Below are 436,801 nucleotides of genomic sequence, written 5' to 3'. Positions count from 1 at the left end.
GTCTCTGGCTTTAACTGTATGGTATTCACGGTGAGCTTATGGGTCAGTGCCTCATCTGATGTAAATTGGTATGGCTCCACTTATGGAAGTGAATGTGTTGAATTATACCAGTTGAGAATTAGGCTGTGTAAATTCAATTGCAGAAGATGATCGCAAAAACACTCCTTCATAATTAAAATGGGAATTGATGGGCAATTACGGTGTATATTGAATACAAATGACAGTTCCATATGTGGCATTGTCTACACTGGCAAGTTCCTTCGCAGTAAAGCAGTTTTCTGCATTGTAACTCCTGAGGTGTACACACTGCCAAGCCACTTAGTGTGCAAAAATTGCACAGCTGCAGTGCTGTAAAAAAATCCACCCTGACAAGAGGCGTACAGCTTTCTGCGCTGGAGGTACAGCACTGTGGTGCCAGTGTAGACACTGTGGTCAATTACAGTGCTGCATTTTGGCCTCTAGGAGGTGTCCCACAATGGCTGTCCTTGCCTCTCTGGTCATTGGTTTGAACTCTACTGCGCTGCCCTTAGGTGACCAACTGTCATTCCCACTCTGTAAATTCTTCTGGAATTTTGAAAGTCCCCTTCCTGTTTGCTCTGTGATGTGTACAGTGGTCTCAGCATATCTTTCCAGGTAGCCATGCCTGCTCCACGCACCAAGCGATTCCTCCCTCTTGGAGCACTGCCAAGCTGCTGAACCTCATCAGCATCTGGGGAGAGGAGGCTGTCCAGTCCCAGCTGCACTCCAGCCATAGGAATTATGATACCTACGGACAGATTTCACAGTGCATGATAGAAAGGGGCCATGACCAGGACACTGCAGTGCAGGGTCAAAGTGAAAGAGCTGCTGAACGCCTACCACAAAGCGCGGGAGTCAAACTGCCTCTCCGGTGCTGTGTCCATGAGCTGCCGATTCTACAAAGAGCTGGGCGCAATACTCAGTGGTGACCCCATCTCCACTAAAAAAGGCCACTGTGAATACTTCGATGGCTCGCGTGCCAGTAAAGTGTGGACCAAGCCAGGAGAAAGAAATCTTGGGCAAGGATGTGGAGGGAGAGGAAGAGGGGGACCCAGAGTCAGAGTATGACTCAAGTCAGAGATGCATGCAACCAGGAGCTCTCTTCTACCCTAGAGGAGGCTAGCCAGTCACAGCTGTTGGATCTTGGCGAAGCATAAACAGGAGAGGAGGCCCCTGGTGAGTGGATTTGATTTTGGGAATCGCTGAAGTGAGTTGTTGGGGGCAGGAAGGTTGCAGAAAGAAGGCTTGTGTCTGTATGATGTGCGTACCACCACATGCTTAGTTTGAGCGGCGGAACAGGCTGATTGACTTCCTCACTTGACAGGAATCTGCCTCGGAGATCTCCAGGAAACTCTGATGGAGATACTGGGCAATCCACTGCTGCAGGTCCTTTGGCAGAGCTGCTTTGTTTCTTGCCCCATTAACAGTAACTTTCCTGTGCCACTCTGCCATCATGGGGGAGCAGGGGAACCCTTGCTGCACACAGGAGAGCCACATAAGGGCCAGGGTGGAAGCCACAGTCTTGGAGAAGACCCTCCCTTGATTCCCTGCTCACCCTCAGCAGTGAGATATCTTCCATAATGAACACATCCTGTGGAGACAGGATGATTATCAGGCCCCTCCTACAGTACTGGCTCTCCCCAAGAGCCACGTGCCCAGTGGACAGTAGGGTGTGGGAACACTGATTTACCCTGCCTATGTGGCTACTCACCATTCTGGAGGTCTTGTGGCTCATATGTGCTTGCCTGGGGTCAGCCAGTTAGTGACCAGAATGTGAATACTGGCTGTGGTTTAAATCACTGAATCAGTGTGCTGTGTGCTGCAAACACACATTCTGTAAAATGTGTTTTGGCTTCAGATATGACCTTGGGAGCCCAGCCTCTCTCTTTGTTATCGCCGGCTGAATGGCTGTGCAGAATAAGAAAGCAACCACGAAGAACTAGGGAGGACTTTCTGCGTGAGGTTCCGCGGCCAAAAAACAGGATTTGAAGGAGTGGCAGGACAGCGAGAAGAGGAACCTAAAGGAGAATGCTGTTTGCCAGAACGAAGCCATGGAGCAGCTCTTAAACGTTATGGAGCACCAAGCAGACATGCTCCAGGTGATACTAGCTCTTCAAACTGGGCAGATCTGTGCATGTCCTCCCCTGCAGCCACTGTTGCAAAACTCTTTCCCATGCACCCCCCAGACACCACCAACACACTCTTATCAACCTCCTGGCTCCAGTCTGTACCTGAAGCATTCCACTCCTCCCAGTCCAGCACTGCGGACTCCAGTACCCGCTGCACACGACACCCGTCCCTTCCTATATAGGCAGCACCAGAGGGCCTTTATATGGCCAAAAGCACACAAGTCATTCTGCACTTGCTCAGCCTCCTTGCTGCTCTACAGGAGCCCCATGTATGGCTTCATAAGCCACAGCATTAAGGAGTAGGTGAGCATTTTGACGACTTCTGGCCTGTGAAGAAAGTCCCTGCTTGCAGCTTCCTGAACAGGCCAATGTTCTGAAAGGTGTAACTGGGACAAATTACAACATGGTTTTACTAAAGGTAGATCGTGCCAAACCAACCTGATCTCCTTCTTTGAGAAGGTGACAGATTATTTAGACAAAGGCAATGCAGTAGATCTAATTTACCTCGAATTCAGTAAGGCATTTGACATGGTTCCACATGGGGAATTATTAGTTAAATTGGAAAAGATGGGGATCAATATGAAAATTGAAAGGTGGATAAGGAACTGGTTAAAGGGGAGACTACAACGGGTCGTACTGAAGGGTGAACTGTCAGGCTGGAAGGAGGTTACTAGTGGAATTCCTCAAGGATAGGTTTTGGGACCAATCTTATTTAACCTTTTTATTACTGACCTTGGCACAAAAAGCGGGAATGTGCTAATAAAGTTTGTGGATGACAAAGCTGGGGGCTATTGCTAACACAGAGAAGGACCGGGATATCATACAGGAAGATCTGGATGACCTTGTAAACTAGAGTAATAGTAATAGGATGAAATTTAATAGTGAAAAGTGCAAGGTCATGCATTTAGGGATTAATAATAAGAATTTTAGATATACATTGGGGACACATCAGTTGGAAGCAACAGAGGAGGAGAAGGACCTTGGAGTATTGGTTGATCACAGGATGACTATGAGCCGCCAATGTGATATGGCCGTTAAAAAAGCTAATGCGGTTTTAGGATGCATCAGGCAAGGTATTTCCAGCAAAGGTAAGGAGGTGTTAGTACCGTTATATAAGGCACTGGTGAGACCTCATCTGGAATACTGTGTGCAGTTCTGGTCTCTCATGTTTAAGAAGGATGAATTCAAACTGAACAGGTTCAGATACTGGCTACTAGGATGATCCGAGGAATGGAAAACCTGCCTTATGAAAGGAGACTCAAAGAGCTTGGCTTGTTTAGCCTAGCCAAAAGAAGGCTGAGGGGGGATATGCTTGCTCTTTATAAATATATCAGAGGGATTAATATTAGGGAGGGAGAGGAATTATTTAAGCTTAGTATCAATGTAGACACAAGAACAAATGGGTATAAACTGGACACTAGGAAGTTTAGACTTGAAATTAGATGAAGGTTTCTAACCATTAGAGGAGTGAAGTTCTGGAACAGCCTTCCAAGGGGAGTAGTGGGGGCAAAAGACGTATCTGGCTTTAAGACTAAGCTTGATAAGTTTATGGAAGGATGGTATGATGGGATAGCTTAATTTTGGCAATTGATCTTTGATTATCAGCAGATAAGTATGCCCAGTGGTCTGTGACGGGATGTTGGATGGGACGGATCTGAGTTACTGCAGAGAATTCTTTCCTGAGTGCTGGCTGGTGAGTCTTGCCCACATGCTCAGGGTTTAGCTGATCGCCATATTTGGGGTCAGGAAGGAATTTTCCTCCGGGGCAGATTGGCAGAGGCCCTGGAGGTTTTTCGCCTTCCTCTGCAGCATGGGGTATGGGTCACTTGTTGGTGGATTCTTTGCAGCTTGAGGTCTTCAAACCACAATTTGAAGACTTCAATAACTCGGACATAGGTTAGGGGTTTGTTATAGAAGTGGATGGGTAGGGTTCTGTGGCCTGCTTTGTGCAGGGGGTCGGACTAGATGATCATATTGGTCCCTTCTGACCCTAAAGTCTATGAGTCTGAGTGTGTGCGCCATGCACCTTTCCAGACCAGCCTGCGTTAATGTCCATGAAATGCCCACAGTGATCCGCAAGTGCCTGGAGAACCACAGAGAAATAGCCCTTCTGATTAATGTACTTGGTGGACAGGTGGTCTGGTGTCAGAATTGGAATGTGTGTGCCAACTATCACCCCTCCACAGCTAGGGAAGCCCATTTTTGCAAAGCCATCCACAATGTCGCACACGTTGCCCAGAATCATGGCCTTTCAGAGCAGCATGCGATTACTGGGACTGCATGCTTCTGTCAACATGATTCCAACGGTCGACTTTCCCACTCCAAACTGGTTAGTGAACGATTAGTAGCAGTCTGGAGTAGCCAGATTCCATGGTGAAATCACCATGCACTTCTCCAATGGCAGGGAAGCTCTCATTCTCATGTCCTTGTGCTGTAGGACTGGGGCGAGCTAATCACACAGTCCAATGAATGTGGCTTTCCTCATCCAAAAGTTCTGCAGCCACTGCTTGTCATCCCAGACATGCATGACAATGTGATCCCACCACTCAGTGCTTGTTTCCTGAGCCCAAAAGCGGCGTTCCACTGTGGTCAGCACCTCCATGAATGCCACACTCAATCTCATATCATAGCTACTATGCATGGTGAGATCAATGTTGCACTCTTCTTGCCTTTGTAGTTTAAGAAGTAACTCCACTGCCATTCATGATGTGTTAGTCAAAGCGAGCAGCATACCGAGCAACAATTCAGGATCCATTCCCGCAGACCAAAGAGGCAGAGTGCACAGTACACAAACTGTTGAAAGATGGCCCCAAATGTGGATGGAAGCACAGGATTGTTGGGATATGGAGCAATGAATCATGGGGCATTGGGACAGGACCCAGGATGCCCCGTGACCTCCTCCGCCTTCCCACAATTCTTAGTGGCAGAAGAGGAAGAGATGCTCTGTGGGATAGCTGCCCAGAGTGCACCACTCCGAATATCCTTGCAAGTGCCACAAGTGTGAACATGCTATTGTGCAGGCAGCTGACAGTGTGAACACACGACAGTGGTTTCCCTTCAGCGCTGTAACTCTGCCAATGTAGACATAACCTTAGAAAGTCACTAAAAGTTATTTACATATTTTACAGAGTGTGCGCTTGGGTTATAATTTAGACTTTTTGTCTGGTGTTCTGTTACTTGTATCTTTTCTGTGTTTTAATCACCCTGAATTTACCATTATATTATAGTATCAGAGGGGTAGCCGTGTTAGTCTGGATCTGTAAAAGCAGCAAAGAATCCTGTGGCACCTTATAGACTAAAAGACGTTTTGGAGCATGAGCTTTTGTGGGTGAATACCCACTTCCTCAGATGCATGCATCTGAGGAAGTGGGTATTCACTCACGAAAGCTCATGCTCCAAAACGTCTTTTAATCTATAAGGTGCCACAGGATTCTTTGCTGCATTATATTATAGCAGAGACTGATAGGATATAAATCACTAGATCCAATATACTTGCTTTCAGTGAACTATACCATTAGTGAGTGATTACACTAATGACAAACCTACTCCTTGAAAAGCCTTCATGCATCAAGGGGTGGGTGTGTGAGACTAAATTGTTAGTTTCACAGGTATTTTTTATAATTATTGAAGTTTTAACAGGTTATTAATCATTTCCATGTAAGAAACAATATGAGGGGGAAGGGATAACTCAGTGGTTTGAGCATTGGCCCGTTAAGCCCAGGGTTGTGAGTTTAATCCTTGATGGGGGCACTGAGAGATCTGGGTAAAAAGTCAGTACTTGGGCCTGCTAGTGAAGGCAAGGGGCTGGACTCAATGACCCTTTGGGGTCCCTTCCAGTTCTATGAGATAGGTACATTATTTATACAGTAGTGAGCTTACTTTTTTGTTCAGAGAAACATTATGCAGTAATATAATCAGATAGTTTATATCCAACTGTTCTGAAAAGACTTTCAAGGGAAGTTATCAATAAGCAAAGAGCCTAAGTGGAGAAGAGGCCTCCTTTCCCTATTACCTATTTATTGTTTTAGTACAATCCTATCTAAATAGTCAGTTTCCAACACACATTTCAAGAAATCTTTGAAAAGTGACCCAAATTTCTCTTGTCACTTTCCCCATTTCCCCATTCAAGGTATGAATCAGAAAAAGACAAACATTGGCATACTCAAAGCAATAAAAACACACACACACACACTCACACTCTCTCTCTCCTTTGGATGCTTTTTCTGATTCATCCCTTTTTTTATTATGACTCTCTTTTCTTAGCACTGAAGCAAGTGATATATAATGAAATACAGTCCTAAAGATATGTACAATTAAACATCAATAAACTACAGGATATTTAACCTGCACATAAATAGTTTATTAATAATAAATGGAGAAAGGTGCAAAAACAAATTAGTAATCTTTCATGCAGGTTTTTACTTAATGTGCCATGGGAAAAAAACCTTTGTCATTCTAAAGTTTAAACAAATGTAAGAGTAAAGAATAAATCACAGAATTACAAAAGAGTAATTGATCAATACCTTTGCTCTATTAGGAGTTAATATATCATTGAGAAAAAATCAGATCTGAAACAGAGATTAAAACAATTTAGCATGAAGGATTTTTTTCTCTTCTCCTGCTGTCCTAAATAAACAGTATTGTTTAACTGTAATATGTGGGATCCTGCAAACCTTTATGCATGTGAATAAAGTGAATAAAGTGTGTAAGTGTTTAGCTGTGTATGTATTGCTCTGAAACATTAGGGATTAAATAATTTTGCTTGTAGAATGCTGTTTTTGATGGACCAAAATACTAATCTAATATTGCAAACTCTTTATTCTTATAGAATGGAGTGTCCTATAGCTCCTATGTAAAGGGCAGTGGGGATCTAAATATACTTTTATCTCTGAATCTATGATTAGTCAGATATAGAGGATAAGCAGTTGTTCCAGACAAATTGAGGGAGGGGAGTCTACCATTTCATAATCAGAAAATATATTGAAGTATGTGTTCCCTACTATAAATACACAAATTACAAAAAGCCGCAGGACATTTGTCATCCATGAACCCAATAAAACATGGTAAATAAGGACTTCTGATTAACATTGATGGATATTACTCAATTATTTAAACATCGAAGCAAATGACCAGTTCTTTCTTTAAATTATTGGTGTTCATGAAGTTTAAATGAAAATGGCTTTAACTGTGTGTGTCTTTAAAAGGCTTGATGAAAAAGTCAAGGACTGAACCTTGAAGTCCAGTAAAGAAAACAATAGTGAAGGAACAGAAGTGGAATTTCTGTTCTAAGTAGGGAGAATTTGTAATAGTTAAAAGAAGGGTATTAGGATATTGCAGTAGTGAGACTATAGTTAGATTGCATCGGAATTTTTTGTTTTACATTGCATCTCAGTGTCTCATCTTTTTTTTTTCTGAACCCTTTTTTAGAAACATGCCATGGGGAATTTGAACCAAATTTCAGCCACTAATTAATGTGTGGAATGATCTCCAATGTGTGTTTTCTATTTGCATGTTGTTGGAATTTGAGGAAACTGGAACACCAGAAAAGCCTGATTTTCCCCTCCCCACCACTGCACATTTGCTGCTGCCTGAGCACTAGCAGTGACTTCAGAGACAATCAGCTACTCACTGTTTCTCCCTCTACTTTATTCAAATACTTGATGAGAATCACTCTTGCTTTGGTTGTCATGGCAATGGCTGCTGTGGATAACTGATTTACCTCAGACTCCCATAATGTTAATACAAAAAGAGTCCCAGGAGGAGCAGGAAGGAAAGCAAACTGTTTGCATGAGCTCCTTTGGGTTTGTATAGAGGTAAGTCACACTGTTTCTTTTCAAAGGGTAACTGTTACTTTCCTTAACCAAAAAAAAAATGGAAAAAAAAGAAAGAGGTTACATGAAAATAAGATACAAAATTCCATCTCCATTTCATGGATGGTTTATATTTTTTCACAAATTGGAGGCTATGCCTTTCTGAACATTTACCTTTTTTAAAAAGAGAGAGATTATAATTGAGTCCCTAGCTAGAAGCTGCAGTAAATCTTATTTTTTGACTGCTGTGAAACCGCAACACATTAAACAAACGTTTTATTTAAATAGCACATATAAAAAATTTTCTTTCTATAAAAAAAATTAAGAAACTTATAGCCAAAATCTTTAATGTTAGTTAAGTTTGCTCTCATCAATAAACTAAACCATAAAAAAATTAGAAAGTACAAAATGAAGACTGAAAAAGGATTAAAAAGTTGCCGAGTCAAGCTATCTTTAGTCAAACTGCAGCAGCAAAGTCAAGGTTAGATTATTATGCATATACACAAGGGGGCTGAAATAAGGTTGTACAGATATCCTTCATTCTGGCATGTTTTAGTGTTTGACTTTAGCAACCTTTTAATCCTTACTTTTGTATTTCTTAACTTTTTTTATGGTTTAGTTTATTGGTGAAGACAACCTTAACTAACATTAAACAATGTTTTTTATTTGGGAATAGATATAATAGGATGCCAGGGTTCCTTTACAGCTTCTACAACTGGTTTGCTCTGTGATGTTGGGCAAGTCACTTAACTACCCTATCCTGGCTTAGTTTATGTATCCTAATAGTAAAAAATGAAGTATTTTATAATCACCCAGAGGTAATAAACAAGTGTAAAATAGCATTAGATGTATTTTTGCACATCAGAATATATTATAAAATCTTACCATTCCCTATTACTAAGTCATAAATACTTAAGATATAAAGTCAGTGATACCTGAATTTGTCTGGTTCATCTTAGATGATGACAGTTTTTTGCTTTTGATGTCATTTAAAAAAATTATTTTAAGCAGTAACTGTAACAACGACAGCCTGATAATACCGTTTTTTTAAAGCATTGCAAATGGTGTATTGAGTTGCAGTCACCCTTTCAGTTGGTGTCAGTCAGAGCTGCATATGTGGATCAAAAGCAGAACTCTACAAATCACCCTCCACAGAAATACTACCACTTCTGTGACTGGGTGCTGCAGCTGCCTATGAGCACACACTAACTACACAATAGTTTTGGATAGGTGAAATAGACTGAGCCTAATTAAAACTACAGGGTTAATTTTAAGAAGGCAGATTGAAATTATCCAAATTACACAGTGATAGCTGATTACTGCCCTATATTTCCTATGAGGGGGTTTCCATCATGCTCCTAGTCAAGAGCTGTGAAAAATGAGATGTGCTTCTGTACTCAGGCCTCTTCAACCACCTGACAGTTTGCGTGTCTTCTAGATGTCCTTTATGGTCACTTATGCCACCACAGGACATGACAGTGGAATTTGCTTGGCATAATGACAATAGCTACTACAGTTTTTAATCACTTTCTCGTCACTGACCCAACCATCTATCCACCAGGTTTTGACCTGCCAGGGCACCTGTGGACATCCCTGAAACAGTTTCAAACAGGACAGAGCAATTGGGTGTCCAATCTATTCAAATGGGGTTTCTCTAACAACCTGCAGTGTAGATGAGGTCAATTTCAGACTGTTACATATCCTTGATGGGTGCTTGCTGATTTACTTTGACAGTGGGCTACCGGCTCTTTACCTGGCTGATGACAATGCTATCAAGTGGCAGGAAACACTGAGCGCACACTGAGGAATTACACAGTGAGAAGAAAATTCTGCTTTCAGTTCTGCATGGTGCATCTTGACTAATATTCTGGTCTTTCTGTATGTATGCAACTCCTGACATCTGAATATCAGAGTTGGGATCTTACTTTGGTGGGGAGAAATAAAAGGATAGCATAGTAATGTGGGGTGGCATGTAGTCTAATAAGCAAGCCCCAAGGGAAATTATTGCAATTAGCTGAATAAGTAGGAGTCAGTGAGTCTTCAGGATTTGGGAGCCTGGGGCTATCAGTATATATGCACCGACCAGTGGTACTGTACAGTATTCCCTGGTTAATCCATTGCTAACCAAATGGTCCGTATTCACTGACATGAGAACTATTTGACCTGACCAAAGCAGTGATCTGACATGTTGCACCAGGTTTCACTGATTTTCTGTGAGACACACTACTTGCCAGGTCAAGGTTTCCCCATCACCGGGGTGGGGAACAACTTCATTCACATTCTCCCTTCTTGTGAGAGATCTCACCTGTCTAGAGCCTCCCCGCACCTCAATATGGGTGGGGAGGGGAGACCCTATCACTACCTGTGTGAGAACGAGACCCTATGTGTGAATCTGTGCCTATCACGGCAAGGTGCCAGTTCCTCAGGATGGGGAGTGTGAGATCCCTGCAGTGCATAAGGGATGTTGTGAGGCCACTTCATTGCGGAGAGGCTGGAGGAGGCTCATTCTGTATAGACCCTTAGTTGCATGGAAAGCTGTCTCAATGTGCATCTGTGGGCTCCAAACGGACCCCTTTAGGATGTCTAGGAAAAGGTGCCCGCAGTGTGCCGGGGGAGACATCTTCCTCCCCGAAGTGAGGCCAGTGCTCAGTCCTGACACCTCTAGGCATGGAATTTCATAGCCCTGGCACCCCTGCTTGCAATGTCAGTTATGAAAGTAAAAAAATTGCTTGAGCCTCTAGCACCTCTTTCACTACAAATTAAACAGTGGGTTAGGCTCCCCCTGCAGTGTGTGCGGTGGGGTGGGAGGAGGAGCCTTTCCCCTGGAGTTAGTCCTCCCCCCCCCCGTGTGTGGGGCAAGGGAGAGGAGCCTTTCCCCTGGAGTTAGCGCTCCCCTCCCCCCGTGTGTGGGGCAAGGGAGAGGAGCCTTTCCCCTGGGGTTAGCCCCCCCCCCGTGTGGGGCAGGGGGGAGGAACCTTTCCCCTGGGGTTAGCACCCTCCCGTGTGGGGCAGGGGGGAGGAGCCTTTCCTCTGGGGTTAGCCCCCCCCGTGTGGGGCAGGGGGGAGGAGCCTTTCCCCTGGGGTTAGCCCCCCCGTGTGGGGTAGGGGGGAGGAGCCTTTCCCCTGGGGTTAGCCCCCCCGTGTGTGGAGCAAGGGAGAGGAGCCTTTCCTCTGGGGTTAGCCCTCCCGTGTGGGGCGGGGGGGAGGAGCCTTCCCCATGTGGGGCAGGGGGAGGAGCCTTTCCCCTGGGGTTAGCCCCCCCCGTGTGGGGCAGGGGGGAGGAGCCTTTCCTCTGGGGTTAGCCCCCCCCGTGTGGGGCAGGGGGAGGAGCCTTTCCCCTGGGGTTAGCCGTTGGCTAGCCTGCCCCAAGGCTCAGCGAGAGCCATCCGCCCCCTTCGCGCGGGGCCAGCACCTACCCTTTCCGGTTGCCCCGCACAATCATGGCAGCCTTGGCGGCGGGGCGGGGCGGGGCGGGGCCAGCGGAGAGCTGGCGGTGAAAGATCCGGCCCTGGGGGAAGGGTGGGTCATGTGACAAGGAGGCAAGATGGCTGCCTTCCCGTGGTAAGGCCGGGAGAAGCATCGGGCAGCGGTGCTGGGAAGGGGCTGGGTTGAGTGGGGAGGGAGCGGCGCTGGGCGGGCGGAGGGAGGCGGCGGTGGCGGGTCCGGACTCGCGTAGTCTGAGGTGGAGCAGTTCTGGCTGGGCAGGGCAGGGCAGGAGCTGGTTCATGGGGAAGGGTCCCTGATCTTCCCCTATTTAGAGCCAATGGGGCCAAAGCAGAAACCGGCTACAGACTCCTGAGCAGGGCTGGGGACTTCCCTGTCCCCTAGTTTAAAGGAAATAGAATGAAAGGCGCCTCCGCTCTGTCAGCCTGTCTAGGCTGCTCCCTGTTCCTCCGCTAACTCAGTCCGAAAGCACCTGCAAAACTGCCGTGTCCCCTCTTTCCCCCCGCCCAGGGTGCGACGCTCGCCTGTTTTGGAGGTGCAGGCAGTGGAGCTGTGGTCAAGTTTGATTCCCTCCTTCCCTATAGTCTGTACCAGTAGCCCTGACCAAAGCTTTCTGTGCTGTAAGGGACTTCCACAAATATCAGGAACAACACCAATAACTTCCTCCTTGCTTCAGGACTGCTGCTTTGGAATGGGTCTAAAAGGAAGCCTGAAGCCTAAATGAAATAGCAGTAAGCTATTCAACTGTGATAATATTTAGAAAGTTCATTTCTAATTTGGATACTAACATACATGTTCCTTCAGAGACAGTGCTTCTTTCAAATGCCCCCATGAAAAGAACCTTGAAATTTTGTTATCACAAGCCTGCAGCTGAGACTATCTGAAAGAAGTTAAAAAAATATACTTGAATATCACAGTAAAATCCTTCCTCTGAAGAAGGGGAGATACATACATTCAGATCTGTTTTTAATAATGTGGGACTGGTACTTATTTGCATTTTTGTGACAAGGTGGGATAACCCCAAAGGGGTTGCTGTAGTTTACCCTGTGTTTCATATATGCTTTCCTCCCCGCCCCCATGTAACCCTGTATTTGTTTTTTCTTTGAGGTCTTACAAAGTACTAAATCACAACAGTAGCATGGAGGTGCCTGGAAGGCACTGCATTGAAACATTTTTTTAAAAATTACTGAAAAAAAACAACACATCCACGTGTCTAGCTTTGCACCAGTGTAGATGAAGGCATGCCAATGGAAGAATGTATCTCTTGATGTAGCTACAATCAGCTGGTGTTTCTACAGTGACAGAAAGCCCCTTCTCTCAGTGTAGGTGGCATCTGTAAATGAGGTTATATGTTGGCCGTATAGCCTAAACAGTCTGGACATACCCTAACTAAATAAGAGACAACAGATGGATGCAGACAGACAGGAGAGTACCTTTTCATGTTCTCTGTATGTATAAATATCTTCTGTCTGTGTGTTCCATTCTATGCATCCGAAGAAGTGAGCTGTAGCCCACAAACGCTTATGCTGAAATAAATTTGGTAGTCTCTAAGGTTCCACAAGTACTCCTGTTCTTTTTGCGGATACAGTCTAACAAGGCCGCTACTCTGAAACCTACTAGGAAACAGTGAACCTCTGTTGGTCAGCATGGTAGGCAGTAGTATCAGCACATTGGCAGCCTAACCATTATCAATTTTTTTTTTTTTTGGTAGGTATCAGGGCAGAATAGAGTTTTTTAAGGAGGAGGGATTTGAAGATGGATAGTAGGCAGCTTTGTGGATGTATAAGTCTTCACAGGAGTGTGATAGGGATGTCCTGTGAACAGATTTTCTTATGTACTTTGTCTTTAAAAATAAGTGTGAACTGTACTTCAGAACAATCTAGAGCAGTCTGAATTTGGATCTAATTTGATTGTGTTGGATTTTATGATGTCTTTTTTTGGAAAGATAGGGATGGGAGGAGGAGAAAAGAAGCCAGATTAAAATTATGTTCCTCTTATAGTCTAGTGGATGTCCCTGGTAGTTCATGTAAGGATACAAATTCTGCTTCTGTAGTAATATGAAATGTTTCTTTACTTCTGGAAAACTGAATGCAGAACTGAAGAAAACACTTAGGAAATAAGCTACATAGTACAATTTCTGTTAGAGCAAGCAAGACAGGGAAATGATGAAATATTTTTTTTTGACAAGATAAAGAAAAATATGTGCAATAAGTGTTTCCCTTCTTCGTATAGTGCATGGCTGCTTGTAAATAAACTAATTCCTGGTTTTGAAAGATTTGCTTTCCTGAAGCTTTTGTTCCTTTAAATAATAAATTGAATTTATTCAGCTTTCAGATGGAAGCATAGTTTTTTCTGAAATGAAGGAGTACAATAAGTTACTCAGTGTGCTATTTGCATCACTATTAAAATAGCTTTTCAAGAAGTTTTAAAAATATTAATAGCCCTCTTTTAAAATAAAAGGAGCTTGTTTCTTGAATGAATTTCATTCCAGGCTGAAACTTGCCATATAGTACTCACTCACATACTTTTTAGTAGTTTAATATCAGAATGAGATTTTGTAAATATTATGAGTGAGGAAAGCATATCGAGTATTTGACTTAACGTCAGAAATGTCTATAGGTGCCTCTTAAGATCTATTCTTGAAGTTTTTCTGTTAAACCTTCTGGAATGCCCGTTTCATTAGGGTTTTGTTAGCAATTTAATTACAGACCATTGTTTGGGGATAATAGCTAAATCAAAAAGAAAGTCTTGGATATTAGCCGAACAAAACTTTATTTTGTGAAAATTGCAAACAAGCTATTTTTAAGGAGATAATTGTGTTAAAATGTTACATACTTAGAGGTGAAAATTAAACAGCTACTTACTTATTCCACAAACAACACTTTTTAGTTTGTTGAAGCTGAAACTTTAGAAATTTGATTTTTTTTATATTCTCATTTTAGATGATGAATATGTCTTAGATTAGCCAATTTCACTTTTTATTATACTTCTTGTGTGCTAGCATAATACTGCAGGGGAATGTTCTTTTTTTTTAATTTAAAACAAAAAACCAAAATCCTAATTTCAATAGTTCTTAATTTTTAACTTTTTAAAAAGATGTCTGTTAACTAAACTGGGCCATATGTGACCTGACAGTTACCTTCTAAAAGGAGGTCATAGAGAAAGCTTTTGTTTCAGTGCCCTATTCTCCTTTCTGACCGCTACTCGTCAAGGTCCTGTGGCTTCATCTGCTATATGGGCTAAAATCTATTAAGTACTGGTTCAAGATGCACCATGACAGAACAGACTACTACCTTAATCAGTCTTACTGAAGGCATGCTGTATCCTATAGGAAGGACATCCCCATGCTGGAGTATTATAGTCATATCATCTTTTGATAAATGATACTGAGAAGGGTGCCTTGAACTGTAATTTTTGCTTAGTGAATAGTGCCAGAATAGAAGCACTTCTCTCCTCTTCCTTTGCAGATCCTTGCTGGAACCTTTAAAATCTTTTAAACAAGACTAAATACACGAACAAAGTCAGAGAATGCCTTGTATTGCTCTCCAGAATCTCTACGTAGTCTGTTTCACGCGAATGAACAACCTATTGGATGTGTTTCCCATGATGTGAAACCTACTGGAGGTGATGGAAAACCTTGTTTTCCCAACCTCAGAATCCTTACAGAAAGTTACAAAAGTGAATTATGTAGCTCACCAGCTCATACAGGTGGGCTGCCAAAAAGTGCCTTTCATATCTATCTTGCTGCAAATCAGCTTGTTTACCCCTACATGATGCTAATTCATGAGCAAACCTTAATTTTTACCAAAGTACACATTTTTTTAGGAATTTTAAAAGGTCAGTGTTAACTATCAAGGAAACCCACATTATCACAGTTTTTTTAGATAATTTCATAATAAGAGTACTCAGTGTTCTAAAACTTTTTTATAAATAAATATTTCCCAGAAATACATAAATACTGCTGAGTTTTGGGAGTGAAGGAAAGCTATAATAGATATGTCTGTGGTTATACTGTCTTTTTGTTTTGCAAATACATGGAGATCTAAACATTGCCAATTCAGTCTTGTTATATTACTCTTATATGGACTCTCAATATCTGATTAGTGACACTGTTGAGACTAAAAGGGGTAATTATAAGTACTGCCTTAGGACTTCTAACAAAACCTCGAATGCACAGAAGGATTGGGGGTATTCAGTGCTGTTCTGAAGATAAATGATGTCAAATGTATTTGTTGGCAGTCTTAGAAGTTCTTACTGCAATAATGGTTAAGACAGACACACTGAACATAATATAGGGGTAGCCACAAATACATACTTGCCCTCTTCCCTCGCCAATCTGATGATAATATGTTGTGAACCTACAGGGATCAGAGTAGATTCTTTGGGTTTTTTTTAAATTAAAGCCCACATAATGGAATTTAATATGAAGATATACAACTGATCCATGAAAATGCAAAGCTCAGTAGGTAATTTGGAAATTATAGAACTTAGATAAAATTGTAGATAAATGTAGTTTCTCCTGGTGAAAGGACTCTGTGTAACATGAAATGATATGAGAGACTGGGAGATCTGGAGAAGAAAAATCTGTGAACATCACAGCTTGCTATGCAAGTAACCAAGAAAGCTATTATATATTCTATTTTTTTCTCTTGTAATACAAGGTAGTATACTGTAGTTGGTGTGTAGGTGCTGGCTGCATTTCTTTAAGCATTGTTACTGTACTTAGTTCATGTTAAAATGCTAAGTTGGGGGTGAAGTTGAAACCGGCAGTACACTTAACAAATTTCAGTCTATACAGAAAAATTAAATGTAGCCTGTCTTCATGGGAAGAAAAGGAGCTTGCATTAAAAAACCACATTTAGAACCTAAATGTTTCAGATATAAATAAAAAAAACCATTATATTTGAATAAAACTGCAGAAACCAAGGGAATTGAAAGTTAAGGCTGTCATTCCTTAACTCACCTCCGTGTGGCTTTTCTCTGCTTTTTATTTTTGGTTTTTCTGTGTTGCATGTTGAGTAAATAGTTATAATAGTTATTTGGATTTCATATTTGTCATTTTAACATAAAAATAATCTTCATTATACTTGTTTCTGAATCATCCATAAATATATTATGAATACTGTGACAAAGTGACACTGGACAGCTGCAAGGGAGTGGTCCTATTGAAAATTCCAGGGGAAGTGAGTGGGCATAAGCCTGCCTGTGGCTAAAGGACCCTCCCCCAGCCTTCGGGATGTATCTACTGAGCCCAGGAACTCAATTGATTACTGGAGACAACTAAAAAGAAAACAAGGGCTGGTGTGAAGGTCAAAGTGGAAGGCAGGTATATGAGCCCTAGAGTGATAAAGGCCCTCGGGTCAAGTAGAGACACCCGAGTCCAATTAAGGGCTGCCTGAGACCTTTATAAATCCCTTCTCTGGTGAAAGGAGGGAAAGGAGAGACAAGGCGGTGCAGGGCTAGTGGTATCAGGGAGAAAGTCTGCTCCAGGGTCGAGGGCTGTATAACAGACAGTCTGTTTAGGGGAAGGACTGGCACCCCAGAGCTAGTAACAAGGCCTCTCACCTTCGGCGTGTGTGTGTGTGTGTAGGAAAAGGTATTCCCATTTGTTTTGGGTTGGAACTGTGTTTTTTGTTGGGTGGAGGGGTGCTCCTTGGGCTGGCTCTGAGGCCTACCAGAAAAGTATTGGGAAATAAACCCCAAGTGGGAGAATAAACACTGTCCAGAGTGGGGCTGACTTACTCCATGCCCCCACCACCGAAGGGGGAAATGCTGTACCCGCCGAGGTGGAGGAGGTGCTTTGCCGCAATACATATACAAATACATTCCAATAAAAGGGATGCCTTCCCAATGGACGTGGCTGCTGCTTTCTTCCCTCATTGCCCTTCTAAGTGCCAGATGCAGGTAGAGCAAGGCAACCTGCCTGCTATAGGGCAAAGCCTGCATGTGGACATGCACCTTGCAGTTGCCCAGAAGACTGGATCAGTCAATCTGATTTCTGATGGAAGCTGGCTCCATAGCCATGAGCTTTCACCAAGAATGAAAGGTTTACCCTTCTCATTCCCCTATCTCAGTGAATAAATAGAATATAATATCAAACCAATCGTGCACTCCTCTGCATAGTAATTACCTTACAAGCAGTCTTGATCACTTAAACATGTTGATTCTGTAAGCATTTTTTAAAACTGACATTTACAAACAGTTCACTCCATGTACATGCATACACAAAGCAAAGATGCCTTAAAATTTAGTTATAATACAGTTGCCTTTTGGCTGAGGCTGTCATGCCAAGCTTCATCTGTCAAGGCCTTTTTTTTTTTTCCCCCCTACTGATTTAGAAACCCCTATAAATGAGATGTAATGGAAATGCTGACAAAACTGTAAGTATAACAGGGTAATAGAAATGTTGTAATTAGGAGCCAGTAAGGAGAGTGGGGTACATATTTTCATACACATTCTAATAAACCCATGAAGCAAATGAAAAGGAGAGTCACTGAAGCATGGAACAATAGTAAATTCAAGAAAATGCTCATGTATAGTGAAGGCAGGAAACTGGAGATAAAGAAAACAAAAGGAACAGGCAAGTGGATTTCACTGCACATTTGTTCTTGCTCTGCTTGTATCTAATTAGGCTTCAAAGCTTCTCCATTGATCAGCACAGCTGTGACTTTGTTCTGATTTCTTGTTACAGAATTGCAATAGCAAGACTGCCACAAAGGTCTACCAGTTAAATAATAATTATGTAGTCTGATTCCTTTTTCACTTTGAAAAAGATTGCCAGCAAAGTGGGGGGGAAGAAGGTGGGAGGCAAGGAGAAATTGAGGGTTTTTCCCTTTTTAAATATTTTGTTTCTTTCAGCTACTTTTTTACACTAAGAAATTCAGATCCCTTTTAGGCTAGAACACATGATAATGACTGGAAAACTAGTGAAATGGTGACATCACAAGATCCCAGAAAGTGAAAGTTGAGGGGGGAAATGAATTTTTAGACACTGGAAGGATTTTCAAATGAGCTCAGTTCCTATTTAGGCACATTGTCCCCAATGGAAGCTGATGACACTGAGTACTTGGTGCCTGAATGGAAACTTAGCTCTTTTGAAAATCTGGCCTTTTTGTTTGTTTTGTTTTTGTTGTTTTTAGCTTCAAGGACTAGCGTTTTTGATAAAGTAAGCCTTTGTTTATTCAGTACGCTTGCTTGTTGAATTAAGGCACCAGAGCTCCAGTAAACATCCTTGAGCTCTCCCAAAAGTCCTTCAGTAATAAAACAGGGAAGGCAAATTGGGCGTTCCTAATATTTCTAAAATTAAAAAACAGTCAGGAATATGTTCCAGGTGGAGTGGGCAGAGGGAAGGAAAACCTTTTCAAACCAGATTTTGCTGGTTGTTGCCACAATATGTAGCTACACTAACTCTGTCGCTGTTGCTCTACGGTTGGAGCTGAATGTGTGGGACCAGTGGTGGAAAATGTTTGCTGAAATGCCGAGTATAGATGCTTCCAAGTCTCCTGACACTTCCGTGAGGAGCTGAGTAGAATTATGCTCACTTTGCATGTCTGGAAACTGTCTTGCCCCCAAAGAAACTAACAGAGCTGAGATCTCAGACCAGGACTCCTTATTCCAAGTTCCATGCATGACCACTAGATGGTGCTAGTTAAAGGGTTTTCATTTGTTGTATTACTGAATTTAAGGATATATTTTTAAATATAACTCTTAGCTCTCCTTCATAGGTCTGTCCAGTCCTGGGTCTGGAAACTCCAGTTTTATTCCTCTCCCCCCATTTTAACGGCACACCTCAAAGATTAATTGTATTTCTAATTGAAGTGAGCGATTAATAGAAACTGGGATTAATAGTAGAATAGAATGGAGGAAAAACTATTAAGCTGTGACTGGAGTAAATGTCTGCCACCAAGCCTTGGAGTGCCTATGTTGTTCTTCAAGTGCAAATCTTTTTCTGTTATGGAAGAAAGCATGGTTTTGTCAACAGGCTAAGAAGAAAAACTGTAAAATATGAGTTTGCTGTAAGTTATTTCTCTTAATAAAATATTTTCAGTAAGAACAGAAGCCTTTAGTACCATGACTTGTTTCTCGTTCTTGCATTGTTGGTTATGTTCTTTCTTCCTCTTGTCAGCTGGTCACTGCAACTTTGAATTGTGAATACTGCGAAACAACTGGATATTGATTCCCTTAGTAAATTACCTCATGGGTAAATTATTTGCTGATTCTGATCCTTTTGATTATTAAATTCAATGATATGGAGGCAAATCCAACTGCTGTACTTTACATACAGAACAGTAAGTGGCAGCTACCTCCCTTCGCAAGAGCACTGCTACTGTTTAGAGTAGAAGGGTATGGCTACACTCGAAACTTCAAAGTGCTGCCACGGGAGCACTTTGAGTTTTGAGTGTAGTTGCAGCGCCAGCGCTGGGAGAGAGCTCTCCCAGTGCTGCACGTACTCCACATCCTATGGGGTTTAGCTTGCAGCGCTGGAAGCCGTGCTCCCAGCGCTGCGGCACTGTTTACACTGACGCTTTACAGCGCTGTATCTTGCAGCACTCAGGGGTGTGTCTTTTTCACACCCCTGAGCGAGAAAGTTGCAGCGCTGTAAAGCGCCAGTGTAGCCATGGCCTAAGAGAGCAAAGTAGTCAAGTCAGTTTACAAATTAGCTACCCATGCAAAGGGAAACCTTACATCATACAATTTGATTTACTTTCCAAAATACTGCTTGGTGTATAAACATGTTTGCACCTATACAAGTGTGACATATGTTTACAGTCTCTCAGATACATATACAGTGATGCCCCTATTAAACTTTTTCTTTATTCTTTTAAGGCATCCAAGGTCTAGAAATTACACATCAGAGTTTGAATCATGCAGACTGGAGGCTGTACTTGTGGAATTTGGGGACTACCATCCACTGAAACCCATTACAGTAAGTTTCTTTCTGTGCCTTTGCAAATAACATCACTGTAAAGTGAAAACTACTGTTTCCTGCTGGCAACTAGAGGCCCTTCTGATTTCCTGTTGAATTTATTAGAAGAAAAGTTTTGGTTGTAAAGTCACTGGCAGTACCAGTGAAGTACATTTGGGATGCTCCAGTAGCTTGCAGCTCCCACTGTTTCTATAGTCCTAGAGGTTTATGCTGCTGTTTACGCAGTACTGAATGTCTTGATGTTAAGTGCCAGAAAACATCTCTTACTATTCAGAACAGTTCAAATCCTGCACAGCTTCTTGGTTACTTATGAAATGTTTCATCATATATAAAAAGACCAGATTAGGACCAACTCATCACATTACCAGTAACCTGCCTAACTACTTGATGTGGTATGAACCCCACTCTGAACCTTAGCGTCCAAAAGATGGGGTACAAGCATGAACCCCCCTAAGCTTAATTACTCGCTTAGAAATGATAGAGCTGCCACCACCAAAAAATATAGTGTTTTGGGGCACTTTCTGGCCCCCAAACTCTTCCCTGGGGACACCAAGACCCAAAACCCCTTGGGTCTCACAACAAAGGGAAATAAACCATTCCCCCCTTCTTTCTTCCTCCCAGATTCTCCCCTCCCTGGGTAACACTGGGAGATCCCTGTGATTCAACTCCTTGAATCTTAAAACAGAGAGGCAATTTACCTCCCCCCCCCCAACTCTCCCTGAGAGAGAGACAGTACTCTTAACACAGAGAGAAATCAGGCTTTTCCTCTCCCCTTCTCTCCTTCCTCCCACCAATTCCCTGGTGAGTGCAGACTCCCTCCCCTTGGGTCTTACACAAGATAACCAAAAAATCAATCAGGTTCTTAAAAAGAAAAGCTTTTAATAAAAGAAAGAAAAAAAAAGTAAAAGTTATCTCTGTAAAATCAAGATGGCAAATGTTACAGGGTCTTTCAGCTTATAGACACTAGAGAGAATCCTCCCCCCAGCACAAATACAAGTTTCAGCAACAGAGATACAATCCTTCCAGCAAATACACATTTGCAAATAAAGAAAACAATCCAAAAGACTAAACCACCTTTCTAACTGGTACTTACTAAATTGAACAGAATAGGCTGTTTCAGAAGATGGGAGTAATCGGTTACATATCTGGCTTCTCGTAATCCCAAGAGAGAACTAAAACCCTGCGAAACAGCCCAAAACAAAGGCTTCCCTCTATCGAGATTTGCAAGTATCTTGTCTCCTGATTGGTCCTCTTGTCAGGTGTTCCAGGTTCACTGTTTGTTAACCCTTTACAGGTAAAAGAGACATTAACCCTCAACTATCTGTTTATGACACTACTTGATGTAGAACTTGATGGTTTTGGGTTACCTCTAAACGAGCTATGGTTTTAAAAAACACTCTGTGAAATATTGCAAGCGTGCATGGGCTCTACAGAACACATAAGAGGCAAGGTCCCTGCTTCAAAGAGGTTAGTTTAACTCTGGTGACTGATACATGGGCAGCAGTTCAGATTCTGGAAGGTCAGTAGGGAGATCTGCACAGGAAAGCTTCTTGAAAGGAGCAGTCTTTAAGGGTGGATTTGAATGACAAAAGGAAGCATAGTTGGCGCACAGGAAGTGGTAGGCTGTTTGAAGCTAAAGGAGCATCATGAAAGACAGGATAAAAATGAGTGGGAGGAGGAAGCAACTGGGAGGGGGGTAGAGGGGAGAGGCTAAAGAGTGCCTTTTGCTGCAGAGAATAGAAACAAAAATGGTAAAAGAACCTCTAAGTACCAATACTACAGCTGAGGCACTCCTAGTGAGAGAAAAATTGTGTTATTTGGAGAATCTGTGCTCTAGTAAATTATTAAAGTGGAAGTAGATCTTTTCATTTTACAGCTGAACTTCTCCTTCAGGTTACTGAATCCAAGACCAAGAAAATGGTTCGGAAAGGAAGTACTTCCTCTACCTCCTCCTCTTCTTCCAGTTCAATGATAGACCCACTAAGCAGTGTGTTGGATGGCACTGATCCCTTGTCATTGTTCGCAGCAACAGCAGATTCAGTGACTACTGCAGCTAACACGGTAAAGCTCAAGGTTAATTATCTCAAATAGATTGAACAAAATTAGCCTGCATAGAACTGATGCTTTGTGCTCTTGCAAGAGTTGTTCCAGTACAGAAAGTACCATATTAACTAATCAGAGAATTTCATTTACTGGTTTTCTTTTGCTTTAGCAGTTTTGGTAACGTTTGTTTTTTAATGTTCTACATCTGTGGAAGGATCAGTAAAACATGAAACATAGTAGGTCTTAAAATGTCTGGTCATCTTTCTTAGTCTTCCTGGTTTACATGAAGTTAAACGCCTTGTTTGTGTTCCTCCTAGGATAGTACAAGAAAGAAACGTGATAAAGACGACAGCTTGGTTGTAGGAAGTGACTTTGAACCATGGTCAAGCAAACGTGGTGAAATCCTTGCTAGATACACAACGACTGAAAAACTCTCCATTGTAAGTGCACTTCTTAATGATTTTGTGCAAGAACCTTAATGGACTATGGGTACTGTGAGACTACAGTAATTGTGACTATTCCTTTTCTGTGTAAACAAATTCAGTAAATTTAATTTGCAATGAAGTTGAAAACCATCCCAGCAGCTCTAGCTTTTAAATATTCATAAAGAAGACTGGCTGATCTTTGTCCTGTTGTACTTGGTTATTTTTAGAGAGTCCAGAAGAGTGCTTGCCACTTCCCAGAACACAAATAGAGACATGGTCTATGCCATGAAAATCTTACAATCACACTTCATATCTCCGTTAATTTATAGAATAAACATCAGCACTGAAAATAATCAATCCACACTTTCTTAAATCATTTGTAAATAAGTTAATAGTTTGTAAATACATGCTTCCTAAAATACTGTTGTTTCTCTGCAGAATCTGTATATGAGTTCGGAAAAAGGTGAGTAGTTTCTGTATATCAAATGGCATGGGACTATTTTAAGGAGAGAACAAACGACAGACCTTTGGTGCAAACATGCATTCAAACTGAAGCTTTCTTTCTCCAACTGTGAGCTGATTCACTGCTATTGCTCATGAGAGTCCCATTGGATTTTTGGAAATGCAAGAAAAATAAATTTTATTTAGCTCCATCTAGTGGCTGCTGGGTGCCTTATGTGTAATTGAAAGAAATTATAGCTCCTGTAACTTATATTGTGGCTTTAAAAAACATCTGGGCTGTTACTATCCCTCCAAATCTTCCAAAATGGCAAGATTATTTTGGTATTTGGCTTGTCTTTATTAATTTTCCCACTTGCTTGCTTGAAGGGAACAGGGGGGGGAAATAGAAGTAAGTGCTTTACATAGCTGTTCAACAGTTCTCTGCCTGGCTGAGAGAGAAGCATTGAAGGAGCCAATTCCAGTATTATACTGGCTGTTTAGTATGACACCAAAATCTTAATTTTTAATGCAATGTTTTAATTGTTTTGTTAATGGGAAAAGCTGTTAAGAATGGGAGGCTAAATAGTAAAGAACCTTCCATAGCAAGTGGAATATTGGAATGAGTAAATATACAGGGCTCTAGCTTCTTAGCAGAAGATCCTGAATAGAAAATCTAGAGCCTGTTTTTAATTTTTATGTATTTATTTTTTCAAATCAGGCTTCACTTTTTGCAGTTGATATTCTGTACCCACTATGAATTGTTGGGAGAAAAAAGTGAATGAATCGTTGGCAACATTCATTGTGTGCCTGCAGGAATGGAGGTCTTGTTTAAAAACCAGGCTCGCAGTCTCTCATGCTAGCAGCTGAATAGCTACGTTAGATTGTTGAACCACCATTTTGATCTTGGATATTGTTAGCTTGTTAAATCTGACTCTTCCCCTCAAGTCTTTTTTTTTTTTTTTTTTAATAGTTTAAGAATTTGAAAATTTTAAACAATTCAAAGATATAATTACCTACAGGAAAAGCTACGACGCCTGGCTCAGCAGTTTCTGAGAAGGTGCGAACAAGGCTAGAAGAGCTGGATGACCTTGAAGAGGTGAGCAAACAACATTTCCATTTTAAGAGAAAAAAGATTAATTGTATGAGAGAACTATTTAAGAAACTTTCTGACTTATCCCTAAAGCTCTGATTCTGCAAACACTGACGTAGTTGATTAACTTCATGCACTCGAATAGTCCTGTTGAAAGTGTGTGTTTCTGTGTAGAATTGGGGCCTAAATTTTTAGCTCATTGAGAAACAGTATCTCAAAAGGAGAGTCACTGAGCTGACATCGTATCATTTATCTCCTATAGCTGCTGTATTTAAGCTTCCTGGTTTCTGGTAGGCTCTATCAACTTCTAATCTTTTTATTCTGTCTCTTGTTGTAGAGACTGACATCTCTCCTAAGAAAGGCACTGATTCAGTCAGGCTCTAAATATGCATATGTTTAAATACTTTAGTCCCATTGAAATCAGCAAGGCCGCTGACATGCTTAAATACCTTACTGAATTGGTGCCAGTTCTGCTTCAGTGTCTCCATGTCTTATGGCTGACTTCTACTTGGATCTCATAATTAACACAGTATTGTGTTCATTTTATAAATTCAGCATGAAATGAGTGTGTGTCAAAAGTAACATCTACTTAAATATCTGCAGATTAGATTCTGTTAGTGGAAGGATAAGTGTATCTCAGTAATATATGATGTATTCACTACTGAGACTGAATTGGCTAGCCTCACTCACTTCTGCCCTTTATCATTCCATTTGTTGATTTTATTTTCCTGGTAGTCATTCCTGATACGTAATCCTTTACAGTGACCTGCTATAGTTCTGACATGACAATACTTGAGTCTTGCTCTTTATTTTTCACAAATGAGTAGCTGGGAGCTTTACAATAACTTTTTGCCTTAGGTCTGCACACCATTCTGCAACATGTTTTGATTGTTCATAAATAGCCTTACAATGGTGTTCATATGAAAAGGAATTGGAGGGTTAGAGGAACTCAGGCTTGTTGTAGTACTTGACCTGAAAGTAACCAAAGGACACTTTATTTCTGCTGCTGCTACAACTTAATAGCAGTCAAAGACAAAACCTCTTAAAAATTTAAAGGAATAAAGAATTTCATTAGAGCAGGGGTTCTCAAACTGTGGTCCATGGGAGCTCCATTCAGGTGGTCCATAGAAGTTCCCTCTAAGGCGCATGCTGGGCGGCCGCATGCAAAAGAATGAGGGGCTACCCACTTACTTAGAGAAGCCATGCAGGTGTGGCTTCACTAATTAGGTGCTTGGACCCTTGTGAAGATGCACATGTAAGGTGAGGTGGTGGCCTTGGGGGGGATTTAGGACGTGCAGGGCTGCGGCGTCCAGAGAAAGAGGTGACTTTCCCCAGCTCCAGGGCTGCGGCTGCCGGGGAGAGACAACCCTCCTTCCTGGCCCCAGCTCGGGGGCTACCGTGGTGGGGGAGACCCCCCTCCTGTCCAGCCCCAGCTCGGGGGCTGCCGGGGTGGGGAGAGAGGGAACATACGTCACATTAGAAAGGTAAGACTACTGATATTTTAATGAGTTATGTGCTTTTATTTGTAGAACAAAAAAAAATTTAATGTTTGTGGGTTTTTTTGTTTAATCTATATATATAGTGCTTTTATCCTTAGCGCTTTACAGTAGTTAGCTACCAGTACAAACAACATTTGGCAAGATCAGTAAGTGGTCCACTGAGACCCTCAGCAATTTTCAAGTGGTCCGTGAAAAAAAAAGTTTGAGAACCACTGCATTAGAGAAAATGGCTTAACAGCATGAGGGTCAGTCTGATGCTTGTGTTCTTTTAGCTCTGCTTTATATTGTAAAGGTATTTGATTAATATGAAGAATATACGCTTTAAAAGGGCACTGTCAATTACTTCATATATTTATTTAAACTTTCATTGTGTTTGCCCTTTTCAGCAGAAGCAGAAGTCTCTGCTCCCGGTTTTTCTCCCTGTCCTTTTGTCAAATATTGCATAGTAATGTTTCTAGTGTCAGAGCCAGCACAACTGCTTTATTTACCTTTTGTTTCTACACCAGCATTGCTGATGTCATCAGGAATATTCCCATAAGTGCTGGGAATATTTATAGGAAGATGTGGTCTATGGGGGCCTAAACCAAAACCCAGGACTCAAGATCTCCCCTCCCTGGATTTTGTGGAAGTTCATATCTGGCTCTGATCTCTGCAGCTTGGGGCTATATTTGTTAGCGAGTTGCTGCAACAAAGCAAGCACCTTGAATGTGGTGGTCTGTTGCATCTTACTAAAACTGTGGGGTAAAAACACAGTTGTTATAGGAGAGTGGCTGATAGCTCAGCCTGTTGTTAAGGTTTCCCAACATTTCCCATTATAACATCCAGTTTGCAGTTGCTTGTAACTGCCAAACTTTAAGCATTAATTAGAGGTAATATTTCCTATACTGGTTTTCAGCCTGATGCTGAATTTTTTTTTTTTTAAATGTCAGCCAGAACTATTTAACGTGAGGCTCTGTGCCCACTAGAGAGCCCTCCAGAGCCTAGAATGGAACACGTGATTCCTAAATCTCAGCCATCCTCTCTTGTCAGCAAACATCTGTGAAACCCTCCAGCAGCTGTCCCCCAGTGCCCAACACTGAGTGCTCTGGTCTCAGTTACAAACTGAACTGTCCAGGGGTTATGGAGACGAGAAGCTCTTCTCCCCCCAACACAAGCTTACAAAAATGCACAGGGTTTTAAGTGCCTTTTCCTGATTGCCCAGCTTGGCGAGCACACCTAGCGCTTTCCACTGCTGTGTGCTACTGCCCAGCTGAACATGCCAACTACATGCTCAAGACACGCTCTGGCCTGGAGTAGACAGGCGATATTGGATCTCCTGAGCCTGTGGGAAGAAGAGGCTGTGCAGGCACAGCTACAGACCAGCTGTAGAAATGTGGACATCTATGAGCAGATTATGTGAGGAATGCAGAAGGGGGTATGACAGGGATCTGAAGCAGTGCTGCATGAAAGCGAAAGAATTGCAGTGGGCATACCAGAAGGCCAGGGAGGCCAACAGTCGATCTGGTGCCAAGCTGCAGACCTGCTAATTTTTCAAAGTGTTGTATGTCATATGTGGTGGAGATCTCACCAGCACCTTGCCTGCAACCATGAATACTTCTGAAGTACCTGAGTCACAGGCTGCTGGCGAGAACAGAGAGGAGGAGGGACATGCTACCGGGAGTCCAGCTATGCCACAAGCCAGGGCCTGTTTGATAGTCTATCACACTCCAGTGAGTTCCGGCAGTTGAATACAGGCAAGTCTGATGGAGGGGAAAGAACCCCAGGGTAAGTATGTAATTGTAATTCTTATTACTATAATATACTGATGGTGTCCCCAGCTTAACAGGACACTGCTATTGACTTTTTGTTAACTTACTTATACCAGAAGAGCTAGTCGTACAACAAGGAGAGGTAAAGTCATCTGCTTTTCATTCCCCTGTAGAGTTAGGTGCGGGGACGATGGCATGTGGAGCAGTTTGTGTATGTACACTGGGATGTCCCTCAAATCCTCCTGAGAGATCTTAAGACAACTTTCATGGGGGCACTCTGCAATCCTCTCCAGAGGGTTTCTAAGGATGGCAGCCTTATTTCTTCCTCTGCAGTAGGACACTTTCCCATGCCAGTCAGCGATAATTTTGGCAGGCACAATTGCAATAAACAGGCTAGCAGCATATGAGCCTTTGTGTCTTCAGAACTCCACCAGCAGCTGTATTCTCTGTGCCTTCGTCACGCTCACGAGTGAGATATCTACTAAAATCACCACTGCTTATGGAAGACGGTGCCAATGTTCAGTGCCATTGCCTGGTTCTCATAGTTTCATGCACCTGAGCAATTCTCTCATTTCTCTTGTCCCTGCCAGGTCAAACTCCTCATGACTGCTGCTATGAGTTGGCCCGTACACAAGCACTCTGAAGCAAAAGTGTCAATAAGCATGTCTTGTTTAAAATTGTAGGGGAGCAAGAGAAGGGAGTTCTGAATCTTAACTTTCACCTTCCATGGTGACTGTACCAACAATGGTACCTCTGTGTGTTTTACCTATAGCTGCAGCAGTTGCAGTGTTGAGTGATTCCTTCTCCACACCCATGGAACGTCTGCACTAGGCAAGGAGGAGAAAGAAGAGGACTCATGGTGACATGTTCAGTGAGATCTAGTGCTGTGTCAGATCCTTAGCAGAGAGTCTGGAGGGTGAATATTACAGACTGTGTGGAAAAGGGAAGAGCGGACAGGAGACAGGTGCAGAAAAAGGAGAGGGAGATGCATCAGGACATAATGGGCTTCTCCAGCAGCGGAAACTGGTGCTGCAGACTCTTGTGGAACTACAGATTGAACAGTCATGGGCTCGCCTCCCTTTGCAGTCCACAGATAACTCTATTACAGCATCTCCCTACACCTCCTGCCCCAACATTCCATGGAGCATTGGGCTGCATCCCTACCATTGCCACTCCACCTTGGGGAAGATTAGAGCCAGCCACAACTTCACATGCAGTGACCTGAGAGCCATAGTTGATGTATGTGTAGGTAAAATGGACATGAATGTACTTTCCCCTTCTTTAAGAGCTATTCCATAAATGTATTAAGGTTTTAATGCATTTGCGTTTAATTTGCACAGAATTTTTTTTGCAGTATCTTTTGTTACACAATAAAATTCTGTTGTTTGGAAAATAATGTATCTTTATTAGTTCTCAACATATGCTGCAGAATGTCTAGTGGTACTGAAAGCACACACTTGTACAGTGTGACACAACTCACTGGATCAGTAAAAAAACACCAGTGTAATAATCCTAAATGTACAACAAACATCAGAGAATTAATAGGTATATTGACATGGTTATATTCATAGTTGTACACCAGGTACCGCATAATTCCTAACAGGCCCCAAAACAGCAGGATCAGGGAGAGTACAATACACCACAACACGTTACTGTGGCTCATGGTTTAAGTGCTCTTTCAAAGCCTCCCTTAGCTGTATAGTTTCACCTTGAGCTCTTCTAATAGTCCTTGTGTCTGGCTGTTCAAACTCAGCAGACAGCTGATGCATCTCTGCCCTTCATTCTGCTGGCAAGTTTTCTCCCTTGCTTCACAGATGTTATGCAGGACAGAGCAGGCAGCTATAACCACTGTGATTTTTTTTGTCACTGACACCATTCTGTGAGTAAACAATGCCAGTATCCCTTCAATCTACCAAAAGCACATGTCATTCTGCACCTACTGAGCTGGTAGTTGAATCTTTCATTGGTTCTGTTGAGGTGGCCAGTGTATGACTTCATGAGCTGGGGAGCAGAGGGTAGACCTGGTCCCCCAGGATCACTGTTGGCATTTCAACATTGCCAGTGGTAATCTGCCAGTTTGGAAAGAAAGTCTCTGCTGGTAACTTTCTGAATAGTCCTGTGTTCTTAAAGATGTGAGCATCATGCACCTTCTCTGACCAGCCAACACTGATTCCTCCCTTCCCCCCTACCCCATGATCCACCAACACTTGCATAACCACAGAATATTAGCCATTTCTGTTGATATATTCTGTGGCAAGCTGGTCTGGTGCCAGAATATATATATATATATATATATATATATATATATATATATATAGAGCTAGAGCTAGAGCTAGAGCTAGAGCTAGCTATTGCCACACTGCAGTTGGGGAAGGCCATTGCTGCAGATCTGTCTATTATGTCCTGCACATTGCGAAGAGTCACAGTCCTATATAGCACGAGACAATTAATGGCTCTACACACTTGTGTGACAGTGGCCCCAGGGTTAATTTTCCAACTCCAAAATTATTTCCTACTGGCTGGTAGCAATCTGGCATTGCAAGTTGCCAGAGCACTATCACCCATCACTTCTCCAATGTCAGTGCAGCTCTCATTTTGGTTTCCCTGCCCTAGAGGACTGGGGTGAGCTCAGCACACATATCCGGGAATGCTCCCCTTCTCATCTGAAAGTATTGCCGCCACTGCTCATTGTCCCAAGCCTGCATTACAGTGCAATCCCATCAATCAGTGCTTGTTTCTTGGGCCCAGATTCAGCATTCTGCTACCTGCAGCTGCTCTGTGAATGCCACCAGCAACCTTGAATTGATCCTTGTTTTGTTCCACAGCAATCTATCCTCCAAGAAATTGTCATGCTCCTTGTTGATTCGGTTCTTTTTCCAGTTCTGCAGATACCTGAGGATAGCGCATCCTATGCTTGCAACTCTCATGACAATAGGACATAGCTATGTAGGCTCCATGCTTCTGTCAGAGAGGAGGGCTGTGTGGGTTCGTGGGATTTTTTTAAAAGGCATGAAAATTTTGGGATATACATGATGTTATGGGATGGGAGAAGTTGACCCCTTGCTTCTAGTCACCTCAGTGTGACTTGTTTCTGCTCCATTATGCATTGCCGAAACTTCTTAAGAGACAGTGCACTGGACGGTGGTGAGTTGCACACTGGGATACCTATCCACGGTTCACCGCACTGTGCTTTGACACAAGCACTCCAGGTGCATACATGCAGAACCGATGCAAGGAACCAAGTAGGCAAGTGCACAAGTGATATACCAACTGTAGCAGCTTTATACCGATGTAACTTGTGTGGTAAAAAGTTTGTAGCGTAGACGGCATGTTAGCTCAAGTGTAGAGCATGTGCAGTAGATCTTAAGGTTCCAGCCTTGCTGACGAGCCCCAAGTACTCAAAAATTGGGAAATGTTAGGTTTAAGGTTAATAGATTGGCTAACTAATAGGTATCTTGTTTTAGTTGGTTGCCTCTTTATTAAATGCTGCTGTTTTTTCTTGTCAGGGTTCACAGAAAGAGCTGTTGAATTTGACTCAGCAGGATTACATGCATCGGATTGAAGACCTCAATCAGTCACTGAAGGACGCCTGGGCCTCTGATCAGAAAGTAAAAGCTCTAAAAATAGTTATCCAGGTCAGTTTATAGTGAATAGTGCCTCTCAAATAGTACTTAAAGTTAAGCATAGACTCAAATACTTTGGGGGATCAGGGTTTAAGTCTCTCAAAGGCAGCAGTGAAAACCCCGTAACAGAACATTTAAAGGTAGCCTGGACAAAACACAAGAAAATATACTCTATGGAATAATCTTAATTAGAAAGGGGGATGGATTATATGATAGGTCTTTTGGATCTCTCATATTTATAATTCTATAAACATTTAAATTGCAGTAAGTTATTAGTGGTCACATGCATCTTCCTCCTACATCTGATCTTTTTATTTTTGTTTTAGTTTTCCTAATACTTAGATGATGTATATGGAAAAAATACTCAAATCAACATAATTGATACAAAAAATTGGGACTTTGAAAATGCTTTTATATTGTACATTTTAGTACTATTGGTAATTTGACATTTTTACCTTTGTGACTATATTTTTTTTTTGTAAATGCTAAGGTGCAAAGATAAGTTGGGGGGGGGTGAGAGGGAATGATGAAGAAATATAGGCAGAATAGGCTGGATCTCTTAACTTTTTATTTCTAGACATTCTATTTTTTTTTTAAAATCAGCATTTGTAAAGGAAATACATAGTTCACTGATCTCCACTGAAACTCACTTAGCTCTTTTGTAAAAGCTGATGTTTTGTAACTAAGATATTACTAAGAGTTTGGTTTCTCACCATTATTGTTTTTTTTGTTTGTTTGTTTTACTATGAACTGATAACCTCTTTGAAGTTGTTCAAGTATTAAAGACGTGAAAAATTGCCTAATTGGTTTGAAATACTGGATAATAAAATGAAGCTCCTTGAGGAAATCAAAATACTTTAGATCTAAGAATGCTTAAGATATTCTCTGTGATACACATGCTTGGTGTTAATAATTTAGAAACAATAGATCGGTATCTTTAAGGTGGTTATCACATTACATATTTCTGGCTTACAAAAAATACACGTTTATGATTGTTTCACTGCTCTGGCAAAAAAGTACAATCTGTAAGCTCATTTAGTGGAAGTAAACATGCTTATTTCCCACTCTGTTCATCTGAAAGTAGCTGCAATGGGAGCCTGCAATTCATTGCATCAGGTATTTGGAGATGCATCATGTAGATTCCCAGTGTAAAGTTTTTGGTTTTTTTTCTATATGACATGGCAAACTGCTGCTAGCTTCCTTTCGAGGACTGTTTATTGTTTTACAAAGTAAATGTTATTCAAAGAAGTTGATATCATATTCCAAAAACATGTGTTGTGAGCTGCTTGCAATGTAGATCAGATGTGGAAAACATTTGGAACAGCAAGTGTTTTCATCTAAATATTTGTCTTGGCAGTAATTCTGGTTAGGTTAATTTATTAACACTGTTCTGATGCAATGAAATTTTTAACTGATGCAGTAGGAGGTTTTTTTTTTTTTTAGTTTTTGATTCATCTATCTTCAAATAAAATAAAGCTTGTAGGGTCTCCTATTAGTCAAAAAAACAGTTGAAGTAAAACCTCCTATCTAGGGCCTCATCACTGTAGTATTATATTGGATATATTCTACACACATTATGTACTATCATCTACAAGTAATAAATGGCTTGGAGGGTAGTAGCTAGAAAACTTTATCCTAGGGTAAAAATAGTTTCTGAGATTGTGCTTGTTGCCTGAAGCTAACATCGCAACTGAAGGGACTATTTATTACCAGGTTTCTTTTGTCCTTGCCCATCTTGATTCATTTCTGGGTATGGACCTGAGACTAGTGATATTGCTGGTAGTTGATCTCCTTATAATGTATGGTGCCCATGCAGATTACATTAGATCCATCAGCATTTCTTGTCACCACTGACCACAAGTATTGTTTCACTGCAAGGACCTTGCAAGAGTGAATGGGAGAATCTCTGCAGTTTCTGTGCTGCTGCTTAATAAAGTCACAGTGGGTAGTGCTGCATAACTGCTCATCTTCCCTGAAGGGTGGTCTTCTCGCAGATGATGGACCTCTTAGAGTGAAGTGGAGTAGAAAGCTGTCATGCTGAGTGCTCAGTAATGCCAAATATAGACCACTGTCCACCTCTGGCAATAACAGCCTGCTGTTGGCCATGTCATCAATTTCTAGATAGATTTTTTTTTTCTTTAAAGTTGTTATCCGTTTGGTTTGAATACCTAATAATTCAGAGGTAATAAAGGAGTGAAACATATCTTTATTTTACAAATCTTCTGTACAGTCAGGCTGATGTGACAAATAGGATATGGAGAGAGGACAAGGAAGCCCTTAATACAATCATGTTTAGATTAGGCTGGCTGAGTGCACAATTCGTATGTGCAATAAGACAGTAGTAGTAATCACGGCTTGGAAGTGAGTCTGACACACAATAAGGTGGTGTTTTTAGGGATTTTGATTGGGGAGGAAAAGGGGGTTCCTAGGTATAAGGAGTAACATGGAAGAAAGTGAAGGTACTTGTGGGAGAAGTAGATAAAAAACTGATGATAAAGGCTGTTAAACCGTACAATAGAGTCAGTAAAACCAATTTCTTTTAATTTTTATTGGCCAGTGATGATTCCCCCCCCCCCGACAAAATAATGGAAGGATGGCTAGCATAAGCTGCTGTTTTCTTCCTATCCTGGTTTAGTAAAGTAATTGAATAATCTGATTTAGCACAGAAACTGTTCAGAGGTTCTCTACTGATGATGCACAGTGTTCAACTGTGTTAATTTGTAAGTTACTATTTTTGGGGGGGAGGAGGAAGATGGCATGTGTTAAGAAATAGGACAACTGAATGTTAAAACTTGTATTAATTGGCCTTTAGATGAGGCCAGAGGCAGAGTGCGGGGAAGCTGCAGTAACCTTGCAAACTGAGAGACTGATGTAATGTTAATAGTCATAAGGAAAGGTTACATAAAGTCAGGATTGTTTTTCCGGCAGTGGATCCCCTTTGGAAAGCTGTTTAAGTTGGAAATGCTGGTAAAGGTTACAAAGGAAATGAAATACAAATCCGGAATGAATAGAGTTCAGAAAATGATCTTTGTGTTTGGATGATTTATGCCTTTTTGTAGCAACAGGGAATTAGCAATATTATTAAAAAAACAAATTGGCATGAAAAGTGTGGTGACCTAATAGTATTTTACCACAAGAAAATACAATACCATGTTACAACTCTTGTTAAGAGGAAAACACAGAATATAAATGTAGTACCTATGGGATTGCTGAGTCAAAGGAAGATCCTAAGACATGGTTCTGTCAGACCATGTTTCTTGGAAACATCATTAATTTTAGTATCATTCTATCTTGTGATTTACTTACCCTCCTATCCTGAAAAAACAACACTCTCAGTGGTCCCTGAGTAGTGTCATACAAAAAGCATAACTACTTCTCACCCATAGGAACCCTCCTTCTACATGAAAACTTTGTTGCAGATAAATCCCTGCCTGATCCTAGGCATGGGCATTAATTACATCTGTATTTCAGTTTCTGAAATATTATACTAATTCCTGTGGTAAGGGATGGAGGAAACAGAATGGCAATAAATTGGTGGTTAGAAAAGAGTGTGAATGAGGCAATACCTTTACCGGAGCTTCGCTATTGCTGGATCACTCTGAATTTGAGATACTCTTAAACATATTACTATTCCCTCTTACCCCAGAGGTAAACAGTTTCCTAACAAGAGTACAACATTATGAGCATACTAAAGAGCAGGGGTATACTTTATTCCCAGAATTAAACATTTGTTAGTGGGGGCAAAAACCCAGTCGCATTACAACACTAGAAGTAGCTTGGTTTAGGACCAGACTGTGAGAGAACTTTGTTAGGGGAATGGAAAAATACAGACAGAACTTTGCCTTCCACACCTCCATGCAACAGCTTGTACAGTAGCAGTGCTTGCTTTGAGGGAGTATCCTTTGTGCCCCTGGGGGGTGCACAGTGCCCCAAAAGGAGTAAAGGGAAAGAAGGTCTGTGCTCATGGGTTCATTGCTGGTCATGTGAGTGTGTGTGAGAGAGAGTTTGTTTTGTTTTCAGTACATACAGAAAGGATAACAAAGAATTACTGGGAAAGCAACTATGTACTGTTCAAAAAACTCTCTTGGGAATATAAGGCAAATGAGCTATATAATAAATTTAAAAGACTGCAGGAAACTTTCAGGTTTGACCTTGACAGAGCTTAGAGAGACATGATACTTGTGGAAAATTCCAGCCCCATCCTACTAATAACTTTAGATTCAGAGCAAATGCCACTCTGCTGGTATCTGTGGTCTGAGTGAGAATTAGAAATCTAGGGGTCAGCTGTGTGGCTGTCTTTAAAGCTTTCTGTTCTCCACTGTATGTTGACACTTCTTTAGTACCTTGTTTTCTTAGTATGATAGTGGAAAGTCAGAATTTTTGGAAACTAATGTTCTTTTTGGGTACGTCTACACCGCAATAGAAGACCTGTGGCATGGCTGGGGCTGGCCTAGCATAAGCTGGCTTGAGCTGCAGAGCTAAAAATTGCAGTGTAGATGTTTGGGCTCAGGCTGGGGCCTGGGCTCTGAAACCTTCCCCCCCTTCATGGGCTCTCAGAGCCCCAGCTCCATCCTGAGCCCCAAAATCTACACTGCAATTTTTAGCCCTGCGAGCTTGAGACCACTGACCCGGGCTCTGAGACTTGGCGCCGCAGGTTTTTATTGCGATGTAGATGTACTGTCATTATCATTTAGGCGAACCCATCTCACAATGAATATATTAAAATATACAAATTGAAGAGAGAAAGTACAAATATTTTAATAGCAATATAACATAGTCATCCTTAGATTAAGCAAACAAAGGTGTGTTGTGTGGTGGCTGCCCACAATGCGCTTGGATGCCCATAATGTGCTTGGATATATCTGTTACCCGAGGAGAGAACTGCCTACATACTTAACAGGCAACAGTGGCAATAGTTCACTTGGGTCACAGGAGTGAGGGGTCTGGCTTTTCTTTCTTGTGAACTCTCTAGATCCTCTCTTGGTGAATAAAGCAGTGAGGCTGAAAGCATTATCCCACTTACACTTGTTTTGTGTATTGTTCCAGTATGGTGATGCTTCCCTGAATGTTGGGAACAGAGTAGAAATTGTATTTTTAGACAGTCTCCCTCCCCCACCCCCCCCGGCTTAAACTGTATTCATTCCATTCCATTGAAGACTGTCTCCTAATTGCAGGGGAAGGGCCATCCTGCATCAGAAGGGACTGGGGAGGGGTTTCTACTGCTCCTCTTGGTGACCTGAAGAATAGAGAGATTTCTTGTGAAGCTATAGGGTTTGTTTGTTTGTTTTTCAAGAGTGTATTGGAGAGGCAGACTTGTCCCTTTACACCTCTCTTCCCACCCCAAGCCTGCTTTTCTTCTACAGTGGGCACTTACTATGAGTAAACTTCTCCCAAAGATTTCTGCTACAGCAGAGCTTATTGCTATGTCCTACCATATATGTACCATGTCTTGTATATTTTCTAAGTTGGTCACCATGGAATTGGATTCATATGCTGCTACAGTAAAATGAGACTTCACTTTTTGGCCCTATCTAAACTAGGAAATAGGCTGTGTTTGAACCATTCGCAAATGTGCCTTTAAACGTGACTTTACATCTACCATTGACTCAGTTTAGCTCTTGTGTGTCTATGATGTGGTTGACCACAGATTTCCTTTTATGGTTACCATGACTGTTAGACATGTTTTAAAAGGTCTTAAATTATGTTCTACTAGATGCAAGGTTGTGTTTAAAAATACGGTAGCTAGTATGTTTTTAACCATAACCTATTTCCTAGTTTACATATACGCTGTGCATATGAGTATAGATGCTTGGAAGACAGATTGCGATTAGCACCATAGAAATACTTTTAAATAAATATTATTTTTAAATAGATGGCATTTTCCTCGTATTTCTCACTATCCTCTACCAGAGATCATTTGTCTTGCCTGAGTGAATGCATAAGTCTTCCAAGGCCAACTGAAATGCTGCTCTGTGGATTTCTTAGCATGAGGGGAGACTGACTGATAGTGCTGCTGCTGACTCTCCTGAAATGGAGAATATCAGAGCCAGGTGTCACAGTTTCAGGGTAACTGCACCTGTATTCCACCTCCATGGTCCACTCCAGGAGTGCCCAGTGAGGTCTCAAGTCCCCAGCCATTGCTTGTCTCTGGGCAGGGACTCATGACCCACTCCCTTATGAATGGGGGGCTAAAGGCTGCACAGCCACTGTCTGGCACTGTGATATCCCCAGCAAGCCAATCTGCCTAATGGTCAGCGTTGTGCTTTGCTTTCTCTCTGAGGGCTATGGCCAGTGTAGTGCCAGCAGTTACAAATTACCACACAACTCTTTTTAAGCAACCACACTTATTCTTAATGTACAAGCATGATAAAGAAAGCAGTTTTAAAAAAGCAAGCCCTAGAACAGATTGAAATGCACACTGAACATACCAGCAGTCACCCGTCAGTCTCATAGGGTCGTAGTAGGCCAGACTTTCCAACCCTTCTGCAATGGTTGGGGCCTCCCTTGGAGGGAAGGTCCTGTCCGTTTGCTGAATCAGAAAGAAGGCCGTGTCAGTTTAAACTCCTCTCCTTTTATACCAAAGCCCTTTCATTACCAGTTGGTCTTTGGAAAACCCAGTCTGAACCAGTATATGCAAATGTTGCTAGGGGATGGCACCCCACTGCAGGTGTGCCTGAATGATTCACCTTAATCTCCCCTTCTGCTCCACTGTTTTTAGTTCTTGGAGGAGCTGTGGTAACCCACCCCTGCTGAGTTGCATGCAATCACTGACCCACAATGATACATAAACCATTCAAAAACTTAATACAATGTGGTCAAAGATGCTGCATGTGATTGCAATCTCTATCACAGCAGGCATTGTGCAGTGTTCTGTCAAATGATTCTAAAATCTCTAGGGTTTTTTGTATGGCACTTCCCTTTGCTGATTCCATCACTGGCTACCTTTAAATTGGGTAAACACAATTTTGTATCCTCCTGGTAAAGCTTTGTTCCTTTTTCTTTCTTTTCTAGTGTTCTAAACTTCTTTCGGACACAACAGTAATCCAGTTTTATCCAAGTAAATTTGTTCTAATTACAGATATACTTGATACGTTTGGTAAGTACTTACAATGGACCTATAATGGATCCATTTTTATTAATTTTTGTAGTATTATAAAATATTCTAGAAATAGAACCTATAAAGAATTTTAAGGAGTTAACATCAACTGCTTTAAGGATTTAACTTTTACAAAAAATGTAGATAATTTTACACAGTGTTCCCTATCTGATCAGTCAAAAAGATATTAAGTACAAGCCAACCCAGCCGAGAGAGAGAGAGGCGCACACACGTACGTACGTACGTTTCTTTGAACTGTCCTCTCTCCCTTCGCTAGGCTTTAAGTGATTTCTGGTCAGGTTATTGTAACTATGGTTCCTTGAGATCCACTCTCTCTAGCTGTGTCCGTTTTGGCTATTTAAAGATAGTGGTGTGGTTGTAATACTATTAAGAGGGATTTTCAGCTCGTCTGTTAGCCAGCCGTCTTCAAAATACGCAAAGGTCTACCTGTCTCCTCAGTCATCCTTTGATGCTGGAGCACTTATTAATTTCCCTCACCCTCAGACCATCTCAGACTTTCACTTTTTTTCAGCTCCAGGTGCACATCCGTTCCAGGGAGTTCCTAGATAAGTTCCAGGTTGAATTCAGGCTGCTTCTAGGCTTGAAACCTATTGATTGGGGGCACAAATAAACTCATGTTAGATACTGTTGGGGTCAGTTGGCTATCTTGGTGATGCTGGCCTTCTCAGCAGCCTTTAATATGATTGACTGTGGATGGTTGCTTTGGCAATTGAAGGATATAGTTTTTGTGTCAGGAATTGCTCTCCATTAGTTCCTTAGCTATGGAAGTCACTTGCTGGTGATGGATAATGCAGAGTTCTTGCAGGATTTGTCTTATCTATGAGTTCCTTAGCTTATGTCAAAAGCTTCTTAGCAAAGTCAAAGTATCATAAGTATATTGATATTCTGCACATCTTGTCCAGGTTCCTTACTGAATTGTGGTCTGGAGAGATGCTTAGATGACATTGCTGGCTGGACATGTCAGATCTTTCTCATCCTAAACCCATAGTAGGCGGAAGTGTTGCTAGGTACAAAGAATTGTTATGAGGAGTTTCTTCCCTTCCTTGATGCCTTTACTTACTGACTGAACATGTTTTAAAGTGGTGAACTAGGTGAAGATCTCTAGTTATATTTTTGTTTTTATCTTGTAGCAGCAACATAAGCCTTTGTAATTACAGGCTGTGTCAACTAAAGTAATTCCTTAGAATTGCTTCCAGCAGTTCTTCTCCCTCACTTACAGATAGGACAGAATGTACCAGCATGTCTGGTGACTGGATTGAGCAGCTGTGCATGGTGAACTGGTGAAATCATTTTTAAGCTGGTCCTCTTGGGTTTTAAAACTTCTAACGAGGGGGAGCCTGGCAGTATTTTAGAGATTCTCCGTTAATCTTGTCCTGGTGGGTTTCTGCTTTCTGACACTGTCCACTCCTTTAGGATTGGCGATCTCCTTAGGTCAATGGGTGATTGAACCTTAATGGTAGCATCCCCTATGGATCTCCTTCCTCTCTGGGCAGTGTTATTTTTTTTATCCTCTCTATCTCATTTTGAAAACAACCCAAATTAAGTTTTGAGGCAATCTTTTATAACCATGCAGTCTTGTTTCAATTCCATTCTGCCTCTGTATAAGACTCCCTTGAGGCATCCCTAATGTGCCCATCAGCATGGCATCTAAGTGTCTGGCTCAAAATTGGGACACACTTAAATCTATCTGTAAAATACTCTACTCTCCACCCTCCCTTTTATTTATCTGCTAACATTCAAATTACTAGATCTGTTTTTATCATCGGTCCATGAGAGTGCTGTACTTTAGTCCTTGTTTAGTGAAGGAAGGCTTATGCAAAAAGTTGGGTCTTGCAATGTGTTCTGAAACCAAAATGATAGCATGATTGTTTTTTATTGTATTTGGCTTTGTATTGTCCATGTTATGTTTGTCACGGTTTGGTTGGTGCAGTACCTTTAAGTCTCTTTGCCTGGATATGCAAAACACTATATGCTATGTTCTATTAATGATGTTTATATTTTCATTAACTGATTCTTCAGATTTTCATGTGGTTCTCTTATTTGTAACAATTTTAAGTAATATCAAATATTTAACTTAAAATAGTTGACTGTCTCTTTTAATGCTGTGTTTGGGCTCAGAATATTTTTCTGTTTTGTGTTTCTATATTACTAATAAACATGTTTAATTTAGATTCTTAACAAAAATAAATAAGTGTTACTTTGCAGCTTGTTTTAGAAATGTAATAGTAGTCAAACTAACTTCTGAAAGCCAACAATCAGTTCTGTTGCAGGATAATATATTGTTTCACAGAATAACCTTGAAAGATGAATAATCATAAATACATACAATATGTCATAATACAATGAGTACCAGTAAAGTCATGAGATAAACATCATTTGTTATGGCTGTATGAATTACCAGTTGTAGAAAACTAAGGACCCTAGGGAGGAGAATAATTGAGATGATTAAATAGTTGGCTATGTTTTATTATTACATAAACAATTGTCTCAGTTGGCTGTCTTCTCCTAGGGAGAGTACATTCACAACAAATACAAGATTAATTCTATGGAGTTTCAATACTTATTTTGCCTTACAGGTAGATGCTCACACAAATGCAAAAGAAAGAGATATCATTTCAAGGATAACTGGAGATGATGCATCTCTCTGGGTCAGATCTCTAGGTAGTCTATTGCCATCAGTAAAGCATTTTAAATCCAGTAAATCTATTGATATGGCACACATATTAGATTGGGTTTTTGTGAATTATCAACATGATGAAACATTCATCAGCCACTTTAAAGTCTGTGGAAATGCCTTAGAGATTGCCACTAGCCTGGTCTTTGCATGTAAGTCTAAGCAAGCAGGAAAAGAACTGGAAAATATTGTTGTCTGGACACAGTTGCTTTTTAAATCCTTATTCGATAATATAAATGTTTTATGCTTAAAACTTCCTGATTCTCTGTTGAGGTATAAATAATAACCCTCTCTTAAAGCTCTTGGAGGGAGGAAGAGGAGGTAGTGGTGGAGGAAGTGGTTTGCTTAATGGCCATAACAGTAAGCAAATTTAGGATGAGTTGGAAAATGTAAAGTTGTAATTTCACTAACTTTAAATCATTATATTCCCAGTCAGATCCAATGCTTGGATTTGCAGATAGTAGCAGGATATTGCTCTTTTCAGTGTCTTATGCCCTGCCTCCCTTCTGGAGCCATCTCATTTGACTCTGTTTTTAGTTGTCAGGAAACAGAATTAGGGCTCAGTATTTAAACACAGTTCCAGTTAAGCCAGCTTCTAATGCAGTATGGATGGGCATTTCTAAGTTTGAACATGATTTGACTCCATCAGCTCACTAACTGGCTTAGCTAGGACAAAGTTCAAACACAGTTCATAGCTCTATTGTAGATGCGAGGGAGCCGCCTTTGACACAGGGCAGATGGGAAGCTCTTAATTTTCCCTTACTATACTTTCATATTCTTTTAATTCACGAAGAAACCTGATTCCTGAGATCAAGAAGGAGATTCTCATTAATTAAATTAGGTGCTCTGTTTATCCACTCCATAATTAGTAAGTAGGACTCCAAAAGTAGGTGAGTTAAACATTTAGGCAAACAATAATACAGACAGATGAGATTAGGTACATCATTCTTCAAACAATGCTGCAATGGAAACGTTTTATATAAAAAAAAATCTAAACACATTTCTTTAAATTTCCAGAAGGAAAAAGGTGCACTTTCTTTGTGTGTTTAACAATGAGAGGCTAAAACAAAACTATGGGAAAGGTCAGGATCTCTAAACTTTGAAATCTAAAACTATTATCTTAAGTTAAAATAGTGTGTTACGTAATGTTTCAGGAAATTATCACTCTCTCACCTAATGGCTTCCTAAACCTTAACAATATTTCATTCCATCTCTTCCTGTATGTGGAAGAGTTGAACTATAAAAGCTTTCTTTAATTAGATATAGACTATGAAATGATCAAAATGTTTTTGCTGAATTATTTAATCTAATTGATTAACAATTATTAATAAAAATAATCTTGGATTTCTTTAATAGTATGGAACTGATTTATTACAGCCTTTAAACTTGAAACATATTGCTGGTGTTTAACAGGATGTGCTGTGACACAGATGCAGTTGTTTTTCCAGGTTTTATTTCCCCTTTGTCTTTTTCTACTTATTCACAGTTGCTAACAATAATACAGGATCCCAGCTCAGTGAAGAGAGGGGCACCAAAAGTTATTTCCTGGTCAATAATCTGACCTATCCACTACCTCTGCTCTTAGTAGAACTAAGCCAGGGAAATTACAGCATGCAAAATCCTCAGTGCATCCTTCAAATCTCTCAGATTCACTAGATGGCAGCATAATATAATGGAGTTCAAGGAAGTCTTTGCAGATGAAATTCCTGGACCCTGTAGAAAACAATCGTTATTTCAAAGTTTGCATTTTACAATTTGCTAAAGATTAACTTCTTATTTTCTTGGCAGGAAAACTAGTATATGAAAGAATTTTATCCATGTGTCTGGATAATCGCGGCTCTTTACCAGGTAACTTTGTGCCAGCCTTGTGCTATTCTTCTTGTAGAGATGTGTAAATTTACCATGTTTACCAAGCGAAGTTTGGGATTGTGAGGAATTTCAAAAAATTCAGTTTTGCTTCCAAGCTTTATAAAAGAAAAACACATGGGAAGACTTTAGTGCATACCTCAGTTCCTATGGGGGAGAACTAGAGTTTTTAAGTGGGGCCAAGCCAGTGGTGCAGTAGAAAAATATTACCTGGTTAATGTCCTCTGAAAAGAAATCAGGCTGCTCGTGTTTGCTGAGTTTGGATTTAGTTGCTGTTCCTAGTTTTTAACATGTCAATAACAGGTTACTTTAATCACTCCCACAACTTTACATAAATTTACTTCCTAACTATAGATAACCCAACATAAAACTTGTCACAGTAAAATGTACTCGTTTCCAGTTTTAATGATTCTGAACATTAGCAAGGTTTGTTTGTAGGGCAGGGAGGATGTGTAACTTCTAGGGCAGGAGGAAGTGAAAGATAACAGTTGGGAGACAGCTAGGGTGGGACTACTATTCCCGCTCACTCCAGTCCTAAAACAAGGGAAAAAACCTTTTGTCCTCTTTCTTCCTCATATTCTCGTATCCTACAGTTTTTCAGCATGCTTATAACATGGTTTTATCTGTCTGCACAGACAAAAAATAAACCAAATTACCACACTGTTTGGCCACAACCATGTTTAAATATGGTTATTTTCATGTTGTAGATGAGCCCCTGCAAATTTCGTTATAAAATAAAAGTATTTACCTTTGATTTCATCACAAACAGCTTGCAACACTAAACCGGTAGCATCATGAGAAACAAGTCAGTAATAATATTTTCTTTGGTGAGCTTTCTTTTTTTCTCGTTGCTATTTAACACTCCACCCCCTAAGGACAGCTCTCTCTGGGTGAAGCAAGAGTCAAAATATTTTGGAAAGAAATCTCTACCAGCAATGATATCAGGAATGAAATTTTCCAGTAACCTACATACCCACTCACAATTTCGTATGCAGAACCCTGCCTTGAGCAGCTGTATGAAATGAGAACAAAGTCATTGGTATTTGTACTCATTCTTTCTGTTCCAATAAGGTTAGAACTTCTGATTTAGCACCAGAGTTCTCTGCCTCCAGGAAACCAAACTACAGTGTAGCTCTTGCTCATTGAAAGATACCTGAGTTATATTTATCTGTGAGGGCACAATTGCAATGCTTTTGTGCAATGAATTTAATTTGTTCAGTATTTGCTAATGAGACCAATATATTATAGAAAAGAACCTGTCAACAAAGCTGATTTTCCTTTAAGTGGTAATCATTGCCTCTTTAAGCAGATGATCAAAGTGTATTTCCAGTATCAGAGGGGTAGCCGTGTTAGTCTGGATCTGTAAAAGCAGCAAAGAATCCTGTGGCACCTTATAGACTGTTAGTCTGTTAGTCTATAAGGTGCCACAGGATTCTTTGCTGCTATTTCCAGTATGTTCAAGATCACTAATTCTGTGATGACTTTTTGCTATAGTTTGAGGGATTAGCATTTTGAGAGTTGTGTTAATAACTGTGTTTGAGTTAGCACTATTTTTAACTGGCTTGGCAACTACAGCACACTTGAAATAAAGACGTCATATTCCCATAGTGCTGTGTTATGTAAAAGGCCTCTAGCTGTGGGGGGTGGGGAATTGCACTGTTTCTCTACAATTTTGACACAGGCTTAGTGTTCTGAGGAACAACAACAAGCACAGCAGCAGAATAATAAGTAGAAATGGAAAAGAAAATTCTGCTACCAGTCAATTTCATTAAAATGTTTTTGCTTGTACGTGTATTTCCTGGTTCCTGACAGAAAGGCATGCAGATTATGGATAGAACTTTGTTCCTTCACCATTGTCTCTAAAATTGTAAGTCCAGTGGACAAAATTGGGGGAAGAAAAAGCAAAGGTCAACCACTGCTTGCTTAATATTGACTAATACATACCTTGGAGTGAGAAATATCTGTCTAAAGCTGTGTAGACAGAGAAGAGCCCTTTGAAATACTTTACATATACTGCAAAAAGCTGATTCATCAAAAGGTGTAAATTACAAAGATTGAAATATAAACAGACACAGAACAGAGAATGAAGTCTTCTCCCCTGAGAGGACTGTGCCTGTGCTTTTTAAGATTACTAGGTTGGTGAGATGCCACTTTTTAAATGGTTTACTGTGAAACATCAGGATGCAAATTAAACAGACAGCAAGCTCCAAATGGGGTGGTTATGCAAATAAAGGTTCTGGTCTTACTGCAAATTACTGTTAAGATTGCTTTGAGTTAATGGTAACAGGGACAGACTCATAGTCTTCAAGGGTGGTCACAATCTTGCACGTATCTTGGGACCCAGTGGAAGATCTACACTGAGGACTTCTGGGTTTGGGGCCCTTCACCTGGTAAGTCCTAGCTCAGTGCCAAAGATTCTCCTTCCTCCTTCTCCCCCCACTTTTTAAATAGGATGATTCTGGGTGGAGATAGGAAGGCCAGAGAGAGAGAGGCTGGATAATACTGCAACATAGAAATTATAGAAATGTAGGGATGGAAGGGACCACAAGAGATGTCTAGTCCATCCCCCCTATGTCAAGGCAGAATTACGTATGCCTATGCCATCCCTGACAGTTTGTCTAATCTTTTCTCAACTATCTCCAGTGACAGAGTTTCCACAGCCTCCACACTTAACCTGTTCCAGTGTTTAACTATCCTTAAAGTTAGAAAGATTGTTCTTAATATCGAACCTAAATATCCTTTGCTACAAATTAAGCAGATTACTTCTTGTTCTCCCCTTAGTGCACACAGAAAACAATTGATCACTGTCCTATATAACAGCCCTTAACAGATTTGAGTATTTTTATCAGATCCCCACTCATTCTTCTGTTCTGTAGGCTAAACATGCCAGTTCTTTCAACCTTTCCTCAGAGGTCAGGTTTTCTAAACCTCTTATCATTTTTGTTGCTCTCCTCCAGACTGTCTCGAGTTTTTTCACATCTTTCTTAAAGTGTGGCACCCAAAATTGGATGTAGTGCTCCAGCTGAGGCCTCACCCGTGCTGAATAGAGCAGAACTATTACCTCCCGTGTCTTAAATGTAACACTGCTGTTAACACCTCCCGGAATATTTGCATTTTTTGCAGCAGAATCACATTGTTGACTCACATTCAGTGCACATATATCTACGTCTGTTGCCACTTTCTGTATCCAAGATTTGTTGGGAGGGAAGTGGAGAGTATTCATCTTGTATAAGCACAAATATAGGTATCAGCGAAAGGATGGGGTCTGGAATTATCCGTCACTAGTTAGCATTTCCCATGAAGCTGAATTTGGTTAAGAATTTTTCACTTTTTGCTACAGCTCTCAAATTTAATAGTGGCAGTATTATGAGGCTTCCATTTCTAGATTATTAAGCACTCCATTGGAATATAGACATTTCCTTGTCAACATTATTATTCGAAGTGTGTCAAAGGGTGCCTTTCCTTGAAATGTGGAGTATTCCACCAATACTTGGCAATGCAGCTGCCACACAGAGCAAGTCTGTTTTCTTTTTTTTTTTTTTAACTTTATGTCAGTAATGATGAAACTGTCTGAAAGTATTGTGTGCCAATGGTGGAAAACCAGAAGGTTTTGAGGATACTTTAAAAATGAAACTATAGGGAATCTTACAAGTAAATTTGTAAGACCTCAGACAGAGACCTCAGTCAGTCAGGAACACTGCATATTCATTGTAATGTGTTTGTAGATCTTGGTCCTTAAGTGTTAGGTTTGCTTGTTGGTTTAGAACTTTGACTCTGGGTGTTTTGCTTCTGGTAATGTTGGTTGATGTTTTGCAAATTATTATTTTTTTTTATACACCTGAAGTAAGCTAGGCAACATCTCTGTTAGATGAGTAAATTCAGACACAGAAGTTCAGTGGCTTGTCTGAAGTCACACGCTGGGCTCGTGTCCTATCTGGCAATAGAGCTCAGGAGTTGTGACTGCCAGTCACAGTTTTTGGCCACATTCCCTCCCTAATTAATTTAATTTTAACCAACAGGATTTCAGTACGCAGGTTAAGAAAGTTTGGAGTGTAGCCCAGTGGGCTAACTTGTCTTTATTATATTAACTGCTTTATATTCTGCTTTTATTATATTCAATAGTAATTCAAGGACCCTACAGGCCTGTATACTGTAAGATAGGAGTGAGGAACCTTTTTTTCTATTGGGGCCACTGACATGCAGAAAAAAATCAGTCGTGGACCCCACACAGCCTGTGGAGGGGCACGGAGGCTCAGGGATTCCCGCCACAGCAAGGGGAGCCAGCACTCATGGCTCCAGCACCATGGTAGGGGTGAGTGGGGAGGTTCGGAGCTTTTCCTAGGCTCCGGGGTGGGGCCAGAAATGAGGGGTTCAGGGTGTAGAAAGGGGCTCCAGGCTGGGGCATAGGGTTGGGGTGTGGGAGGGGACAAGGGCTCCTGCTAGGGGTGTGGGCTCTGGGGTGGGCCTAGGGATGAGGGGATTGGGGTGCTGGAGGGGGCTCTGGGCTGGGGCCAAGGGATTTGGAGTGTGGGAGCTGACTCAGAGTTGAGATTGGGGTGCAGGAGGAGGTTTAGGGTGTGGGCTCCGAGAGGGAGTTTGTGGGAAGGGATTCTGACCTGGGGTAGGGGCTTCAGGGTGCGAGCTCTGGCCGGCGCTTACCTCAGGCGGCTCTCGATCGGTCGCGCAATGGTGCTAAGGAGGCTTCTTGCCTGCCCTGGCTCTGTTCTGTTCCCAGGAGTGGCCCCCATGTCCAGCCCCTAGGCAGAGGGGCCAGGCGACTCTGTGCGGTGTGTGCTGCCTGTGCCCGCAGGTGCCGTCCCCACAGCTCCCATCGGCCATGCTTCCTGGCCAGTGGGAGCTGTGGAGCCAGCACTGGGGATGGGGGCAGTGTGCAGAGCTTCCCTGATCACCCCAGCGCCTAGGGGCTGCAGAGACGTGTGTTGTTTCTGGGAGCTGCATGGAGCTGATTGGACTTTCAACAGCCTGGCAACCCCAGCTTCCCCTTGCAGCAGGGTGAGCCGGCACTCATGGCTCCAGCCCTGCAGGGGGTGCTGAGACCTGGGGCTTCCGGCCCACAGTGCGGAGACTTGCCACGGCCCAGATAAAATGAAGACGCAGGCTGGCAAGTTAGCATAAGGCTTGAGGCCTGTGAACTTTGAACAGATAAGTGGCCCATCTGAAACCCCAAGTATTGAGGGTTGACAGGTTCTTGTCCCAAGATCGGACCTGGTGTTTATTCAAATTATTGTATAGTTGGGAACCCCGATGTGCACAGTTGCAACATTCACACTATAGGAACTCCTCTATATTTACAAATAGTTTATTACTATATTTACCACAGTCACAAACACCCAACTCAGTAAGATAGATAAAGTTGCTGCAAAATGTACATCTGCACATCCATATACTCATACCATGTTAGCCATCTATGATCATCTTCCTCGTCACCATCACCTTCCCCCTCATTACCAGTGGCCATTTCTGGCACCTCCCAAAGACTACATCTCCTTCCGCTTCTAGGCTGCGATGCCACTGTTTGATGCATATTCAGTAGGGGATTTTCCCCTTTTTCCTTATTTGTATGTCCTCACCTTACTAATGTTGGAGTGTCCTCCGAACGGTTAGTATATAAGTGATTTCAATTTTTTATTATATACATCAATTCATTACCATGGCCCTCTTGTGGTTAGGTATCTGCAGATGTAGCTCATGTACCTGTTATTAATCAGCTAAGAAAAGTAGAAGTAGTATACTAGAGACAAAGAAACAAAGAAAAGAAACAGCTGAGGAAAAAGAGGAAGTCCCTGGTGAGTTGCAGTATTTCTGACTGAGAGATTAGTTAAATTAGTTCCTGTCCCGCGTAGGGAGATTGTTCCTGTGTGCCCATCGGGGTCCCATCTGTGGGTGCTAATCTGTAGCCCGATCTGTAGAGTTACGTATTAATTGTATTAATTTCTTAACAATCCCCAGTTATCTCTTTGAGGGTTGACGGGGGCAACACTTGTTCTTGTCACAGTCCCACTACTCAAAAAGTGAGATTCTTAGGCTTCTACAGGGGAGGAGGTTAGGGTTGCCAAGTGTCCAATTTTTTGACCAGAAAGCCCAGCTGAAAAGGGACCCTGGCGGCTCTGGTCAACACTGCTGACCAGACCATTAAAAGTCCGGTTGGCGGTGCAGGTAGGCCCCATACCTGGCTCCATGCCACTCCTGGGAAGCTGCCGGCATCTCCCTCTGGCTCCTAGGTGGAGGGGCAGTGACGGGGGCTCTGTGCACTGCCCCAGCACCAGCTCAGCAGCTCCCATTGGCCAGAAACCGTGGCCAGTGGGAGCTGAGGGGGTGATGCCTGTATGCATGGGCAGAGCCATATGGTCGTGCCTCCGCTTGGGAGCTGGAGGGAGTTGTCACTGCTTCTGGGGAGCCCACATCCCAACCCCCCCCCTCCTGCACCCTAAACCTCTCATCCCCCTGCACCACCCCAGAGCCCGCATTCGGAGCCCTCATCCCTGCTGCACCCCACCCCACTGCACTTCAACCCAGTGAAAATGAGTGAGCGAGGGTGGGGGAGAGCGAGCGACGGAGGGACGGGGGAATGAAATGAGAGGGAGTGGGATCTTGGAGAAACGATGGGGCAGGGGATGGGGCACTTTGGCAACCCTAGAGAAGGTGAGTGTAAGGAGCGGGAGCATGCGAGGAGACAAAAGCAGAGAGGACGATAAAGAACACTATTTCTCAGCTCTTCCGTATGAGAATTTCATAGGAGTTACATGTCTAGCTCTAAAATAATAACAGTGTATATTATGAGCTATTGGGTTGACATCAGGAATTAGACCAAATGAAATAAATCAATATTACTACAAAATAGAAGTGGAGCTCTGGGAACCCAGCGTTGCTACTCACTCTAAGTTTGCAGTCAAGCAGTTGTCTGTATTGCTGGAAAGGAGATCCTAGAATTACTTTGTCCAGTTCATTACCGTATGTTTAACTTCTTTTTAAAAGGAAATACTCAATGTGCCATTTTAAATAAATGTAACTAATGTAATTTAATTCAGAACTAAATGTAATATGCTTGGCTCTGGCTTTGTTTCTGCAGATAATTTTACTCCAGAAAGTGTTAATGATACTGCCAAAGAAACCTGTTTAAACTGGTTCTTCAAGATTGCTTCAATCAGAGAGCTCATTCCCAGATTGTATCCTTTTCAAATGAGTTTGACTGTCAAAATGGTACACTATTATGGCTGAAGTTTTGAAAGGAATTAAAGTAATATGAGAACATAGTGAAGTTTATGTTGACAATCTAAACAATAATCATCACCTCAGGTTTTAGTTTGAAAATATGTCTATCTTACGTGTTTATATGCCCCCCATCACAACAGTATTTGAATACCTCTTGAATGTATTTATCTTCACTAACACCCCTGTGAGGTAGTGAAGTACTGTTATTTCCATCTTTTTAACAGATGGGGAACTAACTGAGGCACAGAGAAGCTAGGTGATTTGACCCAGGTTATACAGTCAGATTTTAGTAGAGCAGGAAATTGAACCTCAATCTCCCAAGACATAGGTTAGTACCCTAACAGCTGGACCATTTTTCTCTTCAGAATAAGAAGGCAAATGGAGCTCACAATTGTTTTATTATAATTGTATGATTTTTGTTACTATAGTGTCTGTCCAAGACTCCATTGTGTTGGGCACTATCGAAACAGAACAAATCCCTGCCCCAGGTTTTGCATTGAGAGTGAATTCCAACTTGGACTAAATCTTAATTGTGTAGTAGTTGAATCAGAAATCCAAGTGTCTATAGGGTTTTAATGGTAACACAGACCTGTTAACTTCCAAAATTTCAGGTAACTTCATATTGAGCTTATCCTCCCAGCCCTTCCTTCTCCCTGTTTATATTGACCCCTTTAGTTTTGTTTGGATTTTGAGCTTTGAAGTTTTTTCAAATTCCTTGAATCATGTGGTACTGTAGCCTGACAGGGGCAGCTCTAGACATTTTGCCGCCCCAAGCATGGAGGGTCCGCTGGTCCCACGGCTTCAGCGGACCTCCCGCAGGTGTGCCTGCAGGAGGTCCGCTGAAGCCACAGGACCAGCGGATCCTCCACAGCCAAGCCGCTGAAGGCACTCTACCTGCCGTCCTAGCGGCTACCGGCAGAGTGCCCGCGGTGACTTGCCACCCCAGGCACGCGCTTGGAGCGCTGGTGCCCGGAGCCGCCCCGGTAGCCTGAGTGCCTTGGTGGTGGGGCGTGGCAGCACATAATGATGATGGTTTATTAAGTTGAGTTTACATGCTATAAACTGGACATATTTGAAAACTAAATGGGAAACCTATAAAAGCCACAAAACATAGTAGTACAGCTAACGATATTAGGTGTTAGAATACCCTTGCCATGTGGTGCCCAAGAGAAATTAATTTCATAGTCAGGGAGTTGTCACAGTTCAGGGCAACTGTACCTGTATTTTCCCTCAGTGGTTTAGCAAGGGCATGGCACCCACTCTTGGCCTTCAACTCCCCAGCTGTTTCCTCTCTTGGGTGGAGACGTGTGTCCGTGTCCCTCTCCCCCTTCTGACTGGGATAGTCTCAGGTTGCACAGTTCCCCTGCCTTCACTATGTAATTCCAGCACAGAAAGGTTGCACAAGGGTACCTGCTTGCTCTTCAGAGATGGATAACAATGTAATTGTTACAGAGATGTTACCATGCAGCTCTTTCTAAGCAAGCGTACTTTATTCTTACGATATGAAGCATTACAGAGCAGTCATCTTAAAAACAATAAAAGAATTTACATGCACAATAATAAGCTTACCAGAGTTCATCCCAGCTCTCACATGGGCTCTGGCAAGTCCAGTCTTTTAATACCCCATCCAAGGGTCATCCTTATGGTGAATGATGAAATCTCAAAATCCTAATAACCGGTTCCCTACTGGGTCCTCGGTGGTGGTGGGGTCTTCACTCAGTCCGGATAAAGAACCCGCAGCCGAAATCCTGGAGCAAGTGAAGACATGCGTGCACACCCCCCCCCCCCCGCTGCAGTGCCGCCAAAGACCCAGTAGGGAACTGCGCAGTGAGTACAAGCGCCATGTGCCTGTCACCCCCCCATCCGACCCCAACCCACGTCCTGCCCCCCTCAGAACCTGCAACCCATCAACCCCCCCCCACTCCTTGTCCCCTGACCACCCCCTCCTGAGACCCCCCCACCCTGACAGCCTCCCAGTACCCCACCCCCTACCCAGTTTACCCCACTCCCTGTCCCCTGACTGCCCCAACCCCATCCACCACCCCGAAAGACCTGTGGAACTCCCACGACTGCCCCCCCGCCCCCTCCAACCACTCCCTGCCCCTAATCCAACCCCTCCTACCAGCCCTGGCCCAGCCCCCTTACCATGCTGCTCAAAGTGGCAGGAGCTGCACAGCTGCCCAGAGCGCTGGTGCCAGCAGTGTGGCGCGCTGGCTCTCTGCGAGGCGGGGAAGCAGAGGAGGGGCCGGGGGAGCCTCCCCAGCGGAGAACTCAGGCGGGCCGGAGAGGATGGTCCTCCGGGCCGGATGTGGCCCACAGACCGGAGTTTGCCCACCCGCCAACCCTGGTTCTACAGCGACTTCTAAATTTAATAACCGGCTCTTGCGAACCGGTGCGAAGCGGCTGCAACTCACCACTGCTTATGGTTAAAAGTTCATCAGAGCATCCCGACTCAGAACAAGCCCCCAGTCTTATGAGGCCTCATAGGCCAAGTCTTTACAATCCTCCCCTAAAGACTGAGGCCCCTGCGTGGACCAGGAGTCCTTTTGCTGGAGCAGGAAGAATGCTAGAGACAGATTAACCCCTCCCCAGACTTTATCCAAAAGTATTTCTTTTGTCTGTTAGTCTCTGGAGAATCCAGTTTGAACCAGTATATGCATCTCTCTTCAGGGGCTGACTTCAAAGGGTAGACAATGGAAGAAGTACATTAGCATTCCTCCCCCCTGTTAGAAAAGGTACATACACTGCCATGTAGGATTGCCAACTTTCTACTTGCACAAAACCAAATACCCCTGCCCAGCCCTTCTTCTGAGCCCCGCCTCTTCGAGGCTCCACCCCTACTCCCTCCCTCTGTTGCTCACTCTCCCCACCCTCACTCGTTCATTTTCACAGGGCTGGCTCAAGGGGTGTTGGGTTGTGGGAGGGGGTGAGGGCTCTGGTGGGCTAGGCATGAGGGATTTGGGGTGTAGGAGGGGGCTGAGGGGTTTGGAGTGTGGGAGGGAGCTCTGGGCTGGGGTAGGGGGATGCAGTGTGTGAGGGCTCTGGATGGGGGTGCAGACTCTGAGGTGGGGCTGGAGATGAGGGGTTGGGGTATAGGAGGGTGCTGTGGGCTGGCGCCAAGGGGTTTGGATGATGGGAAGGAGATCAGGGCTGGGGCTTGGGCATGGGTCGGGGTGGTGAGAGGAGGTCAGGGATGCAGGATCTGGATGGTGCTTACCTGAAGCAGTTCCTGGAAGCTGTGGCATGTCCTCCGTCTGGCTCCTACACGGAGGTGTGGCCTGGTGGCTCTGCGTGCTGTCCTGTCTGCACACGCTGTCCCCACAGCTCCCATTGGCTGTGGTTCCTAGCCAATGGGAGCTGCAGAGCTGGCGCTTGGGGAAGGGGCAGTGTATGGAGCTGTAGGTACTGGAGAGGGGACATTCCGCTGCTTCTGGAAGCCGTGTGGAGCCTGCCTTAGCCCCACTGCACTGCTGACTGGACTTTTAATGGCCTGGTCAGCAGTGCTGACTGGAGCTGCCAGGCTCCCTTTTCGACTAGGCATTCTGGTCAAAAATTGGACACCTGGCAACCCTACTGCCACAACAACACATTAATGTACATATAGTATGTCCCAAATGGGCTTAAATGAAACCTTATTGAATTAGGGCTATCTTTAATTCCATAAGGTTGGTTCAGTATATTACAGGATATTTTCAGTCTGTCACGGGAGTAGTTTTGTTTTTCTTAAAAGGAGTACATCTTAGAATTTTTTTCCTTAACTTGGTTTTGTTGCAGCTATGTGGAAGCAGCAATATTGAAATGCAACAAGTTTCTGTCCAAAACGTAAGGCTAACATGCAGTTAATAAATATGGACAGCCAACAAATGGGTACATGTTAAAGTAGTATGTAGGGAACTAAGTATGCAAGTTCCATTATCAGTAATGGCAGGAATCTTCTGTGCTTTTGGAGGGGGCAATATTGATTGCTTTGGGCTCCTGATACGAATTCCATCAAGGTAAAATATTAGCACAGGTGGTGACATACTGATGCATCCACTCAAAGCACTTGCATAACTGTAGTCTGAATGGAAGGTCAAGCATTTTGGGGGGAGGAGGTGTGTTTTACAAAACTAAAAGGAAAGCAAAATTGATGGGAGGTGGCTGAAGGTAAAAGAGAGGGTAACACAGCGAGAGAAATAGATAGGTCAGTAACCAGGCTAAAGTTAAGGTGGGGAAACAAGGCAGAGGCAATGAGCCCGGAAAGTAGTAGGGAATAAGCTCCAAGCAGAACTGAATCAATATTATTTTAAAAATAGCCCTTCAAGACTAATGGGCCTTTTCAGTGAATTGCTAAAATGAATACTATAGTCTCAATGGCTCTACAACGATAGCTTGATTATTTTTGGGTCTCCCAGTATGGGTCTGATCACACTTGTGCCAGTGCAGGTGTGTGTTGGAGGGGCACGACGTGCATGCAACAGCTTTGTGGGGAGTCCCTCCTTATAACCATAGTAGGTGAAATTGGGAGTGAAGTGCAGCCAGTGGATCTGTGACTGACTAGGAGATTCCCTGGCCATCATAGATCAACTGCCTCTGAGGCTTTTGGGCTGCTGCATCCCTGAGACTGCACTGCAACCAGAGAGAAGCTCCAGTTTCTCCAGTCTAGAGGAAAGGCTTCTTTCCTTCCATCAGTCCCCCAGCTCTTTGCAACTCTCCAGTACATAGCCTGGCTGCTCCTAAGGCAAGTAGCATAATTCATGTCTAATATGTTACTTAGAGGACATTTTACTTAGTGACATTTTACTTCTAAATTAGACTTCGTGCTAATATGACTTTCCTTGGTTCCTCGAATTCTTGCTCCGATGTAAATTTAATAGTGCAGCCTTTCAAGTTATAGTATGTGTTGTGGTGCTCTGATCAATTCTTAAACTTCAACATTTAATTTTTTAACAATCTTAACAGGGGAATTTCAGAATGTCTCCCGCGACTAACGACTATGATTAGAGGAATTGGAGATCCACTGGTTGCAGTCTATGCAAGGGCGTACCTGTGCAGGGTAGGCTACCATTTAACATTATTTAAAGTGAGCTTGTATCAATGGTATATTTCTCTCTTACTGCAGCCTCACCTGCCATTAAAGGAAGATTTTAATCAGGGCCGCCCGGGGGTGGGCAAGTGGGGCAGTTTGCCCCAGGCCCCGCAGGGGCCCCCACAAGAATTTTTGGGGCCCCTGGAGCAGGGTCCTTCATTCGCTCCGGGGCCCCTGGAAAACTCTCGGGACTGGGGCTGCCAGAGCTTCTTCCGCTCTGGGTCTTCAGCAGCAATTCGGTGGCAGGGGGCCCCCCGCTGCAGGTCTTCAGGGGACTTCGGCGGGTCCTGGAGCGGAAGGACCCCCTGCCGCCGAAGACCCCAGGCCCCCTCAGTCCTCTGAGCTGCCTGATTTTAATTAGTGGCCACTTTTCTCTGACCTAAAAAGCGTTTCTGTTCCTCCTCTTAGAAAATTGCAAGATAGGATAGCTTTTCCATTATAATCACAATTTGAAAACCTGCTGCATAATTGCCTATAATAATCATAGTAATTAAAAACTAATTTTCCAAGCTTGTCCTGCCAGTACTCCCTCCTGAGGGAAGAGGAAAATTGGGGACTGAGTCATAAAGAAAGCTTGTAGCTTTCTGGTATTAGACTGCTATATGAGTGCTAAGCATGGCTTCATGGCTTTTCAGAGGTACCATACAAGCTTTCATTCTACTTGAATTCATAGTCTCCCTGTTCATGCCATGAGAGCATCTGCTTTTGGAGGATGGCTTGATGAGTTTCATGATGAGAAAGAGTTAATTTTATGTTGTGTTTTAAAAAGTAGGGGATTGCATCTTGCGTAGACTGAGCTTATTACATGCACTAGCGGCTCCTTGGTTTCCCCTATAAGCTCCCTGTGTGCCACTCTCCCTTCCCCTCTATTTCAGGGACTTGCTGCAACTCCCTCCAATCACCGCCCACCAAGGCTTTTGTGTGCACCCTAAATCCCCCTCCTCCCTCCATGTTAGGTGCTCTGTGTGCCCCTCCTTCCCTCATATAAGGGCCTCCCAATTTTCCACATAAGGGAGTTCTGTATTCCCCCATTCCAGGAATCCCATTCTTCCCCCTATGGCAGTGGTTCCCAGACCGGGGTTCGCGAAACGTTACAGGAGGTTCTCGGGGGAAAAAAATTCCCTAATGACGGACAGAGCTGTTCCTAAGAACCCCAGGCAGCACTGGGCCAGCAACCTGGAGCCCCTGGACATCCAAGAGCTAAGCAGATTGAAGCAAGCATATCTATCACACTGAGGAGATGTAAACTTCAGGACTCCTTATAAGAAATGGAAAGGGAGGTGGATATTTTTTGCTGTTTTTAAACTTAAATAGGCAGCTAGTATTGTTTTTAAAATTATTATAAAGAACAAGTTTAAGCTTCGTTGTAACGTGCGTTGTTTGCCTGGACTGCTCAAGCCCTGAATGCTTGTGTAGGAGGAACTCTTTGAGTTGGCTTCTTAAATACCGTCATGTTGCTTCACATCTGATGCTCCTTGATGAGACTTAGGAGCCTTGTCTCATAACAGGCTTAGTCAAAGTGATACAAGCTACAGAAGTGAGGTCTTAGAAGAGTGTTGCTGTTTTAATAATGTAATAAAAATACTGTGATAAATAATAATAGTGTGTAATAAGCATGTCATAAAAACAAATTTTATATTTTCAAGATCACTGCTTTTATAATTTATACTTGGGTAAAGGAGAAAATCCCTGGAAATATTCATTTTTAGGAGGGGGTTTGCTAGACTTGACACTTTAGTGAAAGGGGTTCACAGATTGTTAAAAGTTTGGGAACCACTGCCCTATGGTAAGGGCTCTTTGTGCATTCCCATCCCCGCCTCTCCTAACAGCAGGGTCCCCCAGTCTCATCCCGATGCCAGAGTCTGTCTGCCCTGCCCCTCAGTTGTTCCCCAAGGAGTTTTGTGTGTCTCATTCTCCCTCCCACTATGCCAGGTGTGTGCACCCCCAGCCCCTCCCCATCATTATTATTCTTTCTGTCTGGGAGATAATCACGACATCCTGGATGATTGTTAAACTCTATCGGGGGGATGAGCAGAGGTGAGATGGGGGTTGCCGTTGTGCTGGAAGGTATTAATGGTTGCCATCAACTACTTGTTTGATCAACAGACAATTGCATAAGTGCTGAAAGCTGTGGCTGTGCTAGTCAGATGGTAGCAGCTACATATATCCCCTTTTCCCCCCTTTCAGTTTCCCAGTTTTCCCCCCAATCAGTGGGGTTCTGACAACTGATGTTTACACCATTCTCTCTCTGAAATTTTGGAATAAATAATGAAGCTGTAGTGCAGGTACAAATAAGATCTGTAAAGCAGAAGCATCGTTGCATTGAGAGATCTCTGCTGTTGAATTGAATCAAAGAACCAGTTCTCTCTGTGGAAAGTTCGTAGGGCAATGTATTTTTCTAAAGCTTATATGACTCAAATAGAAACAAAATATAAAGGCTAGAGATGCTTGGTCTGGGCGAATGCTGGGTACCTGCAGCTCCTGACAAAGTCAGTGGGAGTGGCAGGCGCCTCTCATGATCAGGCCTTGGGTGAGCAAAGTGATAGAAGAGGAGTCTTAAAAGCTGATTTTGGGTTTTTGTTTTTTTAACGTAACCGACTTACTGCTTTTTCATGAGTCATTTGTGTTCCAGTTTCTCTTCTCGTACACTTGCACATAATTTTTTTTACCTTTTTTTATTTTCTGAAAAACAATTATAGTAAAGAAATTATAGTAAAAAAACCTCTGCATTAAAAAGTCATTATTTTAGGTTGCAAAATCAAGCACTCAAGGATTAGGAAAGCTCAGACTTAAAATTGCCTGTGATCTCTTAATTCAACCCCCTACATGTTTATGCATTACAATAGTCTTTAATTACGCGGTCCTGTACTATTTTTTTTCCACAGGACCCCTGCTTCATTCAGTGCAAAGAATGGATGCACCAAAGGGCAGCCTTAAATCTGGCTTTTCCTAACGTTATAATGCTAGTTTTTTGTTGTGAACACCATACTAGGACCTGTTCTCAACAACCTCGTTTAAACACAGTAGTAGCCAGCACAGTTCTCATCTTAGTGGACAGGGCCATAGTATCACTTCCTAGTGAGGCAGGGATAATGATGGGCAAAAAGCACTCTGTTCAGTACTCTGCTATAGTATCTTCATCTTATTGATATGTGTGTGAATATACTTATTTCCCTGGCGAATAACTCAGTTTCATAGCTGAAAGAGCATGGTAAGTGGTACAGATACAATTTTTCTTTTTCTTTGAATTTAGGTTGGGATGGAAGTGGCTCCTCATCTTAAAGAGAGCCTTAACAAGAATTTTTTTGACTTCCTTCTAACATTTAAGCAAGTAAGTAAATATGTATTGCCTGAGCGATGAAATAAGGATGTTCCTTGAGCAACCTATGATGACAATGCTTTTTACAAATCCCTTTACAAGTGCTTGAAGCAAGAGTAGTAAATATTTTTGTAACTGTGAATCTGAAAAAAGTGTAATTTCACCATCCAATAGATGTCACCAGCAAAATTGATGTTTACTAGACTGCACTATTTACCTTTACTGTGGTATTTCCTATATTTAGAATGGGAAATACTGCATATATTGTAGTAAAAGTATCTACTGTACATGGTGTATGCCCAAATTTTAAATAGTGCCCACTGTATATTTCTTCCGAATTCAGGAAAATATCCAGAATACTTGTTGAGCATACTGTGTAATTCAGTGATCCTGGTCTCTCAAAGCTTTCAGTAAACTTATAACTTCAAGATCTTTTTTTTCCAGTTTCTCATAGCCCCAGACACCTTTTTCCCCATAATGGCAGCTCTTTCATTGTTTTCTTCCTTTACAGATGCATGGAGATACTGTTCAGAATCAGCTGGTAGTGCAGTGTGTGGAGATTCCATTGTATTTGACTCTCTACTCTCCTGCTATAGATTGGATTTTACAGTGTATTGCATACCGTGCTCCCGAGGTAAATGATATATTCACCATGTAAATAAATGCTTGATTGTTAGCCAGAACAAAGAACGTATACAATATCTGATTTTTAAAAGATATTATAGATTCCTATGGTAATTGTTCATTGCTAGGCTATTTAGTACATATTGATGCAGGACCTGGGATGCTATATTCAAACTTGAATTGAAAAATGATCAAAGCTTATGTGAGTGATATTAACAACAGATATAGGGCTGTAAATATACACAGGGCTTTACATAGCTAGCTAAGATGCTTGCAATGCTCTTAAATGCCTACATTCTAAGTAACCATAAATAATTTCCAGTAAGAGTGCTTGAAAAGGCAAAAAGGCCAATGTGAAAGGACTAGTAAGTGTAAAAACAAAACCATAGTGAAGGAGGCATAAGTGGGTTCATAATTATTTTTAGTTGTAGATATTAAGTTTAAAATTATAAGGCAAAGTTAAAGAATAAATGTAATATTACACAAATGACTAAAATAGGTCAACTTCGTTATTCCACAAAGCTGATGAAAACTTGGAAGTTTCTTATAAAAACTAAGTTCTAGATTTCCCTTTCATATAGTTTTAATATAAACAGAGGTACAGAAACAGAACTGTGGGTATAAGTAAATAAAAAGTAGGCAACTTCTTCTCTATCTGATATGACTCGTGGGATAAAAATATAATGCTAGCTGTAATCAAAATTTGCACCAGAACAAGTGATTGGAAAATTTTATCTCAACCACAATAATAATAATAAACCGTATTTTCTAAGTACAAGTAATGCAAATCAAGGGCAGCATAGGGGTAATAGGTGTGTGAATGAAAGAAGTGTTAACAAGCCTTAACAATAATCAAATAAGTAGAACCAATATAAAGCCATTCTTGTTGTAGTACATGTTTACAGATTGTGTAGAATCTAAATAATATAAATGCTTTTAAATAATGAAGATGCTAAAGACATTTTAAAGGTGAAACCTCACCCACACCAAAATGCACATCTGATTGCTTTGTACAGGACTCTGCAGAACTTATCTCCTGGGACCAATCTAGAGATCTTTGATTTTGCATCAGAACCTCATGATGCTGTTCTTTGCACTGCTTTGTCAACTTAGCAATGCAAATTGCATCTTTTTTAATTTATAAACATGATCAACATAATGTTATAATCTGTCTGAAACAGAAATTAATTTCGGAGGAGACATTACAACACTTCATCATTTGAGAGGAAAGCTGAAGGAAGTCCAGTCATGGGGAGAACTTAAATTTGCTGTGATTGCCTCCTTGTTTAAAGGCTTGTTTAAAAATTATCATCTTAGAAATCAGCTTTTTCTCATATTTAGATAAGAATAGATTAAACCCCAATAGATCTAAGCATACATTTTTAAACTCTTGTACACAGGAAAAATATATGTATATTGGAAATAATAATAAGGAATTATATTAAAGCACAATTGAGAACATTTAAATTTATAGTAAATACCGCGTTTTCTTACTGTCCTGTTGGCTGGTATCATCTTGCTTTCTTGATCTTCTGATTCTATTCAGTTTCTTTTGTCATGCTGAAATAAGCTAGTGAGGAAAAAATTGGCAAGCTATGGGCTTTGTAATTGCTTAACATGGCCAACAAGCTACTTAAAACTTCAAACAGTTGTCTGCATTCTGCAGTAAAGAGCTAGTGGTATTCCCCTCTCTTGCCAGAGATAACTGACCTTCTCATTTTTCAGAGAGAGAACCTTTTCTAGACGTGACTAAAGACGAGGAAACTTGACTTTATTTTATAAAAGTAGCAAGTCAGATTAAGATGTTACTATATTCATGCAATATGTTTGTTTTATATTGCACCACCCACAATATTTTCTTTTGACTAGTTGTAGTGTTAAATAAGATTATTGGAACATAGTTGCTAGGTAATGAAATTCACCTCTAGTTAATGTACAGTTTACCAAAAGCTGTGAGGATGTTTTATTTGTGTGGGCCACACTTCTTAATTTGAATGAAATCACCGTTATAGATTCTGCTTACCGAGATGATGGAGAGATGCAAGAAACTGGGGAACAAGTAAGTACTCCATAGTCAACAGACTATGAGTCAGAAATCTAATTCTTGTGTTACACTCTTATAATCTAGTTATTTGTATAATGTTTCTCATTTTATTTTTTGCAGGAGTACTTTATTAAACTATTGAAACTGAGATGTAGTATCTGTGCTCCCTGAAATTTTTTTTTTCACTCAAAATTCCAGTGGGTTTGGCTGTAGCAAAAAAGTTAATTGACCCAATTGTCAGATGAGCCAGAGTTCAGCTAGGGTTAAACCCCATGATACTTTTGTGCTCCCAGTCATTTCCTTTAGGAACTACACGTGCAACATTTTCTTCTGTTCCTCTTTTTTACTTTTGGCAATTGGCCAATATGTGTATACTTGTGAGAGGGAGGCTGCGGAGCAGGTGACTGAACAGGGCCATTTTAAAGCTAAGAATAGTCTTCCAAGCCTGTCTCAGGAAGGATGTGCATTCATTTCTAGTTAACTTAGTCCCTGTCTGAACTAGAAAAATGAGCAGAAAATGGTTTTCAAATACAATTCATCCTATCTCCATACATTAACCTGAACTGGAATGTGGTTTGGCCTGGTCTGCACAGGCTTACCTGTATTTAGTGACTGATTCAGAAAGGTTACTTGCTATTCTTGAATCCTCTTTCTGAATTGTGTGAGCATGGTTTGGCCCAAGTTATACTGGTTGGTTTCAGTTTGGTTTATTGGGGGGCAAGGAGAAGATCTGTGAAAATTGTTTGCAAACCTGATGAATTTTTCTGCTGCATGCTGAGCTAATGTAATCTGCTTTGAGTGAAGAGCCAGAAACGCATTACCCTTTTAACCAAAACAGAGATACTGTAACACCAAACATGTGACTGAGTTAAGGAATGGAGAAGTTTGACTCAAAATCAGGGGTGAGGACACTCTTACATCGCTTTAACGGGGGCAAAAATCATGCTTTTTAGACTCCGCTGTATTAGGTTCTGTCTAAAGATTTTTGGTCCATTCTACAGCATTTGTCTTTAAATTGAATAGTTTCTAGTATTTTGAGTTGTGAAGACAGATTTTCTGCTTAGTCTGTGCCCAGCTCTCTTGTTTGTTTTGCAGCAAGGCAAATTTCACAGTGTAGCACCAAGAGAGCTGAGAAATTTCCTGTGTGTTTTAATGAAGTGCTAATTTCAGTCTATTTTTGACTTTTTAAATTCTTACACAGCGTAGCTAATTGGAAATTGAATAACCCAGCTCTGGCCATTGTTTTGTAGGTTAACAACTCAATAGGCAAATTTTTGCCCTCTTACGTGCACCTCATTGAATATTTTAGATTTATGTAGTGATTTTCATTGCTAAATTTTGAATCCCAAGCCCTTCACAAACTACATACATGCAATATCACTAAAATTCAGCCATCTCTCAGTAAAAGGTAGCAGCAGACTTGTGCAACATGCTGTGGACAACAGCTGGTGGCATGGAAATGCGTGGACAAAGCCAAGGGCAAATTCCTACTAAGTGCTAATCACTGTAATCCTGTTCACTTCCGTTCTGCAAAAGACCTACACACAATAAATTGCACAGTATTCACTTTATTGACTTCAAAGGAATGAAGGACTGAGTATCAACTCTGCTGGGGTTACAAGTCAACATGGAAGGTGTGCAATTTGACCCTGAATGTTTGTTTTTAAATGCTGTGTCAAATTGAGTTACTTTTTCTGAAGTGCAGTACACTGCCTCTTCAACAGCTAATTTACAATATAAATTTTCAGTTTCAGTTATTACATCTGTAGACAGTAATAATCACCTTTACTATAATCGTATGGATTTATTTCTATCAGCTCATTTAGTAGAAATCAGCCTCGCTGCAACAAAGCTTCAATAGAGGTGGTCGCCATCCCAAAAGATACTTTCAATTGTAGGGACTTCAGACAGAAGAAGAATATAGAATAGTTCAGCAAATGTACAAAGACTATCCCAATATTACTGTTCCTTTTTACTGAATAGCCAATGGTCTCCAGCTTGGTGAGTGATGTGCCAGTATTAAAAGGAAATCTGCTCTCAGCTTGGAAGAAAGTTGATCTTTATGTAAGACATCTAATGTAAAATTCATTTAATTGCCTTTAAAATAATGTTTTCCTTGGAGTTAAGCAAAGAAAGTACAGGGTTAGGTTTTCTACATATCCTGCAGTTAAAGTGTGGCATTGTCAAATTTAATATTTTCTTGTTTTGCCAACCCTTGATCAACCCATCACCCAAACAGGTGGTGGTAACCCTTTTTTAAAAAGTAGAAATGGAGTGGTATTTAATCATTCTTTGACGTTCAGATTAATGTAAACTAGACAATGAAAAGTGGCTTAATTTATGGTGATCTGCACTGATTTGTGTCCTGTTCCTTTTAGTGCCTTGCTGTTGAATTCAGTGATGTCAGCATTCAGAGCAGAGTTTATTGCTGCAAGATCTATGGATTTTATTGGCATGATTAAAGAGTGTGATGAATCTGGATTCCCCAAGGTAAGTTTTTTGCAATTTAAAGCACTCCTTATTCATTATCTTGCTGAGTGCTTTATACTTCTAGCTAGTTGTCTAGATAATTCGCACAGGATTAAAAAATGGGAACTCTATGCTGTGTAGAATAAGGTGATTTAAGATCTAGAACATAAAGTAATTTTTATTCCTGTTTCATTCCTGAGTCCTGAATCCTTTGAGTGGGGAGGGATCCAGTGTGAATGGAGACAAGAACTATCTCTTCTGCAGCAGCAGTGAATGGATCAAAAAGAGGCCTGTTACAGTTTATTTGTAATAAGGAAGGGGCCCTTATTAGCCAGTCAATCCCAGTGCTGGAAAGAACTGCTGGGAATTAACTAATTGTGGCTTCTTCGAGTGATTGCTCGTGTGTATTCCACAATAGGTGTGTGTGCGCGCTCGCCACGTGCACTGGTGCCAGAAGCTTTTCCCCTAGCAGTACCCATAGGAGGGGAGCACCCCCCACGATCCTTGGAGTGGCGCCTACCTGGCACACTATACGGGGAGCTGCGTGCTCCCCCCACACTCAGTTCCTTCTTGCTGCCAGTGAAGATGCACCAGAACTGGTCAGCTCCAGCTTTGCTGTAGCTTGTCCCCAGAGCTGTTCGTTCATTCATTAGTACCTGTAGTCAGTTAGCTATTTCAGTTAGTTTTCTTCATTAGTGAGCCCCGGGATTTAAGTCGTGTGGCTCCTGTAGGCTTTCTATGCCAAGGAGTGACCCGCACATGGACTGTCTGCACTGCTTGGGAGAAACCCATATCAGTGAAAGGTGCAAGTCATTCAAGCCCCGGACCAAAAAAGAAAGGGACATTAGGTTCTGGGCCATCCTGATAGAGTTGGCGCTGGCCCGCATGCCGCTCTGAACCAGTATCCAGCACCGTGGTATCGGTACATGGAGACTGTAGACAAGCGGACTCATCCCCGCGGCGCCTCCTGCGGGTTGTCCTCGAGAATTAGCTCTTTTTCTAGCCAGGAGCGTCCTCTTGGCCCCGTGTCCCTCCCTGGACCCCAGTGCCCCTTTAACTGGGGTGCTGCCCTCTGGCAGTACCCCACCAATCTGGGTCTCCCCTCCCTGGGGAGCCCCCAACCCACTATCCCCACTTTGCTTCAGTTGTGATTACTGCCCAGTCTCCATCTAGCCTCCGTTCACTGGAGCAGACTGCAGTATCAACCACTCATCACAAGCAAAGGGGTTTGGACCTGCTGCCTTTGTCTACCCCTGGGCTGCCCCCTGCAACTCCCAGTACCTGTTGGCCTTATGCTAGGCCGCAGCCTGGGGCTTTCCAGGCTGGAGCTCCCCAGCCCTGCTCCACTCAGGTACCCTGTCTCTAGTGCCCTGCAGCCAGGCCCTTCTCCCTCTACAGGCAGAGGGAGACTCTCTCTGGGCTTCTGTCTCTCAGCCTCTTATAGGGCCAGCTGGGCCTGATTGGGGCATGGCCACAGCTGAGCCTACTTTCCCCAATCAGCCCAGGCATCTTTCCCCGCCACAGCCCTTTCCTGGGCTGTTTCAAGCCCTTCAGGCCAGGAGCAGGGGACCACCCTGCTACAGAGACCCTCCGGTACCATCGACCAGTTGGCACTGCTCCCCTTCTGTGGGGCATGCCAAGAGGACCGGAAAGACTCCCTCTTTGCTACGGCATCGAGGGAAGTCTGGACAGAGGTGTTGCCCATGTTGGGTAGCCCTCAATCACCACCGGGCCCTAGGCCTCCGACTCATGTTGAGTGGAGTAGCCTGGCCCCTTCAGAGCTGTACTGCTAGGGGAAAAACTTCCGGCACTGGTGCACGTGGCGAGCACACATACCTGTTGTGGAATAGACATGAGCAACACATTTTGAATAACACCAGTTACGAAAAGGTAACTGTCTTTTCCTTCACACAGCATGTGACTCTACTCTCCACACGTACTTGTACTGTTTTAAGGGGCTTAATCTTGCCACATGAAGCGAATGGGAGTTTGCTGTTGACTTCAGTGGGAGCAGAATCTGACTTCTGGGTGTGCTAGTTTAAAGCTTTTCTTCAGGAATCTGCCAAATAAGTATTCATGTTAAACAGCAGAACACAATAGAGTACTCTCATGTTTGTCCATCAAAAGCAAGTGGTCTTAATGCTGTATATCATTTCAATGTATACACTCTGATGAGTTGCTAATTAAATGTAACTGCTTATAGTTCTCCAACAAAAGTGCATTACAGTTCAGTCTTTGAGCCAGAAAATATGTGATCTTTGAGTGACTTACACAACTAGATGATTTTGTAACCAGTAATATTTTGAAGTATGATCTGTTTCACAGAGACTCTCTAATTGATAAGATGATTTGATCTTTCCTCAGCATCTTCTCTTTCGCTCTTTGGGGTTAAACTTGGCCATGGCTGATCCTCCTGAATGTGATCGCCTTCAGATATTAAATGAAGCCTGGAAGGTTATCACAAAATTGAAGAACCCACAGGTGGGTCATTGATAGGAGATGAGTTCCAGGGTAAGTTAGAACTGACTTGCCAGTTTCTGACACAGTTGTAGCCAGTTCAAAATTATTTAAAAAAAAAATAAAATCACAATTACATCTGAGCTTTTAATACACACTGAGCATGGCATTGTCTAGTTCATCATTCCTAGACACTCAATAATTGCCTTATCAATAAGCATATTGGTCATATGTTTCATACATACTCAGTTGTACTCAGTTTGGGTACAGCAGGGCCCCATTCTGAAATTTGTAACCATGAAAGTAGGTCCTTGTCTGGCACTTGGATCCAAGCAGGCACAAGTGCCGAAGTAATTTCTTAAGCAAACTGTGGGAAGAGAAATATATACTCTGAAACTTGATACAGATTTTGAAGGTGATGCATTCTTTTGACCATAACACGCATATCTATTTCTAGGATTATATTAACTGTGCAGATGTGTGGGTGGAGTATACCTGCAGACACTTTACGGTATGTAGGAATTTCTAGAAGGATTTTTTTTTCTAATTTTAACTATATGGAGACAGTAAGTAGCTGTATAGCAGTTTACAATGTGAAAAACAATAAACCAGATTATCTCCTAATGTGAGAGCTGAATAGATACAAATTAGAGACTTAAAAGGAGTCCTTTTGATCATTCATGAATATATTTCTAACCTGTATTTGGAACATAATTGGGGAAACAGGCAGTGTTACGGTAAGTGGCTGTTTGAAACCAAATAATTCTTATTTAAGGTTCAACTACAACCATGTAGAAAATTCAGTCTTTTGTAAATGGTAATAAATTCTCAACCTTAACTTAGTACTAACAAAGTAGTTTAGTAATTTGATTTCTGCACCATTTTTATGCCGAGTTGTGACATTTAATTTTCACTACATAGAAGCGTGAGGTCAATACTGTTTTGGCAGATGTTATCAAACACATGACTCCAGATCGTGCGTTCGAAGATGCCTATCCACAGGTAAGAGACTGTGTTTTGATTTACCAGCTCTATAAATAACTAATTTTGTTCCAAGAAAATGCACAGAAGGTTCTAAAGTCTCTTACCTTACAGTGCATTTTAAAAGGCCTTTTGTAACTCAGGAAGCTCTTTAGAATAAAGTGAAGCTGTGGTGTAGTGTTTCAGTTTTATTCATGGAAGTCAATTTTTAAATCTAGAATAATTTACAACAAAAGAATTTGTGTGTATATATAGCTATACATAGAGAGAGAGCGAGAGAGCTGTGTGTGTATATATAATATAAAAATTAGAATTGTTTTCTAGGTATTAACTGGAGAAAAATAACCTATACATTGGATGATTTGCAGATAGATCTGCACTGATGTCATCATTATGTACTTTAACATGCAATTTGTAATGTATTTAGTTGTTTTTCTTCTTTTCCTAGCTTCAGTCAATTATTCAGAAAATTATCACCTATTTCCATGACTTTTCTGTACTTTTTTCAGCGGTAAGTCATATCTTTGCATTGTTTTCTAGAACTTGAGTGTAGATTGTTTTCATAAGGAAAGCTAACCTAATTTTCTTCTCGAAGTCATCTGAAAGCTCACATGGTGAGAAGCACTTTTTGTCAAGTATAAAACTGTTAAAACACAGTGAGAAGTCTTCTCTTGTTACTTCCTTAAAAAATCCATTATTTGCATTCCAGCTATCACACTGTTTTCTTTCTAGGTTATAGAATTCTCTAATACTATTTAATTCTCTAATGTCTTTGTTTTAATGCAGCAGTAACAACCAGCCAGCCAGCAAAGGGAGGTCAGATTAACTAATACAGCTTATTTAGGTTCTGTGATGATAACTACATAATGAGTATTTCAGTATAATGCATACATGTAATGCGTCATAACAAAGAATTCAGTCAACTCTTCTGGTACTGATTGAGGTACAAATGAAAAAATAGGGAGTCCAATGGATAGGTTTGCGTTACGAAGTCTGCTTAAACTAGTGAAACTTGATTACGGGTAAACTTTTCAAATATACCTGGGCAATTTAGGAGCCAAAATCCCATTTTCAGCAATTTGGGCACCTAATGCTCACTAAAAGTCAGTGGGGCTTAGGCTCCTAAGTCACTTGGACACTTTGAAAATTTTACCATCCACATATTTGGGGGATGGTACAGAAACTAATTCTCTAGATTCTCAAATTCATCTTTAAATGACATCCGAACATTCTAAAGCTTCAAAAGTAGCCCTGGAAAAATCGAAAATGGTGGCAGGAATAGGGACTGTAATACCCAGTGACTTGTTCCTAGAGTCCTCAGACTTTCCAGTGATTATCATTTCTGTATCTGTGCTGCTTCAAGCATATTATTGCTTTTATAACACGTTTTCTATATTTTTTTTTGTGTCATTTGGCTAAATGAGCTCTGACGTGTTGCATGTTTATACTGGATACTCTTAGCCAAAAAGCTAACTGTTCTGTCAGCCAATAGGATTTCTCCATTCATACCACCCTGCTATAATCTCACAGCACCTAGTCACTGATCCTTCAGGAAAAATAACTTTCCTCAAAAGAGGTAAAAACTGGTCTATTACACTCATACACGCATAGCTGAGATTATTTTAAATATTTCTAAAATATTTATACTTATTGGTTCTTTAGGCTGATTTTCATCTTCAGCAGAGAGATCAAAAGCTTTTGTGTGTAAAATACCTTAATATATCTGTTTTTGTTTTTTTAATTTGTATTTTTAGGAGAAATTCTTACCATTCCTGGATATGTTCCAGAAAGAAAGTGTGAGAGTGGAGGTTTGCAAGTGCATTATGGAAGCTTTTATTAAGTAAGTAGAAAATATACTGATTAAGGGCACACTTGGGCAATCTGTTGAAAAGTTGTTAGGGGTTAAATGAATCTGTTTGTAGTCCATTTGGCATGTATAAGGTATTCCAGGCTCCAAGAAGAAAATATAAACATATAATTTTTTATTAGTCTTCTTTATTCATCAGTTGCTTATTACTCTGATTTTCACTGAAAAATAATTATCTAAATAATCTTCTCAACTCTGTATCTGATAGAAATAACAGATAGCGTTGTAGCCACATTGGTCTTAGGATATTAGAGAGACAAGACCTGAAGAAGAGGTTTTTGTAAGAGCTCATCTCTCTCATGAACAGAAGTTGGTCCAATAAAGATATTACCTCACCCACCTTACCTCAGAAATATAACTTGACTTTCCTCGTAATAAACAGTTAGATTTGTTGTTACTGATTCCAGATTAATTGTTCTTTGTGCTTGCTTCAATTTCCATTACTTGACTTGGGTTACATGATAAAATGCTGTATATTCCTAGTCTTGGCTGATATCAGCAATGATCTTGGCATATGAATAAGGAAAGGAACAAATAGACATGTTTGTTGCAGTAAAATGAATGTTTCCTGAATGGAAAATGATATCAGAAGATGAGATTTCATGTTCAAACTTTTCAGAGTCCAGAATAGTTGTTTTCATTAAAACAAAAGATATTTTTTTGAAACATTACTTTCTTTTCTTATCTTTTCCTTTTAAATGCTCAAATTAGAGAGCAGTAGTACATAATTTAGAAGTGATTTCTGAGTTTCAATTAGATTTATTCCAATCAGAAGTATTAATTGTTGATAATTCAGGCATGAAAAAATAAATAGTGAAAGATTGGCTAGAGCAACTTCCATTGGTCTGTTACGATTTCTTGATCGCATAGTTGAGAAACATTGATAGCCATTCAGATTCTGCCTAATGTATATATGCTGCATTATGTCAATTGTATATTCCAAGGGGACTGTATATAACAGATGGTGCAGTTGATGGTGCCAGGTTTGGAGTCTTTTGTTAGTAGTTCTAAATTTTTCAAAAATGTAGTCCACTGTAGTTGGCGGAAGCCTGCAAATGGTTTTTGACCATGACAAAAATGCACCTTGAATACATTTTAAAAACCAAACTAAAACCCAGAAAACTTTATTTGAAGTCCTTTAGAAATATTGTTGTAAATACAGAAGGCCAAATTACCGGTCACTGACCCCTTCCATCCACTTTTAAGTGTCCCTGTCCCAAGTGGTAACTACTTGAAGCGAATTGAATATGTATTAATGACGTTTTCAGGCTTACCTCCACTTAAAAGAGAGCTGGAGGGTGATAAATATTTCCTGTTCTAGTCCACTTACAGTGAGATGGACCTGTTCCTGATATATGTAGAGCACTCTTTTGGTAATGCCCTTTTGTTAGGCAATATATTAAGTGGAGAGCTTTTAATACTACATAGACAAAGAACACTTAAGTATACATTCATTTAGTATATATTATTTATCACTAGGCATTTGTACAGGAGAAAAAAGCATTCACTACAAATAGAATGAACAATTAATTGCTAATAATATTTCCTAGTTAGGCACTAGTAGACTGTAAGATCTGGAATGCAGGGCCCTTCAGCTGTATCACTCTAAAGCCAGGTGCTTAATCTCTGTATTAATATCTAGAGTAATTACTGCTAATCAGATTGGCAGGTGGTTCTAGATGGCTCCTCCCATCATATAGAGGGAGTGGGTGTGTCTCTTTGGGCCATTAGGAAATGAGGTAGAGGGGGCCTCTGGAGAGGAAGCTTAGGCTGAAGTTTATGCTTCAGCGTTTTTGAGTTGTCAAAGAAGCCATACCTCAGGAAGGAAATGCAATTGAATGCCAGCATCACGGTGGTTCGCTGTGTTGAGGATACAGTGGGGCTTGGTCTATTCACAGGGGCTGTTCTGAATGCTCTGTTACAGTAAAAGATACAGTGGTTATAAGTTAATACAGTATAGAGCATGCATTGCTCATCAGGTTAGATGTCTCTGCCCTTTATCTCTTTCAGGCTGCTTTGTTTTATTGCATACTGAGTGTTACGCTTCTTTGTCCCTGGCAGTTGATTGACTGTGCTAGTTTTTAGGCACTTTTGTTCTCCTCCTTCTTTGGAGCTCAGACTACAGAAGAGCAAATGGTTTCTTTCAAAATATCTATTGAAAATGGCATTGGAGATACTATCTAGGAAATAGAGTGGCATTTCTCATTCCTCTGGTAACTCAGGAATTCTGGGTTTTGGCTTCAGTATTTGTCTGTGGCATGATTAATACCTCAAAGTGATGCAACTTCAGGATGTAAACTTGGTTGTCTAATTAGTCCTTGCACGCCTAGACAGAGCATGTCACCCATTCTGTTCTATCTGACAAGGAACTAGATTCCTATCTGAGATTTCTTTACTGGTTTTGCTTTCAAGTTCTTAGCTGGACATTTCTGGGCAATCTGTCTATACTCTCACCACCCATAAGACTTAAGCTGTCTGTGACTTTCTAATAATATCGCCAGATAGTTATGAAATATAAGTCCTACTGTCATGTTTATTTTTTAACTGTGTATTAATTGTGAAGGCATAAATATACCTTATGTATTTTTGTAAAAAGAAAGATGCCTTGGGATGTTGCACAATGTAAGGTGTTCTTTGGAGGTTATTTCACAGAGATCACGTTTTCACCATTGCCATTCTTTGCTCATAAGAGTATATAAAGGCTGCCTATGCGAAATTAGCATTAAATGAATTTTAAGTTTTTCCACTGTTGTGTCTTGGAGAAACTGCAGAATTTTTATGGGTATTTTCAAAAAATGTTTTTTAGACATCAACAAGATGCTACTAAAGACCCTGTCATACTCAATGCTCTTCTACACGTGTGCAAGACCATGCACGATTCTGTGAAGTAAGGTGAAATTTACATGTACTATAATACAGAATATGTGTAAATGGTGGGTGTTCTGATGTATAATTTTACTTTTAGGGGGGTTAATATTTCAGGGTGAATTTATGCATGGCCCTCTGTTTTGCTTTAATGGGAGCTATGCAGTGAAATCACAACACAAATTATTTACTCTTTAATCATTTGCTTTGTTAGATTCTTTTGTTTCAGCATTCAAACTGGAAAATTGCAATAACTTAATAGATTTTTTTTTTCTAGTGTGGAGGGAGGCAGCAAGGATACTTTTTGAGAATAAAAACATAAACAGAGTAGCAGATGCTGTTAAGAGAAATTATGCCAGTTTGGGCTCTTTTCAGTTTTTGTGAGGATAAAAAGCAGCTAGAATCTTCCAGGAACTACAATGAACAATAAGAGTATTTAGAGGTTTTCAGTACATACTTCGCCATTAAAAGCACAGCTCCCAAAATTGAGTTGCACTCCAGCCACTTTCAGTTATTTGACCTGCACAAAGCAGCCCTAATCTGGCAGAAATAACAAGCTCTCGAGTAGCGGGATTGCTGGGTGGTAGAGAAACTCCTACATCAAACTCCCACCCTGTGGCTGTGCAGAAAATGAGGATCCCCAGCTGTCACAATGGCTCTCAGGGGCTGATGGCAGTTGGAACAGTTAAGAATAGCCTTCCTTTTTCCATGCAACCCCCTCTGAACCTTGACTGGGAGCCTTGGAAAACCCCTAATTAGCAATTCTTTTAGTTTAGGCAAAGTTAATTTACATCATTCCTTTTGATTCTGTTCTGTCAGCTCTTACAATGACTATTTTACATAGCATTCTAATAAGTTAAAACTACTGCCACTTTTCACAAACTTCGGTGCAGCAAAGCTTCAACCCATGGTCTAGATCTTAGCACAACATAAGCCACCTGAACAACTGTTGAATGGTAACAACTTTTAGGCCCTGGTGCCAAGCTGGGTCAGATTTGAACTGCCAACCTATATAAATGACCTGTAGATCTCATTAAAAATCTCCTGAGCCATCCAGGTCACCCTAGTTCTTTATTTTGACCTGAGGTTTTCCTTCCTTCCTTTACTGGATAAAACTATTGTCCTGCTTCCATCTGGTGTCTGCTCTAGGAAAATGGTAAAATGATAAACAGGAGGTCAAAGCTGGAGACAAGTATGTAATGGTAGAAGGATTAAATAGGATTTCTTAATTGTAATTTAAATTTCTGTTTATCCATTTTCATCCAAACGGATCTAGCTTATTGGATTTCTGTGTGATGTAAATTTGTCTCCATATTGGGTTTGGGTTATGCTTTCAGAAAGATCAGATAGATTTGTGGTAATTTTGGAAGTAAATGTATTATTTTAGTACTATTTGTGACAGCAAAACTTCTGTAATGAGAACAGTGGTAATAGTAATAGAGTTAAAAAGATACAGTTGAGTAATCATAGCTTAAAACAAGAATCTTCTTATAAATAACACCTTAGAGAATTAAAACTAAAAGAACGTTAAATATAACATTTAAGGGTTTTTTAAAATTGTTTGTATTTCTCTCAAGTAGGAACATGAATTTAGATTAGCTAATCTAATTTGTTTATAATTAGTTTATAGTCAATTTCTCATTCATGTTTTCATGCTGTAGTTCAATGCTGCACCACTGAATTGCTGTTTTGAGAATATAAGTCTGGATAAAAGCTATATCTTTTTTCACTGGGATTCAGAGTAGCTCATAGAAACATTTCTGTTGGTCTCTAAATTTTATAAAATCTTATTTTACAGAATTTACATATTAGACGAAACTTGTCCTGGTAATATCCCTTTAAGAGTATTATTAAAAATAGCTGACAATCATAAATACAGTGTGATTTTAATTTAGTTTAAAATTGAGTATAAGCATGAGTATAAGATTAATGTGTCCTTAAAATGAGTGAATTAGATATTGTGAGCATAAAAGAAATTTTAAGAATTTGTAAAATATATATATAGTTGAAACTTGTTTTTTGAAGATGGCTTATCTTATGTTGACTATGTAAACATACTGTTGCAGTGCACTAACACTTGAAGATGAAAAGAGAATGTTAGCATCTTTGATAAATGGATTTATAAAAATGGTGAGTACTTAGTATTCATGACTGCCTGGGAAAACTTTTTGTGACAGAGATACCATGTGGGAAGTAGGCACCCCAATACCACTGAAATTCAATGGGACTTGAGCATCCAACTTGCTCAGGATATTTTAAAAATCCTATCCAGTATATTTAGCAAAGGAAATATGCAGATGTTTTGAAGAAATGTCATACAAGTGTTGATCCTTACATGGTATCACAGGCCTAGTTTAAAGTGTAGGTATCACCGCATGCATCAAAATCTTCTGTTAAATGTTTTTAAATATCTTGTAAAACCTATACGTGTTTTAAAGTTTAATATTAATGAATGTCTTGCCTGTTGTGACAGTCTGAAAGGTCACAGGTCACTAGCAAGTGAACAGTAACATTAGCAGATGTAATTCTACCACCCACACCTGAGGGGGATCAACACAAAATTAAAACAAAATTTTTTTTTTAAAAGTCAGTTTCTTGAGCCCTCCAGCATTCCAAAATTGAGACTGACTTTAAAAATAACTTTTTTTTTAAAACAAATGCTCGCTCTTCAAAAAACAGTTTGTGTTGGATGCATAATAAACTAGTGTCAATAAAAAGATTGATTCATTAATCTGTTTGTAGAGTGATTATGTTGGTTTTCTGTTAAGCTGCCTTTATTTATTTACTTTTTAAATGCAAACCTCACCAAACCCCCACTTCCTATAAACCTCACATTAGGAATTCTGTTAGATATCAGATCCCTTTCCAGAAGTCTGGAAGCTGATAAGTGTTGTATGCTTGATAAATATTCAGGTTGTAAATCAGAGACCATATATTGTTCTAAAAATAATAAAAACAAAACAAACAAAAAACACTTGCAGATGTCCCTAGAAGCTAAATTATGGAAGATGAACAGTTGAAAGAGAATCTCTTCTATCCCTAATAGCTGTGAGCAAGTTCCTCTAAAATTATTGAATTTAACTTCATTTGAGGATCTTCATTCCAACCCTTTTGGAACAAACAAACGAGAGAAAGAGAGAGAGTGCACCTTAATTCAACACACATTATAGAAAGATCAAATATCTGTGTGCTGCAGACATGTCATAAATGTGGCTTTTTGTATCTTCCTAATCCCAGGTATCGTTTGGCCGGGACTTTGAGCAGCAGCTGAGTTTTTATGTTGAAGCTAGGTCAATGTTTTGCAATCTGGAGCCTGTTCTTGTCCAGCTGGTTCATGTAAGCAACAAATTAGCTGCAGATGATGTCTCAATCAGTGGGTTCCCCTCTCCCTACCTCCTCCTCTCACCCGATTTGCCATTCCTTATATTTACTGTGTTAAGGTTTATTTCGCTAGGTATTCAGGAGTAGACTTTTTTGTTTTTGCCTTTCTTTTCTCACTATATTTTTCTTCAATTGTGTGCTTTTTCCCCATGCTTAGTACCATTTAATGATGCAAATTAGCTGTTTCATTGGCTTATGGAACAAACAGTACTACAAGGTCCTCCTATATATTCAGAAATTGGAGGCAGATAGTCAGAGGCGGAATCATGTGAGTGCTCTCAAGGAGAGGGTTTGTCTCTGGAACAGACTTCTAGCTGAAATTAGACAAATTCCAGAGTCAGGCCACCTTTGTCAAACTCAGCAAAATTTTCCTATTTAATCAAGTTTTTGCACCGAAGCAGAAGGAAATGCATAATATCACCCTCCCCACCCCCCACAATCTCATCAAAAGTAAGCCTTTCTATAGCTATATAAAGGATAAGAGCCAGAGACTTCATATATTCCACTGGGACTTGGCTGTTTGCATATGAAAGGTGTTGAAATACCATAGTGATTGGTGGTAGTATCAGATTCTTCCATAGATACCTTCTGCACATTTCTTCCGAAAAATGTAGTGGTGGTCTAACTGGATTTTGAACTGGATATTAGAAGAAATGGGACATCTTTCATAGTTAAGTTTTTATTTTCTTTTGTGTTAATTTTTAAATGATCATCATACACAAGATGGAAACAGTATTTCACAAAAATAAATAATTAAAAGTCAAAGACTTTGGTGGAGTTATGGAATCCAGGAGCACAAATAAGAACCCACCCTATAAGGTATATGAAAAGAGTCTACATTTTAGGTTCTGTATTTGTTTTAACGTCCCATATTTAGAAATCAGTTTAAATATCAGTTTGGCAGATTGATATTGAGATACGTTGAGTTCATATGACTAGATCAGTGTAGGGAAGTTGTTTTTGTAATTAAATAGGAATTTCCCCATCCTTGCTTAGTTCAAGCAAACAAGAAAAAATAGGAATGGAAAAGGTTGAAATGCCAGGTCAGCAATTCACTGTATAATTTACAAGTGCTGGTTAGCCTTTGCATCCCCCATAACAAACTGTGGAAGCATAATTTCATATTTTTAAATTTTTAAAACTGTTGGGTAACTGAAAAATAATAGCAACATAATAATCAGGATGACTACTTTGGTGTTTGGTGGTAAAAGGACATGGAGAATGAATCCATTGCTACTAATTAGATTGGTTTATAAAGTGGGAGTTACAAACAGATACTGATTGACTCATTTACTGTATCTTCCTAATTTACAGTTCGCTATCTCCTAAAGCAGCTTTGGATGGGAATTCAACCAGTTGTATTTTTTTATTTTTGTTCTTGTTTTTATGTAACAAATAATTTTACATAACCACTAATACACTCAAAATGCAGATACGATAAATACTTCATTTCTTGGAGGTTAGACCTAGGCTAAATACTGCACCTAAAGCATATCAATATCTTATGTAACAACGCACATTGTCCAGCCACATCGGAAGAAAGATAGGAGGCAATGGATGTGGTTTAGTTAAGCCACAATAAAAACAAAATCATTTAAAATATCTGGGAGTACATGGCAATAAATTGTACATTGCGGATCATCATAGTTTCGTATTCATTTCCATATAATCCCTGATGTGGTCCCAACCATCCAGTTGCTGGGACCCTATCCCCTCTCCTCTTGTATGAGATAAAAGGGGGCTAGAAAAGGAGGAAGGGGTCAGCTGCTCACTGTTCCAGATGTAGGAGCCCCAAACCTCCCCTTCCTCAGCATTCTCAAGATGTTTTCTCTCTAATCCTTTTCCATACCCGTCCATAACAAGTATCTGCACTGGACATCTGCCATAAGTTTTATCTACTAAGTTGTGGCATTATAACCGAACACCCATCCTCAACCCTACAGGGTCCCAGACTTGCTTTGGGAAAGATGGAAAAAACCCACCCCATCTCGCTGAGTCTTGCAGTGAGGGAAAAATTCTTTCCCAGTCCCCAAGGAAGAAGGGGCAACAGCGGATCATAAAGGAAGCTGGTTCTTTCTCAGATTTCATGGGAGGGAGGGTGGTGCTGCCAGCCCAATCCAGGTAAAAGAGGGCTTCTCCTGGATTGCATGGGGTCTGAATACCCTCTTTCCCTCCCCTCTTCCAGTCAGCAGGAAGGGCAGTATTCCCTCCAGACCTGACCTAGCTGCTTCCTGCTCTTCTGTGTTCTGTCTGTCCATGGAAACTTTTCCCTTCTGCCCCATTTGCAGAGGGGAGGCCGTAAAGGGACCACAACTCCTTTCTTTCTGGCCAGCCAGACAAGGACTCTCCAAATATAGTTGTAGTGAACACATTATCCCTTTGGCTCCTTCTGTTTCCCATATGTTTAACTTGACAGAATGATAAAAGTTGGGTGTTTATTTGCAGACCTGGTAAATCTATTCATTTCTATTAGTGCCTTACCTTTCTTTTTTATACACAGTCTGTGAACCAACTGGCAATGGAAACAAGAAGAGTGATGAAAGGAAATCATTCCAGAAAGACAGCCGCATTTGTCAGGGTAGGTGCAAAAGTCAAATATATTTCTAGATTATTCATCCCATGTGCACAGATGTTACGATGGGTGGAACCTAAGGTTGTAATTTATACAGAAGACATACATTTTTGGTTTCCATATTATTTATCAACTCACTTTCCCTTATGGGCACTGATATTTACTCACTAACAGCCAATTGCTACCATCCTCATTAGACAAAACTCCTGCAGAGTCCAATGAGTTTGCCTAAGTAAGGATGATGAGATTCGGTCCCTAAGTAAGGTTTTTTAAGCCCTCCTTTAAGGAAATTTCATTTTTCCCAAATTGTCATTGTATACAAGCCAGTTACATAGAGGGGAGAGAAGAGCTGCTGCAAGCTAAATGACATGACAATATGTATCATAATCAAAAGTCAGAGTGGATACTTACATCTAAAATAACATATTCTTATAATGCAGGTGTCTCTTTACACCAGAACTCTATGATTCATATGTATCAGCGTGCCGGTTTTTCCCTGAAGCATCCCACCTTCGTAGAAAGTGTAGATCTTGCTGGGAAAGGATTAACTGGATTTTGCTGACTCATAGTCAAGTGACTCATGGTACCTGGATATACAGGGAAGTGGGATTGACTTTCTGGAGAGAGAGAGAGAATCTAGGGTGCGAGTTGATCACTCCTGAGGGAGGAACCATAGGAGCAAGAAAGCCTTCAAAGAAGTTCTGAGCTAATCTTTATTGTTTTCACTGTTAATAGAGGGAAACCCCAAGATTTGGGTCAGTTTGAACTTCACATACTTTCTGGGCCGTGTTTTGTAGAAGAAGGTGGGAAGATACCTACTTGCATATACAACAGTAGTTAATAAACATAGTCCTCAAATTGCTATACCTCTGATTTAAGAAATTGAGTCATGTTTTCATACATTTTCTTCTTTTCTTAGGCTTGTGTTGCCTTCTGCTTCATTACAATTCCATCTCTGACTAGTATCTTTGCACGTCTTAATTTGTACCTGAACTCTGGACAGGTTGCCCTGGCAAATCAGTGCCTTTCACAAGGTAAGACAGGTGTTTGTTTCAATTGCATAATAATCCTTTCTTGCCAGAAAACAGGATATTACTAGTTGTGGATAATATTGATTGTTTGAAACTGAAGTTAACTCTTTCACTCCTTATTCTTACACACTTTGCTGTAGTCACAAAATAAAATAATTCTAAAATGTATTTTTCCAAATTATAGCATATTTAAAATATAGGAATTATTGTAGAAAAGAGAGATCTGCTATTCAGGTATTTATTCAACTATTCCTTATTTTAGCCTCAGCTATAATTTTTTAAATAGCATATCTTCAGAGAAAGCAGTACTGTTTTAAATAAGGGACTTGAACTTGTGTGCAAATAATGTGCTTTAAATGCATTTTTCTTGAGGAGGAGGAAACTTAGGCCAGCTAAATAATTATGCATGGAGACTGATATTCCTGTGAAAAACTGTTGGCAAAGAATTAAAGCTCTAAGTACTTCAGTCAAGTAGCCCGAATCATTGATTGTGGTGCTGCATTTTGTTGTGGTACTGGAAAATAGGTGTCAAAGCACAGAAGGAATATGCCATGAAGAAAATACTTTGCTAATAAAAATGTGTCACATGTTCCAGAGAAACTAGTATTGACTATAAGGTTGCCAATTTTCTAAAGGCAGAAAACCAAACACTCTTGCCCTGCCTCTCCCCTGTCCCTTCTCTGAGGTCCTGCCCCTGCTTACTCCATCCTTCTTCCTTCCATTGCTCGCTCTCCTCCACCCTTGCTCAATGCTCACTTTCACTGGGCTGGGGCAGGGAGTTGGGATACGGGATGGGGTGAGGGCTCCGGCTGGGAGTGCAGGTTCTGGGGTGGGGTTGGGGATGAGGGGTTTGGGGTGCAGGAGGGGACTCTGGCCTGGGGGTGGGCTTGGGGCTGAGGGGTTCGGTATAAGGGAGGGGACTCTAGGCTGGGGCAGGGGTTTGGGTGTTGAGGGGTGAAGGCTCCAACTGGAGGTGTGGACTGTGGGGTGGGGCCAGGGTGAGGGGTTTGGGGTGCAGTATGGGGCTCTGGGATGGGTTGGGGTGCAGGCTCTGGGAGGAAGTTTGGGTGTGGGAGCGGGTTCCAAGTTGGGGTAGGGGGTTGGGACACAAGAGGGGGTTCGGGGTGAGGGCTCCGGATGGCTCTGACCTCAGGCAGCTCCTGGGAAGCAGAATCATGGATCTCCAGCTCCTAGGCAGAGGGGCAGCCAGGGTTCTCCACATGCTGCCCCCACCCACAGGCACTGCCCCTGCAGCTCCTATTGGCCACGGTTCCTGGCCAATGGGAGTTGTGGAGCTGGTGCTTGGGACAGTGGCTGCGGGTGGGAGCAGGGTGCGGAGCCCCCACTGGCTGCCCCTTCAGCTAGGAGCCAGAGGGACATGCCAGCCACTTCCTGGGAGCTGTGTGGAGCTGGGCAAGCAGCCTGTTTGCCTCATTGACACTGTGGCCAATCATAGAATATTAAGGTTGGAAGAGACCTCAGGAGGCCATCTAGTCCAATCCCCTGCTCAAAACCGGACCAGCATTAACTAAATCATCCCAGCCAGGGCTTTGTCAAGTCGGGACTTAAAAACCTCTAAGGATGGAGATTCCACCACCTCCCTAGGTAACCCATTCCAGTGCTTCACCACCCTCCTAGTGAAAGTGTTTCCTAATATCCAACCTGGATCTCGCTCACTGCAACTTCAGACCAGTGTTTCTTGTTCTGTCATCTGCCACCACTGAGAACAGCCAAGCTCCATCCTCTTTGGAACTCCCTTCAGGTAGTTGAAGGCTGCTATCAAATCCCCCTCACTCTTCTCTTCTGCGGACTTCTGCTAAGTCATTTGCCTTAGCTCCTAATTATTTTCATTGCCAACTGGAGTTTTAGCAGCTCAGTCAGCTATGCTGGCCGATGCTGCCATGGTCCGTTTTTTCGACTGGGTGTTCAGGTCGAAAACCAGACGCCTGGCAACCTTAATTGACTAGTATCGAGAAATGCGAGGAATCAAAATGTGCTCATTTGATATGAATTACCACCAAACTAATGCCTGAACGTGGTGTTCAGTCAGGGGCTCTGTTTTACGAGATGTCTTAGACAAGATGTAAAATAGAAGTACTGATCACTTGTGGTTTAAAAAAAATATCCCATGGCAAGAGTTATGAGTGTTAGCCCTGGTGTCCTGTTCAAATTCCAGCTTGAGCATACTTGCCTAAAAACAGCTTCCTCTACTTCACCTGGATACAGTGTCCCTCATTCCCTGGCTTAAGCTGTTACGCATTTTTACTGCGTGCTCGTAAATTGTTGTGATCTTTAGCCTCGGAGATTACTGCGTTTCATTGCTGGGTGAAGTGCTTCCTATATGCTATATATGGTTTGCATAATACTTAGGGATTTTTCATGGCCTTCTCTTTACCTTTAATCATGTCTTGTATGTTAAACATTGTTTTTCCCTATACTTTTTTGTGCACTTCTATAGTGAATGTTGTAAATTGCATTACTATGAAAACAACATCTTGTGGTGGCTTTTATCTCTGATTTTAGCTTTGTGTATGTATATAGAAGAATTAGTGAAGCTCATGTTGTAACATTTTAACAATACTTGTTATGTATGGAAGAGCATCCAATATTTGGCTCGTATTGCTGGCACTGCCACCCTAACTTACTATGAAATATCAAGGGGTGTTTGGGTGGGGTGGGGAGAGGGAGGATGACAACTGATGGAATCAAGGTGGGTTTTGCATGTAAGTTGACAAATCAAAATAAAATTTATTTTTAACAACGTGAACTTGGCTTGAAGGGTGCAGGCACTTGTGCCTACAAAATTAGTTGGAGTCTAAAATTTACACTTGTCTTGCTGTATGCAGTGTTGTTGTAGCTGTGTCAGTCCCAGGATATTTACTCCTGGGGGAATTCTGTGTCACTGCTTGCATAATTAATGAGACATGCATATTTAATTTTTTGTGCAGAAAAAAGCTTCTGCTGGAAAGTTGCTGCAGTTCTGACTTTTGCCCAACAGTGGGCACTGTGATGCTAGAACAGAGCAACAGCTCCCAGACAGCTAGGGAAGAGAAAAAGCCTGCCTTCTTCACAGGGCCTGTCAGGCCAGATCAGGAGACAAGGGCTATGGGGAGATAGACAGCATGGGGCTGCTGTGCGGTCACAGACAAGGACTCATAAGGGCTGTTGGGCTAGGGGCTGAATGGGAGTGGATGTGCAGGGCCACATAGGGACATGGGATGGCTGAGTGCGGGCACAGAGACACGTGGGAACGGGGAGGGGTGCAGGGCCACATTGGGATGGAGGAAGTGGGGGTGGAGGGACACATGAGCAGGGGGTGCAAGGACACATGGGGGTGCAGGAACACATGGAGATGGGGAAGATGTGCCTGACTGAGAGAGGCTAGGAGTTAGCCAGGGTCTGCATGGGGAAGCTCCCTAACAATCTCTGCCCGCCCCCCAAATAAACCTATTCCATAGTTTTCCCACCCATTCCCAACAACCCTCCAAGTTCACACGCAACCTCCTTCCCAGCGATTTACTTCCCTCTCCCTCAGCTCCAACTCTCCCAAGCCTTTGCACTGCTTCTGTGGGGGGCGGGAAATACGGTTCTGTATTGTAGTTTAAATGAATCATTACTCAGAGTTCTGTATTAGATTCCTTACTAGGCATATTATTTGTCAAAAAACATTTCCTGAATCTTTTTTGTTGTCTATATTTTTATAGACATACTTGCTGATAGATATTCTGAAATAAATGACTAAAAATAATTGAAACTGGTGTGATTATATTGTGTTATTTTGACAAATAAAATATGCAGAATTTTGCAGAATTTGAAAATATTGTGCACAGAATTTTTATTTTTTGTGGTGCAGAATTCCCCCAGGAGTATATGATATTAGAGGGAGAAGGTGGGTAAGGTATCTTTTATTGGCCCAAATTCTGGTAATGAGAGAGACAAGCTTTTGAGCTGCACACAGAGCTTCCTTGTCCTGCCAACCGTCTGTGCCAGAATGTTGCTTTGCAGCCTATGTCTGACTTCCCACCTAATAACAGGCTGTTATACTGTGGGAGGAAAGGGCTGTCATGCATATTTATTTTCAAGGCCAGTAGGAGATAAGGGTGAAGTGAGGGTGTTTTTAAATGTCAATAGCTAAACAAACGCAAAGCTTTAGCCCTTTGGGTATACTGTAACTTTTGTAATTGAACTTGTAGCCTGACTTTAAAAAAACAAGCACAAATAAGTCATTTGCTTGTGTGACTGTTAAGAGAGGGATCTCATATTAAAAGCTTTCAAGAAATTTCAGGTTTTAACAGCAAAGAGGAAAAGAAATAGTTTCAGGTGGGAAAAACTGTCTGATGAAGAGATCTATTAGACTGTGAAATAGTCTTCCAGTAGAAGTGGTGGAAACCTTATTACTAGTAATTTTAAAACTGCAGTAGGAAACAATCCTTCACTTCCATGGAGATAGAACACAACATATAGCCTGTCTCTGATTTCTGTGAGTCCATATAAATGCAGGGAAGAATAACTTTTCATCTACTTAGACCTTGTCTTCCTGTTTCAGTTGATAATGTTGCCAAAGCTGTGCGTTCACTAGTTAAGTCCCAGCTGCACTCACAAACATGCTTCGTAGGAAGCTGACTAAGGCATTTGGTACAAGACCACTATTAGATTTTTTTTTTGTCTGAACATGATGTTGCACATATAATGAGGGCAGAGGGATTTAGAGAAAAGCTGGCTATTATATCCAAGTATGTTGTAAAAACAAAAGAGTTGCAAAGTCAGATGTGCAATTGAGTTTATGCAGCTTGTTTGTAGACAAACTATTCACAGATCCAAAAATGAAGTCATTTTTTCTGCTAGTGTTTTATTGTTAATTCATTAGCTGTCCTCTCATTTTGTATAATTTTTGTTGTTGCTTAGTAGTGGATCTTTTGTTAGAAATAAAATCTGTTCAAAACCTGATTTATCTTGTCTCTAAGGACTATACTTTACACTAGCAGGGCTGACTTGTTTATCTAATTGCCTTTTCCATCTCTGAATTACAGAATGCTAACTCTTCCACTTCATCTTCATGATCCATCTCTTTCCTCCTCACGGCACCCCAGCAAATTGCCAAATTTCTGATATGAGAACTTGGACAACAGGAGATGCATCACTTGATTATTACCTGTTCTGTTTTTCCCTCTGAAGCACCTGGCATTGGCCACTGTTGGAAAACAGGATACTGGGCTAGATGTACTCTTATCATTCGACCCAGATGTATAAACACATAGTGTAATCACTGGACCAGGGGTGGGCAAACTCTTTGGCCACATTGGGGTTCCAAAACTGTATGGAGGGCTGGATAGGGAAGGCTGTGCCTCCCCAAACTGCCTGGCCCCCACCTCCTCCCACTTCCTGCCCCCTGACTGACTCCCTCAGAACTCCTGACCCATCCAACCCGGTCCCGCTCCCCCGACCCAAGTGCCTGGTGGAGCGTAGCAAGCCCCTGTCCCACTCCCCCGGCTGGAGCGTGGCAAGGCCTCGGTCCCGCTTTCCCAGCTGGAGCACAGCAAGTCCCCAGTCCTGCTCCCTGGCCGAAGCTCAAGGGCCAGATATCAACATTCCGCGGGCCACAGTTTGCACTGGACAATTAATATGAATTTCCACACAGAACTCTTTGGTAATGTTACAGACACATCTCAGTGTTTGAGTGCATATTACTTTTCATGACTGTTGAGGTGTTAGATTCAAGGAGTTTTTGGTTTTAAGACCTAGAAAATGTAGATTTATAGTTGGACTACCTTAATTCTGCTCCTGTGGCGTCTTCCCTTCTTTACTTACCTAGTATTGGAAATGTGTGTCGCAAACCACTTGGTTTGACACCATGTTCCAAACAGTGTTCCAAATGAGGTTTTACCAGTGCCTTGTATAAAGGCAATAACCCTTCCCTATCCCGATTGGAAATGCATCCTAGGATTACATTAGCTTTTTTCACAGCTGCATCACATTGGTGCCTTATGATCTTCTTGTGATTGACCAATACACCCAGGTCTTTCTCTTCCTCTGTCACTTCCAATTGATATTGTAGCAAAAATTCTTGATATTAGTCCCTAAGTGCATAACTTTGCACTATTAAATTTAATCTCATTTCTATTACTCCAGTTTTCAAGGTCCTCCAGATCAAATAAAACCAAGCTGTATTTTATTCAATTACTGTTTACCTCTATTTACTTAACTACTTTCTCTTTCAAAATTTGTTCCAAGACCTTGCATATAATTGAGGTCAAACTAACGGGCTGGTAGTTTCCAGGATTATTTTTTCCCCTTTCTTAAAAATAGCTGCTATATTTAGGCAATTCTCCAGTCAGAGGGTATGACCCCCGAGTTTATGGATTCATTAAAAATCCCTGTTGTTAGGCTTGCAATTTCATGTGCCAGTTCCTTTAATATTCTTGGATGGAGATTTTCCAGGCCTCCTCATTCGGTCCCATTAAACTGTTTGAGTTTGACTTCCACCTTGGATGTGGTAATTTCTATTTCTCTATCCTTGATTCTATTCGCTCTCCTGCCGCCATCTCTAAGCTCCTCATTACTTTTATTAAAAACTGAGGCAAAGTATTCATTTAGGTTTTGGGCCATTCCTAGATTATCTTTAATCTCCACCCCATTCTCAGTGTTAAGTGGTTTCACTTCTTTCCTTGATTTCTTTTTATTTATATGGTCATAGAACCTTTTACTGTTGGTTTTAATTTCATTTGCAATGTCCAACTCTGCTTGGCTTTTGTCAGTTACCATTTTTCCCCTACACTTTCTGACCTCCAAGAGGTAGCTTCCCATACTGATCCTTTCCATCTTCCATTACTTTTAGGCTTTATGTTTCTCAGTATCCTATTTCAGCCAGCTACTTTTAAGGTGACCAGATGTCCCAATTTTATAGGGACAGTCCCGATTTTTGGGTCTTTTTCTTATATAGGCTCCTATTACCGCCCCCCACCCCGATTTTTCACATTTGCTGTCTGGTCACCCTAGCTACTTTGTCTCTTAAAGCCAGATAATGCTTTCCGTGAAGTAAATATTGGTGATGCTGATTTCAACAGGGGCAGGATTGGAGCAGGATATGTATCTATATGAGATGTGTATCTCAAGAGAAAGCATAGCAAACTCAAATAGATACACAACTAGTACTTACTGATGCATAGCAACAAACGTAAAGCTAGTTCCTTAACTGACTCAATGCCAGATTGATGCTGATTCACTCAAATAACTGACACTGCATGGAATGCTGTATGTGTTAATAAAATACACTTAGTAGTAGCTCCAAGCTCAGAGTGAAATCTTGCAGCGTTGTATATCTGCAATCTAGCTCTTGCTGATTTGGTTTGGCTTGACATAAAATTGGAGGAAGTGACATAGCTCTAGGATAACATGTTATTGATCTGATAGACCACATGTTGATGCTACAGATGGAGGCATTTTAAAGACTCCATGTGTTTTTCTGAAGGTTGAGGATTTTTTTTAATGTCTCTGCATGAAAATGGAATTTAGCTGTTACCTGATTGGCACATGTATTTAATTGTACAGTCAAATTGATAGTTGCTGGATTTATTTTTATCAGTCACTGAAAAGCATCTGATTTCTGTAAACTGTGAATTACCGTGTATACTTGTTCAAAAGCCGAATATTTTTGGTTAAAAAGTGACACATCAAGGAACAGGGGTCATCTTATAAATGGGTCTACACCAAAATTTGATTATTTTAAACTATATGGAATCATTGAATTGAATATCTAATACATTGTCATTTTGTTTACCAGGAGCGTCTGCAGGCATGGAGCCCCTCAGCTCCCTGTGGCCGCGGTTCGCCATTCCCAGCCAATGGGATCTGCAGGAAGTGGTGCGAACAGTGAACTGCGGCCAAAGGGAGCTGAGGGGCCCCACGCCTGCAGACACTCCAAGTGAACAAAACATCCCAACTCGCCAGCGGCTTACCCTGGCGGCCGGGAGCCAAAGTTTGCCAACTCTTGAAATATAGGGTCGGCTTACGAAGGGTCATACAGTTTTTGCTATTTTTACTTAACCATCTTGTGGGGGCTGGCTAATGAACGAGTATATACGGTAATATGAAATTTTTACTCCTTTCTCAAAATTATCTTAATCTGCTTTTTGGTAGTCTCCTTCACAGGGCCAGCTTTAGGCCGATTCGGCTGATTCCAGGGAATCGGGCCTCGCACCTTAGGCACCTTTTTCATTTTTTTTTTTTTCACATACCCCGGTTGCGGTCTGCTCCGGGGTCTTCCATGGTCCCGCTCCTTTGAGCGAAGCTCCGGCGGGAGCGCGGTGCGGCACCGCTCTTCCAGCTAGAGCTCCAGCCGGGGTGGCGGGGCTTGCTGCGCTCCGGCCGGGGCTCTAGCTGGGAGAGCGGAGCGGCGGGGCTTTGCCAGGAGAGCCGGGCGGCGGGGCTTTGCCACTCTCTAGCCGGGAGAGCGAGGTCATGGGGCTTGCTGCGCTCCGGCCGGAGTGCGGCAAGCCTGGCGGCTCCGGCGGGAGCGCGGCAAGCCCCGCTTTCCCGTCTGGAGCTCCAGCCAGAGCATGGCAAGCCCTGCGACCCTGGCTGGAGCTCTGGGCCCTTTAAATAGCCCCCAGAGCCCTGGGGCAGTGAGGGGCTCCTGGGGCTATTTAAAGGGCCCGGGGCTCCAGCTGCCTCTGCCACCCCGGTCCTTTAAATAGCCGCTGGAACCCCGCCTCCCCCATGCATTCCCCAGCGCTCCCGCGGCTATTTAAAAGGTCCGGGGCGGGGTAGAAGGGGGTTTGAGGGCTACTTAAAGGGCTGGGGTTCCAACTGCCTCTGCTGCACCCCCTGATCTGCCCACACCAGTCCAGCCCCCCTCCCTGCAGCCAGCTCTGCACCCCGTGCCCACAGCCAGCCCCTGCCAAACCCCCTGTCCTGTCTCCAGCCAACCCCTGCCACACACCCCTGCAGCCCTGCCCAAAGCCAGCCAGCCCCACACGCACTGCTGCCCGCACCAGCCCTGCACCCCCTGCCCAGCCCGCACCCCTTGCCCTGTCTCCAGTCAACCCCTGCTGCACCCCACTGCCTGAAGCCAGCCAGTCCCGCACTCCTCTGTCTTCAGCCCTGCAAACCCCTGTTGCACCCCCCTGCGGCCCTGCCTGAAGCTAGCCCGCCCCACATCCCCTGTCTCCAACCAGCCCCACACCCCTTGCCCTGCCTGCAGTCAGACCCTACCTCCAGTCAGCCCCTGCTCTGCCTCCAGCCAGTCCCATGTCCACTGCTGCCCTGCAGTTTCCAGGGCAGTAACCCTGCACACCTGCTTTAATGAGGGGGGCAGGGAGCAGCTGGGACCAACACATGTGCACACCCCCAGGGAGTGGCGGGGACCCACACGTGAAATGGCAGTCATTAATAGCCAATCAACAGCATATGTGATGCAATGTATATAATATATAATTTTATTATTCATATAGTTATGCAAAGTAAATAATACATGACAGAAATGAGAGGCTTTTTTTTCCACTTTTTTTTTTTAAGTCATCCCTGCCAGGGCCCCACTGAAAATGTTCGAATTGGGCCCCACACTTCCTAAAGCCGGCCCTGCTCCTTCAATACTCCTGGCAACACTTCACTGCTTAGCTAAGTTATTCAGAACTGGCAAGTTGAATCTACTTTGCCTATGAAGGTGCAGTTTGCAGGTACCTTCATCCTCGGTGTTGAAATGCCGAACCACGAAGTCTACCGGTCCAAGTGTGAAATTACTCCACTTTGATCTGTATAACTGCTGCTTGAATCAAGATAGAGCAGGAGTAGGCAAACTTTTTGGCCCGAGGACCACATCGGGGAATAGAAATTGTATGGCGAGCCATGAATGCTCATAAAATTGGGGTTGGGGTGCAGGAAGGTTGCAGGCTCTGGGGTGGGGCTGGGGATGAGGAGTTTGGGGTACAGGAGGGGGCTCTGGGCAGGGATTGAGAGGTTTGGAGAGCGGGAGGGGGATCAGGGCTGTGACAGGGGATTGGGGCATGGGGAGAGGCTAAGGGGATGCAGGCTCCGAGTGGCACCTACCTCAAGCGGCTCCCGGAAGCAGTGGCATGTCCCTTCTCTGGCTCCTACACAGAGGCATGGCCGGACAGCCCTGCGAGCTGCCCCATCTGCAGGCACCGCTCCTGCAGCTCCCATTGGAGCCAGAGCAGAGCCATGCCACGACTTCCAGGAGCCACCTGGTGTGGCCCCGGACGGAGCGGGGCTGAGCCGCGTGGTGGAGCCGGCCTGTGGGCCATACTTTGCCCACCCCTGGGATAGAGCATTGCCTGCTGGGACCTGAAGTCCCTGATGAGCCAATGCCTCCCTAATGAAGGTGAGTAAGGGCTGCATTGTTGAACTCCATCTACATTTGACATGAAGCCTGCAGCTTCGTCATCCTGTGTGATCACGCATGTGGTTATTTCTTGACATATTTACACTGAGCTGTTATGGCAATTTTTGAAACTATATGGCCTGCTTGTCCTTAGATTACACTGCTCGGTGTTTTCCAGGAGAATGCTAATGGGTCAAATTGGCTCAAACAGTTCTTGTGGCCAAGTTATAAAAGGCAGTTTTCAGAAACCAATTCAGTAAATACCATGTGTGTGTTTATATTTTTATTCAGAGTTTTTTGTACATTGGATTCAGTGCAGTGGAGAATCTGGAGTGATGAAATTCCCTGGGTGCCTTGGAGAACAGAAGTGAGAGCTGTTTGAGAGTTGTTAAATCTTAATGTATGTTGGAATTTAGTTTGCTCTCCACCAAATGTGCTGCAGTTACTGTTATGCAGAAGAAGTGCTGCAGACAGTGTTTCTACTGCAGACTACACAGGGAGACGACTAGACATGCAGTCTGTAAGCAATGGGCATTACCATTACCATTGCAATGTCCATTAATGCTTCACCCGTGGGCCTTTTCCTGCATTGATAGACGCATCTAAAGTTATTGGGGTGGGCTGGGCAAAGATCCACTGATTCTGTGCTTAGAAGTATCTACCTCCATAGCAGCAGTGTGAGGCAGCCTCTGGAGTGCCAGTGTTTATCAATAGCTATTTCTTTTAGGAAATTCCAGCATTTCTTCTCTCAGCTCTTTACCTTCCTATTGAGCCTTCCTTATGCCTTTACTTCAACTGCTCTCCTTCTGCTTCCTGCAGCACGGAGATCTGCTGCCAAAGTCTAGAAGGTGCTGTGTAGCAAGTGGCAATATGGTGAAAAAAGACAACTCCTATCAGAACAGCAGTTGAAAGTTAGCCTTCTAACACCCACTGAAGCCCTCAAGGTGAAGGTTTTCTGCTTTCAGGGCTTGACATGGATCATCTTGAGTTGATGAGAAAGAGATCTGTGGATTAGCCAGTTTCCTTCCAAAGCTCACAAAGGCCTGAGCTAAAAAAGTTATATCTCTTGCTGACCGAGGCCCGAGGAACGCAACAATCTGTGTGGAAGGAGAAGCACAAGAAGTCCAGCCAAACAGGGTATGGCTGAGCACACCATTCATTCTATTTTGGAGCTTATAATCCTCCCAACCTTCTTTGGCCTGTGCAATCTACCAAGTATGTAGATAGTACTCCAATGTCCCCCTGGAGGGTACTCAAATGGAATAGTACTTTAATTAAACTCTGCAGCAAGAAGATCATCTAAATACCTATCATACGTTTTACTGTGGAGCCTCTGGATATCACCTTAGTAAGCAGATACTGACTCGGGTGGGGTGAACATACCCCAGTTACCTTGACTGACTGACTGACACACACTTCTCTATGGTGGCATGTTGTCAAAATTGAATAACAAATCCTTATCAGACATGCTGCTTGTCATGGGTAGTACTCTGGACCAAACAGGGATTAAATGCATACACCATTATGTCACTTTTCCAGGATTTAAAATTCTGGGTAATATTTTAATTATACATTCTCCTCCTCTCCCTCATGGAGATGATGCTGTAGCCTCCTGAAAAATGGACAACGTGATTCTTAACCATAGGTCTCTTACCATTCAGTGAGTGGGTGATGATGAAACAACTTTCAGACAGTATAGGGCTGAGTGACATTTTTACCTCTAAAGCTGCTAAATCCTTGTTTAGCTTTAGGCATAATATGTGTGAATTGAGCAATCCAACCAATTCAAGCTGTTATGTATGACTAATTTCACTAAAGGATTGAGAAAAGTGGAAATTGCATGTGGTGGTGGGGAGGTCTTCCAATTTTACTCAAAAGTTCTTAATTTTGTTAGACACATCTAAATCAAGAGTTCAAAAGTGCGTATTGCCAAGGTTGATCGAAAAGTTTTGGCTTTCTGCAGTTTAAATTGAGATGGAAACATTAAAAAACAGTTTCCCTAGTGAACTGAAAAGTTTTCAAGCTCACCACAGTTCAGATAAATGGAGGCTGTGAAGTGCCTAAACTGATAACATTTTTTTTCCTTAAAGAAAGTTGCTTCTGCATCAATATTTTACAGCCAAACAGTAAATGTGCCCAAGTGTGAAACTCTTTTAATAATAAGTAGCTTTGTTGAAAAGACTTTATGGCCTGAAGTGTTTTTTCCCTGTAGCATTAAAATAGGCTTTCTTATTAAGAGTAATAATTAATTAGCACTTACAGCTTTTTAGATCTTCCACGGCATTTGGAGATGTGGGATGAATATGTATTCTCCCCAATTCACATATGAAGAAGCTGAAGCAGAGAGGTTGGGGGCATAAGGGCATTAGGGAAGCCAAGGTTAAGATTAAAACTTGGGGCTCCCTGTCCTTTGATTCCCCTCTTCTCTTTCTAAGCCCTATTGTCCCACTAGGGTAATAAAGCATGTGTGACAGAATCTGAACAAAGAGGACTACTGATAAGTAAGGTTTAAAATATGACTCTCTTTACTTGGGGAAAAATTACAGTTGTGATGGTGGTGAAGTATTACCGTTAAGTGAAGTCTCTAGAGGTGGATATTCCTCCTGATCATTGGACTTTTTTTCTATTCTTTCAAGGATCACAATTATTGGTTTTTCAGTACCTCTTGGGTGATTGCACTCTCACGCTCGCTCTCTCTCTCTCTCTGCCTGTGCCTTTATGAGCATGCCGAAGCTGGTATTTCTGCCCCACTGTATGTCAGGACCAGTGTAGAAACTATGCAACATCCAGCTAGTGAGGCTGAATCTTGTAGTGACTTTCAACTAATTATAAAGGTTTAAAAATCTGCCATCCTGGAAATGGCCTATATTGTTCTTGGTAGGAGTAAGTTCCAGGATCTTCCTCATGATTCAGTGCATCTTCCACGTACACCCGTTCGAGCTTTTTATTTTGTAGTTTCAAGTCCTTGTTAGAAAATCAGATTTATAATCCAAATTCCTTGTACAACTAGCATCGAAACAGGCTTCATCCACATTATTACATTTTTGCGTAAAAATAATTCCCATTATATGTTCCAGTTTACCAAATATTCAGTTTTTCCATCCTCCACCCCGTCATTTCAAAGAACTCTTTTTGTAATTCTTAGACACAAAACTACATTAAGATGAAGTTAAGGAGCAGACTGTGAAAGAGTAATGTTAAGGTAAAACACATTACAGAGCTGTAATGTTCAGGGAGGTTACAAAACCTTCCTGGTGTCCTGTGCTGTGTTAAAGGAGCTTAACTTCCCTCATACTTAAAGCGTATGATAGTCAGATGTGCCAATATGTTGATGCAGGAACCTGTGAGGTTGGTGTTAAACTTTTACATTAGAGCAGAAGGTTGATAAAGTTGAGGAATGTATTGCTTTTCAATATCCATTGAAGATGAAAGCAAAAGCCTTTGAGGTGTTGGAGTGTGTTTATTGACAGTGTTGTAGGAAAAATTAAGGTGGCAAAAATGCAGGAGTCTTTTAACTACTGATTCCCCTGCTTTTATGATTTTGGGTGGACGCCTGTGTGTCCTGATGCAATCTTAACGATCACTGAATATAGTTTATATTTGTTAATATATCACTAGATAGGCAAACTTCATACTCTCACTCTCTCCTTGGAGATGTCTTTTGAGTTGTGAATTATTTTCTCATCTCCAGTGGCCTCAATTCTCTGACTGTTTTTGGCCAAGCTGAGACTTTATATCCAGGCAATTTAAGAAATAGAATTGCAAATTGGATGGAAATTCAGACTGTCACAATTACTTTACACACCCTCACAAATTACAAGCTTTTTTTACCATTACACTGATATTGTTAAAAGAAAACATCCACAAAGGAATTTTGCTTGCTTTTCTGTAATGAAATATTGTCAAAAGTACTCAATCTTAGAGCAGGCCATTAGTTCTTTTCAGCCTGAAGGTCGCCACATATGTGCAGGGGGAAGGATTTATAGATTGTGGTCAACTGGAATGAAGGAGCTGCTGTGGAAGGATAAATTCAGTGAAGCATGAAATATGTTGTGTTCGGTGCAGTGCACAAGATATCAACTACAGCCTAGGAAGACTTCATCATGATGATTTGTTGCAATGAGAACTCCGCTCTACCCTCATCCCCTTACAGTGGCTCACTTTAGGAGCAGAATGAAACACTTGGCTAATGTGAGAAACTTTTTCAAACAGAAGGAGCTTCTGCATATTTTTATTAACAGAGTTGGAGCAAACAGGATCAGAATAGAAGCTAAGAAACTGATCTCGCATGGAACACAGCAGTATGGAGCCCATTTCCTCTAAACTGGAGCTCACATTCTTCTCTTTGTACCTTCTTGCACATCTGTCATAAGCCAGAGGGGTTGGTGCATCTCTTAAACCAGTGGTTTTCAAACTGCGGGTTGCGACCCAGTACTGGGTTGCGAAATGTAAGGCACTGCGTCGCGGCGGCTCTGGTCAGCGCCGCCGACCGGGCCATTAAAAGTCCTGTCAGTGGTGCTGCCCAGCTAATGCAGGCTAGTTCCTACCTGTTCTGACACCGCGCTGCACCCCAGAAGTGGCCAGCAGCAGGTCCAGCTCCTAGGCAGGGGGCCCACGGAGCTTTGAGTGCTGCCCTGGCCCTGAGCCCTCCCTCTTCCCCCTCTGAACCTGGAGCCCCTTCCTGCATGCCAAACCCCTCATCCTCAGCCTCACCCAAGAGCCTGCACCCCCAGCCCAGAGCCCTGACTCCATCCCGCATCCCAGCCCCCAGCCCTGAGGCCCCCAAACCCAGAGCCCCCTTCTATACCCCAAACCCCTCATCTCCAGCCCCACCCCAGAACTGCACCTCCAACCTAGAGCCCTGCCCCCCTCCTGTACCCCAAACCCCTGCCCCAGCCCAGATCCCCCTCCCACACTCTGAACCCCTCATTCCTGGCTCCACCCTGCAGCCCTCACCCCCACATCCCAGCCCTGAGCCCCTCCCACACCCCAGACCCCTCATCTCCAGCTCCATTGGGTCATGGGCATCAACAATTTTCTTCAACTGGGTTGCCAGAAAAAAAGTTTGAAAACCACTGCCTTAAACTGTACTTTGAAGCAATTGCACAATAAGATGCTTTATAAATTAGCTGTAAAGATAAGGCTTGTCCGATTATGTAGCTTCATAATTATGGTAATTTATATCTAAATATACATATTGACACTTACTTCATGCTTAAGGGAATAATTAGCATTTTCATGATATCATGTATTGTTTACCCTAATCTTACTCCAAACTGAACACTCAAGGAGTGTTCCTTTCTAAAAACTCATATAGTTTAACTATCTCTTGACAAAGGGAAAAAAAGGCAGAGTAGTTTTAAGAATAATTGATTTTTCTGAAGACTTTTATTTTTGTTCCTGCAATAATGGGAATATTCTGTGTCTCAGCTGATTGATTTCATAAATTTCTCCGTCTTAAGATGTTCTAGACAATGGTTTAATTCTTGCACTCTGTAAAGCATATTTGCCTTGGATAAGTATAAACTTAGTGTTCAAGTTAAACAACCATTTTATTGTTCGTAATATGGACAGATCAGTTTAGGAACAGATGATCACAAATGATGCCCTCTCACCTGTCCCTGTGCTGAGGCTGAGAGCAGCAGAAATAAAATGTTGTACAAGTCTCTTTTAAAATAGGGATATGATGGAAGGGCCGAATATAGTTAGAGCTTTCTGGCTGAGAGATGGGAAATGGAGGAAACTGATTGCTCCCCCCTCCCTTCTCATTCCTCCTCCACCAATAAAAAACAAACAAATAACCCAAACTGTTTGGGCACTTCCCTGAAAACGTTGGCCCAGTAATAAACATAGGCTTTTTAAATGTGGCCAAGCAAATTGCACAAGAAAAAAGGAAGCCAACTCTATATTCTGTATTAATCACATAGTTCAGTCCTTCCATAGCTGTTCTCTATTTTTAGAAACATTGTTCTATCATTTTTGTCTTTAAACAAAGACCATTAGTTCTGCAAAGAAGAGCTCGGGTGGGACTGAGATTAAATAGTATATTGTCGCTCTAAGGAATATCTGTCTGAGATTGGAGATGGGCTTCCTGTCCTTACCAGACACTCCAGTAAGACAATCAGTATCTGAAGAGTTACCTAGGAAACTCAACCAGGAGATAGTTGCTTGTTATGGCCATTCTATAGGAAGAAGGCTCTTGTTCTCTGAAATAGTGGAACATTGAGTGTAAATCCACTCAAACTGCAGCTATCTAGGCTCAGAGTGGTGAGATGTGTATTTTGGTGCTAGTACAAAATATTGTTTAGGAAGATTTGCTCCCAAACCATTTAAGAAAGAAGAGAGTAAACCAAGCAGACTTGGTCTGCAAGATTTCTATTTTGTGTGTTGGGTTTAGAGAAATACTATGCAGATTCTCAATACACCTTCTGATTATGTAGTAATGTGGGGCATGTGTATTTTTTTAGGGACAGGACAACTACGGAAATGATAGCAACTAATCTGTTTGTTCTAGAATGAACATCTGCTCCTGCTTTCTCTCTCTTTCAATAACATTCTGAGAGAGATTACTTATCTCCCATTGGGCCAACTGTGTGAATTAATATATCTTCAAAACAAATAAAAACATCCCCTTGAAATAGATATGCAAGCTAAAAAGGAAGCATGTGGTCTGAACAGTGAAAAGTTTAGAAGGTCACGCAAGTGTATGCTGGAAAGAAATCATAAGAACAAAAAATTTTCTAAATCAAGTGTTTCACTGGTATTCCTCACAAACTTAGTTTTGATATCATGTGGTTCTATCTTTAGCAAATTTGCTTAGAGCCTTGTGTCCAAGTTAATTTTTCCAGAGCAAGTTTCTATCCTGGAAATGACAATACATGATATCAGTGGCATCTCTGGGTTATGAAATTTTTCCATCCTTTCCCCCTGAGTATCTGCTCTTTTCCTTCTCTAGGAATCAATAGACTTGGTTTCGGATTCTCACTTTGCAGTTGATTGTCTTTTTGGCCTAGCACAAGTCACTACGGCTCAGATTTTAAAAGATATTTAGGAATTGCTGTGCACAGCATTGCCATGCCTAACTGATTTAGAAGCCAATTTTGAAAAATGCTTTGAAGTCCTTGGATAATTGACTTCAGTGGGACTTAAACATGGGGGCTTAAATACTTTGGGGCCAAAAAGATGATGTGAGGTCATTATTGCTTTCTAGACCACCCAGCAAACACTGTTACAAAAGAACTTCAGGGTGGAAGTTAGGAATACTGTGTTGTCAGTACTGTTTAGAAACGTAATTGAAGAGTAGAAATTCTAGTTGATTTTGTTCGGGATTACAGAGCAATTTATTCCTTGCTGTGCTTCACTGGTGACTACATCTTCAAATTTGTGGAAACAAATAGAAGAAAATTTAAAGCATTCCTGTAGTATGATTGTTCAGAGGAGTCCTCAAATCTTGGTAGCTGGCAGCACCTCTGGTACTACTTTTCCTTTCATAATCCTGTTTTAATTAAAGTATGTAACATTTAAGCATATTATAACAACTGCATTTACCACCTCTGATTTTCATTGGCCTCTGTAAATCACAGAAGTTGGAGATAGAAAGGGCTTCTTATTAGATCATTCAGTCCACTTACCTCTGGGCTAAAACAGCACTGAATATAAGGGAAGGCTGAAAATATTTATAAATTGTGTACTGTATTATGGCTGGATTTGAGCTGGAGAGTCTATCCTTTTTAATCCGGTACTCTGCTAGGTAGGTAAAGTGGAAACCAAGGATAACAACATTTAAAAGCTTCGTAGACTCTTTTGGAAAATCACGTAAGTGTTTTTAAAAATTTTACTTAAGAACAGCTGAGACTTTTAATTACATATAGTGTTGTTGTAGCCATGTTGGTCCCAGGATATTAGAGAGACAAGCTAAGTGAAGTAATATTTTTTATTGGACCAGCTTCTGTTTGTGAGAGAGAGAAGCTTTCAAGCTACACAGAATTCTTTCTCAGGACTGGGAAAGGTATCCGAGGAAGAGGCCCTCAGGAAGAGCTCTGTGTAGCTCAAAAGCTTGTCTGTCTCCCTAGTAGAATGATTTTACTTCACTCCCCTTGTGACATTTAATTATAACAAACAGTTGTTATTGTTTTTGTAGTTTTTGTGGATACAGACTAACACGGCTACCTCTCTGATATTTAATTATAACAGACACTCTAAACAGTCTTTCAGTCACAGGCGTGTTTGTAAATTCAATTGCTATGGTGATGATATAACTATTTTAATGTTGTTTTTTGTAGCTGATGCTTTTTTCAAAGCTGCAGTGAGCATTGTTCCTGAAGTGCCAAAGATGATCAATATAGATGGGAAGATGCGGCCCTCTGAACCATTCCTCCTGGAATTCTTCTGTAATTTCTTTTCCACTTTATTAATTGTGCCTGTAAGTAACTTTAGCACAAATTGAAGTGTGGAGCATTTAATCTCTAACGCTTATAGACCAGACCCTGTTTTAAATTGAGTATTTCTTACATGTTTTTTTATAAATACTGTGTATTTTTAAATTAAAATAAAAAGAATATTCTGTTTTTATATATCAAAGCACATGAACAGTAGTTGAAACACAGTGTCCAAAGTTACTTGGTCACAGTCAGCATAAAACCCTAATCCTGTAGTTTCATCATAACGCACCCCATTCTTCAAAAGGCAAAAACCTGTGAACAGACTCTGTTTGACAGAGGAAGTGAATTTGAATCGGAGACTACTGAAACTGTCCTGCCAGAAACTCCCAGACATTCAGATCTGGGGACAGCTAGCTCGAATGCCCAGCTGATCTTAACTGAGAGACGAGAGGTTTTTCAGATAGCTAGGATCCAGAGTGCGTAAGTGTGTGCAGATCACTATTGCCCCCTTGAATTGTATCTGGAATTGAACAATGAGCCACTGGAGTCTTTGGTGCGCTGGTAAAATATGCTTTCTGCTGATAAAGGTGCTACGCAGATGCTCTGCTGCGTTCTGTGCCTGTCGTTTGAGTGCACTTCAAAGGTGGGTGGTGTGACGGGTTGGATCACAGAAACCCCCTTGGGAACTGCCAACTGATCTGCCAAGACTACTTCTGCCCCTGCTTTCCTGCCCTGTCAGTCTGGGACTTCAGTGCCCTACCAGGTTTGAGCCAGACTCGCTAGCCTGCTGCAAACCCAGACCCATGTCTGAACCATGTCCCCTAACAGTTGTAGGCTTAACCTGAAAGCAGCTTACAGAAGTGTTTTTGTTTCTAACACTTAAATGCCCAACTCCCAATGAGGTCTAAAATCCAAATACATTCATTTTACCCTGTATAAAGCTTATACAGGCTAAACTCATAAATTGTTCGCTCTCTATAACACTGATAGAGAGAGATGTACAGATGTCCCCCCCCCCCAGGTAATAATACATACTCTGGGTTAATTAAGTAAAAAGTGATTTTATTAAATATGGAAAGTAGGATTTCAGTGGTTTCAAGTAGTAACAGACAGAACAAAGTGAACTACTGAGTAAAATAGAATAAAACACACAAGTCTATGTTTAATCAAACTGAATACAGATAGAATCCTCACCAGTTCCAGAATGCTTCCTTTTACAGACTAATTTTTTTTTAGTCTGGGTTCAGCAATCACTTACACTCCTTGCAGTTACTGTTCTTTGTTTCAGTTTTTTTTCAAGTATCTTTGGGGATGAAGAGGCTTTTTTTTTTCTTTTTTCTTAAGACAGCTGAAGACCAAATGGAGGGGTCTTCCGGGGGTTTAAATAGACTTTCTCTTGTGGGTGAAGACCCCCTCCTCTCCCCTGTACAAAGTCCAGCTACAAAATGGAGTTCTGGATTTACCTGGGCAAGTCACATGTCCATGCGTGACAAATAGTTTTTACAGGTAGAAGCCATTGCCCACATGGTATCTTAAATTTTTCATAGTTTTAGATGCAAGAGGAGATCATAAGCTTTGTAATGATACCTTACAAGAGACCTTTTGCATGAAGCATATTCCAGTTATGTGTTTATAAGCATGTTTTCATAAAGCCTTATGGGGGGCACCGACCGTCACAGTGGGTACAGTGGTCTAATCAGGAAGTGACACAGACACAGATAATGGAGTCATGGCCCACGTCTGAATCAGTATAATCAGAGAAAAATAGCTGTGAACCTCCTACCTAGAGCAGCTAGATAAAGAGGCGGGAGCAGAAGGTACTTTATGCCACATGAGCCTCTTGAAACTCTAGAAACAAGGAAGGATCCAGAAGTACCCTAGATGGTGAACCTCTTTGGGACAGGGTATGTGCACTTCATCAATACGAGGGAGGGTCAGATACTAACCTCACCATGTTCTCTGGTTGTTTCAGCCAGCTGGCTGAAACAATCTTTATCTAGACTGTCTCAACCTGCTCAGCATCATCAGCCAGGTCCTTGGGAAAATATGGACAGTGTACTCTCTCTTGATTCAGTGTCAAGGATGCATTAAGCTGAGTGACATCTGCATATAGATGGTACTGCTTCCCAAACTACGTTTCTCTCACACCCCGATGGTTTCACATCCAGTACGTACTGAGCAGGAGGAATGAGAATAGAGCGCTGCTGCATCCGGCATTAAAAGAGCCCATTGTGAATGGGGGAAGATGGATGTGAAAGATTTTGCCTGTAGAAAGGCTGTTACAATTATTGGTGGTGCTACAGAGAAGTGTATTGATTCTTTGAGTTTAGCTGTCCTTCATGGGTTCAAAACTGAATGTCCATCACATCTGAAAGGTCTCTGAAGAGAATCCTCAGTGCTCTGCTAGTGCATGTTTCCACACAGTACTGGCATGGCACTTTTTCTCAGCCTAAGGGATTTACAGAACATTCCTTATTAAGCAATAAAATGACTTGAGCTATTGCGAACATCAGTGAGTATAAATAAATAAGTAAAAAGGGACCTTCTGTAGCACAGTTAGAAATATGAGCAGAAAATAAAATGAGATTCAGTTTGGGGAAACTGCAAACTATTATGGTATATCTGCATATTAGATTATTTCCCCAGTGCACAGTAGAAAGGAAACTTGGAAAGCAGTAATAATACCTAATTTTGTCCATCCTGTTGGTTAAACATCTGCATTACATAACCCTCACACAGTGGGTAGGATTTATGTAGATAACTGTCTCCAGATTAATTTCATTCTATTTTGCATCCACCATTTTAAAGGCTAGTCAGCTGCTTAATAGTTGGTATTATGAGTGAATCATTGAGTCTGTGCCATTAATTCCTTGGCACTAATAGTTCAGTGGTCCTGATGCTAAAAGCTGATGAATTTTGCCCAAAAACTCTTGCCTCCTTATGCCAAGAGGTTAGTGAAAAATAAGTGTGTGTATATTAAGTTGTTCATGATTCAGGAATTCAGCAAATTTTTAACACACATGAGTTTGTAAACTCATGAATGTGTCATATTTACCATGTGGCTTCAGCTATTCAGGATTACTTGATGAAAACAGGATTCACTTTTTAACTTTAAATCTGTTGATGTGTGGATTGCAAAGGAGGCTTTCTTACTATAGCAGGTTGGAAATTGTCTACATGTTCTCTTTTGTAATGCAAAAATCATATGTGACAGCTTTAACTTAACTATAGAAAGACCTTTTCCATATCCATTACTCTGAGTAGGTGTAGTAAGTTGTCTTCCCTTCTTCTGTGGTTTACAGGGTATAGAATGAAATTACAACCCAAATATATTCTCTCAGTTAACTGTTTCAGTGTTTAATAGTAAACTTAGTGTAGATTCTCATCTGTCTTAGGTACAGATATAAAGTAACTTTGCTGTGGTTGCACAGGACATCCATGACACACATCAGGGACTTGAACCTAGGTCTCCTGAGGCCTAAGCTAGTGCTTTCCCCATTGGATCATCTTTGCTCCCACAACAGAACTAAATCAAATCCATTTTGAAGACAGTCATCTTGGAAAGGCTGCAAGAGTTAGTAGATTGCCAGAAAAGACTGTTTTGCTACTAAACATAATGTAGATTTGAAGAAGAGCTCTGTGTAAGCTCGAAAGCTTGCCTCTCTCACCAACAGAAGTTCGTCCAATGAAAAAGATTACCTCACCCATGTTGTCTCTTTAATGTAGATCAACATTTTTGTAAAATCTAGATGTACACCAACAATAGAAAAACAATGCAAAGCTTTGACTATTATTTACTACTGTCCATTGTTATGAATGAGTTTAACCTTAGAAGTAGTATCATTTTAACTGGTGGTGTTTTCAAGTTGAGGATAATAATTAGGAACTGCCCATGGTGATGATTTTCCTTTTTGAAGAAGCAGACAGATTTTTACAAAATACTACAATTGCATTCCTTTCCAGGTTTTAACCCAGAGGCATATTTTACATGCAGATATAAGAAAGTTTGTTCTGAACATTAGCAATTATTACTGAAAGATAAGAAACAACAATCTTAATTTAATGATAAAGATCTAATGATGAAACCTATCTAAGTGAAGAAATTCAGAAGTTCCATTTTTACTATGAAAATGATAGCACTTTAAACACTGATAGAAACCACCCAAGTTATAACCAGGATAAAAAACCCATTTACTAAGCAAGTCTCCCTTGGGGCCCATGCCTAATTTACCACTTCTGAGGCTGACATTCTTTCATTTGGGTTAAAATTGGGCTCAGAGTGGAAACTCAGTTGCAACCTTAAATGTAGGCCTCCTAGTATCATGTCATGACTCTTGTCTTACTGGTTTTTTGGCCCTTCTCTTCCTTTTATTGTCTTAAAAAAATTTCTTTCCCTCCACAGTGGAACAGGGTTTTTTCTCCCACTTTTTCCGCTGCCCCCATTGCCCCTTCCCACTCTACCCACATGTGCAGCAATTTCACACAGTGTTGTTGGCCAAGCTGCTTTCTTTGTTTGCTCCTTGTGCTCTGCCAGAATCCATTGTGTCTCCCTGCATTGTATTGACTATGGAATGAGCAAGAGGAGTGGCTAGCCAGCAGTGTGTTGTGCCTCCATTGTGCAGGTGTGGCACTGAAGAGAGGTAACTTCAGAATTAAGTTCTCACTTGGGAAAATGGTCAGGAAGGAGCATGAAGTGTCCTGGCCTATGGCAGTAATTGGCAATGAAGGGAGGGCAGGCCCCACCTTTAGATCTGCCTGTGCAGAAAGATTTCTCCAGTGAGAGGCAGGGATTCCAGGGACTATTGTTTTCCCTGCTTCCATCCCCCAATGCCTCTATCCTGTCCCTGATGGCCTGTCCTCTGCACTCACTCCTATTCCATGTGGCTATCCTAGAGGTGCTGATATGTAATACCACCACATCCCAGCTCATTTTGAGGTTGGTGCAGTGTTGAAACTATTCTTAAGAAGAATTAACTGTTTCTAAAAGTTGGTGTGCTTCTAATTATTTCTTTTAATATTAAAAGGCCATTTCCATTCTGTAGCTTTGGTGCCTTCCCAGTGTATATTTTCTTCTAAGACTCATAATTACATGAGTAATATACTTGTTTTTGTAGTTTACTGAAATAATAGTAAAAAAAAAATCTAACTAGAGTGTGTAATTTTGGAAGTTCAGCTGTTAAGAAGTTGACAGCTAATTTTGTTTGCCTCCCCCTCAGATTAGAAAGCAAAGGATTTCAAAGCTTGTCTGCTGCGGCTGCCTAGACCAGGTTGATTATTATGGGTCAAAAAGATGTTATAATTTTCTCTTAGAATGTGTTTTAAATGGGTTTGCTAGGAAACACACTTCAGAAAAGTCATTGACAGCTTTAATTATATTGTATTTTGCTGTCACAGATGTTGCTGCACTTTAAAAACCCAAACCTCTTGCTGATTATTAGTCTGTCTCTTGGTTGTTCTTTAGGACCATCCAGAACAGGGAGTGTTGTTTCTGGTGCGAGGACTACTCAATGTGATCCAGGATTATACATGGGAGGATAATAGTGATGACAAAGTTCGGATTTACACCAATGTTTTGCATCTTCTCTCTGCAATGACTCAGGAGGCCTATATCTACCACATAGACAAAGGTAAACTGTGAGAGTTATTGTGGGTTCTATGCTCTACAGCATTATATCTATACAGTTCCCCTACTGCATTGTTTCAGTGACTTGCCAGAGTAAATGCTAGCTGATTAAAATTGAAGCAATATCCTTATACAATGGATTATTCTCCTGCACATATCTGTGTACTACAGTCTAGTTTGACCGTAAGAGATCATTTGGGTTGCTAAGCAGGTATCTAGGCCATACTTTAAAATATTCCACAAAGGGCATTTATACTTAATCTACTTGTTTCAAGCTTTATTTGTACAAATCCTGGGATTCCAAACTGGCTTTCTTCAATGGCCCTCATCAAACATTTTGTTGAGTCCTCCATGTATATGTTTTAATTAATAGTATCTTATTGCAACCCACTTGTCAGAGAGTGGTACGTCCTCCTCTGTGCTCATAAGAATCCACAGATGATGCAAGTCTGATTCAGCTCACAGTTGGAGAGTCTGGATCTTTAATGCAAGCTATAGAGACTCATCCTTTTAGCTCTAGAAGTCCGTGGTTCAGTCCCCAATGTCTGCTAAGACAGTGGCTGTTACATTAGTACAGGAATGATCCAACTCTATAAGATCTTATACCAGTTGAGAAGTTCTTCAGAACATTCTCTCTGTTTTCCCTCTTTTCCCTCACCCCAAAGGATCATAGTTAGTCATGGGTATTTTTAGTAAAAGTCATGGACAGGTCACAAGCAATAAATAAAAAATTCACAGCCCATGACCTGTCCATGACTTTTACTATACCCCTGACTAAAACTTAGCAGCTCCTGCATACTTCTCTCTAACTATTATAACTGCTGAGGGAGGCTCTATCTTATCCCTCATCTTTTGCTATGAGGAGTCTCAAGGCTTTATCTTTGACACTCTCTACTCTTCTCTGTTTTTATTCTTCTGAGACACCTCCTGGCTAGCTTCAGCCTTGGGTGTTACCTCTGTGCTTCTGTAACTCCACTCAATATCCCCAGATCTTGCATTCTGACCCCTTTTTATCTCCAATTTGTTGACCTGTCCTGTTGGCTCCATAACTTCCTAATGCTATGCCTGAAAGACTGTGTGCTGCTTTCTGGGTAAAAGTCAATTCTGAGCCTAGTTTTTAACTCTGCCAGTTCTGATGTAAGCCTACTGTAATGTGAATTCCGCACACTGCTGCAGTAAAAGCAGGAGAGAGAGGTTGCTAAAATAGGCTTGTTTGTTTAAAATCCAGATGTGAACTTGAGCATAGCTGGGTATGCTTAGGTGAAGGATTTTGTTTTGTGGACGCACTTTCCCACAGCTTGGGGATTTCCTGCCAGCTGCCTTTGTGAAGGCTTTCTCTGCAGACTGTCCATACCTCCAGGATTACTGCATTGTGGCAATGTGGAGATGGAAGAAGAAAATGACTTTTTCCAATGTGCCACTTTATTATTTGACAAGACACAGCATCAACCACCCAATAGGAGCATCCGCTGGTCGCTTCTGTTAAACTTCCCACTCTCCCTCTACTGGAATAGCCTTTGGAGTTCTGTTAGCTTTGGATTTTAGCTTTTTAGCCTTTATGGCTTCATCTTTTATTTTTTAAAGATCATCCTGAAGGCTGAACTCTGTTTTGTTTTGAACTTTAAGATCTTAAAACTCATTAGAAAAATTAAATATTTCTTGTAGTTAATCCTGATTAATTCTATGATATATAGTGAAGGAGACAAAAAGGAGAAAGTAAGACAACTGGCCCATCTTTTTAAGATCAAAGAACAAGTTTATAAGAACAGCAATAATTTTTTTTTCTTTTCAAAGAAAATTTTTAGATGGGTGAATCAGCCTGAATAATTATACAGATGACTAGTTAGTGCAGTTCCCAGTAGAAGTAAATAGATTTTTTTATATGAATCTCTATCAGAACTTTTAGAATTTGTTAAAACTATTTGCATTTATATGTTTAGAGGGTCTTTCTTTGTGTTTGAACTGTCAACATAACTTAGGCTTATGAACACTCTGCATGCATATATTATTTAACAGCTTTAAACCTCAGAATTTAAAGCTCAGTCCTGCTCTAAAATTCAAGCATGTGGGGACACATCTGATAAAATGATCTATTATGCAAACACTGTTACCAGATTTACAGGAGACAGACTCAAATCCATACATTTATGAAAGCAGGTTTAAGTGGTAGTATCTGTTGTGGGAATCGCCATTTAAAAACTACCACTGTATCCTGAGATTTCTTAATGGCAAACCTCAGATTATTCAAATTATAGTAAATGATCAAAACAGGTCTGTTAACATTTTTATCAACAAGTATTGCCACTGTCAGCACTAAGGAAAAACATGTCCCATATGGAGATACTTGCCCTAAAAATGAAATAAGTTTTGTTCTGATTCTGTTTTAAGCAGTAAGTGTTTTAGCCCCTGCAGTGCACCAAAGACTATCTGCATTGCATACTTCGACATGGAAGTCGAATTTTGTGGTTGCATCTACTACACAATAGTTCTTTCAGATGTACTCCAACTTTTCTCATCCTACTAAATTTCTTGTATCATGCTAATCTTGCAAGATGTAGAAACAGAGGGAGGCTGCCCCTCACCCAGTTGCTTGGAGTAGGCTGGTTTGGCAGAAGTTATCTGCAAAAGATCCCAAGTTTATCTTTTTAAGGTGGGGAAAAATGTGTTAGGGGATGCTCAAAGCCATCTTTAACTGAGGCTTTAGCTCTTTGTGATCATGATGGGACCAGTTCTATTCCAGTTGAACGGATGAAATCTTACCATTGACCTCATTGGAAGCAGGACCAGGCCTTTATGGCCATCCCTCTGTTGGAGAGGCCCCCAATTCTTTATGTATCTGCTTCCTCTCTTCATATGGGCTCCTCTGACAGTCTAACCATAAACAGATGGTGGGTTTAGAAGCTCATTGTCATTTTGTGGGATATAGAAACAAATATTCCCCTACTAGAATCTGAATTGTTATAGTGGAGACATGCTGGAGGAGAAGGGAAGAAAGTCATATTTTCCAGGCATTTAAAAGCAAAACATATTTTTTGTAAATGCAGCTGTGTTTGGATATGGTAATTCTATCTTCTTAAATCATTACAGGGGAGATGGAACAACTAGCAGAAAAACCTTTCCATGCGTTGGATGAGTTCCAGTCATTGGACTTGCAGTTCTCTGACTTTGACACTTTGGACAACACTGAGGCATAATAGACCTTTCAGTAAAGAGGAGCGATGCAGTTAGTGACAGCAAAGTTTAAATCCTATTTCAAGATTCATATAAAGGAAAAGAGAGGCCCAGTTTCCCCTTTAAGTGATATCTGCACTGGTTTTCTGCTTCCTACTTTCTAAACACCTATTTAGGAAGGGTTGGCTTCTCTGAAAAAAAATTTTAAATTTTAAAAGTTGTGATAAGTTACAAAAATTCTGATTCTGACAGCGATAAAAAAGTTGCTGCAAATATAGTCTGCTGCGCAAAAAAGGCTAAAATGTAGGCAGAGAAGAGTGTCCTTTGTGGATTGTAATTGCTTGCGGTTTTTACACCTAGACTCTAAGATCTCACTCTGAGAGTTATATATTTATTTATGTGATGGTTCCAGCTATACAATGAAAAAGTGAGGCTCAGAGTGATTAAAATGTTTGAAAGTGTGGTGGTGAGTTAGTAACAGCAGTTGGAATGTAACCCAGATACCTTGACTTTTGTCCCCTGCTCTGAGACTGTGCTTCCTTCTGATGTTATGCTGATTTTCAAACAAAGGCAGATCTCAGATAAATCCTTGAGGTCTTCTGGTGGATGGGCTACCAAGAGAAAGTCATCATCCATGACAAGATGTAGTAGCCTAGCAGGAAGTTTACAATTGGGCCAGTATGGAACATGAGACTGTAGTGAAGATTTTCTTAGTCTCTTTCAGACTCCTTAAGAAAGTGAATATGATCTTGTCTTTTTCCATTCATAAAAGGGGCAGAATAACACTTACCTATCTCTTGGGGATGTTCTGAAGCTTAAATGTTTATAACACGGAAATGAAAAATGCTATATGAAGTAGTTATTTTCCCTCTTACCCGGGGGCAATATTTCTATATCTAGACAGGATCATTGTGGTTATATGGATTTCTTGGAGTGCCTTGTACAAAGAGAGAGAACTGGGGATCAGAAGCTATCGGAATGATTGTGAAAGATGTCTGGGGGACATTGGAATTTTTTAATTCTCTTGGAGATTTGATTTATTAGAAATACCTAGATTTTGCTAAGGAAGAAAATTAAAATCAACAATGGCAGCAGTTCATTATTCCCTCAGTACCTTCTTTCCTGCAGATCATAAATAAGTGCATACAGATTATTATGTAGTCAGTGGAGAACTGTGACATGAAAGAGGATGATGCTGGATATACACAGCCAAAGAGGACTGGCCAAGACTTGCTGAGAATCTTTAATCTCATTCTGCATCAACAAACATGGGACTGTCCTCTTGCCCCTGCTGGTTTGTTGCATTAAAGATGCTGGTGGATTTCTGAAATGAGTTCAGCTTGCAGTGAAATAGCTTTCATGCCTGACTAGGTGAAAATACCATTCAAATGGCGGCAGTCGCAAGTACAATTAATATGGAATCTTTCATCTGGACTTAATGGATTTTTTTTCAGCCATTCTCCGACTTGTAGATGAAATTGTTATAAGATCCAGGGCTACTGGCAATTAAGAGGTTTCCAAATCCAATGCAAAATGGTGGGCACTTGAGTATTAACTCAATGGGGAGTACTGACTTCATGTGATGGAACAGTTTTCCTGGCATCTGGAAGAAGCACATACATAAAATGTATCCAGGTGTTAAAATGTGTTTTATACCAAATAGACCTATATTCCGATTTAGATAATCACACATTAGTACTTGTTAATGCTAGTATTTACCCAGCATGCTTCTTCCAATACAGATTGGTTTTTTTGGCACTTTATCCATTCACCGCTTCAGAATCCGAGCCGTGTGATTCCCATTGTTCTTGACTCTGGAATTTGCCACGCATATACCTCATGCCACTGAGGAGGTGTGCTGCAGAATCTAGGTTTTCTTGACATTTGCAAAGTTTGTACCAAACATGAGCTGAATGTAAATCAATGCTGTATTGCTTTCCTGTATGCAGACAAGCAGCCTGACACAATAGCTTGAAGAGATCTGAATTCACAAGGGTATCAATGTGTTAACTCTGAAACCTAGTAATGGCAACTTAAATTTCATCATTAACTATCTGGCTGCTGCTTACTTCAGCTTATAACTGAAATATCCAACTAATGCACTGTAGTCATTGTTGAATGTACTGGTGGGTGGATAATAAGATACACTACTTCAGAGGTTGGCAACCTCTGGCATGCGGCTTGCCAGGGTAAGCACCCTGGCAGGCCGGGCCAGTTTGTTTAGCTGCCGTTTCGGCAGGTTTGGCCAATCGCGGTTCCCACTGGCCGCAGTTCGCTGTCCCAGGCCAATGGGGGCGACAGGAAGCGGCGTGGGTGAGGGATGTGCTGGCTGTGGCTTCCTGCCACTCTCATTGGCCTGGGATGGTGAATTGCGTCCAGTGGGAGCCGCGGTCCGTCGAACCTGCTGACACGGCAGGTAAACAAACTGGCCCAGCGCACCAGGGTGCTTACCCTGGCGAGCCACATGCCAGAGGTTGCCGACCTAAGGCTATGATTATATCACAGAATTCCATGACTTCCAGAGACCTCTGTGATATTTTTTGCTTCAGCTCCAGGGCTGTGGGGCTGGAGCTGTCCGCCAGTGGGGCCCTAGAGCTCTCAACTGCCACAGGTGGCGGGGCCCCCCGCAGCTGCCAGCCCCAGAGTTCCAAGCCATAGCAGCCATGAGTGCTGGATCCCCCCGCAACTCCCCATTTTGTCAAGATTATTTTTAGTAAAAATCAGACAGATCATGGACTTCCATGAATTTTTGTTTATTGCCTGTGACCTGTCCGTGACTTACTAAAAAATAATCATGCCAAAATCTTCGCCTTACTTGTCTCAGATTATAAGTCCAGGTCTTCCAGTCTTCCCAAAACTATTGTTGTTCAAGTATCTTTCCCACAACAAAGGAAGAAAGAGGAGAGGTTTCCTATTTGCATTTAAAACACAACCACCAGCTCTGGTATATTCTCTTGTGTCAAAAGCTATAACTGTCCTTTTCCCAATTGTCAGAGTTCCTTTTTCATCCCTAGCAATTTCTACAGTGCAGTTTTCAAAATCCATGGCACGTTGAAAGATGTAAATTCTGGTGACAATAAAAAATATGTAATATCAAAATACATAGCACCAAAATCTTGCTATCTGAATTTATTTAAAATAACCAAGCTTTTTTTAATTTGCTGCTGCTGCAGAATTTCCAGTTTTTGCAGACATCCAGGGGTGATGCTGCAGAGTTAAGGCCTAGATCATAATCTAAACAACCCAACAAAATAAACACCTATAGAAACAAGAGAGACTGCTTTTGGTCAGCAAAGTGAAATAACGTGGCCATATTAACTGATTGCATATATTGTATGACAAGGGTTGCCAGGCGTCTGTTTTTTGACCGGAATGCCTGGTTGAAAAGGGACCCTAGTGGTTTGACCCAGGCCATTAAAGGTCTGGTCAGCAGTGCAGCGGGACTAAGGCAGGCTCCTTGTCTGCCTTAGCTCTGTGTGGCTCTCGGAAGCGGCTGGCATGTCCGGTTCCTAGCTGCAGGGTGTCCACGGGAGCTACACGTGCTGCCCCTGCCCCGAGCACCAGCTCAGCAGCTCCCATTGGCCAGAAAACATGGCCAACAGGAGCTATGGGGGCGACGCCCGGCGACGGAGCAGCACGCAGATCAGCCTGGCCATGCCTCTGCGTAGGAGCCAGGGGAGGAGACGCCATTGCTTCCAGGAGCCACCTGAACTAAGCATTGCCCGGAGTCTGCACCCCTGACCCCTTCCGGTACCACAACTGCTGACCCCAGCCATGATCCCCTTCCTGCCCTCTGAACCCCTCAATCCCAGCCTGAAGCCCTATTCTGCACCCCAAACCCCTTTCCCGAGCCTCACCCCAGAGACAGCACCCCCAGCTGGAGCCCTGACCTGCTCCCCAATCCCTGCCCTGGTCCCCCTCCTGCTCTCCAAACCCCTCAGTCCCAGCCCAGAGAACCCTTTTGCATCCCAAACCCCTCATCTCCAGCCCCAGCCGAAACCCTTACCCCCTCCTGCAACTCAACCCCCGAACCAGGCCAGTGAAAATGAATGAATGAGGATGGGGAGAGTGAGTGATGGGGGGGAGGTGGAGTGAGCAGGGGGTGAGGCCTCATAGGAGGGGCGGCGCAAGGATGCTCAGTTTTGTGCAAATAGAAAATTGGCAACCCTAACTCCCTCCCGCACCCTAACTTCCTCCCAGAGCCCGCACCCCAACCCCCTGCCTCAGCCCTGAGCTCCCTTCTGCACCCTAAAATCCTCATCCCTGCCCCTCCCCAGAGCCCTCACCCCCCCAGTCAGAGCCCTCACCCTCTCATGCACCCCAACTCCCTACCCCAGCCTGGTGAAAGTGAGAGAGGGTGGGGGAGAGCAAGCAACGGAGGGAGGGGATGGAGTGAGCAGAGGGAGGGACCTCGGAGAAGAGCTGAGGGCAGAGCCTCAGGGAAGCGAGTGGGGCAAGGGTGTTCCAGTTTGTGCAATAAGAAAGTTGGCAACTCTATGACAAATGACTGAATCGGATCTCCTTGTTCTGTAGTCAGCTTTGTTTCACTTATGTAGGTTTCTAGTGTACGATCTGTAGTGCAGTGGCTGTGTGCGTACGTTCATACTGCAGCTCGCAGAATGGAGCCTTGATTTCAGGCAGGGCTGGCATATACTGCACATAGCACTATGGGGTCTTGATTTCAGATGAGGCCTGCTGGCATTACTGATAAAACAGATATTTGCCATAGAATAAAAGCCATAGATAGGTATTTTTAAAAGGGCTAGTTTTTTGTATCAAGTCTGTGGCTGCGTGTAATGTTTGAACCCATGAGCTCTGAAATTACCACACTTGTGTTTTTGCTCAGCATATATTTACTTTTCACTGCAATATTTAAAAAAAAAAAAAAAGTAAAACTGCAATTAATAACAGTTAAAAGCTCCCCTAGCACCAATTGAATATAGTGTGTTGGTAGTGACCATTCTGACTGTTTATTTTAAGTTTTCATTTCTCATGTTGTTTTGTCAGTATGCAAGGAAAGTAGTTTCCACAGAGTAATAAAATAAAATAATAAAACAAACCCTTTTAAATAGATGAGTTCTCTGAGGGCTGGGGATGATCTTCATCTCCCACTCCCTGATATCTCTAGAGTATGCTTGTATTTGAAAATTCTTCATGTAATGTATTCTCTTTAAAATGAATGTTGCTTAAAGTGGCTAGGTGAAAGAAGGCTATGTAGTTGGTATAAAACAATAGACTACTTTGACAATTCCTGCTATTATCTGAATTTAGTCAGTATTGCCCATGACTTTCAGTTAATCAAGTTTTACTTTAGAATGCCTTACTGTTTTTTAAGTATACAAATAAATATAAACCTGATGTAAGCAACATGCATATATAATTCCAGAGTCACTTGGATAGTTGCACATGTGCCTGATTTCCTTATACTTATGGGACTAGGCTTCAGAGGTATACAGGGAGCATCAGCTAGAAGGGTTAAGCACTGAAGAGAAACTGGTGGCACTTGTCCCAGTAACACATTTTATAATATTTAATGATCTGGAAAATTGGGGTGACAGTGTCAAAAAGCCAAATTTTTGTCCAGATTGTCAGCCTTGCATTCATGTAGTAAGTTACAAACAAAGGTATGGAACAGCTTAGTGAAAAATTTAAATCTACAGTGCACGAGGTATGTGCTACAAAATGGGCACAAGCCTTTCAGTTTTCACCAATTTTTCTGAAATTCTCTTTCCATGAACCCTTTTGCTCTGACAGAGACAAGTAGCTTTTCTGCAGTTGTAAAGTAGTATGGTAATATATGAGGGCTCCAGGTTTCTGGTTACTGGAACACTCTGCAAAACTATATGTTGGTTCTTGTATTGGATAAAGCATAAATTGTTCATCCACTCCTTAATCCCGCTTCTATTAAAAGTCAATGGCAAAACCTGTCTAACTTCAGTGGAAGCAAGGGATCTGGCCATATGGAATATTCACATGTTGTGCTGTATGTTGCTTTGTGTTGCGGTGTGCAATTAAGATCAGCCAATGGTAATAAAAACACAGGTGTCAGGTCATTATGAAAGATTTCATATGCAGGTGGGGTCATTTTACAGCTTTAAAAACAATCTATTTTAAATATCCAGTATTGTTTTGCAGCAAACACACTTAGATAATTATCCAAATTAAACTCAGATTTATTTATGCTTGTTTCTGTAGTTGATTCCAATGACACCCTCTATGGTGGAGACTCCAAGTTCCTGACTGAAATTAACAAGCTGTGTGAGGCGGTGATTGCTCAGATCCTGGACCATCTGAAGACCCTTGGACAGGAGGAGGTATGACTTTTCTTGTCTTATTACGGTATAATGGAACACCAAATCACTTTCAGAAACCAATAAATGAGCCTTTCTAATTGATACTCCTGGGGGAATTCTACGCCAAAAATAAAAATAAAAAATTCTGTGTGCAATATTTAAAAATTCTGCAAAAGTTCTGCATATTTTATTTGTCAAAATAACACAATATAATCACACTGATTTCAATTATTTCAGTAATTTATTTAAATTACAGTACAATGGAGAATGGGGGTGGGGAGCATACGGTATGCAGCCATGTGCTCAGCGTTATATCATAGACAACTGAAGAGCAAATGAGGGGTGGGGAGTCAAACTCACAGTTTATATTGGCTGCTGACCATCTCCAGAAAGATCAGTAGAAAACAGTTCATGGAGCACATTTTGATAAGAAATTTTTTCAGTCCAGAAAGTTAGACTGGTTCTAATCACTAAAGCACTAGAAGCATTTTTAAGGCCATACTGTCCTTTACGCCTCTCTCGCAATATAAAGGAGTCTTAAAACTTTTACACCTGTCTTGTACTTCTGGGGGAATTCACAAAGACAATGGGAACAATTCACTAAGTAGGCAGGCTTCTATATTCTGCTCTGCCCATGCCTGCCGCCTCAGAAACATCCTGGAGCCCTGCCCCTCCATGCCAAATGTGCTGCAGTAGCGAGTGAGAGGGACAGTGTGTCTCTTTCTCAAGTGCATGACTCCCCAGCACACTCACGGGCAGTGGTAATTTACATGTCTACCGGCTGCTGTGGGCACCCGAACAAATTTGCCTGCGCTTCTGGGGAGGGGTGTTTGACCATTCTTGTGGCTTCCCTTTGCTTCCCCGTGAGAAGTTATTTTTCTGTGGGGAAGCAAAGAAATCTGTGGGGGACGTGAATTCTGTGCACGCATAGTGATGCAGAATTCCCCCAGAGGTAAGTAATTGACAGTGCAATATCATGTGTTGCTGCTTTGGAAAGCCCTGTGAATGTTTACAAAACTGGAGAGGATTGTATGGTGTTACTTTGGTTAAAAAAAATAAACTGGCATCGTGTAGGCAACATTGGGGTGAAGAGATTCAGTAATATTTATAGCCCCACTATTTGTTGTTTACTATTTAAGAGATGGATTGTTTAGCTGCATTCTGTGCATGACATGGACAGTCAGTTATACCAGACAGAATTGGTTTTTGCTAGGCAGTGAAAGCTGATCTGGTGCCAACTTGGTCCTGCTGCTTTTCTCAAGGTGTAATAATCTCTTCAGTTCCCTTCTGTTCCCATTCCCTCCCAGCTGTCGCTTCACTCTTGACGTAAACTAAAGTCTCTACTTTCTTCCTAGTCCCAATTGCTGTTTTTCTCACCAGCCTGACCAGACTTCTGGAATAGGCTAATGGACAAAATGAGAATTAACCCATTAGTCTGTTCTGAGCTAAATACAGTGGAAGTTACTTTATTTGTAAAAACTCTGCATCCCAGAGGCTGATTAAGAATGATTTGCTTAGGTGTAGGGAGTACTTTCACTTTTACTCTATTTTGAATAATAGTTACACTAGTTAAAACAAAGCAAAAACACTTGTCGACTTACTGGATTCCCTGAATTTGGGTTTATACAGTATGTGAGATCAAAAGCAGCTCTAAGGGCTCATCTGTTATGGGGTAATGACTGTCATTCTCCATGTTACTGAACTCATCACCTCTGCATGAGAACAGACTATGCCCTGGTAACATGTCTGTTTCTGAGCTTCAATTCCCACAGCAGCAGGTTTTTTGTTTTTTAACTACCTCTGTTAGATTGTTGTCTCATGTCTTATAGCCTGAAATACAGGGCAAAATGAGTCTTTGATGGAAAGAAAATAGAGCTGAGGTCCTTCTCTTGGCTTCTCGCCAAATAATTTAGGTTTATTTTTATTTTCTCCCACTTCTGCTGGGATTACATTTTAGAAATTCTTCTAAAGGGAGAGAGAGATGCTTAAGGTTTGCCTCCAAGAATTCATTAAGCAACACACACTTGAGAGCCCAGCTACTGCTGTTAAAGTAGTATTTCCTTTACCTTTGATATCAAATACTTTCTCTTAAAACAACTGCAGAGATTCAAAATTAATAAATCTCACATTTTTACAGTGGCATATTCCAACATACAGCATAGACTGTACGTACCACAATGAAATACAGCTCTCTTTGGATGCAACAGCAATCCAGCACCCTGGGCTATGGCAAGGACACCAAAGCAACCTCTGCTCTTATGAATAGTGCCATGGGATCTTTTCAGTGTGCTCACTGGGTTTTAGGATACTCTGTGAAATACCAAACACAGTAAACTGTCACTGTATTTACCTCACACAGGCTGAGCCTGTCCTGCTGGGATTAGGACTTGTGTTTCCACGAAGTCTAGCTTTACAAACCTGATGCTTAGACTGCTAAGAGAGTCCCTCTAGCTAATTCACTGAAACAGGAGGTATTGTGGTCTAGTAGATAGAGGGACACTGGACTGAGAGTAAAGGGACATGAATTCTGATCCTAGCTCTGTTATTGGCAAGCTGTGTGATCTTGGGCAAGTCACTTCACTTCTGTGCCTCAATTTCCTCAGTTGTAAAATGGGGGGATATTTGCCTTCCTTTACAAAGTGCTTTCAGATCTGTGGATGAAGAGCTCTACATAGGAGCCAAGTATTACTCTTTTTTCTTTTTTTTGGTGGGGGGATAGGAGGTATAGAGGTTGATGTTGGTTATTAAAGTCACATCCTTCAGCTCTAAAGCAGTATTTGGCAGAAAATCATCTCAGATTTTATTTTGCTCACTTCAGTGTTGGCAACCTTTTATTATTTGGCTGCTCATTTACATGAACAAGCCTCTGCTGATATTGGTTTTCCTTGGTTCATTTCATTTGAAACCCATAAAAGGGACTTGATTTTCATGTAATAAAATGATTTTACCAAACTGCTATTTGAAGGAAGAGAAGTGAATCTAATGTTAACACAGTATGATCCTCCTTTCTTCCTATATTACTTTGAAATATCTTTTAAAAATTCTGCTTCTTTTGTGATATCTTAGTGTTTGAACTGAAATGTACAGTCCCAAACTACCCTATACAAATACAAACCATCTGTGGACATGGGAGTGTGCCTGCTTTGCATTTTTATTGCATTTTGGGTGCAATAAATGTTAAAATCCTGCCTGCTGCAGTTGGACTGAGTTGTGAACAGTCAAATGTGGGCATGTTTCATGCAGAGCCATTTGCTTTTGATCCAAAACCAACGTGTTACAGCAGGTCTGCTGTAGGTCATTCTTGTCTTGATAGCCTCTTGTTAGGGTGTTTCTGTTCCTGTATAGACATTTGACTATTTACAGTAAGTCTCAGGGAATGATGGAAACTGGTTCCTCCAAAGCCACTTGGTATTGCTCCGTTCAACCAGGAAGTGTCGCTAGAAAGTGTGTTCCCTCCCACTTCAGAAAACTGAGCATGGATTCACCATGTGTTGAGTAACATATAGAGCACCAGATTAGTCAAGATTCGCCAGAACCAATGGCTCCTCAGGCTGATGCAATTAAGGCAGTTTCATAGCCAGTGTTACACCAGAAAGTGAGGTGGCCAGCCTCATGTCCGACCACCTTTGACTGCCCTAATCTGATGGATCAGGTATGCATTTTGCACGTGGGTGATAACTGGTGATGGCCTTTCAGCAGGACTGGCTCTAGGTTTTAGCCCCCCAGGCTCTGCTCCAGGGGACCCCGTTCCCCTCCCTCCCTGGCTCCTCACACACTCCAGGAGCCCCTCTCACCGCTGCAGCCCAGGCCCTGGAGCTGAGTGCAGGCTGTGACGGTGGTGAGAGGGGCTCCCGGAGCGTGTGAGGAGCCGGGGAGGGAGGAGGAGCCGAGCCCGGGCTGCAGCTGCGAGAGGGTCTCCCAGAGTGTGTGAGGAGCTGGGGAGGGAGGGAAGCAGGGCCTGGGATGCAGGGAGGAGGAGGAGGGGTCCTGTTGCCGCTCAGTCTCCCCAGGGCAGCACAGCATTTCCCCGCCCGAGTGGGCTGTGCAGGGCGCCACTGTGCTGGGCAGGGGTTGCGGATCCTGGCTCATTCGCTGACAGGGCGAGTGGCTTTTTGCCACTCCAAGCAAAAAAAAAAAAAAAAAAAAAAAAAAAAAAGAGCAGTGGGTCAGTTTCCTGCCCCTTAGAAAGTGCTGCCCGAAGCACATGCTTGGAGGACTGGTGCCTAGAGCCGGCCCTGCCTTTCAGGGCAAGATCAAGCAAGACTTGAACTCTCAACCTTCAGGATTGTAGTAAGGCTCCTTAATCTCTCAGCAGCCGCACCTATTTACCTGATTAGCTCACCTATTTTTTATTTTAAAGATGTTAAAGATTTAAAGTTCTTCCTGAAACAATTCTCTATTATTGGTAGTCCAGTATTGTTACCAAAGCCTTCAAACAGTAATGGCTTTGTTAGCTTCTTGGAACAGGGAGCATGCTTCCTCCACTGTTGGGAAAGTATCTGTAAGCTGTAGGAGTTGCCAGAAACAAATACCTGCAATTCTGTTTCTCCCGCAGTTCCAGTTATCAAAAGTCCAGACTCCATCCTGCTCCGTATTCAAATCATACAACTCAAAGACAAGGTGAACTTACAGTGCTTTCAGAATTTACAGCAACTTGGTTAGTCTACAGCCAGTTAAGATTCTTCATTCCAACATCTCATCTTGCCTTCATAACCAAGAGTTATTGAGTGGTCTCATGAGTACAGTTGTGATACATCTAGAAAATAAAAAGTAGTTGCTTAAGTTGTCAGTCTGAGAAATCTAGTCAGGCCATCATTGTAGCTTGCAGTTTTCTTGGAAGGCTTGCTCAGCGGGAAGTGTCTTGTACTGCTCTTTAATAGTGGCAAGAGTGGGAACCATCCTGATCTTTGCTGACAAGGATTTCTCTGGACAAGGGCCTTCAACAAAAGTGCTTATGAGAGTATTGCCTTGGGCTCCATCATCCATGAACCCCATGTGGCAACAGAGAGACAAATAGCTGAGTTGCTCAGCTCTACTTTAATGAAGGCTTTAAAAATTAGGGCCAGGGTCTTGAAGTGTATCCTGAATCTGATCAGTAGCCAATATAGGGTTGGGATCACTGGAGTAGTATGTTTTCATTGGTCTAACCAGGAAAGCAAGCTCCCGCACGCCAAACCAGCTGGAGTTCCCATGTAGAGGATGTGGAGTACTCTTAGAGTGAGGCTGACAAATCACAGAGCGCTGTTCAAGGTCTGTATCCGCAAGAAAGGATTTAGTCATCTGGCTGTCTGAAGAAGGAATTTCTGCTTGCGGTTACTATTCGGGGTGCAGGAGCAATGATGAGTCCAAGAGGACCCTAAGACTGTGTAAATTAGTAAACAGGGGACTTGCGCATACAACAGTTGGTGAGTTCAGAGCTGCTGCTGAGTTATTAGTGTTTCCTCTGTTCCAGTCAGCATCACCTGTTACTCAGGCTGAACTTGAGTCAGTTGTCTTATATCAAGGGGCTTTATTATCCCAAAGGGAGGATAACTGAGTAATGGCACTGTGGATTGAGTTCTGAAAGCTTGATGATGTCTGCCTATACCACTTATGATCTTCCCTAATTGACTAATATATATGAACAGGCCACTGGGGGACTCTTGAGGAGAGGAGAAACTGCCCATTGTGACCTCCTGAGAGGAAGGAGCAAATCTAAATCCCCAAATGCCTTGTTCTTCACAGCATGAAGCTCTAAGTGAGCAGATTTCAACAGAAGACTGGAGTCAATGCTAGGAAGCAGGGTTGCTATTGTAAGCAGTGCTGAAATGGATAATAAGACCGAAGACCAGCAAGATGACATTTTTCTCCATTGTGCCATATTGAATTAAGATATTACTCTACTCTTTGCTGGAGGGGATAGGACATGAGTGACGCAAGAGGCTACGTGTCCTGGGGTTGTGTAGTTCTTTCTTTATTGCAGTGTCAACTACACTGTTTCAAAGAGTACCAAGTGAGTACTCTCTGCTCTCTTTGTTGTGGGAACTATTAGTTTTATGATTTACGTGACTGCCAGAAACTTGATCTATTCCTTTCTGTTTGCTGCCCATAAATGCATCCTCATGAGTTGGAACGCCCTCCACAATTCAGTCTTGGTTATGTCAGTGGAGTTTGCAGCATGTTGACATGGATTTATCACTGAGATTTGAGGTCAGTGCCATGTTACACAAATATTCTTGTTGATCATAATGCAGAGTGTTGAATGTCTCTCGGTTTTGTTCCTTTTCATATAGTGGCCTTTACTTCATCTTCTCTGGAGCTGTGCATCTCTTAACTTTGCAACTTCTAACATATGATTGGATCCCCATCTCCTACTTGTGCCTGTGCTTACCTCAAAATACTGTGAATAATGTACATCCCTTTCTTCTGACTCTGTCTTCAATGTGTTGCATCCTTTTTGAAGCGTTCTGTATGTTACCAAGTTCTTTAAAATGTTAAACAGAGTGTGGGCATGTACACAGGCATATGTATTGTATAGAAATACAATGCAGTGGGGCTATCCGGGGGAGAGATCTTTGACCACCTCTCCTGCTCTCTGCTCAATAATCTAGCTCCACTAGAATTATTACTATTGTAAACTTGCAGGGAGTTTCAAACAGTCTCTCTTTTATGTTTGGATTCAAGCAAAAATATATAGGCACAAGTGGTTAATCTGAGGTGGAGGGGAAAAATAGTTCAGATAATTTAAATACTCTAAACATTTCTGAAGTAGTTCTTTAAAATGTACAAGTACAAAATACATGGTGGAGTGGCAAAAAAGCTTTGCATCACATTATTCTACCATCTAAAACTCATGCAGACATGCCACATCATCACATATTCTTTCTTTAATTTTCCTTTTGCCCAAAGGTGTTGGTCCTAGTGCAGTGTCCTGGCTTTATTTCAGCTCTGATAGTTACTTTCCAGCTACTCATAGTTTCCTGATAGGAAGTGCAGCAACATATCTAGCAAACTGTTAGAGTAGTGTTGCTGCGGCAGACTGATGGACCATGTCTGTGTCCAGATGTGGCTACATTTCAATAGTGGATGAAATGATGCCTGAATCTAAGGCCTGGTCTACACTGTGGGGGAGATCGATCTAAGTTATGCAACTTCAGTTACGTGACTAATGTAGCTGAAGTCAACATACTTAGATCTACTCACCACGGTGTCTTCACTGCAGTGAGTCAACTGCAGACGCTCCCCCATCGACTTCGCCTGTGCCTCTCGCTCCAGTGGAGTATTGGAGTCGATGGCAGAGCACTCAGGGGTTGATTTATCACGCCTAGACTAGACGTGATAAATTGACCCCTGCTGGCTCGATCGCTGCCCACCGATCCGGCGGGTAGTATAGACATACCCTAAGGCTGTAAAAAGCTTTGGGAGCCACTGTGATGAAGGGTGCTACAGTTTATAAATGTAACTGGAAACATTTTTCCGTGACTGCTGCCCATTACTCCCATTAACACTAGTGGGGATTTATATACTCATTAAGTGACCCATAATTTTTGTAATAAAAGTTTTTAAGAAAGGGGTTTTCAATCTAATATTCTAAGCACCACCTCAAATATAAAAGTAAAAATCTATTGAAAAGTAGCCACTTGTACTATGTGATGACTTTTTAAATATTCAACCATGTGATAGTCAAATACCCCAGTGCTACATGACCTTGCCAAATTGTTTTTTTTGTCAGTTGTGTAAAATATCTTCCTATGTATGTAACAGCTGAACATGCTAAATAAAGAACAGAATCAGTATGTGCAGAGCTTACGTTCTAAAGGCACTTACTAATAAAATACAGTGTCCCAAACCACACAGTGTCTTGTTGTCTTCATAGCTAGATGCTTCACTGACAGACCCGTTGTCCAAAGTTTTCTAAGGTAGTTTGGCATATGTTAGGTTTGGGAGAGCCCCCCAAACTAAGGGGCACCATGAATAAAAGACACAGTCACAAGTGGGAGAAAAATAGATAAAATAGTGAAGGTCTGAGCCTATATTTTATTAATGTTTGCTAGTACTTGTTACCATAAGTAATCTCACTGATTTGAAAGAGTTGGAGTGTGTGTAGGTTGGTTGCTAAATGCTTAATGATCAAGAGCTACTGCCCCCAGTGGGGGTGGGTATCTTCTCTTGTCCTTATTTAGCTGCTCGGTCCATGCCGTGCATATGCAATTAGTTCTGCTGGCAGTGATAGGAAACATTAATTTCCTTTCACTGCCACAGCAATACTGCATACTGGCCATTGAATTTACTGGCTGAATTTAGAGAGGGCTCAAGTGAAGTATGAAATTTGTTAATTAATATGCGGGGTTGACCATGATTGTGCACTTGCTTCTAACTGCTCTTCAATTGATTCAATTACTTTAGTAGATGAGGCTCTGCCTTTTAATCAACAGTCTCTTTTCCAAGTGAGCCGAACACAAAGCACAGCTCTAGAAAAGCATTGGTAAATAAATACCTCCTCTCAGACGTGTCCTTTGATAATTGCAGTGCCTAGCAGTGCTAGGCGTAAATAACAGTGCAAATGGTGTCAGCATTTCTATTATGCATGCCCCCTGCTGGTGGTGATGCTAAGAGGTCTGTAGTATAGCTGTGTAAAGTTGCTCTATAAGAGACCTGATTTGCAAAGTTTCTGCAATTAATTTTTTTTAAAACTTGTCAAGGGGTTCTTCCCCACTGCCTTCTGGAGCAAGGAAGCCCTCTCCCTTTTTGTTTTTATCTCTTGGGAAGAGACTTAGACTTAGAATCTCCTGCACCTAGTGGTGCAGGAGACAACGCATTCTTTCTATTGCTGTCTATCCAGATCAAGATGTGACTCCAACTGCTTTGGAGGACAGGGTCAAAATTCAAAATGATCTGGACAAATTGGAGAAATGGTCTGAGGTAAATAGGATGAAGTTCAATAAAGATAAATGCAAAGTGCTCCACTTAGGAAGGAACAATCAGTTTCACACATACAGAATGGGAAGAGACTGTCTAGGAAGGAGTATGGCAGAAAGAGATCTAGGGGTCATAGTAGACCACAAGCTTAATATGAGTCAACAGTGTGATACTCTTGCAAAAAAAGCAAACGTGATTCTGGGATGCATTAACAGGTGTGTTATAAACAAGACACGAGAAGTCATTCTTCCACTTTACTCTGCGCTGGTTAGGCCTCAACTGGAGTATTGTGTCCAGTTCTGGGCACCGCATTTCAAGAAAGATGTGGAGAAATTGGAGAGGTCCAGAGAAGAGCAACAAGAATGATTAAAGGTCTTGAGAACATGACCTATGAAGGAAGGCTGAAGGAATTGGGTTTGTTTAGTTTGGAAAAGAGAAGACTGAGAGGGGACATGATAGCAGTTTTCAGGTATCTAAAAGGGTGTCATCAGGAGGAGGGAGAAAACTTGTTCACCCTAGCCTCCAATGATAGAACAAGAAGCAACGGGCTTAAACTGCAGCAAGGGGGATTTAGGTTGGACATTAGGAAAAAGTTCCTAACTGTCAGGGTAGTTAAACACTGGAATAGATTGCCTAGGGAAGTTGTCGAATCTCCATCTCTGGAGATATTTAAGAGTAGGTTAGATAAATGTCTATTAGGGATGGTCTAGACAGTATTTGGTCCTGCCATGAGGGCAGGGGACTGGACTCGATGACCTCTCGACATCCCTTCCAGTCCTAGAGTCTATGAGTCTATAAGTTGTCTCCATGATGGTCATATCCTTTTCAATCATCCTGCGATAGGTCATTCTTTGTCTTCCATGACTTCTTTTTTCTCTGGGTGGAATCCAGTCTGTAATACCTTGAGCTTCTGCTATGGGTAGGTTGATGACAAAGCAATCTCTGTCTAATTATTGAGTCCACAGTCTGCTGACCTGTGCAGCACTACACTTTCTCATTAGTTACACAATTTTTCCAATGAATTCTCAAGGTTCTTCTTAAACAATGGTGGTGAAATGTATACAGCTTCCTGTCATGTATTTCCACTATCTGCTCCTTCTGGTGGAATGTTGCACCAAAAAGCTAAACATTCTGTGCACAATATTTTAAAATTCTGCATATTTTATGTGTCAAAATAAGACAATATAATCATGCCAGTTTCAATTATTTGGTAACTTTTATTTAAAAATACCTGTCAGCAGGTATGTCTGTAACAATACAGATAACAAAAGAGATTCAGGAAAAAAAATTTTAACAAATAGATTCCTTACTGGGTATATACTCAGAACTTTGAGTAATTCATTTAAACTAATGATACAGAAACTTATTTCTTACATGCCTCAGAAGCAGTGCAAAGGTTTGGGGAGTCAGGGGTAATGGAGAAGCTGAGGGAGAAGGAAGTAATTGCTTGGAAGGAGCCTGGGAGTGAATCAGGTGGATTGTTGGGTGTGGGTGGGAGAAGTATGGAACAGGTTTTTTGTGGGATGGAGGGATTGTTAGGGAGTTGAGGAGCCTCCCCCATGCAGACCCTGTCTGGCCCCTAGCTTCTCCCAATCTGTCAGGCACATCAGGCCCTGTCTTCATGTGTCTCTGCACCCGCTCACCCTATCCCCAGTCTCCCTGCGCACACACACTCAGCCACCACCTCGACTCCCATGTGTCCCTGCACCCCCCCTCCTGTCCCTGTGTGTCCCTGCACCCCCACTTCCATTCAGCCCCTGCTACAGTTTGTCCCCCCCCACTAGTCCTTCTGAACTCCAGTCTGTGACCCCGCCACAATAACTCCCTCGCTCCATCTGTCTTTTTTTTTCCCCCATCCCTATATCCCATGCCTCCTCACCTGATCTGAGGAGTAATCTGTCATGTTTCCAGGGCTAATAATAATGTTGGGAGGACAATAGCATTGTACAGTGTCATCTTCTCACTCCTCCAGATGTTTGACAGACAGGAAAATGGTCTACTGCCTTTACCATTCTTGCTCTGACTTTCTTAGTGAGCTGGCCACTAGCATATATTGTACTTCCACGATAGACAAAGTTGCCAACTCTTGTACTCTGCTCCACCAATCTCACCTCTACCCGCGTTGACAGCATTCTCTCCTATCTCCGTGATCTTGGTCTTCTGCATACTGATACAGAGTCTCACTTTGAAAGCTTTTGGGAGGAGAGAGTCAGAGGCAGTTGGGCCACAGTCCTGTAACATATCTTACTTGCCTCTGCCTTTTATTCCCTAAAACACAATTTGACTGCTATTGCAACCACTAGTAAGCTAAGCAGCATGGCCAGTAGCACTCCATACAGTTTAGTGCATGGTTGCCTATGTTCCAAAGATCCTTTGTAGGATTTCCCTTACTGTAAAAAGTGGGGGAAACCTCCTGGTGTCAAGAGACAGCAAGCAACTGTGGGGAGGACCTCTGGGAGGATGGTGCTGTGGAAGCTGCCATTGGGTGTGAGGAGCTAAAAGAGAGGTCAGCCTATATAAATATCACCCCAAGTCTGCTGGACTTTTATAAATATTCAAAGTCCTAAAAGAATCTTAAAGGCACCCTGATCTCAGGTAAGTTCAGGGTTCTAGAAGAACCTTTCAGACAGCCCTGCCAGTGAGGTGGCAGAAGGTGCCCACATTCAGTACTGCGAGTAGTGATGGTGTTTACAGCTAGAACTGTTCAGGTATCCAGAATGCACAATATTACAAAAACGTACCAAGTCATTGAGCTAAACTGACACCTGATGTAGGAGCTGGTGTAACTCACACTACTTTGGAATGGGGCTGAATGGGTAGACAGGGGTTTGTTTGTTTGTTTGTTTGTTTTTTATCCTATTTTGAGTACAAATGCACGGAGGACTAGCCCCAAAGTCCTTGCTGATGTTAATAATGCTAGGCCTGTTTGCTACAGAGCATCTATCTGGCTGTTGGTAAAATTCTCTGGACTGTGTGTATAATTTACAGGATATCGATATTTTGCTGATATATCAGAACTCCAAGATGGCTGTAGAATAATTGTTGTTCGTTTGTTTTTTTTAATGGAAGACTCTGAAGCGCCAAAGCCAGTTGGCTCTCTACTTCTTTAATAGTATTTTAGCTCATGGAGATCTACGGAACAACAGACTAAACCAGCTTTCAGTCAATCTCTGGAACCTGGCGCAGAAGCACGGCTTTGCTGACACCAAGACCATGGTAAGAATAACATGGACTGAAATGGAGTGTGCTACCTTTGGCATTAGTTCTAAGTGCCCTTCCTTTTACTCCTACTTGTGGAAAGGGTCAGTGTGACCAGGGTCCTAGTGGGGAGCTAGCTGTGCTCACTCAATTAGGGTAAACTGCAAAGAATGGGGCAGCCAAACCCCAAAAAGCTGATGGATATTCCAATACTTGATTCACCAAGCCAGCATAAAACAGATTCATTACCTTACTCATAAGTCCAGACAACATAGTTCTCTTAAAGTGATCCATCCTTAGGCCTCCATCCAGGTACCCACGTCAAATATGATGAAAATTTCTATAAATTTTATTTCATCATATGAAAGAAAAGGTTCTACCAATCCCAAAGGATCGGACACATTACCTCCCAGGTTAATGAATGTTTCAGATCTTACCCAAATACATGCTACAGCCAATTCTTATTAACTAAAATAAAATGTTATTAAAAAAACAAAAGCGAGTATGATTAAAATACATATACATACAGACATGAGTTCAGTTCATTTGGGTGAATATTCATAGCAGAGATGGTGAGCTTTGTGGTTGCAAGGAGTTCCTTTAGAATTTAGTAAGTCATAGTCTGATGTGCAAATATCACATTCAGGGCATACCAGCCTAACTGGGACCTCAGTCTTGCGACTCAAACTTCCCTTGACGAAGCTTAAGCAGATCTGAGATGACAGAATCAGGACCCAAGGATCTTTTTATACAATTTCATGTCCTCTTTGACAAGTTGGGAGTTCCTGAGGTGGGGGTTAGGAGGTAATTAGGATGACTTTGAAGGAGGTCCATCACCGGTACTTAGCTATATGGATTAACATAAGACTATTTGCCTTTTCCTCCACCATTCATAGTACATTTCAAAGAGAGATGAATACCGAGATATCCCGTATTTACAATTTATTTAAGTGATATCAGAGTACAACATAGACGGGGACCGTTGATTACATTGTCGACCCTACTCATTTATTTTGCAGGATGTTTAACCCTTTCTAGCCATGCGTCACAATCAATTTATTAGATTTATTTCCTTAAAACAAAAACATGTTCATTTAAATCTTTTAAAATTGTTTTGAATTGAAAAAATAACGTCCTGTGTATCAGAATCCTAACAACTGTCAATTTTATATGAGCGCACATAACATAAATGCCAACTTTGAATCAACATCTGCTCAAAACAGAAATCAGAGGTAGCTTTTTATTGTGTCCTGGGCCCATGGCTAACAGGGATTATAAGTAAAAAGGAGTGTGATTTTAGTCTCTTTTGCTATGACCAGTGGTCTACTTTACAAAACTAGCACCCAGCCTGGAACAGTAGGCAGCATCAGCTCACAGGATGCTGAATAGCCAGCCTTTTATATTTAGCCTGCCTTGGCAACTTTCCCAACATTTTTTATAAGTATGTCATGCATTTGTTGAATTTGAAGAGCACTGAAAATGCTGGTGCTAGGAACATTTTTACTCCAAATGAAACTGCCTTTCTGGTTAGTGGAGAAGCATGGTTCAGACCTGAAAAATCACACTTGTTGAGCAACACCTGTGGCTGCCAGCTCTGGGGTCAGGGGTGTGTGGTGTTTATGCCTGGATTGGACTGCAGTATTAAAACCAAGTGAAAATCAGAGTTCTTTACTAAAACTTTCATACGGCTGTCAAGAAATCCGATTCAAGAAAAAGTACAAAGATTTGTATATCTCCTTCCTCTGTAGGTGAAAACACTGGAATACATCAAGAGGCAAAGCAAACAACCTGAAATGAGTCATTTTACAGAGCTGGCACTAAGACTCCCTCTGCAGTCCAGGACCTGATGAATGTTACCCTTTCCAGAGTCATCTGTAATGAAGGGCATGTTTCCAAGTCCATAAAATAGAAGCTTTATCCTGAGTTTTTATTAGAGTTCAATGTATTTTCATTTTTAAGTTTCACTTAAGAGTATGACAGATTGATTTGGACAAGGTAAAGCTGTTCTAACAAAGTGCAATAATTTGAGCTAAGTTTGGTTCCACTGGTGTCATTAAACAGAAACTGCTTGAAATATTTAGATTCAGTAAAGTGTATCTTAAAATTTCTGATGGCAAATAACATTCCAGACCTAAATTTGACATGACTCAAACCACACAGGAAGAAAATTATCCACATAAGCATATTCAGGAGTTCACACTTCCCCCATCTTCATTCCATTTAGGACACATTATTCTCTCCTGTGTGGGAGCAATATGTTGATGTAACATCCTACTTCGTGATCAGCAGTAGTTCTAGATGAGAATTATGCCTGACTTCTTTGTAGACAGGGTTGTTTCCAATATTCATGTGGCTAGTTCCAATCTAACAGGAATATGGCTGAGATGTTACTGTTTTCTGGATTTGAAAAAATCATTTTTGTAACACACTTTCACCAACATGTTTATACTTATCATTTTAGTCTAAAAATGTTTTGTAAAATGAAGGGAACCTCTACATTTAATCTGGCAATCAGTGGGAAAGTCTTCAGAGGAAAATGCAAATGTATTTTGAGTCCTCTGGGTTTTCAGTCCAAATGCTCAGTATCATCAAATAAAAACTGTTAATGGGCAGTTTAGTTCATCTGTTTATTCCTTATTACATGTATCCACAGTCATCACCTGACTGAACATCCTGTGATTATCAGTTGATGATTGCAGCATTTTATTGTTTTTGCAGGTGGTGTGTTAATGCAGGTGTCCATTACTTGTGCATCGTCACACATGCTGGGGTTTAAAGTGGATGCAGCTTAACTGCTATTTAAAAAAAATGTAGTGACTGTAGTGATAGGCCAGTTGAAGTGAGTAACTGCTCTGGTTGCCAGGCAACAACTGATTTTTCTGCAGCATATTTTGAGTCCATGGTAATTATATCAAAGGGTCCACTTGTCAGTGGACACTCACTACATCATTTTCTGTTTGTAATTTATTTGGGTATGCGCAGCTTGCAGTAGAGGGTTAGGAATACATTTTCAGAGGGGTTGAATGATATGCTTGTTAATACTACTTTATTTCCAATCTAAATTAAAAAAAAAGGTTGTTCAAAAGTAATCGTATAGGGTATATAACCATCAGAACAAGTGTATCAGAGCTATGCAATATGAAATGGGGCATCTATTTGACTGCTTCCATTCTTTGCTCATATGCTGTTAATTTGTCAGTGCAAAGTCTGGTGAGAACCAGCATTACAGGTGGTCAGTGAGAGAGGAGTGGTGCTAATTTAGTAGATGAAAGGTTTTTTAAAAATTAACCTGATGGTGTGCAAGTGCTAAACCATTCTCAGCTCCCCCCCTCCCCCCACACACACACGAGTGTGTGTACTCACGTTACAGCCACTTTGTCTTGGTGTGTTCCACCCATGGTTCAATTCCTTTGGAAGCCTGGGAGTTCTCTAGCTAGATGTCTGCTCTCCCTGTTTAGTGGTAGTGTTGATTGGTTTGGTGTGCCCCTGTATAGGGTAATGATGATCTACAAATCTGCAGTGTAGAAAATGCATGCAAGGACTCTAATCCTGTTAGTTGTACAGCTACTGTGACTTTCTGTGATATATGAACATGCAGAATACCAGGAGTCTTTCACAGAAGGTAATATACAGATGTCACAGAAGATAAGAGATACTGAACAGCTCTGCAACCTATTTTATGATCAAACAGAAATCTGAGGCCTCTGAGCCTCAATTTTTCTTAACCAATAGCTTTTAAATTGTCCATAGCATTTTACACATTTTCAAGGTTACTTAGTTTGGCAGTTGATTTAAGCCAGGTCCACAAATCCTGCCATTATATACCCTGATGCTAGCAATGCAGTGCACCAAAAATTATTATTCTTTCCTTGCTCTTGCTCTGATTTTCTCTTAGATGTTAATGAGCGAAAACCCAAGAAATATAACTAGCGATCAGGTTGTGGCTAAGTGAATTGAAGTAGGACCCTGTGCAGGCTATATAGAGGGGGGAAAGAAAAAGTTGTAGGAACACTACATAACATTTATGAAGTGAGGATGGTATCTCAGCTTGTCATACAGTTATCCTAACCCTGTCACCAGGTTGTAATTTGCCTGTAAGGAATTAGGTCAAATACACAAGCATTGTAAAATAATTGCATTAGTACATCCATTTGTACATTGGACTATACTGGCCATTTAAGATTTTCACCATATTGTTCTGTTTTTTTACTTGTGTTCTTCCACACCCATGTAGCTGTACAGTGACAGACAAGGTGCCTTTGCTAAGTACAAAGATCTAAATTGGGAAATAAATGAACACACTCAGTCTCATTAAAAACCATTGCTTAATTTCAAAGCTACAGTAAAATGAAGTTTAGGTACAAAGAAAATGTTTTCATTATAAATATATACAAATATCTTAAAACATTACAGCTGCTAAATGCAAAGGAAAGACATAGGAATGTGCATGTTACATATAGCTAGCACAGGGGCCAAAGTAGGGCTCCTCACAGAACAAGGCTATCAATGTTCAGATCCTGCCCTTTTATTTAATATACAAGTCTGAAAAGCACTGAGGGGAGTAATTCTACACACACCCCTTGCTGAAATAAGCCTCAGTAAACGAGAAAGGAAGGTGCATAGTGTGACTCTATTGAAAGTGTCTAAAAATGGTCTCCATGCTCAGCATGCTCCTGCTGCTCTGCAGAACCAGCCCAAGTAGAGGAGAGTGAACTGGACTCATCATTATGTTCCAATGGCAAAGCAACCTGTGAAACTCCTCAGTTGATACTCTTGGTTACACGCCTGAGAGTAAGGCCTCAGTTGATGACACAGGTTTAAGAGTAATAGAGCCTGCAGCATCTTTGTTGTAGAGGTGTGCTACCTGCGTCAAGCCAGCTTGACTTTCAGATCCCAGGCTAACCTTGCTGTGGCTCACAGTGCAGATGTTGGTTTCCCTCCTCCACTGCTACGCTGACCAAATCACCAGCCAAGATTTTTCCCACTCCTTCCTCTGCTTCTCCAATTTGAGTCTTGCCTTGCCTTGCTCAGAACAAAACAAAGGAAGGTGTCTCCAGCAGCACAGCTGGCACTCTTCATGTCTTGGCCAGAGAAGGTTAAAGTTAGAATGTGGGCCTAGCAGAAGCATTCTACAGACCTTGATGTTTCTATTTAGTGAGAAACTTCTGCTGCCTGAGAAGAGCGAGGCAGGAGCTAAAGCCAACTGCAGGACTGTGATGGGCAAGCCAACCACTTGGCTGGAGAGGGGAGAATTCCAGTGTGAGGGGTAGAGGCTCTGCCTGAGGCAGTCCAGGGCTGTAACCCATGCAGCAAGGGGAAGAGTTTGACCTGAGGCAGCCTCAGAAGAAAGGATTCAACATTTCAATGAGGGAAGAGAGGTCACCATGCCCCCTTTTCCTTGTCTGAGCTACTGGAGTGGATTAGTGGGGGCTTCCTACTCATCGGTTGGCTTTAATCTCCCTTTATAGGAGTTACCTAAAAAGCCACTGGATGACCCCTAGGGTTTTTTGTACACACAGATGAGACTTTGCCAAGAGACTTGTCCTCTCAAGGGGGTACAGAAGAGCAGGCTAACACTTGTTTCAGAGCAATGGCTGGCAAAGCAGAGGAGGGAGGCCTAACAAATGGGAAAACGTGGGCGGACGTCATCCTGCCTGTCAGCAAGCAATGAGAAACAACTGAGCATCTGCAAAACAGTAAGTAAATGGGGAAAATAATTTGCCTTTTACCTTGTAAACTGAGCATACTGCTGTGGAAATGCTGGACCCAGGAAGTGGCTATATCCCAGTAACAGGACACTAAGTGAAAGTATCAAACCTGTTCATACACACAGCTTTTCAGAGTTTCAAGGAGACAACGCCACCCTTACTGATTCAGGCTCTCCGGAGTTCCAAGTATGCACAGACTGAATAAATATACAATTGCATTTCTACAGTTCATGCTTTCTTGTACACAGCCAGTGAAAATGTGACTGTGCAACATTACATGTAGGAGTTAATCCAACACTTAAGAAACAGAAGTTTCATTCCTGCAGGTCTATGACTGACCTTCATGTGGGTTGTGCAGTTCTGAGAAATAGTCTTGGACACACTAGCCACTGGGAATTCTGCCAGTTTACTAGGACCAGGATTTGCCCCTTAAAGCAAAGCTATCAAAACAGATTAACATAAATAGTGAACAATGTTAGTTAGCAAGGAAGAAGCAGAAATTAAGTGTAGCTCAGTGACTCATTGAAAGTTACTATCCATGTCTTGCCATGCTTAACTGATGCATAGAAATTATAACCAAGATTCATCGGCACAGTTACCTTATAGATAGTCGCTAACTGGGTTCTTGATGTTGAAATAAAATGTTGCTCGTGAGAGCTTGGGAAATAAAAATGATTTGGCTTGTGGCATTTTTGAAAAGGAAAAAGCTATTGAGCCCATTTAAAAAAAACCATGAGACTTGCAAACAAAGTAGCCTGTTGATCAAATTCTAGACTTAACCTATAATGTTTCTTTCAGTGCAAAAGGCCATAATTTGGCACCACACTAGCCGAAAAATGTATGTGAGGATTTTACATGGACTCTAAAACCGCAAAGGAACCATTATGTTGCCCTTGTCACTAAAATATATTAAAAAGGGTTTTATATATTCTGCATTCTAAGAGTCTAAATAAATATTTACAAGATTTAAACAGCCACAGGCTACAGCTGCTAGTCTCAAACCTTTGCTGAAGGAGATTTTCTCCCCATTACTAAAGAATATACTGGCAGACCTCCAAGATACAATTGGATTTGTCATTCCGCTGTGGTTAGAACTTAGTTCCATGTGCACTGAGATTTCTAGTCACATCATCACTTGGTGCTCTTAAGTGGCAAACTGGGTGTTGAACTTGGTTTCATCCCAAGAAAAAAATGTAGAAAGCAAGTCTGAATGGTTTTTCATCCCCCTCACGTTGCTGCAATAAAATTTAGTCCTCAAATTTAATAGATTTAGAAATATATTTATCTATGTACACTTTTTTGTTGGCAATAGGCTGGAATCCAAGGCCAATTCCTCCATGTTGCTTCAAGTTTACTGCTTTCTCAAACTCCATTTGCAGGGTCTGCTTTAAGGTTTCCTCACCTTTCCTGTTCAGAGCCATGTTTGGTTTTTCTGTGGTTCCTGGTGGATCCTGGCTTGAGGCAGGACCCTTTTTAAAACCACCCATCAGTTTAAGGAATTTTGTTTTTTGGTCTGAACTTTCAAAAGTAGCTGTGCTCCACTGGCCAAACTTTATATCCTGCTGAATGAAACAAGATGATTAGGAAGTTTTACCTGAACTATATCTATTATCCATAAACTCATAGAATCACAACATTAAATGATGCCAGCTTTAAGGGTTGTAACCACCAGTAGGCCATAAGGCGTGTGACAAAGACACAAAAACTGTAGTGGGGTCCTAGCATACCTTAGGAGTGAGCTAAGTCAAGGGAAGGAGAAATTGTTCTCTTCCTACTTCTGCATCCCATCTCTCTGCCTGCTCCATTCTCTGCTTCAGGGAAGCACATGGTAAGGAACTGGTTGCATTAATTGTGTAATCATATGATGCTCAGGAGTCTCCTTGCCACCTGAGAGGGGAACTCTGGAGCAGAGTGAGGTGGAGGTTTGAATGGGGTAACCCTCAGGATCCAACTGCACCAAGCCATGTTCACTACCCACCATCAGAAACAACACTACAAACCCAATCCCACTGGTGTCTGCAGCCACTAAAATCTACAAGTCTTGAAGCAACCAAAGGGAAGACATTTTAAGCATCTTTGAACAAGGCATGTACACTGCCTAAAGAGGAGATAGAAATTGCAAGGAAAGACACCTGTGAACAGATCCACCTACTGTATTTCTTTCAAAAACTGTTTAGTATGTGCGACGAAGTTTTGAACCCTCCTCCATCTAACCTGGAGGCAGGCTTGAGTGGTTTCATCATGCTGGCACAGCCAATCATAACTGCTTCTGTTAATGAAATAGTACGGAGGGGTTTTGCTGCTGCTCTAGCATTCAGCAATGCTGAGTACAAATGTAGGTCCCCAATCTGTAAGGTGCTGAACAGCCTCAACACCACACAGCACTGTATATGATCTGGCCCATGATGATCTAAAGGAGAAGGAAACCGAAGGTGCAACTACATATTAGAATAGCTAGGCATTAATAGGTGCCCAGGACTGACTCTTGAGTACTTCCTACTGTTTGTCTGTCTCAGATTACTGTGTTTTGCACAATTACAATCACTGCCCACTATTTTCAGAACTTCTGAAGGGTGGATAATAAAAGCTACAGCCTAAATTACTTAGGCTTTGTCTAGTATTAAAATAAATGCCTCAACTCCTGTCTAGAACTAATACAGCACAGTTTACCACACTTATTTCAAAATATTGCACCCTTGCTTTGCCTCAATACAGTAAATATAAACTAAAGGTCTGTCTATACTACCCGCCACATTGGCAGGCAGCGATCGATCCAATAGGGATCGATTTATTGCATCTAGTCTAGACATGATAAATCAATCCCAGAGTGCTCTCCCATCAACTACAGTACTCCACTGCCACAAGAGACACAGGTGGAGTCGCAGCAGTCAACTCACTGCAGAGAAAACACCATGGTAAGTCGATCTAAGTATGTCAACTTCAGCTACATTATTCACGTAGCTGAAATGGCATAACTTAGATCGATTTCTCCCCCTCTCTCCCCAGTGTAGACCTGGCCAGAGGATAAGCCATGTATGTACAATTACAACATTTACTTCCCAATTACGTAATGGGACAGTGTGTAGTCTGTCAGATTATGGACTGATGGTCCAGTGAACCTTCAGAGATAAGCCAAAGAATGTTCAAAGACTGTTTTCAAAGCCGTGGTAACCAATACAGAGAGGGGTGCGGTGTCAGATGGGTTGCAAATGGAACAAAAGGTGCATCATGGTCCATTTTAAGATCACAATGACAATAGACTGCATCCCGCAGGACATCCATATAGCTGAATATGCAATCAGGACACCATGTTCATTCCTGTTTTGTCTCCAGTGTCTCTTTCCCCTTTATCTTTAGGCATTCAACTTCTCTGCCATCTGGACTCTTCTCTGATAAATTCCCAAAGGCATAAAAAACCTTCTCTAGCCACAACTTTAGTTATTCTAATGAGCTGGCTACTTGGCTTTTCTAGAAAAGGTTTCAGACCTGTCCTCTATTTTTATTTTCTTTATGCAGAGGTAGGTAATAAAAAGCTCAGCAACTTTTTCTAATAAAAAGTTAACTATGAAGACACAACCAAATCTGGCCCATAGGTTCTAAGCACTAATTTCTCCCCCCACTAGTTAACTATCCTCTACAGGCACAACATTAAAAACACACACTCAACCCCTAGGACCACTGGCAACTGCTATAGTTTGTCTCCATGCTTCAGCTGTTAACAAAAGCAGGAGGGGAGGAGTTCTGCTCCAGTGGTAGGAGCGCCACATCAGTCAGAGTCACTTCCTTTATATAGAGTTAAGTTGTATGTAGCCCACTCTTCTGAAACCCCCATCTTCACCAGATGGCCAAGATGATACGCACTGCAACAACTGCAATAGTGGCAGCAATCTGGGAAGGGTTTTGTACATGATACATAGCCAGTGGGCCCAGAGTCTTTTAATTCAACATAGACTAGGCTGTCTGCGTTTAAAAGCAGACTTTCCACCTTACTGAGGAGTTTCACTTTGAACAGGATACAAACCACCTCATTGATATTTCAGCTTTTGTAGAATTTTCATAATTTTGTCATACAGCTGTTGTAAGTCAGTGTCTGTGACACATTCTTTCCGGGAGGTGGAGGATACATAGCAGCACAGATGCAGAAATAATTACACCTTTTCAAACCCTATATTTTTTTAAGTTAACTGCTGGCAATTAGTACACATTGCTTTTACTGCGGCACTTCCAGCTTGCTCTTTGTGAAGCTCACTAATTAGTCTTCATAGCTCCTATTCTGCCATGTGCTAATAACCACTGATAGTTCAGCATCAAAGGACTGGGATTCCCTGCCAACATGTCATTTTCAGAATGACTTCAGAGCCATTTAGCTAGATAGTTTCAAGGCATGCCTTGAAATAAAAGCAGAATTCTCTTCCCAATCCCCTCCCCTATGCAAAAAGTGACACGTTTTTGGCCATTTGATTCATGTACGTTCATACTTTACTAGAATTGTGGCAGTCTTCTTGTGCAGTTCACAGACAGCGGAGATAATTTGGGATACTAATAAGGCCCCCTCCCCTTTCTGAATCCCACCACCCCAGCTAAAGGCCAGCAATTACAGCAGCTGACAGATGTTGCACTCTAAATCTGCCAGGGAGCAGAAGAGGCAAAGACAAAGCACCAAGACAAGCTCTACAGAGACATAGGTGTGAGCCGGGCATCTGCACTATATTTTCTTAGTCCCCTTTTGGCCTTCCCACTTCCACTCACTTACTTGAGCTGAAGTACCAGGTTACATTATTTGTTTATAGGAGACAGCAAGCTTTTCAAATGGATTTGTCAGTTTCTCCATTCCCTCGTCCCAAGTGAACTTCCTTCCCAGAAGTGCTTCTGCCCCTTGACATGCACAGCAAGCCACCTATGTGTGAATGACCAGGGTGTCTACCAAGTCATCATGGAGACTATAAAACAAGCTGGCTGGGTTTGATGCTGCTCAGTAACTTGGGACTAGTTCCCAGCTCTCCATTTCTACCAGCAACCTATGTGCTAACTCTACACCCAGTGACAACTACATGCAGGGGTTAGTGTTATTTATATTGCACAAAAAATAGAAAATGATTTTGCAACAAATTCATCTAGGCTAATCTTCCAGAGGGAGTAGGGAAAATGCTATTTTTCAGGACTAGTGATGGAAATTTGAGCTCTGGACCATCCCACTGCTATTGGAGTTGGCTAGTCTGCTCCCAGTGCCTCTTGGGATTGGACTAATTTGTTCTGTAGTATCACCTCAAATTTGCAGAAGAGAGGGTTGTGTGCCAAGTGGCATACATGACTAGCATACAGAGAAGGATGTGGTGCATTTTCATGAGTGGTGCTGTGGACACATTATCCCATCAGATCAAGCTCTAGGCTCATACGTACAGATTCCACTTTGTTTCTGAAAACTTTCGTTTTGCCAGATTCTCTATCAATCTCTTCTTGCAGAGCTTGCCGTCTAACCTAAAAGGAAGAAAAATAAAACGCACAAGATACTGGTTTGTGGGTGAAATTTTGGTTAACTGAATTCATGACATAAGAATGAGATGACAAGAAAAAGTGACTCGTTAAAAACCTGCCTTGTAACTTAACTAAAAGTTAGCATTGTAGCCTTTTGCACACTCTATTTCAGAAGATAAAGCCATTATTAATGTCCAACATTAGCATTTCTTAAAAATAACTGCAAAATATTAACTCTGGTATTTATCAAATGTATTAATTAGAGCTGTTTGATTAATTGCAGTTAACTCACATGATTAACACAAAAAATTAAATCATGATTAATCACACACAATAGAATACTAATTGAAATGTATTAAATATTTTGGATGTTTTTCCATATTTTCAAATATATAGATTTCTATTACAACCCAGAATACAAAGTTTACAGTGCTCACTTTACTTAAAATTTGTGACTGAACTCTTTGGGGGAGAATTGTATGTCTCCTGTTCTGTTTTACCTGCATTCTGCTATATATTTCATGTTATAGCAGTCTCAGATGATGACCCAGCCCATGTTCATTTTAAGAACATTTTCACAACAGATTTGACAAAACGCAAAGATGGTACCAATGTCAGATTTCTAAATCAATAGCTATAGCACTCGACCCCAGGTTTAAGACTCTGAAGTGCTGTCCAAAATCTGAGATGGATGAGGTGTGGAGAATGCTTTCAAAAGTTTTAAAAGAGCAACACTCTGAGACGGAAACTACAGCATCCGAACCACCAAAACAGAGAATCAACCTTCTACTGGTGGCATCTAACTCAGATGATGAAAATGAATGTGTGTCGGTCTGCTCTGCTTTGGATTGTTATCAGGCAGAACCCGTCATCAGCATGGACTCACGTCCTCTGGAATGCTGGTTGAAGCATGAAAGGACATATGAATCTTTAGCGCATTTGGCATGTAAATATACTTTGTGACACCAGCTACAACAGTGCCATGTGAACATCTGTTCTTGCTTTCAGGTGACATTGTAAACAAGAAGCAGGCAGCATTCTCTCCTGCAAATTGTATCCAATCTTGTCTGAGCAATTGGCTGAAGCAGAATTGAGTGGATTTGTAGGCTCTAAAGTTTTACTTTTTTTTGTGAGCGCAGGTGGTTTTTTTTACATAATTCTAAATGTTTAAGTTCAACTTTCACGATAAAGAGATTGCACTTCAGTACTTGTATCAGGTGAATTGAAAAATACTATATCTTTTGTTTTTACAGTGCAAATATTTGTAATAAAAAATATAAAGTGAGCCCTGTACACTTTGTATTCTGTGTTGTAACTAAAATCAATATATTTGAAAATGTAGAAAACATCCAAAACTATTTAAATAAGTGGTATTCTAGTATTAACAGCACTTTTAATCACTTGACAGCCCTATATTAATCCTTCCAACCGGGACTGAATTTTTTTGGCACAAAGTCCACGGCAGGTAACAAATACACAAATTGCCAGCATGGATGAGACATTGACAAGTGAGCATTAAATCTGATCATCTACTTCAAACCCTTTGGCATCCACTGCAGCAACATGCCCCAGATTTCACCCTGCTTGATGCAGCATATTCCATCTGGTAAGCAGTAATCTCTTGCATGTGTGTGCACAACAACAATCATTGCAATTTCTTATCTGCACATTCACATGGCTTGCTAAATCCAGACACACCTACTACTAGGATTTGACTTTACACAAAGCTACACAGTATATAGAAATGAATCTATACCTTGTCTATATTTATTTCATCGCAGTTTCCTTTCCTTTCCTTTACCACTGTTACATCATCCTTACATTCCTGCAAAACAAAAATACAAACCTGAATATAAGAATGAATATGTACTCATTTTAACTGCAATTTACATAGTGGCAGTGACAAATTTGAGAACATTGCCTAATAGACACAGTGCAGTGTTGCAAAATCAGGTAAATGGAAACAGACAAATTCTAAACTGAAAGTGACAAGTGGGCCTGTGCATGTCCTTGTGGAGAGACTTCCATCAATGGGGAGATACATCTGCCAGAACTTTGGACAACGGACTCTCTGAAAAAGTGAAGTTATTGGGGACACCTGAGACCCTTGTAAAAGAGATGGGGAACATACACTTATCTGTTGCACAGAAGATGGAGACAGAGGCATTTCAGATTAAAGAGTTTGGTAAAAAAAAAATCAGAATTACCATATTTCGAATCTGCAAATAAAAGGGGTGGGTTACCAGCATCAAATCTGTGACACAAACATAACCAACATTGAGAACACACACAAACTCACTCACTAAAATAAGCAGGCCACACTGTAAGGACAACTTTGAAAAAGCAGTTACAAATATGAGATTAATGGGCAGCCAATGTGTTGGGTAAGTAATGGAGAGGCTGGGATAGGAAAATAAACTGAGCCACAATGGTCTGACTGGCTGAGAGAAGGTGTCCAGAGGAAAGATTGAGAAAATTAGATAATTCAAGCATGAAATAATGAAGGAATGCTAGGACAAGGAGAAGATTTGTAAGCGACTTATGCTCACAGAGATTGCTATTTCTGTTGAGGGTTTTTCCCCAACCAACCCACGGATAATTTAACTCATTTTCCATATCTACCTTTTTATACACTGAATTCACATACACACAAATAGGTCTAACACCAACAGGAGAAAGAAATGCTTTCCACAATGAGAGCTCATTCTCTGAACAAAAATGAAGTATACAGTTTATTTCTACGTGGCCTAGTACTGTCTCTTCAGATTTCTTTAAAACAAAAGGGAAAAACAGCGATGACAGCAACAAACCAAACAGAGTTGCAGTGATTTTAGTCTGAAGGGTAGGTGGCAGGCAAGAAAGGAAGAACTGTGTGCATCTACCATTGCTAATGCCCAATGACTGGTTGACCCAATGTGGGTTATTGAACATTGAGAATTAGCAGGAGCAGGCCTTTCTTTAGGGTGTACCAATCTGAAGTTCTCCTGGACATGATGGAAGCTGAGAGTGGTTAGCACTTCATAAAATTAGGTCACAAGTAAATGCCATATAAAAGAAGCAAACATATTTCTTCAGTACAGGATAGTCTTGGTTTATTTCCGGGCTATTAATTGTGACTGGACTCCATCAGTGTAATGAAGTCTTATTCACATAAGGCGCTGCAGACTCTGCTGTGGCACCTTTGCTGCAAAATGAAGAGGGCTGTTTTCGTGAGACTGAGTGAGAATGTGCATATGTGAGGTTTATGGATGTATAATACACAGTGCCTGCCATTAAAAAGGCCAGTTGAGTAAGAGAATATCTTTTACTAGACCAACTTCTTCTGTTGGTGAGAGACAAGCTTATCTTGGGACCAACAAGGCTACAACTATGCTGCGTGCATTAAAAAGGCCAGCATTTTAGCATTCATGGTAACGATTGTTACCATTGTTATTTCCTGTTGAAAGTGTACAGAGAAACTGGGGGTACCTCAGAGCCCTATTCTACTCTCACTGACACCAAGAGCAAAACTCATTCAAGCAGAACAGGATTGGAGCTTCCTGGTAACCACAGGCATGTGCTCTCTTACACACATGTCCCTTTAGGCATTCACTTGGCCGGCAGCATGGAATATACCAGTGTTTTAAAGGTCAGTGCAGTCAGACCCTCAAAAGGAGGGAGTAAGAAATACTCTGCAAGAAATATAGGTTTTAGAGGCTCTGAGTTTCAGCTTCTAGTTCTGGACCACAATGAAGGAGCTGGAATGTCCTCTACATATCCAAAGTGGCGGTTCATATTGCTCATAGACACGATGTATAAGAGCTAACATTAGTAAAGACTTGTTGCCAACCAGGTAGGGTGACCAGATGTCCCAATTTTATAGGGACAGTCCCGATTTTGGGGTCTTTTTCTTATATAGGCTCCTATTACCCCCCACCCCGTCCTGATTTTTTCACATTTGTTGTCTGGTCACCCTACAACAAAGCTAAATTTGTCAGGGAGACAAATGTGAATCTCAACCACAACTGCTGTGTATAGTCTTCAAAAAACTTGCTATGAGGCTTGCATGTACAAGCAAAGCAGTGGATTTTCTGAGAGATGCAGTGGTGTGTGACATGCATTAGAGATTAGAAACTGGTCCAGAATTGTAATGCAGTTAAACCGGGGACCAGCACCACCATCATCTATTACAGCAGTGTAACAATAACTAAATTTCTTCAGATCAGAACTACCCTGCCATCTAAACTTTCAGAGGAATTTCATTGGGGTAATTTCTTTATTAATTTACAGAGGACTGAACATGAATAGTAAGAAGAGTAACCAGTTGCTTGGAAGGCACTTTGCTGTGCTTTCCATCTTCCTTGTCTAGTACCATCATGCTACTGCATTTGTCACTGTAAAGCTTATCTTGCCTGTGCACACGTGTGAGCAGCTGCATAAATCCAAATAATGTCTAATCAGGACAATGACAATTTAATTAGAACATTTATCACAGCAATAAAACCATCTTGTCCTTCTAAAGGTCAAAAGGAAAAACCTAATAAGGAAGGCAACAGCTCCAACTGTCCTACTCACAATGATAAATGTACATGCACTCACACGCATGTACCCTTGTGACTTAAAAAAAAAGCCCAATTCCATGCTGCCGTGTAAGCTGAAGACTCCATTTGTACACTGCAATCTACAGATGATTGAACGTGTTGGACATTGGACGGCTCTGCAGGATTCCACAGAACACAAATAAATGTAGATGGCGATCCACCAAAGCAGAATACACCAGATTTACTGAGTGCTTTGTCTCAGAAGCGTGTTATATGGAGACGATGCCCAAAGCAACCCCAAAGTCCATCATGAACCTAACCTGTGGACAGTGTTTAAAAAAATAGGAGGTAGTAACTCTAATACTCTCCAAACAACTGCTGGAGCACGCTGAGTGCTAACTACCACAGTGGCAGAGCGAAGCCTGAGCCAGGAAGGATGCTAATTTTACAGATTTAAGTAGTGGAATGAGAATTAGTGGTAAGAGCACAAACGAAGGAGGCAGTGAGTTATATTCCCTGCTCTGCTGCCTCACAGTGTGGCTTTGAGTATGTCCTAGCTTATCTGTGCCTAAGTTTTCCTTGCTGTAAAGCAGTTGGAGTAGTAATTACTTCTAAGGGTCGTTGAGACATAATGTATGTAAAGCTCTTCTAGAGCTTAGATAAGAGGCTCTGTGGAAGTGCAGAGTATCACACAGTAATATTGTCATCTAGGGTCTGAGTTTTAGAGGTGCCGAGCACATGCACTTCCCATGGACTTCACTGAGAGTTATGGGTTCTCAGCCCCTTTGCTTATATCGGGTAAGGAGAGAAAGTGATAAAATGATCATATAAATAGTAACTCGCGCTCACTACTGTTAAACAGAGTTGAACATTTAGAAAAAATTAAGAGAAAAAAACGTTCATTTGAAAATGCTCAATTTGAGGATTGTTTGTAGAAGTACATCAAACAAGTGTTTCTATTCATCCCAGCCCTCATTATCTTATGACCAAGACCATTTCTACATGCACGTTCCACCCTACAGCAAGTTCATTTGGCTATTCAATTGGCACCACAATTTAAGAATTCCTAATAGGATTTCCGTAATAATAGTCAATCAGCTGGAGTTCTGCTCCAACTAACTTGAGTCTCAGACTTCTAGAGCTTTAGATTACCTATCTCTTAAATGCCCATTGGTTTTGTTTAGCCTTTGGTAGATTGCTTTGATTTAGGGTTTAGTGTGTTTAATTAACAAGTAAGGTTTGGTTTAGGTTTCATCCTAACATTTGGTCTACCAGGGTTTGCAGATCAATATTTGAGGTCTTGCACACATTTGGGATTTTCTGAAAGGTCTTGTCCACATAAGGCATTTTTTCCCCTTAAAATTCTCCCACAGTTGCTATCACTAGTATAGGTAGCTCCTCCAGCAGTGTCAATAGGAGAACCTTAAGGGGGAAAAAAGGCCGAGCACAGACAATATGCTGGTGGACACTAGCATTTTACCATCATGTCATGGAGACAGAGGTCAAGATGACATGGTGATAAAAACACTGGTACCCCACTGTGCACTAGGGCTGCTACTATCAACAATGGGATGGGTCAGAGAAAGTTCAGAGCATAGACACAGCCTTTGGTTTTATGTCAACTCCTCCGGGTAGTTACATAAGTAATTTGTGCATTTTACATTTTTGTAATTAGAGCACTAAGTGGCTATAGCAACAGGCATTAAAAACATAAAATACTTCTCTGCCTCTCAGGACCGGTGTCAGGCTTATATCATTCAACTCTGATCCTGCTGGCTGTTCCTCAGTTTGACCCTGCACCTGACTTCAGCATCAATGATATAAATGTGGTCCTGCACAGTCCACCCATGCAGAACAGCTGGCAAGACTGGACTCTTCACATGTACATAAAAAGCTTTGAGGGCCTCAGTGGGAAGATGGAAAGATGATTACATTTAGAGCTTACCATTGCCTCCTTTTCTGTTTTTACTATGACCTTTTTCTTTTTCAGTCTTGGCTCTTCGGTACAGTTCTGCAATCCCTGTTTATTTCTTTTCTTACCCTTATTGTCACAGTGCACATCATTATTTTCACGAAGTCCCTCATCTATATTATCCACTGCAAGGTCTTCCATTGGTTTGGGTTTCTTTTTTTTGTTCTTTCTATTACTTTTAATTGGTGTTATCTTTTCACCTTCAGATATTTCCCCATCTTCATCGGTAAGGTTTACAGGCTCAGTTACTTCCTCCTCTTCCTTCTGAATCTTTTTCTTTTTCTTTCTGGTTACCTCACTGTCATCTTCAGAATACTCTCTGTGTTTTTTACCAGCGAGTGCTTTTTCCTGGGACTTGACTTTTTGTTTTCCTGGAAGGTGTTTATTAGAAATTCCATGACTTTGGTCCTGATTATCCTCACATGTTAAGGAAGAAACATCTTTGCTTTTTTTCTTCCTCTTGGTTACTTCTCTGTCGCTTTCAGAGTTCTGGACACTGTTCTCTTTTTGTTTTTTTCTTATGAATGTGTTTTCCTGGGAATTGGTTTCTTGATTTTTTCTGAAGACACGGGTTGAAAGGTTCTCCTCAGAAACACCGTGATCGTTGTCCTGATTACCTGCCAGTGGTAAGGAGTCATGTTTGTCTTTCTTTTTCTTCTTATTCTTTTTCTTCATGACATCACTCTCTCCTGCAGAGTTCTGGGCAATATCCTTTCCATGTTTTTTACCAGCAAGTGCTTTTTCCTGTAAAGTGGCTTTATTTTTTTTTTTAAGGTTTTTATTAGAAATTTCATGATCACTGTCTAGAATTTCTATCACTGGTAAGGAAGAAATTTCTCTCTCTTTCTTTATCTTCTTTTTCTTGGTTACTTCATTGTCATCCTCACAGTCCTGGGAGATGCTCTCTCTGTGTTTTTTATCAGTGACTGTATTTTCCTGAGAATGAATTGTGTACTTCTTTGGAAGGGATTGATCACTGTCCTGATTATTCTCCAACGGTAACAAGGAAAGACTTTGGCCTTTCTTTGACTTCTTTTTGAAAACTTTAGATTCCTCCTTTATTTCTTTTACCGGCTCAGCCTCTGAACTGCTTTCTAGTGTCACAGGACTGTCCGAACATGCTCCTTTCTTTAATTTGGAGCCAACTTTCTTCTTCTTTTTACTAAGATTTAACTGATCTGAATCCTCTTCTGCTCCGCATTTCTTTTTCTTCACCTTAGTTTCTGCTTGCGTGTCAGATTGAAGGTCTTCTTCAATTTTGATGACAGTTTGACTCCCAGTGCTCTTCACTTTTTTCTTTTTCTTTTTTTGTGTTGTTTCCTCACAAACACTCTCTCCCTCTTCATTTATTATCATTCTGGAAAACAAACCACAGCTTTAGTATTGCAACACAGAGCTTTCTGCTTAGTGCTCCACACTCCCATAAAGTGTCATTTCTACTTAAATTATGGAGGGGGGGGGGGGGACCTACAGGTCTGATTTTCTGACATGCTCAGAACCTACAGCTCCCTTAGCCTAATCTAAAAGTCCAAGGAACAGCTCTGAAGATCAGACTATAAACATTTCTTACAAGTGTATCTCCATCAGCTATTTATCTAGATCAGTGTTTCCCAAACTTGGGACGCTGCTTGTTCAGGGAAAGTCCCTGGCGGGCCGGGCCGGTTTGTTTACCTGCCGCATTCGCAAGTTCGGCCGATCGCAGCTCCCACTGGCCGCGATTCACTGCTCCAGGCCAATGGGAGCTGCTGGAAGCGGCATGGGCTGAGGGGCTTACTGGCCGCTGCTTTCAGCAGCTCCCATTGGTCTGGAGCAGTGAACCGCGGCCAGTGGGAGCCGCGATCAGCCGAACCTGCAGACGCAGCATGTAAACAAACCGGCCCAGCCCATCAGAGGCTTTTCCTAAACAAGCAGCGTCCCAAGTTTGGGAAACACTGCTCTAGATGAAGGCTCCGTCCACACTCAAATCAGAACTATGCTAGCTACAAACACATTGAAAGCCTGCTGGGGCTAGCATGATTTTCCTGAGCATTGTCAATACGGATTCTTTTCTGAGCTATGCTAACCCTACCATGACAGACAACTTTCTGTAATAGGAGGGCAGACTCTGTGCCCTAAATAGGCAAACAAGGACCTTCAGATTCATCCTGTTTTCAGATGCTCACAACCAATATGAAGGTGCACGCAATCACTAACAGATGGATTCAATTATTTCCAACCACAACATAAGAAAGGACAGAAGGGACAAATAAGTCCTTGCAACAGTCATGCTTGGAGGAAAAGATTAAGCTTATGTTTGATTGCCCACTTCCTGAGGTGAGTTTTATCGGTAAGTTTGGACTACATACAGTATCTGTACACTCTAATCGGAGCAGGGTGGGAATACCACTTCCTTTGCTACTTCCCCACTGGCTGTCTATCATATGGGACTCTGACAGAACCATGCTAGTCAGGAAGAGCTAGCTGACTATAATCTCATTTAATTTATTGCCGACCCCCCCCCCCGGCCCCCGTGGTTAATGTAGTGCTTGCTGTTACCAGTGTGAACAAGGCATGGAAGATTACACTGTTTCTGCTTCAGTTCTGAACAATAACATTTAAGAAAGGAATGAAGTGAGATGGTTAAATCTTATTACTACACCAACTGTCCCTCTTTCAAAGACATTATACTTGAGCTTCCATGGCACAGATGTTTGTGGATCTGAATTCTGCCACCAGTCAAAGTATTGAGGAGGCAACTCACGTGGCGGAATTTAGTATGTCCTGATACCTCCCACACACTACAGCATAAAATGAGTTCCTAGAAGGTTTTCCCCCCCTTTCTCCTGGCAGGCAGCTCTATCCTGCCTGAACAGGCCCCAAAATATGCAGACAAAGCAACTTTTTAAAGACTTTGGTAGCTCAGCTCTGAGCTGTTGTGAAAGGTCATACTCTAAATGTAGGCAGAAATGCAGAATTGACAGCTCTGTCAGTGTTCTCCATTTATCAGAGTGGGTCCTTCTTTTAAAAAAAGAAGACTTTGAGCTATAGCCACAAGCAGAGGACAAGAAACCATTTGCTAGTTTTCCTACACATTATCCCATCAGGGCGGTATGGTTCAGGTGGACCCTCAACAAAGCCACCAGGAATGTTGGCCTCCCTTAAACCAGAAAATCCCTCAAGATCCCAGATGCAGAAGCCATTTGCATAGAGGCCTGTGCCCTGTCAGTTTTCCACCAACTCTCCCTGTCTGCACAGCTCCTGAACTCCCATCTGCTGCTGTAACTGAGACCCACCCAGAGAGGGCTTCATGGCAGAGAGAGAAAAGTGGGTAAACTAATGTAACGAAATCAGTCAGCGCAGAGCTTCGGTTGAACTGGAGGGAACACTGCCATGGAGATGTGACCTGCACTTCCATGCTCGGAAGAATGATTTCTGTACTCACCACTGGTACAAACCTATAGTACTAAACGGCTCCAAGGATGCACTTATACTAGAAAAAACAGGAACTATAATCCCCCACTGACGCAGCTCCACCAAAGGAGGCTGCAGCGCAGGATTAGACAACACAGTGGCTACATCACCTTGAACCCATCCACCCTACAGCCTCTCCCAGCGCTACTACTGGTGGCGCTGCACTGGTCAGCGGCTGTGGGCCCTAGTTCATCCCAGGGCTGACACGGCTTCGGTGGATCCGTTCTTGGTAAGCCCCGGGGTGGTTTTGTTACGTGAAACAGGCCAGATTTTGGCTTTCATGCGCCCCCTGGTAAATCCCCGGTTTGAGGATGACGGTAACTATACACTGATTGGCATCCAGTCCCCAGCGCCCCCTCCCCACCGAGTGCTCCCGCTTCCACCCCCACCCCAGAGTCAGTCAGCGCCAGCTTCCAGCCCCGCGCTCGCTCAGCCGCCAGCACCACGAGGCCTCTTACCTGCTGACCCCACGTGCAAAGCCTCCCCTCCCCCCCTCGGCGTGTCCGCCGAGCCCGGGTGCCTCTGACCCGGAAGCGGAAGGTGGGGCCTGGCGCGGGCTGCTCTGGGTAATCTCCGCCAGCGGCTTGGCGGTTGCTTGGCGACGGCGCCCCTCCATGGCTGTAGCCCAGGGACCAAAGACGCTCTGGGAGCAAATCTGTGCTGGTGAGAGACACTCCCCCGTCACCTTTCTGGCGGGGCTCCCCTAGCCCCCTCCCCCCGGGGGATAAGTGGAGACTCCCCCAAGCCTCCCTCACTGGGCGGGGGGGACTCCCCCCTTCAGAGCTGCTCCGAGCTCGGGATGCGGGTTCATTGTAAGTCAGTTTCTCTCCCTCTGGGGCCGGAGGTTTTTGTCTGTCAATTTCAGCCATTGAAACTGCCTCGCTCCTGGTTTTTTGCGTTCAGATCCTTCTCCTGGGGAGAATCTGGCTCAGGGTTGCAAAGAACTGGACATTGGGGTGTCCCTTTGAAATATAAACATTAGATTGACCCAGCTCTGCAGACAAAACACTGCAGCTGGTTCAGAAGTCTAAAAAAACACATGGTTCACAGATGCAGGACAAAAGGTTCAAATATATTTAATAAATATTGATCTTGTGATTTAAATTGTCACCAGGCACTGCGATTAGAAATATAGCCTTGTATCATGCGCTGGTGAAGGTGTCCAATTTATTACACCCATAATGAAGTGCTAATGTCATTGCCTTTTGTGTCAGAGTAATCTGCTTCCCAGTTGAATCCAGCCTTCTGGTTTATCACAAGGGAATCAGTTTATTGCCTCATAAAAGCAGATAGGCAGTGATATTGCAAGTTTAATTAACACAAAATTAATAAGCCTTGTTTTCAATTTCAACAATAGAAGCCTTTGTCTTGGTCATTCCCCAGCCTCTGCAGCAGCAGCTGTGGCCACTAGGAATATTCAGGAAGTTGAGGAGCCCACACCACCAGTCATTTGATTGTACCTAAAGCTATCTATTTATTTATTTAGTATTTATAGTGCTGCACAGTGTGATAAATGCTGTATATGAAATGGCCATTTTTAATCCTAGAATAAAATGCCACCTACCCTAACTTGACTGAATCAGTGGGTGTATACCATTGATGGAGGCCATAATGCCAGTTAAGGCACATGACTATAAAAATGGTAGGTTGAGTGGCTGCAGGCATGTTTTGCATCTAAGGTCCTCATCCTGAATTGTGTAGTGTGAGAGAAGACTGCAGCTTCTTCCCATAATCGCCTTCGAAGTTAGTTCCTAAAGAGTGCTGGATCAGGGTTTAAGTCTATAATTCCATTTTGGGTTTCTGGTGATGTTGACTAACTGCTTAAGCATTAGTTTTAATGTCAAGATTCCGTGCCATGTATTTACAATTGTAGTGTAAACTTAGGTACTGGAGATATAATGCCAAATATTTTATTAAGATAATATTCTGTAAGATTTCAGTTTTGCTTCTCAGATCCATATATTCCTACTGTATGAATAAAATAAATTTGTGGAAAGATTTGGATGGTTCATATATAGAGATCCTGAGATTTGTCAGAACTTCATAGTTAGAGAACCATTGAAATCCCTTATTGTGGCCCTTTATTCTTTATTTTCAAATTTAATTTCATAAGGAGCAAAATTTCTTCTTGGTGGATCTTAACTGCACTCTGTTGCTCTCCTTGTGGCAGATCCAAGATCAATGAAGTTAACTGAAGTATTCAGTTTTATTTCAGTGGGAGTTGGGTCCAGCCCCATACCTTTGCAAATCTATCATTGACATCAGTAGGAGATCTGTACATATAGTGAGAGCAGAACACCTGAGTGGGTTTCTGCCTTTAATATGTATTAGGAACATTTTGCACTTGGGGTAGGTGGAACTGTTGTCTAATGGTCAGCACATATGGCCAGGATTCAGGACGCCTGGGTTCTGTTTTTTGCTGATTCACTGAATAGTTTGCAAAGGTCACACAATCTCTCTGCACTTCCATGTTTTCCTTTATAAACTGTAGATGATAATAGTTAGCTATCTCACAGGAGTTTAATTGTTTACAGGGGGTCCCCAGTATATGTTGGGGTTGAGATCTTGTAAAGGGCAACAGATACTGAAATGACAGATACTGGGGAATTTTTCCCCATAAGAAATAATGGCCTGCCCTCTGCCTCTTCCTGTCTCCCCTCTACTTCCACCCTGCCTCTTCCCGCCTAGTTACACCCCCTCCTTCGAATGTTCCCCATCTCCCTCCTTTCCAGCGCCTCTTGAACGCTGGGGGAAGCACCCAAAGAAAACCACGCAAAAAGTGAAGCGACAGATATGCGGATTGGGACCAGTGTGAATTGGAACATGTTCCCCCATTGATAAGCAACTGTTACGCAAAGCGACTGATAAGAGGGAGATGTATAATGGGGACCCCCTGTATAAAGAGCCTCATTTGAAAAGCACTATTGCATATAAGTGAAAAGGATTATTAATTTCATGCAAGCATCCTCATTTTATTTAACAAACATTTTATAGTCTTAAACTATGCCACGTTGCTTACTTAATACAAAAAGCCTATTTTCAAGAAAGGCTTCCTATAGCACTAAAAATATTGACCTTGATTCTCCAGGACAAGTGACTCAGAAGTTCTCTCATTTTAATAACTTAGATTTTGTGTTCAGTATTTGCTTATCATACATAGTTTATAATTTCTACACATGAAAGTAGCTTTTAATAAGTAATATTTGTTTGTATGTTTTCAGAAAAATAGTTATAAAGATAAAGTCCTTTTGACATTTGGTGTGATGCTGGGTTTTGTCTACTTTTAGAGTACGAAGCAGAGCAGCCTCCATTTCCGTATAGTCCTGAATCAAAACAAGATTCTGTGAGTACAGTTTAAGCAAAAAAATCTGTACATGGTATGTCTGAAAAGGTGACTCTATTTCTAAAGGGGAAGATTAGGTATCAAAAATATCTCCAGATTCATTCAATGAATGTGTGACTATGTATTTCAAATTTTTCTTAAGTGTCAAATGCAATATTCCAGAAATCACTGCTGTTCTTTAAAGATATTTTGGTAAGGCTGCTATACCTAAATTTAGATTACCAGCTGTGTTTTGGTTTGCACATTGCGCTGTCCCTCTGCTCTGCCTGTCTGCTTCCTTCTTATAAATAGGCAGGATATTGAAATACGCAAGCATCTAGTTCACTGGATTCCTGCATATTTCAATACTCTCCCTGATCTCAAGAATGAGGCTAGTAGGCAGAGTAGAAGACGGATGCTCTGTTTTCACACGTGTGCCATTCTCAAACTCTTGCTATTGCAAAGACACACATCCTCACATTTATTGTTGGTGCATCACCGGGTGGTGAGTTTGGAATTTCATATACTTTGTGCTGAATCCCTCAGTTTGGGAAGCTGTCTTTTTTTTTCTCCTCCTTCCATATTTAAAAAAAAAAAGTTACAAAAAGTGGACCAGATTCAGGCCTGCTACCATAGAACCTCAGAGTTACGAACAGCTTGGGAATGGAGGTTGTTCAGAAGTCTACAAAGCTTGTAACTCTGAACAAAGCGTTATGGTTGTTCTTTCAAAAGTTTACAGCTGAACATTGACTTAATACAGCTTTGAAACTTTACTATGCAGAAGAAAAATGCTGCATTTAACTGTCTTAATTTAAATGAAACAAGCACAGAAAGTTTTTTTAACTTATTCTCTTTTTTAAAACTTTCCCTTTATTGTTTATGTTTAACATGTTACTGTACAGTATTTGTGTTTTTTGTTTCTTAAACAACAAAAAGAATTTCAGAATACAAAGGCAAGTAGTGTATGCAAGCAATTGAATGGAAAAAGTGTTAGTAAGGAAAATATTTCAATTTTAGTTTCCAGAGGGGTATTATTTATTGACAGTGAGTAAAATGCATTTTTGAATTGTGAAAATCCCTTGACAGTGCCCTTTTTAAGACAACTGTCCTAGCCTTTCATATGCATAGCCTCCTACATTTGGATATTATTAGTGCACTGGAGTCTAGCTTCCTCTCCCCTCAACAGAATTCTCTCTCCGTTTAAAGTATTCATAAAGATAGAAACTGTCCAGCCCAAATATTGAAATCAGTTAATATTTTACTTTTTGTAAATTCCTTTTTTTACAAAACTTGTATTTCCTCTCACAGTCAATTTACCTGAAATATAATTATGAAGGGAAAACAATCTGGATGAGATATTTGTCAAGTATGTTTATTTTTAACAGGTTTCTTTGGATACAGGAATTTTGCAGCCTTTACATACAAAACAATTATACTTCGCTTCTACTGAATGTTCCATTGCCCAGAAAATATCTTCCTTACCCACACTCGCACCGCTTCTAGCAACACCTAATCCAAAAACATGTAAGTAATGGTCTGAAAGAATATATTTAGTTGATAAGGAACAGAAAGGATGTAAAGAAGGTCTTGTGAGTACAGGCAGCCTATGCATGGTACAGAGGATATGGTCTCTTGATACAGTACATCAAGGTGGGATAGAGCTATATATGGCTAATATTACTGACCGTAGACAAAGACCTGAAAAAGAATGTCTGGATTTATATGAAAGGGGTCCTCCTGGGCCAAAAAATAATTTAGCATGTACACTGCCTTCCATATCACTTTGTATGTTCTAGCAAGTTTCTGCGCAGAAGATCTGAAATAAGACATGTCCCACAGTATGTTGGGCTATCCTGACAAGATATCCTACCTTTGAGAGAGTGCGCATACTAGCATATTAGGGTACATCCTGCTGTGATTATTTAAAAGTATAAATTAAGAATTTCCACACTTCTTTTTTTTATTTGAGATTCTCATGAGTAGTCCCCAGTACTTCAAACACATACCCCACTTTGGGCCCATGTGTCCTTGCAGAGTCATATTGATATACTCTGCAGGCATTAGAAATCTATAACAATGCATTTATTTGTAGGATTAAGGGTTTAATGTATAGTTGTACAAATCTATTGAGGACAGTTTTCCAACCCTGAATAGTGACTTTTTATTCATCTGTTTATATTACAACTACGGCTGTCACGCAGTTAATTGCACTGTTAAACAATAATAGAATACCATTTATTTAAATAGTTTTGGATATTTTCTACATTTTCAAATATTGATTTCAGTTACAACACAGACTACAAAGTGTATAGTGCTCACTTTATATTTTTGATTACAAATAGTTGCACTGTAAAAAACAAGTCATGGTATTTTTCAGTTCACCTCATACAAGTACTGTAGTGCAATCTCTTTATCATGAAAGTTTAGCTTACAAATGTAGAATTATGTACAAAAAATAACTACATTCAAAAACAAAACCATGTAAACTTTAGCGCCTACAAGTCTACTCAGTCCTACTTCTTGTTCATCTGAGCGATTGGCTGAACAAGTTTGTTTACATTTGCAGGAGATAACGCTGCCTGCTTCTTGTTTACAATATCACCTGAAAGTGAGAACAGGCATTCTCGTGGTATTGTTGTAGCCGGCATTGCAAGATATTTATGTGCCAGATGCACTAAAGATTCATATGTCCCTTCATGCTTCAATCATCATTCCAGAGGACATGAGTCCATGCTGATAACGGGTTCTGCTCAATAACCAAAGCAATCCAAAGCAATGCAGACTGACGCATTTTCATTTTCATCATCTGAGTCAGATGCTATCAGCAGAAGATTGATTTTCTTTTTTGGTGGTTCAGGTTCTGTAGTTTCCGCATCAGAATGTTGTTCTTTTAAGACTTCTAAAAGCATGCTCAGTCTACACCTCATCCTTCTCAGGTTTTTGGACAACACTTCAGTTTCTTAAACTTTGGGTCGAGTGATGTAGGTATCTTTAGAAATCTCACATTGGCACCTTCTTTGTGTTTAGACAAATCTGCTGTGAAAGTGTTCTTAAAAGAAACATGCTGTGTCATCATCCGAGACTGCTATAACATGAAATGTATGGCAGAATGCGGGTAAAACAGAACAAGAGACATATAGTTCTCCCCCAGTGAGTTCAGTCACAAATTTAATTAACACATTTTTTAAATGAGCATTATCAGCATGGAAGCGTGGCCGAAGCATGAAGAGACATACGAATGTTTAGCACATCTGACACGTAAATATTTGGCACTTTTGTACCCAGCATTGCAATGAGAACGCCTGTTCTCACTTTCAGGTGACATTGTAAATAAGAAGCAGGCAGCAGTATCTCCCATAAATGTAAACAAACTTGTTTGTCTTAGAGATTGGCTGAACAAGGAGTAGAACTGAGTGGCTTTGTGGGCTCTGAAGTTTTATATTTAGTTTTTGAGTACAGTTACATAACAAAAAACTCTACATTTGTAAGTTGCACTTTCACCATAAAGTACTTGTATGAGGTGAACTGAAAAATACTATTTCTTTTATCATTTTTACAGTGCAAATATTTATAAGAAAAAAATAACACTATAAAGTGAGCGCTCTCTACTTTGTATACTGTGTTGTATTTGAAATTAATATATTTGAAAATTTAGGAAAATATCAAAAAAAATTAATAAATTTCAATTGGCATTCTGTTTAACAGCACAGTTAAAACTGCAATTAATCGTGATTAATGTTTTTGAGTTAACTGCGATTAATTGACAGCTCTAATTACAACAGAAGAAAGGCAAGTATTTTTCCCTTCTAATCTTAAGGTCAAATTAGTTTCAGTATGATAACTATATAGTTGAGTCTGAAAATTCCTTTCAAAATATAGTCCTTTGCCCATCAGTTTATTTTCCATCTGTTTTCAGACTCTGAATCTTTCTTCTTCCATTTTTATTAGTCTGGTTTCAACTTTCTGAATTTCGCATAGAACCTGTAACAATGTTTTCCTTTGGATGTTCTGCACTTTAGCCTTTATATTGTCTTTCAACTCATCATCTTTCTTCACCTCCTTTTCTCTGTTTCTTCTCTTTCTTCTCTTCATTGTTTTCCATTGCTGGCAGTGAGAAACAGTAATATCATAGGCTTTTATATAGGATGCCCTTCTAATTAGGAACATTTTCAAGCGGTGTCTGAACTGGATTAAGGATGTGAAGCAATTAACAAAGCCTTTGCTCCAGATATACATTGCCAGGAGACCACCCTTTTAATAATTAATCTGTATTTGCCACATTGAGACAGGAATATTTACTGCAACAGCAGCTGAGAATCTTGCTTGAGGACAGCACTTCAGCTGGTTAGGGCACCTCCAGGGTGACCAGATGGCCCAATTTTATAGGGACAGTCCCGATTTTGGGGTCTTTTTCTTATATAGGTGCCTATTACCCCCCGCCCCCGTCCCGATTTTTCATATTTGCTATCTGGTCACCTTACTTCCCCCACCCCCCAAAAAAGTTCTGTGCTGATTTCTGAATCCCTCTGATTTGATGACTAATAAAAATTGTTCCACACCTGATATAAATTTATTTTATAATGTACAGTGCTCCATAATATTTCTTCTTAAGGTCTTTAGTACAGACAAATTTGAATCTTGAAAAGAGTTCACTTTTCTCGGTGACTTCGGTGTCTAGATTACGATTTTCAAAGAAGCAAAAGAGTTAAATGCCCAAATCTCATTGAAACTCAGTGTCGTTTGGACACAAAATGCCTTAGGCACACTAAAAATTCTAGCCTTTGGAATTTGGAATGTATTTGGTTCCATTTCCAAGATGGGCATACAAGGTACCCAATTTGTGTCTAGTTTGTCCATAAAATATGCAGCCAATTAAGACTATTAACACCACCATAGCTAAACAAACAGGACACACTTAAATTATTAAAATAAATATTACTATCACACATGGCATGGATAAGAGTAAAACTTGTTTAGTTGTTATGTAGTTAATCAGAATTTTTTGTGTGTGAAATTAGTTACATACATTGTACTGAAATGCTTCTTAGAAATGGCTTTCTTGGTTTGATTTAATTTATCTAACTTTGAGATCATAAAAGTCAGAAGAAAAAATGGATCATATTCTGCTCTTGGCTAAACCAGTGTAAATCTGGAGTAACTCCAATGAAGGTGATGGAATTACAGTGGCATAAATCCAGATTAATCCAGGGCAGAAATTCGCCTGATTAAAACAAATCTCTATGCATTTACATACACTGGACCATGTAATTTGAAAGGTAATCATGTTGTAATTTTGGTCTTTTGAGTTAATTTTATTTTCACCTTAAAGATTGAAGCTTGTATTTTCAAAAGTACCTGTCATGGGCCTAACTCTGTGCTTATTGAAGTTAATGGGATCTTTACCATTGATTTCACTAAGAGCAGAGTTAGATCAACACTGCGTGCTTTTGAAAATTTCACTCTTAAAATTCTCCCCTATATTTAAACATGCATATACCTTCTGTTTCAAGGAGCACAACCATGAACTGGCTTTGTTGTCTAAAGTTAAGTGTTATATCTGCCAAGCTGGAAATCAAAGTCCAAATCCCATTTCAGTCTCTCTCTTCTAAGGCCACAGGACTGGCAATCTAGGTGAAAAACAAAACATCAGATCACCTAGCAGTTCTTTTTGTTGGCAGATCAGGAGCCATACATTGATCGAGCTCTGATGACAATTTTGTTTGTTTCTGTTGTTCCTTGAGAGGTTTATTCATGATGGCAAAGCCTGTGAAAAGGAGATCTGGCCCTTCTCCTGATGCCTAGGAGTTGAATTTTGTGACTGACTAATGTTACTCCAGTTCTAAGGAAAAGCAAACCAATAATGGGTGTATATCCTTCACGGTGTGGGGAGGAGAAAGCGCTCAGTTTGAAACTTATTCAAGTTGATGTATTCTTTGTGACTTAAGCAGAATGAAATCTGAGACTATCTAAATTGAAAGAATCTGTGTTTTAGAACAAGATGAGATGAAACCAATTAAAATTAAGGCAATTTGATTTATTTCAGATTAATGTTCCTCTTTCTACAGACTAAATTCAATCTGTTAATGAAAAAAAATATATTGTTTTGTCCAGGTTCTCCTCGAGAATATTTGGAATATTACATATTTCCAATACTTCTGCCGGGAATGGCAGAACTTCTGCATCAAGCAAAGAAGGAAAAGTGTTTTGAGGTCAGTTCTTAGTTTTCAAGATGCTGTTTCAGGATTCTAAAGGTTTTTTTAATCCACTATCTACATTTTATTATTCTGTCTTTTACAAACTGACTATAATAAAATAATGTATTGTATGTCATTTTTAAACTGAGTTAGTTTTGAGTAGTGTACTTCATAAACCCAATCAATATGACAAGCCCTACATTATGCCTTTTCACATTGTATCTAGCCCAGCTAGCTATCAAGGGGGAGGGGTCATCTTTCTAATTAACACCAAGGGGCACTCAGTTGAAGAAAGAGAGAAGATTATAGACTGGAGCAGCTGCAGATAAGGAATTTACTTATGAAAATTCAACACACTGCTTGATCATTGTAACTGTTGGAATATTGTCTTGATTTTTTTTTTTTTTTGGTATGTTGGCTTGCTTCAGTTTTCACTAAGACTTCACAAGGTTTGAGTGTAGTTCTAAAATCATTAGTTTTTAATAAGTGAGCAGGTTTATATCACCTGCGATTGACACTTTTGATGAAAATGAAAAGATGTTTGTGAAAAAATGCTACTTATGTACACTGTACAATTAAAGTATCTGGTTTCCCTTACAAAAACTGGGTGTTGTGGCAAGATTTATTTGCCACATATACAGTTTTCTAAATGCTTCCATACATTTTTGTAAAATTGTTGTTCTTAATTCAAGTCAATTTAGTTACAGCAATCCAAATTCTGCCTTTAGTTACACTCTAAAAGTAATATTTGCTATTTTTTTCTGTCTGATTAATTGTTAATGTGCCTTTCATCAAACTTTTTCTCCCTTATGTATAACTGATTTATCTGATTTATTCACACAACTTCAAAGGTGGCAAAATCATACAAAAATACATTAAGATTTTCTGTTGAAAGATGCATACCAAATGTGTTAAATCTGTTTCTCAACTGGGGGTTACCGGATGGGTTAAGGGGAGGGGCAGCAAGCAGGGGCAGTGTTAGGGGATAGGAAGCAGGGCAATTGCCTGCAGCCCCATGCCACAGAGGGCCCACAATGCTAATATACATGAAACCTTGAGCCTGGAGCCCCAAGCATGGCTGAAGCCCAAGCCCGGTGGAGCTGAGGGTAAGGGATCACATTTTTTTCTAGTGAGGGCAGGGGTCATGATATTTTAAGTCCAGAGGGGGTTGCCAGCACAAAAAGGCTGAGAAACACTGTTTTAAATTAATAATCTGGAAACAAACAAGGGGAGTGTTAAATATTCAGACCCTAGATAGCAAAGCATGCATGTGCCAGATAACAGACACAGTGGAACAGCTTTAAAAATGTTTGGCATGCAATTGCATATGTAGAATTAACCATTGACATATGCACACTTTTAATACAGCCAGAAATACATTACACTTACCACACTTGGCTGCTCCTTCCTAATTTGTCCTCCATGTTCAGATCTTGTTCTTTTGTGTAAATAGCTTGCTTCAGTTTTCACTAAGACTTCACAAGATTTGACTGTAGTTCTAAAATCATTAGTTTTTAATAAGTGAGCAGGTTTATATCACCTGCGATTGACACTGTTGATGGAGATGGAAAGATGTTTTACTGCATGTCAAAATACTTTGTGAGCACTATACATTCGTGCCATGATATTTATAATGTCTAGCTTAGAAATTTATTGATATATACGGTATTCATCACATCATATACAAGACCAATATTGAGATCTTAATGAAAGGAAATCGAGAGCAGACCACCTCATAATATTAAATAATTAAATATTTTTAGGACAGTTGAACAGTTAATGTTCACAGTTGCATAGGGTAGGTTTGGGATTTTTTGGGTGGGGGGTGGCTTGGCTTTTTATTTGAGACATTTTGGAAAGATTCGGTATTGAATGGTCCTCCAATCCATATTTCTACTAATTATATGGTATTTTAGTATGAGGGCAGTAAATTGTAACAGAAGGTGTAGGAATACTGGCAGTTTTAAAATCCACTGATGCTTTTTCTTAACAATTTATACTACTCTATTAAAATGTGGTTAAATAAGTTTTAAAGACATTGTTAATGTAACAGTAAGAGCAAATAGAAGTCACTTAAAGGTTAAGATAAGCACTGAGAGAACCCCACATTGTAACAAAGATATAGTTATTATGAGGTATGTAATAATGAGCCCCCTTGAATCAATAATAAATTAATCCCAATGATTAAATGTGTGGTTTTTAGTAACAAGCATAATAAAGTATCCATGTACGTAAAGGTGGTTTATGTTTTGTATAGGAATGTTTACAAGAAAGTAACGAAAAATACAAATGCAAATTGTAAGCTATATTTGTCTGTAGTGCACCTTTTTACTTGCTATATTAGGAGTTGTTTTGGTTTTTTTGTTTTGCTTTCTTTCTCATAAAAATTAGCACACTATCCAAGATAAACTAGGTCATTTTGGTTGTAAAAGGGAGTAATGTCATGTTGGTGAGGAGGGAAAATTAGGGAAGCATGGGTGTGTCATATTAGAGTTGTCCTCTGGGACATTTTTTGCTCTTTTGGAATAATGTTAGCAAAACAATAGCTCTTGGTAACCATATACATGAATAGTAGTGTTACTTTCCATTGCTGACCAAGTGCTTAATACTTGGACAGTCTATTTTCATATCTAACTTGAATGCATGAATTCTAACTGAACCTTACCTACTTCAGTTAGCATTCACATAGCCAAAGCATTATTCTTTGTTAATTCCAAGCAAAGTCTACTGCGTAACTTGCATAAAAATGTTTTAAATGATAACTAGGACCCCTTTCTAATATTCAGAGAGCTATGCAATCGTTTTCTTGAAACAAATTCAGTGCCTTACTTCTTCTTTACCTTTATTACACAGATCCTCTTGTGGATTTTTATTCATTTGTGGTATTGTGATTTAAATATAACATGCACAAGTTGAATGAAATTATTCTTGATATAACAATTGAGGACCAAATTTTCAGTATTTCACAAATGTGCCTGGAAAAATGTGCATCTACAACTATGTACATATGTAAATTGACAGTCTTGCTTATAGTAACTTACTTTGCATACACAATGAGGTCTTGTGTGTGACCATACATGAGGCCCACTGAAAATGTGGTCACAATTCACACATTATCATAATGTACTGTAGGTGTCTGGCTATGCTGGAAAAAGAACAGGCATCTACTGGATGTGGTTTAATTAGGCTGAAACTTTATTCCTAAAAGTCTGGGGATACTCAGCAGATAAAATTGTAAAGGACAGGTAATTACATAATCATTTACGTATACCCCAGGGACTGCTGTGAGCCCTCCTGCTTTCGCATCCTGGTCCCCAGCCAATGCACTTCTGGGACCTCACTATTCCCCAAATGAGGGTTAAGGAGGATTACCAAGGGGTGGGGATTGACTCTCTGCTGTATTAGTCATAGAAGCCCTAAACCCACCCTGTTTCCTCTTCTTTAAAGAATACCTCTAAATCTTTTTCCACATCCATTTTATTTGATCACCGTATCCATTCCCTATGGAATACCTGCAGTGGTCAGCTGGCGCAAGGAGACACCAGCATTTAGCTTGGCTGTCTTCCCCACGCCCACATACCTAGATGGGTTCCCAGACATCTGATGCTCTCTTTAACATTGGCCAAAAATGTATCAGCTCCCAGGTCAGACAGGTGGACCCCATTCTGCCAGAATAACTCTGGTGCCCTGTTTGCTATGTCCCCAGATGAAAAATTAGCAACCCCCATAGGCTACCTATGAATTTAGCCACCTCCCTGTTTACGTATCTCCTAACCTTCTCGACCCATGGGAGCTTCACTGCTCTCTGCTACACCCTTCATAACAACATGTCTGACCACATAATTTTTACTCCTGGAAAAAGTTCCAGGATCTGCCCAAGTCTCTCTTAGCTCTGACCATTACACACATTCCCAAACCATTTCCCCCCCAAGATGAAGCACAATCAATGTCTGATGCCTGCTCCCGTGCCATCATGGTGTACAGCAGGGGCATCAGCTGGTCCCATACCATGTCCCTCATGCCATGCCAACTCAGGACTGCTTCACCCCCAAGGACTAGCTGCGAATCTCCAGGCAACCTGGAAGCCCACCTATATGTCCAGTAAACAATACTGTGCCACAGATCCACGTGGTCTGCTGGCCCATCTGCAAGTGCAAACAAAAAGGAAAATTAACACTGATTCCCTGCCACCAGTGAGGGTCTCGTATACATATGGTATGCTTCAGAATGCCAATGCTGAATTGTCCCATTCCCCAGAACAAACTGGGCTGCTGCTGTTGCTGCCCCAATCCTGACTGAGTGGGAACCAAATTAATGTGTTGGAAACCGCAGCCTCATCTGTCCCTGTCTTAAAACTGTAACAAACTGGTATCCTGTGAGGGAACTCTCATCACTGTGAATAAAGAGAGGCCTATCCCTCCCTGGTCTTATTGCCATGTATGCCTTAACAGCACCTGCAGCGCAGATCCCAGGCTTGTCCCCTTTCTGGAAAATAATGAATTCTCTCTGATCTCCTTGATCCATCTTTGACCTCCTCAAGGTTAATATCACCTCTCCAAATGTCTATCCATCAATTCCAAACCCCTTCCAGAAGTATCCCTGCAGGACACAGATCCAAAAAAACCCTCAAAACGCTACCAGGAATGCAGCGCTGAACAAGGCCACCTCTTGTCCACAGCGACATATGGAATCTAGGATCCACACCAAATCCCTGAACGTATTAATAATGATTGGACAACATGGATCCTCCCAAGGGATAGTGCTTCGAGACCACCCTGCTAGAAACCTCTGAACTAAAAACCCGCTACAAGGATCTGTATCATCTCTGAACCTACTAACAAACATAAAGCCCAACAGGCGAGTGGAGATGGTTCATGATGCAATTGCCAGGTTGCTAACAACACAATGTACTGCAGCACCAGGTCTTCTGTAAATGGTCATATACTTGGCAGCCTTCCAACTCCTGAAATTGCACAAAATCATTACGACATCTCTCATAGCTCCAAAACGATCTCTGTGCTACACTGAAAGCCATCAAACTCCAAGGTTCCACCGTGCAGTCTGTTGCCAAGGGTCAAGGAGGATGATGATGGAGTGCTGGTTCTCAGCTTTGGTTAAGATGAGGTCATTAGAGAGTCTGGCAAGTGTGGTTTGGTTGGAGTGCGAGGGGTGAAGGCAGCACTGGAGAGAGTCTACGATGGAACTGAAGGAGAACTACAGACAGATTATAAAATGTTCGTTCAATGAGCTTAGAGATAGAAGGGAGATAGGGTAGTAGCTGGAGGAGCAAGTGCGGTAAAGGATGATATATTTTTTTAAATGAGAGAGATTAAAGCATGCTTGTATTGTAAGGAGAAAGAGCCAGAGGATAGTGAGAGGTGAAGGAAAAGGGTAAGGGAAGGATGAGGATTGGTTTGAGATAGATCAGGAGATGGGATGGAAGGGGATCACTGGGGCAAGTGGGGGCATTAGAGCAAAGTAAATGAGAAATTTCTGCATCTGTGACGAGGGAGGAGGAGGAGAGAGTTGTAGGAGGGGAAGAGGAGAGGGAAGGTCATGTTGTATTTTGTCAATTTTCTCTCAAAAGAAATTGGTGAGATCCGGTGCAGAGAGAGAAGTGGAAACAGGAGTTTATAGTTCAATAGCTTATTTTAAAATTTTAAAGTCCAAATAAATAATATGAAATTCAACAACATAAGTATTAAGAATAACCAACTGCTGGGTGTATTCTCGGACTTCAAGCTGATATGAATATAAAAATAGGTTGCAAAAAACTACATTTTTAGATTAGAGATGAAAGAGATCATTATGTCACCTAGCGTCTCCCCTTGCTGAAGCAGGATTTTTCCCTATGGTATGTTTTCTCGTGCTTTCTGTTGTTGCCAGTGTAGGGACTTTTTCACCTCTTCTCACTTGAGAATTGAGTAATGCATTCATTTCTCTGAATAAAAATTTAAGAAAGTTTAAACATTTTTATTACCATTATTCTGACATTCCTTTCAGGTTGTTACAAATAGCCACAGAAAAGGGAGGTTGCAGCTGGGACTCTGACAAAATACATTACATTAAAAAAGTACAGGATATACAGGAAAGTGAATGGAATTGTGGTCATGATGAATTCATCTAGACATTAACAATATTTTTGTACTTAACACGCAACGTATAAGATAAAGAATGGAAAATGATTCCTGTGTATAAATAGTTTATAAACACATCAGCAGGTTAACAATACACAATGTGCAGACGTTTCCTGTGTTTGTCCTGATCAGTGCAGCATAGGAGGAGTGTGCCAAGAGCAGGTCAATTTATGTCACTTTTTTCCTTCTAAAGGCAGGCTGCTGTTCAATCACCAATTTCACTGATTAACACTGATAACAGCTGCATAGTGCAGTGGTTTTCAAACTTTTTTTCTGGGGACCCAGTTGAAGAAAGTTGTTGATACCTGCAACCCAACGGAGCTGGGGAAGAGGGGTTTGGGGGTGTGGAAGGGGCTCAGGGCTGGGGCAAAGGGTTGGTGTGCGGGGGTGAGTGCTGCGGGTTGGGGCCAGGAATGAGGGGTTCAGGGTGTGAGGGGGGGCTCTGGGCTGGGGGAGGGGTGTGGGAAGGGGTCAAGGCTCTGGACTAGGGGTGCAGGCTCTGTGGTGGGGCCAGGGATGAGGGCTTTGGGGAGCAGAAAGGGGTTCCGGGTTTGGAATGGGCTCAGGGCTGGGGCAGGGTGTTGGGGTGCAGGAGGGGCTCCAGATTTTGGGGGGTTCTCAGGGCTGGGGCAGGGGGTTGGGGTGCAGGAGGGGGTCAGGGCTGGGGATAAGGGGTTTGGGTGTAGAAGGGGCTCCAGGTTTGGGGGGCACTCAGGGCTGGGGCAGAGGATTGAGGTGCAGGAGGGGGTCAGGGCTTTGGGCTGGAGCTGGGGTTGAGGAGTTTGGGGTGCAGGAAGGGGTTCCAGTTTGAGGAGGCTCAGGGCTGGGGATTGGGGCACTGTGTTGGGGTGCGGACTTGCTTCCGGCTGCTCCTGGTCATCAGTGCAGCTGGGATGCACCATGGACCGTGCTGCACCCTGGAAGCAGCCAGCAGCAGATCTGGCTCCTAGATGGAGGTACGCAAACGACTCTGCACGGCTCTTGCCCGCAGGCACCATCCCCCAGTTCCCATTGGTCAGTTGATGGCCAATGGGAGTGCGGAGCCAGTGTTCGGGGTGGGGGCAGCATGCAGAGCCCTGTGCTCGCTCCCCCCCCAACCTAGAAGCCGGACCCACTGCTGGCCGCTTCCACGGCACAGCGCAATGTCGGAACAGGTAGGCACTGGCCTGCCTTAGCAGGGCAGCACCACCAACCGGACTTTTAACATCCCGGTCGGTGGTGCTGACCAGAGCAAGGTGACCCAGTGCTTTACATGCCGCAACCCAGTACTGGTATAACTCCACTAACTTTAACAGAGATACACCAATGATGAATTTGGCTGATTGTTTTCAATGGTGACTGCACCACTGTTTTGATTAGTTACTTTTATATTATTCATTGCAGAGGAAAGAGTAAATTACTTAAAACAGAGTGAACGCTAGATAATTAGTACCTTCCTGTCAAAGAAATATAGATTTTACTTTCTAAAACAATTCACTGTCTGATGGGTCCATTAAACTGTGTCTAGTTTAATACTATGACTTAGAGAAAACATAGTATAAAGAGATTGAGCCAAAGTCTGCCAGTTAGTTTTAGGTGTAATCCAGGTAAGGACTTGGCCCTCTAGATAAGATGTTAATTCTCGATAACCTAACAGAAAGCTCTCTTGTGAAGGAGATGGCCTTTTAGAGCTCAGAACTACAGAGTTTTCTGATGTTCTAGGAACCGCATCTGGTATTGTCATGACAAGCCCAGGAAAGCTCCTCTGGGAGACTTCTTTGTTTCTGCACATCCAGATGCTGGAATGGAAATTAGCTGTATGTGAATCCTGAGAATTTTGCTGTGAAGCAGCTCTGGCCTGATAACCTTTTACCATTATGTCTTTCCCACCACCACCAGTTTTCTAAAATATTGTTCAAACTTTCCTCTCTCCCAGGGCCAAATCTATGTGTCAGCATATATGCTTTTTATGCTGTGATTCATGTGTCAGTAAAGACCCTGGCATGGGCCATGTCAGACCTTCCTACGGGAGGGGAAGACTTACCAGGAAAACATATGTGGAATTTCCAAGGTATCATCCCTTTCATTTGCGGCTCTAGCTTTTAATCTCAGATCTGTGGCCGCTTAGCCATATGGATGCCCTGAGTCTTTCACTTTGGAGAACTAGCCCTTCATTGCTGCTTCTGATCCCCTCTCCTCCCATTGGAACATTCCACTGGTCCCCAGTTCATGTCTGTGCACTAATCTCCTACCCTTTAGGAGAAGCATATGATGTACAACAGCTTTTTCTCCATCTGCCCACACCCTCTAACACCTGTGGCAGCTCAGCTGCATCATATTCATGCCAAGGAAAGGAATCCATGGATCTGGGATAAAGGGATAATATGGCAAGTAGGCTCCACTCTTTCAACTACAAAATCTTCAGATACATATCTATTGTATTTTCCCAGGCAGAAGCGCCTTCCTATTGTTTAGGGCCCCTGGAATCAATTATTCAGGTGAAAAACACAGTATCATTATAAATATAAAATCACTTCTATTTAGAGATGTTTGTATTAATTTTATTTTTTCTAATTCGTAAAATGTACCTATTACCACCTTCAGGGTCATCTACATAAATTAGAAGATTGCATAACTTGAAGCAATATACTAACACAATGCTAACTGGGGAAGGCAAAATGCCCCCTTTGCAAAAGAAAATGTAAAGCCCATGTCTAGCACCCCTTAGACAAAAATGAGGTCAGTTTTGAAGGTAAGCAAACTCAAGCTCTATCAGACCAACAGGGCCTCAAATTCCAGAACTGTGAACTGCCTAACTGAGAACACCCGGTCTGCAGACCTTGGACGTTCAGGTTTGTGAACTTTTAGAAAGAACACCTCTGCTTCTCTCAGCTGTTAGGTTGGAGTACAGAGAGACAATCACTAGGAAAATGAGGATCCCAGTCAAAATCCAGGCTTTGAATTTCACTTGGAAACATACACTGGGCAGCACTGTGTAGTATGGGTAAACAGCCACACTCTACACAAGTCTTTAAGGGTAGCCCCAGGCAGAGAGCACTACAAAATCCTGTCTGTTGGTGACATCACCGCTTTTTTGCCAAGCAAAATTTAAAAATAGTGCTCTTGACAACTTCTGTTCCTTCTGAATCCAAGAGCACCCCAAGCCAGTGGAAAGGTGGACTAATTCAACAGGCAGCCTTCATTGGCAAAGTTCCTATTAGCCCTGGGATGGATTTCAAAAGCTGTCCTACACCACTGCTCCTATGAAGTTTACAAGGTGAGTTTAAGGGGGTACAAATTCAGCTCCCTCTGCCCTAAAAGATTTACAGTCCTGGCCCTTTAAAATTCATCCTGTGCTGCCAAGGAATGTCTGGGGAAACCAGTCTGTCAATTATCTGGTTCACAAGCAAAGAACAATTTAGACTGTAACCTCTTTGGAGCAGGGACTGTTTTTTTGTTCTGTGTTTGTACTGGGCATAGCACAGTAGGGACCTAGTCCATGACTAGCGTGGTAATACTGATAAGAACATTGCTGATTAGAGGAGGAAGTCATTAAATTAGCTGTCTGCAGCAATTTGCTCTTTGAGGGCAGAGGAAGAGAAGGGGAGCTCACAGAAGGTGTCTTTTCAGGAATAACTGCAAGTGCGTTCGTCCTTTTTCATATGTCCAGTGCATCTGTCTGCTGCTCCCAAGACTTGGCACAGAATCCTGCCAATTAGTCCTGAATGCTGCTTGCTGCATTTGGCCCCGAGTCTTTAATTCTGCCCTACGTTCTCAGTTCCAGCTATGAAATCCTGGCACTAGTCCCCTAATGCTGGCTGCTGCTTGTAATCTTGATTCCTGAATCAAGATGCTGCTTCTACAGCTAGGTTCCTATTCCTATCTAGTGGTGCTCTTAAGGCCAAATTGCTGTATGTTTATAGACCATGGGAGTTTTGCGGTTGACTTCAACTAGATCATTATTTGAGTCCTAGTCCTTAATCTTGCTTTGCTTCTGGTTCTGTCCCCTTCACCCTAGCTGTGTTTCACTTAATCTTTATCTTCAAACGTTGCTTTTGATCCTGTGCATTTAGTTTGGGAGGTTGTACCGCACATAGGGCTTTATCCTTGAATGTTAGTAATGTGCAGTGTATATGTGATCCTTGACGTGCACATGCTTTGCGAAGGTCACACAAAGTGTCCACCTCCCTCTGTGGTCCACCTAACAGATAATGCTTTTAGCTGAGCAATGGCACAATACTTTGACTGTTCTGTGTGCGCCTGGGTATGCACAACACGTCCATGCTGGCCCCAAACAAAAGAACAACAACATTTCTTCCATTTTTTTCCTCTGCTTCAGAAGTGATTCAGTCTCTCAGCGTGCCCTTTACATATGAGGCCGCACTTGCTAACTGTATGGAATGAAACTTCAAAACTAAATAGCGCTGTAAATACCATTAGAAACAAGGCATCTGCTGTGAAAAGAAAAGAAAAGAAATGTTGTCATTATGCAGTTTATTTATGGTTAGCTAATTTAAATGATTTTCAGAGCATTTACTTAAGATGTCTGCTTTCATTTCCCCACAGTTATATTTTAGTGTTTTCATAATACTGTCTTTTAGAAAGCTACAGTGTGTTGGAATTGAATAGTAGGGTATAATTGAAGAGAAAATAAACTTTCATTTTACTACTGTGTGTGGCGACAACGGAACAGCTTGTTTATTAGTGTCAACCAGCCAGTATCTTGAGTAGAAAAGTGGCGTGTGAATTGCATAATTTTTGATTGCATTAAACATATAAAAGCAAAAGTTTCAATTAGGTATCCTTTTTATAAGTACAGAAGTCACCTTTGTGCCTGCATATCAGTTTTGGTATGATCTTTAATGTTGCCAAAATTATCCTGGCCTAAAAACATTTTTAATGGAGTCACCCAGGTCCCTGGATTTCAGATTATATTAATGGTTGTTTTTGCTAATGCTAAATTGAATGTCTAAATATATACACTTTTGCTTGGTTTGGGTTTTTTTGAACATTATTACAAAAGTTAAAAGGGTAACTTCCAGTAATGTCAACCCCAAGTATTCAAAAGTCATACATAAATCAGATCCCCAGAAATCATAAGATTGGCTGAAAAATTGAGTTTTTCAAACTCAAAAAAATGTGGAGTTCTTTTTATTTACCCTCTGTTTTATTTTTAAGCACTTAAGGCTCAGCATTTTCAAGCTTTTCCCCTCCCCAAATCATAAGGGCTAGAAACTTATTTACTTGTTAAATGAAAGTTGAGATTCTCACATGATCACTAGTCTCCAGGAGTTGGGGCTTCTAAGAAAAATGCCAACTATTGCGAGACTCTCAAAAAAACCCATGAAAGTTGGCAACTCCTATTTCAATTATACTTTACCATGGGGACTGAAGATATAGGACCAGAGTGTCCCTGGCCATAGTGCTGTTGCTTCTTCCTCCACATTCAAGGCCTTGCTAGAGACAATCACAGTCTCTATGCTCCTTCTGTTTTCCTATGGATGCACAAATTTGCCCAAAGTGGGGTATGGGCCTGCTCCCCTTCACACCTGCCTGCCTACTGAATTGGTCAGGTGCACTGGGCAAGCAGCCTGCATGATTTAAGCACAATGACTCCTTCAGCTCCATTGGATTGATGCAGGTTCACACTATCTCCTACATACAGCTGTGGTTCAATGCTATTATCTTGTCCATAATAGGATCCAATTAAAAAAAAGAGAGACTGGAGTCTTGTGTATCTACTGGTAAGGTTTTGTATGGAAAATATTATTATGTTTTCTATACACAACGGCCAACATTACTTTACAGATTAGATTACTTTTATTTTAGATTAAAGAAAATAACAACAAAACATGGACTAGATCATGGGATATTCTGGATGCCCTCAACTTCTATTGATTTCAGTGGGAATTGAGGGTGCGCAGTATATTGCAGGAACAGGCTCATGTGGCTGAATGCTGCCATCAGATACATAGATGCAGCTTTCTGTGGAGCTGTGCTTGATTATACTGGTGCTGAACTTGGCCTCTTAATTTTAAGAACAAGGCCATGAACTCTGCCAGGCACGCTTGCCAGCTAGTTTCTTGGGACCTAGCACATTCTGCTTACCATCCTTCCTGTCCTCCCTTGCCTCAACAATGTCAGATTCCAATGAGCACATTGGAGTTCATAATACACCTCTACCTCAATATAACGCTGTCCTCGGGAGCCAAAAAATCTTATCGCATTATAGGTGAAACCGCGTTGTATCAAACTTGATCTGATCGCCGGAGTGCGCAGCCCCGCCCTCCAGAGCGCTGCTTTACTGCGTTATATCCGAATTCGTGTTATATCGGGTGACGCTATATAGGGGTAGAGGTGTATACGTATCTTGTCTCCTGTTGTAAGTGAATGGTAGAGCATTTTGTTCCAGAATTGGGTAGTGTGTTTCTGAATCTGTTCTTCGTGTGTATTGCAATCATTTGAACACTTTCATGTGCCATGTTAATCAAAAGTGAGAAAGAATTTATATCAAAGTGAAATTCTATGATGATGATGAAAAAAGTCACCCATAAGTAGGTTAGGGAGACATTGTAAGAATGAGATAACAGCTTTGAATACAATGTACAGTAATATACAGCAGTTTCTTACATCAAATCCATTAATTCCTTCAATCAAAGAGACCACCATTTGGAAGGAATGATATTAGGAAGGAATTTGTTATAACTACAGTGCAACAAGCATCAAGATCCTAGTGTAAATGTCAAAATGGACAAATTTCCTTTATAGTAACTCCTCACTTAAAGTCGTCCCAGTTAATGTCGTTGTTACGTCTCTGAACAATTAGGGAACATGCTCATTTAAAGTTGTACAATACTCCCTTCTAACGTCGTTTGGCAGCCGCCTGCATTGTCTACTGCTTGCAGAAAGGGTAGCCCGTTGCAGCTAGCTGGCAGGGGCTTCGAACCAGGGTGGACCATCAGCCCCCCTATCAGCTCCCCACTCCCCTAAGTTCCCTGTGCAGCAGCTGCCTGCAGTTCAACTGTCCCTCCCCCCACGGCCATGTGCTGCTCCTGCCCTCTGCCTCAGAGCTGCTCCCCAAGACTCCAGCTTGCTGTGCGGAGAGGGGAGGGGGACGGAAGGAAGAAGAGGGCTAATTACAGGGTGTTCCCCTCCCCCTGCTCCTGCACCCTGCTTACCCCATCTTCCATAGAGCAGGGGGGACACACCAGGGCTCAGGATGGAGGCAGCTTGCAACAGCTGTGGTCTCAGCAAGCTGATCTAATTAACAAGGCAGTGTACTTAAAGGGGAAATGTGCATATCTCTCTCTCACACATACTGTGTGTGTCTCTGTCTGCAATGTCTCCCCTCCCTCCATTCCTGCTGCCTTGTAGAGTGTGAGAGTTAACACTTGAGGGCTCAGCCAATTGCTAGTTCATCATTTAGCAGTAAGGGAAATATCCCACCCTCCACCTCAACCAAGCTTTGCAATCATCATCACAGTGTACCAGTATTAAACTGTTTGTTTAAAACTTATACTGTGTGTGTGTGTGTGTGTGTGTGTGTGTGTGTGTGTGTGTGTGTGTGTGTGTGTGTGTGTGTGTGTGTGTAATATAGTCTTTTGTCTGGTGAAAAACATTTCCCTGGAACCTAACCCCCTATTTACATTAATTCTTACATTAATTTTCTTATGGGAAAATTAGATTCGCTTAACATTGTTTTGCTTAAAGTCGCATTTTTCAGGAACGTAACTACAATAAGTGAGGAGTAACTGTACTCATATTTAGACTTGGCTTGAAAAATGGTTCCACAAATGAAATTTCTACAGCTTTGGCTAAACCACAGATGTTTGGCAGTTGCAAAATTAAAATAGACACAATAATGTGCTGTATATTTTATTCAACAACGGCAATCAGCTTAGGTGCAGTTCCTCAGCCCTAGTTAAAACATATGACCAGTCTAAAGGTAATAAATAATTTGAAACTATCTTCTATCTTTAGAGAAAAAGGACCAAATTTATCGCCTGTGATTTTCTGACTGAGTGGTTATACAAGTAAGTTAATTCTGTTTCTGTGTATTAACTTTGTCTAATGATTCAGCAAAATAAATTTACAAATAGAATAACAACAATTGAGATAAATGTTGTTGTTTTCTCGTTAACTGTATTTAAAAAAAAAATATGGTCTAATTATCAGCCAGAATCCAAAGAGGAAAGACGAGCCATTCACAGAATTCTTCTCCATCCCTTTTGTGAAGGACTGGCTAAAGGACCAGTAAGTATTATGCAATATTCAAATAGTATTCTTTTTTTTCCCCCTCATCTTCCCCCTCCCACAAATAAAACTTAAATATGTTAAAATTGTCCCCTTTGGAGTGTCCTTCACTGTTCTTGCATAACAAAGCATCTTTGTGGTGCTTTTTAATTTGGTAGTTATAAGATATTTTGTGCCAGGACCATATGCACAGAAAGCGTTGTGGGAATGCTAAACATTTCATTATTCTGAAGTGCAGGGAATTTCAAATTGCCTGATGGTATTATTAAAATCCTTTTACTAATGAACAAATAACCCTGGTTTTAAATACTGCTTGCTAATGCAATGATTAGGAACCTCTTTGAGGTTTAGAAATTTGTTCCTCCAGACTGTGACCAGCTTGTTTAAAAATCCCTGTAGTAATACTAGGCAGGGAGATGCATTTCTTCTGCATATTATTCATGATTTTGTATCTAAGAGATGACACTTTCTGTTTCTAGAGTAAAGTGTGAATTGTCTCCCTCTACAGGTCTCCCCATTACTCCTCCAATACAGGGCTATATCATAGTTTTGGAGGAATCTTTTTCTTTTTTGTTGAATGACTTGTCCAGCAATGGAGTTGTTGCTGGCAAGAGAATAGGTGGGGAAATAACAGCCCACAATGAAGGAGTCAGGAAATTCTATGGGCCAGATTTTCAAGAGAATTCCCATTTAAGCACCTTTAATGATGTGACCAGATTTGTTACCAGTGGAAGCTTTTGGATATCTGTCTATTTCATTAAGATGCCAAAATGGGAGCTGAGCTTTCTTGAAAATCTTGCTATAGGGTTCCACTTGGAAAAATCTAAAACTCGGAGTCACTGCCTCAGAGAGAGAATAGCTTCTTAACATTCATAGGCCTTTGAAGAGAGCAGGGTGAATGAAAAGTGGACTCTGAAACCTGGTCTATACTACACACTTAGGTTGATGTAAAGCAACTTCCGTCGACCTAATTATGTCAGTGTACACACTACAACCTTGTCCTGCCCATGTAAGTGCCATACTATACTGACATCATAACTCCGCCTCCACGAGAGGCACAGGGCTTATGTCGGTGTAGTTAGGATGATGCAGTGGCTGTGTAGACACTGTGTTACTTACATCAGATGTTGGCTATCTTGCCAATTTAAGGATTCCATGCTGGAGCCCTGAAATTGACAAGAAAACCAGAGCCCGGCTGTTTCCATCTCTTCCCCTCACACACACTCAGGCGGGTTGTGCCTGCCTGATTCCCTACTCCCAGCTCAGCTGTGCCTGCCCAGTTCCTCGCTCCCCATTCAGAAAATCGAGAAGCACAGGCAGCTGCTCCCTGCTCCCAGAGTGGAGGCAAGAAGCTCAGGTGGTTGTCCCCCACACTCCTGGCGGGGAACAGGGAGTCGAGAAGCCCAGATGGCTACCGCCTACTTCTCTTTGGGAGCACGGAGCTGAGAGCCCGGGGGCAGCTGGGCTACTGGTGGGGAGCCGCATGGAACTGTGAACCCTGACCCTCAGCCCCCCACACTGCCATTCTTCAATCAGTAGAAGTGCTCCCATTGCGAATGTGCATCACCGACAGAAGGAGGGTAGTAGCTGTAAGTCGACCTAACATAGGTCAACTTAAGTCTGTAGTGTAGACATGCCCTCAGACACCTAATACAGAAATAACAAGTTTCGTCACACTTCCCTGCCAATGTGGCTCATGCCTACCTTGGATGGACAACTTCTAGGGACTAATACATTTCATTCTCCGTGCCCATTAGCTGCTTACTATCTCAGCCAACAAGATTGCCAATTAAAGTGGCAATTTTTGTGATTTGGATGCTTGCTTTAAACTGGAGTGAGACTGTCATGCTAATTTCATAGACAGCATCATACCAGATAGTATCATATTTCTGTTATTACTGACCTGGGAGTTGGAATTTTTAAAGGTGACTAAGGTCTGGTCTACACTATAGAGTTAGGTCAACTCAAGGCAGCTTGTTGACCTAACTCTGTAAGCGTCTACACTAAAATGTTGCTCCCACCAATGTAACTCGTCCGCAGTGCTGACTTAATAACTCCATCTCCGTGAGAGGCATAGTGCTTAGGTCGACGGAGTTAAGTCAACACAGTGTCAGTGTAAACACTGTTTTACTTATGTTGACTTTAGTGGCCTCCGGGAGGTGCCCCATAGTGCCCCAACCTGACCACTCTGGTCACCATTTTGAACTCTGCTGCCTGGAGGCCAGGTATTTGGATACACACATCTCTCCTTTAAAAGCCCTGCAAATTTTGAAATTCCATTTCCTGTTTGCTTGGTGTGGAGAGTTCACCTAGCACTACCCAGCTGACCATGGCCAGCTGACCATGCTGGCTCCATGCTGCCTGGAGTACACAGTAGGTGGTGGATCACCTGAGTCTGTGGGGAGAAGAGGCTGTGCAGGCACAGCTCCAATCCAACCATAGAAACATCATTATCTATGAGCATGTTGCTGAGGGCATGGGAAAGAAGGGCTACAAGATGAACCGCAGCAGTGTGGCGTGAAAGCCAGTGTGCTGCCACAAGCATACCAAAAGACAAGGGAGGCTAACAGTCACTCTGGTGCGGAGTGCAGACATGCCATTTTTATAAAGAGCTACATGCCACCCTCTACCCCACTACCACTGCCAACAGCCCCGTGGATACCTCATAGAATCATAGAACTGGAAGGTACCTCGAGAGGTCATCTAGTCCAGTCCCCTGCACTCATGGCAGGACTAAGTATTATCTAGACCAGGGCTGGACAAACTTTTTGGCCTGAGGGCCGCATCGGGGTTCCGAAACTGTATGGAGGGCCGAGTAGGGAAGGCTGTGCCCCCTATCCACCCCCTCCCACTTCCCGCCCCCTGACTGGATGGGTTGGAGGTTCTGAGGGAGGCAACCCCCCCTGCTCCTTGTCCCCTGACTGCCCCCTCCTGGGACCCACTGCCCCCCAGGGCCCCAACATTATCCAACCCCCCCAACTCCCTGTCCCCTGACTGCCCCGACCCCTATCCACACCCCCACCCCCTGACAGGCCCCCCGGGACTCCCATGTCTATCCAACCGCTCCCTGTCCCCTGAGTGCCCGCTAGAACCCTCTACTCCTTATCCAACACCCCCTGCTCCCTGCCCCCTTACCGTGGTGCTCAGAGCACTAGGACTGGTAACCTCAAGAGCTCACAGCCCCACTGCCCAGAGAACTGGCAGCATGGCGAGCTGAGGCTGCGGGGGAAGGAGGACAGCAAGAGAGGGGCCGGGGGTTAACCTCCCCGGCCGGGAGCTCAAGGGCCGGGCAGGACAGTCCCGGGGGCCGGATGTGGCCTGCGGGCCGTAGTTTGCCCACCTCTGATCTAGACCATCCCAGACAGGTGTTTGTCTAAGCTGCTTTTAAAAATCTCCAATGATGGAAACTCCACAACTTCCCTAGGCAATTTATTCCAGCGCTTAACCACCCTGACAGTTAGGAAGTTTTTTCCTAATGTCCAATCCAAACCTCCCTTGCTGTAGTTTAAGCCCATTGTGACTTCAGGGGAGTGGAGTCACAGGCCCCTAGAGCGAACAGTGAGGAGAAGGTGTTGGATGAGGAAGAGAAGGAGTATGGGGGACAGGAGACTAGGGGATCCAGTGGCGCAGCGAGTCAGGACCTGTTTTTGACTCCAGAACAGTTGAGCCAGCCCCTACAGTCCAGTACGGGCAAGCCTGCTTCAGGGGAAATAACCTCTGGTAAGTATGGAGTTTGCCTTGATATTGCAGAGACACGTGTTCATTTACTCTTTTTTAATCGTGCTAGAAGAGGTAGTGAAATAACCAGTAGAGGTAGAGTTGCTATCTGCTTCTCATTCCCCTGTACAGTAAGACAGAGGGGGCCCGCAGAACCTGTTTGTGCACCAGGATATCTCATGAATCCTCCATAGAGATCTTGAGGAAACTTTCCCAGAGGTAGTCTGCAATGCTCTAACAAAAATTTTCGGGGAGGGCCTGCGGTAAGATACTTTCCCATGCCATTCAGCAATTACTTCAGCAGGCACCATTTGCAAGCTAGCAGCATATGGACCCGATCTGCAGCTGGACTCATGCAGCAGCTTTTCCCTTTTAGCCTCCATTACCCTCAGGAGTGAGATATCAGCTAAAATCACCACTGCCTATGGAAAATGGTGCCAGTGTTCAGTTCAATTGCCCTATCTGCATATACTCATGCTGGTGAGCTACCCCCTCCCCCCATTATTGTCCCAATTTGCCCCTTCCTGCTCTGGGCCACACTATGAATCCCAAGGAGGAGGAGCCTGGAGGGTCTCTACATCCACAGCAGCAGAATGGCTCAGCCAGATAAGGAGGAGAAGGAAGAGCATGTGGGATGACATGCTCCAAGCGATCCTACACCTCTGGTGCTTTGGATACTGAGCACATGGCTTGGAGGATCACCTTTGCAGACAGAATGGACAGGTATAGGGTGGAGAGGAGAAAAGCACGGGAAAAGGAGGCAGACGTGCAGCAAGAGATGTTAGTGCTTCTCAAGGAGCAAACAGACATGCTGGGGACTCTTGTTGACATTTGGGTTCAACAGACCCATTCTCGCCTCCCTCTGCAGCCCATAGAGAACCACATTCTGGCCCCTCCCTACCAGGGCCATCCCTGCCCATATGCAAAGTACGCAGCCGCGTAGGACACCAGGAAATTTGGTGCCCCAAATTTCCTGGTGTCCTACACAGCTGCATGCTGCTCCAGCCCCAGCCCCCCACCTCTTCCCCATGGCTCCCACCCTTGCTACACCTCAGCCCTGCCCCCACTCCACCCCCTCCCCAAAGCCCCTGCCCTGCTCTGCCCCAGCCCTGCCCCTAATCCCCTGAGGACTGCAGCAGGGCCGGGCCTGCATTCACCAGTGGCAGGAAGTGCAGCCCCAGCCACGCCACCGGTGAGTGCTGGAGGGTGGTTCCCCCCTGCCCTCCAAGCCAGCCCCCCCCGCCTCCCTGCAGAGGTCTGCCCCTCCCCCGCCATGGGCGGGCTGCGTAGGGCCCCAAAATAGTGAGGGACAGCCCTGCTCCTTACACACACTGTCACACACATTCCATGTGCCGTCTGGAGCTGCTGCACTACCCCTACCATTCCACTCCCCCGGGGAGAGTTCAGGCAATCACAGTCACACATACACTGGCCTGTGAGAGACACAGTTGGTGTGTGTGTTTGTGAAATGAAAATGACTGTTCTGTCCCCTTCAAAGGTTCTTTCCCCTATATTTATAAAGTTTCATTCAGTTATAAATATGACTGCATGTGTTTGAGATAAAAGTCTATTTGTGGTAACCTAATTAATCTTTATTAGCTCACAACATATACTGTCTGGGGCTGACATCATTCACAGATAATAGCAATATTTAACAACTCTTCATCCCCAAAATAATTTATTTTTAACAAGACAGTTAGCAAAGCTAGCACACCAAAGGTAAAAATTGAAGTGACCTGCATATGAGCATAACATGTCAAAACTCTCCTTAATAATGTATCCAAACATATGATTAGATACTATTGGTAATATATATGTAGATGTAAATTCTAACTGTGTGATTTGGCAATCTAGTTATATATTTTAACCTTCTTTATTATTTCCATATAATCACACCATAAGAAGAATAGTTTAATTATGAAAAGGGATAGAAAAAATTCCCATGAGAACACTGCAGTAAACAATAATTTAGAAAAAAGACTTAAACACAATCCCCATAAAAGATGTTACATGCCATTTATGCTTCCTTTCCTAAATCCCCACCCTCTTGTAATCCACAACCTTAGTCATAACATTATCAAATAGGACTTTTAACATATGTAAGAGACACAATATTAAACTCTCAGGGTCAAATTTTGATGTAATGTTTTGTTGTTTAAATCTATCATATATAAAAAGAAGATTTGAAAAAGAAACCAAAAAGGAAAAGCACACCCTCTTCCTCCCGCCTTAGGGGGAAAAACCCTATGTTGCATTTGTTAAGTATGTGGTCCAGATTCAAAAAGTGATTTACTTTGATGGTTCTTTTAGCAATACATTTCAACACTCTTCTAAAGCAGAATTTTTCTTATTAAAACACAGAATTCTGAATACTTAAATGTAATCCTCCTTTGAAATATTTTTTCTTTTTTCTTCTGGTAGCATTTCAGTGACTAAGAAGTTCCTTCCACTCCAGCTTGTTTTTAATATGCTCAAAATTTGAAGGTTGCCTCTATTGGCTGTTCTCCAGTGCCTCCAATTTCTTACTCAAAACTAAATTTTCTTTAACTAAATTCAAAGCCACAGTTTTATGAGCTTAGTTGAACTTCTGGCGGGGGGGGCGGGGGAAAGCTACAGTCAGGCCAATGAGGGGAGGCAAATGTCATGCCTGTTCGAGGCTTGCAGTTTGCGGGGACAAGCTCCGACTCCCTGCCCAAACTAGGTCCATACATATGAATTTTATTTTTGGTAGAATGTGTTTCTAAATGGGACTGTCTAAATTTTGTCAGAATAAGAACCAAAAGCTGTATCCAGTTTCACAAGTTTCGATGAATACATTTTAGCTTTAATTCTAGAGAGCTTGCCACAGATGAAGCTTCACAATTGTTACCATCTGTAAGATGTACAGTAACAGCCAAGGAATCTGTAGGTAAATTCTTTGGGGCAGATACCGTGTCTCCAACTGGATTTTCTAAAGCACCAAGCGAACTGACAAATATTTTATCATTATACATTGGGACCTTGGTTACTAAAACAGTTTTAAAAAGTAAAGACGTGTCTGGCTGAGGAACATTCCCTCAGTTAAAACAAGCAAAAAGCATTATTTTAGAAATGTAAAGGTTCCCCTTAACAGATTGCTACAGTTAAAGCCTTGGACGGTATATACTCTTTCCATACATATTCAGTAAGAGCAATGCAGTTGCCTTTTGCTTACTTTTTCTCAGCAATATTTCCAGCTGAACTACCCTGAACCCCAAGCACAAGTAATCACATTATATAAAATTCAGGGACGAGGGGTGCCCATGTCATGTCGTGATCCCATTGGCGTTTTGATTTTTAGTAGGGATGCAATTAGGGCTATCCCTGTTCATCATTTGTTTGTCTGGCTTTCCAACCCGCTAAAGCAGATTAGATAAATGTGTGGAAAAAAGCAATAGGATAAATCTGTAATGTTGCAGTGCTGTGAAAAATGCTAATATGATGAGATTCTCATGTAATATTAATTTAGAAATACCACAGCTTCATTCTAGTTTACCTTCAACATTGCCTGAGAATGAAAGGCAATAGCATGCAGTCCTGTGTTTGCGACTAAACCTGTGTAGTTTCCTCTGCCCTCTGCCCAAGGTCAGCTCGTACATGGGTATCTGACTGGGGTTACAAGAGCTATACAGTTTCTTTGTGAATTAACAGTAATATGCAGAACATTGAAATTATGTGCATTTTTGCTTTTGTTAAATAAAATTTATATTGTTGGAAACTATCTGTGTGTACTGAACAAATATAGAGATTTGGGGAAAATAAATGATCGTAGCCTTTATCATACTGAAATATTTAGCTATGATATACTGGTACATAAATGATTGCTAATGCAATGCTAGTTGCTTTATGTAGAACATAGATGTCTATCTGTGTTTGTATATATAGATTATTTTTTTCCTTTCTCCTCCTCTTAATATTCTAATTAGGGAAAGTCTGCTGGTCTCAGCTGCCTTTACAGTTGATTTCATTGTCAGTTCTCAGCTGGCCAATAGGGGTAATTTTGCATGGGTGGCTGACTTCTTTCTTTCCATAATATGCCCAGTTCCCACAGATTTTGCTTCATGCACACTGCAATATTTCATTGCTCTGTCACTAAATCAGTCACGTTCTGCAACTTTCAGTATACATTTCATTTGCACTACATGTGTCTTTCTTATAGCTTGTGCTTTAATATGTTGGTAGAATAGGCAACACCTTTACTAAGAAAATCAAACAAACAACTCAATATGGACCCTATCCTGTATGAGTCCAGCCACACAGTTCTGATTACAGGAATGTATGAGAGTCAATGTTGCTGTAGGAAGCTTAACTTTTTCATTTCATGATTTTTTTTCTTTTTTCACTTTAAACTGTGCAACATTAACATTGCATTGACATAATATTTTTGCATTTAATTTATATATAAAATATTTACACTGTGATATAAAGTTTTCTGACTGAAAATTCTCTTAGAATAATGAAATTTGATTTACACGAGAGATTGTCAAAACTACTGCGGGGAAAATGGAAAAATATGAATGCCCTACTTTGGCTTCCTAATAGGTTATATCAAAGATTACTACTATTACTGCTAATCCTTCATGCTCACAGAATATAGGGTCTGATCCAAAGCACATTGAAGTCAATGGAAAGATTCCCATTGACTTCAGTGGGCTTTGGATAAGGTTCATGTGCCTTTGACTGAAGAATCTCCTTCCATCTAAGGCTGAAAACACCCCTATGAAATAGATAAGTGTTATTGGCCTCATTTTTGTACAAATGAGCAAACTAAGGCATAGCACTATGGGGACTTGAACAATGTCATACAACATGTCTGTGGATCCAGTAATAGGGCTTAGATCTCCTGACTCTCAGTCTCATGCTGTAACCACAAATTCACCATTAAAATCTCAGAGTTCTACATCAGAAGCTGACACAGAGTGTTGTAAGGGGAAAATCACTATTTTGTAGTTTTCAAACTGAAAACACTGACCTAGGAGAAAGGCACATGACACTGTTTGTAATGTAATGACATAGGTATGCATACAGATACATATAAAATCAGGGTATTTTAGTTCCTACCCACACTAGACCTAGAGACACCTATGGGGAACAACAGCTGCAGCAGGAAGGAACTAGCATGGACCTGATTATGGAATCTGTTTCTAGATCTGTAAGACTCCTTCCCCAGAGCATCCGATGACACCATATGAGCTGAAGGCACACTGTGTAAATCAGGGATATCCAGCCTCTCCATTCTCAGCAAGATTGAGAGGGACCTGGCTAGGGCACCAGGCCTATCCACATTCTCTTTCTCTCCCTCTATGTGGGGAGCAACAGCTGCAGCTGAGAGGAACCTCCACACCCTGGCATCATTCACTCAATTCTGAAAGTTGGTCTGTGGACTTTGTTTTTCCCCATTTGCTCTTCGATTACTGTTGGTTGCTGGTCTCCCTTCATTCTAACTCTCTTGTACCCTTGCTACCATTCAGCTGTCCTTCCTCACTCTCTTGCCCATTGTGCTTCTCTCCCTCCTCCTCTAGACCTCCTGACTTTCTAACATTTAGTCCCACGCTCCTCTTCCCTTCTCACCCCTGTGGCCACTTTGCTTGTACATTATAAACCTGTCCCCCACCCAAAGTCTGTTTCTTGTCTTGTAAGCTCTTCTGGGCAAGTACTTTGTCTTCCTATATATCAGTACAATGCCTAGCATATTTTCTTTGCTACCACTGTATAAATAACAATAATAAAGGGGCGGGGGGGAATTCTTCTTCAACTTGCCCCCTTTGGGAACAGCCAGACAAGTCTCTCCTATGTCATGAATGAAGCTACGTGCAGTAAGCATGCTATTTTGGCAAATACATTGGAATTGCAATAACTGCAGGGCTAAACTGTTAAATTGTCAGACACTGTAGATGTCAAAAAATGCTCTGGAAATCTGGCCTAGATAAATGCCTGTGTTCTACACGTGTATATCTGTACTTCAGTTTGTATCTAGAAAACACCTGAATGAGTTAAGACTGAAATTTGCATTTTGATTCTTTCCCCTAAAAGGTTTCTTACCTAAAATGCAAAGGAAGCAGAGAGCTGTTTTAAAAAATGAAACACCCTCCTCCTTCACTGCCTAGGGGCTTTGCAATAGGCAAAAAAAAGGGAATTACAATATTTGATCATTTCCATCCTAGTTGTCAGCTATAGGAAGGAAAAAGTGATAGACAGGAGAAGACTTTGTGAAGCTTTACTCCTGACAACTGTTTAAGGGCATGTCTACACTTACCTCCGGAGTGATCAATCCAACGGGGGTTGATTTATCACATCTAAGGAAGATGTGATAAATTGACCACTGAGCACTCTCCCGTTGGCTCCGGTACTCCACCGGAGCGAGAAGCATAGGCGGAGTTGACGGGGGAGCATCAGCAGTCGACCTACCACAGTGAAGTCACCACAGTAAGTAGCTCTAAGTATGTCGACTTCAGCTATGCTACTTCTGTAACTGAAGTTGTGTAACTGTCTTAGACCGACTTAGCTGGCACCCTCTTTCTCCTCTCTCCCACCCTCCAGTGTAGACCTAAGGCTGCTCGTTTGTATCTCCTTCTTCAGAAGGCCAAGCATGGTTGGTCCAACATACAGAGTCTTTCAGAGGAGAAATACCTTTCATAAAATGGATGAGCTTTTCATATTGTGAGGTATTTTTCAAATCACTTCTCAATCTGGTGTATTGGTGTTGCTCCGAAAGACAACTAATATTCAGTAGTGTTTCTGCAAACTGTTGAATGAATGTATTGTGACCTGTTACAAAGAAACTGTCTTGTAAGGTCTTTGTGCTCATTCCACCAGGCCTGTGGAAGTGCCCAAGGGATATTTCATCAAGTCCCTGTGTAAATCCATCCCTTTAAAACTGTGGAGTCTTCATGTAGTATTGAGTACATTATGTAGTTAGTGTTGTCATCTAGATTTAAAGGTTATTCACATAAATCAGTGCTGCAGTCTCTTTTGGATTAAGTTATCCTCGCTCTTCTTTTGGGATAAATAATGCTTAATAAAATCCATTAACAGAGATTTCTGGAGACATTTCATTAAAAAAAAAAAACTTCAATTTTCCACGCCTCTGCATTTCTGAATTCTGGATAGGAACATTAGCAAAGCACCTACACAGGGAGCTGCTGTTTCAGTATTTCTAGACTGACTGGTAGCAGGAAATACTAGAAATGTCATGAGAAATGATTTTTTAAAAAATATTTATGAACTTTTGAGTGCTTATGAACTTTTTTAAGCAAAATTGTGTCTGCCCGGATTTATTTGTCTATTAACCTTTTATCTGTTCCTGTGTCTTTTAAAGCATATGCTTTACAGTGCAAGGACTGTCTCTTTTTATATGTGTTTGTAGAGTGCTCAGCCCACAATTTGGGGCTTTATGCACGATTATAATATAAATATTCAAGATTAATAATCATAACAATCAATCTGACGGCAATATATGTTGGTCTCCTTTATATAGCTGTGGACACCATGTTAAAACACACAATCCTAGTTAAGGTCAAATTGCTTTTTAGTGTGGAAATCCCTAAAGCTTCAAGAGTGTAGCTGTATGGAGGCAATAAGACCCTTATCCAGAAATTGAATGTATATTGACATTCCACTGTATCCGCACACAGCACCATTATTGTCAATGGGAGTCTGCGTGTCATGGAGTCACCGGGTGATGCTCTGGAACTGCTCCCCACCAAGCCAGTCAGGACTTTGGGGAGCCTCCTCTCCCTTGGAGCAGACTTGTTCAGGGCAAGAAGCTCACACGGCTTCACCTCCTGGGTCTCTCCTTGGAGCATTCAGCATCCTCTGCCCCTCCGTGCGCTTCCCACAGCGAGCCCGTCCCGGCGGGGTCCTGGGGGGGCCACAGGGTCTTGCACCCTCACTTTGCAGTCAGACGTGACTCTCAGCCAGCCAGTAACACAGAGGTTTATTCAATGACAGGAACAGGGTCTAAAACAGAGCTTGTAGGTACAGCGAACCGGACCCCTCGGCCGGGTCCATTCTGGGGGGCAGTGAGCCAGACCCCCCACATCTGCCCTCCACTCCTCATCCCCAGCCAGCTCCAGACTAACAACCCCCCCCCAGCCCCTCCTCTCTGCTCAGCTCCTTTCCCGGGCCAGGAGGTCACCTGATCCCTTTGTCTCCAACATCTTCAGCTGGAACCTTTGCAGAGGAGGGGCTGAGGCCATCAGTTGCTAGGAGACAGAGTGTCAGGCATTTAGGTGCACTGGCCCTTGCTCTGCCAGATACTTAAGAACTGCCATGGGGACACTGAGGCACCAACACAGTATTCAGAGAAAACATTAAGAACATTCCCAGTTCGTCACACTGCGCACAGCTGGGATTTCCTCCTAAGTCCTCTTTCCACTCGACTTCCCAAGAAATCAGTTTGACTCCAGATTTTGTCACTCAGGTATTTTTATTTGGCATTCAACAAAGTTACACTGAGTTGATCAGACTCAAGCGTAGAGGTGGGTATAGGGCATACCACATGCAAAATCACACCAAAAACCTCTTTTTTTATATAAGTTTCCAGATTACCTTGCACTTACTATACATTGCATCACATGTTTTGGGATTGACTTGATTCCTTTGTAGGAACCAAGTCCTGTACAGCATTCTCTGTCCATGCCCTGTCCATCTACAACTTACTCTTTGCCTCATCTTATGTTCCAGCTTATGTTGTCCATTGTAAATGATCCCCTGGGTGTTCTGCCTCTTAGCTTACTGAGCCATTTACCTATTTTAGCACAGACAGTCTGTTTCCAGCCTACTGATCCATTTACGTTCCTAATCCTGTCTCCCAAGAAATGAGACCTTACCCGTGTCTAATTACTCATGTCTAGTCAGGCCTACACACATGTGCTGCAGTGTACCTGCATACAATCAGTGTAAAACTAAATTTGGAGATTCTCAGTTGCTGTTAAGTAATATATTGGATTTGAGTGCAAAGAGCAATTAACAAATGTTGAATTATACATGGTGAAAATTCTGTATTTTAATAAAAGCAAATAAAAGAGGAGAGAAAAATAAAATGACTGTTAGATTGTAAATAGCTCAAAGAAAGCTGTTTATACAGCAGAATGGGGCCTTAAACCTGATTGGAACCTCTGCGTATTACAGTAATACAAATATTGAGTACCTACAGTATGTAAATGTGCTTTCCAACCACCACACACATCCCGCTATGCTGACATGGATGCTCTTCCCTCCACCCCTTTTTCAGAACAGGATTGGCATTGTGAAAGCCAACTTCTGAGTTCATTATAGAAATCACAGATATAAAACGAGGGGGCTTTGATAAGAAACCTTTGCGATATTTCATACACTTTTCTAACATAAGTGTGCAGTATTTCTTCTGGATATTGAATTACATCTGCATAATGTTATGAAAATAATAGATATCTCATTATCAGGATTGTTACAAGCCTGATTCCTCAGAAAGCAAAGCCCATCCTTCCTGACATTAAAGATTCTTCTGGTCAATGCCTGCTTTATTCTGGTAAAATTTGAAAACAATTGGTAAAATTTGGTAAAGTGTGAAAAACAGTGATAATCACTAACATTATTCAGAAAGATTATTCTATTTGAGCCATTTTGAATGCAAAACATATTCTACATAGTGTATTACGAATTTGCTTTTAAGATTCTACATGATTTGAGGCTCTTTTATTTTGAAATAAACAGAATACATTTATCGTACATTAGGTTGTCATTTCAAATCTTCTTGGACTGTTACAGCTGTCTTCTGCCACAAATGACATATTCCCTCTTCCTCGGTTCACTGTTGATGGGTGGCTGCCTCTGCTCATATTCTATTTTTATTTGACCTGAAGCCAACTGCATATATTCTAGTGGATAGAAATGGACCTCACATGACTTTCATTCCTGTTCCTTCAAGCTATTCTGCTGAAATGATTGATATTTCCCAATGACTACCATGCTGAAGATTGTCCTTTCCATTTTGCTTGATTTACACTAGCTTTCTCAGATTTGGTCTTGGATCACAAACCAGACAGATCCCCATTATTTAATAACTAAAGCAGTGGAGTGGCTAGAGGTACTGTTGCAAGACTACATTCTGCTTTATGGAGATGCCATTCTGATGCAAAGGAGTCTAATGGTTCATTACCAGTGAAAGCCCATTGTTTTACCTGCTGTATTTTAAAATGTGTAGGTAGGTGGCCTCATTTGCACTGTTTAAAAGAACAGAAACCTTTTCAGCTTTTCAAAAAGATAAATCCTAGAACAACAGGCAGGAGTCCTTCAGCAAAAACAGCACAGTCTACATTCATAGATGAACACATTACAAAGGAGAGAGAGACAAGGTGGCTGAGGTAATATCTTTTATGGGCTCAACTTCTGTTGGTGAGAGAGATAAGCTTTCCAGTTTACATGGAGCTATTCTTCAGGTCTGGGAAATGTACTCAGTGTCACAGCTGAATACAGGGTGGAACAGATTGTTTAGCATAAGTAATTAACACACATTTCAAGGGACTATTCAAGGTGAAGTGCCTATTAACATCTCTGCAGTCATGGGGGCAGGAAAGCTGGGGGGGGGGAGGGTATGGATTTTACCTTGTTGTAATAAGCCATACACCAAGTGTCACTATTCAGTCCATGATTTTTAGTGTCCAGAAAAGTTATGAATTTAAGCTCCCAGGCTCATCTTTTGAAGGTTTTGTGCAGGTTTCCTTTGAGGATGAGGACTGAGAAGTCAAGTTGTTTACCAACAGGTGATATGGTGTTTCTGTCTTCTATCATTTTGCAGTGTGCATTAATCCAAACATGTAATGATTGTCTGGTTTCACCCACATAGTTTTTATTGGGGCAGTTAGTGCACTGGATGAGGTACATGACACGTTGTGATAGGCATGTGTTAGACCCAGGGATCTTGAAAGCTGTGAGCTGTGTTGTGAGCTGTGATGATCAGGGTAGAAGTGGAGGTTTGTGTGCAGGTTTTGCATCTGTTGTTCTGACAGGGTCTTCAGTAAGAGTGCCATGGCCAGATATGATGGGTTTGCCTGGGTTCCCTTGTTTGTGTATTTTGGGAAGTATGTAGAAGCTCCCTGGGGTGGCTAACCATGGGGAATGAGATTGTAGAGTTTCTCTTGGAGTTGTTTTGGGAAGGATTTGATGATATCCTTAAATTCCGAAGTAAATTGTGGTGTGGTGTCTTCTTTGAGTTCTTTATAATAGATGGTGTCAGAGAGTTGTTGGTTGGCTTCATTAACATAGTCATCATGGTGGAGGACTACGATGGTACCTCTTTTGTCTACTGGTTTCATTCCGATCTGGTGGTTGGATTTCAGGGACTGTTTAGCTGTCCTCTCAGGAGTGAAGAGATTGTGGAGGATCTGATGTTTGTTAAGGATTTCACAGTCAATTTTTTTCAGAAAGCAATCAACATTATAATCAAGAGCATGGTTTCATGTGCTGTGGAGTGTCCATTCAGATGGGTCTTTTTTCTTCTGACTGTTGGTGAGGGCTTTGTAATTGTGGGCAGTGTCATCAACTCAAAAGCTTGTCTCTCTCACCAACAGAAGTTGGTCCAGTAAAAGATATTACTTCACCCACCTGGTCTCTCTAGTGTCCTGGAACCAACACCTCTACAACACTGAATACAACTTATTACAAATAGCATTTTGCTCAGGCATCTTGGTTGTCCAGCCTTATGATTTCCCTCAAGCACTAGGCATGCTAATGTCCATAGAGTTATTACCATATGGTTTAATGGAAATAGCACTTTCTGCTATTGTCTGCATTTCTGATTTCCCAGACACAGACTGAGATTTTTTTCATATAAAATAAATAAAGGCAAAAATCTCAATCAACAGGATGTTGAGCATAATTTGTTCCTGTGTACACTGACTGCAGAGTCAAGGTCAGCTTTGTATTAGTTGATAATTAAGGTCATGCATCGGCGGTGCATATTGTAGGCTGGGGAAGGCTATGCCAGGCTATGCTGGGCACTGCCGCCTGTCTGCCCAGTGCCCTGAGGCTGGGGGCCACGCACTGCCCACCTAGCGTTCCGGGGCTGGGTGCGCTTGGGCTTCAGAGAGAGGGAAGGAGGATGGGAGGGACAGGGCCTCAGGCAGAAGGGGCAGGCTAGGCTGGAGGCTAGTTTCCCTGAACCCATAGTTCACCCACCACATGTGAGGCCATGTTCTAACCTGATATACTTCTCCAGTGAAGACAAGCCCTAAAACAAAGGTCTCAAGAGGCAAAGAAAACTTACTAGGGCAGAGACAAATATAAATGAAACCAAGCAAAGAAAAATGTAGCTGAATATATGGGAAAACCTCCTAATATGAGATCCATTATGTTGTAGAATAGTCTTCCAAAGAAAATGGTGGAATAACCATTCTTCTTCGAGTGATTGCTCATATCCATTCCACGTAGGTGTGCGCGCCACGCGTGCACGTTTGCTGGAAACTTTTTACCCTAGCAACTCCAGTGGGCCGGCAGGTCGCCCCCTAGAGTGGCGCCACTATGGCACTAGATATATACCCCTGCTGGCCCGCCCGCTCCTCAGTTCCTTCTTACCGCTGTGTCGGTTGCTGGAACTGTGGAGTGTGGCTTGCTGTCCTCCACGTACCTAGCTCTCCTGTACTCTGTTCGTAGTCGTAGTTGTAAATACTTTTATAGATAGTTCGAAGTAGTATATTAGTTAGTTGTTTATTATATATAGTTGTTTAACTTGTTCACGGGTGGGCCGTTGCCCTTCTCGGCGCCTGGCACCGGGCTCATGCCTGGTTTGCCGGGCTTCAAGCAGTGCTCGGCATGCAAGAAGCCGATGCCGACTAGCGATCCCCACGACGCATGCCTCAAGTGCCTGGGGGAATCGCACATTAGTGAGAAGTGTCATATATGCAAGGCCTTTAAGCCTCGCACAAAGAAGGAGAGGGATCAAAGACTCCGCGCTCTCCTAATGGAAGCAGCACTGACTCCGGCACTGGCGGTGCAACCGGCCACTTCTACCCCGGCACCGGACCGCTCCGGCACCGGGAAGACTCCCCAGCACTGTCCATCCCCGGCACCGGGAGCAGATCCAAGACCCTCGACGTCTGCAACACCATCGAGGCAGGCTCGAGTGGAACGCCCGGCATCCACCTTGGCCGCGGCACCGCCTGCAGGGCTGCTGTCGACTCCGGGTCCGGAAGGTCCATCGAGTCCAGCCCCTCCTAGCTCCCCCTTGAGATCAGGGGTCGAGCTGTTAGTCCCATCTACGCTGGAGACCTTTGCCTCGGCACGGGACTTGATAGCGCTCACGGAGCCATCACAGTCTCAGACCACGGCACCCCCGGGACGGGTAACCTCCAGAGGCAAACCAATGCTGAGAGCGCTGTCTCCGGAGTCCCGGCACCGATCGCCCAGGAGACGTGAACGCTTGCACTCGGGGCGCCGCTCGCAGAGCCGGCACCGTTCTCCCCGGCGGTACCAGTCGCACTAGCGGCGCCGATCAGCATCTGCACGGTCCCGGTCTGGCTCCTCTTACCACCGGCACCGAGACTCTAGGAGCCGTTCACCTCAGCGTTCAGCTCCTCGGTCGACCTCCCAGCACCGAGTTGGTGGTAGGTCCCAATCCTGGTCGACCTCCCGGCACCGCATCGGTGGCAGGTCCCGGTCCCCACTGCCATCCCGGCACCGCGCTGAACGAAGGTCGCAGTCCTGCTCTCGGCACCGACCTCGAGGCAGATCCCGATCCGGATCCCGGCACCGACTACCACGCCATTCTCGGTCCCGATCCCGGCACCGATACGGGTCGCGGCACCGATCCTCGGCACCGAGGAGAGCGTCAGAGTCGGCATATAGAGAGGTCTATCAAACTGGCTCAGCGCCTCCGTGGCCTTCAAGGGAACCATCCGTGTCCTCTCAGGCAGAGAGCGCCTATGCTTTGGGCCAGGACAGACACTTGGCCCTGTTTCAGGACCCTCCACCTCAGGAACGAGGGCCTCAACAGTGGGGGTTTTGGACCCCATGGGCGTACCGCCAAGCCCAGGGTCCACAACATATTACTCCCCGCCCTGCGGCGGAACGCAGGCCACCTGAGGCAACGGTGTCTAGACCCCCTCCCTCCCCGGAAGCAGAAGACAGGTCCAGCCACCAGGACCCAGAGCTCCCTCCAGTGACGGAGGTGCAGCCTCAGACAGAACCCCCCGTGGACGCTCTGTTGCCGGGGGTTTCCTCGTGGTCTTCCCCGGATGAGGCAGTGGCGGGTACCTCGTCCTCCAGCCCTCCCCCTCTAGATCTTAGGGCACACCAGGACCTCCTCCGACGAGTGGCACAAAACCTGGACATTCAAGCAGAGGAGGTCTCTGAAATCGAGGACCCGGTGGTGAGCATCCTCTCCGCCTATGCGCCCACCAGAGTGGCCCTGCCTTTTATCAAGACTATTCAGGCCAACGCCGCTACTATCTGGCAGTCACCGGCCTCCATCCCTCCAACCGCTCGAGGAGTGGAAAGGAAGTACATGGCCCCCTCGAAGGGCTATGAATACCTCCACGTTCACCCGACACCCTGCTCCCTTGTGGTCCAGTCGGTGAACGACAGGGAGCGCCACGGTCAAGAGGCCCCGGCACCCAAGTCGAAGGAGGCGAGACGGATGGACCTCCTTGGCCGCAAGGTCTATTCAGCAGGGGCGCTACAGCTCAGGGTCTCGAACCAGCAGGCCCTCCTTAGCCGCTACTCCTTTAACTCTTGGGTAGCGGCGGGAAAATTTGCAGAGCTGTTACCACAGGACGCCCGCCAGGAGTTTACCACCATCCTGGATGAGGGCAAAAAGGTAGCGAGGACCTTGCTACAAGCCTCCTTAGATGCTGCGGACTCGGCCGCTCGGACCCTTGCCTCGGGGCTTACGATGCGCCGAATTTCCTGGCTTCAGGTCTCTGGCCTTCCGCCAGAGCTCCAGCATACTATCCAGGACCTCCCCTTCGAAGGCCAGGGCCTGTTTTCCACTAAAACAGACCCCAGACTAAAGGACCTTAAAGACAATAGGGTCATAATACGGTCTTTGGGGTGCATACGCCTGCGACACAGCGCAGGCCATTCCGGCAACAGAACCAACAACTGCAGCATCGGCCGTATCCTCAGTTCCGTCCGCGGCAGGACCTCACTAGGCGCCGCGGCAGGAACAACCGACGCAGACAGTCGGGTGGCCAAACGGGGCAAAACCAAGGCTCCGCCAAGGCCCCTCCTGGACCCAAGCCTTCATTTTGAAGGTGCGCCCAAGGGCGCAGTACCAGTTTCCCCTCCGGATCCTTCCCCGCAGTTTTCCAACCGTCTTTCATTTTTCCTCCCGGTGTGGACCCAAATAACATCGGACCGTTGGGTCTTGCGTACTGTGCAGGCCGGTTATCGCCTGCAGTTTTCATCGCTCCCCCCCCTCCCACCCACCATCCTCGTCCCTCTTCAGGGACCCCTCTCACGAGCAATTCCTCCGTCAGGAGGTGCACACGCTCCTCGTCAAGGGAGCCATAGAGAAGGTTCCAGAGAGCGAGAAGGGCAAGGGGTTTTATTCCCGCTACTTTCTAATCCCCAAGTCCAAGCGGGGCCTCAGGCCTATCCTCGACCTGCGGGAACTCAACAAGTATATGGTGAAGTTGAAGTTCCGTATGGTATCCCTTGGAACCATCATCCCATCCCTGGATCCCGGAGACTGGTACGCCGCCCTCGACATGCAGGATGCTTACTTCCATATCGCCATATTCCCCCAGCACAGGCGTTTCCTCCGCTTTGTGGTCGACCGCCAACATTATCAATTTGCGGTCCTCCCGTTTGGCCTCTCTACGGCCCCGAGGGTGTTCACGAAATGCATGGCAGTCGTCGTCGCACACCTCCGGCGCTGCCGCATTCACGTGTTCCCCTACCTGGACAACTGGCTGATCCGGGGCACATCGGAGCTGCAGGTCCGCGACCACGTCCGCAGGATCAGCAGCTTCTTTGCTGCCCTAGGCCTCGTGATCAACGTGGACAAGTCTACTCTGCTCCCCACGCAGAGGATAGAGTTCATCGGGGCCGTTCTGGACTCTGCCCTAGCCAGGGCCTTGCTACCCTTGCCCAGGTTCCAGTCGCTGTCGGCCATCATTCTGCGCTGGCAGACGGCCCCGCTGACCTCTCTAAGAACATGTCTGGCCCTCCTGGGCCATATGGTGGCCTGTACGTTCGTGACAGCGTATGCCCGACTCCGCATGAGGCCTCTTCAATCTTGGCTCATCGCGCAGTACCGGCCGGCCAGACAGTCGTTGGACACAGTTGTCACCATTCCCCAAAGGGTACTGGACTCCCTTCGGTGGTGGCTGGACCAGTCCATAGTCTGTGCAGGGCTCCCGTTCCATCCGCCCCAGCCCTCGGCATTCCTGACTACGGACGCCTCAGATCTGGGCTGGGGGGCGCACTGCGGCGCCCAAAGAACTCAAGGCTTGTGGACCCCTCAGGAGCTGGGCCTCCACATCAACATACGGGAGTTGAGAGTGGTCCGTCTTGCTTGTCAAGCGTTCGTCCATCACCTTCAAGGTCGTTGTGTCGCGGTGTTCACCGACAACACGACGACCATGTTCTACATCAACAAGCAGGGCGGCACCAGGTCCTCTCCCCTATGTCTCGAGGCGATGCGTCTCTGGGAGTTTTGCATAGCCCATGCCGTTCACCTTTCCGCCTCCTATCTCCCGGGAGTACGAAACACTCTAGCGGATCGACTGAGCAGGTCCTTCCGCTCGCACGAGTGGTCCCTCCATCCAGACGTCGCCCTCTCACTCTTCCAGAGGTAGAGTCATCCCCGGATGGACCTCTTCGCGTCCAGGGAGAACAGGAAATGTCGAACTTTCTGCTCCTTTCAGGGTCGGGAGCCCGGGTCTATAGCGGATGCCTTCCTGATCCCATGGGCGACCCACCTGTTTTACGCGTTCCCTCCCGTTCCGCTGATACACAGGGTTCTCCTCAAGGTGCGCAAAGACAGAGCTCGGGTGATTCTCGTAGCTCCAGCGTGGGCCAGACAACATTGGTACCCCATGTTGCTGGACCTCTCAGTAGCCAACCCAGTTGCCCTGCCCCTACATCCGGACCTGATCACCCAGGACCACGGCAGGCTCTGTCACCCAGACCTTCCGTCTCTGCACCTTACGGCATGGCTCCTGCGTGGTTGACAGGCTCCGAGTTACGCTGCTCTACCCCGGTTCGGGAGGTTCTCCTGGGCAGTAGGAAGCCTTCCACCAGGGCTACTTACTCGGCTAAGTGGAAGCGTTTCTCCTGTTGGTGTTCGGAGAAAGGTCTTCTCCCTATGGAGATTCCCATCACCACTATTCTAGACTACATCTGGTCCCTCAAGGCCCAGGGTCTGGCGTTGTCGTCACTCTGGGTCCACCTAGCGGCTATCTCCGCGTTTCATCCTGGAGTGGACGGATGTTCCGTCTTCTCCCACCCTATGGTGGTGAGATTCCTGAAGGGACTGGAGCGTCCCTATCCACAGATCCGCCCTCCTGCCCCTTCATGGGATCTCAACCTGGTCCTAACTCGGCTCATGGGTCCTCCATTCGAGCCGTTAGCTACTTGCTCCCTGCTCTATCTCTCATGGAAGACCGCCTTCCTAGTGGCCATCACCTCAGCTAGACGGGTGTCAGAACTACGGGCCCTCACAGTAGATCCCCCGTATACGGTCTTCCATAAAGACAAGGTGCAGCTGAGACCACACCCTGCCTTCCTTCCCAAGGTGGTCTCAGCTTTCCACATTAACCAGGAGATCTTCCTCCCCGTCTTTTTCCCAAAGCCCCATTCGTCCTGCAGGGAGCAACAGCTCCAGTCGCTAGATGTCCGTTGGGCGCTAGCATTTTATGTGGACAGGACCAAACCGTTCCGCAAGTCCCCCCAGTTATTCGTGGCGGTAGCAGACCGGGTCAAGGGGCTACCGATTTCCTCGCAGAGGATATCTTCCTGGGTTACCTCCTGTATCAGGACCTGTTATGACCTGGCCCACATTCTGACGGGCCGTGTGACTGCTCACTCCACCAGAGCACAGGCATCATCACTGGCTTTCCTTGCCCGCGTGCCAATCCAAGAGATTTGTAGGGCGGTGACCTGGTCATCAGTCCACACATTCGCTTCCCATTACGCCCTGGTTCAGCAGTCCAGAGATGATGCGGCCTTTGGCTCTGCAGTGCTCCAGGCCGCGACTTCTCACTCCGACCCCACCGCCTAGGTAAGGCTTGGGATTCACCTACCTGGAATGGATATGAGCAATCACTCGAAGAAGAAAAGACGGTTACTCACTGTTGTAACTGTTGTTCTTCGAGATGTGTTGCTCATATCCATTCCACACCCGCCCTCCTTCCCCACTGTCGGAGTAGCCAGCAAGAAGGAACTGAGGAGCGGGCGGGCCGGCAGGGGTATATATCTAGTGCCATAGTGGCGCCACTCTAGGGGGCGACCTGCCGGCCCACTGGAGTTGCTAGGGTAAAAAGTTTCCGGCAAACATGCGCGCGCGGCGCGCACACCTACCTGGAATGGATATGAGCAACACATCTCAAAGAACAACAGTTACAACGGTGAGTAACCGTCTTGTCTTTTGGTCAATTAAAGTTGGACTACACAAAGCATTTGGGGACAGACTGGAAGGAACAAATCCGCACTGGAAAGAGTGTTGCCTTACCAGTTGCATCCATCTCTTATTTCTGTGAAAAAGAAACAGTGGGATTCTGTTATAAGGACTGATTTGGGCAGACACTTGTTTGATTATGTCCAAGTGATCACCCACATCATCCAGATTCATTAAACTTTGAACTTCCCATACCACACCTGTGCACAGAAGCTGAATCTGTGACTATTTTAAGGACAGAGCAAGTTAATAGGTATTCTAATGTCATGGGAAGTCAACTGTTTATAATGGGCACTCTCACGAGTTGTAACATTTATCTGCAGCCCAGTGGCTTTAAAAAAAAAAAAATGTGTGTGTGTGACATTTTCTTATCTTTGAAAAAATCAAAGAAAACCAAAGAAATTACTTTCAGTCTCATCCTTTCAATTGGCTGCTTGTTGAGTACTATAAGTGAGAGCTAAACACGTCAGCAAGCATGATGAAAAGGCTTTTGTAAAGCTGATTTGATACACCAATCTGAATGTTCACTGAAACCTAATTACACTGTAAAGTGATTCTCATTAGTATTAGTAGCAGAATTTACTGTAAGTGCTTTCAAATCACCATCAATTTATGCAAAATATTAATTGTTGAGTTCTTTTCCTTTGTCTTACTCTGGCCCCTTACAATGCCAAGTTTGTCTGACTGTTTCAAAAGGTAAAATTGCCACATTTATTTCACAGCACTGTTAAGACATGTCTGTGCGACTTCTTGTAGATGGTTATGGTAACAGTAATCCTTTCAGAACAAAACAATTCCATCTAAACAGAACATACAATGTAATTCAAATGGTTTTATGGAATAAAATGTATTTGAATGTCATATCTACACTGCATGTAAAGATCCTGTGTGAGTCGTACACTCTGTTACTGCAGCCATGCCCTTCAGTGTTTATAAATGGTAAAAAAAACCCGAATAATAAAAATGCAGGAATGAAAAACACTTGAAGGATAATTCAAAAGAGTACAGTCCTTGATATATTATTTACATTATGGTGTTTGCAGAAAAGAAACAATTTGTATAATACTGTATCTGTATTAGTGTTTTAAAAGGGCACATTATTTAAGTAATACTTTTTTATTTTGGAGTATTAAGAAATTGTTTCTTAGAGAAACAGAACAACCTCTCTCTTTTGCGGGTGATATAGTGTAAAGGAGGAAGAAATTTTTTTAAAGGTTGAACAATTTTTTTTTCTTTTAGCCCTAGACCACCAATTCCTCTGTCTCTCCTATTATCAGAAGAAGAAGCATGCAAAATAATTCAATCATTCTGGAGAGGTTATCGGGTAAGAGTCAGCTATAATTGTTTTGCATGATACTGAATCTGTGTGACTGTGAAGGCCCTGGGGAAAACCCTTACATAAATTTTAAGTAGCAGAGACTATAAATAACTTTTAAGACCACTATGGTTCACTGGCTTTGGATATGCTTGTATGTAAGTTCTCTAGTGGCTCAGATCTTTTCACAGGAGTTATGGCAATGCACTCTGCTTTGTTTTCTTCACAAAGACGTTTACTAGGGCTGTCAAGTGATTAAAAAAATTAATCATGATTAATTGCATGATTAATCGCACTGTTAAACAATAATAGAAAACCATTTATTTAAATATTTTTGGATGTTTTCCACATTTTCAAATATTTTTATTTCAATTACAACACAGAATATGAAGTGTACAGTGCTCACTTTATATTTATTTTTATTACAAATAAGAAAAGAAATAGTATTTTTCAATTCACCTAATACAAGAACTGTAGTGCAATCTCTTTATCATGAAAGTTAAACTTGCAAATGTAGAATTATGTTTAAAAAAACCCCTGCATTCAAAAATAAAACAATGTAGAACTTTCGAGCCTAGAAAGTCCACTCAGTCCTGCTTCTTGTACAGCCAGTCGCTCAGACAAACAAGTTTGTTTATATTTTCAGGAGATAATGCTGCCCGCTTCTTGTTTGCAATGTCACCTGAAAGTGAGAATGGGGGTATTGCAAAATATTTATGTGCCAGATAAAAATTCATATGTCCCTTCATGCTTCAATCAACATTCCAGAGGACCTGTGTCCATGCTGATGACGGGTTCTGCTAGATAACAAGCAAAAGCAGTGCGGACCGACATGTTCATTTTCATCATCTGAATCAGATGCCACCAGCAGAAGGTTAATTTTCCTTTTTTGGTGGTTTGGGTTCTATAGTTTCTGCATCAGAGTGTTGCACTTTTAAGACTTCTGAAAGCATGCGCCACACTTTGTCCCTCTCAGATTTTGGAAGGCACTTCAGATTCTTAAACCTTGGGTCGAGTGCTGTAGCTATCTTTAGAAATTTCACATTTCTACTTTCACAACAGATTTGACAAAATGCAAAGTATTCTTAAAAAGAACAACATGTGCTGGGTCATCATTTGAGATAGCTATAACATGAAATATATGTCAGAATGTGGGTAAAACAGCAGGAAACATCCAATTCTTCCCCAAAGAGTTCAGTCATAAATGTAATTAATGCATTATTTTTTGAATGGGCATCATCAGCATGGAAGCATGTCCTTTGGAATGGTGGCCAAAGCATGAAGAGGCATATGAATGTTTAGCAGATCTAGCATATAAATACCTTGCAATGCCAGCTACAAAAGTGACATGTGAATGCCTGCTTTCACTTTCAGGTGACACTGTAAATAAAAAGTGGACAACGTTATCTCTCGTAAATGTAAACAAACTTATTTCTTTTAGTGATTGAACAAGAAGTATTACTGAGTGGACTTGTAGGCTCTAAAGTTTAACACTGTTTTGATTTTTAATGCAGTTATGTAACAAAAAATCTACATTTGTAAGTTGCAGTTTCACGATAAAGAGAATATACTACAGTACTTGTATGAGGTGAATTGAAAAATACTATTTCTTTTGTTTATCATTTTTACAGTGCAAATATTTGTAATAAAAAATAGTAGTATAAAGTGAGCACTGTACACTTTGAATTCTGTGTTGTAATTGAAATCAGTATATTTGAAAATGTGGAAACATATCCAAAAATATTTAATAGATCTCAATTGGTATTCTACTGTTTAACAGTGCGATTAAAACTGTGATTAATTTTTTTAATCATGATTAATTTTTTTGAGTTAATCACGTGAGTTAACTGCGATTAATCGACAGCCCTAAAGTTTATAGAAAATTTTATTTTAGAAATATAGTCTTCCCTTGAGAGCCCTCCAAGTTTTATTTCAGCCTTTAACTAAATTTCCAAATCCTATGTGTGGGTGTGGAGGTGGACATGAGAAAGATTGGTGGGGAAAGTAAGGGAAAAAAAGTGTAGTATAGAGAGCTAGAGAGAGAAATGAGACACGGAAGGAGACAGAATATATTTAGGAAAGATAAAGGGCAAAATGTAAGAAAAGAGAGAGCAGGAAAAAGTGGAAACAGACATTGAAGACAACTTAGGAAAAGATATACCATGATCTCTTATAGGAAACAAACAGAGCAAAGCCAGAAAGGGCAAAAGAAAGTAAAACCAATAAGGGGTGTAGTAAGTAGTACTGGGTGAATTTCTTATTTGACAGTTTTCCACAGAGTTTGCTCTATAGTTGGCTTGCATACGATTTGTTGAATAATAGAAGATGAATATTTTTCTGTTATTCACCAGGTCTACTAGTAAATTTATATATATGTATAAAAGTTATTAAATAGAAAGTTGATTGACAGTGTTACAGTTAAATACACCAAATATTGAATAATACACAACTGGTTACTTCCTTTAAATTGAAGGGAGCATAAGTTTGGGAGGAGGGGCATGACTTATGAGGAGTGATGGTATACTACCCTGGCTAGTTATACTCTTAATTAACATATCAGTTTTTCAAAGCCATTGCTCTTAAAGGGCTTTAGAAAGAAGCTTAAATAATATGATCTCCATTTCATGATGAAAAAAATGAGGCACAGAGAATATATATGCAGAATATTTAATTGTGTTTAAAGGCAGGACTGGTAACATGCCCAATACTTCCCATTTTAAGAATATGTTTTTCTGTGGCTACTGACTTTGCTAAACTTTTACCATTTGGGCTGAAATCTTCCGAACAGTTTGCCTATTTCCAAGAAGGAAGCTAGGGAAACATACATTGTTTTGCCAATGTTAAAAAATTCTGGCAACCTTTTCTTTGAAAAACTCTAGCATGCTCATACTTCAGAGCAGCATTTGAAATTTGTCAGACTGGAGGCCTTTGTATCAAAAATGTGCTGTTTGCTGTCCAAATAAAAATCTGCCGAAATATGGCCAAGCCAAATTTAGTCTTTGAAAAATCATAATTTGCACATGATCAGTAGAGACTTTGTAGATGTTAGCATCTAATGTCCCTGAAGATTCTGTCTGCACAGGGCATGCACCAGCCCAGGCCTGAGCAGCACCTGGAGTTGCATTTCTGCAGGCTGTGTCAGGTCTGGGTTGAGGCACCTGTGCTCTGAATGACCCCCGTGCTAGGGTCTGGTAGCATGAAGGAGGAAGCAGGAGGACAAGAGCTAGACCTACAGTGGGGCCTGGGAGGGAGTGGACTGCGGCAAGGAGCCTGGAGTGGAGGGAAAGATGGAAACTGGGACTGGGAGTTGGGGTAGGTGAGACTGAGACTGGCTGGTCAAGGAGATTGGGATTGGGAGTCAAGTGGCTTGGGGAACATGCTGAGGGGTGGGGTGGCTGTAGGCCATGATGCAGGAGAGAGAAATGAATCAGATGAGGAGCCAGGAGGGGGAGGCAGAAACTTAGACTAGCTGGAAAGAAGGATTTTGAGGCCTGGGAAAGAACTGTGAATGTCTGGGCAATGTAGCTGGGCTTGGGAGTCTGGAGGAGAGTGGGATGCGGATGGGGAGTCCAGAGAGGTCAGACTAGGACTTGCTGGACATGGAAACTGGAGTGAGAAGCCTGAGGAGTGGAAACTGGGACTCGTTGGGTGAGGAGAATGGAACTGGGAAAAGGATCCAGAGGTGAGAAAAAGACAGGAGTGGGACAAACACATGTTGGAAGGAATAGGGCAGACTAGGCCATACTGAAGGGGGAATAGGCAGAAGAGTCCATGCCTACTAGAGCACTCCTCTCCAGAGCATGGAATGGAGCCCAAGCTTTCTGAGTCTCACCATTTGTCTATTATCAACAAGTATTTGTGAAATAGACTGGGAAAATGTCCCATCTCCCTCTATTGCTGGTCCCTACTGAGGGTATGTCTACATCTACAATTTTGCAGCGCTGGTTGTTACAGCTGTATTAGTACAGCTGTATAGGGCCAGCGCTGCAGAGTGGCCACACTTACAGCAACCAGCGCTGCAAGTGGTGTTAGATGTGGCCACACTGCAGCGCTGTTGGGCGGCTTCAAGGGGGGTTCGGGGAACGCGAGAGCAAACCGTGGAAGGAGACCAGCTTCGCCGCGGTTTGCTCTCGCGTTCCCCGAACCCCCCTGCAAACCGCAGGGAAGGAGACCTGCTTGCACGGGGTTTCGGGGAACGCGAGAGCAAACCGGGGAAGGAGACCAGGTTCGCCGCGGTTTGCTCTCGCGTTCCCCGAACCACCCTGCAAACCGCAGGGAAGGAGACCTGCTTGCTCGGGGTTCGGGGAACGCGAGAGCAAACCGGGGAAGGAGACCTGCTTGATTACCAGAGGCTTCCTCAGGTATGCTGGGATACCTGCTTATTCCACGGGGGTCAAGAAAAGCGCTGGTAAGTGTCTACACTTGATTACCAGCGCTGGATTACCAGCGCTGGATCCTCTACACCCGAGACAAAACGGGAGTACGGCCAGCGCTGCAAACAGGGAGTTGCAGCGCTGGTGATGCCCTGCAGATGTGTACGCCTCCTAAGTTGCAGCGCTGTAACCCCCTCACCAGCGCTGCAACTTTGTGATGTAGACAAGCCCTGAGAATGACAATTTGCTATCACTAACTCCATTAGCTCAAGTAGCAGAGGTCACTATGAATGATCTAAAGGCTCGAACCTTGCTAATGACCCATGTGGATGTCAGTATAATGCCTCATGATGAAATTTCTGTTTTTTCAATTTGTTTTTTTAAAAACTTAGGAAATCACACACAAAAAACTCTGTTAAAAGGTTATTATTAAGGTTGTAAAATCAAGCACTCAAAAGTTAGGAAATGCCAGAATTAATGTTGTCTGTGCAACCTTAGTTCATCTGTTTTGTACATATGCATTACGTTACAATCTTTAATTTCATACTATTTTTTCCACAGCACCCCTGCCTCATTCGTTGCTAAAGCACATAACTCCCACTGATTTCAATGATGGCAGTCAGAACTCCCATTGACTTCAGTGGGGCTAATCTATCACCACAAGTTTTGATGCCCTTTCAGTAGCTGAACAGTTTCCTCAGGACTAAGTAACCATCAATGTTGGTTCATGGATCAGCAAAAGCGGCCTTGTACTCATGGTACGATCTGTGGCCTCTCCCACCTGCACACTATACTAGCCCCAAAGTAAAGCACCTCAGTCAGGCAGGATAGGGAAGAGACCTCTAATGACTTTGGAATCCAGATGTCCTGTTATGCCATTTGTAGCTTCATCAACTCATTACAGGTTTAGCCTACTTTGATCAAAAGAATTAATATAAATGTTAGCAAATGTGTAAATTAATCTGTAGCATTTTCCAAATAGGTCGCTCCAGTTTACATCCAGCATTCCTCCTGACAGCTATTCCATGAGAAAGGAATACTGACGTTTCTTTATTTAAATTTTAAAAATAAAAGAAGGGATGAGGAAGCAGTATAACCGTGACATAACACATTATTTTATTCATCGTGAGTGAGGTTTCTTTTTGGAAGGTGTGCATAACCTCTAGACTTTGAACCTACTTTGCTTCACTGCACAGGGAGTTAGACTTCTGTTTCTGTAAATATAGCGTGTTTTCTAAATAACAATCAATATAGAAACTCTCTGTGCTGCTTATAAACGGACTTCAGTATATGAGAGTACCTATAAGAATCTTCCATGAACATGAGCATGGGAATATGCTCTGAATATTTATTCTTGATCAATAGATTCCTGTGATGTTTTATGCTGTGTGTTTATTTGTTTTCCCTGATTTTCTTTTTTAACCTGACTTTGATTCCCACAGTAACATTAATTAGTACTGACAATACCACTGCAGGCATCCTCACAGTAAAATATTGCAAAGCCAGTCATTATCCAATAATGTTTGTATGTTGGATTAACACCACAGGTTGCTTAGATACCTTGTGTTTGCCTTTCAGAATCTCTTCCCCCAATGTCTTTGCCCTCTACATTAACATTTAATTTAAAGGAGTATTGTTTGTAGACCTAAACCAACCTGTTAGAAAAGAAATGCAGAGTCCTAAAGAACAATCAATTGCAATGATTAACTCTCTCTATCAAACTGTGAAAGATTTTTGTTTGTTTGTTGGATGCAGAAGAAGGCAGAGTTTTGTTGTTTAAGAGTTATAAGCTGAAATTAAAGAGACAAGATGAGTGATATATTTTTTACTGGACCAACTTTTCTGTTGGTGAGAGAGACAAGCTTTTGAGCTAACCCAGAACTATTTGTTAATAACAAGCTACAGTACAGTAAATCTAGGATGGTGTATTTTTATATATGCCAGTAAATAAAGAGAATGTTAAATGAGAATCACTCATCCTCTATAAGGAAAATGGATACAAAATATCATGGGAAATTGTTGATATAAAATTTCAAAAGGCAGGAACTTTTAAAACTGGTTGATATATAAGTCAGCATTGATTTACTCTGTCCATAACTGTATCTTTGTAAAGGCTTCCTCCTACCCAACGATATTTTAGATCATTGTTTGGAAAACTCATTTTTTATTTCAACAAGATACAGAAAGGTTTTATCAGGTAGTGATTTTAAACTTTTCATATAGACATTATTCACTGAACTTAATTATATAATTAATACAATCTGTAATTCAAAAACACCCTATTATTACAATGCACATCTTCTGGTAATATTAACTATAAATACAAAAGGTGTGCCCTCATATATCAGATCAGACAGTGCATTGTGAAAAAGGAAGGTCACTACTTCCACTGGACTTCTCAAGTTACATTTTCAAGGACATGAAATCACACACCACACACATTGAAGAGTAGAGGGGAAAGTATTCTGGACACACTGTTGGATTTGTCAAGAAGTAAATAACTAAGAAATTTAATAAAATAAAAGATGGAAAGATAGTTCCCTGTGTAACGATAGCATTCCAGAATGTGAGGATATAAATTTTAATCCTTGTATTTCTTTGTGATGCTCCATCATCTCAGATGGAAGAAACCACAGCAAGCCCTGTTATATTGTTTTAAAACTTTCCTCAAACAGATGTTTTGTGTACCTCTTCAACTGTTCTTCAGGACATTCATTGTCAAACATACTGAGGCATATATTGATGTAGAGGATGAAATGCCCTCATCTGTAAAATTAACGGAGCTTTTCAAGTGTATTCATGATGCTTCCCTTGTTTTTATCACACGTGCCTGAGTGAATATGCACAACGTGAAAAACTCAGGCAGATCAACAGCAACATGTCATCCAATAAAAAAAAGTCTTTGCACCAAAAGCTGCAGAGCAGAATTTTAACACTGAAGCACAGGTTAGCAATAAGACGTAAGGAAGCAGCGTGTTCAGCTCCACCTTGAGCCAATTTCAGAATACTGTGGTTGTTATATTAGAAGTTATTAATGGCTTCCATCAAGTGAGCCTTTGATCCAAAGATAATCTCAGTTCTGGTTGTTCTAAGCACCCTCCTTTACAGACTAAATGGAAGGTGACGCTGTGTGCAGTGAGCAGGAAGCAAAAGAAGCTGCTACCAAGGCAAAGGGCTGTCTGGTGAGACCTCAGAAACACTAACCCAGGTAGATTTAAAGGGGTTTCCCTGACTGAAGGTAGGATGACCATATGTCCTGATTTTATAGGGATAGTCCCAATTTTATAAGGATAGTCCCGATTTTTGGGTCTTTTTCTTATATGGGCTCCTGCTACCCCCCACCCGCATCCCAATTTTTCACATTTGCTGTCTGGTCTCCCTAACTGAAAGTCAGGGGCTAAGTATTGGATTTGCAGGCTGGGGAGTCAGAGGCAGAAAAAGCCAAAAGAAAGTGAGAGAAGCAGTTGTGAGCATGACCCTGAGTAGAAGCAGGGAGACAGAGCTTCTTGGGCATAGAAATCATGGTTTGGGCATTTCTAAGCAAATAAACTTCCTGGGGTTGGTTGTTGCTAGTCTGTTCAGGAAAACAAGACTTTGTACATTCTTTGTAAATAAACAGGATTGCACTAGGAAGAGTACTTGACTCATCATCAGTTTTTCCTCCTAACGGAAACAACCCTGCAAGTCCCCAGATATTGGCTAACCACTCAGGCCAAAGGGACAACATTATTTTCATTTATTATTTATTCATTTATTATTTATGTACTTGGTGCTTTACACACGTGTAAAGATAAAATCTCACCCCCACCCATGAAGAGGGCAAAAGCGTTTCATGATTTTGAACTTGTATCTAGGAGAGAGGCAGGAACACCCAAGACCCAAGGTCTATGGTACCTCTTGCACAAGAATTCTCTCTTTTACCTTCAACATTCATCTTCCCTTTGTGAACTTATGCACAGCCATCATGTTCCAAAGGAGCATCCTGAGATACGTTGAAAAAAGTTGCTTGGCAAATGTCAATTTCACTTACTTTAGTTGAGAGAATTTAATTCCTTTCTCTTTCCATTTTAATTCCTGTAAAATTTGGTCTTATCTGAGGTTTAAATACATTGGCTTAAATCATCCTCTCCTGAACTAAAACCGTGTGGGGATTCCTTCCTGGAGATAGTCTCTCTCTCCCCTTTTCCCCCTTCTTTCACACACCCACACATGCATGTGCACATGCACTCTCGTGCCATAAGGCAGACTGGTATTCCTCCCTATGAAAAATCCTGTGGGACCTGTCTCCAACTCCAGAACCACCTGCACTGAGCCCCTTTGCCATCACACAGGTTCTTGCCCCACCATCTTCCCCCTTTTCCATGCACCTTAGTTATCTATATTGCCCCTCATTTGAGTCTGAACCTGAAAGTTCCTGTGAGCCTGTATGGAATATGGATGACCATTGATATTATTAATACCAATATTATAGAATTGGATTGAATCATACCAAATATACTTTGTGAGGTATCTGCAAAAATGTCACAATTTGCCAAGTATGATAATCCTGTTTATATGTTTATATTACCTTTGTATTATGAGTTATAGATATGTAGGGTATATCTGTATTTCAAACTTGTGCTGTGCATCTGGGTCACGTCTCCAGACAGATTGGCATCAGCACTGCCTAGCCTTTTGATGGCCCTACAAGAGTCATCAACTGCACAATGAACCCATTGAAAGGAACCAGGGCAGACACCTTATGAGTCAGCAAGTCATGTGATATGGCTATGGACAGAGAACTCTAAGACTATGACTACGCTCCACAGCTTTTAGCGACACACCTGTGCCACTGCAGCTGTGCCGCTAAAATGTGCGCAGTGTAGACAGAGAACTCTCCTGCCAACAAAAAAACATCCCCAATGAGCAGCATTAGCGTTGTTGGTAGGAGAACGCCAACACCAGCGCTTGTCTTTGACAAAACTTTTGTCTTTCGGGGTGTGTGTGTGTTTAACACCTCTGAATGACAAAAGTTTTGTCTTTCACTTGCCAGTGTAGACAAAGCCTAAGGCTTCCATGTCATGTGCTGAGCAGCTTTGGTTTGGAACAAAGGAAGTACAAGCTGCATAGCAAAAGACTATAAAAGGCAGCCGCATCTTCTCCATTTTGTCTTCAGTTCTGCTTCTTGCCTCTGAAAGAACTTTTCTGCAAACGAAGCTCTCAACAAAGGACTGAATGATTCATCCAAGCTGTGGGTGTGTTCCAGATGGACTTTCAAGCCAGCAAACTCACCAGTAGTGATAAGAACCTGATATATGGCCTTTGAAGTCTTTGTATATATGTAACTGCTTTATCATTTAACAACTCTCTTATTTTTTCTTTGTAATAAACCTTTAGTTTTAGACACTAAAGGATTGGCTGGCAGCATGGGTATTTAGGGTAAGATCCAGCCTAATATTGACCCAGCAATGTGGCTTGCTCTTTGTGGTTTAGAGGAACATTGTGTATTGTGAGCAGAGTTTTAAAATAACTTCTCACTGTACTGGGTGCTGATTGGGAGCCAGAGAACTGGAATGCAATAAGGGGGCTGTGTGATTTCTCTTCTTTTCTTTTGCTGCTTGATAACCAGCGTGGGGACCAGAAGCACAGTTTGTGACTGGTTGGGAGTTTAACTTCAGTGTTACCCACCAGTCTTGGGAGTATCTGCTCTCCTTTTTGCAGCCTGCCCTGACCTTTGCATTTCCAGTGAGGGCTACCCTAGGAACCCTGTTTCACACCACCTACCAAGCTGCTGAGCACTTTCTAGGTCAGTGGAAGCTTAACTTTTTGTAGATTATGAGCACCTTCCTGTTGAAGTCTATGGACATTGAGGGCACTGTGGGATCAAGCCCAGAAAGGGCTGGAAAAAAGAGTAAGATTGATCTTCATCTTATCTTTGGTCCAATGCTAGGAAGATAGGCCTTGAAGAGACAGGAGAGGTCAGAGAGAAATGTGAAGGAATAGGAAGAAAGAGAATTTTGTTGTCAATGTCTTCCATGTCAAACATCCAGGGAGGAAGAACTAAGGAATTAGGGCCTCACTCTTTTTTTTTTTTTGAGCTTTTCCCTACATTTTGAAAGGATCTGTACAAAATGTGAGTGTCTGGAAGCATCTTTATCTTTCCCAGGTCTTTAGGGATTATGTTGGTAAGTAAATGGACCATTCTTATGGGGAGTGAAAGGAGCTGTTAGAGGTGATAAATTTAATGAATTTTCCAAAGTCACAAGAGGAGAAATACTAAGATGGGGTAAGATGGCCAGTTCTGGTTGTTTTGGTGTTTGGAGAAAAAAATTGGAATAGGGTCTGTTCAAATGGATATACTGAGGCTTGAAGTCCAAAAGGAAAAACAACAGTGCCCCGTTTTCCTCTCTATTTTTTCCTGGTAACATGCTTTCACTTTCTGGTGAAATGTGAGCAAAAGCCTCAAAGACCATCAGGGTGTTGAAAGAGAAGAAACGATAGTCTCCTACAGAAGCAGGGTCGATTAACTTTTGGAGGAGGTGTGTCATTTTTATGGAAATATTCTTGGACACATATCCTGAATCCTCAGAATTTTAGTCACTAGTTTTGGCTGGAGAATCCTGTTCTTAATGGTACTCAGCTGGAACATACTCCCCATGAGCAAAGGTAAAAGGAAGAGCACTGTGCCTCACTCAAAAGCCCAATGAAAAGACTCAGTTTTCCTCTCTAAAAGAAGAATTCCACTGTTTTAATATTCTCTGGTTTAACCTTCTTGATAAACATTGATAAACTGATGGGAGAAACAAAAAAACAAAACAATCACCTTTCCCCCCAAATCTTGCTTTCTTCTTATTTTCTTTTGTGTGCTGAAAAACATGATCAGAGATAGAAAGTTTAGTGGCTGGTTCCAAAGGGAGTCGAAATACTAGTGGGAATCTGAGATATTACCAACAACTAATCTAGAAGTCTGGACCTTATCACAAATGGGTAAAGAAGAAGTTGTGAGATCAAACAGCATTTGAAAACCTACAATTTTCCAAGTATTAAGAACTGTAATATCACAAAATATAGCAATGAACATTTTATTACCATTTTTCGACTACTTCTTGTGTGGCTTATTAAAATGAAGAAATATAATACAAAATTGTTAATTAAAATATATAATTAATCACCATAAAAGATAGATGTAGTGATTCACACCTTTGTGTGCCGCTACCCTTTAGCCTGATCCTGAGTAGGGCTGACTTCAGTGGGAATAGAGGGCACTCTTCACCTTGCAAGATCAACCTCTTACAGATGAAGCAAGATCAAGCAAACATGGTAGCTTACTTACACCATAGGGGATGCAAGCATTATACATATGAAAAGTTAAATAAAGCTTAGTTTATGAATAAGAAGAAATGAAGGAGCAATCAGTGGCTCTTCAACATACTGCTTCACAAATGTAGTTTGCATTGCAGTAGGTACTTAGAATCCCCAAACCCAGAAAATGTATTTAAAATATTTCTTTGAGACTTGTACTCAAAAATAATTATATTAAGTAAATCTATATTTTCATAAGAGAATTCCCTGTCCCTTTATATTCCTGGGCACAAACCTGGGTTGAATTGTTAACATCTATATTGGGAGGTTAGAAAGGATTAATTTAAAAATGTGTTTCAGTTATGATAGGCTTGTATGTAAGGATATTTTCGTCAGGTACAAGTGTGACTGTTGGGAGGTGTTTAAGTAATGTAACCTCTGCCAAATATGCACATTAGTTAAATTTATCACTACTCGGGGCCTTATATTAGAGACAAGATCACAAAATGTTTAGCAATGTATAATTTTTTAATAGATAGTATAGATTCATTAGAGCTAGGAAGGTCATGCTGGATGTATGTACTGGAATTCTTGTGTATCCTTCCGAGTAAGTGGTCTGAAGGGATTGGCTGAATGCATATTGTCTGCATTTCAAAAAAAATTGATAACATACCATGCATTAGATTGGTCTCTGAAGTCAGAGAGCATGGCATATAGGGGAAAACTCTTAACAGAGTAATGTTAATGGTCTTGACGACTCTACTCATTTTTTGGCTTTGCTCTGGGACTTAAAAAGAAAGCTTATGCACGTTTTGCTTGACGCAGCATTCTGCAAATGAACATGGATGAAAGCTCATCTCATAAAAATATAAACTGTGTGAATTGTATTGGAAACAGCTTTTGCTTAAATTGGCATTTCTGTATCTCTAGCTGGTGACCACCATTTTTCTGAAAAGCGACATCATTTGTGACACCAACAATATTGGAACCTTGATCAGAGAGTGCAAAGCAATCTCTTCTGTGTAATTACTGTGATTTGGTAAATTTAAACTCAGCTGTTCAAATAAAAGTTGACTCCAAAACACCATCGATTCAAAACCCAAAGGTGGTAGACCTATTCCATTATTCCTTTAATGTAGAATTGAGTTTTAAGACAATTTGTTTTATGTTGGTCTTCTGAAAGAGACATGAAAAGCAGGTCCTGTCCATGCTGCATGGTCAGTATACACCCCAGGACATATTTTAATGAGTAGATACTTTTCTAGTGTCTTTGATAAAAAATGGTCTTATCTCTCTCCTCTTATGCAGTGTGCTGTGCCCCAGTTGGCTTCTAAACCAGACCTGAATGCATTTCATTGTTGCTATGTGTAGATATGACCAAAAAGTTACTGTATTGAGTGTATTAGATGAGGCAGGATTTATAATGTCTATAATTTGTAAAGTGTTTTGTGATTCCTTGAGATCAAAGGCATGTAAATATCAAATGTCATTATTTATTATGTATGTATTCTGACTGTTTAAACTAGAATTAAATCAGAATAGAAGTGATTTACCTTTATCTCTGACAAGGTATTCTTATACTTCTGCCGTCATCAGTGATGTCCCTTTTCAGAAGATACAGACGCCTCCAAAAGGCTCAGAATAAATGAGTGTGACCCAGGCAATCAATAGAATGTTTGCTGCATTTACAGCAAATGTACATTCATTCTAAGAGGTTTGAGATTTTTAAAAGAAAAGTTGCAGTCTGACTTCAAAACTGGACTTGTTCAATCCTTCACATTTTCGTGTTCTTCAGTGGGATGAAGAAATGGATTCATCCCCATGCTTTGATTACTTGCAAAAAGATTTGCATGCTGGCTGTTTTGCAGGTTATTGTCTGGTTAGAATTATATTGTGTTTATAAAGCAGAACTAATTTGCTGGTGTATTGCCAAAGTAAAATTATTTGCTGAATTATTAAAAAGTTGATATATTGTAATTGGAATTGACTCTTAGATTCATACGAGCACCTTTACTGAAGGTGTAATACATGTATTCCATTCTTTTTTTCTCTCATTTCTATGTAAAATTGCATTGTTCTAGGAGCATGTGTTCATTTTTTGCTTTTAATATTGGACCCCCAAATATACAGAGTCTCCTTTCTGACCCTATCTCAAAGCTCTTATCTTTGCTGAAGTTTGATTTTTCATTCTGTGACCAAACATTTTGTGTCTAGCAGTCACTTTGTGGCGGATGTGTGAGATGTTGCGTTTTACTCAGATATCTGAATGTGTCCAACTCCTATCAGTCTAAGGACTGGAAATTTCAACAGTCTTTCATAAATCATGAGATCTCTCATATGGCAAATTAGCTCTTGTATAGCTGCTAAGTAATGAGAACTGAGATAACTGCAATGCTATAGAGCGAGTAATACTATTTTCTAAGTTTTATTGACCATATTCAGCACTTAATTACATCCTATGCTATCCCTTGGGCCAAATTCTGCACCAACATACATTCTGTGCCCCTTCAGTGGGGTAGCACGAAGCGTAAGTCATTGCAAACTTAGGCCCTATGGACTTTACCCTGCCTTTCAGGCATTATCCCATGTTGAGTGACACCATCTCAGGACCATTTCAGAGAGGCATTCTTCTTGCGGAAGAGTGCCCCCATTGCTGCGCTCTTTCATAGGATGATGTGTTGCTACAAAATATCCTCCTACTTCTTTTCAAGCTCATTTGCCAGTCTCACTCCAGAGCTCAGTGGGATGAACAGCAAGAGTAGTTCCTGCACTTACGATAGACGCTTACAGGAGACACAAAAGGAAGGGATCTTCTTGTGCACTCCCTCCCTCCTGAGCACCCACTTAGGGGCTGTAAGGACCTGCTCGATGGTTGGATTTTTCTCCATTAGCCACTAGAATCATTGTCTTTCTCCTGAATATGTAAAGATCAGTAGTGTACCCCTGCCACCCACCAGAACACATTTTGACATAGGTTCAGTTATAAATCGCACACTTCACTTTTTCAGCAAATTTGCAGTAAGGAATAAGTGCTGTTATTTCTTTGGGATAGAGCAAGCCCTGTTCCTTTACCCTCCTGCAGGCCCTTCCCCCCAACTCTTGTACACATGGGAAGATTGATTCCATGCAACTAATTAACTATACTGATTTGGTAAAACTTATATGTGAGAGCATCAGAGAGACACAATACATGTTTTGTGAGTCTAGGAAACCATCCAGTGCATGGACTTGTCCTGTATAACCTACCTGCAGGAGTATCAGAGGGGTAGCCATGTTAGTCTGGATCTGTAAAAGCAGCAAAGAATCCTGTGGCACCTTATAGACTAACAGACGTTTTGGAGCATGAGCTTTTGTGGGTGAATACCCACTTCGTCAGATGCATGTAGTGGAAATTTCCAGGGGCAGGTATATATATGCAAGCAAGCTAGAGATAATGAGGTTCTGTGGGAGGAATAACTGATAAGGTTCATAGAAATGAGTTTTGATTTTTGTAACCATGAAAATATAGTTTTGGCTAGTAACACTAATACTATTTTTCTGATTTCAAGTGTTCATATTAAACATGTTAAAGTGTAGCAAACTATGCAGAGCTGGTTTATTGGAGCAAAGATAATGTAGTATTATATGAGCTATATGATGTCAGGTCACTGAGTAAAATTCTTCTCTGTCAGCATTCATTTTGTAACCTTGCATTACATTACTGCTCTGTCATTGCACTGTCTACAATATAACAAGTGCCTCCTCTGAAATGGATTAAAAACTACTCCAGGGTTCCAGCTATTGTAGGTAGCTTTCTTGGTTTCAAGGCACAGGAAATACATCCTTGGTGGAAAGAATGCTTTTGCTAAATAACGTTCATGGTCTCCCTTAAGAATTTTTAAACTAATGGAGATAGAGTCTTGCTCTCAAGGTCTGTCATAAAAGAGGAAAAAGATTGGAAATGTAACAGACTACCACCACATACGTTAATATTAATTACAGTATTATCTAAAATTAAATGTGAGGAGGCTTCCCAGAAACTGAATCTGTGAGTGCATTGGAAACAAGAATGTATTGAGGACACCACTATTGAGAGGGGAAACCGGGTTTGTTAATATTTGTTGTTAACAGCCATGATCTTTGTAGGGCCCTAAATCACAATGCAGTTTTATGTACCTAGAGCTTATAAATAAAAAACAGAATCTGCATTTTGATAACTATCATAATTCAGGTAACATCTGGTATAGGTTCAGCTACACAGGAGAATCTGCTTAATTGTCATTGGCCATCCTGATAAACAGTTTACGGCCTGTTCCTGCTCCCGTTGAAGTAAGTGGGGCTGTATCTATGCTTTGGATTTTCTGAAATTCTCCCAGAGTTGCTCTAGCATTGGTGCTAGGAATGGTGGGAATGCTAGAATAGACCAGCTGTAGGCATGTTTACCACAAAGTCATCTTACCCTGCTTTCAGCAGGTCAGGATGAGACAATGGTAAAAAAAAATGAGGTGGGTCTAATACTCCCACTGTTGTTCATACCAATGGAAGCGACACCACTGCTAGACCAAGGGTTAGAGCATTTCATAAAATTTTAAATGTAGACATGGCCTGGGAGTGTTGTCATTATCTTCAATGGGAGCAGGCCCTTCATATGGATGTTTGACAAAGAATAGATGTCATGAATGTGACTCTAAATAATGGATTAATGGCATGCCTCTTTGTGAAAGTCTATTTAAATTGTAGGACCGGGGTTGTCTGCAAGCCTATTTGCAACTGTTAGCAGGTGGGAATTGGTTTCTTAGCATTAATTTCCTGCTGCATGGCTCTTTGTTTGCTTCACGTTCCTCTCCTGCTCTATTACGGCTGCTCAGTGGGTTGGTAAAGGCCTTAATGCTTTTAAGAACAATGCTTAATTTTTTAAACAATTCAGGAAATATGTAACAATGTGTCATTACATAGCATTCAGAGGAGTCCCTGCTAGCCATAACTGGCATATGTTTTCAACAGAGTATGTCAATTATGTGGGTTTTGCTTCTGTATAGACTGAATTTTGTAAGCCCTTGGGGCTAGATTGTGCGTTTACAGCTGGCCCTCTATAATGAGCAGCCCAGGGAAAGAATTGTGCCTCAGAATGTCTTATCTGCTTTTCTTGAAACCATATGTCATTGTGACTTATTCTACACCTTTTGTAGTTATTCTTGATTTCCAGTTATAAGTTTCATTATGCTTAGTTGCATAGATTTGTTATAGTAAAAACATTGATCATTCATTTAGGGAGGACACAGGTCCATTTCTTACAGGACCGTGTTTTTCCTTTCCCAGGTCCGCTGTGACACTGAGGTACAAGAACTGCGGCAATGGCAAAAGCAATTGAGAGAGGACAAGAACATTATTAAAAGAGTGCAAGAGTTCTGGACTAAACAGGAAACCAAAGGTAGGTTGCCCAAACCAGGGATTAAAGACTTTGTAATTTAAATGTTAAACATTTTATATGCACTCAGAGGTATTTACCACAGTGATAAATGGATCACAAATGACAATCCAGGCAAGGCATAGGTTTTACTGAAGTACTTTACTGCTCCTTCAGAATTCCTAGCTGCGTTTGTAACTTGAAATGCTAATGCAAAATACAGTACTGGGCTAGATCCTCAGCTGGGGCAACTTGTCATAGTTCCATTGGCTTCAATGAAGCTATGACAAGTTACACCAGCTGAGGATATGACCCAGTATCTCTTAGGGCCCACTGGGCTCAGACTTCTCTACTAGATACCACCACATTTAAATACTGATGTTGCTAGCAGGATTCTAACATGGTTTTCCTGAAGATGAGGACTTTTCTGTCTGAGAACCATTATACTAGTGTTATTCAAATTTTACCCTTTGTGCAGTGTAGTTTATTTGTATAAAGATTCTCAAGAAAAGAACTGGGAAAAAAATTTCCAGGGAAATCATGTTAGAATGCTGCTGCTGCTAATAACTGTATAACCAACTGTTTGATCCCACTGTGGACAGGACTTTACAGATGGCATCAAAGTTTACCCTCCGTTTGTCTTCATATGTGCAAGCACATTAATAGAAATTAGAGACTAGGTGGATCATGATCCCTGTGATCTACTGTAAAGTACAGACCCTTTAGAACTGTTCATTTAGGGCTTGTCTACACAGCTCCATTGTAGAGCACTCTAATGCAGTGCTTCTCAAGCTATCTGATGTGGGGGACTGGCAATTTTTTTTTCCAATGTGCCAGGGACCGGTGCCATATTATTATCCTATTTGACACTCTTATGAGGAAACTCGCCGCGGACCGGCAGCCGATGGCTTGCAGACTGGCACCAATCCACGGACCACCACTTTGAGAAGCACTGCTCTAATGCGTTGTGCTCTAACTGCCTCATATTGACCCTGCTGGCATGAACTGAAAGAGACCTAGTTTGCATTAATGTAGTTCTGTCTGAAGCAAGACTACGTTGGTGTGAACAAAGCACCTTTTCATTCATGCCAGCAGGGTGTACATGGGGCAGTTAAAGTGCAACATGTTAGAGTGCTCTACAATTCACACCTCTGTAGTCTGAACTCCAGTGACACACAGACAAGTGATAGTGAAAAAATGAGTTGGGAGCCCTGAATTGTTTGTTGGTTAACTGGACTTTCCTCGTTCCAATTCACGGAACATGCTTACATGGAGTTCTTTTTAACACAAGGAGTGAACAAAATAGTTAGAAATTCTGAACACAAGTTTCCCCTGATAAATTCAGGTAACTATGGGCTTGTCTACATCACAAAGTTGCAGCGCTGGTGAGGGGGTTACAGCGCTGCAACTTAGGAGGTGTACACATCTGCAGGGCACCACCAGCGCTGCAACTCCCTGTTTGCAGCGCTGGCCGTACTCCCGTTTTGTCTCGGGTGTAGAGGATCCAGCGCTGGTGATCCAGCGCTGGTAATCAAGTATAGACACTTACCAGCGCTTTTCTTGACCTCCGTGGAATAAGCAGGTATCCCAGCATACCTGAGGAAGCCTCTGGTAATCAAGCTGGTCTCCTTCCCCGGCTTGCTCTCGCGTTCCCCGAACCCCGAGCAAGCAGGTCTCCTTCCCTGAGGTTTGCTGGGTGGTTCCGGGAACGCGAGAGCAAACCGCGGCGAAGCTGGTCTCCTTCCCCGGTTTGCTCTCGTGTTCCCCGAACAAGCAGGTCTCCTTCCCTACGGTTTGCAGGGTGATTCGGGGAACGCGAGAGCAAACCGTGGCGAAGCTGGTCTCCTTCCCCGGTTTACTCTCGCGTTCCCCGAACCCCCGAGCAAGCAGGTCTCCTTCCCTGCGGTTTGCTGGGTGGTTCGGGGAACGCGAGAGCAAACCGGGAAAGGAGACCAGCTTCGCCGCGGTTTGCTCTCGCGTTCCCCGAACAAGCAGGTCTCCTTCCCTGCGGTTTGCAGGGTGGTTCGGGGAACGCGAGAGCAAACCGCGGCGAAGCTGGTCTCCTTTCCCGGTTTGCTCTCTCGTTCCCCGAACCCCCGAGCAAGCAGGTCTCCTTCCCTGCGGTTTGCAGGGTGGTTCGGGGAACGCGAGAGCAAACCACGGCGAAGCTGGTCTCCTTTCCCGGTTTGCTCTCGCGTTCCCCGAACCCCCCTTGAAGCCGCCCAACAGCGCTGCAGTGTGGCCACATCTAACACCACTTGCAGCGCTGGTTGCTGTAAGTGTGGCCACTCTGCAGCGCTGGCCCTATACAGGTGTACTAATACAGCTGTAACAACCAGCGCTGCAAAATTGTAGATGTAGACATACCCTATGTTGAAATGAAGATTTTTGAAGTCTGATCATTTCTCAATTAGTAATGTAGAAAAAAGTTCTGTTAGTTTCATTGTTTTATATTTAGCTGTTCTTTTTAATTAAGTAGAGTTTATCATATGTGGTGAAACTCTCCTCAGCTGGCTCAGTCCCTTTTTGCCTTGGAGACACAGACTTGGGCAAAGCAAAGTCCTTCCCGGTCATGCAGGGTCTGGCTGATCCTTTTCTCAGTCAGTCCCTTGCTCTGTTTTTCTCCCCTTCTGGGGACTGAGCGCAGTCTTCTTTGCTGGAAGAGTTCGGAGTCTTGCTGCACTTACTTGCTAGCAGCTTTTTTTTATTATTTTTTTTTCCTCCCTCTCTTCCCTCCCCTGGCTTCCCTGCCAGGGAGGGTTTAAAAAAGTCTCCAGCAATTGGGGCCAGCTGAACCTAATTAGTTCCCTGGTAACCCCTGTTCCAGCTGAACTTTATTTCTCCATGGCTATCTCCCCTCAACGGATAGGGAGAGGCTTTTTAACCCCTCTGGGACTAATTACTACCCCTCCCTTGGTAGCTATTGTTCCTGGGTTTGCCACACATATTAAGGTGCTTATTTGAAAACATAACGAGTTCTGGAATAAAAAGCTTGTTATTCTCAAGCAGTATCCCGCATTAGATATGACATTTAAAAATATCTGAATGTAAAGAACATTTAATAATTTTATTATCCATAGAACTTAGATTCTGCTGTAAATGATTAACCACATGCAATTCCTACAATAACTGATATTGTCGAAGATCTTCTATAGCTATTGCTAATTCCAAAACAGTTCTGTTTTCCATAATACAACACATGCTATTGTATGAAGTTGTTTAATTATAAAGTAATCTGTGCTTCGTAATTGTAAGTGGAATTTATAACAGCCAGGTCATTAATTTAATGTGCTGCAATTATTTTTTTCACTGATGTTTCCTCTGCATCCACTTGTTGTCCCTCAGTCACAAGCTTATTACCCTAGATGGAGAGCATGAAAATTGCATTTTCTTCCTTGTGTTTGCTGCTTGTACCCTGAGATTTCACCTGTTTGTATCTTAAAATCCTTCCATGGGAACTTTAGCCTGAGGATGAATATTTGTGAGAGGAAAATGTTCCTCAGAACATTGTCTTCTAAGAAGGGCAGCTCCATTCTCAGCTGTAAATGTCCATTACTAATGATTATCATTGTGACCATTGTGGCTACAATATCATTGTCATAAGCTCTTTGGTTCCAATGTTGCACAGTTTAGTTATTTTCCTTAGTTATTTTCTTTGCATAGTGCCATTAGTGTACTGTACATTCAGGCCCTGATCATGCAGGATTTTCCCATGTGCTGGACCTCTGCACTTGGTAAAACCCCACTGATTTCAGTTGGGCTCCATGTGGGCTCCTCTGTGGGATTTGTTGCAGGCTTAATGCCTTTATCATTTTTATAATGATGCCGAATATAAAAAAGTGATTGCATATATTGTAGAGTTCCTCATGTAACTGTATCTTAGATTCCCTAAACTCCCTTCTCCCCCTCACCCTCAGAAGACTATTAAATGTGTATTGAGCTTCCTAAAAATGTGTGAATGTATAGAATTGCTTCCTATTTTTAACGACATATGTGCATGCATTGCATGGTAGTCTTGAAAAGATACAGTCAAGGTGACATTGTAATTATATTTTTGTAGTGAAGCATTCTGATAATATATGCTAAACACCTGCTAGAACTGCAGTCAGAACTGGAACAGACCATCAGTAAAAGGCAATCAGCGTGTACCAAATGATTTTTTCCACTAGATTTATTTTAACACATACATAGTTATATGCATACAATACGGATGTGTATATAAATATCTTATTAAATAGTGCCATTGTAATTAGATTTCGTCTTCCTCTCTTCAGTATTCCTGGTGAAAACAGGAACATATGAACTCATTTTATGCAACAACCATGCGGATAACTACACCCAAGGGTTCTGGGTGAGGGTATTTTCAGCTGTTGTATTGGATCTGTGGCATAATACTGACTTTCTCACATTACACTGAGTCAAACTCTTCTAGGACAGATAAAGTGTTAAATTGCCATAGCTGCATCCATCCATCCATCCAGTTGTTTGTTTGTTGATTCATTCACTCTGAATGATATATTTTTAAACGTTGTGATAAGAATTGAAAAAAAAAAAAAAATTGAACAAAGTCCAGCCTGCATGAGGTTGCTACCATATTGTTTACTTCAACAAAATGTGCTAATTTGTAAACTCACTTTGCAGCTAGAAGCTGTATTTTTTGATTTGGTGATAATCATCCTATCACATGATTTTATCAGGACACGTGCATCCAGGATATATATAGTCCCATTGACTTCAAAACAGAACTTTAGTGGAACTTAAGTGATGCATAGGCTTTCTGTCACCCCACTGTATAGAGGACAAAGTTCACATTTTATGAATGAGGCTCTATTTTTAACATTGAGGCAAAATGTGATTATAATTTGTAGCTGGATATTTCAGGACTTGGTGCTGGTGTCTCTTCCTCCAGTTGTCCATCACACACATTCCTATCATGTATTCAGTAATAAAACACTTATATTGGAATATATTTTCACTGTAGTACTTGAAGAGCTAAATTCACAGCACTTGTCAGCATCAACAATTTTCACCCAAAGAATCACCAGGCTCCACTGATCGGGTGCATCAAATAGTAGCAGGTAGCGTTGGGTAAATTTTTAACTAAACAATGAGGAATGGCAGCCACTGCAGCCATTCTAGACATCTACATGAAACACAGGAATTGACTGTAAACAGCAATACCAGTAGGTTGCATCTGACAATGAAAGGCAGGTCTGAGTCTGAGGTCAGTCAATGGAAGTTCACTGTTTTTTCTTCCACAATATAAGTAGAATTTTTTGAGAACACCAGGATGGAAATCACAGAGGTTGTGAAGCACCAATTAAGGATGAATTGGATGCACACAACTCATTAAAAAAAAATCTTGATAATTAGAGCCATCATAACAACTAAACATTATTTCAATAGAATTTTCCAAAATATTTTTTATATGAATTCTTTCAAACATTCTGGTGTTATGTCAAGGACTGCTCTGGTGCTCTGGATCTAAAGATGACTGTGTATGTGTATAATAACCTTAGTCCCAGATTTGGACCTTAGCGTCCAAGATATGGGGGTTAGCATGAAAACCTCCAAGCTTAGTTACCAGCTTGGACCTGGTACTTGCTGCCACCACCCAAAAAATTAGAGTGTTTTGGGGCACTCTGGTCCCCCTGAAAAACCTTCCCTGGGGACCCCAAGACCCAAATCCCTTGAGTCTTACAACAAAGGGAAATAATCCTTTTTCCCTTCCCCCCTCCAGGTGCTCCTGGAGAGATACACAGACACAAGCTCTGTGAACCCAAACAGAGTGAATCTCCCTCTCTGTTCCCAATCCTGGAAACAAAAAGTACTTTCCTATTCCCCCCAGAGGGAATGCAAAAATCAGGCTAGCAATCCAACACACAGATTTCCCCGATTCCTTCCTCCCACCAATTCCCTGGTGAGTACAGACTCAATTTCCCTGAAGTAAAGAAAAACTCCAACAGGTCTTAAAAGAAAGCTTTATATAAAAAGAAAGAAAAATAAGTACAAATATTCTCTCTGTATTAAGATGATACAACACAGGGTCAATTGCTTAAAAGAATATTGAATAAACAGCCTTATTCAAAAAGAATACAAATCAAAGCACTCCAGCACTTATATTCATGCAAATACCAAAGAAAAGAAACCATAGAACTTACTATCTGATCTCTTTGTCCTTACACTTAGAAACAGAAGACTAGAAAGTAGAACTACTTCTCCAAAGCTCAGAGCAAGCAGGCAGCCAGAAAACAAAAGACCTTAGACACTCAATTCCCTCCACCCAAAGTTGAAAAAATCCAGTTTCCTGATTGGTCCTCTGGTCAGGTGCTTCAGGTGAAAGAGACATTAACCCTTAGCTATCTGTTTATGACACGCCCCCCAAATTGCAGACAGTGGGGAAGCTCACTGGCGGCGATTTCCTTCTAGAACTTGAAAATAAACAGATTAATACAACACATACACCTTTACATATACTTATAAGTATATAACTAACAGACTTCTACATTTTAAGAACACTTTTTAACATGAGCACTGCTCCTATACCACGCTCAGATGCATCGGTGGTTACTAGGAATGGCTTGTCAAAATCCGGGGCCCTGAGCACAGGGTCAGACATGAGCGTTGCCTTAAGTTGGGTAAAGGCCTTTTGACACTCATCAGTTCACTTAACTGCATTTGGCTGGGTCTTTTTGGTGAGGTCGGTCAGTGGGGCAGCGATTTGGCTGTAGTGTGGTACAAATCGCTTGTAGTATCCGGCCAAGCCTAAGAAGGATTGGACCTGCTTCTTGGACCGTGGGACAGGCCACTTTTGGATAGCATCTACCTTGGCCTGTAGGGGGTTTATGGTTCCTCGACCCACCTGGTGCCCCAGGTAAGTCACTCTGTTTTGGCCTATTTGACATTTTTTTGCCTTAACAGTTAGTCCTGCCTGCCTGATGCGCTCAAAGACCTTTTCCAGGTGTAGTAGGTGTTCGGGCCAGGAGTCTGAAAAAATGGCCACATCATCGAGGTAGGCAACTGCAAATTCTCCCAGTCCAGCTAGTAGACCATCTACCAGCCTCTGGAAGGTGGCGGGTGCATTTGGAAGGCCGAAAGGAAGGACATTGAATTCATACACCCCCGCATGGGTGACGAATGCTGACCTCTCCTTGGCAGGTTCATCTAGCGGTACTTGCCAGTACCCCTTGGTTAAGTCTATTGTAGAGATGAACTGGGCACGCCCCAACTTTTCCAATAGCTCATCGGTACGTGGCATTGGATAGTTGTCCGGACGAGTTACAGCATTTAGCTTACGGTAGTCCACGCAAAAGCGTATTTCCCCATCTGGTTTGGGTACCAGAACCACTGGAGATGCCCATGCACTGGTAGATGAGCGGATTATACCCATCTGTAGCATGTTTTGGATCTCCCGTTCTATAGCAGCTTGGGCATGAGGAGACACTCGGTAGGGTGGGGTTCTGATTGGGTGAGCATTACCTGTATCAATGGAGTGGTATGCCCGTTCAGTCCGTCCTGGGGTGGCTGAGAACAATGGGGCGAAGCTGGTGCACAGCTCCTTGATTTGCTGCCGCTGCAGACGTTCCAGAGTGGTTGAGAGGTTCACCTCTTCCACGCCACCGTCTTTTTTCCCGTCGTAGTAGACACCGTCAGGCCACTCAGCATCCTCTCCCTGGACTGTAAACTGACAAACCTGTAAGTCTCTGGAATAGAAAGGCTTGAGAGAATTAACATGGTACACTTTAGGCTTTAGTGAGGAATTGGGAAATGCTATGAGGTAGTTTACAGCTCCCAGGCGCTCTTGGACCGTGAAGGGCCCTTCCCATGATGCTTCCATCTTATGGGCCTGTTGCGCCTTCAAGACCATAACCTGGTCTCCTACCTTGAAGGACCGATCTCTGGCATGTCTGTCATACCAGGCCTTTTGCTCTTCTTGAGCATCCTTTAGGTTCTCTTTAGCAAGGGCTAAAGAGTGTCGGAGGGTGCTTTGTAGGTTGCTTACAAAGTCCAGAATGTTAGTTCCTGGAGAAGGCGTAAACCCCTCCCATTGCTGCTTCACCAACTGTAATGGCCCCTTAACCTCGTGACCATACACAAGTTCAAATGGTGAAAACCCTAAACTGGGATGTGGTACAGCCCTGTAGGCAAACAGCAACTGCTGCAACACTAGGTCCCAATTATTGGAGAATTCGTTGATGAATTTTCGTATCATGGCCCCCAAAGTTCCATTGAACCTTTCCACCAGGCCATTGGTTTGATGGTGGTACGGGGTGGCAACCAAGTGATTCACCCCATGAGTTTCCCACAGTTTTTCCATGGTCCCTGCCAGGAAATTAGACCCTGAATCTGTAAGGATGTCAGAGGGCCAACCTACCCTGGCAAAGATGTCTGTTAGGGCCAGGCACACAGTGTTAGCCCTGGTGTTGCCTAGAGCGACTGCTTCTGGCCATCGGGTAGCAAAGTCCACTAAAGTCAGTACGTACTGCTTTCCTCTGGGCGTCTTTTTTGGGAAAGGGCCCAGAATATCCACAGCTACTCGCTGAAATGGGACCTCAATTATGGGGAGTGGCTGGAGAGGGGCCTTGACCTGGTCTTGAGGCTTACCCACTCTTTGGCATACCTCACAAGACCGGACATACTTGGCAACGTCCTTGCCCATCCCCTCCCAGTGGAAGGACTTCCCCAACCGGTCCTTGGTTCTGTTCACCCCAGCATGGCCACTGGGATGATCATGGGCTAAGCTTAAGAGCTTCCCCCGGTACTTAGTTGGAACCACCAACTGTTTTTGCGGCTGCCATTCTTCCCGGTGTCCACCAGAAAGAATTTCCTTGTACAAAAGTCCTTGGTCTATAACAAACCGGGATCGATTAGAAGAGCTGAGAGGCGGTGGGGTGCTCCGTGCCGCCGCCCACGCTTTTTGAAGGCTGTCATCCGCTTCCTGTTCAGTCTGGAACTGCTCCCTTGAGGCTGGGGTCACCAGTTCTTCCTCAGACTGTGGACTTGGGCTTGGTCCCTCTGGAAGCGATGTAGGTGATGGGGTTGTTTCCGTTGCTGGTGAACCGCTCTCCGCTGGTGCACCTGAGGGTATTTCAGGCTCTGGCTGAGCCTTTTGGGTATGGCTGTCTGTTGCTTCTGCCAGTTTTGGCTCGCTGGCGCCCTCTGGCATTGAGTTTGAAGATGTAGTTGCACTTGCTGGTGCTGGTTGTTGTTCCAGTTCCGGGCCTGGGACTGGAGATGCTGTGGCTGTTTCAGTGGTAGGCATGGAATCTGGGTCCACTACCTCTGTCTGGGTCTCTGGTAACACAGACGGGGCCTCTGTGGACGGCTCAGGAACAGGAATGGGTCTGGAAGCTTGCCTGGTTTGGCTACGTGTAACCATTCCCACTCTCTTGGCCCGCCTCACCTGGTTGGCCAAGTCTTCCCCCAGTAGCATGGGGATAGGATAATTGTCATAGACTGCAAAAGTCCACATTCCTGACCAGCCTTTGTACTGGACAGGCAGTTGAGCTGTAGGCAAGTCTACAGCTTGTGACATGAAGGGGTAAATTGTAACTTTGGCCTTTGGGTTGATGAATTTGGGGTCAACGAAGGATTGGTGGATAGCTGACACTTGTGCCCCCGTGTCTCTCCACGCAGTAACCTTCTTTCCGCCCACTCTCAAATTTTCCCTTTGCTCCAAGGGTATTTGAGAGGCATCCGGGCCTGGGGATCTTTGGTGTGATGGTGGTGTAATGAATTGCACTCGCATGGTGTTCTTGGGACACTTGGCCTTGATATGTCCCAGTTCATTACACTTAAAGCATCTTCCATCTGATGGGTCACTGGGCCGAGGTGAGTTACTGGAGACTGGTGAGGTTGAAGGGTAGGGTATCTGTGGCTTTACTTGGGTGGTATGTGGGGTCTTTGGCTGTCCTCGGTTGTAGGGTTTATGGTCTGTGTGCCCCCTGGGGTAATCGTTCCCCTTGACAGTAGCTTTCTTGCTTTCTGCCAGTTCCATCCATTTGGCTCCAATCTCCCCCGCCTCAGCGATATTCTTGGGGTTTCCATCTTGTATGTACCGCGTGATGTCTTCAGGAACACCATCCAAGAACTGCTCCATTTGTATGAGGAGGTTCAGTTCTTCCAAGGTTTGAATGTTGTTTCCTGTTAGCCAGGCCTCATAGTTTTTTGCAATGTAGTAGGCGTGTTTGGGAAATGACACCTCTGGTTTCCACTTTTGGGTTCTGAAGCGCCGACGGGCATGATCTGGGGTTATCCCCATCCTGTATCTGGCCTTGGTTAGAAAAAGTTTATAGTCATTCATTTGGTGCTTAGGCATTTCAGCTGCCACCTCTGCTAAAGGTCCACTGAGCTGTGACCTCAATTCTACCATGTACTGGTCTTCGGGAATGCTGTACCCAAGACAGGCTCTTTCAAAATTTTCCAAGAAGGCCTCGGTGTCATCACCTGCCTTGTAGGTGGGAAATTTCCTGGGCTGTGGAGCAATATTTGGCGCCGGGTTGTTAGGGTTGGCTGGCACAGGCAGCCCAGCTTTTGCCAACTCCAGTTCATGTTTTCTCTGTTTTTCCTTCTCTTCATTCTCTTTTTGTTGTTTTTCCATTTCTCGGTGGTGGGCCGACTCTTCTTCTGCTTGTTTCCTTCGGTAGGCCACCTCTTCTTCTTCTTGCTTCCTTCTGTGGGCCAACTCTTCTTCTGCTTGTTTCCTTCGGTAGGCCACCTCTTCTTCTTCTAGTTTTCTTTTGTGTGCTGCCTCCTTGGCTGCCTCTTTGGCTTGTTCTTCTCTTTTTTTCATCTCCATCTCTTTTTGTTTTATTTCCAGTTGTCGCCTGTGTTCAGCGTCTTTGATTTGTTCTTCGGCCTCAATTTTTGCCTTAGAAGTCATGGTTCCTGTTTTCTTGTGTTGGGGTGCCCTCCGGTGTTTATCTTCTGAACTGCAGGCTCTGTTCCCTCCTGGAGTCTGCCTAGCAACAGTGCTTTTTTCCTTTTCTCTCTCTAGCTAATGTTCAATGAAGGGAAACCAGAAAAACCACTTTATTTGCATGCCTATAAGTGCTGGTATGACTCTCAATGGGAGTGCTATTGTGTGACAAAAGACTGTTAATAGTCCTTAACGACTTCTGCTTAACATGCAAGCCACAAACTGCGAGAGAGAGCAGAAAAAAAAATTCTCTCTGGTTCCCTTTTAAAACCAACTGCTTCTCTCTGCTAAAAAGCCCTTAGCAGAGAAACGAAAAATATAATATTTCTACTGGCTTCTGGATTCTGTCTATCTCCCACCAGCTGCACACCATATAATAACCTTAGTCCCAGATTTGGACCTTAGCGTCCAAGATATGGGGGTTAGCATGAAAACCTCCAAGCTTAGTTACCAGCTTGGACCTGGTACTTGCTGCCACCACCCAAAAAATTAGAGTGTTTTGGGGCACTCTGGTCCCCCTGAAAAACCTTCCCTGGGGACCCCAAGACCCAAATCCCTTGAGTCTTACAACAAAGGGAAATAATCCTTTTTCCCTTCCCCCCTCCAGGTGCTCCTGGAGAGATACACAGACACAAGCTCTGTGAACCCAAACAGAGTGAATCTCCCTCTCTGTTCCCAATCCTGGAAACAAAAAGTACTTTCCTATTCCCCCCAGAGGGAATGCAAAAATCAGGCTAGCAATCCAACACACAGATTTCCCCGATTCCTTCCTCCCACCAATTCCCTGGTGAGTACAGACTCAATTTCCCTGAAGTAAAGAAAAACTCCAACAGGTCTTAAAAGAAAGCTTTATATAAAAAGAAAGAAAAATAAGTACAAATATTCTCTCTGTATTAAGATGATACAACACAGGGTCAATTGCTTAAAAGAATATTGAATAAACAGCCTTATTCAAAAAGAATACAAATCAAAGCACTCCAGCACTTATATTCATGCAAATACCAAAGAAAAGAAACCATAGAACTTACTATCTGATCTCTTTGTCCTTACACTTAGAAACAGAAGACTAGAAAGTAGAACTACTTCTCCAAAGCTCAGAGCAAGCAGGCAGCCAGAAAACAAAAGACCTTAGACACTCAATTCCCTCCACCCAAAGTTGAAAAAATCCAGTTTCCTGATTGGTCCTCTGGTCAGGTGCTTCAGGTGAAAGAGACATTAACCCTTAGCTATCTGTTTATGACAATGTGCGGGTATATATACATACTATTGTGTTATTATTGGATGTGAGGTATCATGAGCTGCTAAATTCAACTAGAAACAGGCATGGTACTCTAAATTTAGGACATGTTGAGAGCAGAAGTGGAGTTTGCATCATTGAAGTACACATTTCAGTATCATTATTGGGTCCAGGGTAGTTCTGTGATCTCTTTTGATGAAGTCTTCAGTCATGTCAAATTATGGCAATTTGTTATAAAGGCTGTACAGATTCACCATATATGCATTAATATTTATACTGCAGTCTTACACAGAAAAGGTCAGGGTTTTGTTTGCCAGCCTACACAGCTGCCTCTAGGATATTTTATAGCTGCGCACACTTCATTTTGCAGTGTAAAATAACACAGTGCTTCAGGAAAATTTACATTTACATCTATAATATGCATGTGTATCTGTGCGATAATGCAGTATAGTTCTAGTTGTAATAGCTGAAGGGAAGGGAATTAGATTAAATGTTCAATAACTGTATATGTAAAAATTAAAAAATAAATCCATCACAGATATATTCTCCTCTTCCAGCAGGCTTAGCTGAGATCTAAGGAAAACTTTGGCAAAACCTGCTGTGATTTTCTTCTAGCACCTGTGGAATTCCATAGACTATTAGTCATGGTTTGTAAATGGTTCAGTTTTTATCTGCTTTTTTTGCACATTTGCATTTTTGAAGAACACAAATATGGATCATTCTGGAATATCTGAGAACTGTGGCTCCAAAAATGCCATTAGAATCTATAAGCAACCCACATAATGTGATGTATTTCAAATATTTCTTAATAAATTCACCTGTATTATAGATTAACAAAATATAGGGCCAATTTCTGCCCTCAGTAACACTCGTGTAATTCCACTTATGTCAATTGCCCAGAATTTGCATTTCTGAAGGGAACATTAGAATTTGATCCAGCATGTTTGCTAATCCATTTTAAATTACTTAAGCTGAGTGTTTGTGTTCTGGGCACATTTTTCAGTGTGTTAGCATTTATATTATCTCATCAAAGCATGGAAGCTTTTTACATGGCGAACTCCCATAGATGGCAATGAGAGTTATGCATATATGTCTCCTGCTTATTGATGGAAAAACAAGCCCCTAGATTAGGATCATACTAGTCAGAGAGAGAAAACAGTTATTTAGTTTATCAAGACCATCCTACTACATATTTATGATATAGTCCCCTGAAACAGGACATATTTGATATTAAACTAATACTACACTTAAGGGCTTGTCTACACATTGTTACTCCTGAGGGAATTCTGTGCCAAAAAAAAAAAAAATAATGTGCACAATATTTTAAAATTCTGCAAAATTCTGCAAATATTATTTGTCAATAAATAAATGCGACTCCAGCATAGCAGTGGGAGCACAGGCCACTGGCTGCATTCAGGTGGGAGATCATCCTTAAGCCCCCACCTCTCCCAATACAGGGACTCAGCAGTGAGACTGCACAGTCTCAACCTTGACACAGTGCAAGGGCTGGGCTTGCCCCAGAAACACCCTGGGGTCCTGCCCCCTCTGCACCAGGTGCACCAGGTGTGGGTGCGCAAGCTCAACCTGGCATGATCCAAGTGTGGAGAGGCTCGGTGTGGGGTGAGAGGTTTTTGTGTGGGGAACTCTGGGTGCAGGCGGCTCAGTGAGTGAACTGGATGCACAGGGGATCATTAGGGGGTTCCAGGTGCAGGGGCAATGGGACTCTGCAGGGGATCCAGGTGAAGGTGATTGGAGCTTAGCGGCGGGAGATCTGGGTGGGGGAGATGTTAATACTGTAAAGACAAAAACAGAAGGCTGATATGTCAATATCACAGCATGCTACCATGTAACACTCCTTTGCTTCCTAGGCCAGTGGGGACTGAGAATATGGCAAAAAGAGTGTGATCAGCCCCTGAGGAGGAAATAATAATAGTATAATGTCAAGTATCAGAGGGGTAGCCATGCATCCGACTAAGTGGGTATTCACCCACGAAAGCTCATGCTCCAATACGTCTGTTAGTCTATAAGGTGCCACAGGACTCTTTGCTGCTTTTAATAATATAATGATGGAGATATACCTATCTCATAGAAGTGGAAGGGACCCTGCAAGGTCTTTGAGTCCAGCCCCCTGCCTTCACTAGCAGGACCAAATACTGATTTTGCCCCAGATCCCTAAGTGGCCCCCTCAAAGATTGAGCTCACAACCCTGGGTTTAGCAGCCCCATGCTGAAACCACTGAGCTATCCCTCCCCCTATACTTTATGGTTCTCTTGGGTGAGGCCTCTGTCAGTTAGGAGCTCTGGTATTAATGGGCATGTTCAGCTGTCCCTTTAGGTCACTGTGAAATGAGGCCTTTGGAAAGGGGAGAATCTTAAGAATCACAAAAACAACGAGGAGTCCTTGTGGCACCTTAGAGATTTACAAATGTATTTGGGCATAAGCTTTCGTAGACTAGAACCCACTTCATCAGATGCATGGAGTGGAAAATACAGGAGCAGGTATAAATACATGAACAGATGTGAGTTGCCTTACAAGCGTGAGGTCAGTCTAATGAGACAATTCAATTGACAGCAGGATATCAGGGAGGAAAAATAACTTTTGAAGTGGTAGTGAGTGTGGCCCATTTCAGACAGTTGACAAGAAGGTGTGAGTAACAGTAGGGGGAAATTAGGTTTAGGTTTTGTAATGACAGACAACCTTGCATCCTCAGTCAGATGAATAAGAGAAAACTTCCAACACAATTGAAACTGTTCTGCCCAACTGCCTTGCTAGCAATACATCATGACAACATTGTTTTAGGACCACATTTTCAAAAGCAACCCATAAATTTGTGCCCATTATTTGTCACCTTTTGATTTTTATGCATATAAAACCACGGAGTTGTGAATGCAGCCTGTGTTTACAAATGCAAATAGCATAGCTATGTGTCTGTCCAGTCTATATGCACAACCATAGGATGCATGCAGAAGTCAAAGTTTCGGGCATGCAAAATCTTAGAGATGAAAAAGTAGAAATGAAAATTTCAGAGGCCAAAATTGAAAATATGGACCAGAAGCAGGGGTGCTGGAAGAATTTTTATAGTGATGGCCATTGAACCAAATTGTAAACCCTGTGTATAATGGAAACCATTTCAAGCCAGGGGGTGCAGTAGCACCCCTAGTTCCAGCACCTATGACCTGAAGGATTGTATATAATGAAAAGTAAGAGAAATGGACTGCGTGCTGTAGCAATTAGATTCAATCAAAGAGCTGCTTTCATACTGAAGAAATGGAAACATTTCCGTTATCTCTATTTAAACTAATTTGGGGGTAGATATGGAAAGAAGATTTCCTTTGCTTTCTGCCAATTATTTCAGGAAGAAAAGTTTTCTCCTTTATCCCTTTTATCACCTTCACCCATCTTTCCATGTATTGAATTCATTATATTTAGGTTAAGGAAATCACAGAAGGCTCTATACACAATAGTTGCACTGGTTTAACTAATGCTGTGATTTTGCACTGATTTACTTAAACTGGTGCAACTTTGTGTGTGAACAGTCTTTTAGCGATTGAAACCTGGCTTACATCAGTTTAGCTTGCCCAGGTTATTTAATTGCACCTGCAAGTACTTAACAGGGCCAGTTAAACCAATATATCTGTGTACAAGCACAAAGGTGCACTAGTTTAACTAAATCAGTGCAACATCACCACTTAGTTAAACCAGTGAGCTTTGTGCATAGACCAGGGCACTACATTTGTAGTGACAAAAACTTTTATGGCACAAATAAAGGATTGCATTTCACAATAAGAAAAAAAACTAACTTTAATATTCTATAACTATGTTTAAATTCATAATAAATGTTTATTGCTACATTACAATAAAGATTCATTGAAATATTGTATTTTTAACCTTGTTATTTATTTAATGTTGCAAACAGTGTTGAAACTAATGATAAAGAAAATACACCCCAATGTAACGCCACCTGATATAACATGAATTCGGATATAACGTGGTAAAGCAGCGTTTGGGGTGAGACTGCGCACTCTGGTGGATCAAAGCAAGTTCGATATAACGTGGTTTCACCTATAACGCAGTAAGATTTTTTGGCTTCCGAGGGCAGCGTTATATCGAGTTAGAGATGTAGCTTTTAAAACTGCAAGCTGTAGAATAGCTTTTCGAAAATGCTAACTCAGGCAGTAATGTGATTCGTCTGACACTACTAGAATGATCAGCATACCTTCCATCAAAATATCTGCCAAGTAATCTGTAGTGTGAGCTAAACATCAGATTTATACTCTTGATTTCAGGAGGACCCACTGGACAAATGTTTACGTTTTTATGAAACTATATTTGTTTTCTTAGCATCTGTCCCAATGAATGTATCAAAAAAGTAAGCACGGGGTTATGAATTTAACGATTTGTATAATTTAACATAATTTAACATTTTAAAATGTGTTCTTATTTATTCTGTTTTCAAAAGAAATAGAGTTATGGAAATTAAAGCAAATTTTCAGGGAAATCTTTTAAACCACATTAATTATTATTTGGCCAAATACTGAAGTTCTTTTTATTCAGTCCTTACTGGGGCAAAACACCAGTGAGGGTTTGCCTGAGTAAGGAAGGAGGCCTGGATCCACAAAGGGAATTAGGCATTGCAACACTGAGTATTTGTTTTACTTCTAGGCCCTAGAAAATCACTGGAATAACAATGAGATTCACAAAGCCTGGATTAGGCACTAGGCTCCCTATACAATGAATGAGCAGAGATAGGCACCTAACAATGGGATCCACAAAAGCCAGCACACTAGCCAATGGGAGATGCCAATGAGGGGGTGTGTCCTAAGCCTCACCCCTTTCTCTGAGTTCAGGTCCTAAGGGCTTGTCTACAAGATCAGCACAGCTGTGCCTCTGTAGCACTTGTGGACACTACCTACATCAGGGGTTCTCAAACTGGGGGTTGGGACCCCTCAGGGTTGCGAGGTTATTACATGGGGGGTCATGAGCTGTCAGACTCCACCTCAAACCCCGCTTTGTCTCCAGCATTTATAATGGTATTAAATATATAAAAAAGTGTTTTTAATTTATAAGGGGGGGGTCGCACTCAGAGGCTTGCTGTGTGAAAGGGGTCACCAGTACAAAACTTTGAGAACCACTGACCTACACCAGCGAGAGGGATTCCCCTATCGGCATAGGTAATCCACCTCCCCAAGAGGCAGTAGCTAGGTTGACAGAAGGATTCTTTTGTCAGCCTACCACTGTCTACATGGGGACTTATGTCTGTTTAACTATGCTGCTCAGGGGTATGGATTTTTCATAGCCCTGACTGATGTAGTTATGATGACCTAATTACCCAGTGTAGACCAGGCCTTTGTCTGGGCTTATCTACTTGCACTCCACAGCTGGACCTCTTGCAATCCCCATTCCTGGAATCAGGTGGCTTAGGCACCTAAATAGTTCTTATAGGAAATGCTGGCAAATGAGGAGCAGATGCCACCGCCCTTATAACTTCTAGCCCAGTGGCTGGAATACTTACTTGGGATGTGGAAGACCTAGGCTCAATTTCCCCCTCTGCTGAGGGGGGAAAGGATTTGAACAGTGGTCTCCCACCTCTTGAGAGTGCCCTAACCACTGGGCTTTGAGATATGGGGCTCCCTCAGGCTCTCCTGTTGAAACTGTCACACTTTGGATAAATAGTTGAGGAGTGATTCGACGGGGGTGGGAGGGCTGGACCCTGGGTCTCTCACATCCCCAGTGGACACCTAACCGCCCGGCTAGGGAGTTAAATATCACTGGGCCTGAGAGCAAGATCAAGTATTTATCCAAAGTGGAACAGCTTCAACAGATGAGATTGATGGACCCCACATGAGACTATTTTGTAGCCCCAGTAATTAGGTCACTCCCCTGAGAGGTGGGAGAAATCCCCTCAGTTCAAATCCATTCTCCCCATCAAACAGAAGGGGGAATTGTACCTCGCTCTCCCATCTCCCAGGTGAGTGCTCTAACCACTGGGTTAGAAGGGACGTGGTCCCTCCTCTGGGTATATTTTGAATAGGGCCCAGTTTGGTGGGTGATCAGAGCATGCCTACTGGATTGGGCCCTCAGATGAGATAGGCGTGACCCCCACTATCTTCTCCTGGTTTGACGAGTGCACTGGGGCTTAGACATGAAATAGGCATCTGATTACCTAGCGTGAGGCAGCAGTGTACATGGCCAGAGGCAGGAACTTTTACAGCAAAAATTTAGGCACCTACAGAGTTGGGTAGCAGCCGAGAGCAGGTTTTGTGGACCACAGTGATACCTAAATCTGGAATTTAGGCATCTGTATCAGGGGTGCCAGCCCTTGCCCTGACGTCTATGGTAGCTTTTTCATTGGCTACAGCGGGAGCAGAATCAATCCCTGAGAAAGGATTTCAGGTTTGTCCCTGGCTCCTCGTGTACTGCAAATTCCACCTCCAAATTATTCCTCTTTCTTGTAAAAACTCTGAATGGGCTTGCTCCAGCCTATCTTATGGCTTTGGGATAAATCTAGAGGAAACTAAATTGACATAATTTACCAATTCCCAGCCTTGGATTAAGGCAGTCTGTCCCCTCCCCCTCTTGGGCTCCATCCCAACATTGTCTACCCACACTTGGACTGCATGTGGTATGTTCCATCCCAGAGATAGTGACTTCCTGAGCTATTGTTTCAGGCTGTCTGCAGACTCAGGAAGTTGTCACTGCACCAATTATACTCGGTTCATGTTTTCAAGCTTTTATTTACAACTGCAAGGGCTAGAAACTCAAGGTTTGTGTTTTGGTTTTTTTTTAATTAAAGCTTGGATTCTGATGTAATCACTTGATTCCAGGGCTAGGTGCAATCTGGCTCCTTAATTCCCCACCCCATGGTTCTTCATAGAGTGCTTATGTATTAATCCAGCCCTGCCATCTCTTCTTTCCCCTACCACACAAGTATGGTTTTACCAGGATAGAATTCCTTGACTCCCCCAGACTTACTTTTTTAGTTACACCCAGTTACACTTCCCAGTGGTAACTTATATCCCCTTAAAAGAGGCCTCTGAAATTGGCCTACTAAGTCTAAAGGAGTCAACGTGGATATAACTCACGTGCTGAGGAGCCAAAAGAGAGGAATGTAGCAGTTACCAGGAGGGCATAAGGATGCAAATGTTAAAGGGCTGGTCTACACTGGAGGCGGGGGGGTGGGGTCGATGTAAGATACACAACTTCAGCTACGGGAATAGCGTAGCTGAAGTCGACATATCTTATTTCAATTTACCTCCTGTCCTCACGGCACGGGATCGACAGTCACAGCTCCCCCATCAACTCCGCTTCCACCTCTCGCCCTGGTGGAGTTCTGGAGTCGACAGGAGCACGTTCGGGGATCGATTTATCGTGTCTAGACAAATCGATCCCCGATAGATCGATCGCTACCCACCAATCTGACGGGTAGTGTGGACATACCCAAAGTAAGCCTACTTTAACATATGTGTCCATATACTGTACTCTCACACTTATACTCACAGATTGGTAAATGGGTGCGAGTGAGTCTAATCACTTACTTTACACATCACCTCTGAATTTTGCTCTTTGTTTCTGCCTGCTCTGCTCCCTGTTGCCTCTATTGATCTAGTGCCAGCTTCCTTGCTGACCTTTCATACAATCTCTTTGCTTTGAATCCAAAAGTTTCTCTGCAGCTCCTGCCATCTGGAACAATCATCCCATATTTCTCCACTGACTCTCCATCTATTTCAACTCTCATTAGAAAACATCTCTTTTCTTCATTGTCTGTACCGTTTTAATTTCTCTCTCCCTCGGTTTTATTTTGACTTGCTCTCTGTTTCTGTTATTTAACTCTGCAAAGTGTTTTGGGATGCAATTAGAATGAAAGCATTGCAAGAAAGTGACTGTAGAAAATAGTGACAGGTTTCAGAGTAGCAGCCGTGTTAGTCTGTATCCGTAAAAAGAACAGGAGTACTTGTGGCACCTTAGAGATTAACAAATATATTTGAGCATAAGCTTTCGTGGGCTACAGCCCACTTCATCGGATATAGAAAATAGTGGTGTTTCACTGTATTGAGGATTATCCTGAGGGGTGTATGCTATACTGTCATGCTACAGTGCTCTCACAATCCAAGGTAGGGACTTGAATAAACTTCAGTTGGTCTTTACTTCTGAGACACCATTTTCCTTCTAAAATGCTGGGTATAGAGAACTTCTCTAGTGGTCAAGAGGTCAACCTGATAGCTCCTTGAGGAGAACAAAATGTCACCTTGTTAGTGAAAATTACTGTAAATACTTAAATTTTGTACAACACCTAGCCCCATAGCACCCTGGTCTCTAGGTGCTACAGTAATATAAATAATAAATTAGAGAGGGCCACAGAGTTGCATTCAGGGCTGGATTAAGAGTAGACTATTATTACTGACCTTGGCACAAAGAGCGGGAATGTGCTAATAAAGTTTGCGGATGACACAAAGCTGGGGGGCATTACTAACACGGAGAAGGACAGGGACACTATTCAGGAAGATCTGAACCACCTTGTAAACTGGAGTAATAGAAATAGGATGAAATACAATAGTGAAAAGTGCAAGGTCATGCACTTAGGAATTAATAATAAGAATTTTGGATATACGTTGGGGGCACATCAGTTGGAAGCGACGGAGGAGGAGAAGGACCTTGGGGTTCTGGTTCATAGCAGGATGACTATGAGTCGCCAATGTGATACGGCTGTTAAAAAAGCAAATGCGATTTTGGGATGCATCAGGCGGGGTATTTCCTGCAAGGATAAGGAGGTGTTAGTACCGTTATATAAGGCATTGGTGAGACCCCATCTGGAATACTGTGTGCAGTTCTGGTGTCCCATGTTCAAGAAGGATGAATTCAAACTGGAATAGGTTCAGAGACGGGCTACAAGGATGATCCGAGGAATGGAAAACCTGCCTTATGAAAGGAGACTCAAAGAGCTTGGCTTGTTTAGCCTGGCCAAAAGAAGGCTGCGGGGGGATATGCTTGCTCTATATAAATATATCAGGGGGGTTAACGTTAGGGAGGGAGAGGAATTATTTAAGTTTAGTACTAATGTAGGCACGAGGACGAATGGGTATAAACTGGATATTAGGAAGTTTAGACTTGAAATTAGATGAAGGTTTCTAACCATTAGGGGAGTGAAGTTCTGGAACAGCCTTCCGAGGGAAGTAGTGGAGGCAAAAGACTTTTCTGGCTTTAAGACAAAGCTTGATAAGTATATGGAGGGGATGTTATGATAGGATTGTTAATTTGGGCAATTGATCTTGGATTACCACCAGATAGGTCTGCTCAATGGTCTGCGGGGAGATGTGGATGGGATGGGAACTGAGTTACTGCAGAGAATTCCTTCTTGGGTGCTGGCTGGTGAGTCTTGCCCACATGCTCAGGGTTTAGCTGATCGCCATATTTGGGGTCGGGAAGGAATTTTCCTCCAGGGTGGATTGGCAGGGGCCCTGGAGGTTTTTCGCCTTCCCCTGCAGCGTGGGGCATGGGTCGCTTGCTGGTGGATTCTCTGCAGCTTGAGGTCTTCAAACCAATTTTGAGGATTTCAATATCTCGGTCCTGGGTTAGGAGTTGTTATAAATTGGATGGGTGGGGTTCTGTGGCCTGCCTTGTGCAGGAGGTCAGACTAGATGATCACATTGGTCCCTTCTGACCTATGAGTCTATGAGTCTATGGGTTTCAGTTTTGAGGGTGAATCAGGGGTCGGATTTAAATTTAGATTCAAACTAGTCAACATTTTGCCATATCTGTTTTTGTGAAAAATTTTGGTTTCTCACCCTCCCCGCCCCAAATTGGTTTCTGAAAACCAAAAATATTTCAGTTTTGTAAATTTTGGAATGACAACCCCAAAAATTTCAAATAAATGATTCAATATAAAATGGAAAAAAAAAGTGAAAATTGTCAAAGGAAAAAGCCATTTACCAACCAACTTTTGTTTAGCTGCAACACCCCTGAAGTCTGGAGACGTGTTTTGGGGAGATTTTTGATTACTTTCTATTTAGCAAAACATAAAAGTCTCCTGAGAGGATGGGACAGCAGTAGCTGGGCTTCTGCTGCATTTGAAAACATTGTCCCCCGCTGACTTCATTACTCAGATAGCTGTAATTCTTTTAATTGGAGCCTAGTTAAACTAACTCTATAGCTGCCTTTATGTTATCTGTGATTAAAACTGGCGGGGTGTGACAGAGACAGCACCATCCTTTGTGATTTCCCTTTTTCCCCAGCATGCCTTCCTGGGGCTAGCCCTTTCCATTTTGCCAGAGCCAGACAGCTGTAGCCATAAGGTAGCCATTTTACAACTGGCTATGGTTTGCTGCATCTTCCTGTTTTCTACCTGGTAAGTGCTCTTAGGTTCTGTCATGTTTTTTACACCCAAGGGATAATGTTCTTTCATACAGTCCTGAGATTTGGTTGAAGACCAGATTGTATTTTTAAAGCTCAGATCTTCATTGTGGTGGTATAGAGCAGCTCTGTACTGGTTTGAATTCCACTGGCTGGTGCAGGGGAAGAGGTTGGGAGCGCAGGGACTGCAGCTGGGGCTGGCATCTCTGCAAGAAGATCCAAGAGCTTAAGGTTCCTTCTCTGGTCCCCTCTTGTGCACCTGTGCCAGGGTTAGGAACAAGCTGATCCTGAGCCTCATAAAACCTGAGCAATGTACTGAGAAGGAGCAGCATAGCTGTGACAGTATTGGAAATGAACAACTATGTGTTTGTGCAATGTAAGGATTTTAAAGACATTTGGTCTTTATTTTTGGAACTGTCTAAAGCCTTTATTAATCACTTGCATATGCACTATACTATGCTGACATTCTTGTCTGTTACGCTGGTTCTCTTTGTGCTGGTGTGCTTTTGGTTCTCTGTATCAGGTGTTAACAGTTTGTATCTTAAATGTCTGTCTTGTTTTTCCACTTGCTCTCTTTCCTTCCTCCTCCTCTTGGTTTGTAAAATATCACAAACAAGCATTTTTCTTGGAGGGAAAAATATTAGAAGAAATAATTTATTTCATCTGTGAACATTTTTCAATCAGCTATGAAACCAGCAGCTAAAACAAATGAATCAAATATGTTAGCAGTGTGAGATAACTTTATACGATGCAGGCTCTCAATATGTGACAAAGCAACCTGCACAAGCAGGTAACTTTCTGCTTTCTAGACACAGAATGTTCCTTTATGTGCAACTTGGTTTCATGTGTATTTCTCTTTGGAGAGTGCAGCTGCATAAATATCACCAGAAATAGTTGCTTTCTTCTGCTTTGTTACTCTTTTGTAGTGAGATATTTTAAAAGAAATGTCTTTAAGGCAACTATCGGGAAACAGAGGATAACAGGATACCCTGCAGTTTACCATTGAGAGGAAATATCTCTCATGGTACTTCAGGGCCTGGTGACTGTGATCTTAATTAATTCATTAATGATCTGGGAGATGTGGTTAACAGCACAGCAATGAAATGCCCAGGTGATATTAAATTGTCACCAACTGCAAACACCAATGGGAACAGACAAATAATACAAAGGGACCTAGGGAGGTTAGAAACTTGGGCCGAAAATAATAAAATGGAATTCTTGGGAAAATGCAAGCTATACCATTTGCTGGTGGTGGGAGACTAGGAATACAGACATTCCAGGGAAGGGAGAAAGCTTGAAAGTAGCTAACCTGAATGAGCCCTAGTTTGGGGTGATAGGCAGCAAATTAGATGTTTGCACCAGGATGTGGCAACAACAAAGAGCAACGTAATTTGAATCTGCGTTATGTCGCAGACCAGAGAAGTAATAGTCACTCTTTACACAGCTCTGGTGCAGCTGCACTGAATTAGGAGGAGAGATTTGCAAACTCAAATATATCTGCAGATGCTAAGACAAGTAAGGAGGACATATGTCTGCACATGTTTGAAGGTTGTAAATACAAAGGATAGAGAAGGTTTGCCGAGTGTGGTATGTGGGTGGGTAAGGGGTAAGAGAAATCAGTGAAATTAGGAAAGGGAAAATAATTTATGCTGAAAAAACTTCCAGACTCCCAAAGCTGCAGACAAGTAGGAATATGATCTTATTCATGTGCCTAGATTGATCAGTGTAAATGGAGGCATTTACACCACGTTTGCAGGATTAGATCATTACACTGCGGAATAGTGGAAGGGTGACATAGTTTAGGACACTTTAAACCAGACTGAATACATTAAAATGTGTAGATAACAGTCCTGCATTGGCAAAAGAGAGAACCTGGATGACCTTTAATTTTTAAAATACAGTATTTACAGATAATCTCATTTCCAGATTTTTCCTAAAACAAAAGCTTCTATATTCAGAATTGTTTAAAATGGGCTTCATAAAAACAATCGTTTGCAATGAAAAAATAAGCAAAATGTGCAAGCTTTTACATTAGACCAAAAAAGCCTTACAAACCTCTTTAACACACAAGAATAATCCAAGAACAAAGCAGTGTTGATGGCTGTATATGTGGTGTTTACATCAAGCTAATTGAAAATGCTTGAGATGTTTAGAAAGTTTAATCTTGGCAGTAACAGCTGAGACTGTGATAAAAGTCATAAGATTGGTCCACACCCCTGGAGTCAGATGTCTTTGGAAAGCTCAAACCCTTGCAAGTTTACATTAGTCATGGCTGAAAAAATTAAAGGTGATAGTTTAGATTGGTTGTGTCAGTGCTCAGAGACATGACAGCTAGACATGTGATCCCCTGAGTACAGTAGTATAGACTTGCAGCTACTGAGTGCACAAAGTAGCTGTCCCATACATTCTGTTTTTTCCCCAGTGTCTTTGCTCGAGGCTACGTGTCATTCTGCAACCTTGGCAGTGTTCCTTGATGTTTTCTTAATGTTGACCTGCAAAGGGGAAAAAGAGCTTGTGCCTTTTTGTGATGCAGAGAGATACAATTTAAAAAAAGAGAGGTAGGGTGGGGGTTCTCGTTTTTACATCTGTTTTCTCTGGACGACTAGTGACCAGAGCACTAGTGAAATTGCAACATGATGAAAATACAAGCAGAAAAGTTGAAAAGGAAAGAGGTTTTTTTGTTTTTTTTTTAACTCTTTGGGATTGTTTTTGATCATTTAGGGTTTTTGCTTTAGCTCTTTGTTAACCTCACTCCAATGTATATAAACACTGGGGGGAAAGGCTGGACACCCCTGTCTCATCAGTTAAAGTGTGAGGGCCCACAATAGTCATTTAATACCTCCACCAAAGCCTGCAACAAAACCAGACTTGACACCCCTGATATCTGAATAGCAAGCAGGAAACCAAGCAGGAAAATAAAATAAAACTACCAGCACCACCAAATGATAAGGAAGCAAAAAAGTGCAAATTACCAATTAAAAAAATTCTTCAATACTTTCCTGGACTCCGCAAGCAGTAAATGGCTTTACAACACTGAATCCTGTTTTACACAATGAAAACCAATTTTTAAAACCCAAAATCAAAGATTTCCTTTTGATTCAGTCCATAGATGAAATATTCCAATGTGCATTTCCAGAACTCTTCTTAATGTGTTTGGCAGGATGTAAAATGTGGGTGAAAAGAAGGGATAACGTAGTGATTATCAATTGCAGAGCTTTGGTGCTGTTCATGCTTCGACAGGCCACGAACTACTGCGGAGCTTTGCCATGTTATTTACAGAGGAGCAGCGATGTGCCTGGTGCATTACAGAGAATACATATTGCTAGCTGCTAAATTCCACTTGGTGCTAGGGCCCACACTTTGCACTATGGTTAATGAGCAGTGGGTGATGCTTGTGCCTGCTCATGTATCTCGTGCCTGAGAGTATAAATAGAGACTGGAGAGGGGCTGGCATATTTTCTGTGTGGTAGAAATTTCAGCAGTATGGTTGTCTCATAGGTGTAAATGCAGTTTCTGTGAAACCTCATCAGCAGACCAGGTAAAGGGACACTCCTGTTTTCTGCCCAAGCTGGCTCCCTTCCATTCTCTTCAGTTGCAGAAGCCCCCCCTCCCAGGCCAGCTCTCATGCACTATTTATCGTAGTAGCACACCCCATTTCCCCCCACCCCTTTCCAATTCTGTCCAGCTCTCCCTTGCTGGCTTGCATCCCTCCCTTTTCATCTCCCCTCCATTTCCAGACTCTCTCCTATTTTCCTTCCCCATTTTATAGACACAACCCATCTATTTTGCTCAGGGGCTCAGACTGCCTTTGTTCTGGATTTTTCTTCTCTCTGTCCAGTCTCTTCTTTGCCTAGATTTTCATCCTACCTGTTTAGGTTTGTGTTTTGGCCATTGCATGTTAGTTTTCCAGAAACAAATCTATTCTCTTGCTGTGGGTTTCTTTGAGCAGTAGGGAGTGCTGATCTCAGGTCACCAATTCCTCTGTGAGAGGATAATGGGATGTGATTAGAAATTGTTACAGTCTCATCATTATGCATGATTCGATTTGTTCCATTCTCTCTCACTTTAAGCTGTTCATCTGGTTCTTTTCTTTCAGCATGTTTATGGATGTGTTGCTGCTTGTAGACTTTGAATTGTAAAGATATTGTCCAAAATGCAAGAATGTTGGAAGAATGTTCTCGCTGTTTTTGTTAGAAGCCAAATGTAAAATCAAGGTCCCTCTCCTAAAGTAACCTCTGAAATGCACACATTAAAAAAGATTTAGGGAAACTCAATGCTGCACATAGAAAAGTGACTGGTTTAGAGAAATTCTCTTAAGAAAACCTGAAAAATATCTGCTGTACTTCGTATTTTACTGTTTCTTCAGGCTACATTGGTGGAGAACAGTAGCAGCTAATTCATATATCTCAAAATTTTCAGCCATTGTCAGCTAGTTTCTATAGTAGGGTGTGTCTGTGTTTGTCTTTGTATCTGTGTATCAGATCTGGGTCCCTTAAATAGTTGTAGGCTTGACCCTGGGTGGAGAAGTCAATTTCCCTTAAATTGTTTGTGTTGCTTAAAGGAATGAAGGCCCAGGGCATATGAATGGAATGGAATTCCAGAAACATTCTGAGTAAATCTAGTTGCCTTAAAGCAGACTGGGCTGCAAATTGCTTTTAAATAATGATTCTACCTTGAGAATGTCTGTGCAAATGGTGTGCGGAGTCCTGTGAGGTGCCAAGTGCCCTCCACTCCCATTGCTGTCACAAGCCATTGAGGGTACTCAGCACCTAGCGTTGTTGGTTAGGCCCTGTATTAGCATAAACCAGTTTCTATGGCTATGTCTTCACTATCCGCTGTATCGGCGGGTAGCAATCGATTTCTCGGGGATCGATATATCGCGTCTCATCTAGACGTGATATATCGATCCCCAAATGAGCTCCTGTCGACTCCGGAACTCCACCAATGCGAATGGCGGTAGCGGAGTCAACAGGGGGAGCCACGGACATCGATTCCACGCCATGAGGACGGTAGGTAACTCGATCTAAGATACTTCGACTTCAGCTACGCTATTCACGTAGCTGAAGTTGCATATTTTAGATCGATTTCCCCCCCCTAGTGTAGACCAGCCCTATGTCGCTACACTACAGTCTGTGTCGGCATAATTTATGTCGCTCAGGGGTGTGGAAAAAACCACCCCCCTCAGCAACATAAGCCCATATCTGCACAGTGCTTCGTTGGCATGAGAAAATCTCCAGCTGACATAACTTTTTCTGTTTGTGGAGGTGGTTTTATGCAGACGGGAGAGCTGTATACACATAGATATAAGACTAAACAGTCTTTAAACCAAGTATAAGCACTTTACAAACTCTTTTGCTGGCTCAGAGAAGAGTTGGCACAAAGATTCATCATCTTACTACTCCTTTTACATATATGTTGTGTTGAATCATTGCTGGTGGAGCAGGAGGTGCTGCTTTGGATGCATAAGTGGCATATCTGTGGACCTAACTTCTAGCTTGTAGAATATTTCCTTCACAGTATCCGTTTCCTGTCACTGTTGGTTGAGGATCTCTTGAAGCGAAAGGTTTTACCAGTAGTAGCCTAGCTGGAGACTTCTAAGAGCAAGGAGCTAAAAAATAAACATTTAAAAAAGTCACTGTCTCTTTAAAAACCAAGTCTTGTTCCAGCATGACTGCTAGCAGCTCCAATTTCATGTTCAGGCTGCTTTGGCATTTCACTGGGATGCTAGGATAATATTCCATTCTATATATATTTTATACTGAGCCCCTGCTAATAAAATAGATCAAACAGCTTTTCTTTAATGAGACTTAATTTTCTTATAGTCTTATTGTACCACAGTCTGTCAAATCTGTGGCATTTTTCATTAATGCTTTCAAATGTTTCAGTTGCTAACTGTAATTCTCTTGATTCCCTATGATTTACAAAAAAATCAAGGGTATGGGTGTGCAAACCTTTTGTATTCCTAGGATATTGTCAAACACCAGTTATACTGTGAACAGGGGCAGCTCTATGGTTTTTCCCACCCTGAGCATGGCAGTCAGGGAGCCTTCGGTGGCATTTCTGCAGGAGGTCCTCCCCGGTCACGTGGATTCGGCGGCGTTCTGTGGGAGGTCCACTGGTCTCGTGCCTTAGGCGTGCCCACCACCAAAACTGCAGGACCGGCGGACCTCCTGCAGAAACGCCACCAAAGGCTGCCTGACTGCCGCCCTCACAGTGACTGGCAGGCCACTCCCCCGTGGGCTTGCTGTGCTGGTACCTGGAGCAGCCCCTGACTAAAGTAGTGTATGAGGTAGGTCAAACCTTGTTCATGGTTTTGCTGAAACAATCAAATCTTCAATCAGAACATTTCAGTCTTGACTCAGAATTTGTGTGCTAGGATTGCCCATGAAAAATGACCTCCTTTATCTCAGATAGGTGGTAAAGATGTATGTACTTAATGCATAACTAAATAGGGCACAAATGTTAATAGTAACCCTGGAGTTTTGCAGCTACAAAACTCCATTGCATGCTTTGAATTTCCCCCTTTGCCTTTACATGTTTCAGTGGGCACCTAACAAATTCAAAGTCAGTCCTTCCCTTGCCATCTGTGTGTAAGTATTGCAGCACATACATAGGTGGTACAGTACGTAAAATGACCCACAGTTCTAAGAACATAACAGTAGCCATACTGATACATAACCATGTTTTTTACGTAGCTCAGTACCAAGTACTGCTAAACCTGCTCATTCAAAGCCTGCTTCTGCTCCCGCTCCCATCCAAGTCAATTTTGGAATTCCTAATTGACTTCCATTACTGGTAGAGCAGGATTGCATGAATTAGACAATGCCTTAGTACTGTGGGGATTAAAGAGGTTCTGAGATATATTTTAAAATACAGGCCTTTATTAATCAGTAAAAAGATAGAAATCCAGTACTGACAACTCAAATGTCATAACAATTTAAAACTGTAACAAATGTGATTTTGAAATATTGAAGATATTTACTCCCATTTTTTCAGCGTTTTATATTGAGAGGTATTATACCAGTGCTACCAACCCCAGGCACTCAAAAATCATGAGTCAAGCGTAAAAAATTGAGATTGTCTTAATCAGGGGTCGGCCACCTCTGGCCGCTCGCCAGGGTAAGCACCCTGGCAGACTGGGCCAGTTTGTTTATCTGCCGCGTTGGCAGCTTCAGCAGATCGCGGCTCCTACTGGCTGTCCCAGGCCAATGGGGCCTGCAGAAAGGGTGGCCAGCATATCCCTTTCCTGTGCCGCTTTCTGCCGCCCCCATTGGCCTGGGGCGGCGAACTGTGGCCAGTGGGAGCTGTGATTGGCCAAACCTACCGATGTGGCAGGTAAACAAACTGGCCTGACCTGGCCTGCCAGGGTGCTTACCCTGGCGAGCTGCATGCCAGAGGTTGCCGACCCCTGGTCTTAATTATGAAATTTTATTTTTAAAATTTGAGATTTTATTTGTCCTCTGGAGTCTGAGCCTTTAGACTACATTCATGTCACATTTTCAAGCTCTCCTTTTCAACCATGATGGCTAGAAACTTACTTAAGAATAAGAATCTTAGTTTTCCTTTATTTATTATTTGTATTATGGTAGCGCCAGTCAGGGACTAGGAAACCATTGTGTATAAACACAGAACACAAAAAAAGATCCCTGTCTCAGAAATAAGATTTCACTAGTGTTGGTGTAACTACATTTCTTAAACTAGCTGCTGTACATTTCTGAGGCTGCCTTTCACAGCTCCTGTGGCACTGAAGTCTTTTGGAGTTGTGTTATTGCCTTTAGTTGGAGCAGAATCTGCCCATTCCATGAGGTTCAGCTTTGTGGGTGGTACCTCAGACTTTTGCAATATATATTTAATTTTTTTCATTGCCTGTTTGAACCAGAGCTGGGCAATTCCATTTTCTCATTCCTTTTGTTTTTCCAGCCATAATGAGTGACATCTGTGCACAGCCATCATAGCCACTACAGAACTGGCATTCTCTTGCAGTTTGCCCTAGGGAAATATGTCCAGAACTCCCTCCCCTGCAATTCCCAAAAAAACCTCTCCAGTGAGCAACCTGCTATCTCCAACACAATAGAATTTCAGTTCTGTGATGTCTGTGAACTAGAGTGACCATATTTCCCTGTGCTGAATACGGGACACCTGGTAAAATTACTCATTTTTAAGTGAGTTCAGTGGCAATCAATGAGAACTATGCAGTACGAACGTTCAAATTAACATCAAGTTGACTGAGCCCCTGTTAAAAAGAAATACTGCTAGTTGAATTCTTTTTTTTTACCTTATCTTTAAGGCTTTAGGATTCATACAGGGAGGGGTAACACACACACAGTCCTGTACACCTCTCTCACATGGGGGTAGGGGGGTGACTAACCAACCTCACCCTCCCTGCCCAGTGCTCTCCACCCTCCATGCCTGGCTGGGCCCCTGGGACAGATCCGCCTCTCCTAGTACGTGGCGCCCAGGGCCGGCGCTACCATTTAGGCAGCCTAGGCAATCACCTAGGGCGCCAGAATAATTGGTGGGTGCCATTTTGCCGCAGGGGGCGACAGGCGGCTCCGGTGGAGCTGCCGCAGTGGTGCCTGTGGAGGGTCTGCTGGTCCGCGGCTCCGGTGGAGCCGCCGCAGTCCTGCCTGTGGACAGTCGGCTCCTCGCGCGGCTCCGGTGGACCTCCCGCAGGCACGACTGCGGCAGCTCCACTGGAGCTGCAGAGCACCGGACCCTCCGCAGGAACCACTGCAGCAGCTCCACCAGAGCCGCGGGACCAGCGCATGGGGCGCCGAAATTGCCAGCCGCCTAGGGCGCTCAAACCCCTAGCGCCGGTCCTGCTGGCGCCATCTCCTCTGCCCAAGCAACATGTGGGGAAGGGGGCACGTAGTGTCACATCTCTCCCCCCTCCCCAATTTTCTACCAGGGTTCACATCAGAATGTGGCCAGCAGCAGCCTTTCAGCACTGGGTGGGATGGGAGCCGCAGGGGAAGGGATGATCAGGCTGTTTTTGCAGAGCTCATTTTTCCCTCCCACTCCCGGAAGCAGCTTGTTAGCTGCCTTTTGACACCGCAGGCAGGCAGGAACATCTCTAGGCTGCTGCTGGCCGCTGACATCACTCAGCTGCCTCCTGTCCCATCTCCTCCCCCTGCCCCCCCCCACCTGCTACAGTGCAGGCAGGAAGGGGTTAAGCCCTAAGGATTCGTTGTTCTCCAAGGCCCAGGGAACCTGACTACAGGGGCTTCAACGGCAGCCTGGCCAGAGAGGTGGCTCAGCAGGGGAGGGTGCCTAGGGGACAGAGCAGCCCTGCGCTCCCTCGGGGAAGGACCCAGGTTTGGGGGGTGATGATGGTGCTAAGCCCCTGCCCTGGGGGCTGCTGTGGAGCCTGCACGCACAGGCTGGAAATCGCTTCCTCCTCCCCCACCAGTGTGGGGCTTTGGCACATGCAGGTCTGAGCACCTCCTGGCCAGCATGCTGAGCTGGAGAGTCTTGGGCTTTCCCAGGCTGCTAGCCCGGCCAGAAGCAGTGGGGGAAGGAAGGAGCCTGCTGGCGAGCTGAGTGCTCTGACCAGGGGCTGGTTCTCCACACAGCGCTGGGAGCGGGACATGCCCTGCCAGGGGGGATATGGAAGCACAGTGGGGCCAGGAGAGGACAGTGAGAGAGGAAGCACGTAAAGGGCTGATGGGTAGACAACAGATGCGACACATGGCCAGCCGCTGCCTGGCACCTGCTCACACACACCAGCCACTGCAGCTTGCAGCGCACAGCCAGTGCCGGCCAGAAATGGGATGGGGGGGCCCTGCTGGCTGAAAGCAGGTACTCAGCAGGGGCTGCACTGATGGACCATCAAGGGGAGCAGCCAGCCCTACATGCTGCATCTTTGGCCTGCCACCGGCCTTGCAGCCCCACCCTCATCATCAGCCACTGCACCTCCACCCACACTCACTGGAGAAGGGTGGCTGGTGAGCGGGATCTGGCCAGCAGTAGGACCCAGCACCAGTACTGATGAGGATAAGATAGAAAATATGGGACAATTTGCCCTTTTTAAAGAAAAAGTTGGGACACCTGCAGGAGAACTTAAATACTGGATTGTCCCTTTAAAAAGGGACATCTGGTCACCCTACTGTGAATGCATTCCAGCATCATTACATGTGAAGCAGATGGCTCAAATGGACCCGTTCAACTGAAGTATAATTTGTTTTTAAAACAATTTGTAAAAAAGCTAGAATACAGATAAGGCGGCTCAACATGCTCCCACTGAATGCAATGGCAAGCCAAACACTGACTTCAGTGGATGCAGGATCCTGCACATAATTAGTATGCTTGTAAGCAGTTCATGTTCACATGATGTATTTCCTTTAAATATCTTGGTTGTCTGGGAACAATGGGCTGGATCCTCAGCTAGTGTAAATTGTTGTTGCTCCAATCCACTTACTCTACAAGAACACTATGGTGATTTACACCAGCCAAGGAGCTGGCCTACTGTTTTCAAAATATTAATTGTTGTTAGTGCAGTTTGAGGACTAGCTGAAAAATATAGTTTTCCAAATTGTTTCCAGTGAAGAGGCTTAACAAAAGGGATTTTCCCCAATCTTCCCATATATCTGAAACCCAAGGAAAGTTTCTTTTTTTGCCCATCTTAGAAGCAAGAGAATGTCTAAAGCTATTGAAATAACTCTTGTGAAATCCAAATTTAGGCTGACAATCTGTGCTCTGTGTTTTAGTGTGATGAGCTTTGAAAATGTCATACCTAAACAGCATGGTCCGTGATAGAACACCACGGCACTGCTACTGGGCACCTCTAAAATACCTGTTTACCCAGCCTGTTTCACTTTAATGTTGAACAATATGTGGAAGGTTCTGAGGCTTAGGAAACACTTGTGAAGAGTAACCTCATAGTATTCTGGGTATTTTAAATGTCCATTAGTGAATATTCCATACATGGTGCAAAACTGTTACATTCATCATAGTAACTTGGAATACATTTTTAACCAGTTTAATTTTTCTACTTAAATCACTTGTCTTGGTGGATGCTATCAAAAGGTCTTGTACCAACCAGGCACTGCATGTGTACCAACATTTTTTCCACTCTGGAGATGTGGCGTACCTTGCCATCGAAGCCATATTTGGGTTTCTTAGAAAACTCATTTTTGAGTTTAATGCTACCAAGTGCTGAGTTTCCTCACCTCCAAAAGTTTTCTGGTATGTTTGCCCACAAGCTGAGATGTTCCATGCTGGGGAAACTTAGAATTAGAACATGGACCCATTGTGCCCAGACCTATCTGTATATGTAAGAGGGTTTTTTTTATTTGCACCTCTCACTGGAGTAGTTAAGCTAAACTAGACCGTTACCTTTCCTTTCCTGCATACAGGCTTCCCAACATAATTGTCCTCTGGCTGGAAGAGCTGAACTCTGCAGCCCCCTTCTGAGGTGTAGGCAATGGATAGTATAAAAAGTCTTTAAGTTTTCTTTAAGAACAGCACAATATAGACATTGGATATCACAAAACTTGGCTGATTGCTTGTCTCAAAAGAAAATTACAATAATCTGCATTATAGCGCTTAGAGCTTTGAAAAGGAGCTTTCATTAGAGGGTGGAGCTTTTAAATATTATATGTGGGGGGGTAAGAGGGGGGTAGGGATCGTTCATTTAGTATTGTTTACTCCAGTAAGCAACCTTGTGCTCGTTGTTTGCCTGATTTTCCCCTCCTCCCACCCTCCAATTTGGCAGACCGTTCTATATCACATGGATCACATTCTTGTTTGCACTGTGACACAGAGGAAACTATTTTTTATTGACCTTGCTGTTGTCCCTAGTGATTGAAAACAACAGATAAATTTGGTGAGCAGGAAGACTTGATCTGTCATTAGCTTTTATTTAAAAATTCTTTGAAGTCAAGAAACTCAAGAGTATGTCTACGCTGCAAATAAAAGCCTGTGTCTGGCCCGTACCAGCTGAATCGGGCTCATGGGGTTCAGGCTAAGGGGCTGTTTAATTTAGATGTTTTTGCTTTGGGACCCACCCACCTTGCAGGGTCCTAGAGACCCAAATGTCTATGCCACACTTAAACAGTCCCTTAGCCCAAACCTTGCAAGCTTCAGTCAGCTGGCACTGGCCAGCCACATGTTTTTGTTTTAACTGCAGTGTAGACATACGCTCAACTGCTTTCACTTATTTGACTCCTCAGTGAACAATCCTGATGATGTCTAATTAGAAGAAAAATTCTGCCTTGTTCCTATGTAACTGTCTCAGTCATAGGGACAATGCCCATGAATGTCAGTGAGGACTGTGTATGAGGATCTGAGGACAGAATTTTTTCAGGTAAAAAGATGCTATGCATTTCTAAAAATGATTGTTTGGTTACTTGTTTATGATGCAGGCAGTGTGCTTACAATAGAAATGTAGAAATGACTTCCGTTCCTGTGTGTGTTGAAAGTTATTTAATATTTTTGTTTTTATATGGTTGCAGTGGGAAGCAAATTAGACTCAGAAGAACCTACACTAGATCGTTCTGGAGTTTAGATTTTTGTTTCTTTCACCAACACCGCAAAATACAGAGCTCATGGACTTTCTTTTATAGTATCTGATTTGGAAATTCTCCTGGAGTTACATGCTTGCTTTAATATGTGAAGTGTTGTACATCAAGATGGGCCACATAAGGACCTGGTTCTGCAGTCATTCAGCACAGCATGGGCAAAAATTCAGCCCTGGTGTAAGTGAATACTATGAAATCAGCGGAATTGTGCCCACTTATAACAAGAACTGAGTTTCGCCAAAGGCTTCATGCCCAGTCCTAAACACTCAGACAAAAGTTTCCAGCTAGATAGAAAACTCCCATTGAAATAAATAGTGGTTCTGCCCATACAAGACCTGGGTGTAAAATGAAAGGGCAGATTCTCAGCTGCTGTAAATGGGCATATCTCCCTTGGCTTCAGTGGAGCTATAATAATTTACACCAGCTAGAATCTACCCCAAGGGCCCAAACTGTCAGATGTGCTGTGCATCCACAACTCCAGCTGAAGTCAGTGAGAGCTATGGTTGCTCAACACTCCTTAAAAACAGTCTGAGAGCCTTGTGTTGTCACTTGTCTGTGCCAGGAGAGTAGGATACATGATTAGAGCAAAATGGTAGTAGTTTAGACCCATTTTTGCATAGGTATAGGTAATTACAGAAGGTGCAAAGCAATGGGCATGCAGGCCCTGAGTAAGGGCCTCACAGTTTGCCCCACTATCTATTTAGTTTCCCTAGTGGATATGTCATCGGTGGGCCTTTTGCACCAGACTGAATGTCACATTTAGAAAAGCTATTTACAGAGTTGACAAATTTAAGTATGACAAAAATCTCATTGACTTAAATGGTGCCTGATAAGATGAATAGTCAAAACTACTATTGGTACCATTTCACCTAATGTCACCAACTTGGTGGGATACTCCACAGGCTAATTCTGCCTCTAACATCAGTAGGCTATGGGGTATTTAAAGATTAAGGTAAACTATAACTCCAAGTTACCACAAACCTTGTAAGTAAATAGTAATGCCTTTATTTTTTGTTAAGAACAGTATTTTGAAAATAAAACATTTGCCCATGCTTTACAACCTTTTTAATTTTGTATACTTATATACAGTCATTATGGTACACATTGATTGTCTTGAAAATCCTTCAGAGGTGTACTTAAGATATCCGTATGCAACAACCAGCGGGAAAAAAGGTACGTTATAAAACACACATTAATACATTTAATAAATATATAATCTATCAAAAATGAGCATTAGCTCTCCTCAATTAATAAAAAGCACCTGCTGGGTAATCTTGTAAGCTGGTAGAATAGTCCAATTGTTTAATTATAAAAGTTACAGTGCTCCCTCTTGCACAGCCTTTGGTTAGACCCAAGGCATCAAACTCAAACATAGCCAACCATGACACCTGTCTGATACTAAATACAAACTAGCTAGCTCTGCAACAGTTGACATCTACCTTATTTATAGAAACAACTGTGTGCACTTAGAGCTCCATCCTATAAGGTGCGATACTTCTCTTGGGAGGTGGTAAGCACCTTCAACTCCCACCCCAGGTAAGACTGGGTCTTAATGTATGGCTGTGAACTGCTTTCTGGCCATTGAATAGAAGCCACTTCCTACAGAAATGTTTTCTGTAACAAAGTTTTAAAATGTTTTAGGATTTCATTTTTCTGTATAGGTGAGAGGCCAGAAGGAAATAACCGTTATTAATTTTAAAAGGGACAACATAGTAGCTTTGATAGTATAAAAGCTAATTTATAACAATCCTGAAAGATTTGTTTACAGTTGTGTAGTACTTTGATCACAGATGCTCTACATTCTAAAAGGCAGAAGTAAACAACTTGTTTACATTAATAAAAATAAATTAACACAAAGGTGCCTTCAGTCACACATTATTTGGCATTAGACTATCAAATGGCAAAAATAAGTTGCTTATTCTAGTTGTGTGAATTGGAAAATGAATAAACTTCTTCTTCTAATCAATTAACACACCTCCGCCACTCCAAATTGCAGACCCAATCCTGCATGCTATTACTAATGTGAACAGTCCTAACTCACATGACCATTCAATGGAACTGAGGCTTTGTCTACACTACCAAGTTTTGTTGCCAAAAACTGCATTTAGGCAACAAAACAGAGAGAGCGTACACACTGCAATGCGACCTTTTTTTTGGGAAATACTCCCCGTTTTGGTGACAAAAAGCTTCCATCCCTAAGAGAGAGAGGTTTTTCCTTTCCCCTCCCTTTATTGTTGACGAAGAGCCAGTGTAGAAACTGCTGTTTGTTTTGTTGGCAGAACTGGCATCCACCAGTATCCCACAATGCCTGCCCTGATCGTTCTGCTCAGTGTTTTGATCTCTGCTGCCCTGCAAGCATGCGCCTCTTCACTTTCAAAGTTGTGGGAAGTGTGCTGCTCCCTGTGAGGAACAAAGAGCAAATCATCGGAATATGCCCGTTCTGCCCTGCACTAGGAACACAGGAGCAGGCAGTCACTGTTGCAGGGAGGGGAAGAGGAGAGACTGCTGCATTGCTTTGACATTCCTCAGCATGGAGAGCTCACAGAGCTACTCACGATGCCGCTCCCAGCTGCTGAGGGAGAACTCAGAGGGAATCCTCCCATGATGTGCAGCAATCAGCTCCACCTTTCCACAACACTGCACTGTGGGATACATACCCACAGTGCATTGCTCACGCTGTTGATGATGGTGCCCACAATGTGGACATGATCTGTCAACAGAGGGAGCAAGTGTGAACACTCTTTGGCGATTTGTTTTGTCAACAAAACTTGGTAGTGTAGACAAAGCCTAATTTAAGGTTGCCAACTCTGACTGAAGCTATTCCAGATTTCCTTCCTCCTCCTCCTCACCCCCCACTCTCCACTGTAATGTCATTTTCTTAAAATATCCTTTTAAAAGCTCCTGGATTGCTTTCAATATTCACCTGGAGATTGATGTCAATTCCGGGAGACTCCAGGCCAATCCTGGAGGCTTGGCAACCCTAGACTAATTACATGAGCAAAGGTTTGCAGGATCTGGCATGGTCTGCGCTTAGGGCCTCAAACTCCTACTGACTTCCTATGGAGCAGGACTAGGCCCTTACTTTGTTAATCCAGTCCCATCTAGAAAACTGAACACCACGCAAATGTTTACAAAATAATTATCCTGGAAAAAATTTATCCAAGGTTTTATAAAATGTGTATAGTACTGAATGTATACTTCTCAGCTGTAGCATGATAAATCTCTTAAAAGAAAGCTGCCCTCCCATTTATGCCATGGTCATCTTATACATTTTTACAATAAAGAACTTTTTCAGATAATTTAACATTTTTTAAATTGAAGATTTAAAATGAAACTTTTGCAGATACACATCACCACTAGGTTTTATATTACTCCAAATTATGCAGTTTCTGGGATAGTAACCATTAATTATCAAAAATATCATTTTATCTGATCACGACTTTAACAGCTAGAGGTACTTCTAGATTACTGGATAGCATGCAATATCCACCTCTAGTCTGTCTAAGAAACTGAGTAATATAGTTAACTAAACAGGAGACTAAAACCATTTTTTTTTTCCTTAAAAGCAAGCACATGCTTCCATTTTTGCCTTTATTGGGAACATCAGACATGGATCTAACATGTTCCTTTAATCATGCATGACAGAAAAGTATGGTTCCTGAACCAGAAGGGCTGTTAGAAATAAAACCCTATAAGGTGATCATGGCAAGAATGGCAAAATATATCTTGTGTGTAATGCTTAGGGTCTGATCCTGCAGCCCTTACACCTGTGAGTAGACCGACTGATGTCAATAGGGCCTATTCATGTGAGTATAAGGCTACAGGATTAGGTCTGTTTACGTAGAAATGAGGTACATGAAGAAACAGGGAGCCTTTTAAAAAAAATAAAACAACTTATTTTTCTTTTTGCAGTATGCAGCAAATAGTGTCCTTCTGTGAAGCTACTGAGCTATTCAGTTTTCTTTGTATATTTTATTTTTCATTTGAAAATAGAATATATATATATATATTTATTACAACATATGCAAAATTTTACCCTTATACATAACCCACACCCTCATGTAAAAACAGTTGCTTTTAGTATCTAGGAAAGCTAGGAGTAATGTTGACCAAATAATGAGGATACAATGATGCTTTCAATGTTTGATATGTATTAAATGCTAAATAATAAAGGAATGATTGGCTTTAAAGTAACGAAAACCATGGCAAGAATAATGGGCAGTAAGAACTTGTTACATAGCCTAGATAAGCCTTGGTAAAGAGTCTACCTTATCCCAACTCCAAAACACACAAAACCCTGAACCTCCAGAGTGGAGAGACTACTAGCTATGCATTAAAAGACACAAATACATTAAGATGCACAAACAATTCCAGTCAATAGGGCTACTCCCATGATCAGGGGTTTCAGCACCAGTTCCAACAGTAGGAAGAGAGGGTCCAATCCCGCAAGTTACCAAGCTCCTCCTGGAAGGTGATGAATACCTTCCTATCCCTTTGAGTTTTTGCTTGGCACCTTACAGGATCAGCCATCAGAACACAAACTAAGTTCTTTGTAATACAGTAGGTTTCCTTTAATCCATCGTCCTATGGGACTCCTTTTGGCAACCCCAAGCCACATTCTCCCCTCAGCTAAAAGCCTTTGCTGAAGCTTGTCCCTCCATAATTTGACTTAGTGTCCCCAAGTGTACATGCGTAAAAAAAATTCTCAAGGGTTTGAGAACATGTGGTTGTTTGTCTGTACTCTGGAGTGAGACTGCATCAACAGGGCACCTTGAACTGCAGTGTCTGATTCTACATTGCTGAGGTAATCTGCCTCTACCTTCACTCTTCATAAATGTTGCTTGACAAAGTTGCATGAAGCATACACAGTCATTTCCTTTCACCAAAACCAAATCGGATACTTATTTCCCCGTCTCATTGTTGAGAAATGGTAATTTAGTTGCCAGAGACTGATGATGCTTGACCCTAGATGACCTTTACACAGAGATGGATAATGGAGCAACCAAGACACTTCAAGACACTTGAACCGAAGAGAGAGAAAAAAAAAAAGTAGGAAGAAACCCTGCATACGTTCACACTGTAGTGGCAATCTCTTATGGCAGCATGGATTAAGTTGGTACGGGACAGCTGGGGTGGGAGAGGGGGTTGTTTCTTTTGCAAACAGCTGGAAACCAACCAAAATCAGGCTTGCCTCGCACACTAGTTACAGACAGGTTATATCTCACATTTAAGAATGCTCAGTGTCCTCTCTTCCATTTCAAAGTGTGCCTATTTCTATTTTAAATTAATCTTGAATTTTGCAGAGTTTTGTTTTTGTGATTAGCTCATCAGTTTAACAGTATTCACATTTACATAAAATCCTCTCAAGGATTCCAAAGCTCCTGGATGTCTGGCTGCTTTGCTGTGGTATTATTGATTCCTCCCTTAGAAAGACACACTGCCAGGGAATAACATTTGTAACAAAGATTCTTATCTCTAGAACCTATAGCCTTTCACCAGAGGTGTCTTCCAGTGTAACTTGGCGGAGCAGTTGGTATCTGCAAATAAGGATAATAAACCCGTAACTGAGAGTTCCAGACTATTCAGAAATCAGCATTAACATATGCTACATTACATGTCTAGTACTAATAGCATTATCAGCTCTACAACAAAAGGTACAGCAAAGCTTATCTTCAGTTTGTGTAATATATGAACCTCACCACAAAATAAAGGGACAAATATGTATATACACCTCTACCTCGCTATAACGTGACCCGATATAACACGAATTCGGATATAAGGCGGTAAAGCAGTGCTCCGGGGGGGCAGGATGTGCACTCTGGTGGATCAAAGCAAGTTCAGTATAACGCGGTTTCACCTATAACACGGTAAGATTTTTTTGGCCCCCGAGGACAGCGTTATATCGAGGTAGAGATGTTTGTTAGTCTATTTTTCTTTACTGTCTAAGGTAATCATCTTTAACTACCGTATGTGCAATTATTCTCCAGGAACAAACTTTGTGCCTACCCCAAGAAAATCTCTGTAACCCTTTATCCTTAAGCTGCCTCTTCCCTGAGCTGCTTATTCTGGTATAAGGGAATATTGGGGTGGATTAATGCAGGCACTCAAAAGTATGATGCTCATTATGGGCCCTGTAAGTTATTCTGAGAGCAAGGAATACGTTCATTTGCATCACTTTTGAATGATGGATGTATCATTCAAAGTACTAACCAGGAAAGGAAAATCCTGAGGTCTAATAATTCTTGTTCCCTATAATAAATCCAAACTCTACTTACTTAATAAAAAAACCTTCAGTCAGATCAGCTTCCTTGTGCGTTTTTTTTAATGTGTAGGTTGAGTTATGGAATCAGCTCATGATTTAAAATAATGAAAACCCAACTTACGTGAGTGTAAACCAGCCCATGAGTAAATTTTTAAGAAGCATGTAGGTATGCATGAAAATGTGGGAATGAAAATTCTCCTTTTCTTAATGAGAGGAGAGAGCTATATGCAATTCCTCAAGTGCAAATTATACACACAAGGGGAATGAAATTTAAAGAGGCTGTTTGGCATCAGATCTCTAAGCCATTCTTGCAATGACCTTGAATAACAGTATATGTATCAAATAATAGCATGCCACACCATTGTTTGAGAGGAAAATTAATTCACATTACCATAAAGTTATTTTACATACCCCTCTTTTATATATTTCTTTCCAAGGATAGTACAACTCAAATTGGTGTTCACTATATAGTGAAAAAAATATAGATTTTTACAAGGAAAGTGAAAATGTGATATCAGCTATCTGCAGCAAAGATTCTTATGCCAAAGAATACACTGGACTGTAACCAAAAGTGTAACTTGCAGAATGGTGCAGAAATCAGACTGTCACTTTATTACATTCGTCCAAAGGAGGTCCTGGACATGGATAGTCAGCAGAAAACTTGGTTCATTCAATCTAAACTGAATGGCCAAGTAAAGAAGTGCAAAATTTTTTTAATTGAATAATCTCAAGAGGGGAATGGAAGCATGACATGCATACTTGCTGCTAGAGATTTCATTGATAGTGTTTTCTTTCATACAAACAAGCAGTCTAAACTCAAGTCATTCAATAAGTAGCAGTTGCACATTCTCCACTATGTACCCAAGACTTGTACATTATCACCGTTTTATACTTACAGTCCCACCATTGAGCACAACTGCCATCTCAGTTGGCTGATAAACATTGCTTCTAAACGGAGCACTAGGTCGGCTTCCCAAGCTGCCATTGCGAAATCCTGCCGTTCTTAAAGCTGTGTTTAGAATAAGAGACAGTTTTATTCTCATGCAAACAAATCAAACCCTTCTTTTCATGTGTCGGAAGAACACCTATTTTTAAAAATTGCAAGCGTGATCTAGGGTGAAATCCGGATTCCACTGAAGTCAGAGGTAGTTTTGCCATTGACTTAAAGCCATGATTTCGTCCCTCAGTTTTACTCTGCCTCTGTCGTTATGTTTATACATTTTCGGTTGCATCTTTGAGTTTACTTTTAAATTAAAGAAACAGAAAAAGAAGAAATAACTGGGAGCTAAATTCTAACTGCTGATGTGTTTTTTCATTAGTTTCTCCCATCAGGTATCCTTCAGTCTGCACGCACTAAGGGGTAAAGTAAAACAACATTTCTGCATCTTTTCATATTCAGAAAAAAAGACATGCAAAATATTGTTTGAGCCAGTAAACACAACTCCCTGAGCATTATTTCAGAGTGCCTAATGCATAATGATTTTCCAAATATCTCCTATAGTTACTCTGAGAAACTAGAAATATTACATGAATATTGTTTTTGAATAGGTTGATCATGAAGGCTTCTTGAATCAAAAGATAAAATGCTGTTTATATCAGAAATATCTGGTAGCCTCTCCATTATGACAGTAGTGAATTTTAATGCATCATTTTTCTTCTTTTAATATTTACATGTTAAATGAGAGATGAAGTTAAGAGGTGTGGATATTTACCTCTGAGCCAGTCAGGCAGCAGAGATTTGTATATGCTATCTGATTAGTTCAGAGATGAACAATAGGCTTCACTGAACTCAGCTGCAGCCAGACAATATGCCTTCATTTGTATATGCAAACTGCGTCATCACAGTTGTTCTACACCTCATTATTATTATTGATAGGTATGAGGTTGTAGATCAAAACATGCCTGTTTCAGCCACTCATGAACTAGAATTTCTCTCTTACATTTAAATCACGTTACAATTCTAGAGTCAATGGGTAAGATCCTGGCCCCAGTGAAGTCAATGGGAGTTTTGCCATTGACTTCGCTGGAGCTAGAATTTCACTCCCTGTGTACAGCAAGACTTAAAATTGATCATAATTCATAGGGCTGTGTACTGCCCTCAGTCTACTGCTTAGGATGACCAGATGTCCCAGTTTTATAGGGACAGTCCTGATTTTTGGGTCTCTTATATAGGTTCCTATTACCCACACACACCCCCATCCTGATTTTTCACACTTGCTGTCTGGTCATTCTACTATTGCTACTCCTATCAAAAGGAGTTGTGCACAGAGATTAAGATCAATATTGATCTTTTACCATACAATAGTTTATTACACATAATTTTAGGCCCTGACCCTGCAAACATACACAGGTGAAATTTACTTTTTAATGATACTTACCTCCTCTGGAAAGCACTTTAAAAAGGATGGATGAAAAGCACTATTTAAATACTACGTATTATTATGTTACTCACAGGTCAATATTTAAGACATCCCTTTAAACATGTCCCTCTCACGATCAGTAATACACCTTTTTTTAATATATAAATTGGCCTTCTCTCAATATTTAGCATAAATGGTTACACTGGCATTTACTATGGGCTAAGAAATAGTTTCAGATGATTACAGTGTACCATTTGAAATTAAGGTATTGCGTATCTATTTTACTGCCTATATATACACATACCTCTACCCTGATATAACACTGTCCTTGGGAGCCAAAAAATCTTACTGTGTTATAGGTGAAACCGCGTTATATTGAACTTGCTTTGATGTATCGGAGCGCTGTTTTACTGTGTTATATCTGAATTTGTGTTATATCGGGGTAGAGGTGTAATTCGTATATCTATTTGCAAATAAATCTTAACAAGAAAATGTCAAATTAAATTGCATGTTGCTGGCTGAATTTTTTTAAACATCTATTACTGCAAGTAATTCCTAAATTACTATAACATTTACAGCTTGTTTTGTGCATTTGTCTAATCATTTGGTCTGTATGTCTTTAACACAACAGAGGAGAAACTTTAAAAACAATAGGCAAGTTGTAGATTAAACACCTAAAATTGTCTGGGAAACTTAGGTAAGAACCAAATCCTGTGTGCCTTATAGGAGTACCTCTGTTCCCATACATTTCACTTGCTGGAAGTGTTGGGAGTTCATCAACATTGTCTGTTTTGTGTAAATTTTAAGTATTTTACCAACATTCTCATAACACACATATATGCAAGATACTCTTCCAAGGTGACCCTTAGGCCAGGTCTACATTAAAAAGGATAGCTGTCACCCGTCCCCTCACTGTAGTGAGTGCTACACTGAAGCAATGCAGCTACTATGTTTCTAGTGAAGAGAGAGCTTTACCTCCTCCACAGGACACAAACATACATTTGTTTTTCATCATAACAACTAATACCAGGGATATCAGATGGGAAAATCTAGTTACCTCCCTAACAAGATTGCATTGCAAATACAATGCCAAATTTTAAAACACCACTGTGCAACTTAGGCTATAGTAAATAAAGCAATTTAATTATTCTAGGGGGGAAAAATGATGCATATAACTATTTTACTAAGGAAACACACAGTCCAAAGCAGATTGCAACAATCTCCATTAAAAATATCAAGCATGGATATGAATAAAAAACTATTTAGAAATAGGGATCAGCTTGGCTGATCTATGTTAGAATCTCTAAACAGAGATAAAGGCCCATTTTAAAAGTATGTATATTTGGAAGATTTAAAAAGTTTACAACTCCTCACCATGTAAATATCAGAGACAAATCAATCATTACAACAGTGAGCTTTTGTTTAGAGAATCATAATACAGTAATATCATCATCTCTCTATTTAAAACAGCCCAATTCTGTGTTCTTTTATGTCTACATTAGTCTCTAACTCCACTGAAGTAATTCTAGTTACCCCAGTATAAAATAGGCTGTGTATGTGTGTGTTGGGGGGGAAATCAGGTCCAAAATGCTTAGTGTCTTTAACTATAAGGAAACCTAAGAACAGCGATGACACTGTCTGCTGCTGGTTCCTTAAAAATATACAACCCACTTCTTACCCAGCTAGAACGAAAACTGCGCTAAGGACTTCCATCAGGCAGCTCTCTGCCATAAGTAGTCGCATAAGTATCCCTGTGTCCTTTCCACTAGAATGTTGTTCGGGTTTTAGCTTCTGATTGTCTCTGCTAGGCAACCAACTTTTGCTGGCCCCTTGAATAGTCATTGAAGGCCAATTGCACTGTGATTTCAACTGGATCTGTTGTTCTTCATTTCCTGTCACCTAAAATGTTGCATTAATGGTGTTGTACATCATTACACAGTCGCCCTATTTCACCCCAGTTGCATTTTGTGACAAACAAAGCAACTTCTTCAAACATTGTGAGTACAGTTTGTAGAGCATCCGTTCAGTTGCTTTTCATCCTTTGTCTACATATTTTCTATCCAGAATGTAAACATTGCAGGACAGAGCCTTTGTCTTTATACTTGTTTGTAAAGCACCAGGCACATTATTTATATAGTATCAGAAAAGAGCTTTGGGACCCATTTCTGTGAAAGAAGGTATACATTTAATATATGATCAGTTATTTTGTGGCCCAAGAATGCTGAGCACGCCATGCACTCAGCCCTTGCTAGTCAAGTGTTTTTGACACAAGCAAAGAAAGGTTTTTGATCTCAATAGAGTTATTACTTATTTACACTGGTATAAATGAGAAAAAAAATCAGGCTGAGCGAGCAAGAAGCATGAATAAATCCAATTTCCTCTTGTGAACTTCAGGTCGTATTATTAGGAAAATATTTTACTTGTAGCTTAATTTTTACAATTAGAGCTAATTACAAATTTTCTACTGAAATTTTTTTCAGCAGAAAGTGCCCTTTTTCTTTCCAAATGAAAATGGAATATTTGCCTTTCATTTGAATCTTCCTTGAAAACTAAAAGAATTTATTTCAAACAAAGCCCACCATTCAGATAACAAACAAAAAAACCACTCACACACTTCCGGAATTTTTCAGTTTACAGTTTTTGAAACACCTCAAAAATAATTACGTTTCATGGGAAATTTTGGAAAAAAAAACAAAAAAACTCTGTGGGGGGGGGGGAAATTAGCATTTTGAACAAGCTCTGTCACAAACCAAATACACTAGAACAAATATCTTTGAGCAAATGTATACATTTTCTTCTCTTTCTTACTACTAGACAGTATGGGTCCTTTATACAGTAAAATCTTACCTGCATTATGTTCATCCATTGAAAAGGCTTTGTTTTCCATGTAGCTCCGAGGAAGTTGTATATCTTCCTCAAAAGCAGTTTCACGCATTCTTGGTTGTGAAGTATCAAAATAATTGGGTGTGTTTTCTTGCTGTGATGGAAGAATGGTGCAATGAACTTCTGGGATAGCGTGAAAAATAACGAACACCCAACCACTGGACACCAGTGCAATGGCAAGAGTGGGGTCATTCCATTTGTCTTTTTTCCTCAGTTCAGTATTGCCAAACAGATACATAGTTATCCAAGCTACCCAAATCAGAATTGAGAAAAAAATTGTTATAATGAGGCATCCTCCATTTTTCTTCCACTTCTTAAACTTTCCACACAGGGTGAACAGAGAGACTCCCATGGTAACCATCATCAAGAACATAATATAAATCAAAGCCATAACAAAATCCACTGGCTCATAATTGCAGGCCAGCTTCTTATCTCTCACAACTGTCAGTATTAGCCACTCCGTTGCAATAATGACCTGGACCAGCATAAGACAGATTGCCATGCCAGCTAGATGCCAGCCAGATGGACTTTTACCATGTCGAACTAGTCTACGTAATCTCCAGGCTTGAGCTAGCAAACAGGAGAAGCACAACGCAAAGATAACGCCCCACAGAAACCTTCGAGTGGAACATACTGTTTCATCTTCCTGTATGATGAATGCAAAAGTCAGCCCAAACAGTCCTAGTGTCCCAAAGAGAAAGAGGAAATGCATTCCCAATGAGCTCTTCTTCTCTTTGTCCTTGATGAATGGCAACCTCACTAGCAAAATCAGCATCAACAGCAATGTCGTCAGCACTCCTGCTCCAGCAACTGCCTCCACTACTATTCCCCAAATAGCATCCAGGTCACACAGATAAATATACTGGGGGAGAAGATCCAGTCCACACCCTCTGGACGTGCTTGAGTTTTCAGAAGAGCCATAACTGATGACGAAGAGGAGGAGGAAAACAATGGCTGGGTGGGTTTTCATTTTTCTGTCTGAGACAATAAGATAAAGTGACAAAATAATTGTTTGTTTTAAGCTGACTGTGCTTAAGCTTTTCCTTAGAAAACATTATTCACTACACAGTACCTTTTCGAGATCTCATTTTAACTGGAAGCATAGCTTGCACACCATGGGAAGTAGTTTGTTCCAATTGTTCATGTCAAGGAACACGTTTACTTTTATTTGCACTGGATTTTCAGCTTCAGCTACTTTCCTAAGCCATAAAAGCTATTGTCCTGTTGGATTCAGAATTTAAAATGATTCCCTTTTTGTTTTTACATAATGTGAAGACATTTCCAAATGTAGGACTTGGATTCAACCTCAGATACAACCTTTATTATTGCTGAAACAAATTATTTATGAAGCAATGAATGATAAAGTACCTGTGTTTATTTAGTAATCAAATGTAATAGAGAAGATGAGAATGAAATGTGTTTATTTAACAGGAAGTGTAATTTATACACGGCCTGATTTCAATATCAATATAAGTGATACCAGAATCAGACTACTGATTTTACACCTGTGTAAAACCATTACCGTCCATGGAATTACCCCCATTTCAGAGGGGGTCTAAGGTAAAATCAGATCCAGTTATTTGCTCTATCATTACTGTTTATATAAGGAACAGAAGGTTTGCATTTAAAACAAAACACTTTTTCTTCATGTTCGTTCGTGTAGGGTTAAAATTTCATTCAGCTCAGTTTCTATCTCCTCACACAATATTCCTTCCCCTGCCTTCCCATCCTGAGATCTTCTGCATTTACTGCCGGGAATGCTTAACCACAAAAGTTATCTGTGGCAGAAGTACATTGCACACATGCAACATTATTAATCAACTGAACAAAGAATGAGTCATTGTCCTTAGCAAATATAAAGCCACTCAACAAGAGAAACAATAAAAATGGAACATTGTGGTCTCTGCATCCTCAAAGTAAACAACTTTTAAATTCTCTAGGAAGACAACATATCCAGTCATATTACACACAAATGCACCAGTAAAACCAAAAGTTTCTAATTCCCTTTAGTTACATGTTGCCTCTCTAAATTCTCCCTGCAGTTTTAGAGAAACAGTGGTCTTCATTTTCATGCCTTCTTAAAGCAAAATAATTGTTTTTTAAAAGTCTTCATATGTCACTTAATACATGTATTCCATCCCAGTGATGGCTGTACATCAATGGCTGGGTAAAATGTGTCCAATATGGATCATATATGAAGCTTGATTACCTCACAGGAATAGCCCTGTTGATTTCAGTGGCATTATTAATGTGATAAGGGCAATTCATGTGACCAAGCATTTGAAGGATAAGCCCATAGTATTTTGAGATCCTTTGGTATAAAAGCACTACATAAATGTAAGCTATTGCATTACTTGTGCACCAGCATATCACCATGTGGCACACTGAACATGTACATCAAGGGAAAAAAGAAGCTATTGATAAAGATAGATTTCCTAAGAATCAGGCAAACAGTCCCAAACTGGCAAATCTGTACAGATACTTTGCAGATCAGAAATACAGCTAGTTGAAGACCTGAAAATAAGTTGACATGACTTGGAAAAGGACTAATGTAACTACAAAATGTTATCAAATTGAACATAATGATCAAAGTTATATATTTTTTAATTCTACTACTGCAATAACTATTTCTATTATCAGACTACAACAGCGTGTGATTACTAAAGGTAAGAGCTGTGATTTCTCAGTTTATATTATGCTACTGTAATGATCAAAGCTGTAAGCGTGGACATATCAAGTAGTTTTAAAAACTAATGTTGTTCGTTCCACTACCCTGAGTCATTAACAATGTCCATTTCAGGTCTCTGCTAAGATCAAAGATTTTGAATAACAACATTTTCTATTTGATGTACCAGGAGAGTAAATATACTAATACAGAAGCACAATGCTTTTTCTATTCATCTGTACTATAAATAAGAAATACTTAATGTAAAAAATTAATTTGAAACAGTAATGTGGTTACAATTAAATAATATGGTTTGGACAAACAAAACAAAGTGTACAACTATCTTAACATGCTCATTGGAATAACAGGTTACCTCCATCATTCTGTGATACGTTCCTAAACTGCTGATATCATACAAATGTGCTTAACTTGAGTAATGATGTATTGAAACACCACCAGGGCTATTGATTATTTGTCAGTTGTGGTGTTTTTTTTTAAATTGATTGATACAAAGTTTGTTTTTTATAATGTTTGAGTCCCCTATCCCATTCACTTGACCAGTCAAGTCCTTACCAGAGGAATTTAGTCTCCAATAAACTAGGTTTACTTTTAAATTGAACAGTTGTTACACTGAATATATTCACTGGAGTATAAAAACTGAATTAATCAAAAGGGGACCTATTCTGAATTACAGTCTTACAATCCCTTACACAGATGAGTAGTCTGTACAATAAAGTCTCATTGACTTCAATGGAACTATTCACCCGAGTAAGCACTATTCACAAGAGTAAGTTTGCTGGATCAGGCATCTGGTTGGGCTTTTCTAAATATCCAAACACATCCGGCAAAGAACACTACTAAACTAATACTGCAGCGAATGAAATACAGGGGCAGGGACTGTGGGGTATTTCATGCCTATAATCCATTAGTGTCAGTGTACCCTGTTAGTCTTGAGAATTCAGTTCAGTCTCAAACCATCTTCTAGAAGCAAGCCACGTCGGAAGGAGAATAGCTGGCACTAACAAATGTCGGCCAGATACAACTCCATTTGAGATGTAGGCTCAGTCCCTGAACAATTGTGATAGCACATTGACTACTCTAGGTTGCTGAGTAGTCTTGAATCACAGTCTAGAATGTTATGTGTGTTTAATGATCAGAGCCGTAACAAGGGCAAGGTGAATGAGGCACTTGCCTCGGGCGCGCAAAGCCGAGGGGCGCAGTTCTACTGCGATCAGCGGCACTTCGGCGGCAGCTCTACCACCACCGCTTCTTCGGCAGCAATTCGGGGACGGGTCCCTGAGTTCATCTCGAAGGGAAGGACCTGCCACTGAATTCCCGCCACCGCTTCATTCATTCTTCGGCGGCAATTCGGCAGTGGGTCCTTCTCTCTGAGAGGCACTCAGGGACCCAATGGCCCCTGCCTCAGGCGCAAAAATTCCTTGTTACGGCTCTATTAATGATCATGTCCTCAGTGATACAAAAGTGAGAAAGAAACACGTTTTGGGGTTCACTACACTCGGTTGAAAAATAGAACTAAAACCCACTTAATTACAAGTTTAAATTCAGCAGACATAAGTATCAAAGGCAGGGTTACCAATCAGGACTTGAAAATAGATCAATAGCAAATCAGAGGCTTCCATATCTAAGGTGAGGAGGCATTAATACAATCCAGGGTGTAATTAAAGATTCATGTGGAATAATGAATAGACAGTAAAACACAGAAAACATACGACTGTAGTTAACTTTGCCAGAAGCCAAAAGTCATAGTCACTTGGTTAACATGTTCTGAAATACACAATTCTTAAAGGGCCTGATTCTAAGAAGTGCTGAGCATCCTCAACTCCCATTTATAACAAAGTGAGCAAATCCACTTTTAAAGGATTCAGTGCAATATTGGAAACCACAGGAACTAAATTCAAGCAATGGATCATGTGGATCATTGTTCAGATTCCACTTTACGTTGAAGTCTGCTGGGTTTGGAAAAAATATGATAAACTGCCCTTTAAATTAAGATCACTTTAAATTTGCATTATCTCAATGCATCCAAATTAGAATACACATATACTAAATTGGTTTCAATTCTAGCTTTGTTGATTAGTTGCTCTCCAAAGACCTGAGGATAATGAATTAAATACAAGTATCTCCAATTCTGAGATTTTCCAGTTCTGGCTACTTTATTCATGTCATGTAATCCTCATGTGATTGAGCTATTCTAGGACAGTCCGTTTCCATGGAGATTGTGCTCCATGGGTAATCAGTCATATTGTCAGCCTATCATTTATTTCCTGTTCCTATTTGGATATTCTTATCTCCCATACAGGAAGGGGTAGGTTTCTTTGGAGAGGGAAGTCTCCAGCAAAATCAAACTCAGAAAAAGCCAGTCTCATCAAACTCTACTGGGAGTTTTTCAAGTAGTGACTTTTGGGAGAGCTGTGTTCTAATTTGGAGATATTTATTTCTTCTCTTTAGAAAGCTCCATAATATTTACAACAGCAACTAAGGAAAAGTTTGGGATTGCTCCTGGGAGTTTTTTTCATGTCAAGTTTCAGTATTGTAGCATCATAGAAATGTAGGGCTAGAAGGGATCTGGAGAGGTCATCTAGTCCAGCCCCCTGAGCTGAGCCAGGACCAAGTACTCCTAACATCATTCCTAACAGATGTTTGTCTAACTCAGGGGTCTCAAACTCAAATGACCACAAGGGCCACATGAGGACTAGTACATTGGCCCAAGGGCCGCATTACTGACACCCCCGCTGCCCTCGGCCCCGCCTCAACTCCATCCCTTCCATGAGGCCCCACCTCTTCCCACCCCTTCCCTGCCCCCATTTCAACTCCTTCCCTGAAATCCCCACCCCAGCTCTGCCCCCTCCCTGCCCCCAGAGGGTGCAGGAGGGATGTGGGGTGTGGCGGGGGCTCAGGGCAGGGAGTTGGGGTGTGGGGTGCAGGAGGGGTGTGGCAAGGGGTCAAGGCAGGGGATTGGAGTGCGGCGGGGGTTCAGGGCAGGGGGTCAGGAAAGTCACAGAGGTGGGTGTTGCTGTTGCTTCAGGCACCACCCTCAGCATCTCTCATTGGCTAGGAACGGGGAACCGCGGCCAATGGGAGCTGCTGGGGGCAGTGCCTGAAGCAATGTCAACACAAAGTCCTGCGCCTTTCCTCCCTCAGGTTCTGTCCGCTTCCCGGAGCGGCACGGGGGCAGGGCAGGCAGGCGGGGAGCCTGCCCTGCCCCCGGTGCATGTCAGGCTGGAGCTGCTCTAGGTAAACGCTGGTGGAGGGCGGGGGGGCCGCGAGGAGCTCAAGGGCTGCAGAAAATAACCTGGTGGGCCGCATGCGGCCCATGGGCTGCATGTTTGAGACCCCGGTCTAACTGGTTCTCAAAAGCCTCCAATGACTGATTCCACAACCTCTTTTGGAAGCCTATTGCAGGCTTCAGCTATCCTTCTGGTTAGAAAGCATTTCCTAATAGCTAACCTAAATCTCCCTTGCTGCAGATTAAGTTGTTTATTTCTTGTCCTGTCTTCAGTAGATATGGAGAACAATTGATCACCATCCTTTTTGTAACAGTCCTTAACATATTTGAAGACTTATCATGTCCGCCATTCAGTCTTCTTTTCTCAAGACTAAACATGCCCAGTTTTTGGAAGTTTTCCTCATAGGTCAGGTTTTCTAAACATTTTATCATTTTTGTTGCTGTCCTCTGGAGTCTTTCCATTTAGTTCACATCTTTCCTAAAGTGTAGCACTCAAAAATGGGGACAATACTCCAGCTGATGCCTCACCAGTGCCAAGTAGAATGGGACAGTTATTTCCTGTGTCTTACATATACCACTTTTTAATACACCCTAGAATATTAGCCTGTTTTGCAAATGCATCACATTGTTGGCTCATGTTCAATTTGTGATCCACTATAACCTCCAGATCCATTTCAGCAGTACTACTGCCTAACCAGTTAGTCTCCATTTTGTAGTTGTGCATTAGCGTATGGTATTTGAGTCCTATCAGATGTCCTGTCCACACTGGGTCTTTCTTGTAACAGTGTCTAAAAGCACTCCCAAACATGCTTACAGCCAAAGGACTTGTCTACCTTGTAAGCACAATCATGCAATTTAACCTAGTGGTTCTCACACTTGTATACTGGTGACACCTTTCACATAGCAAGCCACTGAGTGCAACCCCCCCTTATAAATTAAAAACACTATATATATTTAACACCATTATAAATGCTGGAGGCAAAGTGAGGTTTGAGGTGGAGGCTGACAGCTCGCTGTAATAAGCTCATGACCCCCTGGGGGGTCCTGATCCCTCATTTGAGAACCCCTGATTTAACCTGTTTACAACACAATTGGCCCCTAACTTGTTACAAATTAAGAGTGTAGAATGGACCTTAACTGCATTTCATAATCAGTCTAAAACCTCAGCTAAAATGTTGTCCTTGACACTGTTACAGAGTTCTGCCAGACAAGAAAAATTTATGTTATAGCATAGGGACATGGCAGAGTCCTAGCCTGTTTTCTTTTGTAGTTCAGATGGGTCCATATGGGAAGTCTAAAACATGTTTTTGGCAAGAGGGTTGTTTTGGAAGGAACAAAAACCATGTCCACACTGGATAAACCAAACCAACCTGTGTTACAACCATGCAGTAGAGGGCAGACTCAAACAGGCCTTGTCTACATTGGACTTTTGGAGGAAAATTTTCCACTCTTGCACTACCACCAGTGTAGACCTGTTCTGAGCAGCGTTATAGGAGCCCAAGGTTTAAAAAAATAAAATAAAATAAATAGGGCACTATCTACATTAGTGCTCCCGCCATTGCTACTACTGAGTGAACAACATCAGTAATTATGCAACATTGGGAGATTTCAAAAATACATCCAATATAGACACAGGCAGTGTCAGAGTATCCAACACAGTTACAGTAGCCTGAGGAAAAATAGTTCTGAATGGGGCAGTTATAGCACAGAAGCAAACCTATTGCAGAATTATTTTTAACAAACCCTTCCCCAAAATAAAATTTTATGCCATCAGTCTAACCCAGCATGGAACCCTGGACACCTGAAAAAGAAATATGTACACTATATTTTAGACTCTTCAATAAATATATTTCCAATACCTCTCCGAGAGAGTAACTGCAACCCAACACAAACAAAATCAGAGTGGCTTGAATATCCAGATCTCAGTTACACCAGCCCACATCCAAACTAACTCTCTTGTTTTTAACTGGGAGTAGAGTCTGGCCTCGGTATATGATTCACAGGAGGAATGGTGGACACCAAGCCACTCCAGCAATTACAAAGCACAATTATAAACAACTAAAAGGAGACTGAAGGGCTTAAAGCTATCTTCCAAAATTTGCCACGTTTAAGAATCTTACAATAATGCCTCTATCAGGCTGACCTTCTACAGCTAAAGTAGCTGAGCCAGATCCTTAGCTGATGTAAATCTGCACAGCTCCACTGACTTCAGCTGAGCATCTGGCAATCTAGCTCACATAAAGATACCACGGTGTTCTGCACTTTTTTAAAATAAAACTTGCATCAACACTTCTCAACCTGAATAAAGTTTTTCAGCTACATTAAATGGTTATATAATGTACCGTTATTAAACTGTTTAAACGTCTAAAAATCAGTGCATTTTACATGTGAGGATACCCTTGTAAAAACATCCACTTCTCCAAATTTGAACAGGAAGAATCCTATATAAAATCATTAGTGGTACAGCTACCAATCCTGTTCTATCTTACATGGTGGTGATGAGGTGTCCACCCAACACAGGAGTGGAAGGGGTTAATGGAGGCCAGATGGGCCAATTAACCAAGTTGAGTGGAGGTGGAGAAGAAAGCCTTAACTAGAGGAACAGGCTCAGCTGTTCAGGAACAGGCAGGGCCTATATCCAGCCAGGTAGCAGCCCACAGAAAGGGATAGCTATTGCAGGGAAAGGCTACTGCTGAAATAGGGCAGTCACTCCTTGGGGAGAGGGTAGTGTGTTAAGGGGCTGGGGACAGGGGTATGTAGGGAAGTAGACTGCAGTGACTCCCTGAGTGTAGGGAATCTGAGGCTGGCAAACCCAGAGAGGGTAGGAACCAGGGATGTACGAAGCCCAAGGAAACAGCAGCAAGGGATAGGACTGCACAGGAACAGTGCCTGCTTGTTATAGTATAGAGAGAGGGTTTTTCTACCAGCCACTGGGAAGTTGTGCAGGATTTTGAAGATGCCAGCCAGCTAGCTGGTCAGGAAGGATTGTGATTTCTCTGGAAGGGGAGGACTTTAGTGATCTGGCTGGAGGACCAAGCCACGAAGGGGACACTGCAGATCTGGGAGTGAGTAGGGCTGCAGACTGAGAGGCCATCACCAGAGGGAGAGCATGAGCGGGCAGAGCTAATCCCCAGAATGGCCAGCAGGAGGTCCTGCAAGCGGTGAGTGTGCCCCATGACACATGGGTTGATTTCCTCATTATTAGTTTTAGTCATGGATACTTGCTACAAAGAAAATGCTTCCACCACCATGAAGCATTGTGTAAAGATGCTTATGAGTTAGAAATAATCATAACATAGGATTTGTACCCAGTCCTTTTATCAGATCTCAGGAATAAGCTTCAGGACTGATAACAGTGCAGCAACAGCTAAGCTGAGATCAGACTGCTGAAGAGATGTATTTCCAGAATAATAATTAATGATGAGATTCAGGGATGTATGCAAAAATGAGGCTGTGATTTAGTCTTACTCTGCATAATAACATAATGCTTTTTAGAGCTCAGCACCTCAGCTGCTACAGAATTTGACTCCATTCACAAATGGGATATGTAGAATAACTTGTTGTATCTTAAAAATACTTTTGCAGTGCTGAATATAACTGAAATTCATTCTAATATTCTAGATATTCTGAATTCCTTTTAGTCATATTCTTCACATCTATGTCTAGATATGTGCAATTATAAGGTCTAAGGAGCATTGGGTTGTGCATTAAAGTGATTATGCACTTGATCACTTCTCTTGCTGGCTTTTACTTCTAGGAATGTCCCTATTAATGTAAGAACTTCAGTCATGGACTCTCTCTCTCTCCACTCTATTACAAAAAGATTAATTGCAATTTTGTCTGATGTAGTGGGGAGAATCCTTCAACATGCAAATACAGTACATCACAGCCAACTTGCATGTAAAATACCATGCATACAGGAACAGAAACTGCAGAAATGGTTTACAGTCTAAGTGCTTTGACATAGGAAATCATGTTATCTTTCTAATAAACATTAGATCAGGTGTAAACAAAGGGTTCAAAGAAGTACTAAGTCCCTGTCCCCATTTGGCTGTTTAAGGGCATGACATTTGAGACTTTTCTGTTAAATGGACAACAAATCACCCAACCCCTGCCCTAGGCCAGTGGTTCTCAACCAGGGGTATGTGTACCTGTGCGGGTAAGCAGAAGTCTTCCAGGCGGTACATCAACTCATCTAGATAGTTGCCTAGTTTTACAACAGGCTACATAAAAAGCACTAGTAAAGCCCAGTACAAACTAACATTTCATACAGACTGGGACTTGTTTATACTGCTCTATACACTGAAATGTAAGTGCAATATTTATATTTCAATTGATTTTTTTATAATATAGTAAATGAGAAAATCAGCAATTTTTCAGTAATTTGCTGTGACACTTGTGTTTTTATGTCTGAGGTGAAATATGGGGTGAGGGTACACAAGACAAATCCTCCTCCTGAAGGAAGTATGGTTCTCTAGAAAGGTTTAGAGCCACTGTCCTAGACTGTAATATGCACAAGGTATCAGTTCACATACAATTAGCTGCACCAGTTGAGCAGGACTCCTACGGTCCAAACAAACTACTGAGGCCCCCCAACAAAGGCAGTGATGGGAAAAGCTCTTCGCTGGGCCATCCCCCTTTCAACCCAGATCCCTTACAAGATTATCCTCCAGCTGCCAGCGGGAGGCAAGCCACAGAGCAGCAGGAAGATTTTTCTGGCTCTGGTGTGGCATCCAAAGTGCTTGGGTCACAAGGGGAATGGAGCCCTAAAGAGGAGCCAAGCAGCTCAGTCCTCCTAGTCTTATAGGCAGCTGCCTGCTCCCCAGTTTCCCCTTAATTCTGTTTGCAGCCGCCTGCTTTTTCCGTCCTAGATCCAACCTCTTTTCCTTTGTCCCCCAACCCCAAGTGTGCCAGACTCTTGCACTATTTCCCCCTAGTTCAGGCTCCTGCCTCCCCCAGAGCTGCACACGGGTCCCCTCCCTGTCCTATATCCAGCCTAATCCCCTCATAGTCCTATCTCCAGCCTGCTGTCAGCCACCAGGCTAATTCCGCTGGAGCTGCAGAGGCGCAGAAGAGGAAAGCAGGGGCTGCAGTTCTGCCATGTTTGTCTCCTACAATCAGGAGTGTTTGGGGTCTACCTGGGCTGCAGGCCAGCCATCAAGTGGCCAGGCTGCGGGTGGGGCGAGCCCCCTTCGTGTGAAATATCTTCCTCTGTAAATGCTAAATCAACACACAGTGAGCAATGTCTTCCTGAGGTTTAGGCATCTCCAAACAACAGGAGCCTGAGCATACCCCCAAAGGCTCCACTGTACCAAGTACCAGCGAGCCTGTATCCCCAGGCCCTTCAGCTGCTATGTCTCTAGTCTTGCTTGAACTAGGGATAGCGGGGTCTCTTCCATCATGTACAGGGTCTGCAGTTTGCTTCAATGGCTCTTTGCGCCCCCACTATACACACTGTTCCAGCAGCCATGGGTTGAGAGCGAGCCAGCTTCCCCCCAGAAATACTGTCGGGCTCCAGTAACCCACCTACAAATCCAGCTCTTCTCCCCACTCAGGTGCATTGCGGCCCCTCGCTTGCAGCAGGACACTCGATCGTGGTTCTCGCCCCCCATTACCAAGGCTCATTTCCCGCAACCCACAAGCAAGGCTCTTGCCCTCCCTTGCTCCAGCCCCAGGGTAGCTCCGTTGTGTCCCCTGTTCCGCACGGAACAGCAGCTGCCCCTGCCCACGCCGGGAAGCGGAATCCCGGGGCCGACACGCCCCTATGGAGTCCCCCCCCCCCCGTGAGGAGCGGGAGCGGGAGATCTGCCTTCCACCAGCGTGTTCTCCCCGCACGCGGATAACGTGTGACCCGCGCCAAAGGCGGGGGGGTGGGGGCTGCACGGCAAGCGGCTGGGTATTAGCAGCAGCTCCCGGCGAAACGAGCTGCAGCAGCGCGCGGGAGGTCGTGGGAGGGGGGTTTCTTTGCAGATAGGATTGAAATATTCTAACCCCCCCCACACCAAACAAACCAACCAACCAGGAGCCCAGCCGCGAGGGCGCTGGCTGACCTGGCCAGGGAGGGCTGGGATGGGGAATGCGCCACCATGCAGGGGCTGCTCTGTCCCTCGGGCAGCCCCACACGCCTCATTGCTCAGCCCCCGTCTGTCCCCTCCTCCCCCGAGTCCGTGCGCCGGCCCCCTCCGCTACCCCGCCGCAGGGCGCGCCCGGTTCCCCGGCCCCAGGGCTCGCCGCTTCGCTCGCCCCCCGCCCCAGGGCTCGCCCGGTTCCCTCGCCCCCCACTTCCGAGGCTCGCCCTCCCGCCCCAATTTCAATGCTCGGCAGCCCCAGGGCTCGCCCCCGAGTCCCTCGCTCCCCGCCCCAGCTCCCCTCCGGTTCCCGGCCCCCGAGTCCCTCGCTCCCCTCCCTTCCCGGCCCCCCAGGGCTCGCCCCCGAGTCCCTCGCTCCCCGCCCCAGCTCCCCTCCGGTTCCCGGCCGCCGAGTCTCTCGCTCCCCTCCCTTCCCGGCCCCCCAGGGCTCGCCCCCGAGTCCCTCGCTCCCCTCCGTTCCCGGCCCCCCAGGGCTCGCCCCCGAGTCCCTCGCTCCCCTCCCTTCCCGGCCCCCCAGGGCTCGCCCTCCTTGCCGTGGCGGGGAGCTGCCCGCATTCACTCACTCGCTGGTCGCTCGGCGGCGGGGGACGGTCTCCTTCACAGCCCGCAGGCAAGTCCCATTTCTGCCCCGGGACGGGGTGGGCAGCCGAGCGCCGAGACCCGCCGTGCACAGGGCGCAGCAGCGCCCGCCCCGGCAGTGCGCACAGTGCGAGGCTCGGCGCGCTCTGGCCACAGCTGACAGCTCCGCTGCGGTACTGCCGGGGCGACAGCTCCCCTCCCACCGGCGGCTGCCCCGCCCCCTCCCGGCCGGGCTGGGCCCCCTCCCCGCGCGTCCGAGCCCCGCTGGGCCCGCCACAGGGAGGTCCTGGCCTCCGGCGCCTTCCTGCTCGTGGGAGCGGGAGCCGCGCTAGGCACATGGGCAGCGGGACAGGACACACGCTACACGTGTGTAACACACATGCATTGTGGAGTGACACCCTCCCCCCCATCTAGTCCACAAATACACAGATGTGACCCAGGCAGAAGGGTACGTGCCCATTCCCACACACAGAGTACCCATGTGCAAAGGCATCACAGACACTTGACATACACAAATACACAACGCACACATGCAGGGTGATCGACCCACAGGGACAACACACACACTGATACGCATGCACTTATTCACAGACAAACGTCATTGTGTGACAAAAACAGGTACTTCATGCACACCTGCGCGTCACACAGAATATGTACATGTGCAGATGCTACACTGATGAGTGCAGTATAAATTCAGATAGAATAAATTAGCTACACATGAATAGTGTGCAAATATACACACACAAATGCACATCCCAATTCATACTGTTACATATGCATAATGTACAGGTGTAGTCTAGACATACACACATCTGAAAACATCTAATATTTAGAAGAGAGGCTCTTGTACAGCACAGGCTGGCCACAAAATGCTTAGTGGCATAGAGTCTTCTCAAATGCAACTGCACAGCAGCCACCAGCTTTGAAGGCAGCTAAACATTAAGGGCAGAAAAATGTTTAGAGACTGTTGTGTGTGGGTGATATTTACTAGTTTGCCCAGGGCAGCAGAAACTCAAGAGCCAGGCCTGTATGCAGTAGAGTCAGACAAAAGAGATTTTAGGAAGTCTTCAGAATTTGCCTCCTACCTTTGGAACAGGCAGCCTAATCAGCTATATTCTGCCACTCTCCTTGGTTTACACTCTGACAGAATTGTAATCCATTTGAAGGTGGATTTGGTTAGTAGTAGCACATTGCATGTTGATATGTGTGGGACAGAGCGCCTGCTTCACTAGGAAGCATGCCCTCCAGAGAAACACAGACATCTTCAATGATAGTATGTTATTCCAGGAGAATAATGTTTTCACCCCTCAGCCACGAGGCCAAGAAACTATGTTCCCTTTTAAACTAGTTGAAAAGTATGATTCAGTAAAGCCCCTATAAGGGGGATTTTTGTTTGTTTGTTTATGGTTTCACTCCAATTGCTAGCAAGGAGCCACTCTCATACAATTAGAAATCATCTTATCAGCATGGACCGATCAGTGCCTATCCTGGATGTGGGGAAGCACCCTCCCCACCTGTCTCTCCCCCCTTTCCCCAGCTTTTTCCACATTGATCTTTCTAAAGAAAAAGTTCTATTTTGAAATGTACTTTCTTCACTAACGATACTACCTCAAACAATTCAGAATTAACTTTAACCTTTAGCCTCAGCATATGTGGGCTTGTTTGCATGTTGCTACTTTTGCCTTTAGGGTAGGTGAACTGCTCAGCTTGACTGATACAGTATAAACACAGCTGTGTGGCTGGAGTGTGATTTATTTAAATAACCTGAGAAAAGCCATCAGTCAAGTTTGTCACACCTCAAATGATTTGGTAGAGTGATGGAAGAGATGTTGCTGAACCTCCAAGTGGACTATTTGCACTGATTCTAGGAGGTACCAAGGGTCCTCAACTCCCACAGCACCTCATAGGATTGGCCCTTGAAGAGGGCTAGAACAGTGTGTGCTGCATGTGAACAGAGCTCTTTGAAGGAGCCTGGAATGAAGGGGTGGAAAATATAAACCCAAACAGGGGTTAGCCAAGATGGTAGTCCCAGTAGGGTCTATGGATCCAAAGTGATGGGTTTAATAGATTCAGGGTGCAGTCAGACCCTCATAAGGGAAAAGCTGGTTGAGGCCCATGGGGCACCAAATGTTACCGTTTTCCTTCAGTGTATACAGAGATGTGCACCTGTCCTCCATGAAAGTGATACAGCTTACAGCAGGGAACCACACTGAGACTCTCTATGTGGGGTTGGTAGCCTCCCTCGCTTACCTGGTGGTCTTGAGCTGTAACCGGAAGTACTTCGGTGAGGTCTTGCAGGTATGGGAGAGGGACCCAGTCAGGGGGAATGACCACACCTCTGAGGTTGGAAAAGAGTATGGATCTACAGAGCTGGCTGATGCAGGAGTATGAGAAAACCTGAGGAAGGAACTTCGCAACCTGCAGAGAGTGTCCTTGAGGGACCAGCAAACTCAAAACCATTGAATCCAGAAAGAGTGACCCAAAACAGGGTTTTCATTGGGGAACAGAAAGAAAACTCCAGCTTGTGTCGGGCACACGAACAGCTGGCTATCATCAATGGGGAGGTAATCGTGGCTATCATCAATGGGGAGGTAATCGACTGACAAAGAAACCAAAAAATGGCCACACCTCAGGTTGAGAGAGGAACAACTCTACTGTTTGGTACATGACTACCAGACAACAAGTTCCGGGCCAACTTCTGGTACCTCATCACTTTGGGAGGGAGCTACTTCAGCTTGTGCACTGAGTTCCATATTCTGGTCACCTATGGAGGGAGTAAACCCTTGAGAGAACCACCAGCAGATTCTATTGGCTAGACATCTACAAAGAGGTAAGTGTTTACAGCATGTTCTGTCCCAAGTGTCCGTTGGCAGGACCAAGAGCACTCCAAGGACCCCATTTATCCTGATGCCAGTAGTAGACACTCCCTTTGAGAGGATTGGCATGGATTTGAAAGGACTGCTAGAGAAGAGCTTAAGTGGACACCAATGCACACTGATAATTGTGGATGATGTGACCCAGTACCTCAAGGCTATTCTGCTTCACACGACCAACACAGTGACCACACCAACGGAACTCAGGTCTTTGTGAGGGTGAGGATCCCCAAAGAAATAATAATGGACCTGGGTATAAACTAACTTCATGTCACGACTGATGAAGAACTTGTGCAAGCTACTGAAAATCACATCTCTGAGAACATCTGTTTACCACACCCAAACTGATGCTTCAACAGTACCCTGAAGGGGATGCTGAGAAAATGTGTGGCTGAAGACCCTTGCTACTAGGACTGCTTGTTACCACCCCTCCAATTTGCAGTGTGTGAGGTTACCTAGGCCTCAATGGCATTCTCACCCTTCAAATCGTTATACGGGAGACAACCCTGGGGGATCCTGGAATCTGTTTGTAAAACCTGGGAGGAGCAAGAGTCCAGCATAGTATGTCCTCCAGCTACAAGAGAAGCTGAAGACAGTAGGGACAATCACAAAGGAAAACCTCTTATAGGCTTGCTCTCAATACTCTTGGGCCTTTAATAGGGGCACCCCCCCCCATGTGAATTCCAGCCTGGTGACAGGGTACTGCTCTTGTTGCCCAGCTCAGAATCAAAATTTATGGCTAAGTAGCAAGAGCCCTTTTGAGGTGGTTTGCCAGGTAAGAGCAGTGGATTAGCAGATCTGAGAAGAAAGAGAGACAGATTTATTGCATAAACCTTCTGAAGACCTGGCGAGACCAGGAGAGCTTATTCATAAAGCCCTCCTCTTCCCTCTCGGCCCCCCAATCCCAAACTTGGCCCCCAAGCTTCTTTATCCAGGATTCAGACATGATTCCCTTGGGGGAAGGGCTCCAGCTACCCCAGTGGGCGTAGATATTGCAGGTGGTCCAATATTTCCCTTCTCTATTTTCATCATCACTTGGACAAACCCAGCTGATTTGTCACCTCATCACAATGCAGCCTGGCTGGAGAATCTGTGAGAGCTGTCCCCTGTGTGTGAAGAGGTGGAACACTGTATATTGGGAGCTGCAGGTGAAGTTGGACCTCGGGGTGGTGGAAGAATCCCACAGTGGGTGGTGGAACACAGTTTTCGTGGTGCACATGGTGAATGCAACAACCTGGATTTGCATCGACTTTAGAAAAGTGAATGTGATATCCACATTTGATGCATATCCCATGCCACGAGTTGATGAGTTGTTGGAGAGATTGGAGGGCCACAATGTATATCTTGACTGTGGATCTGACTAATGGCTACTGGCATATCCTCCTAACAAAGGGATCTTGAGAGAAAATGATTGCAACTCCTTTCGGCCTGTACCATTTCAGAACCATGCCATTTGGCCTTCATAGGGCCACAGCTATCTTCCAGCGTCTGATGGATGCATTCCTGGACAGAAATGCTTTTGACATGGGACTAGGGCTGGTGACAAGAAATTTTGGACATGGGGCTATGGGCAGGCTAAGATTTTCATTGAGAAGAACATCCATTATCAGCAGGAAACTATTTCTCTGAGAGAAGGCCTACGTGACTATAGAAGAAGAGGCCTTGGCGATGAAGTGGGCCATAGAAGCATTGCAGTATTAACTGCTGGGAACTCCTTTCTTTTCATAACTGACCATGCACCTCTCACTGGCTAAAGTCTGTAAAAGACACCAACCCCTAGATTGAGGCAGTATTTGGCCTTACAAACCTATGCTTTCCATGTGGTCCCCAGGCTGGAGAACAAACACCAGAATACAGGTTTATTTTCCTGGGATGGGGTACTGCAAGACTTGGACTCAGAAATGCCAACACCAAACTTAAGAGGAGGGTATATGTGTTGGGGTAGACAAACCCCACACTGGAGAAATGAGATGCAGGAACAACTCAGGGCCTGGGATGCCCCACCCCGGCAGGCCTGCTGGGCATGCTCTAGTTGGAGAGGGGCTTCAAAGGGATTCCCTTCAAAACAGCAGAGGTGGTGGGCGGAGACAGACAGTCCTGCATGCACTGCCACGGAGAGGTTATGCTAGGAGAGTATTCCCAGGAGGAAGACTGCTGCATGAAACGGGCCCCCCAGCCTGCAGAGGCCTGTGGGCCATGTTGCAAGGGAAAACCGCAAGCCATGGTATGTCCCAGGGAAGGACAGAGCAGTAGAAAGAGATGCAGGGAAGGTGGCAGCTGGACCACAGGTAGCAGACGTCTTCTGTAAGGCACACAAGTAGGCTCTTGGGTCAGGGCCTGATGGAGTGGGAGGATCCAGGTTCCCCTACCCCTTACTGCTAGGTCATGCTGCCATCACAGACTCTTAACACTAGGCGGGGACCTGCCCCTGTTCACACTGTATCTCTGGTACGTGTACATTCAGTACTCTTTCTCAACACTGGGTAGGATGGAGAAATCACACATCTATCTATGCATATAATATAGGTTCAAGCTGGACTTTACTGAAAAACAAACAAACAAAACAAAACAAAAAACCCCAAGCAATTAGATAAATGGATTATCCTTTGCTTTTGAGTTGTCTTACTCTTCCTGGTGACCTTCCTCTCACACGTCCTCACTGTCGGTTCATTTTTCTTAGCCTCGCTTCAGTACTTGGTCTCTGACAACTCCCCTTTTGAACCCCGTGCAAGCAGTGAGCCTATATGATGTTCTTTAGAAGCATATCTGTAATTTGTCTCTTCTGCAACACTGCCCTTAGCAAAATTCCATAGCAGTGAGAGTGCCATGTTGGAGACCAATGACCCATCAGCGAATGCCAGCTCTGTAATGCCACAAAATGTCATACTAATTTCAAAAGTTCATCTGCTTCCTTACCTGATGCACACACCTCACCCCACCCTACCTCACCCCATCCTCCTGGTTTTCTTTCCCAAAGCCCTGAGTGTGTCAGTCTTACTGCAAGGACAGAAAGAAAAGCTTTCATACAATAGATCACAAATAGAATTTTACACTGGATTGTGGCTCCTGGAGAGCCCTTTACTCTTGCTATACTGATTGTGTGGGTTTACTGGCTGTGTGGTGTTGTGTTTGCTCCAATTCTATTTAAACTAGTGGTTTTAAAAAGATCAATACAAAGCACATGAAAATAACTGTAATAATTACAGCCACAGTCTTAATGATTGTTACGGTTTGTATTATGATACCACTTAGAGGCCCTAGCTGAATTTAGGGGGACAGTAAGAGACCACCCCCACCTGAAGAGTCATAGATTCCAAGGCCAGAAGGGATCCCTGTGATCATCTAGTCTGACTTCCTGTATATCACAGGCCATACAATATCCCCCAAACAATTCCTGGTTGAGCTAGAGCATAACAAAAATCTAATCAATTATAAAATCGCCAGTGGTGGAAAATCTACCTCAACCCTTGGTTGTACCAGGGGGTTAACTACCCTCACTGTTAAAAATGTCTTTTTTTTTCCAGTCTGAATTTGTTTAGCTTCAGCTTCTGCCATTTTATCGTGTTACCTTTGTGTGCTAGACTGAAGAGCCGATTATCAAATATTTGTTTCCCATGTCTGTACTGTGACTGTGAGCTGTATAGATTTTACAGTCTATACAGACAAGACACACAAAGTGTTGGAGGAAGGGTGTATTATCATCCATCCTCATTTTATAGCTGGGGAACTAAGGCCAAGAGAGTTCAGATGATTTATCCAAAGTGATGCAGGGAGTCATGGCAAAGCCAGGAGGGAACCCAGTTTTGCTGATGAGTTCCAATCTGGGGCATTGACCACCAGACCTCCCTTCATGAGGGATTGTTAAGAGAGATCCTGTTATCAGCTGTGCAAGTTTGCAGCTTATTTGCAAACTGATTACAAGGTTCTGATTTCACCTCATTGTTTCACAGCTGCTCCCACACCAGGATGGTGACATAGTATGAAAGGCTAGCTAGGCAGACAATAGTATTCCAAGAATTTCCTGTTATACAGAAATGGAATTGCCTCGAACAATAGAGTGCAGTGATGCTGTGCAGTTACTGACCCACAACTGCACTGTTAAAAGAACAGGAGTACTTGTGGCACTGTTACATTTCATTATGCAAATCCATGCAGCTTGATTGGTGGGGGAGGACTGATGTGCATAACAATTGCACTTAGTAACCCTACAGAATGGAAATCCCTGTTCTCTGATTGGTTGAGAGCCATTAGTACCCAAAGAAAGGACATGGATATACATAGCAGCTGTAAGGATATTTCACAGTTTGTAGAATATGCACATCCCACTTCTCCTTGCAGTGAGAAAGGTAGAATCTAGTATCTCCACCTTTCAAATACCCTCCCCACCTCCAGCTATTAAATAACTGAGTGGGATATTCTTTTTCAGGTGCAGTGGGAGGAAAGAAGTGTAGGAAAGAGAGAGTATTAAAAAATCACTATAAGGCTAAGGGAAGAAGGGAGTGGAGAAGTATAGGGATGGGAGGCAGCAAGGGAGGACTGGATTTGGAGGAGGGAGAGCCCATATCAGCAGAGGGGTTATAATTTGAGCCATCACCTTCTGTATTTTCTTAGCATAATATTGCTATTGTCTCATAAATAGGGAGCGCTCTCTAGTAATCATCCTGGACCAATCATTTCAATTTAATCACCAATAAATGAGAGAAACAATGCAGATGAGATTTACAGCACAGTCAGGATTATATTCATTCCTTTTCTCAGCATTCTTATTTACTGCCCATCAGCAATGCACAAACACCTCATATTACACTGCAGAGAACCATGGACAAATTAAGATTTAATGCAGTTGCTAGTGCTCAGTTAATATACGGTTAAATTTCAGATACATGAATTCTGAATCAAGAAATTCTGTAGCGCCAGGCGCATGTGATTAAAACTCCCCACAGCTTTGTGCACTTTGAGATCTTTATTGCACACTGGAAAGATATCTGGACTAGTTTAAATCAATTGGTTTAATTCACTGTAACTCAGTTCACTTCCATGGAGCTAGAATGTTTTACACCATCTGAGGATCAGATATCTCCAAAATGGGACCAAATTGAAATACAACAGTAAAGGCCGCTGATGTGTGTAACCTGGCCTGATATCAGCAGATCTCAGGGTAAAGTGTGGACATATAGGCCCCAGTCGTGCACCACTGAATCCATGGGAGTTTTGCAAATGGTTTCGGAAGGACAGAGGCAGGCTCATAATGCTTATGCTCCACTTTCAGTGCAGTGGGAACGGTGAGACTTTTTCCCTGCCAAGAATTGAGCTAAGGGTGCGGCAGTTCTAACACAACAGTTGTAGACACTGCTATCACCTAAAATGCTTACTTAGATTCCAGCACTCTGTGTCATTCTCTGTCTGTTAAGGACATCAAGAGACGTAACAGACCACTCACAGAAGTCTGAACTTGGGTTTATCTAGGTCTGGACTGATTTTTCAAATATTTCTTTTAAAATGCGTTTATTTATATATTTTAACTCCACATATAGCTTATGCTCATCATCTGGGACCTTAAACAGATTTTCTTTTTATGCATCTAGAAACACATCAGTCCCATTTGAGCATAATATCTACATTTGTAATGTAGAGTCCAGGAAATTATACCCATGCATTATACCCTCTGCTGGCATTTCTGATTAACAATGTTGCCCCCATGGTGTGAACTGAATATAAGTCTAGAAGCAAAATAGTCATCCTTTAAATCCAAACAGAATATTTTATGGTTGCAGGGGACAAATCACTCTCTTCCAGCAAAGAGCTTCGTGTGTTTTCTATTGATTACAATGACACCTACTGGTCAAGGAGCAGCTAATCATCTCATTGTGAACCAAATCAAAGAGACTTTCATAAATTAAGCATCCATCTTTGCTTTTAAAAATAACAAAATCCTTATGCTACAGTTTTATCTCACTGTTCTATAAAAAGAGGGAAATGAAGAATCCAAAAATGTTCTGTACTTGCAAACACCATGGTGCCATGGCTTTAAAGCTAAGAAAACCAAGCTCTCTCTCACGGTACTGCCTTTGGAGGCCTGAGGTGAAATTCTGGCCTCACTGAGGTTAATGAGATTTTTGCCATTGATTTCAATGGGGTCAGGTTTTCACTCTGGATTTTAAAGGAAGCATAACCAAAGCCTGGTCATGCACACCAGGCCACAAAAAAAAGGACTATATGCTGTATTCTAGGTGAACTCACAGTGTGTCAGAGCACGCATTCGACTGGCAAAGGGCTGGAGCTTCAACCCATCTAATCAGTATAGTCCCCCTGAAGTCAATGGGACTATGCCAGTTTACTCCAGCTGAAGATCTGGAGTGTAGTTCTTACCTTTCCAAAGAAGGAAGAAGAAAAGCCTCTAAAAATGGTCTGTCAGTTTTCTTTTTCTTGCAATTTTCCTCATATTATTCACATTGGTAGCTTTCAACATGCCATTTTCCACCACTCTCTGTGCCAGATCCTAACCTGAAATAAATTAGGATAGTCCTGTTGACTTCAGTGGAGCTATTCCATCCCTCCTCAGGGCCTGAGTGAAGGTGAACACCCACCTTTCCAAGCTTTGCATGATATTTTTCTCTGTTTCTCAAACACACAAATTGTTTTACTAAATGATTGAATAAGTAGTCCTGAATGGAAAATTGCACTATTACCATATATTTCAAGTGACAGCCACTCAGTGTATTTCTCTTTGAAATCTATCTATTTTTCTTAAATGTAATTGAGATTTTTCATTGATATGCTTTATGCTGCACAATTACAGCTGGGGAAGGAAAACCAGTGCCACAGAAAGATATTTTCATGACAACTGTCCTCAGTTCACTCCATGTTACACAAGGGTTTTTGCTGCCTGAAAGCACATCTAAAATTCCCTTCAAGCTTACTCTGGAGGTTATACTGAAACCTTTGAAGAGTAAAGACTTTTTTTTTTCCTGGAGATCTTTCAAGTGCCTCTTGGTTTACCTCTTTTAAAAAGCATATTTCACATACTTTAGAAATATTTTTAAGATCAGACTTATGGCCAAATTCTGACATTGGAATTGTGCAAAATTGGCCACATTATAATTTTTTTCATGGGGATTCATGCAGCATTTCCCCCTATTTATTCTTGTGTGATTTCATGTCTCTAAAATTTCTATTTTGGGCAAAATCTTGGGAGACTGGTTATTTTTCTCAATGATGCGTGTGACAAATCAGAAAGACTCCTGGTGTGTGTGTTTAAGAGGGTTGACAGCCAGATCCAAAGCCCACTGAAATCAGTGGAAAGGTTGATTTCAATGAGATCGAGAGCAGAACTTCGGAGGAGAGATCCTCGGTTCTAGTAGATTTCCGCAGTCATATAATGGGGATATTTACCTACCTCATAGGGGTGTTGTGAGGCCTAATGTGCTATTGCGAATTGCTAGAGCAATACAAAACAGTTCTTAGGCCACACTGTGTCATGAGTGGGGAGAGGACTCCGGAGTTCCTGCCTCCCAGTCCTGTGCTCAATCAAGTGAACCAGGTTGCTTCATGGGGACATATATCTGTTGACATTTCCACAAACATCCAAACAATGGAAAATGCACCAGTCCCAACTTCACCAAAACTGCTCCATTTTCAGGGACGCTTTGTGAATTCAAACCCAGGACAATCCCATCTGCCCCTTTCTCTCCCACCGACCCACATTTCTCTACAGTTTGCTTAGCTCAACCTGGGATCCTTTCTTAGGCAATATTCTCATTGATTTTAGGAGTGTTGTCTCAGGCCTGGTCTACACTACAGGTTTATACCGATTTTAGCAGCGTTAAACTGATTTAACGCTGCACCCGTCCACACAATGAGGCCCTTTATATTGATATAAAAGGCTCTTTAAACCAGTTTCTGTACTCCTCCCCGATGAGAGGAGTAGCGCTGAAATCGGTATTACCATATCGGATTAGGGTTAGTGTGGCCGCAAATCAACGGTATTGGCCTCTGGGCAGTATCCCACAGTGCACCATTGTGACCGCTCTGGACAGCAATCTGAACTCAGAGGCGCTGTTCAGGTAGACAGGAAAAGCCCCGTGAACTTTTGAATTTCATTTCCTGTTTGGCCAGTGTGGAGAGCTCACCATCACAGGTGACCACGCAGAGCTCATCAGCAAAGGTAACAATGCAGTCTCCTGAGAATCAAAAAAGAGCTCCAGCATGGACCGCACGGGAGATACTGGATCTGATCGCTATATGGGGAGAGGATTCAGTGCTAACAGAACTTCGTTCCAAAAGACAAAATGAAAAAACATTTGAAAAAATTTCCAAGGCTATGATGGGAAAAGGCCACACCAGGGACTGAGTGCAGTGCAGAGTGAAAGTTAAGGAGCTCAGACAATCCTACCAGAAAACCAAAGAAGCAAACGGAAGGTCCGGGGCAGGGCCGAAAACATGCTGCTTCTATGCTGAGCTGCATGCAATTCTAGGGGGTCCGCAACCACTACCCCACCCCATCCGTGGATTCCAAGGTAGGGATGGTAATCTCAGCCATGCCTGAGGATTCTGCGGACGGGGAAGATGAGGAGGAAGAAGAGGAGCACGAGCTTGCAGAGAGCACACAGCACTCTGTTCTCCCCAACAGCCAGGAGCTTTTTCTCACCCAGACAGAATTACCCTCCCAGCCCTCCCAAGCCACTAACCCAGACAATGAAGCCATGGAAGCAGCCTCTGGTGAGTGTACCTTTGTAAATATAAAACATGGTTTAAAAGCAAGCGTTTTTTAATGATTGATTTGCCCTGAGGACTTGGGATGCATTCACGGCCCGTACAGTTATTGGAAAAGTTTGTTAACATGTCTGGGGATGGAGCGGAAATCCTCCAGGGACATCTCCATGAAGCGCTCCTGGAGGTACTCCAAAAGCCTTTGCAGAAGGTTTCTGGGCAAGGCAGCCTTATTCCATCCACCATGGTAGGACACTTGACCACGCCATGCATGTAGCAAGTAATCTGGTATCATTGCATGACAAAGCCTAGCTGCATATGGTCCTGGTGTTTGCTGGCATTCAAGCAACATCCGTCTTTATCTCGCCGTGTTATCCTCAGGAGAGTGATATCGTTCATGGTAACCTGGTTGAAATTCAGGAATTTAATTAAGGGGACAGAGATGGCCATTCCTACTGGCCTGTTTGCCTGTTGCTTAAAAGAAATCCTTCCTTGCAGGTAGCCAAGCAGGGGGAGGGAAGGGAGGGGGGGTAATGGCGCTGACCTTTTTCATGTTTGTCTAGCAGGGATCTTCCCTGCTACCAGCCATGCGATGGAGGGAGAGGGGGGTGATTAGCGGTGATCTTCCTTGATACCAGCCACGCGGTGGGGGGAGGGGTAAAGCGAGCATCCCAGATAATTGGATGGGGGGGTGGTTTCTGCTGCTGCATGTTAACAGGAAAGAAGCAGCACTGAATGGGCTTTGCTTGGTATTTGGGAAAGGAGGGCCCTGTGTATATGAAGGCTGCAGAAGCCGAAAGACAATGGCTTACCATGGCCGCATGCAAGCTGAATTCTGCTGCCTGGACCTGCATCTGTGAGATCTCTAACACCAGAGCCGCAGGCACTCAATATTAAGATGCAAAATGTGACCTTGTAGTGAAATCACATGTGCTATGTAAGGTGAATAGTGTTGTTCACTGTGAAAGAGTATAACCATTGTTCTATAAAATGTATCTTTTTAAATGCTTCTCTCCCTTTTTTACCTCCCTCATGCAGCTGCAAATTTTTCAAGCCCCCCTACTCCATCCCAAAGGCTATCTCAGATAAGGCGGAGGAAAAAAAAGACGCGAGACAAAGTGTTCTCGGAAATCATGGAAGTAACCCGCAATGAAAGAGCTCATCTGAATGAGTGGAAGAACTTGGTATCAAATTACAGGAAAGATGCCAGTGAATGTGAGGACAGGAGGGACCAACGTGAGGATAGGAGGGACGAACATGAGGAAAGGTGTAGGCAGGAAGATCAGCAGCGGCGGGATGCAATGCTGGGGCTGCTGCGTGATCAAACTGACATCCTCCAACGTCTGGTGGAGCTTCAGGAACAGCAGCAGGGTCACAGAGTGCCGCTGCAGCCCCTGTGTAACCACCCTCACCATTCACCATGTTCCATATCTTCCTCTCCCAGACGTGTAAGAACGCATGGGGGAAGGCTTCATGCGCCCGCCCACTCCACTCCCTTGGACTGCCCAACCAAAAGGCTGTCATTACTTTGAAATATTTTTAGTGGCTTTTTCCTTCCCTCCTATCCTCCTCCCAAACCACACCTGGGATACCTTGTCAGTTCTCTCCCTCTTTTTATAATGACTTTTTAATAAAGAATACATGATTTTTAAACTATAGTGACTTTATTTCCTTAAGCAGGCTGTAATTGAGGGTGGGTTGCTTACAGGGAATGAGTCAATCAAGGGGCGGGGGGTCATCAATGGAAAAAACACAACAGTCACACTGTACCCTGGCCCTTAATGAAACTAATTTTCAAAGCTTCTCTGATGCTCACCGCTTCGTGGTGTGCTCTTCTAATCGCCCTGGTGTCTGGCTGCGCATAATCAGCGGCCAGGTGATTTGCCTCAGCCTCCCACCCTGCCATAAAGGTCTCCCCCTTACTCTCACAGAGATTGTGGAGCGCACAGCAAGCAGCAATAACAATGGAGACATTGGTTTGGCTGAGGTCTGAGCGAGTCAGTAATGTGTGCCAGCGCGCCTTTAAACAGCCAAATGCACATTCTACCACCATTCTGCACTTGCTCAGGCTGTAGTTGAACAGCTCCTGACTACTGTCCAGGCTGCCTGTGTATGGCTTCATGAGCCATGGCATCAAGGGGTAGGCTGGGTCCCCCAGGATAACTACAGGCATTTCAACATCCCCAACTGTTATTTTCTGGTCTGGGAAGTAATTCCCTTGCTGCAGCCGTTTAAACAGAGTAGTGTTCCTGAAGACACGAGCATCATGAACCCTTCCTGGCCATCCCACGTGGATGTTGGTGAAACATCCCTTGTGATCCACCAGTGCTTGCAGCACCATGGAAAAGTACCCCTTGCGGTTTATGTACTGGGTGCCCTGGTGCTCCGGTGCCAAGATAGGGATATGGGTTCCATCTATTGCCCCCCCACAGTTAGGGAATCTCATTGCAGCAAAGCCGTCCACTATGACCTGCATGTATCCCAGAGTCGCAACCTTTCGTAGCAGCAGCTTAATGATTGCTTTGGCTACTTGCATCACAGCGGCCCCCACAGTAGATTTTCCTACTCCAAATTGATTCCCGACTGACCAGTAGCTGTCTGGCATTGCAAGCTTCCAGAGGGCTATTGCCACTCGCTTCTCAACTGTGAGGGCTGCTCTCATCTTGGTATTATGGCATTTCAGGGCAGGGGAAAGCAAGTCACAAAGTTCCATGAAAGTACCCTTATGCATGCAAAAGTTTCGCAGCCACTGTGAATTGTCCCAAACCTGCAAAACTATGCGGTCCCACCAGTCTGTGCTTGTTTCCCGGGCCCAAAATCGGCGTTCAATGGCTAGAACCTGCCCCATTACCAGCAGGATCTCCAAAGCGCAGGGGCCCGCGGTTTGAGAGAATTCTGTGTCCATGTCCTCATCGCTCTCGTCGCCACTCTGCTGTATCCGCCTCCTCTTCCTTGCCTGGCTTTGCAGGTCCTGGTTCAGCATAGACTGCACGAGAATGTGCGAGGTGTTTACAATGTCCACGATTGTGGTCTTGATCCAAGCAGGGTCCATGCTTGCTGTGCTATGGCGTTTGCACAGTTCAGCCAGGAAAAAAAGCGCGAAACGGTTGTCTGCTGCTTTCACGGAGGGAGGGATGAGGCTGTACCCAGAACCACCCACGACAATGTTTTTTGCTGTGGGATCTCAACTCAGAATTCCAAGGGGCGGGGGAGACTGCGGGAACTATGGGATAGCTACGGGATAGCTACCCACAGTGCAATGCTCTGGAAATGGACGCTAGCCTCGGTACATGGACGCACACTGCCGAATTAATGTGCTTAGTGTGGCCGCGTGCACTCGACTTTATACAATCTGTTTTACAAAACCGGTTTATGTAAAATCGGAATAATCCCGTAGTGTAGACATACTCTCAGTGAGTCCTGTGTAAAGTCGGTAGGATTTTACCCTTAAGGGATTTGGGCATCTTTCAATGCACAATATTTATTTCCAGTCCATTGCATTCCTTAACAGCTGGGTTCTCTCATCACAGGGAAAACTTTACTTTAAAAATAGCACTTATGTATATTGGTGCAAAGTAAATCTCTTGGTGAAATAGGATGTTGTGTTTTACAGGATAAATAAAGGAGCTGTAAAGATTCCTGCCCGGCAAATATATTCTAGGAACTTTATTTTTTTGTTGCATGTCATTTTTAATAGTCCACACTGTATTTTATTGAAGGCTGAGTCATAGATCGCTCTTACTGCTTTGGAGGGAAGGAAATGGAGCTTGGCCAAAAGTATGGTCATCTCAAATGAAACCAGCAAATGGTGACTTTGCTCAGGTTGTGAAAATGCAATAATGTGTCCTGGCAGAGGGCAGAATTGAAGGTCACAGAGAAATTCCACTTGCTGCATTATGTTCTTGTCACCTGAAACTTACCTCTAGACTCAGCAGAGCTCATGCTGACAAGGTCATTGCTGTTGGAAAGGTCACAGGCATTTCAGATCAGCCCTGGAGAAACATAGCCCCGGAGCCTGCACTCTGCTCCACCCTCTGGCATGGAGCCCCCATTCAGTTAATAGAGCTCTGCTCCATCCATGTGTTTCATATTGTGGCATCAGGGCTACTATAATCATTTGCCAGAGTAGCACAAACAGCCTCTTCTTGTTGATTTATTCAGAGCTGTCACATGTTTGAAGTCGGTTAGTCATAAAGTCTAGCTTTGTGTGGCATGTTAGCGACTACTCTGCAGTGGACTTGATGATAAAGCCTCTGTCGATGTCCTTAAGAGTGTGGGGGGAGGAGGAGAGTAAATATGTTAGTGAGGGAGAGTTAGATGACCTTTTGTTAATTCCACGGGCCTCTACTCTCACAACTAGTACACAAGCAGCAGGCTGCCATGTTTGGGAGAATCTCTCCCTGAGATATAGCCATTCACACAAGTCCCCAGCAGCATCCTGGGAATGTTCCCTGCATGTTCCTGACCAGGACTCTGAAGAAATCAGAGACTAAGCCAGAGTTTCCTTCCCAGGTTTTACCCTGAGCCCAGAGAGAATGTGGGACAGGAGTTTGGGAGTTTAGCCAGTGCACAGCAGAGATAGTCAATAAAGCTGAGGAGTCTAAGAGCTCAGCTGGTCTGTTCATCTGTTCAGAGCCTAGTGAGGGCAGGGAATGGGAAATGGTTTGTTCTTGCCTGAGCTTGGCTACCAAGAACTGGTTTAGTCAGCCCAAAAAGCTGCTACAATGGGCTTTCTGGTTGCCGAAGAGTAGCTGGGATACAGGATTGCCCAAGTTACAACCCCTCCCAGGTCCAGAAGACCCGCCTGTGCCCTGGAACACTTTCCACAGTGTGGGTTTGTGGCGGGAGATGTGCAGAGGCTCAGCGAACCTGGGATATTCCAGGCTTTGTAGTCACTATGCTATGAATTGGGTCCTCACTGCCTGGGCTTCAGGAGCACCCTGTCCCCTGGGATGCACCACTTCTATTTTATGGGGTGGAGGTTCCAAGTCTAAAAGCCCAGGCTGCAGGGAACGAGAAGAACTGGAGACCAGCTGAGGGACATTCCTACTCCTCCAGCAGTCACTTGTGGAGCCGCTAGAGATGGCACTAAGGTTGAGTTTATTAATTTATTTAAAAACGAATTGTGAAAAAAAACCAGTAAAAAGCAGGGCCGGCTCTAGCCATTTCGCCGCCTCAAGCATGGCGGCACACAGCAGGGGGCACTCTGCCGCTCGCCGGCCCCGCGGCTCCAGTGGACCTCCCGCAGGTGTCCCTGCGGAGGGTCCGCTGGTCCCGCGGCTCCGGTGGACCTCCCGCAGGCATGCCTGTGGATGCTTCACCGGAGTAGCGGGACCAGCAGACCCTCCGCAGGCACACCTGCAGGAGGTCCACCGGAGCCGCCTGCCACCCTCCCGGCAACCGGCAGAGCGCCCCCCGCAGCATGCCGTCCCAAGCATGCGCTTGGCACGCTGGGGCCTGGAGCTGGCCCTGGTAAAATGCAGCTCTTCTCTATTGGCTGATTGTTATTTGGAGATGGTATGTGGTCAGCCCAGGAGTTTGGGGTGGGATAAGAATCATCCTGCCTGTTAACACAAGAATTTAAAAGGTGGCCTTGGGAGCATCTGAGCACACAGTGCTAGAGGGCCACAGAGGTTTTTCCTTTTCCTTCAATGACTGATGTCCCTTCTCTATGTCTCATATCAAAATTGGGAGCAGACAAAATCTTTTAACTGGAGTGCCTGGCAGTGCTTTCAGGATCATCTAATGATCCTTAATTTACTTTAATGACAAGCCTTTTGTTATCTTAATCACCCGGCCTCTGTTTATAAACCAACTCCCCTCCCCAAAGGCTGTGCTCAGCTTCCAAACTCATCACATATCACACTCAAGATGGTGCAGTTAAGAGCTCCGTCTGGGCCCAGGGTGACCTCTTGTATGAAACTCGGGAGGGGAGCTAGAGCCCTCCCCTACCCCCCCAAATGGCCCCCCTGTCATTGGGGCCACCTTCAATTAGACTTGTTGGCTTGAAAAGGTGCTACACGCATACGCCTAAAGACCTCCAGGAGACAGTTGCCCCACGCACCCTCTAACAGCTCTGACAATGTGCACAAGTGTGTGCAGGATTGTGGTCAAAGACTCAGGGCCTGCACTGTGCTCTGTACAGACCGACCTTTTTGCTCCACATATAACAAGCTGCAGGAACAGGGACTAAACTTCCTTTTGTTAATTATTTTTTTGCCTAAGATATTTCTTAGTTTCCTTTACAGCATCAGAAGGGGAAAGGTAACAGCATACAGTGACTTTTCATTATCATTTCAATTTTTATATCTGGCTGGAGAAAATGGTGCAGTAACAATGCAGATCCAGTGTAAATATCTTGTTTATCTGCAGCGATGGCTGCTGTTTCCTGCTACAAGCTGTTCTGTTGACCTGCCATAGTTTTACTTTACCGGAAGCCTGGAAGGGGACAAACAAACAAGGCTGTGGAAGATTTCAAAAATAACCCACTTTGGCTTTACAAAAGAGCAGTTACGTAAAGCAATAGAATGCCTTAATCGAAGGGTATTGATTGCAGAAGAAACCAAAGGGGAAGGCAAGGGGAACAATTAATATTAAATTTTGTTGCAGTTTGTTTTGTTTTGTTTGCTACTTTGGTGTTGTATTTTAAGGGGCATTCAGACATGAAAATGAGGCTAACTAGTAGCATTAGGGTTTGGCCATACTCACATTGCAGCCAATGGCAAAACTGGAATTTATGTCAATGTAGCAGGATTGGATCCATAATGTCAGAATGGTTTCTTTCCCTGAAACCCATCTTACCGTGAAGTCAACTGATTCTTTCCAGCTGGTGTTGTGGGTGATAACATCCAACAGTCAAGGATTCTTAAGAATGAATGCAGCGAGGGGCTACCCTGGGCCATGGGCTGTATTGTAGCATTGATTCTTAAGCAGAATTGTCCATTCATTTCAATAGGATGATCTGATGAATCAACAGCCCCAAATGGCCCCAAGTCGTTATTAAACAGAATATATAAGAAAGAAAGTGTGTGTGTGTGTGTGTGTACACAAAACAGAAGAGCTATAACCACCTACCTGAATGTTTGCAATATAAGATCCACTATAAGGTGCAGTCAATAAGTAAGTGTGTACTTAAAAAAAACAAAAAAAAACAAAAAAAAAAAAACGTTAATGGAAGTGTTTTGTTTCTTCCAAATTTTGGTATTGAAGATGGTCCTGTGGCTAGTGTCTTAGCCTGGGACTCTGAAAACTCAGATTCAATTCCCTGCTCCTCCACAGACTTCCTTGAGCAAGTCACTTAGTCTCTCTGTGCCTCAGTTCTCTGTCTGCAGATGGGGATAATAAAACTGCCCTACCTTGCATGAGGATAAATACACTGAAGACTGGGAGGTGTTGAGAGATTATGATAATGGTGGTCATATAAGTACCCTAGATAGATTAGCATTTTGCTCGATGAGTAATAAATCTGGATCTGTATTAAAGATACTGCCAATATTGGCATTGTAAGCACCACCCCAAATTTACTGAAAAGATAAGGAAGTCCTCCTGGGAAGAGAACCAGGGATGCTGGTTTAAAAGAAATAAGTACAAAGGGCCTGTCGGTGTAGTTCCTTGTAATGCAGACAAAAGTCTTTTGTCCAAGTAGGGACTCCAGGATCTGGTGCAAAGCCTGGGTTTGTTTCACCAAGTCGACAAATTTTGCCTGTTATACTGAATAACTCCCTGTGGATACTTGTTTGCAGGTATAGGAGTGACTTTTTTCAGTTTAGCTTAAATCCATTCCCAACTGACATAAAATAAACTCGGGGGAGGAGGGGAAGGAAGGGAGGTTTTATACTGGCATAAAAGTGTGCACTTAGGGGAGGTGATACCACTTGAAATTCACACCTTTGCTTATATTAAAAAACCTTTTCTGGTATAGACAAAGCCTAAATGATTATAATACAGGAATAACCGTTCATTCTTACTGGTGTAGGATCTTCTGTCTGAGAGTGTCCAAGTTTATAAACATGATTGAATTAAGCCTTACAAGTCATCTGTGAGATAAGGGATGGTCTCTCCATTTTTTCCAATGGGTAATGTGAGACACTGGCCATGGCCACCTTAGGGAAAAAGGTGTATTTTTAACAAGCATAAGCTGGTTGTGGTAAACTCTTGTGGGAAAGCCTAGGGTTTACCTCAACCCGGTAACACTTGTAAAACTACAATTGCCTTGTCTACATTAGATTTTTAACATGGCTTAACTAACACACAGCGGAAACACACCTTTTTTTTCTAGTGAAGACAAGGACGTGGGTGGTGAGTTTAACTGATCTTTCGAAGGCAGTACAGCAAATCTGTGGCACAGCAAGGGTCAGAACCTGCGAGCCTGATCCTTGTCTCATTTGTCGGTCACCAAAGCCTGCTGCTGAAGAGCTGTGATGCTGAGCGAGGCTGCCTATGCATGTGAATGTTTCTGTGATTCAGGGCTCCTTGGTACAGATAAACAACACCACATAACTGTTCTAAGGCTGACAGCAGATAGAGTGGGCTTTTTGGGAGGGCAGTAGGGACATCTGTGATACAGGATGTACGAAAGTTGGGTGATTCATTGGATTGGTGTGGCTATGTTTATAGTGCACCCCGCTGGTGGGAGAGTGTAGCGTATGTGTTGCTGCCCACTACAGCGAAAGCAGGCTGTGTCCACATTGCGATGGGTAGCTACACATGGCAGTGAAAGCCTCGAGTATGGGCGGAAGCAATGGAGAGCTGCCAGAGCCTTTTCCCACTGCCTCTCCCCTGCCAGAGCCTTTCCCTGCTGCTGAAGCGGGAAAGTCTCCAGCAGTGGGAGGCAATGGGACACTACACAGCTAAAAATAGCAGTGTCGATGGAGGAGGTTCTGCTTGGATATGTAGCGAGCCATGTTGGGTACATACCCCAAGGAATCTGGCATGTCTTTACTGGCCAAAGCCATGACTCATCGTCTACACTGCTGTTTATACCTGTGCTAAGAGGGCAGACACTGCATGTACCCTACACACAGCCATAAGGAGTGTGTATTGTAGAGTACCCTGTGAGGCAGTAGTGAGCTGATGGCATTGGGGATGCTGTGCTACTGGAGGGCTGTTTTCTGATGAAATGTTGAACCCAGGATCACAATGCTTGATATTTTTCACAAAAGGGAGTGTTAACTTTGTTGTCCTGGCTGCCTTTGAACTCCATTCATTGCATTGTGGCCATCTACGTTCCCTTAGCAGTTGCAATTGGATACAGAGGGCCAGATTCTCCTCATGGTATGCTGGAGTAAATCCAGAGTAACTCCATTGATGTCAGTGAGTTATTTCTGGTTTATTCAGTAGTGACTGGGAACAGAAGCTACCTCAGCATATTTTGACACTCTTGCTATAAATGATTGTATTGTGCTGCTGTGTGCTGTTAAACCACTGTTGTATTCCACCCTAGCAATGACTGCATTTCAGTGGGGAGTGAAGTGATCCATGCAACACTCTTACCTCACAGTAGTGTATTAGAAGCTTAATTATTTAACACCTGCAAAGGGCATTGAGGTCTTCAGATTATAAATGAATTTAAAAAAATAGATCTCAAGAATTCCTTACTGTTCATTAGAGCTGGCTAGGAATTTACCATCAAAATGTTTTTGACAGAAAATAAATTTTCTGCAAAACCCTAATTTTCTGCAGGAAAATGTTGATTTTTGCCAAAATTTGATTTTGTGTTGAGGAAATTTAAATGAAATATTTTGTGTTGGTTCTACCCAAATCAAAACACTTCAGTTTGTTGACTGAAATTGAAACATTTTGTTTTGGAACAGTTTGAGTTAATCTGTGCCCATCTGAGCTGCCACAGTGTCTTTTGGGAATTGTAGTTCAAGTGCTTCGTTCCCCATTCTGTTGTATGGGCTGACTTCAGCTGCCTGACCGGACTGTCTCTCCCATGATGCACTGCAGTCTCACCATTGGTTGAACTGCTATGGTGCATCAGGGGACTGAGGTCGCTCTAACTCAGCTGTTCTCAAGCTTCATTGCCTCGCGACCTCCTTCTAATAACAAAAATTACTACAAAACGCCAGGATGGGGGACCGAAATCTGAGCCCACCTGAGCCCTGCTGCCCCCAGTGAATGGGTCAAAGCCCGAGTCCTGCCACCCCAGGCAAGGGGTCAAAGTGGAAGAGAAGACTGAGTGGGGACATGATAACAGTTTTCAAGAACATAAAAGGTTGTTACAAGGAGGAAGGAGAAAAATTGTTTTTCTTAACCTCTGAGGATAGGACAAGACGCAATGGACTTAAATTGCAGTAAGGACGGTTTAGGTTGGACATTAGGAAAAACTTCATAACTGTCAGAGTGGTTAAGCACTGGAATAAATTGCCTAGGGAGGTTGTGGAACCTCCATCATTGGAGAAACACTTGTCGGGGATGGTCTAGAACGCTAGATAATACTTAGTCCTGCCGTGAGTGCATGGGACTGGACTAGATAACCTCTCGAGGTCCCTTCCAGTTCTATGATTCTAAGAATATGTCCACACTACCCGCCACATCTATGGGCAGTGATTGATCCAGCAGGGATCAATTTATCATGTCTAGTCTAATCTAGTCTAGATGCGATAAATCGACCCCTGAGCCTTCTTCTGTTGACTCTTGTACTCCAGCGCTGCGTGAGGCACAAGCAGAGTCAATGGGGGAACGGCAGCAGTCGACTCACCGCGGTGAAGACACCACGGTAAGTCGATCTAAGTAGGTTGACTTCAGCTATGCTATTCACATAGCTGAAGTTGCATAATTTAGATCCATTCTCCCACTCTCCCCCAGTGTAGACCAGGGCTATGATTCAGCCCTGGGTGCGGTAGGGAGAGCTGTAAACTGAGCCTCACCACCCAGGGGTCCCATTAAAAAGGGGTCCCAACCCACAATTTGAGAACCGCAGCTAATTTACAGCAGTGGCGGGGAGGCCCACAGCAGTACCAGAATGAGGGGAACAGAAAGCCACTTTGCTCCCCTATCTCCTCCATTCCTGTGCTCGGTGCAGGTATGGAGCAATAGAACCGGGCCTGAGGAATGCAAACCTTTGCTTCAAGTGAGCAGGTGCACAAGCAGCCTTCAGTGTAAGCTCAGTAACTGAGCCTGTAATGCCATTCGCTTAATTGGCCTCTGTGGTCACCAATAAAATTAACACAGTTGATGGCAATGGATCAAGGGGAAAGTAAAGATATTTCCTACCGAAAAGGCCCTTGTTGGCTAGGCTGATATCAGCAGAGGGTCACAATTCACAGACTTTGACAGCACCCAGTAAATTAAGAGAATTTTCAAGCCAGGCAAACAGTTAAGCTGTCAACGTGGGCATTAAATATGGCTGCTGCGATGACCCTCGTAAAATAAAAATGCTGATTATAAAAGGGGAAACAGCTGTCTGGCTTCAGTTCCCCATCACATGAGTGAGCGCCCTGGCTTGGATGGTCTGTTTTAGATAAAATAGGCTAACTTGGGGACAAAATCAACCCCCAATTCATTTTATTATTTAAACAACATAATAGCTAAAGGTGCTTGCTCCATTATAACCAGTGCTGAGGGTGGGGAAGAGGAGCATGGCTAGGAAACTGGTAAACTGATATGAGGGTATGGCTACACTTGCAAGTGCACAGCGCTGCCGTGGGAGCACTCCCGAGGCAGCACTTTGAAGTGTGAGTGTGGTCGCAGCGCCAGCGCTGGGAGAGAGCTCTCCCAGTGCTCCACGTACTCCACCTCCCCGAGGGATTAGCTTACAGCGCTGGGAGCATGGCTGGGAGCACTGATTACACTGGCGCTTTACAGCGCTGTATCTTGCTGCGCTCAGGGGGGTGTTTTTTCATACCCCTGAGCGAGGAAGTTGCAGCGCTGTAAAGCGCCAGTGTAGCCAAGGCCTAAGTAACTGAGGATGAAGGCTGAGGGGAGAAAAGCAGGGCTGTCAGACTTGAGCTATTAATTTGTAATGAATAATTTATTATATGAATGATCTATCTGTCTCTCTTGCTTCCTCTGTTCTGCTAACAGATCTCGATTTTCCTCATTTAGGCCCTGATCTTGCTCCCACTGAAGTCAGTGGCAGAACTCTGATTGCAGTGGTGATGCAGGATCAAACCCTTATTCTCTCTGGGTGAAATTCACTCCTGTGCAGAGGAAGAGGATCAGTGCTAGACCAATGCACCACTTCAGACCTCAATACAGGACTTAAGTGGTGGAAAGGACATCTGCAGGCGCTCTGCACAGAGGTGAATTTCACCCTATAGGAAATTATTCCCCAAAGAGAATAAAGTCTTGGGGCCCATTCTTGCAAATTTTCAGATTTACTTGTGCAGTTGAGTAGCCCACTTAAATTGATGGGGTTGCATGAGAGCAATTACTCTCATCTGTAAGTGTTAAAAGGATCATGTCCTTGGTCTGTATACATGGTTTACAAGCAGCTCATTACAAATATTCATCTGTACAAATTTTGAAAAGTGTTGGTTAATTTTGATTGGACAGGTCATATGGTACTAATTGCATTTGTCTTTGGATGAACATAACTATTAGAACTGCATTTGTGGTTGTGGATATTTGGCACTTAGGTTTGAAATTTCTTTTTGTGAATATTCTATGATGGGTTCTCGCAACAAATTTTTTGGTGTCCTCCAAGTGCGGCCGCCAACTCTTATTGGTGACTGTACTGACACTTTCTTCCTAAAATATTTAATTAACTTTAGGAAAAACAATTAAATACGCACAGATTCACATCCAAATTTTTGCAATGTATATTTGTAGTGTTTTCAGGCAGACTCAATAACAAAAATAATGCTGCCTCCCCCGTTGCCATCCCCACCCATCCTGGGTTTAGTGGGTCCTGGGGCTTGCTGTGAAAAGTGTTATTTGTGTATTTGTTAATATCACTTATCACTTTTCATAGCCTCCCATGTAGCTATTAAGTGTGCTGTGATATTAACAAACATACAAATATCACTTTTCACAGATAGTAAGTCTGCTTTGAAAAGTGATACTTGCATGTTTGTTAATATCACTTGTCTCAGCAAGCCCCAGGACCCATTAAGCCTTGGATGTGGGGGGGGAGTGAAGGGGGAGGCAGCAGGGACCAGAGGCAATGGTGAGATGGATGCAGGGCCACGGGAGGCATCGGGGGCCTGGGGCAGTGGGGGGTGAGGGAGAATGGATGAGAGCACAGGAAGGCAGAAGGGACCAGAGGTGATGGGGTAGATGATGAGCCCCACTGTTATGTGGTCAGAGCCAGGGCCTGGTGTCTGCTGTCAAAGCAGAGGAAAGGATATTGCAGTAATTGAGACATGAAAGGAGGAGAGGCTGGATGAACGTTTTAGCTGTGTGGCCCAAGGAACTTTTAATGCCAACTGGCAAGGGGATTACAGGGTTATCTTGATTCTGGTCTGTACGTTCTGACTCACCAAGACTGTCATGTGACTCAGGACTGACATGAGAGCTGGGGTCACACGGGTCACTAATATCATTGTGAAATCTATATAAACCTACGAGGTAGGGAGTTAAGTATCTGTATGGAAAATATGTTTTTAATGTCTGTATCCAGGCATTAGACACTAGCAGAGGTGAAAAACAAGCTTTTCCTCCCTCCAGGAGGTAATAAATAAATCTCTCTCTGTCAAGATGTAAATTAAACATTATAAGCTAATGCAATGGATGCCCATTTACATATGAAATCAGATGTTAATGAAGAGATATGAACGGGGAAGCAGCACACAGAAAAAAGAAGCCGCAAGGTGGTTATCTTGTCTCTGAGGACAGATAATGAAATTTGGGGGTATATGTAGGAAGCATAGAAGACACCCCCCTCCTCTTGCACCTAGGAAGTGAAGTCAGGATGGTGATCCTGTCTCCATTGATCAAGAAAGGAGGTAGCGAGAGAAAGTTGGCGGTTGGGGGTGGGGAGGCGATTAAGAGCTTTGCTTTAGCCATGCTGAGCTTGAGCTGACAGCTAGAGACCCATAGGGACATGTCAGAGAGACTGACTGAGATTTTAGTTTGAACAGCAGGAGGCTGGTCTGCAGCAGAGATGTAGATCTGTGAGTCATCAGCACGGAGGCCGTGGTTGAATTTGAGTTTGCAGGTGAGAGTACCCAGAAATTCAATTCAATAAACTTGCTTACTAGAATATTTGCAAAAGACAAATGCAGAAGGGAGCAAACATGGGCAGAGCCACTGAATTTATTTTCAATGGAATATTCTAGCTTTCCTATTTTTCATACATTGGTTTTGTAAATATAAAGAGAATGTTCTTGAGCTCACTGAAAAAATCAAAACCAAAGTCAATGTGAAAATAACAGACTGGCAGAAGAGATCTGCTTTGGTGCAGATGGAAGGGGACTGTTATCCCCTTACTAACATTCAATGGGGGTGTTTTGGTTGGGTAGCTCCCAGTACCAAAAGGGGAAGGGTTGATGGGAAATCAGGACCCTGAGACTGACAGTCCCCAGGGACAATGGGGAGAGGCCAATGCTCCAGGTCAGCCTGATGGACAGGGCGGGCAGGCTAATCAGGGAGTCAGGAGGCCAGGGGGGATCTCGTCCTCTAGGTGAGCTGGAATTACCTGGGTCAGACAGAGTGAGGCAGAGCTAAGGAGAGTGCAGGGGCCCAAGCTGAGCTGGGGAGCAGAGCTGCAGCCCCAAAGCCAGAGCACAGCCCAGAGAGAACAGACCTGCCCTGGGAGTAAAGCTGCAGCAAACAGAGCCAGAGAAGTAGCCCAGAGAGCTGGAGGCAGAGTAGCAGCAGCAGTCGTGCTGAGGCAGAGTGGAGCAGTCTGTAGCCTGGTGCGGGGAGCAGCTGGGGAGGGCGAGGGGGACCCTGGGCAGTGGGCCCAGCACAGGGAGATGCCTCAGCCAAGGCACTTTGCAGGCCAGACTTGGAGGGGGATCGTAACCCTGACAGGGCGGGGGTGACGTTAGGAAGAAGAGTCCTGCCACCTAGAGCCTGAGAGCGTGTGGCCACCGCCAGAGCAAGTGTCCAACCCACAGCATCCCCGCAGCACAGCCAGGGCCTGAGAAGGAGACCTGGGACCCACAAGGAATAGACTGTGAACTGCCCTGAACTGCCCTGACTGTTTGTGATGTTCCCCGCCACAGAGCAGAGGGATGTGTTTCCTTCAACCTTTCCCATTTTTCCTTATTCCTTTTAAAACTAATTGCTGATTAAATAAATTGTATTTGCTTTAAATCATATGTAATGATCAGTGGGTCAGGGAAGTGTTGAATGCAGAGAGAGTACCCTGGAGTGGGGACACCCTAGCCCCTGTCCTAGGTGACCACAGCAGAGTTGGGGGTCAAGCCAGAAGGACTCTGCCAGACGGGAGAGTGGAAAGGGAGTCCTCAAGGGCAGGGAGGCCTCTGGGTAAAGGAAGTGGGAGTGAGGACTCAGATCCTTTCGCTAGCCCACTTCACCGGGGTAGTGCAGAAGCCAGGAAAGTTCCTCACAATAGCGGGACCGTTCCCCCGCTTACACAGAGCTTGGCCAATTTATGATATGTAAAGTGTTTCCCATATTTTTCATATTTCTGGATAAGGGTTGAGCCCAGTCATGTGCAAAATATTGCAATTGACAGACAGCTGAGGCATCCATGTGTTTGAAGATGTGTGCCTGAGGTGGCTGTGGTTATGTAAGGGCTCTTTTGATACAGCCAATTACATAAAATAATAATACTTAGAAAGCAAAGGACTGTGGAGAGAGATGAAAGGAAATGCGTCTGGAGAAATATATCCCGTGCAAACCAGGTAATGGGAATGACTTGGAAGTACAGGCAATGAAAGGAGAGTGAAACACAGAGGATGGCTGTCTGCTGCCCTGATCCCCTGTATGCCACAATGATGGCGCATATGTGAGAATTTCCCTGGGACAGGCACTGGGTTGGACTGCCATAGGCAGCCCTATGCTGACTCCCACCCTTGCACAAAGGTGGGGCTATTGTGCATTTTGCTACAGCCCATCTGGCTTATGCCTCAAACAATAGGCCTTGCCAAGGATGCTGCTAGAAGGGAGAGCAGGTACCAGGCTGCCCAAGTTACTGGTTGTTTCAGTCATCTGGGTAGCTCAAAATCGGGAGGGTGCAAAGGTGACCTAAAGTCACTGAGCCTTTCCCTTGGGCTGCCCATCTCGAAGCACAGCACAGTTTGACACCGAGTGCTTAGAAGTGCACATGGAAGTAGTTTTTTCCTTGTTTCAAGAACACTGGTGGAAAACACGTGCTGGCTGTTGTTCAAACGTGGCCTCAGAGTCAGCACAGGGCTTGTTTCACTAAGATGGAATGGACACGGGAATCACAGTTAATATGGCAAATGACTCAACTTGTGTGAGGTGGTGGGAGGAAAAATACGAGATTCGTAATGCTTCCACGAATGCGTGTGCAACACAGGACGAGCGAGTTGTTCCTCTCAGTGCTGAGTTTTCAGTACCCGTCCACGGTCCTGAAATTCCTCACGTGTAACCATGTCCAATGAACTCAAAAGGATGTGGCATAATCCACTTTGCCACCAAAGTGACCGGACGTGAAATAATCATCACAGTAATAATGCTGCTTAACAATGCTCACAGGGCCGTGACGCAGACAGTACCTGCTTACATGGAAATTCCCATTTAAATATACACCATCCATTTCTGTGGGCTTTACTCAGTGATGGCAAGAACCGTGGCTCTGAAATCAGATTGTCCATCAGAACAGGGCAAGAAAACGTAAAGGGCTAGATGTTGTTTTGTATTGGTATCAATATTTTGGTTAGAGGTGTGACTTCTTTTTTTTAAACCGTTATAGTACTGTTGGTACCATCCCAAGCATGGACACAGTTAGTTCGATAGAAAAGACACTCCTGGGGGCATTCTGTGCCTAAAAATTCTGCGCGCAGTATTTTAAAGTTCTGCAAATTGTATTTGTCAAAAGAACACCACATAATCATGCCAATTTCAATTATTTTGGTAATTTATTTCAAAATACCTTTCAGCAAGTATTTCAGTAAAAATACAAACACCCCCCAAAATTCCCCCAGGAGTAAAGAGTTAAAGCAACCCCTTTGACAACCCAGTTCCTGTTTCTCTGCCCCCTTCCCCACCTCCCCAGAGCCCAGCTGGGGGGCCAGACACCCACAACCCCTCTCTCTCGATCCCAGATACCCACACCCCATCCCTGTCCAGAGCCCAGCCATGGCCCCCCGAGCCCAGTTACCTGCACCCCCTTCTCTCCCCCCCAGAGCCGAGTACGAGGCCCCTCTGGCCCAGATACCCACACCCCCACCCCTCTTGAGCCCAGTCATGGGTCCCCCCCTTGCTCAGATACCGCCCCCCTTCCCTGTTCTTAGCCCAGGGATTCAGAGAGGGAACCAGCCTGATGCTCAGTGCCAGGCTTGCACAAAGTTTCCTGCACGCCACCCTCTCCTTCCTCTGGGCATGCTGGGAGCTGCAGCTGCCAAGAACCCTCTAGCTCAGGGGTGGGCAAACTTTTTGGCCCAAGGGCCACATCTGGGTATGGAAATTGTATGGCAGGCCATGAATGCTCACAAAATTGGGATTGGGAATGCGGGAGGGCGTGAGGGCTCCGGCTGGGCATGTGGGCTCTGGGGGGAGGGGCAGAAACGAGGAGTTCAGGGTGCAGAAGGGGGCTCCAGGCTGGGGCAGAGAGTTGAGATATGGGGGGGATGAGGGCTCCGGATGGGGGTGCTGGCTCTGGGGTTTGGGGAGGAAAGGGCTCCGGACTGGGACCAAGGGGTTTGGAGGCCAGGAAGGGGATCAGGGCTGGAGCAGGGCGTTGAGCGCAGGAAGAGGTCAGGGGTGTATGTTCCAGGCGGCGCTTACCTCAAGCAGCTCTCAGAACCAGTGGCATGTTCCTTCTCTGGCTCCTAAGTGGAGGTGCAGCCAGGCGACTCTGCACGCTGCCCCTGCAGCTCCTATTGGTCATGGCTCCTGGCCAATGGGAGCTGCAGGGGCGGCACTGTGTGGAGCTCCCTGGCTTCCCCTAGGCATAGGAGCCAGAGGGGGACATGCCACTGCTTCCGGGAGCCATGCAAAGCCATGACATGCGCGGAGCGGGGCAGCCCCAGACCCCGCTCCCCAGTGAGAGCTCAAGGCCTGGATTCAAATGTCTGACGGACTGGACACGGCCTGCGGGCCATAGTTTGCCCGTTCCTGCTCTAGCTCCCTCTCCCTCCCCGGGGCAGGGTCTTCTATGTGCAAGCTGGGCTCTGCAGAGTCCAGTGGCCCCTAGTGGTGGCTAGCAGCACTGCAGCCCATTTTGATGAGGGAAAGGAAATTCTACATGCACAACATTAATTTCTGCAAAAATCTGCATTGTGTAGTGGTGCAGAATTCCCCAGGAGGAAAAAGAGACGTACCACAGAATAGCCTATTCTCATGCAGGAAGAAGTGAAAGCTATCTCTGGTATAAGCATTTTTAGAGTGGTATAACTGCATTCACATTGGGAGTGGGGGAGTTGTACTGCTTTAACAATACCAGTTTAGTTAGAGCAGTACAACTTTTGTGCGTGGACAGGGCCTGAGACAAGAGGTCAGAGGATCCCCATTTGGATGGCAGCAGACAGAGTATATCGGCACTCGGTGTGTTTTAAACACATTAGCTAGCACAGTTGAAAATTCCGGTGTAGACAGAATGCAAACATTTAACCCTAGGCAGCAGCATCCCGAAGGAAACATTCTGTCACGTTTGCTCTAGTATTTCCAGCGGGCGCCACCTTCAGAGCCATGTTCAGCATGCAACTTGGCCTAGTGTTATTATGGTCCTATGGAGTCCTTGCATGGCTCTGCATGTGTATTGCAATCCTTCCTTTGTAGGATCATCATTGGGGTGAACAGGTGTGTGTCTGGCTCCACATCCACACAGGCCTTGACCTCTCACAGCTGAGAGGACCAATTAGTAGCAGATGTGAAAGAGGTTTTGGGAGATCCACAGAACCTAGCATGAGTTTACCACCTCCTTTCACATAGGCCAGTGGCCTGCTGGCTGGTGGCTGCTTTTGATAGCTACTATTCTAGGCAGGTTGGTGAGAGGCTTCTGTTCTAAACAGCACAAGGGAAAGTTCATATTCCATTGAATCAGCTTTTTGCTGAATTCATGCCTCAGTGTCAATCCTGACCATTGCGGTGAATTGGATTGTTGTAGCAAAACACAAACTAACAATAAACTGCCATCCTGTGAGCACATTTGCTAGTCCTAGGTTTCTTCCACTAGATGATGCTATAATGCAGCCAAAAGCAAGTAAATAAATACACTCTTTATGTGAAGGTCCTTAGTTGAACTCTTGCTAATTTTTTTTAAAATCTTCCTCAGAATAACCAGCTACCTGCACACTTCCCCTTACTCTAGCATTTAATCTGTCAGCAAGCATTTGGGTGCCATTAAATGAGATCTGTTATCCAAAACCAAGCCCTGAAGGTAGATGTAGTGCTGCACAGAAGCTGCGTACAAAGGGCTGCAAACCTCTCACTGTTGCCATTTATGCAATAACTCTGCCTAGTTAACTTGTGACCTAGAAGTGACCAATCCCAGACTTGGGGGAAATTTGGGCCCATCCATACTCTCATGTTTCTCTCTTAAATAGCCCACCTGTAAGCACCGAAGGGGATATAATGATTCCCAGATGTGCCTCCTTGCCTAGACCAGGCCTGTAAGCCACTGGTGCTGATATGAGTATTGGGGAAAGGCCTTCATGAGTGGTGGTTTGCTTGTTCAGCATGTGAATTTGATGCTCTGTCCGTTCACTGGCTGTGCTATGTGGATTGTAGGATCATAGATGGTAAAGATGGAAGAGCCCAAGGTGACCTTCTGGCAGTGCAGGATTGTTCTCTGCAGTACTCTCTCTAGCTTTTGTTCAGTTAAACATACACCAAGGCAATTCATGGTGCACCATTCTCATTGTATCGAAGGCATCCATAGCCAGACATTACCCCGGGCTAACACTTCATTATCGTGATTAGATTCCTTTCTTTCTTTGAGCTGTGGTGGAAGTTTAAAATATTCAAGGAGGCTGTGGATATGTCAACACAAAGCCATTAGAGAACTAGAAGCTGTAATGAAAATGTTCACATTACATAGGTTATCTTTGCTTAGATGCTTGGAGACCTGGAGATATGCCTTTCATAGCCCAGTCTCCCCACCGACTTAGCCTCTCAGTCATCTCTGCCTGTCTACACTATCAACAAGTCTTCCCACCACAGACCTTTCCCTCCTAATCTCTGCACACTGGAGAGCAGCTAGGAGTCACACATACGGTTCATATTCTCTTGGCTGTTGTCTTGGTCTCTCTTTCTTTCCCACTGCCTGGATTTGCTCAAGTAGTTCGGTGCCTTGGCCTGTGCAGACATTCCAATCAGATCCTCTGCAGGGTGGAACCCATTTGTATCAGGAGAAGGTTATTTGACTTGCCTAATACTCAGGTAGTTTGACAGTGAGAACATCACTGTGAATCCTGAGAACAATCACCTCGATATTATATCATGCACCCTTCTTCGGGGCTGGTCTGCACTGAAAGCCAACCAGGAACGAAGTCTGTTATTAAGGATCATTCCATCTGCTGTATTTTGAACGCCTGTTGAGCACCTCTTTGTTATCAATCATTCACTTCTGATTGCCCTGGTCTCCTGTACCTGTTTGCTGCTGTTGGTTGTTTTTTCTCATCACCTGATGTTTAAAAAAGAAACCACTAATCTGCAGCTGCTACTGCTTCTGTGTAATCCTGATTTTAGCACCTTCATCTATTTCCAATGAGCAGCATAATGTATGGCAGACTTAATAAATCCACCCACCGCTGTTAGACTACATTGACAGTTGGTTTGGGACCTTACTTTTCTGCCCATTAGCCACCAGTACGTGGGCTCTGATTGTTCCAGTTGCTTGAGGGGTGCATTACTCTGCCCCTGGTTCTGATCACATTTGCACTTCCATGGTGTTACTGGTAGAAGATATTTGTCTATCATTTTCAGAGTTCCAATACAAGAATCTTGGACTTGCTTAGAATGGCCACTAGCAACTATTGGACCAGGGTGGGATCTATAACTTTTAGACTCCAAATGAAGGCATGACTTTAGCTCAGGATCAGAACCCATTTGTACTAAAATAAGAAGGTGTCGGAGGCCAAGCATGTGCAGATACATGATGCAACATCAGTTATTTAACATCTACTCGGACCAATAGATCTAAGCTCTCTTCCTCTTGTCTTCTTTGCATCTTACTTGCCTGAGTGTTTAAAATGAGAGAATAGACGCACATACAGATGAGCTGTACTTACCTTCAAAGTGCTTCACAAACTAGCTAGTTAATTCTCAGGATAGCACTGGTCAATAGACACATTTTATCCCATTTGGTAGATGGAGACACTGAAGCAATGACATTGACTTGTTCAAAGAGGGAGTTGGGGTAAGGGCTAGTGAAGCTCTGCTTCTCCACTGATTTCAAAGGATGAGATTGGCCTCTGTGCAGAGGGCCAGCTAGGTATGTTTGTAACTAGAAGAAGTCCCACACAGCAGGCAGAAACACACCCTAACAATAGGTGGTTGGACTGGTGGACCCAAAGGCTATGTCTACACAGCAGAGAAAAACCCATGGCTGACCTGTGCCAGCTGACTCGGGCTTGTGGGGTTCAGGCTGTTTCATTGCTGTGTAGATTTCCAGGCTTGGGCTGAAGCCTGAACTCTGGGAACCTCCCACCTTGCAGGGTCCTAGAGTCCTGGCTCCAACCTGGGCCCAGATATCTGCACAGCAGTGAAATAGCCCCACAGCCAGAGCCCCGCGAGCCTCAGTCAGTGGGCACAGGCAAACCACAGGTGTCTAATTGCTGTGTAGACATAGCCAAAGAGAATCTAAACTTTTGGCCTCCTTAAAATGTATTCTTTTGTGTTAGCCTCCTACATGATGGGAGTATTTGGATGCTGGTGGTGGCTAAAAGGAGCCATTTGTCACCTGGAGTGTACATTTGTGTGTGTGGCTTGCTGAAACAGTTCTGTGCTCCGTCCTTTGCCTTTTCTCAGCCCTGTGCCAGACACCTGCACTCATCCATTCAGGGACAAAACATTCACACATCCTGTCTTCAAAGCAATCATTTCCAAATATTACCTAATAGGGAACTAAAACAATGAAAGGGGAGAGAGCGAAGGCCATACAGGGAAAAAGACAGGGGTCCAGATCAATTTCTACCTTCTCCCAGGGCCCTGAAAAGAACTGGGAGCTACTCCGCTCATGTGCTATTCTTATGTCTCTCTTTCTCTCGCAGCCTGTTTCTCACCCCAGGGGTGCTCAGAGAGCATACCTCCTGTTCCCTGTTCAGGAACACAAACACATTCCTTCTGCTTGTGGCCATTGCTTCTGTGCAGATGTCAAGTATTCCAGAGAGCATAATATTCAAAGAGAGCCAGCCCTCCGCTCCGAGGAGAAACATCCTACTCAGACAAGCAAAGACTAGTTTTCTCTGGGGGAGCAAAGAAGTGATTTCACTTGCATGAAAACACTGCAGCTTGCGAACACCAGGGATGAGGGAGACGGGGAATGTAAGATCTTTATTTCTCCTGGGTCATGCAAGTTCTTGCTGCACCTCCCTCTCCCAAACCACATTAAAATGTGATTGGAAAAATACTGAACCGCCCACAGCAAATGCTAACTTCTGGCACAGCTCTTCACTTAGTATGCACTCAACCCCTGTCTTTCAGATCTTCTAGGCAGAGCCCCGTCTATATGACCTACAAATCTGTTCAGCTACATGAAATCGCATTTAGTTGAGGTTAAAGGTCTGACTTTTAAACCTACAACTTCGTTATTAAGACTGGAGATGAAGCGAACTCTCTTCTTCAGTCAGTGGAAGTGTGGTCCAGTGGGTAGGGCATCAGACTGCGAGCATATGACCTTGGCCACGCCACTATCTCTCTCTCCATCAATAAATGGGGATGATATTTCCCTGCTTTATTAGTGTTTATAGTATAGTAGTGCCTTGAAGCTCTACTCAGTGATTACCAGAACTGTACTGGAATTCAATAGACCTCTGCTCTATTACTGTCCTGCTGGGTGACCTTGGCCACATCATGTCCCCTCTCTGTGCCTCAGTTTCCCTTTCTGTAAAATGGAGATAATGATACTGACCTCCATCAGAAAGTACTTTGAGATCTAATGTTGTAAAGCACTAAATGAGAGCTAGGTATTAATTATTGTTGTGGGCACTGAACAAACAGATGAAATAAAGACAGTCCTTGCCCTAGAGAGGTCAGTGCAGGATCATGGCAAGCTGTAACAAGTGGATACACCGACAGATGGGATGGGGATGGGATGTGATGCATTGGGATACAAGGCAACTTTAAAGAATTTGATCTTTCTGACGTGCTTTGAGATGTCTGGATAAAAAGTGCTATTTCAGAGCTAAGAATGAATTGTTATTTCTTTAGGATGTGCACAAAGGAACAGAATGGATTGAATCAACTGCAGGTTTTTGCACCTGCATAACCTTTTTTATGACTGATGAAAAATAATACATTTAACACACATTTTTATAAACTGTGGGTGAAACAGTGGTCTTGTTAAAATCAACAGGAGTTTTGCAATTGGCTTCAATGGAGCTAGGATTTTACCCATCTCTATTGTAAAAGATACTATGAAGGACCCAATTCCTTTTATTTATTGGAGTAAATCCTTTAACCATTTATCTGATTTGTGGCAAACTTCATCAGGTTATGCTAACAATAAATGGCATGGGACTTTTAGCTCTCTGTTTTAAAATTCCTTATGACTTAAGTGTAAGTAAATGAGAGCATTTTCCTCTGTCATCCTGGAGCAGGAGCAGTCTGCGTATACATGGGCAAATACACACAGATAAGCGTCACTGCAGGGTTAAAGAGTATAGGTACAAAAACATGTGATATCCTCCCAGATTGCTAGCCACAGTCTTATGGATCTGTGGCTCCAGTTGAAGAGGGGCCTTTGGAGCATGCCCTCCAGAGGTTAGGGAAAGTATTGGTGTTGTGGGGGAGAGGCCGTATTTAGCACAGGTTTCTGGTGTGTACCAACACAAGGAATGCATTGGGCAAGGCGGGTACTTACACAAAGACTATGAAAATCAGATGATTAAAAGTGAGTTTTTGAAATCTAAGGACAGCTTTGCCTCCTCGGAGCTTTGCAGCTATGAGATGTCACAGATTTCAAGAAGCACAGCTCACACGGTGAAAGGCAGTGTGCTTTTGACATGCTGTGGAATACTGGCCCCAGTGAAGTCAATGGGAGTGTTGCCATATTCACTGTACGCTGGAGCGCTCCGGAGAGCTGCAGAACCAATCTGAACTCACGTGCCACAGAGCACATAACCCCTGCTTCTTATAATCTGCTGTACGGGTGAACCATGGGGCCCCATTGTCAGGAATTCACCCTAAATTTCTGCTGGTTTCCCTGATCTGGGCCCTGGTTTGGCACTGGTGCAGGGTTGCACTGACATTAGTGGGTCTCTCCACAGGCACAGGGACCTGCTCACAGAACCCTTACTGAAATCTGCAGGGCTCCTCATGGACACAGGGTCAGCCCACCTGGAGCTGTGGGCAGGCTTGGGGGGACTTAATGGCTAGGACACAGGGAATTAGTTTGGCCATATTTGCTAAATTAGATCTAAAATGTATAATTCATCATCTTGGAGAATTCAGATTGTATTGCTGCTGCTTGTAATCCTGAAGCAGCAATGGCATTACTCATACAATTCATCTGTAGTCAGTTGCAATCATCTGAGCAGGGGACAGAGTATGTTTGTCACATTCAGAACTCCCACAGATAGACCCGATAGTCTATCAGATAGTTTATCCACTGCTGGAGCTAGTATGACACCACCTCCTCCCCATTAAAAAGTGCTTTAGCATGGCTCCAAAATTCCAGCCCAGCAACCCCTTTGGAAGACATTAAACACTTCATTTATTCAGAGAGGTCTGATGACTAAATTACATACAGTAGTTTTTAGAGTCCTCATCTGTAATTTCAGGTACCCTCTGACTGAAACTCTCCCAGAGGGTCAGATCCTGCTGGCTGGATTCCCTTATATGGTGGGGTACTGGAAGGAGCAGTGGGTTTGTACACCTCACAGAGACAATTTGCCTGAGTTATAATGAAAGGAGACCGCACTCGTTAGCATATTGCATGTTGGTCTTTAGAGGAAATGTCATCAAACTAAATGCCAAACAGTCTGTGCAGGTTCAAAGCTGAGTTATCTCTAACCTATAGTATCCTCGTGTTAAACAGAAATGCAAACCTTCACCACACCTTTCAAGTGCAAGCAGCCATTTAAAAATGGGCCACTGAAGTTTAATGGGAGTTTTGCCTATGATTATTTCTTTGCTTACGTCTGTGCGTTATTTGACTGCAACTTTTTACTCAGCAAAATGGTGCTGTCTGATAAACCACTTTTGGAAAGGGAGCATTACAAATTGTTTCCTCTGTGTCTTTGTTGTGAGACTAGATGTCTGAGTTTCGTACCAGAGTGAAAATAAAAAAATAAGTTGATTTACTGTATGTAGGCAAAATACTGTCCTGTACTTGCAAATATTGTGTTGTAATACACCAGAGCCTAGTGGGCAGTAGATGGCACTATTGATCTAAGAGTATTAGAGGCTGGACTCTAGCAAGGTGCCACTCTATCAAGCAAGCTTGTTTATGCTTCTAGGGCACATGAAAACAGAGAGAGCTTGTCCAGAGAGAACCAGCTAGTCCACCCTCTGCCTTATGCCACCTGTCAGTATAATGCCTCAGTAGGTTAAAACAGTTCTGTTATTTCTTGCTCAATGACAAACCATCATTTTGAGGAGGCTCTGTCTCATGATTAGAGCAGGTGACTTGGGGTTAGGAGACCTGGGTTTCATCTCCAGCTCTCTCTCTTAACAAGTGACTTTTCCTCTCTTTACTCATCTCTATGATGGGGCTATTAAGACCCACCTTTGCAAAGAGATTTGAGATGCTCTGATTAAAGGTGCAAGATAAGCGCCAAATATTAGTAGTCCTTGTTTGTTGGCCTCCCCACCTCCCTTGTTTGGCACTTTATCACTGCTGTTGATGGCTGTCTACAACAGGAGGAGAAACTATTTGCATTCATTCTCCTTTCACTCCTGAGCTTGTCATACCTTTGGTGTTAACGGGCTTTTGCTATAAAATTATGGCTTTTCTAAAAATCCACCTATGCCCAGAAAACTGACTGCAGCATATTTATACTTCAACTTTAGTTTGTGAAGAAATGTGGTGGGAGTCAGGCAACCATTCCCAGATCTGCCACTGACGTGCTGCATGAACCTGGGCAAGTCACTTTGCTCTCTCGCTGCCAATTTCCCCCTCCACCATTTGTCTCTCTTATCTGTTCAGATTGTAAACTCTTCATGACAGGGATGCACTTTGTTCTTGTTTGTGCAGCGTTTAGCGCAATGTGTCCGTGATCCTTGCTGGGGCCTCTGGACAATACAGTAGCTCAAATACTAATAACTGGAGCTAGTTGGGAAATAGTTTTATTCCCCAGGGGAAATTTTGATAAAAACAGCAAAGATTTTGTTCAACTTTTCATTGGAAAATTTCAACTTTTATCCAAAAAAAAAACCCTGAAAAAGTTCAGACAGAAACCAAAAGATTTTAGTTTTTTGGCTGGCAAGTTTTTTTGATAAAAAATGTGAAAATTTCCACACAAAGCAGACTTTTTTCATGGAAAACCTTCTTTTTCAAAAAGAAAACTCAATTTTCCATCAGAAAACAGTTTTTTGAGTGAAAATATTTGACCATCCTATTAATAAAGAAGGGAAGTTAAGTTTTTCCCTGTGGCCAATGATAGCAAATCCAATGCATAAATCTGAGAGTTAAATATAACCTAAAGATGACATTTCTAAGGGTGATGGAACTAACTAGGCTATTTGTTAACTAAAATGGGAAGTTATAATTGTAATAGATTAAAATTTACTTGCTGTTATTTTTCCAGTCATATTTTACTCATGAGGACAAATGTACTTAATAGATCATGGTAAATTATTTTTCTTGTGATCATACAATTACATTACCTGCCAGCTGAGAAGGTTACAGCAGAGATGAGGAAAAATACTCTGTGGTTGTTTGCTGTATTTCAGTGCATATTCCTATGTCAATAAGGCTCTTGTTTGTATGTAGCTTTAACTACATGTTCTGATTAGGCACCTACAGTAAAAAGAATCATGCCACATTGTTGTACTAATGAGAGAGAGGGATGCAAGGCTCGTGCATGAGTAACAGCAGGTGCTTCAGCTCTCCCTCTGCTGATTCATCTCTTGTTGCAGGATCCACTTGCAGGTGGCTATGAATATAAATATGTCGTTGCCTGGCAGTTTTAGGAGAGAGAGCACCTAATCACTGATGTGCCTCTGCCCCGTGGGAATAAAGGGCACTGAGGGAGTGCACATGCACAGAGGAGAAAAGTGCTCATGCACCCAGCCATGTTGGTCCGATTCTGAAGGGACTCCCCTCCGCCACTCCTGTCAAGCTTCCTGAGAATGACCCTATTAGGGAAGCAGAAATAAGCTTTGGTGTGTTTTTTAAAATTTAATTCCCCACCCATCACTTTTAATGTTTTTCCTTGAACCATTTCCTGTTCGAAGCTGTTCTCTTTCTCTTGCCAGCCTGCTGTATGTAGGCCCGCGTAGGGTGATTAACTGAGCTCACAAGAGTACATCTTCCACTGGCTCAAGGACTGAGATCCTGGACTTGTTTCTCCTCTAACTCACCCTTGTGCAAATCATCAGGAGTAACATAGTGATGAATAGAATGCACCCAAGCAAAACTGGCATGAGAGAAGACTCAGGCTCTCATTTTCAGTGGACTTTGATAGAGGAATTAGGCCATCGCCTTTTAAGTAGTTACACAAGAGCTGTCTTATTGGGTCTGGCCATGAGTCATCTTGCCAAGTATCCTGCCTACGACAGTGGCCCCACAGTGGTGAGCCCTCTTGTGGCAACCGCCGTGTTATGTTCTAGAAGCTGCCAGAAACCAGTCAGAGGAGCAGCGTATATGCAGCTAGGCCTTGCATTTTTGTGTATCGTTAGTAAACACGGTTATGTGGGACCCAGCTGAGGCTTCTCCATGTTCTTCATGTTGTGTAAAGAGCAAAAGACACATCTGGCATTTTAAAATGAAATGTTTACTTTGCCCCTGATCCTGCAAGGGATCTATCCACAGGGCTCTTTGCACCTATCAGTCAGTCAGTGGGCCTCTTTCTCCTCTGACTGACACATTGGTATCAGTCAGGAGTAACTCCACTGAAATTTTTCACTGGTGTAAGCAAAAGGAAAATCCACCCCTCTGAGTTTAGTCAGACATTGTTAGCCTTCTTGAAAGTGAGAAATAGAAAAATCAGACTCCTGGAACAAGGAGGGAACTGTGAAATTGTAGCAGATACAGGAATCAGCTGCCAACTTCGCATCTGAGCTTATCTGAAGATCTGGGGTGTATGAACTCGGACTTCGGGTGGAGCCCCAAATCTCAATTTAATATGAGTTACTCTGTTCCAATGACTATTTTGATGAGATTTCTATGGATCTCTCTTTACCTTCACTGGTTACCTACTGGAATATGGTATCTGATACTGTCATAAACAGATAGCTAAGGGTTAATGTCTCTTTCACCTGAAGCACCTGACCAGAGGACCAATCAGGAAACCGGATTTTTTCAACTTTGGGTGGAGGGAATTGAGTGTCTGAGTCTTTGTCTGCCTGCCTGCTTTCTCTGAGCTTTGGAGAAGCAGTTTCTACTTTCTAGTCTTCTGTTTCTAAGTGTAAGGACAAAGAGATCAGATAGTAAGTTATATGGTTTCTTTTCTTTGGTATTTGCATAAATATAAGTGCTGGAGTGCTTTGATTTGTATTCTTTTTGAATAAGGCTGTTTATTCAATATTCTTTTAAGCAATTGACCCTGTATTGTATCATCTTAATACAGAAAGACCATTTGTATGTATTTTTCTTTCTTTTTATATAAAGCTTTCTTTTAAGACCTGTTGGAGTTTTTCTTTACTTCAGGGAAATTGAGTCTGTACTCACCAGGGAATTGGTGGGAAGAAGAAATCGGGGAGATCTGTGTGTTGGATTTGCTAGCCTGATTTTGCATTCCCTCTGGGGGAATAGGAAAGTACTATTTGTTTCCAGGATTGGGAACAGAGAGGGGGAGTCACTCTGTGTAGTTTCACAGAGCTTGTGTCTGTGTATCTCTCCAGGAGCACCTGGAGGGGGGAAGGGAAAAAGGATTATTTCCCTTTGTTGTGAGACTCAAGGGATTTGGGTCTTGGGGTCCCAGGGAAGGTTTTTCAGGAGGACCAGAGTGCCCCAAAACACTCTAATTTTTTGGGTGGTGGCAGCAGGTACCAGGTCCAAGCTGGTAACTAAGCTTGGAGGTTTTCATGCTAACCCCCATATTTTGGACGCTAAGGTCCAAATCTCTGACTAAGGTTATGACATGGTGTAGCAGTGGTGGGATATAGACAGAATCCAGAAGCCAGTAGGAATATTATATTTTTCTTTTCTCTGCTAAGGGCTTTTTAGCAGAGAGAGAAACAGTTGGTTTTAAAAGGGAACCAAAGAGAATTTTTTTTTCTGCTCTCTCTGGCAGTTTGTAGCTTGCATCTTAAGCAAGAAATCATTAAGGTGCTATTAAGAGTCTTTTGTCACACAATAGCCCTCCTATTAGGAGGCAAGTACCAGCACTATATGCATGCAAATAAAGTGGTTTTTCTGGTTTCCTTTCATTGAAGATTAGCTAGAGAGAGAAAGGGAAAAAAGCATTGTTGCTAGGCAGACCCCAGGAGGCAACAGAGCCTGCAGTTCAGAAGATAAACACCGGAGGGCACCCCAACACAAGAAAACAGGAATCATGACTTCTAAGGCAAAAATTGAGGCCGAAGAGCAATTCAAAGAAGCTGAACACAGGCGACAAATGGAGATGAAAGAAAGAGAAGAACAAATCAAACAGGCAGCACACAAAAGAAAACTAGAAGAAGAAGAGGTGGCCTACCGAAGGAAACAAGCAGAAGATGAGTTGGCCCACAGGAGGAAGCAAGAAGAAGAAGAGTTGGCCCACCGCCGAGAAATGGAAAAACAACAAAAAGAGAATGAAGAGAAGGAAAAACAGAGAAAACATGAACTGGAGTTGGCAAAAGCTGGGCTGCCTGTGCCAGCCAACCCTAACAACCCGGCGCCAAATATTGCTCCACAGCACAGGAAATTTCCCACCTACAAGGCAGGTGATGACACCGAGGCCTTCTTGGAAAATTTTGAAAGAGCCTGTCTTGGGTACAACATCCCCGAAGACCAGTACATGGTAGAATTGAGGTCACAGCTCAGTGGACCTTTAGCAGAGGTGGCAGCTGAAATGCCTAAGCAGCAAATGAATGACTATAAACTTTTTCAAACCAAGGCCAGATACCGAATGGGGATAACCCCAGATCATGCCCGTTGGTGCTTCAGAACCCAAAAGTGGAAACCAGAGGTGTCATTTCCCAAACACGCCTACTACATTGCAAAAGCTATGAGGCCTGGATAACAGGAAACAACGTTCAAACCTTGGAAGAACTGCACCTCCTCATACAAATGGAGCAGTTCTTGGATGGTGTTCCTGAAGACATCACACTGTACATACAAGATGGAAATCCCAAAGATATCGCTGAGGCGGGGGAGATTGGAGCCAAATGGATGGAACTGGCAGAAAGCAAAAAAGCTACTGTCAAGGGGAGCGATTACCCCAGGGGGCACACAGACCATAAACTCTACAACCGAGGACAGCCAAAGACCCCACATACCACCCAAGTAAAGCCACAGACACCCTACCCTTCCACCTCACCAGTCTCCAGTAACTCACCTCGGCCCAGTGACCCATCAGATGGAAGATGCTTTAAGTGTAATGAACTGGAACATATCAAGGCCAACTGTCCCAAGAACACCATGCGAGTGCAATTCATTACACCACCATCACACCAAAGATCCCCAGGCCCGGATGCCTCTCAAATACCCTTGGAGCGAAGGGAAAATTTGAGAGTGGGCGGAAAAAAGGTTACTGCGTGGAGAGACACGGGGGCACAAGTGTCAGCTATCCACCAATCCTTCGTTGACCCCAAATTCATCAACCCAAAGGCCAAAGTTACAATTTACCCCTTCATGTCACAAGCTGTAGACTTGCCTACAGCTGAACTGCCTGTCCAGTACAAAGGCTGGTCAAAAATGTGGACTTTTGCAGTCTATGACAATTATCCTATCCCCATGCTACTGGGGGAAGACTTGGCCAACCAGGTGAGGCGGGCCAAGAGAGTGGGAATGGTTACACGTAGCCAAACCCGGCAAGCTTCCAGACCCATTCCTGTTCCTGAACCGTCCACAGACGCCCCGTCTGTGTTACCAGAGACCCAGACAGAGGTAGTGGACCTGGATTCCATGCCTACCACTGAAACAGCCACAGCATCTCCAGTCCCAGGCCCGGAACTGGAACAGCAACCAGCACCAGCAAGTGCAACCACATCTTCAAACTCAACGCCAGAGGGCGCCAGCGAGCCACAACTGGCAGAAGCAACAGACAGCCATACCCAAAAGGCTCAGCCAGAGCCTGAAATACCCTCAGGTGCACCAGCAACGGAAACAACCCCATCACCTACATCGCTTCCAGAGGGACCAAGCCCAAGTCCACAGTCTGAGGAAGAACTGGTAACCCCAGCCTCAAGGGAACAGTTCCAGACTGAGCAGGAAGCAGATGACAGCCTTCAGAAAGCGTGGGCGGCGGCACGGAGCACCCCACCGCCTCTCAGCTCTTCTAATCGATCCCGGTTTGTTATAGACCAAGGACTTTTATACAAGGAAATTCTTTCTGGTGGACACCGGAAAGAATGGCAGCCGCAAAAACAGTTGGTCGTTCCAACTAAGTACCGAGGGAAGCTCTTAAGCTTAGCCCATGATCATCCCAGTGGCCATGCTGGGGTAAACAGAACCAAAGACCGGTTGGGGAAGTCCTTCCACTGGGAGGGGATGGGCAAGGACGTTGCCAAGTATGTCCGGTCTTGTGAGGTATGCCAAAGAGTGGGAAAGCCTCAAGACCAGGTCAAGGCCCCTCTCCAGCCACTCCCCATAATTGAGGTCCCATTTCAGCAAGTAGCTGTGAATATTCTGGGTCCTTTCCCAAAAAAGACGCCCAGAGGAAAGCAGTACGTACTAACTTTAGTGGACTTTGCTACCCGATGGCCAAAAGCAGTAGCTCTAGGCAACACCAGGGCTAACACTGTGTGCCTGGCCTTAACAGACATCTTTGCCAGGGTAGGTTGGCCCTCTGACATCCTTACAGATTCAGGGTCTAATTTCCTGGCAGGGACCATGAAAAAACTGTGGGAAACTCATGGGGTGAATCACTTGGTTGCCACCCCGTACCACCATCAAACCAATGGCCTGGTGGAAAGGTTCAATGGAACTTTGGGGGCCATAATACGAAAATTCATCAACGAATTCTCCAATAATTGGGACCTAGTGTTGCAGCAGTTGCTGTTTGCCTACAGGGCTGTACCACATCCCAGTTTAGGGTTTTCACCATTTGAACTTGTGTATGGTCACGAGGTTAAGGGGCCATTACAGTTGGTGAAGCAGCAATGGGAGGGGTTTACGCCTTCTCCAGGAACTAACATTCTGGACTTTGTAAGCAACCTACAAAGCACCCTCCAACACTCTTTAGCCCTTGCTAGAGAAAATCTAAAGGATGCTCAGGAAAAGCAAAAGGCCTGGTATAACAGACATGCCAAAGAACGTTCCTTCCAAGTAGGAGACCAGGTTATGGTCTTGAAGGCGCAACAGGCCCATAAGATGGAAGCATCATGGGAAGGGCCATTCACGGTCCAAGAGCGCCTGGGAGCTGTAAACTACCTCATAGCATTTCCCAATTCCTCACTAAAGCCTAAAGTGTACCATGTTAATTCTCTCAAGCCTTTTTATTCCAGAGACTTACAGGTTTGTCAGTTTACAGTCCAGGAAGATGATGCTGAGTGGCCTGACGGTGTCTACTACGACGAAAAAAAAGACGGTGGCGTGGAAGAGGTGAACCTCTCAACCACCCTGGAACGTCTGCAGCGGCAACAAATCAAGGAGCTGTGCACTAGCTTCGCCCCATTGTTCTCAGCCACCCCAGGACGGACAAAACGGGCATACCACTCCATTGATACAGGTAATGCTCACCCAATCAGAACCCCACCCTACTGGGTGTCTCCTCATGCCCAAGCTGCTATAAAACGGGAGATCCAGAACATGCTGCAAATGGGTATAATCCGCTCATCTACCAGTGCATGGGCATCTCCAGTGATTCTGGTACCCAAACCAAATGGGAAAATACGCTTTTGCGTGGACTACCATAAGCTAAATGCTGTAACTCGTCCGGACAACTATCCAATGCCACGTACCAATGAGCTATTGAAAAAGTTGGGACGTGCCCAGTTCATCTCTACAATAGACTTAACCAAGGGGTACTGGCAAGTACCGCTAAATGAACCTGCCAAAAAAAGGTCAGCATTCGTCACCCATGCGGGGGTGTATAAATTCAATGTCCTTCCTTTCGGCCTTCGAAATGCACCCGCCACCTTCCAGAGGCTGGTAAATGGTCTACTAGCTGGACTGGGAGAATTTGCAGTTGCCTACCTCGATGATGTGGCCATTTTTTCAGACTCCTGGCCCGAACACCTACTACACCTGGAAAAGGTCTTTAAGCGCATCAGGCAGGCAGGACTAACTGTTAAGGCCAAAAAGTGTCAAATAGGCCAAAACAAAGTAACTTACCTGGGGCACCAGGTGGGTCAAAAAACCATAATCCCCCTACAGGCCAAGGTGGATGCTATCCAAAAGTGGCCTGTCCCACGGTCCAAAAAGCAGGTCCAATCCTTCTTAGGCTTGGCCGGATACTACAGGCGATTTGTACCACACTACAGCCAAATCGCTGCCCCACTGACCGACCTGACCAAAAAGACCCAGCCAAATGCAGTTAAGTGGACTGATGAGTGTCAAAAGGCCTTTACCCAACTTAAGGCAACGCTCATGTCTGACCCTGTGCTCAGGGCCCCGGACTTTGACAAGCCATTCCTAGTAACCACGGATGCATCTGAGCGTGGTATAGAAGCAGTGCTCATGCAGGAAGCAACAGATCACAACTTCCATCCTGTCGTGTTTCTCAGCAAAAAACTGTCTGAGAGAAAAAGTCACTGGTCAGTCAGTAAAAAGGAATGCTATGCCATTGTGTACGCCCTGAAAAAGCTACGCCCATATGTTTGGGAACGGCGGTTCCAACTACAAACTGACCATGCTGCACTAAAGTAGCTTCATACTGCCAAGGGGAACAACAAAAAACTTTTTCGTTGGAGTTTAGCTCTCCAAGATTTTAATTTTGAAATTCAGCACATCACAGGAGCTTCTAACAAAGTAGCTAATGCACTCTCCCGTAAAAGTTTCCCAAAATTCAGTAGTTAAAAAGTGTTCTTAAAATGTAAAAGTCTGTTAGTTATATACTTAGGGGTATATGTAAAGGTGCATGTGTTGTATTAATCTGTTTATTTTAAAGTTCTAGAAGGAAATCGCCGCCAGTGAGCTTCCCCACTGTCTGCAATTTGGGGGGCGTGTCATAAACAGATAGCTAAGGGTTAATGTCTCTTTCACCTGAAGCACCTGACCAGAGGACCAATCAGGAAACCGGATTTTTTCAACTTTGGGTGGAGGGAATTGAGTGTCTGAGTCTTTGTCTGCCTGCTTTCTCTGAGCTTTGAAGAAGCAGTTTCTACTTTCTAGTCTTCTGTTTCTAAGTGTAAGGACAAAGAGATCAGATAGTAAGTTATATGGTTTCTTTTCTTTGGTATTTGCATAAATATAAGTGCTGGAGTGCTTTGATTTGTATTCTTTTTGAATAAGGCTGTTTATTCAATATTCTTTTAAGCAATTGACCCTGTATTGTATCATCTTAATACAGAAAGACCATTTGTATGTATTTTTCTTTCTTTTTATATAAAGCTTTCTTTTAAGACCTGTTGGAGTTTTTCTTTACTTCAGGGAAATTGAGTCTGTACTCACCAGGGAATTGGTGGGAGAAAAAAATCGGGGAGATCTGTGTGTTGGATTTGCTAGCCTGATTTTGCATTCCCTCTGGGGGAATAGGAAAGTACTATTTGTTTCCAGGATTGGAAACAGAGAGGGGGAGTCACTCTGTGTAGTTTCACAGAGCTTGTGTCTGTGTATCTCTCCAGGAGCACCTGGAGGGGGGAAGGGAAAAAGGATTATTTCCCTTTGTTGTGAGACTCAAGGGATTTGGGTCTTGGGGTCCCAGGGAAGGTTTTTCAGGGGGACCAGAGTGCCCCAAAACACTCTAATTTTTTGGGTGGTGGCAGCAGGTACCAGGTCCAAGCTGGTAACTAAGCTTGGAGGTTTTCATGCTAACCCCCATATTTTGGACGCTAAGGTCCAAATCTGGGACTAAGGTTATGACAGATACAATGCACTATATCTCCCTAAATAAATGTTGTATCTCAGACGCTGTTAGGTGGTTACCTCTGCTAATCTTTTGAGGGTTTTTTTAGGGTGATGACTGTGTTTATCTGAACATATGAGGCAGACTCGCAGGTTTGTCCACTGTAATATAATATACACCTCTACCATGATATAACGCGACCCCATATAATATGCCGGTTCCTAGAGCAGGGCGACGAAGGAGTGACAAGATTATGGCGATCAACAGATGGCTCAGGCATTGGTGTTATAAGGAGGGCTTTGGGATGTACGGTCATTGGGAAGCGTTTACAGATAGACAACTGTTCGCTCAGGATGGACTTCATCTAAGTAAGGAGGGAAATAGAATTCTAGGATGGAGGCTCGCCGACCTCATCAAGAGAGCTTTAAACTAGGAAGTTGGGGGAGATGGTTGGGAGATGTTCAGGAGATCTCCACGCCGGAATATAACCTGGAGAGGGAAGTAAACAAAGTGAGAGGGGATACCCTTGCGGACCAAAGAATTGATCCAAGGAGGAATAGTGGAGTAGAAACCAGAGTAACGGGTGATGCTGGTGGTAGAAGGTCTGTGCACGATGGGGGAAAGAATGTCACTGATGCCAAACGCCAAAAATTAAAATGTCTGTACACTAATGTGAGGAGCCTAGGTAACAAGATGGAGGAACTGGAGCTACTGGTGCAGGAAGTGAAACTGGATATTATAGGGATAACAGAAACCTGGTGGAATAGTACTCATGACTGGAGTACAGGTATTGAGGGCTATGTGCTGTTTAGAAAAGACAGGAAGAAAGGCAAAGGTGGTGGAGTAGCCTTGTACATCAATGATGAGATTAACTGTAATGAAATAAGAAGCGATGGAATGGATAAGACAGAGTCTGTCTGGGCAAAAATCACACTGGGTAAAAAAGCAACTAGAGCTTCCCCTGAGATAGTGCTTGGGGTGTGCTATAGACCACCGGGATCTGATTTGGATATGGATAGAGACCTCTTTAATGTCTTTAATGAAGTAAACACAAAGGGGAAATGTGTGATTATGGGAGACTTCAACTTCCCGGATATAGACTGGAGGACGAGTGCTTGCAAGAATAATAGGGGTCAGATTTTTCTGGATGTGATAGCGGATGGATTTCTTCATCAAGTAGTTGAAGTACCTACGAGAGGGGATGCCATTTTAGATTTGGTTTTGGTGAGCAGTGAGGACCTCGTAGAAAAAATGGTGGTAGGGGACAACCTTGGTTCGAGTGATCATGAGCTGATTCAGTTCAAACTAGATGGAAGGATAAACAAATGTAGATCTGGGATTAGGGTTTTCGACTTCTCGAGGGCTAATTTTAAAGAGTTAAGGAAATTAGTTAGGGAAGTGGATTGGACGGAGGAACTTGTGGATTTAAATGTGGAGGAGGCCTGGAATTACTTTAAGTCGCAGCTGCGGAAATTGTCGGAAGCCTGCATCCCAAGAAAGGGGGAAAAAACCATGGGCAGGAGTTGTAGGCCAAGCTGGATGAGCAAGCAACTCAGAGAGGGGATTAGGAAAAAGCAGAAAGCTTACAGGGAGTGGAAGAAAGGTGGGATTAGCAAGGGAAGCTACCTTGGTGAGGTCAGAACATGTAGGGATAAAGTGAGGAAGGCTAAAAGCCTCTTTGAACTGGACCTTGCAAAGGGAATCAAAACCAATAGTAAAAGGTTCTACAGCCACATAAATAAGAAGAAAACAAAGAAAGAAGAAGTGGGGCCACTATACACTGAGGATGGAATGGAGGTTAAGGATAACCTAGGCATGGCCCAATATCTAAACAAGTACTTTGCCTCAGTTTTTAATAAGACTAGTGAGGAGTTTAGCGATGATGGAGGGATGATAAATGGGAATGTGGATATGGAGGTGGATATTACCGCAACTGAGGTAGAGGCCAAATTTGAACAGCTTAATGGGACAAAATCGGAGGGCCCGGACAATCTCCATCCGAGGATATTAAAGGAACTGGCGCATGAAATTGCGAGCCCGTTAGCGAGAATTTTTAAGCAATCGATAAACTCGGGGGTTGCGCCGTACGACTGGAGGATTGCTAACGTAGTTCCTATTTTTAAGAAAGGGAATAAAAGTGATCCGGGTAATTATAGGCCTGTTAGCTTGACGTCTGTAGTATGTAAGGTCTTGGAAAAAATTTTAAGGGAGAAAGTAGTTAAGGACATAGAGGTCAATGGTAATTGGGACGAATTGCAACATGGATTTACTAAAGGTAGATCGTGCCAAACCAATCTGATCTCCTTCTTTGAGAAGGTGACGGATTACTTAGATAAAGGAAATGCGGTAGATATAATTTACCTTGATTTCAGTAAGGCGTTTGATACGGTTCCACATGGGGAACTGTTAGTTAAATTGGAAAAGATGGGGATGAATATGAAAGTTGTAAGGTGGATAAGGAACTGGTTAAAGGGGAGACTCCAGCGGGTCGTATTGAAGGGTGAACTGTCAGGCTGGAAGGAGGTCACTAGTGGAGTCCCTCAAGGATCGGTTTTGGGACCGATCTTATTTAACCTTTTTATTACTGACCTTGGCACAAAGAGCAGGAATGTGCTAATAAAGTTTGCGGATGACACAAAGCTGGGGGGTATTGCTAACACGGAGAAGGACAGGGATACTATTCAGGAAGATCTGGACCACCTTGTAAACTGGAGTAATAGTAATAGGATGAAATACAATAGTGAAAAGTGCAAGGTCATGCACTTAGGGATTAATAATAAGAATTTTAGATATACGTTGGGGACGCATCAGTTGGAAGTGACAGAGGAGGAGAAGGACCTTGGGGTATTGGTTGATAGCAGGATGACTATGAGCCGCCAATGTGATACGGCTGTTAAAAAAGCAAATGTGATTTTAGGATGCATCAGGCGAGGTATTTCCAGCAAGGATAAGGAGGTGTTAGTACCGTTATATAAGGCGCTGGTGAGACCCCATCTGGAATATTGTGTGCAGTTCTGGTGTCCCATGTTTAAGAAGGATGAATTCAAACTGGAACAGGTCCAGAGACGGGCTACTAGGATGATCCGAGGAATGGAAAACCTGCCTTATGAAAGGAGACTCAAAGAGCTTGGCTTGTTTAGCCTGGCCAAAAGAAGGCTGCAGGGGGATATGCTTGCTCTATATAAATATATCAGGGGGGTTAACGTTAGGGAGGGAGAGGAATTATTTAAGTTTAGTACTAATGTAGGCACGAGGACGAATGGGTACAAACTGGATATTAGGAAGTTTAGACTTGAAATTAGACGAAGGTTTCTAACCATTAGGGGAGTGAAGTTCTGGAACAGCCTTCCGAGGGAAGTAGTGGGGGCAAAAGACTTATCTGGCTTCAAGACTAAGCTTGATAAGTATATGGAGGGGATGTTATGATAGGATAGTTTAATTTGGGCAATTGATCTTGGATTATCACCAGATAAGTCTGCTCAATGGTCTGCGGGGAGATGTTGGATGGGATGGGAACTGAGTTACTGCAGAGAATTCCTTCTTGGGTGCTGGCTGGTGAGTCTTGCCCACATGCTCAGGGTTTAGCTGATTGCCATATTTGGGGTCGGGAAGGAATTTTCCTCCAGGGCGGATTGGCAGGGGCCCTGGAGGTTTTTCGCCTTCCCCTGCAGCGTGGGGCATGGGTCGCTTGCTGGTGGATTCTCTGCAGCTTGAGGTCTTCAAACCAATTTTGAGGATTTCAATAACTCAGTCCTGGGTTAGGGATTGTTATAGAAGTGGATGGGTAGGGTTCTGTGGCCTGCCTTGTGCAGGAGGTCAGACTAGATGATCATATTGGTCCCTTCTGACCTATGAGTCTATGAGTCTATGAATTCAGATATAATGCGGTAAAGCAGTGCTCCAGGGGGAAATGGTGGGGGGGAGCTGCGCACTCCGGTGGATCAAAGCAAGTTCGATATAATGTGGTTTCACCTATAACACAGGAAGATTTTTTGGCTCCCGAGGACGGCTTTATATCGGGGTAGAGGTGTATATCCTTAGCAGCCTTTATAGATGTGATGTTTGAGGCAGGTTGTGTTAAATTCATAAATGTCAGGAAACTCATTTCAGAGAACTGTGTGCCAGATTGTAAAATCTTTGGGATAGGGATGATGCAGGGTTGGTGCATTTTTAAAAAATGTTATCCACAAACAGAAACCTCAATTTTCAGAGTCATTCTACATGGATATACCATAAAGGCTAAATTCATTCCTTCCATCAAAACTCAGTGATTAATGGTGACAATGACTGGGAATAAGGTGCATATTGAATACTGATACAAGCAGAGTGCTGGCCTGAATATTCATAAAGGCCAGGTTTTGTAGAGGGTAGTAGGGGACAGGCCTCAGAATATGGTAAGTGGAAATATTGTGCTGTAGTTGGGGAAGAGGATAGATACGGAAGGAGTCAAAATTATGACACTCCAGTTGCTTCTCAGTGTGTCTGGTATAAAGGTCCCTAGTAAAGAGCCATTGCTTACTCCCAATAACAGACAGTTGTATCCAAGATCATACAGCTGCCGGTACTGTTATTCAAAATCCAGGGTTTTCCTATGTGCATCAGATTCAAAAGCTTTGTCCTCCTCCTGAAAGTCTGGCACAACTCTGTCTGTTCTGATCTGTTGCAGTATTGCCCTCAGACCTGCCCTGCCCATGACACCAGCGCTGAATGAATCCTACCTTGAAATCCTATTTCCATTAGGAAACATAGGTATATAAAATCAAATTTACTGTCCCACTTCCGCCAACAGATATACAGTACTGATGATTTATATTAGTTGTTGTTGCTGTTGTTGATGTCTGTCTGACTAATTCTATTAAAGCATGTTTAACATTTTGACTCCCCTTTCTGAAAATGTCCAGCTGAGAATATTAATAGATGAGTAGGCATAATTTTTGTTAGCTATAATTAAAGATGCTGACTGATGAGATTTAATATTGGGAGCTTTTTTATATTCTCTCTAATGCTATAAAACGTTACTTAATGCATCCAATAAATTGTCATACAGGGTATCAGAACCATTATTAAGCAGGGTTCCAACCCACACTGGTCAGCAGAAAAGAAATGCTCTCGGCATCTATTTCTAGATAGTGCACTGACAGTTTCATTTAGGAGAGAGGCGGCTTAAGCTTTTGCTAATTAAAGGAGGAGGATTAGAGAAACCAAGTACCAGGAGAGGTAGAAAGTAATATTTTTGAGTGGGGAACTGCAAGGGCCAGATTTAAAGAAAAGAGAGAATGAAAACAGGGTTTTAAAAAAAGAAATGGGAACTTACGTTTCTCTTCTCTTCCTGTTTTTCTCCTGCCCTACGGCATAATCTACTGGACACTGCTGCCCCATCTTGGTACCAAAAGGCAAATAATGAAAATGCCAAATGCAAACTATAGATGGGCATGATTCCCCGCCCCTGCTGCTTTGCACCTTGTGCAATCATTTATTCTCCTGGAATGTATGTGCACAGCGCTCCCAAATCCAAACTCTTTGCTTGCTCACTCATGCCAGGAGCAGTGTTGAACACTCCCTTTGAGCTGGTGTGAATGGCCAGGCAATGGGACATCAAGCCCTATGGATCTAGTTAGGATGGTATGATCCAGACTTCAAGGTGAATTTTAGCTTGGCTGGTTGCCTCCATTTCTGAGGTTGACTGAGCTTTCCTGTTCAGTTTCTCTTTTCTTTGCAAATATTCTATTGGGTACAAGGCTGAATATCCTTTAGATGTTTGAGTCTCATTGCATCCAGGTAACCATGTTTTCACAAGAGATGCAACCACTCATGGGAATGAAGCTGTCACCTAGGAGTGTTTTCTTGTCAAACTGTACTATTTGAAACGTGAAAGAATTTGGTGAGCTTATCCGAGGAACAGCATAGCATCCCCATCCACTACTGCAAAATGTCCAGAGCTTTTCACAATGTGGCAATGAAGAGTTCCTAGGATGCCATGAATTGATCAGCTTCTAAGTGGAGCATCTGAGTCACGAATTGCCAGTTAAGCTAACCTCATCAGGATGTTACACAGCATGCATGTTCTAATAAACCAGGGTTAAAAAGCAAGAATTAATGGTCTGTCAAGGCTATTGGACCAGAACTATCCAATCTTTCACTTAGGCTCTTTGATGCAGTGTGATAGATAGTTCAGCCAGCACCTTGATCTGCCCAGAAACAATCTGTGCCACTGAAAGCCCATCAAGATCTCTTAATAAGCAAATGTTCTGTGTTCTCCTCAGAGATGTATTACAGGAGCTCTCCCATTTTTTCTTCGCTTTTGAATATTGTCTGTTCCCACAATAGAAGGATGAGAAACAATCCTATGATCACAAGATGTCTAAAACTTCAGATTACAACCTTCGGGCATAGAGTCTAATCTAGAATGATCCAGGTGCAGTTGACATGAAAACCAGGCTGTAAGTCTTGAGGAATCCAGTTCAGGGGGAGAAAGAGACCTATTTCAATTTTATTTCTTGTAGTTCCCAGAATGGTCCTTTTTCCTTTCACTAGGTTAAACATTCGGACAATTGTGCTAGCTGATAGCTAGCTAGTTGGCAATCTGCCCCTGTATTATCCCTCTACAGTTGTGGCATCTTTCGTCTGGTTTTCTCGATCATATTCTTCATAACACATTGCAACTAGGGAGGGATTTTCAGAAATGCTTTGTTTTAGCCTAAGCTCTGCTCCCATTGAAATCAGTGGGAGTTTTACCATTGCTGGCAAAGATGACAACTCCCCTCCCCGAACCTCTATACATTTTTCTGTGATGACTCTAGGTCAGATTTTTAGCCGGTGTAAGGTATACTTCAATAGAGGTGTGCCAATTTTTTTACCATGAAGTGTTCTGGCCAATTTCCTTAGCCCTCTGGAGCAACCCAGTGTGCCGCCACAACTGCTGTACTGAAGGCTTTCAGAGAATGAATACTGGGTAACATAGCCTGGCAAGTCCTTTCTTCTGCTGAGAGAGTTTTGTCAGGGACTCTGAATCAAGCTTCTGTCAATGCCCCTGTGGATATGGAGGATTAATTCTCCATGCCAGTTCCCACTGCATAGCCTGAGGCCATGAGCTGGGCTCACCCACAAGTAGATGAGGGGAAGTGACTGGCTCAGGACTAGTAATAGAGTCTGAGTGTCCCTTACTCCAAAGTCACCAGTTCCAATCCAGTGCAAGTCAGTTGCAAAGTGAAGTTGTTAGCATCTGACGACTGCTCAGCAATCAGTGTTTAAAGGGAGAGAGGGTTAAGTCAAACAGATGGACAATGGGGAGATGCTCCCATTACAAAATCACCACCACCACCACCACTGTAACACACTGTCATCAGTGTTGGCAGACATAGCAGCAGAGAGTCTGAAGACTGACTAGGCCATGGAAATTCTATTACCCTCTCACTGCTGGGGTTGGTCCCTCCAGGTCAGAGGCATATGGATGAGGTGCAGTGAAGGAAGCTTGTACTACAGCTGCTTGCGCTGTACCTGTCCTATGGACACATGGAGGTCTTCCGGCTCCAGAACAGTCCAGCCAGTCCCCATCACAATTAAATACTGGTCCATTTCTTCATGTATTACCTTCTAGCAGCCACTAAGCTGCCCCCTTTTTTAGCTGTTTGTCTCTTTATTAATGACAGGTCCTGAGTGGCAGAGCTCAGATCCAAATAGCCCCAGAGTTCAGGCTTGGGATTCTGGTCTGAACCCATCTCTGCTATTGACCTGGTTATTTCAGTGTGGAGAATAAAGGACACACTCTCTCCCCACTTCTAGCCCCCTCCCACTCCTGCCTCCAGCTGCTGTCTAATGTGGATGCAGTGTCTTCAAGACTCACTCCTTCCTGTGGGGTCTATTTTCAGCAGAGTCTAGCTCTGTCTGCCTCAGCAATTTGAATGCCACATCGCAGCTTTACAGCATGGTTAACACAGATTACCAGATATTTAAAGTGGTTTTGGTGGCAGTGGAGTTGCTGTCAGTTTATGCTCTGACAGGAGCTGTGCCTATTCCACTTGGCCCCTGGAAGCAGCTTGCATTGCCAAAATGAACAGTGTAAAGATATCTTGCAGCTCTGACAGCCTCCTGCCCCCAAATGCTGCAGTGAGCTCCCCTGCTAGCTCTGCCTCTTTCTCTATTCACTTTATGGAGCTGAATCACAAAGGCAACAGGAAAGCGGCACCCTCTGTGAAAGTGGCCCACAAGGCCAGGCCACCTGAGGTGTCTAAGTACAGTTGATAAGGGGCCTAACCTTTAGATAGCAGGGTAGAGCTTTATTAAAACAGCTGGAGCTGTTCTGACAGCTGACTCCCCTGGGCACTGGAGACAGATGAAACCAATATGTGCTGCTAATTGCAGATGCTCATCTTGCAGCAAGAACCAATATCTTTTAAGGGATCAAGCCAACCCACTGCCTTCAACAATGGGCAGAGCATTGCAGGCCACCAGCAGCACAGAGACACAATTAACCAGAATGTTTATGACTTCATATTCTCCTTGCTGAGCAGACAGAGTCAGACAGCCATTGATTCTAGTGGGTAGATTGTGGTTTGCTTTTTGTTGTAGAAAAGAGGAGTTTGTGACATTCTCCAGGGTTCAGTCTGTCATGTTGGACAGCTGTGTCCCCTCAATTCTCCAACCTGGGGCGCCTTTACACTGCTTTGCTGTGAGAGCGACCACTCCTGGCCGGCTCACACACAGCCTCCAGCATGTGAATTATCCCCAGCTATACTGCAAGAGTCCTTCAGTCAGCCAGCTACCCTTGAATCATACTGCAGAGTGACACCAGCAAATTCCCAGTCCCAGGCTTCCCCCCAGAAATGTGCTTCTTGTACTGCTCAGTGCCCTCCTGGACAGTCCACGCGCAGATAAAGGCCCTCATTTCATTAATAGAAAACGATATGCTCAGACCTTGTGATCTCCAATGGAGTTCCTCAAACACTTCAATCCAAATGCACACTGGTTTAAATAAAACAATAAAACAAGTCTGTTAACTACAGAAAGATAGAGAGATTTTAAGTGATTACAAGTAATGAAGCATAAAAGTCAGAATTGATTACAAAGAAATAAAAAGTAAGATTCAAATTAACACCTAATTTAATAAGCTAAGTGAACTTAAAGCAAAAGTCTCTCTCTCTCTCTCTCTCTCCAGATGTTCTTCTGCAGTCTCACTGGCTAGATGCCATTCAGCCAGGACCCCTTCCTCAGTCCAATGCTCCTTTCCTTGTCCTTCAGGCATTGTGGATCTCTTGGGCAGAGAGAAAGGGAGGAGAGAGGTGATTTGGGGTCTCTGATCCTCATTTTTTATCTCTCTTTCTCCTCTTTGAGAATCATCTCCTGCTGGGGTTCGAGAGACAGCAGGTCTGGGGAGATGGGAACTTCCAGCTGTTCCATTGCCAAGATGTAAATTCCTTGCTCACACTCTTCTGTCAAACAAAGCATGGCCATTTAACCAGGGTGATAGTCCATCTGAGTTTGTTGACATCTGGCTGAGGTCTCAGTTTGCCTTTTGTCTCTGAGGACCTGGTTTGCACCTGCTTTTCTAAACTTGGAACATGTCTTACACACTAGAATTTTATAACTTTACATATAATGTTGCCACACATATTTTACCAAGATGATAATGTTCAGCAGATTATGATGTTTCAAATGATACCTCACAAGGAATACGTTTGTATAAAACTTAGCATAGTCTTGTAAAAAGGGTGAACATACAGGTACAGACTGTCACAGAGTTCAAGGCACTTGTTCAGCAGGACGGAATGCTCTCACATTAGGATCACTGGAAAAAGGTACCTCCCCGACCCTCCTGTAACAATTATGTAAGCAAGACACTCAGATCCGTGAATCAGTGATGCTGGTGAAACACTGGAGAACTTTAGGAGGAGTTTGATTTCTCTGTGTCTTGGAGGATAGTGTTCTAAACAGGGCTTGTTATGTTGTTGTATGTAGCCTGATGGGCTGGGAAAGAGAGAACTGAGAGCCTCCAAACTCCATGAAGAATTAATGGAAGCTATGCATGGCTCTTCACTTGTATTCTCTGGTAGATTTATTTTGCTTGGACTGAACATGGCAAATGCTGAAATTTAAAAGAAAAACTCATCTTTATTCCTTGGAAGAGTCTCTTCCCACTAAATCATCCTTCTTTAATAGAAATCCCATTCCTCTAATTAATTAGGAAGGAACTAGATCATCACTGTTATATATTCTTCATACTACTTGCCTTTTAACTAACAGCATTGTCTTTGGGGTTGTGCCAACTTCAATTTAAGCCCTTTAGAGGACTCTGTAATCTGCACAACATGGAACAGCCAATTATTTTTCTTGCTAAACATTAAATATCCATTGAACATACATCTCTTTTGTTCATGAAGCTTCTAAAATAACAACAAAACATGGAGAAAAATTGAATATGTTTATAAAACCTCAGGATCCTAGTAATATACCCCTCAGAACAGTTAGACCAGAGGGATGTATAGTGTCCAGATCACAGGTTATAAATAGAGTTTGGTTCTGGATTGTACTCCTCCATCTGAACAGGTCAGATGCTATATGTTATCCTTATGCTGCAGCTGGAGGCAGAGTCTTGGTGACTTGCCCAATGGCAGAGGTGGTATTGTTAGAGCCAGGAGTTGCTAACTCTGCTCCCTGTGATCAGACCATGCTCCTCAAGAGATATTCATAGCTATCATCATAGGCAGAACTGCCAGCAAGGGCTGCCTAATGTTTACTGTTATAACTCTGTGGCTTTAAGTAGCCTGTAACTTTGCCAAACGTTAACTTTTCAGCTGATAATTTCCATGCTCAGCCTGTCTCAGGCTGAATTGTTTTAGAAAGCGTGAGTGAAAAGTATACTAATCCTATCACATGGAGGAAAAAGAACTAGGGATTATAGTAAAATCAAGGAAGGCCTCATAGTGAACATGGGTCAGCTGAGCACATGGAATGTTTTTTAGCTATGGAAAATGCCACTGTTATAGTTCCAAATGACCTAGTGTTTCAAAATCATTATTTTTCTAGCTGAAGAAGCATGTTTTGACTTTCTTGCACCTTAACATAAGCAGGCTCCTCGTTATATGTCACTATGTAGCAATTGCTATTATACTATATTAATTGCTGCTGTGCGGGCATGTGCCAGAACAAGATGTTGCCTGGGAGGCAGGTGCACATAGATAAGGAACATTAAAGGATGGAAGGAGCATAGAGGATAAAGCAGCATGAAACCAGAACACTGACCTACGTAAAGATAGTTTGAAATCATACATATCTGTATTTACAGCCTTTCTTTCACTCACGGGTGAGACAAAATGATCTTGCAGGTAGAACAGCACGCTCCAATGTTGGGACCCGAGACCATTTCTTCAAGTAAAGGCTTGTTAAATTTAATGACTTCCTCATCCCACCAGGACAACCAATACATGGTCCAGACCTTCCTAAATTGCTTTTCCTCCCTAGATGTAATGAGAAGTAAAGAAAAAAAAGTCAATCCCAACGATTGCAATTTGATAACCTTTCTCTCTTATTTAAAAAAAAAATCACAAACACTGTGATGCTAAAGAAAAATTCTCTGACTTATCTACCTGTCTGCAGAATATGTCTGCTAGAGCATGCTTGTTTAATTCTGCCACAGGACCGTGACTTTCCACCTTAGGACAGTGTCCGTCAATGCTTTTTATTAAAGGGAATCTGTAACTCTAGTTACCTTGACAGCCAACAAAGTCCAAAGCAATATGGTCTCCCCAAGGCAATACTGTAAAATTAAAGTGAACAAACAGGATAAGGATAGTTCCCTGTCCTAGTGCTTTGTGCTAAATGAAGGATCAACAATATGAACTAGAAAAATGAGTCTAGCAAAAGGCAATCAAGAAAGAGTATTGGCAAGGGGTGTGTTGTGGGAGCCCAGGGGGTAGGGGAAGGGGGAGATGCTGAAGATGTTAAAATGTCAAGTATATTGTTATCTCAAGGATTTCACATTTTCATTGGGCCTTTGTTATCAACCTAGGTGGTTGCTGACTTGTAATATGAACTAGAGGTCAGTATCTTGAGTGACTAGGCGCTTCTTAAATCAGGCAGGGAAACTCAAGAGCGAGATACATAACTATAAGCTTCCCTGTTGCATCTGCACTGCATGAGTATTGCCACAACACCCCCAAATCCCATCCCCGCAGCAGGGTCGCCCAGAGGATTCTGGGGGCCTGGGGTCTTTGGCGGCGGGGGGCCCCTGTTTTGGCAGTAATTCAGTGGTGGGGCATCCCTCCGCTCTGGGACCCGATGCCAAAATGCCCCGAAGACCCACGGCGGGGGTCCCCTGCTGCCGAATTACCACCAAAGCAGGACCCGCCACCGAAGCGCAGCTGGGTCTTCGGGGCACTTCGGCTGCGGTCCCGGAATGGAAGGGCCCCCTGCCACCAAATTACCGCCAAAGACCTGGCTGCACTTCGGCAGCGGGTCCTGCTTTGGCGTTAATGCGGCGACGGGGGGAGTCCTTCCGCCCCGGAGTGGAAGGACTCCCCTGCCGGCGAAGGCCAGGAGAGGAAGAAGCTCCGGGGGCCCAGGCCTAGCGAGAGTTTTCCAGGGCCCTCGGAGCAAGTGAAGGACCCTGCTCCAGGGGCCCCAAAAAACTCTCGTGGGGGCCCCTGTGGGGCCTGGGGCAAATTGCCCCACTTGCCCCCCCTCCGGGCGGCCCTGCTTGACATTGATCATATGAGGAAGTTCAGAAGACAATAATTAACAAGGTGACTTTAATAGTAGATTTCAGAAATAGATCATCTGGAAATGCTTTTAAGGTCCTAAAAAGACTTACGTCATGTTGTTTGGGCATTGGGTGGCAGGTGGGACCCTGTGTGGAAAGGGGAAATGGAAAGTGCAGTGGAGGATGGTTGTTATCTAGCTGTTACTGATTTTCTTAAGTGTTTAGGGGTTTGTAGAGATCCGGGCTTTTCATTTGATTAGAACATTGGACAGGTTGTTAACCACGGAAATGAGAACACCATGATGCTTTTAAATAAGCAATGCATGCAATGTAATGTTTACAGTTTGTAAGCTCTGCGAGTTTTGTTATGTCTTTAGAGCATGGAGATGTGATTTATAGATCAGCATTCAATGCTGCTTTTAACTCACCATGGGCCTTGAGATGATGAAATCTGTGTGTACCTCAGGCATGAGGACTGATATAATTGGGGACGAATTGCTCTGCTGGCCTTCTGACTTTATAAAAACTCTGAAAAGTAGCACTATGCAAAAAGCCAGAAAAATCCAGGCTTCTAATACAAGGGGTCCCTGTGAATCTAGTTACTTGCATTTTCATAAAGATCTGCTTGTGTGTGTGTGTGTGTGTGTGTGAGAGAGAGAGAGAGAGTGAGCGAGTGAAAACACACACGAACCTCATCTGGACAGCAGTCTGCCTCTTATATTATGCATAATAAAGACAATTAAGATTTGTCTATTCTACACATGGCAGATTAATTTTTCTAATATAATTTGTCAAATTAAGATGTCTGTATTTTACTTGTGCATGCCATCCATGTCATTTTATGTGATGTATTGGTTGTATGTATGTACTATACATATCTGATCAGTACGTCTTGTATGTAATGAAAGATAAGAAAACTGTACCAAAAGACTGATTAAATAACCCTGTCACAAAGAAGCTAATGTAAAACTTTGCAGTGCAGTCTGCTTTCCACTGTATAGATCCCCTTTACATCAAGGCAAACTCCCCACACATGATATGTGACAGACAGGGCTCCTGAGCGCCTGCTTACAAACAACTGTCCTGTTACAAATGCTGGCTAGCTTGTCAACAGTGGAGTCCATTGGCACAGGCAATGAGGCTCCAGTGATGTGATAGTAGCAAGGGAGATACACTGAGTTTTGTGTGTTAGGGTGAGGTTGTGGGATCTAATCTAAATCATGGCAGAAGTCTAGCCAGATCCACTTGCAATTTCTGTCCCCCACAATGAGAGTTGGAATCCAGGTGCTTTTGAGGAGGGCAACATCAGGCCATGTTTCCGTCCTGGAAAAAGGTCTCTTTTCTCTTGGTCTTCAGCAGATCTTGTCCCAGAGTCACTGTTGCGAGTGAGGCTGTCTTTTCACAAAAACCCTCAGGCTCTTCAGGGAGAGACAGGTGGGGCTCACAGGCACGTGATAACCCCCACAGGGCTTACACACACGCACACAAAATGGACAGTATGAAACGAGGATCTCAGTGATTGATGAAGTTCCCATACATTGGGCTTGATTAGCATCACTATTCATAGATTTTAAGGCCAGAAGGAACAATCAGGAGCGTCTAGTTTGACCTTCTGTATAAAATGCTATCTGCTTCACCCAGTGATTCCTGCCTATAGTCTGACAACCTGTCGTTGATCTGCAGCATCTCTCTTGTAGAAAATCTGCTAATTTTGATTTCAAGGCTCCAGATGGAGGAGTATTTACCACATCGCATGGTAAGCCTTCCCGATAGTTAATTACCCCCATTGTTAAAAATGAGCATCTTCTTTCCAATTTGAACTTGACTGTTCTACTTTAGATGTCTCTGGTTCATTTTCCCACCAATAGCACATTTTTTCTCACAAAGCCAAGAGTATGCTGTAGATGGGTGGGATACCAAGTGGATTTATTTCAAGTAATAGTTGTAAAATGAGTAAATCCTCTGAAGTTGGTCAGAAAGGAGAATCTGGCCCTTCCCGTGTCACTGCAATTGATAATCATTAGGCAATTACTGCAAAAATACAACCTACCCCTACTTTATCTGCAATTTTATACTGAATAGCAGAGTTTTTGGCCTTGTGCCCCACAATATCTTCTACCTGAGGTTGCTGATATCACTTGGCTGTGTGGTTTGTTTTTTTGTAGTAAAAAAATAGACTCAAAGGACAGAACAGGCGAACATATTCCACCAGCATGTTGAGTTTTCCCAGAAGAAGAGCAGGAATAGGTACTGGATGAGCCATGCTGCCCCTCCTGTAGATGCCAGCTGTCAGGGTCAGAATGGTAGCTCCCCGTACTCCTTCCATGATGGGGCAGGTGGGAGGTGAGGGTGACAGACCCATTTCCACATGAAACTGGACTTAAGCCAGAAACACTCCACACCTAAGCCTTCGAACGATATCAAATTTTAGTCACCACCAACCTGGTTCTGGATTTAAGCTAAGAGTTGAGAGGTGAAGTTGTCTCTATCCTTTCACCAATCCCTCAGTCAAGCTTGCTCTCCCCAGCTCCCCACACTCCTCACTTCCAGTGCTCCTGGGAGTAAACAAGGGCAGAGAAATTACATTTACAGCTTGCCTATTTTTCCTCCATCTGTTTTCAGCCACTTGCTGCTGCTGCTACTACTAAAACACAGGCTGTCAAAGCATCTAACAGAGGCAGGAGTGGCATTCATTTATTTCCAAAATAGCTTTACAAGTGTAGTTTGTTTTATTCCCCATGAATGTACGTTTTATTTGGTAAAGAGGACACGTTAATTACGATTTGGGGAAGGAGAGGCCTAGCAAGGCAATAGCCTGGCCTTTCCTTGAGTAATAACTAGGTTTGCCCGGTGTTAGGTTTTCGACCGGAACGCCTGGTTGAAAAAGGACCCTGGCGGCTCCAGTAAGCATTGCTGACCGGGCCACTAAAAGTCTGGTCGATGGTACAGTAGGGTTAAGGCAGGCTCCCTGTCTGTCCTGGCTCCGCGCAGCTCCCAGAAGTGGCCAGCACGTCTAGATCCTAGGTGCAGGGGTGGGAAAGTGGCTCCGTTTGCTGCCCCCATCCCAAGTGCTGGCTCCCATTAGCTAGGAACTGTGGACAATGGGAGCTGTGGGGGCAATGTCTGCAGGCACAGGCAGCGCTTAGAGCTCCCTGGCCCCTCCACCTAGGAGCTAGACATGCTGGCCACTTCCGGGAGCCACGTGAAGTGGGGACAGGCAGGGAGCCTGCCTTAGGCCTGCTGTGCCATGGACTGGGAGCCACCTGAGGTAAGCACCACCTGCCCAGAGCACACTTCCCCAGCCCCCTCCCGCACCCCAACCCTCTACCCCAGGTTGGACCCATTCTTGCACCCTAACTCTCTCCTAGACCCCACACCCCTTCCTATACTCTAACCTCCTACCCCACCCTGGAGCCCCCTTCTGCACCCCAACCCCCTCAACCAGCCCAGAGCTCCCTTGTGCACCCTGAACTCCTCGTTTCTGGCCCCGCTCCAGAGCCCTCACCCCCAGCCGGAGCCTTCACCCTCTCCCTCACCCCTGCCCCAGGTGAAAGTGAGTGAAGGTGGGGGAGAGTGAGTGATAAAGGTAGGGGGGATGGAATGGGCTAGACCTTAGAAGGGACAGAGCAAGACGGAGCCTCAGCAAAGGGGCAGGGCAGGGGGTGAGCAAGGGTGTTCGGTTTTGTGGGGTTAGAAAGTTGGCAACTCTAGTAATACCAAGCAGTAAATAACCACACTTGCTATATTCTCTCTGCTGTGCTGGTACAAGACTAGCTGTAAGTCTCAGCTCTCCCCGTGTCACCTCATTCCCTAGCCTAGATATATCAAATCAATAAGTCTTCTCTCAGGCTAGTTTCCATTGATCTAGTATTTTTTCCATTAGAATTTGTGTTGAATGTGATGAACCTGGAGAACTTTAAAACTCCCTCTTTAAAACAATGCAGCCAACTTTCCACATTGTGCACAGCCCTGCTTGCAAGAAAGGGGTCATGTGAAGGAAAGGGGCACTCCTGCTGGCCTGTCAGAAAGAAGTCTCCTTATCTATGCTACAGCATGAGCTTCAGATGTCTAATGATACATGTAGAGCTGATGGATTTGCTCAGGACCATGTGCACTGTAGAAGGGGAAGTTTTAACATTGCACTTGAAAACCACAAAGTACTTCACCTTAGCAATAGCAAGGCAGAGTTTTTCAAGTAACTTGCAGAGGTAGTCAGATAAGTGATTGCAGTAAATGTTTTGTATAATATAGAAATAAGTAGGCAGACGGCTCCACTAAACCTGAAGCACACGATCATGCATTAAGTTATCATTTTTTTCCTCACTCCTTATCAGATAAAACTCTTTCATCAAACTGTCTGGTCCTGTCTTATTCAATTATATTTGTAATCCAATTTGACCCATGCATTTCATCTTCCTAGAAATCTGATAGAAGTCCACCCAAATTATAAATTGGGATCATATGACTGAATGAGCTTCGTGAGCAAAATCAGCTAGATTAGTTTTCATCCTAAGGTGCTTTTTGCAGTAAGCTATAATTTTGGTGTAAACTAGACTGGTTCCCAGATTGAATTTAAGAGTAAAATTGCTGCTGCATTAATAAAGAAAATGCTTCCAGAAAGTTTTTTAAAAGTTCTTGAATAATAATTAATGGTAGAACATTAAAATCATTTTAATAACCCTTTGCATCTGTTCTGAAGTTTTAATTATATTCAGGAAATGAAAGCTTGATTCAATATTCATTCCAGTATATGTGGACATGCCAGATGGTATATGCATGCAAGGTGGGTTTGGGAGTGTAACCCTTTCCATAACTTTTGAAATGAAAAATTCATAGAATGAGAGTTTTAATGTCAGAAGGGAACATTATGATCATCTAGTTGGACCACCTTTATAACACAGGCCAGAGAATTTCATCCAGTAATTCCTGCATCAGGCCCATAACTTCTGTTTCAGCCGTAGTATATCTTGTAGAAATACTTGAATACAGAGTGGTGTAATTGGTTGTTAATATTCAGGTTCTGCAGACATTGTCCAATACACCAAGGTTTTCAGTATGTACTCTTCCCTTGGAAAGGGTGAGCATCTGAAGAGAGACCTGAGTCAGGAGTTGGCCTCGCCACCTGAAAGCAACTAGGAACAAAACTGAGAGATTCACCAGTGGACCCAAACGTGGCCATGGCTTATATAATACCAAAACGGAGAATATTGAATCTATAGGTACTAATCACATTAACTGGTGATGAACAGTAAATAATGGAATGAAGTTCTTTGAAAGTCACTCTGCATTATCGCAAAATGAAGTTCCAGTTAAATTGACAACAGTGGTCACAATCAATGTATCCACATCTGCCCTGTGTATAGCAGAACATATGTGATTCAGATGAGACTGCTGATTCAGATGAGACTGCTGTCATGAACCCATTCATAAGCTGTAAAACCTGTGTTCTGCAGTTACAAAGCAACACAAACATCAAGGTGCTGGTTGTGATTGTTATTGCTGGGTACCATAAACTTAGACATATTTCCAAATGGATGGGTAAGATCATGCTCTTAGTAGTCTGGAAGAAAACACCAAACACAAACAAAAACAACCCATTGCTTTCATTGCCAGAATCAGTCCATATTCCCATGAAGAATATTAGATGTGCTTAAACTGTAGTTGTTTGAACAGTGAGTGGAAATTCTGAAAGTTTTAACACAAATCTTAGTGCTCTCTGCCTCAGTCAGCAGCGATTAATGTGAAACTTGGCAATAGAAACCTAACCAAGAAGCAGCAAAAGTCATTTAACAAAGTTTAACCAAGGAGGAAACAAGCTAAATCATCAATAGAATCATTAGAAACTCTGGCACTGAATCCCTTTGAGAAGTGAGAAATACCCTGCTGATTCCAAAATATGGGCTTGATTCTCAGAATCCTTTGGAATAAGTAGAAATCTTTCCATTGACTTCAGTGGGTACTGGATCAGGTTCTATCTCATCTTACAATAGTACATGTATGTGTAATTATATTCTCAAATATATCTGCTGTAATTATGAAATCTCTGTACCTTTATTGAAATAAAAACACCTTAGGTAAATACAAGGAATTGGGTCTTTGAACTATCATGCAGTTATCCATGTGAGTAATTTTACTTCTGTGAGTAATGCCCTTAGAGTTGATGGGACCACTCCTATTTCTTTTCAGAAGCAGTGTCCTGGAGATGCACAGCATGGTTATTTTATATAATTGCTGCTTCAACCTACAGGTGCACTCCAAATGCTTAGGCTATATTGAGCCAGTGTGTGGTTAGGAAGAAATGTATGTAGTTCAGAAAGCAGCACACCTGGGAATAACTGAATCCACCCCCCCAATTGCTGCAAATATTAATTTGAATTTTTAAATGAATTTAATATGAATATGTTCACACTGTTTTGGCATTTCTTCTTTTCATGGTCTGTGAAGGCAGCAAACTGCAAATGATAACCGAAGAATATTAGCAGACAGTGAATTTAGAGTTTGTAAATGAAAACATTCATCCCAGAAACGGAATCTTAGTGTTTATGCTCATATAGTCAGGGAACAAACATATTGTGTGACATAAGTGTCAAATCCAAACTAAACAGCACAGATTTGAATCTGCAATGAACTGCTTATAAACAAATTACAGATACAGATTTAGTCACCAAAAATATTGTGACTGATTTCAAACAACAAGTAAATTCTGGGAAAAAAATTATGATCTGCTCAGATAATTTGCAAGCAGAAAAATTATATTATTTAGACTTATTGAGGAATATTGTTATCCTAGCAGGTGGTTGGGAATAGTGCAACATTCCATAACTGGAAATATGCTGGGGTGCTGAAGCCATGTTGGTCCCAGGATATTAGCGAGAAGAGGTGGGTGAGGTAATATCTTTTAATGGACCAACTTGTGTTGATGAGAGAGACAAGCTTTTGAGCTCTTCTTAAGGTTTAGCTCTGTGTAAACTCATAAGCTTGTCTTTCTCACCAACAGAAGTTGGTCCATTAAAAGATATTACCTCATCCACCTTGTCTCTGTAACTGGAAATAAACAACTTCGGTTTGTTTGTGTGATCTACCACCAGATGGGTTTGAAAACTGAATACAAATAAACTATAGTTCTTCTGGATCAGAACTTGCTTTCTAATTCATCAGTAAAATCAATAATCAAAGCCCATCGTAAAAATAAGAGAGAGTTCAGGAGTATCAAGGTAGTCATGCTAAACCTTGGGGTCATTCCAACTTTGTCATCTGTGATTTATTTCAGTATGGCACACACAAAACTATGTTAAAAGAACATTAAAGTTGCAAAGTCAAGCACTCAGAAGTTAGGAAATGACAGAATTAAATGTTGTCTGTGTATCCATAATTCATCCCTGTGGGTATGTATGTATTATGATACAGTTTTTAATTACATAGTCACAGGCTAAAACAAAATGTAGCCTCAGGCAGACACTTGACATAAAATTTCAGCATAAACAGTTCAATTAAGGCTGAGATAAACAAGATCTTAGAATGGAAAGAACCAAGCAACCTTAATAACAGGCAGTGGCACTACCAGCCCCACCTATCAATGATTCTTGAATAGCCATTTTCCCATCAGAGGCATATACAGCACTATAGTCTTGTAGCAAGTTGGAAATCAACAGCATTTCCCCAAGATAGGGTCCAAATTTAATTAAGAAAAGTAATCTATATTCACATCAATTCAGTGAATCTATTCTTAAGGGTTGCAGGATCTGTCTGTCTTAGAACAGACCAGTCTTTGATGGGGGGCATATATTAATGTAACTCTGCCCTTCAAATTTGTTTTCAGCCTCAAGAAATCCAGCATCAGGATGTGTCTAATTTCTGTTGCTTATCTTCTCCCTGGGGCAGAATTAGACAAGGATAACTTTCCTTAGCTGCAGAATGTACTCTACTTTGTGAAAATTTTTCAGAAAGTTTTTCCCCATTGTTAATGCTTTGGGCTAGACTATGATTTTAATTGCATGTATCAGTGGAATTATTTCAGGATTATTCTAGTGTGAACGAGAGCAGAATTTGGTTATTAGATTTATAATTGACCATATCTGGCTCTTAGCCATCTGTAATGCTTGCTGATGATCTAGACTCTAAAATATTCTACCTAAGATGTCTTAAGTTCAGAATGAATCAGAACATCTGAGGGAGTAGATTTTCAAAGGCACAAGGGAAGTTAGTTCTCAGACTTCTGTTGTTGTTAAGAGGCTGCACAGATAGTTTTCAACTTCTTTACTAGGAGATATGTGACAGCATTCTTACCTCATGAACTTTGAGTTTAGTTTATAGCCTCTCTTTGCTTTTTGGAAATCATTGATTATTCTGTGCTGCACTCTGAGACCCCATTTAAAGGTTGGATTGGATGAAACAAGTCCTACATAATGTGTTTCAATTGTCAACAAAGAAGTTGAAGAACGTTAGTGTTTGTAGAATTATGCCTTTCCAGTGGCATGTTTGTTACTTGGCAACAGGATCTCTACAAAGGCACTCGAGGGACATTGTTGGCAATAGCCAAAGTGGCTTATAATACCCCTTTCCTTGTAACATATCAGCAGTAAGAAAACACGATTTATTGACAGAGGGCACTTTTCAAATACTCTTCTTGCTTCTTTATTGCTCATTATAATTTTATTTAACAAGTAGCTTGCTAGATCTTCTGCGGACAGTATATTCATAATGGTTAAGTGGATTTCTTTTCAAAGATTTTGTGGGTGAATACTGACTTCGTCGGACGCATGTAGTGGAAATTTCCAGAGGCAGGTATAAATATACAAGCAAGAGTGAGTCATGCTAGAGATAATGAGGTTAGTTCAATCAGGAAGGATGAGGCCCTCTTCTAGCAGTTGAGGTGTGAACACCAAGGGAGGAGAAACTGCTTTTGTAGTTGGCTAGCCATTCACAGTCTTTGTTTAATCCTGAGCTGATGGTGTCAAATTTGCAGATGAACTGAAGCTCAGCAGTTTCTCTTTGAAGTCTGGTCCTGAAGTTTTTTTGCTGCAGGATGGCACTACATGCATCCGACGAAATGAGTATTTACCCTCGAAAGCTCATGCTCCGGTACATCTATTAGTCTATAAGGTGCCACGGACTCTTTGCTGCTTTTACAGATCCAGACTAACATGGCTACCCCTCTGATACTTTTCAAAGATTGTGTAACTCATGATTTTTCTGAGTAGCCACTCAGCAGTCAGGAGTGCCAGGACTCAGGTTGCTCTTAGTAAACTCTGAGACTTATCCTGTGCAGCTCTGGTTGGCAGGTCAGTTTTTCTCCTGGTAGAACAATCTGTTACCCATATCTATTATGTATGCTTGTACATACTTCCTGGCTTTAGCTTGTTTTACTGGTTCCTCCACCTTTATAGTAACAAACTACTGTAAATAGACTACATAATCAACAGTGCCTTCCCCATAGACATTGGGTAGTGAGTCTTAATTTGCTGATTGCCTTGGATAACTAAATATTTCTTGGTGCTGACCTCAATATTTGTGTTATTCAAAGCATAGCCAATAGTAAGTATAAGGAAGTACCAGGAAATACTGTAGATGTTGAGGTAATTCTTTATCTTGAGTAAAATCAGCATACCACTGTTAGAGTTATAGCTAGAGATAAAATGAATGTATATAGATACAATGGTCATACAAGGATGGCTTCTGGAAGAATGATAATTGTGAATAAAGATATTTCACCTGCCACCGCAATGCAGCTACATTTGGAATGGAGCATAACAATTGTTTAAAAGCACTCAGCAACAACACAACAATTTGGGGAAGGGAGTGAAGAAAATTTGTGTATCCAGTTTAAACTGCAGAGGGAATTCAGGTTAGTAGACTGACAGCCAGTGTTGGAATTTGTGCAGTGCAGAACACTAGGGTCAACACCTCTACTCTTATGAAAAGCACCATAGACTCTTCAAGTCAATTGAGACCTTCTTTAAAAGATGGCAACAGAGGACCACCATATTGGGGCCATAGTTCAATTCAGATTTGGAGGAAAGACTGCCAAACCACTTCCTGAAGCACCAGCACACTCCTTGGAAATCTCCTATCCAAGTACTGATGCAGTTCCACTTGGCTCAGCTGGAGAACTCTGACAAACACAGCACAGAAGAGCCCTGAATAGGTAATTACTAGACTGGTAAAAACCTGCCTGAAGAACAAGTACACAATCTGTCCGTTTTCTGCCAAATCTGGAGAGAGTTTAAATAAACTTAAGTGGGAGAGGTAACAAGCGCTCACTGCAGATTTGTTTTGGGTTCCCAATGTCTCCTCCTGGTGGAATTAGATACAAATAAAACTATTGACCTTCCAAGCAGAAATATATATTGCAGCACTTGGGGTTGTTGTTCCATCTTGAGCTCTTAGGAAGTGAACAGGTAATGAATGTCTGACCTTTTCCAAGTGAACTCAGTAAAATTTGTTCAGGAATTCGTATCTCTGGTGAACAGCTCACTTTAGCACTAGACACAACATGGAAAATATCAGAACAAAAATTCAGGATGTCCTCCTGAGACACTGGTTTATAATGAGCTTCCTGGAGATCGATCCCAGATACAATTCTACCAATGCAGGAGTGATCATTTGGTATGAGATTGGGCTAGTGAATTCCCACTTGCTAACAATATTAGTAGGCAGCATGTAAAATACTTGAGTCAAATTGAATTGTTAATATGTTGAATTTATTTGATGAAACTGACTTTTTTGGTTTTTAAAGGTTCTGTTGTAGTTAATAGTGTCAGATCTTTTTGGCAGAACAGAGTGTGGGTGTACAGAAAACTAAACTCAGGGAGGGAATGGAGGAAGTTAGAAAGAAGTTAGTGAGCAGAATTCTCTTTTCAAAAAGAAAAAAAGGGCATTGGGTTTGTGAAGTCTGAATCAAGAATTATTTTTTAAAGGCAGAACCCTCAGTTGTCCAGAAAGTTTTATTTTAGCACTGGCTGCTTTCAGGTAAGCTGTTAGTTGAAGGTGGGATCTTTGAAAATTCTGATAGATAGAATTTAAAACAGATATGATACTAGCCTTATGTAGAGCTCTGCTTTATTTTTAAATTTAATGCATTAACAAAGATGATCTTGAATGGAAAATGTAATGAATTATTCACAAACCTCCTGTGCTTTTGAAATGCTAACAGGTCAAATCCTTTGAAGGACTGCTTGAGTAGATTACAGCCTACATACAGGCATTCTAACTGGCTATATCCAACCCTGAGGTATCGGGTTTACTAGTTTGGCCAAACTAATTTTAAGTTTTATATATATAGATATAGATATAGATATAGATATAAAAAAACCTTAAAATTAGTTTGGCCAAACTAGTGAATCCTATGTGAACACTCACAGTCAAAATTTATATATATCTTTTCAAGTCACTAGCAATTCTGGGTTTCTCAGTTTTGGGGACCCCCAATTTGAGACACTTTTTAAAGGGGCCTGATTTTCTGAGAGTGGAAGCTCAGCACTTTCTGAAAATTGGGCTCCTTTCAGTGTCTTATGTGAGGCACCCAAAATCACTTAATAACTGAAAATCTTGGCTGTGAGTGTTCACATAGCTCTCATTGATTTCATGTAATTGATATAAACCAGAGAGGAGAAATCTTCTGCTCAGATTACCGAGAGAATTAGGTCATCCAGCAAATTAGAAACCAAAAGTTGTTACCATTCAGAGGTGTCATTTGGGGGTAGGTTCTCAAATGTACTTTGTTAAAATGCAGGTTTGTAACTCTTCCTGAAAATGGCCCTAAACCAGCAAAATACTGAAATGCGTGTTTAAGCACTTCGCTGAATAGGGATGATTTTGCCAAATTGTGGCTGGTAATAAAAATTGCAAACCTCCTTGTGTACTATACTGACCGTACCTGCTCCCAGGCAAGAGGCTCAGGGTGGAACTACAAAGCAAACTCCTAGAACAGTGTTTGGATGAAAACCAAGGCAAATCAGCGGGAACATTTTTCTCATCTGGTTTGGCTTTAAATAGGACTGTTACTTAGGTCCCCTGGCATGTATTTCCACTGGGAAATTTGCAGGGACTTGAGAGGAATGTGTCATATAAGTGGCTATTCCCAAACTCTTCCATCTTCCCTTACCCCCAAACTTGCTTCAGGAGCTCATGTCATTGCAGTGGTGGGGGCGGGGCAAGTGAAAACATGTCATGGAGACAGGGCTCCTTGCGTTCTTTAGCTTTAGGATCCTTTCCACTTCACATAACTCTGTTTTGCCCCCTCTGTGCCTATGCTCCAACATCCACGTGACAGAGAGGGGCAGAACATCTAGGCTTATTTGAATTAGAACAGCTGTGGAAGAGGAGAATTCCCAGAGGTGTCTTTACTCCCCATGGATGCTTCGCGTGTAGGTGGGTGGTTCAGCTCAGATGGGTGGTCTGACTTTTTTACTCAGCTTGTTGTGGCAGCCGTATTCTCCCACATGTTCACACCCCCTACAGCAACCCTTCCACAAATCCTCACTCCTGCCATTGAGGTCAGTAAGGAGGTTGAGAAGCAGAATCACACTCCTCTCCAATCTGTGAGAAGCCAAACTGATTACTTCTTCTGTTGCCCGGAGGAAACTCTGCACTTGAAGGGGTGTGAATGTTGGCGCTCAGCAGACTTTCCATCTCTGACAAGGTGCCTTTTACAGCTGCCACTGTCCTCCCAAGGGTCTGTGCATCTCTGAGAGGAAAACTTTAATTATTACTCTTCTTTCAAAAGCAAATAGCAAAGAACATTGCTGATGAACCTCTTGGAAGCATTTGAAGACTCTTGATGGGATCCTCTGGCTGGCTCTATGTGTGGAGAAATAATAAGGGTTTGAAAAATAAAAGCATTCCCCTTTGAAAATGTACTTTTCAGTGCTTGACCTGTGCTGATTGATAATACATCTGCCAAGTGAACAAATTCTTCTTTACCAGCCTCAGCAATACCAATGCCAACTGCGTTTTTTATTCAGGAGCACTTGACGCTGACCAGCACTCTTATCTCATTGCTCAGTGAAGGGGAAGAGTGCATGAATCTGAATCACCTTTATGGATGGTAAATGTGCAGAGACAGAACACAAAAGCTAGGGAGAAATTCTGTCCATCTCTGTCTACCTTAGTTAGCTATCCTGCAAGGGGAACGAGTTCAGATAACCTGTTAAATCTTTCCTGCCTCTGATTTCTAGGAAGTAGGGAAGAGAAACAGCGCTAAATAATATAATTACATGGAAACATCAGGCCCAGTGTGTCCCCACAACCCTCCTGCTGTATTTGATCATAGCTGGTAGTTGTAAATAAAGCTCCATTTGTATGATTGCAGAAAATGTAAACAAAATAACATTTGGATGAAAACCTAAGATGCTTGGGTGGGACTTGCGAAGAGGTCTAGGAGTGTTAGGAGTCCAAATCCCACTGAATTTTAATAGGCGTTTTGGTACCTCCCTCCTGTAGGCTCCCTTGAAAATCCCAGCCCTAAGGAATAAGATGCTAGCAGGAAACAGGGTGAAATTCACCCCTGTGTAGAAGGTCAGCATGAGGCCTGTACATCACTTGAGCCTTATTTTGAGGGTGTAAATGACATTCAAGTGCTGCATAAAATTCATGTTTATCTGCTATAGAAGGCCTACCATCCTTGATGAAGGAGGCATGCCAAATTACCTCCAAGACACCAGTCCCCACATAGTTTTAGAGACTCCCTCCCTCCCACTAGAAATGCATCTTTAGTAGGTCCTAGGATTTGAAGATGCATTTTTTTTTGGCTCAGAGTTAGAATCTTTGGGTTGGATTCTGATTGGTGCAAATCAGGAGTAGCAGATAGATGTAGGTGAAGAGATCTGACTGTTGATGAGTCCCAGCCAGTCACAAGGACACCACCACTGAACGCTAAAAAGAGACGCAATATGAACAAAAGCAACAGTATAAAATATATGTATAAATCTCTGGAGGCTGAGCTCTGCAAAGAGATGGCGCTGAACAACATGATGAACTAACAGACTGTGCTCAAACAGACTAATGCATAACAAGACAGCTAGAAAGACAGGAGCAGCAAACAGTGAAACCGAAGACAGGTTAGGATGCTAAAGGCAAATATTGTGACACGAGCACTAAATAAGTACAGTGAGTACTTTGGCACAATCTGAGTATAACAATAAATGCATACCAATAGCAGAATATATAAAACAGGGTCTGTGACACCTCTTAATATTTTTGAGGCAATGCAGTGTGAAATAACAGATATTACTTAGACATACAGAGTAAAAGTACGGTTCATTGGTGTTAGATGGGTTTGCTTGGGGAGAATTTACTACACTCAAGTTTTATACTGGCTGTGTTTGCATCCTGCACTGTTGCATACTTCTACTTGAATTAATGCAATAAATCAGAACTCAGTCACTGACTCAGCAAAGCACTTAAGATTGTACTTAACTCTAAGCAAGTGAATAGCCCCGTTGACTTAATCAAGACCTTAGTCCACATAGGAACAAATGTTGTCCTCAGGCACAACCAGGCAACCTCTTTCATTTCATACTATAGATTTGTGTTGGCATAATTGAGGGCTGGGCACTGTCTGTTTCTTGGGTCAGTGCATCTCTGCTTCAAAGCCAAATACCACACAGCCTCTGCTTCTCTTCTTCTCCAATTTCTGCATTTTATCAATTTTTTTCAGTTACTCTTAAAAATTATGATTCTTAATATGGACATATAAGAAAGCAGGATAGTAGGAGAGACAAAAGCAGGAAGAATGGGCTCATTTGGATACAGCTTGTTACAGCTATTGCTCAAGACAAGCTGGTCCCCTGATCTTCAAAGGCTGATACAGTGAAAAGCTGGCTATCCTTAATGAATGGCTGGGAGGTAGTTAAACAACTGGCAGATGTTTAATATTTTTTTGGATTCTGCTCTTTTAACTTAATTAAAAATCTGCCTGCATGCAAATCTACACTAGAGAATACAGCTCCTCTCTTAAATTGCAGAGTTGTTCTCCAGGATGAGTGCTCAAATTTAAGAATATTATCTTAGCTAGATGAATGTGTAAGTGAACGTGACACTTGAGAAAGGTACCAGCTTGACTCTTCTGAAGGCCAAATATGTTTTTATATCAGAATAGGCACAGCATGGAAAGCACCAGGGCCAGCTTCCCTGCAATGCTCCACCATGGTGCCTCAACACTGGCCTGGGGGGACCATCTCTAGAAATGTGAATGCATTTGTTGGCCTCTCTACTGAGAATGTCAACAAGGCTGTCAGTCAGAACCTATTATAATGGTAACTTTTGTGATGTGGATGCTAGGCTATTTGGCAGCAGGATTTAATCCAGCATCTTATTTTGCACAGAGTCCAGAACAGCCATGTCATTATAAGATTTTGGGTCATTATGAACATGGACCACATTCAAACTAGTGACCTAGAGGGGAAAGGATCTATATCCCACTATCAATCCTATAAGCCAACCTGTTCCTCTTGTACTGAATTTCTGAAATTCTACACGTATTTTTGCTGGCATCCCTACTGTATTCATATTTGAGTGTACTGACGCATTTGATTCCAGCTTTTATTTCTAGGCTCAAGAAGGCTCTCCAAAATGGAACTGAAAGGTTCATCCAAGATGGCTGGCAAAGAATCTAAGTGACACAGTGGCCATTTAAATTGCAGAGACCTAGATTCAAATCTTTCCACGCTGTCAGTCAACAGTAAAATAGGTTTAATTGTTTTAACTTTGTCTGGAGCAGCCCTTTAAATTGCTACCATTAAACTCTGTCCCCAGCTTGAAATGGTAGTCTCAGTTCTAAACGGGTCCTGCACTGGAATAGCAGAGTAGCTGGAGATAGGGAGTAAGGAGGAGCTGTGGGTGGAGAAGCTTGCACAGCACCTGACTGCACATTGCCGGATAATATCTGGAGCTACTGGTCAATATGGGAGTTATGCCATTGACTTCAATGGGATTTGGATCAGGCCCTTTGTCTTTCTTTTTGATTGGCAGCAAATAATTCTCCATATGTTCTAGTTTGGTCCAGGTGTGAATAGCTTTCACAAGTGTGTTTGGCTTACATGTACGGGTCTTTCCCATAGTCTTATTATCCATCCAAAATGAAGCAGCTGCTGTCAAGGCCATTTCCTGCATTAGTGACTCTAGTTGGCACGCCAGTTTTAAAAAGAATTAAACACATCAAACCTGCCAACAGAAGCTCACAAATCCTAAGGCTGTTTCATCCTGTCTCCAAAGAGCTGTAAATTTTATAGAGAACTGCCACGGAGAAATGATATACATATTCACAGATTGAAGCCAGATATGCCAAGGTCCAAATCACTGGAAAGTGTCCTTGCAGAGACTGGGAAGGGATCTGTGCTTTCTGGCCATGATAACCACTGAAAGGCAATGCTCCTGCCAAGAGAAAGAAGGCCTATTCCTCTCCAAAAGTTGCCTTCAGGTCATTTTAATCTTTCCATCCAACTTCACAAAAGCTCAGAGTATTTCTAGAAGAGGCTTTGTTTTCCAAGGAAGTTTTATCTTTCAAAAAAGTGCTACCTGATTTCTCTATGTAATATCACCAAGCCCATTCTAAAGTACAGCAAGTTCAAGAAACATTGATATAAAATATCTACCTCTTTATCTAAACAATTAATAAGTTGATGTGAAGATTTTTTTTTAAAGTGTATATCCAGGATTCAGAACACCAGCAAAAACATTATCTGTCTTCTGTTTTTACAACCTATCACCCATATCTTTCTGCAGAGATTAGGTTATTAAAGCATACTTTAAATATCATGTTCTATTGAGGGAAATGCTGTATTAAAATGGAGGCTCCCCCCTGCCCTCCCCCCTTCCCAAAAAAGCCTCATGCTTGTACATGACTCATTCTGTGCACTTTTCTGAAGTATATTTTAAGGGTGGTGAGAACTTTATCAAGTTTTTTTCTGCCTTTGACACCTGTACATGTGACAAGAGTTAGATTAAGCCCATTGACTTGGGCCTTAATGCAGCAAAGTTCCCAAGCATGTGATTTAAGCATACCAGTAGTCCTACTTCAATAGGATTACTCTGGCATGCTGAAAGTAAGGCATGTACTTGGGAATCTTGCTGAAAGGGGCCTTATACTCTGATTCAAAGCCCACTCAAGTCAATGTGAGTCTTTCCATTGACTTAAATGGGCTTTGGACCAGGCCCATATATATTAGGCAGGGGCGGCTCCAGGCCCCAGCACGCCAAGTGTGTGCTTGGGGCGGCAAGCTGTGGGAGGCACTCTGCCGGCTCCACGAGGCATGCCTGCAGGTGGTCCGCCGAAGCCACGGTACTGGCGGACCGTCCGCAGGCAAGTTGCCGAAGGCAGCCTACCTGCCGTGCTTGGGGCCGCAAAATTCCTAGAGCCGTCTCTGATATTAGGTACAAGGTGCCGGGCACTCTGGCTCTTATTGAAGCACTTAAACAGATGCTTAACAATTCTAAGCCACATGGAAATCAATGGGACTATTCATGTTTAAAACTAAGAATGTGCTTAAGTATTTTGTTGAAGTAGGGTTAAATGACCTGGTGAGAAGAATGTCTGAGCTCTTTTTATGCTACAGCTTTCACCGCTTGTTATCTCAGATGGAGCTGACCTGTGGGGAATTATGGGTCCTAATCTTCCTAATATAAAGAACATCTGGGTTTTTAGTGTTTGTTTTGTTTTTTTCCCTGTAACCTTTTGTCCCACGCCCAGTTTTTCCTATTTTTCTGTTCTTTTTAAGAGCAATTTCTTCAGGTTCTGGCATCCCACAGTGGTTGGTTGAAGGTTTTTTTCCCCCTTCCTCCCAAGAATGTCTAATGTGTTTCCACCTTCAGACAGTAATTTTCCCTTGTGTGGGAATCTATACTATTGATCTTATATGATCTGTTTCACTCTGGCAAATGATTGTATTCCAGTTCCTCTTGGATTGATTTTGGTTTACTGCCTAATTTGAGAGCTAACGTAGCCCAAAAGTAGCTCCTGATGTCTATGTAAAGTCCTTCATGATAGACAAGAGACAGGACTTGGCTGTAATGAAAATAAAGAGGATTGTTTAATGAGGCCACTGGACATGACATGCACAGGACCTTGTTCTCCCTGGCTTTCTAGGCATTGCTTAATTTCACACACGAGGACTTCTGTGACCTAGCCTAGACTAAGAAATTATTTAGGATAAAAACATGTGGAGGGAGGGGAGGAAATATCACTGAAATGAAGAGTTTAGGCTAAATATCAGCATAACCTTGTAGTGAGATGAAGTAAGTTGTGAAATGTTCTCTCAAGGGAAATGGTGGAAACCTCATCACATGGCACTTATATTTATTGGATCATTAGTAGTGTACATGAACTTTCCATACAAGTTTTAACAAATATCATTCATAATCCGTATTTTTAAAAACACATTTGCGCTTGGCCCAATCTATTATCATGCTCTGTGTAATTATTTGGTTCAAATTCCAAAAATGGTACTCGTATCATAAAATCAACTTGATGCTGATATAAGACTGTCATTTTTTCCATTGAAAAGATTTCCCATACTTATTTCTTCATGCCCGGGTGTCTGGCTGCTAGTCATTGTGTTACCACTGTGCCCTTCCCTGGATCATTTGGCACTTCTAAAATGAGTTTGGACAAAATATTAGCCTACATACAGTTGGGAAGAATCCTGCATTGGCAAGGAGATGGCTTTGGATGACTTATTGGGTCTTTTCCAATTCTAATTTTTTTGACTTCCAGGGAGTCCTTGACTTTTCAGCCACCAGGATTTCCACTTACTGTAGATTACATAACAATATATTCCGATTTCAGTGTATGTCCCACTTGGGATTTAGTCACTGTAAAAAATAACTTTGTTTCTGTGTCTTGAGCATATTAAATGGAAACTGCATTCAATTAACATCATCCCTAAGAAGTTGTGACTAAGATCCATTGAACTGCTCTATCTGTATTTTTCCATGGGAAGTGTCAAGATCAAAGTCCCAGAAATCATTTGATCTTCTAGTTCTAAACAAGTACTAAAAGAGAACATATGTGATATTTAATTATTACTGGATGAAGCACTCATATCTAAACTCTGATGAGCTGGTTGATTTTAACTAACTATAGTTTAAAACAGGGAAAGGTTGAGGAGGGAGAAGTCTCTAGACATGCACAAAATAAGATCAATGATGAAAGTGGCAGAGTTCATGGAAACTCATTACAATGAATAAAACACATAGATCACAGAAAATATCTGAATGCTGGTGTAATGACCACTTTGCCTTATATCATTAATAGGTCATTTATATTTAGCCTATTCTGATTTACTCTGATTTCTGATTTACTCTTAGAAGTCTAAGTAGGAAATACATGCTAACATGTTCTTTATTCTCTACGGTATAACCCTGTGAACTCTCACACCTCATATTTTGTATACAAAATCCAGTTGTGTCTCTCTACTTCCCAGCAAAGGTTAAATAGCTGAATGCTATTTAGTCACATTTTATAACAAATAATTAAAACTAAACTGTGCTTGCCAAATTAAGGAACAATGTGGATTTGGGCCCTGATTCAAATCCCCCTGAAATCAATGGGAGCCTTTTCAGTAGGAACTGGATTGGGCCCTGCTTGAGGCATTATCCTTGCTTTACTGTTTGTTCCCTCACTAAAGCCTCACTCCGGAAAAACACTTCAGCCTGTATTGAGCTGTAAGCATGTCAGTGGTTCCACTGACTTCAGCGGGGCTGCTCATACCCTTCAAATTCAGCATATGCTTAAGTGTTTTGCTGGAGCAAGGCTTAAATGGCAAAATTCAGTAGTTAGCAGGGGGCCTCCCAATCATTAATATGATTCTACTGTAATGAGACATAATTATCTACATTGTGTTAAAAAGTTGATTAATTGGAGAGTGAAACTGATTAATCTTAAATATTAGCTGTTCAATAGTTGGAAGCATTGAAACTGTGTTGCTAAGTAAATTTAAGTCTGAATCTGTGAACATGCTTAACTTTCTCATGTGAATAGTCCCAGTCGATTACGGTTCTGAGTAAAGTCAAGCACATGGCTCAGTAGTTGCAGGATCAGGACTTTGACTTGTACCTGCCTAAGCAGAAAGGAGCCACCAATCACTTGATATTTCCGAAAAAAGATTTTAAACAGTTTGACTCAATTTCCCCTCTGCCCAGCCCCCACCTGCCAGAGGCTTGCTAGATAGGAGTTTATTTGAAAACAATGATGCATAGCCATGAAACTGTTTTGCCCTTTATCACAGCAGCCTGGATGAAATTCAGCTGAACAGACCCCACTTATTCATTTTGCAGGAAAAAAAATTAAAAGGCTTCTGTGTATTGTGGTAATGTAATTCCTAATCAATGGCGGTGTGTGTAACAGAGATTTATGCTTTTTAACTTCTAAGATTAATGTGCTACATATATTGTTGCTGTCAAAATGACAGTATCGTGGTCACGTACTTCATGGAACAGATAGGGACCTCATGCCAGACACATCCTTAAGGAAATGCAATTATTACTGCCCATTTTACAGAGCTTAACTTTATTTTTTCTTGATAAGTGACAACAGAAAGGGATCTGAGGATAAAATTAATTTTACTAGATTAGCCACTAACCCTTTAGGATCAGCAGCTAGTTTTATTAGCTCAAAGCTGCGTGCTATTTTACGACAAGGCCAAGTCTTATCTTACTGACCAGTGCCAGAATATTATCTGGGTGCATCCTCTAGAGAATTAATCTCTAAAGGCTGTATGATACGAGCAAATCTGAACTGTACCCATCTCATCTTTGACATCATTCATGTCTCTAAGGGCCTGACAATAGCTGTTGCATCACACGTTGGCTTTCCTGGCATTATGGCATTCCACTGAAAAGAGCAGATCTCCAGAGCTACATGCCATCTGTGTAGATTGTCCTAGAGCAGGGGTAGCCAACCTCTGTCACATGGCTCACCAGGGTAAGCACCCTGGCAGGCCAGGCCAGTTTGTTTACCTGCTGTGTCTGCAGGTTTGGCCGATCACGGCTCCCACTGGGGGCTGCAGGAAGCAGCGCAGGCCGAGGGATGTACTGGCCCACCCCTGCCCTAGAACCTTCCCAAATTCTGTGTGTGTGCATGTGCATGCATGTAATGAGGCAGAAACCAGTGGGGAAAGTCAAAAGTGGGTGGTATTAGCTGAAATCTTCAGTAAGTGGTATTATGCCATATATATAAATGGACGGATGGTTAGCAAATATCGTGGGTAGAAGCAAACATCAATGTTAGCTGCAGTTAACTGTGCTCTTTTTGGATCTGTGTATGTGTAATTATTAGGCGGTCCTGTGGCTGCTTATGCTCTGTAAGCCTCCTCATCGACCAAGCCTTACAAAGCTAACATTTGCACGTGGCCAATAGCCATGTACACCCATGGAAAGTGGTCCTTGTCTCTGGCTCTTGCCCTGTAAAATTGAATTGATTTCTTACCAAGTTCAAGACCATTTTCCACTATATCCTGAGAGACACTAGAGATGTCAAAATTTTTCTGTTGAAAATGGCTTTTTGTCAATACCACAATGTTTGTGAAAGAAGGATCTCTCGGATAGGTACATCTCAAGACATTTGGGATTTTATAAATTAAATTCTGCCCAGAGACTAACAGGTAGCCAGTGCAGATTCCAGAGCCTTGGTGTCATAGGCTCCCAGTGAAATATACAAGTTAATTGCACTGGCTTTAGCTTCTGAGTTGATATGACTCTTTTGCTGTTTATTTGATCTCTGTATGCTTTAGTTGTATCTCCATTATTTGGCTCTGCAGAATGTTTTAGGATAAATTATTCTAATTTTTTCTGTGGATTTATCGCTGTGGGCCTAATCCAATGCCTGGTGTAGTCTGTGGAAAGATTCCCATTGAGTTCAATGGACTTTGGATCAGGCCCCAGTTCTACTAGATAATAAACTGATAACTTCATTTAGGCAACAGATACATAGTTAAAAATAGGATTGGGGTTTAACAGGAGAAGAATTTTCTAGATGTAGAAACATTTGTAAAAGCAAATGAATATATAAAAATACCTACCATGCTTTCCATCATCTGATTACCCTGGTTTGGAGTCAGATATCTGCTCTCTATGTAGCATGTGGTTGATCTAAACATTACACTTGTGAGGAATTCTGATGTGAGAAAGCACAGATGGGAATGATTGTGATGAGGAGTGGCACAAGAGTTCCGAAAGGGACACTGAGAAGGAGTACAGCTAAGCCATTTGCATTCCAATTATTCATTCAAATTAATTACCAATGTGTTTGCAAATCTCTATTAGGTGGATCTCATCAAAAACAATTAAGGGGAGAAGAGGTTTAAAAGATTATGTGGTATTGTTGAACCACAGAGGGAGTGGAAAATTTTCAAATTCAGTTTAGTGAGTTTGAAAAGTGTGTGTGGTGCTGCCAGACTTTTCCAAAATGGGAGCACCTAAGTCTGCTTTCCCCCAGATCCATGAGTTTGTTACACTAGCAACCTTTGTAACTGCAATTCACCGTCGGTACAGTTCTGGTGGAGGAGGGAGTGTATGCAGAATAGGATGTAGGGTAGGCTTAGACAACACAATGGTAATAATGTTCAAGTCCTATCCACACGGTCTGTCAAAGGCATTCACAGCCCTCACTATGACAATATCTGAATACCTCGCAATCTTTCATGTATTTATCATCACACTACCCCTGTGAGGCGGGGCAGTACTATTATCTCCATTTTGCAGATGGGGAACTAAGGCACAGAGGGACTAGGTGATTTGCCCAAGGTCACACAGAAAGTCTATGGCAAAGCAGGGAACTTGGATCTCCAGAGGTCCGGGCTGGTACCCTAACCACTGGACCATCCTCTCTTAGATAACCTCATCTGTATAGGGAATTTGCCCCAATTCCAGCAATTGATGGCCAGTAAAGTCAACCCATGTGAATCATGGCTTTCTTTGTCAACACTAGATGTTTACACTAGTGCAGCCAAATGGTGCCTGACCATCAATTGCAGGAATGAGGAAAATTCCCATTGCATACAAAGATAGAGATTTTCCAAAGATAAAAATGGGAGAAGGTGTCTAATTGCCATTGATTGTTAATGGGAGATGGCCATATAACTTCCTGTAGCGAGGCAGTGTGGTTCCCCGCCGCCCCGGAGAGGGACGAGCCTCTCTGGACACCAAAGTGGGCGGAGCCAGTGAATCCTGTGCCTGCCCCCCAGAGGTCAAGGCACAGGACAGGAAGTATAAAAGCCCAAATCCAGAGCTCACCAGAGGAACCGCCGCCGGAGAGGCCAGATGCCTGTGGCCTAGCAAGAGACCCCGGCAATTGGTGGCCAACCTGAAGACCGGCCTGACCAGCTGATGCCTGATGCCTGTCAGAGCCCAGAGGAGCTGTCAAGCCTGCCTCTTGCAAGTTACCCAGAGGAGTTGCCAAGCTTACTGCTTGCCGGTTACCCTGGGGTGCTTGACCCCCCGTAGGACACCATCCGGACCCAGATACCTCTAGAGGGGGAGTTAGGAAGTAGCCCTGGTGCAGCCAACCCGAGTCTGGTTGCAGCATTGCCAGAGCCTGTGTCAGTATGTTGCAGCCAGGATCCCCACTGACACAGCAGCGGGTCGTCTACTACTGCTAGGGCTCCAGGCTGGGATGCAGTGGAGTGGGAGGGCCTGTGTCCTCCCTGCCACCCAACTTGTGTGTGGCAGTCTCCCCTTCTCACAGGCCTTCGGAGCCAGGAGCCTGGGCCTGTTGTCTAGCTGTTTGCTCAGCCCCTGCCTGAGGGCCTGAGCCACTGACTCTTTTTTGCCCTGCCCTGACCCAAGGCCGAGGCCTGCTCGTTATACAGCAGTTGCTCAGCTCCTGTCTGAGGACCAGAGTCCAGGACTCGCTCCTGTCCGCCAACCGGGCATGAGTAACTGTTTTGTTTTGCCTCTACTGCTGCTATGGTGCGAGACCCCCATGGCCAGGCTGGTTCCCCGACACAACTGAAAGGAAGTAGCGAGGTGGTGTGGTTCCCTGCCACTCTGGAGCTGCATGCAGGCTCTTGAGGTCCCTTCCAGTGCTGCAATTCCATGATTCTCACAGAGTATTTCCCATAGCCCTGGGGCTCGGGTTTTCTGACCTGATGGGAGTGCTGAGCCTCAGATCTTCTGCCCCGCTGGGGGTGCCAGGGCTCAGGTCTTCTGCCCCATGGAGGGCACCAAGGTCCGGGGCTTCTATCCTCCAGATTTAAAAATATCTACTGGAGCTCTGCTCTGGACAGCTCTGGCTGAATTTAAGCCCTACTTTCACTATCTCTTTATCTGCTATTGTAATTTAGTATTTGTGGAATGTTCATTTGGTTAATGAATTTGTTAATAAAAGAACTAGTAAAAAACTGGAACTGTTCCTCATGTGTTCCTAAGATTTCTTAATACTAATAATAATCCCGATGCTGAAGCCCTCAGGGGACCAAATCTTTAACCAATGTTGTCTGAGGAATTAATCAGTAATCAATGCATCCATTCATCAATGAGGCTACATAGCTCATTATTTCTCACAGTGTTGACAGAGACATTTGCTCTATTGATGATTGATTTCCATTTTCCTTTGTGCTTTATTACATTATAATTAGCACCTGCATCAGCCTATATCACCTGTGCATTATTTAAAATGTAGTCAGTGCTGTAAATATAGCACATGGCTCTTGGACTCTTCCTGCTGTTGGCCTGGTTTGTTATGTACTTGTGGTCCCAAGTGCTCTAGAGCTGCATTTTCATTATGGAACAAAAAACCTGTATGTGGTGTTTCACGTTCCCAAGGGCAACGTGACCTGAATTTGTGACCTGGATGTCAACATGTGCATTTCACTGAGAGTATGCAGATTTGTTTGCTCCTGTTTTCCTAGAGCATTGAAAACACAGTTTCTTTCATCTATAATCAAACACTGTAAAATGTATGAGAGACAGGATAAAAGGACCAACTCTAGGGCAACAAAAACTGGTTGCCTAGGAGAGTTGGGACCAAATTCAATACTTGCACAACTTCAGTATGTGCTGATCTTGACTTCAGTGCAGTTGCTAGCAGTGAGAATTTTCCCATGGTCTTTAACTAAAAGGCAAACAGAATTGTACTGGAAACTGTGTGGTTACTTTAAAGTTGTCATGGATCAGTTTTTAGCAGTGATCCTTACTACAGGTTTCAGTGTCTATGTAACTTTCAAAGGGCAGTACCCTTCAAAACTCAAGGTAGTGCCCCTAGTGAATAGCTAGTTGCATGGGGAGCAACCGCTCATCCTACCCAAAAGCCTCAGAGCAAAGCCCCATGAGTAAAGGTAACTAGAGGCTGCCATATTGGTTCAGCTACACTTTTTGAGGCACCTTTTTTAAAGGAGCCTAATGGTTGTGGAAAGAGTGGAGCACCTACCCTCTAAATATCAGTGCCTTTAGATGTCTCAAAATGGGCACCCAAAATACTGTCACTTTTGAAAGTCAGAGAGCAAGTACCAAGCTTGAGAGTTCAGCATTTTGACACCGAATTCCATATAAATTTCCAAGTAGCTTACATTGTGGCAGGATAACTGTTTCCTAAATGATCTTGCAGCCAGGACAGAATGGTTGTTGCTCATGGGACTTCTGATTACACAGCACTTCTCAAAATAAGGTCCTGAAAACCATTCACTGTTTCTTAAAAGAATCATGAAAGTTTTCCTGAACTTTTTTTTGGTACATAGAGGCTGGCCAGATAGCCCTTGAGAAGAAATATTAGTCATTAATTTAATTTTCACTGAGATAAGCAGTTGCTCATCAGGAAAAGGATCTGTATTTGTCTTTGTAGACCACGAACTTGCTGATGGACCAACTCTAACTCGTACACTTGGATGCAAAGAGAATGCATGGTGGGCAGTAGCAGATGCATTGTGGGCACAATATAGTTGTGGATGAAATATATGGCTAGCTAGTTGTGGAGGGATGCCTGGCAGGAAATACATGTGTGGAAGGAATGCATAAAGATATTCACTAAGCACAATACAGAAAGGGATGCATGGTATGTTGGAAGCTTTTTAAATATAAAATAGAAGGAATTTGCATGAGTTTATTTTCCAGAAAATCACAAAGATATAGATGTGTGCTATAAGTTTTACATATTAGCTGCTCATGACCATCTAAAGAACTTGCAAAATGCTAATGAAGAGTTTTACTGCATTCATTCAGCAGTTAACCTTTTTATCACCTGAAACATTTAAAGCTACACAGCTTTATGTATTATAATGCATTGGAGGGCTAAAAAAAAAGAATAAAAAATGCTTTAATCTATTGTGACAGACCCAGACCAGTTGGATGCAGGAGTCTGGTAGAAGGCAAATATACTGGCCACTGGATGAATAGTTTTCTGTTCCCTGAGTGACCAGAGCAGGGGCTGCCCTAGAATCATCAGGATCCTGCTAGAACCAATTAAGACAGGCAAGCTAATTAAGACACCTGGAGCCAATTAAGAAGTTACTAGAATCAATTATGGGAGGCTAATCAGGACACTTGGTTTAAAAAGGACCTCCCATCAGTTAGTGGGGGGCACGCATGGAACAGGGAGTGAGAGGACGTGCTGCTGGAGGACGGAGGAGTACAAGTGTTATCAGGCTTCAGGGGGAAGATCCTGCGGAGAGGATAAAGAAGGTGCTGGGGGGAGGCCATGGGGAAGTAGCCCAGGGAATTGAGGCTGTCATGCAGCTGATACAGGAGATGTTGTAGACAGCTGCTATCCACAGGGCCCTGGGCTGGAACCAAGTGTAGAGGGCCGGTCTGAGTTTCCCCCATCTTCGCTACTCCCTATCTGACACAGGAGGAGTTGACCTGGTCTGTTAGACACACCAGAGGGGAAGGTCTAATTTGGAAAGGGATCTAGACTGTCCCTGACCCATTAGATGGGACAACAGAGACTGCAGAGATTGTTCTCCATTTCTCCCATGCTGGCCAGTGTTGAGGTGAGCTGAGGTTAGTAACCATGCTGAGGTTAACTTTTGAACCTCTAGCAAAAGTGGCCAAACTGAGGGCTGCTGTGAACCTCTGAGGCGAGCAAATCCTCCAGGAAGTGCAGGACCCACCAAGACAGAGGAGGAACTTTGTCACACTATGTACTTCATTGTGAGACCAGCATGCAATTACATCTTCTTAAAAAATCTTAGTTATATGGACTATATTCAACATAGAAGAGGGGAAGGAATTTTCCTAATGGGCATTTCATCCAGGAGGCTCTCCCCACCTTCTCAGTTTGAACCAGCACCTCAGCAACATCATTTAAAAAAAGCGGCAGTGAAAACATTGCACAAAGCATTTTACTGGGCCTCCTTAACTTGTTGTAATGGATGAATAATCTAAACTTCTTTCTGCATGATTTTGTCTTGTCTTCCATTATGTTTAGTTGCTCCCTTCATTACATTCCTCAAACCAGAGGATTTTTTTTTTCAAATAGGTCTCTGTCCGTGGTGCTGAATGCCTATCAAACTGTCTGCTAGAATAGTGGTCTCCAGTTCGGCCGGGAGTCGGAGCAGCTTTTATTTTTATTTATTTATTTTTTTGCTTCGACAGTTCGGCCAGGAGCAGGGGGTGCATGCTCAAAAATTTTTTACTGATGGGGTGCATGATCAAAAAAGTTTGGAGACCACTGCACTAGAACCATACAATATATATATATTTATGCACTGTGGGGCAACGATCAGGCTGCACAACACAGGCCCCAAATTCTGCAACTGACAGCATATGAGCAGACTTCTGCAGCAGCACATAGCCCTACTGAGTCAATTCATAAGGGTAGAGACTGTCCCTGCTATGAGGATCTTAAAATCTGAGATAAGCAAAGTAGACTGGCAGGAGAGAGAATCCATTATATACAGTTCATTCTCTCTCTCTCTCATAATAAAAGATCAATATTAAAATTTCCCAACTCCTCCTAGTCATTCTATGCTGGCTGACTTCTTTCAGGCATTTCAGCATAAGTGGGTCTGGAGAAGCAATTTCCCTTCATAGTTAGGTCTGTGAATTTTTTTAAATATGAATGCAGTGTAACGAAACCCAGAATCTCAAGGCAAATCTCAGCTGAAATAAAAGAGTTTGTTCTGTTTTCATTTTGAAGCCATGTGGGCTGTGAATTTTATCCAGTTTTGATGCAAAACCAACAACAGGCTACGTTCATCAAAAGTTGTGTGAATGTCCATGAGTCTTTTTTGTGGAAAACGATCTGAGTTTTCAGTTTGTAATAGAATCTGAAAGTCAGATGATTTTCCTATGGTCCCAGCTTTTGTGGTGAATATTAAATGCAGTGCTGGTAACCAGTGGCACTCCTGTCTGCACAATGAAAGTAAAATACTTCCTTGGGAAAACATCACAATGATCTTTATTATTAATTGAAAGGCCATGATCCTGCAAAATGTTGAGGATGAGATTTTCAAAAGTGTTCAGATCTGGCCTAGTTCTGGTCCCATTCAAGTCAGTGGGAGTTTTACCATTGATTACAGTGGGAGCAGATTTTGGTGAATGCTCATAGCTTTTGAAAATCCCACCCTAAGTTTCTCCAGTAAGGTATTGAGTTGTCTAAGCTCTGCTGCATAATTGAACCAATGGTGTTCAGCACTTTGTGGGGATAAGCACATTAGAAAGATGCTTATCTACAATGTTTCCAACATTCCCAGAATGCCTTTCTCTGTCTGTGATACAAATCAAAACACTCTCAAAGTGGATGTGGCTTTGAATTAGCCCTTATGCAGCACTGCAAACATAATTTACCCCTTATGTCTAACCCAAACTCTCTGAGATAAGGGAAAGGTGTGATAAACCAAGCTGTAAAATGAAACCCTAGTTTGGTGTCTATCCTTGCTGCTTAATGGAATTTAAAGATGATTAGTGCAGAAATCTGAATAGTGAATGCCTTTATTATCACCTTCCACTTAGAATACTTCAATAGCGTTGATAAATTGTCATCTCTGATACTGCATTTAACCATCAGACTATGGCAAGATCAATGCTCTGGGGATAGAACCAGTTTGGCATATCACACCTTTTTAAAAAAAAAACAAAACCAAACTAACACAATAATTCCTTCAGACTGTCTATATCCTTTTTGCGGTAGCCTTAGCAAATCTAGAGGGGTCATGGCTGGCTAGAATGAGCTCTGATGATTCTCTTTATTAGTGAGTTGATTGATGTCTTTGATTGTAGCCAGATTTTTAAAATTAATATCAAAACATGCTTTTTGCATGAAAACATAATACTAAATTGTGGCCCTGCTTTGCATATTTTTGGGAGGAAGGAAGGCTGAACAGAGCTGCAGTGCCCCAGCAGAAGCTCTGGGAGGCACTTGTACTCAGTGTCTCCTGGGGTTCTTAGGGAAGGCAGCTACTGTTCCACACCCGAAGAAGATGCAGTGTGTGCCTCCTCCCACAGCCAGACAGATCTGCTCACTGTTGCATACAGAGAGATGAGACATGGTCCCACCTCTTCTCCTAGTCCTTTACTGAAGCTAGAATTGAATACCACCACCTTGTAAAGCAATTGTGTTACCTGAATGCAGGACTTATTGTTCCCTCTGGGAAGGGGCTCTAGGAGGTGTGAGTATCAACGAATAGAGTCTCTATCACTTTGGCACACCTCCCCCAATGTACTGGGTTAGTATAAAAAAATCACACCCCCTTCCTGGCATTTTCCTTTATTAAGAACAACAAAACCAACACCTTAGCCTGAGCATCCACCTGAACTCCATGTTACAATGAAGGGTTTGCTGTGAGATTTCCTGTCTCAGCTCCAAGTTTCTCTGATTAAAAGACACCCACAAACATCTCTGGGCTAGAATTAATGAGATCCCACTAGTCTGGGTGGTAGGCTGAGTCAGTAAAAGAGCCTGCATCTTTATCCTGGTCCTAGACCTGATGTCCTCTCAGAGACAGAAAGAAGCTCTTGATACCCTTTCCCAGCTCCAGCCCCTTCTATGCCTGTGTAGACAGTGGGTACCATTTGGCCCCCACACAACCCTTATTGCATGTGTTTTATTAAAAAAAATTAATTTGAGGAAATGAGAATAATAAAAGAGTGAAAAGCGAGAAAGGAAGGGACTGCTGTGGTAGCGTGTGCATTGAGTTCCTCAGAGCACTGTTTTCTAGGGGATGTTGCTGGATATGCTTACTCTAAGGCCCCCTGCTGAGGTGTACGTGTTACAAGGACTGCCTTGTGGCTAACAGACAGCTATGTACTGAACTGTTTTGGCTGACTGGGGTTAGTAAGGGTCCAGGGAAGTGCTGCATCACTGTTCTCAGCACTGCTGGAGTGGATCTGAGACTTACGAGAATTTTAGGTCGAGCTCTTGCTGCTGCTGTAATAATAGGGCAGCTTCATCAGTGGTAGCAATGGTGGGAGCACCAATGTAAGCAGGGCATAAACATTGGCTTTCTATCACCAGAGCCTTCCCAGAGTGGGGCCAGGTCACAAAGCAGTAAAAATGGCTAGTCTGTGTTAGTGCTCCCGCTGTTGTGGAGCTACCAACATGACAGACCAACAGTGAACGAGCTGTATACAATTCTCAGTGTAGACGTGCTTCTAACCTGCAGTAATGCTGGAAAGGACCTGCTCAGGAACTAGTGGTCTGAAATTCTGCTGATCACACTTAATTTATCATCACTTAGTGGGTAAAACTGACTGTGGCCTTTTCTTCACTGTTAAGAAAAGGTGTTTTTTTTTACCTCAGGATTACTAATATGCATGAGCTGTTCTGAGGTAAAAACACAGCAGAGACCACGTACTTCAGTTTTATTGTGAGGTAAATTAGGTGAGGACAACCCCACGCAGAACTGATCTCACCTAGTTTACCTCACAGTAAAACTAAAGTACTTTGTCTTCTCTGTGTTTTTACCTTGGAATAGCTCATTTGTATCAATTATACCAAAATACGCGCCCCCTGCCACACACAGGTTTTTTTTTACCAGTAAAGGCAAGGTCTGTGTGACAGAACTGGACTCCTTTGAAACTTCTGTTGTCTGGTCTCTTTGCAGCTTTTGTGACATCACTACAACCAAGACTTTGGTGAATCTAGTTATTTGTATGGGTCTAATGTGCTCTCTCCTCCTCGAAAGGGTCAGGCTTGGGAGGCTTGGGTAGGGGCTTCAGTTTAGAATCACACCCATTTGCATGAAGGGTTGCTTAATAAAGGTAATGTTGCATTGTGTGGCTTAAGTGTGGGGGAGCTGATTAATGTAAAATAACAAATCTGAAGTTGTGGAAATATTAATAAATAAAATAAAAAAAAAAAAAGCAGGGAACCCAAACGACCACTAAAAGCAGCAAAGAATCCTGTGGCACCTTATAGACTAACAGACATTTTGGAGCATGAGCTTTCATGGGTGAATATCCACTTCGTCGGATGCACGTAGTGGAAATTTCCAGGGGCAGGTATATATATGCAAGCGAGAAGCAAGCTAGAGATAACGAGGTTAGTTCAATCAGGGAGGATGAGGCCTTGTTCTAGCAGTTGAGGTGTGAAAACCAAGGGAGGAGAAACTGGTTGCGTACTTGGCAAGCCATTCACAGTCTTTGTTTAATCCTGAGCTGATGGTGTCAAATTTGCAGATGAACTGAAGCTCAGCAGTTTCTCTTTGAAGTCTGGTCCTGAAGTTTTTTAGCTGCAGGATGGCCACCTTAAGATCTGCTATTGTGTGGCCAGGGAGGTTGAAGTGTTCTCCTACAGGTTTTTGTATATTGCCATTCCTAATATCTGATTTGTGTCCATTTATCCTTTTCTATAGAGACTGTCCAGTTTGGCCGATGTAAATAGCAGAGGGGCATTGCTGGCATATGATGGCATATATTACATTGGTGGACGTGCAGGTGAATGCAAATGTAAACAGATGGACATCATACCAAATGGACTAAAGGTAAAAAATCCACTGCTATCTACATACTACACAGGCCACAGTGAGAGATTATGCCATACTCTATCAAAGAAACTGAGGAACCACCTGATCAGCATCCTACAGAGCAAACAGGAAAACATCAAAAAAGAGCTCTCCAACCTGGAGCCTCTCATTAATAACCAAACTTCCATACAAACGGACTTCACCAAAATAAGACAGGAAATCTACATTACTCACTTCACCTCTCCACAAAGGAAAAAGGACTGTAAGCTGTCTAGACTCCTACCTGCCACAGGGGGCCACAACCGTGGTACCCCTAACCCACCCAGCAATATCATCAATCTATGCAACAACATATTCAGCCCAGAAGAAAAGTCTGTCCTATCTTGGGGACTCTCTTTCTGCCCTGCCACCCCCACCAACATGATACAGTTCTGCGGCAATCTGGAAGCCTACTTTCGCCGTCTCCGACTCAAAGAATACTTTCAGGAGAACACTGAACAGCGCACTGATACACAGTTACCCTCCCACCAACAGCACAAGAAGAAGAACTCCACACGGACTCCCCCTGAGGGTCGAAATGACAGTCTGGACCTATATATTGAATGCTTCCGCCGGCGTGCACAGGCAGAAATTGTGGAAAAACAACATTGCTTGCCTTATAACCTAAGTCGTGCAGAACGCAATACCATTCACAGCCTCAGAAACCACCCAGACATTATAATCAAAGAGGCTGATAAAGAGGTGCTGTTGTCATCATGAACAGGTCAGACTACCAAAAGGAGGCAGCCAGACAACTCTCCAATACCAAATTCTACAGGCCACTTCCCTCATATCCCACTGAGGAATACACTAAGAAACTGCACCATCTACTCAGGACACTCCCTACATTAACACCGGAACAAATCAACATACCCTTAGAGCCCTGACCAGGGTTATTCTATCTGCTACCCAAGATCCACAAACCTGGAAATCCTGGACGCCCAATCATCTCGGGCATTGGCACTCTCACTGAAGGACTGTCTGGATATGTGAACCCTCTACTCAGACCCTATGCCACCAGCACTCCCAGCTATTTCCATGACACCACTGATTTCCTGAGGAAACTACAATGCATTGGTGACCTTCCAGAAAACACCATCCTAGCCACCATGGATTTAGAGGCTTTCTGCACAAACATCCCACACACAGATGGAATACAGGCTGTCAGGAACAGTATCCCTGATGATGCCACAGCACAACTGGTTGCTGAGCTCTGTGCCTTTATCCTCACACACAACTATTTCATATTTGATGACAATATATATCTCCAGATCACTGGCACCGCTATGGGCACCCGCATGGCCCCACAATATGCCAATATTTTTATGGCTGACCTGGAACAACGCTTCCTCAGCTCTCGTCCACTCATGCCTCTTCTCTACCTATGCTACACTGATGACATCTTCATCATCTGGACCCATGGGAAGGAGACTCTGGAAAAATTCCACCACGATTTCAACAGCTTCCACCCCAGCATCAACCTCAGCCTGGACCAACCTACATGGGAGGTCCACTTCCTAGCACCACGGTGCAAATAAGTGATGGTCATATTAACACCACCCTATACCAAAAACCTACTGACCGCTATGCCTACCTTCATGCCTCCAGCTTCCATCCCGGGCACACCACACTATCCAATGTCTACAGCCAAGCACTGAGGTACAACCACATCTGCTCTGACGCTTCAGACAGAGACCAACACCTACAAAATCTCCACCAAGCATTCTCAAAACTACAATACCCGCACGAGGAAATAAAGAAACAGATCAACAGAGCCAGACGTGTACCCAGGAGCATCCTACTGCAAGACAAACCCAAGAAAGAAACCAACAGGACTCCACTGGCCATCACACACAGTCCCCAGCTAAAACCCCTCCAACGCATCATCAGGGATCTACAACCCATCCTGGACAATGATCCCATACTTTCACAGGCCTTGGGTGGCAGGCCAGTCCTTGCCCACAGACAACCTACCAACCTGAAACATATTCTCACCAGTAACTGCACACCGCACCATAATAACTCTAGCTCAGGAACCAATCCATGCAACAAACCTCGATGCCAACTCTGCCCACATATCTACACCAGCAACACCATCACAGGACCTAAATAGATCAGCCACACCATCCCGGTTCATTCACCTGCACGTCCACCAATGTAATATACGCTATCATATGCCAGCAATGCCCCTCTGCTATGTACATCGGCCAAACTGGACAGTCTCTACGGAAAAGGATAAATGGACACAAATTAGATACTAGGAATGGCAATATACAAAAACCTGTAGGAGAACACTTCAACCTCCCTGGCCGCATAATAGCAGATCTTAAAGTGGCCATCCTGCAGCAAAAAAACTTCAGGACCAGACTTCAAAGAGAAACTGCTGAGCTTCAGTTCATCTGCAAATTTGACACCATCAGCTCAGGATTAACAAAGACTGTGCGTACTTGCCAAGCCATTCAACCAGTTTCTCCTCCCTTGGTTTTCACACCTCAACTGCTAAAACAGGGCCTCATCCTCCCTGATTGAACTAACCTCGTTATCTCTAGCTTGTTTCTCGCTTGCATATATATACCTGTCCCTGGAAATTTCCACTACATGCATCTGACGAAGTGAGTATTCACCCACGAAAGCTCATGCTCCAAAACGTCTGTTAGTCTATAAGGTGCCACAGGATTCTTTGCTGCTTTTACAGATCCAGACTAACACGGCTACCCGTCTGATACCAAACGACCACTGTAAGCCCAGTAAAATGGAGCACATGAAATATGGAAGACATATAAACATATATAAGGGTATTCGTATTAATAGCAAGTGAAAAACATTTTTAATGCTGTCCAGGCCTGAGCCTTTCTGTGTTGAAGCTGTTCTCCCCTGTGCGAACTGGTCCAGATAGGAAAGAAGTGGAACAAGTGAGAATAAAATGAACCAGAGGGCTTGCGTTCATAGGCAGCTAAAGGAACAATGGTAGAAAATCCCAGAGTGCAATCTCGGGACTGTCTTGTTAACTCCAGCAGTTGTATTCATTATAATTTTGCCTATTGATTCTTCGACTCATTCATTGCTATAGCTACCAAACAGTGGTAGCTTAGGTAACTGACACTTTGAAACCTCTGCATTGGCTTTTCCAGCAAGAGTCCAGAGGAGTGAGGTGGCTGTCCAGAGACTGGAAGCATTCTGCATGCAGAGGGACAGCGGCAGGTAGACTGCCTCTGGGGTGCTATGTGAGCATGATCAGAAGTGGCCCTTAGTCCTTTCTAGAGCAGCAGTCCAAGATCCCTTTCCTGCTGGCCTCTGAGGAGCCTTATCCCATGCATAAGAGAGAGGGGATTTGGATTGTGGCTGCACCTCTGCCATTCCCAGCCTAGCCATGCCCCCTTTGAGGTGTGGAGTGCTCCTTCCCCCTGATTCAACTCATAGATGTGCAAAAAGGCGCCTTAGTTCATCCAGACCATGTGCTTGGCATTGCACTCTTGTTCCCTGCATAGTACACTTTCTAGTGTTTGGTTCCGTCTAGTTTTATATATCCCAACCGTTGGGGCTTCCATCACTTTCCTCACACTTTTCCACAGTTCCCATTGTCATAAGATTTTCCCCTTACTAGAGGCTTAAGTCCCCACCCCTTCTTCTATCCAAAATAATTCCTCTCCCTGCTTGGTGAGTTTGCTCATCAAATACAGTCGTATACTGTATGTAGGTTGTTATCATGTCCCTGCCCTTTGTCATTTCTTAGCCACAATAGACTTGTGTCGGTCCTCTAGTCTTTCCATTTAATTCACTGTCTTCAGAGTCCTGTATCTTTTCTCTGGCTCTTCTCTAAACTCCCTTCAATTTGTCACTATCTTTTTGGTACCAAGAGCAGAATGCAGCATTAATGGTATGCTTGCATGAGAGCCATGCAAAGAGAGGCTATTATTACCTCTCTGTTTTCCTGATGGAATCCCTCTGCATATGTCCCAAAGTTACACTGGCCCTTTGTCCCAGCTATAGAGGAAGAGAGAGAAGGTGTAATTTAATTAGGCTGCAACTTTGTTAACGCATCTAGAAACTACTCCTCAATAAATTGTACTGGACAGGTCTTCTCTTTCCTTAATCATTTAACACAGGTGTAGAAAATTATTTTTTGTCAAGATCCAAATTTCTTGGTCAAGGTATAGTCAAGGTTCAGACTCCAGAGAAGAAAATAATAATAAAAACAATAATGACAATAATAAGTAAATAAGAAGATTTGGGGTCTTTTCAAAAGAGCTTGGTGGTCCGGATTTGGACCACAATCCACCTGTTGACTACCCCTGGTTTAACCCTATTTGGGGAGAGCTGCATCAGTTCTGCCCACTCTAACGCTGGCCCTCACCCATTGCTGTGATCCACTGCCCTCTGTATGTTGGTTAAGGAGAGTCTGGGGAAAAAGGGGTTGTGTCCTTGATGATGTACCATATGTTAGGAACCCCAGCTTCCTTAGACATGCCTTCTGCCAAGTCCACTTCCAACTCCAGGGAACTGGACCATCTGTGGACAGCAGACTTGCTCTGAACACCTGCCACCTGGTAAGTTGTGACATCTTAAACCTTATCTCCTGACCTGCCCCACAAAGTTCCTGACTTGCTGTGGAGAAGGCAACTCCCCTCCCAAACTGATGATGAGGGAAACATTCCTTCCCAGCCCCCCCTCCGCAATATGACTAGTGCAGTGCCCATAGCAGACCATAAAACTTCGTCCTATTCTGACCCCAAATGTGGGAAAGTGGGTGCGTCTGCTCCAAGATGAAAGGGGGCACTGTCTGGTGAGAATGGGGTATAAAACTCTTCCTTCCCCATGTGCCCCATGTGCGAGTGGCCAACCTGAGCCACTTCTGGTCCACACTGGGTCAGGTGATATTTTCCCTCCCCCAATGCCCATTCCTCTTAACTGAAAGGATGGGGGCATTTTAAAGGATGCTTTTTCTTTCCCCTAGCCAGACAGCCCCCACACATTCAACCAACTCTTCCCCCCCCGCTTCAAGGAACACATTTTGTTGCTATACTTCATTGCAAACTCATGTCTGATTTGCTATTATCATCAGGCCTCTCTTTCATTAGTGCTTCCTGGGTTTCTCCCTCACACTGAATTGAATATCTGTGTTCCAGATTGTTTTCCCTGATGTGATGTATGAGCTTGCATCTTACCAGAGTGAACTGCAGGCTGCTGTTTTCTGCCATAGGTTCACTTGTGCTACTTCTGTTTCTGCTCCACTGTTTCCAACTCCTGCTCATTTAGTGATATCTGCAGGTTTCATACATATACTATTTACGCCCCTCTCCAGATTACTGATGAAGTTATTCACATGTAGCATGTTATTCTCACATGTTAAGCATGTCTTTTCTTCCTCAATGGAACTCCATATCCTTACCCTCTGAATATTGCTGTCATCTTTATACCCACTCCTTCAAACAGAGCCCCAGGCCCATCAGCTGGAGCATGACTGGACCTATTAAGAGGCTGCTATAGTCTGAGATAAATGTCAGACTTCCCATATGTGTTTGTTGAGCTATAATGCTGTTGATTGCCATAGTTTACACACACACACTTTTAAAAAAGGTCACATCAGTATGGTAATGGCTTAAATGAAAATTGCTTTATTATGCATGTGTCTGTAACTGCAGCCAGCTGATTAGCCTGCCAGCTGTGGCCAGATATCTCTTGCAGATCCTGTCTGATAAATGCATCTTTAAAAGATTTTGGGATGAACTTTAGCTGTGCTTGTTTGTTGGCTCAGTTTGACTTGGATTACTTTTTAATGCACTGACAGAGAGCATTTATCAATAACGCCACTAGGATGAATGCTTGTCATTCAGACCTTATCTGGTTGAGCTGAAATGGAAAGAAAATACCTTTGTGTTTCATTTGTCTGAGTACCACAGTGTATGGGCTGTGGGAAATGCTCAAGAAATGGTGTCTTTTGATAGATTTTTATCTTTCCTTCTGTGCATATGTCAGCAACAAGATCCTACTGTGTATGAGACACTCAGCCTACATTGATTCTGCTTTACTTGATTTTTATCTAGTCTGTTAATGGATCAAAGTTTGAGCTATAAAGCAGCTTGTTCTGCTACCAAAAAGTGGCATTACTTTTTTTTTCAAGTGACCAGCATTTTATATAAATTAATACATGTAATAAATAATAATGAATACCACTTTGAGAGACTATTTATTGGAAAGATGCAGATGAGAGGATTTTTCTGGCAATAGAAGCACCAGTGAGATGACATTTCACTGCCATATAACTCCAATAAAAAGTTAGTATTTCCTGTTTTGGTTATCATACATCTGACGAAGTGGGTATTCACCCATGAAAGCTCATGCTCCAAAATGTCTGTTAGTCTATAAGGTGCCACAGGACTCTTTGCTGCTGTTTTGGTTAGTTTCTGCTGAGTCAGTAATTCCTCTGGGATTTTTGTTTGGGGTTTTGAGTTTATAATTTCAGGGAACTCCCCCTCCCGCAGCATCCCACCAATCTGTTCGGATTCCTCAACATTTTGAAAAGGATGCATTTAGAAAAACATAAGCTCCCTCCTATGAGCTGCTGAGCACCCTTAACTCTCATTGATGGGATGGGAATCTCAGACAGGCCAGCTCCAGTGGACATTATGATGATGATGTTCTATTTATAACTGGAACACACAGAAGCCCCGGGCTAGGTACTGTACAAACACAAAGGAAGGGACAGTCTCTCCCCCCAAATTGCCTACAGTCTAAAAAGGCAACGAACAAACAAAGCGGGGGGGGGGGGGAGGATGGGAAGGATACAGCTCATGACCGAGAGGTCAGGGTGAGGAGTGGCAGATACAGTGTTCATTCCAAAGGACTTTTTTGGTGGGGGGAAGACGGGGTAGTTGAAAAGTAGGGTAGAAAGGGGATGAGGTTGATGAGGTTTAGAGGAGAGATAGGAGAGTAGGCATTATGAGGAGGAAGTGAGGGGCTGGGCACAAGGGCCAGGCATCTGGTTGGAACAGAGTTTGTAGTTCAAAGAAATCCCAGGGTAGATGGTCATTGTGGTGTCTGGAGGCTGCTCCCCTACACCTGGTGGTACGGAAGCCTTTCATGTTCTTTGTGTTACAGAACAAAAACACAATGTGAGATCAATCCTCAGCTTCACCTATGCCATGATTAGTAGTGAAAACACAAGCGGCGATGTGCTCTTGCTGTGATGTGGCGGCATTAGGCTAAGGTTTCTCAGCCAGGGTGCAGGGGCTAGTGTGCTGTAGATAGAAGAGAGATTCCAGTGGAGATGTTGCTGGTGAAAGGGAAGCAATGCAAATGTTCCAGCTGGACTGGAAAGTGGAAAGCTGCATTTGTCATCTCTGTCCCCCATGAACAGGACTTACTCACCCTGGGCCTGATTCTCTAGCACCCTGCACCTCATGCGGTCATTTACACCAGTGCAAAGTGGCTGTGAAATGCCACCCAATCAGAATGGTGGCACTTGTGCTTACTGTGCCTTGGGTAAGTGACTGCACAAGAGGCAGGGCAATGGAGAACCAGGCCCAGAATAGCCTGCTTCTCTGCACCACTTGTTTATCTTCTAGTGGGGAAATAATCATCCTAAAATCCCAGAGGAAGGGACAGGAATATATTTTAGCTGAGCCAGCTACTGATATGATTCAAAATGGGGGAGATCTGAGCACTCTCTTTCTTTGGCTAATTATACATTGTTCAGCTTAATTGTCTGTCTTCAGAAACAGCCTTCAGTTCAATTAGACGAAGACTTTTTTGTTGAAATGCTGTGTACTAAAAAAACTGAGGAAGAAAAAAGACATTAGACAATTCGATTCTTGCCTTTTTTTTTAATCCAGCTGTACGTAGTGGAGGAAGGTGCCCTTTATTAAAGGCCATTTTAAACAATATTCACTGACATGTGTAATTTGCTTTGGATAAATTGTCCTTGGGGGTCATTTATGTTCCTAAACTTCTGTAACTGTTTTTGATTTGCAGGTAAATTTGTGGCAATCAGTCAAAGTTTGATACTTCCCTATACACTCAGCACCTCGGCTTGCGTTTCATTTATTTTCTATCCTGGAAACAGAACAGGACTGCCACAGAGTAATACCACTGGGATATTATAAAGTCATGATTACCTAGTTCAGTTGCATTAATTAAAAAAAAATTGAACTTAATGGTGGGCTAAGTGCTGCTGAAATCTACTATCTACACTATCTATTTACACACACTCCCTTGCAGCTACTTTTAAAATTATAGAGCCTGAGTTCCCTTAATTCCCATTGGAATTACTGGGAATTCTGGACTTTCAACCAGCCCAAGAACAGACTGCAACATCAGACTAGCTGGACTCTGCAAACTTGTTACCATTTTGTAATGGATGAGGAAAAACAAATCTGCGGGTTGTTTTGTTTTTGTTTTAAATCTCTGCAGAATCTAAAGCCCTTCCTGAAAGGGATTAATTTGGTCTTTATCGATGGAATGAACACAACATACAGGTGCCAGTTTTCAGTCCTTTAAATTTAGTAAACAAAACCCAGAATGAAATAAAAAAGGGGAAGCAGCACACAATAATCCATTCCCATGACTGTAAAAGGATTAAAATCTTGCGGTCCCCTGGCACTTGACAGTTTGTTTTGATGACACTGTGGTGACAGCCTGCCCCTGGAGTACAAGCATAGACTGTATTATTTGTATTGTGATAGCTCCCAGAATCACTAGGCAGGACCAGGGCCCCATTGCTCTAGGAGTTTGTATCACCAGTCCTCTTAGCCTAGTGTCTGGTAGGAATAGTCCTTGCCCCAAAGGTGAGTCCTAATTGCCCTTTTAGCAATGAACGTACAGCTGGATGGTGAAATTTTCAAGGTGGACAGTGCGGAAGCAAATCCCCCCACAAAGGCTTCCTTCACAGAGTTTCTTCCTTCCTTATTGGTCTGTAGGAAGAGTTGCCTCTCCCATGGCACAATCCACACAGGGTATCCTCAGGGGTGCTTCCTTTCCCCAGGGATAGGGGTGGGAGGCCCTGGAGTGATTGCAGAATCCACTCCCTGCACTCACCCTACGTGGCAGCTCCTGCAACTTCAGTCCCATAGGAGTGTCTGGGCTCAGCTCCCTAATTTGGGTGTTGTGATCTCCGGGGTCGTTGGGTGAATCAGTTAATCGCCCTGTGCCTTTGTTTCCCATATGTAAAATGGAAATAATACTTCCTTTCTGCCATCCTCTGTCTATCTTGGCTGCTTGGACAATAAAGTCCTCAGGACAGGGACTGTGTCTTACTCTGTGTTTGTATAGTGTCTGGCACCATGGGCTCCAACCTCAGTTAGGGCTATTAGGTGCTACTGTGCCACACTGAATTAATCTTGTAACTATAATTAATCAATAACACGCTTTTCTGAACACTGTGGAGAGGGCCAAGCTGAGTAAATGAAAAGGAAGAACTTTAGTTGTCAGAAAGCAAATTAAGTTGTCTGGTACAAATATACACAGTGGATTCTCTCTCCTGTCTACAAGGCAGAAACTCAAAAGCCTGCACCTTTAATTTTGCACCATAAATTTTTCTGATTATAATAACTATTTACTTGATCAATAATGACAGTTTAATTGTAAATTAATTTGCAGTATACAATGGACTGGAGCTTTTGAACATCCTTGTTGTGTCTGGCAACTACAGGGGATTAATTGCATGTTGTCATAATGGCAGAGCTGTCAAATTCAGCCAGAGTGCTAATAGCAGGATTATTATTTAACAGATCCGTCTCTGTGAGGTCGCGTTTTATTCTGCTTCACTTGGTGGGTTTAAAGTGTTTTTAAGAATTCAACACCTAAAACAAAAGTCATTGTGAGTTCGACATGGAATGCATTAGAGGTGCACTCTTCCACCCCAGCCCCGTCTGCAATTTGAAATAATTGTCTCCAAATTAATAGTGGAAGATGCTGACTGCATGAATCATTTTCACAAGTAAACAGCTAATGGATTTATAAACTCTTTGTGGTATCTTGCCTGATGCCAGTCCAAGACCGATGATCAATATTGGAACCTGCCTAGCATAGCTGATTTGTGACCTGGCTACAGCACTGTTGCACCGTGTGGTAGATGGAACCTTAACCCATATTCTGTAACTAGGAAAGAGTGCTGCATAGTCTAGCTCAATTCCTGTCTATGCTACACACTGGTGGAAGCAAGCTATAAATGGGTCATTGGATGACTGTTTTTGAGTCTCCTAGGCCAGCAGAGGCTTTATAGTGCTGCAAATTCAAGACAGCACAGACCATGTCACTGAGCCTCACCATTATGTGTAAATGCCTGGCCCATTTTCCTTGTTTTTATTATTTCCTTATCAGTTTCCTTTCTTTGCACTTATGCTACAGTAACTGTCAGAAATATGAAACTGTATCCCACATGTGGCCATGAAGAATTTATGGAAAGAATCATCTGTTTAACGTAATGGCCAGACATGCGCCCCAACCTATCCCCCCCAGTTCAAACACACTCAAGCATTGACCCCAGATCTGAGTTTGGGCTGAAGCAGCCGAGCTGGAGGGGAAAAGCTATTCAAAAAATGTTGACATTCAGCTCATGGAATTGATGCCATATGTTCATCTCAAATGGGGTGGGGCATGCAGCCAAGCAGACAGAGAAAGGGAAATGGTTTACAAAACATGCCGATCCAAAGCTTCCAAGGGTAAAGCAGATCATGGGCAATTCCGAAGAATGGCCTCCCCTTCCCACTCCCCACCTCCATGTGCTCCTATTTCAGCCACGTTGTCCCTGGCAACTTCCCCCATGACGACTGAACAGTCGAAACTCCCCTTCAGAGAGAAGTTAATGCTGCTAGTTCTGCCACTGATCTACTTCGTGGCCTTGGTCAAAACTAGCCAACTTAGTCTCTCCAGGCCAGACTCTGCATCTCACTGCACCAGTTTTAAGCCTACTGGACTTTACCGAAGTCAGTGGGAGCAGTGAGATGGATTCTCTACTGCTTTGCATCTTTCATCATCATTTACATCACTCAGAGTTGGTAGGGTTTCATGCCCACCATGCACAGAAGTAAATGGGTCAAATTCTCTGTTAGCATAAATGGGCACAGACCCATTGACTTCAATGAAGTTTTGCACATTTAAAGCAGCTGAGAATTTGGTCCACAAGGTAGTGGAGAATCAGGCCCAATAATTACATACGTACACGATGGATGTTTTGAAGATTCATTATTTACTGAATGAGGCTGATTCCACCACTTATACTCAATGGGCAGTCACCTGAGTATGGATTGCAAGGATGGCCCTACACACTAACTGTCATAAACATCTACAAAATAAACGTCGTGACTCCAAACATTACAATAAAAGAATTTTTATGCACCAGCTCAGAATTTATTATAATACAAACAAGTTTGTCAAACACAATATATTCTCTAGTTATGAAAATATCAATGTTTACAATTCAAATAGGTGATAGGTCTCATTATTATAATTTTATATATGCAATGTTGTGTTCAAAAATGACTTTGTTCATAGCTGTGATTTTTCAAGGACATATGCCTGCAAGTAATTGTCAGACTCTCTCTTCACAGCTTTTCTTTTTCTACTTGTAGGTATTTGAAATATAAGTTAAATCAAGTAGGAAATCCTCTCTCTGCAACCAAGATACTTCTGTCTCCAGAATATTTTATTTTCCTAAACAGTGAGACAGCAAGTGCTTAGTTAAGTTTTTACTATAGGAAAATTAGGAGGTACAAAGAATACAGCAAGACATTGGCTAGTTAACAACAGTCATTGCAAGATGCTTCACAAAACCAGAAAAGGCAAGGATCGTCAACAGCAGCTCTCATATGGTGGACTAAAAAGTCAAGGCTTTATTTCCCAAACTGTCCCTCCCACAAAAAAGGCTTCAGAATGTTTATTGTTAATAAGTTATGGCCTAATCAAAACCCCATTTAAGCCAGTGGGAGGTTTTTTTTTACTTCAATGGGGCTTTGAATCGAGCCCTTAAAGTCCCAAAATCATTGGAAATGAACTGGTTGATTAAATACCTATGAAAATAATACCATGTTATTTCAAAGACTGATATGAAAAAGGTAGTGAGGTTTTTTTTAAAAAACAAGATTACAGTAACCTGGTGGAATATCTTTAGTTCAGAAATGACATCTTCACACTAAGAGTTTTAAAATTTTAAATATGGCCATTTGTTAACATAAAAAATATAAGTAGGAAAAAAAAGAAAGATTACACTGCTAGTTTACAGGACCAACATCATGTTAAGAAAAGTAACAAATCACACAATGTATATGGCAGATTATTCCATATACTGAATTGAAATATATGCACTTTTAAAAAAACCTAAACATTCAGTTACTTATGTAAGGTTACTAATATATTAAGTAGAATAGTGAAATGTTCATATAAATACATTTTGTTTTCAATATTAGATACATTCTCAAAAATGAACAGCTTACTCAATATAGGTATATTGCACTTTGACTTATTCACATGTAACTCAGACTAGCATTCTTCATAACAAATTTAAAATAAAAAAAGAGATCAATACAGTGTCTTCCCCAAAATTAAACAGCTAGTACCTTTTTAAAAAAGGTAAACTTTGGTTAATATCAATTTACACAGAAGGAGAATAAAGAGAGAGCTTGGGGAATGGAGGGAAAAAGGACAAAGACTAATAAATAAATAAGTAAATCAGTAGTAAAGAAGTTAATAATTTTACCCTTATTTAGTTGTCGGTAATGACACATTCAGAGGCCTAGCATTTCCTTATGCTTTATTATTGCAATTACTGTTTTGCATACATCACGTTTTGTCAAGATTAGTGTGAAAAGATCCCAGGGTGGGTTTTAGTTTGCTTGTTTGTTTCCTCTCTTCATATGTCAAAAGATTTAGTTCTTGCCATACTCCTTTGGGGGAAAGGGTCAAATTCTGTTCTCAGGCGCATCCCCGCCACCCTCACCCCCCCATTCTGATTGAACTGAAAAATCATTAGATGATATAATTCAACAGCCTGATAGAGGAGGTGCTTAGCACCTTGCAGGGAAGTACTGAGCACCCTGGACTCACACTGAAGTCAGTGGAGCTGAGGATCTGACCATAATAGACCCAATTCTACAAATCCTTACTTGCTTGAGTAGTCTCATTCTTTCCAAATAAGCCCTACTCAAATGTAAGTAAAGATCTGTCGGACCAGACAGATTGGACTTCATCCTTTACTGTTTCGCACCTTGTGTGCTCGAAAGCTTGTCTCTCTCACCAACAGATATTGGTCCAATAAAATATATGACCTCACCCACCTGATCTCTCATGTGCCTTGTGCTGTCATTGATGCCTGTGAACGGTGCATTCTTATTTGGTTGCTGTATACATCCACTTTACACTCACTTTACACAGGAGTAAATGGCTACACGAGGAGTAAGGCAGTGGGCAAATCAGGCTTTTGGGACTCATGGGTACTCAGCATTTCTTAAAACATAGTAAGACCTCGAAGTATGGCAGACTGTTCAATATCTACAGATTCTTATTGAGCCTAGTTCTAGGAGGTGCTGAGTGCCCTCTATTCCCCCTCTCGGAGGATCTCACGATGTCACAGCATTGGGTCTTTTGTGAGCTTCCTGCTCACAATGAGGCACATACACTGACACCTTGCAAACCCTGAGCTTCTCTCTTCTTTGCAGTTATCAATTGAGAAGCCCCTATGCTCACTGACAAAGCTGTGCCTGTGTTTACCAGGCAAGGAAACATAATCTTACACTCGTTGTTAAGGCCTGTGTTAAGTGCTCCACAAGTAATGTACGTGTTATGATGCATGCTTTGTGAGACCACATACCAACAACAAAGAGGGATAATAGCAAATGAAATGCGTCTCAGTAGCCTGATGTAGCTATCTTCTTCCCGTGTCTTCAGGAAGTGTTGCTGATATGCTTCTTATGGGTATGGAGGAAGAGAATTTAAATATTTATCCTAGTTAAAGTACCTTAAAATTCACTGTCCAGGCATTTTGGGTAGTCTTTGTTTTTACTGTTGTGGAGTCTTTAATATGTTGAATCCACACACAGATTTTTGACTATTAAACAACTAAATGGTAAATCTGTGACAGCATAGCCCAAACAGGTTCTAATATTTAATTTTTGTATGTATAATTTCTAAAGGCCCAGTCAAGGGGGGTGCTGAGTAGTTTCATTGGCTCCAAAGGGAGTTGTGGTGTCCATATTTCTCATTAAACACATAGCCAGGCTCACTAAGTCTCCTAGCATGTCAGGGAGACTCCCATTTATAACAAACTTAGGAACCTTTGGAGAGTTGAATTAAAGTCACTGGAGAAATATTCTACTTTTGTTCTTGGCTGAAGAAACCTCTTTCCCCCTCCCTTCAAACTCCTCCCCTCTGGCCTCTGTCTTAGATAAAACAACTTAAAGCATATAAATATTGGCAGCTAGCAGGATTGCTTTTCATGCCAAGGCTATAACAGGTGAAATATCCATCCTTGAGCCTAGAGTTCAAGCCTGGAGTTCAAGTGAGCCTGGAAGGGCTTGTCACAGTTCAAATGTCTTACCGATTGCTCACTGCAGAAGGTCCTCAATAGCAGGGACTGTGTGTAGCGATATTTCATGTTAGAAATGACACATCGTTTTAGGCAAGTGCACGCAGTGCAAATGATGCCTTCCGCAGTACACAAAGCATTCACTTTGTCAATAGTGAAGACAACTAGATGGTCACAGAAGTTCTTTTATGGTTGCAATTAAACACCTTCGGCGCGGCTTTTCCCCCAACAACTGTACTGCATCAATGCTTGCACATGGACACATGATAGCAATTGAACATCAAGACTCATACTCCAAAGCATATTCAAAATGCTATGTAACAGGAAAGAGGCATTTTGCCTTCTCATTCCGACTCCCAAAATTAAGTACTCTCATTCTCTGCTAACAATCTGATCTGCCTTTAGTCTGTCAGGGAAATGAAATCAACTGACCACTTTTAAAAATAGCCATGTCAGCAGTTTACATTCTGGAGATGTAACCACTTGAAAAGAAGATGCATCCAGAGACACTAACAATCGTCCTTTCATGGTGATATTTTTATAGGTTTTCCATTTTTATCATACTGGTAAACAAGCATTTTGATGCAGTGAGAATTGGCAGGGGAAATCCAAGGGCTGCTAGTTATTGAAAAGTTATGGTTTGTATAGAACTGAACTGGTTGTTTCTGACACCTAAAGAAAGCCTTTAGTGTCGCAGCTGCCATTGTGCGAAATCTCTTGCTAATGAAACAGTAGAGGAAGAAATTAATTGCAGTGTTCAACAGTGCTAGCATATTGGCAATATCTGACACAATATGTACCAACCAAGTGTTCTTTAAAGGTGATACATAGAGGTGATACAGTATCATGATTATTCTTGGTGCCCAAAGTATGGCAAAAATAGAAGTTATAGTAAACAAAATGGCTGTCGTCTTCCCTGTGGAATATCCTCTCAGTCGGAAATTGCATTTTCGTCTGAGCTTGTACACAATGATTGAATTCAGAATGAAGAAAATGGAGCACGGTACCAAGTAAACGGTAAAACAGTGGATCCAGATAAGGACATGATGTATAGATGTGCTTATGTAGTCTTCAATCCAAATATTGGGCCACCAGTAATAGGGGATGCTGGTCAAAAAGCAGGTGATATAAACACACACAATGACTTTTCGAGTACGAGCTGGGTAGGAGACTGTGTGATATTTAAGCGGATGACATACTGCTATGTACCTATCAATTGTTAATGGCACGGTAATCCAAATGGATGTATGTATGGAAGAAAATTCCAATACCTCAATTATTTTGTCAAGTATCTGAGGCATCTGCTTATTCAAGATGAAGTCCTCCAGCAAAAAGTCAACAAAGACAATGAAAAAAAGTACCAGTATGTCAGCAGCAGCTAGTGCTAAAAGATAGTTGTACGAGGACTTCTGCCTGCGAACCACCAGCTGCGATAGGATAATGACTGTCAGGATGTTTGCTGTGGAGACAGAAAAGTTCAGTTAGTTTCACAGGAAGTAGAGTTAGCCTTATTTCAATGTTTGATTGAGCTGTAGCTACATTTCAGGCATGCTGTAGCAGAACTATCTTCATTAAAGTTCAAGAAATCAAAGAGTGAACTCCTACGTTGGCTATGCCTAATTCAGTCTAGTCAGCCTGTCAACTCAGTTCAGCCCTGTACTACTGTGTTTAGCCAGGTTTAGCTGTTCTGTTTAGAAGAGGCAGTGACTGTTGTTTGGAGTTGGTAAAAATATTCTGTTCAAAATTTTTTTTGATGAAAAATGTCCCCCCCGCCTTTTTTTTTTTAACAAACATATATTTTTGGTGTGGAAAATATTCATTTTTTTCAAAAATTTGTGTGTTTTTCTTTTTTTACTAAAAAAAACCCTTTTTTGGTTTGGTTTCCAGTTTGCTCCCTTCCCCCATTTTGTTTTCCTTTTCTTTTCCCCAGCCTTTTCCTCTCCCTTTCCAGAGACAGAAAAGAAAAAAAGAAGGTATAAAAGGGAAAGAGTGTGAAGTGCTGAATGTCTCCTGAGAAATGAGTTCCTTCAATTCTCACCTGGGCAGGGTGAAGCACTCAGAACCATGCCTGAGGCTCTCAGCACTTCACAGGCTTTTTCTATCATGATAGTTTTGCTAGCTCTTCATTCAGGATCCATATCAACCATAATGCTACCAGATTCATCTGCTACCCAAACAGTTCCTTGCTTAGCCAGAGATAGTCCTTAAGAATACATCTCTGACTGTGAGGCCTTGTATCATGCTGCTACTGGAGTATTCCTGAGCCATGAAGGGGAAAAATGAAGTTCAAATTAAACCTTTATACTTGAGTAAAACTCTTTGAATTATGTATGAAGAAATCCTGTACACTTCCTCTTTGGCTCAGACGGGATTTTGCCTGCAGCCCAATGGCCACTGTCCAGTATGCCATTCACACAATCTATGCCTAAAAGAAGGTTTACATGCTGCTAAAATAGCACAGCAATAAGTTGCCAACATATCACAGAGCTTACATTACATTAGGTCCAATTGTGCAGTCTTGACTTAGGCAAAACTCCTATTGCTACCATTGGCAGTTTCATCAGAGTAAAGTATGCTAGATTGGTCCCATCCAAAGATTGATTAAATTGGCTAGAGTGGCCACAGTAGTGCTTAAACAAAGATGGAGATTTGGTTTACTGACAGTATGGCTTGCCAAATATTTGTGTTTGACATTTTCATAAGTGCTGTAATTACCTCTCCCTCTTCTACAGATTGCTCTCCCAAGGCAAATCAAGAAAAATTGAGGACTTCTTGAAATCAGACAGAACAGAAATTATGTAAGTAAAAGTAATGATGCGGGTGTCCTAAAACTGAAACGAGAATGCATATTATTTAACTATCACTCAGCAATTAAGACAACTCTTGACTTCAGAAGGCCTCCCGAGCCTGCTTTCTCAAAGCAGGTTTTTAGCTACTGGAGAAAAGGGTCACACAGATGAATGACAGGAGTAACCACCATCAACATCTCCATTCAGGAATTAACCAAAATTCAAGAGAATGATTAAAATCACATCCTGGAACAAAGCAAACTCATGCAGAATGGCTAAACCAAACAGTACATGATCAAGGTGTCAGAACTGTATATATGAAATGTAAAGTAGAACCTTGCCCAGAATAGTATTTTAAGACTCTCTTTCAAATTAGTTTTTCTGTCATTAAGGACTATACCAGGCCTGACTCTCCTTCTCTGTTACACCAATCTTACATGGGTGTAACTCCACTGATATCAATTTAGAGCAGCATCAGGGGGCTATGGTAGGCAGAGTGCTCCATTTCCTTGTTTTTCAAGAAAACCTTGGTCTCCCAATAGGATCTGCTATATGGCAATCAGAGATAGAATGAACAACATACAGTCACAAAAATCTTGGACTCAGAAAACTTAATGTGACTGAGAAATTACTGTAGGATTTGGCCAGCCATGTTTCATGGCCTGGCATCTTGTAACTTGAATATACCCAGTGTATGCAACTCCTTTGAGAATACTGTAAATTTGAGTCACCTGTAGCCTGTTGCAGTGAGGGAGGCTGTATCTGTGAGGCAATTTTCCCTTGCCAGAGGTTCTGGTTGGAATTTCATAAGAGCTTCAACAATGAAGCTAGATATGCACATCTTCCAGGTTCCCTGACCTTGTTCCCTCCCCATCTGTTCCTCCTGCTTGCTTTGTGGGAGGTGTTGATTAGTTCTAGGCCCCCATAGTTGAATGGATTTATGGGCAGCTTCTGCCTCTGTGCCCCTCCATCATCAAGGCCAGCAGTAACAGTGTATACCAAGGTGCCAGCTAGCTTTGCCATCTGAGCTGGATTAGAAAATTGATCTGACAAAGTACAGGGAAGTGCTATCCAATTTTTCTGCAAGGGTTACAGTATCTTGTATTGGAAAAACTTTCCTTGGAATCACATTAGTGGTATTGCTGGCTGGGTGATACGAAATACAATAATATCATTTACTTAGTGAGAACAGATATAAACACCATTACTGAGGTTCAGCAGAAAACTGCCAGCATGATAATGCCTCAGCAGAGAGTTCAGGAATAGCCTTCATTGCTCTGTACAGTATGGAGAGAGGCATAGGAGACTTCATGATACTTATCCATTTGTAGTCACTTTGTCCATCTCCCTGTGGTATTCCTGAGCCTCTCCAGGACTAGTGCTTGGTGAAACTGGGGAGAATGCTGTTCAGCCAGTGGACCATACCATAATGACAATAATATATCGCCCTCTGCAATTGTCACGGTGGTTCCCAGATATCTGCTCTTTTTGCTGTATCCTGACAGGTCACTTTTATGCATTCTAGTGGTGGTAAAGATAAAAAAGGTCCTCCTCCACCACAGCATGTGCAGAGATTCGATTGCTGGGTCTGTTACGGGTGGTGAGGACATGGGTGAATTCAGGTTGGCTTGACTTGGACACTGTGGTGCATGTATCTTGCTGGACATTTTTTGGCTACTTGTGGATAAGATCACTCATAGAATCATACAATATTAGCATTGGAAGAGACCTCGGGAGGGCCAATCCCCTGCTCAAAGCAGGACCAACACCAACTAAATCATCCCATCCAGGGCTTTGTCAAGCCAAGCCTTAAAAACCTCTAAGGCTGGAGATTCCACCACCTCCCTAGGTAACCCATTCCAGTGCTTCACCACCCTCCTAGTGAAATAGTGTTTCCAGTGATTTGGAATGGTTTGGTCACCGCTGTGGGAGCTGATTAGGGGGTGACAAATGTGAGTTTAGGCTGGCGTTGCTCACTGCAGTGCAGGACTTTGGCTTTCCTAACATCTATCAGAAACTCAAGGATGGAGGCTGCAAGAGATGAGACTAGTGGGTTGGGGTGGAGCAACTGTTCAATGTATCCCCCTTCAATACAAGGGATCTATCTGCCTCTTACTCTAAAAATATATTATCTGGGGGTCTCTAGTATCCAGGTAGCAACAGTGTCCAGGAGAGCTTTGTTCCTTCTTGCATAGCTGTTCCGTTCACCGCAGTTATCCAAACTGGAATAAGTGCACTCAATGGGGAGCTGCACCCAAACATCATTCAGAAACCTCAGCTACAGCAGCACATGGCTGCCTGCTTACTCAGCCAGGCTTTATGCAAGGAGAAAATTTCAACTGTCCTCCAAAGTCTGCTTGACTTTGTGTGTTTCAATGTGCAATTCAGAGCATTGGCAATGACCTCTACAGCCCTATGTGTTTGGGGTTCTAGGCATCTAAGATCGCCTGCCAGGAAAAGGCCTGAAGTGAGAGACGGTCCTTGGTTGCCTTTCTTTCTGGTGTTACATCTCATGTGGACTTTACATTAAGGGACTGTCTACATGAACACTTAGTTTGCTGCAAGCTGGGTGTAAATCTACCCTACACTAGCCTGCTGATCACTAACTGTCTGTGAGGACCCTGCTGCTGCACACTAACAGTTCCCTGATGCATTTTGATCTACTCCTGTTCCACACCCCAGCTTGCCATCAACTAAATATTGGTGTAAACAAGCTCTGAGTAAAAACTCCTCCAAGCTCTGCTCACCATGTCAAAGGGGATCCTTTCTTACAGTTTTTCCTATAAAGCCTGAGCACATCAGGTTTAGGAGAGAATTTCAGCAACAAACATTGCGTTCAGTCCCTGTGGGGGTACAAAAGGGGGTAGGGTCTGGACCCAAGGAGTTCAGTGCACAAGGATTGTACAATGAAAAGCTAGCACCACTGGAACCTTGACAAATATGGAGGGAGTAGAGGAGTGCACATCTGGTCAGGTGCACAAGCAGTTAGATTCTGTACCCTTGGAGAAGATTGTGCAGTGCTCATCCTCCCTCCCGCTCCCCCAGGGTTCTGGGTGATGAGGGTGTTTGTCAGGCACCTTGCCTCCTGGAGTGCTTTCTGTACCTTCCCCATGTCTGTGCCTTTAGTTTCCTTGCTTTTGTGGATTATAGTCAGACCTCAAACATTATCTGTCTTTATGGGGGAATTATAGAAATACTTCAATTGCCTATTATCACAGCTTGTGAGCTTAAAGAATAGCAGCTGAGTGTCTCTAAGCAGGAAACAGAAACAATCGTTACTTTTGAGGAATACATTCTGTACATAACAAACGGACTCTGCATGCAGTGAAATATTCTTTATATTTTAAGTGGATAGCCACTGTGTGGTTTGGTAGTTCAGTATCATAAACTAGCTAAATAAAGTTGCTTACTGGGTGACAAACAATCTGTAAGGTCATATAAGGGGAAGGTTGCCAGGTATCTGTTTTTGACTGGAACGCCCAGCCAAAAAAGGACCCTAAGTGCTGGCTCTACAGCTTCTATTGGCTTGAAACTGTGGCCAATGGGAGTTGCAGGGGCAGCACCTGCGGAAGGGGCAGTGTGCAGAGCCACCTGGCCGCACCTCCACTTAGGAGCCGGAGGGAGGACATGCTGCTGCTGCTTCCGGGAGCTGCCTGAGGTAAGCGCCGTCCAGACCTGTGACCCCTCCTGTGCCCCAAACCCTTGATTCCAGCCCAGAGCACCTTCCTACACTCCAAACCCCTCATCCCCAGCCCCACTCCAGAGTCTGCACCCCCAGCTGAGCCCTCACACACCCTGCACCCCAACCCCTTGTCTCAGGCCAGAGCCCCCCCCGCACTCCGAACCCCTAATTTCTGGACCCTCCCGGAACCCACACCCCCAGCCCAGAGCCCTCACTCCTCTCGCATCCCAACCTACTGCTTCAGCCCAGAGCCTCCTCCCAGCCCCCGCCTCCCGCACGCCCAAACTACTCATTTCTGGCCCCACCCTAGAGCCCGCACCCCTGCCACAGCCCACACCCCTTCCACATCCCAACTCCCTGAGCCACCCTGGTGAAAATGAGCGAGTGAGTGAGGGTGGGGAGAGAGAGCGACAGAGGGAGGGGGGATGGAGTAAGCAAGGGGCGGGGCCTTGGAGAAGGGGCAGGGCAAGGGTATATGGTATTGTGCGAGTAGAAAGTTGGCAACCCTATATAAGGGATGCCTTTTACTGAATAAGATTGTCGCTAAAGAGAGAGAGAGAGTGTATGTGTAAAATTATACTGTAGGTCAAATATTACAACTTCCTGCATTTCACAGGAAGATATTGTTATACAATTTTAAATGTAATCTCATTTTTTTAACTTTTCAAATAATGATTTCCTTTCACTATATTGACAGGCCCTTTATATATGAAAAGAAATCCTGAATATTTAAATTCAAAGTACTAGAAAATATACAACAAGGAACAAAGATGCTTGATAGGGCTAGATGATGTATTGTAAAACAGTAGACAACATTAAAAACTAGACATTTACCGTTCTCAGTAGTTAAATGTTAGTGTGATTGCCAGTAGAGAATCAATGGCAACATTTACCACATCTGAGATTACCATAGCTTTTATCTTCTACTTTGTAAGGACAGTGGTTTTCAACCTGTGGTCTGCAGACCCCCTGGGGGTCTACAGACTACATTTAAGATTTCCAAAGGGATCTGCACTTCCATTCAAAATTCTTTGTGGTCCACAAATGAAAAAAGGTTGAAAACCACTGGTACAGAGATCTTGGTGATGACTGTGGTGTAACCATTGCCAAGGGGTGACTTTTTTGCTACTGACTATAAAGGAGAAGCCATTTGGAAAAATAAGTACACCTCTACCTTGATATAACGCTGTCCTCAGGAGCCAAAAAAACTTACCGCATTATAGGTGAAACTGCATTATATCGAACTTGCTTTGATGCACTGGAGTGCACAGCCCCGCCCTCCCGGAGTACTGCTTTATCGCGTTATATCCAAATTCGTGTTATATCGGGTCGTGTTATATTGAGGCAGAGGTGTATTGTGGTAAACATTCATTTATTAATAATGCCTGCTGTAGCAGGCTAGAATTTTTGTTTAATTTACATGTCCAAGAACAACTTAGATCAAATTTATCAAAGAAGATAAGGTAGCCCCAATATTTTCTACAAATTCAGTGCTACAGTGTAAATGATGATCTGTCCTAAAGCAGTATGGGCCAAATTCAAACCTAATATAAGTGGTAGCAACTTCAGTGAACTTATGCCTGCTTAGGGGAGCAAAATTTGCCCTTGTCTCTCAATATGGTGGTTTGTGGTGAAGAGCTTTGTTAAACAGTGCAGGGCTTGCCAGGTGACCCACTCATGTGATACTTTAAGGCTGCAACTGATACAGCACATCTTCCTTCCTTTTCCTCAGAGAAGTGATTTACCTGTGAGAAGTGATTTAAAAGGCTGATTTATTTCTTGTCATATTGTCTGGGAACCAAAGAATGGGATGTGCTCACCCACGCATCCCTGCGGGGAAAGACAAATCAAGTGAAACCATTTCTCTGTGTCTCTCATCTGTCACCAGGCACAATGGCAAAGAGTCATTCTGCAGCGCAAGCAGTAGTGGGAGATGGCAAAGTCCAGAGCAGAACTGCAGGGAGGATGTGAAGAAAGTTGACGCTGAAGGAGAAGCAGGGCAGCACAAAGGCTACGGTATAATTGTATGTGGTAGGTCTCCTCAAGAAAAAGCTCTAATGTGACTCATCCTTAAAAATCCTGGGTTCGTTGACTGACCATCCCCTCAGATTGGAGGGTGAAAATGAAACTGGAAATAGAAAAGACTTACTAGGCTGCCTGGGAAAAATACTGCTCTATTATTCAGCTGCTCAGGTCACTCCAAACTCCATTCTATGTAGGTGAAACTGAATTAGTGACTGAAGACATGCACTTAAAAAATCCTGGGTGCACTGATTGATCAATGCCTCAGACTTGTGTCTGACAATGAAAACTGGCCTTCTGCCTCCTTTTCCTGGTACATAGTACTGATTAGCCATTGCACCTTGCTCTGGTGAAGAGCACTATGTATTCTGTACCCTTCCCAAAGTGTAGTACTGGATGTTACTGGCTGGTCAGAACCAGAGAGAGAGTTTAACAAAACAGAAAGTTTTGTGAGCAAATGATTCATTTCTTCAGCTCTCCAAGGGCATTTACAAGGTAACTGTGTTGAGGGCCACTGGCCAGTATTCATTTTCAGCCTAGTCAGCCAGTCAGCGCACCCAGGGTTTTTAAGTGCAGGTCTATATGGTAACTTGTCTGGCAGACAATGAGTAATTCATTTCACTTGCACAACATGGGCCTTTGGGTTTTCCTAGGCTGCTGGACTAGGATTTTTGTAGCCTGACTGATGGAGCAGACCTAATGGTACAACTCTAGGACTAATACGCTATACTGAAGGAAGGTGTGTGTGATATAATACAGGCCTCATTTTCCTTGCACTTACCACATCTTAATTCTCATCAGTATGAGGCGTTTTAGGCCCCTGTGTTAAGGCACCTGATTTGTTGTGGGCTGGATTGTGGCTTTTTATGCTATGGCTCTAAGTAGGGGGCAGTGGGGAGCAGCACCTTAGGGCTTGGCTACACTGGAGAGTTGCAGCGCTGGTGGTGGCTTTACAGCGCTGCAACTCACACAGCGTCCACACTTGCAAGGCACATCCAGCGCTGTATCTTCCTGGATATAGCGCTGGCTGTACTCTACCTCTGCCTGGGGAATAACGACTGCAGCGCTGGTCACGCAGCGCTGCTCTGCCAGTGTGGCCACCAAAAGCGCTGCTATTGGCCTCCAAAGGTATTCGGAAGTATCCCAGAATGCCTGTTCAGCCACTCTGCTCATCAGTTCGAACTCTAGTGCCCTGGCCTCAGGTGACCCGCCCTTTAAATGCCCCGGGAATTTAAAAAATCCCCTTCCTGTTTGCTCAGCCAGGTGTGGAGTGCAATCAGTGAATCTTTCCAGGTGACGATGCCTCCATGCGCCAAACGAGCCCCAGCTTGGAGTAATGGCGAGTTGCTGGACCTCATCAGTGTTTGGGGGGAGGAAGCTGTGCAATCCCAGCTGCGCTCCAGCCGTAGGAATTACGATACCTATGGGCAGATATCAAGGGCCATGCTGGAAAGGGGCCATGACCGGGACGCGCTGCAATGCAGGGTTAAAGTGAAGGAGCTGTGGAGTGCCTATTGCAAAACCCATGAGGGAAATTGCTGCTCTGGTGCTGCCCCCACGACCTGCCGTTTTTACAAAGAGCTGGACGCGATATTTGGGGGTGACCCCACCGCCAATCCAAGGACCATGATGGACACTTCAGAGCGGGGGGGAAGGCGGAGGAGGAGGAGGAAACCGAGAGTGAGGGTACTGGGATGGAGGGAGACACCCTGGAGTCCCAGGACGCATGCAGCCAGGAGCTCTTCTCAAGCCAGGAGGAAGGTAGCCAGTTGCAGCAGCCGCTACTTGGTGAAGGACAAGCAGAGGAGCGGGTTCCCGGTAAGCGGCTTTATTTTCAGGATGGAAATGTTTCGGGAGAGGAGGGAGGGTTAGGGCTGCATGCATGCATGCCTAGATGTGGAATAACCCATTGATGTGGTCTATCATGTCGCGGTAATCGGCCTCAGTAATCTCTTCTAAAGTTTCAGCCAGAGCATGGGCAATGCGCTTGCGCAAGTTTATTGGGAGAGCCACTGTGGTCCTTGTCCCAGTCAGGCTAACGCGTCCGTGCCACTGTGCCGCAAGGGGTGGGGGGACCATTGCTGCACACAGGCAAGCTGCATAGGGGCCAGGGCGGAAACTGCATTGCTGTAGAAGACCCTCCCGCTCTTCCCAGGTGACCCGCAGCAGCGAGATATCTTCCAGGATTAACTCCTGTGGAAAATGTTGGGAGAGTGTTCAGTGTAGGTGCCCTTTGCAGCTGTTTGCTTTCCCCAACGCACAGAAACCCCAGTACAGCCCTGAAGCAATCAGTCCCCTTTACTCACCATTTCGGGGCTCCTGCGGGTTATGTGTGCGCTCTTTGGCATGGGAAAATTATGCTATTGTGAAGACTGTAAACTCCTTCACTGTGTGGGAATAACTGTCTGAGATATAAACAATGCTGCCTTTGTTAACTCTTGCCTTTTTTGCCTTTCCACAAGCAACCTTGACTTCTCGGATGCCTGTGTTATCAACAGCTGAAAGACTCCAAAACCTCCGGAAGAAGCCGCGAAAAAGCAAAGATGATCTGCTTCAAGCAGTTATGGATCACTCTGCCAGAGAGAATAAAAAACTGCAGGACTGGAGGGAAAAGGAAAGCAGGATCCGCCAGAGAAACGCAGCAGCCAGGAAGAAAAGCACAAAGCAGCTGATAAGCATCCTGGTGCGCCAAGCGGACTCTATCCAGGCGCTCATAGCCATGCAGGCAGAGCACTACCGCGCCAGCCCCTCCCTCCCGTCCCAAAGCTCTTTCACTTGTGCCCCAAGGTCAGCTCAAAACCCCCTTCCCCAGCATCCAGGTTCTTACCACCACCAGCTGCCTCCAACACCTGTACATTCACCAACCAGCCCGGAGAACTACGACCCTTACCCTCTGCACTCAACCCCCATCACCATGCAGTATAGGCATCCTGAAGTGCAGCAGTCATTGCACAGCACTCCAGACATGACATATTCAAACCTGTGACTGTACAGTTCCCCACCACACCCCCCTGCCCTTTTAGGTTCCCAAAATGTTCTGTGTCTGTCAAAAAAGTTATTTTCTTTTCAATAAATGAATTCTTGGCTTTGAAAACAGTCTTTATTATTGCAGAAAGTCAAAGATACCTTAGCCCAGGAAAGAAACAGGCACTGCAAATCAGCTTAGGAAAAACAGATTCCTACTAACATTGTAACCACTGCACTTCACTCCCGTGCAAGGCACCAAACCTTACTGTTGGTTTTCAGCCTCAAATTCCTCCCTCAAGGCATCCCTAATCCTTGAAGCCCTGTGCCGGGCCTCTCTAGTAGCCCTGCTCTTTGGCTGTGCAAATTCAGCCTCTAGGCGTTGAACCTCAGAGGTCCATGCCTGACTGAATGTTTCACCCTTCCCTTCACAAATATTATGGAGGGTACAGCACATGGATATAACTGCAGGGATGCTGCTTTCCCCCAAGTCTAGCTTCCCATACAGAGATCTCCAGCGCCCCTTTAAATGGCCAAAAGCACATTCCACAGTCATTCGGCACCGGCTCAGCCTGTAGTTGAACCGTTCCTTGCTCCTGTCAAGCTTCCCTGGATACGGTTTCATGAGCCAAGGCATTAACAGGTAAGTGAGGTCTCCAAGGATCACAATGGGCATTTCAACATCCCCTACTGCAATCTTCTGGTCTGGGAAAAAAGTCCCTGCCTGCAGCTTCCTGAACAGGCCAGTGTTCTGAAAGATGCGCACATCATGCACTCTTCCACGCCAGCCTATGTTAATGTCAATGAAATGCCCATGGTGATCCACAAGCGCCTGGAGAACCATAGAGAAATACCCCTTCCGATTAACGTACTCAGATACTAGGTGCGGTGGTGCCAGAATAGGAATATGCGTCCCATCCATCGCCACTCCACAGTTAGGGAAACCCATTTGTGCAAAGCCATCCACAATGTCCTGCACGTTCCCCAGAGTCACGGTTCTTCTTAGCAGGATGCAATTAATGGCCCTGCAAACTTGCATCAAAACGATCCCAATGGTTGACTTTCCCACTCCAAACTGGTTCCCGACTGATCGGTAGCTGTCTGGAGTTGCCAGCTTCCAGATTGCAATAGCCACCTGCTTCTCCACCAGCAGGGCAGCTCTTAATCTCGTGTCCTTGCGCTGCAGGGTGGGGGTGAGCTCAGCACACAGTCCCATGAAAGTGGCTTTTCTCATCTGAAAGTTCTGCAGCCACTACTCATCATCCCAGACTTCCATGATGATGTGATCCCACCACTCAGTGCTTGTTTCCCGAGCCCAAAAGCAGCGTTCCTTGGTGCTGAGCATTTCCATGAATGCCAGATGCAATTTAGTGTCGTACGTGTCAGGCGACTCACAATCATCGTCGGACTCCTCATCACTTTGGATCTTAAGGAATAGCTCAGCTGCCAAACGTGATGTGCTGGCGAGACTCATCAGCATACTCCTCAGCAGTACGAGCTCCATTTCCCACAGAAATTGTGCTGCACAGAAACTGTTGAGAGAGTCAAGATAGCGCCAAACGTGGACGGACAAACAGGGATTGCTGGGATGTGAAGCGATGCATCATGGGGCATTGGGACAGGAAGCAGAATGACCCGCACCCTCGGCCCCCTTCCCACAACCCACGGCGCCAAAATGGGACGAGGTGCTCTGTGGGATAGCTGCCCATAATGCACCACTCCCAACAGTGCCACATGCCAACACTCCCAAATGTGGCCACACTGCAGCGCTTGTAGTTGTCAGTGTGGCCACACTGCAGCGCTTACCCTACACAGCTGTACGAAGACAGCTGTAACTCCCAGAGCTGCACACCTGCAGGTGTAGCCAAGGCCTTAAGGCTGTACTCAGGCAGGCACAATCTCTCCAAGGCTGCTCTTTGTGCATGCAGGGTGAACGTTCTGCTCCATCCTTGCCTCCTCTCTGTCCATGGGATCCACAGAGCACAGGAAGTGCAAGGAATGCACAGGAGCCACTCAGAATCTAGGCCCACGTGTGTACGTCCGTACCTCTATAGATGTGTACATGTATACAGTGTGAGCGCATCTTTTTATGTGTATGTTATAATAGGCAGCATGGGCAGTGGATATAATAGGTACAGCTGTCCCTGCCACCCGACACGTGGGCTGTGGTGCCCCCTCACTTCCACCTCCTCCCCTCCCTGCTCTGACCTTGACCCAAGTCTCCCAGAACTTGCTGCTGCTGCCTGGGGTGAATCTTCATTCTCTCCTCTCCTCTCCTCTCCCCCATCCCCATGCCCCCTTGGAGGTCCTCCCAGCTGCTGGCCAGGTCCCGCCTCACTCCCCACTCCCTGCGGTGTGCGTGTGTGTATGTGTGTGAGAGAGAGAGAATGCAAGTGGGGAGTCAGTGGCAGACATGCAGAGGCCAGTGGAGGTGATCCATGAGTAAGGGCAGGTCTACACCACAGCCGGGATCAACGCTCTGAGATCGATCCACCAGCAGTCCATTTAGCAGGTTTGTACTCTACCCCCGACCAGAAAAGTAAGGTAAGTCGACAGGAGAGTTTCTCCCGTTGACCACCCGTGGTGTAGACCCCTTGGTAACTCGACCTAAGGTACATTGACTCCAGCTATGTTATTCACGCAGCCGGCGTTGCACAGTAGCATAGGTCGACTTAACGCAGTAGTGTAGACATAGCCTAACTTTACACAGTGAAAAAGCCTTGCAGAGATCACTGAAAATGTTAAAGAGCCATTGAAGTGGTAATGAAGCCATTTAACCGGTATTTGCCATTGCCCAGGAAGCCTTTGGGCACATTCAGCTGGCTTTTATATTGTAGGAAAATGTGTTATTGGGGTTAAAAACAGTTTCCAAATGACAATCCTTCCACTATTCTCTGTCCCCAGAAGAAGTAACTGCTAACCTGGCTCAAGGAGGAGCTGACATAGCCAGTGAGTTTATTTCTTGATTTAGTCATTTTATTCAAATCCAGTTTAAGTAGATGAGTCTGGCAGGGAATTCTGTATAAGAAAGGTGATTAAACTACCACCTAAATGCAGGCTATCACTGACAAAGCACCTTCTCAAAAGGAGAGATTAGGCTTCAGGTTGGCGCAGGTAGCCTGGCTTTTCCTCTCTCTCTATACACCATACACCAAACTCCCTGCCATGCAGAGGAGAATCTATCTGACAATTGAGCCTGTTCAGTTCCCTTGGGGAAAGTTATTAGTGCTTTAAGGTGAAAAGCGGAGAGGGTTTCACGGGGTGGGGAGGAGGAGACAGCAGCAGGGTGAGGAGGCGAGCCAGCTGCACAGCAGTTGGTGGTGGGTGTCTTGTGGCAGGGGAGGAAAGGGTCTGGTGGGGATGAGGAGGCAAGCAGCAAGTGGGTGGGGGAGGAGGTGAGCAGAGGGGGGGATCTTGGGGGTGTGTGTGTAAAGGTAAGTGGCAAATCAGTGGTGGGTGTGGCCTGGGGCAGAGCAGGGGTGGAGTGTGGGTGGGGCTGTGGGCAGAAGAGGCAGGACAAGGATCTTGCCTCCCCCAGGGGAAATTTCACCCACTGCCCATGATAGACAGGGAGATAAAACACTACACCTGTCTCCATCTCCTTCCCCCACTTACTGGCAGTATTGTGAAGAAGGCTGCACTGTAACAACATGGGTACTGGTCCTACAAGATCTTATGTGCCTTCCGCTCCCAATGAAGCCTGATTCGCTTCTCACTTGCATCAGTTTTTATGCTACTGCAGCTCCATCGACTTCAGTGGAGTTACTCCTGATTTACACTGGAGTAAGTGCCAGGAGAATCAGGCCCAATGACTTCAGTTGTAATTGAGAGCACATTAGTACTCAGAGAAGCGCTCAGCACCTCAGAGGATCAGGCCCATTATTACAGTTGACCACACTGAATATTTATTTTTAAATCTGTAACAATAAGCACCTTCCTCGTTATGAACCTCACCAATACCTCACAAATTATATTTGTGTCCATTATTTTAATGAGCTGGGTTTTAATGTATCTTAAAAGCAAGCACACAAAAGTGGAAGGAAATGAGCCTCATAGGTGTACTGTCCTCAAGCATTTTTATGGTCTCTGATCAAAACTGAAATAGAATGGATGGTGATACACCACTTTTTCAATTATAACTGCAATGCAGAAGTGCTTTGGGGGACAATGGCAGGGAGCACTGTAAAGCATGTAAACAAGTGTATGTGTGTGTGTGGGGGAAATAAAAAATTCCCAAACTCAGCTTCTCAAGATCTGGGCTGCTGTCTTTCTACCAGAGTGGTATGGTTTCCTAATGGAAATCTGTATTAAATGAAGACACAGAATGCTTAACAAAATAGTGCCAAGAATATGCAAGGGTTTTAGTTTTGGGTTCAAAATATTTGGACAAGTCACTTTGGGCAAAGGCAGATGTAAATTTTCAAAAGTGATTCTAGATGCCTCAAATTTTGGCTGCCCAATTTGAGGTGACTTAAAGGGGCTTGGTTTTCAAAGGTGGGTTCTTGGTGTTAGTCTGAATATCAAGCTGCCCTTAAGGTGTCTCAAGCTGAGCAGTCAAAATTGAGAGACAAAATCATTAGATTCTTTTGAAAATTTAGGCCACAAAGCTTATACAAATATGAACAGTGCAAGATGGAAATTAAGGGTGGAGATGGTGCAAAATTTCATTGTGGGCATATCCTGAAGTCCTTACTAAGTAATAACAGAGGGGATTTAGCTCTATATTAACTTAAGTCCTGTTCCTGTAGAGAGATCCACAAGTACAGGCCTTCAGGGCTTCCTAACATATCACCCAATTCAGTGGAAGTCCATGGTTTCAGATCTCGGGGTCAGCTTTGCTCACACTATAATGGGACTTCTGTCTGAAGGAGTGAGTTAAAAACTTGTCTACATGGTGGGGTAATGCACTGTATAGGGGTATGATTTCTACAATGCACTAACCTATTGCACATTAAAGGTTCTCTAGTGCATTTTAATGCAGCATTGTGTTAAAGTGAACAAGGGAACCTTCAGTGTCCATACGGACCAATCATTGCACAACACAACAGTGAACTTTAGAAATCACACCCCCATAGAGTGAATTTCCCCACAAGCTCTTAGTAAGGCCCTCAGGATCTGGCTGTGTTTTAGCAATGGAGGGTATATTGACACTAGAGATTTTTGGGTTGCGATAGCTAATGCATTTGTATGTGCTAGTCTGGATACTCCACAACCATTTGTACTAAAACAAATGGTTGTGGAGTCTCACCACTTGCAAGTACAAACATGTTAGCGCCCTCAAATTAACTGGCAATCAATTAAGTAATTTGAGTGGAACTCCAGTTTTTTAAAAAATCCCTGTCCCTCTAAAGGAAACATACCCTTAGTTACCAGATGGAGTTGTCTTTTACCAAGTAGGGAGAAGTTAAACAGGTGTTATCTGAGGGACTTGGGTGTGTTAGGAGGGCCCCATGCAGTGCTGAACAATTCTGGTGAAGCAAACTATAAATAATACTTTATTTTAGAGGCCCCTGCTTGATGCTAACATAGATGTGTGACTCCTTTGGGTCTCCCTAAATATTGCTAGTCTCAGGCTTGCAGCATGGCTTCTGCTTTTTTCTCTACTGTCTCCTCTGAACAGTCCCCCCTGCCCCATAAGCAGAGAAGGACGTAGCCGGATGGGATTAATGAAAATGATATGGTGCTGTCCTAAAGACACTCTATCTACAGTCCCCTCCATCCAGGTCACCATTAGAGAGGCAGACACAGCACACCCTGAATTTGGACATTTGACTGTTTTATTCATGTACTGATTCAGGGGAAGGAGACTGTGATAGAGGGCAGGGGCACTGCAGGGTCCCCAGTAGACAAGGGGTTAACTGCAGCTTCACTTTCCCCTTCTCTTGCAGGAGAAAATGACTGTGGGTAGGGAGGGGCTTTGTGCCAGATGCTGAATGCAGGGTGAACTCCAGGTTGGGGAATCTTCCTGTTCTGTTTCTTTTGCATAGGTTAAGTTGTTTTGATTTATGTTGTGAAGGACATGCTCCTGCTGACTTAGTTCTGCTGAGTCACGCCCCCTATTTTCTTGAGGCGAGAGGAAAGAAAAGAGGAGAGGGAGCATTAAAAAGCTGAGCGGTAGGTGCGTGGGGGGAGGAGGAGAGGATAGCAGGACTGTGTGATAAGGATACCTAATGTTTTTCAAAGATCCTCCGCTCCTAGAACAGCTCCTGGGGGCTCTGCAAATATTTGCCTGCTCAACATGAAAATTGACTCTGCTCTATATTTTGTACCACTGTCATTTCCAGGAAAAACCTCTGCTCGAGTGTTTCTTCCCAGATAAACAAATTTTAGTAATTTCCCCTCCACGCGTCTTTGTATTTTGCAGCCTGCTAAGCTTTCCATGTACTGCACATTGTCTCAGCACAAACACCATTGCTTCCCACTCAGTCCTTGACCTGGCAGAAAAACACACAATACCCCTTCTTTTCATATGTCTAGAAATTTGCAGTTGTGTTCTGTACTGTACTACATCTGATTCACAATGACATCCCTTCTGAAATAACATGGATGCTGCCTTTCATTCCAGTGACCTTGTATTCCAACGGGGGACAGTTGAGCAGACACTTCCCCAGACATATTGACCAGACTAAAGGTCTCTAATACACACTCCTTCCTGTCACCCTTTTTTGTGCAGGATGATTGCTATGGATCTATTTTTTTCTCAGCATCCATCATTCTTTAAAAAAAAGACAATCATTTTGCCATTTAAAGTAACTCATTTCAAGCGCTTATGCAGCAGTTCTGTCAATCTCTATGCACTAGCCCTACCTAATGTAGTATAACATCTCTCAGCATCTCTTTGTTGGCTAAGCTACCGGATCAGTCACTTACTCTTACTGTCTTAGTCTCATATCAGTCACAAATGCTGCCAAAACAACTCTCTGCCCCTACTTAAACAGGGTACCATACACATGCTTTGGGCCCCATCCAGTGCTCATTAAAGTCAATGGAAAGATTCCAGTTGACTAAAACGGGTGCTGGAGGATTTAGTGCCAATTTATTGTGTGAACTCCATTTAATGAACAATGGTTCAAATGAGTTCTTTCTTCCAGTTTGGAACACAGCATATATCCATTCCCACATTTGCATTTGCAAATCTTCCTGTAGTATTACTGTCTTGCAGTTACGTTGATATGATTTCTGTCTTGCCCACATACTGAGGGTCTAACTGATTACCATATTGGGTCAGACTGGCAGAGACCCTCGGGTTTTTTTGCCTTCCTCTGCAGTATGGGGCATGGATAACTTGCAGATTTAAACTAGTGTAAATGGTGAATTCTCTGTAACTTGCGATCTTTAAACCAGGATTTGAGGACTTCAGTAACTCAGCCAGAGGTTAGGGGCCTATTTGAAGAATACACTGTAAAAACACTGCTGAGGTTCTGTGGCCTGCAGTGTTCGGGAGTTCAGACTAGATCAGCAGTTCTCAAACTGTGCGTCGTGACCCCGTTTTAATGGAGCCACCAGGGCTGGCGTTAGACTGACTTGAAGCCGGGGCCAAAGCTGAAGCCCAAGCCTCACCACCCAGGCCCAAAGCCTGAGCACCACCACCTGGGGCTCAGGCTTCAGCTTCAGCCCTGGGCATCGGGGTTTAGGTTATAGCTCCCTGCCCGGGGATGAAGCCCTTGGGCTTTGACCCCCCTCCTTGAGGTGGTGGGGCTCAGGCTTTGGTTTTGCCTCCCACTCCCAGAGCAGCAAGGCTCGGGTGGGCTCAGGCGTTGGTCCCCCCTCCTAGGGTTGTGCAGTAATTTTTGTTGTCAGAAGGGGGTCATAGTGCAATGAAGTTTGAGAATCCCTAGACTAGATGATCACCTAAAAATCTATGAGTCTATAACAGAGGTGGGTAAACTATGGCCCACGGGCTGCGAGCTCCTGCTGGGCAGTGTGGCTGGCTCCGGCCAGGCAGCACGGCTGCCAGTCATGGTACTCTGAGTGGCATGGTAAGAGGGTGGGGAGCAGGGGAGTTGGATAAGAGACAGGGGAGCAGTCAGGGGACAGGGAGCACAGGGTGTTTGGATAAGCGTGGGAGACCGGGGGGCCTGTCGGGGCAGGGTGTGGATAGGGGTCGGGGCAGTCACGGGACAGGAAGCAGTGGGGGTTGGATAGAGGGTGGGGTCCCAGGAGGTAGTTAAGGGCGGGGGGTCCTGGGAGGGGATGGTCACGGGACAAGGAGCATGGGGGGTTGGATGGGTCAGAGGTTCTGAGGGGGGCAGTCAGGGCCGGGAAGTGGGAGGGGGCGGATAGTGGGCGGGGACCAGGCTGTTTGAGAAGGCACAGCTTCCCCTACCCAGCCCCCCCATACAGTTTCAGAACCCCTATGTGGCCTTCAGGCCAAAAAGTTTGCCCACCCCTGGTCTATAAGATACAAAAGGATCCAATGCACTTTACTCAGTTGCCTGGAAACATGAATACTATGTGGTGATTGCTGAATAATATGCAATGGAGTTTGCATGTCCCTCATACTTCCAGTGGCCAGCAAACAGTTCTCATTGGCTGTTCTCTGAGATTTTCTGTGTCTGAAGAGGATTTAATTTACCAGTTGCAGAGAATCCAGAATGGATGGGGCAAATTTGTCCTCATGGTTCAAACACACTTTTTAAGGACTATGCTAAACAGACATCTACCCACTGCTCACTTCAGTCTTTACTATGTATTCCTTGTGAATGACACTGACAAAACAACCACCTCCTTGTGTGCCCTTCACACCGCCTACGCCATTGGCACTATGCTGCCTGTCATGCTGTGTCGCACTCTTTGGCATTTAGGTAGGTAAAAAACTACACCTGTCCAAGTCTCCTCTCTCCATTTCAGAAGTGTGTTGCAAGGAAGGCTACACTATAAAGACACGGAGCTTGATCCCTCCAGGTGCTAAGTGCCCTCAACACCCATTGAAATCAGTGGGCCTGATTTTCCTCTCATTATACTAGTTAAGATCCCTCCCTTCATCTTTTTTTTTTTTTTTTTACACCACATCATAAGATTTCTTGTGCTCATCTTCAAGACCCTGGACAGCTCTTCCCTTTGTGATGTGTCCACCCCTCCTACACCATCCCTTCCCTTCTCTACGTGGCCAATGCCAGTAGCCTCGACTGCAAGCAGACTTCAAACAGTTGCAGCAACCCAGATGTTCTCTGACAAATAGGCCTTGCTGCCTCCTACATGAAGTCTATGTTTCACTTACGGACGCAAAAACATCTTCATCCTGAGACTAAAGGTCGGAATCTATCAAATCGGGGTACTACTTGTATTGCTATACGGGTTAGAAACCTGGACCCGCTTACAGGCAAACTTGCAGCAGCTCAAGGCATTCCAATGCACTGTAAGCACCAAATCCTGAGCATAAAGTGGTTTGACTTTGTGCAAAAAGTCACAATCTCACAAATATCTGGCCTTCCTTCACTCACGCATTATATTCAAAAGCAGTATTGCATGTTCTTTGGCCAGGTTGCCAGGATGGGCCAACACACCCCAGCACACTATGCTCTCAAATTCTCCATTGACACACATAAGCATACCTGGTGCTGCCCCAGAGATTTGTGGATTTGAAAGATTGAGCCCTGTCTGGGAACTTCACTACACTACGCCTCATGTAACACCATCAACTGTGGTCACTGTGGCCGGTGCAATGGCCCTTAGGAGAGTATGATATTTGATGATGAACAGCCTTGACAGACTACCCGATCTCTCCTCCCACAATCATCTCGGTTCCCTCTTTCATGCAGCCCCCTCTGCATAGATCACCCTCCCTGAACTGACCTGTCAGGCTGTTCCCCTCTCCTCCTTCAAATTCCTTCTAGAAATCAGCCAACCAATAATGAATAGGCTATTGGGTGGTGGTTGTAGTTGATTTGCATGCATTTAATTTTTTTAATGTATTGTAACCTTTTCCCCAATCCTTCAGCTGTTGCTTGTTTTATTAGATTACAGGTGCTTTCAGACAGGGATGCTGGCTGCTTTCTGTGCACAGACCTTGGGCTTAGTGCATTGTGTGTATTGGAAGGATGAATAATAATGGCATACCACTTCAGTCTGTCACTCTAAAAATGTGGAACATCCTTAGCTCCCCATGGCTCTTATGCACCAAAGTCAAAGCATCTCACTACAGGTTCCCCATTTTGGAATTGCTCCATCTGCAAAGCATGTCCAAAGCCGCTTCCTGAGGTTAAAAAGGCCCCATTTTGCAGTTTAATCCATGTATATTGTTTGAGCAATGAACCCAAAAAGCATGTAGAGCTGGAGAAATGAATGTGCAGACTTTGTTTCGGAAAGCAGCCAGTCCAGGATGGCAGTTTCCATGGGAGTCTGCATAACCCTGCTCTTTGTCCCAGGATGCTGTAACACTGCTGGACAGGTCCTTTAAAGATACCTTTAACAGATGTGCTCTACTAAAGCACTTGTTAGAGGAGGTAATTGAAACTTAGCACAGTCTATCTCTATCAATGTTAGCAATGGTATATTCTGGAACTCAGTGTTACTGGATATCTTGCACACAACAGGGCCAAATTTTGCTCACATTCTCAGCGTAAACGAGAGTAGCAATTGCAGCATACACTCCAAAAGCACACTCTACCACTGGATAAGGGGAAAGCTTACACATAGATAAGGGGAAAACTGTTGCTGCTGCCTTCTCCAGCCTCGTTGTGGTACTGTATACAACCAATAGGAATAGGTGATTGCATTTAACCCTACCATGCTGCTGCTGTACTCGCCAATGAAGCAGAAATTGGAGTCATCGCCAAACATCCTCAAGAGATTGTGCTGATTTGTGCCTGACTCTCCTACCAGTGTTCTGGGGGCATTTGGCATATCAAGTGTCATTAGTTGCAGCTGCCTTGTCTAGCTCTTTTACTAGAGAAAAGACTAGTTTGGTAGCTTGGTTGTTCTTTGTTTCTTCACCCATCAGCCCCAATTTTGACTGATTCAAAGCAATTCTTCCCTCTCCTTTCTGCCCCAGACACCTGATGCCTCTTGTCTACTGATGTTTTCTGCCTTCCCTCACCTCCTCTTAGGCTCTCACACCTAATCAAGAAAAAATTCCATTAGCCCCCACCCCTACAGCCCTCACTAAACCCACCAGCCAACCAAAGAGAAACTCTAGAAACCATCCCCTTACCCACAGAAAACACTAACCACGGCAACAATATTGTAGGGGGACTGTCCCTTTAAGTCACTCCACTTTCTAGCCACTGAACTACTGAAATACCTACATTTCCAGCAGCCTCTATGCACTCTGCTCCTACCAGACACACATTTTCTTTCTTTCTGCATTGAGAGGCTGCATTCTGCAGCTCAAGGGCCTGATTCTGTAGTCTTGCTCCTGTCACACGGGCCAATTACTCACATGAGAAGATGTTACCTAGTGCAAATGAGGGTCTCTAGCATCTATCCCCAAGTGAATAGCCCACAAAAGTATACTGCAGGAAGCATAACTTAACCTTCAGCCATCCATGTTTAGACAGGTTTCCTCTTCCCTCAGGGTTCATCTGTGCCTCTATGGCACAAATCTGCATTTGGGTGGTGTGGAACCACCCTGCATTGGGGTACCTCCAGGAGGAATGACTCTCCGGCATACAGGAGCAGCACATCTTTTGCCATACCTCTTTATGGGGGTGCAGCATAGCTCATTCCTCCTAGTGTGCCAGTTACTCTCCACAGGCCAATCGGAGGGAGTGACAGTATGGTGAGGTCATGTCCCTGTTCTCCTTCCCTCTTTGGCGCTCTCCTTGCCCCTAGAAGGACAGGGAGGGAGCAATCCCTGTGCTGTCCTGACAGCAGGAGCAGCAATTATGCCTGAGCCATACAAGTGAGGGAATAGGGCTTCTTGCACCCTCACTGCACGCTGTGCGCATCCATGTTGCACAATGCAGCTTCCATGCGAAGCCGCTGAGCTGAAGAAATTTCCTTTTTACAGTAGGACAAAAAATCCAAACAATAATAAAATGATTTTATCACATCTTTAAAAAGAGCAGCAAAGAGTTAACCTTTTGCATTTCAACAATGTATTGCACAGACACTATGTCTGTGTGTGAGGCCAGGACCTAGATCTTCCTCCTTTCAAGTTCTCAGAAATACAAAAAAACAAACTAGCTCAATTCAGGGAACCTCAGGTCTTTATCATTTAGACAAGGAGACTCAAATACCCCTACAATATCTTGTAAAAGCTGCAGTTTGCCATACCAGAATGAAATCCATTAATTTCTTATGCACTCAACATGCCATATATGTACAGTTCTCTTGGATGTTAATGCCAGTATTATCTCAGATAACATACACTGAATAAGGTAAGCCAAATGTATCCCTCATACAACTCCTCTGAACTCACTGGAGTTACATCCGGCATCATTTTGGCTCATAGCATCAAGCTGTTTGGGGTTTTTTTTTACTATTGTCAGTGCCGTTTTTCCTAACCAAATGGATGTATGTTCCAGGAAAAATTCACATCACCCTTGCTAATTTGTGTCATGCACCAACTCTAACTGCACATTCCTGGGTGGATCATGGTAGGGTCATAATTAGAATGTGTTATACATCTGCAGTTGTGTTAAGTATAGGCAGAACATTCATTAATGGATTTCCTAGTGTCTGCATGAAGGATCTTCCCAATTTCAGGTAGATGTAGCACCTCATTGCTTCCTAATAACCTACTACTCATATATTCTTAAGATGGTCTTGGTCACTTCCTATGGGGCAGGTGTCAGTATCAGAGTCCACAATGGCATCATTGTTGACTGGCATGGCCCAGAGGCCAAGCATGGAAACTGTACCTTTTCTCCCCAGCTGGTGGGGTCTCTTCAAGTCAGGGCTGAGGCACAGCATCGCTGAACAGTGGAGAGGTTTGTCTGTGCTTTACATACTTTGTGGCTAAATACAGGACTTAACTTTCCAGTTCTCTTAACAATTTGCCAGGCATCAAAATTTAATTATAGAGGAGAAAAAAAGGCACACTGCATATCAATTCATGTGCTGGGTACCAATTTCATATGTACTATAGCCACTGTTCAGACCCAGGGCTCTCACTGTCTGATTCAAAAATTTTTATGAACTAATGTTTTCAAGAACAATTTTCTAAACAAAAGCAGCTAAGGTGAAATAAAAGCATTTAGAAATCAGTTAACATCTTATCCACGCTGCTTGTCATTTACAAGATGTTTTAAATACACCTGTGTATGTATATAACTATATATTGCATTATCAAAAATATTGATTTCATCTTGAAAAAAAATGTTCTAACATTTCCCTCTATTCCTGGTTGTCAAGAGGAATCGTTATTAAAGACATTTTAAAATAGTTTTCTCTGGATGTAGCGCTGGGTTGGCAGTCCTGGATACTGAAGCCCTCTGTTTAGCCATAGAACTGGTATAGCACGGACAGTCTTCCCTACCAAGATGTCTGCGCATTGACCTGATCTGACCACTTCTAGGAGTGAGAAAGTTCAGTCTCCATAGCTTACTCGGTGCTTGTCCTGTGCTGGGACAAACACACCAATCCGAATCAATTGTGGCAGAGGTGGGTTTTGTGCTGTCTAATGGCAGTGCAGGCTCCAGGTATACTGACACTCTAGAGGCAGACTGTTCTACCTTTCCTAGTTAAACAAGAAGCCCATCCTCTCTTTCCCTTCTCCTGTTGTCACTTGTCTCATCTTTCCCCTTTTTCTGTGGGAGAACTTTTTTTCCGGCTAGCCAGCCTCTGGTCTATATCCTTGGGATGAGCTTTTGATGCTCAGACCTGCACTCATAGGAAATCAGTGGAGTACTGCTATTGACTTCAGTGGGTGTGGGATCAGACCTCTGGAGCAGTGGGTCATGTGGGCCTGACCAGATTCTTTAACCTGCTACCCAGGCTATAGGGATGGGCTCCTGGAGCATGCTGGTTTTCTAGCTGACCAGCTGTTTTCTGCAGTGGAATCCTGTGGAGTCACAATTCCTTGCTCACGTGGAATCTGAGATACCTTGTTCCTAAAGCTACCCTTGTCCACTGGGAGCTGGTCTGAGATAAGCCAGCAGCAATCTGACAGTAACAATTTTTGATTACTCCTCACGTGGGCAGGCAACATACAGGTACATGACTTCATGTCTCAGTGCCAATCTCCTGAACTGTCCAGTCCTCAATACCATTTTACTTGAAATGGCCAAATTAATTATTTTGGAAACTTGATTAAGAACTGAGACGATGTACGTCAGGTTCTGAACCAGAGAGCACTTGTACAGGTGCATTATACACAACTGGAACTGTTTTTACATCCCACCCTCTCCCCCCTCATTAAAGAGAAGAAGAGAGACCCTTCATTAAAGAGAAGAGAAAAAACATTACCTATATGTGTAAAATACATGTCCTAATAAGAGTAGATCATAAGAAATCTCATGTTAATCCACATAGTTTAATAAAATAAGCTTCCCATGTATTTAAAAATTAAAAGTTCCACACCCATCACATACTACAACATTTAACTTCAATTAGAAATTCACTGCCTCTTTTTTTAAAGATAATGCCTGGAGTTTTTCTAAAGTTTTAGCAACAATTTTAGGAAGATTGTTATTTGTCTAGACAGAGAGGTTTGCCTAATGATGTAAAACAAGCAACTAACCAGAAATACCATTCAAAAGCAGAATTATTGTTTTGTAGATTTGGATCTGTAAAAATTCCTGTCCTTAATATAAATGTATTCACAGCACAACAGTGCCTTGCTCCTCTACACACACATTTATCTGTGAGAATATGTACCGTTTTACTGTACCAATGAAAGTGAGCCAATAAAAAAGTACTCCTGTATTGCAAACAACCAAAGTCTCTTAACATCAGAATTTTCTTGGAGTTCTGTGCAGTAGCTGGACCTTGGACATGTCATAAAAAAAAAAAGGGATCTCAGTGAACATACACTGCAAACGGGACTTGATTTTGGATGAGTCTTTTTCTAACCGTTGATCTATAACTATATGCACATGCAACACCCGCCCTCCTCTCCCACAACTGTCCTCCAGCGTAAGTGGCTCCAAGGGTGTTTGCTTTTTATTCTAAAATGATTTGGAGACAGAATAATTCCGCTCCATCCCTCGGAGTCTTTCCTTAAAGACTAAAAACTTTCTCCACTTGCTGGTTGAGTTCAGATGTCAGGAAAAGTTGATTGCTCCTGAACAAAAGGTCGCGGCTCTGCTTTTAAAATATACCGAGGCAAACCTCCTCTCTTAAGGGCGATCCTCTGGGGCCAAGCGGGGCCTTTGGGGTGTCGCTGCAGAGCCGGGCAGAGGGTGGCACTCACCTGGCAGCCCGAGGCAGAGCAGCAAGCTGTAGTATATGACAGGTACGTATCCCAAGCCACAGCCATACTTGTGGTGAGCCAGGAGGGAGCCGTTGTGGACGTGGATGTGATTGTACTCCATTGAGTTGTCCTTCTCCAGCGGCTGTTCCGTCAGCACATGGAGGGGCAGCGATGCTCAGCCTCCTCTCGCCCAGCATCAGCGACTGTGTGTCTTCGGCGCCCCCGCGGGCTCCTCCGCCCTCCCGCACCTGCTGCGCTCGGGATTGTCATCGGGAGCAAGCGCGCCCGGCCGCCTGCAGCACATGGTGCGCACACATGGCTGCTCCCAGCAACGCAGCGAGCGGGGGGGCGGCGGCACTGCTGCAAGGCTGCTGCCCGCCAGCCCGGGCTCACCGCGGGGTTCAGGTGCACAGCGCCAGGGGTGCATTGCAAGTGCCGCTTGGCGCCTGCCTCCCGGTCCCCTGACTGTGAGGCCCCGGGCCGGGTCCCCGCCCTCCTAGGGCCGGGGCTGGGCGTGCACCAGGCTCCCCCCTACAAACAAAAGCGAACAATAGCCCCCGTTCGCTGCTCTAGCACCAGGAGCCGCGTGCCTGCAGCTCGGCAGTGGGTGGCCGGCAGGGGGCTGGCGGCGGGCCCTGGAGGGAGGCATGGCTCAGCCTCCAGGGAGGGTGTCGCTGGGGTGCCTGGCCGCTGCTTTCCCCGTCAGGGCAGGCTGGTGAAACAGCGCCGCTTTCCCGCAGGGAGCCCCCCTTCCGCTGGCGGGGGTCCCGCTCCAGACCCCGGCCCTGCTGCTGCGCTCTGCTGCGGGGTAATGGGGTTTTGGCATCAGGCAGCGTCCTGGTGAGATTACATTAAATCTGCACAGAGCCCTTGTGTCATCCCAGTGTAGCGGGGTCTCCCCGTGACCCAGCACTAGTGACCAAGGACCAGCTCTCTTTCGGGAGTTCCGCGCCTGAATACCTGGAGGAACTGAGCCCGACCTGAGCTAGCAGCCATTGAAGTCAGTGGAGTTCTGCCATTGACTTCACTGGAAGCAGGATTGGACTCTAAAAGTTCGATTAAACTGGCGCGTTTATTTGCACTGTGGTTTGAAGGCCACCAGATTGGGTCAGTTGTTGGACCCAGAAGCAGGGTCCTAGCTAAGAGAATATTCTGCCACTCCTCCTGGAGAGCTCTTCTCCAAAAGCCAACAGCATGTGAAAGAGACCCCAGCTTGGCCTTCCTAGTGAAAGGGGAACAGATTGCCATAGGAGGGGGCATGAAAGGGGGAGGCTTTTGTTTTCAAACTTGCCAAACAAGTCAATTACATTTAAAGAAAAGATTGGGAGCAGGATTTACTACTGCTCTGCCTGTGTGTTAAGTTGCAACCCTGAGTTATGAATTGAAACAGGCTCTGGATGAGGTGATAAATGCAAAAAATAAGGGTTTACTCCTGTAAAATGGAAACACCAACTCAATATTATAGTGTCGGCACTGTCCCCACACTGCTGGAATATGGACTACATAGGTCGGCAGGGATGGAATAAGTAATCTACTCCTGTGAGTTAGGGATATGCCACATAACACATGGGGAAGAGCAAAGTGGAGCTCTTCCCAAGCACTTGAAAAATTAACTGTACCAATCCCCTTATGTTGTGTGCTCAGCTGATACCACACTTGGCTTTCTCTATATACAGGACAATGAATAGTACATGATATGTTTAATTAGGAAAGCATTTAGCCATATTTTTAATAGATAAACTAGGTGGAGTTCAATGCATTGTGGAAAAGCTAGGTATGGCTATATGTGAGTAGATCAGATAGTGGTATACTGGGGCATTTATGGAGCTAGAGATTAAGTAAGAATTGCATGGCATTCTTACTTCATGCAGAGAATGAGGCCTTGATCCACCAGAGCATTTAGGGCTCAATCTACTGCCCATCAAAGTCAATGGAAAGAATTCCATAGATTTCAATGGATCAGGCCTAAGAACATGCTCAATATTAAGCATGTGACTATTCCTGTTGAAGTTGATAGGACTACTCAGATGGAAAAAATTAAGCCTGTGCTTTGAGGGTTCTGGGCCTGAAAGACCATTAAGAAGCATTGCTTGTCCTACAGGCTGAGCATCTCACAGAATCAGATTGTAACTCCACAAACAAAAGCTATGTTTGGTGATTGCCCCAATGTGGCAGCTAACATTTTCACACTGAATTCTAAAGCACACCTAATGTAGGCTTATTTCATGGCTAAATGAATGAAATAGCATTGTTATTAGTAGGTGCACAGAAGTGTGCTGTGTGGTTTACAGACCAAAGATACTGTCTGCCCAAAAGACCTGATAATGTAGATTTAGATATAAGATAGTGAAGGAAATAAACTATAGTTGGGGCAAGGAGGGGTAGGTCAATAGTAAGATATTGTGGTTATTCAATAAAGACATGCATAACATGAGGGTTCCATCAGTTTTTTTTTTAAATGTGCTTTAATTTACTTCTGCTTGATAGCACAAACAGCAAGGGGCAATTGCTCTGGTCCTAACTTACTTACGCATGTGAGTTACTTTACAGCTGTGACTAGTTTTAGTAATTTCAATGAGATTGCTCATGTGTGTATACATTCTCATGTGCTTAAGTTTTTAATGGACTGGGACCCCTCTGATTACACACCCACACAGTTCTGTCTAGTATCACAAATTAAACAAACTGGGAAAAATAGAGGGGCTCTTTCCCCCAATATAGTCTTTCAGCTAGTGGCATCCTAAATGTAATTTTAAATGAAAGTAGGTTAACATTTTCCAGTACGATTTTTAAATTGTATCCCTTTAAAAAGGGACCTTTGGAAATGGCTTGCCCCAATGCCATCAAAAGTGCACACAAAAAATAGTATAATGTATGAGGATAAAATAAAATCCACAGCCTTGTTGATACATCTCTGCCTTATTTTTCCATATCTTGCATTTGAATTTTTTTATAGTCTAATTTTCTTCTTGAGCTACAGCAATAGGACTAATGAGGAGACATATCTCTTATTAGGTGCAGAAAGAGAAGAGGTGGTTCCTGGAATCTTCCCTGTAGGAATAATACATCAAAAGGGACTGAAAAGTATGACTCACCATTTCAAATATAATCTAGGTTTATCAGCAAAGAAACATACAAAAGGAGATGACAAAGGCGCAGTGTCTTGGCAATGCTGCAGTGGTAGAATCACAGAGCCTGACACACTGTGTTTACGCTTATCTGACTCCATTGACTTTTAATTTACAAGTGTGAGATCCATAGAATCAAGAGGCTGAGAAAACTTGTGTGTCCTTCTGTTTCCTATTGCTCATTTTCCATTGTTTTGTCTAGCCTACTTTTAAATGTTCTACATAATGGGGCTTCCCTTGAGAGACCATACTGATGCTTGCATTAGTTTCTTTGGAACTAATGCAGTCCCCAGTGCACAAGCCTAATAGATGACTGTGTTCTAGGGAGAGCCGCGGGAGGACAGAAGAGGAAATAATTATCTGCTATCCCTACACCTTTCCCATGGCTGCTGCTACAGCCTTAAAGCTGTGATAGAATCTGTATGGGTGGAGTAATCAGAATATCTGCATAGCGGCAGTTCCACTGGCCTTTCCCCTGTCTTACCCTTCCCCATCTACAAATGTGCTCCAAGTGCGATGGGACAGGAAGTCCCTGAACAGTTCACATGGTTCCCTGTATGGGTTACCAGAATCCTGCCCCTTCCTCAAAGAGGTGCTCAGATACTACAGTGTTGAGTGTGGTATAAAAATCTATATGGAATTCCTCACCAGCTCATAGCAGTGAAGCAGCCATCAGGTCCATCAACAGCCTGAATTTGCACACAAAATTGTTCCCTCTGACTCAAGTGTTGCTGTGCCCTGTTCATTGCTTCATTTCACCACAGAGGCAGCTGCGTTTTATGATGGGCAAAGAGCGCCCTAGATATAATGGGATAGGCTCTCAACTGGTGTAAATTGAGACAGCTCTACTGAAGCCAAGTACAGAACCTTCAATGCTTTGGGATATATCTGGATGAAAGGCCCTGCCTAAGTGTAAAGTTTATTTTTACCTTCACTGTGTACAAGAGCAGTCTGAGATTTTTGTTTTCAAACCTACTTTTTGGCACAAACTAAAGGAGGGTTGTTACCTCACCTTGACGCTGCTTTATTTGTCTTAGTCTTACAGATGCCTCATAGCACAATCTGGAGATGAACATATGTCCTCATGATACACATTGGCAATACTCGAAAACAACCATGTGTCTCTCTGTCATGGTGAATGTTTATTTATTCCCTTACAAGTTCACAGTCTGTTTCCAAGGGACAGCATCTGAGTGGATCAGAAAGCCTACGATCAGAGGAGCCTTTATCAGTATTGCATCCCTTCACTTTAGGCTATGTTCCAATGCCTGTGGAGTTGACGGCATGGTGCTTGCTGCATCTCGAATCATACAATTATTGCTTATAAACGGCCACATGCTCAGACATCGAATGACATTTATTGATCTTTCCCAAAGGACGGTTTGTTCTTGATATAACATGTTAAATAAGGGATGGATGGACTTAGCTTTTAAAATTCCAAAGCCACTGGAGATTTGTGAGGTTTCAGTTTTTCAAAAGAACTGAGCCTTCCCCTTCAGTTGACAACCACCAGTCTTGGGTGGGAGTGAAGATTTCAATAACAATTTAGTCAGACATTCCTTCAGCCAATCAGGATGTAGAGTGAAAGCAATGACAGCATCAAGAGGAAAGAGCAACAGAGTCTTTGAAGCTCGCAAGAGCTAAACAGGCAGTGACATGAGTAAGGAGATTGTATGGGAGGGGGTGTGACTGGAAGACTAATCCTCTGGAGTCTGATGGAAAAACAACTGCCTACCAACATAAGAGAGCAGCCAGAGGGATCCAGCTCAGATGAGCTGCTCAGAAGATAACAGCTGCAAATCTGATCTTTCTTAGATTATATTTTTCTTCCTTTTATCAGATTGCTGGATATCATCTCTCTGCAGTGAAACCTGTACACTCTTGTTAGGCAGTCTCTTGTCTGAATAAGCCTTCTCCCTCAGTTATCCCCAAACCATGGGAGTGCATTTCTACTTCACCTATATGAAAAGGCCACCTATGTCACACAGATTTCTCTTGGTCCCTTAAGGCAGGTTTTAACAGGTGGGAAAAAGGGGCTTTCCTTGTGTTCTTGTAAAAATCATTCACAAGAAGACAAGGTTTTTAGAAGTTCTTTACTGAGGCTCCTGTTAAGGCCTCTGAATGGACAAGTTCCATGTTTAAAGAGAGCAGAGGCAAGATTTGGCTCTTTTTAATGTGTGGAACTGGGGCCATGCTACTGGCTGGCTATGAAGGAAGGCTGCTGACACAGAGGCCTGTTTGTCATGGCTCTCCCAGCTTGTGCAGTACATGTTCACAACTGGACCAGGAATGGTCCATGTGGCTCAGACTGAGTTTATGTTGTTGTTATTATTGTTGCCTTCTCTTTGGAAACATTATGAAGATTATAATGTTACAATTTACACTAACTGAAGATCTAGCTCAAAGCCTTTAAATGCATTTTTTGGTTAAAATTTAATGCTTGATTCTTTTTTTATTCCTTATTTCTGACCTATCCTCTTGGTTCCAATTGAAAAAATGGCTTGTACTTCATTTGAGGAGTATTTCAAGAACATTTTCCATGGGAACCAAAAAACAGATATGATAAACCTCCAAACATGAGATTTAGTCTAACATCTGTCATTTAATGAAATGTTACAAAACAAAACAAGTGTGTGAGTGTGTGTGGGAGTGTAATCCTGTTTTGTTTGTGTTATCCGAAAGGTGACACACCTGACTTTCTGAATGTTATTTTTCAGGAGACACTGAAAACGTGCAGTAAAAATGTGTGCTGGGATAAACAAACCTGACCCTGCCAACTAGCACTGGGAGTAGGTTTGTGAGGTTCTTGTAACATGTCAGCACATCTGGGTACTCTGTGTAAGGGGATTATAGTTTACAACAGAAGTGAGAGATTTCTGGGGGAGGGAGGAGAAGATATGCAATTATGAAGGGAATACTGTAGTGTAAGGTCCTGATCCAGCAAAACTCTTAAGCATAGTGCTTAACTTTAAGCACGTGAATTGCCCTACTGAAGTAAATGAGACTGCTAATGTGCTTAAAACTAAGCAGATTTAATTGCCTTGCTGGACTTCGGCCTACATAAATTATTCAGGTTAAAATGAAACTGTACACCAAATATTTCAAATGATCTGGATTAAATTCTTCTCTGTGTATATTTCATACATACCAAAATGAATGGAAACACCATCAGTTTCCATTCACAGAGATATTTTGTAATTCTTCTCCCCGGATTTTTTATCTAATAATAAAATATTTGTGTGATTTAAAAAAAATTAAAAAGGATATGTTTTGTTCAATACAGCCAAAAAGTGAAGCCACCTAGAAACTATGATTGGCTGGAAAACAAGAGTTCTGTTTTGCAAACAGTTTTGAGGTTGCAAAATTAGTTTGCATGGGGAGAGGAAGAGCATGTCTAGTGGTTAGGACGCTCACCTGCAATGTGGGAGACCCAAATGCAAGTCCCTGCTCTGCCTAATTGAGAGTGCAGACTTGAACCTACATCCCAGGTGAGTGCCTTAACTAGCAGGCTGCATAATCAGTCTTTCTCTTACTCGGTTCTCCTACTGGAGCTGTTCCACTTTGTAGGACTAATTAAATATTATTTGGGCCAGAGAGAGAGTTTTGTTGAAACAAATATGTTTCCACGAAAAGTTTTGGTTTTGATGAATCAGCATTTTCCACTGAAAAAATTCATGACTACCTCTACTTCTATAAATAAAAACGAAACTGTGACAAGTTTAATTTCATTGCCTGAGATACGTGAAATTCAGCCAGTGAATATCAAGATATTTTCTCTTCTAATAAATTTAGTAATTTATTATAAACATCAATAAGGATATTTTTTCTTAAGAAATACTTGATTTTTAATTTGACAATATTCTTTGAGGACTACAGTGCAAAATCTTGATATTGCTCACAGGTTAGTAAGTTATTAAAAATAACCTGCCTTTTAAATGAAGTAGTTTCATAGGCTAACTTTCTCCAGAGAAGGCAGAGGAATGCAATCTGATAAATTAAAACCTTCAATCTCTTGTCTATATTTAATGTAAAAGAAGCTTCAAATCAAAAGCTAGCAATTAACAACATAGCAAAATGTTCATGTACCTTCATGCTAACCAACCATTTCAATTTCCACTTCAGCACCAATTTACAAAGTTACATACTTTATTTTTGGTGTAGAGTTGTTAATGCAAACAAAATGATCAGTCTTTTTATTTAAATTCCTGTTTAAATATGATGAATTTAAATAATTGTGTGTGTGTGTAGGGGGATGTTAGATCTTCTCTTCACTCTAGGAAGATGTAAAATCCTGCCCCTTCTCTACTTGTTGATTTCTTTGCATTACTGGGAGGTGATCCGTAAAGAAGTGAGTGAAATCAATGTGCCCCGGGAATGGTTTCTGTGTGAAGGTAATGGACATCTACTGGCAATGACACTTTTACAGAGAGGGTCTTGTCAGCAGCTGTGACTCTGCCATTTGGGTGTTTGTCACTAACATGCACAGATATGATCTTAGCAGCTGCAAAAGCTTGAGTGCTATAGGCAGCTTCTCCACCAAGCGTGTGAATCATTTAGTTCTGGGGGCATACTGAAATTGAAAGTATGTATCCCAGTAATACCTTAATTTTCAGTATGTAGGGCCAGATTCTCTGGTGGTGTAAAATGGCATAGCTCTGTTGAAATCAATGGACTATGCTGATTTTGGGTCTGATCTTGCACATTTAAATCAATACTAAAACCCCGACTGACTTAAATGGGCACAGAATCAGACCCTTATACCAGCTGAAGACCTGTCCTGGAGAGAATAAGATCTTTTTTCCATTTAAAATAAGTTGTTATGCTCCATGTTAATTAACTTAATAAAAGACTCTGACCACCCAATTCCCTTTTGTGGTCTTTAATACACTTAGCTAGAATTAAATGGTGCTACCATAATAAAACAAAAATCTGGAGCAAAATACCTATAAATTCCTTCTCTCTCTCCTCACTTCTCAGCAAACACAATCAAGAAATCTTTTAAAGGATGGGTACTTTAACCTAATAAAAATACAGAGTCCATCTGGCTCTCCCCTCCCAACCCCCACTTATAAAGAAGTATTTTCTACAGTTTTATGGAGGAAAAGTCTGACTCTTGATGCTGAAGCACAATCCCAATATGAATTCACCGTTTCTTTTTTGGTAGGTGTGACAGAAAAAATGGTGCTTGCTCGAAACACGATGGGGGTGCTTCTGATTTCATTTGAAACCATTTCACATTGGTGCAGTTCCACTGAGTTTGCAGATATTATTCCTGATTTACACGTGAGAAAAGACTCAGGCCCAATTTAGCCAGAATTTCTCTGTATTATATAAGGAGTGCAACAGGAAACCAACAACAGGGGAATCTAGTGCAATCAGAAACCATATAATGCAGACTCTGTCATTTTCAGGTAGTACTAAACATCTGTCTAAGCGTCCATTGCAGGTAGAACAAGCAGTTGCCTAGGGGAAGTGCAGCAAGACTAGTAATGTATATAAGCCATGAGACCAGAAATATTTTTTATTGAATTCAGGTCACTTTACAGACAGCTGTGGTCTGATCTCCTTATGTATCAGAGGGGTAGCCGTGTTAGTGTGGATCTGTAAAAGCAACAAAGAATCCTGTGGCACCTTATAGACTAACAAACGTATTGGAGTATGAGCTTTCGTGAGTGAATATCCACTTGCATCTGACGAAGTGGGTATTCACCCACGAAAGCTCACGCTCCAATACGTCTGTTAGTCTATAAGGTGCCACAGGACTCTTTGCTGATCTCCTTATGTTTATTCCAGAGGTCACCTATCTCTGTCTTCAGCAGGAGGAAAGGATAGACCAAGTAGGAAATCAGAAGGAGAGAGTAAAAAAAAAGTTAAAATTGAATTTGTCAATATCACCAGGAAAATGGTGCAATGTCAGTGTAGCAGACCATGTACAACAGTCAAACAACGACCCATGTCTCCAGAGAATAGTAGAGCTGCATTCTGCCTGTCTTAGTCAGAGTAGCAATTTCATTGGCTTCAATGGATGAGTGAGGAGAGCAGGATTTGCCACTTAAGCAACTGTAGATAATTTTGTTGCAGCATCTCACATTTTATTTTCACCCAATTACTTCAGTCAAGTCTGTAAAATCCCTGCAGTTTTGAATGAAGAATTATTTACTCTTTCCTAGAGGCTGACAACTGTTCCTCCTACAGTCAGCTATTGCCCTGCAGGAGAGATTTGGTTTCCCTGTTGGTCCTGCTGTGATTGTCTGGGGATACATATATCTAAGGCAGAATTTGATGCCAAAATTCTTTTTAAAAGGGTCTCATGTTTTGTCTGACTTGTATAAGTCCACAAGGGCACTTGATGATATATGGAATGTGGTAAGATTACATGACAAAAGTGGTTGCCCTTGATAATATTGGTGCATTGGGCACAGTGTAGACAAGGACATATGGCAGTGATTTTCCTACCTTGAACTTGAAAGAAAAAGTCGTGATTTAATTTTACATCATCGCCCAGAGGCTCTTGCTTTTGCTCTTTATTGCTCCCACAACACCATGATAAAAACATACACTAAACTGCAGCCTTCAGTAATACAGTCTGTGGATTTTCCAGATGCAAGGTCATACCGTGTTCAGTAGTGGTCCCTGCAGTCCATCTTCAGCACTGCTTTAAAAGCCGGGGACTGCTACTGACTCTTCTCTCCTTCACTACTGCTCTTCACTACCTGACAAATAATAATAGGATTTAGCACTCAAGTTACTGATCTCCATTCTTAACCTTAACTCACATTTAGCTGTTTTTGGCCTAGGAATACTAGAACGCTTCCACTGTTACGCAGCTTTTCTTCTAGATACCTGACAAAGAGGCCAACATTTTCAAGAGTGGCCACTGGTTTTGGGTGCCTCAATGTCAGCATGTTGCACCTGATTTTCATAAGTAATGAGCACTCACAAATCCAGTGGAAATCAGTAGCTGCTGCAGGTAATCAGTGTGTCTAACATCAGACCTCAAGTTGATAGAGAGCCTGGCTTTTAGTTCTGAAGGTTAACAAGCACAGGCTTTTTTGACCAACGGTGGAACTAAAGTCCAGAGGCTATGGTGTCCAAGCACCCTCAGCTATCTAATTAAGGGACTATTGTTGGGAAAGTAGCAGCGTATGACAATTTGAGATGGAGGTGGGTGGGTTTCTAAGGCAGCCAGGAATACAAAAGTTCCCCCAGGTTCTAATGTTTTTATGGCAATGTACCTCTTTCAAACAGGGGGAAGCAGGTATTTCCCCTTAAGTTGGCAGCATATCCTCCATTTTACTCAGATTGAACTTCTGCAAGTTTTCTTATCCAAGTCACCATCTTGGCATGGCAATGGGAAAGCAGAGGTACAACATGGTTCAGGTCTGAGGAAAAGAAGTCATAGTGATGAGTGGCTTCTACCTATGGATGATGCTGCAGAGCAGACAATATCTCCCTGTCTCCCCCAGCTGCCTCACATAAATATTGAACAACAAGGGTGACACAATAGAAATCTGAATATTACAAAAGGCCAGATCTAAAACTTAAAGTTATTTGGAGGCTTTACATTGACTTCCATGGGCATTGCATTAGGGGCTCAGGGAATATGGGCAAAAACAGATTTCTGAGGAGAGAAGGCTCTGTTGAGCTATAGCATATTCTAGCCTTTAAAAGAGTGAGAGAAAATATTTTGGGGGCTCTTCTTCTCTTGTATGATATTGATGGTGAATATGAAAGTGAGTCTTCTATTAGCTGCTGAAATATGTCACCATCTGTAGGATTCTATTTTGTTTGTGAGCACTTGTTTTCTTTTAGGTTTGAGGGAGCCGCTAGTTGATGAATTTCAAAGACATTTGCTTTTGTAATTTTGTGCCTAATTGTTTTATCGCTGTAATTGTGTATTGTCAGTTTTCAGGATTTAATCTAACTTGGGCATTCACTGGCAGTTAGGTCACTGCAGATTCTGTGCACTCTGAGAGTGACTTTCTGGTAAATTGCAATCAAGTCTTCAGGGAAAGACAGAGACTAGGGGAAGGTTATTTTCATCAGCATGTTCCACTTAAAATGTAGCTTTAAACCTGCTTTGGAAAAATCACACCACAATCTCAAAAAAGCTAGTAGAATGTATCATTTTATTTAGCTGATCATTTGAAACTGCTAGGCATCTGACTAATGAAATGAGCTGTACATGAGTCAAGTCACCTATCCTGTTTTACAAATGCAATTTTTGCATTGATTAGCATCAGTTTAATAGTGTGTATTATACTTGCTTTTTGAAAACTCTTCATTTGATTCAGGAGGGCCTGTGGAAGGGTTCATGTGGGTCGGCACCACACCTAACACCAGACTGGTATCCAGTTTCTGTAAATATTGATTTCTCTTTGAGGAGGTTGACTCTAACTTGTTTTTAATTAGCGATGGCAGATGTTCAGCTGGAGGAACGTCTTAAGAATCATTATTCTAATAATGTTCTATTAGCTTTTAAATCTTCCTCTTCATGTAAATCTGTAATTAGTGTGTTCTGTCTGTCAGCCATATTCTACTACAAATTCAAGCTGTGAACAGATAAACCAGGGCGTGCAAAAAGCTGCAGAGGTTCTAAAATAAATCTTATGTCTCTGCTCTTCCTGTAACTGTACTGTAAGGCTGACAATGCAGCTCTACTCTGTTGTTCTGCTGCATGATCCCCCATCTCCTCTGAGCCCACTGAAGACCTTCTCCAGGGGGTGATGGGACTGTACGTTCAGAAGGGCCACACTGGTGGCAGGGAGGGACTAGAGAAGTTAAGCAACATTTTCCCCACAGACACAGAGCAAAATTCAAATGCAAAAGGGATTCAGGTTGATTGTGGTGTTCCTCATGGAAGAGATTGAACTGAACAGCCACAATAGGAGGGTCAGTAATAGCTTGGCTGCCCCAAAGTCATTTCGTTGGGTTGGGAGGGTGTCATGGTATAATTCCCCACTCTGAACCTTAGCGTCCAAAAGATGGGGTACCAGCATGAATATCTCTAAGCTCAATTATCAGCTTAGTACTTGTAGCGCTGCCACCAACCAGGAATTCCAGTGCCTGGTACACTCTGGTCCTCCCAAAACCTTGCCCGGGGACCCCCAAGACCCAGACCCTCTGGATCTTAACACAAGGAAAGTAAACCCTTTCCCTCACCGTTGCCTCTCCCAGGTTTCCCCTCCCTGGGATACCCTGGAAGATTACTGTGATTCAAACTCCTTGAATCTTAAAACAGAGAGGAAGATTCACCTTCCCCCCTCCTTCTCTCTCCCCCTCCCAGACTCTCCCTGAGAGAAAAAGTAATCCTGACACAGAGAGAAAATTAACCTCTCTCTCCTCCTTCCCTCCTTTCTCCCCACCAATTCCCTGGTGGATCCAGACCCAGTCCCCTGGGGTCTCACCAGAATGAAAAAACAATCAGGTTCTTAAACAAGAAAAGCTTTTAATTAAAGAAAGAAAAAACAGTAAAAATTATCTTTGTAAATTTAAGATGGAATATGTTACAGGGTCTTTCAGCTATAGACACTGGGAATACCCTCCCAGCCTAAGTATACAAGTACAAAGTAAAATCCTTTCAGCAAAATACAAATTTGAACTCCTTCCAGCCAAATACACATTTGCAAATAAAGAAAACAAACATAAGCCTAACTTGCCTTATTTACCTAGTACTTACTATTCTGAGTACATAAGAGCCTGTATCAGAGAAATTGGAGAGAAACCTGGTTGCACGTCTGGTCACTCTCAGAACCCAGAGAGAACAACAATCTAAATCTAACAGCACTCACAAAAACTTCCCTCCCTCAAGATTTGAAAGTATCCTGTCCCCTGACTGGTCCTCTGGTCAGGTGACAGCCAGGCTCACTGATCTTGTTAACTCTTTACAGGCAAAAGAGATATGAAGTACTTCTGTTCTATTAACTCTTATTTATCTATTTATGACAGAGGGTCATTCCCTCTGACCTTGTGACTGGAGTGAGCCTTTAAACTGTGCTTCTTGTGGATCTCTGGCGTTTTCCAGGGAGACTGCCATCCTACAAAAGAGATGGATGATATGATGGACATGGCAGTTAGATACATGTGATGGGTATCCGAGGAGGGTATTTTTTCTGTTGGAGGGATGGTGAGGTCTTATGTTCCCAGCCATCTTGATTGTACCTCCTCTTTTGTTGTTGTTGTTGTTTTATTGTACTTATATTAAAACCATGATTTCTCTCCTAAATCCTTGTTTATCTGCCTGATAAATATATTCATTGCTGGATTCCCAGAGTAAGGGGCTGACTCAACATTGAATTATTTCAGTTTGACACCAGTGCAACTTCATGGACTTCCATGGACTCTGACTGGTGTCAAACTGGCAGTGTTTGACACAGGCCCATGGTGAATATTTGTTTTTTAATTCAAATTGTTTTGTTGTGTCATCCAGTTAACTCATTTCTTTAAAAAAAGACACTGTTTCATACTGCCTTTCGGTGGCAGATTCACTTTTACAGATAATAATAGTTTGCATACACTGTACCTAGTGCATTTCATCCATAGATCCCAAAGGAGAGATAAGTGTCATTATTTGGGGAGACGGAGACCTGTTACTTGCCCAAAGTCTATCAAGTGATGTATAGGTCTGGTGCTGGCCCTCTGCAGAGAAGTGAATTTCCCCTAGTGAGTCAGAGTATGTCTATACTGCAATGCTGGAGTGTGATTACAGCTCATGTAGATGTACTGAGCTGGCTTTAATCTAGCTATCTCAAGTACTGGAGCAGTGAAGCACTGGCAGCATTGGCTCCAGTGTGGGCTAGCCACCTGAGCTATTACCCAGGGTTCTAGGTGGCCTTGTGCAGCCTGCGCTGAAGCCCATGCCAGTGAAATTTTCACTGCTCTGGTACCCAAGCTTGCTTTAATCTAGCTAGCTGCAATCACACCCCCTATTGCAGTTTAGACATAGCCTCCGTGTCTGAGTCAAGAGTAAAACACAGGTTTCCTGCTCCCACCCCAGTTAACTGGAAAACAGTTGCCCTTTCTACACTTTAAAGATCTTCCATGTTTAGCTGAATGGTTGGCCATAGTGATCGTTTGCCATTGGGCCTGTTCCTGTGCAGCTGCAAAGGCTTGATGGGCTGAAAGTCCAACATCAGAACAGACTTGTTGCACCCCATAATAGGGGGTCTGCCTCTGGGCCACCTCCAGCCCTTGGGTGGTGGGATTTTATTCTGGATGTTTCAAGGCACCTGGAGAACGGCATTCACTGGAATGTCTTGTGGCATTCTGGTGATGTCTGAAAAGCGTAAGACGCTGGCTGTGGACAATGGCCCTAGTAGTCTGTAGACTGGAGCAATCATAAGCATCTGCATTATGAATGAAATCATTCCACTTTATGCCTAATATAGCACATTAGCATTTTGTGTAGAAAGACTCCAGGTTTGCCCAGTCTGAGCAGAATAGTGTCCACATTTTGCAACCATACAGAAGTACAGAGAGGATATTGCTTGAATAGAGTCTGAACTTAGTGGCCATGCTGAGAAGATGTTGGTTCCATATTCATTGTGAACAACCCATGGCAGATGCTGCAATACCAATCTGGCGAAGAACCTCCATATGAGAGTTGGAGGAACTGGTGAGAATCCAAATAGCAAAAGCTGGAGACTGCTTCAATGGTTTCATTATTCAAAGAGATTGGAGTCACGGGTGGACCTGATCCTACGTTTTTCAGCTTTGTCTTTGACCACAAAACATGGAGGCTGACCTTGGCCCATGACTCCATTTGCTGGAGTGTCTCGCAAAACCTGTCGGGGCTCTGTACTAGAAGAACTGTCCCTCCAGAGTCTGACCTGTACCTCATTGTGATGGAGTGGTGTAACATCTGAAGTAGGGGATTGCTCGTTGGAGCATGCTGTCAGCGATGAAGGCTGGTCCAAAATAGTGCATTGGTCATTATGCGAGGTGGACAAGTCCAAGAATCTGAAAATGATGGCTAACACAAATGACAAAAACACAGGACAGCAGCTGTGCCTAGCTACTGGAGGTGAAGAAAGTTGCCAGGAAAGACTCAACAACTCAGGTTGCACAGCACTGGTAAACCAGGAAAAGGTTCACATTACTGCACCTCTATCTCATCCCAGTGGGACAAGGTATTCTTTGGGACAATCATTCGCTCTTGCTTTTGATCAACATGAATAACAATGTTCAGCACCAGGAGTTAAAGCCCCTCCTTACTTTCAGCTGCTGATGTCTTGCCAGTGCCGTCTTCCCCTGGCACAAATGTGATAGTTTCATACTAAAGCCCCCCTGGAGACAAGCATCCTCTGATGTCAGTAGGTGCGTCTGCATTATATCGTGACAAGGTATTCAATCATAGCTGGGATCTCTGCCAATTCATCAAAATTGCAACCTGGAATGTTGCAACCCTTTACAGGCGTGATAATCAGGCCACTGTCTCACACAAAATGGACAGTCTTTGCATATTAATCACCTGAGTAGTAGTGCAGCAGGCCCACTCCCTGAGAATTTAGGCTGCAGCAGGCCAGTGGGCCTGCGCAGATGAACAGCCAATAAGGAAAGGGCTTATTGGGAGCCAATCAGGGCCCAGATTGGAGACAGCCAATCAGGGTCAGGCTCAACCCTATAAAAAGTTTGCTCAGGGAGAGGAGAGTTAGTCTGTCCCAGGCCTTTGAGAGGGAAGGTCTGTCTCCAGAGCGGGAAGACTAGCACCAGGGACAGCGCAGTGCTGGGCAAGCCTGGTGGGGGCAGCAGAAGGAAACTCCAGCCTGGTGTCTGCCAGGTTGCAGGCCCTGAGGGGAAGGGCCTAGCCGCTGCGAGGGGCTGAAGAGGAAGCGGCCTAGGGATGTGGACAGACAGAAGGAGAGAAGGATGGCTGCCACTAGAGGGTCCCTGGGTTGGGACCCAGAGTAGTGGGCGGGCCTGGGACCCCCTTCCCCCTTGCCTTACATCCAGCCAATGGGAGTAGCTGTCTGGGGTTGCACCAACCACCTGCCAAGAGGGATGTGACTTTGGGGGTGCAGTTGCCCACATTGGCCAGGGTGTAGGGAGGCAGCTGATTGACACACACCCCCCGGAAGGGGGTGTGGATGGACTAAGGGGCACTGCTGACGGGCAGTGGTCCAGAAGAGGATGCCGCGAGTGGAGAGCGACGCAGGATCAGATGGCAACCAAGGGTGAGACAACGGGCGGGACACCACTACGAGAGGGCACTCCACTGGACTGAGCTAATTCCCAAGGACAACCAGCAGGAGCCACTGCAGTGGTGAGTCCCAACCGTGTCACAACCAGCCTAATGGAAGGCAGGTTGATAGATCATGGGTGCCATGAAGCTGAAAATTCATTATTCTACAATTTAAAGATGCTTTTCAATATTTGAGATAATGCAGGTGACCCAATTCCCATTTTTTTCACAATAGAAAATGTTCATTTGTGTCATCAAATATAAGGGCACTTGTGATCATGTCCGTGTAGTTAATATTTCACTAGAGAATTTCATGTTTAACTTCTTTGGTGTTCAGGCTTAAACATGCACATATGGAAATGAAATAACCAGTTCTAAAAGCTCACTCTATAACTCTAGAAAGAGCCAGAGCTGGAGTTGGGTAAATCTGAAGTCTTTCTTTGTAAAATCCTTATTTCTAGCCTGGTTGTTTCTTAACTTCCCATGAGTCCTGATTCACAAGGATTTCCTGCTTTGCTGTCTTCCCATCATAGTGTTTCATTATTTTTATTTTTTCCTGAGGAGATAATTTATACTTATTGGGTTGATCTCAACAAATAAAAAAGGGTCTATTCTTGATGTGCCCAATAATCTCTTCCACAGACCACTCTGAGTTTTAGTGGTCCCTCCACATACATCTGGAAATGTTAATTCTGGGGAATTTATGGGCCTGATTCTCTCATTTTACACTGGAGTAAATCAGGAGTAGCTCCACTGAAATCAATGGGCAAGATACTCAGATGCTATAAATTGGCATCACTCCAGTGTCATCAATAAAGCAATGCCTATTTACAACACCTGAAGATCTGGTCCAATGGATTTATTTATACCCTGGTATAAGAGAAGAATCTGTAATTTGTCCCTCTTTTGCAGGAAGATTACAGGTAGTACTTTTCAAATCTAAAATACGTGTTGATGGTGATACTCTATAAATGCCCAGAATAATATAGAATCATAGAAATATAGGGCTGGAGCAGACCTCAGTAGGTCTCTAATTCAGTCTCCTGCACTGAGCCAGGGCAAGTATACCTAGACCATCCAAGACAGGTGTTTGTCTTCTAACCTGTTCTTAAAAGCATCCAGTGATGGGGATTCCACAATCTCCATAGGAAGCCTAATCCAGTACTTAACAATCTTTATAGTTCAGAACGTTTTCCCTAATATCCAAACTAAATCTCTCGTGTTGCAGAGTGACCCAATTACTACTTGTCCTTCAGTGGACATGGAGAGCAATCAATCATCACTCTCTTTGTAACAACACTTAACATATTTGAAGACTGTTATCAGGTCCCCACTCAGTCTTCTTTTCTCCAATGTAAACGTGCCCATTTTTTTTAGCTTTTCTTCATAGGTCATGTCATGTTTTCTAAACTTTCATTTTTGTTTCTCTCTTCTGAACTTTATCCGATTTCCCCACATCCTTCTTAATGTGTGCTGGCCAGAATTGGACACAGTACTGAGCTGAGGCCTCACCAGTGTTGAATAGAGTGGGACAGTTATCTCCTATGTCTTACAGATGACAGTTCTGTTACTATGCCCCTGAATGATATTAGCCTTTTTTGCAACTTCATCACATCATTGCCTCATTCAGTTTCTGATGCACTATAACCTCCAGATCCTTTTCAGCAGTACTACTGCCTAGCCAGTTATTCTCCATTTTGTAGCAGAGCGTTTGATTTTTAATTCATAATGATAGTACTTTGGACTTGTTTGTATTGAATTTCATCCTGTTCATTTTAGACCAATTATCCAATTTGTCAAGGTGATTTTGAATTTTAGTCCTGTCCTCCAAGTATTTGTAGCGACCCCTCCTAGCTTGGGGTCATCTGCACATTTTCCACTCCATTGTCCAAGTCACTGAAGATATTGAATAGTACCAGATCCAGGACAGACCCTTGCAGCAGCCCACTAGATATTCTTCCCCCAGATTGGCACTGACCCATTGATAACTATCTTTGAGTTCAGTCTTTCAACAAGTTGTGCACCCACCTTATAATAAATTCATCTAGACCACATTTCCCTAGTTTTTCTTATGAGACTGTCACATAGAACTATGTCAAAAGCCTCAGCAAAATCATGTCTACTCCTTCCCCCTATCCATTAGGCCAGTAACTCTGTCAAAGAAGGAAATTAGACTGGTTTGGCATGATTTGTTCTTGACAAATTAATGCTGATTATTACTTGTTATCCAGATGCTTACAAATTCATTGTTTAATTTGTTCCATTATCTTTCCAGGTATTGAAGTTAGGCTGCCGGTTTATAATTCCCCAGGTCCTCTTAGTCTCTTTTGTAAAGATGGGCATTATGTTTGCTCTTTTCCAGTCCTCTGGGACTTTACCCTTCCTCCTGGAGTTCTCAGAGATTGCATCAGCTAAATACCTTAGGATGAATTTCATCAGACCCTGCTGACTTGAATACATCTAATATCAAAATATTCTTTAACCTGTTCTTATTCTTTAACCTGTTTTCCTATTTTGGCTTGTGTTCCTTCTCCCTTGTTGTTAATGTTAATGGTGTGGAGTATTTAGTGAAAACTGAAGTAAAAGAGGCATTAAACACTTCAGCCTTCTTGATGATGTCCATTACTAGCTCTCCTCCTCACCTGCTAAGTAGAAGAGCTACATTTTCCTTCATCTTTCTATTGCTTCTAATGTATTTATAGAAGCTCTTCTTATTCCATTTTATGGCCCTTGCTAGGTTTAACTCATTTTGTGCCTTAGCCTATCTGATTTTGTCCCTACATGCTTGTGCTTTTCGTTTGTCCTCCTTAGAGATTTGTTCATGTTTCCACTTTTTGTAGGATTCCCTTTTGATCTTTCAGGTCATTAAAGAACTTGTGGTGGAGCCACATTGGCCTCTTGTATTTGTATCTTTCCTTCACATCAGGATAGTTTGATCTCTCTGCTTTATAATAAATGTGCCCAATTTTATTAATTTAATCTCTGACTCTATCCTCCCCTCCCCCGCAGAAGAGCAGCATGCTGTGCTATTGTTAGACTAGCCCATTGTCGTCCCTTAGTATTTTAAGAGAATAAATTAAGATTTTTCTCAGTTACTTTTCATTTTTCTGTGTTTAACTTTATTCTTTAAGTCAAGCTGTGCTTGAAGCATATCCTGTCTAATGTGACTAAGCTGTTGACTCATTTCTTTTATGGCACTAATAAAACAAGATCTAATGAATAGCAGTTGGAAATCAACCACCACCTGCACCTGCAAAATCCAGATTGTTCTTTCCTAAGGTCTGGTTTCTTGTATATAATGTGAATAGACTTTAAAATATCCAATGAGCACGCCTCAGTTGTAGTTGAAATTGTTTTCTTCTGTGCTAGAGATTTTCTGCTTAGCCTTAATATTGCACCCAAATCCTTCAGTTCAGAAAATTTTACATAGCATCCTTCTGAAATCTGTCTCTGTAAACATTAACAAACATTAACTCTGGTAGTTGCATTGAAAGATCTAATATGGACAATTAGCCTTGTATCGAACACCAGGGATTTGCTTTGACTCTAGTGGGGATTTCATAACTTTAGGGATTAGCATTTCAACCTACTTTTGCCGTCATTTTATTATAATTTGGTTGTTTCTCTTTTGCTATAGTCATCAGCTGTGGGTACAGATTCTTTTCTGAGATCCAGCCCAATTGCACCACTCAAGTGGCATAAAAGGACTGGATGCTGGCTGCAAATTGTTAGCAGAGAATTTCCCTCGCTGTCATAACTCTCCTACTCAGATCTGAACCTTAGAGTTCAGAACATGAGAAGTTAGCATGAAGCCTCCAAACTTAATTACCAGCTTGGATCTGATATCGCTGCCACCAGCCAGAATTCCAGTGTCTGGCTCACTCTGGTCTCCCCAAAACCTTCCCTGGGGAACCCCCAAGACTCAGATGCCCTGAGTCTCACCACAAAGGGAAATAACCCACTTTACCTCCTCCCAGATTTCCCCGCCCTGGGGACCATAGGATACTCCCTGCTTCAAGTCCTTGAAACATAAGTACCGAGAGATCAGATCTCTCTCTCCACTCACCCAGAGGGTATGCAAGTCAGGCTTAGTAAATCTAACACACAGAGATTTTCCCTTTCCCCCTGTCTTCTTCCTCCCACCAATTCCCTGGTGAGCTGCAGACTCAATCCCCTTGAGCCCCCACTAAAAAAAAAAATCCAACAGGTCTTAAAAAGAAAGCTTTATATAAAAAGAGAGAGACATAAAATGGTCTCTGTATCAAGGTGACAATATACTGGGAAAAAATATATATATGAAAAAATGAAAATAAACAGCCTTATCCAAAAAGAATACAATTTAACACATTCCAGCAACTACACACATGTAAATACAAAAAACCAATATAAACCTATTGTCTTACTATCCTTGTACTTACAACTTGGAAACAGAAGATTAGGAAGCCTGGAGATTCCTGTGGTCACTCTCAGAGCCGAGAAAGAGAACAGACCAAGAACAAAGGACTCGCACCCAAAACTTCCCTCCACCCAGATTTGAAAAAGTCTTGTTTCCTGATTGGTCCTCTGGTCAGGTGTTGTTTGTTACCCCTTTCCAGGTGAAAGAGACATTAACCCGTAGCTATCTGTTTATGACACGCCCCCCAAATTGCAGACAGTGGGGAACCTCAGTGGCGGCGATTTCCTCCTAGAACTTTAAAATAAACAGATTATTACAACACATGCACCTTTACATATACCACTAAGTATATAACTAACAGACTTTTACATTTTAAGAACACTTTTTAACTACTGGATTCTGGGAAACTTTCACAAGAGAGTGCATCAGCTACTTTGTTAGAAGCTCCTGAAATGTGCTGAATTTCAAAATCAAAATCTTGGAGAGCTAAACTCCAACGAAGAAGTTTCTTGTTGTTCCCGTTGGCAGTATGAAGCCACTTTAGCGCAGCATGGTCAGTTTGTAGCTGGAACCGCCGTCCCCAAACATATGGGCATAGCTTTTCCAGGGTGTACACAATGGCGTAGCATTCCTTTTCACTGACTGACCAGTGGCTTTCTCTCTCAGACAATTTCTTGCTGAGAAACACGACAGGATGGAAGTTGTGACCCGGTCCTTCCTGCATGAGAACTGCTCCTATACCACGCTCAGATGCATCCGTGGTTACTAGGAATGGCTTGTCAAAGTCCGGGGCCCTGAGCACAGCGTCAGACATGAGCATCACCTTAAGTTGGGTAAAGGCCTTCTGACACTCATTAGTCCACTTAACTGTATTTGGCTGGGTCTTTTTGGTCAGGTCTGTCAGTGGGGCAGTGATTTGGCTGTAGTGTGGTACAAATTGCCTATAGTACCCGGCCAAGCCTATGAAGGATTGGACCTGTTTCTTTGACTTTGGGACAGGCCACTTTTGGATAGCATCCACCTTGGCCTGTAGGGGGTTTATGGTTCCTCGACCCACCTGGTGTCCCAGGTAAGTCACTCTGTTTTGGCCTATTTGACACTTTTTGGCCTTAACAGTTAGTCCGGCCTGCCCGATGCACTCAAAGACCTTTTCCAGGTGTTCGGGCCAGGAGTCAGAAAAAATGGCCACATCATTGAGGTAGGCAACTGCATACTCGCCCAGTCCTGCTAGTAGACCATCTACCAGCCTCTGGAAGGTGGCGGGTGCATTTCGCAGCCCGAAAGGAAGCACATTAAATTCATACACCCCTGCATGGGTGATGAATGCTGACCTCTCTTTGGCAGGTTCATCTAGCGGTACTTGCCAGTACCCCATGTTTAAGTCTATTGTAGAGATGAACTGGGCACGTCCCAACTTTTCCAATAGCTCATCGGTGCGTGGCATTGGATAGTTGTCTGGACAAGTTACCGCATTTAGCTTACGGTAGTCCACGCAAAAGCGTATTTCCCCATCTGGTTTGGGTACCAGAACCACTGGAGATGCCCACGCACTGGTAGATGAGCGTATTATACCCATCTGTAGCAGTTCTGGATCTCCCATTCTTTAGCAGCTTGGGCGTGAGGAGACGCCCGGTAGGGTGGGGTCCTAATTGGGTGAGCATTACCTGTGTCAATGGAGTGGTATGCCCGTTCAGTCCGTCCTGGGGTGGCTGAGAACAATGGGGCGAAGCTAGTGCACAGCTCCTTGATTTGTTGCCGCTGCAGACGTTCCAGGGTTGTGGAGAGGTTCACCTCTTCCACTCCACCGTCTTGTTTCCCTTCGTAGTAGACACCTTCAGGCCACTCAGCATCATCTCCCTGGACTGTAAACTGACAAACCTGTAAGTCTCTGGAATAGAAAGGCTTGAGAGAATTAACATGGTACACTCTGGGTTTTAGAGAGGAATTGGGAAATGCTATGAGGTAGTTAACAGCTCCCAGGCACTCTTGGACCGTGAATGGCCCTTCCCATGATGCTTCCATCTTATGGGCCTGTTGCGCCTTCAAGACCATAACCTGGTCTCCTATCTTGAAGGAACGTTCTCTGGTATGTTTGTCATACCAGGCCTCTTGCTCTTTTTGAGCATCCTTTAGGATTTCTTTAGCAAGGGCTAAAGAGTGTCGGAGGGCGTTTTGTAGGTAGCTTACAAAGTCCAGAATGTTAGTCCCTGGAGAAGGCGTAAACCCCTCACATTGCTGCTTCACCAACTGTAATGGCCCCTTAATCTCATGGCCATACACAAGTTCAAATGGTGAAAACCCTAAACTGGGATGTGGTATAGCCTTGTAGGCAAAAAGCAACTGCTGCAACACTAGGTCCCAATTATTGGAGTGTTTGTTGACTAATTTACATATCATGGCTCCCAAAGTCCCATTAAACCTTTCGACCAGGCCATTGGTTTGATGGTGGTACAGGGTGACAACCAACTGATTCACCCTATGAGTTTCCCACAGTTCTTTCATGGTCCCTGCCAGGAAATTAGATCCTGAATCTGCAAGGATGTCGGAGGGCCAACCTACCCTGGCAAAAATGTCTGTTAGTGCCTGGCACACAGCTTCAGCCCTGGTGTTGCCTAGAGCTACTGGCTCCAGCCATCGGGTACCAAAGTCCACGAAAGTCAGTACGTACTGCTTTCCTCTGGGTGTCTTTTTTGGGAAAGGACCCAGAATATCCACAGCTACTCGCTGAAATGGGACCTCTATTATGGGGAGTGGCTGGAGAGGGGTCTTGACCTGGTCTTGGGGCTTTCCTACCCTTTGGCATACCTCACAAGACCGGACATACTTGGCAATGTCCTTGCCCATCCCCTCCCAGTGGAAGGACTACCCCAACCGGTCCTTGGTTCTGTTCGCCCCAGCATGGCCACTAGGATGATCATAGGCTAAGCTTAAGAGCTTTTCCCTGTACGTAGTTGGAACCACCAACTGTTTTCGCGGATGCCAGTCTTCCTGGTGTCCACCAGAAAGAGTCTCCTTCTATAAAAGTCCTTGTTCTACAACAAACTGGGATCGATTAGAAGAGCTGAGAGGCGGTGGGGTACTCCGTGCCACCACCCAAGCTTTCTGAAGGCTGTCATCTGCTTCCTGCTCAGTCTGGAACTGTTCTCTTGAGGCTGGGGACACCAGTTCTTCCTCAGACTGGGGACTTGGGCTTGGTCCCTCTGGAAGCGATGTAGGTGATAGGGTTGTTTCCGTTGCTGGTGAACCGCTCTCCACTGGTGCACCAGGGGTTATTTCAGGTCTGGCTAAGCCTCTTGGGTATGGTTGTCTGCTGCTTCTGCCAGGTCAGGCTCGCTGGCACCCTCCGGTGTTGGGGTTGAAGATGGATTTGCAAGCACTGTTGTCAGTGCTGGCACTGGTTCTGGTGCTGGCTGCTTTTCCAGTGCCTGGTCTGGGACTGGAGTCACTGCGGCTGTTTCAGTTGTTCGTATGGGATCCAGGTCCACTGCCTCTGTCTGGGTCTCTGGTAGCACAGACGGGTTTCCTCTGGACGGCTCAGGAACAGGAATGGGTCTGGAAGCTTGCCTGGTTTGGCTACGTGTAACCATTCCCACTCTCTTGGCCCACGTCACCTGGTTGGCCAAGTCTTCCCCCAGTAGCATGGGGATGGAATAATTGTCAGACTGCAAAAGTCCACCTTCCTGACCAGCCTTTGTACTGGACAGGCAGTTCAGCTGTAGGCAAGTCTACAGCTTGTGACATGAAGGGGTAAATTGTCACTTGGGCCTTTGGGTTGATGAATTTGGGGTCGACGAAGGATTGGTGGATAGCTGACACTTGTGCCCCCGTGTCTCTACACACAGTAACCTTCTTTCTGCCCACTCTCAAAGTTTCCCTTCACTCCAAGGGTATTTGAGAGGCATCCGGGCCTGGGGATCTGTGGTGTGATGGTGGTGTAATGACTTGCACCCGGTTGGGGTTCTTTGGGCAGTTGGCCTTTATATGTCCCAGTTCATTACACTTAAAGCATCTTCCAGCTGACTGGTCACTGGGTCGAGGTGAGTTATTGGAGACTGGTGAGGTGGAAGAATAGGGTGTCTGTGGCTTTCCTTGGGTTGTAGGTGGGGTCTTGGGTTGCCCTCGGTTGTAGGGTTTATTGTCGGTGTGCCCCCTGGGGTATTCATTCCCCTTGACAGTAGCTTTCTTGCTTTCTGCCACTTCCATCCATTTGGCTCCAATCTCCCCCGCCTCGGTGAGATTTTTGGGTTTTCCATCTTGTATGTACCGTGTTATGTCCTCAGGAACACCATCCAAGAACTGCTCCATTTGTATGAGGAGGTGCAGTTCGTCCAAGGATTTAACATTGTTTCCTTATAACAAGCCTCATTTTTCCCAAAGTAGTAGGCGTGTCTGGGAAATGACACATCTGGTTTCCACTTTTGGGTTCTGAAACGCTGACGGGCATGATCCGGGGTTATCCCCATTCTGAATCTGGCCTTGGTTTGAAACAGTTTATAATCGTTCATTCTGTCCTTTGGCATTTCAGCCGCCACCTCTGTTAAGGGTCCACTGAGCTGTGACCTCAGCTCTACCATGTACTGGTCTTCAGGGATGCTGTACCCAACACAAGCCCTTTCAAAATTTTCTAAGAAGGCCTCAGTGTCATCACCTGTCTCGTAGGTGGGAAATTTCCTGTGATGTGGAACAATCATTGGCGCAGGGTTGTTAGGATTGGCTGGAGCATCCTGCCTAGCCCGTGCCAAAACCATTTCATGCTTTCTCTTTTTCCCTCTCCACTCTGTTTTTGTTTTTCCAGTTCTCTTTGGTGGGCTGCATCTTTGGCTTCTTGTTCTCTTTTATGGGCTGCCAGTTTGACGTTTTCTTCCCTTTCTTTCAGCTCCACCTCTTTTTCCCATTTGTCACCTGTAGTCTGCTTCTTTGATTTGTGTCTCTGCCTCCATTTTTGCCTTGGAAGTCATGGTTCCTGTTTTCTTGTGTTGGGGTGCCCTCTGGTGTTTGTTGTTGGAACTGCAGGCTCTCTGTCTCCTGGGGTCTGCCTAGCAACAGTGCCTTTTTTTCCCTCTAGCTAATCTTTTTAAAGTAAAACAGGAAAAACACTTTATTTGCATGTGTGTTGTGCTGGGTGCTTGACTCTCAGTCGGAGTGCTATAGTTTAACAAAAGACCCTTAATAGTTCCTTGCTTAATCTGCAAGCCAAACTGCAACCAGAGAACAGAAAAAAAAGATTCTCTGGCTCTGTTTAAAACCACCCTTTCTCTCTGCATAAAAGCCCTAGCAGAGAAAGAAAATAATATTCCTACTGGCTTCTGGATCTTATCTTTCCACACCGCTGCCACTCATGTCATAACTCTCCTACTCAGATCTGAACCTTAGAGTTCAGAACATGAGAAGCTAGCATGAAACCTCCAAACTTAATTACCAGCTTGGATCTGATATCACTGCCACCAGCCAGAATTCCAGTGTCTGGCTCACTCTGGTCTCCCCAAAACCTTCCCTGAGGAACCCCCAAGACTCAGATGCCCTGAATCTCACCACAAAGGGAAATAACCCATTTCCCTTTCCCCTCTTTACCACCTCCCAGATTTCCCTGCCCTGGGGACCCTAGGATACTCCCTGCTTCAAGTCCTTGAAACACAAGTACCGAGAGATCAGATCTCTCTCTCCCCTCACCCAGAGGGTATGCAAAGTCAGGCTTAGTAAATCTAACACAAAGAGATTTTCCCTTTCCCCCTGTCTTCTTCCTCCCACCAATTCCCTGGTGAGCTGCAGACTCAATCCCCTTGAGCCCCCACTAAAAAAAAAAAAATCCAACAGGTCTTAAAAAGAGCTTTATATAAAAAGAGAGAAAAAGACATAAAATGGTCTCTGTGTCAAGGTGACAATATACAGGAGTATATATATATATATAAAATAAGAAAAAATGAATAAACAGCCTTATCCAAAAAGAATACAATTTAACACATTCCAGCAACTACATGCATGTAAATACAAAAAACCAATATAAACCTATTGTCTTACTATCCTTGTACTTACAACTTGGAAACAGAAGATTAGAAAGCCTGGAGATTCCTGTGGTCACTCTCAGAGCCCAGAAAGAGAACAGACCAAGAACAAAGGACTCACACCCAAAACTTCCCTCCACCCAGATTTGAAAAAGTCTTGTTTCCTGATTGGTCTTCTGGTCAGGTGTTGGTTGTTACCCCTTTCCAGGTGAAAGAGACATTAACCCTTAGCTATCTGTTTGACACTCGCATAAGGGAACTCCCTGTTGGTGAATCTGAGCTGGGTTCAGCCCCTGCAACTGTCTGCCTCCTTCCGAAATATACAGCATGTATCAGATAAAATATGGGGTGTAACAGAGATCTGTTCCACTATAATGATCTATTAAGGATGCCAGTTGACAGCTCTAAGCATCATTAGGACTGAGGATCAGGCAGATGGAGTTGACTCCCTGGCACACCCCACCCTTTTGTGCACCCAGGAAAGCACCATAATTAGGTCTGAATATAGCCCTTACACTAGCAAAATGGCCACTGAAATCCAATGGGATTTTTGCCAACAGAAAGACTAGAAATCTAGACCCTCAGTTGTTTGTGAACTAATGCTTTATTCGCCCGTCCCTTTAAGGAACAAATTCCAGCAGCCATTGAATTGGTGGTACACTGTTTTGTTGCAGGGGTCAGGATAGAGGTGGGTAGAAGAACGTTCCATACCTCTGCTGCTTGTTGGAGTGGCAAAACGTTACAGGGATCCCATGGCTAACAAGGGGTGACATCTGCTTCCCAGAAGAGTCAGCTGTTGGAAAGGATATGGAATTGAGTTAGATTTGGGGGTTTAATCCTACGGGATTTGCAGTTGCAGGGTGGCTAACTTTTGTGATTTGCTATTAGTTAGAAAACATGACCCGCGTTCACCCTAAAAGCTCAGAAAGCAGCAGGCAAAGGAAAAGATTCCAACATTTATTATTTTTAAAAATCTCGTGATTTTTAAGGCAATCTCGAGCCAGATTCCAAAAGTCATATGATTTTTGAATAGTTGGGTTTGGCAGTACTGCCTCTGAGGGAGTTAAATCAGACTGAACCTTAAAAATGCAGAGCTAAATTTTGACCTCATTTGCATTTGTATAAATCTGAAGTTTCTCTGCTGAAGCCAGTAAAGTTATTCCAGATTTACCCTAGTGTAAATAATGTTAGAATCTGGCCCACTCTCCCTACTTAAAATTGATGAGGTTGCTATGAAGTAGAAGAGTATTTGATACATGTGTGCAAATGAGCTTTGCATACATCTCCCTTTGCTTTAGCTTTCCCATATCATGTCCTGACACAAGCAGTAACTTTTTCTGACCATGCATTTAACTCTTATGTGTGGTCAGCATTACATAGGAATCTAGACATAGGCTCCAGTTCAGCAAAGCACTTAAGCATGTATTGAATTGCATTGTTGAATCTGGGTCTTATTGAGAACTTCTCTTCCGAGTGTTTCTTCTCTGGACTGCCCAGTTTTCAACCATCTCAAACTGAAATATAACTATAGCTCTCTTCAGATAGACAGCTAATGGTACAACACACAAACAATTCCATATAACCCTTTTCCCTATCCTTTGTCTGTCTTGCCTAATTTGATTGTAAACTCTTTGGGGCAGGCCCTGATCTTGGTGGATCCCTGGCATTACTGTAATAAACTTGCTTATCAATAATGATCACAAAATAGGTAAGCTAGCAGTACCGGTATGTATTGTTTTACCCAGTAGTCCAGGCTTTCAGGAAGTTTAATGCAACAGGAGGCTCTACCCACGCTCAGCCTATTTTGAAAATGATCCTGATCTCAAACTGCATTATTTCATCTGAAGCTGTATTTACGAGATGCATTAAAGCATAGAAATGCCTTAAAGAAAAACAAGCTCATTAAAGTAGTGTGAAACAGAGCGGTGCACTTTCTTTGGGCATATACAATTAAAAATTCTTTACTGGAAGATTTAGGGCCTGACCCTGCATTCTTTGTACATCCAAAGCACCTTTGACTTCCATGGATGTGCAGAGAATGCAGGAGCAGAGTCCTCTACTGGTTTTCTAAAAGGCACTCTAGTCAGGATTGTACAGTAGAAACAGAGCTTTTCTCTTGAAGGTGAATAGCTATGGAGCTGAATCCTCAGTCCTTCAGTGCAATTCTGTTGAAAACACAAGGGCAACTTCATAGCTTAATACTGGGGATTTTTACTCTTACAGACTCTGTATCTTGAAGAAATATGCAACTTACATTGCTGGTCAGTGAGGAGATTTATACACAAGCTACAAAGCAAGCATAGGCTTTTAATAAGTGGCTAAGTGGTGTTAAACAATAAAAAATTAAAACAGTCACTCAATTAAATGCATGCAGGTGCCCTGAAACGAACCATTGTGGCTAACTTTACAGTTAATTGATGATGAGGCTTGGAATTATTTGATCATTCTTTATTTCATGACTGTCAGTAATATCATTTTTATTACTGAGGGCTTTTTTAAGATACAAATTTTTGCAGTAGTGAGACATTTTCCAAAAAAGGAACCCTTCAGAAACTGATTATTTATTCATAATACATTGAAAGAACCTCAGTATTTGGCCCACAGTTTTTAGTAAGGGCCAGATTTTTACATGTATTTAGGCACCTAAAGATGCAGCTAGGCACCTGGCAGGCTTTTCAAAAGTGCCTAGGTGGCTAACTCCACTAAATACCTTTACTGATCTAGCCCTTAGTCCATGTACAGGAAAAACTCCCATTCACTCAACAATTGCACTCCCTGGGCTGTTTTGAGGGACCCCTAGGGAGTAGCATGGCTCATATTTTATTCAAAACCTTTTTTGGGCAACAAATGTCCCTTTCACTTTTTTAAAATTTTCTGGAACCAGAAGCCAGAAATTTCACTTTTAATTCTTTCCCCCTTTTTTCCTTTTTGCCACTGAGTACAGTAGACTAAATGCTGTCTAGGGTTATTTTACTCTTTTTTTCTTTTTACATTTTTCAGCTCTAACTTTTCCAAGTCCTTCTCCTTGGAAAAATTAAAGAGTAGCTAAAAGAAAAGTGGAGAAACAAAATAAGCCTTGACATAGTTCATTTTATTGCTCTTGGTTTCAGAGGGGAGGAAAGTGAGAGGAACACACAAAAAATTGAAATTTTGAAAATTCAAAAATTTTCAAAAAACTTGTTTAGAAAAGAATCTATACAAAGTGTTCCCTTTTGAACCTTGTGAAGTGGAACCAGTTTCAAAGTCTGGACTCTTCTTTGTGATTTTTTTTTTTTAATTTTTTCCCCATTTTTAATCCTCTTTACTAGAGACCCACACTAACCTCCATAATGATCAGCAGAGCAGCCCAGCTGCAGAGGGAAGCACCTGCTACACCACCTCTGGGCTATAGAGCTCTGGGATTAATTGTGCCTGCTTTCCTGAGTTTCTCTGGGTTAGTGCAGCTCTGTACCATGCCAGTATGGTCTGGCCTTAAAAACGTCAGCCATCAGCCTATTCTAGGAAAATGCTGTCCACACCTCACCTCATGCAGGCTGCCTAAGGTATTCGTGTCGAGTTCAAAGCATAAAGTACCCCCAAAATGTATTGGACACACAATCCCAGGAATCAGAGAGCATCCAGCAGGCCTCATGATAGAGCCAAAGCTAGGTAAAAATGGGGTGACATTTCTGAGAAGTAAACTGAGGGTAATCTCTCTCTAGTCACTGAATGTTACCCTCAGTTTGCTGCTGGTCTACTCAGTTAACAGCTAAGGAGTCATTTTGACCAGAGTTACATTCTTTTTCTTTTGGTGCACATTGTATTATATCTCCTGTAGTTATGAATACACCATGCAATAGGAGATTGAAGATTCACAGATTGAAGTAGCAGTTACAGCTGCTGGTAAGCCAGCAGAGCAACTAATGGCTCCCCTGGAAAGGTGAAGAATAGTTTACCTCATTAAAGTAAACTAATTAAAGCTGTACTCAAATCTCATCCTTAGAGCTGCATATTGATACCTAGTAATTAGATCATTAAGTACAAGTAAATCAATAGGAAATACCAGGCCCATTTCTAATGTTACAGTGTGAGCTTTATACTCTACCTAAGGTTTCCAGTAGTGGATATATATTAACCATTTATTGGAAAATGTTTTTCTAATGGACCTGAACTTTAATGCTAGTGCACAGTGGTGTGAAGTTAGGAAGGAGAGACACAATTCTGGACAAGCCTTTAGTCTTCTAGTGACATAATCTGTGAACCGATTGCCTACAGTAGAGAAATTCTGTCTTTGCTTCTGTTTTATGCTATCCCACTAAAAATAGTCTGGACTTTTTTGCTGAACTAAGTTATTTCTAGGGCCCTGTTCTCTCCTTGATTATTGCATACTCGATTCTCATTAGCATGGAAGAGTTACTGTACAGGTGCATGTTGAGGACAGAAGAGACTCCAAAATCTCCTCCTTCTCACCACACTTTCTTTCCCCAGGCCCAGTACACTCACAGTGATGCTTCAACAAATTCCCTGCTCAAGATGTAGCTGTGTTCTAGGAAGAAACTTCCTGCATTACACCTTGCTTATGTCTTTCTCCTCTGCATCTTTGCCCTAGTTTTTTCCCTTTCTGCCCTCAATATCTAAGCAAACGTGACAGGGATGGGAAGGAAGGTATAAAAGGGAGAACCTTTCATGCAGAAGGGATTGGTACACAAGTGGCCTCCAGCATTTACACTCTACTTTATTGCTATTGTCTATGCAGCTACAGTTCATGTTGCAGCCCAGTCCTTGTATTTACCTTGTGCCCAAGGTGCTATATCTGAGGAAAAAGGAAGAGTATCAAATGCAAGATTTTGTTGTCTTGACCACAAAAGATCTAAAAGATCCTAGGCAGAGAACATCAAGTGCAGCAGGTTTGTGTCTCAGCTCTGACTAAATGTCTACACTCTGGTGACCTGGTGGGAAATAAAACAAGAGGGACAGGTAGTAAGGAGCTAGAGATTAGTGAGACAATGTATTTGGGACCGAATCTATATAAAGGGATTGTCACTTTGCAAACATGTGATAAAGGGCCAAATTCACCCTTGAAAGGTGAATGACTGACTCCATAGGTTTGAGTACAGTCGCACCTACCTATACCAGTCTTTGACCAAGGGCTTGTCTTCACTATGGGAGTAAGATGACCTAAATTACACTACTCCAGCTACAGAATAACATAGCTAGAGTTGACGTAGCTTAGGTCGACTTGCCCTGGTGTCTTCAATGCACTGCATCAGTGGGAGACACTCTCCAGTCGACTTACTTTAATCTTCTTGGGGAGCTGGAGTACTGGGGTCAATCAGAGCACCCTGCCATTGATTTATCAGGTCTTCACTAGATCCACTAAATTGCTGCAATCGATGAAGCAGGGATCAGCGTGGATCTCCCTGTAGTGGAAACCAGCCAAGTCTTTAACTATCTATGAGGCTGTGTCTACACTACCGTGGTAAGTCGACCTAAGTTATGCAACTCCAGTTATATAATTCACATAGCTGGAGTTGACGTAGCTTAAGTTGGCTTACTGTGGTGTTTACACCCAGGGCCGCCCAGAGGATTCCGGGGGCCTGGGGCCATCGGCGGCAGGCGGCTCCGGTGGACCTCCCGCAGGCGTGCCTGCGGAGGGTCTGCTGGTCCCGCGGCTCCGGTGGAGCATCCGCAGGCACGCCTGCGGGAAGTCAACTGGAGCCGCGGGACCAGCAGACCCTCTGCAGCCATGCCTGCGGGAGGTCCACCGGAGCCATGGGACCGGCAAGCGGCAGGGGGCCCCCCCGCACAGCGAAATGTCTAGAGCCGGCCCTGTTCGGCAGCAGAGGGCCCTTCCGTTCTGGGACCCGCCGCTGAAGTGCCCCAAAGACCCGCGGCGGGGGCCCCCCGCCTGCGAATTACCGCCAAAGCGGGACCCGCCCCCGAAGTGCAGCCCGCTCTTCGGTGGTAATTCGGTGGCGGGGGGGCCCCCACCCCGGGTCTTCGGGGCACTTCGGCGGCGGGTCCCTGAACAGAAGGGCCCCCCGCCGCCGAAGACTGGGTTGCACTTCGGCGGCAGGTCCTGCTTTGGCGGTAATGCGATGGTGGGGGTCCTTCCGCCCCGGAGCGGAAGTACTCCCCCACCAGCGAAGACTGGGAGTGGAAGAAGTTCCAGGGCCCGGCCCCGCAAGAGTTTTCTGGGGCCCCCGAGCGAGTGAAGGACCCTGCTCCAGGGGCCCCGAAAAACTCTCGTGGGGGCCCCTGCGGAGCCCGGGGCCTGGGGCAAATTGCCCCTCTTGGCCCCCCCCCCCCCCGGGCAGCCCTGTCTACACCATGCTGGGCCATCGGGAGGCACTGTCCCGTTGACTTACCTTACTCTTCTCATTCTGGGTGGAGTACTGGGGTGGATGGGAGAGTGCTCTGCCATCAATTTAGCGGGTCTTCACTAGACCTACTAAATCGACTCCCACTGCATTGAATGCCAGAGCATCGATCTGGTGGTGGTGTAGACATGGCCTAAGTGACTACACTGCTTTGGTTCTAAGGGACAGGGTTTATGGATTCGGAACCTACCATAATCTAAGGATGTAAAGGGATGCTATGAACTGGGAAGCAGTTGTTCATTATTCAGCAATGATAACACTAGTGATAACTCACCAGTCTGTCCAAGTATAAGTGAACAAAAGGGGTTGTGAATATTAGCAATGCCCATTAGTTGCTTTGTTTTGTGAGAATACCAGTGAATACTTTTTGGCAGATTGAGCTGAGCTCTAGTCAGAGCAAATGTGACACTGCAGAAGAGACCAAGTAAATGTGTATTGAATGGAGCCCTGAGGATGTATGTTTGATGGAATCCTATGGAAATATTTCTTTACACCAGCTAGGGCCTGATCCTCCAAGAAGATGAGCATCTGCTCTAAGGTGAAGTCAGTGGGAATAGAGGATGCTTATCACTTTGCAGATTTACAGATTTACTGAGGGCTAGAAAATGGAATTTCTATCCCATGGGAAATTCTGACATTTCAAAATTTGTTTTAGTCCCCAACTGGGACAAAAAGTTGAAATTTTGAATGGAATGGAAATTGTGAACAACAATGCACCCTGAATTAAATGTTTCATTCAGATAATGTAAAAACATAATATAATGTATACAAAAGTGAAAACTCAATGAGAAAGTTGAAATGAAATACCCCATTTCAATTTCAAATTGTTCCAAATTTTTTCCATTGATTTCCTCAAAATCAACACATTCTTATGAAACATTTATTTTGACCAAACAGCATTTTTCTATGGAAACCAGTTCTGTTGAAAAGTTTTTGACAAGCTCTAGTAGAGATGCTTCTAGGAGAAGGTTCTGTCTGAGCAACCTCTAGGAGAAGGTTCTGTCTGAGCAACCTGTAGCATCATAATCTCAACTAAATGGCACAATCTGATTCAAATCTTGCAAACCTGACAGGATTAAGAGGTTATATATCAGTGCCTCCAATTTTATAGGTTAGTAAAAGCTTTTACAAAATATAGTTCAAGGTATTTTCTCTAGGGTTTTCAAATTTGAAGAGCTGTATATTAAGTCGAAGATTTGCTGAATTTATTTTGAAGAAAATGTACCTGGAAAAATAAGCAAAGCATTTAAAATACAATAAAAGGTGGCAATTTATTTTGCCTTCATACCAACAAAGCTTACCTGTAGAAACAATAACAAACCAGGAACCAGTAAGTAAGAGAAGATGTCATGAACTATATCAAAGATAAATAGGAAGCTTTTACAAGGTATGCTTTAAAGGA

At 43.0% G+C, this 436,801-nt stretch overlaps 6 protein-coding genes across 10 annotated transcripts; 3 read left to right on the top strand and 3 right to left on the bottom strand.

The window, feature by feature from the left end:
* The first annotated feature begins 11,427 nt into the window (after positions 1 to 11,427).
* VPS35L (VPS35 endosomal protein sorting factor like) lies at positions 11,428 to 127,276 on the top strand. Of its 3 annotated transcripts, XM_050968719.1 has the most exons (32): positions 11,503 to 11,518; positions 14,869 to 15,109; positions 20,228 to 20,327; positions 22,221 to 22,388; positions 22,688 to 22,810; positions 23,234 to 23,258; positions 24,256 to 24,332; positions 31,080 to 31,208; positions 38,208 to 38,292; positions 42,776 to 42,835; positions 49,944 to 50,040; positions 53,861 to 53,908; positions 55,028 to 55,121; positions 58,408 to 58,485; positions 58,985 to 59,107; positions 61,110 to 61,156; positions 63,520 to 63,631; positions 65,975 to 66,091; positions 66,525 to 66,578; positions 66,989 to 67,069; positions 67,497 to 67,559; positions 68,803 to 68,888; positions 71,722 to 71,802; positions 73,847 to 73,910; positions 75,018 to 75,116; positions 77,662 to 77,739; positions 78,653 to 78,767; positions 97,383 to 97,522; positions 102,943 to 103,108; positions 112,471 to 112,589; positions 124,536 to 124,682; positions 126,413 to 127,276. In XM_050968719.1, the coding sequence occupies exons 4-32, from the start codon at positions 22,245 to 22,247 to the stop codon at positions 126,509 to 126,511; spliced, it is 2,751 nt and encodes a 916-aa protein (XP_050824676.1). In that variant the 5' UTR covers positions 11,503 to 11,518; positions 14,869 to 15,109; positions 20,228 to 20,327; positions 22,221 to 22,244; the 3' UTR covers positions 126,512 to 127,276. The 3 variants fall into 3 exon arrangements, with proteins under 3 accessions (XP_050824675.1, XP_050824676.1, XP_050824677.1); XM_050968718.1 differs by lacking the exon at positions 14,869 to 15,109 and having other exon boundaries at positions 11,428 to 11,518; XM_050968720.1 differs by lacking the exons at positions 11,503 to 11,518; positions 14,869 to 15,109; positions 20,228 to 20,327; ... (2 more) ...; positions 23,234 to 23,258; positions 24,256 to 24,332 and adding an exon at positions 26,094 to 28,812.
* A 1,508-nt stretch (positions 127,277 to 128,784) lies between these two features.
* KNOP1 (lysine rich nucleolar protein 1) lies at positions 128,785 to 146,420 on the bottom strand. The gene is made up of 5 exons (XM_050968732.1): positions 146,248 to 146,420; positions 142,313 to 143,696; positions 137,604 to 137,672; positions 135,773 to 135,850; positions 128,785 to 131,934 (listed from the first exon to the last, which is right to left on the bottom strand). Exons 1-5 carry the CDS (start codon positions 146,403 to 146,405, stop codon positions 131,620 to 131,622), a joined length of 2,004 nt encoding a protein of 667 aa, XP_050824689.1. The 5' UTR covers positions 146,406 to 146,420; the 3' UTR covers positions 128,785 to 131,619.
* On the top strand, positions 146,360 to 246,271 carry IQCK (IQ motif containing K). 2 transcript variants are annotated; one of them, XM_050968750.1, is made up of 9 exons: positions 146,360 to 146,452; positions 149,077 to 149,132; positions 150,497 to 150,635; positions 155,223 to 155,320; positions 169,402 to 169,454; positions 169,597 to 169,674; positions 193,247 to 193,331; positions 210,275 to 210,386; positions 245,317 to 246,271. In XM_050968750.1, the coding sequence occupies exons 1-9, from the start codon at positions 146,404 to 146,406 to the stop codon at positions 245,367 to 245,369; spliced, it is 723 nt and encodes a 240-aa protein (XP_050824707.1). In that variant the 5' UTR covers positions 146,360 to 146,403; the 3' UTR covers positions 245,370 to 246,271. The 2 variants fall into 2 exon arrangements, with proteins under 2 accessions (XP_050824707.1, XP_050824708.1); XM_050968751.1 differs by lacking the exon at positions 245,317 to 246,271 and adding an exon at positions 223,075 to 223,151.
* A 100-nt stretch (positions 246,272 to 246,371) lies between these two features.
* Positions 246,372 to 269,601, bottom strand: GPRC5B (G protein-coupled receptor class C group 5 member B). 2 transcript variants are annotated; one of them, XM_050968740.1, is made up of 5 exons: positions 269,452 to 269,601; positions 257,960 to 258,108; positions 256,852 to 257,865; positions 252,541 to 252,653; positions 246,372 to 250,919 (listed from the first exon to the last, which is right to left on the bottom strand). In XM_050968740.1, the coding sequence occupies exons 2-5, from the start codon at positions 257,988 to 257,990 to the stop codon at positions 250,875 to 250,877; spliced, it is 1,203 nt and encodes a 400-aa protein (XP_050824697.1). In that variant the 5' UTR covers positions 257,991 to 258,108; positions 269,452 to 269,601; the 3' UTR covers positions 246,372 to 250,874. The 2 variants fall into 2 exon arrangements, with proteins under 2 accessions (XP_050824697.1, XP_050824698.1); XM_050968741.1 differs by lacking the exon at positions 257,960 to 258,108.
* Positions 269,602 to 373,480: 103,879 nt separating this feature from the next.
* Positions 373,481 to 402,455, bottom strand: GPR139 (G protein-coupled receptor 139). The gene is made up of 2 exons (XM_050968742.1): positions 402,335 to 402,455; positions 373,481 to 377,041 (listed from the first exon to the last, which is right to left on the bottom strand). Exons 1-2 carry the CDS (start codon positions 402,453 to 402,455, stop codon positions 376,107 to 376,109), a joined length of 1,056 nt encoding a protein of 351 aa, XP_050824699.1. The 3' UTR covers positions 373,481 to 376,106.
* LOC127058589 (uncharacterized) lies at positions 385,118 to 387,365 on the top strand. Its single transcript, XM_050968752.1, has 2 exons — positions 385,118 to 385,893; positions 386,538 to 387,365. Exons 1-2 carry the CDS (start codon positions 385,770 to 385,772, stop codon positions 387,059 to 387,061), a joined length of 648 nt encoding a protein of 215 aa, XP_050824709.1. The 5' UTR covers positions 385,118 to 385,769; the 3' UTR covers positions 387,062 to 387,365.
* Positions 402,456 to 436,801: the final 34,346 nt, after the last annotated feature.

Source organism: Gopherus flavomarginatus, chromosome 9, assembly GCF_025201925.1.
Source record: "Gopherus flavomarginatus isolate rGopFla2 chromosome 9, rGopFla2.mat.asm, whole genome shotgun sequence".
In the NCBI taxonomy this organism is placed as follows: Eukaryota; Metazoa; Chordata; order Testudines; family Testudinidae; genus Gopherus; species Gopherus flavomarginatus.
The sequence above is the reverse complement of the archived record's forward strand: the minus strand, read 5'-3'. Positions and strand labels throughout refer to the sequence as shown.

Bases quoted from the DNA above. Each gene is read 5' to 3' on its own strand.
- KNOP1 (XM_050968732.1), bottom strand. From the start codon at position 146,405: ATGGAGGGGCGCCGTCGCCAAGCAACCGCCAAGCCGCTGGCGGAGATT. The intron at 137,673-142,312 runs GTAAGCTCTAAA...TTTGTTTTGCAG, and splicing joins AAACAGAAAAGGAGGCAATG to GAATGTAAGGATGATGTAAC. The intron at 131,935-135,772 runs GTACGTATGAGC...TGTTTCATTCAG, and splicing joins TCAGAAACAAAGTGGAATCT to CAGGATATAAAGTTTGGCCA.
- VPS35L (XM_050968718.1), top strand. The intron at 50,041-53,860 runs GTATCCTTTTCA...GTTTTGTTGCAG, and splicing joins AGAGAGCTCATTCCCAGATT to CTATGTGGAAGCAGCAATAT. The intron at 77,740-78,652 runs GTAGGTGCAAAA...TTCTTTTCTTAG, and splicing joins AGACAGCCGCATTTGTCAGG to GCTTGTGTTGCCTTCTGCTT.
- GPRC5B (XM_050968740.1), bottom strand. From the start codon at position 257,990: ATGCTTCCAGTTAAAATGAGATCTCGAAAAG. The intron at 252,654-256,851 runs GTAAGATTTTAC...TTCTAAACACAG, and splicing joins AATGGATGAACATAATGCAG to CTTTAAGAACGGCAGGATTT. The intron at 250,920-252,540 runs GTAAGTATAAAA...CCTTATTTGCAG, and splicing joins TTGTGCTCAATGGTGGGACT to ATACCAACTGCTCCGCCAAG.
- IQCK (XM_050968750.1), top strand. From the start codon at position 146,404: ATGGCTGTAGCCCAGGGACCAAAGACGCTCTGGGAGCAAATCTGTGCT. The intron at 149,133-150,496 runs GTGAGTACAGTT...TATTTTTAACAG, and splicing joins CTGAATCAAAACAAGATTCT to GTTTCTTTGGATACAGGAAT. The intron at 169,455-169,596 runs GTAAGTTAATTC...TCTAATTATCAG, and splicing joins CTGACTGAGTGGTTATACAA to CCAGAATCCAAAGAGGAAAG.
- LOC127058589 (XM_050968752.1), top strand. From the start codon at position 385,770: ATGGAGGGAGACACCCTGGAGTCCCAGGACGCATGCAGCCAGGAGCTC. The intron at 385,894-386,537 runs GTAAGCGGCTTT...CCTTTCCACAAG, and splicing joins AGCAGAGGAGCGGGTTCCCG to CAACCTTGACTTCTCGGATG.
- GPR139 (XM_050968742.1), bottom strand. From the start codon at position 402,455: ATGGAGTACAATCACATCCACGTCCACAACGGCTCCCTCCTGGCTCAC. The intron at 377,042-402,334 runs GTGAGTGCCACC...CTGTCTCCACAG, and splicing joins GCTCTGCCTCGGGCTGCCAG to CAAACATCCTGACAGTCATT.